This window comes from Cavia porcellus, unplaced genomic scaffold (genome assembly GCF_034190915.1).
Source record: "Cavia porcellus strain 051 isolate PalLab524CR breed Dunkin Hartley unplaced genomic scaffold, mCavPor4.1 scaffold_21, whole genome shotgun sequence".
Taxonomy (NCBI): Eukaryota; Metazoa; Chordata; class Mammalia; order Rodentia; family Caviidae; genus Cavia; species Cavia porcellus.
The window spans coordinates 42,313,398-42,890,113 of record NW_026947504.1 but is presented as its reverse complement, the minus strand read 5'-3'; the positions used below and the strand labels follow the sequence as shown (position 1 = coordinate 42,890,113).

The 576,716-nt window shown below is 37.8% G+C and overlaps 4 protein-coding genes, 1 non-coding gene and 1 pseudogene across 20 annotated transcripts; all 6 read left to right on the top strand.

Moving 5' to 3' along the window:
* The first annotated feature begins 7,361 nt into the window (after window positions 1-7,361).
* LOC100716203 (pleckstrin homology domain-containing family F member 2-like) lies at window positions 7,362-8,343 on the top strand (annotated as a pseudogene).
* An 11,114-nt stretch (window positions 8,344-19,457) lies between these two features.
* Window positions 19,458-46,399, top strand: Spart (spartin). 4 transcript variants are annotated; one of them, XM_003477427.5, is made up of 9 exons: window positions 19,458-19,797; window positions 22,675-23,486; window positions 26,058-26,255; window positions 28,976-29,143; window positions 34,394-34,517; window positions 37,767-37,961; window positions 39,091-39,249; window positions 39,430-39,520; window positions 44,888-46,399. In XM_003477427.5, the coding sequence occupies exons 2-9, from the start codon at window positions 22,677-22,679 to the stop codon at window positions 45,141-45,143; spliced, it is 2,001 nt and encodes a 666-aa protein (XP_003477475.1). In that variant the 5' UTR covers window positions 19,458-19,797; window positions 22,675-22,676; the 3' UTR covers window positions 45,144-46,399. The 4 variants fall into 4 exon arrangements, with proteins under 4 accessions (XP_003477475.1, XP_005007094.1, XP_005007093.1 ...); XM_005007037.4 differs by lacking the exon at window positions 19,458-19,797 and adding an exon at window positions 19,869-19,975; XM_005007036.4 differs by lacking the exon at window positions 19,458-19,797 and adding an exon at window positions 20,128-20,301.
* Window positions 46,400-63,763: 17,364 nt separating this feature from the next.
* Window positions 63,764-123,113, top strand: Ccdc169 (coiled-coil domain containing 169). Of its 5 annotated transcripts, none has more exons than XM_063232627.1 (9): window positions 63,807-63,993; window positions 66,186-66,382; window positions 66,492-66,571; window positions 73,961-74,071; window positions 74,152-74,192; window positions 103,534-103,632; window positions 103,839-103,892; window positions 109,056-109,132; window positions 115,571-123,113. In XM_063232627.1, exons 3-9 carry the CDS (start codon window positions 66,511-66,513, stop codon window positions 115,668-115,670), a joined length of 543 nt encoding a protein of 180 aa, XP_063088697.1. In that variant the 5' UTR covers window positions 63,807-63,993; window positions 66,186-66,382; window positions 66,492-66,510; the 3' UTR covers window positions 115,671-123,113. The 5 variants fall into 5 exon arrangements, with proteins under 5 accessions (XP_012996664.1, XP_012996665.1, XP_063088697.1 ...); XM_013141212.3 differs by lacking the exon at window positions 63,807-63,993 and adding an exon at window positions 64,007-64,993; XM_013141210.3 differs by lacking the exon at window positions 66,186-66,382 and having other exon boundaries at window positions 63,764-63,993.
* Window positions 123,114-132,052: 8,939 nt separating this feature from the next.
* On the top strand, window positions 132,053-202,726 carry Sohlh2 (spermatogenesis and oogenesis specific basic helix-loop-helix 2). Of its 3 annotated transcripts, XM_013141208.3 has the most exons (12): window positions 132,053-132,210; window positions 142,802-143,016; window positions 153,531-153,592; window positions 153,672-153,776; window positions 155,160-155,259; window positions 157,009-157,119; window positions 172,684-172,831; window positions 172,991-173,079; window positions 173,780-173,901; window positions 176,721-176,977; window positions 199,821-199,879; window positions 201,996-202,726. In XM_013141208.3, exons 1-11 carry the CDS (start codon window positions 132,163-132,165, stop codon window positions 199,860-199,862), a joined length of 1,299 nt encoding a protein of 432 aa, XP_012996662.1. In that variant the 5' UTR covers window positions 132,053-132,162; the 3' UTR covers window positions 199,863-199,879; window positions 201,996-202,726. The 3 variants fall into 3 exon arrangements, with proteins under 3 accessions (XP_012996662.1, XP_012996663.1, XP_063088696.1); XM_013141209.3 differs by lacking the exon at window positions 176,721-176,977; XM_063232626.1 differs by lacking the exons at window positions 199,821-199,879; window positions 201,996-202,726 and adding an exon at window positions 178,600-180,166.
* A 23,659-nt stretch (window positions 202,727-226,385) lies between these two features.
* Dclk1 (doublecortin like kinase 1) lies at window positions 226,386-556,039 on the top strand. Of its 7 annotated transcripts, none has more exons than XM_023560569.2 (18): window positions 226,386-226,517; window positions 231,263-231,657; window positions 249,990-250,336; window positions 396,549-396,648; window positions 462,876-462,992; window positions 476,987-477,081; window positions 491,703-491,787; window positions 494,426-494,534; window positions 500,982-501,039; window positions 501,421-501,540; window positions 505,891-506,037; window positions 517,876-518,009; window positions 519,734-519,811; window positions 520,302-520,398; window positions 522,054-522,134; window positions 532,076-532,189; window positions 537,240-537,313; window positions 550,200-556,039. In XM_023560569.2, the coding sequence occupies exons 2-18, from the start codon at window positions 231,282-231,284 to the stop codon at window positions 550,255-550,257; spliced, it is 2,190 nt and encodes a 729-aa protein (XP_023416337.2). In that variant the 5' UTR covers window positions 226,386-226,517; window positions 231,263-231,281; the 3' UTR covers window positions 550,258-556,039. The 7 variants fall into 7 exon arrangements, with proteins under 7 accessions (XP_023416337.2, XP_012996442.2, XP_003477471.4 ...); XM_013140988.3 differs by having other exon boundaries at window positions 491,703-491,805; XM_003477423.5 differs by lacking the exon at window positions 537,240-537,313.
* On the top strand, window positions 247,818-247,920 carry LOC111753788 (U6 spliceosomal RNA). The gene has a single exon (XR_002788573.1). It is a non-coding gene; the product is annotated as a U6 spliceosomal RNA (small nuclear RNA).
* Window positions 556,040-576,716: the final 20,677 nt, after the last annotated feature.

Sequence of the window (576,716 nt, the reverse complement as noted above, 5' to 3'; positions counted from 1 at the left end):
TTGACAGTATCAAGTCTGAGAGTACAGGCAACTACACTGAAGATGACAAGACTCTACAATACACATTGTGGTTTGATAACTGCCTGCTTTTTAGTTTTATACTATATACAAAGTTGTGCTTTTATTAATACTGTTATGTACTGATATATTCAATTATACTATGTCGAATGATATAGCCAATTCTATTGAAGATTACAAGAGATAACACAGGAACTGTGGTAGAACTCCTTATTCAACAGTCTTATATGTCTTTTTCGTTTCATGTGTTTATAGGAATATATTTTGTTTTGTCTTGCTTTATTTTGTTTCTCCCTCTAATATACAAAGGATAGAAATACATGTTAAGACTCATGCATGTGTAGAATCTATAAACAGTTTATGAGAATTGATCTTATGACACATGATGAAATAAACAGATACCTTGAAGAAAAAGAGACACTAAAGTACCCAGTGCTGATCCTGGAGGGTCATAATGTGACACCCAGCAATAGTACTATTCTTTGTTCAGAGCAATATTAGCCTGCGTGGGTTTGTTCAATCTCAACATAATTGAAGATTTGTATAACTGCATGTATGTTTAAGTGTATAGGATTGATAACCATATTTCTAAGTTTTTGTTTGGATAGTTGAACGGAACTGGTTGCAGTCTCACTGTCTGAATCCCCAGTTTGTATGCTCCACTTTAGTATCTTGATTTACTATTTGTAAGAGGACAATCTGTAATCATCAACTAGTGATTTCTTACTGTTTAGTTTTTTCTTTGAAAGCATGTATTATTTCTACTGTGTTCTGTTTTGTTTAGTCTTTCTTTAAATAAAATTTTTTAAAAAGACACTACAGTACCCAGTGCTGATCCCAGAGTGTCTTGTTGTGAAATTCAGCAATACTATTATTCTTTGTTCAGAATGACTTTAGCCCACTTTAGTTTGTTTAATCTAAATATAAATGAAGATATGGATAACTGCATGTATGTTTAAGTGTACAGGATTGACAACCATATTACTAAGTTTTTGTTGGATAGTTGAACAGAACTGTTTGCAGTCTCGCTGTTTGAATTCCTACTTTATATGTTCCACTTTTGTATCTTGAACAACCATTTGTAAAAGGACAGTATGTAAACATTAACTAGTGATTTCTTACTGTTTATTTTTTCTCTGAACATATGTATTATTTCTACCCATTTTCTGTTTTGTTTAGTCTTTGTTTAAATAAAATTTTTAAAACCTAAAAGATAACATTGACAATAAAAATCTATGTAAACTTCAGTATAAACACACACACACACACACACACACACACAAAGATCATGAGTGTAATTGCTTAGGTAATATTCATTAAATGGAGATGAAATGGGTAAGCAAGTCATATAACAAGCGTACATGAAACACAACAGAGACTTTTCCTGGAGGAAGTGGGTTAGTGGCTCTTGGGGGAGGACTGCCCAAGGTGATCAATACCTATATCAATCACTGCTGCTCAACCTTAAGAGAAATATGGGGATGTAACCATTTTATATCTTGTCTTGAGATCTCGTCCTCAAGAAACATACCTCCAAAGAAATTCCAAATGTATTCTCATCTTCCACAATGACTTGTGGTGGCCTGTTCTTATCTGACTGCATATATTTCTAATTAACTTAGCTGTCTAATGTAAGAGGACCTTTGGCCTTGCTGTGCGCAGCCCACATGTCCTTCCTCTTGGGGTAACTGTTCACTGCCTTCTGTTCTCCTCAGCAGATGATCCACAGTCCCGGCATCTCCAACTTCTTGGGGCTTCCACTACAAATTTGGTTTCATTCCCACAGCTTCATTCACTGGTTTCTCATGGGTTCCTTTCCTGGCCTCCCAAGCCTTCCTTCTAAATCTGAGTAGAGTCCTCTATGACTCCACAACTCTTGCATGTGGCATGTTTTAAAAACCAGAATAATGTGGATGACAGCTCCAGCAGTAGACTGGCTCCTTAGAACCATGGATGCAAAATCGTCTAAGTGCCTTATTGGCTGAACTTGAAGAAACAGTTTGCTAGGTGGCTCTGAATGGACAGGTACCTTGGGGTTTTCTCTTCAACAAAGTCTTTCAAAGGAGCTTACTTTTTGACACCCTTGATCTGGCAATTGATGGTTGTAGAGAATTCATGAAATGCCTTTTGGTCATCTTTACTTTTGTCTTGATACAAATCATTTGGCTCATTATTAGTGCTAATCTTTCTACCAATCATAGTGTCCTTTACCCCAACTTTGTAGGTACTCCACATATTTTGGCTTTAATTTTGCTCCTGATTTTTACTACAAATCTAGCTAAAATCAGCCAGCACCACCTAGGACATGACTGAACATTAGGCTGCTTGGTAACTTCTTCCACTAGACTAATTAGTTTACGTTTTTAAAAGTTAACTTTATGCAAAGTCATAGGACGTGGTTAAACTATATACAAATTCTTTGCCTGCATCTATTTGCAATGGAAGCTTCATTCCCAATTCAAACCTCATAAGCCTAGGCATTACTGTCCACAGCCGTCTCAGCAATCTGGTCTTCTGATCTCTGGCAAATATCACCTACCAAACACTGTTTGCAAAATTCTATGACTTCTCTAGCTGTATCTACAAACTTTTCCAAGAGTTTGGTACCTAGATTTAAAACAGTAAAGAACAAACAATTTCAGCCTGAATGGTTACAATAACTTAGTTGGTTTTCAGAGGAGTTCACCTATTAAAGCACTTCAAACAGGAGTCTGTCATCTTCTAGACCTGAACTGGGAGGGCATTCATAACCCCAAACACCCACTATTTGCTCTTTTTTTTTTTGTTTCCTTGAAACCCTCCAAACCCTAGTTTTAAAAGTTTCACTTTCTTTACAGCCTATAAACTAATGTCTAGATGCTTAGCTTGCAGTTAGACATTAGACAGTGAGTGAACTTTGGCCAACCTCAAGAAAGATCTCCTTCCAACTTCCATAAAACTATGGAAAGGGGAACACGGTTTTATCTCAGGATGAACAAAGTATCTGAAGTCTACCTCCTGTGCGTCAATTAACCAGATGTGTAAGAAGGTCTTGTAACTTTCCAAAGGAATGATGGTATTGTAAGAAGTGGTATCCATGGCAGCCCTCTGACCTTGTAAGCCTGCTCATGGGTGTAAAAAGAAAAGAGAACAAAGGATCGGGTCAGTAGCTCCAATGACCTGATCCTGCTACTGACCACTGCAGCTCCTAAAATAAAGCTCACTTGTTTCTCAACTCTTGATTTCCCATAGGTAACTCTCTTGTGTTTACCACTACAAAACCAAAACGTTCAAACTAAAACTAAAATCGTGTAAACAAACAGAAAACCTCAAGGCACGAACTCAATTGTTTTCTCCAACTAAAGTACAAAAAACAACTAAATGCTTGTACTGTTTGGTTAATTATACAGGCCTAGGGCCAGTGGTATGAATGTCTCTTGGGAGGATGACATATAGCAAATATGGGGGATTTCCTTTTATCTTGCCTTTGAAATCCAATATTGTTCTTACTGTTTTGCTTTATTCTAATTGTTTTTGCTTTATTCAATATTCTGTTTTGATTGGTTTTATTCTGTTTTGTTTTTGGTTTGATTTTGCTATATTTGACGGAATGGACAGCTACTGTGAAGATAACAAGATATACTATGGTAGCTATTGTAGTTTTCCTAGTATCTTGCTTTGAAGTTCTGTACCAAGTTTGCTGCTTTGTTTTGGTTGGCTTCGTTCTGTTTTGTTTTGTTGGACTTTATTATTTGTAAAATAAAAAATAAAAAATTTTTCTGTAATTTGAAACTCATTATGGTAGTACATTAGATATTTTAGTACATAGCATATTGGTATTTTAGTTTTAACTCAAGTAATGACTGACTGATTTTTATTAGAAAAGGGTATATAATGACATATTAAAAATAACTTCCTGCTAGCAATTTTTTAAGTAAAGAAGAGTAACTTTTTCATAGCAGAAAAATCCTAGAAATTCTTTGTAATATTCTGTTTCAGTATAGATAAACATAGATAAACATAATCTCAACAGTCTCTCTCTCTCTCTCTCTCTCTCTCTCTATATATATATATATATATATATATATATATATATATATATATATATATTTGGAATGGGGATCCCACCAGGTTGCCCAGGATCCTGCACTCAAGTGATTTTCCTGCTTCAGCCTTCCAAGTACCTGCAGTAGAGTAATGTGTCACTGTACCTGGTTTGCCCTTTTCTTGATGGTGTTTCTTCCTTTAAAACTTTCAGGACCATTTTATATTCATTCAGAAGCTCATATTAGCCTTCTGAGCAGGGCCCAGTCCTTTGTTGTTTATTTCTATAGCCTTAGCAGTTAATATAGTGGTTGACATGTTAGAAAAAGGAATGGAGGAAAGACAGAACAAAAGAAAGGACTGTTTTTTTTCTTGGCATGGTTTTTTCTTGATTGACCATTTCCTTGAAAGAAATATAGTAATTCTTAAAATTGTAGAACCAAGATTATTTCACTTGTGGCAAGGGTTTATAAACATTAATGAATATACCTAGAATAATTTTCTTGTGTGTGTGTGTGTGTGTGTGTGTGTGTGTGCGCATGCGTGTGTGGAGAGAGAGAGAGAGATGTGTTTTTTGGTTTTTTGTTTTACTTTTATCTTTTTGAGACAAGACCTCACTAGGCAATTCAAATTGGCCTTGAACTCACTTTGTAGCCCAAACTGGCCTTGAACTCATAGCCATCTTCTTGACTCAGCATCCTGAGTGCTGGGATTACAGGCATGTACCCACCTAACATTTAGACCCAAACTATGTGGTTATAAGAAAAGGCAGTGCCTAAATAAGTCATGTACCTTAAATTTGCAGAGGCAAATGTTTATCATCCTTATTCTGGAGAGTATATTATTTTTAGAAACTTTAGAAAAATAATGTTAATATTTGTATTTATTATATATTTGAAATTAAAGCTCTTTTAGATATTTAATTGAACTAGAAACTCTAAGTGTGGCTACATCATCATATTCTTGTGTGCTTAAATGTCATTAAAAAGTAGATCTGTTTCCCTAACAAGGCTCAGGCTTATTTCCCTCACAAAGCTATCATCTATCTCCCTATTTGTTTTCAGATCCTGTTTAAGAGGAGCATTTAGTTTTTTCCTTCCTATTATATTGTCTTAAAATTAAAATGTGTATGTAGAATTTCAGCATTTTATGAGTAATATATTTTCAGAATGCCACTGTGCTCAAAATTTCAGCTGGAAGGGGGCTGGGGATTCAGCTCAGTGGCATAAGCGCCTGCCTTGCAAGCAGGCAGTCGTGAGTTCAATCCCCAGTACCAATAAAAATACAAAAAAAAAAAAAGGAGGTATATCTGAGCTAGAAAGACAAATCAAATTTTATAGCCATTATGAACACTTTTCCAAAATGATTTGGATTACCTTCTGGGTATTAAAAGCTTTCAAGCAAAAGAATGACATGGACAGATTGTGTTTTAAAAAACATTAGTGATGGTGGAGAAAAACATTCATTTAGAGAAATCAGAGAGACAGGCTGTTGCAGAAATCCAAACAAGAAATGACAAGCCTGGACATTGCCTGCGGGATATTTAAAGGTATTGTGAGAATAGAATTCACAGGATTTGGCTGTTGATTCTATGTGAGAAGAGATAAGGCAGTCAGAGAATGAGCTGTCACGCAACAAGGTGGCACTCTAGAGTGAAGTACTGTCACGCATTCCACAATTCTCATTTGTAGAAAGAAAATATCCACACATATGACCAACACCCTTCATGTGTATTCAGTGAGGAAGTGAGTAGATACCAAAAGGTGGGTTATGGGAGAAGAAATACATGAAGAAATGTTTGGCCTTCCTAAGGATCAAAAAAGTTTGCATTAAAACAAAACAAAAAATATTTGGGGGAAGAATCTGGCAGACTGATAAAAATTAAAAAGAATAGCAATAATAGTTACATAGTCTGTGATCCTTAAGCTGAACTGTAAATTGATTGGCTAAGGAGCTAAGGGATGACTAGAGTACACTTCTGGGTGTGTGTGGATACATCACAGGGTTTATATCTATCGTCAGCCCCTTTCTCTCCTGGCACTGTTCCCCTGCTGTGTTTCTCAGTGACCTTGAAGTGAGCAGCTTTGCACCTCTTCTCCATGACCACCGATCGGTTTAGCGTAGTTTTGGGTGTTGTTAATGGAAAGGTACATCCCGCTCTCATCTTTAAGCAGTGTTAAAAATATGATTAATATTAGAAATACAAGTTTTAAAATTTTCTCTGCTTCTATAGAATGAAAAAAGAAATTAAAATAGCTTCTACAGAGTGAAAAAAGATGGTGGACCCAGAATAGTCAGAGGACATCCCACTGTTTCAAAAGAATAGTTTTTATTACTACATTTAATTTTTTACAAATTGTAATGAAAATTACTTTCATATCTGAAATATTCACTCAAATTCCAAAAGTTCTTATTTATTCTGATGGAGTAATTTACAGTCTTGGCAGAGAATAAATACTTAAATAATGCTTTTTTTTTTTTTTTTTTTTTTGGTGAGCTGTTTTAAAACCGGATTTTGTTAGCATCTAATTTCTGTCTCTTCAGGATTGCATAAGAAGCACCCTGCTGTTATAATCAAGCATCATAACTAAATAGAATTCAGTTATTATGCTATGATCCAATACCATAAGAACTTCTCTGCATATAAATTAAACTAAAAAAATATTTTTGGGAGGTAAAACTGGCTTTTTTAAAAGAAACAGTTATGGTAAATAAATGATAAATTTGAGAAGATAAATATGCTTACCCAATTTAAACATTATATAGTATATAAATAGGTGCAATTTTCATGTTTTAATATATCAGTTAAAATTAATTTAAAGAATTAAGAAGAAAGGTATTCTCAATACTCCATTCTGAGTATAAATTTTTAAAATAGTCAATAACTTCTTTTTGTTGCGATATCTTTCATTCAAATAAAATCAAAGCTGTGCAAAAAATACATAAATTGAACTCTGATTTCTCATCTCCATGCATACATAATTAGGGCAACAAGTCTTTGCAGCTGTTTTGTTTGGGGGAGGAGGGGCAGTGAATGTATTTAAAGTTTTTTTTTTTTTAATTTATTTAAGAGAAAAAAAGACACAGAAAAGAAAAGCAAAAAACACAAACAATAACAAAACCAAAACAATAAGAGTACACGTTTTCAAAACAAGATGATAGGAATTTAACAATGATTGTAATAGTACATATTGTTATCTTCAAAAGCGTTGCTTAGATTACCAGATAGAGACATGCAAAATTTATCTAATCATATGAATATTATAAAGTTTATTTTGCTCTAGGAAAAATGACTTTAAAAAAAACAACAGCAGCAGCGAATGTGGTTGAGAAGCCAGCTGGGCAGACATTGTGGGCTTCGGCTCGAGAGGCTGGGGCATCACCTGCCAGCTGCTGCGAGGGCTGCCCACCTGCCCGCCCTACCCTATGATCCAGCGGGCTGCGCAGGACCTGGGGCCGCACACACCCTGCCAGGCCGCGGACTGGCTGAGCAGAACTCAGCTTCATTGGCAAACTTAGGGGCTTCATCCGCCGCTGCTGATCGCTTGGCCGACAGTGAAGCAAACACTAGAGGTACAGATATGGTGGAAAACTGCTTTGGAGCAGCTGGTCAGTTCTTAACTCTACCTGGCCCAGTGGTTATTGGAGAAGGAGTCTTGACTAAATTGTAGCCAAAGAAAGAAAGAAGCCCAAAGCAAGGCACTTTTTCTTATTTAATGATAATCTTGTGTATAGCAATACTGTTATCCAGAAGAAAAAATACAACAAACGACTTAATTATTCCCCTGGAAAATGTTATCGTTGATTCCATCAAAGACGAGGGGGATTTAAGGGATGGATGGAGATTAAGACAGCAACTAAACCATTTGCAGTCTATGCTGCCACTGCCACTGAAACATCAGAACGGATGAGTCATATAAATAAATGTGTCACTGATTTACCCTCCAAACGTGGGAAGACACCCACTAATGAACATGCTGCTGCCCGGGTTCCTGACTCCGAGGCAACTGTATGTGTGTGTTGTCAGAAAGCAAAATTCACACCTGTTAATGGTGGTGACCATTGCAGCAAATGAGGTTTTGTTGTTTCTGGGTCCTGCTCTGAAAAAAGATTTCTTCTTCCCACCCAGGCCTCTAAGCCTGTGCAGATTTGTGACTTTTGCTTTGACCCGCTTTCCACTGGGGACATGGCCAGGCACTAGCCTGCCAGGTCAGACTCCTACAGCCAATCATTGAATTTGTCTCTAAATGATGTATCCATGATGATATTGATGATGATGATGATGATAGCAGTGATGAATGACATTTGAAATATTTAATCAGGTGTGACTGTGAGAAATCAGTTTGGGGGGAAATGTAAAATTCCGAGTGCTCTCTCAATTTCTCTTTATGACTTTGCCATGACTTTGCCTGAGAAACTTCGAATCTGTGTACCTCACTATACTCTGTAGAAAGTAGGTCCTCCCTCCTTCCTTCCTTCCCCAGCTCTTCAAAAATACACTGTTGCAAATAGATAGTTTGGGTTTCTTATTCTTGTTTCTTTCCAGATTATTTTCTTGGAGGGTGGAAGAAAATGTTCATTTAATAGATTCTGTACCACATTGTTATTTTTATTGCAGTCATATGCAAAAACTAAAAGCCTAGAAAGATGGAAACAGGAAAATATGATTAATTAATAATATTAACTTTTTTCTAATCATCCTGATGATTATGATACCAATGACAAAGATACTGTACATGATTTGGAAATACTTTTTCATCTTTGCTTATACCAAATAACAGCACTGCTGTATGAAATATAAGCCCTTACTGTTTCATCTTCTGGTTTAAAAAAATGCATTGATGCTCCTTGAAGTAATAAAATGAGTGTTTATGAATGGATATAATTAGGAATACTCATCTGACATCTATAGGCAAATGTAGATAGCTAAATGTAGAAGTATCTTTATATGAATAATTTTCCATAAAATAGGTGTGATTATATTTATCCTATAGGCAACAAATTATAATTTTCAAGTATATACTTTAAACTTTATTATAGGTTGCTATTCTTAGGAATTTGATTTGAAGATTATCAGTTATGCAGAAATATATTGCATTTGCTTCTACTTTTAGTAATATATATTTAGATAAAAATTCATCCACTTTATTTCTAGAATGAAAAATTGTATAAGACCTTGGAAAATAAATCTCTTAAAAATTCCATGACAGGGCCAGGGATTTAGCTCAGCAGTGTAAGCACCTGCCGAGCAAGCGTGAGGTCATGAGTTCGATCCCCAGTACAAAAAGAAAAGAAAAAATTCCGTGATAGAGTACTGAGTACTGATTACTCAGCCTTGAAGATTTGGAAGAAATAATACATAAAAATGATCAAGGCAGGCCACTTTAAATTTGATTAGAATTCACATCCATGGAAGCATTGTTCATTTCAGTGTGAAACTATCTTGAATTTACAAAGTGTTACATTTTATAAAGTTTTATAAAGATCCAATTTCTATTTTTGTAAAACAATTGTATGTTTTATGTGTTTCTGAAATCATTTTGCAATTTATGGAGATAGACTAGCATTTGATACTTCTAAGTCAATCTAGATTCCTTCTGAGAAATAATTTTCACTATTTGCTTTTGAGACAACCATTAGCTTTTGAGGCAAACATTGAAAGTTTTTATCATATAAAACGATGCATTTTGCGCTACTGGTTCCATTTGTATACTTCAAATATGGAAAAGCAGACTAAAGTTTAAGTTCTAATTTTTCTTTAACTTCTAAATTAAAAATCTGATTATTTTGCAAATGTCATGAGGTTTGATCCAATCGTGATGGAAATTCTCTGATATATTACTGATTGATTAGGGCATCAATTTTAATTTAGTGTTCAATTTTGAAAGTACCTGAGGTATACAGATCTCTCTCTGTGGGAAATGTGAAAGAAAAGCACAAAAAATAAAGGTTATTTTATTTTATTTTATTGTGGTTGCTTTTTGTTTTTGGTTGGTCTTAATAGGAGGTGGATTTTTGTTTCTAAGGAATATATACATAAAAACAATCAACATATCTGAAAAGTTCCAAAAACCTGAGAATATGAATGGAGAACTGCTGGTACAGAGGAATTAGCAAATTCAAAAACCAAAGGAAATGTTATGAAATAACATGTGGATTTTCAATCTCTGGTAACTCTTTTCATAATAAAAAATGTTTTGCAAAAAATATAAAAAACAACAGCAATTTTAAATCCAAACATTCAAAATAAGGTGAGTAACACAGGCTGTTCAGGAAATGAATACAACAAAATAACAGAATTTCTTGGAAGAATTGTTTGAAAATTTTAATTGTAAAGATGCAACTCTTTGTGTATTTATACCAAGTCTCATAAAATAGCAAGCCTATTTTTTTCTTTTCCTTTTTTTTTTTCTCTTGCCTGTGAATGGTACCCTTGACTATGAACTCTCTATGGAGTACTTGTACTTGAATATTATGCTGAATAATGTGATCCTTCCCAGCAGCAAAAATATCAGTTTGTTCAGGAAATTTGGCTTGGATGAACCAACATCAAGAACTAAGAGTTCCAGAGATGGCATTTCTAAGTCTTGATTTTCTCATCCAAACCATCTTCATATTACAAGAAAAGCATTAGCTGCTTTGGAGTGGGAATTGCCCTGGGATAATCAAGGATGTCTAGTAACACATTCCGGTGTGCTGTGGGTTTTACCAGCAATTCATTTCATATTTTTCTGCCCCAATAAGTGACCTACTGAAGAAAGAGAAAGGGGATAATGTCTGGCTAGTGTCAGAGCCAATAATCACTAAAGATACTCTCTTCTCCTTATGTTTGGAATTCTTAATTACACAAAACTTAGGGAAAAATATATATATATACATACAAACTTAAGCACTATTTTAATGATGTGGAAATTTTGCTGTTTTGTCAAAGGGTCTTTCACACTCCACTTAGAGACTGTTTGGTAAAAGAGACACACAGTGTTTAAGGAGAAATTCTGAGGATATGACTTGCTGCAAAGCTGCACAGAGTAGGACTGTCCCTGTCTGGCTCATCTGTTTTGACAAGATTTTTACCTCAAGGTCTTTCTCATAGATGGCCAGCGCTTCCCATTCTTCTTAGAAAACCACTCAGTTTCCATTAACTCACCGTGCAAACCAGCAGAAGCAACTCATTTCTTATTGATCAGGTCTAATTTGTGTTCTTAGCAGGTTATCATGGTGGCAACGACCACCACTGGGCAAGGGTTTTGGATACTAAAACTTCCATCTATGTACTGCCTCACGAGGCAGCAGGTCCCAGATAAAACTACAATCAGACTCAGGAACAAAACAATTAAAAGTAGGATAAAAGTAGGATTGCCCATCTCCCTGCCCCATGGTAGAAATAGGCTAGGGTGGGTGCTTCAACAGAAAAAACTCTTAGGTTTTTCTCACATTTCCTCTCTGGTGCTCAAAATGGCCTGGAGTTCACTGCTATGATAGCTTTAGCTTTCTACAAAGACAAACTGAATCCATACAGCCAGCTCTATTCTGAAGACCATTGTTGTTACTTCATTTTCAAGCAAATGCTAGATACTTGACAAAAGCATCATAATACTGATTTAATATCTGAATGAATAAATACAATCTTGAAAAGTAGATTTCTCAAGATTTTTATTGCAATTACTTCTACATTTACTTTGTTCTCTTTACCTCCATGTTCTATTTTTAGCTCCAATTTCCTCTTATTATTAAAAGTAGATTGGGACTGAATTTTATTTTATTGTGAAAAGAAAGATATGAAAAAAATAAAAGGATGAAGGAACATCCAGTTGGGAGTGCGTCCAAGGTCTCGGACCCTCATCTAAGGATCCAGGGTTCACTAGGAGGACTTGTAGGACTTAGCGAAGCTGTGGTGCTCACAATTGCAGTTTATCACAGCAAAAGAACACCAATTAACATTACAGAGGGTAAAGGACCTAAGCAAAAGTTGGCTGCTCTGTTCTTCATCTTTGTCACTCTCATGCTTCTCGGTTTCTCAATCTTCAGTGCTTCTCATTCTCTGCTCTGCCAGATCACATCTCTGGGGTTTCTAATGTAGTGACAGTAATGTAAAATTCTAGAAATGTGATGGCCTAATATTTCCTAAAGCAACACAATTTCTCTTAGAAGAATTTTGTTGTCTTGACTTGTAAATTCCACCCCACTGCCTGCCAAACACGGTGGTGCACACCTATAATCCCAGCACTCTGGAGGCTGAGACAGGAGGATTGCTGCATGATTGAGGCCAGGGAATTCGCTATAGGCTCAGATTCCAGATGAGTGAAGGGAAGCAGCCCAGTAGCCCCAGCTGTAGTATCTATATTAGTGAGAACAAAAGCATCAGTAGAACAAAAGTCATAGACCAAACTATATACTGATAGAAAGATAAGGAAAAGTCCTTGTCTGTGAAATGCTTTTAGCAAGATATGTCTGGACTGTCCAGATAGCTTAAAGCAAATAAATCTGGAATTTATGGATGGATGTACGTGAAATGGAAAATTATTAGTGTTAGCTATATAATCATGTGAGAATAAAATGGACAGGAAATGACTGAAATAGCTCTGCTTGTGTAAGTCATAGCTGGCACACTTTACCTAGAAACTGCTTGTACCAGGTCATATGACAATGTGTTCTAAGGAGGGAGAGGAAGACTTAGGGTGATGGGTTGATTCATGTAGCTCTGATTTAAAACTAGAACCTTTGTTTCGTCAGAGTAACATACACTGAATGTCAAAATGGCCTTTTACAAATTTTCAAATGTAAATGATTACTTTCTGTCCTTCTCAAGCCTCATCTCAGTCTAAATGGGTCCCAGTTCCATGGTGCTTGCTGCTTTTACAATTCAGATAGCCTTCTGTAAGAAAAGAACACATTTCAGGAGCGATAGTGAGCAAAAGTTACAAAATTCAAAAATCTGGTAAATACTAGACACCTCAAAAAGACAAAAAATATAGAAACATAATTCTTTCAATATTTAGGTAACCGACACACTTACACACACTTTCTTCTACACTTTTGACTTTATTGTAAATAAAATTTGATTTATTGGAGGACATAGATTTGAAATGAGCACCTGTACTGACCCAATAGATCAAACAGACTTAAATCATGGTAACTGAGATTTGGATTGATTGCAGAAGGCCCTAAAGCCAATTACCTATGTAGCATTCAGGGTATAATATCAGTTTTGTCATAAAGGTTATTGTGAGTGTCTAATACTCATTTTTACTCTTTAGAATATTTCTACTGATTTTATAAATTTCAGTATTTTAAAGCAATGAGTACTTAATAAGAAAAATCAAAAAATAAAGTATTGAAGTTTTAATATACATTGTTTATTAAAAAGCATCAAAATTTTCAACATCAATTAGTTTTTTGGCTGTATAAACTCTAAAAGATGACATCAGAAACAAATTCCTATGTGAATTACAAGAAAATACCAATAGCACTCTCTACAAAAGTAATCTCTACTTCAATTATCACACCTAAGCAGTCGTCATATATTAGAACAGCACATTCCGTATATACGTATTGTTTACACTGACAGCAAACATGTTTTGCTTTCCTGGCCTTTTTGTAGGCCATGGTGGACATTTTGTTGTTTTGCCAAGAGCTTCTTAGTATATTATATAATGTGTAGCCGATCAGAACATAATATATCAATAAAATCTTCTTAATATGTATTGTGCATTTAGAATAAACATGAACATTTTCACATCAGCTGTTTATTTCCTTAGGAAACCTAAAAGAAAACATCAGAAATAAATTCCTATATGAATTACAATGAAAACACCAATAGAACTCCACAACCGAAATAACCTTTGTGTCAGTTTACACACTCAAGGGAGTCTTCACACCAGACAATTGCATGCTTCTGACTCCACTGTATAAGGTGCACTTAGCAGGACAATAACATATCAATAAAACAAACTATCAAATATGTAATGAATGCTTAGAACAGACATCAACGTTTTCATGTCAGCTAGTTACTTGCTCACAAATCAAAAATAAAAGCCTATGTGAACTTCAATGTAAATCTAAATAAAAGTCTGCCATGAAAATAACCTTAATTTCAACTGTGACACTCAGGTTTTTATGTCTTCTCACATAAAAACCTTGTGTTCCCATGCAAGTATCATTTACACTTGTAACTCGTATGTTTTGTTTTCTTGCCTTTCCTGTAGCACACAGGTGACATCTTCTTGGTTTTCCTGGTGGTGTAATAGGTTTTTATGTTGCTGTGCCTGCCTGTTCGCCTGTCTGCTCACCAGTGTGCTCCACAATTTTTTTGTGTGTAGTTCTCTAAGAAGAAACATTTCAGTTTTCCTCTCCTGTCAATGATCTCCTATGAATTTCAGTCCCAATCTGCTCAGAAAATTTTTCTATGATCTTTTTCCCATGTAATTTTCTTTGATACTGTTATTTATTTGATATTTTATAAACTATCAAATTATTCATGCCATACACATTTAGGATTGAGTGTAACACAACCATTGGCCAATGCTCTGTGTTTCAAGTGATGTTATAGTAGCTGCATAACTTATCAATCACATCTACTCCACCTTTGGTTTCATTGTAGAAACTTTCCATCTCCGACTTCTGAGATTTCCCTATCAACAATTCCATCATAGTGCAATATTGACTTTGGCAGTACCAGTTTGTTTTTCTTTGCCATACACAAGGCCAATGTTATATCTTTCTGAAATCCAAAGGTTATACTGTACAATTTTCTGTTTTGAAATTGCAACATTTCATTTGGAACTTCTGCTTTGTTCATGGGTACAGTCACTAGATTGGTCAACTTGGGCTCTGTTAGCAAATGTAACAGTTGGAAACCAGTACACCAACTGTTCAGTGTCACATTCTAATTAGTTTGGAAGTTGGAATAAACAAGTTTGTTCGCAACATCATTTGGTTTATTACTACATGAATGAAAACTTGATGGCTGAGTTCCAAGAGATAAATGTCTAAACTGAAAGCCTAATAAATCTTCACATCTACAATGGCATAAATTTTTATGTCATATATTGCAGTTTTTTGGGGGAATACACAACCTGAAGCTACAGCAATCATGAAACGCTGCAAAATGTTCAACAACAGTCATGTGTTCAGATGATGTGTAAATTGTTTGCCAATTACTCACAGATCTCTAAAAATAATGGGTGGATAGCAGCCAGGTTATCAGTTCTTTCTTGCAGGCAGTTTTGTCATCAAACCTTAGGCACTTTTTTGAAGGAAACTAAATATCCTCAGTGTCATCCTTATCCTACAGATCACAAGCCCATGGCGACTACCCTGAGAAAGACTTGCTAAGTACAGAGACCTATGAATGCTTTCAATTTAGCTAGTGAGATATCATAATAAATACATCTTTGAGTGTAGCTATTGGTGCATACAAAAAGCTTTACTTGTATATTAGCATTTGTGTTTCACATCTTGTAGCATTTCATCTTTTACAAATGATTTCTGACATTAAATGAGTTCTGGCATTCCATTCAATAGACTTCACCTCTGCCAAGATCCTTACTGTATTTTTGAACATAGTTTCAACATTGGATCATTCCATTTGGTTGCATTAACATTTTGTAGCATTTCTACTAGTCAAATATGCACTCCTCTTGCTGCTTTCTTCATTCTCTGAATCAAGGTCTGCATTCCTTGTTTCTGTACCAGCCAAGTCTTGCTACACTGCGCTGTCACAGGAACTGGCTAACCTGGCCAATGTCAAGTCATCATTATCTTCATTATCTATATATGAATGATCTGATGATTCACTTTTGACCTCCTCCAAAACTTGAAAATCTGGTTTTGTACTTGCCATTGTACTGAACTGGGCCATTGTACTTGCCATTATATTGAACTTCCACCAGCAAAAGCAAAAGAAAAGTTTTTTTTAAAAAAAATGCTAAATGTACAGAAATTTAGCAATTTCATGGGTAAAACTCACCTGTTGCTGGTTTGCTCCTGGACACACCTTGCCATTCATCTGCCAAGTAGGTGAGTGTGTAGATGTGTTTTTACTTTCCCCAGGCACAGCTACTGTCACATCCAAATTCCATTTGAGTAAAATACATGTGTATATAGCAGAAGAGTGCTGTGGGTGTATGTTACCCCCTATGATGCTGAGGTAAACATACAAAAAACTTCTCAGATGGAGCATTATGTGGATGAAAAAGCCCAGTTTGACATTTTTATATACATGCACACATCTTGCATTCATTCATCATACCAAGTAGGTAAACAGAAAGGCTGTTTCCTGTAACCTCCAGGTGCAGCTTCTGAGAGACACACAGCCAGCTACTAGCTTTTTTCATTCAGTAAACTAATTTTAAAATTTTGATTAATTTTATTAGTACATTTTCATATACATAATGATTACATTCATCAGAGGGATATTGTACCTGTACATATCTTGATTCTTTTTTTCCTTATCCTCTCTCCAACTCTTCTTCCCCTCATTTATAAAAGCTTTGTTTCCATTTTCTTCCTTCTATTCTTTTTCTTTTCCCTTCCTTTCACCCTCCCCTATCCTCTGATCCTCTTCCCATTTGAATATTTTTCTATTTTACAGTGTCTACTATACATTTTGGTCATTATTTGCACTTGACATTTCTCCAACCAGGGAAACAATGATACTTAAACATATGTGTCCAATTTATTTCACTTAAGAGTATGGACTCTTTGTTTGTTTTCCTTTCTTGACCCCTTTTCCCCCTCCTCTTTCTCCCTACTTCTCCTTTCTTTGGAAAAATTTCTTCCCATCTCACAATACCTATTTCACAACATCTTTTAACCACTTTGTTTCCTGCCTTACCTTTGCTGCCCAGGATTGTTCTTGCTGGTCTAGGTCTCTTCTGGTTCTAAATGAATTTTATGAATATTTTCTCTAGTTCTGCAAGGTATATTAATGGTATTTTGACTGGGATTGCATTACATTTGACAAAGTCATTCCTGGAAACAAGTATTACCCTGATACCAAAACCAGAGAAGGACCCAATCAGAAAAGAGAACTGCAGGCCAATTTCCCTAATGAATATAGATGCAAAAAAAACTCAGTAAGACACTGACAAACAGAATGCAGCAAATCATCAAGAGTATTCATCATGATCAAGCAGGATTCATCCTAAAGATGCAGGGATGGTTCAACATACATGACTCAATAAATGTAATACACCGTATCAACAGAGCCAAAGACAAAAATCATATGATCATATGATACAGACAAAGCATTTGACAAAGTCTAAACACCCATTCATGATAGAAATCCTACAGAAAACTGGAGTAGAAGGTCTTAACCTCAATCTGATAGGGGCCTTCTATATCAGACTAACAACCAACAACCTACTAAATGGCCAAAAACTGAAAGGTTTCATTCTAAACTCAGGAACAATTCAAGGATGTTCACTATCATCACTCCTATTTAATAATTTTGGAAACACTAGCCATAAATATTAGGCAAGAGAAAGAAATAAAAGGAATAAAGATAAGAAGTTAAATTATCATTATTTCTATATGACAGATATTCTACATAGAAGACCCAAAAAACTCCATCAGAAGATATACAGATTTAATAACTGAATTCAGCAGCATAGCAGGATGCAAAATCAACACTCAAAAATCAATAGCACTCCTGTACACTAACAACAAATGTACCGAGGAAGAAATTAGAGAAATTAACTCATTTCATACTAGCATCGAAAAAATGAAATACTTAGGAATCAATATAACAAAGGAAATAAAAGACCTCTACATTGAAAATTGCAGTACTCTGAAAAAGGAGATCAAAGAAGATATCAGAAAATGGAAAAGTATCCCTTGCTCTTGGGTAGAAAGAACCAATACAGTAAAAATGGCTCTACTCCCAGAGTGGTTACACAGCCAGCTACTATTATGCTAAAGCACAAATTTACAGTAGAAAATACGGGGTGGGTTGTTGTAACCCAGTATTATGTCCCAGGTCAATCTGTAAACAACTAGTTAAACTGGAACCTTGTTCTAATTGGCTTTTGGTTTTCTATAAGTGCTACCATTTCACATGAATTAATTTCATTTTCAACATGTTAGTGTATATTGATATGGACAGTATATATTAATATTGGCAAGTGTATATCTCTTATTCTCCAACCTTGGTTAACTCATTTGTTCTAGTACCTTTATATAAATTCTTTAGGATTTTCTATATATAATGCTCTTACATGTAGATATTTACATCATTGAATATCTTATTCTTTAAAGCTATTGGAAATTCTTAAAATTGTATGATTTATGTGTTTGGCTCTTATGCAGATAAGTACAGTAGGTAATCAATAAAAGATTTCCAAGGACAAAAAAATATTACAGTGAAGTAAAATTTCACATGGTGGAATAAGAGTTATAGAAGAAAAGAAAAGATGCAAAATTATCTCCTAATAAAGGGAGGCATGTACTTCTGGTTTAAAAATTGATGATGGTAAATATCAAATTGTCTGGTATTTAGACACGAGGAATATTTACAAGTTATGTAACTTCTATATTAAAATGTTATCCTTTGAAATGATTTAAGTCGGATGAAATATTTTGGTGGTAAATCTAAACCATGGGCAGTACATAGGTAATTTTTAAATTCTCTTGGTTCTAAAAGGAAAATCATTTGAAACCCCCGTACGTACTTCCTCAATAAGTTTTGCTTTTTATGACTACCTTTTGAGATGATCTCTGATTTTTAATTTTATCCCCCTCCCACTTTGTAGTTATTCAATAGTTTTCATCATCAATTGATTAAGCAGAGAAGCAATTCATCTGGTTCAAGTTACTGCCATCCTTCAAGATTCAGGGCACTACACAAGTAGATTTTTTGGAAAGTCAAGTAAAAATGTGTCATCATACAATTTCATTAATTTTTAAAAACTTTTGATGAAAAATTGTTGCATGAAAAATTGAATCAACAGCAACCAGGAGTTGAGTAAATTTTATTAGTGCTATCAAACCCCAGAGGAGTAATCTGCACGGTCTAAGGTGAGGTTTACAGAAAGTTTGTCATTTTATAAATTGGCAAACAGCAGTTACAAGAATGAGACAAGCTTCTTGTTGCAGGCCAGGGTCCAATGGATATTTTGTGATGACCCCAGTGATGAACATAGTGTATGTAACAAGGTTGTTTTAGCACCTTCCATTTGATGACCAATCATATAATTTAGCTGAGTTCAGCGGCAGAGAACAGAATGACTGCAGATTTAACAAAACAGCTTCAGTTATGTTCACTGACTTTTCCCTTTAAGCACTGATGCAGGAGTTTCTGAGCCAGAAATTTACCGAATTTTAACAGGCTGGCACACACTTTGTAGCTTGCGCGCGCGCACACACACCCTGCTGAGACTTTTGGGAGGTCAGCTGTTCCCTGGATACTACAGCATTGTCACAAAGGCTGCATTCCAGAACTTTGTTTTCCCAGGTGCACGGGGCTTCGCTGCAGAGTTGAACAGCCTCTGTTCTCCCCCTAGCGGCCACAGGCTCCCACTGCAGGCCACTCTTCCCCAGGGTCTCCCGCGACGCCTCCTTCGCGGGCGGTGCGAGGCACTGCGCAGGCGCGGAACGGCAGAGGGCGTGAGCGTGAGACCCCGTGGCGGGGACTTCGCCGAGTTACCGGTTTCGGAGGTTCTGGCTTCCCACCGTCGCCTTTTTCCCTCGCCTGAAGTTTCACTGAGGCGTCTGGGTTGGAAGCGTACTAACGGACGCCCGTGCACCACTGAGAAGAAGGTCAGAGTGGGCCGAACCTAGTCCAGACTCGCTTTCGAGAGCGTCGTGGCGAGGGCGCGGGTGGGCGTCACGTGAGCGTGAGCGTGAGTGCGCGCGTACGCGGCGGCGGGCCGTGACGTGGCGGCGGCGGGCGGGGGGCTTCGGGCAGCGCCGCGGCGGCAGAGTCTGGAAGGCGCAGGTGGGCGGCGGCGGGAGGTCCCCGGCGCGGGAGGCTGGAGTGGAGGACCCGAGGGGAGCCGAGCGTGGGAGGGCGCGGAGAAGGGCCGCCTCTCAGGCCTCGCGCTCCTGTCCTAAAGATGAGAGATGAGCTTTCCTCGAGAGGAGCCATTTCCAGGAGAGTAGTTTGACAAGTTCGTAGTCGGCCGGTCCCTCGCTGTAGAGGAGCGTGCCCTCCCTTCGCGCCCGGCTGTGTGCGGAGATGGAGCGCGGCGCCTCGGAGCATCTCTGTCGCCCGTGATCGCGGCCCCGCCACCGCTGTTTACTTCTGCCCCGAAAATCGCCCTGGTGATCACCCTTCCCCCAGCGCTTTCGGCTGCCTAAAGGGGGGAGGTTAGCAACCGACAGCCTTTGGAGGCGAGATAGCGTGGGATTTTAGTCTTGGGGTTACGTGTATTCGTGTTTATTAGGGATGGCGCACCGCAGAGGAATCCATCTGGCCGAATTCCGTCGTTAGGAAAAGTTGTTTGTGGTCCGCGCCCGGTTTGGTGACCCAGCTTTATCCTGTTAATATAGGGCGGCCGGGTTTTCCTCGGTAACTGAGGGGTTGTTCTGTAGTCTCTAGCGGACCTTCGAGGTTTGATTTATCTTGTTATAACTTCGTGTCAGTGTTGTTACCTCGAAATAGTCATATTTAAGAAATTTAAGTTTTTCTTTTGAGTTTATAGAAGAGAAAGGCAATAGAATGTGGCCGTTTCTAAATGGAGCTATCCTCTAATCTGTTCTGATTTAACATGGTGGTCTCCTGTGACCTGTTGGAACTTTATATTATATGGTACTTCTCACCTGTGGCGCTTTCTCAGATGTAGTTTCCCCAGGCGACCAAGGGTAGGACACTGCAGAAGAAGTTGCACACCCATATGGTGGCATGGGGGGGGGGCAACCCTCAGCACCTCCTATTTCTCTATATCAGTATTAGAAATAAGAGATTATTTCTTGAGATTTGTTGCACTGTGTGGGAAATATGGCTAATTGAGTATTGTACATTTGAGTAACTCAGATACAGTCAAGTATTCAAATTTCAAAAAACAAATCAGGTTTTTGAGATAATACGTTAGCCCAATATAATCATTCTACGTAATATTAAAATTAAAATATAGTACATTTTGTACACCATAAATGTATACAACTAATACATAATTTAAAATAAGTAAATTTACAGTGGAGAGCCCTGTCTTCATAAACAGCCAAGTGGGCAGGGGCAGGCATTATAGTAACTTCTGCTAGCCTTAGGAAGATAAATGCTGCATTATTATTAGTTTTTACGGGTACTGGGGATTGTACTCAAGGTCTTGTACACAGATTTCCCAGCTGCCTTGTATTCTGTGGCAGGGTCTTGCTAACCCAGGCCGCCAGGCTAGATTGAAACTTGTAGTCCTTCTGCTTCCACCTCCCAGATGCTAAAATAACAAGTGTGGGTCACCCAGGCTTGATCTAAATGCTGTATTTTTAGAACTTATTTGTGTTTTTGCCTATTAAGTGTAATTATTTACTACTTTCACTTTTTTTACTTTTTTGTAGACTTGAACTTATGCCAAGTTTTTGATTCGAAGTTTTATGTTTGCTTGTATCTTTTAAAATATGTACCTAAAGCATATATATATATATATATATATACCTACATACAGTTACGTTTGAAATGCCTTTTACTTCTTTAATAGGATTTTTTTTTCTTGTACCCGAGTTCAAACTCATGACCTCACACTTGCCAGGCAGGTATTTATGCCACTGAACTAAATCCTGACCTAATAGGAATATTTAAATAATATAACTTAAATATACCATTGTTATCTGGAAACAGGTTTAGGTTTCTGATTAGACTTATAGTGGTCTCTTTTTACACATATATGTGTTTATTTCTCCTGGTTATGTGCTTGCGAATGGGCTATAAGACTGGTTAATACTTACTGTAGCAAAAGTTGTCATTTCCAAATGACAACTTTTCCAAATGGCTGTGTCATTTTTCAACTTCCACCAGCAAAGTTTGAATTCCAGTTGTTTAACACTGGTCAGTCTAGATTTAGTCTGATACATATGTGATTTGAATCATTATAGATTTTAATTTCATTTACAGGAAGGAATAGTGTTTTTTTTTTGAAAAGTATGTCTTTTTCTCATTAAGAAAAATCATTATACCTTTTTAACCTTTTAAAAGTCATTTTTTAGTAGGATTTTGGGAGAGAAATAAAGCTGCTGCTGTTAGTGATGGTCAGATAATACTGATGTTCCCTCCAGTTTTTTTTTTTTCTCATTTCTCTACAAAATGTGAGGCAACTCATTTTTCATTAGCTATATATCATCTGGTTTTATACTGTAATGAATTTTAGAATGAAACCTTTTGTTCTAGTCCTAAAGATTGATATTATGTTAGGGAAACATTTACTGCAAGGAACTAGCACAAAACTCATTTAATATATTTGGACTTACTCTTCTGTTTGTAAATTAGCAACTTTTTAGGGCCAAGAGTATTTACTCATTCAACGGCATTTTGAGTACTTCCTCTGTGTCAGACTACAACTAAGCTTAAGGAAGGCAATAGTAGACAAGACAAAGACAGGGTTCCTGTCCTTTTGAAATATAATCAGGTAGGAAAGATGAATAGTAAATAATGTAACCAAATAAATAAGCAAGCAATTACAGATAACATTTCCTATTTTGTAGAAATGGAGCAAGAGCCACAGAATGAAGAACCTGCTGACATTAAGATTATCAAGGAAGCCTATAAGAATGCCTTTTTATTTGTTAATAAAGGTTTGAATACAGATGAATTAGGGCAGAAGGAAGAAGCAAAGAAATACTATAAGCAAGGAATAGGACATCTGCTCAGAGGAATCAGTATTATATCAACAGAACCTCAACACACAGGCCCTGGCTGGGAATCTGCTAGACAGATGCAACAGAAAATGAAAGAAACACTACAGAATGTACGGGCCAGGTTAGAAATTCTAGAGAAAGGTCTTGACACTTCTCTACGAAATGATCTCCAGGAAGTACCCAAGTTATATCCGGAATTTCCACCTAAAGACATGCATGAAAAGTCGCCAGGGCCTCAATCCGCTACCCCACCTCCTCAGCATACTGAAGTAAATGGTAACACTACAACTACAAGTTCAGGACTCACTGCTGCACCATCTTCTCTAGCCTTACCATCTTCAAGCTGTCCATCAGAAGCTCCTCCTGCTTATACTCCGCAGGCTGTGGAGGGTCACTACACTGTGTCTTATGGAACAGATTCTGGCGAAATTTCATCAGTTGGAGAAGACTTCTATAGGAGTCATTCTCAGCCACCTCCTCTTGAGACCTTAGGGATGGATGCAGATGAACTGATTTTGATACCAAATGGAGTGCAGATTTTTTTTGTCAATCCTGCTGGGGAGGTTAGTGCACCTTCGTATCCTGGCTACCTTCGAATTGTGAGGTTCTTGGATAATTCTCTTGATACAGTTCTAAACCGCCCTCCTGGGTTTCTTCAGGTAAGACAAAGGAAAATGTAAATGTAATTTTAAATATACATAGAATGTATTGTTTTTATTTGTTAATGTTTGTCATGTGTGCAGGACAATAACTACAAAAAGATAAAAGGATCCATGAAATTTATGAGCCCTGAGCATTTGTTTGTATTTAGCTTTTTTTTTAAACTATACAATCTTGTTTTGATATTAAAACTGATAATGGGACCTTAGGGAAATCAGAGAACCTTGAATTTTCATTGAAATCAGAGAATTCTTGAATTTTCATTTCTTCATCTGAAGGAGAAACCTACTAATTTTAATTTCAGAGGGTTTATGTAATTCATGTGAATTTATCCATAGCAAATAGTATCCATAAGTATTGTCAGATCTCAGCTGAGGCTCTGAACTGAGCTAGAAACAGAAGTGTGTAGTGCACTGGTTAGCAATCTGTAGCAATTTTCTCTTCCCTGGGGATGTTTGGAAATGTCTAAAGAAAATTTCTCCTTTGTTACAAGTAAATTATGCTTGGTATTGGCATAGTTGGTGGAAACCAAGAATGTTGCTAAACTCCTACACAGATCAGACTGCCATCAGCAAAAAAGAAAAAAAAAAAAAAAACAGGTCAGCTCAAAATCAGCCTGCTAAGGAACATGTGCCAAATATTTGCAACCATTGGTAGAGACTGATCCTAAGTAATGGTTGATGTCAGTTCATTGGTGCGGATTTAATGAGATATTCTAAAGTTGGTAGTTCAGTAACGATTTTCTATTCAAAGGTTAATTGTAGTTACAAGGAGATGGGTCTTGAAATGACTTGTATGTACTACTAGAATTTGTATATACTACTGAGTGTATAACAAAGAAGTTTGCATTGAATAGATATAGCTAAGCAAATAGGTACTTTTGCCCAAAGTTCAGATAATGTCTAGTTATAATTCTAGTTATCTGTAGTCATTCTCTTTTATAGTGTACTTTAATCTCAGTTTTTATATAGCTTTCAGATGGCATCACTTTGAAAACTGTTTAGAGTAAGCTGACACCTTACTAAAAATATGTGAAAGAGATTTTGGGGGTTTATTAAAAGAAAAAATTAATTATTTGAGTAGGAAGAATATTGTGAATCCTGCTAAGTTATTTTAGAGATACAGCCTGAAAGTTAAAAAGTGTAGGATTGTTGATTGGGGTCAGGAAAGGGAACAGATAAAAGCTTAACATAGGATGATCTGGTAATAGTCCTGTATTGAAACAATGGAATTTAAAATCTTTGAGTCCTCAGCAATTTGAAGGTACAGGAAATAAATGGCAGAAAATCTACACTTGATTATATGAACTTGGTTATACGATTTGTTATACAAAAATTTATCCTGCTTTGAATTTGTTTAGTCTTTCTTATACCTCCACTTTAGGTTCTGAATGAAAAGTAAAATGGCATGCAAAATTTAATTTGGTTCTTTAACAGATTCATTTGCATGTAGCAGTATGTCCTGTAAAGGAGTTACCGTGTATGTTTACTGAATATTTGTGTCCTAAAAACCATATAATCTATCTACCCCTAGAAGTTAGTTATGATTTATTATGCTGCAGACATCACTATTGGTCTGCTTGGGAAATGAGAATAATATTACTTGTTTTTTCAATGCAGAGTTGGAATTTTAAGATTTCAAAAACTGTTTTCTTTTAGTTTTAATGTACTCTTTAGACCTGTTAAATGTGTAGTCACTTTGTATAGAATTTGGGCATGAAATTTCCTTCTTTCTTAAAGCGAAATTGGGAGAAACCAGCTTATGGTCAAACAAGCTCACAATCTGTAATAACCTATCTACAAAAGATCTATAAATTTCTCTCTGCCCCCCCCAGGTGTTTATCAAATCAAAGGCCTGTATTTGTTAGGCAAGTGCTCACCATTGAGCTATATCCCACCCCCTAAGAGTTTTGGGGTTCTTTTGCAGAAGATTTGAGATTCCAGTTCAGTCAAGGCAATCAAGATACACAAAAATTTTAAAGAAATCATGGAATAGTAAATACAAACTTTTCTAATACTTCAGTCATTTTAGAAAAACATCTATAATTTTTTGGTCAAATCTATATCCCTAGACTACTATTACTGAAAGTATTGCTTTAATACTTTCACTATATTGTTTCATTATAAATTCCATCTAAATGACTGAAATTAAAGAAAAGTTGTATTTTCTAATATATATTAAAATATATAACCACTGAAAATTTGGAAGTTCATGAATTATCTGACATCATTTCACATAATATAGATGACTTTCTTATTATAATTTAGATGACTGCTTTCTTGTAACCTGTCTGAATTTGCCTGTTACAAAAGATAGAGTAGTTTTTGAAATGAAAAGAATCTGTGAAGGAAAAATGCTTTGAGAATGCTTATTAGGCAATAGCATTTTAAGCTGTTATTGCAGGAAGTTCAAACTGACTCATTTTAATAGAGGTTTATTGATGTTGATGGTTTGATAAAATCTTAAAAATATATTTCACACTTTAAGGTGTTTATTTTCCAGTATATCAGTTTTACTGAAACTTAGTGAAGACCTGTTCCTTAAATGATTTTCTTTTTCCTCTAATTCAGGTTTGTGACTGGTTGTATCCTCTAGTTCCTGATAGATCTCCAGTTCTCAAATGTTCAGTGGGAGCCTACATGTTTCCTGATACAATGTTACAAGCAGCTGGTTGCTTTGTGGGTGTGGTTTTATCCTCTGAGCTACCAGAAGATGATAGAGAACTCTTTGAGGATCTATTAAGACAAATGTCTGACCTTCGACTCCAGGTAACTAGTGTCATCATTGTAGGATGCAAAATTACTTTGACATAACTACTTCTGCTTTTAAATAAATTGTGATAACCTCTAATGCAACCCAAACTAGGGGAGTGTATAATTTTCCTCTGTGCTTATAATCCACACTGGGAATTTGCTTTAAGTAGTAGATAAGATTGTGGACTCTACAGTCCAAATTGCCAGAGCTTGAATGCAAACATCCACTTAATAGCTGTTTCACTTAACTGTTAATGAACTTCCTTGTTCTTTCGTTTCCTTATTGTAAAAGGGGAATACTGATAGAAATCTCATTGGGCTGTAATGAAGATGAATGAGGAGGACAGGATGGGTTGAAGGGAAGAGAAGAGATTGAGAGAAATAGAGAAATCAGAATATGTCATGTACAGGTATAGATTCCCTGTGATGAATGTGACCAGAATATATATATCTTAAAATATACCAGTAACTTAATTGTATTAAAAAAGAACTTGTATTAATTTTAGCAAGTTATAATTCTCTGTGAATATTGGCTGTTGTTCTCATCACTGTTTTACTGCTCAGTTGGCATGGGGCTAGTGAAACTAAATCATGAAATGAAGATAATTTTAACTTTAACAAGTAAGTTATGTTAGGCATTTTAGGGCTATGATTGGCATTTTAAGAACAGATTCTGGATGAGATAATTATGTTTATTCTCATGGTAGTGATGGTGAAATGAAAATGTAATATAAAATGTAATCATTCTGTGGTCTTCCTTATTTAGATTGCTTCCTTATTCACATGCTTAATGGCTTGTAAACAAGTTTGTCTAGGGTTGAATGAGGTTGACAGCATGATAGTATAATCTTTTATTCTTTTCTTCATTCAGCAGATGTATGTACTGCATTACTCAGGGACTGTGTAAAATAATGGATAGGGAAAATGAGAACAAGAAAATACAAGGAAAAATACACATCCAATGGGAATACTGAGAACAAGAAAATAAACACAGCATGTGTGTGCATGTGCACACACACATACATAGCAACTCCTATTTTCTGAGAATAACCAGTGATCAACAAGCCAAAAATAATTAATTAACAGTCATTTAAACCATGTTAGCAGTACACATAATGGGCATTCCTAAGTGGGTAGCCTTGGTGTATTCTTGGGGATGTTTATAAAGCAGGAATGTGTGTGAGTGGATCTGGATACATCTTGGCCTTGCAGTTATGTCTAAGAATTCATGGGCCTGCTATGGAGTTATTTCTTCCTTCAACTCCAGAATTCCTTGTACATATGTTGTTCGGCTTTGGGAAAGAAGTTAAGCAGACTTTGGTTTACTTTATACGTATTTACTCTATATATTTTTCCTTTGTTCAGTTTTAATTGTTTGGTTGTATGTTATTTTTAGTTTCCTCTGTTGTTCCAAATATTCACTGTAAACAGAAAGTAATTTTTTTTCTTTCATTCTTTCAGCAGTAGACACTAGTAAATAGCCACTAGTAAAATGTTTTCAGTTTTAAATGTGGGATATAGCAGTGAAGTCAGCCTTCTAAGTACAGCATAGACATGAATTTTATTAATTGACTTTAAATAAATCTTAGTTGTGTGTTATTTAATATATTATTAAGTTCAAATGTAGCCACATCTGATTTCAAGATAATTTACACCACCAAAAACTGCTACAAGTTACCTTTTATATTTTCTCTTTTGAAATGTACTTCATTCCATATGCTTTAATATAAACCAAAGAACTCAGAGGTTTGGGATAAAAAATTTTAGGAAAAGAAAGGCAAAATTAGTTACTCATAGGCTATCAAAAAATGACACATGAACAATACTTTAGATTATGGTGTAGTGTAATAGAAGAAACTTATTTTTAAAAAGTCTATTTGATTATGTAATTTTTTAAATTCTTTTTTTAAACTAAGGGAAAAAAATAAAAAATCTAGCAGGATATATTATAGTAGCTTTTTTGATTTCCTATCAACTTGAAGTCCTGTAATACCCCCGTTATCTTGTTTTGACTGATTAGACTCTATTCTGCTCTGTATGAAAGTATCAAGTATCAGAGTATAGGCAACTACTTTGAAGGCAGTAAGATTCACTATGATGCCCATTCTGGTTTGACTATTATCCTCTTATGAGATGATGTACGATTTACAAAGTACTGTTTTGTTTAACTTTATAATACCTAAAAAGATAGACAATTCTTAAGGATGCAAGAGGCATTATGGTAACCATTGTTGATAACCTTTTACATATGTCTATCCTTGGTTTTGACTGACAGCTTTGTTTTATCATGCTTGATTTTATTCTCTCAAAAAAAAAGTAATAAGATCTAAGGGAGCAATAAAGCCCAAAATGTGTAAATTTTGTTGTAATAAAGAGAGGGAAAGAAAAGTGCCCTGAAGGATACAACAGCAAGGGTGTTTAAGTGTGTTATATAGAAGACCATATTAATATTTTGGATTGGATTACTGAACACAACTGTTTGCAGTGTCACTGTTCGAATGTTCGCTTTGTGTGCTTTGATCCTGTGACCTGAAACACCATTTCTAAGATGATAGCGAGTAATCTATTAACTGGTGATAGCTTACTCTTTTTTGTTTTTTGCTTTTCTGTAGTTCTGAATTACTTGTACCCTTACACTGTTTTGTTTTGTTCTGATTTTTTTTCTCTTTTTACTTTTAAATAAAATATTTTTTAAAGAAGTCTATTTGAACTAAGCTTAGTTCTTTACTCTATAGGCCAACTGGAATAGGGCAGAAGGAGAAAATGAATTTCAAATTCCTGGAAGAACAAGATTCCCCTCTGACCAAGTGAAAGGAGCGTCTGGTAGTGATGCGAGTCAGTTGGACCCTTCATTAGGCCAAGGCAAAAAGGATGGGCATCATAAAGGAAAACATAAGAAAAAGGTAAATAAAGGAGCAACAAGGAGCGTGTATATTCTCTTCTAATGGTGTCTTTCACCAGCTTTGTGTATTCAATAATTGTATCGCTATTCTCTAAAGACAAAGTTAGAAAATGATCGCTAGCAAAAATAGAATCAATTTTAATATTTCCCTTCCTGAATATGTGTTATTCAAACTATTTTAATAATATATTTTGTGTTTGGGATAGAAAAGTTTTCATATTTATCCTCATGAGCATACTTTGTTTCATGGTGTTCCCTGCCTGCCTTTTTCACCCAGATGTTGGGGCTAAGTAAACTTCGCTGGCATTTTTTATTTCCTTCGATTTTCATAGTTGAGCAGCATAACTGAGATTTGGTTTCTTGAAATCTACTCAGTAGTTTTCTCTTTCATTTTTTAGGTTGTAAATATGAAATGTACTGTAAAAGACAAAGCTAAATTATAGTGCAGTGGAGTAAACTCTACTAGTTCTCACCTTTGTCCCTAGCCATAACTTTCCACCTCTATTGTAGGTTATCACTTTTGTCTTTCCTGTGTCTCTTGGGACAGACAAAAGCAATTGCAAATTGTTACTATTTTTTTTTTTTGCTTTTTATGTGAAAGGTAACATATACAGTGATCAGTATCTTTTTATTTATAGTAAATTTTGAACATTTTTGTATATCAGGAATTAGAGAACTTCCCTAATATTTTTTTCCCTAACAGCTACTTTGTCTATGAATGTTGTAGTTTCTTTAACAAGCTCTTACTGAAGGGTTCTTTGATTTTAATATGTTGCTATTACAAATAATTATTGCTGCAGTGAATAACTTTGTAGATCTGTTGACTTATGTGTGTAGATAATCAGATAAATTCTTAGGAATGAGCTTACTGAATCAAAAGAAAAATGCATTTGTAATTTTGATAGGTTTTATTAAATTGCCCTAAGGATTATTTTAATATCCTGTTTTAGAGATTGATCCTGAGATCTTCATACTGAGCTACATTCCCAGCCCATTTTAAATTTTTATTTTTAATAGTTCATGTTGGCAGTACCTGATGATTACATTCACCATGGTTAGGTGGTAATGGTACATTCTTTTTTATCCTCTTCTTTCCCTGTGGTCCCCGCTTCCCCCATCTCTTGGTCTCTTTCTTATTTGAAAAAGATCTGTCTCTCTGTTTCTTTTATCTATCTTTTATTTTCCTTTTAATTTATTTATACTCTGGCTATCTCATGTAAGAGAAATCATGCTATATTTAAACTTTTGTGTCTGATATGTCTTACTAAACATCATGGTCTCCAGGTGAATCCATTTTCCCACAAATGATGTGGATTTCTCATTTTTTATAGCAGTGTAGTATTATCATATATACCACACTTTATCCATTTATCGATTGATGGATATACAGGCCACTTCCACAATTTAGCTCTTAGGACTTGTGCTGCTGTAAACTGGTATGCTTGTATCATTGTGATTTAACTCCTTGGAGAAGATAACTAAAATAGGAATAGCTTGGTAGAATGGAATTTCTATTTTTAGTGTTTTTGTGGAATCATCATACTTATTTCCATAGTGCTGATTTTAGTTTACATTCCCACCAACAACAATAAAGGGTTCTTTTCCCCTCAAAAACAGGCCAGCATTTCATTTATTTATTTATTTATTTATTTATTTATTTAGACAAGAGCCATTCTTTTTGGACTCAAATGAAAACTCTGTGTAGTTTTAATTTACACTTCTCTAAGGGTCTAAGCTACATCCTTAGCCCTGTTATACTTTTTACTTGGAGGCAAGGTCTTGCCAAGTATCTAAGTTGCCCATACTGGGTTTGAATTTCCTGTCTTATCCTAGCAGTCTTCCTTTCTTATATTATAAGATATGCACGTAGATTATAAAATATGCACCACCATACTGAAGCTTGGATCATACTAGTTACTCCTACCAGCAGTGTATAAGAGTACCGTAGTCCTCTTCCCTCCCACTGGTTTTTGTTATCTGTGGTCAACCACAGCCCAAAAAATATTAAATGGAAAATTCCTTCTATAATTATTTGTTCTGAAGTAAACAATTAATACATTTTAATTTGAGCTTTCTGAATAGTGATGAAAGCTCCTCTGTCACCCCTCTAATGTGCCCCCCCAAGTCACAAATGATCCCTTTGTCTAGGATACTTAACTGTATATGTAACTTGCCCATTAGTTACGTAATAGCCATCATGGTTATCAGATGGATTGCCCAAGAGTTGTAGCATTTGTGTTCCATCCAGTAAGCCTCAATAATGGCATCAAAGCCCAAGCATGCTGTTATACTGTCAATTTGAGTTTTCCAAAGAGAAGCCTTAAAGGTAAAAGTTCTCAATTTAATAAGGAAAGAAAAATATCAAATGCCAAAGTTGCTAACATCTGCAATAAAAACTGTGAAATTGTGAAGGAAAGGAAATGCATGCTAGTTTTGCTAAGGCAAAATATATGGTTATAACGGTTGTTGTACTGTTACTATTGTTTACCTCATACTGTGCCTAATTTATAAATTGAACTTTAGTAAAAAAATGAGTATGTAGAGTTCACTACCAGCTATGGGTCAGGCATCTACTAACTGTTTTACAATTTTTCGCTCAAAGATAAGGGAGATTACAATGTCTGAGTGGGAGGTTAATCTTTCTGTATTTAGCAGTCTGCTAGATGAGAAGTAGTATATGAAAATACTTTACTTCATTGATTTCATTTTAAATGATGTCAAACATCTGTGCTTAAAAATTCCTTGAATTTTGTTTTCTGTATATTACCTATTTGTGTTCTCTCTCCATTTTTATTTTGGAGGTTATTAATCTTTTTGTTCTCGGTTTTCAGGACTTTTTTATGTATTAGGGTTATTGCCACATTGTGAAAGATAGAAGCTGCAAAAAAAAATAAAAGAAGTTGCAAATCCTTTACCCTGTTTATCATTAGATTTTACTTATGGTTGGCTTTTTTACTTTTTTGCCACATAGAAATTTTTGTGTAATGTATGTGTATGTAAATTTATATGTATATACATATCTCTATATACAAAATCTCCTGTTTTTATCCTCTAAGTGAAGTTCTTTATATTTCTGTGGGGCATTTAATTTTTAAAGTGTAATATTATAAGGTCTGAGTTAGTTTATTCCTAGATTTTTAGAATGCATTAATTTGTCATTAAGATTTTGGATGTTAGTCCTTTCATAATAGCTGTTGTCTTAGTTACTTTATGCTTGTCGCTGAGACAAAATACCTGATGCTCAAGTTGGGAAAGGAACGGTTTATTTCTTACAGTTTTTAGAGGTTTCAGTCCACACTCAGTTGGCTCCAAGGCAGATGGGCATGGCTGGGCCGCAGCTCATGGCGGCTGCAAACAGCAAGCCAGAACCAGCAAAAAGCAAGACACACTTTCTTCCTGCCATTACATCAGGTCCTGGCTCCACCCCTAGGTGGGTGGAGCACTGACACCATCAATCCAAGCACTAGACAATGAACGAATAACAAATGCACAATTCACATTCACGAGGCCTGGGGGACATAGAGATAAACCATGACATTCCACCCCCGGCCCCCAGGACTCATGTACGTCCTTTACACAAAATACATTTAGCCCACCTCCAAGACTTGCCAAAGTCTTAACGGTTTCAGCATTGCTGAAAAGTCCAAGTCCCAAGTCTCCTTCAAGGTCAATGGCAAACTCTTAACTGTAACCCCTATACAAATGAAACAAGGTTAAACATTTCTGAAATGCAAAGCCACAAGATAAACATTACCATTCCAAAAGTTACAAACAGGGGAATATAAAGCATTGGAAACAAAGCAAGTCCAGCATCCAGCAGGATGAACATTAAGTCCTAGAGTTCCACACTCAGCATCTGAAGCAATCTGGTTACAAGCCTCAAAAGGCTTGGGTGATTCCACCCCCATGGTACTTCCAGCGAGTTAGTTAGTTTATTCCTAGATTTTTAGAATGCAACTCCCGCAGCTTTTGTCTTAAATCTTCTCTGCTCACTTTTTGCAGCTTCCCTCAGATCATCCACATTCCTGGCTTTTCCAAAATTCTGGGGTCTCCACTGCACCTTCGGCTTCATCCTTACATCTTCACAAATTGCCCTCTCAGGGGCACACTGCTTGGCCTCCCAGGCCCTTTGCAATCGAGGTGGAAACCGTCTTACCTTCAGAATTTGTGCATTTTCCTTGCACTAAAATCAGCACCTTGTGGATGCCGCCAAGGTTTGCTGCTAGCTGAAGCAGTAGCCAGGCTTTTTTTCTCTCTTGGCTGAGGGGGTCAGTTGCCTGAATCGCAGGGCTCTGTTTGCCTGATTGTGAGAAAACGCTTCTCTGTGTTGCCACCATTCTGGAAACTCATGTGGCCTCTGTCGCCATTTTGGAACCTCATGTAGCCTCTGTTGCCATTCTGGAACATGGTGCTCTGCAGCCTTCTCCTCTGAGAAAATTCTTTCACCTTTGCTGTGAGGCTGCACAGGGTGGGGACCCGCTTCCCCTGTTTATCATTAGATTTTACTTATGGTTGGCTTTTTTATTTTTTTTTTTTGCCACATAGAAATTTTTGTGTAATACATATGTACATTTATATGTATATATATATATCTCTATATACAAAATCTCCTGTTTTTATCCTCTAAGTGAAGTTCTTTATATTTCTGTGGGGCATTTAATTTTTAAATTGTAATATTATAAGGTCTGAGTTAGTTTATTCCTAGATTTTTAGAATGCATTAATTTGTCATTAAGATTTTGGATGTTAGTCCTTTCATAACAGCTGTTAAATTAGCAAGGTACAGGTATTTCCATGTCCTCATTTCCATTTCTGTGGAATGACTTCCTTGTTATCTGTTCTTGTTTTATGTTAGCTTTTACTTGATCTCTGTCAAAATCAGTTTATTTGGGTGCATTGTTCATCAGTTTATTTGGGGATTGAGTTGTTTAACAGAAATCTTTTAATTTTCCTGAGTACCATGTACATACTACTAAGATCTATGGATGAAGTTCTAGTCAAGAAAAGTCACTTTAAATATGGTTTGGTAAATGCTATATTGAAAAGTTATACTGGTACAGATTTATATAAGACCAGAATGATTTTTAACTGCATGCCAGTTCTGGTATTGCACTTTATAGATGTGCCAGTAGCTATCTAGAGATATTTTCATTAATTATATCTAGTGTTTATTTACTTAATATTTCATTATATAATGTTTACAGTCCCTCTCATGCATCATGTTCACATTTTGAAACATTTTTACTATTTAGACTAAAGGTACTTCAAATGAAGACATTAATCTGAGTCACATTGTACCCTGTGAGCCAGTTTCAGAAGAAAGAGCAAAAGAATTGCCTGAATGGAGTGAGAAAGTGGCTCAAAACATTTTGTCAGGTATTACAGTAATGTTAATTTTTCCCTTATAACTTTAAACTTTTGGAATTCAATAAAGGTACTTTTTATAACGGAATACTTAGAAAGATAACATTTTGTATTTTACTTTTAAATAATTTAGAAATAATGACAAAAGGAACTAGTTTCTTACAACATCACATATTGTTATAATAGGTATAGGCTTCCTGGCATATTTGTTTTAGTGTTGGGAAAATTGGTAGTGAAAAGCTTTAAGAATCCCCAAACATTTAAATTGATCTGAATATATAGTTAGTTACTTTCCCTTCTTCTCTGACATATTCTCACCACCAATACAACTATGTTTGAGTCCCCCGCAAAAATTTGTTTATTGAAATCCTAACCCCTAGAATGATAGTATTAGGAGTTAGAGGATTCTAAGTATCCTGCCAACCTCTCCTTTGTTAAAGACATTTACTGTGTGCAATATGTCAGCATTATTGAGTACATAAAGTATAAACTTGAATAGAACCTATCTATATCTACCAGTACACATTCAATTTAGAAGACTTAAACAGCTATAAATGAAATGCACTGTATTAGGCTTCCTTATCTTATATTGCAGTGCCTATCATTTAAAAATTCTTACCTGTATTATGCTCTTCCATGGTGACACTATATTCATCATTTACATGTAGTATTTCTCTTTATTAATCCTGTGATTTTTCATTTATCTCCTTTCCATTTATTTTTCTCAGTTGTCAATGAACTCCATCCCTTTTGTTTCTTATAGACTTTCATTGTATTATTATTATAGTCTGTGTCTTAATTTTTTTTCTCATTGCTAAGACATATTCTGAATACTGAATACTCAAAGGTAAAGGAAGAAAGGTTTACTTTGGCTCACAGTTTGTAGAGGTTTCAGTCCATAGTCAGCTGGCTCCAAGGCAGGGTGGCATGGCAGAAGGGCATTGCAGGGGAGAAATAGTCCACGGCAAAACAGGGCAGGTAGAAAGCAACCAAGCAGAGAAGCAGCAGCGGCCAACCCTGCCTTTTTTTTCCATCCAGGTTACCTGCCCTCTGTGTGGTGCTATCCACATCTAGGATGGGTCACCTTTAATCCCATCATCACACATTTAATCTCAGGATCATGTCCTAGATCCAGCCATTGCCAAAAAGACCTACCTATGAGTGCATGAGGTATTGAGGGTACATCTAGATACAAGTCATAACAATCTCCTTTGCTTCTTTGTCATTTGATTCTCTCTCTCTCTCTCTCTCTCTGTCTCTCTGTCTCTCTGTCTCTCTCAGCTCTCTCTTTTATTTTACAATCTAGAGCTAGGCATAGTGGGACATTCCTGAAATCCCAGCTGAGACAGGGAGGATTGCCATGAGTTTGAGGCCAGCCTGGGCTATGTAGTGAGTTCAAGACCAATCTGAACTGTGTAGCAAGACCTGCCTCAATCAATCAATCTTTACAATTCAAAAGTCAGTAACTTTTTAAAAACATGCTTTGTTCTTTTTTTTGAATGCATATGTTTGAATCTTTTATCATTATGGGAGCCTACTTGCCCGTGTTGCAACCTGGTCCTCCCCAGAATTGGTTGTTGAGTAGACTCATGAATTGGTGTTATGGTTTTGATCAAAAATGGCTCCCAAAAGCCTCATCTGTTTGGAAATGATTGGGTTATGGGGTGCTATACCCATCAGAGTAATCCACTGATGAGTGTAGCCAAATGTACCATGAGGAGGTGGGGTCTGGTTGGAAGAGCAAGATCACTGAGGATCTGATGTGGAGCAGTCTATGGCTCTCTTTGGCTATGTCATTCATTCTTTACTTCCCAGCCACCATGGTGTGGAGCAGCTTTCCTCCACCAGACCCTTCCATCATATTTTTCCCGCCTGAGAGCTGGCTGACTATGAACTGAATTCATGAACTCAAATAAAACTTGCTCCTGTAAGTTATGGGTTTCAGATATTACCTATGTCCAAACAATGAGGTACAAGTTAAGAAAGGTGAAATTAAAGATGTCAGTGAATGTTCATTGGAATGGAAAGAGAAACAAATTTTAATATTACGTCTTTTTGTTGTTGACATCTTTTAAAAATTATTTTTACATGATTGCTGGATGCTTACTCATGGGGTATAATAATGATGTAAAACCATGCCACAGACCTTGAGAAAACCTACGTAAGTATTTTATATGAACAGCTTTTAAAGCTCCCTTTTTTCAGGGTTAGCCAAAATGGAAATATTTTAAATTGAAAGCTCTCTACAAAGGAGGGTAACACTTTTCTCTTCATTTTAGAAGATAGCGTTCTTGTGATTCCTGTTGCTTCTCTTCTCTCGCACTTCTTTTTTCACCTGCCCAGTGGCTGAAGACCTTAAGCCTTCTTCTCTCTGGCAACTGCTTTGTCATTTGTGCTGTAAGAAGGATAAACAAAGTAAACAGTTAGGGCCCATAGTTAGAACTGGCTAAATCATCCACACCTCTTTGTCCTCATTCTGATTTTCTCTTAATCCTACATTGTTTTGGTTTTCCAGGATTTCTGTGCTGAATTCCAGAGATTTGAGTTTATAATTGAAGAAAATTTAATGTCCCCAGCTTAAAGTGAACTAGTTCTCTATCATATTAGAAATATATATTCTTTGCTTTCCAATTTGCATTGTTTGTATCTTTCTCCCTCAAAATTTCGTAGGGAACTGGTGCCTCGAGTAAGGCAGAAAGAACATCTTGATCTTCCTGAAAAATACTATTTTGACCACTTAGCAGTTTAGCCTGAGCAACACTCGGGCAGCATGTTTACTGACAGGCCTGAGCACAGGCAGGTATCATTTCACCCAGTCACTTCTTGTGTTGAGTAAAATTGATAGAACTGTCATTTTATGTTTCCTTTTAATTATAAAAACTAATGAAAATATATGCCATTTTTGATCATTGTATATTTTAATAATTGAATTGGTAAGTGGTTAATGGCACCAAATCTTAAAACTAGTATCTTAAAGTAGTAAATTATGGTAACATGAAGAGATACATACAAGTTGTAGTTGGCAACATAGAATAATGCAAAATTTTGTCATGTATGACCTAAACATTGAAAGATAAATTTGATTAGAAAAGTCATATATTCAGGTAGAAAACTACAGGTACAAAGTTGCCTTAAAGGTTCCTGGCATGTTCAGGATCAGGATATTTAATTGTTTTAATTTTTTCCTTGATGTTTTCTATTAAAAAATCTAATTGTATAATCATCCCTAATACTGTGCAATTTTAACTTTCCTTTAAAAAGGTGCTTCCTGGGTGAGTTGGGGTTTAGTCAAAGGTGCTGAGTTTACTGGCAAAGCAATCCAGAAGGGTGCTTCTAAACTCCGAGAACGGATTCAGCCAGAAGAAAAGCCAGTGGAAGTCAGTCCAGCTGTCTCCAAGGGACTTTATATAGCCAAGCAGGCTACAGGAGGAGCAGCCAAAGTCAGCCAGTTTCTGGGTAAAGTAGTTAAAATCTCTTACTCCATAATTAATTTAAATGTCCATTTAGATGGTTTAATCTCAAAAAGGAAGAACTAGAATAAAACAGTTTCATCTTGCTGCTCATACTGGGACGTGTGGTTCAACATCAGCAGCCAACCGGGAGCCTTAGAAATGCAGGATTTTGGGCAGCAGGTACACTTAATTCAGAATCTGCACTGTTTATAAGATCCCTAGGTGATTCTTTTCACATATTGAATTTTGAGAAACTGATTAAAGGATTGTTGATATGTTTAGAGACTAAGTGTGTCTTTGAAAGCAGTTCTGAATGTATTTTAAGTACCAGCCTTGAATCCATTGAAGGGCTATAACGTATTCTTTAGAGTACTGCAGCTCACTACAGTAGCTGAAGGTCAAGTGGGAGGAATACACAGTATTGTTTAAGCAAAGAAGAGTTAGTAACTTGTTGCCAGTCTTCCCAAGCAATATGTTGTGTACTTTGTCTTAATTATCATAGTACTTGGGGCTGGGGATTTAGCTCAGCGGCATAAGCGCCTGCCTTGAAAGCAGGCAGTCGTGAGTTCGATCCCTGGTACCGATAAAAAGGAAAAAGACAAAAAAAAAAAAAAGAATCATAGTACTTAAGTTTGATGTTTCAAAATGATCAAAGTGATCTTTAATGATTAGTATTAAATTTAATGAAATTATCTGTTTCGGTATTTAGTATCCTGTAAATCAGATTTTGTGTTGTATGCTTTCATAGACTTAAAATACCTTACTGTTATTTCACTGAGATACTTACAGGAAAAATATAAATATGCTTAAGTAACAAACACTGAAGTTACATCTCCTGCCTTTGTATTCTAGCAGTCAGATAGAAAAACTGGATGCTTTTAAATAGAAATGCCAAAAAGAAGGTGTAAATCCAAGAGGCAAGGTTATCATAGAAAGATTCTTTTCTACAGCTACATCTTTAAACTAACTGGTGGCCATTATTTAAAACTGCCCAGCCTAGCATCTCATCTTTAAGTAGAATTGTTAACATTATGCAAAAGACTAGTTCTACATGCTTGTTTAGGAGATTTGCTAAATAGTAGTAGAAAAATCAAGAAAAGAGCAATTAATCTTTTTATTTATGGTTACTTTAGTTGATGGAGTCTGCTCTGTAGCAAATTGTGTTGGAAAAGAATTGGCTCCACATGTTAAGAAGCATGGAAGCAAACTTGTTCCAGAATCTCTTAAAAGAGACAAAGATGGAAAGTCTACTCTGGATGGTGCTATGGTTGTTGCAGCAAGTAGTGTTCAAGGTAATAAAAGGTCCTAGACTTCTATTTTTTAAATTTATTTTGGTAGTTCTGGGCCCTGACCCCTCGCTATATGCATGCGAGTAAGTGCTCTACCACACCTTGATTATATCCTCATTTCTCATAATTTTCACTAGGAATATCTTTACATTGAGCTTGATTTACTTTTAAATATATTTACAGGATTTTCAACCGTCTGGCAGGGTTTAGAATGTGCAGCTAAATGCATTGTTGACAACGTTTCAGCCGAAACTGTACAAACTGTCAGATACAAGTAAGTCAGACATTATCATTTTAATGACTAAATCTCTTGTATCATTTGTAAAAGTCCATGATAGTTAAAATGATTTTATTTTGTTAAATATCTTGTGAAACAAATTCTCTTTTTGCTGTTCTATTTCCTGAAGTAGGAGAATATTTTTAGCATAATGGAATTCCTATAACTTTGCCTTAAGTTATTAATTATTATGTGTTAATCATTGGTGTAATAGGTTTTTTTTTAAAGCTTGGAATTTTTGTATATATTAAGGATAATACCTGTTTTTCACACTGATGTTTGCCTGCAAAAACTTGATTAAACTATAGTGCCCCATTATAATATAACCCATTCTTATATACCACAATTGTTAAATTATGGTACACCTGACTTTACCACTATACATTTATATTGGAGTGAAAAGAGAATATTCTTGTATTTAATGTAAGAAATTAACAAATGAATGATCTGTACAAGCTTATCTGATCAGTGATTTTTTTTTCTGATTTGGCATTGAGATCTCTAGAGAATGTTTATAAATTCTACTCCTTCCTACCTAATGGGACTCCAGGAAAGGTTGTTGTGGGTGTTTACAGTGTAGATACCACCTAAAAATTTTTATCTTTTAATTTTTTTATTGGCACATTTGTAGTATATATCATACATTCCTTGTGGGGTTAGTACATATACATATCATATCTTAATTCTTTTTTCAATCCTTTACCTCCCTTTTCTTCCCCTACCTCTATCTCTTGAATCCCTTTCCAATTTAAGAAAGATCTGTCTCCATACTTCCTAGTATCTATTTTTTATTTTGATTTTTATTTGTAATTTGAGTTTCTCATATAAGAGAAACCATGCAGTATTTAAGCTTATGTGTCTGATTTATTTTATTTAACATTATGATCTCAGGGTGTATCCATTTTCCTATAAGTAACTTAAGTTTATTCTTTTTTGGCAGAGTAATACTCTATTATGTGTAAATACCACAATTTCTTTATCCACTCATCTGTTGATGGACATACAGTCTTCTTCCAAGATTTAGCTATTATGAGTTGTACAGCTATAAATATGGGTATGCATATGTCACTCAAATATGATGTCATTAACTCAGGAAGATGTTTAGAAGTGGAATAACTGGCTAAATAGACTTTCTATTTTTAGTGTTTTAAAGAATCTCCATACTGATTTTTGTAATGGTTATGGTGGATGATACAGTGCTCAAGTGTCCATCCTGTGACTTGTCTCTCTCACAGGAAATGAGTTTGTGCTGGTAGATATCCTCCTGACATTACCCAGTTTATTTCTTCTAAAATAGACACTTTCTGGGACACTGCCTGTTGAGAGAGGTTTGGGTGTACTGGTAAGATTAGACAGATAGCAGTACAACAAAACAGGGAACAGTCAAAGCAGGGGGTTAGCAAGAGCAAATGGTGGAGAGAGGGAGAGTGAGCCTGTGGGACTGTAGTCTTACTGGACATTTTTACATCTCTTTAGCTCTTTGTGGGGAGAATTGGGTAGTTTAAAGAAAACAAATGTGGGGGCTGGGGATTTAGTTCAGTGGCATAAGCACCTGCCTGGAAAGTGTGATGTTGTGAGTTCGATCCCCGGAACCACAGGAAAAAAAAAAAGAACGTGAAAGGGAAACTTACTCATTGACTCTGGTGTTGACCATTGGTTGCTTACAGTGGTCAGCAGATGTGGGATGTGTTAGAGTTTTGAGTTAGAAGAGGAATATGTGAGCTGTATTGCAGACAACCATACTAAGACTGGAATTTTAACTTGTGCAAATGTGAAAGAACCCACATGACTGATGCAGTTTATGGTAGGCCTAAAAGTAGGTACATGGCAACTGTTGTAAACAGATTTATGACAAGTGGTGGTGAAAATGGGATTTACAGCAAGATCTGCTTTCAGCTGTTTATTTTTCCCTCCTGACTATATTATCTTTAAGTATTAGAGGAATCAAGGTCTGAAAATTAATCTAGTCTGAAGGACTAGAGTTGTTCTTAGCTTTGATTTAGTTTGGATCTTATTTACAAAGAAAAAATATTAATGAATTTCATTATTCTTGATCATCTGTATTTATCACCCATTCATTTATTAACATCTGAGTCACTTAATTTTATAATACTATTACCTCTGTTTTGTGAATTAATGAAGTATAAAGTGTTAAAAGATTACACTCTTAAGCTAGGCTTAAAGGTGCATATCTATAATCCCAGCACACTGAGAATCTGAGGCAGGAGGATCACAAGCTTGAGCCCAGCCCAGGCTCTCTTAATTAGACCCTGTCTCCAAATAAAAAATACAGAAAGGGGTATAACCTAGTGCAAAGATCCTGTATTGAAACACCCTCCCTGACACATGTATTATCCCAAAACAAAACAACAACAACAAAAAACCTTACTAAGTTGTAGATCTGGGATATAAACCAAATGTGTCTGTTACCAGAACTTACGCTTTGCAGCACAGAGAACAGTTCTGGGTCACCATTGCAGTGGTGGATAATCTGTGCAGGGCTAGGACTCTAGAGTCATTTTCTAGCACTGTCTAAATATGTTTATAGATTTCTTTTGGCTTAGGAAATACTGAGCTTAATTTCTGTCCCACATAGTTTTAATCTGCTCAGTTGAAGCTATGAGAACTCCTGAGTCAAAGCAACATAGCACACCATTTTGGAGTATCTGTTCTATAAGAAATACTGAAAAAGAAAATAGAGTGTATTTGAAATTGTTGCACTAAAAATGTGAAGACACTGATCTTCTGTTTAGCCTCTTTGTACTTGTAGTATTAATCTCTCACTAATAGATATGTGTCTGGCCTTGATAGCTCAGATCCAGTTAGAAGAATAGTATATTTTATAGTAAGAAAAGGAAAAGTTGGAAGTGCCTATTAGGCCAAAAGTGAATTGTGTTTAGATTATCTTTTGTGAGCACAACAAATTATGCAGTCATGTTAGAAAATGGAGGTGTTTATTTTCTCCAAGTTTGAGCGTCACATAAGTAGGAAGTACTGGGTTCTGATGTTGATTTTGTATTTAGATCTGTAGTCAACATATGTTATATATATGACAAATAGGATATATTTTAATAGTGGTTCTGAGTTAATTTACTTGTGGAACATGTATAAATATTCTTTTTATCCATTCCTGCAAGTGAGGATTTAGTTAAGTAGTGGATTTTTTTGTTTTGTTATTGTTGTTTGTCTTTTTGAGACAGAGTCTCCCTATGCAGTTCAGGCTTAAGTAGTGTTTTTTTTTCCTATTAGCAAGCAAAGTAATTGCATTGATAGTATAATAACTAATATTTGTGTTCTTACTGTCTATGATAAAGCATTACTCTCTCAAGAAGTTGTTTTAAGTGTACCTAAATTATATGTATTACGCCTGGGAGAAACTAATGTATTATATAAATTTCCTTACCTGATTTCTAGTGGTATAAGCTGAAACAGAGTTACCTACCCTCAACATTTTTAGGTAGATGTATAGGAATTATTGAAGTCCATTTATTTTTGTCATACATTAATAGTTTTGTCACTTTAGATTTAGGAACATAAAGACCTACAGGGACAGTGAAAACAATAAGTAACTTTTAACCCATTTTCCTTAATTGCAGTATAGTTCCTATTGAATAATTCATTACTCTTCTACACCGCTTCTAGATTTCACTACTAAGCTTCTTCTGTTGCACTTTAAGTTGTTTTAAGCAAGTAACATAACTCTGCTAAGATTTTCTTTTATTTTCCCTTACCAATATTTTTTCTTCAATTATGCATTTATGGAAAATGTTTTAAAGATAAATATTTTCCTGTAAGAAATTTGTTTTGTGGCAGAGTATTTTGATTAGCTAGTGAAATTTAATTAAGATTTCTATTAAATTTTCATGGGTTGAAGGAATATACCTCCATTGGTAGAGGAGATATACCTGAAACCAGTTCTATATCATACATACCTATTGAGATTCATTCAGGATCATTCTTTTCTTTTCTAGATATTAGTAGAAATATTTAAGTAGTTTTTATGCCCATTACTGGTTTTTTTTCCTTATCTTCAAAGTATTCTCAATTCCTTTAACAATTTCATATATAGTATGGTTTCCAGGTACTTATTCTGCTCATCTTTAATTTGTATTTTGTTAGGGACAAATGAAGTTTTTTCTTCATTTTCTCAAAATACAGCATCAGAATTAACTCTGCTGCTGTCTATATATGTTGTGATCAATTCAAATATGATGGCATTTGTTGCCCTTGTTTTAGTCATATTCTGTTCTTGATAAATATGGCACACAAGACAGAATATATATTTTGGCAGGTGTTTTTTCATTACCTCATGAAACTTGTACTTTTTGCAGGATATGGTGGTACATACTTATAATGCCAGCACTCTGGGAGGCTAAGGCAGAAAATGACAGATTTAAGCCCAGGTTGGGGAATTTAGACCCCATCTCAACATGAAAAAAGAAAAAAGAATTTTTTCTTTGGCTCAGTGCAAAGGCCTTGGGTTCAGTCCTTAGTACCACCAAATGAACAAATGAAAACCTTTATATCTAGACCTTTAGGGAAAGTTGTACTCATTCACTACATGTTTATTGAATGTCAAGCACTGCAATAGGTGCTTAGGATATGTTAATAAACAAAATGAAGCTTCTCATCTTCAATGGGGCTTACATGTTAATGAGTCAGATAAGTGGGACATACAGAGTAGTCATTAATAAGTTCTGTATTATGCAAAAGGTAGTGAGTTACAGAAGAGCAGTTTAAGGGGAGATGTGTGGGCATTGACTTAGGACAGGTGGAAGAAGGCCATTTAAAAGCAAGTTAGATACTGAGAATATTTGGACTGTGCTGCAGATTTAGCCCAGTGGCATAAGTGCTTTCCTGGCAAACTCAGTGTCATGAGTTTGATCCCGGTACAAAAAAAAAAAAAAAATAGTTGGATTGACTTGAAAAAGGTGTAGAGAGCCATGCAAAGTCTAGGCAGATGCTGGCTAGTACAGAAGTCCTAAGGCCTTTGCTTGGTGGGTTGAAGGGACTGCAGAAAGGCCAGTGAGTTTACAATAGAATGTGGTATCTAAGGAGAAGGTTATAGAATCTCTGCTTAAAGACAAACTCAAGTTCCCATAGTTTCAAAGATCATTTATAATGACTCAATTCTTTCTGTGTTCTTTAGTTGCTTCAGTGAAAAATTTTCCTTATACACGTATTTTCAAAAAGGAAGGGTTGGGGAAACCCGCTCGGGACCCCCTTCTGTCTCTCTTCAGGCAGAAGCTTTTTTTCCTTCAATAAATATATTGTGCTCTTCAAAAAACAAAAAAAGAAAAGGAAGGGTTAAATGACGTAACAACCTACATTTATAATTTTATTGTATATTCTCTCCTTTTTAAGATATGGGCATAATGCAGGAGAAGCTACACACCATGCAGTGGATTCTGCCATCAATGTTGGCGTAACTGCCTATAATATTGACAACATTGGTATCAAAGCAATGGTGAAGAAAACTGCAAAACAAACGGGACAAAAACTCCTTGAGGACTATCAGATAATTGATGATTCTCAGAAGGAAAGTGAAGAAGAAACATCAGATCCAAACATGAGAAAACAGAACAATGAGAAGAAAGAGGCAAAGAAGAAAGATAAATGATGGAAGTGATGGAAACTGCCCATACCAAAGCCTTACCGAATGGAGGAAATTTTGTAAAACAGGCAAATGTGGAATTCTGCACAGATTAACCAGTATTTTTTAATGTATTCATTCATATCAAATGACTGCCATAAGTATTCTGACATGTATTCCACTTACAAGGAAAACAATCAGCATTTTTGCATCTGATCTTAGAAATAATGCAGTGATAGGGCTAGGGATTTAGGTCAGCCATGTAAGTGCCTGCCTGGCAAGCGCAGGGTCGCAAGTTTGATCCCCAGTACCAAAAAAAAAAAAAAAAAAAAAGAAAGAAAGAAAGAAAAAGGAATAATGAAAGTATATTCTCAGTAAATTTATTTTTGCCCTGAATGTGGTTAAAATATTTTTTGTAGTTAAAGCTCATAATACATGAAAGTCATGAATCTCACTATACCTAATGTTAATATTTTTCTACTATCTTTCAGGAAGAAAAGTAGGAAATTATATATTTACATAAAATGTGTTTAGTAACCTCAATAATACTATATTTATACTGGGAAAGAATGACTTCCAAACATACTTTCTTTTTGCACTAACTGTGAATCTCTTTAGGTGCTTGTCAGAATTTTCAGTGTTTAAGCTAAATAAAAACTATAAACAAATAAAAAGAATTTTCAGCCTACATTTTAAAACATTTTCAAAGAGGAAGAGATTGATCATGGAAAATAAAAATGAAGCCCTGTAAAACTATTTGGTAGCTCACCTGTTAGGATATGAGGTCTTTTTCATTTAAAAGGAATAAAAATACATCTTTATGTCTTCTGGATTGTGACTGGTATTGATGTATTACAAACTTAGGAAATTTTGCAGTATTACTTGTATTTATTAAAATTCAAACTAATTATCGGCTTAATTGATTAAAACCTTTGTAAAAACTAAAGTAGTTGAATTTACTGATGGTAAGTACATTCTTACTTTTTGATTTAGTCATTGGAATGTATATTTAAAAGCTAATAATCTACAAGGATGGTTTTTTTTTGTGATCAAGGCAATGAGCTATCATCTGTATAATCATTTTAAACCCCCTACTGGTTAGTTAATTAGACTTTATTTAAAGCTAACTAAAGAATGCACTTCGTGAATAAAAAATCCTCTGACTTGCTTGGCCTCAAGTGTATTTACTGGGCTTGTGATTCAGGAACACAGAATTGGTAGGGCTTTTTCTAAAGCCAGTGATAATAGTTGTGAAAGTGGAAATAAAGTTGAATTGGTAAATAGCTTCTAGTCAGTCTCTGCTTTGTTCAGGTTTAAGAAATAGAATGCCAAACAGTAAAGCTTAAAGTTTGAAAAGTTACATTACACCAGAGGTCTGCACATGTGCTGCAGCTGGCCACCTGTTGTTTTTTTGTTTTTTTTTTTTTCCCAAAATAAAGTTTCATGGGAGCACAGTTATATCTGTTGATAGCAAGCCCTTTATTTATAAAAGTTATTGGGATCCTAGCAAGTTAATTTCAATCTACCACTACCAGTGCAACACATGACAAGAATAAAGACACTAAGGCATATTTATAGTTATGGGGAGCCAAGGGGATCCTAAATCCAGCTACGGTGATGGTTAGGCAGAACAAAGGCCTTAGTCCAGGACAGAACCCAAGTTTTATTAATTCTTGAGTGGGGGTAGCTCAAGGAAGAGTGCCTGTAGTTGTGATGGGGGAAGTACGAGGAGTGCCATTGCTGGCCTAGGTAGTAGGGCTACAGATCTGCAGTGTGGAGAGAGATGCAGGAAGTAATTTGCACAATCTGAGGCAGTATCTAATGTTTTGGGATCATGCTTGAGCTCTGTTGTATAATTTTTTATGCCCTGAGATATCATGTCCTCTTGAAGCTTAAACCCAGCCACAGCATAGAGCGTGGGGCTCCTTCCCCTCTGGCTCACACATGCTGCTTGGAAGCCACAGGTCAGCCATGCTTCAAAGACTACACATGAACACCTCAGGCTAGACTGATTTGCATTGCTTAAAGCCCATTGAAGGGATAAGGAAAAGGCTTAGCCAGCTCTGTACATATCAGTACGTGGAAATAAGTTCAGGTTTAGCAAAAATGGAAACAATTGCTTTTCTTTGAAGAAGAGTTGTCCAGGTGATTCTCCACAGTCTATGGCTACTCCTTAGTTGCAAGACACTATTGGGCCCAGAAACCTAAAATACACACTATGTGACACTGTACAGAAAAGTGAGCTGACTCGTGTCTTAAAATAGAGCTGCTGTCTCCATAGAATATAATACCCTCCAGGTATATGAATGTGTTCCCCAGTCCAGAAGCTCCCTGAACCCTATCATTAGGGGTTTTATGGATGTCTCATTACATAAGCATAATTAAGTCATTGGCCATTGGGATTCAGTCCTAGCCCTCAACCAGCCCCTAGAGATGGTGGCTTGAGGGTCAAATATAACTGAAAGTTTCAGTCTTACACAGTTGGTTTCTATGGCAAGCAGCCCCCATCTCTAGAGAGCCACCTTATTAATACAAACTCAGGTATAGTTGAAAGGGTATTAATTATGAATGGCAAAAGCCAGGAAATCCTGAGATTTTCATAACTGTGTGCCAGGAACTACGACCAAGTGTCAGGTTTATTTTGGCACTAAGAAGCAAAAAGAAAAAGAGGCCTCTTGAAGCAGAGAGGAGTGCACAACTCACTAGCATGTTCAGCTCACTGGGCTCCTCTGACCAGAGACAAAGTGGGGCAGAGGTGGATAAACTGGCCAGAGGCAGAGTTTGGGGATAGGTGTTGATGGCATGTTAAAGACTAATTGTAGTTTTCTTTGAGTGTGGAGTGGTGGTGGGGAAGGAAGTTGTAATCAATGCTGAGGGGAGGAGAGGAATTGGTCATCAGAAAATGAGCTATTGTTTTGGCCATTGGCTATGTTTCGATCACCACCATAATGTTTAGCGATTAATATTTGGCCAGAAACCTTTCACCAAGTATCTCATTTATACCCTCACAGAACACCCAAAATTTCTAGGCGGCCTATGGTCCACAAAATTAACCATCTTTTTAGCCCAGTTTTTATTGTTTAGAGGCCTTCTATGACTGTACTCTCCCAAATTCATGTTGAAACAATCTCCACTGAAACCACATTAAGAGATAAAGTCTTATTAAGCTATGAAGTCTTTACCCTCACCAGCAGTATTCATGCCTTACAAAAAAAGCTGGAGGGAACTAGCAAGGCCCTTTTTGGCCTTCTGCCATGTGAAGATAAAGTTTTGTTTTGTTTTGTTTTTTTCCTCCACCCTTACACCATTAAAAGGACCCAGAAACAAGGCACCATCTTGAAAGTAGAGATCAGGCTCTTAAAACATTGAATTGGCAAGTACCTTGAACTTGAGTCTCCAACCTCTATAATGAAAGAAATGCCTGTTCTTTATAAATTACTCTGTCTCAGGTATTCTGTGACAGGAACACAAATAGCTGTAACAGTGTGGGAAACATCCTGCCTTAGGTTCACAACAGGCAGGATGCCTTTGGCTCTTAGACAGTACAAGGGCATCCTGCTCTAACCAAACTTTCCAAACATCCAGGTGGAAACCTAAAAAATATGTTCTTCTCTTTATACTTCCTTGACATCCAGCACAAGCCTAAGGGACCCTTTTGTTCTTATCACTTCCTGCATGAGATCAAAAGGCTTGGGCTCTAACTGAGCTAGAATAACTAAGGTTTATACCATGGTTATTATAATATCAGTAGAATTGTGGGTTTGACACTCGTGGTGCATTTTGGCAGCCACATTGGTTCTCCTATTCCCATATAAATTCAAAATTCACTGTCTTTTGAGTTGAGGGTGGAGACTCAATTAGGCAGAATCCCTGTTAGTGACACCCAAGATTTGGGAAAGTTCTCAATATAATACCTCAAAATTTAAAGCAGATAGGCTCACTTGGAGTCAGATTCACTCTTGAGCTTTCTCATTGGCCTGCCCTTACTTTTTAGAGTACATACTTGTCTTTTAATAAATCTCTGCTCTTACTACTTCTGTGTGTGTCCTGCGATAATTTTGTTCAGGATACAAAGACTCAGAGACTACTTGTCTAGTAATGCTAGGACTAAGACAAGGCCTTTTCCCTACGTTTCACTTTTTTCAGGAAAGAGACATAATAGTGTGTGAAAAGCAATAGTTTTCAGTATTATTTTGAGGTTTTTCCTCTTTGACTTTACAAGATTGCTCCCTCCTACTGGTACTGAAAGGATTTTGCCCCAGATGGGACACGTAGCAGGTGGGGAGCCTTGGATGCGGAATCAAGGGGCTCTATGTTGAGGTCACCTTTCCTGCCCCTAGGCAATTTACCTGTGGCATGAAATGAATACCAATGGGCTGCCTGTGCATCACTAATGCCCCTTAGGCACCACCCAAACCTAAACTACATGTGTGCCCCCATCACTTGTCTGGCGGAGAGAATGCCAGACCCTGGAGGTCAGAGTCTCTCCCCACATTCTTAAAATAATAAAGGCCACTTTTATTTCATACTTATCTTTTTAGCCATGCCAAAAATTTTATCAGATAGTTCCCTTCCGTGCCGAAAATTCTAACAGTACTAGGTAGTTTTCTGGGAGTAACTTCAGGGACCTGTTAGCTATAGAAACCTAGTTAATAGTTATATAATGCCTACTATGTGGTGGGAATGTTCTAAATGCTTTTACATAGATTAATTCAACTTTCCTATGAAAGTTCAACTTTTGATTCAACTTTTAAAACTTCATTTTATAGAATAGATAACTGAGGTACAGAGATGTAACTCACCCAAGATTAAAAAAAATTAATAATAGTATTCATCAGTAGAAATGAGAGGTCATGTACTGGCTTCAAAAATGAAGAACCTACACAGCAGAGTAACCAGCCAGTCTCTTGTTTTTTATACACAGATGTAGATAGAGGACAAATGGCCTTTATATTTCCTCTTGTTATAGGCAGTTGAGTTAGTTAAACCTATTACAGGCAGTCAGACAGGGCTGGGCCCTCAAAGGAGTCAGTGCAGAAGACCAGATACTTTGCAACCTTTGAGGAAACAAACACCTCCTGCTGTGGGCCAGCTCTCAAGACAAAAGGCAAAGCAAATACACCCACATCCTAAGGATTGGTAGTCCAAATAGTTTCCTAACACCCTGAGGAAGTCAGGACTCACCATTCCAGCCCCTACAGGAAGAGTCACTGCTGTTAAGCACATCCACTTACTACATGACTAGCTTCCCCATTTGTTCCTGAATTAATCAATTTTACCTAAGCAATTAATCTTATTGGTTGACCATAGTTCTGTTCCACCTCATGCCCACCTTGGGAGTTCCCAAGTTTTCCCCATCTTGTATCCATCTCACCTTGTGGTTTTACTTTATACAAGTCCCTAGAAAAGACAGTCTTAGTACCTGCTTAGGTCCCCTTCTGTCTCTCAGACAGAAGCTTTCTTTCTCTGAATAAATATATCCCACTTTTTTTTTTAACATTCACTTTATTTTCTCCATCTTGCCATTATTGCTTGGTCATTTAAAAATTAAATGGAAGAAGCATGAACTGCTTTCTTAATTATCCATTTCATCCCTCTTTTTTTAATTTTAAAGAGGGTAAAATTCAATACAACAACAGAACCAAACAGAACATATGTTTGTAGAGACATAAAATTTCAAAGCAAATCAGATCTTCACTATCTATCATATTGTCTGTTTTCTTCTAAATAGTTGACCATGTCTTCACATACAGAGAGTTCACACAAAACAACACAGTATAGAACTGATCTGAACAAGATGAGGAAGGTGTTTTAAATCTTCAAGACCAGACAATGGGGAAGTCAACAATGGCTGTCATAGTGTCACTCATTCTCTTCAAAACAGCTGTCCATATCTTCAGGTATGTTAAACAAAACAAAACAGGCTAAAATCAATCTGAACAAAGAATAATAGTATTGCTTGATTTCACATCATGAAACTACGGAATCAGTACTGGGTACGGTAGTGTCTCTTTTTCTTCAAAGCAGTTGTTCATCATGCATTACATGGTAAGTCCTCATAAACTGTTTGTAGGTTCTACACATGCATGAGTCTCTACATGTATTTCTATCCTTTTTGTGTTAGAGAGAAAAACAAAACAAAGCAAGACAAAACAAAACATTCCTATAAAAACATGAAATGAAAAAGTCATAAAACACAGTACAAGGTGTTCTACAGTGGTTACTGTGTTGTCTCTTGTTATCTTCAGTAGAATTGTCTATATCATCAGGCATAGTATAATTGAATATAGCAGTATATAACAATATTAATAAAAACAAAACATTGTAGACAGTGTAAAACTTCAAAAAGCAGGTACTACTCAAACCAAAATGGGTCTCCTACTGAATCCTGTCATCTTCAGTGTAGTTGCCTTTACTTTCAGACTTGATACTATCAATCATAATAGATTTGGATAAAATCTATTGATACAAAACAGCAATCTAACAAACCAGATTCAACTAAGATCAAGTCATGGTAAAACAGTGTAAATTATACAGGGCTTCAGATTAAGTTAATAGGAAATTAAGGATGATTACTGTACTATATCTTGCTATTTTGGAGACAGCTATCTGTGCTCTCAAATGTAGTACAAGTAGATAAACTGGAACAGAATATAATCTATCTAAACAGAGTGATGTAATGTGGGTTTTAAATCCTGATACACTATTAACAATATCCTCTCCCTTCTTTTTTTAGACTATTCCTCCCTTTTACTCCCACAGGGTGCCCTGTACATTTTGGGTACCACCAACTCCCACGGTTTTTAGATTTGGGGGGCAACCTGTTATTTACCTAAGTGGTTCCAAACCTTCTCACTCCTGGACTTGATCTCAAGTTGTATTCCTTTACCTACAAAAGCCTGTCTTTCCAACCTATGTGCAGGTGCTGGTGAGTTGCCCCTATTTTTCTCTGGTTCCCTGTCACACAGAGCATTGTTTTCTCGTATTTGATTTTCAGTCCATAAAACCTTTTTCAGGTTAATAATAATTCCTATACATAGCATCTCAGTGGAACCTACCTCCTGCTCTACTCTGCTGGTGTTTCCTTTTTTTTTAATAGTGTATCAAGGCCATCTATATTAGATGGCCAACCTTCTCTGCCTCACTTCTGCTATGCTATTTTTCTGCCATTAGTTGTCTGCTTTTTTCCTTTGTTCCACTTGCTGCCCCATTCATTGAGCCTCTCTGCCACTGTTCCTGAAATCCTGTTATTTTTTTTTTCTTTCTCTCTAGAATGTCCTTCAGTATTCTCTGTAGGGTTGGATTGGTGGTCGTGAATTCCCTCACTTCCTCTCTGTCATGGAAGCATCTTGTTTCTCCATTAATTTCTAGAAATAATTTTTCAGGGTACATCAATCTGGGCTGGAGGTTATTTTCTTTCAGGGCTTGGAATATTTCACTCCAAGCTCTTCTTGATTTGATGGTCTGCATCAAGAAAGCTGCCGTGATTTTGATGGGTTTTCCTTTGTAGGTGATGTTTCTTTTCTCTGATGGCTTTTAATATTCTGTTCTTATGATGAATTTCTGGGATCTTGATTATCATATGTCTGGGTGTAGCTCTGTTTTGGTTGTAGGTGGCTCGAGTTCAGTATGCCTCATACATCTGAGTATTTCCTTTTCCTATGCTTGTGAAGTTTTCCTTAATTATTTCTGTGAATAGCCTTTGTATTTCCTTTGTTTTTACTCCTGATTCTTCACGCACATTTTTTATTCTTAAGTTATAGATCCTCTTGTTGTTTTCTAGCCTTGTATTGTTACTGCCTGTTTCCTTGTTATTTTATTTTATTTTTTTTATATTTGAATCATTTCTTTCTTTTTTTTTATTTAAAGAAAAGGAAACAAAAGATTACATGGAGATAAAAAAGGGTAGAAATAATACAAACTTACAGAAAAACAAACGGTAAGAAATTGCTGGTTGACAAGTTATACATTGTCATCTTAGAAATAGCTGTTCATGTTATAGAATTAAAGTATTTAGAATGACATTCATAAAGTGACACTACAAACCCTTCTGCTCTATGATCGAACAAGAGCTCAGTAATATGGTTATCAGTCCTACACATTTGTTTTACATCTCAAAGAGGGTAAGATTAAACATATCAAAACAGAACAAAGCAGTTAAAAAAACAATTTAAAGAAATACAGATTTCACAGCAAGCCCACTGGAGATCTTCATTGTCTATCTAATTGTCTCTAGTTTCTTACAAATAGTTGTCCCCACCTTCACCCACCTTATATACTTATTGTGTATTATAGAACTAATCAAATCATTGGAGGCCTTTTAGGTCCTCAAGTTCCAAATTAGGGAATACAATAGTAACTATCATCGCATCTTTCATTCTCTTTGTGATAGCTGTCCCCATCTCTATATATGCTGAAATTGAACTCAAGAAACCAGTCCAATGTCATTCTAATCAGTGAACAATAGTATTGCTAGGATTTCTATCATAATGCTACAAAATTAGCCTCGGGTTTCTTAGCGTCTCTTCCTCAGAGTATCTGTTCATTACATCTTGGATTATATAATCTGTTTCCGTAAAAGATTAAAAAGGAAAAAAAAAACCCATGTGTGAATTTCTACATATATATCTATCCTCTCTGTATTATAGAGAATACCAAGTCATAGCAAGACAGCAAAACAATTTCCTAGAAAAACATGCAATGGATAAGACATATAAGACCACAATATAGATGATCTTCTGTAGTTACTATGTTTTCTCTTGTTATTTTCAATAGATTTGACCACCACACTGGCTTATTATAGTTAAATATAGTATCACCTATTTTTATAAAAACTTAACTTTGACAGCATTGTAGGATTTGAGAGCTGTTACTAATTAATACCAGTATGGATATCCTTTACATCTTGTCTTCCTCAGAGTAGTTGCCTCTACTTTTAGGGTTGATACTAACAAGCATACCAATTTCAAATAAAATCAGCCAAGGCCAACCCATAGTCTTATGATTCAGATTCAATTAAGATCAGTCACAGTAAGACAATGTAAGTATTGTAGGATTTCAGTTTAAGTTAATAGGAAAGTAAGGATAGTTACCATGGTATAACCTGCTATTTTTGGGTCAAGATGTCTGTGCCCTCAAATCTGACATGAGTGGACAGACCAGTATATATTAAATTCAAACTAAATATGTCAATAAGACTACTATGTCTTTTAAATCCTTATACACAATTAACAATGACCTTTGCCTTTTTCTTTTATAGTTTCAGAGCTGTCTATACTAAAGACTATAGCTTACCGTCTCTGCCTCATGTCTGCTACTCCACTTTTCTGCTATAATTTGTCCACCTTATTCCCTCATTCCACAGTCTGCCCCGTTCACTGAGGCCTCTCTGCCACTGTTGCTGGAATCCTGGTATCTCTTCGTCTCTTTCTCTGTAATGCCCTTCAGCACTCTCTGTAGGGTTGGATTGGTGGCCATGAACTCCCACAGTTCCTCCTTGTCTTGAAAATATCTTATTTCTCCATTAATTTTGAGAGAGAGAGTTTTGACGGGTATATGAGCTTCGGTTGCATATCATTTTCTTTCAGGACTTGGAATATTTCTCCCCACTCCCTTCTTGACTTAAGAGTTTGTGTTGATAAGTCTGCTGTTATTTTGATAGTTTTCCCGTTGCAGGTAATCTGCATCTTTTCTTTGGCTGCTTTTAATATTCTGTTCTTTTGGTGGATTTCTGGAATCTTTATTATTATATGTCTAGGCGTAGATCTGTTTTGGTTGTAGGTAGCTGTTGTTCTGTATGCCTCTTTTATCTGGATATCATTTCTTTTTGCTAAATATGGGAAAATTTGCTTTAATATATCTGTGAATATTCTTTGTATTTCATTATTGGTTGCTCCTGCTTCCTCACTCACATTCTTCATTCTTAAGTTATGTATCTTTTTGTCATTTTCTAGTTTTTGAATTGCTTCTTTCTGGTCCCTTGTTATTTTTAAGAGGCTTTTTCTTTCACGATCATATGCCATAAATCTCTCTTCAAGTTTCAGAAGGCTGTCTTTAGTTTCTGTCAAGGCATTTTGCCAGTGTTCAATGGAGCTTTTAGTTTCCTGGTATTCTCTTTGGATCTGTTTCATGCATTCTAAGTTATGTTTAAATTCTTCTTCAGAATTTTCTCTTTCTTTTATGATTTCCTCAGTTCTTCCGTCTGTGTTCTCTTGGGTGGAGCTTGTCATTTCTTTAATTAATCTCTTTATATCTTGTCTCACTTGAATCAGGAGTACAGCTTTAAATTCTTCTATGAGATCATGAAGGTACTTTTTAATTTTGGCTGATGCTCTGTCGAGCAATGGATGGTTACTGTGCTTGTTCTCTTCAGTGTTTACTTCTCCTGGGCTTATTTTCTCATGTTGGGCAGCTGGAGATTTTTTAAAAATTTTTACCTCTTGTCATGTTTCTGGTTTCTTTCAGACTGTCCTGGGGTTCTATGGCCCTCTCCAAGTTGCTTAGGGCCTTTCAGAAGCATGCTGACTTGAGTTTTTGCTGTCCTCCCCAATTTGCTGTTATCTGGGGTAGGCTGGGATGCAGGGGCGGTACAGGCTAGTCTCCAGCCTCTGCGCCAATTAATCCGTAAATTAGGCTGTACTTTCTGGATGTCACTGAGTTGTGACTATTTTATATCTGCTTGTTGGGCCCCAAGTAAAGGCTTGATTTAGCCCCAGTAGCTCCTGCCGGTTCTCTTTGTACCAAAAGCAGCTGACTAATGTCACTATGGCACAGGGTCCTGTCCAAATCCCAGCTGTTCTCTTCCAGACCTCTCTGTGACAGGACCACCAGAACAGCAGAACTGCCCAAATTCAAGATGTCTCCCACTAGTTCTCTGTATGATGCTGAAGCCAACACATACTCAGGCTCTGTCCAATTTCAAGATGTCTTCCACCAGCCCTCCCTACAGGGGGACTCAGTGATGCCACCCAGCTGTAGGTTCTGCCCAACTGTAAGATGGCTGCCACCAGACTCTGTGATATTGATGTCCCCGTGGTGGCGGGCACTGCCCAGTTCCAAGACGTTCTCTGGCCCACCCCAGCAGCCGTGGGGTCCCCAGTACTCACCAGGGTCCACGCCGCCCACCTTTCCCCTTTCCTTGTTATTTTAAAGAGATCTTTCCTTTCATGATCACGCATTGCAAACCTGTCTTCAAGTTTTGATGGTCTATCCTTAGTTTCTTTCAAGCCGTTTTGCCAGCTTTCAATGGAGTTCTTAATTTCCTGGTAATCTCTTTGAATCTGCTTCATGTATTCTAGGTTTTTCTTTTTTATATTCTTTATCAAATGTTTCCATTTTTTGTGTCCCTCCATTCTTCTATGTCTTCTTGAGAGGTGCTTAGCATTTATTTTATTAATCTACTTTAATCTATTAATCTATCTTATTTGCATTAATAATTCACTTTTGAGCTCATCTATGATGTTCCGAAGATCTCTCTTTACGTTCACTGATGCCATGTCTGATATTGCATGTTTGCTGCCCTCAATCTCTTTTGTATTTACCTCTCCTAAATCAATATTCTCAGGGCTGGGGGCTGGGGACTTTTTTTATTGTCATGTTTTTTTATTTCTTTCATACAGTTGTATAGAGAAGGTCCCAGCCCCTTTTCTTGTTATGGTTCTTTCAAAGCATTCTGGCTAGGAATTTCTACCCTCTCCAGTTTGCTGTTATTGAGGTACAAGCAGGTGCAGCATATGCTGGCCCCTCCCCTCCAGGTCCATCAACCTGCAGGGACCTTCACCATGTTAGTGTATACTGCATGTGTGGAATTGGTTCAGGACTATTTATTGGGTCCCAGCCAGAAGCGTAACCCAGGGCAAGCATATCCCACCAATCTGCTTTGGGAAGGGAACAACCAATTGAAGTCACTGCCATTCCTTGTTCCTGCCCGATTCCAACGTGTTGTCCAGTTGGTCACCTCTTTCCCAAGTTAGGGTCTTATTCCCAGCACTCACCTCAGGTTAATGCAGGTCCTTCTGTCTCTGTTCTCTTTTGGGCTCACTGACCTCTGTTCCACCATGGCTCCAGTGAGTCACAGTCGCCAGAGTTAGGGTGGCTCCACAAGTCAAAGCAGCAGGACTCTGGGGGGCTCCTGTGAGTCACTGTGGTACGAGTGCAGGCACTCCAGCAAGAGCACTGGCTGCTAAGCTTAGCTGCTCTGGAACTGCATGCTTGACTAGCTCTTTTCCCTTTAGTTTCTTGCTGGGTCAAAAGGATTCATCTTCCTTTGTCTAGACCTCTCCACGATGTTTTATTCTGGCATCTGAGTTGTTGCCTTTGTATTCTGATGCATACCAATCCGCCATCTTTTATATTCCATTTTTAATCACTGTTGTTCCTAAAATTCATTCTTTAATTTTTGAGAACACGAATTCACATCAGACATATAGTAGGCTGGGAGTTTCATTCCCCTATATCACTCTCATTCTGGCTGCTTAACAGTTTTATTTTTTATTACAATTGATGGTAGAAAGTTTTTCAGGATACTTGCAATAGTTCAGCAGTCTAGATTTTTATGATAGTGTGATCTTTCAGTTTTTTATTTGTGTGCATAGGTGTTTTAGGGGCAGGTAAGTGTTGAGTGAAGCATATTCATGTGTACAATCTTTTAATGCTGCCCCTATGCTACCCCAAGCCATGTCAGAATGGACTTTGGGCTTGGATTTCTAGAGATCAGGAACCCTCACAGCCTAGGCTTTGTGTGGGAATACATTCCCCTAGTGAATGAAGCTCAGTGAGTGTTCTTTGTTCCACCTATGCATGTGTGCATGGCCCTTGCACATATCTGCAACTTTACACATTTTGAAATATTTGGGAGAGAGGTTAGGGTCATTCTATGGCAGTTGAAGAGGAATACATGCAGATTCTCCTCCAGTGGATTCTTGGCAGACCCACTAGTGTTAAATATCTCTTAACATTTTGTATTTAGATGTTTCCCTAAAGCCTCATGCAATCATAAGTGGAGCTTTTCAGAGCTATTGGATTTAGGGTGTGTGATACTGAGATTAAGGGGGTGTGGTACTAAATCTGCCACTGGGTGAAATGGGATGGACTTAATGAAGTCAAAATATCCACCCTGGGTTTATAACCTGAATGGGATAAAAAGTAAGGCAAGCATGCTAGTTGCTATCTTCTGCCTGCCACATAAGAATGGTCTCCTCTGCTATGACTCCCTGCCTTGGAGACAGCTGACTGTAATAAAACCTGATCTGAATCATGAACTGATCTGAAATATACCTTTCCTCCTTTTATGTGTGTGTGTGTGTATGTGTGTGTGTTGGGTATTGTGTCTCAGCAACAAGGAAGTAATTAAGACAGAAATCTACAGACACTCCTGGGGCTACACTTGCTGTGACTTCTCTATGAAAGTAATGCACTGTTCTATCCAGTGCTTTGACTGTGTTATGTTTTCCTTAACAACTCGAGTAGCAAGACACAATACACAGAAATATCTGGAGTTCTCTTCTGGAACTGATAACTACATGGTTCATGATGGTTTGATATTAAGAAAAGCTAGGCTTAGGTTTTAGCCTGACATTTTATATGGTATCGTTATGGCACAATTGTAATGTAAGAACACAATTTTTTTAAACAATACATTTATAAAATAGCAAACTTAACTGGTATCATAAAAGTAATACACCAGTTAGAGGTCTCTGACAAAGTTTCTACTGCTTCTGCTGAATTCAGTTGACCTTGACTATAGCCCAGCTTCATAAAAATCACTGAATGATTAAGGGTCCATACCTTAAGGCATCCTGGACTATTCAAGGACACCTTTACCTGTAAGGGCCCTCTCCCCTTATTTCCAGAATATTTCTAGATTATGATGAACAATTCCTTTATTTCCACAAATCTGTTCAAAACTAGCTTGTCAATATATGACTCGATGCACATAACAAATTATGTAACATTTTGTCACCTGCTTTGTGCTTCCCACTTCTAAATGCTAAATAAACTAAATGCTTTGTAAACTCAAGGCTATTGCCTTTGGGAATGATCATGCAACAGTCTGTTGGTGTAAAGATTAACCATTGCCTAATCTCCTTGGTGCAAGGAGTCTTTCTTTCAGTTTGACTTGGGAATTTTCCCACAACACTACTTTTCATTGTAAGTGTGATGAAAATGCTCTGGTGAAAGAGATACTTATTCTCTGTTCTTTTCCCACTAAATACTAGATGTTTTCAAACAGACCTGTCTCACTGTTCTCATTGCTGAAACAATACGCAAAATGCACAATTAAAGGAGAAAAGGTTTATTTCAGCTCAGTTTTTAGAGGTTTCAGTCTATTGTCAGCTGGTTCCAAGGAATGCTGGCTCATGGCAGAGGGGGATATAAGAGAATATAGCTCATGGCAGAGCAGACAAGATCCAGAAAGCAGCAAGCCTGCCTTCCTTCTCTTTATATTCCATCCAGGCTGTAAGTCTAATGACTGGTGCCACTCACACTCAGGGTGGGGCTTCCATTATCCACATGAAGAATCATGCTAAACTAATTACTAGACTAAGCTACACACCTTTAGTCCCACTATCACACCATTAATTTACATTCATAGACCCTAGATCCAACCACCTCCAAAAGCCCCATCTATGAGCGTGAAAAGCTTTGGGTGTTACAAGCCATAACAGATTTACTCACAGATTTTGATTTTGTATTTAGCAACAAAAATACTTCAAGCCATCTTAACTCTAGGATGTTGCGCACTATGTCAATTTGAGGTCAGAAATTTAAGTGACTCAGCAGGGGGCCAGGGTCCTTTACTTTGTAACATCCTCAGCCAGTGCAAGAGGAGGGCACAGAGGTAGTGTGAGTGCTATACCCACCCTGGGTGGGGGTAGCCTGTTTACAATATAAGGGAGCAGAGGCTTCTTCTCCCCACCTTTTGTTATAGCTCCTTTTGCTGACTGCTGCCTTGAAGGGTTGCTCCAGTGCCATGCCACCTTGCCTTGGAGCCAACTGATTATGGACTGAAACCTCCACAAACAATGCACTAAATAAACTTTTCCTTCTCCTTTTGGGTGTCAGGTATTTTCTCCTAACAATGAGAGAAAAGTAACCAAGACATACATCTTCGACACAAATATACAATGTATATTGTTCTGTATTTCCTAGCAGTCTCCTCCACAACACCACTGGTTTTCCACTTGCTTCCAGACATCCTGAGCTCTAACCATTGTACTGTTGCACTATACACTGAGCACAATGCAACAGGACTGTGACAATGTTCCACAGACGTGCTGCTTCTGCAATTTGTTCACATCTACAAATGTTCCTAATACCAACTTAGTTCATTACCTGTGAAAGCTGTCAGTTTGAATGTTTGTAAGTCAGGGACTTGCTGTATTCACATATACTTAAAACATCTAGAAGAAAAGTCAGGCCAATCAGATTTTTTTTCTTTAAAAAAAAGCCTGAAATAATGCCCTAAGACATATTTTATTCAAAGAGTGATCATGGGTCTCATTGCTTGAGATTATTCATTGGAAACAAGATACCAGTAAGGATATATTCCTGCATATATCCTGTTCAAATTTTTAAAACAGATTTAGAACCTAGCTCAAGATCAAACTGCTTGAGTGTGTTATTGATGAAAGAAGATCTATTATATATAAGAAAGGATCCTGAAGTATATATATATATTTAATGAGCCTCCACAGCATAACTTTAGTGAATAAAATACTATTGTGTGAGCCATAACTGATTGGGAGATGAAAAGACAAGAGCCTTTGTAGATAGTTTTTGAATTTAAGGTATTTGAGGTAATGCCATTCTGAATGATGACAAACTTGAAAGTATGGCTGTGGAAAAGAAGTGGAGATACAACTGATGAAAGTTGTGGTTTGCAGGTTAAAGTTGTGGGACGGGAGCAGCCTTTGACAGTCCCGTCAGCTAGGAGTATGACAAAACAATGGAAAGGCCCTTTGGTTGTCATAGAGATAAGGTGTGACTATGAAGTCTCTTGAGTATAGCAAGGAGGAAGAGTAGAGGGTATTATGCAGCCACGTGGACCACAGTAGTAGTTTTTATACATGCAGACAGAAATGTAGTGTTTTGAAAGTAGCATCAGAAAGGAAATGATTGGTCTCCCTGACCTAAAGGGGCAGAGGGTTACACAAGGGAACCAGTGAACAAAAATATCAGTTCTGGGTTTGGACATTTAAAATTTATGTGTCAGTTGTGCATATTAGGAAGATCTGAAACAATATTCAACATATAACTAGCTATCATCAGCACATTCTCACCTCCACTCCTATAAAGGAGAAAAAATGTAAGAACTCTAGTTGTGGTAGAAGGGAAGATGCCACCAATGTAGAGGATAGACAATGAGATTTTTAAGAGGAAACTTACTTTAAATCTTTCTTATTGCACTTTTCTATTAAACAGTGGGTTCTCTGGAAGCAGCAAATATATTTAACATCTTATACATCATTTTGTACACAATAATCTTTTGTTCTTAGTTCAACTGAATCCTGAACTGAAGCTGAAATGCTTCAGATTGTCTATAATTCTGGGTGACTGTTTTGGACAGTGAAGACTATCAGTCTAATGTGCTACATTTGTGTTTTTCTCAATTTTAAACCATTCCCCTGCTTAAAACTTTCCCAATACAGATTTTTTTCTGAACTTGTCAAATCTTTTTTTTTTTTAAATCAAAACCCACTTCATTTTTGTTCGATTTTGCAGGTTTTTTCAATATTGGAGAATAAACCTAGGGCCTCCTCACCGAGAACATTCCCAATTCTGTTTTCAAATTTTGATACAGGATCTGGCTAAATAACTGAGTTGTCCACCTTGCCCCCAACTTGCAATCTTCTTGCCTCTGGTTTTCAAAGTGCTGGGATGATAGATGTGCTCCACCATGCCCAACATTTTGTATAAATTAAGTATGCCACTCTAAGGTTGTAATTTTTACTGTCACTTTCTAATATTTCCCCATAAATTATTGGTTTTCCAAAAACATGTAAGCAGCAATGAAATAAAGCAAGTATTAATCAAGTGCTCTTTTTATCTTTTAAATATTTGAAAGATTTTCCTTTTATAGAAGTATGACACAGCCCTACTAAGGGCTATTCTCAGCACTAGAACCAAAAAAAAAAGAAGACTTACCAGAGATAGGCCACTTGTGTAGATTTTTGCCAGAAAACATGGTCACACTTCTCAAGTTGATTCAGGAAAATGTACTAGCGTCAGAAGGTGAAGTATACTGTTTTAGACCATTTTCTATAGCCACTAATACAATACCACAGACCGGGTATGCAATCAAGATGTTTACTTTGGCTCATGGTTATGCTCCAAGACAATGGGCTGCATCTGGTATTGGCCTTTATGCTGGCAAAAATTACAAAGTAGTGCAAGGTCTCATATGGCCTGAGATAGAGTAGAAGAGTGTCCTGGTCACTTTGGCTTTTACCACAGATTCCTTTTGGAGATAAGCCACTAACCATTCATCAGACAAATGGATTACTCCACTCATGAAAGCAAAGCTCTTATCACTTCTTAAAGGTCTCCTAGTTTTATCTCGCAACAGGCTTTAAATTTCAACCTTAATTTTGAAGAGCACAAACTATATTCAAACACATAGCAGCCAGTGCACATTTGAGGGTGTGAAGGAAGATTAAAGCACAGACATTGCAGGAGTAGAATGCAAACTTTACGATTAAAATACAATGAAATTTCTAGTCGCAGAGCACAGTCCAGAGATTTGCCTAAACTCCAAGACAGACTATCTTGCTGGGAAACTTAAACGTCTTTCCAAGTTCAGGCGGTATCTTTTTAAGGTCAGCTCCTCTTCCAACACACCTAACCAGAAGCTGAGCTACATGATAGGTTCTGCTAGCCTGGGGCTTAGTCATTTGTAACATGACATCCACCCAACTTGGTACCTGACCCACAGAAACACCTTACCTCTCCAAGAGTAACTTCTATATTCTCCTCATTCCAGAGATAAACCTCCAGCTCCCATTTTGTGCTTGCTCTGGGCCTTCTCCAATCCCAAGCCTCCACAACCACCCAAGCCTCAACCCCCAAGCCCCAGTAAACCTTTGTGTTTCCTGTTTAACACAGGCGATGCTCCTTCAAATCAGCAGTTGATATGTCATTCTGCTTATTTCCCAAACTCCTCCTCCAGCCAAAACTGGTAAAAGTAGCCCTACATCTTTGTACTTGTTGAGAGCCACCCCTATAAAGCTCTCCCATGCCCTCACTAAAAGTCTCTTCCTATTTTGTCTCATTTCTCCTGCGCTGCTTCGGATTGAGTGCCAAAAATAATCAGTAAGACTCAACTCAAGCCAAGCCAAGCCAAGCCACTCTTGGGTCAAGCATTTCCCTGATGAAGGACAGGAGTTAAGGAAACACAGGTAAAGGAGCAGGATGTTCTGAGTTCCCTCATACAGGACAGATGTGTAACCCGCGCACGTCCCTCTGGCCTCCAGATCGGGCCCTTCGTAACCAGTCCCTGCCATCGGTTAGGAGACTGCTGAACCATGGGGCTGTTTACAAGGTGGCCCGCGACTAACCCCCAGCTTGCGGGCCTTTGCCCCGCCCCTCCGCCCTCCAGTTGCTTGGCGACGCCGGCGCGGCCTATGACGTCACCACGTGGCGTAGTGGGGCAGTGCGGACCCGCGACTGTGAGGCAGTCGGCCATGGGGGCGGCTCGTGGCAGCGCTTTCTGCTTCCCGGCTTCCGGGTGTCCCTTATGGTCTTGTGCTCTACAGTGCGCAGACGGGAAGAGCGTAGGAACTCTCTGACCTGTCTCCATGGGGGAGGGGAGAGGCGACAGCTTCGAAGGCGTGAGCTTGGAGTGCCTCAAAGTGCAGCTGCTGGAAGAAATCCACAGGAAGTGAGTGGGCGGCGAGGGGCTCACCCTCCTGGCCTCCCTGGGGCGTCCCTGCCTGCCACCCAGTTGCGGAAGCCACTGAGGTTGATCTGAGACTTGACTAATACAGGGCACGTTGAGCAACCTCCCAAAACACTATTTTATGTGAAAGATTCGTTTACCTTAGGTAGTGTGACTAGGCCACTTCTGCCTCGAAGATCAATTCGGGGTATATCAGGTCCCTATACTGTGATGCTAAAATTCCTGTTTAATTTTGATGCTCCACTAAATTTCAGGTTTTTCTGTTTCATCTTCCAAGGATTTTATTTGGTTAAGCATTTCTTTCTTCTCTATAGAAGAACTTCAGAAGTGACATTTTGTAAAAAATCAGGAATCTTTAAATGCTTTTTTCAAACTTCTGTGTTTTGGTTTTCTGAATATCCAACCCAAGGCCTTTCAAATGCTAGACAAGCAGTCCACCTGTGAGCTATATTACCAGCCTCCTATATGCTTTTAAAAGAATACTAGTACTTCATGTCAAATGTTGGATGTTCAGAGTATGGTTTTAAAAGGATAATCCTAATGCTACCCTCAGGCCTGATTGTTAAAAGAATGGGAGGTCCTATGAGGTTTCCAGTATCATGTCATAGAACTGGACAACACACAGAAATGGCAGTGAAAGTGTACTTTCATTGCAGGTGGAAAAGAGGTATATGTTCTGCACAGTGAGAGTGGGTGAATGAAAAGGCTTACAGCTAGAATAAGGGAAACGGGTCTTTTGTATCCAGAGTTCCTGGGTTCTGTGAACTGTTTTATGATTGGCTTCTTGCTGTACGTAAATGAAGGGTCAGGGACAATGTCCTGTGATTCGTTGTGCTGTGTGTGTTTACAGTTGTATAAACTTTTATGATTGGCTTCCTGCTGTATGTAAATGAAGAGTCAGGAACAGTGTCTTCTGATTCCTTGTGCCCATATGCAGAAGAAGGATTGAAAAGAGCATCTTCTGTTTGGTCCTGTGAAGAACGTAAGATTCAAATGAAGCCTTGAAAATAGCACTTGTCTAATTGGTCTTTGTAGAGTGAGGATGGCCTCACTATAGAGTATGAGAAGTGTCCCTCTCCCTGTTCCCCTGTTTCACCATGAGAATTAAGACTTCTGTCCTCTATGATGGCTACCATCATACTTCTGTTTGTGTATTTATTTATTTTTGGTACCGGGAATTGAACTTGGTACCTTGTGCTTGCCAGACAGGCTCTGTGCCCAACCACACTTCTAATTGCCTTATTCTTAATTCTGTGAACAGGTTTTATGTGTTGTCTGAGGCAGTAAAGGATCAGAACCAGTACTTTAACAAGTACTAAAGTACTTGATAAGAATTTTGCATCAATTCAAATCTCAGCTACTATCACTCAGTAATTATGCAATCTTAACCCTCATACTTCATCAACTCTTAATATTGTTATGCAAATAATCCCTGTATTTATTACCAAGATGGGATGAAATGTAATGTAAATGAGTTGGCATGTGTTGGTAATAAGCATTCAGTGCACATTAGCTGCTGCTATTACTGTTGTTTTAATGCATTCATTTTGCTGTCAACATCTTGAATATAGTAGAAATTCAAAGCTATTTATTGAATAAATGATTCTTGTCACCATGGTGTATTATATTTACTAGTGCTTTTTGAAAGAATTTCTCTGTACAAGGGGTGATCAAAGTATTCAGTGAATGTTTAAATTAAAAAAAATTATGGGAAAAGACACATTGCCATTGACCCTCCTCAAGATAGTCGCCCTAGCTCTGAACACACTTATCCTATCATCTTTGCCACTTTTCTTTGTGAGAGGTGAGGCTCATAAAAACATAGTGTGTAAGGACATAATTCACCAGATGTTACACCTTGCAACTTCTGGCTCTTCCCCAATGTCAAAATGACCATGAAAGGTAAATATTTTGAATCAATTCAGTTTATGAAGCAGCCATGGCAATGCAACCCAAGACATTCAAGAAAGAAGACTTTTAGAACTTCATTAAGTGGCAAGAATGATGAAATAAGTGTGTTTTAAGTGAGGTAACGTATTTTGAGGGAGATCAACAGCAACGTGTCTTACTACAATACATTTTTTAAATGTTAATATTTACCTTAGTTTTTTATTGTAACACATTTGTGTGTGATTTTAAATTTGTTTTTTCTTTGTTTTGGGTTTTTGCTTTAGCTACACCTTTTTTGTAATAATTTGCAACTCTTAATTTATTGGTCCTGAGACAACTGACATTTTGAGAATCATATCTAAGAGTAAAGGGCATCCAATGGTTACCTGAAGGCTTTGAGCTTTCCTGTATCTTTAATTCCTTCTGGATTTGACTGATAAGCCTTCATTTGACTGATTGCTGAGTCTCAACCATGACTTCAGTAAGTTATATTTCATAATAAATTGTTTTTGAAGTAGCAGTGGGTTACTTTGTTTTAGTCTTATCTTGTTTTTAATTAAATGGCAATTAACAAATATTTTTAATAACAGGGATGTAGTGCAGCTCTCAATGGTTGACATAAAACGCAAGATAGCAGAACTGGAAGCCAAACTCAATACTGACAATGAAGGTATATAAGTAAATATTTATACATGTGACTCCTGTATAACTACTGTTAATTTTACCCAGATAACTATTGTATGTTAAATTACATACATTGTATAATAGTAGCAAGATACCAGTGTTACTTTTGGCATAAATAATAATTTATAAGAATTTTAAAACAGATACTTAGAATATGAACTCCATTACTATCTATTTTTTGACTTTACAGGTTCAAAATGTGAATTCACAAAACCTTTGTTATGCAACATCAACATATCATTTCCTTAGTAAATAATACTACAAATTTTCTACTCCACGTGGGTCACAGTCTTTATATCTTTACTACATTTGGAGTAAAGCTTTTCTTTATTCTGGGCTCAAATTTGTGATCCTTCCACCTCAGCCTCCCAGTGTGCTGGGATTTCAGACATATGCCACAATCCCTGGCCGGAGTGTAATGTTAAAGTCCCATGCCTAGGAGAAATGAGTTGGATATGATGGCACATTCCTGAATCCCCACAGTTCTGAAGGCTGAGATGGGATACTCATGAATCTGAGGGCAATCTAAGCAACATAGTGAAATCTCTGTTTCAGAAAAAAATCTCATCCAAGGTTTGACTTTTTGTTTTGTTTGTTTATTTTGAACAAATATGGCCTGTGTAGGAGTGGGGTGGGTGTTGCACAGGCATATACCATATATACCTATATGTTCTTAAAACTCAAGATTATGCAGGATATTAATTTATTGCACAAATATTGATTGAGGTCCCATATGTCAACACTTTTAAGTGGAAGATTTTATTTTCCTCATTTTTAAGAGGTTTTCTGATTTGGGGGAGAAAGTACCTAAAATATGAATAGAAAAGATAAAATTCTACCAATCTGAACACTAGTGAAAAAAATTACACAGCCCATAGAATTGTTTTCCATTTTGCCAAGGGTAATGTCAACACTCAGTCCTTATCTTAATCTTACTGAGGACTGTGTTGCAATTCTTTACCATGTCATTACTATTACTGCATAGTAAAAGAGAACACACTTTTTGTAGGTAAAGGGATTGAATATTATGAATATGCTCATTACTGTTATTAAGTCTTATTAAAATGCCCAGGACTTTCTCTCCTTAAACTCAAATAATTTATTGTAACATTAATGTGGTGCATAACTAGGTATAACTAATAAGCAATTGAAAGAAATTCCTATAAGATACAATAAAACTATTGTCATTAAAATAAATGGAACAGAAAAGATATGTGTTAGTCTTCTCAGATTCTCATAACATAGTACTACAAATAGGATGGGTTAAACCACAAAATTTATTTTTGTACAATTCTGGAGTTTGGAAGTCTGAAAACACGGTGTTGGGAGGATTGGTTTCTTCAGACGCCTCTTTGCTTGACTGGTAGGTAGCTACCTTCTCCCTGTGTGTGCATATGGCCTTCTCTTTGTATTTGTTTCTATTCTCTTCTTGGAAAGACAGTTGTCCTGTTATCACATATATGACTTAATTTTACTTTAGTTACCTTTTTAAAACCTCTTTTCCTAAATTCAGTCATCTTCTGAGGTACTGGTAGGTTGGGACTTCAATATATGAATTTGCTAAGCAGGTATGATGTTAGGAGGGGAATATTGTGGTGAATGAATACTAATGAACATGGTAAAGAATTGCAACACATTTATCCTCAATACGATGAGAACCGGGAGTTCTCATTAGACTTGGCAAAGTGGAACACAGTTCTATGGACACAATTCCAAAATAGGTGGAATTAACCAGTCTGGTTTATTGAAATTATGTTACAATGCTTAACATTCAGGACCAAGTTATTTTTGATTTAATTTAATTTATTTGTTTATGTATTTTGATACTGTGGATTGAACTCAAGACCTCACACTTGCCAGGCAGGTGCTGTGGTGCTAAGCTAAATCCCCAGCTCTGTTAAATTAATTTTAAAATTATCTTCTGTCTTTCACTTACTTATGAATCAAAGAAAAACAATTTTTTTCATTTACGATTTGTGAAAAATGGGTTATGATGAACAAAATCTGAACTGTTGATTTCCTGCTGTCTTTCTCTGTTATTTTTGCATTGTTTTACTCTGATCTGCTTTGTTCTGTTTTGTTTTGTTTATTCTCTTTAAAATAAAAAATTTACAAATCCTGAACTGTATATTGAAATGAGAAAGTACCAGATGGTCAGTGTATTAGTTTACTTTGAGTGTCATAACAAAATACTACTGATTGAGTGCTTAAACAAACAAAAATTTATTTTTCATAGTTCTGACAGCTGAAAAGTCCAAGATTAAGGTCATTTGATGATGACGGCTCCTTTCTGTTTTACAGACAGCTGTCTTTTCACTGTGTCCTCACAGCAGAAACTGACAGACTGACAGAAACAGAGACAGAACAAATTAGGCCTACAGTGGTGTCTTTTCTTAAAACAACATAAAGACAAAATACATGAGTATGGAAAAACAGTCAAATTTTATTTTAGCCAAAGAAATCTGAATTGAAGTGATATAATTAGTTTTCTAAATATAGATAGCCTATACATTGCTTTAGGAGTATATTGCTGCCTCTTTGGGAAATATTTTTTAGGGAAATTTCTTACAATGATGATAATGAAAATGATAAACACAACAACTTTTACAGCATTTTGTTTTTGCTCTACAGTGTCCTCAGCAGTTTTCACTAATTACTCCTCCCAGTATCTTGTAAGAGAACTTTAGCTCTTACTTTATAATTGTGAAATTGAAATTGAAGTGTGAAAAAGAGGAAGTTGCTCCAAGTTATATAAATAGGCTAGTAAGTGGTGGAGACATGACTCAAACCTACTGATACTTCTTTGGGGATTTTTTCCATCATGAAATCATCTGAAAATTGCAGAAGAGGCAACTCTACCCTCATATGTCTCCTTTTTGACATATCAGTTTTTCTTTCTTGCAGTTTTTGCTTCTTTAGTATCCATTTTTCATCTTCTGTGTTTTGAATTAAAGATCACATTCTACCAAGAAGCATTTCTTGACCTTCAGTCATGATCTCATCACCTTTAATTACCTTTCAGGATAGATGTCTTGTGTATTTCAAGCATCCATTTACCTCAACATTTTCTCAGATGTTCTGGTTAAATGTCTTTTTCTCCTGAGTAGTCCTACTACTGATTGACAGAACTATTTTATTTTTGTATACTTAGTACTTAGTAGAGTATCACATTAGGGTTTTTCCTTTCTGTGTTAAAATATTTTCTTATTTTAAATAGCCTTTTCTAATTAAGACAACTTCTTCATTGTAGTAATTATAAATATAGTGAACAACACAGACATCACTGAATTATTAAAGTCTACTTAGGGTGTTGCGATTTGCTTATGATTCTTTAAAATGTAGGTTTTGTTGATATGATAATATTAAGAACTAGGATTTTTAAGAGTTGATTTTGTCATCACGGTTCATTTAATTTTAGTTGAATGAAGCCCTTATAAAAGAGGCTTCACATAGCACATTTTGTTAGCTTGCTTCTCTACTGTTTAAGGACAAGGCACAAGAAAACCCTTATAGATTAAGTGCCCATTCTTTAATCTTAGACTTTTTTGCCTCCAGAACTGAGAAACAAAGTATTATGCCTTGAAAGCAACCCGTTCTTAGGTATTTTGTTCAAGCACAAAATAGACCATGACATGGTGTTAAAATTTCAATTGTATTTGTAAAACACTTCAAAAATGTATTACTTAGAATTGTTTAGTGGTCTCTTTTTTGTTGTTTTTGTTAACATTGCTATCTCTCTTTGGTTTAAAAAAAAAAACTATCTGAAAGACAGGGCTTCATCTGTTTTTCCTACCTGAAAAACCTTTTTTTAAAGATCAGTTCATAAAACTGACCATGAAACTAAACCTTTGTAATTTTTAAATTTTCTTTTGCTTTTTAATGTATTATTCCTAGCTACGATCGTTCTTTAAGATAAAAAATAAATTTAATTTTTCTTTTAAGATGTGCAATGCCCATTTTATTGTATGTATTTGTGTATTTTCAGAGTTGCTGTGGTATTTTTTTTTAAGGAGAAGCAATAATTTTATGGGGATGTTGCTCAGGTTTTTTTTTTTTTTTCCTCCAAAAGTCACACATTTTTCTGTTAAATGTTTATCGGTGAACCTGTACTTTAAGTAACAGCTTGTTATAAGTGCCCAGGCCCTTTGAGAGTCTTGGGGAACCTGACAACAACAGAAGCCTACTGTTTTCTCATCTTTAGATATACCATCCTGCTTTAAATTATTTTTCCTGGTGGTGCCACATTCGTGTAATCCCAGTTCTTGGGAGGCAGACGGATCAGCCAAGTTCAAGGCCAGCCTATGTTACATAGTGAACTCATAGCTATCCTGAACTGTATAATAAGAGTCTGTCTTAAAACAAAAACAAATTTTTTTTCTGGTTAAATGAGTACTCCATGTGCTTTTATCATTGTTTATCCCATACCATCTAGTCCCATATTTATAGAGTGGAAGAATTGCATTTGTGGGTATATATATATATATATATATATATATATATATAATTGCATTTGTGGTTTTATATATATATCTACACACACACACACACACACACACACACACATATATATATATATATATACCTATATACATATTCAGTTTGACACCATAGGTACAGAGAGCTAACTAACTCAATAGACTTATTATTCATTAAAATCACAATTCATGTTTTCTACTGGGGCAGTCAGGGACTTAACAGCTGTTTTGGCCAAGAAAACCCAAAAAATAGAAAACAGTGACACACTTGAACTATAGATGCCCATTCAGTAACTAAAAGCAGAACAAAGGTTGAATCTTCATGTCATACGAGAATTTTTTTTTTTAATCTTAAAACATTGTGCTTTACAGGCAACATAATTATTTAGGGAATGTCTATCTGAAAGTTGGCACTAAATTAACCGTAAATTTATATAACCTCAAGTGATATTTAACTCAGTGGCATAAGCAACTGCCTAGCAAGCATGAGTTTGATTCCTGATGCCAAAAAAACATTATGTAACCTCTCATCTTCTTTCAAGACTAAAGACACCAAGATAATAGATTTACAGGGACACTCAACGTCCAGTGAGCCACCCACAAGTCTCCAGTCTTTGCTGTAAACTCAAGGTCACTCTGGCAGTACCTTCCTTAGGCGAAAACAGTCATCTCATGGAGACTGGATTAAGCAATAGATGTCTCCAGGAGCCATCTTGCAAACCCAGAACTGAGATAATTATCAGCCAAGCCCTAGCCAATCCCAGCCTCTTAAGAACTGTCCCCATTTCTCTGTTAATGGGTCAGGCTGGCTTCCATTAGAGTTATGCCTTTATTATCTCTGCAAGCTGAGTCCCTTCCCATCTTCTCTTACTTTCTCACTCTGCCCAATAAATCCCTTGAGCTTATTAATATTAATACAGCATACTATAGTAATAAACCTCTCTAAAATTAATGGTCTTTAGGCCAATAATATTTAAGGTCAAATGGGAACAAATTTCATAAACTATACTCAGATGTGTCAAAAATAAATTGCTTTGTTTCTTCATACATTAAAATTATTTTTGACTTGCCGGGAGCAGCTTGGGATGCTCTGTGTTTTGTTCAGAGACAGGATGTGTCTCTGTAGCCCAGGGAACTTTAACTCTTCATGTCTCAGCCTCCTGAATGGTGTGGGATTATGGGTATGCTACGATCTCCAACTGACTGGGTTTTGTTTTTGTTTATTATTGTAATCATTTTAACTTGCTCTGAAGCCTCCATTCTTAGTAAGAGAGATGGGAGATGATGAGAAAAAGAGACTTGAGCTAGCTAGTGCAAAAGCCATTCCACCTGTTTGGGTTTAAGGGTGGCTACTAAAAAAAAGTTCAGATTTTCACAGCTTTTCCATTCTTCTGTTTGCTAAAATTTTAGATGAGTAACTTTTAGTTTCAGTTTGAAAGGGTGTTCAGGCCTTTCTTTGGTGAGACAAATTTGCAAAGTGAAGGTATGAGGGAGACTAGTGTCAGGCAGTGGTGAGTGCTACAACTTTGTTTTTCCTTAGACTCTTCCATCAGCTATTACCAACCAGAAGTTATCTCAGATGTGAAGAGTATTAGTATATATCAGTATATTATACATTAGTATATATACATATATATTTATATATATATGTAATCTGTCACCTTCCCTCTCTTCCTCTTTCCCTTTCCACCCTTCCTCTTCAGATCTTGACTTTGAAGGCTTTGGGCTTGCTGGATTGCTTTTCTTTCTTTTTGTCTGTCTGTCTTTCAAGACAGTTTCATTATGTAGCCCAGGCTGGCCTCAAACTCACTGTGTAGACCAAGTTGGCCTTAAACTCACAACACTTCTCCTGCCTCAGCCTCCCTGAGTGCTAGGATTACAGGTGTGGAATTTAAAGCTGGACAAAGACCTTTTCATTCTATGCTGTATTTTACCCTCCCCCAATAATAAGACAAACACTTTTGCCGTAATAGCCAAATAGTTTTAGTGCCTAAGGATAAGAGAAAATGTCTGAAAGTATTTTGTTTTTGGTACTGAGGATTGTACTCATGACCTTGTGCTTGCCAGGCAAGTGCTTATGCCACTGAGGAAATCCCCGACCCAAGAGAAAATGTCTGAAAAGGAAGCTGAGCATACATAGTGTTGCTGTAGCTTAGTGGTTGGAAGGGTACATTTTTGAGTCAGAAAAAAATTGGGTTTAAACCCAATTCCCTTATTTACTATTATCTAAAGATACTATCTTACCTTTTTATTTATTTACTTATTTTGTACCAGGGATTGAACTCATAAATGCACATTTGCCAGGCAGGCACTTACACTGCAGAGTTAAATCTCCATCCCTTAAAGATACTGTTTTAAGAATGTTTATTAACATCAGTGAAAATTGATTTCTTCACTTATAAAATGAGTAAATTTTTAAAATGAGAAACTAGTTGATATATGAAGCATTGTGTGTGCTTTCCATGTTGCAAACATGTAAGAGGTAGTTATGTTTAACCTCACAAATGGTTTTCAAAGAGAAAACAATGAACATGATATTGGATGGGAGGTTAGTACGATTCAGGGTGTTGTATTGTGTTTATTTCAAGTTACAAGGGAAAAAGCATGTTTCTAATATAAGGAAATAGGAAATAAAGGTTAATATGAGGTAAAGAATAAATTAGAATTAGAATAGGAACCATAATAGTCATGTAGAAGTTTGGCTTTCTGGCAGCCTGAAGGTGGATCTAGTTCTGACTGTCTGGAAAATCTTATCTAATAGAAATACTTATAGACTTACCCATTGTTTCCCAGTTCATTTGTATTGCTAAGAAAGTCAAGATGAAGCTGGTTCATGTTATTTTAATTAGTAAGTGAGAGATGAAAAGGTAGTCTTGATTTTTTTCCCCTTTTTTATTCAGGTGGTGAATGGAAAACTCGCTATGAGGCACAACTTGAATTGAATGATCAGCTACAAAAACAAATTGTATCCTTGGAAGAGAAAATGAAAAGAGTCCGTGGAAATCCTTCAGGTACAAAAGCAATCATATGTGTGTGATAGCTTGAGTTAAAACTGATACAGTATCATTTATTTATGTTTGCTTTATTATAGACAGACTATCTTCTATTCGTGTTTATGAGCGAATGCCAGTGGTAAGTAACCGATAGTTAAGCAAAAAGAATAACTCAAGACAATTATGTACATTTCTCCCCAGATAGATGTCAAACAAAAGTTTAATGATTGAGGCAAGATCCAAATAAAATATTTTCAGGGATACTGTTCTTTGCATATGAAGAATACAATAACAAGACATCAGGTCAGTCTTCCCCTTATAAAATGGGGCACAGATTCTGGTATAGGTACAAATACACAAGAGGGAAGAAAAGGAATCTGAGTGGTCAGGCTGCCTGGAAATATGAGAGTCTATTCTGTGCAATCTGAAGAAACCTATATAACACAAAGTATGTATCTTTATACTACATATTTAAAATGTGCCCCTTTACACTCTGTATAGTATTTTCATGTATACACGTGTACATATACACATACATGTGTATATATGTATGCATTCATATACAAATACATTAAAATGTATAAAAGCAAATAGAAAACTCATAAAATTACCCCACAATGGACAAGAACTCTCATAGGGTGACCCATGTATTTTCCCTTTTGATTGCCCCTAGTGACATCTTTCTTTTCTTTGACAGTACATTTTTATCTCTGATAAATTACTTACATTTATATGCCTTATATTGTACAAAGCCCTTTCATTGGCTTTTCACTCATTCAAATGTAAAATATGGATAAAGCTTGTGAAATACCAAAGTGTTTTTTTAAACAAAAACAACACTCAGTTGAATTTGGAGGATTTAACATAATACTAAATTTTTAATCATTGAACATTCTTAATCATGTGAGTTAATTTCACATCCTTTGTCTCAGTCTGGCAACAATTCCATAACATTTCATAGTATTCCTTTAATGCATGTGACACTGAGCTAAAAGAGATGAAGGTACTAACTATGTTTGCTCAGGCTCACACAGTCTGCAATTGTGGAGTCAAAGTCTTTCTCTAAAAACAGCTTGCACCCATTTCACTACACAAGAAGTTTGTATCAGTAGCCTGATACGACCTGGTGAAATATTTCATTGCATAGCTAAGGAATACTTAGCTGATTTTTAACTGCTACCTGAAACTTATATTCTGTAATACTTTCATATTGGCAAGAAAAAAATTTTCATGTGGATTTGTATTATTACTGAAAAAAAGTTCTCTAACAGATTTAGATTCAAAGACTGTTATCTTCAGTAAAGGACTAAGGACAAAGAACAACCAGTAGTGAGACAGTATAGCCGGAAGAGAATGAAGGTTCAGTATAAAACTCATGCGTTCTGTTCTGTGAACAGATGCCCTGCAGCAGTTTTTAGGTTTTCTTAAACAGTGAAATGCAGGGGTTTTCTGAGCAGCAGTAGTTGGGAGTCTAGCCAAAAGCTTAAAATGCAGTACTTGGCCAACTACTGAGTAAAAGCACTAACATTAAGAGCCCTTTAGTTGAGAGAGCTCTCATATCTAAGTACAGAAGATAATACTGTCTTCTTTGACATAAATAATTTTTGTGAAATGCATATGTGAATCTCCATATATAAAAACATTTTAAATTTCATTTGAAGTGGATAGAGAAAAGGGCTTAAATTAGTTGCTTTTCTAGGGTAGAGTATGAATTCATACCATTTGTAAATTTCCTGACTTCCTATCATTGCTGGGGATTATTCAGTCTTTAGATGTAATCTATACTGACATACTTGAAAGACTGACTTCAGTTTGAACACTAATTTTGAGGAACTGCAGACTATAGGCTTGCTTCGGAGTAACCAAAGGAATTGTCAAAAGTTATTCACTTAAATAAGGGTGAAGCTCTAAGTCCTTGTTTTGATACAGACTAGTTTTGAGTTTTCAGTCTATTGTGTGTGTGTGTGTGTGTGTGTGTGTGTGTGTGTTGAAGGTTTACATATTTCATCTGATGGTAGTGTAGAGTATATTATTTTGTTTTTGGAATCAAACTCAGAACCTTGTACTTGCCAAGCGAGTGCTGTGCTGCTGAACTATACCCCCGGCTTTGTTTTGTTTAAAACAGTCTCAGACTAGGTTCAGGCTGGCCTCTAACTCCTGGTGATCCTTTGGACTCAGGCTCCTAAGTACTGAGATTATTCATGTGCACCACCATCCCTGGGTCTGGAATATGTTATTTTGAAAGTGTCTTTCAGTAGTGTGATCTGCTAAACTTAAATTTTAGTATATCAGTTAAAGATTGCATTTGGCTGCTTGTAAGAGAACGGGTTAAACAAGTAAGGTGTTTTCCCCACACACATAAAAGAAAATATTATGGTTTGCCGTCAGGGTTGGTGCCAGGATTCTGTGACACTTCAGGAATCTGGGAGCTTCCTGACTTTCCACTTTGCTGTCTATTTGTAGGTGACTTTTGGCCTATAACCTCATAAGTTGGCTGCTTCATTTTCTTTCTTTTTTTTTTTTTTTTTTTTGTCTTTTTCCTTTTTATCGGTACCAGGGATCGAACTCACGACTGCCTGCTTGCAAGGCAGGCACTTATGCCACTGAGCTAAATCCCCAGCCCCGGCTGCTTCATTTTCTTATCTGATCTACATTCTTACTCAAGGAAAGAAATAGGTGAAGGGAAACGGGCAGAGGAGAGACCAGGTCTGCACTTCTTTGAAGAGATTTCCAAGGTGCTGCAGCTAGCAACTTTCCCTTAGAGCTCACGAGTTAGAACTGTAGCATGTAGCCTTCTTTGTGTACAAGAGGTGTTGGAAATGTAGTGGGTACACATGACCTCGAGCTTGCCAGGCTACTGAGCTAAATTCCCAGTGAAATGCAGTGTTTTATGCGGGTAAAGAGGAAGAGGAGGAAAGTATATGAGATATGCAATTATGTCCATGTGCCATACAAGATCATTTACAAGGATGGCATATTATTTTAAAGTATTGTGTATTCATTTGGTATTATTTGAAAATTAAAAACAAAAATTGAAAATAATTAAAAATTAACAGTAACAATACCTATCTTATCTTTGTTTTGGTAATTTTTGTGTTCACATATTAACTAAAAAGAACAATAAATCAGGCAAAAAAAATTAAAAGGAACAAAATAGGACTCTACTTAGTTTTTGTTATTTTTAATATTATAACCTTACTACATCAAAATCTTATATCCTATACTAATCAAGACAATTAAATAAATTATTTTGGTCTACATATTAAGAGCTATGTTATTCCATTGCATTAGCTTATCAATTTTTTACTTTTGTCTGTATTTGAACATTTTCTGTTATTTTTGTTTTAATTCTGTTTTTGTCAGGTTTTATATTTTAATAGTACATGCTTATAATACTTAATGATTATATTTCTCATGGTGAGTTGATACATGCACATAACACATCTTAATTCTTTTTCCAACTGCTTCCCTTCTCCTTGTTTCCTGTTCTCTATCCCTTGATCTCCTTCCTGTTTGTAAACAGCCTGTCTTCCTGTTTCCTATTATCTATCTTTTACTTTGCTCTTTATTTATCATATTTCTGATATAAGCAGTATTTCTGACATGTGCAATATTTAAACTTGTGTGTTTGACTTACTGCATTTAACATGGTTTCAAGGAACATCCAGTTTCCTTTACTTTTTTTTTTTATTGGTACCGGGGATCGAACTCACAACCACCTGCTTGGAAGGCAGGTGCTTATGCTGCTGAGCTAAATCCCCAGCCCCCAGTTTCCTACAAGTGACTCATTTGTCTCCTATGGCAGAGTAGTACTCCACTGGATATAAATACCACGCTTTATTCATTCATTCATTTATTGACAGACATATAAGCTGTTTCCAAAATTTAGCTATTATGAACTCTGCTACTATAATCAGAGGTATTCATGACTTACTATAATATGCTGTGTTTAGCTCTTTCAGGAAGATAACTAGAACAGGAATATTGGGGTAGAATGGAATTTCTGGTTTTAGTTTTTTTGAAGACTCTTCGTACTGATTTCCATAGTGCCTGTACTAAAATACAATTGTACAAACAATGTAGAAGGGTCTACATTTCCCCAGTGCCATACAATATTTGTGCCAAATATTTGTTATTATTTGATTTCTTGATGATAGCTTTTCTTTCTGGAGTAAGATGGAATCTCTTTCTGGAGTAAGATGGAATCTCAATGTTGTTTTAATTTGCATTTCTGTAATGACCAGTGATGTAAAACATTTTTGTTATTGTTGTTGTTAAGAGTTGGATCTTTGGGGATTTTTTAAATTAATTTTATTAATATTCCTTAGGCATGCAAAATGATCACATTCATCATAGGAAATTCATATCTTTATGTGATATAACTTGATTTTTTTACCTAATGTTGCATAGAGAATTTATTTTACTTGTCTAATCCAGGTCTCTAGCACAGAGACTTTATATGTCCCATCTACCACCATCATAGATTGGCTTAGAAAGATAATTGGGTGATAGCTGGCACTAAAATATTTGAATGAAAGAATTTAAGGTTATTTCAGTAGTTAGTTTGGTACATGGCGTGTTACTCAGATCTTCCCAGCTGTAAACCTATAATCCATCTTCTATTTCATTAACACTGTCAATTGTTTATTTTAATTAATCAAGTTTATTGTTACATTTTAGGTATACATAATGATCACATTGATTGTAGGGAATCTATACCTGATATAACTTGATTCTTATTTCTCCATTCCCTAAATTTCCCTTCACCCACTATTCCCTTCTTATTTACAAATGCTCTGTTACCATTTTTTCCTTTTAACTCATTTTCTTTTCTTTTCCTATCTTTTACCACTCCATTTTCCCTAGTTCCCCTTCCCATTTGAACATTTATGTTTCACAACATCTGATGTATATTTTGGTCCTTATTTACATTTTCAGTTTCTCACACCAGAAAAATAATGCAGTATTTCCATGCATGTCTGGTTTATTTCAGCTAAGAATATGGTTACAAGGTGTAACCATTTAGCTAGAAATGTCTCAAGCTTATCCTTCTTGATGGCAGAGTAGTACTCCATTGTAAAAAAAACCCACACCTTCTTTATCCATTCATCAGTTGATGAACATTTGGGCTGTTTCCAAGATTTACAAACTATTCTGCTATAAACATGGGTGTACATATATCACTGTGGTATTTTATTTTTAATTTTTTATGGCAGATACCAAGGAGAATAGCTAGGTTGAATGAAACCTGTAACATTAGTCCTACTGTTTTGAGGAATCTTCTCACCGATTTCCACAATGGTTGCACCAATCTACACTCCCACCAACAGTGGAAAAGTCCCCACAACCCTACCAACATTTGTTATTGGTAACAGCCATTTTTCCTGGGGTGAGTTGGAATCTCAGTGTTGTTTTTATTTAAGTGTTGTTTTAATTTGCATTTCTTGAATGACCAGTGATGTTGAACATTGTTTCATATATATGTTTGCCATATCTACTTCTTTATTTGAGAAGTGTGTATTCGTTTCAGATACTTATTTTTGGATTGGATCTTTAAATTTAGGGGCCTGATTTTTTGGATTTTTTATATTCTAGATGTAATCCTTTGAGGAACAGCTGGAAGAAATTTTTTCCCATACTGTGAGTTGTCTCTTCACTCTGTTGGTGGTTTGCCTTGCTGTGAAAAAGCTTCCTAATAAGATGAGATCACAGTTGTTCCTTCTTCATGCTATTTCCAGTGTGACTGGAATTTTGTTCATAAAGTCTTGGCTTATGCCAATGTCTTCAAGAGTTTTATCTGTTCTGTCTTCCAGCAGATTTAGTGTTTCTGTTTTAATATTTAGATATTTTATCCATTTCAATTGTATTTAATGCATGTTGAAAGATATGGTCTAATTTTAATCTTTGACGTGTAGAAAGCCAGTTTTTCCAGCGCCATTCATTAAAGAGACTGTCTTGCTTCCAGTGAAGATATGTGGCACCTTTGTCAAAGATTAGATGGCTAAGTATGTCTGGAATTCTTTCTGCATCTTCTAATCTGTTCCATTGATCCTTGGATCTGGTGGGGGTTTTTTGTGCCAGTGTCATGCTGTTTTTTTCAGCATAGCTTTGTAATATAATTTAAAGCCAGAGTGGCCCCTTTCCCATGGGAGGGTTTTATTCCCAGCACTGACCTCATATTAATGCAAGTCCCTCACTGGCTCTGTTCTCTGTTGGGCTCACCAACCTCTTCAGCACAACTGTGGCTCTGGGTGAGTCAAGGCAGCATGAGCTCAGGTGGCTCTGGTGAGTTGAGGTGGTGAGAGTTCAGGCTGCTCTGGGGAGAGCACTGTGGCCACTAATCTTAGCTGCTCCAATGATAGCCCTGGGACTGCGTGTTTGATCAGCTCTTTTCCCTTTAGTTTCTTCCTGGGTCGAGAATCCATCTCCCTCTGTCCTGACCTCTCCAGGATGCTTTATTCCGGCATCTGAGTTGTCTCTCTCAGGGAGGCTCTGTATCCTGTGGCTTATTGATCGCTATCTTTAGCTTTCTCCTGAATTTCTTTTGTATTAAATGTGCTTTTTGTATTGAGTATATTGTTAGATCTATTGACCTATTCTGACAGTCCGTTTCTTTTCATTGTTGAATTGAGACCATTAACATTAATGGTTATAACTGATATGTATTGACTTATCCTTGTCGTGTTATTTTCCTGTAGTTGGCTTCCCTTTTTTATCCCCTCTCTTTATTTTATTTGCTTTGCCTGGTGGATTCACACTGTTTGGGTTCATGGAGTTGCAATCCTTGTTATCTTTTTCTAGAACATCTTTGGGACATTTTGAAGTGCTGGTTTGGTGTTTATTAATTTCCTCAGCTCTTTTCATGGAAGTATCTTATTTCTCTATCAATTTTGAAATCGTTTTGTGAGGTACATCAATCTGGTTTGGAGATTGTTTTCTTCATGGCTTTATATACTTCACTCCAAGCTTTCCTTTACTTGAAGGTTTGTGCTGTGAAATCTACTGTGATTCAGATGGGTGTTCCTGTATAGGTGATTTGTTTCTTTTTTCTAACAGCTTTTAATATTTTTTCTTGTGTTGAATTTCTGGAATCTTAACTATTATATACCTTGCTGTAGATTTTTCTTTTAATCATAGCTAATTGGAGTTCTATACGCCTCACTTGCCTGTGTGTCATATTCTTTTAGTTTTCTGCCATGATATCTGTGACAGGGTATTTTATGCCTTTTCATCTAGCTTGTTCTTTTTCATTGTCTTTGTTCAATCTTATATTATTCTATATTATAGTATTGCATCACCTAGCAGCTGCTGGACCTGTTTCTCATGCCCCACCACCACTTTTAAAAACTGAGGATTGAACTCATGACCCTGCGCTTACTAGGCAGGCTCTTATGCTGCTGAGCTAAATCCCTGGCCCCCTTACTCTTTTTAAGAAATGTTTCTTTTCATGATTGCTAAATGCAATCCTGTCTTCTGTATGTGAGACTCTGTCCTCACATTGGCTCATTTCAACAGAATATTTAATCTCCTGGATGTGTTTGAATCTGTTTTATGAATTCCATTTCTTTCCTATGTTGGACATTCATGTTTTCCTGAGCTCCTCTATTTTTTTATCTGTATTTATGCTACAGTCACTAAACATGTCTTTCATTGTGGTCCCCATTTCAGTGTTTAATCTGAGAAATTATTTCTGATTTTATTTTTTCTAGAGCCACAAACATCTGCTTTGTTATTTCCACTGTTACCACTTGAGAGAGTCTAGGTGGGTGGCTTTTGGATTGTTCCACCTCATTGCCACTGGTTTTGTCCTTTGTCTGGGATTGCACCTTGAAATGTCTTCTCATTTTCTATATTTTTCAGTTTAATTCCTGAGGTGTTGGTTGTAAGTTGTCTATGATGAGTAGCTTTATTGCTAATACTTAGCTTTATTACTAATACTTAGAATCCTTAGGAAATGAGCAGGCTTTTGAGTTTTGTATCTGTTGCAAGATCCTACCTATTTGATTTATTGGGGACAAGAAGTTGCTGCCTGCTTGGTCTAGCCCTTAGTTCTTTGGCTCTGGTCTATAGTACTTTTTGTGACCTTTAGCAATGTCAGTTTTGGTATACATGGAAGAACAACTGGTTAGAAAAATTATGTCATTTTGGCTAAGTGGTATAATCAGCAATAACAGTAGTCTAAAAAATGACAAGATAAGTATTAATTTGACATCTTTAACTTTATAAACTAGATTTGTGGTTATATAATGAAATCTAAAACCAGAAAACTGTGTGCAGTAAATATGCCAATGTTACCCTCAGAGGAGAAAATTTTAAAAGGGTCAAATGGAAAAAATAGAGAAGTAAAAGATTAGCAGCAAGTCTGGAGGACAATGGATCATCACACAACTTTGGGAAACTGGTAGAAGACAGGAGGGAAAGAGAGAAGAAAAAAATAAGAACAGAACACCAACAAAACTAAGAAATCATTTTCAAACTCCTATGAAAACAGGAACAACCAAAGAAGAAAAAACACAAAATCAAGGCAAGAGAAAAAGAAAACAACAAGAGAAGTAGAAAATAAATAATCCACTCAAGATCTATCTCTGCTGTCAGTGGTAGATACTGTGGGCAACCAATCCAGATCCATGTTGACTAATCCCAGCAAGCCAGCAGCAGCTTCAGGCAGAGTAATGGACAATCCCAGTGAGCCTGCACCTTTATTTCCTAAAGAGCAGGCTGGTTTCTGACTGTGAGGCTAGAACCAGATGCATTCAACCTGCTGCAGTACATGTGCCTCCTGCTGGCTTGAGCTCAGCTGGGGTCTGCTAGGTGGAGCCCGCAGGTGTGAGTTCTGAGCTCAGTTGACCCCTCTCCAAGTTGGCTCCCAGTCAGTTGTCCTCTCCTATGAGATGTCTGAACCTGAATAACTCATCAGCCACTGAAGTCCACTGCATTTTATGCTCTTTTCCACTGGTGTTTTCTCTATGGAGGTCTCTGGGGTTGCCAGTAGTCACCACGTGTCACAGCTTAGAACTGCCCCACCCACACAGTGAGTCTGTGCTCAGGGATAAAGAGCCATCTGATAACCTCCTTTTCTGTTTACTCTCCCCATGGGCTTCAATTCTCTGAATCCTTCCTGGCTTGTGGGGACCCACTGCCCTCCTTCTTTTTCTCACATTGCTATATTCCAGGTCTAGACACGAAATCTTTGAAAGGTCATTTCTCTGCTGATCACCATTCCATCATCTTCCCAGAAATCTGTTGAAAGTTTTTATGTATTTTTTGGGCATCAGTACTACTGAGAAATCAGTACCATCTGAGAAATGGTTGTTGATTTCAGTTGTACATCCTTTGCTTGGGTCTTTTATTGGGGGAAGTCTAATTTTTTGAGTTCTTTTTGTATTCTAGATATAGTCCTCTGTCCAAGAAATAACTGGGAAAAATTTCTCCCATTCTGCAAGTTGTCTCTTCACTTGCTGGTTATTTTCTTTGCTGTACAGAAGCTTTTTTAATTTGATATTCCATGTGTTGACTATTGATGTTATTTCTTGTGCAGTTGGAACTTTGTTCAGCAATTTCTTGTTTAACCTACATCTTTAACACTATCACCTATTTTATCTCTCAACAGTTTAAGTATTTCCATTTTAACATTTAGGTCTTTGATGTACTTTTATTTTAGTTGAGCACATGGTGAGAGATACGGGTGTAGCTTCCATCTTCTGTACACGGATAGCCAGTTTTCATGTGACACCATTCATTAAAGAGTCTGTCTTTCCTTCAGTGCATGTTTTTGGCCCCTTTGTCAAAGATCAGACAGGTGACTGTGCCTGGGGTAAATTCTGTATACTTTCTGTATTCTGTATTCTTTATCTGTGCAGTTGGTCTAGTGAGTTTTTGTACCAATGTCATGCTGTTTTTTAAATCACTGTAGTTTTATAATATTATTTCATATCTGAGGTTGTAATGTCTCCTGCTTTGCTCTTGGTATCCAGCATTGCTTTGACTATTTTGGATTCTAGTTCCATATGAATTTTAGGATTGTTTCCTCTGGTTTTTTTAGGGAATATTTTGGGTGTGTTGATTATGATTGTATGACATCTGTATGTCAGTTGTGACAATACAGCCACTTTAGCAACATAGGTTCTTCCTAATTAAGAACAGGGGATGTTGTTCCATTTTCTTTTTTTTTTTCTTTACATTTTTCAATGTCCTCTTCAAATTCTTTTTTTTCCGAGTGTTATACCTTTTGTTCTAGAAGTCTTTTACATCCTTGGTTAATTCCCCAGTATTTATTTTTCTTGATAATTTTGTGAATTACACTGTTTTCCTAATTTATTTCTCACTGAGTTCATTGTTGGTGTACAGGCATGCTATTGAGATTTTTGTATGTTGATTTTATGTATGCTACCTTGTTGATATTTATTATTAATTCTAAGAGTTTTTGGTGAAACTTTGGGATCTTTTACATAAAAGATCTTGCCATCTACAAAGAAGGATAATTTAACTTTTTCCTTTCATATCTATATATCTCTGTATTTCTTTCTGTTGCCTAATTGCTCTGGCTATTATTTTGAATACTGTATTAAAGAGAAGTCATAATAGTGGACATCCTTCTCTTTTTGCTGGTTTTACAGGAAACCATTTAATTTAGTTTCCTCCCATTTAATATAATGTTGCATGTGTGCTTGTCATAAATGATTTTTATCACATTGAGATAAGGTTCTTCTATATATTTTCTTCAGAGGCTGTCATGGTTTATGTCTGTGTCCCCCCAGACCTCATGAGTTTGCATTGTGTATTTGTGATTGGTTTATTGTTTAGTGCTTAGATTGATGGTGTCAGTGCTCCACCCACATAGGGGTGGAGCCAGGATGTGATGTAATGGCAGGAAGAAGGTGTGTCTTGCTCTTTGCTGGTTCCTGTTTGCTGTTTGCAGCCACCATGAACTGTGGCCCAGCCGTGCCTGCCTGCCTTGGAGGCAACTGAGTGTGGACTGAAACCTCCAAAAACTGTAAGAAATAAACCTTTCCTTTCCCAACTTTGGGCTTCAGGTATTTTGTCTCAGCGACAAGCATAAAGTAACTAAGACAGAGGCTTTTTTATTTATCATGAATGTGTATTGAATTTTGACAAAAGTTTTTTCTGCATTTATTGAGATGATCATGTTTTTGTCCTTGCTTTTGTATATGTGATGATGTATTGCATCTATTAATTTGTTTATGTTGAACCATCCTTGCAACCCTAGAATGAAGTCTCCTTGGTCACAATTTGCTGCATGATTTGTTGCATTCTGTTTGTCAGTATCTTGTAGAAGATTTTTACATCTATATTCATTAAAGAGATTTGTTTGGATTTGTTGGGATTTACATATATACTCATTAAAGAGATTTGTTTGGATTTGTAGTTCTCTTTATGATTTTGTGCTTGTCAGGTTTTGGAGTCAGGGCAATGCTAGCTTCCAAGCATGACTTTTAGAGTACTTCTTCCCTTTCAATTGCATTCAAGAGGTTGAGGACTATTGATATTAGGTCTTTCCTACAGTTTTTGTAGAATTCATTTGTGAATCCATCAAGACCTGGGATTTTTTAAAAAATTTATTTTAAAGAGTAAAACTAAACAGAACAAAACTGAACCAAGCAGATCAGAAGAAAACAATGTAAGTAACACAGATTTCAAAGCAAAACAATAGGAAATCATCACTGGCTATCATAAGTGTCTCTTGTTTTCTTCTAAATGGTTGTCCGTATCTTCACACACAATGAATTCATACAAAACAAAATAGCATTAAACTGATCAGAACAGAATGATGAAGGCATTATAAGCCTTCAAAACCAGACAATAGGGAAATCAACAATGGCTGTCATAATGTCTCTTGTTCTCTTCAAAATAGCTGTCCATACCTTCATGTATGTTGAAATTAAACAATACAAAACAGATTATAATTACTGTGAACAAAGAACAATAGTATTGCTAGATTTCACAGCATGACGCTATGGAATCAACACTGGATACTATAGTGTCTCTTTTTCTTCAAAGTTGCTGTTCATTTCATATTGCATTATATAATCCATTCTCATAAACTGTTTGGGAGAAATTCTATGCATGTATACCTATCCTTTCTGTATTAGAGGGAAAAACAAAACAAAACAAATTCCTAGAAAGATAATGAAACAAAAAAGACATATAAATAACAATAGCAAAGAGCCCAAAACACTGATGATATAGGCCTTCCAAACAAGATTGTAGGAGCATAAGTAGGGTTGTTATTTTACATAATGATCTTTGAGTTCTTTTGTTCCAAGAACTTATAGAATTTGTAGCATAATCATCTTAGCTATCCTAAGTGTGTTTACATAATTTTAGATATTTTTTTAACTTTTTTTCCCTGATATACTGTTTTTCTCCTTTAAGCAGATTCTTATCTTTTCACTGTATTTATTGAGTATTTTGTATCATATGTACTCTTACCATTTCTTACACTAGGGAGACTAAATGATATTTACGCATGTGAGTTTCATTTAGTTCACTTATGAGTATGGATTCGAGTTGTATCCATTTACTTATAAATATCTCAATGTGATCATTCCTTATAGCTGAGTAGTACTCATTGTATTAAAAATAGCACATATTTTTTATCCGTTCCTCAGTTGATGGGCATATAGATTGTTTCCAAGATCTGGCTATTCCAAATAGTGCTGGTATAAACATGGATGCACATATATCACTGTGGTATGATGTTTTCAGTTCTTTTGGGAATATGCCCAGAAGTGGAATAGCTGGGTCAAATGGGACTTCCAATCCCAGCTTTTTGAGGAACCTCCAGACTGACCTCCACAGTGGTTACACCAATCTGTACTCCCACCAACAGTGCAGAAAAGTTCCTTTTCTCCTGCAGTCTCTTCAGCATTTGTTGTTGGTAGTTTTCTTTATCCTGGCCATTCTCTCTGGAGTGAGATGGAATCTCAGTGTGGTTTTAATTTGCATTTCTCTAATGACCAGTGATGCGGAACATTTTTTTCATGTATTTATTTTCCTTTTGTATTTCTTCATCTGAGAACGGTATATTCATCCGAGATGCCCATTTTAGGACTGGGTCTTTGAACTACAGAGATCTGATTTTTTTAAAGATTCTCCATATGTTCTAGGTAGAAGTCCTTTATCTGAAGGACAATTCACAAAAATTTTTTCCCATTTTGTGGGAAAATGAATTACCAAAGCTGGATCAAGAAGATATAAAACTGCTGAATAACCCAATTTCAACTAATGAAATTGAAAATGTAATTAAATCCTTGCCAACAAAGAAAATCCCATGTCCAGATGTATTCACTGCAGAATTCTACAAGAAATTCAAAGAAGATTTAATACTGACACTCAAACTCTTCAATGAAATTGCAAGGGAAGCAATTCTCCCTAACTCATTCCTGGAAGTAAATTTTACTCTAATACCAAAACCTGAGAAAGACTCAACCAAAAAAGAAAACTATGGGCCAATCTCCCTAATGTACATAGATGCAAAACTTCTCAATAAAATATTGGCAAATAGAATGCAGCAAATCATCAAGAAGATCATGACTACCCATGACTAAGTGGGATTCATCCCAGGAATGCAGGGATGGTTCAACATACACAAATCAGTAAATGTAATCCACCGTATTAATAGAGCTAAAAATAGGAACCACATGATCATTTCTATAGATGCAGAAAAAGCTTTTGATAAGGTCCAACACTTACTCATGATAAGAACCTTACAGAAAATTGGAATAGATGGTCTTTACCTCAATATGATAAAAGCCATCTACGACAAACCAACAGCTAGCATCATATTAAATGGCCGAAAACTGAAAGTCTTTGCCCTGAAATCAGGCACAAGACAAGCATGTCCATTATCACCACTCTTATTCAGTATAGTTCTGGAAATAATAGCCAGAGCAATTAGACAAGAGAGAGAAATAAAATGAGTAAGAATAGGGAAAGAGGAAGTTAAATTATCATTATTTTCAGATGACATGATACTCTACATAGGAGACCTCCAAAACTCCATTGAAAGATTCCTAGGTATAACAAATACATTCAGTAATGTAGCTAGATACAAAGTCAACACTCAAAAACCTATAGCATTTCTATATAGTAATGACATAATCACTGAGAGAAAAATAAGAGAAGCCACACCCTTCACAATAGCATCCAAAACATGAAATATTTAGGAATCAATCTAACAAAAGAAGCAAAAGATCTATTCAGGGGAAATTATAATACCATGAAAAAAGAAATCGCAGAGGACCTCAGAAAATGGAAAGACATTCCTTGTTCATGGGTAGAAAGAACAAACATTGTGAAAATGGCCATTCTCCCAAAATTGTTATATAGATTCAGTGCAATCCCAATCAAAATATCACTAGCATACCTCACATATCTAGAGAAATCACTTCTAAAATTCATCTAGAACCAGAAGAGACCTAGAATAGCAAAGACAATTCTAAACAGCAAAGGCAAGGCAGGAGGCATCACAGTCCCTGACCTGAAGTTATACTACAAAGCTACTGCAATAAAATCAGCTACTGGAATAAAAAGCTACTGGAATAAAAACAGACCTAAAGATCAATAGAATATTTAGAAGATACAACTACAACTACAAACACACTCAGCCACCTTATCTTTGATAGAGGGGTCAAACAAATCCGCTGGAAGAACGACAGACTCTTTAATAAATGGTGCTGGAAATATTGACTCTCCATATGCTGAAATCTAAAACTAGGCCCATGCCTATCACCATATACTAAACTAAAGTCTAAATGGATCAAAGATCTAAATATTAAAACAAAAATCTGTCGGAAAACAAATTAGGTAGAAATCTTGAAGACATAGGGTGGGTAGAACCTGGACTTTTTTAAGTTGGTAGATTTTTTTTTAATTACTGCTTTAATTTCATTGCTGGTTAATTGAATTTTTCAGAGTTTAAAATCTCAGCTCAGCTCAGTTTTGTTTTGTTTGTTTGTTTCATACCAGGGATTGAATTCATGACCGTGCCCTTGCCAAGCAGGAACTTATGCCACTGAGCTAAATCCCCAGCCCTCAGCTCAGTTTTTGATAATTCATATATATATATATATATATGAAACTATTTTTTCTGAATTCTCTACTTCATTGGAATATGGGTTTTAAAAGAAGTTAGTAATAATCTTGATTTTAGCAGTTATTTGTGATTTTACTTTTTCCATTTCTAACTACATTGATTTAGATACCTTCTTTTGTTGTTCTTTATTTTCTGAGTCATTCTGATATACACCAAAGTTTGAGAATCACTATTCTTAAACATAAATTTAAAAGTGGTATTCTTAAGTCATGGGTTATGTACATTTTCAAATGTTCACTTCATGATAAGGTCTTCTGGATTGATCTAAAGATACTCTAAATCTGCCTTTCATATGTCTAGAATAAATAAGAAAGTTAATGAAAAATGAGGGTATTTATAGGCAATAAATACTAAGAGATTTTGTATCCATGTGGATGTGAGCCTTTTTGTATGTTATAAAACCTGTTGAAGTACTTTATAGGTTTTAAGTCTATCCACCTCTAAGTAAAGAAAAAAAAATTGCCCAGGGATGGTTGAGAATTGAAGCAGAAAACAAATTAGCATCCTTTTGTCATCGTTAAGAAGTGATGATTGTTTTAGTTTGGGAAGTGTTATTTGTCAGGACCAGAGGAGACAGATTAAACCTATGTTTGGGAATGATTTCATGAACACGTGGATACTGGGGTGGGGTGAAGGGAGGATGTAAGGATAGTTGGTGGTTTGGTTTAGATAACTTGATGGATTACAGTGAGTAGGACTATAGAAATCTGAACCAGTTGGGATGTCAGGAAATGAAGAATTTAGTACTGTTTGTGTGTATTGCACAGTTGATACTCATCAGTTAGCAGCTGGAAGGAAATAGTTTTAGAATATGGAAATTTGTCTCTGAAAATAGAGACTTGGAATTATAAATGTCACTTGAAGGCATGAAAATATAAGAGATTGCTCAAGAAAAATTATATAATCTGAAAAATAGGATTGAGAATGGAGACGTAGGGGAATACTAAGGAAATGTTTTGGTAAAGAATTTAGAAGCATAAGTACTGAGAATATTGAGGAGGTGAATTGTTCTCCTCCTTGATGAGGAGGACAAGTGGAAGGGTGGCATCTTAGAAGCTATGGAAAATGGCAGTCTTATGAGTGTCCAGCATAATTCTCCAAAATATTTATGCTCTAGGTAAGAACAAACATCAGTGGTGTAGAGTTTAGGAAAATTATGTGAAAGCATAGAAAGTAAAGAAGTATCAATTAGAGTATAGGAGGTTGGAGAAAACATGAAGTAGTAGAAGAATAGGGGTAAGAAATGGAGTGAGTACTTTACCTAAAAATAGCTTTTTGAATCGGACTGTCCTGGTTCAAATTCGGACTATGGGACCCTGAGGAAATTACTTCATCTCTCTGAGGCTTAATTTTCTGCCATGTAAAATAGAGTTCATTAAGCTTTCTTGCAAGGTTGTAAAGATTATTAGAGATATGTCAGGGAAATAGCATGGTGGCTGACACGGTAGGTATTGTTATTTCTCTTCCTCTTTTCCTTCGATAAAAGAAAAGCAAAATTTCATTAAAATAAAACTTGTGAAATTAATCTTAACTCACTTGAAAAAAATAGGAACAAGAGTAAGGATCAAAGTGTACAATCTCTTTTCACTTACTAAACTGTGCTGGCACATAAGTTGTGAGGGTTCTCATACCTCTGCAAAACTAGTGAAATCTTGTGGTTCTTAGTATGTCTTGAAAGCAGGGGGTTCCATAGGAATTTAACATTTTCAATTAAAATCATAGAACTTTTACTTCCTTTGCACTAGTTGGATGTATGTTTTCTAGTTTCTTCTGTTTGCATTCACTACAAAAAGGACCTTGTTGATTATGTTCCTCCCAAGAATTTCCAAGTTGCGTCTAGCAAAGACCAATAGTCATTCACTGGAAGATGTGAATCTCTCTTAAGAAATCTAAATAACTAAAAATTCAAACTATGTACCGTTTGTTGTCTCTGATGAACATTAGCTATTTTGGGGGTTCTTGCTTGGCACTCCCAGCTTCTTCACTCATCTCTAGTTAGGATATGAAACTAATGATTCAGTTGATTGTGATTGTATTAAATCTAAATAGCAGTTTTGGGAGTATGACCATTTTCACTATGTTGGTTCTTCCTATCCAAGAGCATGGGATATCTTTCCAAATTGCCTTTTTTTTTTTTTAGAGAACTGTAATTTTCACTATGCAGGTTTTTTACTTCCTTTGCTAGATTTATTCCTAAGTGTTTCATTTTTTGGATGTTATCATGAAGGGTGTGCTTTCTCTAATTTCTTTCTCTGTGGGTTTGTTGCTTGTGTATAAGAATGCTGTTGATTTTTGTCTGTTGACTTTGTATCCTGCTACACTACCAAATTGTTTTGAAACTCAGTTTCACTGTTTATCTTTTTTTCTCTTAAAAAGAGATTCAAGTGAGCTCCTTACCTCTATGGTTCCCCAACAATGTTTCATTGCTTTATTATTATTACTAACATATGGTGGTGACGTTTTCCTTGTATTAGCTTAGGTAGACCCATTGACATTTGTAATTTCAACAGTTTCTGTTGGCAAAACACGATATGAGAGAAGCAGATTTAAGAGAGCTATGTCCCTCAGAAAAGATGTTCAAGACAGTCTGTTGTAACAAGATTCTTTTTCTCCCTGCCACTAGTATTCCCATCAGTACCTGCTCTTATCTTCTGTCCCTAACCCTTCCAGGCAGTTTGGATCTCTCAGGGAGATGTCTCATGAGTTCATATACTGTCAGATGATTACCAACGAGGAAACACACCATGGAAAGCTAACAGTATGAGTTGGTAATGGGAAAAATATTAAAGCTGAGAAATATTATCTAGGGAAATATTTAGTCTTACCTCAAAGATTCTTTGGAAGACTATTTTTGGCATTTCTTATACTTTTTATTTTAAAGTGAAAAAGTAATGAAAATGATACAGAATTTCAAAACAACATAATAGGAGATTGACAATGGTTAATACATTGAGTGTTATTATCTTCAAAGTAGTTTTTCAGATTACAAGATATAGGCATGAAAAATTGATCAAACAATATAATTACAAACTTATTTTCAATGAACTAATGGAAATTAGTAGTATAACGGTCTTAGCTATCTTGTTGTTATCACTTTTGTCTAGATGTCCCCTCAAAACCTCATGCAGTCATGGGGGTTGGATTCTAGACTTTGTGACTAATTCATGGTTCAGTGCTGGGATTATGAGCGTGAGTGCATACAGTATAAAGAAGGGAAAGAGACTTGCTCTCGCTTTCTCTCTGTCTTCCCCTTTTTGCTGTTGTTTTTTCTGTCTTCCAACGCCATGACATTGCTTGCTGCTCCTCTGCCATGCCACCCTTCCTGGAGCCAGCTGATAAAACTTCCAACAACTGTGAGCTAAATAAATCTTTTCTTCCCTCATTTTGGGCATCATATATTTTGTCTAAGCAATGAGAGAAATGTAATCAACACGTTTGTGTGTGTATGTGTTTTCTTTTCCCTTCCTTATTTTCCCCTTTCCTCCATCCCAGTTCTTTCATTTTGAGAAGTTTCTTCCCCTTTCACAACATCTGTTGTACATTTTAGATTTTATTTACTCTTTCAGATTCTTACACTAGGGAGATAATATAATGTTTATACACTCTCAACCAATTTGTAGAAAATCAATTCATAGGAAGTCAATTTGTTGAAATCCAAATTCTTAAAAGTGATCTGGTAAATTTTCAATAGCATGTCAAGAAATTTCCAGTGTGTCTAAACCCTAAACACATGGAAATGGCTTAGTATTTAGTATCCTCATTGAAAAAATATATTCATGAAAAGAATACATTCAGATTGCACGTTCACATATTAGAAGATTCTCTTGAAGGAAAAATTTTAGTAAATTGGTAAATTTGAAATTCTAGGTCAATTGGTGTCTCCCAAGTTAGTCCTTTGATGAATTAACTTTTGAAATGATAAACTTTGGCTGTCAGAGTTCCCTTCCAAAATACATTTTAGCTTTTTATAGGCATACAGAGAATCTCTTTCCCTGCCCTGCTTAGCAGTACAATCATGAAGGAAGAAATGATTCTAAGGCTTACAAAGTTCTTTTAAACTGTTGGCCCATTCTCTTTTTCACATACTCTCCCTTCACAGAAGCAAGACACGTTCCTTATCATTCTCTACTTTGGTCGTTTTTATCTTCTACACACTGACTTCTAATTGATATACTGTCTTTTCTTCATCCTGGTGCACCATATCATCTTTTGACTGTGATATTTGTTCTACTCCTTTACTGTGATTCAGATTCTTTTTTGGTTGAGTTACCTTATGGACATCCAGACCAATTTGAGCTTCCTAGAACCTTTTCCCTTATTGCATACCTAACTAGTCATGATCCCACTAAGCTCACTTTGGTCTTTTCTACCTTCAGAACCTTCTTAGGAATCTTCTCAAAGTCATAATACATTATAGAGCCTGAAAATCAGGCATTAAAATTAATGACAGAGAAATTTTGGAACCCATAAATGTATTTTATTTAAATTATATTAACCACATAGTGAAAAAAATTAGTGGGGGGATCTTGCATTCTCAAAAGTATAGTTCTAATAAAAGAAGCAGGATTCCCACTGTCATTCTGCTATAGCAGATATGCACACTGTTCAATATTGCCTCCTGAGATACTCTGCTTCAGACTTCAGTGGATCTGTGTTTTGTCTAAACATCAGAAGGGTCATTGGAAACCGCTTCTGGAGAAAAAACAGTTTTTAGGTGTAAATCTATTAACAGTGTTGTCCACAAGATGGCGCTTGGCATTTAAACACAGAATGCTGTAGTCTGTCACTGTTGGAGTTACCTTTGTTGGAAGTACAGTACTGTCTGTTACTGAGATTAACTAACTTATATTCCTGGGTTTTCCTCCTGTAGAGAATCATTACTCCAGTGGAGTGATGATTTTGTACTTGTAGTTTTCTTTTAGCTCTTTTCTTTCCCTTTCCTACTCCTTCCTTTTTTCCGTCTTTTTTCCTCCTTTTTCCCTTCCCTCTCTCTCTTTTCTTGTTTTCTGCACTATAGCCCTTACTATTTCACTTTCTTTTCTTTTTCATGTGTTCTTTGACAATTTTTTTCGTTTCTTTTTTAAAATGTGGTCTTCGCATAGCAAATAATGTTGAGTAAGAAAAATAAGTGGCTGGTAGAGTTTCCGTTTTTCCCGAGATTGAGGAGTGAGATTTTTAAGAATTTAAGTCCTAGGGGCCAGGGATTTATCTTAGCAGCCACAAGAACCTGCCTGGTGAGCATGAGGTCATGAGTTCAATCCCTGGTACAAAAAAAAAAAAAAAAAAAAAAATTAAGTCCTAAATAAATTTTGTTTCAAATATGTAAATAATGTCCTAAAATTTATTTTATTTGTGTTGAGTCTATTCTTCAAAAACGACCTTGTAAAGCAAATGAAAGCAAGAACACAGCTGGAATATGATAGTACATAGAATGCTTAGAACTGATTGGTGTCAGGGGCTGGGGGTTTAGCTCAGCCGCATAAGCGCCTGCCTTGCAAGCAGGCAGTCATGAGTTCGATCCCCGGTACCGATAAAAAGGAAAAAGACAAAAAAAAAAAAAAAAAAAAAAAAGAAAGAAAGAAAAAAAGAACTGATTGGTGTCAAAATCAGTTCTTTTATGAAAGAATTACATTTTTGTATGTGATTTAGAGGTGGTGCTAATTTCTGGTACAGCCTGTAGTTTTGGTTTGTCTTCCCAGGCTGCAGTTTCTTAGTACATGAACACAGATTAAATAATCAGATAAAATCAGCTCCTTGGGGTGGTCAAGAACATTGAGGGTTTTCCAGTAAATTATATATGATGGAGGAGTCTGTTCCTCTGATAAAATCATTCCTGTTTCACAATCCATGTACTTGTTCTCCTAGATTTATAAAATACTCCCACCTATCCAAATACAAATAGCTCATGCACAATAAAGAAGCTGTTTTTAGTGCCATCAAAATTTTCCTTTTAAAGGTACAATTTGTGTGAGTAAAAATCATACTGTTTTTATAAAGTTGAGTTTCAAGTGTCAAGAAAATGTAATAAATATGTGCCAGTGGCTCTGTTTTTAGATTTAAATATAATCAGAAACTTATATTACTTATAAGCAGAAAAATGTTACATAGATAGTTGAAGTGAAAGTATAAGAAAAAAATATTTCGCCAGGTAAGACATTTAAACAAATTTATAGAATATCATAGTTGGAGGAATAGTAATTGAAGTTGAGGAAGCAACAACAAAGTGTCTGCAGAGAAGGGTATCAGTGACAGCAAGGCCCCATTCTGCAGCCCTGTCCAGCACTTCGGAGCGTGGCAGAGTCAGGTGTGGAAAAAGGTGGGAATAAGAACAGTGAGCAGCTGGTCACTGTGCCCTCTGCCACTCCATGTAACCAAGATACTCTCCTTCAGTCATGAATCTTCTCTGGAGAAATTAGTTAGACTGCCATAGCTCTGGTTAATTGCTTCAGACACAGAAAAGGATAAGAGTAAGACACAGGTGTAAGAATGATAGGATTAAATGAAAGTATGCTGCCAGAACAACGCAATTCTCAGCTCTGTTCCTCTATTACTAGAAAGCCTCAGCTAGGAATAAACTGCAGGGTTGAAGATTAGAAGATTATTCCATTGAAAAACTGAAATATCCTTAAGAAAAGAGTATAATGACCCAGACAGTGCCCCTCAAAGACTTCCCAGTGACTTCCTTGGGAAGATCATTTGAATGAGATCTCCAGGTGCTGGGATTTGAGATCTATCACGTGCTTCCCAAGGGCTGTTTCCTCCCCATGATTAGCAGCATTAGAGGTACTAAGGCACAACTGTTCCTGGGATTAATGGGACTGAAGTATTGGCTGATTTTGCCTTAGGTTTCCCTGATAGCATTGCCAACCATTTTGTAACAAGATACAGAACAGCCTAGGACACTTTGGCTTCCAGCCAACATTCTAGGCTTGAATGGTAATGAAATTGGTATCCAAACCTTCCCTATTTCCTATCATACAGGTATTTCTGATGATCCATGTACAATGCATTTAATCCCATTCTGGTATCTCCACTCCTCAAAAGACCAGGTATTATTAAACTAAGGGTAATGGAACAGATCTAATAAAAGCAAGAAATTAAGATGGAGATTCATGATTGGTTTACTCACTGTGTGGCCAGCAGTTATTTCTGATTGGTAGACCTGACAGCAATAGCTCTCTCCCAGGGTGGCAGTTCAGTTACTAACAACTTCATTGATGATTACCTTGGAAAATAGCCTAGTAGAGGAAATACTGTGGAAGAACTGTAAACAAGCAAGTAATATCTAATGTGAAACCAGAGACCCTCAGTGGGAACCTCTCAAGAAGCCTCCATACCTGTAGTGGAAGGGCAGACACAACAGAACAACAGGCTGAAGCCCACATTGTGAGAGCTGCAGAGGCATTTAGATGATTGTCAACTACATTGGCTTGGCCGATGCCTGTAAGATTAGTGAAGCACACTTCTGGGTGAGTCTGGGTTGATTACGGGGGTGTGACCTTATGATTTATATCTGGTCCCTTGGCCCCTTCCTCTGTGGGTCTTTCCCTGCTCTCTGCCTCCTGGCTGCCATGTGGTGAACATCTTTCCTCTTTTACATTCTTTCACTATGATGTCTTGATGTTTTTTCCTCTGAGTCAGTCAGCCGTGGGCTAGAACCTCTAAAACTGAACCTTTAGATTGTGTATGTCAGGTATTTTCCTTAGCAATGGAAAGGTCATCAGTACCCAGCAGGTCTGGTATGTGAAGGACAGTACCAAGATAAACAAGGATTCCACAAACTACGGCAGGCAGGACCTCTGAATTGATGCCTCTGAAGATGTCAACTCTACAACTGTTTTGAGCTCATCAGTATATAGAGGAGCTTTTTAAAGGGTAGAGAACCTCTTGTACTGGAAATTCTGCAGATGCCTATCTTCACCAAGGTATCAGGTGCCCCATCAGTGCTGCTTCAGCTCCTTCTGGCTGTCAGGCTAATTAATAAGAGGGCCACTCAATATCTGTAATTTTTTAAAAAGTAAAAACAGAAGAACAGTCAATCCAACAGGAAGCACAGTTTATTGGCCATTTCTGAGACCTGAATTGACTTATAGAGCCAAGAACCATTGACTAAATAGGTGGCTATGATCCTAGGAAAAATGACCCTATATTGTCAGTCCAAATAAATATTGTGACAATATTCAATGTCTTTTTTTTTGAAGAGGAAAAAACTCAGAAAAAAAACCAAAACCAAACAAACAACAAAACTTCCAAACAACAGTGATACAGGATTTCAAGGCAAGATGATAAGAGTTTAACAGAGGTTGTTATATTTCATATTGTTATCTTCAAAATCAGTGCCTTTTCCGAGTTGCTTCTGGCTGATTAAACAGATGAGTCTACACTGAGGAATAAGAGATACTTGGATATTTCTAGGACAGGTGAACACAGTCTGACTTACCATGAAGTAGGAGGGTATGACCAAAGTTCAAACTATAGTGGGGGCGAGCATTCCCATAAACTCTGTTACTCCTGCTACTTCAGAATTGAAGTAAAAACAATCATGGTTGAGAAGAACATGTGGAAACTTGTGAAACTTTTTCCTTCTCAGATAAAAATAGAAGTCAAAAGCACTCATCCCAGGGAAGACAGCAGACATCTATGCTATTATTAAAGATGGAAAAAAGATTCAGGGATGCTGGTGCTTATCATAACTTTGTTTAACTTGCCAGACTAACCTGTACAGAAATTGGATGGATGTGGTGAAAGCTGTAAGCTACCACAGGCTTAACCAATTAGTGGCATTAATTGTGGCTGTATTGCCAGATATGGTGTCACTGCTAGAGCCAATTAATAAGGTTTCAGTTTGTATTATTCAGCTTTCCTGTCACTGCGCACAATACCTGACATTTACTCAAAGGAAAAGTTTAATTTGGCTTACAGTTTCAGTCGATGGCTTCAAGGCATGAACATAATGCCAGAAGGGCATGGCAGAGCAAAGCTACTTAGCTCATGGTGCTTGGGGAACAGGGAACAGCAACAAAGTGGAATGGGTGAGGGAATATGTATGTCATGTATATATTTTGAGGACCTAGATATATTTTTTCCACACAGACACACCTAGGATCATGTATTACTTATCTACTAGGCATTTTTAATACAATGATGATGACTTACCAGGATTACTAGTTACAAGGTACCCCTTATTACCTTCACACCCAGTCACACCCCCTTAAACTATAGTTAATCTCCAAATAAAGACAACAGCAAGTTCACAATTTTACCTGACCTGAAATCTAGTAATCCCTTCCCCAGAACCTCAGTAGTTAGGTAATTTTTCAAAAGTCCAAAGCTCTTCTGAGACTCAAAGCAAACACTGAGCTGTGAACCTCTGTAAAAATCAAAAATAGGTTACATAATCACAAAGTACAATGAAACAGGGTAGGTAAGGGAAGAACAGGATCATGGAAAAGAATTGGACCAAAGAAAGATCAAAATCCAGAAAGGAAAACTTTAAGTCTTGTAACTCTGTCCTTTGCATGCAGTGCATGTGATGGTAGATGTGAGCTCCAGAGGGCAGCCCTGCCCACTGGCCTTGCTGGCTGCAGCTCAGACTACCTGTCTCAAGCTGGGTTCACTCAGAGCCACAGGTTTCTTTTGCAGATATTCCACATTCCTGGGATCTTCACCTTTCTGGGGGGACTCTACTAGACTTTTAGCTTTATTCCCACTTCTTCAACGATGTCCTCTTGGAGGCTCCTTGCTTGGCCTTATTGACCTTCCTGTGAATAACCTTCATAAAACCAGCATTATGTGAATGATGCCAGACTTTGCTGCCAGTTCAAGCAGTAGTGGGCTGTGTCGGGTCATGGCTGTAGCAGCCTCTGAATGTCTGGATGGCTGAGGCCAGTGAAACCAATCCTAGGGAACCAATTCTTCAAATGGTCCTTCTCAAGCAGGCATCTCAGGAACTCTCTCAAATAAAAGATTTACACTTCTGCCCCCTGAGGCTGTGGTGGATGGTATTTTGCTGATTCTTGGGGTTTCCTCAAGTCATCTTTCTTCTTGCTCCCTACAAAGTACTGCTTGCTTTTTAATGGTACTCTCTTTAGCAACCACCCCTCTTTTGACCCAACTTTACACATGATTGCCAGATTTAAATTTTTCAAAGTTTTCTGCTCTTTTGTCTCTGATACTTACTATAAATCTGGCTAAAAGCAGCCAGCAGCACCCATATCACATCTTGAATGTTGGGCTATTTTAAAATTTTCTCTGCCAGATAAATTAGTCTTCCAGGTAAATGAATCTCAGTGACCTAAAAATTCTCAAAATATGGCCAAAATGTAGATCACATTTTTTTGCCAAAATATAACACACTTGCCTTCTAGTCCAAATGCCAATGAAGTCCTCATTTCAAACTAAAGCCTCCTGAGCCTGGCTTCGAATGTCTGTATTTCTACCAGCATTCTTGTATTCTGAGCTCTGACCAGAATCACTCAACTAGTGTGTATCTCAAAATCTTTCCAAAGCCCTTCAGCAAGCCAGTGCCAATGACTTCTAAACCACATGGTTAAATATAGTCATAGCAATAGTACTTCTTCTTTGGCACCAATTTTCTGTATTAGATGTCTCATTGCTGGACTCAGTACCTGAAGATACCCACAGTTTGAAGAAGTTTAATCTGGCTCACAATTTTAGGGATTCATTCCATTGTTGACTGGCTCCCTGGAAGAAACATGGCAGAAGGGTGTGATGAAGTAAAGATGCTCAGTTCCTAGTGGCTAGGAAGCAGAGCCGGGGAACAGTGCCAGAAAGGAAAGGACAAAAGATCCTATTACAGTACCCAAGAATATGCTTTCGTGAGACACCCATACACACCAGGAGCATGCTGTACTAATTTGCTAGTGAAGTTGACATATCAGGATTAATGGTTGCATAGGCACAGGATTACAAGCCATTGATTTAAAGAATGCATTTTTTCCACTCCAGTTGGAACAATGACTTTCATTTTCATCTCCACCATATACACAGCTTCAAAATTATCAATCCTGTCCTCACCAGAAAAAAAATCAATAAACTGACAGTCAATGACTTTTCTTAGGCCCATTAGAAAATTGAGTTTTCAGGGCAAACTCTCACCCTGAAATGTAGAAAGTAGCTTAATCGAGGTAGTCACAAATGAGATCTGCTTACCTGGAATAGAAGCTGCTGGAACTGTGAACTAGTAGGAACATTTAAGTAGTAATTGTGGTGAATTACAGGAGGAAAACTAGGCAAATCTGTGATTAAAGTTGGCGACTTTACTCTCTGCCTGTAATTGATAAATCAGGCACCCAGAAAACCACTAAGGATGAAATTGACTTGAACAGTGCTATCGTTTAAGTCGATCTAATTGACATTATAAATTGTTCCCCCCAATAGCAGCATAATGTAGTCTTCTCAAGCACGTATGTAACATTCACCAGTACAGACTACATTCTAGGGCCCCTGGTATTTATACTCTTAAGCGTCACATGGACAGAGGCTGGGTTTGTGGTGCTTAACTGTAGTAAGCCTGGCACAATGCCTGGCAACATGAGGAACTTGATAAGTTTTTTGGAATAAATGAATAAATCGGAGAATTAGGTTATAAGATGAGGAATCTAATCAGGATAGGAATAGCAATATGACATGTAACTAATTACAAGAATGTATGGGTAACAATTTAAGCCTCAATGGTTGGAGCTGCACATCTACCCAACAACTAACAAAAACTATTTTTATTGTAGAGATGGATACTCCATTCATATTTTTAAATCCCTTTTTTCATGTCACTTCTTTAATAAGTTGCAGTAGCTCCCAGTGCTGTTCCTGAGCCTAATGTTCCAAGCTTTCTGTAAGCATCTCCTTCTCTAGTTACCTTATTTCACCTCTTATTTATTATTAAAATATTGTCTCAACTCTAATTCTATTAAATAATCATTTCTTTTTAAAAAAATCACTTCTGATTCAACCTTATAATCAATATGTGGGTCCTCTTGGCTCTATCTTTTTTCATCTAAATATTTTCCATGTTGGGGACTTTCTGTGCTCTACCTATAATAATTGGCCTGTTTTAAAGGTGTTTTGAACGTTCTGTTTCATATTTGGTATTCAAATCATGTATCACTTTGCATTTTAATTGTTATTTTGCATGTGCATATTTAGTATGTGCTTCAAGAGTTTTAGATTGTAACTCATTCAGGTCACTTTTAATGTAAAAATGATTTATATTTTGGTAGATTATTTGTAAATTAACTTCTTTTAGAAATGAGAATGCATTTTTCCATTGAAGTTGTATTTTAAAACGTTAGATTTCTTGTGCATTTATAAATATATTTGATAAATTATTTAATTATTAATGTATTTAATAAATTATTTAACTGTCATACCTTAAACTTAGAATCTTTGAAGCAAGGGTCCATGGAGCAGCATTTTAAACTACTTTTGTTACAATATGATCATTTCTTCAAAAATTATTTTTATTTGGGCAGTTTATTTTATAAGAGTTTAATTTTCCATAAAAATGACTCAGTTTAAAAATGACTGAGCTACAATCAACCCGGCCTCTTGCAAATGAGGCTGGGTTGTAGTTCAGTGGCATGAGTGCCTGTCTGGCAAGTGCAAGGTGTCCTGAGTTTGATTCCTGGTACAAAAAAAAAATAAATAAATAAAAATGAAAATAAACTCTTGCATACGTACTGCTTTCATTGATTTCTTTTTTTCTGGAGCAAGTTTACATTGAGGAAAGAGAGATGGAAGCTTTCATGATGCCACTGCATAATGAACTTTCAAACAATAGTGCCAACCTGGAAAAATGACCAATTATGTTTTATCAAGGATGTTAATCAAATATGCATGAGAGGGAATCATCATTTTTAAGGCATTTTCAGATGGAATTATTTTGAGAGACTGGAATTTGTCAAGTTTTAGGTGAACTAATTATCCTCAGTGTAAACTTTAAAAATTCTAGTAGTTATAATCTAAGAGTGTTTAATAAATTAACTGTATTTAGGAAGATATGAGCTCTAAAATACTAGTTTTGCTTCGCAGTGATTTAAATCAGCTGCTTCAATATTTTGAGTGTTTCTTTTAATATATTTAGTGACCTACATCATAGCCAACAAGAGGTAAGAAATTTAACTAGATCTTTTGTTTAATTTATATGAATATTAGAAATAATTGGAGTCAACAAAATTATCCATTATTAGTTTAGAGATTAAAATTTTAAATCAAAGGGTAAATAAGGAACAAACGAAGGATAAATATCCAGAAGTAGGAAGAACATGTTCAAATAGGAAGGGGAACAAGCAAGGGGGAAGGAAGAAAGAAAGGAAAGGAAAAGATTAAAAAAGAGTGTAAGGAAAAAATGGAAACAAAGCTTTTGTAAGTGGGGTGGGGAGAAGAATTAAAGGGAGAGGAGGGAAATGGGAAAAAAAGAAACATACTACGTACAGGTACAAATTCCTTTGATGAATATTATCATGTGTGGCAAATGTGTACTCTTTCTGTGTGGATACCTGTTCTCTAAAGTGACTTTTCTTTAGTATGTACAAGTTGGACTTAGTTTACAGTAAGCAATAGGATCGTCTTTAATGTCTTTGCATGTACCTCTATGGTAGCAATAGAATGAATACAGGCTACTAATTATTCATACTAATAATTTGTAGTTCATAATAGTAATTTGTGTGACATCTAGAATCATCATACCAGGATTCTAATTCTAGCTCTGCAGTTGATTAGCTATTTGCCTTTAGGTTAGCTATGTGACCTCTGTAAGTTGCAATTTTCTCAAGGGTAAAATGGAAATAAATATTAGCCATCACAAGAGTTGCAATAAGCATTGCATGACATATCTATAGAAAGCTTAATATAGTATATGGCATAGGATTAAAGTTCAGCAAATACTTTATTTTTTTTGAAAATTTTTTTATTTTAAAGAGATTAAGACAAAAGAGGACAGAACAAAGCAATCAGAACAGAACAATGTGAGCAACACAGCACTTCCAACAAGACAACCAGATATTAACAGTAGCTACCATAATGTCTCTTTCTTTGAAATAGTTGAGCATAGCTTCCTATACAATAGCATCAAACATAACAAAATAGTATAAAACCGTTCCAAGAGAATGAAAATATTACAGGGCCTTCAGAACCAAATAACAGAATATGAACAATGGCTACTATATTATCTCATTTTCCATAGAAAATTTGTTCATACAAATACTTTGTTTTTCTATTATTTTAAAACTAAATATTACATAATTAAGAAATCATAGAGTATTAAATTAAAAATTCACTGGTGGTCACTGGTTACTGTTGCTTAGAATATGAGTACATAAAAAAAATTTACTCTTTATACTTTTAGGAATCCTTAAGTATATTACTGAAACAACTAGAAAAAGAAAAAAGGAGTCTTGAAAATCAAGTAAAACACTATGCACTTAGACTGGAACAAGAGTCAAAGGTTTGTTTCTATATTACACAATCCCTTTGAATCTGCCATTATTTCTAGAGTGATCTGCAACCTATTGTTTAATTTTCATAAAATGTTACATATCTATTACAATATTTTAGAAAAAAAGGACAAGTAAACCTCTACTTAATAGTAGTCTTGCAGATACTGAAAATCTTCTTTTATGTTGGATTCTTTGTTTTTTATCTTTTATCTAGGCTTACCAGAGGACCAGCAGTGAACGGCGTACATACCTAGCTGAAATGTCTCAGGTAACTTTTTTATATCCAGATTCTAGAGATTTACTTTGAATGCAAATTATGTTTTTCACTTTTCTAGATTTGTTTGTTTGCTTGGTAGAGAAACATATGTTGGAATTTTGTAAGAAAAGATACTAAGATCCTAAATAAGGAAGGTCAAAAGGAAAATATTTAACTTTATTTCATTTTATTTTTTTTGGTACCAGGGATTGAACTCACGACCTCACACTTGCAAGGCAGGCACTTAAGCCACTGAGCTAAATCTCCAGCTATTTAACTTTAATGAAGAACTAAAATACTGTTATGTGCATGTGCCAGTTTCTCATGATGAATGTAATCACTATGTATGGCAAACACATACTAATAAAAATAAAATTTTTTTCAAAAATTGAAAAAAGAGAGGTAAAACAATCTCTTTAATTAAGAGATTATTTGTGTATTTTCTTCTGTACATGTCCTTCTAATTTCATCCATAATCACTAAAATTCAAATAGGCATAACTCTATTCCTTTGGTATTAGGAAATTCCAGACCCTTCACTTTATAATTATGCGTGTTAAGATCTAAAGTAGACACAACTTGGCAACTAGTAGAAACTGGGTACTTATTACAGGATACAGAAGTGATCAATAAATTATATACATGTATTCTTCAGTTTTCATTTGCCTTTCAGTGTATTTATGCCAGTATTATAGAATTTTTTGTTGCCAGAGCTATCTTTTATTTATAGTTTCTGATATAGTTAAAGAGACTATCTTCATCTCAATATTTCATAACATTCACCATGTTTTATTACCTCTGTGTCCTAATATCTGATATTTAAATATTTAATCTATATTAACTTTATTTTGGTATATGTTGTTAGGTTAGACTATGAGTTCATTTTTCCACATATGGTATCAAAATAGAAATGTTTAAAGAGTAGTTGGGTATATGAATCTTCTGAAAATATTAAAGGTTAGAGATAGAGCTTTAGAAATTATTTGCATATAGATAGAAAGTGAAATTATATGAATGAATGAGTAGCATCAGGGAAAATATGTAAGACAGAAAGAGATAGTCTAGGTATAGATTTGAAGAACTTTCACATGATCAATGGAGCCAAAAATGAGGATTGGCATTCTCAAAGCAGTTGGTTGGAAAGGAGAGGGAGGACCTTAAGGGAAGAAGGCTTGACATAAAGGGCAATCTGCCAGTCACTGATCTCTAGTACCTAGGGCGGTGATGGTGAACCTTTAGAACTTTCAATGATATACACCGCTCACTGGGCACACATTCCAAAGGTTTGCCACCACTGACTGAGGGATTGATAAAAAATTCAGAGGAAGAATTAGTTTGGATACGGAAGACAGCAGTGTGATATGTAGAAAAATTTGAAAATGAAAGTTACGGCTACAGTGAGTAAAGGGAAACTTGGACTTAACAGAGTTGGCCATTAGGTTTGTATTCAACTCTGAACATACTGTTCTGTGACTTGTCTGGGTCTTAATTTCTTTCCTCATTTTTATAGAAAAGAAGAATTATCTGAAACCAGTATCATTGTCAGGGTTCTGTAAGTGTTTAGATGTAATGCTTGTGAAGTACCGAGTGAAATGGCTGGCATAATAGGTTCTGAACGGTGAATTATTTTCCTGTTTTTCTTTTCTGAATTCACTGGCCTCTCTCTGTGTGCCATGGCATCAGAATTTCTGCTTACCTCCTGGTGTTTGCCAAGAAATCCATTTGTTTTATTTAGCTGTTGGTTCCTCCCTGGGGTCAGTTTGGGGGCCTGACTCTTGCAACACTTAGCGCAAAGAATGACATAGAGTCATGTTTAAAACTGTTTACCAAACTGAATGTAATATAAAATTTATGAAGATAATGTGACGCCCAAGTCATTAAGAAAAAATAATTGAGGCCAAGGATATAGCTCAATGGTGCAGTATCTGCCTGGCAAGGGCAAGGTCCTGAGTTTGATTCGTGGTACAGAGAGAGAGAGAGAGAGAGAGAGAGAGAGAGAGAGAGACAGACAGACAGACAAGAAGAGGGGGGGAGGAGAAGAGGGGAGAGAGAAAAAGTGATCTATATATCAAACTCCACTGAATGATATTTTTAAGGTTAAAAGTAAAATTTTTTGCCCTTGACACATTGAGTTACCTTTGTTTATCTGAAAAATTCATTTAGGTGGGCTAATCCTACTCTGGCTCTACAGGATTACTGACTATACAATCAAAGTCGGTTTTCACAGATTCTCTGGAAGATGTTAATACTGTCTCCTGTATAAATGTTAATAAGGATTGTCACTCTAGAGTGAATTGTTAATCTCTGTAGTCAAAGACAGTTCTGATCAGGCAGATACTATGGAGACTGGAAAGGTTAATGAATGATTTATAGTTCTCTCTTTGCTGACTACATAAATAATTGAGTCTCTGGTAGATAACTAAAGCTATTTGCTGAATCTGCTGTTTATACTTCTGTTGCTGTATGTGATTTTGTATCAGTCTTGATGCACCGTTTTGACTAAAACTAAATTTCTCCTTCTGTGGATTCCTCTGATTTACACAGTGTATATGGAGTAGAAAATCTGCTTTTTGAGAATTTAGATATACTGCCTGACTGAGAAATTTAAGATTTAGATACTGTTCCCAGAAATACAGAACTTTAGCAATTAATTTGAGAGATCGTGGCATATAATGCTTCAGATTTACAGAAAAAGGACCTGAGATAGTTCTGTTACATTGTCATTGTTCTGATTGCCAGAATTGTTAGTATATTGCATGATAGTCCTTATTCTCCTTTCTTAAACATCCTTAACATCTATTGGTTTTGGAACACAAACCAAATGTATATTCCTCTTTCTCCATGATAACTTTTTCAAAGGTTTAGAAACAAATTCTCAGTCTTCCCATAGTTTTTTATTTTGTTTTGTTTCTAATCTAAACTGTCAAATTACCAATGTAGCCGTTCTTGTGACCCAGGTTCTAGGCTATCCACTCATTTCTGTTGCCTTTGGATAATTCTCTTTTTTTTATTGTTAATCTTACAATGGAATTCCTCATGTTTAAATCTAGCACTTGAGACACAGTCTCAGTAACAGAGCTGACAGAGGTTTGCCTCCATCACACTCAGTTTTCTTCTCTGACGTGTGAGTTATCAAAGTTTGATGCACATGCTGTGATGTGGATTTAAAACCTTCAGTATGGGGCTGGGAACATAGCTTAGCACAGCACATGCCTGGTAAGCACATGAATTTGATCCCTGGTACAAAAACAAACCCTTCAAAATGCATTGTCCAGATGATGACATCAGTGCTCTTTAGTGTGGTCTGCAAGGTCCTTTCTGACATGTCTGTTCCCCTTTCTGTAGACTTATCCCTGGTTACATCTTCTGCTACAGCCATATCTAAGGTTATGCTAATTCCTGCTGGTTTATATCTGAGACTCTTGGTGTTCCTTGTACTTAGAATATTCTTTCCTTAGTTCTTAAATGTTTACTCTTCTATGCAGAGCCAGAATTAGTTATATCTGCTGCATATTTATAAAGCACTATACCTGAATTAATTGTATCTGCTGCATGTTAATCAAGGCCCTCATTGTAATCTTCTATGGTTTTCACTGTTCCCCCAACAGATCCTTGAGTTGTATTTGGCATTCTTTCCTTTATGTAATGGTAACACATGCTCAATAACATTTACTGAGTGAATGAAGGAATGAGCAAATTCCATTTTTTTGCTCTAAAACACCCAAACCTGTTACTTAGCAATGACTTAATATCTTACATGATGAAAGAGATCTATCAGGGATGAAATCTTATCATTCTCCTTTGTGCCTTCAAATATATCCATATCTTTATATACTACTCATGTTTTTTGTTTTCTTTTTCTGTACTACTTGGAATTGAAATCAGGCCTTTGTATTTACATGTCTACCCCACTTTTTTTTTTGAGATGGAATTTTTGAGATGGAATCTTGAATTTATGATCCTCTTGCCTCAGCCTCTCAGAGTGCTGGTATTATAGTCTTATACCACCTGCCCAGCTGCTTATCTGTTATAAAGAAAAAGCAGTCCAGCCAAATGTGGTAGCTTATGCCTGTAATCACAGAATTCAGGAGGCTAAAACAGGAGGCTGTGGCCCTGAGTTCAAGACCAGCCTGGGCTACGTAGTTCAGCCATTCTCATAAAACTACTGTTGCCTAAGATTTCTTTTACTCAGCCAAATTTCATGAAAATGTGGATAATGCTACCTTTGCCTTTCACTCTGACCTCTTTTCATATTGTTTTTACCTCCACCATTGTGCTCCAGCCTACTCCCTCAACTCTCTAAGTAACTATTAGTGCTTATTAATTGTATAAATTAATGGATTTCATTGTGAAATTTCTACACATGCATATAATGTGCTTTTATTTTTTGTTTTTTAATAGCTGCATACAGTGGCTCCTCTTTAAGAATTCATTTCTGAGGCATTTTACCCTGTTGATCAGGCTCACTTCTTTGATTGAATACTACCCTGTCCCCACATACACACTTGACTTCCACAACAGTAAGTGTGTGGAGGAGTTCCTGTTGTTTAAATGGTGGTCCTATGTTTGATGGGTTGGTTACCTTTAAAAGTTGTTTTCCCAGTTTTGTATCATCAATTCTCTTACTTCTCTGTGTGCCCTTAATGAATGATCTTATTCATTTGTGGCTTCAAATTCCATCTCTAAGGTGATCAACCTCTGTTGTTGTTTTATAAATTATAGTTACACCATCCACAAGAAGTCTCTGCTTTCATACTGGGAAGAATTTCAAAATAGACAAAAATAAAATTATTATATACATTTCTGCCTCACTACACCTACTGGTACTACTTAGATGAAACAGTCATCTTATCTACCCTAACAGCAAGGTGCATGATTCCTGTGTAGTGTCTTCTACAAAATCTTCTAATGACCTAAACCACATGGACAATACAAGTTTCATAGTTTCCTCCATTTTTTTAAAATTGCATGGACTTTGGGGCTGATTTCCAGGCTCTATGAAAGCTTGATTACACTGAAGAAGGCCAAAATTTCCCACTATTTTTCTGCTTCTTACATATACTATTAAAGAGTCTGCTTGTGAAAGAGTTAATTGAGAACAACTGTTCCTCTTATTGCTGAAATCAATCATGAAATAAATGAATAAAACTCCATGGTTTTCTTTTTATAATTTCAGGGCTCTGGCTCACATCAAGTTTCTAAAAGGCAACAGATGGAACAACTGCCTCGAATGAAAGAGAATCTAGTAAAAATGTAAGTCTAGCTGTATCTTTTCTTTCTAATTAATTGCATTTGTTTATAAATGGTACTGATAAAACAGGTGTCTGTTATAGTTTGGAAGTAGATTTTATAGCAACATAGATCATAAGAAAACATAAAGAAGTTTTTTTGTGGTCTCTGGTCACTGTTTATATACTTTTTTTAGATTCCAGAAACATTTTCAATTCTCACATTATGGTAAGATATTATTTTTCAAGTTAAACCAGTGCATTACCCAAGGAGAGCTTACAACTATACTATTGACATTATATTACAATTAAAATGTTATTCTTAAACTTTTAGTAAAGATGTATGATGTATTTTCATTGCAGGAGACACTAAAAGTAAATGACAATATAGATTGTTTATTTATAAACAAAACCAATATAGGATAAGAACAGAGGTTTAGGAGGTTATATCTATACAGTTTTTACTGATTCTGTACTAAGTATAGAAGAATTACTCAGATATTCTTTATTTTGTATAACTTCCTATTTAGAGATATATATTCACATATAACTTAATACTAAGATTTAAATTGATACATAAATTAGTTATAAATGAGAATCATTTTCAAGTTCAAGTTAAGGCAAGAGGTCCTCATGGGATATGCAGTGTAGCAAGTTTCTTTGGTTAATTAATTGTGTAGGAGAGAATAATTAGAGATTAATGATATGGCAACATTTTGACCAGTTTTTGAGGTAATAAGTACCTAAAGACAGTGAATTAAAATATTTATATCTTTATGCACTTTCATCTTTAGATATATAATGCAGTTTAAATTATTAAAGTAAGTTAGAAAAAGAATTTCTCTATTAAATCTATTATGCTACTATGTTCAGGTTACCTCAATGCCACTCTCATATTCATTAACTCACTAGAAAGACTTGTAGGACTCAGTATATTGGTACTCGTGACTAAAATGTATTCACAGAAAGGATATGAATTAAAAGTAGCAAAGGGAAAGGCTCATAGGATAAAGTTTAAGGAATCTAGGTGCAAGCTTCTATAGAGCCATTTAACTCCTTCAGAAATGAATTACGACAACAGGTGACAGCACATGAACTTTTATTGATTCAGAAAACTTGTTAGATTTTCAGTACCCAAGGTTGTTTTTTTAATCAAGGGTGGATCACATAATCTCTACATAGCACCTATCAAATTCCAAACTCCCAGAAGGTAAACAGGTATTCAGAACAAAGCATTCTATTAATATAAATAGGGTAGACACAGAAAGATATTCTTAAAATTTATAGAAAATTTTATATCAGGGTAAGAAATACTTAACTATTAAATTTCTACATCAGCCAAGGGCTAACCATATAAGTAGTTTTTAAACAACAATAAGCCTGTTATATTAACTTTCTTTTGAACAACCATCTTAGTTAATTTTTAATTTTTACATTTATATTCTATTTCAAATTTTAAAAATTTGAAAGTAAGTTAGAAAAAGAATTTCTCTATTAAATCTATTATGTCTTTTAAAATTTGTCTTTTAAAAATTTACACTTTTTCTTTAAATATGCTTACATAGTGAATGAAAATATTTTGCAAATAAACCTTCATTCTAATTATATGCATATATATATCGTATAGTTTTCTGTTAAATACTATTATAGGTTGGATTTCTCACAGACATCAACTCTTAAATGGGAGTCAGCATGAAGAAGTTTATTACTACAGCATTCATAGGATCAACATCTGCAAGGGAAGGAAAATACCGATGTTTGAGCAGGAAGAGTAGTGCAGCTACAGTCTACACAGCAAGCTGGTTCATTCATGACCCAAGTGTAGACTTCTCTTTTCCTGTTTGAATGGCCAGATCCGTATCCCCGTGGAATCTGAGCCCCTGTCTACCACATCCTTTCTAGACCATGCCTAGTGCCTTTGTCCACTTACCACCAAAATTTGGCAAGTTACTATGAAAGGATATCTGAGTGGATCACCTGTGCCAGGCACATTCCTGCTTCCTCCTTATGTGGCTGCAGCTGTATGTCAGTCTGATGATTAGCTTTTCTGTGGGTCCCTCCATGCCACAGGTCTGAACAGAGTTTAAGGTGCTGGTACAAAGAGGTGTGTGACACAGTCTGGGATCACTTCTCTGATTCAGCTGGTTCATGTCCTTCAGCACAGTTCCTGCTTAATCCCAAATCTATTACTGCTATTTTTAATTAAACCCAATTTGACTGCAGTGCCAAGCATCAATTGGTATACAATAAATAAGTTTTTAGTGAATTACTGAGTAAATGAGTCAAACAAATGAACAAAAAAGTCCTTTACTTTCTGAAACTATAACCCAAAGCTCATCGAACAGAGACATTTCTGTACTTGAACTGTTTCAAATTAGTTGTATAATTGGTGCTACTTTAAAATACTGTTCTGCTGAACCACTGACTTAAATCCGGAAGTTCTTTTATTGATGATTCAAATTTGAGGCCTAAAACCAAGTTTTGCTGTTGAATACCTCACAGAAGAGGTATAAAAATGATTGACACATAAGAAGGTACTCATTAACAGAACACACATGCAAATCATGAGATACAACCACAGATTTTAAGGATTGATGACTATATGGCAAGTATGTGTGGAAATAAAGGATTTAAACATTGCTCAAAGGAGTGTAAATTTACATAGCCACCTTGGAATACCATTTAGCATTAATTTTTATATTTAGCTGATCATACACCTCAGTGACTCAAAAATTCTACTCCATTATATTTCAAACAGAATGATGTATACACTTACAACAAAAGACCTGTGAATAATGTTTGTAGCAGCTTTATTCATAAACAGTCAAAACTGAAAATAACCTAAATGTTCATTAATGGTTGAATGAATAGAATCTTTATATATTTATATATACAATATGTAAATTATTATAATCCCAAATATAGAGTACTGTAATCTAAGTATTGTAATTTTTTTCTCTGTCATCCTCAAAGTCCAAAAAGTTATATTTATAATCCCATTGATACATGATTGGAATCCCAGTAAATTAATTTCAATCTACCACCTGCAATGCAACATACAGCGAGAGTAAAGACACCAAGACATATTCAAAGTTAAGGGCAGCCAGGGGGTCCTAGGCCCTGATCCTTGGCCTCTCCTAGAATTTATTATCTTGTAAATAAAGGGGTGGCTGGCACATGAGTAGCAGTGAGGATGGCTGGAATTACGTGAGTAGTTTGAACTGGCTAGCCAGGTAGGGAGAAAAGCATCTTTGCAAAATGCAGGGAGAATGACAGAGAAGGATCACCCTGCATAATACAATTAAGGTAGCAACTGAATTGTTTTCGGAGGCTGTTGCTTCAGTTTCTGATGTGTAAACTTTTGTGTCCTGGGAACTCATAGCCTTTTTTATCTAGAGACTCATACCCAGTTGACATTACTGGAGCTGACTGGCTCTACCATCCTGTTATGCTCATATCCTTTACAGAGAGCACTATGTGGGGAAACAGGAGACTGTCTGATGGCTTTAGAGATTATATACCAGTACCTTAGGCTAGTCTTATTTGCAATGCTTAGAGGCAATTGAAGACAGAAGGAAATATCATAGTCAGCTCTGTACATATCAGTACATGAAAATAAGTCTCGATCTAATCAAAGTCTCAGCACTTGTTCTGCATTCAAGGCGAGTCACTCAAATTGTCTCCTGTATAAATAACAAAAAAATAAAAAATAAAAAACCACAGCTTGCATAACATTATGGATAATTCTTTGCTTTTAGTAAAAGAAATCATAAATGGAAGGCAATATACATTTCCATTCACATAAACTTCAAAACAGCTAAAAGCAAACTGAAATACACATCAATGATAAATACGAAGGAGAAAGGGAATAGTAAGGGAAAGTCATGAGGGAATTTTGATGGCAGTATTTTGTTAACCTGGGGGGTGGTTACGTGAGCATTTCTTTTATTACAATTCATAGATCTGTAAGTTTACGTTTCTTACATTTTTATAAATAGTATACATTTATAGTTTAATTATCAATGACATTTAATGTTTACACTAGTTGATTTTTTCATATGTGCTTGCATTAGTCAACTTTCTGTCTACAACAAAATACCCAAGACAGCTAACTTACTAAGAGAAAAGGTTTCTTTTGGCTCAGAGGTTTGGCAGCTCCAGTCTATAATCAACTGGTTCCAATTATTTTGGATCTGTGGCACGGCAGCACATAACAGTGATAGCACACAGCAGAGCAAAATCACATACGTCACAAGCTTGGAAGCAAATGTGAAGAGGAAAGGGCTGGGCCTACACTGCAGCCTTCAGATATGTGCTTTCAGTAAGCAGAGAGTTTCCTATCATGTCCTACCTAGCGGCTCCATTGCCTCCCAACAGTACCACTGTGGGACCAAGCTGTTAGCACGTGGACCTTGAGATAATATTCAGTATCCAACATAAACCAATGATGATCTTAAGACATTGACTTATGCAGTGTTTCTAATATTCATAATAAGAGCATTAGAAAACATCAACTAAATGTGAAATTCTATTTTAAAAGAGGTACTGCCTGATTGAGTATTGGCTGTTATATTCCTACTGTGCGAAACCATGGTCACAAATTAATGAGCTATCTACACAACAATTGAAAAATTTATTCTAGTGATCCTCACATATACTAATTTTTTAAGAAAGGCTTTTAATATAAATAGTTGAAATACTTTCATTAGGATTAGATTTGAAAGCTGCCAAAAATTCCTACATAAATTAGTATGTAACTTTAATGACTGTGACAAGTGGTATGTATTAACTATGAAAATCACATTTCTAAAGGTAAGGATCTCAAAGCTGATACCATACCAGTGTTTCTTGAAAGTAGCAAATTGTGTACTTTATTTTTTCTTTAGCATTCAGCCTCATTTTTTCACTTAAGAAAAGTTTTACAGAGTAACTAAAGGCTCTAGAGGGGAAAAATATAGTCTTTACTGGCCTAAGATAAAAGCATCTGTTAGAAGTTAATTTTAGGACTCATTAAGAGGGAGATTATTAGAGAAACCTCCTTTTGATACAAAAAAAAGCAGAGTAAAGAAAACACAACCAATAGACCCAACAATAAGGGAAATAATTCAGTAGTCTATTACAATATTATAGAGCTGTAAAAATTAGATTCTAGAAGCATACATAAACTGATACAGAAATATACCTACCTATGTAGTAAAAAGATACAAAGTAGTTTGGGATTATAGATGGCTTTGATTTATACATGTTAGTATTTATTTTCTATAGGATTATGTATAATTTGAAATTAGTTATTTACCTGGATGATAAACAACTACTGATTGAAAAAATAAAATCAATTTTAATTATATTAAAAGAGAAAAATAAAATAAATCCATCCTGTGGTATCTTACAGAAGTCCAAAGTAAAAAATAACAGTGTAAATATTTGTAACAAGTAAGAGTGTTTTTTAAAGTGGGAAGATTTGGTCATTTTACTTAACTACAAAATAAGGATGATGAAATCCAAATTGAATGGTTGGTATGAAAATTCCAGGTTATTAAAAAACCTCTGGTTCAATAAACATCAGCTATAATCATTACTCTTTGGTGTATCGTGCTTTATTGGGTATAAATAATTGGCAGAGTAACAAAACATTGTGAAAAAAACATGACAGTCTGAAACTGCAAATGACAAATCTTTACGAGTTTTATTTTTATATAATATTGCAAGGAGTCTAGCTACTCTCATTTAATTATAAACTTTAATACTCAGCTAAAATGGTTTCTGATAGAACTGTGGGGGACCAGCAGCAGCTGAAAAGAAGTATGAAATATAAATGACCTTTATTTTGAGAATGCAGGGAGAGACACCCCCGACCCCCTGGGGTGTGGCATCTCCACCCCGTTGGCAATCTCTCCATGGAACACGTGGAGTGGGGACCTATATGTAGCTTAGGTTAGGGGTGGTGCCTGAGGGGGCATTAGGGATGCACAGGTAGCCCATTGGCACTAGCTTGGCGCCAGAGAAGACTCCTAGGGGTGGAGGAAGATAGGACCCCTTGGCTTTACCAGCTACAGTGTCCTGTCTGGGCCAAAACTCTTTCAGTTTCCAAACTTTATTGACTCTTTTTGGGCTCTTTCTCTGCTTTCTACTTCTGAGATGCAATGAGTTGAGCAACTTTCCTCCACCATGCACTTCCTCCATAAATAAATATGGACAGAAACCTCTGAAACTGTGAGCCAAAGTAAACCTCTGCCCTCTTAAATTATAATCAGGTATTTTGCCCCAGCAAAGGAAAGCTGACCAAACAAAGCTGCTTAAGAATGCACAGTAAGCAGAAAATATGCACAGAAAGATTTCTATATAAAAAACTGGACTGAAGAACTAAGTACAACATACAGTTTTCTAAATATAGTATATAATGTTTATGTAAAACATAACAATTGTGATTGAAAGATTATAATCAATGCTTATTTTATTTCAGGGGAAGATGCAATCCAGTTAATCAGAAGACTGTGAATGCAAAGAGAGGAGCAGTAAAAAAGATTACAAGATCAAGTCATCTTCCAAAACTTAATCAGTGATTTCAGAACTGCAGGGATTTCAGTTTTTTCCTTCTCTTTTTTAATGTATATTATTCATCGTGTGAAGTTAATGTTCAGTGTATTATTTAGGGAATGAAAAAGATAAGAGCTGCCAAGTTTCTCTTTAGTTCTTACAGAAGTTTACTCCCTCGTCTGCAAGAATGGAATTTTCTCGAGTAATCCTAAAATATCTAATAGAATTTCTTGTGATTTTTAAATATATATTAGGAAACTTGAAGGTTGGCATCACTACAATTATTTTTAATAGTATATTTGTGTTTTTCTCAAATAGTAACATTACTATTATATTGGTTTGTCAGCTAAAGAGGTGAGTTTATAAAACTTGCACTTTGCATGCTCAGTTGTTTACTTTAAAGTTTAAACAAAATTGCAAACCAAAAATTTATTAAATTTTGATTGAGATATCATGGTATTATGGGAACAATCTTCAGTCATGAATCAGCTGCTTCTATTTCCCATTTTACCATAAATTTAGATGATCTTAGGCAAGTTCCATCTCTTTGTCTTCATTTTCCATACCTGTAAAAGGACAAAGGCAAAATATATAACTTCTGTTTTCTTACCATTTTTGAAAGCCCCTACTTGTTCAATCACCTGGTCCTACCACTGAAATTACTGATTTAAACCATTTTATGATCATTAGTTCACAAGGATGGTGTAGTTTTCATAAGTGTCACAGTACTCAAGTCTAGATATAGAGATAGAATGAGGATAAGAGTTTTTTATCATCTATACAATTTATTGGATGTTTTATTCATGCTCAGACTTTTTTTATCATTTAGACAGTTTTTGTAATAATCTTAGTTTGGAATGTACCTATATATTGTACTTGTACATCTTAAAATGTGGAATTATTGGACTTTACATTTCCAGAAGTCACACAGAGATAATAGCTTTTACATAATGTTTTGTTTTTTACCTAAATCTAGAACTAAACCTAAACTTTGTTCAGTAATGAATACCAGCACTGAAACCAGTGACAAATACCACATGCATTTTTATAACTACAGTACCTCTACAGGTATTTCTTAAGAAAGATTGCATATATTACATATAGTCAAATACTTCTTTATATGACTTTAGAATGTAGTACAGAGAAATATAAAGCAACTTCCTGTAAGTTATTCTGCATTGGGATTGCATGGAAATCTGTTTCCTGTTCTTAAATTCACTGTAGATATCAAGTCCTATGACCTATATTGCTAGACAAATACTAAATTTTCATGTCCATACCAGGTTTCCAAGCATAAGCAGCAAACTGATAATTTAAATATTATAGCAGTTACAATTACCAATGAAAAATGTTTGTTTCTTGCATATAAAACTAAGCTATTATGGAAATTAGATTGAGAAGCATTTATTTCAACCACTAGGATGTTATATTAGTTGAACATATTATCATAGAGACTCTTCCACATTCAGATGTTAATGTGGCTAGAACTGTTTTAGGCGTCAGCCTTTTTGTTTTCTATAATTTTTGAGACATCTCATTAAGCCACTCAGTTGCTCAGGTTCGAATTTGTGATCCTCCTGCTTCAATGATTAAAAATAAGTGGTCATGCCTGTAACCCCAGCACTTAGGAAAGCTGAGGCAGGAGGACTGCAAGTTTAAGTTTTACCTAGGCACCCTGCCTCAAAATTTAAAAATATTTTTAAAAGGACTATGAGGGGCTGGAGATTTAGCTCAGCGGCATAAGTGCCTGCCTTGCAAGCAGGTACTTGTGAGTTTGATCCCCGGTACTGATAAAAAGGAAAAAGACAAAAAAATAAATAAAATAAAATAAAATAAAAGGACTATGAAATTACTAAAGCAGAATTTAAAAAAGGTAATAGTAAGTATTGTTAAAGATATGGAGAAAATCATATGTTACTGATGGAGATGTAAAAATGGTACTGCAGTTTTGGAAAACTGTAAGATCCTCAAATGGTTAAACAGAGAATAACCATATGACCTAGCTTTTCACTCCTATGTTTGAGAGAAATGGAAGAAAATGTCCACATAAAAATGTGTACAAGAAATCATAATAGCCAAAGAGGGCAACCCAGATGTTCATCAAGAGCTAAGACATGATATATCCACACCATGGAGATTATTTTTCCAACGAATGAAGTACTGTTATGTGGTGTAACATGGATAATCCTTGAAAACATTATCCTAAGAATTCACGGACAAAAGACATCATAGTGTATCATGCTACTTATATAAACTGTTTACAATAGGCAAACCCATACAGATGGAACTTTTATGAACTGTTTAGGCAAACCCATACAGATGGAAAGTAATTTAGGATCTCCCTGGGGCTGGCGGTTGCGCTGATGAAGGGAAAAACTGTTAATGGATACAGTGATTTTGTGTTTGAGGGTGTTGAAAGTGTTCTCAAATTGGTAGTGATGACAGTTGCTCAATTCTGTGAATATTCTGAAAATCAATGAATTGTATGCTTTAAATAGGCTAATTGTATTCTTTGTGATTTATACATCAATGAAGCTGTTATAAAAACATGCTGAAATACATTAGTATTGTACTGTATATTAGTAGATAAATATTATGAAATCCTTGTTTTTAAAATGCGACCTTAAATTCACCATCTGTAGTGTTATGATTCAGTCAAGAGCATAGTTTTGAGCAGAATTTTCCAACATTTTCAAGAACTACACTAGTTAGAATAGTAATGAAGAAATATCTATAGGCTAATTCCCAGTACTTTACTTTGACGTCTTTACCTTTGACTAATTCCATCTCTTGCTTAATAATCTTGTAAAGATATTTACAAGACACTTCTTAATTTTTGACTGGAACTAGATTTTTTAATTTATAAAAAGCTACGTAGTTTTTGTTTTAAATTATTTCTATCTTTCATGATCTTTATTAGTTCTGTCATTTATGTCTAGAGGTTACAAAGCAACTTTATCAGTTTTTTTCTTTGGGACTAAGTTATTCTTGCAACAGGAGCTTATTGATACTTCTATTTAATTTTTTAGTTTTAAAAATTTTCTTGCCATGGACACAAGTGAGTAGCTAGCTAGACTTATGGAGCACATATATGTCTTCTTACAATAAAATACTTGAATTACAGATTCTTAATATGTAAGTTCACTTTTGAATTTTCAAATTCCAGAATAAAAGAATTATGGCAACAGTAATGCTGAGATACTTTGTACTTAATAGAGTATAATATATTAGAATAATAAAAGTAGTACTAAAATTACTAAGTCTGATTGAGGAATGGAAAATATCTTTAAAAAAATAAAGCATGTAAATATGAGATTATATCATTACTGACACATTCTACTGTTAAAATCCAACTGATATGATCTATAAGTTAGAAAAGTCTTAGATTTATTATATCCTTTTAACTTTATCAAAACAATTTCATATTTACTATCTTAGTTACTGGGAAAGTATTATTTTTCTGGAAAACTGCTCAATAGTAATAAATCATCACTGAGATACTGCAAAGGCCTTGAATACTCCACAAAGGATTCTTATGACAGTGGAAGTTTGGGCTTGACTGCCAACATTCTTTCAGATGCTAAGATCTGTGATTCCCTGCTCACTTATCAGATAACTAGAGACAAAACTAACTTCCTAAAACATGTCTTGATTGCAATATATGGGCTGAATCAGATAGGCTGTACATATGAGTTTTCAAAAACATTTTACCTATAGCCAATAAATAAAAAAATCAGTATAACATTACTAATTACTAATGATAGTTTGTGAAATTTAAATTAGTTTTCTCTCTCTTTTATTTTCTTTTTTTTCTTCTTGGGTTTTTTTTTTTGTATGTGAAATCAAACTGGACCTCACACTGCAGGGCAGGCACTGTGCTGCTGTGCTAGGAACCACTTTTCATTTGTAAAATCAACAGTGATTTTCTAAAAATAATTTTTAATGCTAACAGCTGTCAAAAATTGTTCTAATTGTTGGTAGCAAAATAAATATAATTCTTTTGACTATATAATTGAATACACAATGTTTATACAGCAACTCAACAATTATACTTTCCAAAATCTATTCTGAGAAATTCTGCATTTTAGAAAATGAAAGCCAATCATTTAATCACTATTATTTATAATACCAAAAGATGTAGGCTTCCTCACTATCTAATTATAAGCCCTCTGCTTCAGTAAATTCTTTAAAACATGGGTAATATAATACCATGTTATATATTTTTATAAAGATACTGTGTATGAAGCTTGTTATAAGCTGTTCAATGTGAGGTATAACTACTATCAATTTTTTAAACACTAACCCTTCATTCTAATAAACTACAATAACTTGCCCTGGAAATCCATCCATTTAAATTTATATTTACTCATATTTATCACTTCCATCATTCTTTATTCCTTTGTGTAGATCCATGCCACTATTTACCATTATTTTCCTCACTTGAAGACCTCCCTTCAACATGACTTAAACTTCAGCCTTTAACATGGATCCTTTAACAATCTAATGGGTTGACATTCAGTTGTAATGAATTTCTATGTTATTTGAAAAAAATCAGCAGCAGCTTTGCATGATTATATTTAATGTACAATTTACTGTAGTGATTTCCTTTACAAGGGTAAAGGAATAGAGCTTAATTGATGACTCCAGGGATAGGAAGGAGGATTCATATCTTTGATAAAAGAGAAAATAATAGATTGATAGTTTTAGTCTTTCAGTACTTTAAAGATGCCATTCAACATATGCCAGAGAAGATTGAGATATGGTTACTAGGTACAATGAATGGAATACTGAAAGAGCTACTCATATCTGAATAAAGTTTAGTTAATAGCAATAGACCACTTTTGATTTCTTAGTTGTGGCAAATGTATTGTGACCACAAGTAATAGTTAACTGTGTTGTCACCTTGAGTAAGAAACACCTAGGCAGATTGGTTTAGCACAGTTCTGGGTATATATGAATGACTGACTTACTGAGCAGGGCAGACCCACCCTGGGCATGGGTGCACCAACCAATAGATTTGTAGGCTTGGTGGAATAAAAAGGGAAAGAGGAAGGAAGTCTCAATTAAGCTTCTTTGGAGAAGCTGTAGTGTTCACCATTGTCTTGGGACAACTGTCTCCAGGCTTCCAGTGACTCTTCAGCCTTCCAGCACAGACCCTTCAGCCGCCTGCTTCCTGACCCAGACTCAATGAATCTACAGTGAACTCCACACCTTTGACTTTTGACTGAATCCTTCAGCACCCCAGAATGTGGAGGACCTTTTTGCATTTTTCCACACATAACTCCCCAGGAAGCCATTATAAGCCTATCTTGTAAATTCTTTATATATCATATATATGTTTTATATTAATTCTGTTCTGCTAGTGAACTCTAACTGATAAAACCTGTCAGATATGTTAGATGTAAACTATTTGGGAAACTGAGTGGAGGATTTTTGAGAATTCTCTACCTTTGTAATTTTTCTGAAAATATAAAACTAAGACAACAAAAAATATGCTGTTCATTTGTCATACAGCTTGCATAGTTTCTGATGAGCTTTGTGACTTTTTTGTTTCCTCGGTAAAGATGTATCTTTTGTAACTGGCTTGTTTTAAGATTTTCTTTCCACTGTTGGTTTTTAGGAACTGGTTACAGTGAGCCTCAGTGTGGCTTTCCATTTTTGCTGCATGAATTCTTTAAGCTTTTTGGATCTGTAGGTTACAGATCTATCTAACTTGGAAGTTTGGAGCCATTTTTATATTCCTTTTTTGTCTCCCACCTCTTCTCCACTTTAATCTGTGATAGGTTAGTTTGTATTGTTGTATTTGTTTCTTTTTTAATATAGGCATAACTTTCACCATGCTTATTTGCTAATTTCTTTATCTGTGTCATTTTTTGGTCTGTTTACAGTGACGTATTTCTCCTGGTTTTAGTTCTAATTTTCTGCTGCTTTTTATATCAGTGTTTTATTAGATGCTATACATTGGTAATTTTATACTGGTTATAAGTTTTATTGGGCTTGCTCTTACATGCAGCTAAATTACTTGTATTTTGGCTTAATCTGTTCAAATTTTTATTGGATGGAGAATAACTTTTCCCTCAGAGGTACTTTAGTCCCATTAATAAGGCATAGCTCATGCAGAATCTCTACTGAACATCCGGAGTGATCCAGAAGAGCACTTAGCTAGCTCTAGCCGTGTGGAGTTTGAATGCCTCCCAGGCCAGCGTGGGCACTATGCTTTACCTGGGAATTCACTCTGTGCTTGTGTGCCCGAGACTCAGGGGAGCCTGTGCAGATTTCTTGAGTTCTATGAGGTTGTTGTTGTTGTTTGTACTGGGGACAGAACCCAAGGGCTCATTCCCATCCCTTTTTTATTTTCAAACAGGTTCTTGCCAAGTCTGTGTTGTTAGAAGACAGGGCTCAAACTCGGAATCCTTCTGCCTTGGCCGCCTAGAGTTTGGGAATTAGATGTATGTGACACCATGTCTGGCTAAGGTTCTCTTTTGTATAGATCTTTCTTTTGTTAAGCTTTAGCCACTTCAGCCTCCCTCTTCAATTCCAGCGTCTGTCTCCTCAACTATGTGAAACTATTTCCCCTTGCCTGGTACTTGCTTCTGTGCGCTGCTGTTTATAATGTATCTTTAGGCAGAAATCTAGAGTGGTGGTAGGGTTTGCTGACTTAGGTTCATGTTTCTCAATGTCTGCAAGCCATCGTTTCAGCTATTTTTTGGTCCATTTTTTTACTACTTCATAACAAAAGGATAAATATTGCCCATTTCAAGGCCAGAAGTAAAGGATCTATCTAAAGTATAAAACAGCAAAGAAAGTGTTTTAAAATCCATTTTGCTCTGCATCTGCTACATTTCTTTATGTTACTGCCTAAAAATATGATGTTCACTTTAATCATAATTTTTATGTTGGATAAAATTACTAGACAGGACTTTGTCTTGTTTTCCTTGAGAACTATAGTCTGGGAAGAAAAAATGAAAGGCTATAATGGTGGTAAACTTGATGGACTATGGCACCAAACTGGTCCTTTTTCCTATAGAACCCACAACTAGGATACATTTTACATGTGTGAAGCACTTTGCTTACCAGTGTGTGGTATACAGGCTGCTTTGTTTAGTCATATGTACTTGAAACACTGTTTAGTAACATGGAGTTTGTGCCAATCGTGTTTAATGAAATAGCTGTGTCAAATGATGTGTAGCTAAGTGTGATCATGTGACTCACTTCAGGCTAATATACTCTAAGCATAAGATAGTGTCATTTCTGTGACTAGCCCAAATAAATCTCCCAGATGATTCTTCTTGGTTGTACCTTTTTTTTTACTAAAGTTGTTTTATGGGTCTATGGGAAAGGCCTAGAAGTAAAATCTAAAGTCCCATGAGATTGAAGAAACTCAGATCTCTGAATCATTGTATATCGAAAGTTCTTTCATTTTGCTAACTCACACTTTCATTGTGGTGTGAATAAAAAGTAAATCCTTTTCTATGTGTCTGTATGTTAAGTTATTGAAGAGTGAGTCTTGTTGAAGTAGTAAGGCTGTGTTCAATCATATTGTGTTAAACAGTATTTGTAGTAATGCTAAGAGGTGTTTGGGTTTTTTTTAGTAAAACATCTTTGTGACTATCCAGAGATAAATTTGGCCATTGGCAGTGATGTACCCTGGCCTGATTCCAGATTCCAGAATCTAAATTGATATTTTAAAATCGATTCTAACTCAGTACATTTTCAAGTCTGATGAACATAACTAGAAAAATGATTTGTTTTTTATCTAAAGAGAATCATTGCTTTTCCATCAATATCTTTCTAGGATGCTGCTAAATACTGGCTGCACCTAAAGAGCTGTGGGATATCCCAAAGAGTATCTGAACAGGAGGGGTGCCAGGAATAACTTGCACTTAGAAAATGAAGAATGCATGGCATAACTGGTCCATCATGTTTATGAAATCCCAGTGGGCAGACAGTTAAGGTTCTCTTCTTGGGGGATGGAGTAGAGTCCTTGAAAAGTCTGTGATTCTTCTTCCTGCAAAGAACACTTGATTGGGGTCTCGGCCTTTAAATCTTGCTCACATTTGAGGTACATATTGGGGATTATGCCCTCCATTGTGGATGTGCAGCTTTCAGGGCTCATTTTCTGTTTGAGCCAATTTCAGTTTCCACAGGGGGCATTACAGATTTTTAAAAAGTTTTTTTTTGGGGGGGAGGGGCTGGGGATTTAGCTCAGCGGCATAAGCGCCTGGCTTGCGAGCAGGTAGTCGTGAGTTCGATCCCCGGTACCGATAAAAAGGAAAAAGACAAAAAAAAAAAGTTTTTTAATCCATGTTTATGCTTTCTTAGATATTATAATTCTATGAAAATAGCAGGCCATTCCATGAATAGTAATCATAATTTCATGGCATCATTTTTATAGTTGGCTCACCCATTTCTTCTAATAGTGGCTAAAACACATGAATTCAAATAATAAGTTAAGAGAGTGAAGTTAACATTCATAATCTGATCTTTGCCATACATTTGAGTGTTAGTGACATTTCACTGTTAACACCTTTTTCAAGTTTTTCTTTGTTTTTAGAATCTAGAGGGAGTTGGCCTTTCTGATGCACTAAATAGATTCTCCCTTGAGCTCTCTTAATTCTATTTCTCTTTGCAAACTGCTTGTTTATATCCTAAGCTCATATATTTCCTCCTCCTTATCAAAGGTACCCAATAGCATGTTATTGTTGGTGCTTTTTTCCTATCATCTTTTATTTGACCTATAGACTTGGTGAGCACTTGGTCTGTGATGGCAGTTAGGGATCTCATGCTTCCAAGTCTTGTTTGTCTGCTTCCCACTGCAGACCTGCTCAGTTAATGCCATTTGTTTTAGTATTTTGTTTAGGCAACAGTTAAATTTAGGTTATCAATTTCTGTATTTTCACTATAAGAAACAATTCTTAGAATTTAGAGGCTTTATACAAAAGTGTCTTTCTCACATAGCCCATCCATTCTGATTTTATCAGTAATAATTCAAAATAGACAATAAGCTGGCTATGGTGGTGCATGCCTATAATTCCAGCACTTTGGGAGGCTGGGGCAAGGGGATGGAAAGTTTGAGCCCAAGCTGCGTGACTTAATGAGGAGGACCTATCTCAAAATAAACAAGTAGAACTGGAGATGAAGCTCAGTGTGAAGTCCCTGGGTTCGTTCATTCTACTACCACCAGGAAAGAAAAGCATCTAGTAAGTAAAAGTCTTTAATTCTAGGAGAGAGAGGAAAATGGAAATGAGAGAAAAAGGATTTCAAAATCATTGGTATCATATGATAGGTTGAGTGAAATATACATTCATATTACTATATTTATATTGCACACATATATGCATTTGTGTATGTAGAAATTTTTAACAATGAAATAATGAAAAACTCAGTTTTCAATCACATTAGCACATATCTAAGTATGAAATAAGAAAGCATGAGTGCCATTTTTTGACTCTAGTTCATCCCTTTACTCACAAGAAACTTCGCCCTTTTAAGATTGAACTGTTTGGCTACAGAACTTCTTCCTGATTTAAGTCAGCTGTCATTGTGGGAAAAGAAAAGTGAGTTACTCTGCAACTATTTGTTTTCAGGCAGTAGAGTTACAGCCAAGGGTTTCAGGGGAACTGCTGCTAATGGTCTAGTTGTGTTGCTGCCCTGGGAGGATTCCCTTAGAGTGAATCAACATGCCAGTGTCTAGCCTTGCTCTGCACCTTCTGTGACATAGGTTCCTCACTCTTAGTTGTATTGTTGGTTTGGTTTAATTTCGGATTGCCTAGCAAAGAACTGTGGTTAAAGTGAGATAACTTTAATAGAATTAAGTCTCTTTTTTGAAAGTTAATTATATATGGGATAATGACAAAATGTTAAATCTTATTGCAGTCTACTTTATTAAAAATTAGAACTACTATTTGACTTCTTCATTTCTAAGGGAATTTATTATTTTTATATTTAATATATTTAATAATATTAATAAAATTTATTTATTAGGGAAAATATGTATTTATCACACATACTAGATAACAGAAATGAATATAACAGTCTCTGCCCTTGCAATAGAGTTATAAATGTTGAGCAGAGATTTGAGAGAGAGTCTTAAATTATTTAAGGTGCTATACCAAAGTACTACAAACTGAATGGCTTATAAACACTAGACATTTACTTTTCACAGTTCTGGAAACTGGGAAGTCCATGTGTCAGCTGACACAAGGTCCTCACCATTTAGTTTATGGATGGTGTCATCCCACTATGTCCTTATATTCTGGAAAGGAAGAAGTACCGCTTGTGGCCTGCCTCTCTTTCTTCTATATAAGTATGCTAATGCCATTCCTTAGGCTTCCTTCCTCATGATCTAATAAACCCAGACATCCCAGTCCTAATATTGTCACCTTGGAGTTTCAATATTTGAGCATAAGGGAGACAAAAATAGGTATTCAGTTCGTAGCAAATGCAATTAGGAGTACTTTGAAAATGTTTCACTTATCTTCCCAGACTAATCATGAAGGGAAACTAAGTCAGTGTGTAATGTGGGAGAAAGCCAAGCCAGGACAAATGAGAATGTTCAGAATGAGGGTGCTAAAACTTAGACAAGGCAGCTGTTGGAATTGCACTTTCAGGTTAGCAAGACTGAACAAGAGGCAGAAAGGAGGCATTCAAGCAGAAGGGGTTCCAGCCTTTTTGCTGTAGGGAAAATGGGACAGAAAATTCTTTAGGCTGAGATCAGAAGCAATGAATACCAAGTAGTAGCTGAAGATGAATAGAGGAAGGACATGTTGAGTGGTTCCTGAATCAATGAAATGTGCTCACAAAATATTTCATGGTAAATACATCCTCTAAGGGTAGCTCAAGATTTCTCAGGGTTTCTGGGTTTATTGAATCAGTACTATAAAAAGTGATTTGTGATTGTGTGCAACTGGGGACACTGTGAGTGTACAGAAACTAATTTACTTGACTTGTTCAAACATGTTATAGTTTAGATCTAAAACATCCTCCAGAAGTCTAATATGTTTGGAAGGTGAGTGGGTCATGGAACACTTACACTTATCAGTGGATTAGTCCCTGAAGAGTTCTTAGCTGACTTGGTGTTAGGAAGTGGGGCCTGGTTAGAGGAAGGGCATTGAAGGTGTGACATGGAAGGGTGTATTCTTGTCCCTGGCTCCTTCCTTTTTTCTCCTGCCACTGCCAATGCAATTTATAGTTCTTCTGACTTTGAGATACTGAGTTTGTAATTTTGATGTGTATAGTATCTTTCTTTTCCTTTAAAGCCTGTCTTTTCCTTCCACTACACAACAGACAGTGTTCCTCCTGAAAAACCAATAGGTCACAGATGGGATTAAAGAAGAAATTAGAAATTTTCTACAATTAAATAAAATGCCAATACAATACACTGGAACTTATGGGACACAATGAAAGCAGTCCTATAAGGTAAATTTACAAAGGTGAATACCTGTGTCAGGAAAACAGTGAACTCCAGCGAACAACTTAAAGTTGAAACTCAAGTTTCAAGAAAAAGAAGAGAAGGTCAAGTTCAAAGCTTGTATGAGGGAGGAAAATTATTAAGATCAGAGCAGGAATTAAAGCAATGGAGACTAAGAGCAATACAAAAAAATTAATGAATTGAAGATTGGTTCTTTGAAAGAGTAAAATCAACAAACTCTTAGCCAACTTTACCCCCTCAAAAAAAAAAAAAGGAAAGACTCAAATTCATGCAATTAGAAATGAAAGAGTGAAATCACAACAGCTCCTACAGATATCCATAAGCTCATCTATACCTATTGCCTTAAAAAGGAAGGCAGAGGACATTGTTAAGAGTGTATCAGGATTTCAAAGCCACATTAGTTTTATCGCTGTTTAGTTTGATTTTAATTTGTTCTAGTCTATCTACTCATACTAGATTTGAAGGCACAGACAGCTATCCCCAAAATAGGCTACGCCACGATAACTATCCTTAATTTCCTATTAACTTAAACTGAAGCCCTGTATTACTTACATTGTCTTACTATAACTGATGTTATTTGAAGCTGGTTCGTGAGACTGCTGTTTTGCCTTGACTGATTTTATTCAAATTTGGTATGCTTGATAGTATCAAGTCTAAGAGTAGAGGCAACTACTCTGAAGATGACAAGATGTAATAAGATACCCATTCCAGTTGGATCATTAACTGCTTTTGAAATCCTACAATATCTCCAAAATTGTGTTTTTATTAAAATAGCTCAGTAATGCTATGTTCAGTTATATTATATCTGATGATGTGAACAATTCCATTGAAAATAACAAGAGAAAGCATAGTAACTACTGTAGATCACCTAGTATGGTCGTTTTATATGTCTTTTTCATTTCATGTTTTTCTAGGAATTTCTTTTGTTGTCTTGTTTTGATCTGTTTTTCTCTACAATACAGAAAGGATAGATATAAATGTAGAGATTCACACATGGGAAGAATTTCTAAACAGTTTATGGGAACAGATTATATTATGCACTATGTAATGAACAGATACTTGAAGAAGGGACACTAAAATACCCGGTGCTAATTCTGTAGCATTATGATATAAAATCTAGCAATACTATTATTCACTGCTCAAGGTGATATTAGTCTCTTATGTTCAATTTTAGCATACGTAAAGATAAGAACAGCTACTTCAAAGAGAATGAGAGACCCTATGGCAGTCATTATTGACTTCCCCAATGTCAAGTCTTGAAGTCCTAAAAAGCCTTCATCATCCTGTTATGATTAGATTAGTTCTATAATTCAGTATGTATTCACTGTGTGTGAAGATGGGGACAACTACTTGGAAGAAAACTAAGAGACAATAAGATAGACAGTGAAGATCTCCAATAGACTTGCTTTGAAATCCGTGTTTCTTAAAATTGTTTCCTTATGATCTATTTTGATATGTTTAATTTTACCCTCTTTAAAATAAAAAAAGACTCATGCATGTGTAGAACCTATAAACAGTTTATAAGAACTGATCTTATAACACATGATAAAATGAACATACACTTTGAAGAAAGTGTATTTTTCTGACTTTAAAACTTTAAAGTTTTAAATGAACATGCCTGTAAATCTCAGTACTCAGGAGGCTGAGGCAGAAAGATCACTGGGAGTTCAAGGCAAGCCTGGGGTATAAAGTGAGTACAAAGTTTTAAAGTTTTTCTGACTTTAAAAAAGTACATGTATTTGAAAAGAGTTTAATGTAATATATAAAAAAGTTATTAGTAAAAATGATGGAAACTAGTTAATCCTTGGCTTTCAACTTGTATTCCAACATTTTGAAAGGACAGGATAAGCATGTAATCTCTAGGGCCTCACTGAATTCTACATTTCTGTGATTTTGAGAACAAGCCCAGTTAGCAACAGCATTAGATATAACCACATAACAGTTACTCTAAAATACTTAGATGGAACTTTCCAAACATTTAAAGCATATTTTTTATAAAAGTTCATTTGAACAGACTATTTATCCTGTATTACCTATAAACCTATTAAAAGTCTTATAAAAATTCATTATAATAATTTATTAGGGGGATAATATAAAGCATATAAGTGTTCATAAATTTAACTTTTCAAAGCCTGATGACTAATTTTGAGTGCAAGTATTTCAAATATAGGGCTGGGGATTTAGCTCAGCGGCGTAAGCGCCTGCCTTGCAAGCAGGCAGTCATGAGTTCGATCCCTGGTACCGGTAAAGATACAAAAATACAAAAAAAAAAAAAAAGTATTTCAAATATATTTACGTTGGCATAATTATTTTTATTATATTCCATAATTCATAGTACTACATTTTCATACCAATTTTTCCATTGGTTTCTCATAACATAAAAGAGAATAATTAAAAAAATTAAATGTAAAAAAGAAAATGTTTATACTTTATGTTATAATTTGGAAGGATTATAGAGCACTAATGCCATTTGAGGCTGATAATTCTCTGTTGTAGAGGGCTGTTCTGCATATTTTAGATTCCTTGAACTCCATCAATTATAGTCAGTTCAACCCCATCCCAATTATGATGATGAAATCTGTCTCTAGACATTGCCAACCATCCCATAAGGAATGCAATCCCTTTTAGGGAGAGCCATTATTTTATAATAAATGTCTATAGAGTGAGGCTCCTTTTTCTTTCTTCAAAGGTTGAAAATGAAAAATCTGCTTATTCTTATTTAACCTCTTATATTCGAGATACAGAAAAAATATTATTTTTCTTTAACACAGGAGTGATGACTTCTCACATAATCTTAGAGACATTTTAAAAATCAAATTTAAAAACAATGTGTATCTGTTAGTTTCAACAATGTCTTAGTCATGATTAGCATCAGACTTGCTATCCTCTACCTCTGGAGCACTGAAAACTTGGGTACTTCTGAGGGGAGGTGCGCTAAGTTGCCTCAATTCATACCTCACCCCAGTGTCTGAGCACAGCTTCACCTTCATCCTGTATTGGTAGGCACACCACCCTCCTCACACATTTATCTAGATGTCTCTCTTTTTGATTAGTTGGAAAGAGAATAAAGAGGTGACATTTACTAAACATACACATTTAGAGTTGTCACTTGGTATAAGCAAGGCATGGTTTCCAGGACCCCTGCAGACATCCAAATCTACAGATACTCTTGTCCTTGCAATAATGGCATAGTGTTTGCATTTACTACTCACATTTTACTGCATATTTTAAATCATTTCTAGATTATATGCACAGATGGAAAATCCAATCTGAAAGTCCAAAATTTGAAATTTGTTGAGTGCTAACATGATGCCATCAGTGGAAAACTGGACACTGGACCACATATGAAGTTACACAAAATTATTAAAAAGTTTGTGTATACTATGGTATTCAAGAAAAAGAAATGAATTTCATGTTTAGACTTCGGTTCTAACCCCAAGGCGTATCATTATATATATAGATATTCCCAAATCTTAAAAAGTCTTGAGCGCTTCAGATCTTAAATACTTACGTAAGTTGTATTTATTCAGTCACACCTACTACAATGTAAATGCTGTGTAAATAGTTGCTATAGTATATTATTTAGGGAATAATAAGGGAAAAAGTCTGCATGGTTAATACAGGTGCCATTTTTCTTTAAAAAAAAATTTTTTTTGATCCATAGTTGGTCCAGTCCACAGCTGTGGAACCCATGAATATGGAGGGCCAACTGTACTTCCAGAAATAATACAAAATGATCCCTTCAGAAGTGAATCTGCATAGTTTCTTTCCACCAAAATAGAGAACCACAGCAATATTTCTGCATGCTCTCACGATCTAAATCAGGTCCTCAGAATGCAGTAGCTGCTGCTCAGAAACCAGGAGGCTTGCTCAGAGACAAACTGAGGCGTTGGTTCATGCAGAGTACTTCTCTATGGTCACGTGAGATCGAGGGTCTACAAAAAAATAAAGTAACCACCAGCACATTTCTAGCATTGAGAAACTCATGATACACTAGTAATAGCAGAAAGAATCCTCTACAGGCCCTGACATCTGATACATCTCAAAAAAATGTGTAGTGAATGCTGAACGAGTTACCAGAGCAGTAGCTACCAGAAGATTTCTTACTGCCTCACTTTCTTATTTGAGAAAATGGGAACGATATTTGTTAAATCCCATGCGTGGTTTGGAAAGAAAGCACTATCGATGTACTACAGGTCCCTAATATATACATTCCACAAAAAATGTTTACACACTTCAGGAAGAGAAAAATGTGTATAAATATTTTAATACTAAATTTATTGAAACATTATGAGAGTAACACAAGTTACCTTGGGCCTCTGCCATCACCAGAGATGCTCAAAGCGGTGGCCTCAGCTTCCAGACATTCATTAGTATGGCACACTACAGCTTGGTAACCTCAGTGTGCAGCTGAGATTGCTGCACACGCATTTTCTGTTTCTGCTCTAAGGGCCGGCAGGGTAGTTGGGTTTTCTGTCATGCACAACATCCGCTAGTACCTTCAAGTGAATTGTTGGAAAGTCACACCATCTGTTGAAAAACATCACTTTATTGTGCTTTTTCCTGAAGTGCGTGTACATTTTTTTTTTGACTGTCTCTGTCTGTCGCTGTCTCGCCATCTTTTTGTCTATGTCTATCTCTGTTTCTGCCTGTCTTTCCAACATAAATATGTGTCTATAAAATATCTATAAAAAGAAAAGTCTTGTTTGCTGGTTCCTAACATATCAAGCTAAAAACTGCCCATAAAAGGATGCGCCTGCCGTTTTTTGGAACAGCCTGAGACGAGGGTGGGCTTCCCCTCCTGCAGCCCGGTGGTTCCAGACCTTTCGCGAACATGGACGGGCAGGGCGTCCGCGGCGTCCGCGGCTGGGCCGGTCCCTGCTCCCGCGGCAGCCCGGCCCGCAGGTGGCCCTCGCGCGGCCAGGTGCTCCCCCAGGTGGCGGGCCGGCGCCAGGGCCACTTTAAGGGCGGCCGGCGCGCGCGCCCCCAGCTGTGGTGGGCGCCCTGGCGCGAGCGGCGGGCCGCGCGGCTGGCGAGCTCCTCCTGAGGGCAGCAGGCTGCTCCGCCGCCGCACGTGCGCCGCGGGCATGGCCGCCTCAATTATGGGCCGGGAGCTCGGCGGGATCTCGGGCCAGGTAAGAGGAGGAGGAGGAAGAGGAGGCAGCTGCGATGATAGCTGCCGGCGGGCCCGGGCCTGGGCAGCTCTCATAGAGCGGCCGGCGGGCTGCCCCGTCCAGGGCTGGGCTGGGGCGGAGCGGCCGAGCTGCGGGCCGGGCTGCAGCGCCTCAGCGGGACGCGGCGACCTGGGCCGGCCCGGTGCCCAGACGCCGGGGCCTTGACGCTTGCGGCCAATACTGCGTTTTCTAGCCGACGGCCACTTGCATGATCCAGGAACACAGTTTAGTGGCCCTCGAAACTACCGCGGTCCAAATGTGAATTGTGTTTTGAGTTTTAATGCAGGAGGTGGAATGTAGGGAAGCGTATTTCCCGTGTTCCTTTGTGCACACATTGACTTGCTGGATTTCGGTTTGCGAACAGGCATCGCGTCCCAAGGTGGCCTAGCTCAAGCTTGCGCGTACACACACGCACACTCGTACACTCGCACACACGCGTGGGCCAGTGTGGGAAGAGGCCGTCTGCTGGAAAGGCTCCTCCACCTTCACGGAGATCGTAGGCCTCTGCTGAAAGTGCCCTTTGCACGATGCCGTCCGTGAAGCCAAAATGGCTCTTGGCGACGTGGTAGACCAGACCAGCCCGGGCAACTTAGCCGGACTGTCCCCGCATAAAAGAAAGGGCGGGATGGGACCTGGCCATGGCATGGGCCCTGAATCATTAAATGCTAGTTAAAAAAAAAAAGTCTATCACTGCCCCACTAGAGAACATGAAACCTTGACCACCAGAAAGCTCTGCTGGCCTGTGTTTGCTTTCTTCTAGAGTGTCTCAGATCTTCTTGATTTATATAAGAGGGGGTCTTTGTACCCAGGGCAATTGTTCCCCCTCCAAAGGCTCTGCTTGATCTCTCTCCTTGAGCACAAGTTTTCTGAAACGGAATTATTTACTGCTCTGAAGTGGCTCCGTTTAACAGGTTCTCTTAATTTTTTCAAGATGGGGGAAACCTATTAAAGCTCAAAGTAGTAGGTTATGGTGCAGGATTAGGCCAAGCTGCACTAAATGGAATTCTGAATAAAATAGCTAATTATCTAGTGGTACTAAATAATTGTGGATTCCAACCCTTGAGAGTATGAAGCTCCAGCAGGGCCTTTTGTGCGCCCTTGCCAGGAGAGCAGCTTGCTCAGTTTGTCCTGATAGAGCTGCTTAAATCTCTGGCTCCTAGGGAATCAAGGCCCGAGATTGCCCTGTGAGAGTGGGCCCACGCAGCTGCTGCTGATTGTCATCCCTGCTCCTGGTGATAAGAGTGACATAAATAACAACTCACTAAAATGCAGGAGTGATTTGCTTTAAGCACTTCAGCACCTGCTGTTACTAATTAAGGGTTTTAGCCTGTCACAGATTGCAAATGGAAATCCAGTATTCTAAAAATTATAGATACTGGAGTGCCCAGCATGTTGCTGTGACCACAGAAGTAAAGTGGCATGGATAAAGAACATTAGTGATGATGTCATATTGTAAAAACTGTCCGTACTTATTGTGTATACCAAGGTGTTAATAGGGCATACTCTGAATGGTGGCATTACAGATGCTTTTTATTTCTACTCTAGTTTTTTTTTTTTTAAATTTTCCTGTGTTTCCTAGTGTATTGCTTTAAGTGCAGTAGCAGTTTAAATAGAAAAAGACTTATCAAATGAATTCTAGCATCACTTCAAATTCTGGTGCTCTTAGGTGAGAATGTTACGTGTACTGAAAGGCAGTTTGGCAAAAGCAGAATGTATTAGAAACTTTTATTTTCCTTTTATTATCAGTAAATGTCTTCTCATCACCTGTGTTCATGTATTATACCAACACCAAGCTATTTTAACTGGATAAGTATTCAGATTTATGTTGATTATAAGCTATTCACTTGCATTTAAACTAGATTTAATTTGATTTACTGGATAGTGGACTTGAACAGTGTTCTAATTGCTCTGATTATGAACATCTGAGCGTACCATAAAGCAGCCTGTGTTAAGAGAGCTAATCAAATCTTTCCAAAACTTCTTTTCTTGTTGCCTCTGTGCCATGATTCAAGACACTGCATAAACTTGAGACTCCTGCGTGGAGTATGAGCTAGTGGTGCCTCTTCTTTTTCAGCTTTTTCCAGTATCTTTCCAACCTTCACTCAGGTTTCTCCTCACTCTCCAGAATCTGCATTCTGCCCTTCTGGCTTTCTAGACTCTTCTTGACAAGACTCTGAGATTCTGGGGGAACATTAGGATCTGAGCCTGGGGGGGAATATTGCACTCAGAACACCAGGTGCTTACCTGTGAAAAGGCTTGAGTTAGGCAGCTGGTTTCTGTTACTGAAAGCTCACCTTTTGCTTCTAAGTAGATTGTTTCCCAGGCTCTGTGACTCAAAAGATAGAGAGAACAGTTCCATTTAAGACAATTTTCGTTGCCCAGCATGGACACATTTCCCCCTCAAGTTCCGCCCCTGTCTTCTCTCTCCCTGTCAGGTTGAATTGACATTTTCTGTTCTTTGTGTTCAGATGTGGTATCACTTGAGAGAATACAGCAATAACTACCACCTACAGGGCATATACAAATATTTGTTCTTAAGACTGTATGGCAATGTAAGTATTATCCTTCAGACCAAGATCACATGAGTATCTGACTCAAAGTCACTAATTGAGTGGCTGAACTAAAAGGCTGACCTTGATCCTTGCCTAAAAATCATTTGTTCTCTTTCCATTGCATCAAGCTGTTGAAAAAAAGATCAGTAACAGCTTTGATAGAACAGAAGTTCATACGTTCTTCTGTGTTCCAGAGATGGAAAGGCATGCTAGCTTAGCCACAGCAGGGGAAAAAAGGCTGCTAGACTGTAAGTCCCATGAAGCCATGAGGTCAGGGAACTTTGTATGTCTGTTTACTTCATGTTCCCAGAACTGTGCAACTTGTGTTACCTCTGTATTCCCAGAACCCAGAATTGTGTCTGCCCAGTACAAGAGGCACAGTAAATATCTATGGGGAAAATAAAAGTCAAGCATATTTAAACAGACATACAAAGTGCCAGGATGTTTACAAATATAAGTTTATTCATAACATGTCATTTAAGTGTAGTTATTTGTAGTACCCCTTTCATTCTCAAAAGGCCTCACTAAAATATAAAATTATATAGCTTCTCTATCTATATCAGGTATTTTTGGGCATTCATAGGTAGCTTCAATTAACCAAGCTAATTAAAAATAAAATTTTAATCACTCTTACGATCATTTGATGATTGTTTCAGCAATATACTAGTATAGAGTAAATCAAATGCTGCAGTAGAGATTCACAATCTTCACTCACAAAGTGCTGCTGAAATGCTGCTGGAAATGAGGACTGTTCATAAAATGAAAAGCTGAGGCAGACACAGGAGAAGGGCCCTGACACTCTCCATTGTAGAATTTCCAAGTTTCAGAGCTCATTTGAAAGTGTTAGGTTCTCTTCTGAAAATGCAGGGGATTTGAGAGATGTAGAAGGAAATAAGCCTGGTAAGGTAGATTGATTTCAAACTATGAAAGGCTACACTAAGGAGTTTACATTTTTATCGTCTTTAGGGTGAGCCAGGGAAGATTGGCTCATGATGGTGAATGGAGAAAACAGATAAACCTCTTTGTGCACTCCATACTATGTGACAGGAAGTAATTTTGACACACAATACCTTTGGCAAGTAAATATCGTAGGAAAAAAAAAGTGGGAGTAAGTATTCTAAATTAAGAATCCAAAGAGGCACAACACCCAAACCAATGCTTAATTCCTCATGAAATCTTATTTCAAACAAAGCGGCTTCTTTCTGAACAAAAATCCCCACAAAAACAAAGTAAAAGACAACTTGAAATTTTAGAAGCAGATGGGATCAAATTTCCACTATAACCAAAGTATGCTAACTACAGCCATTATAATAGGCATGAAGGAAGAAATGTGGAGATGGGGTTGGGGATGTAGCTCTGTGGTGTAGCACTTGCCTTCAGAGGTGTGAGGCCTGCTATGTGTTCAGGCTGGCCTGTAGTCACTATGTAGCCATGGCTGGCCTGGATCTCATGGTGATCCCCCTGTCTCAGCCTCCCAAGTGCTGAGATTACAGATGTGTGCCACCATTCCCTGTGAGGTCCTGAGTTTGATTCCTGGTACTAGGGGAAGAAAAGGACCCCCCCCCCAAAGCTCTTAAAAATGTAGGGATAAAACAATTTTAGTGATAGTCTAGGGTCAGTGTTAACAGAAATAAAGTGGACAGAGGTGTGCAAATGGATTAAATTACTTGGATACAGACTGCCTGGGCCAGGTGGGCTCCTGGATTTCTTTATTCCAGGGACCCTCCTGGTTCATTTTTGCAGCAAAAGCCTATGGTGATTTTTAACTCCAGAATTCAACCCTAGAACTACTCTCTAAAGAAAATTAATTATAAGCAGACGAGGATTCCTGGGTAATTTCCAGATTTCCGTCACTGATAAGGAGAACAAAAGGAAAGCAGCTCTGGCCAGGAGGGAAATAAATCATAGTGCTTGGTCTTTCAGAACAAAGGAGGCCTGCTTGTATTTTGACAGTTAACTAATCCCAGCTTCTGTGTTCTATAACTTGTGTCTTCACCTTTCTGCTCATTCATGCCAAATTTAACCGAGTTGTCCCTTTAAAGGAAGCAGCCACTGGCAAAATAGTATCACCCTAACTGAAGGGAAACTGCTTATGCTCATATACTCAGTCCAAGGATTGCCAGACAGCAGAGTTATAACAAATGTAATACAATTGCACCAGAAATAGATTATTAAGGTACTACAGACTGAATGTGTTCCCTCCACATTCATATGCTGAAATCCTAACCCTCAAGGTGATGGTATTAGGTCAGACCATTGAGAGACGATTAGGTCATGAAGGTTCTGACATCATGAACAGAATTAATGCCCTAATAAAAGAGGTCCAACAGAGAGACCGCTTTGGACCTTCCATCATGTGAGAATACAGTGAAATTGCCATCTATGAACCAGAAGTCATGTCCTCTACTAGACTGAGTCAGCCAGTCTCTTTGTAATGGACTGCCTTGCCTTCAGAATTAGCCTGAATGGCCTAGAAGGTAAGGGAATAAAAATAAACTAAAAATTATAATTCATATCCTTAGAGAGGATATCACACGCTAAAGAATAGCAGGTAATTAAAAGTCACCAAAAAAGTCTTAAAAATTATCAAGTCAAGAGCCGGTGTGGTGGCTCATGCCTGTAATCCCAACACTTGGGAGGATCATTGCGAGTTCGAGACCAGCCTAAGCTACAAAGTGAGCTCAAGGCCAGCCTGAGCTGTATAGAGAGACTCTCAAAAAAGACAAAAAAAAAAAAAATATCGAGTCACATTAAATTGCAAAATTCAAAAGTATTGAAGGCTGAGCTAGTGATCTGGAACATAAAGTTAAAGGAGTCTTAATTTCACAAAAGTTGAAGGATTAACTTAGGAATTCCAATATCTGATAGAAGAATTACAAGGAGGAAAAGACAACACTCAGGAGGAAACGTCAAAGAAATACTGGAAAGATATTTCCAGAGCCAGAAGATGAATAAAAGCCATATTCATCTTCTTAGAGAACATCTTAGAGATACATCTTAGAGAACTCTCAGAACCCAGAGAATAAAAAGGAAATAAATCATCTCAAGAAAAACAAAGCAGCTTATTTTTTTTTGTCAGTAACAAAAGTTGTCAGAAGAAAATGGATCAATATCTTCAAAACAGAGGGACAACATAAATTGACCTTAGAAGTATTTACTAGATAAAAATGCCACTGAATTGTGAGCACACAATGAAGGTTTTCACACATACTAGGTCTCTCTTTATGGCATCAGTTAATCTTTAGAAGACTTTCCTGAACTTGTACTATAATTCAATAAAATGAATTCCAAAATATGGAAATATGAGTCACAAGTCATACAAACGAAAAAAATCATTACCTTTAAATGTTAATAAAAATGTAAAATGCATACACTGGTGTGGAGTATTAGGTGGCATATTAAGATACATTAAGAATGCTTTCTTAAAGGGCATAGATTTAGGTTAATTCTATATCTTACTTGAAAATGGACACATATCCTTATTAAAAATTAAGTACTTAGCTTCTGATGGCTCAACTAGTAACTTGGGTAGAAAAATGAATAGCAAAAATATTTAATTGTAACACAAAGAATAAAATAAATATAACCCCCACATTCATTTATTGCTGTAATGTTTTTACCATATATCCAGTATTGTTTGCTATTCCTTCCCCAAGAGGTGATAGGTGCTTGAGTCCCCTTACACTGAGCGTGTCTGGATTTTTAGTGATGCTTTTTGAAGACAAATAGGAAAAAAATAATGACTTTACAGTGGATAACCTTTTCCTTAACCAGGAAACCCACATGAACATCTTTGGTGGTGTCTCAATAAATGATACCCTGACAAGGGCACTTCATGAATGGGTAGGTATTTTCCAAAAAAAAATCCATAGTCTTAGTCTACTAACTAGAAACCATCTGACATACTCAAATTCTGGAATGTTTACACAATACCTGACCCTCACTATTCAAGAGTCAGAAAAAACATGGGAAACTGAGCTTTAAAGATTGGAGGAGACCAGGAGAGAATGAAGACTAATAGTAATGCATTATCATAGATGGGATCCTAAGACTGAAAAAGGACATTAGCAGGAGAGCAAAATCTGTAGTTTATCTAATAGTACTACCCTATGTTATTTCCTTAAGAGTTTTTTTTTTAATTGTAAAAAGTCACATTTAAAAAAATTGATACTAGTGTCTTGGTTGTGGAAGATGTTAATAGAAAGTTTGAGAATTCATTATACTTTCTCTGCAGCTCTTCTGTGAACCTAAAATTAATTTTTAAAAAAGCTACGGCAACCAACAACTCCCAAGTATAAAAATAAGGGCTGTTAATCCCAAAGCATTATAGGTACAATAGGATGGAAAAACAGGAAAACAGTAAGTAGGAACCTGAATAAGAAATGAAAGGAATTAGACTATTTCACATTGGGTTGCCAGTATTTCACAATCGACATTGGCTAGTGAATTGCATGATATAAATAGTATTAATTGATCAATTATATGTTTCTACATCAAAAATGGAAAACTCAGTTTGTGGGAAAAAACAAACTGAAAAGCTCAACTTATATACTATTTATTTATTTGTCTTTTTGAGATAAATAAATGCAGTTTGGGTTGGCCTTGAGCTCACTTTTTAGCCCAGGCTGGTCTTGAACTTACTCTCCTGCCTCAGCCTCCCGAATGCTGAGATTACAGGTGTGCACCACCATACCCAGCATTTATAGAAACTACACAGGTCAAAATGATATAGAGCAGTTCAAAATAAAGTTATATGAAAAGCAGCTGTGTAGCAAAAAAAAAATAAAATTTCATGTGAAGAGCATTAAAAGTGATAGTTATATTTCATATATAGCCTTTTATGTAAAATCGATACATAATTATATTTTGCCTACTAACCTTATATAGATATAGATCATTATACAGGACAGACTATAATTATATCCTTATACAAATACCATTATCATGAAGCTTTATATACCTGTCCCATAATTAGAAATAAAATCTATAGTTAGAGAAACTGACAAATAGAAAAAACCATGTTTAGGGAAATTTTGACATACTTATCTCACAAACAAAAAGCTCAAATAGGCCTAGCATAAGAAAACAAATAGACATATGACCTTTATGCCCAATAGAAAATGGGTATTCAAGTACATTAACAAAAGTGAATGGTATGTCACCAAATTCTAAAAAGTAGATATCATGCAAGGTGTTTCACTTGACAGTGTACTGAAGCAAGAAATTGGCAATGACTAGCTCACAGAATTAAATACTAAAATACATTATCTTCTTGAAAATTAAACATACATTTAGGAGTTTAATGTTAACTCTTACTCAAAAATGGAAAAATAAGCAAAGTATATTTAGCATTGAATAAATATGAATGCACTATATACTACAACCTGTAGGGTTTAACTCTTGGGAGATTTAGGTCCTTCACTGTGCTGTCCATAACTTCCTATAATGATGAAAATGAGCTATAATTGTGCCATGTTGTGTGGTATCCACTTACCTGTGGATATTGAGCACTTGAAACAGACTAGTGCCATTGAACTTCAAGTTTCAATTAACATAATTTTAAATTTAAATGGCTTCATGTGGCTACCATGTTGGGCCATAGAATTCTATATTCTCTGGCAAAGCATTCCAGAAAAGATAGAAGAAAGTATTAATTTATAGGTAGAAAGCAAGATGAATTCAGTAATAAATATTACATATTTTAAAAATAAATTAAGACATTTGAATGTATATGTAGATGAAGTGGAATTTTTAAAATACACAAGAACAAAGTTTGTCTAAGAAAAGTGGAACCCTTAAATTTACCAGTAATCATGAAGGAACTGTAAAAGGTAGTCTAAGACCCTTGGGACCATGTTTTATAGATGTGTTTTAAATAAGCCTCAAGAAGTACATGATTTCTTGTCTAATAAAATGTTTGGCAATAAGAAAAATATGGAAGCTATTTTATTCTTTAAGGCTAGCATATAACACTGATACCCAAACCCGGTAAGATCATACATTAAAATAAAATTTTATCCATTTTCATTTGTGATCACAGATGTAGAAATTTTATAAACAGTGAATTGATTTCATTACACTTCCTGAATTGGTTTATCCCAGCATAGAGGGATGGCTTGTCACTGGGAAATCTAGTAATATGATTTACTGCCTAACAGATAAAAAGGTAGAAAATAATATTGAAATCATATTTGTACTGAAAAAACATTTGAAAGATTTCAGCCCCCATTTCTGATGTTTAAACCCTTCAAGTAGAAGCTTCTAAAATTTGATAAAGGATATTGACCAGAGACCTTTAGTAAGTTTCATAGTTAATGTGAACATGTTCAAAACAGTCCCTCTAAATACAGGAACAAAGCCAAAATGAGCCATTGTTTTAGACGTTCTAGTTGATGCTTTAAATAAATAAATGGCTTATATTCTCAAAACTGAGACAAAAATGTCAGTTTTTGAAAATTATAATTAACTCCCTAGGAAATTGAGAAGAGTCAACTAAAATATATTGGAACTAGATAGAACCATGAAGTACTTGAAACAAATTCTTTGTATAGAAATCAGTGTATCTTCTGTGTGGTAACTAATAAACGAAAATGCAGTGAATGGAAAAATGTCCCCTTCATAATGACTTCTAAATGTTAAAATATCTGAGAATAAATATGTAAGGATGAATGAAAAAAATCTATATGAAAATAACTATAAAAATCAAGATAAAGAGACTAAATTCTCTGAGGGACATACTTGCTGAGCAGGGAAATTTAATACAGCAGTGAGAATCTCTGATTAACCTTTAAAATCAATGTAAGCATAATAAAATTCAGCAGGGTTCTTTGGCAAAGTGATGCTAAAATTCTACTAGAAGAGAAATTGTGGGAAAATATTGAAGCGCCAAACTAAAAAATAACAAAATTTTGTACCTTATCAAGTAGCAAAACACAGTATAAATAACTAGTAATTAAACAGTATGTTATTAACGAAGCATTGGCAAATAGATCAGTGTGTTGGAATGAATTTTTTCAGCATACAAAGGTGGCATTTGAAAATACTGAGAGAAGTTTAGCTTGTTCAAGAATGCTATTATTGTGTCAGCTAGCTCTATACTTGGAAAATATTAAGTCAGATATTTACGTTATGTTAATAACTAAATAAATTCCAGATGGAATAAAAAACTAAATGCAAAACCAGAAAACATTAGAATATATCATAAAAGCACGTTTTAACATAAGACAGAATGAGTTGCATCTTTCATAGACTTTCTCTTTGTACTAATATTTTCAACTCCTCCACTTTTGGCCCAGTTACCACTGTCAACTCCTGAGTTTGTCTTCTTGCATGAATCGATCTATGCCTGACATTTCCACTTGTTTCCTACTAGTTCCATTAATTCAAGCATCCCCATCCTTGTACATTTTATGTGGGCTGTTCGTTAATTATAGAAATAAAACATACAGAAATAAAGGTGGAGATGGAAATAGTACTTTTCATAATTGTACTTGAAAATACCTCAGAGTGGAAATAAAGATCTTTTTAGGTTTTGAATATTGGTATTTGAATGCCATGTATATTCCATTTAAAGGAGTTCATGTGAGCATTTCTTAGGCTTTGGGAATTTGATATTTTTTCTGCTCTCTGGAATGTATTTTATCAAAGTAAGTTGTATGAATCACCCTTTGGTTTTCTCAGGAGGACAGAGAATTGAGAATTGGGGTTGTTAGAATCCTGTATCTTGTTAATAGCACACGAATGAGATTTACAGGAAAAGCACAGTAGAATAACATTCGTAGGCAAAATAAAAACATAAGATGACCATTAGATCCATACCCGACCTAGGTATTGAGGACATCACACTAATGATTCCTGCTTGATTTACCGACCGGCCAAAACAGTTATAGAAGCAATCATTGTGTTGTCACCTTTACGTACTTTATCCTTTCACAAACAATGTTTTTTCTATGCCCAGATAGTAATTATATACTGTCTCTATTTTCTTCCTCCTTTTACAGGCAAAAATAGATCTTTTATTAGTTGGAGATGTCACTGTTTGCTACCTGGCTGATGATATACAGAAATTCTTTCCAAATTCAGCAGAAGTTACCATCACCATTAGCGATATGAAGAAGGCAGCTACCCTTTTGGATGACTGCACATTTGACATGGTTTTCTTGAAGATAACTTCATTCCTAACTGCTGAAGAGCTAGAAGCTGTCAAGTCAATTAGGTACATTTTAAGTGCTTCACTCTATATCTTTAGCATAGTTCTTTAAAATGCATTTCTATAAAAATCCTAAAAAGATGATCTATTTCTACTTTATTTTTAAAAGGAAGCATATTTCATGGGGAGAATTTATGTACGTTTTTTATTGCCAGTTTGACACACTATTATACAAATTATTTTAGCTTGTGAAATAATATCTGTGGTTGAGAAGGCAAGAATTAATTGACTGGTTATAGAAATTTATTTGGTAGATAGTGCTTCCATTACTCCTGTAGGTATGCTTTTTAAATAACTAAAATTAGATGATGCATTTTTTTCAGAGTTCATTAATTGTTACTGCATCTCAGCTTTAGATTGTGTTGACTGTGGACTGAAGCTGCCTCTTGGAGACAGCTCACTTCAGATCGACTGACATAAGATGTTACTGCCTCCAACAGTCCTTTTTCATCTTACAGCTCATAGAAGTTCGGCTTCTTTCTAGTCTATTCCTGCTCTCAAAATCTGGAGTCCAGTGTTGGGAGAGTTAGATTCTTTCTTGCCTAATGATGTAGGATTGATTTTGAACCACTTAAGGTGTCTTTAAATAGAGTTAGGTGGGAACAATTTTTTTTCCTACAAAAATATGGTAGAGAAAATGGAATTATAGATAATATTGTAATGCATACAAACTTGTCAGAATTATAGGATAGGCCTTTCTAGACTAAAACAGAAAGTTTAGGTAATATTGTAACCCTTGAAGAGATCAGAATGAGCAAGTTATTATATTAGGAGAAGAAAAGTGTTGGAGTGGGAACAAGCCTATTAAATAACTTATTAAGGAAAGACAGGTAGTGCTCCTGTGGTTCCTTAGAAAAGCTAGACTTCTGCATTTCTGTTGGTCCTTCTATTAGGAATGTGATTTCCAGACAAGCCAAGCAAACCATTTCCCACAGTAATGGATTTCACTGGCAAGCATATTATGAAGTATCCTCTGAGTATATGCCGATGTTATTATATACCTTTAAGAACTCTGTAGGTGGAGTTCCTTAGTTGCATTTCCTAGTATTTTTATTTTTACAACAGATCTATAGAGTTTCATTGCTCCTGCTTTGGACAGATGAGAAAACTAAACCAAAATGACTTACCTAAACTGTGTGGCTTATTTTCATAAAACTTCAGCTATAACTCTTTATTCTCCCTTCAGGTTTTTTCTAAAAGTATGTATGCTTTTGACTTTTCCTTGAAAAATTTTTTTTTGAAACTTTTGAGATTCATCTTTTTTCTTCCCTCTCTTTTCCAGCGTTGTACATGTAGTCCAGGGCCTGGTGTATACTAGGCAAGTACTCTACCACTTAGCTGTAAAGAAGGTAGAAGAAAGTACTAAATCTACAGATATGTACATGGTAGTTCTATTATTTTTCTGTAAAAGTATTTGTAATGCAAAAAGTACTTGTGGAAATACTTGGATTTCTTTTCTTGTCTCCAACTTGTTGGTCTATTCCCAATTCCTAATATAGGCCTTGACAGAGAGGCACTTTTATGTACCTTTCTGTAAGTATAGTGAATGAGTATATAGATGAGTAGGGGAAATGAGTGGGGTGGACAATGAGGTTAGCTTTTGTATTCCTCTTGGAAACAGGGATGTTTTCTTTCTGAAAGATTTAGTTTTGTGATGCTGTCCTCAGAGGAAGGTGTGGAGCTTCTCTTCTCTGCTCTCAGAACTGTTAGTAATTTATGTGTTTTTCTTGGAGTGATGAGTTCTGTATACATACTGCCTCATTGTAAAATGTTTAAAACTTCATGTTTCCTAAAGCATATTATCTGTTGATTTTTGGCTAACATTTAATTACTAACCCCAAATGAATTATCTGATTTAGCTTTGTTTCTTCTGTTTTAGATTTTCTATTTAGTATTTGTTTTCGCTTTATAGTACCTCAAAATCTGGACTGGTCCAGGAAAATGCAACTATGTTATTTCTGTTAACTGCTCACTCTCTGAACTCATTATGTTCACTTTCAAGAAATTAAGAATTTATTATAGAGTATAAGGATACATATTTATTTGTACCTGTACAGAATATGATCACAAACCCATGTATCAGTAAGAAATATGGATTTTTGACAATAAGAATAAAGTTTATCTTATTACCTGTAATGTTAGAATAAAATGAAAACAGCTTACATAAAAGATTCTTAAAATTTATCCTTACAGAAGAGCTTTGAGTTCAGTGCTAATTATTGATCTACTTTAATCATTCATAAAAAATATTGGTAGTTTACAGATACATTCTTAAGAATTATGGCTTATCTCAACTGTAGGTTAGCATTCCAGTAGTACTCTCCAATTTGTTTTTCATTTCATGAATGTATTAAAAAGATGAAATTTTACTGAACCTGGTGAACTCAAACATTACCCAGTGGTAGCATTGTTTAAGATAATCTTAATATTCATAGGCTGTGCTTCTTCAGAATTAGAGGGCATTTTGCTTTTGGTTTAACTTGCTTATCAAAATTTATTCACACTCAAAGAGCAGATTCTTAATAATTCAGATATATCCTAAAGTTATATCTTCCAAATGCAGGTACAGAAAATTAAAATCCATCAACCATGTGTGAATCCTCACTGGAGTCATGATTTTCCTTTCTATCAAATGGCTCTGTAGTTCTGAACTTTGTGTAATTCTTGTGAGCTCAGTGCTTTTAAATAACAGGAAAAGAATGCAGATTGTGGTTCCAGCTGCTAGTGTACATAAACAATTTGGGTTCAGTTTCATTTTCCCCCATATAGTTTCAATTGTCTGATTAATTCACTTACCTTTTCATTAAAACTAACATTGTTATGAGCCATAAGAATTTATCAACTTCTTTTATGTCCCCAGTTCCAAAACATCCTTGATTTCCACTTATAAAAAATTTACTGTAAATCAATATGCTGTGTTAGCTGGCAGCAATCTCATATCTCATGATTACTGTGGCTCATGATTACTTTTGATTATACCCAGAGGTTACATCAAGTGATTGATCTGTTCCTTCCATCTAAGTTTCTTTGAGTATAGATTACAATATTGGCACAATGAGGAATACATCTAACAAGTTATTTCTTAAAAAGGTGTTGCACATTTAGCATGTGATTGTAGTTTTACTAAAATGTTCATTTTATAAATTTTGGTACACATGAACAGGAATGGAGCAAATTTCTAGATACTTATAATTTCTAATACCGCATGACATGTAAATTTGACCTACGAAGTTTATAAGAGGAGTTCTTCTGTCGAGTAGCACAGTGAGAACTGGGACACTAACTTTTAGTGGGGAGCAGCATAAACTGTCAAGAGTCTAACTACCGTTTATCTCAGGTGCACTAGTCCTAGCGCGCGAACTCACTGTTCTCACAGTAAAAGTATCAACAACTTTCTTACTCAAAATAGCTATTTTAATTAAGCAGTTAAGAAAGAAATCTATTTCTTGCACGTCTCAAACCAGGTGAGATTAATTTGGCTGCATTTGGTCCATGGATAGCCCAATGCATAACTGTGTTCAAAAAGCTTAGGACCAAATACGACACTGGCATTTGCCCCTTCACACCCTTCTGGCTCAAAATGAAATGAGTTTAAGATTTCCCCTAGTTCATAGGGACATGTAAAACCTCCTGTCTTACATAGATCGTAGCTCTTAGAGGTTTTATATTTTCCTGAACTCAGTTTAAAATGTATTTCTGGTATGATCCAAAAATCTGGTGAATTCTTAAATTTAAAAGATACTACAGTAAAACGTTGCCATTAATCCCCCTTAAAATACCTCATTTCATTTTGAACAGACAGCCCATCATTTTACTGCCTTCTGCAGCAGTTCTGGAATCCTTTTTCATGAGTGTCTATAGTTGTGATGTGGCTGCCGTGGAGTTCTGAATTGATTTTAAAACATTTATTTTATATTATATGGTCATTTTGACTTTACAGAAGACCCAAAAGCCTCATGGTGCCAGACCTAGTGAATAGAGTGGATGAGAGCAGTCTCGTGTTTTTCTGAGCCTGCCCTTCTGATGGATGGCACTCAGCAGTATCATTCACTGTTCTGATCACACCTCATGAAGACACCCACCAAAGAGAACTTCCTGAACTGCATCAGAGTGGCAAGAAATGTGAGCTAAATGTGTTTGAGGTGTGGAGTAGTATTTTGAGAGGGATTGATGGGCTAATTGTAATTATCTTTTATTACTCTGTGGTTCAGGTTGGTCTTGAACTCATTGTGTAGCCCAGGCTAGCCTCTGACTCATAGAGATCCTCATGACTCAACCATATATATATATTATATATTTATATATCATATATATTTATAATATATATTTATGGTATATAATATTATAATATATAACATATTTATATATTATATATCTATATAGTATATATTTATATATAGTATATTTATATATGATTATATATATATTGAGACAGGGTTTTACTATGCAGTTCAGGCTAGCCTTAATCTTTGTTTGTAGCCCAGGCTGGCCTCAAACTCACAGTGATCTTCCTGCCTCAGCCTCCTGAGTGTGGGGATTACAGACATGTGCCACTACACCTGACCTAAGTTTTAAAAATTTAAACATTCCCTGTATATTTTGGTCATAGCTCATATATGATTTTTTTTGTTTTCTAACTAGCAGGATGTGGTGGTTAGGGTGGAATGTCTACTTACATGGTTTTGGGATCTGCCCAGGGAATTGGTACAATACATTTGTGGGTGTACTGGATGGGTCAAGGAGGTATTGCCTTGGCAATCTACACCTGATCCCTTGGCCCTCCCTCTTGTGTGATTCTACTGTTCCACTTGGCAGCCACCGTGAGCTAAGCAGCTTTGTTTTATCACATATTTCTGCCATGATGTTCTTACCATGGAAGGAGTAGACCATTACCTGAATTCCCTGAACCCTAAGCCAAATTAAACCTTTCCTCCATTATGTTGTGGGTATCTAGTACTGTATCTTAGTGACAGGAAAGTGCCTGATACAGAATATTGATATGAGAGAAGTGAAGTCCTTGTTGTGACCATATCTGATCATATGGTTTAGTGAGTCTTTGAAACTGGTTTGCAGGATAAGTTTGAAAAGTTTTGGAGATGTGAGCTAGAGATGCTCTAAAATACTGATGAATGAATTATTCTGGTTAGAGCTCAGTAGACAAAAGTACCGATAGGAATGTGGCTAGTGAAGCTCAGGCTAAGGAAGTTACAGCTGAGAAGAGGATTTCAGGGATAATTGGAGAGAAGGTCATGTGTGTTACATGCTGGCAAAAAATTATACACATTTTGCCCGTGTCCGAGAATTTGTGGGATCCTGAGATTAAGGACAGTGGGCCAATTAATCTGGCCTAGAAAATTTTAAAACAGTACAATATTCAGTGGCATGGGTCCTAATGACTGCTTCCAACCAAATTCATGGTGACAATCACGGGAAAAAAGAGCACAAAAATTTGACAAAACTTACTTTTTTAGCCCAGAAGGAACTATGTGTAAATCTGGAGCAAAGAAAGTATAGTTGCTGAAGAGGTTAGCATGATTAAAAAGGAACCAAGTACAGTACCTTGTACAGAAAGAAAGAAGAAAGATCCTTTTAGAGGATCACAGGAATCAGCAAAATCCCTCCCATTGCATGCTCAAAAGTATAAACATTTGATTTGATAAGAAAGTCCTTGGGTCCCCTGCTCCAGAAGGGCTGCATAAGGAATTAGTTCCCCACGGTTTATTTCACAGTGCTCAATCGTCCAGACACTCAGAAGCTGCTGTAGCTGTGGTCCAGGGGTGCCGGTTACGGGAAAGAGCTACTTATTGAGATGACAGCAGACCTTCACATCATCCATGTGATGCTGATTTTACTAGCATGCTTCTGCAAGAGTTGTGGGGTCAGGGTAGATTCTGTCTGGATATGGAAGACCTGGAAGACCAGGCTCTTGAAAGGAAAGAATGTAAAGCTGTGAGATGAAGCCAGCGGTAGAGTGGAGACCCCAGGAAATTAGGAATGGAACATCTGTGGAAGAAAGGTGCTAGTTACGAGTGGATCCAGCTCAAGAGAGAGGTCAGATAGGTCCAGCAAGGCCATAGGCGTAGGACCACAATCACCACCTTGTGTCCCAGGTGCTCAATATGAAGCTATAGGACTTAATGTTTACCTTTGCTTTGCTGTGATTCTTTCTTATACCCCCATTTCTCCTTTTTTAATAGGAATCTTTATGCCATGCTTTTGACTCATTGATATTATGTACCTTTTTGGCTATTTTAATAGAAGTTCATAGTTAATAATTTGCCTTTTGTCTTACAAGAGAAGATGCTTGACCTGGATTTTGAGAAAAATGTTTTAAATGTTGGAAATTTGGAGAAAGATGTATTGCATTTCTGGTTATACATGGGATAGTTGTATTTTTATTTTTTTGGTTTTGGTACTGAGGATCAAACTCATAACCTTGTGCTTGCCAGGCCAGCACTTATGCCACTGAGCTAAATCCCCAGCCCTGGGATAGTTGTAATATGTTAGGTAGAATTATGTGTACTTGCTGTTGTCTTCATTTGGAGAGTGTGTGATTTTAGGTGGTGTGTTTGGGAATGAAGTTGACAAAGGGTTAGATGTGGCAGTTAGGGTGAGTGTCCACTTGGCTTTTGGATCCGCCCAGGAGATTGGTAAAGCACACTTGTCGGTATGCCTGGGTAAGTCAAGGAGGCACGGCCTGGGGTCTGTGTTTGGTCCTTTGCTCCTTCACTGGTACTATTCCCCAGCTCTGATTCCTGGCTCCTGGCTTTGTTCTGCCATGCCCTTTTGCTATGATGTTTTTGCCTTAGAGGCATTGGATCATGGATTGAATCCCTTGAACTCTGAGCCAAATTAAACCTCTCCTCTTTTATGTGGTGGTTGTTGGTATTGTGTCTCAGAGATGGGAATGTGACTAATTACACAAGGGCTAGGTCTGTTGTAGAGTGAGGCCAGCCATTCTGCGGCTGGAGCTAGTGGCTGGCCCCAGCTCCTCAGGAGGGCTAGAGGCAGACAGAAGCTGAAGAAAGTGTGTCAGTCCCACAGTTCACAGGTAGGGTAGGTTTTCAGGAAGTATCCTGAGATTTATTCAGTGTGATTTAAAGGAGAAATCAATTGTCCCCAAGTGAATTATCAAATTTTAAAACACAATACACTTGAATCGTGAAGTACTCATCAAGTCTCAGAGCCTGATTTCAATATATGGAAGAGAAGGGATGTTAGTTGGGGTAAATAAGAGATTTTGTTTTCTTTTGTTCTGTTTCTGTGTTGCTCAAGTTTGTTTTAAGGAATATTAATTCATTAGAAAGAAGACATCTTTGGTGCTACTGGAAATTAGAAAGTTTTTTGGAAAGTTTATTAGAAACTATTGTTTTGGGCAAAATGTGTATGAGAAGCTGAGTTTAATACTGGAGTATCGGATTTTTTTTTAAATTTTATTTAAGAGGAAAAAGAGAAAAACACAGAACAAAACAAAGCGGTGTAAGGGTACATGTAATACAGAACTACAAAAAAAAAACATAACAGTAAGAAATCACCTATTAATAGATTACATATTATTGGATTTTGAGAACTCTATTGATTGCCGAAGTCTCTGCACAGCTCCACAATTAGGATTTAACTAGTAGGCCCAGTGTTTTTGTTGGTCATTGATTCTGTGCTAATGACAAAAATTCAGGTGCTCTAACTGTGATGTAAAGCTTAAAAGTCATCAGGGCATACAAATCTGTCCCAATCTAACATTTTATTGTCAGTCACATCAATTTATATGCTTTTACACAATAAACAGGCTGACTTCTAAAAGTAAAGAATCTACTTTTTTCAATTCTATAATGCAGAGCCCTGGGACTTACCCTTTTTGATTGTATAAAGTAATTTTTGTGAACCACTCAATCATATGTTTCTCAGAGGTCCTGTTTCTTCAGCCATTTCCTTTGCCATCTCCTTCCTCATCCTCTTATCCATAGCCCCATCATATCTCTACTTACTTATCACTTAATTAAAAATATGAAGTACTACGTGGCAGGTGTCGTTCTCTTACTGCTGTTCTCTGTCCATACAGTGATGTGCCTTCCCTCCCTCCACGTTTAGTCAGTCACTTGCTGTCTTTCCTTCCATTTATTCCTGCTTCTTTATGGCAACTGTGTATTTTTCGCTTTCTTCTCTTCCAAGCCAGACTCCTCAGAATTCACAGAAGAATCAAACCCCAGTATACTTCAACTTAATGTCACATTATGTTAAATGTCACATTTTAGCAACAATCTTGCTTGTCTTAAGTAATTAACGTAGTAAATATTCCAAATTATTTGTTTTTACAGAAGGTTCTCAATTATGTCTTCTTCTGCACCACCAGCCTTTTACCTGGATAACTGTAGTCTCTTTGTGTTATCCCTGTCAGTCTGTCCCAACTCAAGCAGAGTAGGATTTCTAAAATGCAAATAGAATCATGCTATTCCCAGCTTTAAGATTCCCGTTGCCCATTCTAATGAGATACCAAATCTTTCTTTGAGCCTAGAAGGATCAGAGCTCAGGCCTCTCACCTGTCCTCTCTGGTTTTATCTCATGCTTCTGTTCCTCACGGGCTCCATGTTAGGACCTTTTGAACTTCTTTCTTTTTCTTAAACTACCTTGCCCTCTACCTCCCTAGGGTCTGTGCACGTGAAGCTGCTGTCTTTGCCCAGAACGTTCTCTGTTGTGTGTTGCTTCCGGCCCTCCCTTGTCCCCTGCTTTTCCTGTGAGTGACTTCTTGGCCAGCTGTGGAAGCCTTTCTATCTGGAGGCTGCAGTGCGGGTCATGGCTACCATGTTCTCCCATGGACCGCGAGACTTCCTTCATAGTGTGGGATATAATTTCAGCTGTAATTTCATTGTATTCAGTAATTTGTATTCAGTAATTTAACATCTGCCTTCCCCAGGAAACTATTCACTGCACGAGAACAGAGACCTTGTCTGTTAACCACCTCTATTCCCCAGAGCCCAGCACAGAGTCCAATATAGTCTTTCAGTATGTATGACTCAGATATATAAATTATATATTGTCGATCCTCTTATGGCTACACATTATGCATGTCCAGATTCAACCAATTGAAGATGGAATTTTTTATTGTGTCTGTACCGAATATGTCATCATTTCCTAAAAAAATACAAGGTAACAACTTTTTACATTCTATTAGTCACTACACGTAATCCAGAAATGATGTAAAGCCTTTAAGAAGATATATGTAGATTGTATACAAATATTATACCATTTATATGAAGGACTGGATTATCCAAGGGTTTTGATATCCACATGGAGTCTGTGGATCACCATGGATACCTACAGAGAAATATATGTAGAATAAAATTTGGAATATAGAATAATATATATTTATTTTCAAATAAACTATAAAGCTGTGCAACATTTAAAAAAGCTAAATAAGCTGGACAGTATTGTATGCAGTGGGGGTTCTTCTAGTTTAATAAGTGATACCTATGTATAACCCATATACTGAAAAAGATGTCTTAGGTATTTAAGAATACTGTAGTTTTCTCAGATCATTATTCTCTTTAAATTTGGTTTAAAGTACAATAATATTGTACTTGGAAAATCTTCTTTTTTCAAGACCTCATCCTTGCCAGGTGGGCACTTAAGCCACTGAGCTAAATTTCTGGCCCCAATTATTTCATTTTAGTTAATGCTGAGGCTGAGCTGACTTATCATACTCCTGAGTTTCTTTAAGCATAACATCGTAATTTCTTTAAAAGGTTTTAGGAAAATTTCAAGTGTGTTAAAATAGAGAGACTAGTATAGTGAACTTCCGTTTGCCCATAAAGTAGCTGTAATGCTTGTCAACATCTGCCAGTCTGTTCATCTCTCTCTCCATAGCTGCCCTATCCATAGGTGGATTATCTTAAAGTAAACTTAGCATGATCTCATTTCATCCACAAATACTTTAATAAATACCTAAGATAGGGATTTAAAATAAAGATACATTAGTAATACTGCACACATCAGAAAGTTTACTTATCCTTTAATATTGTCCAAACATCTAATTAGTATTCAGATTTTGCTGCTTCAGATTTTTAAAAACGTATTTATACAAAGCAAGATTCAATTTTCTTATCCCTCTTATTTTTTTTACTTTTTGTCTTGCTTTTTAATTGTGCGTGTATGTGTTTTGTGTGTGTGTGTGTGTGTGTGTGTGTGTGTGTGCGTGCATGTCTGTGTATTTTAAAGGGGTTATTCGTCTTTTATAATTTCCTGTGTTCTGGATTTTGCTGATTTCATCCCTTTTCTTTAAAACATCCTCAAATTTCTTATAAACTTAGAAGCAATTAAAAAGATTTGGGTAAGATTTAAATTTATCTTTTTTTAAAGAAAATGCGGTCCATCTTACTGATTTGAGGTGTTTTAACTAAATTCCATATCATTTTTAATTCTAAAGAAATAAAAATTACTGTGTTAAATTCTTAATAAGTTAAGATCCTGAATCCCAGTTTTTAAAAGGTGATTTTGCTTCATTAAGCATTTTTTTCCCCTCTCAGATTTGGCAAGAAGAAAAATACAGACTTGCTGTTTATTTTTGTAATCCCTGAAAATTTTAAAGGTATGTGCTTGTTGACTATACTGTTCATTTTTTCTTCAAATAGAAGTCATAAGATCAATATTTAATACAAAATTCTTAGGTTGTATTTCAGGGCATGGATGTGATGTTACTGTAACTGAACCATTGACAAGGGAAAAACTGAGTATTGTGGTAAAATACTGGAAAATGTATTTCTCAAATACTGGTGAGTAAAAAATAAATTTCCAAAGGCTTGAAAATTCCACGAGAACTATGTTTATGTGCTTTTAAATTGCTTTCCTTTTTATGCCTTTTATTTGCTGAGGATTAAGTACTATGTATTATAAAGAACATGTTATCTTTGTGAAGCAGGTCAGAAGAAAATAAGTGTTAATTAAAAGAAAAAATATGTTCTTTACATAATATGAAAAAATTTACACTTTCAGAGGGAAAGTACTGTTGTAGATAGAGTTTTTTGTTATTTGTGTTTATTTTGTTTTGTTTTGGTAGCAATACTGTCACTTTATTTTTTCTTTTTTTTTTTTTTTTTGGTAGCCTAGTAACCATAATTTCTTAGTCATTAAAATGGAATTAGTCATGCTGTGTAATTATATGGATGTCCAAAAGCCAGAGTACTAACCTTAAATTGTATACTACTATTGCTTTACAGAACATTTGCATTTAAATTATTTTACCTCCTCGAATTAATAAGGTGGTTATCTCTTCTCTTTTAGATTTTTAGACACAGAGATGAGTGTCAATGTTTTAAGTAGTTTGACCTTTCTAATCTCTTTACCTGTTGTATTATGTGTTATTACTAGTATTTAAGTACGAACTAATTAAATTAGCTTTGCTTATGAAAGGACAGACTAAATTCTGAAATTAAGTTCTACAGTTAGTATTGGTCGGTGGCTATTTTTGGTTGCTCTAGGCCTGGGATACTAGTGAGAAATCTTTTAGAATTTTTATTTCTTTATTTTTTTTTACACAGATTAATGTTAATGTAAAACTGAAAGAAATAAATGGATATTCCCACTTGCCAAATTTTTAAAGTTATTTTTAAATATTCAGATCACTTAGCTTGCTTTGGAACCCTCCCTGGCTCCCGGTCCCTGCAGTTTCACAGTCCTTCTTTAGAATGGCTACCCACGGCAGCCACAGTCCTTGTGCAACCCTGTGTGGTTCTCAGTGGGAGCAGTGCAGCTGCTTGTCACCTGTCTAGCATCCTTCTATTGGTCTCTACCACGCCTTCTTCAGTTGTCTCATCTTTGCTCCGAGGATGAGCAGCTGCAAAAAAATTTTTCCAGAAGCTGTATTTTGACAATGCAGCTGCCTATTGAAGACTTAGTCATGTTTTCTGTCTGTTGACATTTACCTATAAATAGGAACTTGATAAACTCAGCCGAATGTGTTTTAAGCACACCTGTTGCTAATTACTAGAATCTGATTGAAAGGAGGGTATCCTGGAATAAATAATATTTGGCTTTCTGAGTCTGGTAGTTTTATGCTTCACAGACTGAGATCTATAAATTGCTTTCTATTTTAAAAATACTGTGTAAAATCATTATTAGTGATTTTAGAATTAAAATGGTTCTCTTTTAAAACTCAGGAAAGAAAGAAAATGCTACAAGATCTGAAGAACATGGATCAACCCTACTGAATTCCTGTAGTGAACACCTGGGATATATTTCTACTGATCTATTCACTTGGTTGGTGTTTTTATATTTTTTTCATATATTAGCAATTTTGGCTATGTGTATTTCATTGAAAAATTCTGGAGAACTTGCTGACTGTGGAGCACTAGCTCAAGTGCTGAGGGTTATACAAAAAGAAGGCCCTTTGTGGAAGAGGAATGCTTTTTGTATTTCAGAATCCTGGATCATGAGTATAGGTTATGAAAGTTTCAATTCAGTATAAGAAAGCACTTCATTAACAATTATGTGTGACCACAGGAGTGCAGGTCAACTTGTACGTAAGTTCCCCTGTTAGGAGTGACTAGGTTAGCACTAAAGGAGAGTATAGCAGTGATGTTCAAACTTTTAAAAAATAGTAGAATCCTTTCTTTAATCAAACTTTACCTGCATCCACCTACCACTGGGCTTTCTCTCTGTTGTTCCTTCAACTTAACTCATTCCTCCAATTACAGATATCCACACTTAGGATTTAGAGATTATTTATATATCTTCGGTAGCTTTTAGGATAATCTCTTGATATTCAGTGTACTCTGCTGGGTCTTTTCCTGTATGTCTTCCTCCAAGATAATGGCACTGGCATTCAGACACGCCTTGGACAGGTGGTTTAACTAAGCATCAGGTCCTTGCAATGCTAGTATGTAATGCTTATGAAGACTCAATCCTTATAGTCTTTGTCTCTCCATTTTATTTGCAAGGAAGTTTTAAATAGAGTTGAGGGCTACAAATAAAAGAAGAAAGTACTGAGGCTGTAGGTACTGATGATAGTGAAGATTTTGAGTCATTCACTTCCGGAATTTGTAGAATGCAACCACCTACTATTTTGAACAAGGAAGGGATTTGGCAGCCAGTTAAATGTGGTTAAACCAAAGATGAGCTCACTTAAATAGTGTAGTGATAGCATCAAGTCTTGTGATTTTATTTAGGATTTTAATCTCAAAGAACTTTATGGCTCCTAACAAAGTTCTAGAAAAATGATAGGGGCAGACAATGTCCATTAAATGACAAATTTTAAAATGGAGAGTATTTACCCTTCTCTGGCTAAATTGGAAGAGAGTGTATCTTGGTCCTCTAATCCTTTATACTTTTTCTTGTAATATATCTTTTTTTATGAAGCGTAGATACAGTCCTGCTCCTTGACTTATGAAGGGGCTATGTCTAACTAAAAAAAAACTCATTATAAATTGAAACTGTCAAAAAGACATTTATTCCACTACTGAGCATCTTAGTCTATTTAGCATATCTTAAACATTTTTAAAATGCTTGTTTTTACTTTCAAATGGCCAAAATCATCTAACAAAGTCTGTGTTGTAAAGGGTTATGTAAACATTGAATATCTAATGTAATTTGTTAAATACTGTGCTGAAGGTGGAAAACAGAATTGCAGAAATGGTTTTACCCCATTGTAAAGTTTAAAAAATGATTGCAGTTGAAGCATCGTCAGATGAGGACTGTCTGTAATTTGGAATAGTCATAATTGATGAGATCAAAATGTTTTAATACTGCTTTATCTTATGCTTTATCAGTACCTTTTAAAATTTTTGTCAGTAATTGAATTTATGGTGGTTTTAATGCATTCTTTTAAATACTTGCAAGAAAATATTTGCACTAAATGTGTAAGGTAATGTGCTTTGGTATTTATTGCCCCTTTTGTTTGAAGCAAGAGGCAGAGAAGCATTATTTGGCCAGTATATTGGTGCTGATTTTTTTAATATTGCCTGACAGTTTTCCACTTTAATACATGGTCTGATATTTGTCTTATTCCAGCTCTGAAACTCTAAGAAATGACATTGGTCTTGAATTTAAAATTCCATCATCAGAACTTGAGAAAGGCAAACAGATTCCTTTCCTTCATTCAAGCAAAGAAAAGCTGAGAAGGTAAGTATTAGTACAACTCTCCTTTGTAGGGAAAAATTACTTTCATGAATCATAACTTTTTGTAATATTGTTAAAAGATTAAATGAAACTGAGAAATCTGACAACTGAATAAATGTCACTCATTCAGTCATTTAATAAATATTTTTGCATATGTTTTTATGCCAGAAGATGATTTAAAGGAGTGAGCTAAAAAAGAAATCCTTGACATAGGTGTCAAACTGGTACTCAGACTTATAAATAGGCTATTGAAGAGAAAATTATGTTAAACAGAAATTGTGTTTTAATAAACATCATGGTAAGGAACAATGGAGTAACTAGACTAGGAAAATTATGTAAAGACTGAATGAAGGTGCAGGAAAGGCTTTTTTTTGGCAAATAGTGATTGCTAAGTTGAGCTTTCAACAGAAAGTTGCTATTTGACTTAAAAGTTAGAGGAGGGTTTCTTTTTTTTTTTATAAGGAAGAGATGGGTGATACAGAAGCTGTAGTACCAGAGAGCCCAGTGAGTTTATGAAACTGCAAATATGGATGGCTATTAAAACTCTAGTGAGAAAAGGCAAGAAATGCAAGATAGTGGTTAAGACCTGGAAGTGTCATGCTGTGGAATTTAAATGGCAACATGGCCTGATGCCACTGAACGACTTTATGAAAGCAACAGTAGTTTAACATTTCTGCTTTTGAACACTCTCACAAGATGAAAGGAAAGAGAGTCTGGAGGCCAGAATTCTGTAATAAATGATGAGATCCTGAGCAGTGTGTTAGAAATAGTATGAAGAGGAATACACCCATTGTTGATATTAGTAGGTAGAGTCCGTATGAGCAGTGCTGGAGGAAAAGTCAAGTCCCCAAATGAGTGGTGAACCAGGAGGCAGAATAGCATGGAAATCTGAAGGCTGCTAGGTGAACATACTGTTATTTTTTCCTTTATTGACTACTTCTACGTTTACATGGATAGAGCTGCCCCCTTGATTCCAGAGGAAGGTCTGTCTGTCTTGAAACACAAATTCAGAGCTGTTAGGACAGAGCATCTATTGGAAGCAATGGTGTGGAGATGGTGCTGTGATGCCTGTGAGGAGCATGGAGTGACTAGATAAGTGGAGAAGAGAACCTTGAGGAAATCTTGCTATTTAAAGGCATGCAACAAGAAGAGAAATTAGGAAGGAAAAGGAAGGGTAATGAGAAAAATAAGAAGAAAGCCCAGAGAGAGTAATATCAAGGAGGCCAGAGAATCACATTTCCTAGAGGAAGGGGTGTTGAGGAGGATCACAATGCAGAAATATCAAGCAAGGTAAGAACTGATGATCGACTATGTGTATTTAGCAAAATCTGTAATCAGTCTTTGCAAAAATGCTTTCTTTGGGATGGCTAGGGAAGGAAATGCACACTGCAGAAAGACAGAGTGTGAAAGGTGGAACCATAGTTGGAACGGAGAAGAAACTTAAGGTCTAAGGTATGTTTGAAACACTTAGAATAAAATGAGTGGTTTTGACAGGTGGGGCCAGTCTTGAACATGTTTGTATATATATTATAAATAAAACCAGATTGAAGAGAGGGAGGGAGGCAGAAAGAACCATTCAAAATGTGTTCTGGTAATCTGTGGCTATATAAAAAACTAAACCAAAATGTATTGATAGCAATCATTTTATTCTGCCTGAAGGCTTTATGGATTAGCATGAGTGGAGCTCAGACACAGTTTGCCTATGTGAATCTAACTGAGGTCATTAGGTAGTTTTGGCTTTGGATCCTTCAATCACTAGGGTCTAAGATATCATGTCTAGAGCCTTTGCAGAGATGATTGAAAGTTTCATCTCACCTGGGACTGAACGTCTCCAACACTGTAGTTGAAGTGTTGTCAGAGTTCTGTCATGTACCTCTTAGAGAGTGTTCCAAGAGACAAAGTAGAAGCTTCCACTGTTTTAATCTTTTTAAGGTTAAGAAACCTACTGGGTGTCATGTCTGCCATAGGCTATTGGTCCAACAGCTATAGAGCCTGCCCAGGTACAAGGAGAGGGACATACACTTCATCCCTCAGGAGGAATGTCATGGAAGTTTAATCCCCCTCTTGTTGATAATGAGTACGGGCTGTTGGTGATGGATTTTGCATCCCTCATGAGGCAGAAGACAATATAATTCAGATCTAGATGTAAGAATACCTTTCCCCCTGAGAATGGAAAGGAATTAAAAACTCAGTGTGGTCACAGATGAAAGCCGACAGCTGATTTGAAAGAACTGTGTAGTTTGACTGAGCAACTATTTAGAAGACAGCAACATGCAATATAGTAACAACTGCAGATTTCTTACTGTCTTCTCACTGTTTCAGTGCTCTGTTTTAGTCTCTTTAAAATTAAATAAGAAAAATTAAAAAAAGAAATTTGATAAGCATTCTACTAAATAGCCCCTATTATCTAGGGAAAATTAGGGGAAAGTGGGTGGGATTTGAGGCTTGATGAAATAGAATGGTAGATGACCTACTCTGGTCCAGAAGGTGTTCACTCAGATATGTGCTTAAATTTCACTGAGCTGGTGCATAATGAGGAAAATGTGGTGCAATGAATATTTTAAAACCCACATATTACAAAGTTTATAACATTGTGTTCTCCATAATTCATTTTGTGTTAAAATCATAGTGATATTAGTAATTGTTTACAATTAAATGATATCAGGATACATTTTATTATTTTCCATCTCTAGGTTTATTTTATTAGCCCTTCAAAGTTAAGTATTTGTTTTTTAAAATTTTTAATGGCTGATGGAAAGTAATATCTAAAAACTAGTGATCTAGAAGACTAGAAAAGATGCTTTTTGGGGAGAAGGGTATTCATCCCTGAAGCATTATTTGAAGTACTAGAACTCTTTGTTTCTCAAAAAAATAAAAAAGCTTAGGGGGATCTCTCTGCATTTTAAAGGTTTGCTTGGATATACCAGGAGAAAAAAAGATGTCATTTTTTTTTTTTTTGGCCTATCCCTGTTCTTAACCCATCTGCCTACGCCTTTAATTCTTAACTGATTACTTATTCTGTATTACTGTTTCCTTCTTGTCCCATCAGTTGATTTACATATGGGTTTGTATTTTGGGTTTGTTTTTAAGCAGTATAGGATCTATGGTATTTACCAGTGTGAGGAGGTGATGCTCTAGCCAATGATTTTGAATATTTGCATTTGTGACTTTTTTCCTTTGTAATAACTCTCACATGCTGTTTTTCTTCATTGGAACCGATTAATAAAAATTAGCCAATTCTAATATTCTTGGTGAAATCACATATATATATATATATATATATATATATATATATATATATATATGGTTTTTTTTTTCTTGTCTTTTTTGAGACGGGGTTTCGCTATGCAGTTCAGGATGGCCTTGAGCTCAGTTTGTAGCCCAGGCTGGTCTTGAACTCACAAGGATCCTCCTACCTCAGCCTCCTCCCGAGTGCTGGGATTACAGACGCAAATCTCCTCTTGATCTGTTGACCCCACCACGCCCGGCTCACATATATTTAAAGTACATAAAATTTTTTTTTAAATTTTGAGGATATGCATTTTTCAAGGGATGCTATCATTTTCTCTGTGTCCTTGAGTTTAATGTGATAGTGGTTTAATACTTTTCAAAAGAAGTAAAAGTATTTCCATGATGTTCCACAATATCATGAAGAGTTGAAAAGGATCCTAAGTTGTGTCTGACCCAGAGATCTCTCCCTGTGACTTGCTTGCTGAAGACACATTTGTCTGGAGGAGGGACTCAGGCTTTAGTTTGGATCAAGAACTTTATTAGCCTCATATTGCTTCCAGCCTCTCAGTGTAACTCTTAACTGAGGAAGAGTAAGATTGATTCTTTTAGTGACTCACTTGAATTGGGTCATAATCAAGTTGGCTTGCTTGGCAGATAACAAAAAAAAGACATATCTTTGATTCATTGTTACGTATTGCTACTTCCATACAGAAAGGGAAAAAAATATGGAGTCTCTGGAGCCTGTTACTGTTACACTTTTTTGGGACCCACATTAACATCCTTCAAAAAGTTTCATTCAACTTTTTCTCCCATATTTCCTTTCCCCTCCTCTTCTCCTTTTTAGTTTTTTTTAAAAAAACTGTGGCAAAATTAATATGCTGTGAAATTAACATTGCAATGGAATCGTAAATGTATGGTTTGATGGATTTTGAAAATACTAGTTTTTGCTCATAGAACTCAAAAGTAAGGGGTTATATCAGGGCAGCACCAGGAGGACAGGGGACAGACAAATGCATGCCCTTGTCTACACTGGAACACTTGTAGCACATTACAGTGTTTTCTTGTGTAATAAGTGGGTTTTTATTCTGATATTTTGATATCTGGTTCCTTACTGACTGGCCGTGGACCACCAACCACCAACCTCTCGGAGGACTAGCTAGTCAGAGAGGCAATAAATTACTCATCTGTGAGCACACTTTTCGTGTGCAAATAAAGTAAGCCTGAACCTGTACTTTTCGCATCTCCCTTACCAGGCTTTAACATTTCCGGCCAGTGTTCACCCATTCTAGTCACTCCATATCAGATACCAGGTAACTTGGTCCTACACTTCAGGTCTTGCTGAAATTATTGCAACTAGCACATCTTAAATGTGTTTTCCCTGCCTCACCTGCTCCTTCCCTTGGGAAACACAATAAAGTTTCTTCCCTGTACTCTCCTCCTGCCTCATCCACTTCCTGGCATAGGGCGGAAGCAAAGTCCTCTTGGGAACAGTCTGCCTTTATAGTAAATCTCTTCTTGATCTGTTGACCCCACCACATCTGATAAATGGCCTGTACTTTAAGAAAACAGGCACCTAACAACATAGTTTCAAAACACGTAGATGAAACAAACACTTTCAGGAATAAAGGAAAAAAAACACAATCTATTGTCATCCATCGGTACCTGGCCAAGATCCTCAATTGCCTGCATGTGGGGTATGGTGAAAAGATGAAATAAAAGACAGACGAATTTAGTAATGTATGACTTTAGTGATTAAAACGTTTATTATAAAATGCCTCTGTCCTTTCCATTCCCCAGAGGCAAATCTGTTTTGATTTCTGGTACCATAGGTTAGTTTTCTTGTTGTATAAATTGAATTGTCACTATATTCCTTCGCTTGGCAAATGTTTTGAGGCTCACTGTTGTTAATGCGTATCCATAATTGAATCTTTTTTACTATTTAAGAGTGTTCCATTGTATTAACATAGCACATTTTAATCATGCTTCTTCAATTTTTGTCTATTAAGAATAAAACTGCCATGAATATTCTTTTAGAAGCATGATTGCAAAATATAGTGAATGTTTGAATATTTTAAAAGAGTTATTATAGTGAAGACATGTTGCCATTAATCTCCTTCAAACTACTGATCACTCCAAACACAGTTATCCCATCATTCTTGCACTTTCTAAAGTAGCTCTATACGTCCTTTTTCATGAGTGCCTTTAGGTGTGCTGTCATGGCTGCCTTGATGTCCTCAATCCATATAAAATACTTATCTTTCATGATCATTCTGACTTTGGGAAAGGGTTGGAAATCCTGCTGTATCAAATCTAGTGAATAAGGCAGATGTAGTTTTCTTTTGAGCTTGACTTTCTGCTGGATGGCATTTGGTAGCAGCATTCACCAAATTTTGATCACAGCTCTTAAAGACACTCATGAAAGAAGACATTAGAAACTGGCAAGAATGATGAGCTAAGTATGTTTGAAGTGAAAGGAAGTGTTTTGAGGGGGATTAATGGCAGTGTTTCTTTCGCTGTAATAATTTTTTAATATAAACAGTTACCATATGTGTTAATCATACCTTGTAGATCAGTGGTGGAGTGCTTGCCTTCTGTGCACAAGGCCCTGAGTTTGATGCCCAGTAGTGCAGAAATGAATAAAATTAACTAAATAAATAAATAAATAACAAAATTCAGCTCCATGCTATTTATAAGAAACCCCCTTTAAATATAAAAACATACACAGGTTCTAAGAAAATTATGTAAATGCTAATCACAAGAAACTTAAATTTACATCAAAGTAGATTTTAAGGCAAAGAACATCTTTTCCTAATGATAATGGTCCAATACTTTAAGAAGACAGGCACCTAACAACATATTTTCAAAACACATACACGAAATAAACACGGTCAGGAATAAAGGAAAAAAACAGATCCATTTGTAGTCATCTATCGGTACCTGTATGTGGGGTATGGTGAAAAGATGAAATAAAAGACAGACAAATTTAGTAATACATGACAGGGAGGACAGGAGGTCAATGCATCAAGAGGGGCAGAGAGCATGACACTCTAGGCTAGCCATAGTTTATTGGGCGTACTCAGTAGTTAGGATTATCGAATGACACAGAAGGCAGCAGTGATCTTATGCTAAGAAGGTCTTATGCTAATGAAGATCACTTTAGATTTAGAGGGCTACAGTGATCTCATGCTAATGAGTATCTTTATATTGATAAAAATGGTGGGAAGAGATGACAGGTTGAAGATTGTCCTTTCTGTAAGGCGAAACTCTATTTTTTTTTTTTTTTTTGTCTTTTTCATTTTTATCGGTACCAGGGATTGAACTCACGACCGCCTGCTTGCAAGGAAGGTGCTTATGCCGCTGAGCTAAACCCCCAGCCCCTGAAACTCTATTTTTATTACCCTTGGGTTCTCAAGGAACCACAATGTCTTCAGCTGATGCAAGCTTGCTCACAGCATCACCAGACTACTGAGGCCTCAGCTGTGACCAGAGGTACACAGAACTATATTCCCACATACCATAGCCAGCCTGCATGACAAGGCAGTAGACATTCAACAAACCCCAATTCAATTATGAAATGATTTTTCTCCAAAAACTATATAGAGTGATCCTCAACAGCCATCACTGAAGAATTTAACCCTCAAAATCAATAAAGGTACAGAAATATATGAAAAACACTGTCAACTAATTCTACCTAATATTTGTAGAAAAACTTCAACCCTAGAGAGCAAAATACATATTCTTTTATAATATACATAGGTTATTCATTAAGGGAGGTCATACTCTGGTCCATAAAGTAAATCTCAGAAAATGTTGAAGGATAAAAAATTTATATATATTCTCAAATGACAACATAATTAAGTTTTAAGTCAATATCTGAAAAATCTCCAAATATGGAAATTAGGTTCTAAATAGTTACTAGTAAAAGAAAAAAAATCACACAGACTATAAGAAAATATTTTGAACTGAATGATAGTGAAAACATATAAAAGTGTGTAAGACGCAGTTAAACTACTGTTTAGAAAGAAAAAGAGAGAAAGGAAAATTCCTCAAACCTCAAAAACCAATGAAGAACAAAAAGGAACAAAAACGTAAAAAGTCCAACAAAGAAAAGAAAAATATCTGCTCTGTATTTTTGAATGAATGGTTTCTTTCTAAGATCTGAAGTTTTGGAATCTAGCAAATAATAATTTTCTGCACCTAAATTTATGGCCTGTGGGTTTAGGAGGTTCCAGAGGGGAGTCTGTTTACCCAAGGCTGTGGCAACTGTCCATGCGATTGTATGTCCTTGGTCACATTGGTAGATGGAGAGAGCAATCAGACTTCTCATCTCTGCTGGATGTAGGTAAGCCATAGGGCCACTGTTCTAGTGCCTGCACCTTCAGACCCAGCCATTGCTGGGACCAGCACAACTCAGGTATGGCTTCTCTCCAGCAGGGCAGAGCCCTGGCTCCTACCCAGCCTAGGCTTGAACTTTTTAGAGGGCTTATGTGTGGCCTACTCTCTGTCTATGACTCCTATGGCTGTCTCTCACCATTACTGTGGGAGGATTGCACTAGGAACTCCGAATTTTTAGTCGTTTTGAGTCTCAGTCCTAAATAATCAACCCTTTCCCAAATTGGCATCTGATGAAACCTTGTGGCAGTAAGGCAGATGCTGCACTGTATTTTCTCTCCTGGTGGTGCCTGTGGGGAGAAGGAGTCACCTTAGAGCAAAATCTCACACTGCTGCTGCAGCTTGCACCAGCACAGCCATTGAGCTTGTCCTTGTAGCAGGCCAGATGCCCTGTTTGACCCTGAAGCTCCTGGCCCTGGGGCTTACCTTGTGTCTGCAGAGACTGGTTTCCCTTCCTGGGAGTTGGAGTAAACTTCCAGACTGGTTTCATTCTTTTTTCTGCATCTCTCCGCCTTTTATGTAGCTTCTAACTTTCCTGTCAGTTCCTTCTTGCTTCTCAGAGATCTACATCTTTGTTTTCTGTTTGCTTTGTTATCTTCCAGGAGTTTGGATTCTGGATCTCAGAGAGGCTCACTTTTGCTGCTGATTGCCTCTGCCATTTTGTTTTCTCTCCATTCTCACCATTCCTAAAGCTGTTCTGGAAGCTGTTCTTCCTGAGTGTCTTTATGAGATGTGACTGGACATGGGGAATACTGCTGCCAGGTGCCATCCTTCAGAAAGTCAGGCTGATAAAAATGTTACAGTGTGCCCTCGCCCACTATTCACTGGCTCTGGCCCCATGCAACTTCAGAAATGACCTTGAAAAATAAACATTTTGTATGGGCTCAGGACACCAGGGCAGCCATGAGAGCACAACTAAGGATACTCATGAAAAATGATTTACAGAACTGCTTCAAGAAGTGGCAAGAATGACGGGATAAGTGTGTTTGAAGTCACAAGGAATAGTTAGGGGAAGACTAATGGCAATGTGTCTTTTACTGCGACAATTTTATTTTAATGTAAATGCTCACCTTACTTTTCTACCATGCCTGGTTTATCCCAGCCCCTGTTTGCCTGCTTGACAGGCTATATTTTTCAGTCTCTAATTATATATAATTACTGTTAAGTTTTATTTAGATTTATAACTTTTCTGTTTGTGTTCACTAATTTATTTTTATTTATTTATTTATTTATTGCCTACCTTCCTTGGTTTTATCAAGTGTATTTTAGCATTTCTTTTTATATACGCTTTTTACTTTTTAGGGAAAACTTTTATTAGTTGCTCCGTGGATTATCATATGCAACCTTATTTCTTACATTCTACTTTTAAGTCAATAGATCCTTAGTGTACAACCTTACATTTCCATTTACTATTTTGCACATTTTTTGTGGTCATTGTACATTTTATATTATAAACCCTATATTATTGTTACTTTTAAATAGAAAGCTGTTGGACAACTTATCTATTACTATGTGGTAAATTATCCCAAAGCATGGTGGCTTAAGCCAGCTATCACATTTCATAATTTTAGGGGTTCAATTAGAGCAGAACTGGGGTTTATGATTCTTCTATGTATAACATGAACAGTCATCACTCTGTGACATGAGGTCACCTGATTGCCTGTGTAGAGTCCAGCCCAACTCCATCCACATGTGTGGTTCTTGACTGGTGGGAAGGGGAGGCACACACCGGTCTACTCAATTGGGTCACTTGCTGTCTTTCCCTGTGACCTTCGTTATCTCCACATGGTCTCTCCGTTAAATCAGCCAGACACACACCTGGTAGGTCAGGGTTCCAGGCTGCATCTTCTGAACTGCTGGTCCCAGAACTACCATCGAGTCACCTCTTCTCATGTCATTGGTAATGGCAGGACAGGCTAGCAGATTCAAGGGGAAGAAAAACAGACCCTGACTCATTAGGAAAATTATAAATAATTTTCAGTCACTGGAATCTGTAACTATTATTTTTAACACAAATTTCAGAGTCCTTTTTGTAGTAAAACAATGTTTTCATTGTTTACAAGGTTATTTCTGAGTTGCAACAATTCTTTGCTTTTTTTTTTTTTAAATCGGTACCAGGGATTGAACTCATGACCACATGCTTGCAAGGCAGGCGCTTATGTCACTGAGCTAAATCCCCAGCCCCTAACAATTCTTTATTTATGTATTTTCTTGTATTAACCATGTTTTCATCCTGCTTTCCTCCATCCAGATGTGGGCTTACACAATCAGAAAAGCAGCATAAAGACACAAAAATATTAGCAGTGGACATAAATGCTCTAGGCCTTCCAAACAGGTGCATATTACTGTTTTTAAAATGTTAATAAAGAAAACAGTCTTCTTATATACCGCTATATAAACCATGCCTTCCTTACATATTTATTTTTTGTGTAAATTTTATTTCTATCGGATATTTCCCAACAACAAATAGTGACATAAAGACATTTAAGATAAAAGAGAACATAGGAATTTTGTCACCAGTATACCTACAGGGTAAAGAAACTAAATATAACTCTTTGGTCTAAGGGAAATAATACCAAATGAAAAGTTGGATCTTCTGGAAGGACTGAGTAGCACCAGAAATGATAAATATGCAAGTAAATATTTAAAAGCAAACATTTTCCTTTTCATGTATTTAAAATACTTAATATTATTTTAAGTGAAATTTGTAGCATTGTACTGTGGGATTTGTGATGTCTGGAGGTATGTTACATATGATTTGCAGTGTTTGTAGATGTATATGACAACTAGCATGAAAAATGAGTGGGATACATTTATGTGGACTACTATAGCATTTATGTATATTATGTGAGGGCATAAAATATAAACTCCAAAAAGATGATAAAAAGTTCAGGTATATAGTTTAATCCCTAGAATACCTCTAATGAGATATGCAAAGCACATGTCTATGAAGCCAAAAACAAACTGAAATTGAATGTTTAAAAAGTATTCAAAAAAAGTAAAAAGTTTTCAAACAGAAAGGATGAAAAGAGAACTAAAAACCAAGGAGAATAAAGGAGATCATATTAAAAAAGTAAACCTTTATCCAACTATATCCAACATCTAGTCAGAGTTTGTCAGGACAGATTAAAAACAAACAAAAACGAACAGCCACCTATCTGCTCTCTGTAAGAGACACACTTTAAATATAAAGACATAATAATGTACATACATAGAAAATATATACCATGGAAACAGTAAATGTAGGACCACATTGGCTATGTTAATATCAAATAAAGTAAATCTGAAGGCATTTAATATCATTTGAAGTAAAGAGAGGCATTACATAGTGATAAAACTGTCAGTATATCAGAATGATTTTTATTCTTAGAGACAGAGTGTCACTGTGTTGTCCAGGCTGGTCTAAAACTCCTGAGCTGTAATAATCCTCCTGCCTTATACCCCCAAGTGTGGGATCCAAATAGCAAATCTGTGTGATTGTGACATATTTAAGTGAGGCATTTACAGATTAAAGGGACAAGTAGATAATCCTAAAAGTATTGTTGGAGATTTAATAACACTATGCCAGCAGTTTATACAACTAGATACCAATAATCAGAAGATGTATTACTACCCTCCTTGATCTAATGGATGTTGGTAGGACAACACATCTCACAACTGCAATAGAATACTTCCTTTATTCAAGGCCATGTGGGGGTATTCATTTATACAGACTCTGTGCCAAGTATGAGAGATCTCAAGATACTTAAAAGAATTACATTCATGAAGAGTGAATTTTATAACCATAGTGAAATTAAATTAGAAGTTAATAAGATTTAAATGAAAACTTGATTTAAAGAGAAGCCTGAAATATCTGGATATTGAAAACACAGTTCTAAATAATTCATGAATAAAAAAAGATCATAGAAAATTAGAAGACATTTCAAAATGAATATGAGAGCATAATATATAAAAATTTGTGGGGTCAAACTAAAGCAAAGTTTAGGGAAACACTAAATGTTTATATCAGAACAGGAAAAAGATCTAAAAATTAGTAAAACAAGTTACCATTTTAAGCTGAAAAAATTAAGTACAAGAAAGGGGTTCCACAGGGAATGAATGCAATTTACCGGTATCATGAATGAGAGACTGTCATTACAGATCCAGTAAATATGTACATTCATTATGGGCATATTTGAACAGTTTTATGCCAATAAATTCAACAACTTAGATAAAGTGAACAAATTATTGGAAAAACACAGTTTACCAAAACTGATATCAAAAGAAACAGAAATCTGCATAGTCTTACATATTAAATAAACTGAAAATACTATCAAATACTTACCAGAGAAAAAGCTCCATAATGATTAGTTTTTACCAATGAATTTCATCAAGCATTCAAAGAAATAATTTCTGTCTGGAACAGATTTTTAAGGAAGATGGAGTAGGGAATATTTCCTAACATATTTCAGGAGACCAACGTAACCTAAATTCCTAAATCTAACAAAGACATTTTAGGAAATAAATAACAGACCAAAGTTTTATAACATAGACCCAATATAATTTTAGTATATTGAATCAAGAACAATATAAAGATATCATGTATCATGATCATATCAAGTTTACCTTTCAAAAACAAGGCTGGTAAAAAAGGCTGGTGTAATGCAAAACAAAAACAAAAACAAAAACAAAACAAAACAAAACAAAACAAAAAAACCCCCCCAAAAAACCCCCAAAACAGTTTAATTCAGAATAAAGGGGAAAAACATTGTTAGAAGATTCAGAAAAATTACCTGGACTGACAGTATAGCTCAGTGGCAGAGCACTTGCCTACAATGGGTGAGGCTGCAGGTTAAAGACTTACTCTCATAAAAACAAAACCACCCCAAACTTGATAACATTCAATATCCTTTCTTGACAAAACTCAAGAAAACAGAGCCAAAAAACTTTCAACAAGTAGATGCGGAGGAAAACCTCTTCATCTTTATTAAAGGGCATCTATGCAGTACCTGTAGCTAATATTTGCACTTAATGAAATATGGACTGTTTTTAAAAAGATCAGGAGCAAGATAAGGGTGTCTGTTTAAAATTTCTGTTTCTCACTAAGTAAACAGTCCTAACCATTGCAGTTAGGCAAGAAAAATAGACATACATATTAGAAAGAATAAAAATCCTTTAGATGGCTTGATTGTGTATGAGGTCCTGAGACATCTCAAAAAAATTGCTGAACAGATACCTGACAAATACTGGTATTCAGGGCATGTAAAAGGTCCTAAAACTCACTAATAATAAATTTTAAAAACCATGTGTAATCCAAATAAAATGTATGAACAAATAATTCACAAAAGAAGATACATAAGTGTTCAATAAGAAAGGAAAATGTTGCTCATCATCTTAGCTGTGAGAGAAATACTAGATAAATTATAAGGAGGTGCTACCACATATATTTCAGAAAGACCAAAATTAAAACTACTGACAATGTTAAATATTGTCAAAAGATTTAAACAACCCAGACATGGTGACACATACCTGTAATCCCAGTACATTTGAAGGTTGAGGCAGAAGGATTAAAAGTTTGAGGCCCATGTGGGCAATTTTGTCTCACAGAAAAAATACTAACAAGAGATGGGGATCTACCTCAGAGCAAAGACACTAGGTTGAATCTCAGCACCAAAACAGCCCCAAATTTTTTTGAAAAAAAACTTTTATATATTGATGGTTGAGAGTAGAAAATGGTACTACTTGATAAAAATTCTAGCAGTGTTTATAAACTTATAAAAGTGACCTATCATTTATTCCTAGATATTTATCCAAGAGAAATAACACATTCACAAAAAAATGTATGGAATGATCTAGCAGCTTTATTTATAATGAACAAAAACTCAAAAGCCAAAAAAAAAAAAACAAAAAACAAAAACAAAAACAAAACACCTCAAAAGCCTAAGTGTTCATCATAAGAGAATAGATAAATACGCTGTGGAGTATTTATACAACGGAATACAAAGTAATAAGCATCTTGTTGTAGGCAGCCAAATAGAGAAACCTTGGAAACATTATTTTGAGTGAAGTCCTACCACATGTTTTAAGAAACGATTAATGTGCTCTTTTAGGTCATGCAAAATAATGTGAGTGGAGAAATGTCTTATGGAACTGGAGATGGTGACGACTGGTCAGGAATATAAGGAACATTCTAGGGTTTTGACAGTGTTGATTAGGGTTTGTGTTACAAGGTTGTTTGTCTGGACTCATAGAATGGACCCTGAAGATTTGTACATTTTATTTCACTTAGCTTTTACCTGAAGATAAAATAATTTGAACTCTGCAGATAAATTTAGGTTGTAGTACTAAATGTCTACAACTTGATTTTAAATGTCTCAATATATGAAATTAGATAGATGGATTGGCAGTGGGAAGATACATATGATAAAGTAAATATAGCAGATGTTAATTATAGATTCTGAGTGATTGGTTATACAGGTATGCACTAAAAATTCACCTCTTTTGTTTGTTTGAACATTTTTCTAATGTTGAACAAATGTAGAGTAGTATTTTTTCATCATCTCAATGTTTCATTATGTGATATATGGCCTGGCAAAATATTTGGTAAGCATGAAAGATAAAAAGATAAAATGTTACCCATAGACAGCTTCTCAGGAATAATTATTACTAACTGGTTTTGATTTCACTCTTTTTCTGTGTTTCATTTTTGCTTTGTTTAATGCTTAAAACAATATTTTAGATGCTGCCTTCTACCCTATTTTTCCCTAGTAAGCTTTATAAAATATCACTTCTACTGCCAGATGATATTTTACTGAACAAATATAGCATAGTTTACTTAAGGGATCCTGTCATGCTGTGTATTTAGCTTGCTTTACTTATATACTGCTATAATGAATATCTTTATTTGAAAGTTTCTCTGTGTTTTAGATTATCTCTTTAGGGTAAATCTTTGAAAATGGAAATTACCTTGTTAAAGGGTATGGACACTTTCAAAGCCCTGCACACTCATTGTCAAATTGTTGTCTCTTTCATTTTTTTCTTTTCTGAATAGTTCCTGAGACACCTTTAAAGAATCCCCAGAGATTTCAAAGCCCAGTAAAAATATCACTTACCTAGAGTATTTGTCATTAAATATATATTAAACTTGATTTTTATTTAATTTCTCTGTCATTGCAAGGATCAGAGAGTTAAGTATTTTGCATAATAAGGTCCCAGGTAGTAATTAGCTGGGTCATTTTATATGTCTGGCCCATGTGTAGCACATAACAGGTATTTAATGTCTTGTAAATGAACACATGTATGAACAAAGGCACTAAAAGCTTAAATTAATCAAATATATAACTCCTACAAATTTCTTTTCAGATCACCAGGCCCATGAAACTTTTAGTTTCCTCTTTTCACTGGCCTGGATATTAATTTATTTGTTCTGTCCATACCTCCTTTTGGAAGGGAAACAGTCTTTTCATTCTTTTGGCTCAGGCTACATAATCACATGTTATTATGAGATGCTAATTGACCTATTGTTATAAACCTGGTCCAGTCCCAGTAACATGAAGATCCCTGTTTTTTGCCTGCTAAGTTTCGTGTGTGTGTTTGTGTATTTGTGTGTGTGTGATTCTTTGCTCAGAGAGCAGAATGTTGGTTTTCACAGACAGGGAAGGTGTGTGTGTTCTTGCCCTGTTAGGGGCACCGTGCATTCTTCAGCAGGTCTGGGCTGAAGAAGTTGGGGCTGCTGTCTATTTAAACTTTACATCTTGGAAGTGCTTCCTTTGTGCAGCTTATGAGTGGGTGGCTTAAAAGTTTGTGAAGGCTACTGGCTTCTGGAGATAGTCTTTTCTTGAGCCAGAGACTAGATGGTGAAAGATATGAGCAGTTCCTTTACACACAAGCTCAGGAGGAAAGATTGTCTTTGTTCATGTGAGTAAAATGAGACTAATTATTCCTCTATTACAACCCTTTGATCAGAGAACGCATCAAGTATTGCTGTGAGCAGCTGCGCATTCTCTTGCCATATAACAAGGGGAGGAAGAATGACTCGGCTTCAATTCTAGAGGCAACAGTTGACTATGTGAAGTATGTCCGGGAGAAAATCCCTCCAGCTGCCATGAGCCAGGTAGTCAACTCCCAAGTTTGAATTTTACCCTTATAGGCAATGGTTTTATGCCATAATTTTGTTTCTTTTTTATTAAACTGGAAATGGATAACTTTGTGTTTGTGAAAAAATACATCTATTTAAATCTATTTTTATCTACTTATGTCTATATTTTTTTAGATTACAGAAGTCCTTCAGAATAACAGGAGATTTTGTAAGAAACAAATGCCCATCCAGCTATCCCTGCCATGCACAGTCAAGACGGAAAGGTATGATCAAGGCTCTAGCGAATCCAAAGACTGCTGCTTGTTTATTCTCCACTCATGCTGATACCTTATGTGTAGATAGTAACTGAGCACATCCATATGAAATCTTAGATATTTATTAAGGATCATTGACTTTTTACATTGGTAGTGTATATCATTTCATTACAGTGATAAGGAGATATAATGAATATTTTCAGGGCTATGATGGTCTTTTCCTCATTTGACCCACTCTTCTTCTTTTTTTTACTCCTGAAGATCCTACAATGGAGCTTTTGCCTTTCCTGACTGTACTGGCTGTGGCTATGGTAATCTAGCAGGGACATTATAGATTCTAGTGCTCCTCTGTCCAGGAGGTCTAATGCCCTAGAAAACCTAGCCCTGTTTCACTTACCAGGCCTAAGGAAACTTGATAATATGAAATGTAACATGCCAAATGATTGCATAGGTTTATTAGAATATGTAAACAAACAGAAACTTTGTAGGAAAAGCTAGTCATTCCTAAGGATGACCATGGCCCTGCACCGCTTTTTGTTCTCATGTTTAAATAATCTGTAGTTGAGGCTCTGTCAAGATTTTTTAGAACTTAAATGATTAGAGGAGCATTTGAACTCAGTAATATTTATATTGTCTTCCTGGAGAAATGTGCAAAATGCTTTTTGTGTGTGTGTGTTTTGTTTTGTTGTTTATTTTTGGTTCTTTCAAGGGAGAACAGTGTATTGGCAAGCACTTACACACCTGTGAGAGGGCTCCAGTTCCTGGCCAATAAGCGCTTGAATGTGTTTTCTCTTCCCGCCACGGGGAGCACCTTGGATGAAGCTGTGAGAGGTGAGCCCTGCCTATACCTGTGTTTGTGGGTGCTGGGCCTTCATGGATGTCCTGTTACACCCCTTGGCTCCCGGGCATGTGCTGCCATAACTAGAGGGTAGCGTGCAGCTGGGCAATTACATGAGGAGTCCTCTCGTATTGACAGCTTGAAGTATAAGGTGGCCACAGGCATCTAAGTAGCTTTAGCTCAGAAACCGGGCTCAAGACTGACCTTAATTACCAGAAGCATCATCATGCTAGTAGATGATAAGCACGGTACCTATCTGTCTATCTGTCTATCTATAAAATAGAACATAAAGGGAGGAGATGAATAGTCGTCCCTCAAAATCCATGGGTGATTTGTTTTGGGAACCCTGAGAATACCAAATTCTGTGGATGTTCAAGTGTCTTAAATAAAATGACATAGTATTTGCATGTAACCTTTCCATATACTTTAAATCATCTCTAAATTACTTGTATCTAATATAATCGAAATGCTGTATAAGTAGTTGTTATGTTGTTTAGGGAGTGATGACAAGAAAATAGTCTGTGTATGTTCAGAATAGATGCAGCTTTTCAAAACAGTTTTTTTTTTTTTTGATCCATGGAAATCCCCAGATGAGGATCATATAGATACAGAAAGCTGATTTTACTCACATTAATTTAGAATTGACTGTATACTGGGCATTTAATATATTACATTATTTTTATTTTTCATGTCTTTGTTTAAATGTAGTGATGTTATTCGTCCTACACAGAACCAGAAAATCTAATTATCTACCCTTGGGATGCATCTTAGGTTTCAGGCTTTTAAAATACTAAGAAGACTTGAGATCTACTGGAGCCTTTTTGGGTCATATCTAAAAGTTGAAGTGTATTAACGTCTTTGCTTAAATATTACCTTCCCAGTGAGTCACTCTCACTCACCGAGATAAAACTTCATACTTCTCTCTATACACAATGCAAGGGATTTTTACCTACTATCTCTGCTAGATTTGTCTTCTGAGCACTTACCATCTGCCTAATATTCTTTGTATGTTTTATTTATTGTCTCTTCTTCCATTAGGAGGTCAATGCCATTCTTACGGAATTTACATATAAGTGGCACAGAGCATTGCAAAAGCAAACTATGGTTCATTGGTATTTTAAGTGTCACACTATAGGTACCACACACATGTGGGGATTATAATGGGAGCCACGACAACAAATGAGGTTTCTAGGGTTAATAACTCAAATCAAAAGGAAAAGGGCCTGAAATAGAATACATACTTCTTATACAACCAAATCAGCCTCAGGATTTTGTTAGTCAACCGACTTTTCTTCTGACCTGGACGAGAGAAACAAGATAGGGAAATAAAATTGCCATGAGCCATGGTTAAACTACTAAAGTAGCTGTGCCTGAATGTGACTTGAAATGATTAGATCAGCTCAGATTAAATCAGACTGAGGTTAGGCCACAGGCATATGCCTGTCACTGTTATGTCATGTACACACATTACTGTTTATATTCTACAGAAAAGCTGAAGAACTGTTTTTATGGCAGTGATTCAGCTTTCTGTGCCAGTATCTCATGGCATCACATCACTCAAAGAGACCACTCTTCAGAGGACACAAATATATGAAGACAATTGTGTGTTCAACCCAGAGGAGACCTGGAAGGTCAGAGCCTTGCTGACCTAGCTGTGCCATCACTTTATGTTGTATGTATTTTCTTTTCCAGTAGCAGCAATCATTTGGACTCCCCGTTGTCTCCTAATTTTTTTCAACTTCACGTTGTGCCATTGTATTTTAATGTGTTGTTATATTGTCCTCATCACTACTTTAGTGGTTTTATTAGTTTAGCAAATGACTTACGGAGCAATTTTCTTAGCTGTCTTTCAGTTGCTACATTTAGTGGTTCCAGGTTGGGGACAGATTTTAAAAATCATGTGATAGGACATACTTCTCCCATATAGAGCTTTCTATAATTTGGACTTCTTGGATTTTATTTCCAGAGATATAGGATGCATCAGTTAGAAAACAGAAAATACATATTTTCCTGTCCAGCTTGTTGAGGAAATTGAAGACTGTAGAGTTCAGTCACTTCTCTCTCAAGGTTCCAAGGTTTCCCACAGATATAGAATACCCTTAGATAATGGTGCTTGACCTGTAACATGGCCATGGTTATGCTTCGTTAGCTTTCTTATTTTATTCTTTTCCATAAGTCTCTATGCACATTTACGCTAATTATTTTTTTACAAATATCCCAGGTATATTTGTATTTTAAGTAGGTATAAAATTATATTATTTCACTTTTATTATTATTGTTGAAAATATTCAGTATTGAGATTACATTGGTGAGATTATAAATTAATAATCTGTCTTCTAATTACTGCTCAAAATATATCAATATGTATAGATATGTAAATGTCTAAATATAGATGTATGGTAAAGTAGTATACTTCAGTAATGGAAAAATCAACTTAATTTTATTCATGGCTGAATACGTTGTTCTTTCCCATGTTTTTTTGTTTTTTTTTTTTTTTTTGCTTTTTAGGGATGGCCAGTTTTGATTATGATGGAAGCCAAATGCATAGATACACTGTAGAAGGCACAGAGATCCTCTGCTTCTCTAAAACTCTCTTTTCATAGCACACTGATTTATAATGTGCATACTGCCTTAAATGTCACTTCTGTGTTACTCATTTTGTTTTTCCATCAGCATTTGTTTGAATGTAATGTAGTATGAGTGTGTAGCATGAGGAAATGAAACACAGGACAATTTATTTCAAATATAGTAGTCCAGAGATCAGAACTGTGTATACAGCACTGACAGATATTTGTTTTCTTTCTTATTAAAGGTCAGTCAAGCTCCACTTCAGAGAGTGCTATTGGTGATCTGTATAAAACTCGAATTCCCAGTGCAGCCCTCTCTCTTAATTCCTTCCATGCTGTCCGATATTATTCTAAAATCGTCCCTTCCTATGATGAAGCTGCTGTAACAAATCAGAACATTCCAATTCATTTACCATCAGCTGTACCCAAAGTATCAAAGTTTCTTCCCCAGCACAGCAATTTGGTGTTGAGCCAGACATGCACAACACATCCCAACTGTCTGGTAAGTCTTTGGGGGTCCACGGGTCAAACAGGACTCTTATTGCCCAGTGGAGGTCTCTGACTTGCCTGTGGTTGTTAAATACTCTGGTTGAAAAGTTTAGCCTGGGGCCTGAGAGCTGTGCTGGTTTCTAAGTCCCACTGCCTGGTGAATGAACAGACGCTCTCATTGCTTCTCCTGTGGCAGGGTTAGATATTGGACTATCAGTGGTCTGGGTGTGGCGCTGCTAGGGTGTGGCTCTGATTACTTTAGGTAGCGGGATGGAATCTGATTTTCTCCAGAACTGATTGACTCTCCCCTCTGCTTCTGGTCTGCAGTACTATGATGCTATATCCCTCCCACTTTGCTATCCTCATCTTCAACTGGCCCTATAACCAGATATTCACATTCTCTCTTTCTCTATCCCCACCCTGCCTCTCCCTCTCCCCTTCTCTCTCAGGTTGGCCGTGATCACTGTCTCACTGTATCACATCTGTTCTTCCAGCCTCTAACATACTGCTGTCCGATATGGGGTATTACACAGCATACAGTCAGTTGAGCACATGGTATGTTCTGCCATTATGCTTACCTGTTGTATTGAAAGATGATCTTTGCCCTCATGAAGCATCACGGGGAGGAGGACAAACAAGGAGACTATCGTGATATGGGTTGGAGCATGTAGAAAGAGTATCCTAATACTTGTCAGTATAGTATGGACATGGGTACTGCCAGGAGCTGCTTGCTCATGGAAAGGTACTGACTAAGCCAAAAATCTAAAGATGAAAAATTAGTCAAATAGAGAGGCTCAGTCAGGGGTAAGGAGGGAAAGAGCATTGTAGGGAAATGAATCAGCATACGTAAATGGTAGCGTCTTCAGTTTTTGGAAGAACTGTCCTAGAAAAACCTGTACTGTACTGAAGAGTCCTAAACCAAATTGGCATTCTTATAATGGACTTCTGATAACCTTAATATAATTGCTAGTAATTTTGCATATAAATAATAGCTAACATGCTTTGAGGATTTCAATAAGTAATGCACCATAAACTCTATATCTTTACTATGGATGACATGAGTCCCTGAAGCAATCCTCTGAGAGGTAGATACTATTATTATCTTCATATGACATCTGTGAAACTGGAATAACAATAACCTTCCCAAAAACATTTGGGAGGAAAATATTTTAAAGAAAATGACAAATAATAAAACTTGACGTACATACAGGTATAGCGGTATTGCAAGTGATTATCAGTGTTCCAACAGGAAGACCAGAGTAAATGTTTTATTTATTTTTTGAGACAAAGTCTCCTATACAGTCTAGGCTGGTCTTAAAAGCCCAGCAATCCTCCTACCTCAGCCTCCTGAGTGTTGGGATTATAAGTGTGCAGTACCATACCCAGTTTAACATTATTTTTTTAATTGTTGACATGTACTCTATATGGTTTTGTTGCAGAATTATTGTGAAAAAATAATTGCTTTTAATAATGATAAATATGTGATTTAAAACTTGTAGGTTTAGTCACCTAAAGATTTCACATGGTTTTACAAATAATTTCAGATCATTTTAACATATAGAAAATACAGTTGTGGCATTATGAGCAACAATGGGCCAGGATTCAATTAATATGATTTCCCTTCCTCCTTTGCAGCAACAGTATTGGGCATATTAACAGGTCATGTTTGAAATTCAGTGTATAGACTCCCTGCTGGGTGTGGTTTGCCAATACAGGAAGAGTGGAACAAAGGATGGTTTTGAAAGCTGCACCCTGAGACCTAGTATCAAAAGAGCTGGCATTGTCTGGCTTCTGATAAATGTGCTAAAAGATTCTTCAGATAGACACAAAGACCGGCAGGGAAAATGCTAGCAACATAGAGTACTTCCACTCATCTTCATACATGCTTAGATCTCCTCCAACCAGAGAGCTACAAGAACCAATGGACTAGGTGACCTAGACTTTTTTTCTTGGTCAAAAAATATTCCACAGTTTGTGAAAAATTCTGCAAAGAAGATCCATGTGGACTTGGTAAAGTGATAAGATTTGAAAGATGTATTGACACTCCTGTTACTAAGCACAGATACTGCAAATTCTTATTTTTACTGTCTCTGTGAATTACTTTCACTTATTTCTAGGTAGTATCTTTTCTAGATTTGATATTTTAAAGGATTTCTTTCTTTATTCATCTGCCATACCAGATATCAGGAAAAATACTGGGAGGTAAACAGTTTACCTTTTCACTTGATTACTAATAAATAAATTGGTGTGTTTGCTTTTGCATTTCACAATCCTTTGAATGAAATGATAACTAATAGACAAGATTTTCTCTCTGGATGTTTAGTTACAGACTGGCAGATCTTTGCTTTTTGGGGGCATTAGAAAAAACTTGAAAATAGGGGGAGAAAAATGTTTGTTTTACATTTTAATGAAATGTTCTTATATATGTTTTATTGTTAAAGTACTCAGTTTTGACCCTGAAAGTCCATTTTTCTTATATTTAATAAATATGTGCTCCTTCTTGTTGTAGTATTATGAAGGTAATTTGATTTTACTAGGTATTTGAGAAATTTAATAATTATTTTTGGTATAATTCTCTGGCTAAATTGTACAACTTTTCTTTGAGGATGCCAAAAAGCTGAAATTTGTGGCTGTTTGATGTGCTTTGCAAAGAAAAACTGAACATTTCCAACTAAGATTCTATGCTTACTACAAATGATTGTTGATTCTTCATGTTTTCATCTGTAAATGCTTTGATATTAGAAGAGAACTGGCTGAGGACTTTTGAGAGCTAGAAGTGCTGCCATGACCCCAGCTAGTCTCAACTGCTGCTAGGATTTTTGTTTTGATGAGACTTTTCTCTAAATCTAAATGTGGACAAGAGATGTCAGTGATAGGAATTCTTAAACAAAAGACCTAGTGAGTATGACTCTGCACACATCTATCTACTTGCTGCTCTCGGTCACCTTTTACCTTGCAACATAAAGGTGGGGGGAGCCTCCTAAACCCATTGCTAAAGCTCAGACTCCACCCCCCAGGATAGTTCCATGATTCTGAACTTCATGCAAGTGTATAGACTCTTTTCTAAGATGAGAATTCATCTTTAGTATGATCTTTCCAAGTCTGCCCCACCTCAGCCAGAGGAAAGGCTATCTTGGCCTTATCCCATAGAAAAAGAACAAGATTTCCTTTGTAAGATGAAGTTGACTGGTCATAAGATAGTGTAGTGTGGTGGTATTTTCACAATGAAAAGGATATGCAAAGCTTGCCTAGAATAGAGGTGACTTGTGAGTTTCTTGCTGTTGGTGGCAGACTTAGCAACAACTTGGTAGATGATCCAGTGTAGGAGTTAAAATGAAAGGCAGAGGATTAAAGGTGGACACCATATGTCTGTGGTTAGAGTTGTGTTAGTGAGACAGCTAGGAACCACTTGAAGGAAGGGTACTAGAATCTCATTGGGAGATTGGTAGGATATTCTAGTAAAGGTAGCCAAAAATATATTTGGATATGTGCAGTGCAGGTAAATCTGGAAGAGAGATGTAATGGTTTGCGCACTATCAGTGCTTGGAGGAGAATTCAAACAGTTAAGTGGTGGGAATGATTTGAATGACCAATAAGACCTTATATCACTATAATCAATTATACTGTATAACCCATAATAAGAAGTAACTTGGTCAAGTTCTTAATGACACAGATCTTCAGAGAAACCCAGACACAGAGGTTACAGTGTATTAGAAATATGAGGAATTAAACTACTTCTTATTTCTTGTTTCTGAAAAACTCAAACTGTACTGGATCATGTTCAATTGTGGTGAAATAGCAACAAACTGTTTAGGCAAAGAAATGCCTACCTTTCTGCCTGGGAGACCAGTTTCCCTTTAGCCATTCCTTCCACTCAGTCTGGCTGGCTCACTGAGGTTACTTGACTGGTCTCTTTGGGGTCTCAACTGACTCTCAAAGGGCACTGGTTTTTCTATACAGGGCAATCTCTTATATGGGACTCTTTCTTAAATTTAAATTCCCTGGCCATACCCCACAGAGTCAAATTTGATAGAATTGTCTGGGCTAGCACATGGGTATCTGCATTTTAACAAACATTTTCAGATATGCTTGCAGATTAGTGCTTACCCTACTTAAACATACCCCATGCACTTAGTTGGATGCAGATACCTATTGGGAGCACAAAAACATATTAGAAACCAACTGAAACATACTTCATTGATTCCTAAACCTGGCAGCATTTGTAGATTTATTGAAATCCTCCATTTCTAGAAATTCTGACACTGTAGTTCTAGAACAGGACCCAATATCTCCATAGGATGATTCTGATGCACAGCTAGGTTCAGGAGCTGCTGTTGCATTTTTATGACATGCTAATAAGTGCAGTGTTAGGGCTGAAGCCACAGGGGGCGTACGAAGGGCACAGGCAAGTGAGAAGGGAGCATAACTACCCTGACTGATAAAAATTTTGCTGAGGAAGTGGGTTCAGAAACCACTTTACAAGTTACATAGACCGTTAGTAGAACAGTTGTGGGAAAATCAAAGGTGGGAGTAGATGCAGTTTTGAGTGGCCTCAGAAGCATGAGGAAGGTAGTTTATCTAGATGGCAATAGAAACTGCTTGCAAAAAGGGAGGTGCTTTTGAATTTTTATAGGTTGTTCATATTTTGTAAAATTACTTTAAAGGTATTGTTCAAAGTAGAATACCACTTATGCAAAATAATGAGGATTGAATATGTCATTTCTCTGAAGAGCAGGGACACACACAAAATCTCTTTAGATCAGACACTGAGTCTCCTGGCAGTTCTCTGTCCAGCTACCTGTTCTCTTCTTCTTTCCTTCTGTGGGTCTCTGTAGTACATGGAATGAGGAAGCAGGAAGCACAGGATCACCTTGGTTAATTGGATATCAAGGGCTGGTTTCATCACCATGGAAACATGACACTCTTAAGATAGAGAAAGCTCTTATGTCGGTATTTTTCAAGGTGGCTTTTACATTTCAGAATCATGTTCTTTCTGAAGACAACAAAATACAGGAAAACACAGAAATATGATTATATTACATAGTGTCTTGTATGCTGCTGAATTTTGGTTATCTGACTCTAAGTATAGCAATTTTAAAAAATTTCCTCTCAAAGCAAAGGTTACTAGAAGTCAGATTATAAAATGGTTGGGCTTGAGAGCTACTGGACGAAACTTCAGGGAAATAGATTTCTAAAATGTACTGATCAGTTTGTTCTGAAAAGGAAACTGATAAACTATATATTCCAAGAAGTCTTTGTAAATAGATAATCATTTCCACTTATTGCTTCCCCAAGAATTCTTAAATGTATATAAGGATATTTGAACTGGTGGTGTTTGATAAAATATAGAATTGTTCCTACTTTTTGATTGTTTTAGGATATATCTTCATGTCTCTGAAAATATAACTACTCTAAAAAAAATTCTGTAGGGACTTGTCATTTTTAAGTACCTGACAACAGGTCTCAGCATTGCAAGCACTTTGCAGATTATTTTCTCCATAGATCTAAAGTGAACTTAGTTTTGAACCAGAAACTGTTGAAAAGTAGAAAACCTTTCCCACAGGCTTGGTTATATTAGGGCAGTTACACAAAAAGTAAACCTACTTGTTTGTTTCCTTCTTGTTCATACTGATTTTCTCAGGTTGTGGCATTCTAAACTCTTATCTAAGTTCTTCAAACATTAAATAAAGGATAAAAACATAGAATTCATTGCTCTAGAGCAATTACTTGCTTTTTTTAAAAAGCTAGATTTTACTTACTATAATAAATAAAAGGCCATTTTAGTGAAAGCACTGATTGCTGTCTCCTAATAGAACACTATAATCAAACCACCCAAAAGGTAGTGGCATTTTACTAGGGAAATAATGCTTTTAGCTCCCTTGCTAAATGAAACTTTCTATAATTTAATTTTATAATTGCCTCTTTCCAGTGCAATAGATTCAGTGAGTTAAGAGCTACACAAAAATGGCCCTAGGCTTTTTTCTTTCCCCCAGTGCTGGGAATTGAACTAAGGGCCTTTGCACTGAGTTATCTCCGCACCCCATGCCCTTTTTTTTGAGACAATGTCTCACCAAGTCATAAAGTTCCACAGACTGGTCTTGGAGCTTTTGATCCTTTTGCCTCAGCCTCTTATGGAGTTCTGGATTTACAAGACTGTGGACAACGATTCCTAAGACTTTGACAGAGCAAAGGAAGGACTTAAACTATTCTTTTCATTAGAAGCAAAATACACTATTTGGAAAGAATTGCATATAATCAGTTTGTCTTGGCACTGAGGGACTTTTCAAGGGTTGATCCTAACATTGTGCAACACTGAAACTACTGCAGGATTTCTACTCTGAGCTCAATATATTTCTTTGCTTTCTTGAGACATCTGAGAAAAATTGTGTATGGGTAAGGGAATTCCTTTCTTCACCATTAATTGCCCTCACCCTGTAAAGTAGGAGCTATGAGTTTCAATATAAATATTATTACTGGCCGCAAGATTCCCTTTTTAAAAACTTAGTCACAGAATATGACTGGCAGAGAATGTGTTTATACGTAGTATCACTATCAATTCTCCTAAAATGGAAAACCTACAACAGAGGATGCAGTAAAAGACTGCTCTGTAGGCTGGATTTGTGTCAGCACAAAGGCAGTTATAGGAAGATCATGTTAAGGGATTTTTACTTATAACCTTGGCTTTAGTCCTCCAAAACTGGGAAAAGTACTCTTCATTCTGCATTCCAGCAACTAATGATATAAATTTTAAATTCATTCTACAAGAAGACTCGGTCATCCACTGGCCTGGCTTGGCAGAGGTGACTGCAAAGATGCTTATATAAATGGTTTGCTTGTTGAGGCCTAAAATAGTTTACAAAAAGGAAATAGCTAGCCAGCATTTTATCACAGGTCAACCTTAGAAAAAATTGGGTTAAAATGTTAAATTTCAGCCACTAGAATTGGCTTTGTGTCATTTGGGTGTTTCTTGCAGATGCTAATGAAAGCTCAAGAATACTAATCAGATCCCATTGGTAAAACTAAGCCAGTTGAGGCAGATCTCCAGCTGAAAATTATTTTTCACAGTCTAAACTTGTTCTCTCTTAAAGCAAGCAAGGCAAAACCATTGGCAATTATGTTCCTTCTAGGTCCAGTCCTGGCCTCTATCCCCATTTTCTCAGGATCTTATCCTTTAAGGAATAGTTTTGTATCTATATAACCCATACCTGGTGGTTACCCAAATGCTGCTTGCTCCTTGTTCAGCTCTGGACTTCAGGGTACCTTAAATATGTGTGAGTATGTGACCATCAGATGCTGGTTGGTTGGCATTTTGGAAAGACCATGAAATTGGAAATCACACTGGTGTCAGCATAGACTAGTTCCATCACCCATTAGTTCTACATATTTGGGTAAATTATCGACCTCGATGCCTCTGTTTTCTCTTTTGTAAAGTGGAGTAACTAGAATTTACTCAGGTTCTGATGGTTAAAGCTAATATTTATAAAGTTCCAGGCATCTAATGGATGCTCATCAAACAGCAGCTTTACTGTTACCTTGTCACACTCCCTTTCTGCAGTCTTTCTGCTCACTAAGGTCTGTCTGCACAGAAGGAATAGGAATCATGCTTGTCAGTGTCACTTCATGCTCCTCTTTCCAAGCTATAGGACCCTAGTGTCTTAAGCTTTTAGGATTCTTAGCCCCTGGTGGTGAGTTTTTAGATCATGCACAAACTGCTTCCTTTCCTTTGTGATTATCCACCCAACAGAACACAAACTTGTATTTGACACTCATTTCTACAACTTCCACCAAAGCCAGGCTGCAGCCTTTGTTAACAATGGAGAAAATATACAAGTTATGTAGATTCTGTGCATGAGTCTACTCCAGTTTACTAAGAACCCCTGAACTGGATTGGTAATCTCCAGCTCTTAGATTTTTCTTCTACTGTCCTGTTGTCAGCATTTGAGAGTTACTAGTTGCAGGGCTTGTAAGTCTGAGCAGTTATTTCTTTGAGACTCATTTTTCTCATCTGTAGAGATGGTAACTTGCAAGTTTGTTCTGAAGATTAGAGAAAATGCATACATGTCATTCAGGATAGTAAAGAAAGCACTTTTCTCATGGGAAGGATTAAAATAAGTATGTTGCTAATTATACTTGCTTCCTTATTTTCTGGTACCCTAGGATTGAACCCAGGGTCTTTGCACTGAGCTACATCCCCAACCTTTTACAAAATTTTTTCCCTTTCTTTTTACTTTAAGACAGGGTCTCACTTAATCACAGACTTGCCTCAGCTGGCCTTGATCTCTTGATCCTTCTGCTTCAACATCCCAGATTGCTGAAATTATACAAGTGCACCAACATGCTTGGCTTGTTTTCTCATTTTGCACAGGCTTTGCTCTGTTCCTTCTTTGATAAAAGCTTGCACATTCCCACTGTTACTTCCTGTAATTTCCATTTTTTGTCTTTACTACAAACAGTAGATCTCAGTAAAGACAACACCTACAAAGAGTATCAACAGACAACATCATTGGTATCTTATCTTTGGAAGGACATTTTAAATTTATACTATGAAAATAACTTGAGTATAAAATTTGAACAAAACACAATTTTAGAAAAGAAAGTAAAAATTGTTCTCTTTGAAATCTTATTGTTTGGAGGAGAAAATATATCTACGTACAACGGATTGATATATTTCTAGATATTCTTTTATGCATTTGAAAATGTGAATTATATAAGTGTAGAATATTTTGATTTCATGCCTTTATCCTTTATAAGAGCCAGTGTTGTATTCTATTTTAAGAGTATCTCAAAATATATTTAACTTCTAAATGACATGGATTTATTTTTTTCTATCTTTAATTTTGCTTTAAATACTTATATTGCTTTTAAATGTGAAATCAACTGTCACAAATGGTCGTAAGTTCTCTAAGGAAAAAGAAAGCAGAGCCAGGGTTGAATGTGCATGCTGTCTTATATAGGGAGACTATATAGGAGGCTATTTTTTTATAGGGAAGTCATGGTATTTTGTATAGGGAGGATACATTGAACTGGAATTTGAAAACACCTGGATTAAAATGAAAAAGCACAGTGATCTAGAAGGAGTCATTTCAGATAAAGCAGTGGGGACTGCAAAGTCCCTGGGTGGCAGTGAACCTGGGAGTTCAAGGAGCAGCAGGGAAACCAATGGGGCTAGAGCAGAGCAATGGAAGAAATACGGGGAACCAAGTGATGTAGATTTCTGAGTCTCTATCAGGACTTTGGCTTCTTGCCAGGTGGAAGCCAGTAGAAGGCAGAAGAGGCACGCGATCTGATGTACAACTTGCTACATCTAAAATCTCTGCCAGTGGGTCAGGCACCGGTGAGGTAGTTGGATCATGGCTGGTAAAATATACTTGGTGAAAATAATGGTTTTGGTGAGTAGAGGAAGATACCTGCCTGATTGGAGGGCTTCAAGAGCGCGTGAGATAATAGAAGCAGGAAGAATAGAGGGCCTGTACTGTATTTGGGTGCTTTTTTTCCTACAAAGTGGGGGTTAAAGTATGGGACAGTTTCTGGGGGTGGCATAAGAAGTTAGAATAGGGTATTTTTTAGATAGAAATTTTAACATGTCTGTACACTGTTGGAGAATCATTCTGTGAAGCATAAAAGGTGAGTCATAATGCAGAAAGTAGAGTGTAATTGTAGGAGCCATGTTCTTGTGTGGCCGAAGTCCTGTAGAGCCAGAGCAGGTACAGCTCTTCACTGGGAACAGGAGAGAAGGTAATGAACATTGGAAGATGCAGTATTCATGACAAAGGTGATGGTGGGAGTCAGGAAAGGTTAGAGAGGAGAGAAGGGATTCTGAGTAATTTTCTGGGACAGTGAGAGAATGAATAAACTATGAAGTACAGGTTTGGCCGAGCGCTCCCTTGAAGTACCTACATAGTTATGAGTCTAAAGTGAGACCAGGCAGAGCATGTGTGTATTTTCTCTAGGCAGATTTGACTGCTTGGCTTCCAGTGTCATACAGGCAAAGATTTACATGGGGTTTCACTGAGCACTTATGGCAGGGAAGGTGGGGCCCAGAAAATTAAAGGAATGAGCAAGAGGTCATGATCATAAATACCCAGGGAATTCTGGCTTCTGAGTGAGAGGAAAGGGAGGACTTATGGTAGCAGATGCTAGCAGATCAGTGGTGAAAAGAGGACTTAGCCCTGTGTTGTTACACATTGATATCAAAGTAGATAGCAGGCTGTGTTGTAAGGAAAAATAGGGGTAAGAGCAGATGTACAAAGAATGAGCCAAGCAGAATGGTAGATATGCAGGGGGACTGCTATGGGAATGGCTCTGAGAGTGCTCCTGCTCCTTGTAGAAAAGTGAAGTGGGATTATACAAGAGTATGGAAAGAACACATCAGCCCATAACTATAGCAAGGCCTCATTTATATGAACATTTAGGAAGACAAATTCTGAATGAATGTGCTTTATTTTAATGGTTTTGATAGACTTTGTTTCTAATAGCCAATTAGCTAAAATATTCAATCATATTCCCAAGAGAAATTGTGCTGGAATATAATGTATGGAGAGAAAAACATGAGAGGGAAAAGATACGTGGGAACTTTGAGGAAGGGTATAATATGGGTCAGTGTTTGCAAAGATCAGCCATTTTCAGGGTGTTTCAAAGTTGTCTTGTTACTGGAGACAGGATCTTTTGGCATGAAATAAGTAGAAACAACACTGAACCAAGTAGTGCAAATGCACACTGACAAGGCTTTAATTGGAGTTTTAGCTAAAGAGAGATGGAGCTTCAGCTAAAGGGAGACAGTCCTGATAGATTCTTGCCAAGCAAAGCTTTGTACCATCGTCTGGTTCAAATGTCCTGGTCTTGTGGCTCTGGGCCTAGAGATAATGCTGGAGGACTTTAGGCACTTGGGCTGCTGCAAGTGCATAACAGTGCGGGTGGAGAAAGCACATACCAGTTCTGATGGGCAATCTAGAAGTTTTCATGCAGAGCTGAGCAGAATCCGGTTCAAAGGTTCTAACAGCAAAGGGACAGAGTAATATGAAGACAGAAATGCCAAGCCTTTTCATTCTGTTCCTGTCAACTAGTAGACATCAGCAGATCCAAATAGTGTTTTCAGCAAAAGCTCCCTCCAGGGTCATGGAAAGTAACCTAGGTAACTCTTACTCTGACACACATCAGAGGTGTTTACAGCAAAGCTAATGGGAAATTAATGCATTCCCCAGCTGTGTGGCCTTCAAAATTAGTGATCTTTTAAGTCAATTAACAGAAGTGAATATAGACAGTTGATTTAGGTTTTTCTTTTGTAACAATTTCATGTTGTGCAAACTTTCTGCTCTTGTGTTTTTATCAAGGGCTCATGATGGGTCTGTTGAAAGAACTTATGGGCTGGAGGAGAAAACATGCCTTGGTACAAAACAGTAATAACTTACAGGGACCCAAGAGTCCATTTTGTTGTTCAAACCACCAAGCTGATCCCTATCTAGTTTCTAATGTAATATATTTTTATTTTTATAACAGAAGCAGGAAGGGGGCCTAAATAAGCATTTTCTGACCACTCATCTATTTCCAAGTAAATAATCCAAGTAAAACTAAGCTTTAATGTATTAAAGACACAAAAACATAGTAAGAGACACAGATTTATACAGTCTTAAGATTCAGAGCTTAGAACTGCGGAGTAGGTGCTGAGATGTGCTGAGAAGGAAAAAGGAAAAGCCCTTAGGTTGATGGAGTGTGGTTAGATCCAGATGAGTCCTCCTCTTGAGCTGAATCATAAGCACTTGTTAAACTGGGGAGGATAAAGTTAGTATTACAAGCATGCTAGGGGAAAGCAGAGTAATCCTGAAACTGCAGTGGGAGGTCTGGTTCGCTATTTGGAAGAAAAAAGTAGAAATAAATTGTATTCACATTTTACCTAATAAAATTCATTCCTGATATACTACAGACTCAGGTAATTAAAAAAAACTGTAAAATCTTGACAGAAAACAGATACACAGTTTTATAAACTTGGATGATTGCTTTTATAAAGAGTTATAGTAAAACCTACAGCAATGTGATTAAACTCCCCCACACATATTTTCAATAAATATGGTTATCAAATGACTTGTTTCCCTAATATGCAAAGAACTCTTCAAATCAGAAAGGAAAAAATGAGCAACCATAGAAAAAAATGGGCAAGGTCACAGACAACATTTTGTGAAGCAACATAAGAAAAATAATTATATGAAAGCATGTTTATATCACTTACCTGGTAACATCTAGCAAGACATTAAATGTTAAGGCATACCTTTAATTCCATAGATCATATCTAGGAATTCATTATGAGATCAGGATTTCTTTCTGCACGAGAGGCAACATATGGCCACAAAGAGAGTCACTGATTTTTTCCCCCTCACAACACAGTCTGCTCACCACTATCAACTGAAAGCTGAAGCTGTTATCAGAAAAGATGTGCGTGTTTCCCTAAAAGACCACGGGACTGATCCCATCATGTTTTCGTTGCCTGTTTAATTGGCTTGCCCCCAGAAGTCCAAAGTTTCTCATGTCACTCTCTCATATCATAGTTCTTGACATCGCCCTTTCAGGGCTGATATCACCTGTCCTGTATCCAAATGTTTTCTTAACAATTTAGTCATCCTCCACAAAATCCTCTGCATTCTGTGTCTCTCCAGGACCACCCTCTACTTATACCTTGTGGTCAACCACTCCTCACTACTCAAGAACATTCCTGGAATAATTGTTCCCTTTACCTTTTGAATACTGGGTACTCCCTTTTCACAAGATCAATTCTATAGCACAGTAAATTTGCTTAAAATCTCCCATTTAAAAAAAAAACAAAAAACCTTTCTTTGGATTCTATGTCATTTCCTTCAAGCAACTGTAGTACTCCTTAAAGAAGACAGCTTGGATAAAAGCTGCTAGAGGCTTGCTTGCATTATTTCCCCACCTCCCATTAGCTCACTGATAACCATTTTCCATAATGTATAATTAACCTATTGGAAGGTGCCCAAATACTAAGTATAGAACTTGGTGATTTCATAAAGTAGTTATACCATGCATCAACACCCGGAACAAGAAATACAGCACTGTAGAAGCTACCTAATTTATTTAATGTTATCTGTGACTTACTGGTTGTCCAGGAGAGTGTTTTTAATTTCCATGTTTATGTGGTTTTTCGGGGTTTTTTTTTTGCCATTGGTTTTCAATTTCACTGCACTATATGGTCTCTGATAATATGCATGGGGTACTTTCAATTCCCTTGCATTTACTTAAGCATGTTCTCTGAGCTATGGTCTGTAAACTATACAGAAAATTGGAAGAGAGTTTTTTTTTTAAACCTCAATCTGATAAAAGCCATCTATGAGAAGCCAACAGCCACTATCGTGTAAGTGGTCAAAAACTGAAATCTTTCCCCCTAAAATCAGGAATAAGACAAGGATATCCACTATCACCCCTCCTATTCAATGTAGTTCTGGAAACATTATCCAGAGCAATTAGACAAATGAAAGAATTAAAAGGAATGAAGATAGGAAAGGAAGAAGTTAAGTCATCAATATTTGCAGATGACATGATACTCTACATAGAAGTCCCAAAAAACTCCACCAAAAGCCTTCTAGATTTAAGAAAACTCAGTCACATAACTGTATACAAAGTCAGTTAAAAATCGTATTCCTGTACACACATAACAAACTCCTTCACAGAAAAATTAGGGAAACTATACCTTTTGCAGTAGCATCCAAAAAAGAGAAATAGCTAGGAATCTAATGAGAAAAGTAAAAGACCTCCACATTGAAAACTGTGTACTCTGAAAAAGGACATCAATGAGGACATCAGAAAATGAAAAATATCCCTTGCTTCTGGGTAGGAAGAACCAACATAGTGAAAAAGGCCATATTTCTAAAATTGTTATAGAGATTTAATGCAATCCCAATCAAAATACCAATAGCTTACCTCACAGAATTAGAGATAATCCTAAAATTCATTTGGAACCAAAAGAGACCTAAAATAGAAAAAAAAAAAATACTGAGCAACAAAGACAAGGTGTGGGCATCACAATCCCTGACCTAAAGTTATACTGCAAAGCTACTGCACTATGGTCTCTGATAATATGCATGATACTGGCAAAAAACAGACCCAAGGATCAGTAGAACAGATTAAAAGAGAGAAACAACTCCAAAGTCAGCCACTGTTCATTTGACAAAGGCGCCAAACACATTCACTGGAAGAAAGATAGCTTCTTCAATAAATGGCTGGAAAAACTGGCCTTCCACATTCTGTTTCTCTCACCGTGCACTAAACTAAAAATGGATCAGAGATCTAAATATTGAAACAGAAACGCTAAAGTCTGCTGGAAGATAGAATAGGTAGAACTCTTGAAGACATAGGTGTGTACAAACACTTTATGAACAAAACCCTGATTGCATGGGAAATATTACAAATAACAACTGGGATCTCTTGTTATTAAAAAAAATTTGCACACCAAAATAAATCAACAGAGTTAAGAAACACCTCACAGAGGGAGAAGCATTTCAGCCAGCTGTTCCTCAGACAAAGGACTATTATCTAAAATATATAAAGAACTCAAAAAAGTCACTCTCGCAAATTAAAAAACCCAATAAAAAATGGGCATCTGAAGTGAATAGATAGTTCTCAGGTGAAGCAGTACAAATGACGAATAAATATATGAAAATCTGCTGAGCATCACTAGTCACTTGACAGATGCAAGTAAAACAACGCTGAGATTCCATCTCCCTCCAGAAAGAATGGATTATAGAGAAATTAACAAAACTACAAATGCTGGTGGGCTGTGGGGAAAAAGGAACACTTCTCCACTGCTGGTGGGAATACAGACTGATGCAACCACCATGGAGATTTCCTCAAAAAACTAAAACCAGAGGTTCCATTTGACTCAGCTGTTCTTCCTGAAAGAATGGAAAGCATTATGCCGCAGTGATATATGTACACTCATGTTTATAGCAGCACAGTTTGTGATAGCTAAATCTTGGAAATAGCCCAAATGCTCAGTTGATGAATGTATAAAGAAGATATGGGTTTAAAATATATATATATATATATATATATATATATATATATATATATATGGTATACTGTTCAGCTATAAGGATAAACGAGACATTTTTAGGTAAATTGATGCACCTTTATATTTATATTAATATTTTATTTATTCATTTTTGTCTTCTCAAGATAGTGTTTCACTATGCAGTTCGGACTTGCCTTAAGCTCTCTATACATCCCAGGCTGGCCTCAAACTTGCAGCAATCACAGCAGTTCTTCCTCAGCCTCCCACAGGCTGTGATTATAGGCATGTGCCACCATGCCCAGCCAACACCATATTTTTAAGTGAAATAAATCAGATCCACATGTAAATATCAGATAGTTTCTCTGGTATGAGAAACCGAAAGTGTAAATAGACCAACATGTATAATAGATATTGTGAAATAGGAAGAAAATATTCTAATGAGAATGGAAACGGAGTGGGGAAATGGGAAGAAGAAAGGGAAAAGAAAGCAAAAGAGAAAAGAAAAAATGAAAACAGCTTTCATAAATAAGGGGAAGCAGGGTTGAACTGAGGGGAAGAAGAATGGGAAAAAAAGAATATGTACAGGTATAAATTTCCTATGATGAATGAAATCATATGTATCTAAAAAATACCAATAAATTTAATTATAAAATATAGAACATTGTCCACACCCCAGAAATCTAGTTCTTTCTTCTAGTTCCTACCACTCTGTCCTTGCCAAAGATGATGACTACCATTAGTTTTCACATAATACATTATTTTGTGCATTGTTGCGAATCGTTTTAGAGTATTACTGTATGTCCTTATGCGTGCTTTTTTGTGAGTGGTACATGTGCATGCACATGTGCCCCATATTGTGCGTGATATTCATTCAAACTTATGGGAAGAGCAGATCATGTAGGGCCCAAGTCACGGGAAGGAGTTTTTCATCCTTTCCTGAAACGAATCCCTTGGAAGGTTTTAACAAGGGAGTAGGGACCTGGTACCATCTTTGCACGTGGAGGTTTACTTGGCTGCCACTTGGAGAAAAGATTGTTGGTTGGAGGGTGTGGTTGAAAATGAAAGCTGTTAGGGTTAGGTTAGGGCTAGAAGGCAATCAGGCTGGTCAAAGTGCAGTATTAAATTCTCTGAATTTATGGAGAAAAGGTATTTTAGGTCAATCCCTCAGTGCAGCTGAATCAAAGTAATCATAATCCAAGCTCAGTTTTGGACCTGCAGTAATTAGGCCAGCTATCACAAGTTAGGCCCAGAGAATAATTAACACATTCACAACAAAAATAGACTTTGGAAACAACTGTAATTTTAAAAATTAAAATACGATAATTTATGGCTGAGAATAAATAGAAGCTTCAGTGTTTGAAATCTTGAATCTTAAAAGTCATGCTTCAAACACAGCATATTCAAGACCAGCAACAAGAACAATTTTAGTCATAAGGAGAAAGGACAAGATAGTAATGATTCATCAAAAATGATTGATCTGCAGTGTGAATTGCCTGAACATCAATAATTGGGAAAACATTAACACGTGATCGAACTGTGAGTTTTTTGCAGGACTGTTTACATTTACTCTTGTTATTTTTAGCACTTGAGGTATCACAAAGATTTGTTTCCTTGGTGACAAGTATTTTTACATGACTAGATAAAACCAAAGACTAGATGTGGTTACATTTTCATCTAGGGCTGCATGATTTTTCCAGCTGTTACTCTCAGATCCACTTATTTGGTGTTTTGGTAGTTTTCATAGCATTCTGGGTGGGAAACAGGCCGAGAAGTTGATGAATTTCAAATACTGGCACGTGACAAACAATGCCAGACCATTGCTGTATCCTGTTGTATATCTTATCTAGGGCAGCAGCATTGATGGACATTTTATGGGAAGCCTGGCTGCCTCATGTGAAATCAACATCAAAAAGTCAGAGTCATTTCAAATATGACTGAATTTACTTACCAGTCAAATGTCTGTTGCTAATGCATCTCTCTGGGCGTTGTGTTTTGGCTTCCTTTGTTTCAGCTTGTACCACCTTTGAAAGGATATATATCCCTTTGGGGTGAAGTTATTTTTCTTGTGTTTTTTTTAACATACTTAAAAATTTTGTAGCAGAATACATGTATATACCACATTTGCTTAAATAGATTAACTAGATGTCTGTGCATGGGCACCTACATGCTATATCTCAACATTTTATACAGGACAGACAAGAAGCAAAATACACACTGAGAAAGATGCAGGCCTTTATTAAAATTAGTACTGTATGTCTTTATGATACATAAGAAAGACATTCATTGTGGGCTATTAGTACATATTCATGTCGCATTTTTATCCTTTTAGTTTCCTCCTCCTCCCTTCCATCCCAAGACCCCTTTCCATCTCTACAAAATTTATCTCCCTATTTCATACATTCTTTCATTTTACTCTTAAAGTGTTGGTACTTGTCCCAGTTAAACCCACCCCAGTAGTCTTCTGTACTCAGCACAGACTTGTCCAGGTAACCAACAGCTTGTATCGTATTGCCATTTTGCCATGCACACAGTTTACTTTCTTTTTATCAACCTTCTGGGTATCAGCCTTTATCTTCTGACCAAAATAAGTGACCTAAATGAGAATTCAAAGTCAGGTGTCAAACAAACCTAAATTGAAGTCTGGCCTATATCATGTACTAGTGGGTGACTGTGAGCAGGTTCGCTTACTATCTACCCCAGTGTTTCTTACCCTGTGAAAGTGAGGAGTTAGTAGAACCTATCTTGCAAGGTTGTGGGAAAATTAAATAAGAGGATAAGCCTAGCATCATGTGTTAACTGTTATTGTTGATGGTGAGATTATTGTTCCTATCTGAGGCCAACAATAGATTCCTGTCTACAAATCCCTTTGGGTGAGCAGCTGCTTCTGCCTCTTTCTCAGGCCGCTGCGTTCCACTTCCTGCGTGCTCCAGGCAGAAATCAATATCTTTGATGACAGCTACTGCTCTCGGTGTGAGATGAGGCAGGGGGAGGAAGATAACAATAAAAAAAGATTAATCGGGGAAAAAAGTATGACAAGTCTATAAACTTAAACCCACAGTGCAGAAAACGCTAACACTAGTTAACCTTTGTTTCTTTACATCTACCAGCTACCTTAACAGAACTGTAAGCTTTCCAAAGGGAAGGAAGACACCCTGTACACCCTCCACAATGCTATTTTTGGATAGCAAAGCAAGCAGCCCTCAATCTTTTTTTTTTTTTCCCTACTGAGTCTTATAAATGAATGCCATTCACCTGAGTGGTCACTGTCACGAGGACGCCCAAGATCCTGTGAAATCCCCAGCACATGAGCAACGGTTCTGTCATTCTTTTTCTAGAAGCCAAGAGAAAGTAGCAATAATATAGGGATTCATTTTACTTTACTCCAGTACATTTTTTAAATAAGTAGTTTTCAAGACTATCTGTATTGGTAGTAATGCATTACTCGACACCTCACACTGTTCACTTTCACCATTTTGACAGACAGGTGCTGGATGTGACGTGAATGAGCAGTGATACCGGGAGATGAGATGAGGAGAGGGTAGGGATGTCTGCTGATGCTGTGAAGCAAGTAGGTTGAGGCCTTTATTTTCAGTTGACCCTCTAAAAGAGGCAGAAATTTCTGGCCTAGAGCAGCTTAGTCTCTTCTCTGTTTACATAGAAAACAGGATTTACTGGCTCAGGTGAGAGCAGTGATTTTTCAATGACTGGCATTCAAGATTTAAAAAAATTAATTCTAGTGTTTTCTGAATAATTGGAATATGAAGAAAATTCAGGACAACTATGAAATGGGAGGTTTTGTAGAAAGATCCATGTCTATCCAAAGGAGAAGCAGCTGTGCGTGCAGTTTAGGGGCCGGTTCAAATACTATAAGGAAAGACCCTGGGTTAAAGAAACGGTTATGGGGTAAACAAGACACAAGCTGCTCTGGATTATTTCCCTCAGATTTCCTCTCCCTTCCTTTTAGTAAATGGCAAATCCATTTCCAAAGCACAAAACTTTAAATCATCCTTGCTCCTGTCTTGCTGTCATATTATACATCTGCTTGACCAGCAATTCCTGTTATCTTCAGTTTCAGGATACTGTAAGAATCTGACTCCTTCATCGCCAGCTCCACTCAGACCACCCTAGTCCAGCTACCAGTTATCTTTCACCTGACTTACTACTGTAGCAGCTTCCTAACTGGTCTCCCTTCATCTACTCTTGGCCCTATGTATTTTTCTTTACTTACTAACTGGAGTGGTGTTTTTAATATTTAAATCTGATTATGCCATTCCTTTACAAACCTGCAATGGCTTCTCATCTCATTCAGTGAAGATCAAAATCTTTACTGTGAGTTTATGAGACCTGTTATGACCTTCACCCTTAGCACAGCCTAAGCAGCATCATTTCCAACAGCTCTTCCCCTCTTTAACTCACTTTCAATCTCAGTGTTCATCTGAGTGTTCCCTGAAGACACTTACCATAGGTCCCTTGTGTTTGCAGTTCTCTCTGCATGAACTATTTTCTCCCAAAACTTGGCTTGGCTAACTTACCTCCTTTGTTACCAGAGTTCGTAACCTTTTTATAAATGGCCACCTTGGCCAGTGGAACCCACTTCAGCAATCAGTGCTTGTGAGTGAACTGGCAATATCAAATGGCAAAATTTCTAGAAGGCTTTTCTAAATAGATTATTCTCAAGACATTTGTTGAGATTGAGTTTTTGTTCATTATTTTTAGCATATGGTTGCTTTTCCATTACAGACTCCTTCACTTGTTTACTTTTGTTCGTTTGCCTGTTTTTGAGACAGGACTTCACTATGTAGTACAAGCTGGCCTTAACTGTCTATGTAGCCCGAGTTGGTCTTGAACTCTTGGCAATCCTTTTGTCTGAGCCTTTGAAATGCTGGGAATACAGGCATGTGCCACTATGCTCAGAACTTGTTTCAAAGAACTATTTTGTGGACATTTCCAATTTAAATATATTTTAAACAAAGATAATGTTCTTAGAACTTGTTTTTCATCCTACCACTGATTACATTTTATACTCTGAGTTCCAGAGACTCATAATTACAGGAAACTTCTCAGGGAAGCTCAAAATCGAGCCAGTTGCATCGATGAGAAAGAAAACAGCAAATAATAGCCTTAATGAATTAGAATATAGGATATTCTTGAAGGACTTTTTCCTCACTTCTTCAAAACATAAGTGCATGTAAAGTTAGGTGGAAGCAGAGAAGTTGAAAGTCATGTTGACAATTTAAACCCCTAAAACTATTTATTTCTGAGACTGGAGATACTCATATCCACCGAATTTAACCACACAGTGGAGATCACGCTTGCTGTGAATTCTGGTGTGGAAATACACATTTCTCATTATGTTCCTTCAGACCTTTTGTCTGTCAAGGGGGCTGAGCAGCTGTTGTGGAGTCTGATGAGCCCAGTTCTGAGGAAGACGGAGGCATGAAGGGTCCCTGGTGGGTGGACGCCAGGGAAGCTAGAATCCGGAAAAGGCCTCCCTGGCATTGTCACTGCTTAGTGCCCTCACTCCTGCCTCCCCACAGTGCCTGTAGAGGACTGCTCAGGGATGGCCAGACTGCACCTGTCACCAGCCGCTCCTTCTGGCCCCAGTCCTTGTGCTGACCTCTGCTCTTGCTCATGACAGCTGAGCACTGAGCTTAGCCTGCCTCTGGTACCACAGTAGGAGCTGGCCAGTGATTTAGCAATCAACTCCAACATCCACACAGCAGGCACTTGACCCAGCGTTATGGTCAGTCTGTGAGCCAGCGACTGAAAATGCTCTTCACAAGCTGAATTTGCATCTAGAAATCAAAGGTGATTAAAGTGGTGCATTCAACCACTGCTCCTAAGCTGGGGGAAGGTGTCATAGTTTTGTAACACTCTATTCCCAGGGAAGTGCTTGCTTCTTTCTCTGCCACCTTTCAGTGGTATCCATCTCAGTTCGTTCTCCGCTGGCCACAGAGGCAATGACACAGGGTGAGTGTCATGGCTGAGGGTACATCAGTTTAAGTGGTTTTCTGAATATTCATCAGACTCCAAAATTAAGGCAGTTTCTCATACAGATATCACTACTGAGGCTATTTCCATGTGACAATACACTTTCAGTGTAAGGAAAAATTACTGCAACCCGTTTCCTGGGTATCAGTTTTGATAACATTTGTACCACCTGGTTTACACATTGCACTGGAGTTCCCCAGTTCAGATCATCTGTGGACATGGATTTGGCTACCTTGAGCAATTCACGTTCCTGTGCTTAGTCCTTACTGTCACTGTCTGTCAATCCCAGCGTTGGTACTTACCCTACCCTCTATGCCCTGAGGAAATAAATGCACCTTCCCCTTTTCCTTTCCAAAGTGGTCTCTATTTTCTTCCCTCCTCTGATCCTTTCATTAATTTCATGAACTTCAGAGCCTCGTCTTGGTTCTCCTTCACCAGAGAGATCTGGGCTCCTTCTCTACCAGAGAAGTCTGGGCTACTCCTAAAGCAGTTTCTGAAAAGTGGTTCCCATGACTGCTTGTCTTGGCCAAGGCTGAGGAAGAAATCTCTGTACCCCTTGTCTCCTTCCCTGATGCTGTAGGAATATTCTGTCTCGTAATTCACCATGTTCCACAATACAAAGAGTCTAGCAGTTTGTCCTACTGGAAAAGACATGGAATTTGAGACCTAAAGTCTTGACCTTGTGTCCTAGCTCTACTGCATACAAACTTTGTGAATTTGAAAATAAACATTTTCCTGGTATGAGCCTTAAAATGCTCATCTGTAAGGTGGGAGTTGTGAAAATTTTGTGGCAGTCAAAAAGATAATGACAAAGGAATCTCTTGAGTTTTAATGATTATTAGAATGGTTTTGATTTGCATATTTGTTTTAATGCAGAGTACAATGATTAGGAATGTGACTTTTTAGAGTCATACTTCTATTTAAAGCTAGCGTTTACTATTTATTGGCTCTGTGACCAAGGATAAGTGATTTAATCTCCTTATATCCTAGGGACATTGCCTGTAAAAAGGAGAGCAATATTTACATTTTAGGATTTCTGAGACAAGATAATTATGTAATGTATGCTAAGCCACTACTATTCTTAACATATCATTATAGTAGCTTCTTTTGTCATTTTATATTTGTTTTGTTTTCATTAAAAAAATTAACAGCACTTAGGTTGTTGGATTGAAAAGTGAAAACTTTAGACTTTTAATCTACCTCCTTTTGTTATCCACATCAGAGTTTTACCTTTAGAAATAAATGTATGTAAGTTCCCTTACTTAATTCCAGTGTTTATAAAACATGTGTTTTGTGATAGTTTGAAAATATTAGCACAAATATTAATAAATATTAATATTAAGTTCTTTCTCAGCAGTGGATATTCTTTTATTGGACCAATTATCTTTAAATTAAACCAAGAATTTCCTGGAAAAATCATGGAAGAATCAACACTCAAGTGACTGATATTCCAAGGGAAAATTTTTCTTATGTGAATATCTGACCTGGTTGAAGTATTCCCCCCGACAAAAAAATCTCAACCCACAAAACTAATTAAGGAGCTTTTGAGAGAATACTAAAAGTCTTTATAACTAGGTATACTAGGGAGTTTTGGCGGGAGAGACAGTACTGCATTGAGGTGGGGGGCCTAGGAGATGCTGACACGAGGCCTGGCTTTTGTGTCCACAGTGGGCCTTTCTGAGAGAAAGGAGATCTATGCACATGAAAGATTTGCCACTGGGGATTGACTACATGCAGCTGCTTCTGCTCATGCTCTATGGTTGGCCAGAGCCATCTGGTTTAGGATCTCCTCTGCTGGGACAGCTTACAGCTCATCTGTTTAATGTGGCCTCCTTTCTTTCTTTAACAGGTCTGTTCTCAAGGCAGTTGCAGGAAGCAAGAGAACAAATGATACAGTGCAAGTACAAGGTGTGATTCTAAAAAATACCATGAATGTTTAAATTTTATAAAATTTATTATAGTAAGGAACATGTTACTGTTGGTCCTCATCACAATAATCCCCCCACATCTTTGAACATAGTCCTCCCATCACCTTTGCCATTTTCTGAAGCAGCTCTGGAAGTTATCTGCCACGCATGTCTTCAGTTGTGCTGCCTCAGCATCCAGAAATCAATGCAAAACTGTTTCATTTTATGAGGAAGGGCTAGAAGTTGCGTGGGGCCAGATCTTGTGTTTTTATTTCACCGAGGTTGCTGCACACAGTTTATCAATGTGGTATGATCAAAACATGTGATCAGAACTTAAAAAGTATTACAGTAAAAGATACACTGGATTAATCCCCCTCAAAATACTCTGGTTTGAACATACTTATCGCATTATTCTTGCCAATATGTCTTTTACTATAATGGTTTTTAAAAATTTAAACATTCACCATATCTTTCAGTTACCCCTTGTAGTCTTGAGACACAACTTTTCTTTTGTTGCATTGTTAGTAAAATAATAAAATGGAAGGTCAGCCAAGGGAGAAGAAAATAGGAAATAGATTTTATCTCCTGATGAAAGGATGTGCAAAACTATTGCAGAGTGTGAAGTGGAAGAAGCAAAGGATCGTGGCCGTTTCCATCATAGATGGTACAGCTGCTGTGTTGTTCTCTAAGAGGCTGCCACTTACATTCCTGTTTACCTTGTGTACGTTCCTCTTCCCCTTCATTTTTGTCAGCACTTCATGGGACACAGTCATTCCTTTTATCAGTCTGAAGATAGACATGAGGCAGTGTCACACTGTTGTCTTCAATTTTTGGTTTTGGCTTAGCATACCTTTCTGTATATATTGGAAATTTACGTTTCTTCTGAGAATTGTTTGTTCTCATCCTGGTATTTTTATCTATTGAAATGTTTGACTTAGGCTTGATTTTTATAATTTTTTACATGATTTAATTCTCACAACGCCACTTTACTACACATTTTTTCTGTTCATTTGACCTTTTAACTTTGCCTATGATGTCCTATGCTATAGACAAAAGTGAATTTTAGGCAGTAAAAATATGTCAGTATTTTCCCTTGTGATTTGTGCTTTTTGTGATTTAAGCTAGCCTCCATTTTGAATCTTTAGATAGTACCCCATTTTTAATTTTAAATTAATTCTAATGTTTTCATTTCACATTTGACTGTTATAATGGGACTTCTATGTGTGGTATGAGGTCAGAGATCTAATTTTTCTTGTATATGGTAAATCTATATATTTAACCCACTTTTTGAAGAAAACATCTTTTCCTACCAATATTTGGTACCATCTGTACACCAACTATATCATATATAAAGTCCTCATGGACAAATTAAGTCATTTTATGTAATCTGGAAATTCCTTGACTTGTTTGTGGTAGTGGTCCAAGTTAATTTATGATGAGTTTGGGCTATTTTCTAATGAGAAAATATATTTCTGTTAGTTTTCAGTATTGCCAAGCCACTTGTATATACTCATCTATACAGACCAGATTTTTAAACAAAACAAATTGTAATTTTTGTGCTCTGAAATATAGTAGGTTGAACATCTACTATATTTGGCTTTTTTGTTATGCACATAACAAAATCTTTTCAAGTTTATGATCATTCCTAGGCGAGTAATGACACATGCTCACTAAAAAAGATTAGGGTTCTATTTTACTTCAGTGTATTTCATCCCAGAGAGCAATTTATGTATTTCTTAAATGTTTCTACTTATGAAACAATACTAGTAATATACAACATTAAAAACTGTAGGAATATTTCATTAAAAGGTAAGTTTTTCATTGGAGGTGTAGGTACATTTTGAGTTCTGATATCTTCAGTTATACTGCCTCATTTCAGATGTCCCAGAAGTTAGCTTCTTTATTAATTCAGCCTAAATTGACTAAGGTTCTATGACATAGCTGCTTCTGCCTTAGAATTCAGGTATGAAATGGCCTATTCATCAGTTCTTTGTAAGAGACAAGGATTATTTTTATTGTATAGGTGATAGACTAAGGCACAAAAACTCTTTTATCTAATTTGATTCAATACTGTTTACATTTTCTGAATGTTTACAGCAGTTTCATCCTTACTATAGGGTGATGTGTAACCTACTCTGGAATGACAGAATTGAAGAAGAGAAGCGTTCCTTCAAGGCTGGTGCCATCCAGCACGACACATCATAATCAGCATTTGACTTTCCACTTGAATTCCTACCAGGCCACTTGCTTCCTTTCTAAGTAGCTTTAGATTGCTTCCTGAAACAGGTAAAATCTAAATTGGCTTTTGAAGAATGGAGTATCGTTGTGTAATTTCTAATGAGATTATCCTGTGAGACATATTAAAGGCCACAGGAAATATTGGAGCAAAAGGGACCTTGGAAGAAACACAGCATGAAATAGAAGAGAGGATGTTAAGTAGGTTGATTTGGAGCAAGTATTTGGAACCCATGAAAATGGAATGAGTGGCGAAAAGCACTCAGGTCTGCTGCAGCTCCTGGGCAGTAGAGGTCACTGGACCAGGAGACCTGACATAAATTGCAATCATGTGCAGGCTACCTGTGCTTTCTCATTTCAGTACTATTTCTTGTCTAGCAATTCCTCATAGATAATCTTGTCTACAAAGCTCTTTGTAATTTATCATCTAGATTTGAATATTCTTCCATCTGTGCCCTTGATGCTCTATACATTTTAAAATCATAGTGTCTATAAATGACACTACATTTAATTATCTGTTTGTCTCCCTGAGAGCAGGGACCATGTCTTTGGCCTTTGTGCCCTCATCAGTTAAGCCTTGTTGCTGTTATTTGAATAAAATTTTGTTAAAGGACTTACTGATAAAAGCCTATTCTTGATTTATGACTAGCATTCCTTGGGTTTATTTTTAACTTCAATCATTTTCAGACAGACTCATACTATGTTTCCCAATCTGACTTTGAAATCTTAATATTTTCTACATCATTCTCCTAACTAGCTGTGATCATAAGCATGTGCTACCATGCCCAGACAGGGTTTATATTTTTAAATCTGTGCATCTAGTGTATATTAGGGAGTAACTGGTTGCACTGACATGGCACTTGGGTCACAGAACCTTGTGATTATGTGGGAGTAGGGGTATTGATACAGAATGTGATATGATCCCAAGAGAAAGCTCTGGAGCATAGACTTAGGCAACAGTGGGGAGTGGACAGTGAGTCAGGTGCCTTGGAATAGTTCAAGCCTTGTTAGGATTTACAAGAAAAATATTTTTTTAGTAACAGAAATTTTCCTCCAAGATTCATCTGTACTTAGATCATTATGCAAACTCAAATAACTCAAAGTTGTTTTTAAAAATTTAGAAAACCAATTAAGTCTGATGTTTCTCATATGTTCATCCTCTTTAAATTAAAATTATTTTGCATTTCTCAGATTTCCTTTATAATATTTGTCTCGGACTTTTAAAACATGTACATTTGGATATAGATGATTTAGCACACCTAGATATAAACAAGTGTATCTTCCTTGAGATAAGCAGAAATCATTCAAGTTGATTCTTATCAACTTGATAAGCACTTACTGAGAACTTAAATCTAATGCTATTTTGAGGAAGGATAAATACATTGCAGTTAAAAACAAACAAACTCCAAAATAATTACATCTTTAAAGGAACACATTGTAGTTCTGCTGCAGAAAGAAGGCAAAAACACAGAAGACCACAAATAAGATGAAATAAAACACATGACATTGTGTGATACTAAATATTTGCTAGACGGAGGAGGAAGCAGTCAGTGAAAAGGTTTTCTGTAAGAGTTAAGACAGTATTATAAGCTTTAGAGTCAAATAAATCTTGTTATGAATATTAATTCTGTTATCACTAACTAGACATACAACCTACGGCAAGTGATTTAAACTATAAACTTTAGCTTCTTCATTTGTAAAACTGGGCTGTTTACTTCTTTCAAGTTATTACAAATAAAGAACAGAAGTACAAATTCACATTTATAAACCACGAACGTTTGGTACTTGAAGGAGCTCAATAAAGATAACTGCTTTTGTAATCTGTAAAATCAAAGGAATTGGGTTCAACTACACTTACTGGAACACAGTGATATTAGTAAATAATAGTGGACCCCTACATGCTAGACATTTCATTTTGCATGTAATTTTCTATGTGATGCTTCTAAAAATGATATGAGAAGTGTTCTCACATTTAACAAGGAAAAAACTTTGATTTATAGCCATTGCTTAAATTTTCCAAAATTTGACAACTAGTGCAACAACCTGGGGTTTCCAAGGGTCCTATATGTGACAGACACTACATAGGTTTAATTCATACCTTGGGTCAGAGTTTGTTGAAATTTGAATGAGACTGTTCGTATGTGCATGCTTAACCAACCTCTGGACTCTTCACTTTTCAGTTTAATATTTCACTGAACAAAGAGCCTGTTCCACAGAGTCAGGTTTGTAATGGACTCCAACATGTTCTTGGATTAGATCTGGCATCTGAGTCACATCTTGGCAGGCTGAGGCTGTTGTTGATTTCAGCTCACTGTTAGGCCTCTACAGAAAAAATCAGGCCAAAGTGTGAAAAGGCATCCTCTGGAGAACCCTTTATAACCAGAGTAACTGCCAGAGGGAACACATGTCCAGTCAGCCACTCTTGGGAAACTGGATGAACGGGAAGTATCTGAGGCTAAAAGTGAGAAAACAGAAGAGGAAGAAGATGGTAGCTTTTGTCCTTCTCTATGTTGGTGGGAAGCTACCAACATGGAGCCCTGTCTAGAAAATCCCTAGAGATAGAAGAAAAATCAAGCCAACTCTATTCAAAAATATTGTAAAAAGAGAAGCAGATAAAATATACAAATCTAAAGTAATAAAAATGCTTCCTCCAAAACCAACTATGAAAATGAAATGAGACCAAAACAGTAGGAAGGGTCAGCAGAAGAGTCCTAAGTACCATCAACCACCAAAAAGGTCCAACACATATATAAAGGGGTTTCTGAAAAAGGAATAACAAAATAATGGAATAGAATTAATATTAGAACTAAATTAAGAATCTTTCTGCAAGGGGCCAGGGATCCAGCTTAGCAGTACAGCACATGTCTGGCAAGTGCAAGGTTGTGAGATTGATTGATCCCTGGTGCCAAAAAAAAAGAAGAATCTTTCTGCAAATAAGAGATAATTTATTTACTAAAAGGAATGACCAGGTACCCAGAATTTGACCTGAAAATTGTCAACTGCGATACACATCCAAGTAAAATGTGGAAAAGTCCTCAGGGACTACTGGTAAAAAGGCCACATTAGCTATCAAAGTAAAAGGATCAGGCTGGCATTGTTTTTCTCAAGAGTAGCAACACAGAAAGGCAACAGTGGAATAAGATTGTTTTTTTAAGAACCTCATAGAAGTAAAGGACAAGGCAAAGATTTTTAAAAATACTGCTAAGATGTTCTCCAGGTATTCTCTTTATAAAGTCAGTTTTGAATGTACAACATCTCAAATAATGCATACGTTTGGGGGAATCTGCTAAAGATGGGCTTATACAACCAAAATATACTTTGGCAAAAGATAGTGGGAATTTAATATACTTAAGTGTAGAGCTAATATTAATACAAAGATGGAAATGTTGGTGAAATAATTCATAGAGGTAATAGGTTTTGATAAGTGATGCAATTAAAATGAAAAGTAGAAATGAAGAGAAAATATAACATTATATAAATTGACAAAATGGTAAGGTTAAATTAGAAAAAGAATTCACAGAACTGTGACAAAATACAAAGCTCCCACTAAATAAAAATAAAAGTCCTCCTAAACATTAAAATAAATGTTTTGAAAAGAAGACACCAAATAGAGAAAGAACCAAGTAAATATAATACACATGAAAATACCAAGCAAATCAGATATATAAATTTGAGTTGATTTAACTCAGCTTTTAAAAGAGCATGATTCTCAATTTTGAAGAGTCATTGTACTCTCATGTTTGTTGCAGTATTATTCGCAATAGCCAGGATATGGAACCAATCTAAATATTCTCCAGGAGTCAGGTGGATAAATAAAATGTGAGCTCTCAATAATATAGATCCCCAGTTTAATTCTGTTCAGCCATGAAAAAGAATGAAGTCATGTTCACAAATGACTGAGCCTCGAGGACATTAGGTTAATGAAATTAGGTGGGTGCAGAAAGACAAACACTACATGATTTCACATGAGGAACCTAAAGAAGCTGATCCTATAGAAGTGAAGAATAGAGTGAGTGCCAAGACACTGGGGAGGACAGGAATGAGGGGAGGACAAGAAGACACTGGTCAACAGGTACAGAGTTACAGTCAGCTAGCAGGAGTAATTTTGGTGTTTTATTACACAGTAATGTGGTTTGGGTTGACAGTTTTGCATGGAATATTTTTAAAGAGCCCTTTGAATGATTTCACCACAGAGTGGTTAATATATGAGGCTATGACTACCTAACTTGATGATTATATAAGGTATAGATGACTGAAACATCACATTTTCCCTACAGACACATACAATTGTCGGTCAGTTAAAAAATAAACTTATTTTCAAATTGGCTCTTTAAACAAAATGCAGCTCTCTTCTCTATGCAAGGAACACCCTAAAGTCATCTGTGTTTCAAGCCAAGTTGGCAGCGTGTGGGATCGTTAAACTCCACTCATTATTCTGGTTCCCTGCAGATCTGCTCAGTTTGAACTATGCTTTGGATCCAGGTCTTCGTGTATGTTGAATAATGCTGAAATAATCTGGCCCTTACTGCTGCTTCTGCCAGGAATATTTAAGATGCTTGCTTTTTTCTCATAGGGTTCTTGTTATACAGACCCTTAGGGGGAAATCTGGCCTAGCTTTTATTTTAAGAAAAAGTTCACATCTTCTGAGTATTTTGTTAGTTTTTATTCTAAAAAAAAAAAAAAAAAAAAAAAAAAAGCATGAATCTTAGAAAGGAAGTTTCTCTGGCCTGTATATAAAAGTTATAGGGCAGCATAAATTCCATCCTAATGGTGAAAAAAGATAAGCAAAAAAAAGTAAAAACATAGAAAACTGAAGATACAAGGAGACTTCAATGAACTAATTCTAAAATGTTGTTACTGAGAAGTCAAGATTTATGGATGCTTTCATTCTTGTGGAGTGGTGGGAAGAGAACAAAATCTATAGATCAAGGGGGGAGAAATCAATTAATTTTATTAAACTATGAACATTTATTATGGTTTAATTGATATAAACTGCATATTCAAATAATATAACTTGACAAGTTTTGAAAATGTATATACCTATACCTATGAATGTATCATAACAAGCAAGATAATGAACATTTATCACCCACAGAAGTTTTCTATGTTCTCTCTCTCTCTCTCTCTTTTTTTTTTTGTACCAGGAATCAAACTCATGACCTTGTACTTACCAGGTAGGTGCTGTGCCACTGAACAATATCCCCAGCCCCCCAATCCCCCAGCCCCCTCCTGTGTTCTTTTTTATTATCCCTTCTTCCTCTTCCTCAAATCCTAGAAAACCACTGATCTGCTTAACATTACTAAGGACTAGTTTGCATTTTTTTTGTTTGTACAAATGGGTTTATGTAGTAGTTATTCTTTTTTACTCAGCTCTTTTTTGGCTCATAATAATTATTCTGAGATTTACATGTGTTTTAACTATCAGTATTTAATTCCTTTTTATTTTGGAGTACTAGTCTACTATTTTACCATATGACAGTTAACTAAACCTATAGAACAATATTGAATGCCAACAAATAATTCAGATTTTTATCTTGTTTCTAGTTACAAGGGAAAGTATGTAACTTTTCAGTATTAAATATATCAGGTATACATTTCTGTAAGATGTCCTTTTATATGTCAAGAAAGTTCATCTATTGCTAGTATGCTGAGATATATACCCAGCCTGAATGATAGTTGTTGGAATTCATTAGTAGTGTTCCAGGCCTATTAAATGATCATATAGTATTAAGTTTTCTATTTTTCTAATTCAATTATTAAATCAATCTTCTATTCTCTTGATTCACTAAGTCATGAGATGTAATCCTTAATTATTGTAGATTTGATTTCTTAAAATTTTGTTTTAGAGTTTGTTCATGAATGATTTGATCCAGAGATTTTTAAAAGTTTTTCAGGTTTTGATATCAGAGTAATGCTGTCCCCTAAAATGGTCTCTAGGAAATAGTCTCTCCTCTTTAATTTTCTGGAAGTTTATATAAGAGTTTGTATTACATTTCTTCTTTAATTATTACTATAATTCATCAATGAATCTATGTAGATGTGTAATTTTCTTTGTAGGAAAGCTTTTTAAAGTGCAAATTCAATGTTTTAATAACTAAAAGGAATTTGATTTATTTCTTCTTGAATGAGCTTTGGTAGTTGCATAAAGTTGCTCATAATAGTCCCTTATGCTTTCAGTGCCTATGGAGCCGCTAGTAATGTCATCTTCTACATTCCTGAAACTAATAATTTGTAGGGTCCTTTTCACATGAGTTTCTCTAGGTTTTTATCATTTTTATGGATCTCAAATTAAATTTTTTCACTAACTTAATGTTTTTTGATTTGTATTTCATTGAGTTCCACTCTGATTTTTATTTCCTTTTTTAGTTTGTTTTGCAGGGGTTTAGTTTGGGAAGGTAGTTACAAGTATCAGTATTTTGTCAGTTATTTGCCAAAATATTAGTAGCTATATCAAGAAAAAAGATGACACCAAGAAATACTGTACATAGCTTATTGTTGAACAATTTAAAGGATGTGTACAAGTTCTAGATTTAACATTTTGAATTACTAGGTCCATTTTTACCAGTGTATTAGTCATATAATTTGAACAACTGCCACTATTAGGAAGAAAGGAAATAAAGAATGAACCAATTGCTGTGCTTTGGTAATATTTCCTTACAAACACAAAAGCCATTGCTGTACCAATTCTCTTGACATGTTTGCTTATATTAGCCTCATTCCAACTATGAGTTACATTATGTTACAGTAATTCTGAGTTCATTTCTTTTTTATTTTCCCCATCTACTTGCTCTATTCATCTTTTCTGAAATGCATTTGCTCTCTAGGCACTTGCAATTATACAATCATATAGGCTTTATGGTATAGTAGAAACGGTTCAAGATTTCGAGACATATTTGTTTCCCATTCTTACTCTAGCATATTATCAGACTTTAGAAAGTTATTTTCCTCTCAGTAAGCATAATTTTCTCAAAAAATAAAATGGAGCTAAAAGTGCTGTTAAAATTGCTGTGAGGATTAAATGAAAAATACATGAAAAGTGGTTCCACATGTTAAATCCTCAGTAAATCTTAATTCTGTTTCGTTTTATTTTGTAATCTATGTCCACTTGCTTGGAAGTAAGTTACAAGAAAGCCTTGACCTGCTTCCTGTAGCACCTGGCGTAGGAGTTCGTGTTCAGTCTCTTACTTCTTGCCTTAAAGCTTGTCTGACTCTGGGAATTGATCACCAGAGAGAATCTACACTCTACCATGTATAACCCAGACTTAAGGAAAGTTAAAGCCGTGGATATCTTTGACAAATGGACGCTAATGGATAAATGCTTCTGAAGGTGTTTCATCAGCCTTCTCCAGTGGTCCAAAAGGACACAACCATCACTATTGACCATCTTGATGCAGTATTCTTGTGCTAGATTTTCAGATTTTCCTCTCCTGATCTCTTTCCTGGGATCACTGCCTAAAGCTCTTTAGACCACTTTCACCCAGACTTCGTTTCAGTCTCTGCCTTAGGGGAACTTGAGCTAATGAAATACCAATTATGTAGAGTATCTGTACTAAATACTGTGGAAACCAAGTTGAGGAAGATCAGTGACTACCCAAGAAGACTTCACAGTGTAGACGCAGTACCTTATGTTACTCTATTTCTGCTTGCTTTTTAAATATATAAACATATAATGTCAGCACAGTGTGTTTACCCAGTTTACATATACTGAATACTTATTAGTTAACCAACTCAAAGCATAAAGGTTAGTTTACTAAATATATATTGGTTAAACTAATGGTTGTTTTGCCCAACGCATCTTTTTGTGATATTGATCTAAGTAAATATAAATTACTGTAGTCCATTTATTTTCACTGCAATACATAGTTTGCCATCATAAAAATGTATCGCATGTATTTATGCTTGGATTACTTATAGTTTATGGGTTTTTTATTATAAATAGTGTTGCTAGAAATATTCTTTTTTTGTTTTTGTTTTGTTTGATGCTGGGAATCGAACTCAGGACCTCAAGCTTGCCAGTTACTAAGCTATATCCCTGGCCTAGGAACATTCTTGTATTTATCTTTTGGAACATCCATGCAAGGGTTTCCTATAGTACATACTTAGCAGTAGGTATGTTTATACATATAATATGTTTATTTTCAGTTTTGCTATCTAATACCAAATAGTTTTACAAAGTGCTTATAAAACTACATAATTCTCTCAGCATTGCATATTATTTCTGTTTTCTTCACATCATCATCATACTTTATATTGTCAGGCTGGTTCATTGCCAATGTGATACATGTGAAATGGCATCTTGTGAATTTTTTCCAAGTTTTTTATTCTCTTTTAAGGAAATTGAACCTTGGTTCAATTACTCTTTTGTGAAATATCTGTTCTAGTCTCTGTCTAGTTTCATACTGAGTTATTGCTTTAATTTTTAGTTTATAAATGAGACATTAATCCTTGTCAATTATGTGGTTTGTGAACTGTGTTGATTTATAGTTGAGAGGTTATCTTTTTTATAGTATTTTGATAGATAATCAGTGTGTAGTATGTTATACTTCAGTCTTTGCATTTTCTGAGCATTTTAATACCCTTGGTGTCAAACATATATTCATCTACAAATTTAGTTGTGTACTTTTCTTTTGTTCACATTGAATTCTTTCATCTAGAATTGCTTCTTGAATAAGTTAAACTCCAAGGTCTTATGTTATTTATCCTATCAGGATAATCAATTGTCTGAAACACATTTACCGAAGTTCCCTCTTGCTCAGCCTGGTATGCAATGCCTGTTCAGACATAAAACAGTGTTTCATATGGACTGCTAGTGCCTTGGCTCTCTATTTTATTTCCTTTTTCTGTTTGTCCATCCCTCTGTCAATACAGCATGGCTTGCATAGTATTACCTTGTTTGGTAAGGCAAGTCGCCTATCTTGTTCTTAGCCTTCTGCAGAGATTTAGGTATTTGTTCTTTACTGTTTGCATTTCCATGTGAATTTTAAAATCATTTCATAAAAATTAAAGCACACACAAAAAGATTATTGGCATTTTCACTGGAATCATTAAATCAATAGATTAATTTGGCAAAATTTATATTTTAATTGAGCGATCCAATCCAAGAATATAGTGTATATATGTACATCTACTTCAGCCTTTTCTTTCAATAGAATTTTATGATTTTTCCCATAAAAATCCTTATGTATCTTTTAAACTTTGTATTCTCACACGTTATATTTTAATATTTTAAATGCCATTTAAATTGCATTTTCTAGCTGCTTTGCTGTTACGACAATTGATTTTTTGTTTCCATCGTGTATCAACCTTATTTAATTTTTTATTAATTATAATAACTTTTCAGTAGGTTTACTTGAGTAGTGTATTGAGGTGGTCATGTTATTTAAGAATGCCTTTCCAATCCTCATACTTTTTTTTATCTCTGTACTTTGTCTTGCTATGTAAAATGTAGTATAACTTTGAGTACCTTTGTCATATCCTTGATTTAAATAAAAGCTTTCAATATTTGTTCATTTTGTAGGGTGATTTCTGTAGAAATTTAGGATTTAGGATTTATTAGGATTTATGTTACCATTTTAGAAGTTATAAACACATACTGAATTTTTTATGGTACTAACAATTGAACCCAGAGTATCTGCATTAATCTACATCCCCAGCTCTTTTTACTTTTTAACTTTGGGATAGGGTCTCACTAAGTTACTAAATATACAGGCTGGACTCACACTTCAAATCCTCCTGCCTCATCCTCCAGGAGTACTGAGAATATAGGTAGGTGTGCACCACTGCACAAATCTCTGAATTTTTACTTAATAAGTGTGTATTTTGTTGAGATTGTCATATGATTTTCCTCTTTTAACTTGTTTTAATTATGAATTACATTATTAATTTTCTTCAGTAGTACCAACCTTATATTCCTTGGGAAAATGCTACCTGTTCAAAATTAATTTATTATCTTACATCCTAAATGTGTTCTCAAAAGTTTCACATTTATTTTACAGATGATTTGAGGGTATAACTGTATTTCTTGGCCCCATTAGGTATTAATGTTACAGTTTTCCTAGATCCTTAAAATGAATTGATGGAAAAATTCTCTGTTCTTATGCTCAGGAATAGTTTTTCCTTGATAGAAATTATTTGTCCTTTGAAGATTTGGTGGAACTCACAAATACTTGTTTTTCTCCAAGTCAACAAAAAAGCTCTGCTAGAGCTCTAAATTTTTCAAACTTCTGTGTCCGACTTCCCTACCCTCTTTGAAGAAGCTTACCTAATTAGGTTAGGGAAGTATATTGTTATGGACAAGGATATGCACAGTTGTGCATAGGGATACAGAATTCTTGTGTTATCGTAGAATTCTATTTATTTTCTTAAATCTTATATTGATTATATTGTCATTTTTATAACTACTGAAATTAGATGTTTAGTTCATTGGCTTTACAAAGTATTTTCTAAAGGCCATTATTTCTTCATAAACAAAATGTTACTAAAAGAATATTTGAAATTTTTAAATGGATGAGTTTTAAAGTTTTTCCTTTAATCATGTATCTACTACTTAATTGCATTGCAGTAAAGAATATGATTTTTTCAATATTTGGAAACTTGTTGAAATTTTTCTATTTTATTTTTATGATTCAGTCAATTCTTGCCTTAGGTTATGAAGTCACGTTATTTTGCTCCCAATAACTTATAACTACTTTATGTTTTTGATCAGTTAACTTTCCTCAAGAGTATAAAATTTCTTTCACCCTAGAAAACTTTACCTTAATATACTTACCTGAGTTACCTGTTAGTGTTTATATGGTATAGCTTTCCCATCCTTATATTTTAAATTTATTGAATCATTATATTTCTCTTAAAAACATATAGCTGGATTTTAAAAATCAAGTCTTATCAACTCAATCTTTTCATTGGAATTTTTTGCATTTATATTTTTGTAATTACTGATATATTTAAGTTATTTCCAGAATCTTATTTTTTATTTTATGATTGTTCCATCTGCTGTATATTTCTTTTACTTTCCTGTTACATAATCTTTTAACATTAATAAAAATTATTTTTTACTTTGAAAATTACATTATCAACCTATTCTTTATTGTCCTAGATATTTAAGCATTCAAGCTTAATTTTTTAATATTTAAATTTAGTCAGCATTATATTTTCTTGCAAATAAAGAGCAGTTAAAATTTTACCTACCTCTGCCAACATATGCTATGTTAAATTTTAGTTCTCACGTTTTGTAACCCTACATAATTTTTTATACATTTAGTATTATCACTTTCCTTGCTGTTCATGTCTTTTACCATCTGAATAAAATTTGCTTGTCCTAAAATACATTTTTTAGAATTTCTTTAAGTGAGAATTTGTAGAGATCAAACTTTTTCAGTTTTAAGTTCTCTGAAAAAAAATCTTTATATAACCTTCATTCTTGGGAATAATTTTCTTTGGTACAGAATACTAGGTTATTTTTTCTTAGCATGTTGAATATATCATTGCCTTGTGCTCTGGCTTCCATTTCATTCCTTTTTAGGTGCAGTTGTTACTCTCATTATTTGCAATAGTTATGTTAAATAAAGTCCCTGTTAATACTGATTAGTAAATATTAAACTTCTGTTCTTAAGATGAAATACAGGGCTAAACTTTTATGAGTCTGTGATCAGAATATTTGCACCAAATGATATTCATTTCTGCTTCAAGGCATCTTTATGAGTATATATTGTTGATTGCATAATGTTGAACTCACTGACAGCAGCACTAAACCTATACCTGAATGAATTAGCACATGTTCTTTTCTCGAGGGCCACAGCTCTGTAATCACAGCTTTCTTGGGCTTAGGAACACCAAACAGTGCTTCTGCACTATAATTGGAGGTAAGGCACATTTTGAATGCCAAAACAACCAGCCCAGTCCATCAAAAATGGGGGAACTATGGCATTCAACAGATTGAGGAGGATGCAGGGTTAGAGTGTGAGAGGTGAGACAGGAAGACCAGGGTTCCCAATTCAGCCTTTGCTGAGAATGTGTGTGTCCAGTAACTAATCTTTTTCCACTTCATGCATAACCTGAATAATAGTGAAGGTACTGCAAATACTGGGAGGTTCCTAATAGACATTAGCAAGGAGGTGAATTTGTAAATCCAGAATCCTCCAATAATGAGTGTCAACTGTAATTGGAACTTCTTTTCAAGCCTTATTCTTCAACTTTAGTGGTCTACAGTTTCACTTTACATATTTATTTTAAAAATCTCCAGTTTAGTATCTTAGTTCTAAGAAAATGTTCAGTATTTTTTCAAATATTTTTCTTTCCCATCCTATCTCTTTTCTTTTTTTAACTTTTACTTCCATTATTTATGATTTTTAGCTATTATTTATTGGCTTCCTTATCTTTCTCTGTATTGTCTTGCAGTTTAATTCTTTGTATGTAATTTCCAGTTTATTAAATCTTCTATATCAGATATGTTGATATAGCTGACGTTTCACTTACTTTAATTTTTATGTTATTGATTTTTTCAAGTATTCTTACTCTTCTTATAATTTCTTGCTCTTTATTTATAAATTTTATCCTCTTCTATTTTGTTAAACATATTAGGCACATGTATATGGTTTTCTATCCCACATCTGATAATGCGCCTTTTAGAAGTCAATTTAATTCTGATTCCATTTTCTATTTTTTCCTAAAAACTAATTATATACTTTTTTAAAACTGATCTATTTTGTATTTTCTTCTCTTTTCATCGTAAATTATTAGTTTCTACTTCTTGGAAGTTTATTAGTGCCAATTGTTGAGGCCTGAAATTACAATTATTTTATAAAGTTTTAGTTCATTTTTCCTAGGTGCCTAGAGAACCAGCATGCATATTGCAATAGATGCCAAACCAATTAAAGAAAATGCATTTCATTTTTGTCTTGCTTACAATAACTGAACTTTCAGTAAAGCTGAACATCTTTTCATATGACTTATAGCCATTTACACCATCTGTAATGAGGAAAACTCCATATACTTTGTTCACCTTTGTATTAAATTGTTTGATATTTAATTATAAACTCTGTTGCTCATTGGAAATTAAGAATTGTAACCTTTTTAAGCACCTGCCTGGCAAATGCAAGGTTATGAGTTCAATTCCCGGTACCCCCAACCCATATCTGTCATATAAATCCATGTCTGTCATATAATTCAGAGATTTTCTCCAGCCTATCATTTGTCTTTTGACTTTGCATTTGGCATACAGAAAATTTATATCAGCTTTATTGAACATTAAAGTTGATGAGTGTTAAGTGTACAAAGTGATGGGCTTTGAAAACTGTTAACACACATGTAACCAGCACCCTAGTAATGGTATAGCACCATTCACTTAATCCCCATAGCCCTCACATGCTAATCCTAGCCATTGTTGATCATCGATCTTTTTCTTTGCCCTTCTTGGAATTTTATGTAAATATGATTGTGCAAGATGGAGTCTTTGTGCATATCCTCTTTCATTTAGCATTATACTTTGAGATCCATCCTATGTCACTGTGTATCATGTAATTGTGTTTATCCATTTTCAAAATAGCTTAAAAGTGTTCTATTATATGAATATTCCTCAATTTATTTATTTATTCCCCATATATGTATATTTAGGTAGTTTTTAGCTAGTATGAATAAAACACTATGAAAATGTGATTACCAATTTTTGTGTAAATGTTTTTCTCTTGAGTATATGACATGGAGTGGGAATACTGGGAGACAAATTGTATGTTTAACCAGATAAACTTATAAACTATTTTCAAAGTGGTTGTATCATTTTGCATTCCAGCCAGTGATAATAGTACGTTCCACCTGCTCCTCATCCTCCCCCACATTTGTATCATCAGTCCAGTTATTTTTAGTCACCTTTTTTTCCATTGGGTGTGTAGTGGTATCTTCTTGTGGCTTTAGTTTGCATTCTTCTGTTGACTAATGGTGAATATTCTAATGTCTTCTTTGGTTGGCTATTTAAATATTCTCTCTTCATTTTTGTTCTTAATGCCCTGTAAGGAATCTTTATATCTTTACTCTGATACCTTCTGCTTCTTTGCGAGTTAGCTTCTTTATTTTAACAATGTCGTTTAAGAGTAAGAGTTTGTAAATTTTATGAAAGCCAACTTAAATATTATATATTTTTGTGGCTTTTAAAGTAATCTCTAGATAGCAAAAAGCCATGAAGTTTTTTTTCCTATATTTTTTTGAGAGAAGTGTCAGTGCTCACATTTCGATTTAGGACATATTTGGAATTAATGCTTAAATTAAAAAATCTTGCTAAACAGTATGTATATTGGCATTCTTTTTCCTATTAAAATTATATTCTCGATTCTGCATATGTGCATGAAAAAGTTTAACAGAGTATATATGACAAAAATACTTCTCTTTTCATTTACACAATTACCAATAACTGAAAGTAAGTTTTCTTTTTGTTCAGAAGATAACCTTTAAGAATACACTTCCAAAAATTATATTAAAATAAAATTTTAGAAGCCTTTTTGACAGGCATTAAAACTTTGCCAAAGATATTTTGATTTTATTGATGAAGTTATTCAGGCTATAGGCATATATATGATTAAAAAGTTTTTCGCTATTTTCTAAACATCAGGTTAAAAAATTGTGGGTATTTCTAGTAAATTAGCTGCATTCCTAGAGAATTAACATAATTGTTGTGAATAAGTATTTGTGTACTATAGAATCTGAGAATTCACATGAACTGGTAACTAACAAAGTAGTATATTTTAATATACACATACTTTCATGAATACAAAAAGTGAACTGTCACTCCTAGGAACTTTCTGAAAGAAGTGTGTAGCTCAGTAAAATGCTACTGAAATACATTGCATCAAAGGTTACTATTTTAGGACTTCCAGGAGAACATGGCGGATAGATAGCAGCAGCTTCGGAAGCTCTCTGAAAAAACGCACTTAAAATCCAGGAATGGTGCCGGGCGAGAAATCCTAAGCAAGGGGAGATATACTTTGCCAACCCAGGAATGAACTACACTAAGAGAAACCAACTGGAAATGCAATCCCGGTGATGTTACAGGGACAGATAAGGTCTTAGCGCAGAAGCTGGACCCCGTGCCACTGGAAGCCATGATTTGAATTTCCTGCAGCCGCTGCGGCATCCCAATCGGTGCGGCAAGGAGAGAGGTGTGAAAGCTCTCAGAATGGGAAGCGGAGAATGGAGTTGAGAGTGGGACTGGCCAGGAGCCCTGCATCGACCTGTGGTGAGTGAGCGGATTGGGGACCCTTCCATAGGAGGCTTCAGCAAAGGATATACTGGGACCGGGCAGACTAGCTGGAACAGGTTGTTGCAGTGACTTCAATCACATATTCCCCTCTCAAGTGGGATTGGTGGGGAGTGTCTGGCCTGCTTGATGTTGCTGACTAAGACCCAGTAGGCTAGCCCAAACCAGGTCTCAGCGCCTGGAGGTGCACCCTAGCAGTGAAGCCTTCAGTAGGTTGACTGGGAGGGATGGGCCCAGCATAGGCTGCCCAGGTCTCTGTCTCCCTAGTACACTGCAGTGGGCGTGAACACCTAACTGGTGCAATTCAAACAAATTATGACCAACAAAGAAATAAACTGGGCCTCCTATATTCGCTTGTATAAAAGGAACAAAAATATGGGAAGAGGGAGCAACAAGAAAGGGTCCTCGGCCCCCAATCCTGAGAAACATGCAGTATCAGATTCAGCACCAATAGACATAAAGTGCTGTCTCAAGAGCCTCATAGATGAGTTTAGGAATGAAGTTATTAACGACCTGAAGCAAGATATAAGTAGAATAGTTAGAGAAATGCTAAATACCCAAGAAAAAACAAATGGTGGAATGGAAGAACAGAAAAAAAGAGAATTGTTTGATGGAGAAAATAGAGAAAACATAGAATATGTAAAGCAGGTTCAAAGAGATTACCAGGAAACTAAAAACTCTATGGAAAACTGGTGTAACAGCTTGAAAGAAACTAAGGATAGATTATCTGAACTGGAGGGCAGATTTGTAATATGGGAGCATGAAATGAAAAACTTCTTAAAAATAAAAAAAAAACAGCAACAATAAAAAGGCTAGAAGACGATAAGAGGATCTATAAACTTAAGAATTAAGAACATAAAAGAAGAAGTAGGGACACAAACAAATGGACTACAAAAGCTATTCGCAGAAATAATCCAAGAGAATTTCCCTAATTTAGCAAATGGTAAAGATACTCAGATGTACGAGGCATACAGGACCCCAGCCACCTACAACCCAAACAGACCTACACCCAGGCATATAATAATCAAAATTCCAGAAATCCAATATAAGAACAGAATATTAAAAGCCGTCAGAGACAAGAAACAGATCACTTACAAGGGAACACCCATCAGAATTACAGCACAAACCATCAAATCACAAAGAGCATGGGTGGAAATCATTCAAGCTTTGAAAGATAATAACCTCCAGCCAAGATTGATATATCCTGCACAACTGTCCCTAGAAATTGATGGAAAAACAAGGTGCTTCCAGGATAAAGAGGAACTAGGGGAATTTGCAACCACCAATTCAACTTTACAGAGAATACTGCAGGATATTCTAAAAAAGGAAAATACCAAGATTCCAGAAATAGTGGCAGAGAGGCCACAATGAATGGAGCAGAGAGTGAAATGAAGAAGACAAACTGACAACAAATGACAGAAAAAGAGCTCAACAGATATGAGGCAGAGAAGATCGGATGGTAGGAACAGCTATTTTGGAGAAAAGACATCATAATAGCTAGTGCTGATTTAGTATCATCTTGTTTTGAAGTCCCATCAAGCTTTTATTCTTCTGTCTCCATCGGTCTTAACAGGTTGTATCTTATTGGATTTTATTATATGTGATAATATAAGCAAAAACTTTTATAGACAAGGAGATTATACAGAAACCATTGTTCATTTTCTGTTAATTGGTTCTAGATACCCTGTAATACTGTCATTCTCTTGAATGGTTTTACATTGTGTTGATATGTTTGGTGCTACAGTATACGAAGTTATACTCAAATATTTCAAAGAAAGAGACACTATGGTAACTATTTTATGTCAGGATATCTTGTGGTGAAACACTATTTTGCTTAAATGGTTATGTTTTGACCTGCGCTGTTCTATTGTTATTGTTTGCCCTCTTTTATCTCAATCCCCCTTTTTTTAAAAATTATTTACTTTTTTCTTTTTATCTTTTTATTTAAGGGAAAAATAAATAAAAAATAGCAGGATACATTATAGTAACCTACTTTGATTTCCTAGTAACTTGATTTGAAATCCTATATTGCCCTCACCATCTTGTTTTGACTGATTTTCCCCTATTCTGTTTTGCTTGATAGTACCAAGTCCAAAAGTATAGGCAAAACTGTGAAGACAATAAGATTCATTATGACTCCCATTCCGGTTGACTATTATCTTCTTTTAAAGTCCTGTAATGTCTCCAATGCTTTGGTTTTATTCTTTACTGTTTTGTTCAATTTTATTATAACTGGCAATTCTTAAAAATAGCAAGAGACAGTATGGTAACCATTGTTGATCACTTTGTATTTTGTTTTTACATTATCTATAATGTCCATCCTTTTGATTTGACTGACTCTGTTCTGATATGTCACATTTGATTTTGCTCTCTTCAAAAAAAGTAATAAGAACTGTGGGAGTAATAAAACCCAAAGTGTGTAATTGTTATTGTACAAAAGAAAAGAAAGTGCTGTAAAGGTTATAACTGCATATATGTTTAAGTGTATAAGATAGATAACCATATTACTGAGTTTTGTTGGATTATTGAACAAAACTTTGCACTCTGTTTGAAAGTCCACTCTATATGCTTCAATTTTGTAACTTGAACAACTATTTCTAAGATGAGACAATGTAATCTATTAACTAGTGATTTCTTACTGTTTATTTTTTAAATTTTGTATTACTTGTACCCTTTTTTGTTTTTTTTCTCCTTAAATAAAAAAAAGGTTACTATTTTAAAGGTTAACTTTAGGATCCTTAAGTAAATTTTTCATTATTTTGGGGTGTCGTGGTTTATATCTATATGTTCCCCCAGAGCCTCCTGTGCTTATATGTAGGGCTTTTGGGATGTGGCTGGATTATGTGTGTCTGTGCTGGATTAGGAGGTAATACTGGGATTAAGAGTGTGATGATTGGATTAGTTTACTGATTCGTTAGCATTGTTCTGGGTGTTGGTAATAGGAAGTCCTACATTGGATGTGGGTAGCACCAGCCATTAGGTTTGTAGCCTGATTGGGATAAAAGGGAAAGATGGAGAGCAGGCCACTGCTGCTGCTTGGTGCCTCCTGCCTGCTCTGCCATGGGTTGCTTCTGCTCTGCCATGCCTCTCTGCCTTGGAGTCAGCCTACTACGGACTGAAACCTTGACAAACTGTGAGCCAAAATAAACCTTCCCTCTTTTAACGTGCGGTTGTCAGGTATTTTGTTTTAGCAATGAAAAAGTAATTAAGACATTTTTATTTGGAAATGTCATATATAATCCGTGGATTTATAAACTATATTTGAATATATTATTAAATTTAGATTTATATCACAAGAGATCTATAGTAGATAATTTCAAATTTCACTTCTGTTTACTTTTCTTCACTACCACCATTTCCACCAAATACTAAAATTATTCACATTTCCCTCTCCTTCTCCACTATTCACCAATAAAAACTGGAGAAGCTAGAGGAAATATGCATATGTGTATGTCCTCCTGTATGTGATGGGGTTGTACACGGTGCTTTCACATTGAACTTTAGTTCTGTTAACCTCCTTCTTTTTAAAATTTTGTGACATGGTCTCACTAAGTCTCTAAGTTACTCAGGCTGGGCTTAAATTTGTAGTAAAGGAGATGTTTGAAAGACAAGGGCATTAGATTGGTTCTCTGTAGGTCCAGAATGTAGACCTGGGACCAACTAGAAACTTGCAGTGAAGTGGATCTCAGTTGAATTTGAGGAACTGTCCAGCAGAGTAGTAGGGTGTGCAGAGCTACTCTTTATTAAACAACTGACAGGGAAAAAATAAGTGAGCATTAGGAGTTGCTCCTTCAGTTTGGGGAGAGCGTATCTATGTGTACTGACACTTCTTCCTTTGTGCAGGCCCAGAATCTTACATAGCTTGGATCACATCATGTTTGGGATGCCAAGCCAGAGATAAGTGGCCAATTAAAACAATTGTTTTTAAAGGTCTCATCTATGTCTAGAGTCCCCTGATCTATCTTCTTAGAATCATGATCGTATTTCTCTTCACTTTTGCAACATCTGCCAACATGCAAACAGCAGCACGCAGGCTGGGTAAAAATTGGACAAGCTGCTGCTATGATCCCTTATCACTGAGTTTCTGTGTTTCCAGAAAGAAGGTAGGAAGTGTCCTATAATTAGAATTTGGTAAACTATAATTATATTGGTTAGTATTGTCTGTAGGACCAGAATCATATACAGTAAAAACTTGAGGTGCGAGTAACTTGTTCCATGTGTCTTCCACAAGATGAGCAAACATTTCTAATTTTAACTTGATAATGATTGACGTCTTGTAATATAAGTAGTATGTGAATCCGAACATCACGTGATCACAGCTGAACTGATAGTTCTCCCCTCCTCCTCCTCTCTATGTCTCTGTCTCTCACTGTGGGACCGTAGGTCTCCCAACAGCAGGAGATTATGGAGAAGAGCTTGTCTGCAGAGGAGGAGGAGAAAAAGGCAGAGGAATCCCTCACTTCAAAGGAGATTAGGAAGTTTGAGAAACTACACGATTTTGCAGAAAAATACCACCCAGATAAGGCTGTAGCAGTGAAGCTGTTCCATGACAATGCAATGTCCCATTTCATGAAATCCTCAAAAATTTCATTTCATGAAATCCAAGAGACATTGGATAGGCTCCTTGTTAAAGCTGCACAAAAAGAAAAAGATTCCAGTTAGGCAATAGATAGCGGTGATTCCATTAGTGATTGTGAAAGTTGTCCTACACAATAACCCCTCCATGCCTCCCTTATACTAGCCATGAAGATTTTCAAAATTAAATGTAGATTATTTCCTTTGTACTTTGTATTTCCTTCATTATTTTGTATTACAGTATTGTAATCATTTTTACGGAATATTTTTGGGCTATGGAATGAATCATCTTGAGTTTCATCATTTCTTATGGGGAAATTTGCTTTGCTATACAAGTGCTTTGGATGAGAGGCATATTTCCAGAATAAATTATGCTCACAAACCAAGGTTTTACCACGTGCATGTATATATGTATAGATATACACAGATTTATTAGATTGGCTTACAGAATCAGAAACTGAATAGTTCATAATAACAGTTTGCATGGTGGAAGGCAGCGGATCTAGTAGCCACTTAGTCCAAGAAGCTGGAGGTCTCAGTACAAGAGGGACTAAGGATGTAGCACCAGTCCAAGTCTGGGGACCTGCAAGCTCTCTGAAGACTCACTGTTGTGAATCTCTGTGGGAAGGTTGAAGAAGCTGGAGTCTGATGTCCATAGGTCATGGCAGCTGCAAAAGATGGACTCACTCCAGCAGATACAAGCGTGCAAGCACTGACTGACTGCTTCCTTTTACCTTTTGTTCCATAGCAACTGCAAACGTATCAGATGGGTGGGTCTCTTCCCCCTCAGTTTGCTGGCCTGCATGCCAGTCATCTCTGCAAACATCCACAGACACGTACAAGAGAGTTCTGTATTCATTTCCTAGGTGTTTTCTCAATCTAAGTTGACAAGAGTAACTATGCCAATGAAAAAATGCATAAGAAGCCTTCATTATTTTGAGAGATATACAAAGGGAAATTGGAATCATCATATTCTATAAAAATGTTTCATAATTGTGGCAGCTACCAAATATGTAAATATCATAACCCAGAAGGACGGTATGTCCTATGCCGCCAAGGAGAGATCATGAATGTGCCAGAAGTAAATTCCTGCTAGAGAAAAAGTCAGGAAGTGTAAGTCCTCTTGATAATATTCCTTATGCTGGAATTTTATTTGAATCTACACGATCAAGCTTATTTTCTATTAAGAAGCCAATAAAAGGTGCCTTAAAAGAAATGCATGGCCAGTTAAAAATTATTCGGTTTTTTTCCTCCTCTCTGGATTGCAGCCAAAATCTCAACTTTGATGAAAATATGCACATACAAGATGTGACCAAAATATAAAATGAAATTTTAAATTTAAAAAATATTATATAGTGCCATTTATCCTCCTCAAAATATTCCACTCACAACGTACTTATCCCATGGCTCTTCCTACTTTCTGAAGGTATTGGGAAGTCCTCTTTTGTGTTTCTGAAAAGTATGACTGAAGAAAAAAATATACAGTGAATGCCGTTGCCCAATGCTGTCCAAAAGAAAAGCAGACTCATAAAAGCATGACAGTATGTACTCATCCAGTTTATTCACCAGATCTGGCATTGTGTAACTTCTGTCTTTTCTCCAAAGTCAAAATTACCATTAAAGCTAAAGGTTTTTAATTATTTCAAGACATTAAGGCAGCCATATCAGCCCAACTACAGACACAGGAAGAGGACTTTTAGAACTATCAGAAAGTAAGAACAATGGGGTAAGTGTGTTAAAAGCAAGAGGGACTATTTCGAAGGGGACGAATAGCAATGTGTGTTTTAACATTAGAAATTTTAAAAGTTTAAACATTGTCATTTCTGATAACATCTCATTTGGCTAACGTTGACCATGAACTTTGTATCAGAGGTGACAGTGCAATTGCTGTCATAAAAAGTTTAGCCTGAAGTAGACACACTTGATGGTACCGATCACTAGAGATATCTGTGTACATACTGGACAGAGTTGTTTACTCTCCACTATAATAGACTGCATTTTTAAAGAGGCTACAGTTTGCACTAAAATTTGGTAGAGCTTTATAAATATATGGTCATGGCATCTAGGAAAATGACTTGAATTTTAAAACATGGGGATTTCCAAACATAGATTTAACTTTTATTAATGGCATGAATATGGGTAAATGATATGCCCAAATTTATTTATCTATAAGACAAAGATAAAACTTTGCATAGTTCTCATGAAAAAGAAAAGTATAAATGTAATGTCTCCTAGCACAGCAAAAATCTAGTTAGTGTTCAGTTAAAGGGACCACTGGCAGAGCCATTGTCCTCTTGTAGGATACAAAACTGTGGCTTCTAGGAAAGCTATTGGGGTACAATTTAAATAGCATTAGATTTGGGAACAAGAGTAAGATCTCTAGTAACTTAAAATTTTCATGAGGAAAAGTGTATTCATTCCCGTCACTTCTTTGATCAGTACCTTTGTGATATAAAGGAAGTAACATCTGTTTTTGAAAATCACTTGACTCAGTAGTTTCCTAGTTCCATTTCATTTTAATTAGCTATTATTATAAACTATGAGTTATATTTGTAAAGGCTTACACTACCCCTCAGGTAACTTAGGCACTTTTGTAAATAGCATACTTCTGTCACTTTCCTGGGTTCCATTTACTGTAATATCAGCCTGCTGTCCTTGACTAAATGATGTGGCCATTTAGTGTAGTGGCCAGCGGGTACAATTTAGTGTCCCCATCTATGTAATTGTTACTTGCCCTCAGGTTTCCTTGAGAGAGTTAATAACGCCTCAACTATTGGGAGCATTTTACCATTAGAGAACCAAACACAAAGGTGTTTCTTTAAACACACGATCTGCATATTGTAGGGTAACCGTGAGCACAAGAGGAAGACACGGTTCCATTGTGTAACAAATGACCTGATAGACTGTCCATAGGCATAAGAAGTAACATTCATGTTGTGGTTTAGCATTTTGGCATTTTGATTTCTCACTGGCATGTAAGAAGCTCTGATTTCTCTTGTCAAGAAAATAAACTTGGATCCTGCCATTCTTTTACCCCTGGGCCTTCATTTTGCATCAGAATTTGAAGGAACAGGTTCACTATTTTGCATTTTAGTTAATTCTGTGACTTGTGTTGTATTCTTATCCCTGAGCTATTAAATTGTTCAAAAATAAATTTTGCATTACTTGTTGAATATGAAACATGCATCTCATTTGCCTACATTTTATAACAAAAGATAATTAATATTTACATAATAGTTTGAAAGTCAGAATGACTGTTACTAATAAATTGTCATATAACTGGGCTTAATAGGCAAGAAGAAAATAAAATCTGAATTTTTCTATTGAAATGTGTAGGCTCAGGAAGAGAGAAAACTACTCACACACACATTTGTATATGTATTTGTACATATATTTGTATGTGTGTATATATATATATATATATATATATATATTTGTATATGCATGTGTATTTGTGATAAACACGTCTCAAATGACAGGATTGAAAAATTAAATGACCAAAATTCAGGCTACATACTAAGCCAGGCTAAGGTTTCAGGGAAATCTGGGACCTACTCCCACTCCCTGAACTTTTATGGGAAGCCTCTTGGGGAAACAACAGCCTGGACTCTAGAACATTCCTGGCCCAGAAAAAGGCTCCTATGAGCTCATGGGGGTTTCCATGCTGACAACCAGCCTTGGCAGCTTTGAAGACTCCAGCAGAGGTCACTCATTCAAAGGAGGCTCACCTCTTGGGATCAAGTGGATCCACCAGCTGATGTGTCTGCCTCCTATTGCGGGGAGCTGAGGGATCTAATACCAGAGTCCTTAGCTTGGGAGGGTTGTGGATCTGGTCCCCACGGGAGAGGCGCTGTGTGGATGCATGCTGGACCACCAAGTGATGAGAGAGGGTCGCCCTGTTAGCTTTCACGAGTCTGGGAAAGGTGTAAAACCATGCGGTCCCCCGAGAGGTGTAGATGTGGGGGACATGGAATTAAAGTATTTCCCTTGCTTCCTCTGAGGTAGGGGCTTCACCTCGGGCCCACCTCACCTCTCCACCCAGCACACATCCCGGCTCACACCGATCGCTGGACCGTTCTCTTCCTGCCCCCAACGCCAACATCCGATCTGTCCCCATCTCCAGGCAGCCACTTCTAGGGACTGAGGAGTTGCCGGGGTTGAGCCCAGCCGCGAAAGCAGGGCGCGCGGAGGGCGGAGAAGCGGGGCGCAGCCGTGGTGGGTGCGCCCGGCCAAGAAGGGCGGGGGCGACGGGGGCGCGCGGAGGAGGAGAAGGAGGGAGCGGGGAGGGCGTGCGAGCGAGGCAGACAAGAAAAGGGAGCGCGCCCGCCGCCGCCGCCCTCCTCCGGAGAAGGCTGGAGTGAGGCTGTGCGAAGCGCCGCATTTCAATGAGGACCGGCCGAGGCGCAGCCCTGCTCTAGCGGCCTCAGCCCAGCGCCCGCGCCCCCGCCGCCGCCGCCCCCAGCCCGCAGCCCGCAGCCCGCAGCCCGCAGCCCCGCGGCCCGGCCGCGCCCAGCCCCGCGAACACAGCTCCAGGAGGCGGCCGAGCGAGGCCACAAAGACCCCGGCGGCGACTCTCCGCGGACCGGTGCGTGGTTTCCCAGGCTGGGGAAGGGAGCCGCGGGGAGGTCCGGCCGGGTCCCCGCAGAGCTGCCGCTCCGCAGCCGCGCGGCGCCCGGGGCAGGGCGGGTTCCCGGCGTGGCGGCCGCGCCGCCCGCGCTCCGTTCCTCGAAAGGCGGCCGCCCGGCCTCGCCGCCCTCCCCGCCGGCCCGGACGCTCCCTGCGGGCGCCCCGCGGCTGCTGGCACCTGCCTCTTTTGTCTGGTGCCAAGGGGCTTGAAGGCGAAGTCGGGGAGAGTCCCCCGCCCCTAGAGGCTCTTGGCCGGCTTCTTCGTGCGGATGGGGAGCCGGGCGGAGCAGCTGGGATCATTGTCAGAACTGGCTGCGGAGCCAGGACCAAGTCAGCGCCCGGAAGGAGTGGCCGGGCCGGGCCTTTTATTGTGTGTGTGTGCTTTCCGTGTGCCCGGGAGGGAGGATGGTGTGTGCTTGAGGATGGAGCCAGTCCGTGTGTGGTGGTGGCTACGATGTGGCTGTTGCAAACACATTTTCAGGGTCTCGAGTTCCCCTGGGGACAGCTAGGCTGCCTCACCTGGGAATTAGTACCTGCAGTGCTAAAGGCGTGCGGAGAGGAAATGGCATTTTCCTCCTAGTGGGAGCGCATGCACGTCCTGCACCGCCCCACAAAAGAGACTGCTTTTGAAAACCAGATTTGAGTGGAATCGCTGCTGGGTCTGGCGAGGAAGTGCTTGTGGGTGAGAGTGGGATGAAAGATTTCATTCAAACTGGCTCTCTGTCAGCTGCACCTGTGAATCTGTGCTCAGGCTATGGTGCACACGCACACTTGCACACTGCAGAGTGTTCATGAATAAGTATCATGACTATTCCTAAATATATCGCCTTTTAGTGGGAGAGGAAAGTAGGGCAGCATTATGAGTATGAAGTGTCACATGAATGGAGGTCAAAAGTGATGCCGGGAGGTCATATGTAGGGAAATTATTACAGATAGGCGCACAGATGATTTTTACCCTCATGGTGGTGCACACACTGGAAAGCTGTGTGTGTGTCTTTTGCTCCATGCCTGTCCATCCAGCTGAATGAGTCCCAATCCCACTGCTAAAACTGTGGGACATCCAGGTATCACATCTACTGTATTTAGATGTGATAGTGTCTGTGCAGCTGCTTTCATGGGGTCTCTCTCTCTGTGTGTGTGTGTGTGTGTGTGTGTGTGTGTGTGTGTGTGTGTGTATGTTTCAAATTTGTGAAATAGGAAGCAGTGTGATCATCCAGATAATGACAGAGATTCCTCAAAATGGTGAGAAAGCCCACAAAGAACAATCAAGGATGTTGGTTTCCTGACATGGCCAGTATTTATAGGAAAATCTCTGATGAGAGCATCTGCCTCCTTCCCTGCCAGTGTCTGTGGTCCCTGCGGCCAGATCAATGTGGTTACTCTTGGTGCCAGTGCACATGTGTCCTCAGGCCCTTAGCCACCATGGTCTCTGGATGTGGGGCAGTGTGTCCTGACTGGCTTCCCAGGCAAGAGGTGTGCATCTTCGTCAGGAGCTTCTGGTTCACATGTGTGACTAAGCCAGGTGAATGCCAAGCCAACAAGGCAAGGCAAAGAGCACCTGCTTTGATGCCACACATAATTACCAGAACACTAGGATGTGTAGTGGTTTCTGATACTCATTTAGTGTAGCTGTAGCCTTGACAATGACTTCATGTTGAGTGTGGTTTTGCTTTGTTGGCAACATTACTGGCTGCATTTGGATGGACTCAATGAAGGGAGTTAAAAGATGTGGGTTTTGCCTTGAGAGAACACATGATCCAGTTTGAGAAAATACGTGAATAAAAATAAACTGTCCACAATTTTACTCACTTATTATTTTGAGATGTGTCTGGTTATATTGTCCAGTGTGATCTTGAATTCCTGGGCTCAAATGCTCCTCCTGCCTTAGCCTCCCAAGAGCTGCAACTGTAAGCTAGTGTCCTTATGCCTGCTTAAATTCTATTTTAAATTCTCCTTCCTTCCTTCTTTTCCTCTTCTTTCCCTGATGCCCCTTTCTTTTTAAAATTCTTGCTCTTAAAAGCCTTTCCCTCTAGATAGTTCAAACATTTGCCAAATTACTTGGCCTTTGCCAACTGTGAATTACCGGCACCCCTAGGAAATGGCTGCATACTCAGTCTGGCATCACAGCTATGACATCCTTTACTCCATCCCCGTGAGTTTTCTCTTAGTATGTGTCAGTTTGGGAGAAAACCCCTAGGGTTGAGGAATGCCCACTGCCTTTAAAAAGAAGACAATTCCCTTCCAAAGTCAATTTGTTGCCCCCTAGATTTTTGAAGAGCTTAATGAGTGGACTTAATGAGTGGACTTTAGCATTAGCAGACTCCTGCTCCTCATCCACAAGGCACTCACATCTGTTGGAAGACGAGAGCTTACTTAAAAAGTACATGAACAAAGTGAGAGCTGTTACTCATATCATAAGCAAAATATTACTTCTATTATACAACTATGCCTACAGGATAGGATATCAAGTTATACTTGTTTTTAAGCTTTCTAACTTCCAAATCAGTGAAACCAGGTCACAGCTGGTATAAATTCTTCAGAACAATGCAAAATTAGACTGTGCTTAGTTACTGGTATTAAGAAGTAGGAGGTAGTTTTCATAGGTATTTAGAGGAAAAAATACACTCATAATCACTGCAGGTGTAAATCCTGCTCCATTCCTCTCTCCAGATTTCTCAGTGGGGTTGGCACTAGAATCCTGATGCTTAAAAGTGTTAGAAGCCTGGTAGCTCCTACTTCTGCTTTGTGCAGACGAAGTTCTTGGGCGGGGTATACTAGGATCCTCCTGTATCCTTATGAGGATACAGGATCTAGCACACCTAGCTTTGGAATCAGTAATCTGGGTTCTAATCCTAGCTCCCTCCATTACATGGTTGGGACCCTGGATAAATCCATTCTCAGCCTTGATAATATTAATTACATTGCTAGTTTCATGTGAGCGTCAGATAAGTTTTTTTTAGCATATTATGTAATTGTTGACAAAAATATCAAGAACATCTGAGACATTCCATAAATACTATTTTCTTTTATTCATTTCATGAGTGCCAAATCTCTAGCCATGTTTCTGAACATGGAAGTTTTTGTTATAACTTTTAGATTAAATTTATTTTTCAGCTGATACATAAAATGTTTAGACATTCCACTGGATCAGAGATCAGTTTACAAGCAGTCAAGGAAATATCAGGGAAACTTAGAGGTGTGATTGGTGAGTTTTGGTTGCTTTTCAAAAAAAGGCGACACCGTCCATGTAGTGGAATTTTGGAAGTACCCTTAGAGTCTTGCCTCAGCTTTTCCATTTTATTTATAATTTGCTTCATTGTGCCTGAAGTTCTGTCATTAAAATTTTTCCCTTGAATGCTGAGTTCTCTCCACCATCCCGATTACCCTGTTAAAACATGAATCTGCCTGCCAGGGCCGACCTTTCTCAATGAACTCCTTAGAAAGAGTGATTGACCCCATAGGCAGCGTGCTGATGGCAAGACCTTAAAACTTTGCTTATCAAAGTTTAGGACAGAGAAAGTAAAAGGACTTCGGAGGCACAGCGTCCCTTTGAGTGGGTCATGAGATGAGGATTAGGATTCTTTGGGTGCCTCTCTTGCCAGAAGGGGAAGAGTCTGTACCTATAAATTCTTTTTTTGTGCCAGGGTCAGGAACAGAAAGCAAAGTTTATTAATTAAACAATTAGTACTTGTCACATGCTAGAGACTACCCTGATTGTTTCATCTGCTTTGACTTAATAGTATTAGTGACAAGTGCTATTCTCATTTCCATTTCTGATTGAAAAAGTTGAGGCTTGAAGATGTCGATCAGGTACATTGCTGAAGGATGCATAGGCAGTATGGGGTCAGATCTGGGTTAACAGCTTGAAACCTTGATTTCCTCAATCACAAGGTTAGAGAGAGCCTTGGGAGGAAGGAAAGGCAAAGGTAGCCAAAAAAGTAAAATTTTTTCTTTCTTTGCTTTGTTTTCCTCCTCCTGATCTTTCTTTTGTCATTTTTCAAATGCCAATTAATGGAAACACTAAATGTAAGTGAGTTAAGGCGAATTTCACTTTTAAAACATTAAATATGTGCATATTTTGAGTAGTCTTCCTTAAATAGGTAGAACCTACGGATTGATGTAATTTGCTCTCCATCTGGCCACGAAGAGCACATGCTATGTAAAACTTTCGCTGCCTGGCTGTTAAATGCTGCCTGCACATATTCTACCCTGGCATACCGCTTATCTTTAGCTAGGTTTGGAGAGAAAGCTTATTTTCTCTCTGCTACCAAGACTAGCGCATTGTCCTGCAGGAAGCCATGAACTTCAGAGTTAGGCAACCTTGGAAGGGTGTTACTGGCTGGAGCATTTCTCAACCGCATTACTTGAAGAAACTTTTCTGTGCCTCAGTCTCTCCTTTTTAAGTAGGGACAATACCACGTTAGAAGAGCAATGGGACTTCCCCCCAATAGGTGGTAGGCACTCAGTGTGTAGAGGCTGTTTCTAACAAAACTGTGGTTGAGTAATGTGCTATTTCCGCCGACATCTGCCTCTCCCAATTCTTCCTTGTCCTCCTCCTCTTTCTCTCCCACTTGATAACTCACATTAAACAGATCATCTTGAGTATAGCAATATTTCCTCCCAGTTGCTGCTAAGCAGAGCTTTTCAAACCAAGATCTGCAAATAACCTCAGGCTATGTGTCTTTTGTCTCTGGGGCCCTGCAGGTGCCACCTGCAGTCCATCATGTCCTTCGGCAGAGACATGGAGCTGGAGCACTTTGACGAGCGCGACAAGGCGCAGAGATACAGCAGGGGGTCGCGGGTGAACGGCCTGCCCAGCCCCACGCACAGCGCCCACTGCAGCTTCTACCGCACGCGCACACTGCAGACGCTCAGCTCGGAGAAGAAGGCCAAGAAGGTCCGCTTCTATCGGAACGGAGATCGATATTTCAAAGGGATTGTGTATGCCATCTCCCCTGACCGCTTCCGATCTTTTGAGGCTCTGCTGGCTGATTTGACCCGAACTCTGTCGGATAATGTGAATTTGCCCCAGGGAGTGCGAACAATCTACACGATTGATGGGCTTAAGAAGATTTCCAGCTTGGATCAACTGGTGGAAGGTGAGGCGCGGAAAACCGCGGTTTCACTTTCAAATTTCCCTTGTGCTCTGTTTGCGGTCAACCTCATAGTTTAGCAACCGTATTGTTCCACTTGAGTTATGCTATCTATTTCTTGTAAACAAGAAAAAGAAAATTAATGGGTTTAAATCCAGTGGTGTATTATAAAAGGCAGAAGGGGAAAATGTCTAATTCTACAAGATTATCTATTTTCTTTCTCACACCCACTCTAAATTAATTTTAAAAGTTCATTTTGATGTCTCAGTTGCATACTTCACATTCATTTCTAGACGCAAATTGAACTTTTGCTATCACAATGTCCAAAAGTACTTGAACTGAAGATGACTAATGGATCATAAAGTTTGAGAGCTGAGAAGAACCTTAGATAGCTGTCAAACTGATTAATTTTATCATTGGAGACTGGAGACTGGAAAATTCAACTGTCGTGTCTGAGATTATGTGGCAGCTTAGTGGTGTCCACTGGACCAAAAATGAGAGTTTCTGACAGCTCTTCAGTGTAATTTTTCCTGTGTGTGTGTGTTTTGTTTTGTTTTCTGGCAGTACTAGGAATTGAACCAAGAGTCTTGGTGCTGAGCTAATCCCCAGCCCTTTTTTGTTTTGAGACAGAGTCTTGCTAAGTTGCCAGGCTGGGCCCAAACTTGTGATCCTCAGACTCCTGGAAAGCACTGGGGTTACAGGTCTGTGCCACCAGCCCCATGATGCTTCCTTTTAAATTTAAAGAATTGTTGTTGTCCTATGGTATTGAGAATCTGAAGGAATTATTCTGTTCAGATTGTCTTGAAGTTCAACTTATATTATTAGTGATTATCTATTTTAGGTATTTGATGTGATAATAGGGCTGTGTAGTTTCACGGGTGAGGCCTGGTATCTTGTACAAACAGAATGGGCTGCCTGCTCTGGATTGTGCTTGCCTTAGAATGAACTCTGTTTGAACGATGCATAAAGCCTCTCCTTGCCTTAGAAGTAAAAATGACATTAAAATGCTTTGGAGAGAAATGACCAGTGCTAAGGTAAGATGTAAGGCAAGACTCCAGATCCCTTTTGCAGAGCAGGTTTTTCTGAGAATGAAGTCTCGGAGGCCTTCATGAAGAGGAAAGAATAGAGGAGTAAGAGAATTCAGTCTTGATTCAGTCTTGGAAGAGCTTGACATCGCCCTGAGTTTAGCTTGACTCCCACAGTGTCTGTTCAGGCCCTTTTGTCTAGCTGGGTCCTGGAAGAATGTCACATAGTCCCCTTGCCCCTGGCCCTTGTGTGGATAGCAGGAAGCATCACTTTCAGCCTCTTAAAAGAGTTTGGGGTTGCTGTTTTCTGACTGAACACTTGCAGGACCCTCTTACCTTTCTTTGGAGTCAGAGTGTGTATGTAATTCAAGGCCCAAAGCCTGCCCTGGTTTCTCCTCTTTGTCCCTTGGCAGGAATGTCAGTCCTGTTATGTGTGACTGGACATGAGTGGGTATGGAGGAGCCTGGGCTTGGTGTGTTTATTTTGGGGGAATTCATATCTTTTCCACGACTTGTCACTCCATCAAGATGCTTGTAGACTTGACCTTTTTCTTCTGTACAGAGGTTGAGACTTCCAGTAAATTAAAAAGGAGGAAAATCAGTATAAGGTTTGATTTTTGTTCCCTGTCTTTTGCATGACCTTGGAAAATACAAGGATAAATAAAACATGTGATGGACCATTCAAAGGGGTCTGAACAAAGATCAAAACCAAAGTCAGATGCGTGATTGTCCTTAAGTGGAAAGATGCTATTGTGGGAGACATGCCAAGATCTCAAATCACATCCTAAGGTAGCTAGGGGGAGTTGACACCTAATCTGCTCTTGAATCACTTGTGCAGCATCAAGGAAGGGGTGCTTCAGTTTACTACTAAGAACTGATCTTTACTAAACAGTAGTCAGTGACATTCCTCGGACTCCTGTCTTCCAAGGACAAGCCTATAGAAAGTGGCTAATGAGAGTATTCCCTCCTATCTAGGGACTGGCAAAATCGTGACACGCTTGCCACCATCTTTTTCTTCCTTGTATTTACCACAGTATAATACCTGCTGAGATGATGAGTGAAGACAATAATAATGGTTCGCAGTTATTGAGCACCTGCCAGGCCCTGGTGAGGTCCTTTGATTATGGTGATCCATGTACTTCCCACAATAATCCTAAGAGTTATTTGCTGTCATCCTCCTTATACTGTATTGGCATGTGAAAAGTGAGAGTGGTGTGGTCGAGTAATCTGCTCAGAGTCACACAGCAAAAGAGATGACATTAGAATTTAAACTCAGGACGAGCAGTGTCAGAGGTAGAACTCATAATTGCCACTGAGATGCCATGTGCTTTGAATTCAACCCCTTTGGAAGATACTCTTGGGTTTGTTTGAATACTGTGAATTTTTCTTTGATGTAGTAGTGTGGCAGGTACTTTAATGGAAAGTTAATTACAAACAGTTATTCCTATTGCTGTTAGTGGTGTTTAAATGAAATTGACTGTATTAGCTATTTCTTGAAAACAAGTATTTTTATTGTTTCTTAGTTCTAGGAATAAAAGCTGCTTTTCTCAGAAAGACTAATATTTTACCTTCAAATACATTTTTTCCAACCAGTATAAAGTAACTGCAGATCAAATATTCTGCTATTTAAATATTACTTTTTTGAAAAACATTAACCCTTTTTCCAATTGAATGGGCAGTAAGTTCAGTACAGTGTGTGACTTCACATATTGACTTTTTTTTTTGAATTTTCAGTTTAAACTGATTTTTTCCTAACTTATAACACTGATAATTAGCATGCAGCTGTGCTTAGTGTTTAAATAGCTGGAAATTCATTTAGATTTGCTTCTTTGTCAATTACATTTTTGCTTAGTCTGTTAAAATGCAAACCATTACTTCGCATTCATCACTAGGCTCATATCTCTCACTTTACATACTAATTTTATGTAAACGTCAATGCATATTATTAGCTTTTTGTTTTCTCTTTCAATATGATGATGTTTGAGGTTTAAATTAAATCTTTGTAGTGAGTGCAGCTCCAAGTATATTTGGCTTGTGATTTTCTAAAGTTTGTTCTTTCTTATTGATCTCAAACTAAAAATTCCAAGTTACAATGACATGTAAGTTTATTTATAACAGTCTTATGGTTACTTTCACTGTTTTATTATTATAAACTGATTATTATGCGTGAGTGTAGTTTAAGGATGTTGGCAGAGTTGTCTCTGAGCCCAAGTTATATAAAGCACATGTGTATGTATGATCGTATATGTGTCTGTGTATCTTCATGTGTGTACGTGTACACATATACAGCAGCGACTGTGATACTCTTAGTTATTTGCCTTTAAAATGGCCTCAATATTTTTTTTAAATCATGATGCTTAATGAGGAAAGTTGAACTGTGGACCTATTTCTGCAAATGATTCATCTTGAGACTTGGCCTCGTTTCCCCCAGTTTTCTACTGCTTATGTCCTCCTGTAGTGTGTACACGTTGTAGATACATGATGACACCCTTTGAACTCTCAGGAGAAAGATGTGAGGTACAAGCTGAGCATTGATTGATTGATGATTGATTTTTTTCTTTCTTTTAACATCTTACGTGATTGAAGACAAGAGAGGACTAAGCATTTCCTTATTTAGAATAAGCTACACAGATCACATAGATACTTGTGTGTGTGTGTGTGTGTGTGTGTGTGCATTCCCACATGCACTAGCACTACTGGGGCCTTCACACTCAACTACATCCCCAGCTCTTTTTAAATTTTTATTTTGAGACTTGTCTCACTATGTTTCCCAGGCTGGGTTCAAACTTGCCACGCTCCTGCCTCAGCCTCCCAGAGTGCTAAAATTACAAGCACGCACCACCATACCAAGCTAGTTGTGTCATCTTACAAATATAAAAAATATCTGCAGTGTTAGGAATGAATCTGTCTTCCTCCTTGGTTAATCATGCTTACCTAGACCACTCTCAGCCCTCTTTGGAAATTGCCTGACTTCAGAGCTGTAGTGTAAAAGCACTGTCCAAGTCTGCCTTAGAATCTACCTCTCATTAATAGCCACACTTTGTCCCACAGTTAGTGAATCTCTTTCTATGGCTTCTTGATTACCTATCCACCTTGGCAGTTTTTCTGTTCTCTCTCTTTTTTTTTTTTAATCTTTTTGCTTTTTTATCAGTACCAAGGATTGAACTCACGACCGCATGCTTGCAAGGCAGGTGCTTATGCTGCTGAGCTAAATCCCCAGCCATGTGGCTTTCCTCTGCTTTCTTTCTCTAACTCCTCATCTTCCTCTAGACCTCTCTCTGCTACATAAAAAATCTTCAAAATTAAGTGTTAGAATAGCTGCAAATTTGCTTTCCCTAAAATTTCTCAGAGGAAACTAGGTCACTAGCTTTTCTATTAGTAACTTCTTAGCAGTACCACTGTGTGTTAAAGATAAACATATTATCCACTCAAAAACTGACTACTTACTATATCCGAAATTCTGAGTCTTGATTTTTGTACTTAACCTGATTGTCTTGGAAACTTTTTCATACAGTGCATCTAGAACTATTGTGTGCTTTGTATTTTGTATTGTTCTTTTATACAAGTGTACCATAATATATTCAACAAGTCTTCTATTCATAGGCTTCTAAGATATATCCAACCCTCTGTTATTATAAATAATTTTATAGTGAATACCCTTGAATATATGTTTTCCAGGCATGTAGGTGACTATCTTTGGAATGAAATTTCTAGAAATAACATTATTGGGTAGCGAGGTAGAAGTATTTAAGAGCGATTGCAAAATTCTTCTCCATAAAGGTGTTCACAGTGCAAACGGGGTCACATAGGAGAGTGGTTGTTTCTCTGCCTGCAACAAAATAGTGTGTTATCAAATGTTTTTGCCAGCCTATTAGAATTGTATCTTATTATAGTTTTAATTTTTAACTGTTAATTTGATTAAAATACATTTGTATTTTTCTATGGATTTTTCTCCATGTTTTTTTTTTCTCTCATTTTTCTACCAAATTGGAGTATTTTTTATTGAGCTGTAGGGTTGTTTTTCTCTTTGAAAGATATTTAGGTGTTTCTGATACTAACTGAAAGTATTTTTTCTAGATTGCCCTAATGTAATGTCTTTGTTGTAGTTTTTCTGCCATTTAGATTTACATAAAAATTTGTACAATGAAATATATGTTACTTTATTTATGGCTTTATTTTTATATCTGTTGGGTCCTTTATACGATAAGATCATAAAGCCCCTGCCCTTCATTTCTTGTAGCATCCCTGTCTTTTCATTAGTGTACACCTTTTACTTAGCTACCATTGTTGAATATCTTACACAACCCAGCTAGGAGGGGTAAAAGTAATGCACAGTATGCCAGCCATGGTACAGGCTTTGTTTGACTTTCCTTAGTTGCCCCCCTGTGATATCTTTTTTGTTGTTCCAGAATCATGTTATTTAGTTGTCATATCTTCATTTTCTCTTCCACATTGTGACAGTTCTTCAGTCCTTCCTTGTCCCCAAATTCCTATGTTGAAACCTAATCACCAACATAGTGGTGTTAAGAGGTGGGGCCCTTGGTGATAGGTCCTGAGGGTGGAGCTGTCCTGAATGGGATTAATTGCTTGTTAAAAGAGGTCTGGAGAACTGCATTGCCCCATCCCTGCTGCAAGGAGAAAGCAGGAAGGTGCCTTCTGCCAGGAAGAGCTCCTCACTAGAGCTGAACCTCCAGCACCTTGACCTGGGACTTACCAACTGTGAGAAATAAATGTTGTTTATAATAAACTACTTGGTCTGTGACATTCTGCTACAGCCCCTGAAATGGACCAAGATACATTTAACTTAATATTTCCCTAGGCATAATCCTTTCTTACATTCTTCAAATCTAACTTATCCAAAAATCCCGTTGATTCTGCCTGGAACATGCCTTCCATTGTTCTCTCCTCTCCATCACCATTATTATATTTTTCATGACTATTTAATTAGCAATGTTAATGTTTTTTGGACTGAAAGATCAATTTAATTTTCTATGATAAGCATTTAGAAAAATTTGAAAAAAATGCAAAAAAGTTAAAAATATTAGATAACCCCACTCTTGTTCTACTAAACTCATCCTTCTATACTACTATAATAGGATCTTTATATCTAAAATACATATTTTAGATATTTTTCTGTTGTAATACATTCATATTTACCTCTGCTTTTCCATTCCTGTTACAATTTCTACTAGATCAGGTCCTTTTGGGGATACATGTGTTACATACAGTAGTCATCAAATCAGATTTCCTGCCTGCACTCCTGGCCACAGACAGCTTTTGTGTCACACCTTAGCTAAACAATTGCTCTTCTCTGCTCAGAATTTGGCCACAAACCCTAGTGTGTTTTTCTCAGCAATTTCACTGCTAACTCGTCCTCCTGTCTGGTTTTGTCTCCTGTCACCCAGTGATACACTCAACTCTGCAGCTGAGCTGCATGAGTGTCCTGTGACCCCTGCATTCTGGGGTTTCCATATCTCCTGTCCCAGATAAGATGAGTGCCTTCCTGGTAGGGGGTGTAGCATCATGGTTGAGAGCACACCCTTTGGAGTCAGACTGCCTGTGTTTGGATCTTGACCATTGTTACTGGCTATATTATCTTGAGCAAGCCAGCTAAGTCATTGTATTTCATGTGCTCCAGGATAGGAGGAGGAATGCTAGTGTATAGCTCATAGGAGTGTGGTGAGAATTACGTGTAAGATGGTGTGATCGAAAACATGATCTACTACATGGCAGACATACAAGTAACCTGTTCCACTAATAGCTTTTCCATACTGATTTCTGTTAGCTTTTTGGTACACAACTTTCCCATAATCTAAATAATTCTTGGCATGTTCTTGGTGAGCTCTTATATCTAAAACTCTTCCAAAACAAGAAACACTTGCATTTGCTATTTCTACTCCCTCATTTTCCAGTTACACTTCATCCCTTCCACTAGCATCATTAACCTGTATTATACTTGTTTATTTTATATGTAAGGTTCTTGAAGTCAGGGAACCATTGCAAGTCTCACAGCCCAGCAGGATAGTTAAAAGTACTTAATAAATATCAGTAGAAGAAAGAGAATGGATGGATAAATGAATGAATAAAAGCAATAGGCCATCACATCTTACCAAAGTAGTGCACACTAATGGCCTCCTCCAGTCACATATTCTCCATCCTTGCATTCATGACTCCAAGCACTATTAATTTCTTTCAGTGATTTTTAAAAATTGCTCTGACTGAGGAACTCTACTTTTCCAGCTGGGTATGGGCTACAGCTGCTGCTAAGGCTGTCGCATCTCATTCCTATGTCCAAGAATAGTGTTTCTACCTGCTTGCTGGAAATACCCAACTGGCTGATTCTTAAGTACTTCAAATTCTCTATATGGGCACTACCAATCCATGCCCTTCCTTCCCACCTACTCCAGACCTGTTCTTACTTTATCCATATGATGTTTAGGAAAACATCTCAGTGCCAGCACTGACTCATATTCTCTTGGGGCTCTATATCCAATCAGTTGCCAATTCCCGTTGATTGAATCTGTTATGTACTTTTCCTAGCAATTTTGATCTGCTAAATACTGTCCCTAGAGTAGATGTGGAAAGTTCAGTTCTGTGATATATTAGCCATGTGTCTTAGTTACTTTTATCTTTATTGAGACAAAATGCCCAACACCCAAAGGAGGAAAAATTTATTTGGCTCACAGTTTGTAGAGGTTTCAGTTCATAGTTGGCTGGCTCCAAGGCAGGGTGTGGTATGGTTCATGACAGCTCATGACAGGCAGCAAGGCAGCAAGCTACAGTGACAAGCAATAACAATAGCAGCTTTCTTTCTGCCTCATATTTTATCCAGGCTACCCAGCCATCGGGTGGGTAACGCTCACATCTTTGATTCTAACATTATGCCATGAATCAATCCCAAAATCACAGCTTTGATCCCGGTGTCATATTTCCTAGGCCAGCTATCTTCAAAAATCCCTACCTGTGAGTGCCTGAGACTTTGGGGGAGAGATATGTAGATACAACTCATAACAACAGGTTTCCATCTCTGGGACAAAATAGCTGATACAGCTTAAAGAAGAAAAGATTTATTTTGGGTCATAGTTTCAGATGTTTCAGTCCATGGCTGACTTACTCCAAGGCACAAACATCATGGTAGAAAGGCATGAAAGGAAGCTGCTTCACTCGTGGCATGGTGGCCAGAAGCAGAGTGGGGAAGAGCCCTAGAAGTATAGGCCAGGGACCAAGTATATTGCTCTAGGTCATGCCCCTCTGACCTACACCAGACACACCTAAAAGTGTGTGTTTTACTGCTCTCAAACCAATCAAGTTGACAGTCAAGATTAACCATCACATCCATCTTTATGCTTGTTTTATTATGTCTTTCTAGATGGTATCTTGATTTTTTTCCCCTGCTTCACACCTTTAGCCTTCACTTCATGCTATAGTCCACGTGATTTGGAAGCACTCAGGACTGATTATGCATAAGAACTCTAACCTCAATGTCTGTTGTAGTCTTAACTAATTTGTTTGTCCCTAGAACCATTTTTAGAGAAAACATATTAATATCACACAGATTATCTCTTTATGTGCAGTGATGTGTATTATTTGTTTTACCTGAAATGCTCTTGTTTCTCTTTTATTCCATGAAAATCATATTCTTATTCCCAGGAGGAGTGTGAATTCCATTTCTTCTTCTTTCCTAGCCCATTGGTAGGCAGGGAGTGACTTCTTTTTTTTTTTTTTTTTTTTTTTTTGTCTTTTTCATTTTTATCGGTACCGGGGATCGAACTCAGGACTGCCTGCTTGCAAGGCAGGCACTTATGCCGCTGAGCTAAATCCCCAGGCCCTAGGGAGCAACTTCTTTATCTTTTGAATTAGGGTTGCCTACATTACTCATTTGGCAATTATCACTTGCTTCCTTGTGGTGGAATGTTTTCATGTGTATATCTTACTTTCTAAGCCCTATCAAGACATGCTTGAGGATTAGATTTCTTTCATTCCCCAGAGTCGCTAATTCAGGTCTTTGTATATATTATTGAAGATATAGGAAGTCATCTTAAATATTTAGGTTTCATGGTTGATGCTATATATACTTGTTGCAATTTATTTTTTTTTATTTAAAGAAAAGGAAACAAAAAATACATGGAGATAAAAAGGGTAGAAATAATACAAAATTACAGAAAAATAAACAGTAAGGAATCGCTAGTTGATAAGTTACATATTGTCATCTTAGAAATAGCTGTTCAGGTTACAAAATTAAAGTATGTAAAATGACATTCAAAAAGTGATACTGCAAACAGTTCTGCTCAATGATCGAACAAAAACTCAGTAATGTAGTTATCAGTCCTACATGTTTTATATCTCAAAGAGGGTAAGATTAAACATATCAAAACAGAACAAAACAGTTAAAAAAAACAATTTAAAGAAATACAGATTTCAAAGCAAGTCCACTGGAGATCTTCACTGTTTATCTAATTGTCTCTAGTTTCTTACAAATAGTTGTCCCCATCTTCACACACATTAAATACATATTGCATATTATAGAACTAATCAAATCATTACAGGATGATGAAGGCTTTTTAGTTCTTCAAGATCTAAGATTTGGGAAGACAATAATAACTACCTCTCTCATCTCTCATTCTCTTCGTAGTAGCTATACTTATCTTTACATACGCTGAAATTGAACTTGAGACTAGACTAATATCATTCTGATCAGAGAATAATAGTATTGCTAGAATTTATATCATAATGCTACAAAATTAGCACTAGGTTTCTTAGTGTCTCTTCTTCAGAGTATCTGTTCATTATATCTTGCATTATATAATCTGTTCCTGTAAATAATGTTTTTAGAAAATCTCATGTGTGAATTTCTACATATATATCTATCCTCTCTGTATTATAGGGAAAAACAAATCATAACAAGACAGCAAAACAAATTCCTAGAGAAACATGCAATGGATAAAACATGTAAGACCACAATATAGGTGATCTTCCGTAGTTACTATGTCTTCTCTTGTTATTTTCAATAGATTTGTCCACATCATCGGCTTAATATAGTTAAACATAGTATTACCTATTTTTATAAAAACACAACTTTGAAAGCATTGTAGGATTTGAGAGCTTTAATAGTTAATACCAGTATGGATATCTTTTACATCTTGTCATCTTCAGAGTAGTTGCCTCTACTTTTAGGGTTGATACTAACAAGCATAACAAATTCAAATAAAATCAGCCAAGGCAAAACCATGGTCTTATGAATCGGATTCAATTAAGATCAGTCATAGTAAGACAATGTAAGTAATACAGGATTTCAGTTTAAGTTAATAGGAAAGTAAGGATAGTTACCATGGTATAACCTGCTATTTTTGGGTCAGATATCTGACCCTCAAATCTGATATGAATGGACAGACCACAACAAATTAAATTCAAACTAAACATGGCGATAAGACTACTGTGTCTTTTAAATCCTGATACACTATTAACAATGACCTGTGCCTTTTTTATAGTGTTTCAGAGCTATCTATACTAAAGACTATAGCTTACCATCTCTGCCTCATGTCTGCTACTCCACTTTACTGCTACAATTTGTCCACCTTACTCCCACATTCCACTGTCTGCCCCATTCATTGAGGCCTCTCTGCCACTGTTGCTGGAATCCTGGTATTCCTTTCTCTCTTTCTCTGGAATGTCCTTCAGCACTCTCTGTAGGGTTTGGTAGGTGGCCATGAACTCCCACAGTTCCTCCTTGTCTTGGAAGCATCTTATTTCTCCATTAATTTTGAGAGAGAGTGTTTTGACGGGTATGTGAGTCTTGGTTGCATATTATTTTCTTTCAGGACTTGGAATATTTCTCCCTATTCCCTTCTTGACTTAAGAGTTTGTGTTGATAAGTCTGTTGTTATTTTGATAATTTTCCCATTGTAGGTAATCTGCTTCTTTTCTCTGGCTGCTTTTAATATTCTGTTCTTTTGGTGGATTTCTGGAATCTTGATTATTATATGTCTAGGCATAGATCTGTTTTGGTTGTAGGTAGCTGGTGTTCTGTATGCCTATTTTATCTGGATATCATTTCTTTTTGCTATACATGGGAAATTTTGCTTTAATATATCTGTGCATATTCTTTGTATTTCATTTTTGGTTGCTCCTGTTTCCTCACATTCTTTATTCTTAAGTTATGTATCCTTTTGTCATCTTCTAGCCTTTGAATTGTTTCTTTCTGGTTCCTTGTTATTTTTAAGAGGTTTTTTCTTTCATAATCATATGTCATAAATCTCTCTTCAAGTTTCAAAAGGCTGGCTTTAGTTTCTGTCAAGGCATTTTGCCAGTGTTCAATGGAGTTTTTAGTTTCCTGGTAATCTCTTTGGATCTGTTTCATGTATTCTAAGTTATGTTTAAATTCTTCAGAAATTTCTCTTTCTTTTCTGATTTCCTCAGTTCTTCCATCTGTGTTCTCTTGGGTGGGGCTTGTCATTTCTTTAATTAATCTCTTTATATCTTGCCTCACTTGGATCAGGAGTACAGCTTTAAATTCATCTATGAGGTCATGGAGGTATTTTTTAATTTTGGCTGGTGCTGTGTCCAGTATTGGATGGTTACTCTGCTTGTTCTCTTCGGTGTTTACTTCTGGACTTATTTTCTCATGTTGGGCAGCTGGAGATTTTTTTATTTTATTTTTATCTATTGTCATGTCTCTGGTTTCTTTCAGATTGGAGTGTCCTGGGGGTCTCTGGCCCTCTCTGTATTGCTTAGGGCCTTTCAGAAGCGTGCTGACTTGAGTTTTTGCTGTCTTCCCCAATTTGCTGTTATCTGGGGTAGGCAGGGATGCAGGGACGGTGCAGGCTAGCCTCCAGCCTCTGTGCCAGTCAATCCGTAAATTAGGCTGTACTTTCTGGATGTCACAGAGTTGTGACTATTTTGTATCTGCTTATTGGGCCCTAAGCAGAGGCTTGGTTCAGCCCCAGCAGATCCTGCCAGTTCTCTCTGTGCCAGAAGCAGCTGACTAATGTCACTGTGGCACAGGGTTCTGCCCAAATCACAGCTGTCCTCTTCCAGACCTCTCTGTGCCAGAAGCACCCGCACAGTGGGTCTGCCCAATTCCAAGATGTCTTCCACTAGTTCTCTCTATGACCCTGAAGCCGACACGCGCCGGGCTCTGCCCAATTTCAAGATGTTCTCCACCAGACCTCTCTACGCCAGGGGCGACTGTCTGATGTCACCGAGCCACAGGTTCTGCCCACCTCTAAGATGTCTTCCACCAGACTCTCTGTGTTATTGATGTCGCCGTGGTGGCGGGCTCTGCCCAATTCCAAGATATCCTCTGGCCAACCACAGCAGCCGCGGGACCCAGTCCCTAGTACTCAGCAGGGCTCAGTGCAGGTCTTCCTCTTGAGTCTACTGTACACTACACTGCTTGCCTTCACTGCGTTCCCGGCAAAGTGTGGAATGGTCAGAAAACTGCATGGCATTTGGCTTCAGAGCTCCAGAGCTTTTCACAATCTCTTCTGGTACGGCGGGGCAGTCCTGGCTGCTTCACAGAGTGTCGGGTCTCAATTTCCAGCACTCACCAAAAGCCAATACAGCTTTTCCTATTGGGTCCACTGGTCAGTGTGCCACATTAAAGGCGCGGGATTTGCAACCTCCCATTATCAGCCTTCGCAGTCTCAGCACTACTTTAAATCTAAATATCATTTCTGTAGTCCCCATGTTGCTAAACCTTTCCCCCAACACGTCTCTGTAGAGCTTCTTTTGGGATGGACTCAGCAAAGTCACTCCTCACTGCTGAAATTCACAGCCACATCCTCAAAGGTCACAGCCTCCGTTGCATAGCTCAGAGGTCTCCCAGGTTCTTTCTAAGCATTCCATAGCAAATAGAAGCTACAAAACGCAGTCTAGAAAACATCTAGCTCTCCCCCAAGACACGCAGTAGACCACTTGTTGTAAATTAATTATTTGCTTTTTAGTCATTTTCTTAGGAAAAATTTTAGCAATGAGATTCGATTGGAGATATCAATATTTTCATGGCTCCAATATATTTTGCTAAGTTGCTTTTCAAAGGATTCTTATTAATTTAATGCCCGTGGTGGTATATTCTATTTATCTTTATTTTGTTTTTATACTTTGTCATATATTTAGCATTTTGTGTGAATGGTAATAAGCTGTATATTAATTAAAACATTTCATATTATAGTCTCTCAATGTGTTTTCCATTTTCACTCCAGTTTCTCTACTTTTCAAGTATATTATTTTAAATTTTAAAAATTGCATATGTTATTTTTTTTCCTTTATGGTTTTTTGTGTTGTTTCAGATTTGAGAAGTCAACATTTTCCCACTGGTCTGATATACTATTCATGTTTATTTGTTGGTATCATTTATATTCTATTATATAGGATGTAAGACATCTATGAAAGAATGATTCATAAGGGCCTTCAGGGAATCTTTTTTTTTCTTGCCTTTAATAGCACCATGAAACCCATCTCCATAAACTGGTGCTTTTCAGTAGATTATGAAATGTCACAATGCATACCTGAGTTAGCTCATAAAATAGAATGTCCAGAAGACATTTTATAATATTTTATTTTGTAAATAATCTTTTGTGTAATTAGAGTCAGTTCAGTTCCAAAATATATTTGAGGCTTAGATTTTTATGTAATTCACAATAGTAAAATTCAATTGCCAGTATTTTCAATTTTATATTCTAGAAAAATTAAATATATTAAAATACTTGGATATGAAACATTTTGGTCTTAAAAGAATTTAGAGGAAGTAAACACTAGCTTTAATATGCGAAGGAGGAAGATTAGTTCATTTTCAGACCAAAGTAATACTGGAACTAAATGTATGTAAGTCTTGGCTAACGAAACAGTTACAGCAGTATGGAGAAGAGGAAAACCCTCTAAATTCCCTCTCTGTGGAATTTTGGAGAAAAAGTACTTAAGAGCTAATGTGCCCTGGGCCCATTCAACCAGGGAACTAGTGTCACATTAAAAGTTTTCAGTAGTGCCTAAACAGTGTATTTTAAGCAGAAATATTCTAATTTCAGAGTGAGAGCTAATAGCAAAATAGAATTAACTTTGCAGTTTCTATAATAAACTATACTAGGGAAAATGTATTCTCATACTTAGAAAATAATGGAAAATATGATAATGTTAAATTTAATAGGTGACTTTTAGAAAACAGAAACCAAGCCTTGGAGCTGGTGGTACTTACCTGTTGTCTGGCTTTTCCCTGGGAAGCCAGACAAGAGGATCACTTGAGCCCAGAAATTTTAGGCCAACATATTGAGATCATCTTGAAAAACAAAAACAACAAACAAACCAAAACCATGGCCTCTACAGTATTTTAAAATAATCTAATATGCTTACAAAAATTATTTTATTCTCAAACTTCCTGAAAATGTTTAAATTTTTCAGGGAGGATGCAACCCTTCTTAGAAGGTGATTGGTTGATTCCAAACATAGTATATTTCGTACTTTATTTCCCTCCTGTTCCTCTTTCTCCCCCTCATTCTTCTCCTCCTCTTCTCCCTTTTTCTCTTGCCTTTACCTCTCTCCCCTTATCCCTGCCTTCGCTTTTGAGACAAAGTTTTGTTAAGTAGTGAATTTGCCTGAACTGAGTGTTATTATAGGCCTGTGCTGCTGTGCCTGGATTTCTTTACCATTTCATACTGTCATTTTTAAAAATCTCTTTCTCTTTTCTTAAAAGCAAACATAGTTTTGGGCATTTGTAAATGCTATACCAATTTATGCAAATGCTGTGTCTCTGATTTGTGCCATTTGTTGGGTTGTCTTGGGCATTCAGAGTATTAAATTTTAAGAGGTCTATTAGTTTTATCATAGAATTTTTTTTGTATGTACAAACTGAAACAAAACTGCCAGTTTGATAACCAATCAACAAATCATTATGTTTTACAATTTCCAAAAACACCTTGAGATAGATTTTTACACTATTTTCTCAAACTATCTAAGATCTTTTTAGTTTCTCTGTTCTTATTCAACTTCTCCCAAAGAAAGCAAGAAAAACATTTTAAAGGAAACTTTGGGGTGTTTAGGTCAAACATACCCCCCTTTTTAGGTAAATTCACATTTATTTCATTGTTACAGAAGATTGTTACAGCAGAGATTTTAAGAGTATTTTAGTATGTATAGTATGTATGCTATAGTAATTATAAGTCTTACTTTATGTTGTTATTTTTGAGTGACCCTTAATATAGATATCTCATGTCATGACTTGAATGCAATCTATAAGTGATTCTTTAAATCAAGACTATAATTTATCTTTTAAATCTCAGTCTCTTGAAACAAGAAATTAAAAACTTGATAACCAGTTATTTGACCAAACCAAAGCTGTATTATTTTCATTCAGGACAATCACATTTGTAAATTTATAGCTATTTATATTAACACGTTACATCCAGCCTTCCATATCTGTAGGTTCACGTGGATTTAACCAACCATAGATCAAAAATACATATTTTTAAAATTGTCTATACTGGACAAATTTTCTTGTTATTATTTCCTAACCAATCTAGTATAACAACTCTTTATCTAGCACTTACCTTGTACTAAATATTATAAGTAATTTGGAATTACTTAAAGTATGGGGGAGAATCTGTGTAGGTTCTATGCAAATATTGTGTTACTGTATGTACAACCTTTGATCATCGTAGGATTTTGGTGTCCATAAAGGTCCTATACAGCCACTTCCATTAGATAGTGAATGGTGATTCTGAAAGCTGATAAAATGAGAAAATATAGTCAATTTTAATTAAGAAAAGGCTCACATCTTCAGTTGTGGGGAGTTCAGAATAACAATTTATTAAAATTAATCAACACATAGAGCCATGTAGATTAAGGAAACCCACGATTGTTTTTCCTGAAGTCCTAAATAGTAACTGCAGTAGACTTTTAAATGACAGCACGGTGTGGGGTGAGGTGTTGGATTTTGTCATCTTGTTTGGTGACGACTCTTTTTAGCTGTCACTTTCTTCTTAGTTCATCGTTCTTTATTGAATCTCATATTCTTCTCTAGGAATTGCAGTCCAGTCCTTTAATGTGACAGTCAGGCAAGAGAGCCTCATAATTACATCACAGATTAATTATACATTTTTCTGAGTGTTGCTGCCTGAACCTAACCTCTGGGTTACCTTCTTAAATTTTCCACTTGCTTTGGCAGCACATGCACTAAAATTGGAACAATACAGTGAAGATTAGCATGGCCACCACACGAGGATGGCATGTAAATCCTTGAAGCCTTTTTTATGTAAATCCATAAAAAAAGACTCAGTATGCTTTCTGATGGAAAAAACACGTTTTGCTTTTGTGTCAATAAAACATTCAATATTCTTATATTCTTTAAATGTCTCCCTTTTCTAATTCAATTTTTTCCTAAAGTTAAAAGGTTTTCTTTGTTGAAATGCCAGCCACTCTATACTATTCTTTTGTTTTGGTTTTAGTTGTTAGCTTAATAAATTAACTTATACATAATTCTACAACTACATATCTTCAGTTATCCCAGAATTCTGACAAAAGATGGCATCCAGATAAATTGTGAACTGTGTTCCTTCTGGGGTTGTGCTCTGACACTGACCAGTGTGATACCTGCTGTTAAATATGTTTAAAAACAACACCTTGTAACATAAGCCCTACTTACTGACATCTAGTAATTTTGCTTTTAATTTTCCTTTCAAGTTTACTGCATGATTAGGGTAATACCACCTCAGGTTATTTTTTTGCTTCTGTAGCAATTGTGCGTTTGAGGTCACTTTGACTTCTATAATACTTTTTCTTGCAGTTACAAGGATTGAATCCAGGGTTTTATACATGCTAGACAAATGCTGTACTACTGAGTTAAACCTTTAGCCCCATACTGTATAATCCATGAACAACTTTCATGAAAAACTCACTGAGGTTTCATTTGACAGGTTGTCTTAGTTATTTTTTACTTGTCGCTGAGACAAAACACCTGATGTCCAAATTTGGAAAAGGAAAGGTTTATTTCTTACAGTTTTTGGAGGTTTCAGTCCGTACGTGGTTGGCGTCAAGGCAGGGTGGCATGGCGGGCTGCAGTTCAAGGCAGCTGCAAAACAGCAAGGTGGAAACCCACGAGACAAACACACACCTTCTTCCTGCCATTACATTGTATGCTGGCTCCACCGCTAGGTGGGTGTAGCACTGACACCATCAATCCAAGCTCTGGACAATGAGCCAATCACAAATGCATAATGCAAATGCATGAGGCCTGGGGCCACTGATATAAACCATGACACAAGAGAATGTATTACCTACCACTAGAGATCAGGGAATGTGTTCAAGGTCAGGGGCTTGGAGAGGCTAGGTCTTGAGGCTAAATTTCCGGTTCTTACTTTCCCACTGTCACATTCATTAAATTCTTCCAGCAAAACTTCATAAGCACTACTGTTGTAACACTGTCAGAGAAATATTTGATATCTGCTTAAATGCTGAGGAAAAATTTACTTAGATAAGTTATGATTTGCCAGGTGAATAGGAAAGAGATGGGTTAAAATTGTAGGTTTTTTTTTTTTTTGGACCAGGATTTGAACTCATGGTCTCACACTTGCTAGTCAGGCACTTATGCCACCAAGTTAAATCCCTAGCCCCAAAATTGTACTTATTTGTACAACTTCTAGGGCATAGGATATATATATATATATATATATATATATATATATATATGTATATATATATATGTATATATATACATTAAAGTGAAATGTTTTAAAAACATTTGCAAAATAAATATTTGATAACATGCATACCTATCCTTTTTTCAAATTTTGAAACTGTGGTGACTTTTTAAGAAATCTGTGATTCTGTGGCCTTGCATGCTTATACCATTAATTTAAAAATAGGGTAAGGACTTAAATAAAAGTGAATGAGTTGCATTTGATTTGGCCCAGGTCATTTTACCTGCAATTATGGAGTCCTGTTATGAATTTTTCCCTATTCCTACTTAAAAAACATATTAACACAGAAAAAACATAAACTCATTGATTTGACCTAACTTTATAAATATGTATTTAGAATTAGCATTTTATAATTTGTTATCTCTTGGTACGTTTGTAATTTACTATCTCTTGGTACATTTATACTTGCTTATATGTATTTTCCATGTCTAAAAATCTGAGTATTTTCATTAAAAATTTTCTGTTAAGGAGTAACGTTAAATAAAAACTTAAGAAAAGGAAAGAGAAGATCCCCTTTACTAGATTAGTCACAACTTGTTCATTCCTTTAAATAAAAATATAAAAATGAAAAGCTAGGGAAAGATGAGTTCACTTCAATGTACATTTTAATATATTTCCATCTTCCATAGGTGAGAGCTATGTGTGTGGCTCAATCGAGCCCTTCAAGAAACTGGAGTACACCAAGAACGTAAATCCCAACTGGTCAGTGAATGTCAAGACCACCTCGGCTTCCCGGGCTGTGTCTTCCCTGGCCACTGCCAAAGGGAGCACTTCCGAGATGCGGGAGAATAAGGATTTCATTCGGCCTAAGCTGGTCACCATCATCAGAAGTGGAGTGAAGCCACGGAAAGCTGTCAGGATTCTGCTGAACAAGAAAACGGCTCATTCCTTTGAGCAGGTCCTCACTGATATAACTGATGCCATCAAGCTGGACTCCGGCGTGGTGAAACGCCTGTACACTTTAGATGGGAAACAGGTAAGGGCTGTGTTACGGTTTGACCCTGGCTTTACGGAGTACCTGGGGTATGTGTGGCATGCGGTGGGAGCCTGAAGCATACATTTTGTGCAAGTTCGATGAGGCAGCTGATTATTAAGTGTGGTTACAGAACACGTACTTTTTGATCTCAAGCCAATCCAAAGTTAGTGTTGGGCAAGATTAATAAAAAAAATTTTAAAGTGTATCTCTGAAGATCAAATGATTAGGCAAGGATTTAAGTTTTTTCAGTTGTTTGCTTAACATAGTGGGGTTTTTCAGTCATCTGTTTTCAATTTTGTCCTCTGTCTTATAGTTGTAAGTATGACTGACATGTACAGATTAAACCAAAGAAAAAGTTAATGTATTTCTTTGAGCCAAATAATATTTTGTGATTTCATGTCTCAGGAATGTCTACTAGTGATGTCTATTTAACTTTTTATAGATTTGAAAAAAAATACATCTAAGGAATGACATAATTCTGTCTGGATGGCTTTCAGAGGCATATTCCTAAAGCACTATGCAGTTCATCTTTAAAACAAATTAAAATGAAAAGTATGCTTCTTTAATCTGTGGAGTGGACACCAACAGTGGATGAATGGATATTTTTAAATGAGTTGGTGAGATGAGCAAAGAGGTTGCATTATCTTTCAAGGTGTTGTGTAGGCTTCTGATGATGAGCTAAACAAAACAAAACAAAACTACAAGACGGCAAACAGTGATCATGTGCACAGCATGGTTTGCTAGTCACTCAGTTAGCAGTGTCTTTTTAAGATGATCATTTTTAGTATTATTCTTTGCTTGGGATTTACTTTTTAATGGGGGTCTATTAAAATGTCTTTTTAAAAAAATGTGAGGGATAATGATTTGTATGTATAGCTCATTTTAAGGTCAAAACTAGATTCATAATTTAGGAGATTAATCTTATTAAATAGGAAAATCAGACAAGTTCTTGAAGGCTAACACATTCAAATTTTATGAATTAGACTAGATGCTAATACTCAAAAGAGTGTTCGTCATGAAGAAATTACTCCCCTAGGAACCCATTTAACCTGTAAAATCATTAGCAAAGAAGGGATATGTGCCAGTTGTTCATTTACATTGACCAATCTTTGGCTTGTCTCATAAAATTTGCATGTGGAGAAGGATTCCTGGGGGGTGAGCGTCTAAGTCTTGTAGATCTAAGAGGCTGTAGCCGGAATGACATCAATGTATCAGTGACCAGAAAATTCTCTGCTGGCTTGAGAATTATAGTAGCAAGCTTCACATGTAAATGATGAAGCCTTCCTTCCTGGTTTCATTTCTAAAGACTTACTAGACCATCCTGTTCTGCATTTTCCTGTATTACTGAATTTTCTCAAAATGAGAGTTTATTTCCCTGTATTGAGTTTTCTGAAAATGGGAGTTTATTTTTGCAAAAAGTGAATTTTAGAAGCAAGACTACATACTGATGAATCTCTGCCTCACACTTCAGAATTATGGGGGTTCTAAATTGCTATAAATTAAATGTAAAAATTAACTTTCGCTACTTTAATGTCTGCATCAACTGATCATTTAATTTTGTTTGTCCAAAGAAAGAATTTGTAGAGTAGGTCCTATAAGGCTGTCAGTTGTTTGCATCCTTCTGAATTTATTTAATGTCAGAATTTTATAATGGCTATTTTCTGCTGCAGTCTTATGTAAATAGTCCAGTGTAATGGGAAATAATCTCAGCCTAAATGTCAAAAACCAGTATGGAAATCTTGGCTCATCCATAAATTATATGTTTTTAAAAACGCATTTAAACCTCATTATACTCATCCATAAAACCTGGATAAAATCATTTGCATGTTTCACTTCTTTTTCCCAAAGTGCTTATGGGAGCAACTATGACAGTACTTGTGGAAGCAATTTTGATTGTAGTAATGATAATAGCTTTAGTAAGCGTTAGTCCAACGGCTTTGTGTGTATCTATAATTTAATACAACAATTTGATTATTAGCCCCATTTAACAGATAAGGATGTGAAGTCACAGAACTTGTTATAAACACGACTAAAACCCCAAAGCTATAAATAGCAAAGTAGAAATTTGAGCTGATCTTATTCCAGAGCTTATGCAAGAGAGACTTTTAAGGGAATTTAAAGTTAGCTTTTTATCATGATAGCAAAATGTCTGAGATAGTGCCTTATGAAGTGAAAAATCATAGCTCAGAGTTTTGGAAATTTCATACCATGGTCAGATGGACTGACTGTTTCGGGCCTTTGGTGGGGCAGTTATACCATGGTGGGAACACATCATGAGCAAAGTCTTTCACTTCCTCGTGGCCAGGAAGTGACAGACCGTGAAGACAGCATGAGGATCCCACAGTCCCTCTCAAGGGCTTGACTCAGTGGTGTAAATAGCTCCCATCAGGCTGTAGCTCTTACAGGTTCCACCTCCTACTAATGAGGCTCCGTATTTAAAACACAGGACTTTGGAGGACATTCAAGACCCAAACCATAGCAGGAATAATTTGTCCAAGGACTATAATTTAAATGTTTTCTTTTTCATTTAAATATGCATATTTTTTCTCCTGCGGTCCTTGTGCTGACAATCATACGTGACTGTTTTGGGTTTTTGTTTTTTTTTTTTGTTGGTGTTGTTCTGTTTTGTTTGCGAAGCTTACAGTTTGCTGTGGTGGCATTTCTTCTTTTATAGCATGTTCTCCTCACTGCAGGAGTGGTGAAAAGCTTCAGAGGAATTGGATGATAAAGCAGAAAGAACATGAAAACTTTTTGCTCGGGTTCCCACTGGGAACAAAAATGTTTTCCCATGGACCCTGGGAGTCTTTGCAATTGTTTTAGTTCAAAAGAGAAATCTGCCCAATAAGCAGTTGTTGGAGATGAGTTTTATGAGGGCCCTGGCAGAGACTGAGGCTTGAGAAGCCTCTGGGAATGTTACATTTTTTTTTTTTTTTTTAGAATAGATTACTTTCCCCCAGGCTTCCCTGTGCATTGATGCTCAGCAGTGAATGGCATCTTTCTCTGCCGTGGTGGTAGAGGAGCCCATATCCTGCCAACAGGATGTGGCCTTTAAAGTCCTTGTGCTACTTCTTTCTTAAGAGCCTAAGTGAGCTGTCACATCACATCCATAAGCAACATGGCAAACCAATGCCCAATAAAGTATTTAAGGATTTTATTGGATTGAGGAAATAGAATTGTTTAAACAAAGACTAGTTTGAGTCTTTCTGGTAAATGGGTAGCAAGGGTAATGATAGCAGGGGTGGTGCTTGCATTGCCTTCGGGTAGCCTGCAGCCGGATCCATGGCATGGAAACTGCTGGTGCCGGGATTTTTAACAATGGAATCATGAACGTTGTGCCAGTTGCTTAATACATTACCCAGAGGAGAAGAGCACGGGAAAGCTTAGACCACATCCGGTTCTCACTCCTTCTCACCTCCTCCAGGCCTCTCTGCTTATTGCCTTTTGGGTTTGCATTAAACCCTATCAAAGCAGTTCATCCTGTGCTTCCTTTTTGAGAATTTTATGCTGAGAGCGGGAAGTTGATATATTGGGAATGCTGCACCATACAGAAATGATTTTACAGAAAGCTGCAGTTGGCCACAGTGACCATGGTGGCTCACAGGCAGCCTGTTTTGTGCAAGCCCTTTCTAATGATTTCGGTCTTGTCCCTTGTCCAGGGACACTGAATACTCAGTGTGAGGTCTGCTGCAACCCTCCTACCTCCTCCTTCCAGCACTAGGGATGACTCTGCACTGTGTCATCAGGCTCCTTGGTGGCATGGCTGGGGAGTTAAGGGAAATAATTGCTGTGCCCTATTTTCAGTGGTGCATTATTTATCTGGATCCTGATTAAGGGCATCCCAGAAAGGAAAGAGGGCATTTGCTCGCTGAGGGTTAAAATCACCTTCCCTTTCTCCATATCCAAGGAGAGGATCTGCAGAATCTGAGAGTGTGAGAGTCTCTTCCTGCTGCGCTGCAGGTCTGGATGTGCGCTTCCTCTGTGGGTTATTCACTCACTCGGCCAAATGGCTACTCCCACAGGTCATATGGAGTGTGGCTGTTTTTTAAGTGATTAAAATAAGCTCAAAACAGTACAAGATTTGCTTCAAAGATACTCTTGCCTCTCTCCTGATTCCTCTTATGGAAAAGCAAATCTGGCTATCCAGTGCTGATAAATCTGCTAAATCTGTGGTTATTGAATCCTTCCTTAGAAACCTAAAGAACAGCTGATCTTAGGACAGCTAAAGATCACCGATAAAAGGCACCTCTCTCTTATTGATCCCCTTCTTTCTGGGTTAGAGGAGTGTTATACTGGGTTGATCTTTATGTAGAAAACATAGGCACATATCCATCGTGTCTACTTTCCAGCATCAAGATCTAGACAACATTACAGCATACGGCAGAAAAAAATATCAGGGCTGTTATATTTTTATCTTACAGGCTATTCACACAGGCCATGAACCAGGTAAAATCTACTGCTGCCCACATGCTAGTGTCAACAAATGAGGTGTTGTCTCTGAATACAGAAGACCTAAAAACCATTCAGCTGAGGTGCAGTGCTCCTCTGTCCCTTATCCATGCTTTTGCTTTTCTATAGTTTTGGTTACTTAAGTCAGTCATTGTGTGAAAGTATTAAGTGGAAAATGCCATATTTTGAGAGTGAGGTGAGAAAGGAGTGTACTCATATGATTTTTATTACAAATAGTGTTATATTTCACTATAAGCTATTGTTAACTGTTCACTGTACCTAATTTATAAGTTAAACTTTATCATAGGTGTGTATAAGGAAAAAACATAGGATATATAAGGATTGGTATTATTTGTGATTCCAGATGTCCACTTGGGGTCTTGGAATATTTCCACCACCAGTAAAGGGGCACAAATGACAAGCTGATTTAGATGGTAAACTCAGAACAGCGATCATAGCTAACATGTTAAGGAAATTCCAGTAGCTTTCAATATATTAATCAATGTTAATTAATATTTGTATCATGATTGTTGAATCCCCATTAACTATCTAAAGATCAACATCAAAAGACGCATGTAAAACAAATGATAATAGTTACAGTCCTTTATTTTAGGTGGTTACTATAGGAGTTTATTGGAATCAGTAAGATAATGACATTTAATAGGAATGAATGTATGAATAAGCATAAAATGGTCATCATTTTTTCTTTTTTGGTTTTCAATATCTAATTTTAATCTGAAGTAAAAATACTTTGATGCCCTCTTGAATTTAGAGTTAGAATACGTCTTCCTCTTACAAATTAAAAAATTAGTTAAGCATTACCATAATATTTGATCTTACTATAGTAGTTGGTAAACACAGAAAATGAAAGCCAAACTTTGAAGATAAAAAAGTAAGGGATTTAGGATGTGTTAAATTGATTGGGCTAGAAAAGTAATTTTCTGTAGCTCCTGATAATGAACATTTTTCCTTTTGTTAATTTTTTCAGAGAGAGCATTTCTGTGATACTTTCACTTCTGTAAAATATTTCTTCACATATATATATATATATATATATATATACCTCGTGGTATACAGATTTTTTTTACTATTATGATTTTATACATCATATTGTAATAGTGAATGTGACACTTTTTAGTTTTATTTATACTTGATGTAAAAAAAAGCTGATGGAAGACATTTAGCTTGATTTTAAATGGCTAATTAAATTTTCTAGAAAAACTCAGAGTACATTTTAAACCAACCTCATGATTTACAAGAGCTGAGAGATGATGGAAATGTAGTGATTTCAAAGAAAAAGGAGTTTAAAAATTATGACACTTAGAGAATTAAAGTATTCAGCATAGAATACACTATTTTCCATTAAGTATCTATGGTGGATATTCAGAACTTACGAACTATAACCATCTTTATATAGCTATCGGTTCCTCCAAATTGGCAAGTTACATCCTTTCATCCAGTCTGAACTCCACTGACAGTGTAACAAGTTGCAGCTACCTTCAGTGGTGTGTATTTTGATGGTTAGGTCAGTCAGTTAGGAAACTGACTTTTGCCTGTGGAGTGAGTTTTGGGTTCTCTTACTGTTCCTGTGGGGCTGAGAGAGATGCCCTGAAACCCTCTGCGCTGTATTTGAGTAGACTTTGGCCACTTGTACAAGAATTCTTTGAGACTGCCTCCTTAGTGGCTTCTGCTCTTTTGCAGATCCTATTAGAAACCCTACTTTGGCCTTTGAACCAGAGTGGGAGCATTCTGACTCATGGAAAGATCTTAGATTTTAAAATGCGTGGGGCCTGGGCTCAGATTTCAGTTTGAAAAATCTCCTTAGAGGTTTCTCATAAAAGTCTGGAACCTTAAATTAGCCTGCCCACCTGCTGTGGTTTAGATCTTGAATGTCTCCCAGAGGCCATGTGTTAGAGGGTTGGTCCTCAGTTGGCAGTCCTGGAAGGTGGGTGGAAACTTTTAAGAGGTGAGGCTTGGTGGGAAGTCTTTAGGTCACTGGTAGCGTGCCACTGAAAGGGACTGCAGACTCCAGATCCTTCCTTTTCCCTGATCTTACTTCCTGGGCAGGAAGTGGGCAGTTCTGCTCAGCCATGTACTTCCCATCGTGATACACAGTCTTGTCACAGTCCCCAAAGCAACAGGGCCAGACTCTCTCTATTCTGTATGCAGGACTGAAAATTCTATAACTGAACCAAAATCCTTCATTCTCAATATGCAAGTTTTTTACTATGTAAAAGTCAATGTATTTGTTACTGTAAAGAAAAGCTAACTAATATACCTGCCTACTGTTTAAACTTTAAAATCTTATTTATTGAATTTACTCATTAAAATTTTCTTTTATGTTCTGCAGTTTAAATGTTGAAATATGCAAGAGTGAGATAAAGAAAAAACCCCATCAATTTCTTTGACCAATAGAATTGAGTTTTATTCTGTCTTTTATATTCCACACACTGGAATCTTCCTATTGTGAACAGTTAACTCTCTCTGCTAATCTTCAGTTTCATCTTTTGATTAAGGAACTAAGAATAATAATGTCTGCCTTATAAATTGTCATGAGGTTTCAATGAGATAATATGACATATTTAGGACAATGGTTGATTCCTAATTATTGGTAATAGTTATACCTGAAAAGCTGAAAGTTCAATTAGTTTTTAGTTTTGAAAAAATGTCATACTATAAATGTGCCATAGGAGCTTGCTATCTAAAATTATTCCTTAATAATTACCAATCAATTGTGTATCTTCCTTTGTAAATGGCTCTTTTCACATGAAAATGCTTCATGGTATAATAGAAAGCACAGAATTTGGAATAAGTTGTTTATAAGACCAGATTCTTACTTCAGTACTCACTGATGGTGTGACCCTTGGCAAGTCTAATAAACTCTGAATTTGTTTCCTCCTCTTTAAAAAGACAATAATATTGATATGATAAATAATTGACAAAATATATGTACAGAGGCCCTGGCTTGATACATGTTAGTTCCTCAAAATATTATTACTTCTCCCTTTTGTTTATATACTCTAGTTTTACTTAAAAGTACAGATGTAGTTTTGTGATACCATGACTATAAAATTGGCCATTTTTTGTTACCACTGAAACACTACAACTGTACTACTGATGGTTGGTGTTTTCATAATTCTGTGTATTGTTAGTCAATGATAAATGCAAACCAGATACTGCTTTATTCATGAATTGTGCAGGTCATTCCTTAAGTGTGTCTGTGTCTTGACAACTCATTCCCCCAGTACAGTAATATTGAGCTCATAGCCACATGTATTTACTTTGAAGGTTATTACATTGGTGATTTGAAATAATCTCTTTGAATAATCACAGGGTTGTTAAGATTTAGCTCGAAGGTAACCTCATCTGTGAATCATTTCCTTACTTCCCGTGTAGAACTGACAACTCCATCTCAGAACCTTTTCTTCACTATCCACTGTATCCAGCCCTGCAGCTCTTCATTATGCTGATTTGTTCTCAAGCTGGTTTCCATTTTGGATTTCACAGGATGAGACTACAAAAGTGTTCTGCTGTCCTCCAAATCTTTAGGGCCTGACTTAATTAATAATTGAATGACCAGTGAATGGATATTTGACAGGGACTCTCTTCTTTGCACATTTCTTTTAGTGTTCAGCAAAGTATATACAGACTGCATCCAGTAGGAGGTGACTTGGTCCCTTGGCCTCTGGTGTAGGTAGCTGTAAGCAGGTATAATGCTTTTTGCAGCATAATCACAGATTCTAAGACATTCATTATGGTAGTTGTTCTCTAGCTTGGGCCTCTGCTTTGGGAAATACTCTTAAGATAATTAAAAACACAAAATAAAATTCACCTGCCAATTTTGGAGCATTTTGGCTTTTGAAAACATTTTTATCCTCTTTGGGATGATAGATATTCTGTTAGAAATATCTTGCCATCTGAGTTACATGAGTTTCTCTAAATCTTCCTCAAATTGCCTTAGCTCTCCATTGAATAAAGAGAACTGATCTCACAGTCTGTGGATTTAAAAATTGGTTACAAGCCAGTAAAACATTCTCATGAAAAAGATCTAGCTAAATTATTACAAAGATGCAAAACTACTGGATTCAAGGGCGTGTGTGGTGATAGAGAATACAATATATTGTAGCAGATTTTTCTGATTAGTTTAAATCCTGAAAACTAAATTAAACAAAAGATGGCAATTTAAGAAATTAAGTGGAACTTTAAAAATCCAATTTTAAATAGGAGCTATGTTGCAGACACATGCCATAGAAACAACAGGACAGATGGGATGATTATTTTTTAATTGGCTTTTTCCATTATAAGATTATTATGCAATCAATGTAAAGAATTCTCGAGTAAATGGGAAAATATGAAGATAAATTAAAATTACCCATAGTCTCATGACAAGATGGCCCTTACTGATACATTAGTCTATTTTCTTTACCTTTTCCTTAATAACACTTCAGATTCTACTCGGTATATGATTTCGTGTCTTGCTGGCTTAGATTCATATGACACTATGTACAGTTACATGAGACATATGCTGGCCATCCTCTCGCTAACTTTGTTATCTTATTTCCCAGTGTACGATCTTACGAAGCCCATCACTCTTTCTGCTTTGCTCTCTGGTGACTCATCTGGAAACTGTCTCCTGTCTGTGAACTGATTTAGGGTGGAAGCAATAGTGTTCTAAAGTCAGGCTGAAATGCAAATAGGATGTGAAATGCTATTCTTGAGGAGTTGTTCAGTGTACATGTACTCCTCAACTTACCAAGGTGTGACGTGATTTTTTGGCTTTACAGTTGTGTATAAGTGTTATACATTCAGTAGAAATTGCCCTTTGAGCTTTGAATTTAAATCTTCTGCTAGGCTAGTGATGAGCAGTCTGATACTTTCTGGGGATGCTGGGCAGTTGCAGTGGCCACAGGTCTTGGTCAGCCATGTGATCACAGAGAAACACTCAGACCACAGTAATTGCCAGAATAGATTATTCTGTGGTTAGGTGGATTAAAATGCATTTCTAACTTGCAGTCTTTTCAGTTTACCAATAAGTTTATCAGATGTAACACCTTTATAAATTGAGAACATTGCTGACCAGCTATTGGAGGTTAAAAGTATCTCAGTGCTCTCTTCTGTCTTAAATCCTCTTAGAAAAGAATTTCACATTTTTCCAATGCTTGTATGATTCAATAAGTCTAGTCTTGTTCCATAAATGCTAGGTAACTTAGGCTTTCATGTCAGTACCAGAATGGTCACCAAGATCTTTCTGAGTCTCTCCCTGAAGAGAAAAACAAGGTCCTTCAGAGCATGCTTTGTGTTATAAGCATTTGTGCACTTGTACAAACATCCTGGAGAAAGAAGATAGTGTCTCATTGATTTCTATATTCTCTAGGTCCCTCAGTTGATGCTTAATAGTTGGTAAGTGGCTTTTCTTCCTTTCAACTTACGGCTCAGAGTCTGACAAGTAGAATTAGAATTCAAGGACTGGATTGTATTTTGTTTTTCAAGGAACTTTCCAGAAAGAAAACAACTTAAAATGAGCATTATTTAAAACAAAATGAAAACAAAAACAGAAAAAGGAAAAAGAACAGGCATTACCTTTTTGGGGGGAGGGCATAGTGCTGGGGATTGAACCAGGGCTCCAACCATGTCAGATAAGAGCTGTGTCATGAATCTGCATCCCAGCCCTTAAACATGTTACTTCTGATACTTTTTCAGAGTTAATAGTACAGGAGCTGCTAACTAATTATAGAACATAGTCCAGTCCTGAAAAATTCTGCTACTGCATGTGCTTAGGAATAAGCTACATCTATGCTCTTAAAAATCTTGCTAAAAAAAAAGTGACCTGGGGATGGCAGTGGTAACACCAGCAGGAGCATTTAGAAATGCAGAATGTCACACTCTCCCCAGACCCACTGAAACACAATGTGGATTTCAGCAAGATTCTCAAATGATCCATATTCTCTTTAGAGTTTGAGGAACATGGTTGAAGAGACTGAATTGTGTGAATAAAACATCAGGCTACAAAGACTGTGTGATGTTAAACTCTGACTGTTGCATGATAGAAAGAATTAAACATTAATTTTAGTTGATTTAGCAGTTTCAATCTGCATCCTCTGAATTCCACTGTTAACATCAGATGGCAAGATATGATCACCAGAAGCAATGTTCTGGAAAGCAGCCAGTGCATGAAATGTGTTCCCACTGCCATCCAGCCTCAGTGGAAGACAAATGGCTTCCTGGATGGGAAATAGAGATGCAGGGAAAGGTGAGCACCTACTGTGGAAGTGCTTCTCCTGAGGAAGAGATTAATAGTCATAGTTGATGCAGAGCCCACATACATGCTGTTAGATGTCTGTCTGCTCTTCTCACATGCCATATATGTTGAATATTTTCTTCGTGCTTCTTCAGGAAACCTTCTGTGGAAATGGTGAGATGTCATTAAACCTGTTCAGAAGAGTTGAGTTTTGATTTTAAACTGTTGTCTGTTGAGAAAATTGACAATGTGAGAAAATTCCCAACTGGAAGATGCCCAGAGGAGCATGGAGACATTTAATGAATGCAGAAAATGGAGAGATGACTTCTAAAGATAATTTCCAGCCAATATGCTTAGGAGTTTAATGGGAAAAAACATGCATTACAGACTTGGTTGTCAAGAACAAAGGATGGAGTAAACTGATGAGAAATAACTGCCTAGAAATCAGAATAAGAGTAGATTTTGTATAGTGCAGCCTTGGAAGGTTAAAAAGACAGAAGAGGCGTTGCCTATATAATTCAACTGTCAGCTGGCAGTGATGGCATACCATTTAAGGCAGGCAGAACATTGCAAACAGCTATAAAAGCCTACTGACCTCATCAGCAGGGCTCTTTTAAATGGGGAGGTCAACTCTGTTTCTGGGGTTATAGCTCTAACTTGGAAAAAGAATAATAAGCTCTAGCAATAATTGGAGTCTGTATATGGAGAATCAGCTCATTGCTTCATTTTTATTTATCGGTTGATGCTCTTGTCTTTGGAAAAATAAAATTGCTTACATATTTCTCAGGACATTTCTGACATTGTGGTCCTGTGAAAAGGCTAGTAAGTCGTGTTAGCCATTTTGTTTCTTGAAAAATCACCATTTTCTTCCATGTAAAAGAATTCTAATGGGGATGGGGATAGAGTTCAGTGGCACAAGTGCCTGCCTGACAAGCATGAGGTCCTGAGTTTAATCCCTGGTACCAAATAATAATAATAATAATAATAATAATAATAATAATAATAATAATGTAATAATTCCTTTTTCCTTTTTGTATTCCATGTAAATTTGTAGACTTCACCACTGTAAAATATCCATTATTTCTTCATGGATTTGGTGATAGTTTAATATCTGTCACTGCCTTATTATAAAAGAGAATCTCAGATCATGTTATAATGGCTCCAGGATACTTTTAGTTGAAGGAAATCTAATCTCCTAATTCAGTAGGAGTCAGTAGTAGCCATAAAACAAAGATAATTTTTAAGGTTTAGTAAGTGAACAGATTCTTTACAAATTAACTGTTGGTTTTGCCAAATTGGATCAGAAGTTTCTGATTCTGTCGGGGTTCTGTCAGAATGATGTGCTTTAATATTTTAGTCTGAATACTTTTACAGTTGAGTATGTATGTGTTTCTGTAGCTTTCTTGAGTTAATAAATATCTGCTGATTATGGTCTTTGTGCCTGACACTGCACCAAGCCTTGAGGATATCTCAGTTCACTTTTAGTGAGTAGTGGGAAGATTTGGAAGGATTTCTCACCATGGAATCATAAAGGAAAGTCTCCTTTTAGTACTCATGGATTTATTGCTTCAGAAACTTACATTTTCACACACGTACCTTCCTCTAAGTAGAAAATGATTGAGTACTTTAGCTGGTTTGAAGATGTTCTTGTGTAGTTTGGAAATGAGACACTCTTGGGAAGATTTGCTTTTGTATTTTAAGTTACTGAAAAACAGGTTCTCTTTTACAGTTTAATTGCTAAGGCTTCTAAAGCATTTAGAATTGGAATAATATAAAAAGTATACTTATGTGTCATGGCGTGCTAGACAACAACTTTCCATTAAACAGAGTTCAAGGCACATTTTAGAAATCTTAAAAATAAATAATAAATGTACAAATCTTCAATTTTATTAGCCTGCACTTTACCATGTATTGGCAATCAGTTCTGTGAAATCATCATTTTCTCATGTCAGTCAAAATGAGACAGAAGTTATTTTAAAAACTTTACAAGATTGTCAAAATGTATGTAAACTTGACTTTGGAGTTTTAACACCCAGATAACATAGCTTTAGGGGCACAAGAAAAATAAGGGCGAACCGGAGGAAATGTGAGTCAATCTTGAGAACTCAGCAACATTAATGACATTGTTTTCAATATACTAAATCACTTTCAAAGAGAAAAACAAGGCTTTACCTAGGCACTTAAATCATTGTCTCTAGTGCCTCTCTCACTGGAAAGGGCCAGTATATAATATCTTACTCTAACTAATCTGTGCATGTGTCTTTACTTTGTTCTGTTTGCCTTTAATTTGGTTTGACATCAGCTGAAAAATATATGTCAGGCTTGTTCTGGGATATAACACCAGCTCTGTGCCAGGAAATGAGCTAGAACACATTGTGTAATGAATCAGAAGTTGGAAGGTTTTTCAGTTACAGCAGCTGGAAACGTTTTTTGCAGTTGGCATGAACATTAATGAGTGATTGGCTTTTCAGGAAGGTAAAGGACTGAAGTGTCCCTGGTCATCTTGTATGCTGAACCCAACCCGGGGTTCTTTTTTACTGTTAGCAATACTTTGTGGTAAATATTGTTATCTCCATTTTACAGAGGTAAAAACAAGGGAAAAGTAACCAGTCGAGTGATTAACATGTTTTTGGGACAGCCAGGCATTCTTAACCACAGTAACACCCTAGAAGCTCTGTGGAGTTTTTCCACAGAGTTGTAAGTAAATAAAAGTTACATGCATCTTTAAAAAAAGAAAATAAAAAACAAGAATGCTCCTGTTTTCTTGCTAAGCTTTATCAACTTTTTTCATTGGAGTTTTAAAATACTTTTTTTTGTTTTGTTTTTTTCTGAGATGATCAAATTCTGGTGATCATCATATTTAAGAACATTGACATGAATGTACTACTTGCCAAAAAGAGTAGAGAATGTTGAGAGAGCTATTGAGATGTCTTCATTTGATTTTTTTATGTTTCTTGCTATTTGGATTTTAATGGTTATCAAATTAAACCAGTTAAAGTAATTTTTAAAACATTAAAAACTTTTTCAGATTATCATAAAAATTTACACTCCTAAGCATGGAGGAAGAACATGTAAAGAACGTTCTTTTTTATTCCTAATGTACCTTATCTCCTAGAAATACAACCATTTTGTGGAAAGGGAATAGTGTTGAATTTTAAAATATGTAGGCTTTACAATGAGAAAAAAATGAGCACAGCTTTATTAAGGCATAGTTTACGTAGCATGATATCTACCCTCGGCAAGTGTATGGGTCAGTGATTTTCATAAATTCACAGTCAGGAGGGCATCACCGTTTTTGAGTGTTGCTACACTTCCACTGAGGAAGTCCCCTTGCGCCTGTTTGTAGTCACCCTTGCTCTGGACTCCAGCCCAGCAACCTCCGATCTTCTTCGTCACAATTTACACGTTGGCATCACTTTTCTACTTGTAACTTTTTTCTTTCCTAAAGTCCTTAGTATAATTATAGATTCACTGAATCTATCCTCTGCACTCAGACAGCAATCTCAGCCTCTCCAGCTTGGATAGTCTCTGGTTGCCTTGAGATTTTATAATTAGAAGGGCAGGGAAGATTCCTCAGCCAGTTTCAGGACAGTGAAACCCTCTATCTCTGCAGGCTTTGCACATATGGTATTTCTGAGTGAATTCCAAACTTAGGTGTTTAAGAGAAAAACACTTCACAGCAGGATGGAAGAATAATTGTCATCATTTACTGTCCTAGTAGGGATCCTGGAAGTCTGTTCTTCACTCCTCCCTTCTTTCTGCCCTATTTGGTGATACTTTGTTTGCTTCAGTCCAAAATACCATTTAGAGGCTGATTAGGTTTCAAATGATACAAACATGTTTCAATATATCTGATTTTTCATAATTAAAATATGGTTTCTGTGTCATTCTTGGGTGATCTAATTATTTTATAATCTCTCTTTTTAATTCTTCATGGAAGTTTTCCCACTATTTTACTGTTAAAGATTTTTAAGAACTTTAAAAAATTATTATCTATTTCTCTCTTCTCAAAGAAAGAGACTTCAATATAAATTCTAATCACTTACTACAGATTAGAAATGCAACGGGGGAGATTCTGTTCACTGGTCCACTATTGAATACCTATGAAGGTTCAGATCAAGGCGTTGCTGGATTTGAGTTGCAAAGAAGTTTGTATACTCAGTGTATATTACCTCCTTTTTCTTGTTATCCAAAGCCGTCTCTAAACCAAGAACCAGGGTTCGGTCTGACCTGTGAGGCTTCTCATCAAGTAAGAAAGAGAAGTTAGTCTGGCCGAAGACCAAAGGCCCTGGACTCTTTTCTACATACAATTCTAAGGCTGGTGAAGGATTCTTACATGAATTTCTTTCCCAGTACTTCTTCATTTTGTACAACCTTCTTGGTGATCTGCGTATCTCAAGAACCAAAAATAATTTTGACAATGGATAGCTACCTGGAAGAGAATCATACACAGAAGACTTTTAAAAAACAAGTGGAACTGGTGTATGGTTATTAGCCATCTCTTCTTTGGCCTTATTATATGATTTTTATTTTATTTATTTACTATGTAAGTTTATTATAATTTATTTTAGATGAATTAATAATGGGAACTAGCAGTAATAAATAGGAAATTGTGACTAATGCTAGTAATTTAAAATAAATCAAAACTGTACTTTTAACTAAGATTTTATTGTTTTATCTAAAATACTGACTCTAAAGTATAAGGGAATCATATTTTCCCTATATTTCTGAGGCCATATTCCCACAAAGCACATTTCTCAGGCAAAGTAGCTTTTAACATTTTCTGTTGTGTATTTGTCAGTATGTGGACTCTGATACTTTTATCTTTTAGAGAATTTATATGCCCTTGATATTTGCTCAAGTAACATAGATCAAATCTTATTTTAGATCATTTTTAATTTCCTTGCATTTGGAAACTGAGAAGACAGAAAAAAAAGGGAGAAGATAAATTGTACCACCTGTGTTCTAGTTCTTGACAAAATGTTTTCCATTCATAAAGAAAAGACCCAGTTCAATTGAAGGGCATGGTTTTGCTTCTTTCACTGGCTGGGAGTCTACATCAGAACAAATGCTTCTGGAAAATGGCAGACACAGGATGTGGTTCTTCATCTACCATCCCTGGTTCCTTCTTCCCTTTTTTGTTTGCCACTTAATTTTTCCTTCCCATCTGAGTCTTTGACAAGTGTGAGATAACTTCACTTTTCTTCCCGTTTAACTTTTCACTAATAGCAATCACAGTCTTGCCCTTGATCGTTCCTTCTTTCACAAGGGCTGCTCCCCAGGGCTCTTTTTCATGTCATTCTGGACAGCACATCTTCAAGATGGTAAAATACTTTCCAGCTGATGGTTATGGGACCCCTAGTGAGTCCACAAACGTGTTACACTAACGACATTAACGTTAGTGATTTTAAAACTACAGATATAGTTATGGCTTTAAGATGTTTCCTTGATAAAGAACTAAATTTTAGAGCTGCCAAACAAGTGTTAAGTGAAAGCCCGTATTTCTCATATGGTTTATCACTTGACAGGATGCTAACAGTAGAGAGTTCTTGGTTTTGACTAGATTTTGGCTTTTACTGGGTTTTATTCTAAGCCATTTATTGTTAATTCTATAATCAGAGCCATTGGTTAAATAAAAGAAGTCAACAAGTTGCAGAATGAAAGGTAATGATAAAGATCATTTATCATAAGACATATTGTTTCTTGGACTTATTAAAATGATGTTAGAAAGAAAGTATGTTTAATTTATCTAATGCAGTTTTTATTTACTGAAACTAAAATTATCTGCTCTGGTTATTACTAAAAAAAGATGTTTTGGGAGAGGATGTGCAAAATTTACACAAGGTAAAAATGGAAAGTTTTAAAAATTTATAGCATATTTTAATATAGATTTGATTCTAATACAAATAAAGTATTCTTATTTGATATTTTTATGCTCAAATCACATACGTGTTACAAATTAAAATTGTTTGGAAATATATAACTGAAATTGATTGAGAATAACAAATTTTATCTTTGTATTTACTAAATACTATCCAAGTTTATTGATGTATTTATAAGTTAAGTATTTTATTTAAGATAGCTACCATTCAGAATTGTCAATTACTTAAACATTCCTTAGAGTATTTAAAGGTCACATAGGTATATGAAGAATTCTTTAAGTAAAAAAGAATTGGAAATGTAGGTACTTGGATCATGGTGGAGTGACTGAATGGTGGTGTACTGCCAGTTACTTTGAGAATATGCAAACTCAGTGTCCCTAAGATAGAACTTTGCTTGTATCAGGTGCTTAGTAAATGTTTATTGATTAAAGAAATTTATGTATGCTACTATAGGATACTTTAGTCATGTGGTATTATTTCTTTATAAAAAATGGAAGCCATACTCCAATATATATGGAAGCTTAACTAGATTAATATGTAGCCACCATGGGAATCCTCAGCTGGGAGATTTCATTAGAGTGTATTTTCACAGATTGAGGCTTTTTCACAGATCATTAGACAGAATGAAGCATTGGTTTTACCTGAACAGTGTATTCTATCAGTTTAAATATTTCTATATTGCCAATCTGTTCCAAGTAAGGTACACTTCCAACTTTAGTACCTGTGTGAACACTGCTTCTTTCACTGTTTTCAAGAACAGAACTAATTGTATATTTATTATTCGATACAGAAGTAAGAATTTCAGGAATATCTCATGGCCAAATCTGTTAATAGTTTTTTTTGTCCAATGCAGTACTCTTTTTTTTTTTTTTTTTTTTGTCTTTTTTCATTTTTATCGGCACCGGGGATCGAACTCACGACTGCCTGCTTGCAAGGCAGGTACTTATGCCACTGAGCTAAATCCCCAGCCCCCGTGCAGTACTCTTTTAATTTACAAAACCTGCTAAATCAACAGTGAAAGTGATCATCTTTTTAATTTTTAATTTAATTAAGTTTATTGATGTAATTTAGGGGTACATGATGACCACATCTATTATGGAAAATTTGTACCTGTACATGATACATCTTGATTGTTATTCCATTCCCTTTCCCCTCCCTTCCCTTCAACCATCCTTCTCTCCCTATTTACAGAACTCTGTTTTCATTTTATCCTTCCTTTCTCATTTTTTTCTTTTCCCTTCCTTTATTTCCCCCTCCATCCCCTCCCTTCTCTTTTCTTTTTGAACAGTTTATTCCCATTTTACAATATCTGTTGGACATTTTGGTTCTTATGAACACTTTCAATTTCTCACATCAGGGATATAATATAGGATATTTACCCTTGTGTGTCCTATTTATATGGTCTCAAGGTCCATCCATTTAGCTATAAATGTCTCAGTTTTATCCTTTTTTATGGCTAATACTATATTACATTAAAAAGACATATCTTTTTTACCCGTTCATTATTTGATGAGCATTTGGGTTGTTTCCAAGATTTAGCTATTAAAAATTGTGCACATATATTGCTGCAGTATGATGCTTTTAATTCTTTCACAACTATACTAAGAGGAAATAGCTGGGTTAAATGGAATTACTATTCTACTTTTTGAGGAATTTCCACACTGATCTCCATAGTAGTTTGGTCTATACTCCCACCAACAGTAAAGAAAGGTTTCTTTTTCCCCACAGTCCCTCCAGCATTGTTATTCATTGATTCCTTGATAACAGCCATTCTTTCTGGAATGAGATAGAGTCTCAGAATTACTTTAATTTGCAGTTCTCAAATGGCCAGTGCTGTTGACCATTTTTCATGTATTTATTTGCTGTGTTTACTTCTTCTTAGAAGTGTCTATGCATCTTGGAAGCCCAGTTTTGGATTGGGTTTTTGAATTTGGGAAGAGTCTGATTTTTTTTTCAGTTCTTTATATGTTCTAGATATTAGTCCTTTGTTTGTGGAACAGTGGCTAAAATTTTTTCCTCTCTGTTCGTTGTTTTTTCACTTTGTTAATGGTTTCTTTTGCTGTGAAAATGCTTTTTTTTTAATAAGATGAGATCCCAGTTTTTGATTCCTTGTGATATTTTCTGTGTGATTGAGGTTTTATTCTTAGTCTTCAACTATACCTATATCTTCAAATGTTCTAACTATTCTAGATTTAGTGTGTCTGTTTTAATATTTAATCTTTGATCTACTTGATTTTAGTGCATGTTGATGGACATGAGTCTAGTTTTAGTCTTTGGCATGTGTAGAGCCAGTTTTTCCAGCACCATTTATTAAAGAGGCTGTGAATGTGTTTGGTTCCATTGTCAAAGATCAGATGACTAAGTACTTTTGGAGTTGTTTATGCATCCTCTAATCTATTCCATTGATCCTCATGACTGTTTGGTTTTCCAGCATCAGGCCGTTGTTTTGTTTTGTTTTATTTTTATCACAGTAGCTCTGAGTATAATTTTAAGTCAGGGATTGTGATGCCCCTCTGCTCTGAAAAGGGAGATTGAAAAGGATGTCAGAAAATGATAAGATACCTCTTGTTCTTGGGTAGGAAAAACCAACATAGTGACAATGGCCTTACTCCCAAACTTGCTGTATAGATTTAATGCAACCACAATCAAAATTCCATCAGCATACTTCACAGAACTAGAAAAAACATTCCTAAAATTTATTTGGAACCAGAGGAGACTTAGAATAGCAAAACCTAGTCTGTTAATAGTTTTAAAGCATTGTTACTGTTTTTGTCTCTTATCCAAGAAGCTTAATTATTAGTGATGTTAGCAGTACTGTCCTATCTTTAACCCTTTCTTTGACATGTCTTGTTCTCAAAGTCTGCTGGTGTGAGATAGGGTAGGATCTAGGAAGCAAGAACAATGTCCTGGTCATAAGATTGTCACTTCCTGAGATCCACCCCTGAGTGCTCACTGCCACCACTGGAAGGCTTGCTTCCTGAGGGAAGCCAGCATGGGCAGGGAGATGCAGCTAGATATGCCCTGTGCACCCATAGGCCACCATTGAAGACCACTGATTCTTTCAGGCAGCCAATGCCCACTGGGAGAATCAGACAAACACACTCCTGTGTACCTGCTGCCATTGAGGGAGTCCCAATGTAGACACACAGGCTTAGAGAAGAAGCAGCCCCACCACCATGCACCCGTGTGGCCATCAGGGAAACCTCAGTGTGGCTGTGTGGGTCTGGAGAAGCCTACCTTGTGTCATGCTACCTCCCTGGGAATCTTAGTTTAGAGAAACCTGGGTGCTTGTCTCATTCTCCAATACCATAAAGGGGCAGCCAGTGTGGGAAGTGTCTGATACCCTTCAGCTGGCTGGTTGGGAGGGACCCAGGAGAATGTCAGGACAAAAGAGCAAAAGGCAATCTAGACCTCCAGCCCACACAAAACAAGTCTGGATGATACAGTCATGGAAGAAAATGGAAGTTACACACCTGAAATTTCCAAGAGGATAGCAATAGAAGCAAAGAAACAATTTCATGGGATTGTAAAAGTAATCAAATCAGAAATTAAGTAAAAGAAGAAATGACAAACATAATGAAAGAATTGCTCAGCATATCCAAAAAAGACATAGATAAAAAAGAGGAGCTTAGGAAAATGATGGAAAGGAATTACAATGCATGAAACAGATTCAAAGAGATATCCAGGAAATTAAAAGGTCAATCAAAAGCTGGCAGAACTGCTTGAAAGAGACTGAAGATAGACTTTCAGACCTTGAAGACAAAATGGGAGCTAGCGATTATGAAAGGAAAGATTTCTTAAAAATAATAAGGAAACAGGGAATAACAATTCAACAGCTACAAGGTGACACAATGAAACATAACTGAAGAGTGATAGGTATCAGTAAGGAAGCAGGGGTCAACACAAATGAAATAAAATGACTATTTAGAGAAGCAATAGCAGAAAACTTTCTGAATGTGGGAAAAGGATCTGACATACAAATAAGTGAGGCAATATAGAACTTCAGATAGCCATAACCAAAGTAAATCTACAACCAGACATATAATAATCAAGATCCCAAAAATTCATCACAAGAACAGAATATTAAAAGCTATTAGAGAAAAGAAACAGATCACATATAAAAGAAAACTAATCAGAATCATGGCAGATTTGTTGACGCAAACCATCAAGTCAAGAAGAGTTTGGAGTGAAGTGTTTCAAATCCTGAAAGAAAACAACTTCCAACCCAGATTGATCTACCCTGCAAAACTACCTTTCACAGTCAATGGAAAAATTAGATACTTCCATGATAAAGAACAACTGAAAGAATTCATGACCACCAAACCAACCCTACAGAAAGTGGTCTGCCCTCTAGAGAAAGAGAAAGATGACCATGGTTCTAGGAACTGCAGCAGAGGAGGATCACCAAACAAGATAGGCAATTGAATGAAGGGGAAAAGTGGAGGGCCAACAGCAGGAGGTAGCATGGCAGAAACAAACCAATGTGTGCTGGTTGTAACCATTAATGTAGATGGTCTCAGGTCAGCAATAAAAAAAGAGACACAGGAAGGGTGGATCAAGAAACAAGATCCATCAGTGTTCTGTGTATAAGAAACACATTTATCTAGAAAAGACATTCATAGGCTGAAAATCAAAGGAGAGAAAACGATGTTCCACATAACAGGAGACCAGAAAAAGCAAGGATAACTTGTCCATCAACCACAGAATGGATAAGACAGAAACAGTATTTTCACACAGTGGAAAGCTACCCAACTATAAAGCAGGATAATCTTGAGGGTCTTATAAGTAAATGGATGCAACTGGAGATCATGCTCATCAGTGAAATGGTTTGGACTCATACGGGTGAACACCAAGTTATGTCCCTAGCATAAAAAACTCAAGGCATTATTGGGATACAAAGATCGCAATAGATATTATGAAAGTGATAGGGAAGGAAATGTCTAAAAATGGAAAGTGGTAAGCACTGTTAATTTCTTATCTTATTTTAAATTTTTGTATCATTTCCATAATTTTGTTAGGTTTGTGCTTTTTCTAGTTTTGTTAGATTTTACTATGTCTGATGGCATGGGTAGTTTTTGAAGATAACAAGATGTATATGATAGTCATTGTTGATTTCCTGTTACCTTGTTTTGAAGTTCTATAATGCTTTCATTATTTTGTTTTGATTGGTTTTATTCTGTTTTATTTTATTTGATTGCATTATGTCTTATGGCAAGGACAGCTATTCTGAAGAAAACGAGACGTTGTGGTATTGTTGATACCCTCTTGTCTTATTTTGATGTTCTGTATCGCTTGCTTCATTTTTGCTCTGATTTGCTTTATTCTGTTTGTTTTGTTTATTTCTCTTTAAAAAGGAAAAGGTTGTCGCTTCCCTCCCCTCTTGCTTCTCTCAGTTCCCACTGACTTCATCAGAAGCCGGAGCATTGCCCTGCTGTCATCCCTGATGCCCTTCTGTCTTCTTCCCTTGGCCTGTGTTATCCTTGAACCTGATGAATCATACAGTGACTAATCCAGTTTACCGACAAATGTATTGAGAATCCACTTCTGCCTCTCTGTGCATGTGCCCGAGATGTTAGTCTTAGCCTTATCTCTTGCAAAAGCTCTCCAACTAATCTCTGCTTCCTGTTTCTTTCCTCCTTGGCATTTATTTTCCTGCATCAATATGGCTCTTTCTGAGATGCACAACTGATTGAGTCATCATCTCCGTTTCTTTTCCAGGGTAACATGTGGAACTCATCAAGATGTGCGCCTCTGCTTCCTCTCTGACTTCATTGCTTGCCATTTCCCCACACTACCCTGCAACTTGTTGTCCCGACAGCTTGCAGTTTCCAATCTTGAGTGTCTTTGCAGACCTCCTCTTTCTGCCTGACAGCCATCCATATGCTGTCCCTCTTTACTCTCCTGAGAGCGCAGGCTCCTCCAGTGAATCTAGTCAACATGCTTGTGTATGCGGAACACACCACCCCATCACACCACAAGCCCAGCATCTGCGAGCTGAGGGTTTCCATTCTGGGAGCCATGAATGTGTGTACCCAAAGCGCACTTCACCATGCCCTAGGTGTTTCTTTAAGTTGCTACTCTTTATGCCTGTGTTTCTTTCACTGACTGACCTTCTTTTAGTTTTCAAAATAATTTTTTGCTAATTATGTATTTCACTAGTACATGTATGCAGTACACAATGATTATTTTTACCATGGGGAATTTGTGCATGTACATGACACATCTTAATTCTTTTTGTCCCCTTCCTCATCCCTCCCTGCTCTCTCCAACTCTTGTCTTCCCATTTGAAGGAAAAAAAAAATCTTATCTCTATTTTTTCTTTGATTCTCTTTTTAAATCCTTTGTCCTGTCCTTTTTTTGTTTCTTCCAACAGACCAGCTAAATAACATTCCTTACCATAACAGTAAGCTTACAAGTGGTATGTCACTCCGTTCCTAAGTAAATTTGGCTTTAGAGTGTATTGCAGGGCATTTCACATTATAAAGGTAAAGTGCATTAAATTTCTAAAACAGTAATGGATCATCTACCTAATGCTGATTCTCATTTAGTGTGTGATAACTTGGCTCCTATGGTAATTGAAAAAACACATCTGGATTATCAACCCTTGTTGATTCTCTCTGTTTGATTTTAAGTGATGATTAGTTACCAGCAGAGTGAAAAGCTTTCTTCCTTTGGGTACCACATAGAGATCAAAGTGCTACCATCTTTTCCTACTGGAATCAGTCTTGTACTGAGGAAATAAGAATTTGTCTTGCTGATATTTGACATGTAGTAGAGAAAAATATCAAATTGAATAACATGTTATTAGAGTGAGGCAAAAATTAGTGCCTTAGAAACAAAAAAGAAGGAAGAGAAATAAAATGACCAGGACTGTTTGTTTTTATGTTTCTTGATAGAAAGGTGAAAAAAGATATATTTATCAGAGAGTGGAAGTAGAAGAGTTAAGTAGAAATCTTAAGTAAATGAGAACATTTTTTCAAATGGATTACATGGAGTTTTTATTGGAGGACAGTCCTAGGGAGAAATATTCTGAGATTGGAATAACTGAGTGTTACACAGCAAAGAAACATATATCTGGAAGGTGGTGCCAAAGTCTGATTCCAAAAATAAAGTGACAGTAACTGCACAGAACACTTCCAAGGAAGGCCTGTGCTTCTAACCGGGGATAGCAGACCAGTGGGTCCCAGGTTATTGGGTCTGTCTTTCCTGGGTCACTCCGCTATTTATAATGTAAGATTTTTTGCTTAAGAAAAGATAGCTTACATAGTTATTTTTGGAGATATGAGATTACACAGAGGAGCAGTTTTGAAGAGAGCTAGAAATAAGACCCACTGAATATATTAGAATATTAACATCCTCTCTCAAATCCAATTTATGATTCTAGTGAAAGCCATTTTGAACTAATTTCTTACGTTTCCCTTCCAACCTGCATATGTAAATAGCACCAATGATAGTAAACAGCTCAAGACAGTTAAGATACAAAACGGAATCCTGTTTCTTCTCTTTGTTATTGACATCTTGTCTACATTTTTAAAATATTCAGAAACATTTATAATTCACAGAACCATTGCAATGGATATTAGAAGAAGAAATGGATATCATATGCTGAGGAAATTCTTGCCCTAGGAAGGTTGGCTAAGAATAGTTAGCATTCCTGTGTTATTATGAGCTCTATGACAGAAATGGAAATGCAGTTGTCATAGGACTCATTCGCAACAGCATGAAGCATTTTGGTTTATCAGGAGGTTTAGGTCTTTTCCTACCCTAATGTACATGTGCCAAGCTCCTTAAGTCTTGAGATACCTCAGGACCTGTTGCATGTCCTGCGGAATGACTGGGCTGCCACTGTCCCCAGCTGGCTTTGGTGCTGCTGCTCCCACACAGGGTGCACTTGCCTGGTTTTCCTTACCCTTCTTCCCCAGAGAAAGGATCCCATCCTTCCATTCCCCACTGCATAGCTAAGGCCAAATCATGATGATATCAAAGCTTCCTGGAAGACTTTTAGATAGAAGAAAAACAAGGAACAGCCTTTAAACTAGACCCTAGGTGGGCTGTCCCTGAAGCTCTGGAGTCCCATTTCCACTTGGACAGGGTGACTGTCCAGCTCACCTGCTCCTTTCATTATGTCCTGTCTTCCCTGCCAGCCCTCAGCATCTCTTTTCCAAATAAGGAGGGAATTTTCTTTTCTGGAGGTGAGAACACTAAACACACTATGTGCGTTTTTCAAAAATACGATATAGTTACCACAGTGCAAAAAGAGCTCTTGAATTTATTCCCCCTGCCTAATTATATAACCATTGACCAGAATCTCCCCAGTCCTGCTTTCTCCCCATCCTGTCCAGCCTTTGGTACACTCCATCCTATCCCTTAATTCTGTGAGGCCAATTTTTTTTTATATGCCACGTGTGTTTTAAGACCTTGTGACATTTGTCTTTCTGTGCCCGGCTTATTTCACTCAGATTTCAAACAACAAGATTGCATGTTTTTATAGATGAGTTTCATTCTATCATCTGTGTGTGTGCTATTGTTAGTTGTCTAGATTTAACCATTCCACCATGTATATGTACTTCAAAGTATCATGTCGCACTAAACACATGCATTTTATCTGCCAATTAAAAAATAAGATAAAACAAAATTTCCTCAAAGCAGACACTGTCTTCAGAGCCACACCTCATCTGGAAAAGCTGTAATTACTATGTAGGGCAGCTCATCTCTCCTCCAGATTTATCACTTCTTCCAGAGAGACTATTACATTACCTCTTTGTAATCAGGAGGCCCTTAACGTTTTTTCCCACCATATATTAAGTGATTGGTTTCCAGTGGTAGGTTTGAATCTTCAGTTATGAAGAAACTAGAAAGCTACATGCAATATGTTCTCACACATCAATTTTTTTTAGAAAATACTATTGTTCATAATATTGCATATTGTTATCTTCAAAATAGTTGCTCAGATTACCAGATAAAGGCATGCAAAATTGATCAAACAATATAAACACTATTTCTCTCAATGAACTAGTAGAATGAGCAGTGCAATTATCTTAGCTACCATTTATATATATATTTTTTTCCTTCCTTCTTTTCTCCTTTCTCCCATCCCTGGTTTTGAGATTCTGTATCATTTTTACTGGTTTTTAAAAATTTTTCTTTAAAATAATAAAAAACTGTTGTTCAGACCTAGCTAAAGCATCCTTTATCTATGGGCACTTTAGTATTACCTAAGGGAGCCTTGATTTTTTTTTTTGTAAAACCACAGGTTCTGAGTCTCAGTCTCTCTTGTCTCTTACCATATCCACTGGCTTCTCATTTGTCGGAGGAAATTCACCATCCCTGACTGGGAGAATGGTGTGTCAACAGCAGAAGGGATGTGTGTAGTTATCAGAGAATCTAGTTTAGCCCTACTCACTCTGCCAAGCCTTCTCATGTAGGAAAACAATAAGGAGGAGAGAGGAGCAAATGCCCTTTAGGAGTGTTCTCAGTGGAAAAAGTCATCTGCAGCCTCAGAGTAGCTCCTGTGCACTAGCTGCCCACATGGCCTTATTTTCCAAACCCAGCTTTACATATCTGTGTCTGCCATCAGGCTGAGAACTTCTTACAATTAGGTCATGTTGGTTTTTTTTTTCCCTCCTCTGCTGGCCTGTAGGAAATGTGCAGATAATTGATTACCACTACATAGTGCTACCTCCGAACTCATCTGCAGCACAGGCAAAGAGATCACAAGTCCCATTTCAAAGGGCTTTCTTTTCCCTCTAGCAGCATGTATGCTGGAAGGTGAGTGGCCAATTTTATTGAAAAGTTTGCATGCCGCTTGTCTAGACATGCAAACATTCTTTATCATGTATGATACTAAAAAACTCCAGGAGACACTGCCTTTCCAGCTGAAGTACGAGGCACTGAGGTTGTCTGGTGCAGACTTCCCTTGGGAGTAATTTCCTCTTCCTGTGTGCTTCACACCAAAATTGAGGTCAGCAGAGGTTTTCTAGAACCCAGGAGATCATAGCTGTACAGACATGGACTCCAGAGGACTGGTTCAGGTAGTGTTTTATTTTTGTGCTTTTGAGGATTGAACTGAGGGTCCCGCATATGCTAGACTTGGAACTCTATCACTAAGCTACATTACTATTCTCAGAAAGTGTTTTATTCACAGAAACATGCCCAACATTGACTTGTTTGTGAAAGGAACTAATTAAATAATGCTAATAACTGGCATGCAATGATGTCAGATGGGAAAGTGTTAAACAGGAAAGGAGGAAAGCAAGGGAAGGGATCCAGCTGTAATTAATAAAGGATGAGCCTTTATACCAAATGTAGATTAGTAGCATTTTATTAAAAATGCCTAGTCTTATTGAAGCATAAGAGTGCCTACTTGTACCCCCAGCTGATTACCTAGGAGGATGAGATACGCAGATCGTGAATTTGAGGCCAACTTAAGCAACTTAGTGGGATTCTCATCTTTAAAATAAACAACAACACAACAAAAACCCTAAACAAATGAAAGACCATAATCCTCTGCTGGGTGCTGCAACATTTGGTTTGTATAAAGACATTCATTTGAAAGTATCTTCACAGAACTAATCTGTTTTACTACTGGATAACTAACAAAACAAACAATGTGCAATGTATTATTCCATTCTGGTCTAAGTTGCTAATGTAATCAAGCAGGAGTTCCAGAAGAAATGAAGGGAAAGCTTTGGGAGTTAGGAGAACCTTGGAATAGCTCTCCTTGTGATTTGGGTGTTGAATGTTTCCTGAAGGCTGTGTGTTGAAGGCTTGGTCCCAAGGGTGTGCTGTTGGGAGGGGGTGGAACCTCAGGAGGCAGGGCTTTGTAGGAGGAATAGGTGGTTGGAGTGTACCCTGTGGAATCCAGTCCCCTTTCTTTTTTTTTTTTATAGTTTAGAGCACTTTCTTTTCCTCTCTTTTGTACAATGACTATTACACATTTTGGGTTTCATTGCTCCCGCGGTTCTTATTACATTTTTGGAAGAGAGTAAAACCAAATGTGACACAACAGAACAGAATCGGTCAAGTCAAAAGGGTGGACATAATAGATAATGTAAAAACATAATACAAGGTGATCAACAATGGTTACCATAATGCCTCCCGCTATCTCTAATAGAATTGCCTATATCGTTAGTTATAATACAATTGAACAAAACAGTAAAGAATAAAACCGACAAAACCAAAACATTGGAGACATTGTAGGTCTTCAAAAGTAGATAAAAGTCAACGAGAATGGGCGTTATAATGAATCTCATTATCTTCACAGCTGATGCCTAAACTTTCAAACCTGATACTATCCAGCAAAACAGAATAGGGGAACATCAGTCAAAAACAAGATGGTGAGAGTAATACAGGGCTTTAAATCGAGATAATGGAAGGTCAAAGTGGGTTACTATAATATATCCTGCTATTTTTTTCCTTTAATTAAAAGGATAAAAATAAAAAAGTAAATAATGGAGTGGAGATTGAGATAAAGGAGGGCATAACAGCGAAACAGCGCAGATCAAAACATAACCATTTAGGCAGAATAGTGTTTCACCACCAGATAATCCTGACCTAAAAGTAGTTACCATATTGTCTCTTTCCTTGAAATCCTTGAGTACAACTTCGTATACTGTAGCATTAAGTATATCAAAACAATGTAAAACCATTTAAGAGAATGACAGCATTACAGAGTATTTAGAATTGACTAACAGAAAATGAACAATGGTTTCTGTATAATCTCCTTGTCTTTAAAAGGTTTTTGCTTATACTATCGTACATAATAAAATCCAATAAGATACAACCTGTTTAGACCATTGGAGACAGAAGAACAAAAGCTAGATGAGACTTCAAAACAAGATGATACTAAATCAGTATTACCTATTAAGATGTCATTTTCTCCAAAAAAGCTGTTCCTATCATCCAACCTTCTCTGCCTCATTTCTGTTGAGCTCTTTTTCTGTCAGTAGCTGTCAGTTTGTCTTCTTCATTTTGTTCTCTGCTCCATTCGTTGTGGCCTCCCCGCCACTATTTCTGGATTCTTTGTATTTTTCTTTTTTTTAGGATATCCTGCAGTACTCTCTGTAGAGTTGAATTGGTGGTTGCAAATTCCCCCAGTTCCTCTTTATCCTGGAAGCACCTTGTTTTTCCATCAATTTCCAGGGACAGTTGTGCAGGATATCTCAATCTTGGCTGCAGATTATTATCTTTCAAAGCTTGAATTATTTCCCCCCACGCTCTTCGTGATTTGATGGTTTGTGCAGAGAAATCTGCTGTAATTCTGATGGGTGTTCCCTTGTAAGTGGTCTGTTTCTTGTCTCTGACAGCTTTTAATATTCTGTTCTTGTATTGAATTTCTGGAATTTTTATTATTATATGCCTGGGTGTTGCTCTGTTTGGGTTGTAGGTAGCTGGGGTCCTGTATGCCTCATACATCTGAGTATCTTTACCTTTTGCTAAATTAGGAAAAGTCTCCTGAATTATTTCTGTGAGTAGCTTTTGTAGTTCACTTGTTTGTGTCCCTACTTCTTCTTTTATGTTCTTAATCCTTAAGTTATGGATCCTCTTATCATCTTCTTGTCTTTGTATTATTGCTGTTGGTTTCTTTGTTATTTTTAAGAAGTTTTTCATTTCATTCTCCCATATTACAAGTCTGCCCTCCAGTTCAGATAGTCTGTCCTTAGTTTCTTTCAAGCTGTTATGCCAGTCTTCGATAGACTTCTTAGTTTCTTGGTAGTCCCTTTGAACCTGCTTCACGTATTCTATGCTTTCTCTGTTTTCTCCATCAAACAATTCTCCCCTCTTTTTCTGTTCTTCCATTCCACCATCTGTTTTTTCTTGGGTGGTGCTTAGCATTTCTCTAACTATTCTGCATACTTCTAGCTTCAGGTCATTGATAACTTCATTCCTGAATTGATCTATGAGGCTCTCTATATGGCGCTTTATGTCTATTGGTGCGGTGTCCGCTATTGCCTGTTTCTCAGAATTGGGGGCCGAGGAGCCTTTCTTGTTGCTGCCTCTTCCCATATTCTCTGTTCCTTATATATGCAAGCTTATATAGGAGACCCAGCTTCTCTCCCTGTCAGCCACAGCCTGATCGAATTGCGCTGGTTAGGTGTTCCTGCCCACCGCAGCCCACCAGGGAGTTATGGACCAGGCAGCCTACGCGGGGCCCGCCCCTCCCTGCCACTGTCAGGCTCTGGGATCTGGGTTGGGCCAGCCCACTGGGTCCGCCAGCAGCGTCACACAGGCCAGGCACTTTTCACCAATCCCGCCTGAGAGGGGGATGTGTGGCTGGAGTCGCCACCACGCCCTGCCCCCGCAGGACTGCCTGGGCCCAGAAAGTCCTCCGCTGGAGTCAAACTGTGGTAGTGTCAGTTTCTCTCACTCACCTCACCACAAGTCAGTGCATGCCTCCCTGCCCGTCCTGTTTTTGACTCCGTTCGCAGATTCCTGTTCTCTGAGCTTCCGCGCGTCTCTCTCCTTGCCAAGCCGCTGTAGAGGCAGCCAGCCGCCGCGCGGCGGGAAACCCAAATCACGGCTTCCAATGGCGCGGGGTTCAGCCTCCACACTGAGGCTTTTCTGTTCCTGTTTTAGCACCAGGACTGCGTTCCAAGTTGGTTTCTCTCAGCCCAGTTCGTTCCTGAGTCAGCAGAGCATATCTCCACCTGCTTATGTCTCCTTACTCCGCACCCTTCCTGACTTCTGAACCAAGCCTTACAGAGAGCCTCCGTAGTATCTGTTATCTGTCCACCATGTTCTCCCGGAACCTCCAGTCCCCTTTCTCTTTTTGTTTTTCCGTTTATGATGTAAGTGGTTTTGCTGTACAGGGTGTTCCCTCCATGATATGCTATTTTGTCACAGGCCTAAAGCAATGGAGTCAATTGTTCATGGGCTGTACCTCTAAAACTATGAACCAAAATAAACCTTTTCTCTTTCCAGATTGATAATGCAAGGTCTTTTATTGTAATGATAGAAAACTGACCAACACACCCATTGTACATCTCTTGCTCTGTTTGCCCTTTTCAAATCTATTTCTGCCTTCTCTCTGAGGGAGGTCACCATGCTTAATGGAAAGCTGGAGCTTTCTCAATTTAATATTTAATTAACATGCAGAAGATTAGTAGGGAGCTATGAACTACTGTGCAGTAATTTAGGGGCGTGGTTTCTCATGGAACCAGTGAACTTGAGCAGTCATTAGAACTTTATAGATGAAGCTTTAAAGATACCGTTGATGGAATTGTGTCTCTTTGGGGATAGTAGCTCAGAACTGGCTTCCAGATCTCACTCCCACTGGTAATTTTTGCCTTTACAAAAGCAATTTTCAGACTATGTGCAGAAGTACAACTGAAGGAAGCAACCTATAAATCCTGTAAATTATGAAAAAGATTAAGAGAAGATCATGGTAATTTTAAGACATTACCTTTGAGAAAGAAAGCAGGATTAGAGTTGTTAAAGTGTCCCTGCACTTGCGCCATTTGAATTGTTCATAATATAAATATATTTTAAAGATAAAAGGTAAAAATATCCAAAGACAATTTTAGAATATACAAGCTTTCATTTCAAACATTTATTTCGCATAATTTTGAGGTTGAAAATGATTATTTAACAAGAAATATTAATTTGAGTGTCTAGGTATATTTATGATATCTATGTTTTTTAAAGAGAATATGCACAGAAATCATCAGTTGTTAGTAATTAATGTTTGGCAATAAGGTGATAAGAAATTTGTTTTTCTTTGAAGTGTATGTGTATATATATGTTTGCTTTCAAAGTTTTTTTTGACTTAATATAGAACATTTGATAAAATGGAGTTACAATTTAATTTTTAAATTTGGAGTAATAATCTATTCTAAAAACACTTAAAAACTAAATTAAGTGCCATATAACCAATAGTAATAAAGATGACTTTGCACTGGTTAATGTTAACTTTTGCACACTTACCTGAGCTTTTTCTTGCTTTTTTATGTGCCATGCTGTAGATAAACTTTCTAATAGAGATTTATTTGGAGCACAGATCAAGGACAGAATGATTGTAGCTTTACAGGGGTAATTAACTTCTTATAAAGTGTGGTTCTTTAGGAAAATCTTGAAATAGAGTAACTATTTCCAGATCTGGGCTTTTATCCTGGCCTTTAAATTCTGTTCCTTCCATTTCTGTGCTGTCAACTTACAGATTCTTCTTAGATGCCTTTCAAAATTTCAGGGTTTTTTATTTGTTTCTTTTTTTTAAAGATGGAGTCATAAAGGGTTTATAGGACAAAAACTAAAGAACACACCCACAGAAAGTAGAGTTCTGGCCCTTAAAAGAGATAGACGATAGTATGCAGCTGGGAATATGTATGTGTCTATGGTGGTGGAAATCTATGAAATTGGTAAATCTATAGAAAGTTTTGGCTTGGTTTATCTTTGGAGAAATGTGATGGCCCACTCACAGGTGAAAAAAAAATTCGCTTGTTTTACAGGTGACAGAATAGTGCATTTTATCGTACAAAGCATGGTCCTAATCTGCTGTATTTTTTTATGGGTCATCTAAGATATTTTACCTAGAAATATTCTTTGAAACTTTAGAATCTGGTTCTCTATCTTAAGGTCAAGTTTCTGCCCTTTGTCATCTAAGCTAATTTATTTGATTTTGAATTTGATAGTTCCTAAAACTTCAAGTCCGTGTCCTGTCTCTTTTTAGCCATTTCTTTTCTATAGACGAGATATAAGCATTTCTGAGATTGCTGCAAATTTGACCCCTGTGGTGCTCAGTGATGTTAATCATTTGAAAAATCAAATGCCCAGGTGTTATGCTTGTGGCTCAGTTTCCAAAACCAGCACCGCCATCTATCTGAGAATGAGAGACATAGAAGATGTTTAAGTGTGAAGGGGATCAAGATGTGGAGGGAGATGGAAGGAGGGAGAGAAAAGGGATGAAAAAAGGAATTAAGATGTGTTATGTACATGTACCAACTTCATACAGGAATATAAACATTATGACTGCAAACATGTCCTAATAAAAGGCAAGCTGGTTACTGTCTGTCTGGTAATTCTTACATCCAATCTTTTGCTTTACCCTTTTCATTGCACCAGGGAAGCAATCATTCATGGATGTTTACTGACATTTCTGCATGTTTTTTGAATGCCTTAGGAATTACTTGACTTTTCCTTTGTGGAAATCTAAGTGTCTCTTTGCCCAAATCTGTTTTTAATAGCCAAAAGATAAATGTATTTCATCTTCTTCCTTTTGATATAAAGTTGTTTGAGAAAGGAAAGTCTCAATGTGACCTATTTCTAGTCTTTTCTAGCATGTTCTAATTATGTTAGAAAAATAACAGCAAAGAAACAGAGAAATACAAGAGGAGATGAACCGATTGACTTGGTTCATTTTGTTTAGAAAGAGCATCTCAAAGCAAGAAGGTTTTAGGTGGCCAAATACAACGGTAAGAAGTCCAGTGTTGGCTCCACAATGAGTGGCACATTGTGTGTCTTCCATAAATAGCTGTTGAATTCAGAAAACTTTATAAGAAGACTGAAGGGAAAAGATTATTTCTTGAGTCCTGTGGATCATTTTTCTGTGATATTCCAGAATGGCTAGAACATGAATAATGTAATTATGTTTGTTATGTGTCTTAGTTACTTTTCTTGTTGTTGAGACACAATACTTGACACCAAATTTAAGCGAGGAAGGGTTTATTTTAGCTCACAGTTTGTAGAGGTTTCAGTTTGTAGTCAGCTGGCTCCAAGGCAGGATGGCATAGGAGAGGGCCCTGTAGCAGAGTAATAGTCCAAGGCAGGGCAGGCCAGAAGCAGAGAAGCAGCAAGCAGTAGCAGCAGTAGCAGTAAGCCTGCCTTCCTGTTTTACCCCCTTATATTCCACCCAGGCTATAAGCCTATTGATTAGTGCCACCCATGCCCAGTATGGGGCTTCTATTTTCACACCCAGCACTATACTAAACCCATTTAGTTAGTTACTATACACCCTTGATCCCAATATCACATACCCTAGATCCAGTCACATCTAAAATGCCCTACCTATGAGCATATGAGGGTTTGGGGTACATCTAGATATAACTCATAGCATTATGTTTATTATAATTTATTCCATGTTTAATTTTGTTGAGTCCCATTTATAAACTTTACGCTATTAGTCAGTTTCCTGTTGCTATCAGGAAATACCCAAGTATTTAACTTATGACTCACAGTTCTAGATGTTCCAGCCCAAGTTCAGATGGCCCTGCTGCTTTTGGTCTCTGGCAAGAGTGGTACACCATGGAGAGAGCCTGTGACAGAAGAAACTGCTTATGTCACTAGCCAGGATGCAAAGGAAAAACTGAAAAGACTAACAGTGTCCCACAGTCCCCTTTGGGGTCATACCTCTGATGGCCTGATGACCTTCCCAAACTACCAGGGCCCCAACCCCTGAAGTTTCTACTACTTTCAATACTCTATTCTGGGGAGCAAGGCTTTAACATAGGGGCCTCTTAGGGTCACTCATCCAAACATAAAAAGTACCTGGCTTTGTTGATTACATGAGTGTTGAGAGATGGTATAGACAACAAGCATTTTATTTGCACTGTTTTACATTTTAATTATCATCATCCAAGTAGTAATTGTTTCAAAGTCATCAAATGAGAATGAGGGTAAAGAGGTCAGCAGTCTGCCTCCACCAACTAGCATTGCCATTTTAGAAATAACTGTATTAATAGTAAAAATGGGAAAAAAACAAAAAGTAGAAATACTAGGTGAACTTAAATATGGGAAGGCATACTAGCTTTTTAAGGCCACTGATGCAGGATTTAAAGTCACTGATCAGAAGCAAAGGCCAGATGTTGCTAAAGACCACCATCTTGGTCTGTTTAGTAAGCCAGCCATTTTTCTCTTTGAATATGGTGCTTTCTTTTGAAAAATGGATTCTTTACTCCTTGAATCTCCCTCCCCTAAGGATTTTCCAGGTAATGGTTTGGAATGAGTGGACATTCTGTTTAACACCAAGTGGTTGGCAAATGAAACAGAGATTTCAGATTCTTATGCACAAAACAAGAAGTAACTTTTCTGGTCAGCGCCCATTCTGTGTAACTGAGATGATCCTGTTCCCTTGCTGGAGGGTATGGTTTGACCATACACTGTCAAGGCCCTCCCTTGTGTGTCTTTGCTCGCCCTCAGTTCCTTCCTCTTCCTTCCCTGGCTATCTAGTGGCCACTCCAGCATTACTGCAACTCCACTGGGCCTCTGCCCCAGTCCAGGTACTTCAGATACATCTGCCACCCGTTTGAAGAAGGGAGGGTCACACTGGAATTAGGAAGGGAGGGATCTAGGCCCATTGTTAGCACCTTACCCAAACCTGCAGCTAGCCTTTGTGAGATCCTCTGATTTCAGCCCTGCCTCCTCATTGGGATCTCCAGAGTGATACCCGAGGCTATCCTGGAGCCCTGGACCAGTCACAGACCTGAAGCTGCTGTGTAACAACCATTCACACACTTCTCCCATTAGTCTATGAGGGCTCCCTCCAGTGTCCTGGCCCCTTTGTGATGTAGCATAGGCCCTGTTAAAATGCTTACTGTGGTGATCTGTAAACTGCTTATAATTTATTTTTGGATAATGTGGACTATAAAAGTCCTACAAATTTACTTGGTATTCTTTCCTGAGTAATGTGAACAAAGTGGTAATTTCAAAAGAAAGAGCAATAGTGTCCATGTTGGTGGTATAGCTACTTTCCAAAAGAACGAGCAATGAACATTAAGTGCTGTTAGCATTGAAGAGCCCCAGAAACCAGCAGCAAAGGATGATCAAGCTATGATGCCCATCTGGCATTGGCTGGCAGCAGCAGAGATCAGCAGCTGGCTATGTCAACTGTTGGCATCCAGCATTACCAGTGTCATCTGGTGGCATCAAGAGCTGCACTTTTGCCAATTCATGATGTCTTCTGAATTGAGCAAAAGAACACTAGGCTGATTGGCAACCTAACCATAAACTGAATTCATGAAAAACTGAGTTTGTGAGACAACTATTGTCTTTTTCTGACTGCAGCTATCTGCTTTGGGTATATTCCCTTCAGTTCACAAAACAGAAAGAGAAGCAAGTGAAGGATGAAAGGACAGAACGGTAGTTGGGAGCTAAGGCTTACTGAATTCAGGTTTTTGTCTAATCTAGCACATGGATTTGAATCGTTCTCATATGAAAAGTGCTTTATCTACTTTTAGAGCTTCCTGCAATTTTGATCTGCAAACTGTGACCTCTTGGAGTATTTTTACCGAGGAATGTTACTGTTTGGCTGATGTTATAGGTGAGGAGGGATTGGTGACACCATCACACCTCCTTGATGCAGTGAGTCTAGGGAACTCCTCTGCACACTTTTATTTGATCCTTTAATGACAAATAGCCTACCCCAGTGATTGCTAAAATAGTACTGCTGAAGATAAGATTGTCTGGAGGGACAGATTGCTGACCTCTCTACCCTCCTTAGCTAATGTTCCCCCAAGCTGCAGCTTTCTTCAAGTCCTTGTTTTCTAGAATTGTTCCCTATTCCAGTCGATGGGAGCAATTTGAAGGTTAAAGAATATGTGTATAAGCCAGTACCTCTGTTTAATGTCTGTGGTCTTGCTGGTTAAATTGAATAAATGGAAGTTTTCATGGGATAAGTGAGAGAACATACTGAAGCCATGGCTGATGTCATCAGTAATTAAGAGGCCTTTCTAGGTGTGTAGTGCAATCGGAATAGGAAATGGAGCTGTTATTTTTCTAGTGCTTCCGACCCAGATACAGGCTAAAATCCAGAACAATGAATCTTTTCAAGACTAACATTTCTGGGATGTGAGTACCAACTTTTTAATGGCATATAAGTATGATCTATTAATTTAGCAATTAAGATCTGCATTTTAAAGCCAACTAATGTACCTTCTGTTCTTTTGAATTATGGGTGGTCTCCAGTAGATTTTAGAATTTGTTTTTTGATTTTTATTTTATTGATGCATTTAAATGTAGATATTATAATTCATCATAGAAAGTTTGCACCTGTATATGATATATTTTGCTTAAAATAGTTAATTTTTAGAAAAACTATGACTTTGAGTATTTTTGTTTCATGTGGCCAAACAAGTTTTTTAATGAGACACCGAGCACTCAGATTGTGTCTTCAAAATTCACATTGTTTTCATAATGCTTTCTTAAACCCTATTTATTAGAGTGTTAAGAAATGGAAAATTTGGTAGAAATGTGCTGGAGTCACATTGCATTCTCAGCTTTGTTATGCTGGTAATTCTAATTTTTGTCTCTTAAAAATTTCTTTTAACAATTTAATTAATGTTGCATTAATTAAATTTTTGTAACCACTGAAATGCTTATTCTTTCATGTGAATGATGCAATGCTTCTGCCAAATGCTTCTTTAATTATTTAAAGCAGAGCCTTATAACACTGCACTATTGACATTTTGGGCCAAGTAACTCTGTGTTGTAAAGGGCTCTTTTGTGCTTTATAGGATGTTTAACATCATTCACAACCACCACTGACCAGATGGTAGAATCTTCAACCCATGTAGTGGCAACCAAAAATGTCTCTAGATTTGAAAAGGAAAGTCACTCTGTTCGAGAATCACCTCTTCACAATGACAAAGAGAGGTTCCTTAGGAAAAAAGAAACAGAAGCAATATTTGATGCAAAAATATCTGTGGAGATGCAACTGAAAGCATTGTATTTTATTTCTGCATCCAGTTCAGTAAAACTCAAAATCCAAAACAGGCTAAATATTGAAATAATGCAAGCAATATATTGTTTATTTTCACAGAGAGTATTTCTGGACCAAGACTGATACAGACTAATTTACTAAATGAATGCCATCTGGAAAAGCTAGTACTCAATTGAATCTCTAACTTCTAAAGGAAACTAACATATCAGATCAAAAGACTATTGACTTTGATGAATACTTCCTAGTTCATTGTCTTCAATTTGTGTAAGAGAACACTAGATGGACCAGATTCATTGTTTAGTTCCTATATTTTGGTGATTAGACAACAGAGTTTTCATCTTTTTTTCCCTTGTTTTTGGTTGTTACACTGATTCTTTATACGTATCTTTCTGCTTTCCTTTCTTATGCTTCTCTACCTTACCGCTATCCCCCAGTGACTAGTTCTGGTCCTTTTTCTTTCTTTCTTCATTAACTCTCAGTCACTGGACATGCAGGTCCACAGTCTCTTTTCTGCTATTTCCAACCCCAGGTCAGACACAACTGCAAATACTTGAAGCATCATACATCTGTAGCTCAGAATGACCTGTTGATCATTTTTCTTTTGTGTGATGGAGCAGTTTTTCAATGTTTCAGTAAATTTATTTAAAATCATAGCAATTCATTTTCCTTGTTTTAGGAAGCAGGATATTCCCAGTTACCTTGTTGATACTGAGTACACTGGTGGTTAAGGCGAGAGCTCCTTTAACATCTTTTTTCTGCCTATGCTCTCTATTAAATTCCTGAGGCTTCCTGGGTCTTCGTATTCTTTTTATATTCATCATCATTGACAGTGAGTTTAAACTTGAGCTTTGGCGTCATTCTCCATTTTCACATGACCACCCCTGGTTTCCTCTGTCCTGATCTGTAGTGTGGAGTTATTCTGTACATTTCTGTGACTGCCCTGACATAGCTGTCTCCCTACCCATGTGGCAACCGAGACTTTGTGCTCCGCTGAGACACACATTCTCATGATTTGATGCCATGCCCTGCTCTTTCGATTGTCTTTCCCTGACAGAAATGCCCTATTTTCTCAGAACTTGTTTCCTTGATGCCCTTTGCATTCATCTTCTCCAAATAGCCTTCCCTTAGTGCAGTGGTGACATTTTATGGAAGACCTGTTACAGAATGCTAAGTTGAGAAAATCAGGCCTAGTGTTTCTCTCAGGAAATGACTCACATTACATAAAACTGTAGGCACAAAATGACATGGCATCCTTCCGTATTTTAGATAAAGAAGATAAAGTTAAAAAGGTTAAGTGACTTGTTTGTGATTTCTTTAAAAGACGTGAAAGATGGAACTATATTGTAAGTCTTGGTCCATTCTTTCTTGGACAGGGTGTCCATTTTCAGCCATTCAAGAGCATGTCATGCCACAAATGGAGGTCAATAGTCCGTGTTGCTTCAGAGGACGGAGGAAGGATTCATAAGTAGCCATTCCCCACCAAGAGCCCAGGGTGACAGGGACAGTGAGGAACCTGCTCAGGCAGAAGCTAGAGAAGCAGAATGACAGGTCACAGTGCTGGAACAAGGGGTTTTCCTGTTGAAAAAGCAAATATGGTAAATGCCTTTGTATCCTTTTTAGATTTCAAAGTACACCAATGTTCTACTTGCACTAAAATTGAAACTATACAAGTCTCTCATTCCCTAGCAGCTCTGTGTAGATCTTAAGGGTCAACAAACCATTGAGTTAATGCATTTCACTCCTGATAGGAGGACAGGGTTATTTCACGTTCTTTCAGGAGAACAGGGAAATTGTTCAGTTAAAATACATGGGGGAGGCTTTTCAGGAGTAATGACTGGCACACAATAGCCAGGGTGGAAGCAGAGCTCGTGTGCAGCTAGCTTTTGCAGGAATTCCGCAAATGACTATGTGAATTAATTTTCCTGTTAGTTTTGAGAACTGTGTATCAGCTGTTTTCAGGAACTGGTGTCATGCAGTCAGAAAAACTAGGCAAGTAAAGGTAATGTTTGCAAATAAAGTGAGCGAAAATTGGGTATTTGCTTATAAAATCCTGGTACAATGTTCAGCTATTTTGAAAGAGATAAGAAAACATATATATGGAATGATTGAAAAATTTGGTGACTGCTTATTACAGTTAACGATACATACCCCTTAAAATGTTCCCCCTCGCTTCAAACACCTCTTTCCCACCATTCTTGCCACTTTCTGAAATAGTGCTGGAAATGTTATTTGGTGTCTTTTTGAGGTATGATAAAAAATACAGTGAACACTGCTGCTTTGTGCCCTTCCACGGAAAAGGCAGGCTTGTTAAACACTGTGGTGTCCTCATTCACTTTGTTCCCTGGATCTGCCACGATGCTACTTCTGGCCCTTTCCTAAAGTCTAAAGGACCGTGAGAGGAGGTGTTTTAACTGATGCAGGACGTCAAGGCAGCCATGACAGCGCACCACTAAAGGCACTCACAAAATACGACTTCCAGAGCAGCTTCACAAGTGGAGAGAATGATGGGACAAGTGTATTTGAAGCAAAGGGGATATTTTGAGGGGGATTCATGGCAATGTGCCTTTTATTGAAGTACATGTTTTAAAATTTCGACACGCTGTATTTTTGACCACCCTTTGTATGGCATCTCTTATATTATTGACATGTTGAATACAATGATTTACCTCATTCAGCATTTTGTTGCATACATTTTTAAATATAAGTTTTTGATTGTTAAACATTTTATTTTTGAAGGGCTGGGGATTTAGCCCAGCGGCAGAAGCGCCTGCCTTGCAAGCAGGCAGTCATGAGTTTGATCCCCGGTACCGATAAAAAAGAAAAAGACAAAAAAAAATTTTTTTATTTTTGTGTGACACTATTTCTATTCATTCTCTTTACTCTTAAGAAAAAAGAAAACTCTCTTCTGGTTAAAAAAAAGTGTGACAAGGATAAAAAATACAAGATATTGTGTATTTAAAGAGGAGGGGGTCAAAGCAAAAGGATTAGCATTTATTTAGTGTCCTCACTGTGCTCAGGCTATTAACTCATTTAGTTCTTAGCTCTATTCGTATTTTATGAACAAGGATTTAAGGCTCAAAGGTTAAAGAACTTTCACAAGGCTCTGCAGTTCTATTAAGTGGGAGTCAATGAAGAGAAACTTTTCATCAAAATGGTGCATTTACTTGCCTTCGTAAAATTGGGGATTTTAAGTTATAAGGCAGTTGGTGGCATATGACATATGGTCTATTTGCTGTATACTCAGGTGAACTTGTAAGTAATATACATGTTTTATTGACTTCATTGTCATTTATATTTTCCCCTCTATGACCCACTACATGAAAACAAAACAAAATACTGTGTTGTTCAGGAAATGGTAGTAACCGTGCATCAGAGCCAGTGGAAACAAGCTTGGCAAATATGTCTGCTTGTTTTATACAGGAGTAAAATCAATAGAATTCTATTTGTGATCTGGAAGAAATTTATACCTTGCACCTGATCTTAAAAATATCCTTCTCCTTTGATAACTATTTTTCATTTGTATCTTACAAGTGTTTTTGCCATTCTTCAGAGAGGTAACCAAGGTCAGGAGGTAAGTGATATACTTTAGAAGCTAGTTTATTTTTTCCTTTAAGCATTTAAAAATAAAATACTTCTACCACTTCGCAGGTGGGCATTCTGTATCTATGGTAAGAATAGAGTTACCTGCTGTGTCTAATGTAGCCTTTACAATTGCTTTGTTTCATAGTTTTATAATTTGGGCTTTCTGGTTTCCTTGGAAACCCATTTGTGGACACCGGTTGCTAAGGAACAGCCTTTGCTGCACAAAGCATAAGGAGCTGGGAGTCTGCTGCTGGGTGACTTCATTCTTGGCAGTGACAGGAGATGGGAATCTCAGAAATCGTTCGAGTGTGGCCTCCATCTTGATTTTCAGGCTGAAGGAGTCCTTCAGATTCCCCTGACGGTCACCAAAGCTGTAGGAGTCTATAAGAAACCAAAAATTGTATAACATTTAGAGCAGGAGTTCGCATATCTATTTCATCAGCTGCTTGATGCAGCAAGGCGAGAGAATCTGTTGTTGTAAATTACAAATAGACTGCACTATCTTTTTTCTTAAATTTAGCAGTAGGGAACAACAGAAGGCTGCTAACAGTTGTTCATCTTTACAAATCATTGTGGTTGCATGACACTGATATTGGACTGGATCTGATCTGTTTTTTCTGGTAGTCCAGTTTGAAGATCTAGAAATTACAGTTTATACCATGTTACCACAATCAAATTGTCACTCAATTAAATAAGTAAAAAATGTAACTAACCTTATTTGTATTGACATACATCAGACATTATTGCTCTTAGATTAATATACTCCTAGCATGGGCTGTACAGATTTTTGACAATGACTTTTACGCTATGTTAAGTGTAGGAATTCAGGTGCAGGCCTGTCTGTCACATGTACCACGTGACAGCTCATGGGTACATGTTGTATGAAGACGGCAGTGATGAGCTAAATTTGAGATCAGACACAGCACGGTCCTCAGTTTCTAAAGGGAGGCTGAGGGACAATGCAAGCTCCATTTCCATAGTTAAGGTGTGAGTGAGACAGAACCATCCCCTAGTGTCAGGCCAGAGGGATGATTTGTGTTAGTGCAGGCAATGATGGATGCAGCACAGTTTATCCTCTTAGTTGGCACTGGCTGGTAGCATTCTATAAATTCATCGTATCGTATTAATTATCTCTTGGATATTTTCGAAATACAATCTTCCATAAGTAGGTTATTTTTGTGAACTTAATAATTAAGACTCCTCTCAATTATCAGTTGAAGGTTGATTATCTTCTCATGTGTTCATTGTCTATAAATAATATCTCTTATGGCTTTCATAGGGCTAAGATAACATATGTGGAATGTTTACTTAGGCATCTGGGCCATAAAATTTATGTTTAAGAAGCCTTAAAAATTGTGTCAGTTTTCGAGTGTATAAAGTGGCTGCCCTAGGCTGGAGGTAGGGGCAGAAAATTACTGATGAAAATATTCCAGAACTGAATTGCGATTATGGTTACTCACTGTATATATTTGCTAAAAATCATTGGATTATATAATTAAAATTAGTTAATTTTGTGGTATAAATTATAGCTAAATAAAAGCTATCTTAATGAATAGTAAGTATAACTCATAGAATTTAACCTTATTTTTCATAGGCTGTTTTTGCTGGACTGGTAATTTGTCAGAGGATGATACATAAACCAGGTTATCCTAGAATTCACATAATGATAAGCGTGAGTTATAAAGGAATCTTACTGAGTTTGTATACATTATTATATGACAGTAGTTACTGTTGGTATTACTCTATGCCCCACTAATAAATTTTTAAAAAAAAATTCTCAAAAAGAAAAAAATAAATGCCTACTGCCATGCCCAAAATAAGCAAACAAAAATACTTTCTAGTTCTATAGATAGTTTCAACTTTCATGACTGTGATTACTGAGTTTTCATAAGTGATTCAGACTACACTATTTTTAAAAAGTTAGGTCTGCTATTTATAGAGTACATCATTGCAAGTCTATTCTTGAGATTTATGTTCATCTGACTGGGCTATATATTTATTCAAGTGAACAGCTTTATTGAGCACCTTTGTGTGCCAGCGACTTTTCTAGATGTTGGAGGTGGACCTGTGAAGAATATGGGAGTCCCATTTTAGGCATGATTAAATTTGAGATCTCTGTTAGTCATGTACATGGAGAGGCTGTGTAGGCAGTTGGATCCAATCTGGATGTCAGGAAAGAGGGCCGGCCTACTGATATAAAATTGGATGACACTGGCATATAGATACTATTGAAGGTCATAGAACTAGATGAGCTCATCAAGGAAATGTGAATCATTAGAGAAGAGTTCCCAGGATCAACCCTAGGTTGTTCCCAAATTAAAAGGTTGGGAAAAAGAAAAGACATGTATGTAGAAGCTTGAGAAAGGGTGACTGGCTAGACTGTGGGAGTCAGCACAGTGAGACACTCTGGGAGCCAAGTGTATCCAGGAGAATAGATGGATACATGCCTCTGCTGCTAATGGCCCAGATAAGTGGAACCCTTAGCATTGATGGCCGGATGTGCTGACATAAAGGTCACTGATGAACTTGAAAAGTTCAGTTGGAAAGAAGACGTGAGGCTCATAACACATAGAAATGCTGAATATTTGAAGAGATGGACATGCTAATTTACCCTGATGATTATACATTATATGCATGGGTCAATTTATCACATTGAACACTATAAATGTGCGCAAATATTGTATGCCAATAAAAAAGGAAAATGGCACTAAAGCCTGAAAGAGGTGAAAGGGTGAAGTTTACCATCAGACATGATACAATCAAACAAAACAAAATAGAATAAAATCAGTCCAAAGAAAACAATGAAAGCAAAATAGGCTTCAAAACAAGCTAATAATGGCCATAATTTTTTTGTCTTTGACATAGCTTTTCATGCCATCATATATCATAAAATTAGACAAACTGAAACAGAATAAAATCAAACAGAACAATGAAAACATTATTGGTTTCAAATCATGATAATGGATTAACAATGGCCACAGCCTTCCCTTTGTAGACACTTCCTCCCCTTTCACTTTCACAGGATGTATTGTGCATTTTGGATCCCACTAACTCCTTCAGTTTTTATGTTAGGGAGACAACACTATATTCACCCATGTGACTGTGAACCATTCACCCCTGAGCATGATCTCAAGTTGTATCCATTTACCTACAAGAGCCTTGAGGTTATTTTTCTTTATAGCTGAGCAACTTTCCATTGTATAAAAGTGCTGTGACTTTCTTAAATAGTCTACAGCTGATGGGCAAGCTACCCCCACTTCTTTCTGTCTCCTGTTACATAAAGTATTGTTCTCTCTCCTTTGACTTTCAGTCTGTGAACTTTCAGGTTAAATGTGTTTCTTGTGTAAAGCATATTGATGGACTCTGTCTCCTGATCCACTCTGCCTGTGTTTCTTTTTATTGGTGAATTGAGGACACCTGTATTAGTGAATATGGTCAATATGCTCTGCCTCATCTCTGCCACCCTATTTTCCTGCTGTTGATTGCTTACCTTTCCCCTCCATTCCATTGTCTGCCTGCTCAGTGAGCTTCCTCCACTGCTGTTCCTGGAACCATGGTCTTTTTTTATCTTTCTCTAGACTGTCCTTCAGTATTTTTGTAGGATTAGTTTGGTGGTCATGAATTCCTTCAGTTGTTCTTTGTCATGGAAGTATCTTGTTGTTCCACTAATTTTGAAAGATAGTTTTGCAGGGTACATTAATCTGGGTTGGAAGTTGTTGTCTTGAAACACTTCACACCAACCTCTCCTTGATCTGATGGTTTGTGCTGAGAAGTCTGCCATGATTTTGATTGGTTTTCCTTTACAGGTGATCTGTTTCTTTTCTCTAACAGCTTTTAATATTCTGTTCTTTTGAATTTCTGGGATCTTGATTCTTATGTGTCTGGGTATAGATTTGTTTTGGTTATGGCTAACTGGAGTTCTACATGCCTCATTTATCTGAATGTCATTTCCTTTTCCTATGCTTGGGTAGTTTTCTGATATTATTTGTGTAAATAGACTTTTAATGTCATTTGTGTTGACCCCTGCTTTTCACTCACATTTATTATTCTTATGTTTCTTTAAGTTGTCTTGCAGCTGTTGAGTTGTTGCTTCCTGGTTCCTTGTTATTTTTAAGAGATCTTTCCTTTTGCAATTGCAAGCTGCAAACCTGTCTTCAAAGTTTGAAAGTCTATCTTTAGTTTCATTCAAATGGTTTTGCCAACTTTCAATGGAGTTTTTAATTTCCTGGATATCTCTTTCAATCTATTTCATGTATTCTACTTTTTTATATTGTTCATTCAGGCTTCCCTCATTTTCCTGTGCTCCTCTATTCTTCCATCTATATCTTCTTTAGAGACACTTAGCAATTCTTTTATTATATTTTTCATTTCTTCTTTTGCCTGAGATAGTATTTCTGTGCTAATTTCTTTTAGCCTTATGAGGTTGTTTCTTTACTTCAGTTGTCATTACTTGAGAAACTTCAGGTGTGTGATTCCTGATCACTTCTGTGTTTACGTCTCCTGGACCACCTCTGCTTGCGTTGGAGGCCGGAGACTGCCTTTTGCTTCTTTGTCTTGACATATTCCTGAGTTCTTCCACAAGTGTGTAGTGGGGTTCCCAGCACTTCCTGTATTGGCTACAATCTGTCTAAAGCGAAACTGGTTCTTCTAGCCAGTGCTGGCTACAGTAACCTGACAGTGACCATTGTGTGTGCTGGTGTAGGGCTGTCTGCTGCCTTTCCCAGCCTGCTTTGGCTGATGGAGTGCACATAGGGAGGGGCTGGCCACTGCTCCTGCCCCAGCTGGTGGTGGGGAACCTCAGCGATGGCTGTTGGAATGCTCACAGGGGCAGGGCTCAGTCCAAGCAATTTCCACCCATCTGCTCCCAGCTGGAGGAAGCAGGCTGAAGTTCTGGTTCCAGACTTATCCTGCCCAACTCCAAAATGGCTCCCGGTCAATTGCTGTCTCCTGCAGGAGGACTGAACCCTCTGCACTAACTGCCAGCCAGTGCAGTCCTCTGCATCTGCACTCCTCTCCACCTCCATGTCTCTTTGCAGAGGGCTACGGGCTTGCCAGCCACCACCATCACTGTGATCGTGTGTCCCCAGGTTCCAGCAGCTCCTGTTGCACAGTGGGTCCAGTTCTGGGTGAAGGCATCACCAGCTACCGCCTTTTTCTTTGTTTAAGTTTTTCTTTTTTACTCTCTCTCTGGGTTTCACTTCTCACTTAGATTCTTCCTGGGCCCATGGGACCCCTCTCTTCCTTCTTTTCTTTCCCATGATGCTCGCAGAGAGGCTGTTTTCTCTGCTGCTTACTATTCCGCCATCTTTCTGGAAGTGAAATTGTTATTATTAAATGAGATATTTGTAAAATGGAAAAATTACATATGGTATTTACAAACCCACATTGTATCTTTTAAAGCGCCACACAAATATGTCTCATTTATTTAAATGAGATTGTTTTTTATATTTATTACATCTCTTCTATTGGATTTATGTAATAAGAAAGCAGAAATTGTCCTTTTCCAACTTTAACATTTAATTTTATAAGAAGTTTGTATTCCAAGTAGCATGACAGAATCCAGTGGCAATATAAGAAGCTAGGGTTGGTAAAAACTTTGAAGTGTTAAAATGTTGCAAGTAGAAGAATGAAAATGTGCATCCTGTTATACATATTTTAAGTTATGTAAGATGTTTTTCTACAGAGACTGCCTCATTTTACTCCAGGTGAACTAGCTTCTTTGGGGCCAAACAAGTGTGTCTTGCATCTTTCTGCCAAAATACTGCGTCCCTTAGGTCTTATAGATGGAGGGAAATGACACAACAGCTGGTCAAAACCAAAACAGAAAGAGAATGAGGTCAGGCAGTTATCAGTGAAAGCTTCCAAGTGGGAATAGTTTACTGGAGATACAATGAAGTGAGTGTGACCTGGCCAGATAAAATCTAACCTGACCGCATGCAAATTCTTTGACCACATGCTGAGGTGACTTGATTACTTTGAAGTCCTCTTGTTCATTCTTCAAGGATGAAGAAAATGACTCTCAGTGTTGTTACTCCTAGTTCATAGAGGACTCTGGTGTTTTCAAAGTACTTCCATGGCCTTCGATGACCATAATTCTCAGAACTGTCCAGCGAGCTAGGTTTTGAAACTAGTACTATGTTCATAGTATTAGTACTAGTACATAGTACTAGAAAAAGGATCACATTGGTTTCTTTGAAAACTATGTTATTGTCTATGGTTTGGAACTGGGTCTATATTAGGAAGTTGTTGGACTAAAGGTTTTTCTTAGGGATGTTGAAACCAGTATGAATGATCACATTTTAAGTTTCCTTGGATACTTGAAATTTTTATTTTTATTTTTTTAAGAACACAACCTTCTTAATTCACTTCTATTCTTACTATTTTATTCACTAGATAATAAGATTATCCCTCAAAGAATTCTCTCCTGGCTGGACCTTTGCAGTAAATGCAGGAATTCTGTTGAAGTGCATTTGACAGTCATAATTCATTTCTAGTGCTGATCAATATGATCACTCTGCAGCTATGTTAAAGGAGAACTATAAATTCTGGCACTGAAATTTTTTAGACCGTGTTCATTGCAGGTTATTACTATAAATGCACACAACACATTAAATGTTATCACTGCCCTGAGAGCAAAAAGGGAACATCCAAAGACACAATTAGATGATGACTGTTGGGGTGACCTGGTAACAGCCAGAGTGAATGCAAGGCTTGAGGGGGGAAGAGGGGAACTTTGGAGAGACAAGAGGTTAGACTTCCTTTGAAAGAGTAGGATTATCTAAGAAGATAGGATGGGCAAGTGCTTGTCAGGGGAAGGGAATAGAGTGGGCAGCGGTGTGGTGGAGTGGAAAAAGCTGCTTCCGATAGGGAGGCAGTGAAGCAGAAGTCATTGCTGTCATTTTCCTAGTGACCAAGTAAGACTTTATGACAATACTCTGTGTTTTCATGCGACCTAATCCTGGAGCATTGAGGTAAGAACCGCTGTCCACTTCAACAAAACAAGTCATGTTTTCCTTTAAGAGGACTTGAATAGTGATCTCTTCACTTCTTGTCTTTATTTATGTTACATATTAGAAGTTACTTAACTTAGATTTCATTTGATGCCATTTTCATTTAGGTAGATAGTTTTGTTTTAAAAGAATCAAAATCTCTTCAAATTTTTTCTCCAGTCAAGATAATATTTTCCAAGCATTATGTTATGGACTCTATTTTGCCTAAAGAGTTCTTTGTGCTTTGTTTTTTTTTTTTTTCCCTTAAGTGTTAAATTCTAACAGTATTTCAGTTGCTTCTTCTGACAAATGGAAAGCAATGTTAAGAATCTCAAGAGATTATTAAGAAGATTAAATTACTATAGTGTAATCTGTCTACATTGAAAGATACTTTACCTTACAGTGATGTTACTATATTATTAAGTGTAAGACTCTATAACTTTTGTCTGTTTTCTAAATTTGGGAATAGTGACATAATTTTTTCCCTCTTTTTTTCTTCTTTGTCTTGATTTAGCTTCACATTGACTTGGAGTTTACAGTTTATCCAAAATACCTTAGTATGTTTTGAAAGACCATGTGCTTTATAATGTCTGTTATTCATGTTCTTGGAAAAAGGATATGAAATGTCATTTTGAAAGTAGTAAAATGAATTATTGGTTTATTCCACTGCATCTTCTTAATGTATTCCAGAAGTTTAACATGGTGAATACATTTAATTTGAATTATTGTATCATATGCCTTAGGTATTTTGGGTCATGAGGAATTTTTTTATTTGTTCTTAAAGCCATCTTTTTTATCAAATTAATCTTTTTAGGAAAAAGAATTAATAAAATTATATGAAGAACTGTGTTTCATCAAGATTCATACAAAGAAAAGGTTTAAAGATTAGAATAAAAAAATCTAAGAATCTACAATTGGGCCTGTAAAAAAGCTGTATTATATGAGGTTTACATAGAAGTCTCCCAAGTTAAAATTTATTTTTAGAGTCTTGTATTTGAATACCAGGAGGTCTTTTGATTGCAGCTCTCTGTAAAGAGATTGATTTTCTTGGCCTCGCATTTATAACTTGAGACCAAGACAGCAAATCTAGCCAAAACTATGTACAGTGTCAGAACATTTTAACTAGGCACAGAGAAATTTATCTTTGTTGTACTTCATGAAATCAGCCAGGTCATTTACTGCCAGAAGAAAAGGAACAGTATGCTTTTGCAGGCTTAGCAAATTTGGCCCTTTCTATAAATTTTCAAAAATAAACATAAAATGCTAAAATTCAAACCTAATATTGTGAGTTTTTTTAAATGTTCCTTAATTTAGCCATATGTCATGATTAGTTTTTCTCAATACTCAATGTTTCTTTGTATACTTTAAAAATATGTTCATATTTATTTAGGTGGGTAATATTCTTTCTGCTTCCAGCATGTGGATTGGTAATATTTTCTACCCATAGGAAACAGATGTCCATCACAACTACAAAACATCTGGCTAAAGAACAAAACATATCTTTAGAGGGCCAGGGACTCCTTTCAATGAGAATAGTGACTTGGGAAAGAGTAGTAGAGAATTCTCCGTGTTGTGCTATCTCCTAGGACAAAAGGCACATACTTCTAGAAACAGACTGGAAATCTCATAGCAATACGGAATTCTGGTGCTTCAGAATTCTTGAACTGTGATGGCCCTCCGGGAGCCTGAGCTATGATCTGGTATCAAGACCCACACTTCTACAGGCTGTTTAATGCCTTAATTTATGCATTACAATGCAAAACGTAAAAATAAAAGATACAGAAAGAAAACAAACGTTGTTAGTGTAATTTCTTTCTAGACTTATCATAGAAAAGAGGATGTATGTGTATGATTTATATAGGCCATATTAAGTTCATTAAATTACCTGTAAGAAGAGGAAACTATATAGCAAATATACCAACAGTTGCTTCAAGGCCAGCACAATATCTTGTTTCTTACTGTAAGAAAATTAATTTGGGAAAGCGGTATCATTTATTCTTGTTTTGCAACACAGGAGAGTAATGTGTTGTTCCCAGTGATGGTTTAGATGTACATATATATTTTGTATCCTTTATTCTTTTTATATAATATATAACATAGTGACATAAGTTTTTTTAAAGTTTAGATTATAATTTCAATGATTAATTATAGGCTATTTAGATTTCTAGGTTGAGACTTTATTCTGTATAATTTTCTTAGTTTTTGTGGTTGGTTCTAAGAAGCTGAGGGACTTTGGGTTTCTATATCAGTTACTGCCTGAAAAATCATCTTCCTAACCTACTGTTTTATTTTGTATATGGCGGATAACCTGAATTCCAAGTCTTTGGAATACAAACATTCACTGTGTGCTTATTCTGTGTCTGGCATAGGTTTAACACATAAGGTCTTGTCTAATCACAACTCTAAAACATGGGTTCCGTCATTATCTCCACTTCATTGATAAATAAACCGAGGCACACAGAAGTTAAGTAATATTTATTTAGATCAGACAGGAGATAATGAGATTGAGATGAAACTCTCGTCCGTTCAAACTTTAGGCATTAGGCTCACTGAGAAACCTATTCATTAGCCTGCCCGGTGCATATTTTCCACAACTGTTACTTATCGCAGTCTGTTTCTTGTCAAGAATTCCAGAGAAAGTCCTTTCTACAGAAGAGTGATTGTTTGGAGCATTTCCAGCATTATTTAAAAATCTGGATGAATCATTAGCACTGGTTGCCTTATCACACAGTCTTTTTGTCCTTGATTTGTACTCTGAGTAACACTTGGCCATTGTTTTAAGATCATGGTGCACAATGTATTGACTATTACTGGTCTTTATTTTGTGGGTTTTTTTTTTAATAAAAGTAAAAAGAATGCTTTTTATATTTTCTTATTAATATTACCTTAAAATTAAAAAGAAAGTAATGGTATTATAACTTGTTTTTTCTTGAGCATAAATCCAGATACTAAGAGATAGGTTGCATTACTATGACAATTTTACGCAGAACTTTTACATTTTATTACTTTTTTTGTACAGCAGGCCCTGTTGTTGCTTGCAAACAGTAGACATAAAGAGGTCTTGCCTTGTTTTTACTTTTTTATAGACTAAAGTTAAACAGGATCTTCTCTTACCTGTCGCTAAGTGGTGTTTGTGTGGAGCAAGATCAAGTTCATGTCACGATCCGTTACACTTCTTCCTCTGGCCACCTGCTGCGTGCAGTATGTTCCCTGATGCTGCGAGCTTTGTGAGTGTTCAGCCTGGCGGATGTGGCATTTTATCTGACTGGTTAAATCCAGTGAATGCCTCTCATCAGAGTTTTTCATAACAAGAACATGCTATATAAATACTATTTATCAAATGCTTCAGGACTCTCTCAAGATTTTCCTTTATTATAAGAGCCGTTTACTGGACTTTTATGACTTTTCATTCTACCTAAATATTATAGATTAATTACAGTTTTCAAAATGTCAAAAGCTACCCTGAAGGTGATGTTTAAAATGTAATAATATTTTAATAGGCTTATATAACTCCTTATGGGGATTTCTTATAACAGCCCCAACACATCCTTAATTTATTCATGCAATAAATATTTATTTCCTGAATTTCATGTGCCAAGCTAAGTGCTAAGAGCTGTGTGTATGCTCAAAAATAAACTTGTCATTTTGAAATCCTTTTAAGAAGATTGAATTCCTAACAAGCTTCTCTGGAAAAAATATGCTAGATGTTATTATCCAGTAAGAGGACAGTTCTACTCATTTCTTTTCACATTTTCTTCAGAACGGCTACCAATGGCCTGCCTGCCCCCCGCCCCTCTTTCTCTCCCTCTCTCGCTTTCTGTCTCTCTCTCTCATGAAAGAAACACATTCACCTGTTTTGATCACTCCCTGATTTCCATCTATCAAGGAGGTGGGTCTTCTAGCAAGTGTTGTCACTGTGAAATACTGCTCTTCCTCTGCCTCTTTGTCTCTTTTTCAAGTGGCTGATGGCATGCTTTTGTGCAAAATGAGTCTCTGGTCCTTGAAATTATACTGGGAAACTGACTAACTTACAAATTTTTTCTTTCAGATATTTGAAAACAATTAAAGTCTAACCAAAGCCATGATCCAGTGATCTAACTTCCTTAGGGGGCAGATGAGTCACTCAGAAGGAAGAAGTCCCCCCAATCCTTCTGGTTTTGCAGCTGCTTTATCTGCCACCCTTTGTATTGTCCCCAGGATCCCGGGTGCTCCTCAGTCTTCAGCTTGAGAAGGTTCAATTAGAATTTTTCGGAGTATCTGAGAGTCAGTTCCAGAGGTACTTTGTAACATCCTGGTGACACTGGAGGAATTTTCTTATGAACTTAATAATTGTAATCATAGCTTAGAGGGTGAAAATCATGATCAGTATCACAATTGTTTCATTTTCTCATGTGCATGCTGCTGTACTAACTTGGGACAAGTTAAACAAACAGATGTGAATTCTGTTCTCATGAGGCTACTGGCTGTGTGTTACAGCCTGTGGACCCTGAGTGCAGATACCAGCGTACAAGTGCACGAAAACCTCGCCTAAGTCCGAGTTCCTGAGGAAATGTACTCATTAAGTTTGCAGGTGATAGCTGGGTGAAAGTTACCGACCTTTTCACAGTGGAAGATATCATGGTGGCTTGAATGTATTTTCAAGTTGGAATATTCAATTGGATTGATGGTTTTCACATTCAGCTTTATTAAAGGTAGAGCATGTCTAAGCTGGAAGGAGTTTCTACAGTGATGCCCACATTCACTTGCTCTCTTCTGTTGTGTTTTACCTTACACCATTAGCGTTCGCACTCGCTGTCAATCACTATGGACACCGTCCTCACCGCTGTTGTCTGAGTGTCTTTATGTATCAGGCAGGCACTTCATGTAATTACCTCAAATTCCCACAAAAGCTCTGCTGCAAGGTACTGTTATTCCCATTTTAAAGATCAATCGACAGTCTTAACTTTTAAAGGAAAATGTTAAGTGACAGCTGAAAATCAAAATAGAAACTACAAATGCAGGCCCCTGACCCCTCTCCCTCAAGCACAAACAAGTGTTCTTCATGCCCCCTGTTTGTACCCCACTTGTTTTGTGTTTAGTGTTAAACTTTGGTTGCTCCTCTGAGTTGCTTAGCGATGCTCCATTTTAGTCCTTTAACAATGATTTATTGGCTTCTCAGCCTGGCAGTGGAGCCATAACTAAAACAGTGAGTCCCTGTCTGCAGTGCACATTCTAGTGGACACCAGGCAACCTCCATTTGGCCACAGAAAGCTTGAGCAAAGGGAGAGGATTTGAAGTTGTCTGCATCTCTTTGGTGAGTGAAGTTCAGAAACAACTCTGTAATCAGGGGCTTCTCAGAGTTAAGCACAGTGTTTCTTAAACATCAGAGCCACTACGTAAATAATGTGAGTGTTCCCAGTCAAGAGTGACATTTTAAGATGACAGGGAGCTCAACTAAAGTGTGAATCATAATCAGGACTTGTCAGAATTGTACCTGTCAGAAGCATTTCACATTTAGACAAGGTTCCCAGAGGGCTGCTTAATAGATTAAAAGTCTGAAATATAGGACTTCTGGGTTTCCAAGGAGTTGCAGTAACTTAAATGGTCTTTTATGAAAGATGACATGTTGATGGTCGATACTGAAATTTACTAGGCTATGACTGATGCCAGAAAATCTCTGGCTGCCTCTTAGTTTTAAGTAGATGCAAGGTAACTGTATTAAATGTTTGGTTGTTTTGGAATATTGATGCGTTGGGCCCTCTGTCAAGCACTAACCCGAGCCAAACTACTTTCACACTTTGTCACATCGCGCCTTTCTGCTGCAGTCTTTAATCTAGAAACTTTCTGTCAGTTTTTCCAGCGATCATATTATTCTTATTAAGTGTCTTGTGGGCTGGTGTATTCTGCTAGAATTATTTGTGACTCACCCTTTGAGTGGAAAGTAAAAGTATATAAATAAAACAGTTCTGAATGAAAAGAGATGTGCAGAATTACAGAGAATTTGGACTTTAAAATGTTCTGTTTGTGGTTTTAGTGCCCTCTCTGTCAGCATATGTAAAGTAACTACCTATTGAATCTTCTAATTTTGGAAAGAGTTAATATGTTTTTGATAGTTCTTTATCTTATTATGACAAAAAGGTATACTTTACAAGATATCTTTTTCCGCTTAAATGTTCTGGGACTGATTTCAGGATTGGAACTTGCATATTCCATAGACAGGGAAAAAAACCAACTTTCCATCTAAAAAAGTCATCAGAGAGTTAAGTTATCTGTTGTTCTGCGTTCATTTTTGGTCTTCTCTGGAGATTTCAGATTTAAGAATTCTGTCCAGTCTCACCGCCATATCCCGCTCCTTCTACACTGAACCATCACCACTACCACAGACTTTCTCTTACTCTTCTGAAAGACCCTATGAGTCTATCCTTGGCTGAGATCTTGACTGTGTTTCCCTCAATCCCACAGGCATCCTCCTCCACTGTGTGGGTCTGTTCAGTTTTGCACACATCATTCCTAACCAGATGTTGGAGTCATTATGACTGACATCATGATTGCTCTGCTAGCCTGGGGCCCATCCTTGCCTGAGGATTGCTGGAACATAGAATCATTCCTCTTATGGATTTTCCTGTTTCAGGTGTGGTTGTCTGAGTTATGACTATAGCTGCATAATTCTTTGACTGGCTTCTTATGTTGAGTAGTTGAGATGACTCTTTTTTTAAATTAAATTTTTAGCCAGGCATCTTTTTTATTATTTATTATCTCATTATTAGCTAAGTTGTTTGTTACCATGCTAAGCAGAATTTTAAGAAATATATGACTCAGCACACACATCCTTAGTAGTATACAAATCAAAGCTTATCAAATAAAGTGTGGAGTATCTGTGATGACAAATGTCTGTAAACCTCTTTGCATACTGAGTAACCATTACAATCACAATGCTTATGTAATAGGAAGACACATTCTTTCTAATCATCATACCACAGAGAATGGGAAGTTGGTGTATAAAAGGTAGGTGATCTTCTGTATTGGTTATGAAAGAGAAACCTGCTCCAGAACAGATAATAAATTGTTGAGTGAATTTTCAGTTGGTGTGGAATTTTATTATTCAAAAAAATGGAATTTAGACTGAGCAAAACTACTATCATACATATATATATATATATATATATATATATCATGTGAATTAAATATTGATACTCTGTATAGAAAGAGCTTTACTGTTGTCAGCTTTATTATGGAAAATGGTGTTATGTAATTTGGAAGAGGAGGGTTGGATTAGGACAGTGTAACAAGATGGATTTTCTCTTATTTCAACTAGTTGGTGGCCATCCATTTAACTACCACCTGTGGTTGTTGGGACTGAAGATTACACTGTATGCCATCAGAGGCCACTGTATGTTGTTCCCTATTTTCTGTTGTGCAACTTCTCCACAGTTTGGTGTTAAATTCCTCCCCTAAAATTACATGGTATTCTTTTGTGCACAGATTTTTTTTTTTCCTCAGAAACTCACAGCCAGCCTCTGAGGTTTTGTGGGGAAAGCATTTTCCTGGAGGAATAAAGAACTTGGTTTTGTTTCCAAGACTGCTGGAAACAAATGATTTCACAGAATACTGATTTATAAACTGATTTGAGCTCCTTGGGGGGAAATTATTTAAATGCCAAGCTTCTAACGTTAGGATTTCCCTGTGCAACAATAAAATATGTTCTCTAGAAAGAGTGGAGCAGTGCTAGAGGTATTAGGGAAAAACAGCCTTTTTCTGCATCTGACTTGGAGAATATTTCTGTTCACAATTGCATCATCCTGTATTGTAGCCAATAATTTTATTTGTATCTCATCAGCAAATGCAGCTGTTTATCTGTTGTTATCATGATCAGTGAAGCTTCATGATGGGTTTTGCATGATTTGTCATCCAATTTGGAAAGATCATTCCAACAGTTCCACACCCACATAGTAGTCTTCTTCTTGTAAAGGAGAATTCTGAGGTTTAGTTAGGTTTTTAGAAAAATAATGAAATTGATTATATATCACCTTCTGTGTCTCAGTTGGTTATGGATGACCACTGAGAAATTTAGAAGATTTTCTGACCACTAATAATGTATTCTCGAGAAAAAATAAGGGAATCTAAGCTTCATTCTTTATCTACTCAGAGGATTCCAGCCCTTTATCTTTGAGTGAATGAATTACATTTGTCACAGGTGTCAATATAAGCAGAATCAAATCTTCAATCAAGTTTTTCTTTGGCCTTCCCTGTCAGTGGGGCCTTTATTCTTCTAAGCCTATAACCCATGAAATCATCTTTACTGCTGATTTCTTTCCAGATATCCACCTAACGACCAAATGTTGGGTCTAACTTTATAATATACTTGAGTCTTTTCTGTGTGAAGAGATCATAATCTCATTTTAGCTCATTTCATACCTGTGGACCCCTAATATCTTTCTTTACCTTGTTCTTAATCTATACCCACATATTTTTTTTCTAGAATTACTTCTCAGTCTCTCTCTGGAATTGTTTTGTGTTCCTCAATTAGTGCCTTATTCTACACTGACTTCTGATGTCAGCTTCATATTTTAAAAAAGTTTTAGTATTTTTTATTTTAAAGAGAACAAAACCCAACAAAACAGAATAAAGCCAATCAAAACACAGCAGTGAAAGTGGTACAAAACTTCAAAACAGGACAATAGGAAATCAGCAGTGGCTATCATAATACATCTTCCTATCTTCACCATAGTTGTCCATGCCATCAGCATAACAAAATCAAACAGAACAGAATAAAAGAAATCAAAATATAACATTGAATAAAATAAAATAATAAATAATAGCAAAACAAAACAGTGAAAACAATACTGCATATTGTTATCTTCAAAGTAGTTGCTCAGATTGCCTGAGGCAAATAAAATGGAATAAAACATTGGATTTCAAAAATGAGACAGGAGGAATCCCCCGTGGTTGACACATGCCCGCTGCCATCTTCCAGGTGGATGCCCAGACCTCCAGCCCCAGCCTGCAGAGGTAACCAAACAATACAAGCATCCAGTATTCCCTTTGCCTCAGCTGCTACCATCTCACCCTGAGTCCTCCGAACTAGCCCGCAGTTGGGGTGGGGTGGGTGTTGTTCTGCTGGTGTTTCAGCCCCTGCACCTGCTGGCTCACAGGAAGATGTAGTTTCTCATCTGGCTGAGGCTCTTTCTGATCAGCGTGATGGCACTTACTTCATGAGAAGGCGTAGTTTCTCTTCTGAGCATCACGTTTCTTAATTTGCCATCTGATTATATCTCTCTCTCTCAGCCCTGGACCCTGTATACCTCCTGTGACACTGGTCTCTTGTTTTCATTCTTGCTTCTCACAGTTTTGCCCTTGGTTACTGAGGAAAAAAATTCCTTCTCTGAGTCCAGTGGGTTTCAGAGTCCTGTCCTGGCATAGACACTTGTGGCCAGTGTTAGAAGAGGGAGATCCCTTTCCAGTGAATGGGAACCAGATTCCGTTCCCTTCCACGGAGCTTGGCCCTGCGTGTGACTAACTTCTGCTCTTCTTAACAAACTTCATTCTAAGCCCATCTGCTGCGTGAAGTTTCTCATTCCCACCGAACAATAGGTTTGACTCTCCTCTCAATGCATTCTAGAACATTTATGAACTGTCCTTGTCACTTATTAGTTACCATTACTGTTTAGTGTATGATTGTGCACAAAGATGGAAAAATATGACTATTGATGTACAACCCATCTTTTTATTTTTATTTTTGTGCTGGGAATCGAACTCACAACCTTGAGCTTGCCAGGCAGGCTCTGTGGCACTGAGCTATATCCCCACCCATACAACTCATCTTATCCTTCAAAAGGCTGATAGTATGTTGAGGGAAGAAATCATATTATACATCTCCACACTTTGTGAGACCTTTATCACAGGGTTGTGTATTTAACACAATGGTGATCATGACTGACTCTAAACTATTCTCAAAGCAGAGAAATTTGGGGAAGAAAGATAAGCTGTTTAAATGCAGAGCTTTGAAGGATCCTCTTCTCATCTTTGTGTTCTGTTCTATAGTGAAAAGTCCATGCTGGCTGCAGAACATGACTTTTGTCCATTCCATAAATTCAGTCTCTGAATCTATCCCTCATCTGAACTCTGCTTGGGCTGAAAGTATAAATACCTTTTCATGGTTCCTTCACATTAAGCAAGATCTCTGCAAAGACTTGGATATATTTAAAACAGCATTGTGAGCAAGCAAAAATTTCTGAGTAATTCTAACTCAGAGGCTTTACAGTGGAATTTTTCTTCCTTACGCATCAATTTAATTCACTAATTGATTGATGTCTACCTTAAATACTGCTTATTCCAAATGTGGGGTAGATATATTTAAAGAAACAGATGCTAATATTTTCAAGACTATATCTCATGGAGCTTTTTAAGCCACATTCATGCCTTCAGATTTTAAAGACAGGAAAGTAGAGAGTTGGAGTGAAGCTACTCTTTGGAAAAGAAAAATGGAGACCTTATGAAAGCAGTGTGCTCTCCATGGTTCTGAGATGTTACTACCACAAAGGAAAGTCATTTGGAGAACATATTGCTGGTAGTGTTTTACAGAGCCAAGGTACCATCTATATCTGAGTGTGTTTCTTCCTGAGGATGACTCATAGCTGTAGTTCTACCATAGTACATTTTGATGTTGAAGGTTTTAAAAATGCTGCCATGTTCATAAAAAGGAAGAATGAATATGAATGTGTATGTATGTGTACAAATATACACATATACATATTCATGCATATATATATAACATGCATACATACATGTATACATGTATACATATGGTTTCATGATATATTCTGAATATATATTTTGATATATATTTTGATGTTCAACTGTTTTTTAAAAGTTCCCTTATATTTGTAATATTTTTAAAAATTCTGTAATAAATTAGAATTTTTTAGAAATAAAAGACTGTTTTCAACTCTAAGAAGAGGTCTACCATGCTATAAAGAAATTAGAAGAAAATTTTGTTAGTCCTGAAGTTGACACAAAAAAATAAAATGTGACATGGATTTATGACAGTGTGGTATCTGAATTTGTTTCTTTAACAGAAGTAGAGCGGATGAATGAAACACCAGTACACCAGTGTTCTCTAGGAAGCCATATAAAAGAAACACTGGGAATATTCTAGGACGTTTCCTCTTATTATTCCAAAATGCCTGAAAGGAAAGAATAAAGTGAAATACATCACGATAGAAGGGACCGGAGTTCACATCTCAGTTTACAGAAAGGAGCCAGCTGATCAGAAGAACCAGCATGAACAGCTAATTCTCTCCTGCTGGCCTTGTAATAAGTTTTTCTCAGTGCTGGGATGTAACTAAAGAAGATGGATGAAAGTAGCAGCAGAGGGCACAGGAGCAAAGTTCACACTATCTCAGATAGGAGGGAAATTTTCAAAGCCCATTCTGCTACTGCATCAAGGTGTCTGTGTCAGAAACCAGAGCGTTCTGTCTCCATTTACTTCCGCCTGACCCCTCCTCTTCGAGCTGTTCCCTACCCCCCCACCCCACCCGGGCTCAGAGGACTCCGATTCCTCTCTAATCTACCTCTTTCTTTGAATTTCATGTGAACCCAGTGGTTAGTGTAGTGAGCTATGTCCCTCGTTATCATTCATTTCTGCCTTGTCTCAAAAAACACTTGTCTAAGGGGCTGGGGATTTAGCTCAGCGGCATAAGCAAAGCACGCGGTTATGAGTTTGATCCCTGGTACTGATTAAAAAAAACAAAAAACACTCATCTGCAGTCCCCATGGTTTTGTTGTTTATTACCTCTTGCAGAGATAACTGTATCCAGGCAGGTCGTGGGCATGGCGGTGCTGCAGTCAGGTTCCTGGGTTTGCATCCCCACCCCATTCCTTGTTAGCGTGGACAAGGTGTCAGCAAGATAGTCTCTGAACTTTGGCTTCCTCTTCTCTTAAACAGACATACTCATAGCAGCTGCCTGCCAGGAAGACCTTTCTGTTCACCCTGTTTAAAATAGCATTCCCATTACTTTGTCTTTCCCCTGCTTTGTTGTTTTATAACATTGATGACTACTTGACATTCTATCAAGTATTTGTTTGTTTAGTTGTTTGTCTAGGTTTTAATCAGGAATGTGGTTTCTGTGGAGAAATTTGGCCTGTGATTTTCTACATCATTGTTTCCCTCTATTTACATTCTCAATTTCTGAAGAATTCTAGGAACATAGTGCTTAAAAATCCCATGATGGATGAATAATAAATTAAGATGCAGTCTATTGTGAAGATGAAATGTATCGTACAACAAAGTGTGTGCTTTTAGTCTGCTTTACTATTTTTTCCTCTAGTTGATCTTAAGTCACCCAAATAATATAACATTAGTAAACAACGTTCTTCTTAAAATTCGGCACTAGTTTCCATGGTACCCTACCAAGTAAATAGAAATTTCTCAGTTCATTGTTCAGCTATCATTATAAAAAGAACATGGTCATGTTGTAAAGATTCTGAGACATTATGCTACTTACAAGCTAACAGCTTAGTCTATAACAGTTCCACTGGAGTCTCCTGAGTTTGAGCAAACCACAGGAGACAGCATGGGGTTCACGCTCATATTGGTTCTTCCCACAAGTCCACGGAGGCTGTGTGGAGTAGCCCAGGACAACTCTGGGCTTGCTAATGAAGTTCTTTCAGTGCTGTGAAGGTTCAGGCCTAGAGAACCCTCAGTCTTATAAAAGAGACAGTACCAAAGATTTGTCCATAAAAAAGACTGTATAAATATACTGCAAAAATATACTGCATAAGAAAGTATATTTGTTGTCTTAACAAGGAAAAAAAATATATCTTCTGTGCCAAATAGAGTCATTCTGTCTGTCAAGGATGTTGATCTGTGCATATATTTGATAAGATAATTTAGGACAAAAACTCACTATGGATGGAAGTGGCTTGGAGAATTGCCACCCAATGCTACTCTTACTTTCTCTGATTCTTACACTTTTATCCTGTGTCGCACAGAACTGAAGCAGCTGCCATTTCCCACTGTTTCATGTAATTTGCTCACTTAGGCCTTAATGTAGGCTTTTTACTCTGAACTCTGCCAGGTGAAACCTAATCTTACCGTCAAGACCCATGGATTTCCCTGGATATCTGCAAGTATGTATTTCCTTAAAGTCTGTGCTTAAAAGCTCCCAATCAGTGAGGCCTTTCTCTTATCTAAAATAGAAAGTTGTCCACCAATGATCCTAACTCCTGTACTGTTATTACTTTAAAATAGACAGACAGACAGATATTATATACTTCTTTGTAATATCTTTCCCTTATGGAATCTAAGCTCTTTGATGCTTGATATACTGTTGCAACTTTAGATTCCCTAAGAATACTGGCCACATAGCTGATGATAGATAAGTACTAACTGATTCTGCAGGTTAATTTTGCATTTCATTTTTTTTTTCATGGCCATTTCCAGATTTCCTATGTAGAATGTGATTCCTCCATTGGTTGAACATTAATTATACTTGATTTTCCCTCTGTGATAATGACTTTGTTCTGCCTTCATTATGGATACGTGCATCTCCTCTTCATTGGATTGTGAGCTTCTTGAGGGCAGAGCCTGTCGCATTCTAGTAGCTTCTTATGCTTTACACAGTTTCTTTAGTGCAGCAGGTGCTCAGTACAAGTGTATTGCTGTTGATGCCAAGTGAAGGCACCACAGAGCCTGAAAACTTTCCTTTCAATATTTATTTACTTATCTGTGCCTTTTGTGTAATTGCAATGGATTCTTTATAACAATATGAAGGAAATAACTGATGCCAATGGGTAGAAGCTAAAGGAAAACAAATTCTAGGTGAATATAAGGGAAACAAATGGAACTTTCCAAATACAGTGACTGCCTGAAAATTAGGAAGCACCTCATCTCCAAAAATACTGAGTCTTAGACTGAGTGACTGCTTGGCAGAAAGTTGGCAGCAGATTCAGCACAGAATGAGTGGAGGATGTGTGTGGTCTGTCTAGGAGTTCACAAAAGTGAACTACCCTCCTGGATATCTGCATATATTTGAGTAAATAAATTCTATTTTATGATACACACATACACGCATACACACACACATCCTCGTTTACCCATGCATCACATAGTGACATGAAGTAGCCTAGAGGTACTGTTTCAGTTATTTTGTATTGGACTTGGTTCTTTCTTTCTTTATTTATTTACTTGAGTTTGGCGGGGAGGGGCTAGGGTCAAACCTTAGGCCTTCTGCAGGCAAAACAAGCACTGTACCATTGAGCTCCAGCTCCATACCAATTGGTCTGTCTTTTGTATATTATAAGAGTTTGACTATATTTCATAGTTCTTATCTTTTATTTCAATAAGTTATCCCTTGGGATGTTTGCAGGATATGTCTAGGACTACCAGTGAATACCAACAATCTGAGAATACGCGAGCCCCTTATAGAAAAGGGCATACAATTTCCGTGTAACCTGTGTACATTCAACTTGTATATTTTAAGTCTTCTTAAAATATACCTTATTGTGCAAGTAGAGGGTATGCTGTTTTGTTTAGAGATAATAACAAGAATAAAAGTCTATAAATGTTCAGTCTGTGAAGTTCTCCCACCTGATGTTTTCAGTCCATGGTTGGTTAAATTTGCAGATTTGGAATCCATTAGTGCAGAGAATTCTGTTTGTTTAAATATCTGTCTTTCTAGGAGACTGAATTCCTTAAGGCCAAAACCATGTCTTATTTTCCTATTCTTAGACCCTAGCCTGGACTCTTAATTAGAAGTCATTGAATGAATAATCGGTCTGGGACAGGCCTTTTTCATACTACTGATACTCAGATTTGGGAGCTCTTTATCCCTCTGAACTTTTGGAGTGACTCAAAAATATGACCTATCTTTCCCCAAATATTGTTTCCAGTACTTTGTTTCTTCTAAAACAAATTCATCCTTGAAGCTGTAAGATGATAATTTTGTTGTCATTGTTGAGAGTAATGCCTTTCTTGTCATCGTGTACAGTTCTGTAATGAGATCAAGAAAGAACACTTTCAAACAAGGGAAGCATCTCTAAAGGGTATTACTAACTGAGCACGAGTTCACTGCTGACGACACATTCAGTGATGGGATATGCCCAAGCAGAAAGGGCTCTGAATGGTAGTGGGTATTTTAAAATTTAAGTAGCAGATATTACTTGCTCTCTCTAACGTGACAGTATTGAGAAGTGGAATTGAATTCCAAATCACCCAGGAGGCTTAGGCTTCTAGTGTGTGGTAACTTTTACTGAATGTATTTTTCCCTTTTATGCAGTTTAGTACTTCTTTCGGAAAAGATTCAGTTGCTTCAGAGGTTCTTTTATTATTGTTGTTAATCAGTTAATTATTAATCAGTTAACATACCTCTCTAGATAGCTATCACTATAATAAGTACTGATATTCAGAAGGCAACTACAGAGGAAAAGGGGGCATTGTGCTTTTAGTCCAAAGAAAGGTGAGCTTGAACAGTACTTGAGTGTTCATTGTCAACATGACTTTGATGTTCCATTACTGTAAAGCAGGCTCTCATTCTCCTGCTGAAATCGAGGTAATTTTAGAGCACACAGTAGTACTGTGTGCTGGGCCAGATTTAGTGAATGAACTGGCAGAATGAATAGAACACTGAATTTCAAAAAAATGTCATAATCTTTAACAAAGGAGAGTGCTATCCAGAGGTGTTTGTGATCTAAACTAGTTGAAATCAAGTGAGACAAGTACTGTATAGATATGTATGTGTTGCCCAAAAAACGTGTGCATAAAAGGAAATCACCTGCAACCAGAAGCAGTGACAGAGGGCAGGCGGTGAGGTGGTTATGAGACTACTGTTCAATTCGGATGATTGGTAAGGTTTAGCAGTTAAGAAACCAGTGGCACTTTTCATTCTGGTATGTTGAAGCTCTAAAGGTCCTCCAGGAATCTTGATGACTGGATAGCCAAAAACTGAATCCTTAAAGATTATGCACACATAAACAGTAAGGATTAGTGTCTAAAGAGAGGCTTTTAGAATATTTTGATTATAAACATTTTAAAGCTTTCCCCATTTTTCCAACTTTCTTTAGTATTTATTATTTTGTGTCACTGCTATTTATTTTGTTATTTACTAATAAAAGAAAGGAAGTCATTTGTGTATTCCAATTAACTGCTTTTTTGTGTTTTGGGTACAGTGATGTGTTTTACCTGTATGTCAACCATTTTTTAGTAAGGCATCTTCATTGTGATAAACTGGGATAAGTAACTGGGTTTTCAAGCCAAGTTTCATATTTTATGTTTTCACATGACTTACAGGCACTGCTGGCTCTCATTGGCACTTGGTTCCCTAGCTCACTGGAGAGTGGAGGGGTCTGGCTTTCACTCTGGAAATCCTAAGGGCCTGATAATTCCTGACAGATAGAAGAAACTCAATAAATATAGAAATGAACCAAATTGTGTATAATCACAAGGGACCGGGGTAGAGATAACACGAACCAGGACAAGTCCTATAATTTGAAGAAAAATTCTCAAACCTTATACATAATGGAAGAAGGGATTAACTTAATCCTTAGCTATAAAGGGAAACCACATTTACAAACAAATGAAATAATAGGGCTTAATCCTCACATGTCAAGACTGCCTGGATGGATAGATTCTGTTGCAGGATAAAGGAATTGGCACTGGGAGTCTTAAAGGTTGCCAAATACTTTATAATTTTGTCATTTTCTGGTGCTATTGGTAGGCACTTGATAGATTTAATTTTAAAATTAAAGTCAATTCCTCTGAGTATCACTGTTGAGTTTAATTTCTGCTACACTATGATCACTAATCAAATCTTCCAAGAATTTCATATACGTCAGTGAACATCAGTTAGTTAGGCATAACAACATTGAGGTTTCTATTCAATAATGTGCCTGCTTAATTCATATTTGCTTCATCAAGTAGCTTTTTAATATATCAAAATATTTGAGATTGGCTAAGACATTTTATTTTTCCCCATTCTTCAGAGATACTTTCAGGATTATATTGAAGAACATTTATTAATTTATCAACTATTGATAGGCCAAAAATCTAACGATGATAGAAGATATACATTCATTGAATTGCAAAAATGTAAGTTTATCAGTGTCTTAACCACAGTAGGTCCCCGTTACCAGCTTACTTCAAGCAATTGGGAAAATTTCAAAAATGTTCTCAATTGTTTATTTGCTCTGGACTTAGTGGAGAGAATAATGGAGGGAATATCTGTCCCCAATTGCTATAAATTGGAGCTTCTCCCCCACCAAAATAGCCATGTATTAATTACTAATCAGGACCCCACCAATATTTGTATTTTTTATTGAATGACTTTTAAGTATAATATTAGAATGCTTTTTTTTGTTTCTGGAATTGAACTCGACATTGAACATGCCAGGCAGGCACTTGAGCCCCTGAGCTAAATCCCTAGCCTCTAGAATGCTTATGTTTTATTTTTATCATGACTCTACCATTATCGCTACTTTGGTGTCTCAGAAGAACCAGTCTTAATGGTAAGAACTTACACATGTATTTGAAAATACTTTTGAAAAATCACAAATATGATTTCAAATAAACTAAGTTCTGAAGTTAAATAATGTTGCAGTTGTTACACACTTTTAACTTAACATTTTCACAGATGAAATAATATTGTACAACACAAAAGATTGTGTAAAAGTGTAATAGATAGTTAAAGTTAGACGTGCACATTTTTATTTAAATGTTTTAAATAATTATTTGAAAAGAGTTCTTTCTGCCAACACAGGGGCTTCTAAAAGATTTGGAACATTAGAAAGTAGAATAGACAAAAGGTTACTTTCTTGAAACAGTACTTGAATGAAGGAAATCTATGCAAACAACAGATTCTCACAGTGCATAACTGTCTTGTGAAAATTCCTTAGATGTTTTCAAATATAGATCTACTTATTGAAATCCTTAGAGTTTAGAGATGGATCGATCAGTTCTTAGAAAATAAGATTGTGCTCATGTTTCTAAGTAGTGGCACTTGCCAGAAACAGTGAGGTACAGAGGTACAGAGTAATCTAAAATAACACGTGGGTTCTGAAATTATCATTTTATAATCAGACTCCCAATACAACAAAGGCTTCATTTTTCTGCAGAACTTGGTTGCCTTTTCTTGGGCTTCCTTTTGTCTTTGGAAAGTGGTGTGGAGGAGGGTGAAAGGGAAAGTGCATGGAAGTCATGAGATACAGTTGAAAGGGAGAGGAGGAACATAACAGGGTGGGCGGAGGAGATAAGGTAAATTGTAAGTAGGAAATTACGCTTGAAACCGCTCCTCCAGCTCTGCACTTCCAACCGCGAAACCCTACTGAGCAGATTTACAGGTTTACCAGGGCTATTTTCAAGGTAGAAGATTGAGTTTTGAAGACTTTGAAATTATTGCTCACTGATTCTAAATCCTAGACTTAGAAATGCTGAAGAAGAATGCCGCCGTAAACTTGGTTGTCTCGGACAAATTGGCTTTCTCGAGAGCATGTTGCTTAATACTAGTAAAACTAAAACTAAAGCCTTTTATTTCCGAGCTTTGGGGCTGCCTTGATATCCTAAACTGATTAAAAATATTTACCATTCCTGGTCATTTTGACTTTAGGAAAGACATGAGTTACGTGGTAGCAGATCTGGTGAGTAAGATGGATGTAGACACTCAGTAATGTTTTAATGAGCCTGCCTTTCTGTTGACTGGCGCTCAGCAGCAGCCGTTCACCTTATTTTTGATGGTACCTCATAGATGAATTGATAAAAGAGAACTTACAGAGCTGCTCCAAAAACTGGCTGAAGCAGTAGAAAAATGTGTTCAAAATGAGGGAATATCTTTTGGGTGAGATAAATGGCAACGTGTTTTTTACTGTAATACTTTTTATTAAATTTAAATGCATGCCATATTTGTTGATCATATCTTATATTTCTTGTGTTTTGTACTAGGACATCACTGAATTACTTCAGTTGTTTTAAGGCAACATGTACCTGGAAATACTGAGTGGAGTTAAAAAGTCTGCTGAATAACTCATATAGGCTCAGAGCTTTACCACTGTAAGAAAACACGAGACTGAGAAAGCATCATCTTATCAACAGAAGCATAGTTTAAGATGAGAAAAATTGAAATATAATCTGTATTCCATAAAAATGCAAATGGCAATAAAATCAGAATTACTCTGTATAAAACAAGATAGTATTGTCTTTGAAGTAACTATTAAGATAAATAATGGTAATGGAATGAATAATAGTAATGAAAAGAACATTTTATAGTATTTATTTTTCATTGTTTCTTTCTTGGGCTAAAGCCTAAATACTTATCAAGAACTTTATCAGAAGTGCTTCATCCTTGATTAGTAGTTTCCAATTCTAGCCCATATCCAGAGCCATGCGTATCAGTTGACAACAGTTTGGTTTCCGCAGACTATTTTTAGCTAAGATAAAAATTACACACACACACACACACACACACACACACACACACACACACACACACGATGCTTTGGTGTATATGGAATGTGATGTATTTGAGCCTTTGTAGAATGACTGAAATAAGCTAGTTAAACTGTGTATTACTTCACATGCTTATCAGTTTTTGATTAGAACACTTAAAATCTACTGTCTTAGCTATTTTCAGGTATGTAATTTGTTTTTACTAACTGTAGTTATTATTATACACAGTAGATCTGTTTAACTTTTTCTTTTTTTCTCTTTGAAATAAAATGGATTAAAAGCAGAACTTTATTTTTCTTATCTGACATATTTATACTGTTGATCAACACCTTCCCGATCCTTCTCTACATCCTCCATCGTCCTTCCCATTGAATATTTTCACACTGGGCTTATTTTGCCTGCCATTATGTTCTATAAGTTCATCTGTGTTGTCACAAATGGTAGAATTTCCTTATTATTAAAAGGAGAAAAGCACTCCGTCGTGTCACATGTTCCTTACCCATTTATCTGAGGGCAACTTAGGTTGAGTCCATTTCTTGGCTATTAAATAATATTGTAATAGAGATGAGAGCGCAAGTCTCTTAACTGATATGAGGTACCGTGATTTCTCAGTGTAGTTTAATTTTTTGGTTCCTTGATGAGTATTGATTTTGAACATTTTTTCACGTACCTGTTAGCTATTTATTTGTCTTTTGCAAAATGTCTATTGCAGATCTTACCTTTTTTCTTTTTCCTATACTGAGGATTGAACCCAGAGCCTTTGCACTGGGCTATGTTTTCTGGCCTTTTTACTTTTTATTTTGAGATAAAGTCTCACTAAGTTACAAAATCGATAGAATGTGTGATCCTCCTGCTAAAGCTTTCCAGAATTCTAAGATTACTGGTATGTGCCACCCTGTCTAGTCTTTTGCCCCCTTTTCCTGATTGGTTGAGTCCCTCTTGCATCACATGATCTGAGACATGCAGTTGAGCTACCTGTGCAGATGTGTCTGTCCCTGGTGACTCCTCCGTAGGTGTATGTCACTGACTTCCTGTCCTGACAGTTGTTTTTCTGGAGTGTAGACAACACTCTTCCTTGACCACATTATTAGCCTTTTTGTGTCATATTTGCAGATTTGAAGTTACAAATTTTAGTTTCAATTTTTCTCTTTTAGTCTTGTTTCATCAGCCTCGATCCTTCTTAAAGTTAGTTATTTCATAAGTGTAAAGTAAGGAGTTACTAAAATTAGGAAATGAAAGTCGTTAAAGGAAGGGGGTCGTCACACACTCCACTAAGGACTTTGAGTCTTGGATCAATCTGTTAAAAAGTTTGATTTGGCCATTTTGTTGAATGCTACACTTACGTCTCTTTGCCACTACAAAGCGTCCTTCTGGTGTTCTGTGCTGCTGTTACAGAGGTCAGATTTCAGAAAGTAGGATTAATAAAATAACAAGCTACTGATTTAAATTTTTTATTTCATTGAGAACATGATGGATAGATTTTTTGGTAATAACACACAATCATGGAATATTTTAAGGATGTGCTAGACTTAGCATTGTCTATTAAACCACAGTCATAAAATTGTCACTACACAAAATTGTCACTACTCAGGCACTGTTTGGATGCATATGCTGTGCTTTGCATTAATTTAGATATTGTTGGATGGTTAAAAAATCATAAAGTTCCATTAATATCACTTCAGCCATTTGTGTCATGATATTCAAGTTAGTCTTGTGTCAACTAAATATTATGAAGCAAAAAGTATATGTTTGCTACTGCAGGCTTATTAATCCAGGAGAGAAATTTCTTATTTGAAAAAGAAGTAAATATTTATCCCAACAAGTTACATAACTTCCTTCACCAAGCCAATATTTGCAGCTTTTTATGCACTTGGGATATCTTATTATTTAATTAGAAACTTAGAGTTTGCTTAAAAGCTATATTGCAAAATTGGAGCCTAGAATTGAGTCATGAGCTAATCCATACTATGCTTAAAATATTGAAATTTCAATTTGCTTCAATGTATTTTTATTGGGATTCTTTATCAAATATTGAACTTGACTTGGAGGACTATTTATGTGATGATAACATTTTAAAAATTCTAATATGAAAAGCCACGTTTTGACTGAGGTACCTACTTTATTGTATTCTGATTAATTTGTATTCTGTTCATTAATTTCCTTGATATTTTTATTTCTTTCATTTTTTTCTAAAACACACAATTATATGTTGAAGAATTAAAGTAGAAGTGTACTGTTTGTAATTTACAACATTTCCCCTTCAAAGTCACACCCACAGTGACCTAACTTGCTTTCCCTGGGCTCTGCCTCCTGAAGGTTCCACCACCTCCCAATAGTGCTGTGGGCTGGGGACATATGGGACAACACGTAGGCCTCTGAGGAACATCCCAGATCCAAACTGTAATAGACGGATGTCTTGTGAGATAAATATAATACAATATTAAATGCAGAGTCGATGTTTGGATCTGTGAATGTTTACTGTAAAAATTATTTCAACTTTGCTGTGCATGTTTGAAATTTTCCACAATACACTTTTGAAAACAGATTATTAGCAAGCTTAAGTAGCTCAGCTTAAGAAGTAGAACATTGCTACTACTTGTGAAACCACTTTGATTATGTTGTAATATACTTACTTTTATTTCTGTCAAAATAATAAATACATATACTTAGAAATCAAATAGTGTTCCAAGATTTATTACAAAGCAGAGGATTTGCTACTCTACTATTCTATGCAAATCCTCTTCCCCAGACTTTCATTTTTAAAACTATTTGAATACTTATATACATTTATAAGAAATATATCTATTGTATCGTTTCTTGATGAATCAAGCTTATATATTATTTTTTACTTTCTTTGTAAATTAAAATTCATCTTTCTTGTATTTTCCTGTTTCTCTCCATTAACCCCTTGTATTCATATCTAATTTTTAGTAAGCCAATAATGAATGCTTACATTTTTATTTCTGAGTGAAGTTGTGCACTACAGTTTGTCCCTTATCCAACAATCCAAAGTCAGAAATATTCCAAAATCTACATTTTGAGCACTGACTTGATGCCACAAGTGAAACACCCCACATCTGACCTTCTGCGACTGATCATAATCAAGACACATTGACAATAAAAATGTGTAAAATTACCTTTAGGCTAAGTGTTTAAGGTATACATAAAACATGCTTTTATCTCATATTTACCCTTGGGTCTTGGTCAAGAGATCCTTTTTTATGTAAATACTTCAAAATTTTTTAAAAACTCAAAAATTGGAAACACTTCTGGTCCCAAGAATTTTGGATAAGAATTAGAATACTAAATCTGTATGATTGGTGCATTTATTACACAATTTGTTCTTTTTAACTTAATTGCTTCACTTTTGAAAATGTGTTTTTTGTGTTTGTGAAAATGTGTTTATATTAAGAACCTAAATGCTTCCTAATATATGGTAAACATTCATCATGTTGTTTTCCATGTCTTAACTGTGTCAGAAGATCTGCCAGTTACATTTATTTCAGAAAACTTTCTTGGAAGCCTCTGTTCTGTTCATTAGTTCAGGCTGAGCTCTTGACTTTCCACACAGCTATATTTTATTTATCACTTTCATGTCTGACTTTTTCTAGTTTCTAGTTTTTTGGGGATCTTACCTTTCTTTGAAGTAATTTTTCAGGTTTCCTAATAGGAGATGCATGTAAGATAAAATGATAGAATTTATACATCTGCAAACTTCAATTCTCTTTTCACTTAAGATGTTTGTGTATTTTAAAATCACTTATAATAATGCTGAAGTTATTATAGTTCCCACATTTCTGTTGTAAAATCAAATGCTAATCTCCCTCATATTCCTTTCTATTTGAACCATTTTTTGTGGTTTGTTTCTGTTTGCACTGTTTTAGGATCTACTCATTACCTTTACTTTTGTGAAATAATCTGAAAAATTTTGATGTGAGTCTTTTTATCATTAGGCCTTTTAAATCTTAAGATGATTATCCTCTTAATCTGTCTTGTATTTCTTTGTTAATTTCTTCTTGTTTGTTTTTTCTCCTTAGAAACTTCTATAAATCAGTTGCTGAATTTTCTGTACTGATCTCCATCACTTCTTCATATTTTCTTTCCTTTAAATTTTTTCCTTCATTCCTGGGAAATAAATTGAATTTTATCTTCAAATAAAGTTTTTATTTTTCTTTTTGTATTTTTTTCAACTTCTGAGTGTTCTAAAAAAATTTTATTTATAGTTTGGTGCTCATTTTTCAGAACAGCTTATTCTTTTTATGGGTATAATCTGTTCTCTTAACTCTAAGAGAGTCAACATTTTCTGGGATCAATTTATTTTTTTTTATATTCCCATCATAGATACTGTAGTTTATTGTGTCTTTACTTTCTAATACCTTTCAAATGTTATTTCAAGGATTTTTTTAAAAAAAAAATCAGTAGCTCTCTTATTTAACTACTTTACGGTTAAATATAATACAAAAGAAAGTTGGCTTTTCTAACCTTAAGTGTGATGACATTTATCTAGTTGTTAAGTGGGCCACAAATTTAATGAGTTAACAGATACCTGGTTTTATGGAAGAAAGTGAGCAACTCACCTCAGTAATTGTATGTTAGAACATATTAAAGCCACTGAATCTGTTCTCGTCAGAACTTATTTAGATAAGAAGTGCTTGAAAATGCAATAGAACAGATAAAGCAACTTCTTTGTTTCTTGCTTTGACTTCCATTGAAATCACTGCCTTTCAGTTTCCATTATGATCCCCTTTGTTACTCTGTGATGCAGGTTAGATGACTCACAGCTCAGGTTAGTGCCCCTATTAGGCACCTAGTAGAAGGAAGCCCCTGGAAGGCTTCAGCTTGGCAAGTCAGCCTTAACATTCACTTGTATTTTATGAGCTTGTGGCCTTTTGTGCTCCTTAGGAGTCCTGATGTCACATTTGCTTGGTGTTTTGAGGAAGTGTTGGGTACCACTTCAACAGAGGAACAATGGCTTGCAGTTTGGATTGAAGGTTAAAGATGTTTATTGAATTTAGATACAGTAATTGACACTTTGTGAATTTAAGTTGTGCTTACAAATCTAGCCACTACTTTCTTAACCAATTAATAAGCAAATTTCTTTAAATTGGATTGCAATGAAAAGTAAGACATGAAAGTATGCCTCTACTCTCTACTGTAGATTTACCTTTACTGTATATTTTATTGTATATTCTAAGAAGAAAATAAACATAACTTAATATTCATGTTCAAGAAATTTATGCTTGGAAACGGTTTGTGACAGTTACACAATGATTATCTTCAATTAGTATATAAAACTGGACAAATGCCAGCTATTCCATTTTGGGTGATACATCTTTGTTTTCTGTGTCACGAACCTTTTATGGAGTGAAACCTTGAGCCACTGAAGCCAACATCTGGTTTTATATTTTGTTTACCCCCCCTTTTTTGTCCAATATCTAATTTGAATTGTTCCAGTGATAGAAGGAGCAGAGTATCCAAGGCAATGCTTCCCTTGTTTTTGTTTTAAAATATATGGAGAGAGAAGAGGAGAAAGTAATTAAAATGTTTGTAAGGAGTGGCATCTCGGAGAGAATAATTTGTATTTTCTCATAAATAATTTTTTCTGAAGAATAGTTTACTATATATATGAGAAGCTAAAATATGAAATATACTAACAGTTATAGAAAAATTCCCTATAGTGAGTGGACTTAAAACTGAGTGAGTGTATGGATGTACACAGGCACATATGTGTGTGTATGTGTGTGTTATAAGCAGCCTGAGTAAACTCCCTGGGCAGAGATTAACAATGGTTAAAATGCTTAGGAACTTGGAATAAAATATAATCATATACTAAATATTCTGGAGTCTAGAATAAATTGAGGCATACTACTATATTTAACTTCCCTTTCTTCTTAAGTTACAATGTATGTTTTTTTAAAAAAAACACCCTAATTCTATTACAAATGTGTGAAACAACCTCAGTGAAGAAGGCTAAGCCTTAAAGGTGAAACCCAAATCTCTAAAATGAAGACCAGAGAATCTGTACTAAATTATTGTCGTGTAGCTGATAAAGTGTTTTCCCGTAGGAGCATAGAGTAACAATTCTGATGCCCCGGGACATGTACACTTGAACTAAACAGTTAAGTAAATGGGTGACAGCTGTTGCAAACCAGATTTCTCACTGTTGGGCTGGAATTTTATAGATAAATAAGAGAGAAGCTAAAATGACTTCATTGGCTATAAATTACAGTTGGTAACATCAGAACTCATGTTTAGTTCAATATAGACACTGATGGTTACATACACAAATATTTATAGGTATTTCTGTATACATGGATTCTTTGGTAATGTTAATTGAGAAGGCCTAAAAACAAGTAACACACAGATACCCAGGAACACATCTAGTGCTCAGATCTTGGGGTTTAATACCACTCCTGAATAAAAGGGCACAGGAACCAGAGGTCTTTGGAGAAATTCTAGGAGCACGATGGGAAATGTACAAGATGAGCTTGGAGCATCAGTTTAATGGCAAAAAGTAAGCAGGTGCTCAAAAAACCAAACTCAACAAATCCACCACGATGGAGACAAATGGGGGACACACCAGGCAATGTGAAAGTTCTCAGTGGCCAAGTGGGCAGTTTGAGCAACACATGAAAGTAACCTTAGATTATGCTCCTAAATATGGAATCAGTATATGTGAGTCCATAATGCCAAAATTATCAATTTAACAAATAAATACTGAAGATACAAGTCTCCAATGTAGAGGAACTCCAAGTAATTTTGGTAGACATCTGCCCTGAATGAGGAAGGATACAGCTCATACAGTGACTTCATTCCAAAGAATATAGTATGGAAAGGAGAATAAAAATTAACTTTATAATTGAAAAACTTGACAAACCTACTCAAGTAGGTTATCAAGGTCAGTATTAGCAGTAAGTCTCATTTATATATACACTGTTGATAGTTGTATTTAATGTGATAAGAAAACCACTTTACCTTGTAGTCTTCCTCTCAAAAAACCTGTAACTTCAGTCTAATTATAAATTATAATCATAAACCATCAGAAAAATTCCAAAGGAGAGATATCCTTCTATCTCACCTGACCTGTACTCTTTAAAATTCTCTAGGTTGCCAAAAATAAGAAAAGCCTAGGAAACCATTGTAACCCTGAGGAGCTGAAGGAGATACGATAATTAAATGTAACACTGATGTCAAAGATGAAAGTCTATAACAAGGAAAATTACTTAGGTGCTTAATACTTAGGTAAAGCTAAGAATATATGAATAAAATTGGACTTTAGTTGTTAATAATACATTAACATTGGTTCATTTGTTTAGACCATTGTCAAGAACATCTTCCTTTATGTTTTCTCCTGGTAGCTTTACAATTTCTGGTCTTATGTGTGAGTCTTTAGTACATTTTGAATTGAATTTTGTATGTAGTGTGACATAAGGGTCCAAGGTTTCTGAACAGCAGAGGCAATTATAAACAGTGAGAAAGAGAGCCTATGAGTGGAGAAAATATTTTCTAACTGTATATCTGGGTAGAGGTTAATATCTAAAACATGTAAGGAACTCAGACAACTCAATAACAAGAAAACAACATGATTTAAAAATGAATAATAAACGTTTCTCTAAAGCGGATAAGCAAATGCCCAACAGGTATAATAAAATATTCTCAGTACCATTAATCATCAGGGAAATGCAAATTAAAACTATTGTATCATCTTACACCAGTTAGAACGGCTATTATCAAAAAGACAAAAGACAACAACTTTGGGAAACATAAGAAAAGGGAAACTTTGTACACTGCTGGTAAGAATATAAATTCACATAACTATTATGGAACAATATAGATGTTCCTCAAAATATTAAAAAAGGACAGCCATATGTCCCTATTGGACATGCATCTAAAGAAAATAAAGTCAGTGTATGAAGTATTTGTCTACAGTCTCAGGTTTATTGTAGCATTATTTGCAATACCCAAAATACAGACTCGACCTAAGTGACCTTAACAGATGAATGGATAACAAAAACGTATTATATACACACATAATGGTATACTGCTTGACCTTTGTAAAGGAGGTCCTGTCAATTGTGACAGCATGGATGAACCTGGAGGACACTATACTTAGTGAAATAAGCCAGGCACAGAAAGACAAATACTACGTAATGTCACTTATATGTGAAATCTAAATTAGTTATATCCATAAAAGTACAGTGCTGGTTGCCTGAGGTCAGGCAACAGAGAGTAGGTGGTGAAGAAATAGTGTCAAAGGCTAAAAAGTTTCAAAGAGTAAAAAAATTATTTTAGAAATAAATTCTAGAAATCAAACATACCACGCAGTGACTCTAGGTAATAATGAGGTATGCTGGATAATTGCTACTAATAAATCTCAGATGTTTTCTCCACGACAAGTGTGTACAGTAATGGGTATCCTTACCACCTTCACTTGATCATTTCACAATTTATACATATATCAAAACTCTGCATTGTCCATTGTCCACATGAAATCATTATTTCTTAATTACTAATAAAGTTTGGGGGAAAAGAACTGCAAAAAGACTCTTGGTTCATTCATCATAATACTAGTAGAGATATTAATAATAGGGAAAATGTTGGGGGCGTATAGGAACCTGTATACTATCTTTGCAGTTCTTTTGTAAATCAAAAATTATTATAAAATAAAATTTATTTATTTAAAATTGTGAAGAATTAAATTTTCATAGCAAAAATCAAATAACGATGGATGTACATATTTGATTGTCATGAGACTCTTTATTTACAGCTAAAAAGAATTGCTAAATAATATTGAAGAAACCATCTGGAAAATTGTGTTGTGGAAAATTTCACCTTTCCTGAAATACTTTGAATATAATAGATGAAGTGATTAAATGTTGTCATCTTACTGAGCCAAGGGACTGAGCTTTACATAATTAATTATTGTGCCTGAATCTAATTGAAATCATGTATTTAATGCAATGTAAACACCTACTATTGAATGCAATGATCTCAATTTTAAATTTAGATTAGATGATACATGCATCATTAGATACTAAGTTCAGAAATGTTTAGCTAGTAAATGATTCTCTGTATGCAGCCATGTACTTATGTCTCTTAGTCATACCAAGATTTCATGGTTAATTAAGTCTATGTTTAACTGAGTCAATGATTTTTTTTACCTCACAGTCTTGGAAGATAGAAGGACAGTGTATATTTGTGTGTGTGATGTGTGTGTACACATACACATGCTAACCCTGTCTATGCAGCACTGTAAACACAGTATTTTACCAAGAAAGATGACAGAATTTTAAATTAAATAAGAATTTTTAAAAGTCACTTTGCCTCCCTGGTTTAGCTTTAGAAGAATTCATACTGAAAAAAAAAAAAATCACCAATGTTCGCACATTTTAAGAGTGTGAATTTTATTCACCAATTTGCTTTTTATACCAGAGACCAGCTGCTGCCTTTTGGAAGAGTGAAACATTTCAACCAGAATTTTCTGAAGCTCAGTATAGCTCTAATGGTAGAAGAAATCCTACCAGATTATGGCCTTTGATTTTCACAGATTTGTTGAGAGGATCTGGCAATGGGTTGCAGTTTCACACTTCCTATATACAAGGTGGCCAAGAGTTATTCTTAGATTTTTCCTTTAAAGCTTTTTATCTGCTTTTGAGAATCCCTGTGTTCCTGAATTGATTCCCTAGTCATTCCTTTCCTGAAATGAGCTATATCTTTTAAAGACATTTTTAAAGTTGAAAGCCTTATTCTCAACAGAGAAGCTCTAAACCACCAGTTTAACATTTAAACAGATTCACAGATAGGTAGCTTGACTAATGATAGTCTTCAGTCATGTAAGGTGCTCTTTTTGATCATAGAATGGTATCAGAATCATAAAGTATTAGGAATAAATTCTGCACATAAGGCATTATTTTCCAAAACAAATGATCAAAATCATTGTCTGCGGAATTTAGAGAAACGTCATTCAAGTTTGGAATCTGCCTCTTCCTATCTGAATTTTTTTCTCTTGACTTACACATCTCAGTTTCCTTGTCTACTGAATGAAAAAGAAAAATGATATCTAACACATAGATACTGACTGTTTTTAGTACTTAAGGAGACAGCTTTGTGCTGTGCTTATCATGGAATGTAGTAATAAGCAAATTTTAGTTATTTTCATTATTATGCTAACTTTATGGAAAACCTACCAGCACCTGCTTGAACAGTGCCATGAAGTGTGTGCTTGTAAATACTCAATTGTTGCTTAAGATCAAATGATCAGAGTTGTTTAAAAGCCTCTGAGCTGGAATTTGAAAAGCCTCTGAGATGGAATTTGATTTAAATTTTAAAAGACAAGGGGCTGGGGATTTAGCTGAGCGGCATAAGCACCTGCCTTGTAAGCAGACAGTCATGAGTTCGATCCCTGGTACCGATAAAAAAACAAACAAACAAAAAAAAAGACAAAAACAATTTTAAAAGACATAGATATAGGTATATATTCAGAAATGCCACTGGCTTTCTGGATCTTGATTTAAAATGAAGCTCTGGCCTGTAGGTATTCCAACCCTGGGTTCATATTGTCCATCTCACTTTTATCTCTAATCTTCTCCGCCCCAGCCAGAGGCAGGCTTGTGAGCTCCCTTCATTGGCTTTGGTTCTCCAGGATTGTTTGCCCTACCTGAGAAGCACTTTCGTTTCTCTAATCGCTTAACAAATATTTTGGAAGAGCCTATCATCTTCTGACCTAAAATAAGCAGGGAGGGGGACCCATGGTACCACTCACCTCTTGGTCTTGGCTGCTTGCTCGGAGTTGTTGCTAGTTTAGCAAGCAAAGTGACCTTGGGAAAGTGACTCAGTTTTTCTGGGACCTGGGTTCCTTATTTGTAAAATAGCAAAACTACAAAAGATGCTGATGCCTCTTTTCTTTTCATCATCCAGGTGGTGGGGATGGAAGGCATGAGAAGGGGAAGGACAAAGAGGAGAGGAAAGGAGAAAGGAGTGGGGAGGGAAGAGGAGGGAGGAGAGAGAGGAGTGGAGGGGAGGAGAGGAGAGAGAAAGTGAGACAGAAAGGAAAGATCAGACAAAAGCAAAAGGGAGGAAATGTGCTGGAGTCATGTGTAAGAGACCAGTAGCAGACAAAGGGGAGACATTATAGTAACTGAGGATGAAAGGCAGGAGTTGTTGTACACGCAGGTCTTTATGTTGCCCAGTGAAATCTGGCCACTGTTTTCATGGTCACATAGGAGAGATGGTTTCAGCAATGGAGGAATCCTTGGTGGTGTGATGCTCAGCTAGAAATCCTCTGCACAGATGATGTCTGTCTGTTTGAGACTTTCTGTTATGTAACTTGCCCCTTCCATCCCCTTCTTCCTGCATTTGCTCCTCACCCAAATTCCTTCTTTCAAATGGTATGAGGCCGTACATACTGGAACTCTCCTTGGCTCATACTGTTAAATATATTTAAATTTTATGAGCTGGTGATTAAACTGTTGGTAGCTTGACATCAGCCATGGTGGGAGGATTCACAAGTTGGCACAGTTTCCAAAGCAAATGAGAGCTTTTATTTCTGCCCCGGCAGTTTACCAGCACAAAACAGACAAGGGAGTTGGCTGAATAAAATTATTTTCCTGCTCATTCATACTTGTGATTGGTGTCATTACTTACACTGTTCAAAATTTTAAGAAAAGAATTGATCATTAGACTGATTTTACAATTTAAAAACAATATGCAAATCCAAAGCCCAAACATCTGTATTTAGTATTTAACAAAAGACAAACTTACAATCATTTCTAGGACACCATGACAAAAAGATCTGGGAAAATCGAGAACTGGCTTTTGTTATTTTAAAATAAAAAAAGATACAGGAAAAGTATATTTACAGATTTGTTCCTAATTAAACCAAACTCAAAATGTTCATTTTAATGGGCAGTGTCTTTGGAATCCAAATTTAATTACTAATTGATTCTATTTTTCTAGCCACTGTTTTATTTTCCTCTTGATTTCATTAATATACATCTTTTTAGACCAATGACCCATTATGTTTATATTTCTTATATTCACGATTTCAATCATAATTTTGAATTAGTTCTAAACTACTTGGTTTACTGGTGCCCTGGCCAGGATGAAACCCATCACCTACCTGTGCTGCCCTAATGGCTGGCTCCTTTATTTATTAAGCTTATATTATTTTCAGAAAATGCACAAAGTTATTTGTATTTGCTAAAGCTTTGTATTTCCTTAAACAACTAATAGTTATTAGGTTCTTTTTAACACTCACACTAGCATTTTATCTACTTTGTCTTTCCACATAATAGATACTACTTCATATTCAAAAATGTTAAATTATTTTCCCAGATTCACACCAATATTAAGTACAAATGGTCTAAATTGCTTGATTCCAAGCTGAGTTCTTTATATATTATGTGACTTTAATCTTTCTATTACCTTGTGAAAATTACAGAATAGGGATGATCACATTTTTACATATTAAAATTTTTAAAAGACTTGCAGGTAGGAAGTGACTTGTGATTAAACAACCAGAAAAGCCCTCTGATTTCTCATATAGTGTTCTCCCAGGTGGCCAAAATTGTGACAGCAGTTACAAAATTAATATGAGGTCATCATGTCTGACTTTAATGTGAAATTTTAGGACATTAATTCAAACCAATAAAAGCTTCTTCAGGACTGAATGAAAACTTCCTAGAGATGTCTTTAAGTAGCTTATATTTTAAAAGCACAAGTGTAGGCCAAAATCAATATCTTATATTGCTGCTTTTGCCTGCTTCAATCAGGATATATTTGGCACACACAGTGTTTGTTTGATTAGGCTTCATGGAAAACATAATTTCTCACTTATCTCCTCTATTCCCGGCCCCCAAGAGTCCATCTTAGGAAAAATGTGATACTTTACTTTTGTGTATTAATTGGACAATTACTGTTGTAGATAATTCCCTCTCACCCAAAGATCTTTTAGTCACCCAAGTTTACAACTTTGCATTTGTAATAAAAGGAAGTAAGAAAATGGAGACCAAGCAGAATGGAGAAGATACAAAGGGAAGGGAGCGTTTGCAGAGAGGGTCAGATCAGCCTGCCTCTGGCTGCTCATTCTTCACTCTGAGTTAAGGGGAGCCCATGCACCACGCTCCTCACATCACTGAGGAAGGAACTGTCCCCTCTTGTATCTTGAAGATGCCAATCTGATGTCCATTTGGCCTGTATCTTTCAAAACTGCTCCCTCGGATGGAATAATTTTGTTAGAAAAACAGTTATGATGAGTGTCATGATGTGGATTTTCAAATTTCTTCCCTTTGGATTTTAAAAGCAGAAGATGCTTGGATTTAAAAAAAAAAAAAAAAAAACTGTTCTATAGAAATGTGGCACCTAATTTCAAGCTGACAGCCCGCTGTGGGAGTTCTGAGCCACACACAGAGGAGGAAAGATAATTAATAGTTTAAAAGGGGCCATTTCCCGTAGACCTGTCCCTTGCTTTTGTTCTGTTTTGCTTCTGCCTAAAATATCAGGCTGTGCTTGCAGCCTAGCTCTCATCTTCTGACCCTCCCATCTAACAGGTGGGCCCAGCAGGGAGTAGGGTGGGAGAGTCTGTCTGGTGCCAAGAGCTGCCAGGAGACACAGCAGCCACCAGTAAAGCAGCTCATCAGCCTGGCACATGACAGCCTCACATTTCAACTACAGTGGGCGACAAAGGATTGTGGAGGGACCAAAGGAGCAGGCTATGCAATTTGACACTAACCAGTAAGCAGCAGCCCACCATTAAATCACCCACGTATGTCACTGTAAATAAGACTCACAGCAACGAAAATCATGTTTACAACCAGCAAATGATACTCTGTCTAGTAACAATAGGCGATTCTTTATATCATCAAGTATATTATCAAGAAATAATTTAGGCAATAAAATAATAGAAATAAAATGATAGAATAATTGGATTGATCATAGATTTTTTTTTGACCATGATAGGAATTAAACCCAAGATTTGGACCTGTTAGGTAATTTCTCCACCATGTAGACACAACTACAACCCTTAAAAAACAAATTTGATCACATACACAACACACACACAAATACACCCCAAATGTATTTACTTATATGTCTATAATTCACATATATATATATGTATATCTGTAAGTGATCCCAAATTTGTCCATACAACTAAAGCCTTTTGCAGCTGTCTTGTACACAGCATGTATTTTTGAAGCTCTTCATATTTTGTAGTGAATATTGGAGCCAGTTGTGAGCCTCACAAAGAAATCATTCTTTTGTATTTAGGGGTTTTTTTAGCCTCAGTGAAACTGTCCCGTTTGCCACACATATTATTTATTATTTTGATTTTGGCTATTTTCCAAAGTCTAATCAGATTCCAAGAATGATGATTCACTGCCATTTAGGGTTTTCGAGGAAATGGGCCCAGACCATGAAGGCCCCAAACCCCAGGGATCAAGATAAATCATAATGACATTGGAGAAAACGTACGAGTAATTTTTTTGTGTGTTTTTTTAGGCCATGGGATTTTGTTCCCCATAAATTGAAAATAGGTTCTAAGACTTTTGAATTATACCTGCAGTACTTAGGGAAATATTCTTTCTTCAGGAGCTGAGGGAACTATAGCTCCAAGGTCATGGAAATCTATACAGGGCTATGGGATGTGAGTCATTGTGAGGAGTTTGGTGTGGTGAGATTCTAGGAATGAATGGATCCATGAATGGATGGATGGATGAATGAATGAATGCATGAACACAGGAGCTAATTAGTTGAGAAGTTTCCCTGCCACTTGCCTCTGAGAAAGGCGGTATAAAGAAGATACTCTGAAAAGCTGCTAAAGATACAGAACCTTGCATGAGACTTACTCCCTTGTACTCATGAGCTGGGGGGAAGTCTTTGTCGGGAGGGAACTAGAAGCAGCCAGATCAGCTGCTCAAGGATTTTGCTCCATTGCCCAAACAAAAGAAGCTTTTTATCTGTAAGATATGATATGTAACAGTGAATCAGTGACCATTTTGCCTTGTTTCACTTTATATCCCCTTCTCTGTTTTCAGAGTCTTCAATCTGTATTAGTCTATCTCTATAGACTAATTGCAGTTTGAATTTATCGAGAGTGGTTAAAGTTATAAATAATACATAGTTTCTGACAGTATAAGAGTTGCATCCACACATATTTTAAAACATACACAATAAATAGATCCTAGGTTTAGAGTTAGACGGAACAACTGGATCAAATGGTGAGTTATCTCTGTTCGGAGAGGCATGTGGAGTACATGTTGGTGTACTAATGTGCCAAACTAATGCAGGTCTGGAAGTTCGCGTATGTGAAGAACGAAGTGTATTAGTGTTGAGTTAATCAAAGAGTGGACTTCAATTTAAAAAAGGAGAAGAGACTCTTTGAAAAGTATATTTATTCTCTTTCTTCTATGCCTTCTATTAAAATGTTTTCTCTGGGGAAAATTCACTTTAGAGAATACTATTTTTTTTCAGAGATGTGCTTTCTCCAAATTTGAACAACTAAGACACTGTTCCCTAGTGAGTAAGAACTACTCAGACTTAGTTTGTAAAAAGAAATAAGAAAATGGAGCAAGGCAAAAAAACCTCTGGTTATCAAAATGTTGGAGGATAGCTCCTTACATACAGAGTAACAGTATAATTCAGACAGATGCAGTCTTCTAGGTTCAGTGAGGTATAAGCAAGGACAAATCTCATGATAACACTCTGCTTCATTCAGTGTTTGCAAGTTTTTGAGTGGTAAAACCTCCTTTGGAGGATGTATGCTGTTTTTAAGTACCTATAAACTTATTAATGAAAATTTTTTTGGCCTCTGTATTTATAGATCTAGGTCAGTACCTCAATTCAGTGCTGTGCTCACTGTGTTATCTTAGGCAAGTTACTTAACCTTTCTAAACTACATTGTAAAACAGGATTATCATTCTTGTTTCCCAGGGTTATTGTAGGAATTATACAAATTTAACAACTTCTGTAAGCACATACCTCCTGGGATGGAGGAGGTATTCAGACAGTATCTATGCAGTGGGAAAATGGAAAGTAGTTATCACTAAAGATATGAATGCTCTGAAGTGTTTGAAATGAAAATTCTACTTAACAACTATGGTTTTTTCATTGGTTTCCTATATACAGTGGAGATAAGCTGCAATTAAAACACCGTGGCCTCCTAGTAGCTGTTGCTCAGTGTGACTCTCTTAAGCCCTTAACTTTGCCATGATTGTGTCTCAGAATCAAGTACTTAGTGATCACGGAGATTCTGCTTATATCTCAAAAGGAATACCCAGCTGCTTTTTTTTAGTAGTCTAGCATTTAACATTGAAAGTACATTTAATTTATATTGGCCAATTCTAATACATATTTTAAGGAAATGGAGCAATATTAGATACATGTATTCATTCCACAGATACTGCCTGGTATGTGACAAGCTCTGTGGAATGCAATGGGGAAAGTAAGACAGACGTATTCTCTCCTGTCATGGCAGTGACAGGCTTTTGGGAAAAACAGACATCCATCAGAAAGCCGTACAAGTATTCAGAACATGTAATTGTCACTGAGAGTCATGATGGAAGTGTATACGATGCTTCAAGAGTGTGCAGTGGAGAAATGTAACATGGCCAGGGAGGTCAGGAAAGTGATTCCTGAGCTGAGGACCGAAAAAACAGTAGGCATCATCTGGGTGCAGGAAAGATGTGTGTGTCCCAGGCAGAGGGAAGAGCATGGGAAGAGGAGGAGGAAGGCACGGCAAAGAAAGGAAGCAGGGGAAACTTGGGGGGTTGAACAAGTAGTGTGAACAGAGGCTTTGGTTACAGCCAGAGTGATTATCAGAGGTCACACCAGCAGGCCGCCAATAAAGGAGCAAAGGGAAAAGAGCAGTCTGGAGTCTCCACTAGGGCTGCTGCGGGATCATAGCAAATTATATTAAATCAAACATCAAATCATAATTTCACCATGCAATTGGATTTTAGCAAAATCTTAGTCATATGTGGTATATTCATTTCAAATAGCCACTGAGCTACTGTATTTATAGTCTCTAGTTAAGTCCACAAAAAATATAAATTGTGTCCTATAGTAACAATAAAACATGAAAACTTAAAAGCAAGGCTTTTTTGAATACTGACATAATTTTAAAAATCAGATAAAATTAGGCATCACCGCATCCATCAACAGAAAATAGATGGTTGGTTGCCCCTGCCGTTGTCCTGGGCAGATACTTGTCTTCACACAGATGATTATGGCACTTTAAGTATTTAATGCATTCCTTATATGTGCATCTCAGAACTACTGTAGTATCCCACAGCATCTTTAGTTGACATGTTCATCTTTAATGTCATATATTAATGCTATCAGGTTTATTCATTCACCAAAATTCAGTAATATTTCTGAAGTCATGTCTTTGTAATTCCTGTCCAATTTCATTGTTTCATATGTAACTGATTAGACCTTTGCTTTCCTATGACTACGTTACATGATTGTATTTAGAGAGATCTTGTTTGGCAGTTAGATATGATTGGGTTGTGATTTGGTTTCTCATTATCTCTGAAGGAGGGCTTACATAGCGGTACGTAACTGTAATCCCAGCTACTAAGGAGACTGAGACAGGAAGATCTTAAATTCATGGCCAGCCTGAGAAATTAGTGAGACATGGTCTTAAAACTGAAAAAATTTAAAAAATAAATAAATAAAACAAAACAGAGTATGGATGGAGCTTGGTGATACGAAGTCCCTTGATTAAACCTCTACTACTATTAAAAAAATCTTTGCTAATGTAAATTTCTTGACATATCTGAAGACTTTCTCATTTAATATTCACTGTTCTAGGCATATTAAAATAAAGCTTACATGTGTCAGGTTATTTCCAAAGTAACCATCACATTTTTTTGCCCGGTATTAAAATCATCAAAGCAAAGCTTGCAAAATACTTGGGTCATAGGCATATGTAGCAGGTTTCATATTTTATTTGTAATCAAATATGGAATAGGAATAGATAACACTTTCCTTTAATGTGTATAACCTGAGAGAAATTTACCAATAAATATAAACTAGTGGAAAGTCAGCAAAGGAAGACTATATCACTTGACTTACATCTGTCTTTTCTTCCCAACTTCAAATCCTAAACATCTCCGATATATATTTTTAAATTGTTACAATTGTGATAATTTTCCATTCACTCTCTTTTTGCTTCCTTAATAAGCTTTTGGAAACCCAGATTAGATCAGATGAGTTTTTTTAAGAATAAAAGTATTTTAATTCAGTTTTGCTTCAGAAAAATATCTAGGATCCTTAACCAGGGTACTTAAAAGTTGGTCTCTGTGCCACTCTCTTTATCCTCCTTGGATGAGTTGGATGAGAATGCGACGGTACTAACCTTGCACAAACAAGCCTTATAATTTTCCCTGTTTTGCATGTTTAAGTAAAACTGCACGATATGTGGCTGTTAAGATTCTTTTGCATGAGAATTTCCTGGACTTTGTCAAAACTTCAGCCCTTTTTATGACTGGATAAAATATGACATTGAATAAATATTGTACATTTTTTTTATCTGATAATCACTGAGGAACATTTGAGTTGTTGGGGCTACTTATAACTGTGCACTTTCACTTTTTGATCATTATCAGTTGACTCAAATGACCCTAGAACCATGATGGCAGAGGAGTACAGAAGGTTAGTATTAAGATATGGCTAATGCATAGTTTAAATTTAAATTCATCTGCAGAGCATGCAGGTAGCAGTTCTGTGATGCTGAGAGTCTGAGCCTGGAGTTCTATGTTTAAAGCAGTAGTTTCATTGGACTAGTGGGTCTAGCCATTGTCGTGAAATGTAAACTTTACTGCATAACTGAGTCTCTCATTTATCTGAGTAGGGGTCCATGAGTGTCTCAGCTGTGCACCTCATGGATTTTAATCAATTTTGGAAGAACTTCAGCCATCATTTCTTCAAATTGCTTTTTTGTTCCTTTATCTCCTCTGGCTTTTTCTTCTCCTTTTGTGTATGCAGTTGTACCCTTACTGATGTCTTGCAGGGCACTGAGGTTTGTTCTTTTCTATTCATTGTTTTTCTTTCTAGTCACAGGGTTGTTCACCTGGACGGAAAGCAATGGGAGGAGGGAATGAAAGCTGTCATAAAGCTTATTCAAGGGCCAGATATTCTATTGTTGTTAAATAAGTTCTCCTCAGGTTGGTGTAAGCTTTTGGTTAGTTTTTAGTTTATTTTTGTTTTTTCATTATCTTCTGTTTATTTGTAGAAATCATTGCAGAAGTGCTTTCTTACCACCTACTTTTTTTTTTTTAACTCAATGCCTCTTTTCATGATTCTCTCAATGTAAAAGTTGAAAAAAATAACATTTATGAACGTTTTCAGTAACTACTTACTGGGTAATACTACAGCTATGTATTGGATGAGATTATGACATAATTTAACTTTTAAAACAAGGTAATACTTATACTAGTTCTTTTTGTAATTGCCATTTTTATATCATCGAGAAAGAATCTAGAAGTGTTGAATAAGAGTCGCATTAAATATACAGGTAGAAAAAGAAAGTAGCTAGTATAATACAGACCCAGATCCTACATCAAACTTCATTAACATTGGCATTGTGAAAAGAGCTAGGAATATGTGAGAGCTTTAGAGATACTGAAAAAAGTAGATCATTATTCTGTAAGTTATAACTACATTAATGCATATCTTGTAATATGTGTGTGTGTATATATATATATATATATATATATATATATATATATATATATAGAGAGAGAGAGAGAGAGAGAGAGAAACGTAACAAGTAAATAATAGTTCAATACTTTTAATATGACTCAGGATAAGTGATTACCAGATAACCTGTCAGTTACACTTTTCAGGTTTGGCACATGGGTCTCTAAAGAGATATATATTTCAGCAGAAAGGTCTACAGCTTAAGAGAACAGTGGCCAAGATATTTGAAAATTGATTTCTGCTTACTGCATGGGTTCTGATCTTGAGAATACAGAATATGAGGTAGTCATAGGAACTATCTTATCAGTTCCTGTAACTAAAAGAATACAATTTGTGAAGGTTAAGGATCAGCTAATTAAAATGTTGGAGAAAATTACAGAAAGAAATTAATTCAAAGAGTATCTTTGACATTAATAATGGAAAATGTAGCTCATTTTGCTGTACTTAGGAAATGCAAAATGAGAATAAATTTGCATACCAATTGGATACAAAGATACCACATAAACTACAAGATAATTTTAAAATTCTAACTAAAGCAATACGATCTATGGTGTTCTACAGCATATCTACCTGGATATGTGCTGTCTGCATGTTTTGGAGAAAATTAATTTTTGGATCAAGAAACAATGAAAAGTGCTTTAATAGTACCCCATATCTTAACCAAACGGGAAGATTGTCCATGTAAATTCATTTATATTGTATGTAATTTATATGAGAGGAATTTAAATATGAATGAGAAATGCTTGAATGAGGCAGTGATGAAGCCTTTAAATTTTTCTTCAATATTTTATAATTGATAGTTAATTTTTCCTTTAAAAATCAGTCTCATAAATACTTTCACATGGGAAATCTTTACATATATAGCTTTATAAAAATATCTATACTAAATTAGCACACTTAAAATCAAAGTTGTTAGAATCTGGTTGGGTATAAAAAATAGTGTAAGATTTGATTCATGAAACTTGTTCAATTGAGCAATCATGTAAAAAATAACTATACAAACATTTGGTAGACTTCCTTTGAGTATGACTAAAAGATGATTAATGATTTAAAACACTCACTGAAAAATACTTTAAACTGATTTCTTGAAATAATTAATGCTTGAAATAATTAACTTCACAAGAAAATAGAATTATACATTTTTAGACATAAATCAAATATGTACCCTTAAGAGAGATTTTTATTTAATTTAATTGGAGGTAAATATCAAGTAGGAAAGTTCTGTACAAAAGGTGTGACTTTTTATGTTGAGATTTATACAATCTGTAGAGCACAGGTGACAAGTGGATGCAATTTTGCTCTCATAATCATGTAATAGAGAAATAATCAGCTTAGAAAATTCACCTTAATAACTTATTTTCTCAAGCATAAAAGATTTTCCTGATGCAAACAGAACTCAAAAACTTTAAGGGACAGGAGACACTGTTAACTTTTCCTGGCAAAACTGGCTGAAGTAATGATAATGACCCAAGATAAACTATATGCTTCATTATTAGTGGCAAGTTTGGTCAGTACTGAAAATTGAACTAGCGTGCCTGGGAAACTGCACCTCTGTTAGCTATGGATCGGTATTTTTCTTAAGCCAAGAAAGAGAGACAGACAGACACAGACACAGACACAGACACAGACATAGACACAGATACAGACACAGACACAGACACAGAGAGAAGGACACAGAGAGAGACACAGAGACAGACAGATTAATGGGTTGTAAGAAGTGAAATGCAGCAGCTCCCCCCACCCCTTCAGTACTACTGTACTGAGAATTGAATGCAAGGCTTTCTCACTGAGCTACATCCCCAGACCTTTCTAATTCTTTATTTTGAGATAGGGTCTTGCTAAGTTGCTAAATTTTTCGCAGGGCGGGGGGGTTGACCTTGCCATTCTCCAGCCTTAGCCTCTTAGAATGCTGAGATTACAGATGTCCACCATGCCCAGCCCTGAAATGGCATTTCCTTCAGGACATCTTGTTCTTTTGTGTCCAATCTTGGAAGCTTGTTTTTTTGGTTACCTAAAGAATATGATCTTTTCCTTTTGGAAGTTTGCAGAAATCATTACTCTGCCTTTTGGAGATACTGTCAGTGGCTCTAATTTTGTATGAAATTGCTGATAATTGTTGTTTTGTGTTTATTACCTTCCCAAAGGAATACACTGTAACTTTCAGAGGCATTCAGGTATTTTGTTATCAAATCACTTAGTATTTACCTTCCTAGAGAATGATGTAGTTTCTCACTTTGCTGGATGGGAGAGTTTAGAGCTTCTCTGTCTAACATGAGGCCACAGGTGACTACTGAACATGTGAAATGCAACCAGTCTGAATTAAGATGTGCTGTCAGTATAAACCATATATCACATGTCAAAGACCTCACAAAAAACAAAATATTTTTGTAATATTCATACTGATTGCATGTTAAAATGAAAATATTTTAGATACATTGATTTAAATAAAATACATCACCAAAATTACTTTCATCAACTTCTTTTTCTTTTTTGACATGGCTACTAAAGTATTTCAAGTCACATATGTACCTGGCATTATGTGTCTATTGAATACTTGGAATTGAAAAGGTAAGAAAAAGCATTCAGATTGTTGCAGAAACCATGATAAAAATGCACACAGATTCACGCCCTCAGTTCATGCCTTCTGTGGGCATGCTTCTCTGCTGAGATACGTTTGAGATACCTGCTAAAGAAAGTGCTTATTTGGTCATTACTGGCCATGCCTTTCTTTTTTTACTGTGGTGTGTACATGCAGTCAGTCTGATTTGCTCTGTTTAATTACTGAAATAGAAAAGCTTCTCCCATAAAGGAGGGAATGAAATTATTGACATATTTGGGGCTACTTCTAGTTGTCAACCTTTGACTGTTTGATCATTGTTGGTTGGCTCATGTAACCCTAGATCTGTGATACCAGAAGAAAAGTACAGAAAGTTAGCATTAAGATGTGTCTAATGCAAATATGAAATGCATTAATGACAATTTAAACTTGTGGTCTGCAGAGCAGGCAGTCATGCAGAGGTTTGCGATGCTGTGAGTCTCAGCCTGGAGTTCTATTATAAACAGTAGTTTCATTGGACTAGTGAGTTTTGCCATTATCATGAAATATAAACTTTACTGTATAATTGATTTGGTTGTTTATTGTAGGTATCTCTTGGCAAAGCATCTGAATAAAGTAAATTGTCCACTCTCCAGTCTTCTGGTTGCTCTGTGTATTACTCAGATTCATAAATGAAAAGAATATGTCCTAAGAAATGATTTGCTGCTTAATTAACTGTTGACTCCTAAATTCATTTTTACTTTCATTTTCAGAAGTTTGAGACAATTAATATGGTCACAGGAACAGTTTTCTAAAGAACTGATGATATTTTTCTTATCTAGCCAGAATAAATACAGTGAAGGCTCAGACTGTTTGAAAAGCTCTATTTAAGGCATGAAACTCATCACTGGTTAAAGTCAAACACTGGCTCATTGGAAGGTTTCAGTTAGGCACCAAAGCACTTTTAGGCTGTGGATTTACTGTAAAGCAGTTTTGGATGATTACTGCTTTCTTCTTTCAACACTGAGACTGTCACAAAAGAAGAATCATCCCTGGGTGGTCATTAACCCTCTAGCCATGCAGGAAGCCTTGACAAAACACAGGCTCAAACTCATTGCAGATGGGAGGTGACACTTCATGTTCCTAAGCAGATTTGGAGGATGTTGGCATAATTAATCTGCATTAATGTATTGCGTATGTGCTACATGGCAAGCAAGCACTGGGGTATGTTGGTGAATGAAACAAATACAATTTCTGCTTCCATGGAGCAGGTATGTCTGTTTGGGGAGGCAGAGAATATCAGGCTGAGAATGTGGTAGAAGTGATGTTGGGGCCAAGATCTGAGGGTTGAGAAGGCCACCACTGAGTCATACATGAAACAGTCTTTGTGACTTACCACTAAGGCCAGGCTGAAACATGAGAGTTTTGATGAATCTGCACTTTAAATTTCATCTTCTACTTTAAGATTATAAATACTTTACACACCCTCTTATAATGAATAATTTGATTTTTTTCTCAGTAGTATTTGTTCTTTCTGTAACTTTTTATACAATAGTAAAAAGAATTGTGCTGTTTGTATTTGACGTGCCTGCTGATTTTATTGTATGTTTTCTAGAATTTTCAAGGAATTGCAAATGATTTGAGAGAATTTTCCCTGTAGATAACTTTTCTGAAAAAAGTTATTCAGGCTGAGCTTTTACTTATATTAATTAGCCAGGTTATAAGCTGATAGTCATAGGTTGTGATCATTGCAGTTAGGACAAAATAAGATAAAAAGTTTATTAACCATAATTAAAACTGAAAGTATAACAAATAGTTGTTTTCTGAAATACAGCTCTGAAGAAGCCTGCAGTGCAGGCTTTATTTGAAACTAACAAACAGGTCTTTCAAGGAAAAAATTAATACTATTTCCTTTGAAACACAATGAAAACAAGGACTTTGTTTATATAACCATCAGTTCTCTAAAAAAGTATTGGGAAAAATACTGGTTTAAAAACAGCATCCTGTTAGCGGATGTAGAGGGCATGCTTAGTATATATAGAGCCTTGGGTTTGCAGTAATACTGTCCCCAGTGAAAGCTTCCTATCAGTAGTTATGTGATTGGAAATGGCCAGAACTGCACTTAGACATACTTGCAGATACTTTTAGTCCACAAGAAGAAGAAACATATGCACATTTTCAAGGAATAGTGGTTTTGTTGATAACATTTAATGATTAACTACACTCTGGATGATTCAGGGTTTATAAAAGGCACCTGAAATAAAGATTTTAACTTCTTGGAAGATGAAGACCATCAAGACATGCTCAATATGACAAAGTGAAATTTTTTATTAAATTTTTTCATGTGCCAGAAGTGACCAGATGTACAAGTTCTTTAGAGCAAATCTGTTTCATTAATTATTTGCAGATTGTATTTGCTCACTGGCTTATATTTTCTTTGTTTGTGGAGTTTTTCTTGTGCTCTTTCTCCAAGAGCTTTGTCACTCTTGAGTAGTCTGAATTTGGGAAGTGTTCTAGAGAAAACTTTAAGGAGTAGAATTTATTCACTATCCTTGCAATGTTGAATATATTCTATTCTCCTTTCTGCTCCTTGGCTCCCTTGTTTGTTACTTTTTAAAAATTTTATTTCTTTTATTTTATGGGGAAAAAATAAAACAGAATTTCATAACAAAATAATAGGAAAATAACAATAGTTAATACATTGAGTATTGTTATCTTTAAAGTAGTTGATCAGAATACAAGATATAGGCATAAAAATATTCTCCAAACGATATTAACACAAATCTTTCTTTTCAATGAACTAACAGAAACTAGTAGTATAACTACCTTGTATTTTACTTTTTTCCTTTTCCCTTCTTCCTTTCCCTCATCCTACTTTCTTTTTCCTTTTGAACAACTTCTTCCCATTTCAGAGGATTTATTGTGCATTTTGGACTTTATTTGTTCTTTCAGTTTCTCACACCACGGAGCCCATATGATGTTTACACGTGTGAGTCGGATTTATTTCACTAATGATTATGGTATCTAGTTGCATCCATGTTACTTTTGAGGCTATTTCTATCGTTTGAGCATACAGATATTCGACTTTCTTTACAAGCTCAAGATAGTCTCTAAAGAAATTTGACTGGGATTTTTCTGGGAAGGTAGAGGGCTTAGATAAAGATTTTGCAAATTGCAGACCCTGTGATTTTACCTGCAAGCATGACTAACACAGCCTTGTGGCTCACTAACCGTGCTGTACAGCATTCAAACTGCCTTCGCTGGCTGAAACTTCTGCCTGTGAAATGGTAGAACTTTGTCTTTTAAACTTTATGGATCAGAAGTCCCTGCTGGCATTCATAAAGCTGATATTTGTTTGAGTCTGTTTCTAAAAGTCTATGATATATAATCATTCAAAATTTCTTTAGGAGACAGCTGTCAATCTGTAGCATTGCTGGAATGGCCATTGCCACCTCCTTGGCCAGGCTTGCTGGCCACCAGCATCTCTTTCTTTCTGGATGCATCTATTTTCTCTAATTGTAGGAACTCAGTTTCTTTGTGTAAGCTTTTCATCAAGTGAGAATTAAATAGCTATAAACTTGAAAGTCATTAATTTAACCATCAAAACAGTAACTGTTTTTATATTAAAAACACTATGTGATACTGAGACATCATCTTTCAAATACATGCTATCTTACCAGATTTTCATAGTAGTATTATTTGTAGTTGGAGAAACTTAAACCAGGAGCCTACAATTTCTTTGACTGGAGTCAGGTAGCTTTTGACCTCTGGTCCAGACCTCATATTCTAGAAGCAACGCCTCTTGCATTAGGTCATCCCCAAGAGAAAGTTTATTTCCAAAGAGTCTGCAAGTCAGTTTCTCCAACATCAGAATAATTTTCTCCTCTAAAGCATCTGCTTTGAGGATTTGCTCTTTTGTTTGCCCTGCACCCTCCCCCACCCCTGTTGTCTTTTTCAACAGGGAACCCTGAAGTGTAGGTTTGCATAGCAGACAAAATCTATTTTACTAGAGGACCTTGAATTGTTAAAATAACATAAGCACAAATGCGATCTAGTAATGCCATGGTATAGTGTGTCATGTTTTATGCTGTGTTTGATAAAGTTTCATACCTAAATGTGGCTTTCACAGTCATTCCTTGTTTCATTTTCCAGTTTAAACCAGAAGCTCTCAGAATTTCTCCAGATCCAGCGCTCAGCTCCCCAGTACTGGTCTCCCAGCTTCGTTGTGCTGCTTGCTGCCTTCATTTGAGCTTCCTTCCTGTTTCTGTGAAATCCCAATTTCCTTTCCTTCCTTTGGTGACACAATATGCCACAATGTGGCTGGATCATTCCTATCCATTGTTATGATATTGCCTTTAACAGTTGCAGATTTTGCTACTGCAGAGATCCTTTCCTGCATTTTAAAAAAAGTTTTTCCAAAGATACCTACAGAGTATTAACACATGACCTTTCAAAAACATTTTTCCATCTTTGTAGAATTTCATTACTGTTTTTACTTTGACTTAAAAGGGAGAGTAGCTGCTTGAAACATGTCTTTCATGATGCAAGGTTGTGTGCTGAATTTTCCAGGTGTGTAATCATCCTTTTCATACCATTTCCTGACCTCCAAAATGGAAGAGAGATAATTGCTTTTATGAAGTCTTTTCTTTGTGCACATGTTTGTATTCGTTATTCTTTATATTCAGATCAGGCATCTTTTCTTAGACTATCCAGCTACCCTTTCCATATACTCTTTAAAACACTTTCAAATTATAATCTGTTAAAATCAGATAGCATTCATATATCTTGTTCATGTTTTAGCACACGTACAAATGTTATTTAGAGTCTCTAGATAAATATAGTTTTTGAAACTGATATTCTGTCTTCTTATTGAAAGAATTATCTATCATGACGTTTCTCTTGTATTTTGTTTAGCTTACCAGTTTTATGTTAGTTTTTCAAAATTTCAGTGCCACTTTTTTCTTCATCCGTAAAGATACTAATACTCACAGAGCTGTTGTGATCGTTAAATTATGTAAAGCAGGACACACTGCTTAGACACAGATAGTACATGTTAGCTATTATTACTGCAGATGGTCCCTGGCATGGTATGGTATAACTTATGGCTATTTTCCAACTTTACAATGATGATACACATTCAGTGGAAATGTACTTGGAAGTTTGAATTCCAGTGTCCTCTTAGATTGGCCCTACGCAGCCTACTTCCTTCTGAAGATGCTGGGCAGTGGAAGCCACCACAGCTGCCAGTCAGCCCCACAATCCTGAGGGGCAGCACTGAGATTCAACGTAGATGTGTCCCACCTACTGCATGTGGGCCTGGATGGCTAGTAATGTGACCCTACAAGATCTTAAATGTTTAGCATTAGTATGTGGTTCTTAGCAATATTTTCTGTGACTGGAACATGCAATGTAGGGTGCAGGGCTAACTGTACCTCTTGTGACTGACATACGGTCAGTGGCAGGCACACACGCGTGTATCAGATGTCGCATGCACTTGTGAGGAGTTGGCAAGTGCAGTGCAGTGGCAGGTCATAGTGCTTCAGCCTCCTCACACGTGTGCCTGCAGACAAGCACTTACTGTTATTAGGTAGCCTTGTAAGTTTTGTTATTTAACCATTAAACGTGGGGCTTGTGTTCATAAAATAATTTACTAAGTTAAAACAGTTTTTCTAGCAGCTGTGTTACAGGAAATATGTGTCATATTTTTCTCATGATATTGATATATATAAAACACTACTGGTTAGAAAAATAAGTGGTTGCTTATTTATTAATTTTTGGGATGTATGGAGTGGCAATCAGACATTCAGTTTAAAGAAAACTGTCTCATGTCTCATGTCTCTTTACTAGACTTTTATGACACCAGTTTTTCAGAAGGAAATATCCTTCCTTCACAATCATGCTTTATTCATGTCATCACATTAAGTCCATGGAAAGTAGATTTCTGATGAACACATTGAGAAAGTGAAAATTTCAACAAGACACTGACGACACTGATGCATTAGTTATATAAAAACAAGATCAAATAATCTAGTTTTATAGATGTTTCCTATGCTACCTGAACAATTCCTCTTCACTCAGGGAGGCCCAGGTGGGCTGAAAGGTTGGAGCCCTGGGCTCCACAGAGTGTTATGCAGCAAAGCTAGAATATTCTATAGTTGGGTGGGTGCAATGTGCTTTCAACTTACTACATTTTCAACTTAAAATGTTGACTAGTGTATATTCCTCTGGTTGGTGGGACCGCATCTTTATTGAAAACCTAGGAGCAGTTTTGCTCCTCTCTGAGTATGTTCCATGTTCCCTTTAAAACAATATCAAATTACTTGTTTTTCTTACTATATCTTCATTTCAGAACCACTAGCATTACTTTAGAACTCACAAAATACTATATAATAAACTTAACAGAGGTATAAAATTTGATTACTCATTGCTGTCTTTCATAAGAAAACTTTATTAATTGCAAAAGCAGTATGTGCTTATTGGAAAAATTAGAAACAGAAAATACAGATAATTAAATTATTAAAATCATGACTTCTTACATAAATTCCCTAAATCTCTAGACTTTTCAGTGCAGGCGTGTGTCTTTTAGAAAATTCAATCAGAATGTACATATTGTTTTATAACTTTTTTGCTTAATATATTATACAATGTTTGTCAAGTCAACATTCAATATAAAATAATTTTTATAAGCTATATGTTATATATGGATCTAGGTTTATGTTGGCAGTACTCTCTGATTAGTAATTTATTTGCTTTCAGGGTTTTTTTCGCTTTTTAAAAGCAATGTTGCTGTAAGCTCTAATCTCATAGCAAATATTTCACATATCCTCAAATATTTACTTATGATAATTAATTAGGAGTTAGACTGAATGGACTTTGTGATTCTTGTTATTTGTCATAAAATTACTTTCTAGAAAGATTTTCAAATTCCACATTTCTTTAGCAATGTGTGACAATCTGTGTTTCTCCAAACTCTCAATAAAATGGTGATAGCAAATTGTATAGATCACTCACACTTACCTATACACTGGCACTCACACACACACACACACACACACACACACACACACACACACTCAAAGAAATGCAACTGTCATCCCCCTCCTAGTCCCCTTCTTCTTTTGCCGTATCTGCAGCAGAATACCAATACTCAGGGTCACTTTATCTTCATTAGTTTCCAGAGTTTGGCTCCAGGGACATTTTGACCCTGGAAAAATTTAGTTCATAGTTACCCAAGTCACATGAGGTTGATTGAAATCAGTTTGGCTTCAGAATGTGCATTCAATAGTTTATGCAACTGATTTTCCACTCTCTGATCAGATTCTTAAGAAAGCATGAGATTGTTAAGAAAATATGTTAAGATAGCTGAGAAGGGGATGCAGTGCTGGTGCTACTTGTACCTGGGGACCAGATAAGCACCTTGGGTCCCATGGATGAGAGGTAAAGACAGAGACCCAAACGTGATTCTGCCACAACAAGGCTTCTGCGGCCTTCAGAACACAGGGGAAGCTTTCCCTAAACTTGTAATGATGGTTTTCTAAATTAAGAATTGTGAACTTTTTAGAATGTATAATTCATTCAGTTAATTTCCGTTAGGATTTAAAGCCGTAAACTGTTGCCAGACTCAAATCCTTTAAAGCCAGTACTCACGCAGTAAGAGCTGGTGGGAAGGAAATCAGGTTTATTTAAGGGCTGGCACCCTGAGAAGATGTGAGGAAGAACATGGTCCCCCAAAAACACCATTTTAGGGATTTCAGCTGTGCAAAAATGGCCTTTGTAGGAAGGAAAAGGAGGTACGGGGGTAATGGTTAGAAAAGTTACCTGCTGAACGGAATCTTCTTCCTCTAGGGCTCTTTGACATCCAGGACAACTGGCTACTTTTTCTTTTCTGTGGGCTGAACTTGACAGTTGACACTGACCTCTTGGGGCTAGCTCCTGTATTTCCTGCAGTTGTTTAGACAAACATACTTCCTTCAAGTTAACATACAGCAGTTGACATGCTTTGCATTAGTTGATACTACAGGACTAAAGAATAGAGTGTTACACATTGCCGTGGGACCTGAGTGTCACCAGATGTTCTGGATAAGTCTAAAGAAATATTATTTAGCTATTACCATCTTAATTACTAGGTGTAGCTATCTGTAGACTTTTGAATGTCAAGTAAATGAAGGTAAGTCAAAGGACAATTTATAATGGAATGACCCATCAAATAAATCATGTGACCATCACCATCAAAGGATAGTGAATGGAGGGACAATCTGGAAGAATATGGGTGTGCACATAACTCACATATATTTGCAAACGAGCCACAAGGTATTATTTTTCTATTTACTTCAATATTTTGTAGCTCTAATTCCTTCAGCAAGTATCATCTTCCCTGTCTGTGTACATACTCAGGTTTTCCTTGTTTATTGTTTAAAATGCTTTGTTTGAAGCAGTTGAAATGAATTTAAATTTTAGTGTAAACCCTGAAAAACTGTGCCATCTCTCCAAAAGAATATCTTGGTAGTTAAATTTAAAGACTAAGAGTATTATTTTAGAATATGGTTAGGACTCATTTGATTCTCTAGCACACAGTATTAATCTGGAGAATATTTGTTGCTAGGATTTACTAAAGAAATTCTTTGGCTTAATTTGTATGATAGAAAATCCTATTTTTTAAAATTTGAAAGTTGCTATCAAATTGAATTGACTATATTGTATTTGTTTTGGAAAGAATATTTGTCACTTCTTTTAGCTAAAGAAAAAACGTTGAAACAACCAAAAAGCTTATGCTTATATATTTTGGTTCTTGCTAAAATCAAGCCTTGGTCTGGACATTTCCAAAAATAAAATTGAGATTTTTTTGGACACACATTATACCGTTCCTTGTATGCATAGTTTTTTTTTTTTTAATTTCCTCCAAACTTCATCATAACCATCAAGGAGATAAGGTGATAAAGCCTGAACAGGCAAGAGTATGCTCAAGCTCTATCTAGCTGACCCTGGAAAGAAACCAAGCAAAACTTCCAATTAGTGTGACCTGTACAATGATGTGCTTTCATTCCCGGTTAATTAAGAGGAATTCAATAAGATCCAGCCATGGGTTCTAACCTTTCATCTTCCAGGAAGAAAAAAAAATCACGTACTAAATCAAAACAAAATGAAAGGCCATCTTTGTTTAGAGATTCTCCAGGGTGACTGGTCTTGGATTTTTTATTTCATAGTCTCAAAACAGTCCTCTCTTTGTGTCTCCTGACTTAGGCTTTGTGAAATATGCATCTCATTCCATGCCACATTGCCTTCTCATTTCAAAACCCAAGTCAATGAGATGTTTTCCCGCAAAGAATATATTGCCAGTGTTCCATGCTGAATGAGCCATGGCCACATCAGCTTGTCAAGGATGGAAAAGACTGAAAGATCACCTGGTCCCAGTCCCTCATCGCACAGATGAGGAAAGTGAGGTCCAGGGAAGTGAAATGATTGCACAAGCCCACATAAACCAAGAAAGCCCTGGAGCACCATCTCCTGATATATAGGCATATATTCTTTCCCTTAAATTCTAATGCTTTAATGATCTGCAAAAATTATCCTGTCCAAATTGCCTTTGTTATTTGCTGATGGATGTATCTTTCTGAATTTTGTTTTGTAACTACTGCTAACGAATCAGTTGTGCTTATCTTCACTTTTATAGCAGTGGAATAGAGTTCGGAGTAAAAATATAGGTATGTGAGTAAAACTCCTCTTCACTTCTTCCTGTAGGAAGCATGTATTATTGGCAACCATCTGATAAGTAATGGCAGTATCAAATCAAATTCAGGTGATTTTTATGTGTAGGAAAATACCTCGGTTTTTGTTGATTTTTGTGTTTTTTTTAACAAAACAGAATATGGTTAATAAAATATATTTTAGATGGATTTATTTGATTAAGATGTCTAAATTCCTCACAGCATATTTCAAATGATCTTTAAAAGACTTTTAAGTTAGGTTACTTCCAATGATTTTAATAATGGTATTTAATGTTATATAAAGGATACATAATGATAATATAATGATAGTTAAGGATGAGTTATTTTTATATATAATATGACCTCCTGCTCTTAATGATTGTTTCCAAGTGAGAATTGTTAAAAATTAAAAGGCCATCAGGTTACAGAGCTTTTCCTTGTGATGCTGGCTAGCTGCTGATATGGCCTGATTACTAGTCTGGCTTGAGCAGATCAACTCAGACTGGAGACTGGCTTCCTTCCTTCTTGTCCCCAGACTAGTAAGCAACTGCGATATGCTAGAGGCTATGCCATGAGTTTACAATCCAAAGATCACTAATTTGGTTCTTGTCTTCAAGTTGTGGAACTCTAGGACTCAGGAAAAATACACAGTGGCAGTAGCAGATAAGGGTTAAAGGAGACAGCATCACTGAGGGGTGGAGGCATTGATAAAGTCTCTTGGAACCTGCTGGAGTGAAGATTATCCCAGGAATTAAGTGAGAGGCCAAGGAACAGAGTGGAGCAGCCCCATGATGGATGGAAGGCTGGTGGTCAGGGGTAGGCGAGAAGCCAGGAGAGGCCACATGACCTACTTCCCTTCCTGTTCTAACCACATCAAGTAATAAGTCCCTCTTCTCAGCATGACCGTTCCAGATGCATGAGCTTTGCTCCCCAGGCCAAACACTCCTGACAGTGGTTGAAAGGTTATAGTAACTATTTTTTAAAAAATAAAAGTCAGTAGTTCCATAATCAGGTAGTATAGGGTAGTTAGCTCTGAAGGGAAGTCACCAGATCCAAAGCAACACCTTTTCAGAGGTTCCTTCTCCCCACAGCTTTTCTTTTACTGTTTTTCTCCCTGAAGAGGTTGGTACCGTGACATCATGAGACCTTGGGTGACAGCAAGAAATTTAGTTTATTTTAACACTACTGTTTTTCACTGGCAGACCCATAGTGGCTTTCTGCTTATGGCAAGAAAAGCAAAGCCGGCCAGAATGAAAGTCAGAGGCCTCGGAGAAACATTCTGTCTCCCTGATAGGTGGCAGGCCTTGCTCAGCCAGTGGAAGAAAGGTGGTGTCTTGATGGGTGTGAGAAAAAAGGGTAAGGTTTGCTATTCCAGAGAGTCCTTGAAAATTAGTGACAAAAAGAGGGAAGGAAAAATGGTTACCTACAGTGATGTCAAGAAACAGCACTGACATATTTTTGGGAGATATCCATCCCGTCTCTCAGCACAGGAGAGCTACATCTATGTTGAGTGAATTTTGTGTCCACAAAGAAGTCTAATTTTGGGAATGGAGGTTTATTTTAGAAATTTTTAAATTGTACCTGACACTGAAAATCTCTCAAACATCATTAAAGTTAGTAATTATTTTATTTTCATATGATTTTGGGTCCACTGACAACAAAGTACTAAGCATATAAATTTTGATAGTAAATGCATGATTAGTGAAATCTTTAATAATTGTAACTTTCTTAATCTACAGCTCTTTCTGCATTGCATATTTTTATTTTATCAGGAAGTATTTTTGGGTGCATGTCCACAAAGGTAATAGGAAAACTTAGCATAGCCACCCTACCACAATCTGATATTAGGTAAATGGTTTTTGAACGTCTGCAGTGTGCATGATCATAAGCTAGTTTCTGTGAGGGAAACAAAAATAACACAAAGAGTGAAGAATCTTTTGTTTACTCAGATGATCAAGAGAATGGAATAAGGGGGCTGGGGATTTAGCTCAGCAGCATAAGCGCCTGCCTTGCAAGCAGGCAGTCCTGAGTTCGATCCCTGGTACCGATAAAAAGGAAAAAGATAAAAAAAGAGAGAGAGAGAGAGAGAGAATGGAATAAGCTCTGGGTCATAGAGGATGTTGAAATTTGGCATAAATATGATGTTGTGATTTATTACTAGAGGTCCCTTCAAAGCTTCATGTAGTGAGGGATTTTTCAGAGGTGGCTGAATCTAGAGTGTGTGATGCTGGTTGATTTGGTACCACACTAATCCCAGTAGCCTGGATAAGATGAAAGAGAAAGAGTTTTGTCTCCTTTCCTTTGCTGCTTGTTGCTTTTGCTGTGTTCTGCCACCATGAACTGTTTCTCTCTGGGATGTCCTCTGCCAAGCCACTCTTTCTTCATCCTGGTCAATTGTGGACTGAAACCTTTACAAACTGTGAGCTAAATAAACCTTTCCCCCTTTAACTCTGGATGTTGGCATACTTTGTCTCATTGATGAGAGAAAATTAACTATGACAGAATTTAGTACCAGAGAGGTGGGCTCATTGCTGGGGCTGATGTGCTTCATGAGCACAGAGGAATGTGTGGAAAGAGTTTGGAAGGATTCAGAGATGTTGCTGAAAAAGTAAAACTGGAAGACTTTAGGCTGATTGCATGAGAGATTCTGGCCAGAGCTTAGAAGATCAGAAATCCAGTAAAGATTAGGCTCAGGAGATTTCTTCTGGGAAGAAGGACTGCATTGGCTGCTGGGCTCCAGACCATGTGTGTTATGGCTTGGCAAATAGTTTATCTGCATGTTGCTCATGTCCAGAGACTTTGCCTGAAGCTGAGATTAAGGTCAGTGCACTAAATAATCTTGTAGAAGAAATTTCAAGGCAGTAGAACGTTGAGGCAGTAGCTATTGTTGGGGGATTTTAGTCAGACCTGTGTTGAGAATAAAGAGCAAAGTGCCCAGAAGAAAGATTTAAAATGTTGTGAGTTTGGCCAGAAAGGAGACTCCAGTAAATCTGTGAACTGCAAAAATAAAGCAAAGATCTTGGTTGCTGACAAGGAACAGGGGAATAGAAAAGATGACCAGCAGGTATCACAAGACCCTACCCTTTGCAGGCTCAAAATTGCAAAGGCGAAACAAATTGCTTTGAGAGGAAATCTCCAGAGAGTCATGCTTCAGAATGGTGTCAGCACTGAGAAGTTGTTCCTGGGCACTTGACCCCTACAGCCAAAAGAGAAGTAAGCCTGGCTACTGCTCTGTTTGGTAGTAGAGCTTGGCATCACACATGTGGTGCTGATTTTAGGTGCATGCAGAATACAGTAGTTGTGAGATCAGGGAAGGCTTCCACTCCGATTTCAGAAGAAGGCTTGGGAGGGCAGGCATTGTGCCCTAAAGAGGTAGCATATGAAGGTGAGTGTGAAACCAAAGGTGCAGTGGAGACCCCAGAAATTTGGAGAAGCCAGGGACATGGATTATCTGAGGAAAACTATAGAGAGGGAGCAAAACCAGCCCTGTAGAGAAGCCATGGGAGATACAACAACCAGAAGTGCCATAGAGGCAGACTACCCAAGCCCTGTGAAGGTCACAACTTACCACAGATTGCTGGGGATGCTAGAAGTGGAACTGTGACACTTAATGTTTTCCCTGCTGGATTTTGGACTTGCTTTGGTCACCTTCTTTTGTATTCCCCTTTTGAAATGGAAATTTCTATCTTGTGTCACTGAGTGTTGGAACGTTTTTATTTATACAGCAAGCTAACAACTTGCCTTCGATCTCAGAGGAGACTTTGGACTTGGACTTTTCAGCAGTGCCAAAACTGTTAAAACTTTGGCAGCTCGTAGAGATAGACTAAATACCTTTTGCATAAAGTGATGTGCATGCCAGAGGTGTTATGTTATGGCTTGTGTGTAGATGTTTCCCCAAAGCCTCATGTAGTCATAGATGGAACTTTTTCAGAGGTGACTGTATGTAGAATGTGTGACTGTTGCATGGTGCAATGCTGGATTAAGGGTATGTGATTACTAAATCGGTCCACTGATTGGTTTGGCACTGCCTTAATCCCAGTAGCCTAGATAGAATATCAATTATAATTTTTACATATTTACATTTTTGCTTCAGTTACTGTATAACTTTAGGCCTGTTAAAGGGATATAGAAATGCTCTAAAGGGGATAAGTAAGTAAAGTCACTAAGGAAGAGTGCAGTGAGAGGACAGCACATCAGGAGAAGAATTTATTAATGTGTTCCCCATAACGTGTTGAACCACTGGTGTTACATGCATGACTATCTCATGGGGCATCTTGTATCACAGGTGACACAAACAGATCCAATCATTTTTGTCAACCTTTTCATGGATAAAGTTAATAGGAATTATGGCCCCATCATGAACGTGTTAAATGAGGCCATCAGAGTAGTGCTTGGAATCAACAGAGAATACGAGAGAAAACTCTTGACAACATTTATCAGAAAGGTAGCCTGGTTGTGTTTTAGATTAATTTGTAGTAATGAAGCTTGAAGTGATAACTAAAATCCAGCCCAATTCACCAAACTCACCAGAGCACCTCAGGATCTGTGTATGTGGGTTAGTCCAGGTATTTATGCATAATGGTACAAAGCAATTGACTGTTATCAATCCATCACAAGCACATCTTGTCTATTGGTTTTGTATTTTGCATGATTTTTGTTTGCAGGGAGTATTCTTCACATATGATTTAAGGACCATTGCCCTGTTGGTCTCATGACTTACAATGTTATTTGGAACTTTCTGGATAAGAAGTAAAGTTTTCATTAAAAATCAGCCATTTTCAATCTAGTCCTACAATCTGATCAGGGCAACCTTACCTCATGACCATTGGTATTAAAAACTATTGATAGATGCAAACATGTGGTTGGCTCTTTAATTGTTTTCCATTGTCAGAATATAATTAGCCTTGAAATTTGAGCCACATTTGTTCCATTCACACAGAAAAGTGAACGTGTTCTTTCCTCCAAGGCAAGTTTTCAACCTCTATCATGTGTGACTTTGTTCTGGCCTTTGGATGGGAAATGAGAGAAAAGATTAGAAGTGATCATACTAGTGTAGGCTTGGTTTGCATTGAGGTTTGTCTTCATCAGTAATAAAACTCGTAATTCCTCATCCTTAAAAGCAACTGAATGAGACAATGTGTCATGCTTGGTGGACTGTATCATTTGATTTTTCAAAATGGGCTAATCACAGCCTTGCATTTGTAGATGGGCACATCTGACCTTGGAATTAATTTCAAATCACAAGATGTAACTCCAGCAGAGCAGAGTCACTCTGGAAACTCATCATCTTTTTCCACCTTATCTTCAACTGGAAGCTTCAATGAACTCTCTTCCTAGCAAAATCTCTAAGTAAGGGGCCACGGTATTGTGGCAAACACATTGAATGCTCACTCTAAATATTGAATATGCAAAAATAAAGTTAGGCTATTCATATCAATAAAGTAAAACATGTACAGGGGATGATACAGAGAGTGGGTAATGTGCTTTGTGTAAGTGGTAGAATGATCAGGGTACTCAAGAGAAACAGAACCAGGAGGGTGAGTGCACACGTACATATATTTATTTTAAGGAATTACTTCACATAACTGTGGGGACAGTAAGTGCAAAATATGCAGACTGAACCAGCAGGCTGGAGACCCAGAGAACAGCCAGCATTGTAGTACATGTCCAAAGGATGTCTGCTGGCAATATTCCTTCTTGCTCAGAAAGGTCAGGCTTTTGTTCTATTCAGGCTCTTAATTGACTGGATGAGGCTCAAGTGCATTATGCAAGGCAGTCTGTTTTACTCACAGTCACTGAGTTAAATGTTAATCTCCAAAATGCCCTTGCTCAAACATCCAGAACAGTGTTTGACCACATATCTGGACACCATGGCCCAGACAATTTGAAACATTAACAATCAAAAGTGGAACTGGACATCATTGTACACAGTGCTGTCTACAGTACTGGCACAGTTGAATGAAATTTGAGAATGAAGGGCCTTCATCTCTTTCTCCTACTGCAATGATTTTATTTAACAAAATGATTGGAAAGAGATACTGTTGGTTGTATAAAAATGTCTATGTAGAAGATATTTTACCCTATTTTCAATTTGATTACATTTGAAACACCCCAGCTGGATTTGCGTTACAGTACCATTAAGGAAACACAGATTTATGAATGAAAAATGAATGATCACAGAAACCTGCGTTAGTTTATATTCCTTCGTGTTGTCTATCACAGGCTGCCACTAAAAGTTACCAGTTGCCTATTATTCATGCACCTAGGATTTGGTCAGAAGAACCAGTGTTTTCTAAGGTTACATGACTTAGGAGTAATGGAAATTTTCAGTGAGAATAATTCATGTTGTGGATAGAATTGAAGAGCCCTTGAGACTGTTCCTCAACATTTGAATTGACCTCAGTAAAAATAAAGGAAGCTAAGGCAGTATTTATGTAAAACTTTAAGTATTCAAAAATTTTTAGTTTTACTGATAATGGTAGCAGATTGGTCTCTTTTTTACTGTTTTTGTCCCATTAAAATGGTTTGTGACCCATTAAAAATACCATCAATTGTTAACTAACATAATGAAAATGTATAGCATTAAGTTAATATGAATTAATAATTTTAATGAACTTAGCTCAAATATTACGTGATTTGCCCATTAAAAGAGAGTGGACATGGGCATTTAGATTGTCTCAAGTATTATAGTGGAAAGAGTGAGGGAATATTGGCAATTTGATGCAGAAGAGAACATCTCTGTAGGAGTGTAGAAACTTTGTTTTCTTGGAGCAGAGGTTTTTAAAAAAAAGAACAGCAAAAAATCTTACTACAAAGCACTTGGACAAGAATTGCTCAGAAAATGCATGATTTGGTGAAAATTCAAAATTCATTCTTTCTTAGTTTTATGAATTTGTCATATATCTATATTTTTAGAATGAATGTGTGATACTGTTACAACCTTTTGAATGCATTTTAACGATGGCTATTTCCTATTGCCATCTTCTGTGCCTTTAGTGGATGATTTATGTCAGTTTCCTTTAAATGCATTATGGTATTTGGGCAGTGGATAAGATAGAAATATTGGCTGCTTAGTGATGCTATTGCTTGAAAGTTTATAGCCATAAGAGCTTCGGGTTAGGTTCAGAAGTTCATGGACTGTGACAGATATTTGAACACTGAATCAGAGCCTGAGCTCTGCCAACGTCGTGCCACGTTTGTCAAGCCTTGTATTGGGTAAAAGCTGCTAGGAGTCTCCCATTCATCCAAGCCAATCAATGATAATGAAACTGGAAGACATGTAAAATATCTTTTCTAAAGAGAAAGATGACTTCACCAGTTGAATGCTTTCTTTTATTTTTTTAGTGTAATTACCCGGGGCAAACTGTCTAATGAAATTGGTGTCTTGTATTACTTTAGAGTCGGTAACCTCACAGCTGATGTGAGGAAGTTTTATTAAGAATATGTGGTTTGAGGTCTATTGGGCATTATTCCTTGAGGATTTTTCTTGTGGGCTGTAATGTGATTGATTATTCTATGGTATGTGAAATTTCTAGCAAGAAAAGCAGCTCCAGAACCACTTTCTTACTTTCATGCTTGCATTTTATCTGACTAATTCACTGCACTTCTGCCACAAACATCCAACACTGCAGATTTTTGCTCTATGGAAAATTCTAGAAGAATTCAGGTCCAGCCAACCCTGGAGCTGAAACTAAAATGTAACTATTTCAAAATTACCACACGTTCAACCTGTACCTGCTTTGATTTTTTTCTTCTCCCGAGGTTACATGTGATTTCCTTTCTTTCATCTTTTCAAGAGGTTCCTAGCACTGGGTCTAATGTCTTCAAAGGATGTTTCACAAATGAGAGAAAAGGACTTGAAAGTCATCTGAAATGCAGCAAAGACTAAAGACATGAACTGTCTCTTTCCCTCATTCATTCTGCCTTTCATATTCCACAGTCAGGTGTTAAAAGAATTTCTCATTGAAAGGGAGAAATCAAATATGGTAGCCTCAAGACTGACATGTATTCTAGCTCTTTTTTTCTTGAGTATTCAAAGAAAGCAACTGTATTCAGTCCCTGTGAGGCTTTCCCAAGGTGCTGGGGACCCAGTCCTCATGATCTGTCTCTGACGTACTCGGTGACATGCAGTTCTGATTAGGTTGCAGCTAGTTATCCTTGCTATTGCCATCATCAGAAAATATTGATGAATTCCCCTGAATATGAGATTACAAAATCTGAAGCAAACTCACTTTACCTGATCCTGATAACCGTCTGGTAATGAAGATGGGTATCATCATGTCCACTCCCCTGCCCCATTGTAGATGGGGAAATGGAGGGTGAGAGGTTCAACCCTCCTAAGATTTCACAGTTAGTGATACATTAAAGACACACCATGCAAGTTTCTGTGCTTTTCCTGTTTTCTTTTGTGTCTTCTTGGTTGCAGGCAGACTTTGGTAGCTGTTGAATAAATACAGATTTAAAATCACTCTTTGGTATCCACAAGGGATTTATTAACGACCTCCCCAATCTGTGGATTCCGAAATCCAATGATGCTCAAGTCACTTAGAGAAAATGTCATTTGCGTATAACACCCACGTCCTCCCGTGCACTTTGTCACCTGTAGACTACTTAAAATACCTACAACAGTGTGAAATCTGCATAAATAGCTATGTAAATAGCTGTTTCTCAGTATTATTTAGGGATTAATGACAAAAAAGACTTTTTAAGTGCTTGGTACAAAGTGAATTTTTTCCAAATACTTTCTATGTATGGTAGGTTGAATGCATGGTGGTAGGACTCAGATACAAAGGACAACTATATAAGAAAAAAATCCTCGCTTTTGGTGAACTTGAGAGGAAAGAGGCAAAGAAGAATGCGTGGTGGGCGGTGTCAGTGCTAACTGAAGGGTGCTGAGGTTGTGTGCTGTGGGAGAGTCTGTAGAAGAAGCGATGGAAGCCCGGGACAGCAGGGGAAGGTCAAGGGAGGAGTGAGATTTGGCTAACAGGGTAATATAGGTCTGAAATCAGAGGAAGCAAAGCAGCATGAGCACTGCGGCACAGCAGCTGGTGTGTGTGAAGGTGCCCAGGAGCCAAGCGGGCACAAGTGCTGGACTCACTTGTTACAGACAACCAAGGCTGGAAAAGCAGCATAGCGACCGGCATATGAAAGATACCCAATGCCCAGATTTGAACTTTATCCGCTAAATGATGCAAAGACATAAAAGGCTCTCTACAGAAGAAACTTGGTGTGTCTAATTGATTCAAGATTTGGTGATCTCAGGCAGGAGAGCAATACATCAGTGCAGTTCAGAAAGATAATGAAAATTAAGGAATGGATGAGCAAGTGACACAGGGGAATCTTCCACAGGATTTTGAGAGGAAACAGAAAAAATATGATGAGCCTGTAATTTATTGTTCAACCTACGCCATTTCCCAGGACGGATGTTTCATTGGTCAGGGTGCCAGGAAGACAACGAGAGACTGAAACCATCCCAGGCAAGCTGGATATGTAATCACGAGGCAAGGGCTTGAGACGGAGACAAGTGTGGTGTCACAGATGAAAGGAAAGCCAGCAAGGAAACTTTGGTTTCTGAAAATATTAGTGATCTGGATTTTAAACTTTGAGATGGCAGTGGGTCACCAGGTACAGATTCCCAGGACAAAGTCAGATAGGCACAAAAGTTGTCTGTGTATCTTCTGATTTCGTCTTTCACCCCTCTTTTAACGCACTGACTTCAGGGAGGACAATTCCTTTAATCAAAGAAAGGTAAAGGGTTGCAGCTACTTCCTGCTGTTGACAACATATCACAAAGTAACCTTTCAGTTTAGAAACTTGAGCCTGGATGTATTGTTGGGAACTCATTGTTTTTGTCAGGGTTTGGCTTGAGAAAGCACCGCCGTGCACAGTTTCCTGCAGTGAAGGGATCATTTGCCCCCTCAGTGGTTTCAGACTGCTCAGTTTTAGACCATTAACCATCAGGCTTTTAGAAGTTGAGGTTTTCAGGAGGAGAAAGTGAAACCAGGAAAGGTATGAGTGTGGGAACCAAGTTATTTTCTGTGATTTAATTGTAAGTCACAAAGGATTTGTGTATTTGATATGACTTGCCTTGGGTCTTCTCAGAGAGAGACAATTAAACCAAATGATATTCAAATCAGTGATCTCATAAAACATAATTTTCATGATTAAAAATTCATTTAGGTTTCTATTTGACATTTTAGTTGATGTATGTGGTACTTTGTAGGCATTTGAAAAAGCTCTGTCAATGCCATGTGTAAGATCTTCCAAATAGATGAATCACTTGTTATATGAGGTTAGTTAGTACAGGCCTGACGGCTGCAAAATGATCTTGAACCAGATCTGCATTTGCCAACACAGGGAAAGAAAAGTACCTTCTCCTTACCCATCCTAGGTTCATGCCTTAGACTTCTAAAACAGTAGATTTACAGGAGAAAAGGATACACACGGTCTCAGTTATTTTTTTCACTGTTGAGACAAAACACCTGATGCCCAAAGTGAAGCAAGGGAAGGTTTATTTCTTAAAGTTCGTGGAGGTTTCAGTGTTCATACTCAGCTGGCTCCAAGGCAATACTAGGGTGGGGCAGCTGTTCATAACCGCCACAAACAGCACAAACAGAGCAGAGCAAAGATACACTGTATTCTGGCTCCACACCCGGGTGGGTATAGCACTCATAGCACCAATCTCAGCACCAGACAATGAAACTATCATGAACATCAGACTCAGCTGCATCCGTGATTGCATCAGGCTTGCTAGGTCTGTTGAGGCACAAAAAATACTGTTGAACAATGGGTATGATCTAATGGTAATAAACTGAGGAGAATGTAATGCAAAGTGTTTGTTCAGACTCTTCTTGGTATCTCTGTGTCTTTGGCTTCTTTCTGCTGGAAATGAAGAGGGCATCTCTCACCTGATAGCCATATGATCCACTTGGAAGTTCACTTGATCTTTCCAAGGTTTATGACCTGTTTCAGGGAGGAGATGGAAGAGATAAAGATGACTTTTCTGCTTCTATTTTTGTCAGTTGCCAATATACCATATTTTGGGGTGATATATCGTGAGCCCCCTCCCCAAGGAGAGGGATTATCTTTGTCCTGTCGCAAACCTTTCCTATCAGAAAGCTTGAGACAGTTGCCATCCATTATCAAGAATGTTCCCTAAGTGAAGATCTATGTACCAAGTACAGGAAGGGTTTTTATTACACAGAGAACAGCAGTGAATAAAACAAATTTAGAGGAAGATACATACTTGTGGCTGGGATTGTCCGGGAATAGACGTGGGGTAGACACGAAAGCTGAGGACCTCTCAGCAGAAGTCAGACAAAGAGATGAGGAAAGCCAAACAGAGCAGGGTGAGGTGGGCTTGGGGGTTCAAGGACCCAAATAGGATTGGTGTTCCAGATACCAGAGAACACTCAGCAGGGGAGACTGTGGTCCTAAATCCTTGAAATATACAGGCTTCTTGCAGAATACTGAAATGTTTTTTCACATCATCCAAGTGTGAAAGGTACTTTCTGTTTTATTAAGAAAAGTAGCCCATTCCCTTTCCTGGCTGTTTCCAAATTCTTCCTGTTGTATCCATGAATCCTGAATCCACAGATTCAATCAACCACAAGTAGAAGTCTTAGAAGAAAACTGTATCTGTACTGAATATGTACAGATTTGTTTCTTATTCCCTAAACAATATACTGTAATGTAACTTACGTAGATGTTTACACTGTACAGACAAAGCAGTATGAATAACCTACAGATGATTAAAAAAAACATATGGGAAATGTATGTAGGTTTTATGCCAGTGTTACGCCCTTTTTATACAACGGACTTGAGCATTCTTGGATTTTGGTGTCTCTAAAATGTCCCAAAACCTACCCCCTGTGAATACCAAGAGACAATTGTACTTTAAAATGTGCGCTTACATTTAAACTTCTTTGCTACCCAAAATAAGTCTCTGGCCTTGATTTACTAACAGAGCTGCTGAGCTCTGGAAAAGTCTTAGGCTACTTTTAAAAGCCCTGCAACCTTTAGCATTTTCCAGGACAAGATGTGGAAAGAATTACTTCAAAGTAATACAGTGAGGGTTGTGGTGCACTCAAGATACAAGTTACCAACAATTGCCATAGGTGTGGCTTTAAAAATATTGCTCACATAATCACAAGTATTTTAAATATGTCTTTTGTTATTTAGTGTTAATATAGATTGTACTCCAGTACTCAACTGACTTTCATGTTCCTGGGGATAATTAAGGCATGGTTTTAAACAGACAGACATTGTTGGGAACTATGACCTAGGACCACAAATATATTTTCTATGCTTATTACAGTCTCTTGATAAGTATGCTACCATGGGTATTCTTTTCATATTTGTATAAAGATACATATAAAATGTAATTAAGACTGGCTGCCTCAGAGTTGTGCTTTCTTAAAAAAATATGTATCAATTCTTAGTTTTTCGTGTCAGTTAGTTTTTAACACTGAAGATTATTTTCTTGCCAGGAATATTATATTGGTGCACACCTGCAATCCCAACACTTAGGAGGCTGAGTTGGGAAGAGCTTGAGTTCAAAGCCAGCTTGGGCAGTTTAAAGAGACCCTAGTCTCAAAACAAATCTTAAAAAGACTATTTTTTTCCACAGGTAAAAAGTATAGGGGGAAAACTCTATTAAGATCCATGTTTTGGACTTCCAAAATATGTATATTTTACATAAATTAAATTTATAAGATTTTCAAGTGTGCTTATATGTAAGAGGACTTGCAGAGGGGGAAATAATCACCTCTAAAAGGAACAGGGTGCAGAGGAGAGGGACCGTGTTTATGGATACCATGTGTGTTATCGTCTCAATCAATTCTGGATGAATTTGTAGAGTTGCTAACTTTTCACTTATTGAGAATTTATATTCTGGTAGCAGAGGGCGGACCTGGGGGGGAGGCAGCACCAGGATGTCAAGTCTGATGGGAGTTTTAATCCCGGAGCTTGCTTCCCCCGTGGCATGTGCTGATGATGCCACACCAATCAGATCTCTGGGTTGTTGCCATTTCCTTATGGCAAATGAATAATGAATGAGCTGTGGGTGAAAGCTAATGGTTCAAGATAAAATCAGAAGCTCTTTGCAACATGGGTAATGTTCCTTGGCCACCTCCGTGGAGACCGCTATTTATCAAGGCCCACTAGTATTTCAGAAGACAGTGAGGGGTAACCAGTTTCTGCACCTTCAGGTCAGCTGCTGAAAAATAGATGTGAGGAGCACAGATTGCAGCAGGATGAGTACAGAGAGGTGGCATCTGTATGCAGCAGAGAGCTCTGTTAGATTTTTTTGAATGATCATAAAAACAGTACAGTCAATATTAAACTGGAAGAGTTCAATAAAAATTGGATTATCCTTTCTGCCCTTTCCCTAAAAAATAAAAACAAAAACAAAAGCGCCTGACTGAGTAGGCCATGTTGTGGATGAGTGTGCAGTCATTCTGCAGGTGGCTCCCTGCATCCAGGGAGATGACACAGTTGGCACTGATGTTTAGGGAGCTGAGAGCATCTGGCTGCACAGCACTGATACAAAACGGGCACCCCGGCATCACACAGGCATCAGTGACACAGCATGGTCTACAGCCTGGGCATGTGGGCCCTGCTGTGGGAGCTGATGTTAGCCTGCTGCTCTTGCCAGCTGGCGGGTAGGCTGCTCTGGCATGGTGCTTGTCATGCAGGAACCAAGGGCAGGAACCCAGGGACTGGCTGGTCCAGCCTGAGATAGTGAAAGACACGACAGGAACACCCAAAAGAGGGGTCTGAGTAGGGCCCTCCGGTGGCCTAGCTGCCAGTGCAGTACTGCATGCTGCCTGAGACCAGCCAGTAGTGTACCTGGCCCTGGTGGTGTAGATGGTGCAGAGACCCAGTGATAAAACTCTAGAAATGCTCGGACTTCAGAAATATATTAGGAAAGTAAGTTCTTGCTGTAAGCTGCTGACCTTTGAATCATATAGTATTAGAATACCAAAAAGCTGAAAGAAAAGAATCAATTTTATAGACTTGAACTCTGCCATGGTTTAAGAGTTCTCTACCAAACTCATTGCCACGGTGATGATATTGGAGATGGGACCTTTGGGGGTTGATCAGGTCATGGGGACTGAGCCTTTGTGAATGGGTACTGTGGAGTGGATTAGTTACCCAGAGAGTGAACATGTTACAAAACCTCCTTTGATGGTTCTCTTGGTTTCTTGGTTTCTTGCACTCTTTTGCCCTTTTAGTCGTCTAGGCTGACTCAGCAAGAAGGCCATCGCCAAAAGCTGGCATTGTGCTCCTGGACCTCCTGAGCTCTAGCACTGTGAGCCAGATAAACTCCTGTTTTTAACTGACCCGCCTCTGGTATTCTGTAATAGCTGCAGCAAAGGGACTAAGGTTCCATCTTGGTTCCCTATTGATGACCACATTTTCAGAGTAGGTGTCTTCCTTCAGCCTCTTTCGATTTCATCTTTGCAAAGACCTGGAGGTGGTACCCCACAGAGTCATTTTAAATATGAAACAAAGACAGTGCGTGTAAAAGAGGAAGCCCAAGAATATTTTCTTCACCAAGACTACTTACGTAAGTCTCCCATACCCCAAAAAGTGTGGGAGCTGGGAGACATACATCCTCCGTTTGAGTCTGGAAGCAGCTGAACCAAACAGATTTCGCAGGAAATAACCTGGTAGCAAGGTGGCACATTGGCTTACTGCTCAGCAGATTGGCTCTTTCTCTCTGGAGCCCTTTGAGTCCTTTTAGGGGTCTTGGCCCAGCTGCCTGGGGGTGCATGCCCTGGATGATCTGTGTCTTCCGCGGTGGTGTGACAGGCTTGGGTGATCGCCTGCCTTTGTGAAGTCACCATGAATATTTAATTCTAAGCCAGTCTCCAGCTCTGTACAGCCAGCATGGTCCTCAGCCCTTTCTCTGCTCAGTCAGTGAGCACACAGAAAAAAGAAAATAATTTTAATATTTTTATATACATATTATTAGGAAAACAGCTGTTATAAAAATATTAAGGCTTCTGCTTGTTAAGGGAAATACCTTTAACACTAATGCATAGGCTTCCTAAACACAATAGAACTTCCTCCCCGCTCTCTTTCCCCCTTATTCTGCGGGACCTGGTCTAACCTTCATGGCCTGGGTTCTGGGCTGAGCACATAACCCATGCACCCTCACCTGCTAGTTCACAGCCAGGGAAGCCCAGGGGTAGCTCTGCTTAAAACTGCAGCCTGCACATGGAAGGATCTTGGGTTGGCTATGAAGATCATCCCATCAAGGTGTGTATTCCTATACCCCCAATTGTGCCTACAAAAGTCATTCATCCCAAGAGGCAGCAAGCTCCAAGTGATCAGCACAAGAAACCATCTCCAGGAACCAGTGCCAATTGAGTTATGAAAAGTGCTGTGTTTATAAAAGAGGTCATCAGTTCTACACTCTTTAGTATGCACTTCTGATTTTTACATTATTTAGCTGGTATTTAAGATTTAATTAATGCATATGGATATCCATGTACAATGGTTTGTATTCATAATGTCAGTTATGGGGGAGGCTGAGGAATGAGGATCATAAGTTCCAGGCCCATTTGGGCAATTTAGTGAGAACTTGTATCAAAAATAAAATTTTAAAAGACTGGATGCTGATGCAGGTTCATGATATGGAGAACCCACTGTGTTCAATCCTCAGTACCACACAAATTTTATTTTGGATCAAAGAAAAAGCAAAAACACCAAACTAAACAGAAAAATGTTATATACAAGCCAAGGTATGGTACTGAAATCTAAACACATACCATTAGAAGATGTGGTGGGAGCAAAGTATACTAGCCACAAGGGCCAGGCTGCTTGGCATTCATTTGCTAGGTAGGTTTAGGACTAAGCGTTGCACTTTCCGACTGTCCCCTGCCACATATTTCATCTGTCTTCTGAGTGAGGTTGGACTCAGGAACTTTTCACGTCTTCTCAAGTTCTGCGGGGATGATTAGTTGGATTTTCACTTTCCCTTAAACCTGGAGGTGTGCCTGCCAAGGAATGGGAACTTGGGATACTGAGGATGTGGCTTTTTTGCTGCTAGCCTATCTATTTCTTCCACTGGAATGAATTTTCATCTGGAAGGCAAATATCATTTATAGAATAAACCCTTGCTAATTCGCTCATTGACATCACCCTCATGGAGGGAAGAAGAGACAGAGTGGACTCAGGGGCCCCGCACAGCTGACCTCCCCTGAGCCACAGACTGCCGCATTCCACACTCCTGGAGATCAAGGACCTCTCCTTGCAGTGACACTAAAAAAGAAATGACATCTCATCACTACTGACAGTGCCTTGAGAGCTGTCAGTTACCATTTAGTCACTTAGCCTTTGCTAATTGACAAAACAAACAGCCTGCCTTTCTGAAATTTATGTATTAGCTTCATTTATCATTTCCCAAATATTGTTCCCATTTTATATTTTAAGTGCTGCTTTCCCCCCACTACAGAAAACAGAATTAGTGACAGATTTCCAAAAGGGTTTTCCAGTGCCACAGCAGCTATTGTTGATCCTCACACCTGTGAGTCCCTAAGGATGGTTGAGCCCCTTTGCACAACGCATTGTTCTTGGGGAGAAAGGGCTCACCTGCGTTCCACTCTGGGAGGACCCATGTAGGGAAGCATGGCGTCGAAGGAAGTCAGCTGGCAGCAGTGCTCATCCACATTCAGAAAGATTTCCAGATTTCCCTAATTGCTGTTTTTATCCCCAGAACTTCTATTTTAAGCGCACACACTCACATGTGGATTGATAAGCACCAGCCTCAATAATGGCTGTGTCTGTCTGTGGTGCCTGCAAATGCTCGTTTCCATGGTGATGAGAGGCACTGCAGAGACAGGATTGTGGTGCTTCTGAGAGTAGGCAACAGGGCACAGCCAAGGGAGATGAGCGCTCTTTCTCTCTCTCTCCCCTCCTGTGTGTGTGTGTGTGTGTGTGTGTGTGTGTGTGTGTGTGTGTCGGGGGACAGGGTGGCTGTGGGTTGCAGGAGCCCAGAGAGGGAAGGGAGTGAGAGATGAGGAGGGAGTTGGGGACATTAACTGGGAGAAAAACCTTGCAGTGAGTACAGAGAGGTGCCCTCTGGTTCAGGAGAATTCTACAAAATTGAAAAAGAATGGAAACATGACCAGAAACAGGGAAAGGACAAAAAAAAACAGAATGTCTCCTCTCTGCAGAGCATTTTCCGCTCTTCTTTTGAAGGTTTATAGTGGCAGAATCATCTCACATGAAGATAGCAAGGAGAGAAATTTAGCACACGGGGGCGGTTGAGGTGGCAGTTTTCCAAAATTGCAGCATTAAGAGTGGGCTGCCTCCGGCCTCACAACGCAGTCAGCCGAGAGGTGATGGACTGATCTGTCCCTGTGGCGGGATTCCAGGATATGTGAATGCAGCTTGTCCTGCAGGCTCTCTCAGTCTCTCCTCTAGGGGTACAGCACTCCGAGTTGTCCTACGAAATGCCAGTTGGTCTGAGTGAAGAACCTGAAACAAGTATTGGCTTAGTCTAGGGCAGTGATGGCGAACCTTTTAGAGCTTTTAATGATATAAACAGCCCAACACAGCATGCATGCCATAGGTTCACCACTGCTGCTCTAGAGTTTAACTTTTTCAGAGACCTGGAGAGGAGACCCCAAGAAGTCTATTATACAGCACTCAACATTTGCTTTGTGGCTGAAGCAGTATCTTCAGCTAAAGATGCCCGCCCACAGGATCAGTATCAACAGGGAACTTTTGAAGTGGTACTAATCTCTGATTGTAAAAATCAGTGGGTTCCTTGGTTTCAGATTCGGTCTTTATTGACAACCTCCTGTTTGCCAGAAGTTCCCACACAGGATAGTCTGCACTGCTGTTGCTATCAGGTATCCACTCATTTTACAGACCCAGAAACTCAAGCAGGTTGAATAATTTGCCCAGTGTTGAGGTCAAATCTGATAGAACTGTTCGGGACCGACGGCGGCTGAAAAGATAAGAACTATGAAATATAAATGACCTTTATTTTGAGAATGCGGGGAGAGACACCCCCGATCCCCTGTGGCGTGGCATCTCCCCCAGGGTCGGCAATCTCTCCGTAGAACATGTGGAGTGGAGGCATATAAGTAGCCTAGGTTTGGGGTGGAACCTAAGGGGGCATTAGGGATGCACAGGTAGCCCATTGGTATTCTTTTGGTGCCATAGGTAAATTCCTAGGGGTGGGGGAGATGGAGCTCCTTGGTTCCGCCTAAGGTTTTACCAGCTACAGTGTCCTGTCTAGGCCAAAACTCTTTCAAAATCAAACTGAGATTTCTAGATTCATGAATGTCTCTTGTATTTACAAGTTTTATGGAAGGATTTATTTTTAGGCTAACAATTCTGCACTGAACGTGACTCTACTGAACTTGGTAATAGAAGAATAAAGGATGGCAAGCAGGCCCAGCATGAGTTTGGCCAATCCTAGCTCCTTGGACAAGTTCATCTTTCTAGAAATTGACTTTCTCAATCTTAGAAAAAGTGGCTCTTGAGGAGGGATCTTTCTGGGTATCTCTTGGTTTTTTAAAAGAGTTCTGGGCCCTGCAGAAGATTGGTAGATAAGGCAGAGGAAAATGAAATTTACTCTAATGAATGGACTTTTGAAACTGAACACTTGGGAATCATTTGTGTCTCCCCCAAGCATATGACTTAGAAATCAGGTTTTAGGTTTTTGTATAGTCATATCCTAAATTTGAAGGCCAAGAGTGAAGCACTTGCTTGAGTTGTTCTCGATAGTAATAGTTGTTGTACTTTTTGTTAATATTCACAACACGCTCTCATTCTGTGCCCATTCTGGCTTTTAAAATTAGTGGTGCTTTATGGATCCAACCACTGGGACTTTGGCCCCAGGCAACCCTCCTCCGGGCTGGCCCAGCATCCTTCCAGGCAGTATGGTGGGATTGTAACTGATAAAGCCATCTGCCTGTCCATGTTCCTGTTAGCAATACAATTTCACCACAGGTTCACTAGATGTATCAAGTGTCACCATGGTGGCAGTGTTGATGGCAGGAAAGATTGTGTGAGGGTGGAGGCTTTCTGTGCCTTGTACTCAAATTTGGCATGAACTTAAGAAATAGTTGTTAAGAGGAAAGAAGTTCTGTCACATATGGATGAACCTTGAGAATGTTACACTAAGTGATCAACTGGTCATCAACAAATCCTACATGATTATAATAATACGATGTACCTCAAACAATCAAAATCACAGAAACAGAAAGTAGCATTGTGGTTTTTAGGGACCAGGGGAGGGAAGAATGAGGAGTTGTGCTTAAGGGTAATGGAGTTTTTACAAGATGAACAGAATCCAGAGAGATGGTGGTGATGGCTGCACAACAATCTAAACATATTTAATGCCATTAAGCAGAACAACTAAAAGTGGTTAAGATGGTAAATGTTAGCTTAGGAATATTTTCTTACAGTATGGAAAACATGACTTCCATCTACAGATCCAAATTTTGAGAGTCTGCATTTCCATAGCAAACTTGAGGTTGGCATATGCTTAGTGCAAAGATATGAAAGAACCAGTGTGCTCAGACCCAGCTGGCTTCGAGCCGGAGTTGCTCTGAGAATCCTTCACAGCTGAGGAGTGCAGCCGGGCGCCAGCATGTGGCTGCCTCTGCAGGGACAAAGATCATTTTCAGTCCTCACTGCAGGCTAACCCTCTGCAAAAACTTGCTGCTCTCCAGCTGTCAGACTTGAATGGGGCGAATGACCATGATTGGCCTTCTGCCACTGGGAGCTGTTCCCCATGAATCATCGCCACTTGACTGAGAAGCCAACTCAGCATCTTTTTAAAAGAAAGAAACCTCAAGTTCATTCCCTTTGGGCTAAGAATGCTGTGAGTCAGAACTTTGGCACTGGGAGTGGAAATCAGTGTGAAATGTGTGGGCCTATGGGGATGTCACAGGACAGGACAGTTCTGAGGACAATAGTACTCATGGGTTGCTTGGCAGTCATGCCTTTGCTGAGCAGTGACTCTGGCTGTTGAAAAGCTTTCTGCTCTCACCCTGCCTGAGGGTTCTCTTTCTGGCCCTCTAATTCTGAGCCCCATATAGATCCCTGCAGCTGACTTTCCTCTGTGACCCATGGTGACTCATAGGCTGCGTCTCATGCATCCTTTCCTGGTTGTGGGACAGCCACTTGGCACATACTCACTCTGCAGCCTTCAGACAGCTGCCCTGTCACAGGGGAGGCTGGGCCCCCAGGACACAGTCACCCTCCACACCAGAAACCTGGCTTCCTTTCTGTGGCTTCGTCACTTAGTGGAGAACGCACAGGAGACGGCGCTGTAGACAACGTGACAAGTTCCTAAGCTCCAGAAGGTCAAAAGTGCTCATTTTAAATACAGACACTTCTGTGATTTCCCAAGGAAGATGGTGTTTTAAGGGTTAGAAAAGGCAACACACAGAAAGCATTTAGCACTGTAGCTAGCGCTCAGTAAGCCATGGGTCTTATTCCAGTATTACAAGTCATTGATGTTTAGAATGTTTGGGAATTTACCTGAGTTCACAGCCCTTTTAAAGGATAGTTCCTGTATTCTGATCATTCGAGCCATTATCATTTCTGCAATCCTTTTGCTTGAAATGGGGCATTTGAAAAAAAGGTAGAAAGAATAACATAAACGGCTGGGCTTGGTTTTTTTTCTGAAATTCTAGTGCCCCCGTCTGGAGAAATGTAGTATTACATATTGATTGAGCATTTAAAAATTCACTGAAACAGCGAGTTATTCTGCTATGTATCATTTCTGAATTGTTCTCCTGGATTATAATGCATTTTAAGGAGTAAGAATGAAGACCTGATTATAAAAGTAGTTTTTGTAAGGCATTGAGAAGAAAAAGGGAGCATTGAATTACGTAGGGCAGAAAATCAATTTTTAAATGGGTGCTTACTTCACATATCATTGATGTCGTGTCAAGAGTGACACATTTAAAAAGACACCAATATTTAACAAATCATGAGTGATTTAAGGTTCCCTTTGAGTACAATGCCTTCTTCTGCATGTAATCTACCCAGTCTGTGAACAGACCCGGCATCGGGCACTCACAGCACTCTGTGGACAGTCGTGTCCGCTGCGGAGTAGGTTAGTCCTGTCACCCAGCCTTGTTTTCTGAACTCTGTTCTTACGCTGACTTTTCCTTATGGGAAAGAAGTCAACAGTTTCCCACCATTTTCCTTCCTTTGGGACAATATCTGGGAATGAAGTCAGTCCTTAAGTGGGAAACTGTCCATGGACTTGGTATTGCCTTAGTGGTTACTGACCTGCGGGCCGGGGCTGCTGACCTGGAGCGCCCTGCACCCTTGCCTGTGCTCCTCAGCTTCTCCCTCACTGTCCACCAGCACCACCCTGACTGTGGGACCCTGCATGGGTCCCCTCACTTGGTTATTGAGGACACCTGGGGAATGCAGGGCCCACCAGCACACACGTGGCGATCAGCATTGGATGCCTACACTTCTGAACCTTATCAGAAAGAAGCTCGTAGGGTTGGTACAGGGTAGAACAGCATGCTCAAGTCAGGGCGCTTGCAGCACTCGTTCATGGAAGGTGTAGTTCTTCAGGAGGAAGTCCCTGGACCGCGGATCCTTCTCCTGCTCCCCGGTGACTTACTTGGGGTGATTTCTGGTGGCTGATGTGGCCTTCCCTCCTGCTGCTTCCTTGTTCTGGTGACTGCCCACTGCCTGATCTGCTCAGACACAGAGGGAGTGTCCTCAACTGCCCTTGGTGAAGCTCATGGTTCTGCATTCGGTTTATCGATGATGTGCATACGGTGATGGAGCACCGTATGCACCTCTGCTTGGAGCAGAGGATAAAATTCGAGGGTATTTGTACATGCAAAACACAGCATTTTATTTTTGTCAGTGCTGAATATCTGGAGAGAATGTAATTTCACAGATGAAGCTCCTTGAATATTTACAATGCAATTTTTAAAATAATCACATCCACATTCCACTAAGGCTTAAGGCCTCTAGCTCCCTTCTGAGGCTCTGCTGGTCACTTTAGGACACTGTGCTGGTGATTGTTAATGTCCTGGACGTGCTCACGGAAGTAGACTGAAATGTTACTGAGTGGAACATTCAGCAGTGCCTCACTCAGAACCTCAGAGGAGCTGGGGAGATATTTCTCATCACCACTCATAGAAATCTGCTAAAGATCTGTCACCAGCAGTGCACAGACTGAGACCAGCAGTGCACAGGTGCTGAGAAACAAGATGAGAGTGGGGTCAGCTTTGGCCAGATGCTGAGGGAGGAGCGGTACCCCAGGTCTTCCATTAGGGTGTGGCTGCCAGCCCTTCTGCCCAGGGGATCTGTGCTGTCTTTCATTCGCCAGTCAGTCCCCTCCTGTCATCCTCACTCTGACCAAGCATGGCCAGGACTGACCCCTCCCATCCCCCCATTGCCCGCATACTGAAAAAACTCTTTTGTGTTCCATCCTCCAGGGACTTGCTTGAAACCTGCAAGTGTGTCCAACCTGCAGCCCCGGGGCCAGTTGCCCTCTTTTTTAAATGTTATAATAAAAACTATTTTAAATGAAATTTTATAATTTATGCACATGAATTATACTATAGACTGTTGGTATTATAGATTCTATACTACCCAAGATAAGAGATGGGTCGCTCATTCTAGAGGTATGGTAAGCTTAGCGGAATAAACAGTTCATGCAGTGAGAGGCCAGAGGATTTCTCGGAAAGACCATCAGTGGCCCAGTGCTGAGCCCCAGAGTCCACTCTAGGGAGGGAGACTGAGGCCAGAAGGTGGCTCTTCATGAAGATGTTCCCTTGACAGAGGAGGAAAGAGACAAAGGTGAGGACTCCAGAGAAGTGCGGGGTCGCCAGGGTACAAGGAGTGCTGGGGCCAGGACAGTTCGTGGACAGGCCTTCCTTTCTAGCTGCTGTTGCATCCAGTGTTTACACTGTTTCCTTCCCAGTCTGTTTTAATGGTCCCCCAGGGTCCATGCCACTTGCTTCCCGTCACTTCTGTGATGACCTACAGTGATTCCACGGTCCACCGGAGGTCAAGACGGGATGCTGTTACTGGGCTTTCAACAACCCTTTAGTGTGACCCACCCTAACTTATCATACATGAACTAGCAGATATTTATGTTTGTGGCTCTGAGGCAGTATCTCTGTTTGCACATGCACACACATCCTGAGCACTTAGGAGGCCATCAATGCCCTACATGAAATGATTGGTCAACTTTGGATGACTGAGGGGAGAATTTGCTATAAATGTTTGGGAGCTACCAGAAGGAGAAGAATGATGCGGTCCAGGCTGTCACAGGCGTGGATTCTGCGTGGCTGTGCTGAGCCAGATGGAGGGAAAGAAAGTGGATGCAGCTGAGATGTGTGAAGAGGGCTGACTTCTAAGTCTGCGGCTGCCAGTGCAAGAGAGAATGTATCAAGTCTACTGCTGGAAAAGGAGACGCTCCTGGGAGTGCAGGCAGTGAGGAATTAGGTCTGGACCCCGAAAGGAAGTCCCAGGTGAGATTACGATTAATTGTAGAAGACAGCAGTGGTTTATAACCCAATCCCTGTTCCTGTGCCCGATGGAACCAAGGTAGAGGGATGAAATTTCATCCTGGTTTTGTCCTGTCAGCACTAGAGCCCAGCATGGGCCCTGAGGTGCCTTTGTTATAGCTTTATAATAGCAAGTCTTGTCATCTCAGACGTCAGCCTCTCTCCCTGGAGCTTCAGCAAGCTGTGAGCCTCAGCTTTGCCACCAAGTTTTTCAGCTTCTAATAAAAGTGTGTGTGTGTGTGTGTGTGTGTGTGTATGTGTGTGTGTGTGCCTGTGTGTGTGCTGGTCCAAATGGGGAGCACCTATCTGGGATCAGGGAACTGCCTAGTAATACTGAGATCTATCAGTCATTCTCCACCTACCTCATTGCCAAAAATCATCACAATAATGATATCTAGATAATAGATGACTCTGATACAACACGATCAGTTGCTGAAGAGTAGTGGTCATGTAACTGGTTGGTTGGTTGAGCTTTGTGATGTGTGGCTCATTTTTCTTTTTAACTGAACTTCTTGTGTTTTGGAGTATCTGCTCTTGGTTACCAAGCACCTTACCATCACTCTCTCTGTCCCTCTCAAGTCCCTTTCATGGAATGCTCCTTCCCTGCCTCAGATGTTCATAGGCTGGTCAGTCTCTTCTCTGTTCTTCCACTGTCTGGATGTAGACTGATGCTTGAGCTGAACATTTTGGGCACTGAAATATGAGGACCCTTAGGGATTGACTCTCCCTTCATCTAAATATCTGCAAAATTAGGAAATATGACTGACTTAGACTAATATGTAGAATTAATACATGTCAATAAAACCATAATAAAATTAAACCTTACAAAACAAAAAATAATCTCTAACTATTTTTATTCTTTTGGAAAAAGATTGAAAATAAAATTGGTTAGGGAAATACTACCTTTCAAAAATGCAAATGCCCCTGGAGACCCAGCACTCACATGAATGGTCTCACCTGGGGGAAAGTGGGTGACTTTATTCTGATCCCATTCTTCATTATTTATTGCTGGAGCTGTGGGTAAACAAGAGAGGAGATTTTTTTAAATTGCAGTAAAGGTTAGAAAAACCTAGGAGAGCACCAGCTAAGAAGAAAAGAGGGAAGGCTGCCCTCGTCTTGATCCCTGAAAGGAAAGGAGCAAAGATCATTAGTTTAGATGATGAGAGATGTCTTAGTCATAAGATACCATGAACTGGGTGGCTCGTAAGCTACAGAAGTTATTACTCCCGGTTAAAGACTGGGAAGTTCAAGATCCAGGTGCTGGTGGAGTTGGTGTCTGGTTCACAGGTGGCAGCTTCTCACTAACCCCTCACGTGACAGAAGGACAAGGCAGCTCTCTAGACCTCCTTTACAGGGGCCATAACCCATTCATGAGGTCTCTCCCTTCATAACCTAGTTAGTTCCCAAAGATCCCATCTTAAAGCTACTGTACTGGGGTTAGAAGTGAGGGAGGAGAGGAATATTCACATAAACAAATACTAGCAAACAGCTAAATCAGTGATTGTTGTTCACACTCAGTTGTTCAACAACTGAGTGTGCATGTGTCAGGGGCTGAACTTAGCACTCAAGAGAACCTCCAGGAGGAAATGTGCCATCTTGTCTGCTCCCTGGGTGAGCTTCCTAGGGAAGCCATGACAAACATCACAAACCCGTCTTAAAACATTAGAAGTGTTTTCTCTTACAGTTCTGGAGGCCAGATGTCCAAAATCAGTGTAGCATTAGGGGAGCACTGCCTCCAAGGCCCCAGCGCACAATCGTCCCTCACCTTATGCAGCTTCAGGTGGCTCCAGGTGTTTCTTGGTTGTGGCCACATCACTGCCACCCCTGTCTCTGCCTCCATATTCACACCATTTACAACTTCTTGCTTGTCAGACCCAGGAAAAGTTACGCAAAAGATTTTGCTCCATTTTGAACTGTGGAGTGTTGGTGTTCTTGCTGGTCGACTGATTGAACAGGATAAAGCTGAAAGAACATCAGAGCTTGGATCCTCAGAAAAACTTTTTTTCCATAATGTGCAGCGAAACATAATTATCTGTACAGGTGTCCTCTGTACGTGATCTGGGTGAGGGACTGTTTCCACCCCCACCTCGCTTTGCTCTTTTTTTATTGTGTTTTGTTTTTTCTTAAAAAGACAGACTGAGAATTTATAACCTACTAGAAGAATTATGAGAAAGAATGCAGATGTCCTGGCTTTAATCCCCAGCAATGCAAAAATAAACACATTTTTTAAAAGTCTCAAACAAATGAAGGTACTTAGTGCAGTAGTACCAAAACTAGTACCTTTGTGAGAAAAATTTCAGCCACAACCTTATAATTAAATACAAAAGAAGTTCTAATAGATCAGCAGATAAGTGGGCCATAATAGAATGCTATTGCATTTTCAGTGTGCATGCCGTTAATGCTAATTTGACTTTCTGCCAGATACTGAAGACAATAGTTATTAGTCATCTGAAGTTCAGGAAAGGGAAATAAATGGGAACCAGTGAGCGAAGTGGGGGATAAAGGAGCTTTCTGTGGGGTTCAGAGCCCCAAGCCCTTCCCGGGCTCCTCCTCCTTTGAGCTTTGTCCTTGTTCCTCTACTTTAAAACTGACTTCTTCCAGACCAGCAGGGGCACCTCCAAGAGAAAGCTCAGAGTTTTCATCAAATTTATTGTCTGAGAGCCTCAAGGAAAGGTGATTCTGAATTTGAGGTTTAAATGAAAGTGTTTCATACCCACAAAAAGGTTTTAACAACTATATTTGATCTTAGTCAAAGGCTGAGGAGTGATTTAACAATGGAGTATAGTGCCGGAGTTGGTTTTTGAGGTGTTTCACATACACTCTTTGGAATTTTATAGATCTGACATACTTTGTTAACATCCACCATTAATATGGTTTGTTATCTGTCCCAGTTAGAACATTTAGACCCATCGAAATCATCCATGTTGGTTTTCCTTTCTTTCAGACCTGCTTTGCAGTGTAAGAGGACGAGGACTGCTACCTCTGAGAAGTAGAGAAAGCCTTAGGCCTGGAACAGGGTGGTACAATTTAGCAAATTTCTGAAGACAGATTTTTTGCTTTTGTTTATTAGCAATTATAATTGAAAAAACTATTCAGACCCTTCATGTGTCTTTATGATTTTGAGAGAAAAGTAACAGCTATAGAATCTGTGCACACAAAATTTTACCTTTTATGAGTCTTTGATGGTGGAACTATTATATAGTACAGGCTGGCCAAAAATGAAGCAAAATAATGCAGTACAAAAATTACAGAGAGAGAGAGAGGAGGGGAAGGAAGGGGAGGGGAGGGGATAAATGTTGAATGGGAAGAGGTTGGGTGGAGACCAGGAAAGCTTATCCCAAAGTGGATCTAACATTCAGCTCTAGCATTTTAGCACTTTTCAGCTTATGTACAGCAACTCACTTTAAATGAAAACTAGAGTATCTAAGGGTCAAAGTGACTTTCCTTTTGGGGGACATTTTGTGACCTCTAAGTTTGAAAAAGAAGTCCAAACCTCAGAGCAATGTTTGATGTGTTTGTCTGAGTCTCCTGGCCTTGTTAAAGCGCTGGCTTCTGGTCCTTCTGCAATGGTGACTCTTCAGCAGAGTGCACAGACATAGATATTGCACAGGGCCCCTGCAGACTCTGCCTAGCCTTGCAGAGTATTTGGATCAGGAGATGCTTACAACTTCTTGGCATGGGGACCCGGGCTGCAGTGCCCTTGAGGGCAGAGCTCACATGTCCAGAGCTGGCCCCTGGTCTTCTGGACCTCTTCCAGATAGTTCTCACTTCGCCCTGTCACCTGGGACCATTTCATGGTGGAATCCGCTTTTAGAAGTGCTGACACCGGAGCAGTCTGCAGGTGGCTGAGGAGCATCAGGCTTTGGAGGATGTCCTATCACTTTTCCTCCTTCTCTCCCCAACACTCAATGCTCATAGGTGCCTAAGGAGCCCTAGGGCAACATATGGGCCCCAGCAAGGTCAGGCAGGTGGGACTAGAGGACGAGGGAGCCCCCTTAAAAGGATGAGAGAGGTACCTCCGTGATCTGGCCTGCAGATCAACAAGTTTGGAACTCCTGGAGGGGAAACGGGGATTAAATAAAAGACATGGGGGAGACAAAAAGAGACGAAGGCAAGTTGATGTAACCCAATCAAGCCTCCGGTTTATTTAGAAAATAATCACACCTTTTATAGGCTGAGGGCGGGAGCTGAGACAGGAAGAGGTTAAACAGATGCATATAACAGGGTTACCATCACATCCGGATAAGTGACGTAAGCAGAAGAGGATTATGGTTAATGTAGGCAGACGCAGTGCCCATAGGAGAGAGAGAGAGAGACATCGAGGCAACAATGCCTGTCACTCGGCTCCCTACACCTCCGAAGTCTGTGGCACACAGAACTCAGCCTGCTGTCTGCAGAGCACAGGTGGCCTCTGGGGTGCATCCTCACACCTGGAGTCTAAGGAGCTCAGGCACTGGGGACTCTGGGCACAGGGTCCCTGGTGAGCAGCGTGCACCTCTGCCGTGCGGCCACCAGCATGTCCAGTGCTGACCCACCTGTCCCTGTCCGCAGTGCCACGGAGCATGTTAAACACCCAGAAAGGTCTCCGGGAACTCAGCTGCAGGGCAGACAGCTGGCCCCAGGAGCCAGTATGAGAATTCAGGGGAACAACACAGTGCTCCCGGCACATCAGGTGCTCAGCCAATGCTCCTTCCTTGCCTGGAGTGTCCTAAGACGCTGCGGGGAAGAGAGCCCAACATTTGCTATTAAGAATTTTAGTACAATTTTTATTTTAAAATTCACTTACCTCTGACCAGTTGTATAAGTTTGGCCAACACTCCAGGGTTCTCAGAACTCTCAGTGCTAAATCTGGTAACATCCCACTCTCCTGGGCAAACAAACAAATTGACTACTCTTTCACATCTGCCATCCTACCCGGTGTCATTTTTTCTTTTTCTTTTTTTCCTGTTGTTTTTCTTTTGCTTTTCTCCGTGCATAAATAAATCAGTGGAATTTTTAAATGTATATATTGCTGCTTTTCTGCCGTCCTACCAGGATATAAGCACAATTTTGTCTTAACAGACGGTAGTGAATAAAGGAGGCCAATTTAATTAGCTTCTTGCGGTAAAATATACATAAATTTTAGTGTTTTAATTATATGTAAGTGCACAGTTTGGTGGCACTTAGTTCATTCTCATGGCTGTGCAGTTATCACCACCATCCATCTCCAGAGGCTTACATTTTCGTTCCCCGCTGGCTCTAGCCCTGGAAACTGCTATTCTGCTTTCCATCCCTGTGAATTGGGCTGTGTTGGATACTTCATATACGGGCAATCACACAGTCTTTATCCTTTTGTGATTGGCTTATTCCACTTAGCATAATGTCCTCAAGGTTTCCCCCGGTAGAATATGCCAGTGTTTCCTTCCCTTGAGGGCTGAATAATATTCCATTTTATAATTGCACCATTCATTCATTTACTCAGGGACATTTGCTTCCTCCCCTTGGCAGTGATGAGTAATGTTATACTACACGCAGCATCTGCTCAAGCCCTTGTGTTCAGTTATTTTTAGTTTACACCCCGAAGTTGAATTACTGGATCGTGATAATCCTATATTCAATTTTTTGAATAATTGCCACTATAGCCGCACCATTTTTCCACAGCAGCTGTATTATTAGGTTTTTCCTCACCAACAGTGCACAGAGGCCTGCACCGCCTCTACATCCTCGTTAGCCCTTGCTGTTTTCTCTCTGTGTGCTTGTTTCTTTAATGTGGACCATAATGGATGGCAACCCATTTCAGTTTTAAATAAGTTAGATTTTCAGAAAGTCCTTAATGTTTCTTGTATTTATTTTTAAATTGTCCCTTTACTTTTGTGTGTGTGTGTGTGTGTGTGTGTGTGTGTGTGTGTGTGTTTTTCCTTTTTATCAGTACCGGGGATCGAACTCACGACTGCCTGCTTCCAAGGCAGGCGCTTATGCCGCTGAGCTAAACCTCCAGCCCCCTGTCCCTTTACTTTGAACTTGCTAATTCTGAACTTTCCCCATTATTTCTCCCTGTGACTTTCCTCTTTGGGCCATGAGAATTTCCAAATCTTTTTTGAGTTTCTCAGTTTTCTTGATTTTGAGTCTTCTAGTCACTCTTATTTCTGGCCCTGAAAGTGTTTCTAAGGTTGGACACAGCACAAAAGAAAATAAGAAAAGGAAACAGGTGCCCTTCCCTACCCTCAGACACCTGTCTTCCTGAAAGAAGGGGTCAGAGTACAGCTTCTTATCTATCCCCGAATTGCTTCCTAACGCACTTTCCTTCGGAGGGCATTTCAAGGTTTCCGTGGGCAGGAGTTTTCTTTTCTGTGCTTTATAGAGGAATTAGTCCACTGCGCTCCCTAGGAGAGCAAATATTTACTTACATCACTTACAATCAAGTAAATGAGATCTGGCTGAGAAGAGCCCGCTGGCCTGAGATGGGAACTGACTAAGAGAGAGCGTGTGGGTTGTAGCCTACACCAAGCAACCTCCAGCTGCTCCTGTTCATCCAAACAAATGTGAGTCAGAGAATCAGAGCGCTGCTCTTTGCACTGACTGGTCACTTGCATGCAGGTGGTCAGTGCTTGCCCAACTTGCTTTATTAGTTGGAGCAGGGCAGCAATTTACTTGCATCAACAGGAATATCCCTTGACCCCTGAAAGGTGGATATGTGTACTTACATGTAGAAATTATTAGCATCATGTATGATATATTCATGAAGACCTACACTGTGGCAAGAGGACTGGCAGGTAGGGAAGGAAACCAGAAAGCAGATCACAGGATGGTGACTTTAAGGGTGTCACAGAAAGCACTTTGTTGATTTCATGTCAAGACAATTTACGTGGCTTATGTCAGGAGTTGGCAAATTTTTCCTGAAAAGAATCAGATAGAAAATATTTTAGGCTTTGTTTATCATGCAGTCTCTGCTGAACTACATGAGCCTTGGTAACACAGATTTCATATCTTCAGATTCAGCCATATGTGGATGGAAAATAGTCATAAAGCCAGGCATGGTGGTGCACACCTGTAATCCTAACTGAGGCAGGAGGATCATCCAGCCTGGGCAGTATGGCAACTTAGCAAGACCTTTTCTTTAAAAATGACAAAAGGGCTGGGGATGTACCCAGTGTGCATCCCGGGCTTCAACCCCCAACCTGAATAAAAATACAGTGGGGGAAAATAATTACATCTATACTAGACATGTATAGATTTTTTCCTTGTCATTATTAAAAATATATAAAAAATACAGTATAACAGGTATTAACATGGTTAATTAACTATAACTATAACATTAACTATAAATTAGTTCAGTAGGTATTATAAGTATCTAGAGATGATTTGAAGTTTACAGGAGGATGTGTGCAAAGATGACACCATTCTTTATTTAGGACTGAGCACCTGCAGGTTTTGTTATCCACAGGGAGATCCTGAGTATACTAAGATTCAACACAGTGCTCAGCTCATAGTTTATCTCTGACTCTGCCACCCAGGACACATCAACAAGTGAGCAAGACTATGTTTCACCAACATTTAGTTCCTAAAATTTGAATTTCTGCCATTTTTATCTGACACATAATGTGATTCTTCTTTAGATTTTAAAAAAAAACTACTTGCAAGTGCAAAGACCATTCTCAGCTTACAGAGTATCCAGAAGCAGGCAGCAGGGCCACATTTGGCCCAAAGACCTCAGTTTACAAAACCTTTAAAAGTCAGAACTTTCAAGAGTGTTTCTCTTTGATGCTTAATTTTTTCATGTGTAGGAAAACTTAGATATAAGCAAAATAAAATGTATGCTCTAACGAGTCATTTGGAATGATGTGAATTTATGAAATGCAAATATCTATTTCCAGCCACATGCCTTGGTGTGATTTGGATGTTATTTAATGGCATCACGACACGGAGTCTTGAGTAGCAAATGAGCCTGTCGGAGAGGAAGAGAGGATGGAGATTTTTAAGACTTGGCACCGCCTGTGAATTCTTCAGTCACACATTCATGCAGGGCACCTGTTCATTTCCTCTTTTATGGCACATTTGCACCTGTAATTCTCACAGTGTCATTGTTCCAATGTTACTGAAAATTTTCCCTTTTTTTCTTCTTACAACCCTATATTATAAATTCTCAGAACCTGGCATTTTATTACATGTTCCTTGTGAATATCTTTAACTCTGCAATTTTGGACACCCATTTAAGTGTAGGAAATGATGCATAGTAAATGAGCAATAATAATTATTGATTATTTCCAATTATCTTCTTATAATTTAACACAACAGCAATCTACTGGATTGGATTCTTATGATATTTTTTATATGAAAAAGATGGTGTTCCCCAAGTTAAACTTTATAATGTAGTAACAATTTAACTATTTCCAGTTTGTATAAGTATTTATCTTTGGAAAAAAAATGTTTTCCCAAGCTGTTGAGTTCTGTGGTAATAATTTACCTATTTCAAAGTTCTACAAACACAATATTGAGTTCGAGGTTATTAAAGTAGAACATAACCATATTTCACTACTAACCTTTAACTTCTCAGTGTAAAATCAATTCTTCACAATCCCAGTCTTCACATCCTTAAAACGTGGCCAAACCAAGCTTCATATTGGTCTCCTATCCAACCAAAACATCTAATAAGAGAACCTAGTAATTAACTTCGTTCTCTTTGTTGCTCACTGTAAAATCTCCACATTGTGATAAAGCTGCACTTCTTTTTCAGGGCCTGAGTCATAGTAGGCTTGCATTAAATAGTCATTAGCTTGCCTTTTCCATGTGAACCAACAGCCAGAGAAGAATAGCCTATCTAGAATAGAGAAGGTTTTAGAGGAGGTAAGCTGGTGCCCGGACATATCAGCATTGCACTGGGAGTGATATACAGAGTCACTTAGAAGAATCTAGTTTTACTGATCCAGTTTACAGGTTCCCAGGGTCCTGATGAGTTGAGTTTTACTGATCCAGTTTAGAGCATCCCAGAGTCCTGACTATTACAGGCTTCTTCTCAGGGCATCAGCTTGACTCCCTGTTACAATCTTAGAACTCAAGGAGATGTTTCATAAAGACTTTTATGCTCTTAATTCTGCATATGTAATGTAAGACAACTAAAAATAAACAAAGCAGAAAAGAGAAAAAGAAGATAAGACAGTCTAGGTGATGCAGGGTTTTTACAAACAATCTTCATTCAAGAGCAGGTCGTTGTTGCATAAGTGATAACTGGCAGAGATGTGAGATAAAAAAAAAAAAAAAAAAAAAAAAAAAAAAACGTGTTTGCCTTCCAGGTTACCAGAACCTATACAATGCCTTGTAATCGGATGGGATCAGCCGTGTTTGGGGCTGTACAGCCATAAATAATATGTAACATTTTAATAGAGTGTTCTAAACTGCAGAATTTGTCTCTAAAACTGCACAAAACTTAAGGTCAACCAACAGAAAAACAAAGCCATTAATAGATGATACTACTAAATATCTCCAAGTTTCAGTTTAAAACAAGAACCTGTTAGGTTTTGAACCTTTCTTCTTATCCTTTTAGTCAAAGTGAAAAGAATGTGTTTTGTAGGATAATTTTTATTCTCTATATTTTTCAGCGCATGAAAAATGCATACTTCTATCAGTTTGCCAAGACTGCTGTAACAAATTACTATGATCTGGGTGGCTGCAATAACAGAAATTTGTTGGCTCACATTTCTGGAGGCCACAAGTCTGAGTTTGAAGTGTCGACAAAATCAGATCCTTCTAAGGCTGAAAGGGACCTACTTGTTCCCTGGCTTCTGGTGTTTGATGATAATCTTTGGTGTTGCTTGGTGTAGTGGATTGGTGGTTCGCTTGTAACACCAGATGAATTGAATCAGTGTGGTGCTGGGCATGGATGGCCTACCTGAAGAAAGTTGCCAGCATGAAAAAGAGAGCCTGGAGAGGAAGTGTAGCATAGTGGGTTCTCCTAAGTGTTGCTGTTTGGAGCTGTTGGTTCTTCTGGAGGAGCCTGTCATGCTGGCTTCTCTGATACAAACTTGCTGTTACCATCAGAGGAGCTCGGGACGTTGTTGCTGAGAATGGCCACAGTTCACTTTGGGGGAGCTCTGGATCTTACTTTGAGCATTGCTTCCTGGCTCTGGAGGGAAAGATATGTGCTGTTTAAGACTGGACAAGTCTGTCACACTGGCTTCCTGATACGGACTTGACTGTTCTCATCATCAGAGTTGCTCAGGACCTCGATGTCACTGAGGATCACTATGATAGTTTTACTAGGTCCTTATTTTGAATGTCGCTTCTTGGCTCCAGAGCAGAACCCCCAACCTTCTAGAACAGCTCCTTCACCCTGCTGGCATAGACTTTCTAGCTTCTACTGCAGACTTTTGGTTCTTCCCAGCACAGATCCATGAAACAGATATGCATGAGTTACTGTTGTGGGCTCTAGGCCTCCAGTTGGACTCATAGGAGGCAATGTCATGAGCTCTAGATTTCCAGCTGAACTCAGGTTGGGTATTGCCATGAGATCCAGGCCTTTTGCTGGATTCTCTAGGTCTTTGGTGTGTGGACAGATTTCCTGCCCTTCCTTTGTATTTAACTCCTTATATGTCCTATATTGTCTTGTTTTCCTTGCAACCCTTGACTACAACACTTGGCTTACACAAGTACCACCCTGATGTCTGCCTTCATTTTCACATGGCATGCTTTCTGGGTGCATATCTGTTTGATGAGAAGCCCACACAACTCCAATGCAACTTCACTTTTCATTGTATGTAAAAATGACCCTATTTCCAAATACAGTCATATTCTGAGTTATGAATATTGAAGTACCCAGTTCAGCCTTTCACTGAGATATTGGGAACAATGAAAAGAATCACTCCTCATAGTTCATTTAAAGACATTTCTTGAGTTCAAAAAATTTTGTCAGCAGTGTATGCATTTAAACACTGAAGGGCAATATAACACTGGAATAATGCACAAAAGAAATGTATGGCTCATCTATTTTAGAAATTAAATTATGATTTTTTTCTAAATACTTTTGTAACAATAGCAGTCATGGATGATTATCATATCTAATGAGATACAGTATTCAAGTCAGATGTAAAATGTGTGAGTGTGACCCATCAAAGTTTTTTTAAATGACAAACAAGGAGAGAAGCTCAATTTGAGATTTATGTTGAATGGTTATGCCTTTTGCTATGGTTTCAAAGCTTTAAATTGGTGTTCCTTGTGGCTGTTCCTGCTTGGATCTCATTTCCTTTGCCATCCAGGAAGCTGTGATTGGCATGGACACATGTTTCAGCCTGGAGGGAATATTCAGTTAGACACTTGAAGAGAATATGATTTTTAGAAGCGTAAGGCGATAGCTCGTATTAATTTAGATATTGCACTGTTCCTCACTTGCAAAGAAAAAGTGGATAATGTACAGGAATGGGGGGAGAGTGTTATTTTCATGTACTTGGTTAACACTGACTGCAGTTCCAAAGCCTTGCAGTTGTCTAAAATCTGGCAGCTGTTAGATAGAATAATTTTCACTGTAAAAACAGTACAAGGGAAAGGTGAACTGGAAATTGCTGATTTATTTTGTCTTTTCATCCACAATCATTGACTTCTCAGAGTAATCTTAGAGTTTATTCTTCACCAATGTTCACTTAAGTGCACGTCAGCTTTTGCCTTTTTCCGAACGCTTGCCTTGTGCTTTACACACACCTGTGACTTATCACATTCTGTCTACTATTCTAGGTGGTAAGTACAAAACTATATTTGGTCTCTCTGAAAAGAAATGGGAGTTTCCAAATGTTAAGTAAGTGGCCCACATCACCCATAAACGAAATCGAACCTGGGTGTCTGGCTCCAGAGCCTGTGCCCAGAATCACCACTGTATGCTGTTCTGCACTGCTCTGTTGTTTAGTACGAATTGCAACATTAAATGTAGGTAAACACACACGTGTTCTCATCCAAAGCTGGAGAACATACCAGGTTTTAGGTGAAAATTCCTTGTAAGCATGCACTGACCTATATCATGACCTTGCAAGGAAAGGCCATCAGTAAGAGAAGACACCTTTGTGGGAGGAAAGAAGATTCATGTCATCTTACTCCTGACTTGTGAGAAGCCCAATAAATAAAAATCAACCATTAGAAATTCTGTGTGAAAAGCAAAATTTTGCTTTTATCCTCTTACTTTGATGTCGTAGGCCCTAGATCCATTTCGTCAGTTGTCTGAGTTTTAGATGCTCTCCCTTCTCCCTCCCAACCACAGCTAATGTTTCTAGTAGTTTTTAGTGGTCCCGGTGATTGTTTCATATTTGAGCAAAGAAGATGTGGGACCAAAGGAAAATTGTTGCATATGGTTGCCTTTTATTTTTAAAGAGAAACTTTTCAGTCTTGTAAGAGGAAGCTGATAGCTTTGAAACCATAATTAGCCTTTGCAGCCAGAGCGTGACTTCAGGGATGGAAAAAGACAGCGGATTGCACTTCTGGTCTTTATCAGAGGAGTCTAATTTTGGTCAGTCTCTACTGCCTGGAAACATTTACTCTGAGATTTCTGTTCTGGTTTCTCCACACTGTGCTTCTCAGGAAGGGAGAGGCATGATGATCAGGTATGGGGCAAGAGAGGAAGGTTGCAGAAGGCAATCTCTGTTGGGAAACCCTCCCCTTTCTCAGGACACCAGGGTAAGCACGTGCGGGTGCACTCACACACACGTGTGTTCAGATACACATTCATAAGACTTGCAGCATTGATCTTTTTATGGGCTTTGATTTCCAGAATGGTGAGTCTTGACCTTACCCCACCCACTTTCAGAAATTTCAGAAAGTGAAGTGTGTAAGAAAGTGTGGTGGTCAGCATATCAGACTTTTCGGCTCAAGCATTAGAACTGGGCCCTGGACAAAGTACCTACAGCCACTGCTCACTGGGCAGTTCTCCACAACTGGGAAATGTCTGCTCCTGGGTTGATTCCAGCACATATTTTAGGTGGAATACACAATAATTTTTATAAAAACAGACTCATTAGAGTTTACTTAGAGATTCTTATTTCAGAGATTTTTGAAATAAAATCTGATTTCACTGACTCTTAGGAAATGAATGAGTCTGGTTTACTTTCTTCCCTGTGGCGCGTCCAGCCGTCCGGCTTACATGGGCAGGGGTTCTGGTTTAATGCAGTCCCCGTTAGTTCCTGGGCCCACCTGTGTTAGTGGGTCCTGACTGCCCTGTTTTCTGTCGGATTATGCTTGGCCCACTTTAGCGCTGTGTTACCTGCCAGGCCTCTGTGGGCATTTGAGTTATGATAGTTTATGCCTACAGATCATGTATTGTAGTGAAATTACAACCAGCCCCAAGTTATTAACTCAGCTCTTATATTTAAATAAAAAAGAATTATAGAAGTTCTAATATATAATATATATTATATATCTATATAATAATAATAATAAAGGAAGGAGAAAAAAGGAAAAAATGACCTAGAGTGTTTTATATGTAATTTTAAAAAGAAAATTCACTAAGGTCATCTCCAAGTATGTACTTGCCACTGTGTACCCATTCCAGCATTTATTTATAAAAACACAGTGGCTTGTCACCAAGCTTACATTTTGAACTGTCATCTTTTTTATTTCACCAGTATCATCTTTTAGTTATGTTTAATGCAGTAATCTTAATTATTTTCATATAATTAGAGCAGTATGATTGTTCAAACGTTTCAGAGATTTGCAGTCTTAAAAGTTGACTGAGTCACACATTTTTTAGGAGAGTAATTTTGTCTTCAATAATATTCTTAAAGCCATGTGTAATTCTTTTCTAACTGCATTTGAGCTTGGGTGAAAAATTAAATTTTATTCCTAGCATAATTGAAAATATAATTGTAGCTTGCATTTTTACTGAATACTACTAGGATGATTATTATCGATTACTCACCATTAAGCACCCAATAAACAGAACACTGATCAATATCCTGCAAATAACATACAAGAAACAAGACTCTCCTCTCCACTCATTAATCAAACAGATAAATAAAAACACTATGAGGTTTTATGTGGTCCACCATATGCATGTGATAATGGTGATGGCTGGTGGTAGTGACAGTGATGGTGCTGGTGGTGACAATGATGATAGTGGTGTCGATGGTAGTTGTGGTGGTGGTGATAGAGATGGTGGTGGTGACGTGCTGGTGATGGCAGTGGTGACAGTGGTTTTGATGACAGTGGTGGCAGTGGTGGTGAGCATGTAGCAATGGTGGTGATGATAGTACCAAGTGGTGATGGTGGTAGCGGAGATGATGGTGATGGTGGTAATGACAGTAGAGATGGTGCTGATAATGGTGACAGAAGTAACTACGGTACTTCTAATGTTATGGGGGCAGTAGTGCTGGTGATGATGCTGATAATGATGGTGTTAGCAATCCTTTTGGAAATGTCGATTTTATGGGATTGGCATTGTTTGAGAAATACCACTTGAGAAGACTAATTTGAATTGTATAAAAATATCCCTTTTAATGTCAAGCTATCTATGTTGCTGAGTAGACTAGAAATAGAAATAGAAATAGAAATAGAAATAGAAATAGAAATAGAAATATTTAAAGCAACCAGCTCCATACTTTAACGTCAAGCAACATTATAAATATTCCTCGCATACGCATAGTTCCATGACTTTGGAAATGTTATTTTGTGCAATTTCAAGTGACAGACCAGTGCACAACAACATACAAGGCAAAGAAATTTATCTTTAGCTTTTTATCCTTCAAACATATACCAATACTTTGTACTATAATTTTCTTGAAAAAAAGTCTTTTGCAAATCTTTTTTAAAAGTGAAGTTATTTTTAAAGATTTAAGTGACTGTTTGTAAATAAGAAGTTCCATGTAGTGAATCCAGGCTACAGGATCATTTGGTATGAGTTTATATGGGGCTGTTTTTTTTTAATTGAGGAGAGTTAAATTTAAAAATAATTTTTATTGTAAAATTAGAAACAATCTGAGCGTGACAGCACATCCCTCTAATCCCGGCATGCTGGGAAGCTAAGGCTGGAGGATCACAAGTTCAAACTCAATCTGGAAACTTCACAATTTACAGAAGCCCTGCCTAAAAATTTAAAAAATGAATTAAAAATGGGCTGTGGGGGCCGGGGATTTAGCTCAGGGGCATAAGCGCCTGCCTGACAAGCACAAGGTCATGAGTTTGATTCCTGATACAAAAAAAAATAGGTGGGGGCTGTAGATGTAGCTCAGTGCAAAGCACTAGGGTTCAATCCCCAGTACTAGCACCAGTACTAGAGAAAACTTTGAAAATGAAAGTGTAATATGGGAGCACTGTGCTGGTGCTGCTTGCCTCGGACCTGGCATTAATTATCTGGTTTGCTGTAGTCACACTGATGGGTTTTTCACTTCTGAGTTCAGATCAAAAATTATCTGCACCCTCTCCAAAGAGAATACCATGTCACAGTTTCCATTTTCTTGCACTATGATTTAATTTCTTAAGCTAAAGGAATAAGCTACGCTAAAGATGTAGTAGGAAACAAGACAGAATTTCTTAATAGGAGGAAAAAGCAAGCCATTAGAAGTTGGAGACCATCTGTGTTTAAAATAAAAACAGGATAAATAATGAATGATCAGGCACTTGGAACAGAGTGCAGTACCTTTAGGTTTGTCTGAGTCCCAGAATGATGGTCTCACAGAGGGACAGCTTCAGTGTCACTGACGTGAGCATAAACTAGCCACTGAGGCCACAGCCAGGGAACCAATGCATTTTCAGTTCCGTAGTTGTTTTTCTCAGATCGATTCAGCAAATGAAACTGCTAGTGTGTCAAAGAAGGAAGCTTTCTTTTGTTTTTTTAACATTCGGCCTGTTGGCCCTGCAGTATCTCCGAGCCTCTGCTGAATGTCAACAGTATCATCCACTTTTGTAAGAGGGTGTCAGAGTGTCAGGTTTTAAAACCTACAAAAACAGGTTGGGATCCTTATTTTCCTCTCTCGCATCATCATCATCATCATTATTATTATTTAACTAACTTACTTCTCTTTTCATGCTGTATCTTTCTCTTACCAAGAACCATAGTTCGTCTAAAGGACTTTTAATTCGAAATTTCTAGCCAGAGAAACTATTGTAAAAATAAATTCCCACTTACATAAGTTTATTATCCGAGAAATTAAGTAATGAAAAAGGAAATTATGGAGAATGTATTTTAATAAAAATAACAAAAATAATGTATTTTAATAAAAATAACCACACTATTAAAAATAGTGTGGTTATAAAACTATTTCAGAACCAGAAACATGTAGAATTACATGATTATAAAACAGGAGAACTCACAATAGTTGACTTACAATATTATGTGGTATAATAACACCCAGTGTAAAGAGAAAAGAATAGAAGCCAAGCAAGGGATAAAATTGGAAGAGAAACTTTCTCTTGATTCAGTTTTGGCAAGACAGGGGTCCTGCAAGTGCCAGCTTATAACTGAAGCTAATTATAGTGGTCATGTTTTGAACTATGCAGAGGAAAAAGTTGTTGACTCGGTGCCTTAGTTAAAACGTAAGATGGCTAGATCTTTTTTTTTTTTTTTAAGAATAAACATTCCTTTTTGGTTAAGATCACCGCACTAAAAATGAGAACAACAGGACCTTTAAGAGCCGACTATCTCTAGCTGGTATCAAAGAAATCAAGAAGAATAAAAAACTGTTAGTAAATATTTTTTAAAAGAAAACTAAACTGGATATCCATAGTCAATGATTCCCATAAATGGGCTGAATTTCTTGGCTTTTAGTTTTACAATGGCTTATAAGGTAAAATGTATTAAATTAGTGGCGGTAAAATATCTCAGGGTTTCCAACATCAGGAGAGGCGCTGATAAACAGTTATTTCTCGCTCAGACGGAGGTAAGGGCTGCGGAGCTTTTCCCTGTTTGGATGGTAGAGGGCGCGCTTGTAAAGAAAATACCCTTGCTCAGGGCCTGCTGAGAACCGGGCCCAGCTCACTGAAGTCCGCATCACCATGGAGATTTCATAGCGGGGGAGGGGAGATGGATTCTAAGGTCTCGCTTTGGAAATGTGTAAATAGCAGATGGTTTTATTGCCTTTGTTTGGTTCTCTGCCCTTGCAGAGCGACTCAAGCCGGAAGCTTATGGGAGAGAGAGTCCTTATGTGTCTGCAGGTCTTTGTCTCCCCTGGATGCAGCCTGGCTCCTGGATGAGTTTGTGCAATGCCAGATTATGGAAAAGATACAAATTGCAATTTTGTATAGTCAGGAAAATAAATATGCTTTGCTTCAGCAAGATAAATAATTCAAACTTCTTTAGAAAAACGATATTTTTATTGGCCACCCTCTTATTATATGACATTTATGTGATAATTATTGTTTGTAATGGTTTTATGAACTGAAATTTCTAACACTGACATAAGGGCGCATGTTTCTATTCATTTGAGTAGAGTTATGTCCCTACAGCTTGGTAGTTAAGAGCCTGCATTTAAATTCTAACTGACCCATTTTCAAATTCCTACTGATCTTCCATTTAATGTGTCTTTTTTTATCTGTAAAACTGGACTACTAGTGCCATAGTGTTAGTCAGCGTTCCATCACTGTCACATAGGAGAAAGAAAAAAAAGAAAAAACAACTAATAAAGAGACCATGTTTACTTTGGCTCATGGTTTTGGAGGTTTCAGTCTGTGGCCGTGGTCCATTGCCCTGCGGAAGCACATCAGGGCAGGAACGCACAGAGGGGCAGATGACTCTTGTCATGGCCAGGCAGCCAACAAGATGGAAAGAAAGGTAACCTCAAGGGCACACCCCAGTGACACGAGGGCCTCTCTCTAGGACTGGCCTCTTAATGGCTCCTTCACTTTCCAATAATGCAGTGCTGCAAACAGAGCTTTTACTATGTGGACCCATGGGGAGGCTCAAGATCTATCTACTGTCCAATAAATTCTTCATGGCAGAGAAGACTAAAGAGAACAATATATATTGAGGATGAAATTTACAAGTGCATACAGAACTGCTTTAATTGGCATATCACACCAAAAAGACTGCTTTTACCTTCTCTTTATATGTTCACCAATAATCACTGTGGTACAATATATTAGAGCTAATGCAGAAACTGATAAGCAAGAGACTCTAATCAAATCATTCAGGTTCATATAATTACGGAAAATCTGTATTCAGAACCTAGGTATTCCAATTTTCCTTCAAGGCCTTTTCCAGGCGGTAATAATTCTAATCATCTCTCTTTTCTGAGATACTGCAGCTCTGGCATTATCCTATGTACCACAGGAGATAAACTCTGCAGCAATCAGTGAAAAGGAAGAAAAGTTATATTTCTGTATAACCAAAACACTGAAAATTGAAAATTAATGGAATATTATTGAATGCATAAACCAATAACCTCCCTATGAATTACATGTAATCCTCCTACATTTTACTTACTAGTAATAGCTATTTTAACAGAATAAGTTTCTTAAAGGAATCTAAATCTCTGGTTCCCACAGATGCCAAGAGACTCTTAGTTAAGATAATGACTCATGGGTGACATCAGCTGAATGTACTTGCAAATGGCTCTTCACAGCATTATCTAGTGGAGGTCTAATGACACTCAGAGGCGTGGACCGTAGCCCATGTTTGTGTTAGCAACTTTTACCAGCTTTGCAGCAGGGCCCTGATACTAATCCAAAGTATGATTTTCACTGGGAGAATAATACTAGTAGAACTGTAATCCCCAAAGAAGTAAGGGGCACTCATTTGCTTCATTTTGTCCAAGTCTTCTTAGAGAATAAGTCTATTAGGATGTTGTTCTGGACCTACATACTGTGTTTTTAATTTTTTAAATCACTTTCTGTTAAGTATCCCTTTGATTTATACTTACCTTAAAGTACATTTAATAAAATAGCTAAAATTGATTGTGAACTTGCTGTCTTTCTATTTGTGGCCTTAAGCCATCCTTCCTTAAAACAATTGAGATGATGCACTTAAGTTCCAGAGCTAAATTCACTCAGGATCCAGGCTCTGCGTTTCTTCTTTAATGCCAAAGAACAGCACCCAACAGGAGACACTGCCTCGGCCCTAGATGGAGGGAGGGTTTTAGGAGCAGGAACTCATTTTAAGGTACCTGGCTAGGGTTTCCTGAGTTACCCACATCGGCGAAGGTGGCAGACTGAGGGCCAGAATTCAGACCATAGCTTTTGACAGAACCAGTAGAAGGGGACTCAGGTGACTCATCACTGAGCTACTTACCGGTTGATAACAGTCCTGGGGAGTTCTTGAGCTTCTGAGAAGGGAGATTTATGTACTGGAGAAGAGACAAAGGCTTGGTACTAAGGGAAGGCAGGCTGTGCTCTGAACGCCCAGCTCAGGGGCTGGCATGTAACAGGTGCTCAGCAAACGCTTACTGAAGGATGCTGAGGCTTCAGACCAGTTCACGAGTCTTACAGGATTGGAGTGGGAAAGAAGCTAGGCCTTGAACCTTCAGCTGTGCCTTACACCACCAGATGGATTTAAACAGGCAAAGAGCAAAGGTGGGAACACATTAGAAAACAGGAAAGAGATTTTCATACAAAAATAGGACAGATTAAGCTCCTTTCAGAGAATGAAACAGATAGAACATGTTTCGCATTAGAATGGTCCATTCACCCATCCATTCCTTCCATCCGACAAATACTTACGTGTGTCAGATGCTATATCACCACTAAGACTACTGGAAGCATAAAAAGTTGGTACACAGATTGCAAGGTGTCTGCAATGCTCAGCTCAGCAATGGAGCTTTAACTTGAGTACCGGAAGCCATGTGTGGCTGTCAGAGCCTCAGAGCTGAATTTTGAAAGTTCATGAAAGATGAACAGACTAACAGATTGGGTTGGAGAGAATGGAGGTGAAGTGAGAAAACGCATAAAAGGGGAATAGCAAGGTCCACAGGGAGAAGGATGAGCTCAAAGCTGATGTGGTGACTGGGGGAGGAGGGAGGAGGGCTGGGAGAGGGCTGGGAAAGGTTTCGGCGATATTGCAGGGGACAACTTGTGACACAGTGGGACAACCAGGACAAGCCGCCATGGGTGATACCAGGTCTTCTTGGGAGGCAAGAGGATGATGGCGAAGTGAGAAAGTCTGGAAAGTGCTCTTCTTTTCTCTTTTCTCAAAACTGACATCTCTACCTTTGCATCTGCCCTGAATCTAACCCTGATGCATGCTTCCCGCATCTGATACCGACTGAGCAGACTTCACAGCAGAGGAGGTCACCGTCACCGTCTGCTGTAGTGAGAAGTGTGTTTCTCATCCAGAAATGGAACTTATTCTATAAACTGGTAACCATGCTGAATTTTTGGCACATCAAATTTTCGAAGGTGTAACATTATATAGATAGAATCAACTTAGTTTGCAAAAAAAAAAAAAAAAAAAAAAACACGGGTTTAACATTTCTCTACTTTTTATAATAACTTGGTACCAGGACACACAGTAATGCTTCAAGGAAAATTTTCATAGACTATTTAAAAAGATTAAAAGTCTTCTGTTATTCTTTGCTGTTAAATGAAATATGTTACAGTCACCTCTAGATCAATGATAAGAGCGTTGATAGTTGGAGTGTACTGATTATCCTAAATTTGTCCGTATTTTAACTTTGTGTCTAATGACCCTTGCTCTCTTTTACGAAAGCCTTGTTTATTAATGAACAGTTTTATGTTTGGATTTGATCTACTGACCTTTAATAATGGGAAGTTACAAGGGGAAAAACGCAAAATAATGCAAAGCACAAGACACAGAAAACACCAGAGTTTCTGATACTTTAATAGATTATTGGCTTTTTGTCAGAGAAGCTTAGAGGTAAATGAGTATGCTTTGCTCAGCACCAGATCACTTTTGTCTGCCTTTCTGTGCTTAGCATTGCCCCCTTAACTATCACTGTGTCCTTCTCATGTTCTTGGAGTCTTCTCTTTGGAAAGAACATCGGAAGTTCATCATGTTTCATTCCCCGTGGCCAACAGAATTTTGCCTAAACTATCCAAGATGGGTCATTGTGTTTTCTGTTGTTTAGGTCTCAGGCTCAATAGATGGTTATCAATAAAATGGTGGGATTGAGTTGACTGGCAACCTGCTTGTGACATGTCATAGTTCTGATGATGACTAGTTACCCACTGAGCAGTTATATAACACATACACATTATAGATAAATGTGGTCTGGTTAAAACCTGATGATATAAATGTAAATGGGGGAATGTGCAGGACAAAAAGACCATTTCCTTAAAAAACAGAATTTCCATCTATCAAGTGTTTGTCAGCATGATGTTTGATATAAAACAGGCGCAACATAAAAGATTGACTAAATGAATCAGCAAATAAAGTTTGATCCCTGGAGAAGTAAGCATGTTTACCTGGGAAGAGTACGGGCAACTGTTTTTCCTTTCTGTGTCCCTGCGTTCTTTCCTCTAAAGGGAACTCTCTGAACGTGATCCTGCATTGTGCAGTGTGAGAAAAAATAGTTCTGGATTTTCCTGTCTCTTTAGAGCTATAGAATACATGAACGGTTATAAATTTTTCAAAGTTCAGAAACAAAAGGACCTGTTGGATAAAAATGGCATTTTATGTTGTAGTAGGACACCCCCTCACACACGCACACTTTTACACCAGCTTATCAGCTATCCATGCTTTTAGGAAACACTGTTCTTTTGGGCTTATCGTTGCCATTTTTGCCTGAGGGAGTGATCACATCTCCCGCATTTTTGTATGTCAGTGCTGTGTGCTGAATGGAATCTAGGAGGCAGTTGGTGAAGACTTACACGTGTAAGGTGAGGATGGCCTGTCTGGGTTTAGTTGGGATGACACTAATGCTGATGGAGAAAGATGGGCTGTCATGAAGGTAAAGATGAGTGAGGCAAAATTGGAGGAGGAAGAGGAATGACATGGAGAGCAGGCTCTAAATCCAAAGAGCCTGTAGTTAAGCCAGGTAGAACATCATGTCTTCTAACACCACACTTAAAGCTCTTGGGGCTGTGTCCGTCAGTACTCCCCTTAAATCACTTGTGCCTTCAAGATTTCACTGATCGAATGAGTGACAGCCATAGGTGCCTCTATTCATATTTAATGTCGATATCAAACTGTTTCAGAAATTTCCTTTTTAAAACCTTAGCCAAGTGGTTGTTTGAAAATTAAGTTATGTTTGAAAGTTAAGTTTGGAAACACAATCTGAAGCCCACACACCACTGCATATGAGAACTTCAGATAATGTTATGTTCTTCTGACTTACAGTAGTAAGTATCAACTTACTTCACATGTGGTGTGGCGGGATGGTGTTCACAGGGTGGGGTGGCAGAGGTTGGCAAAGATAAAGGATTCCAGAGGTGTCCTTAGATGGAGCTGCAGACAAATGTGAGAGATGCGAATGAAGAACACACGTAAAGAGACTGACCCTCAGAAGGGTAGTTGCTGGTACTCCAAAGCTGTGGGAAACTGCGTTCCAAAGCACCCAGAGAACTGGGTGTTTTCACTCGCCATCTTATGATTTGCCTAAAAAGTTAAAGGAAATTGAAAATAGATAGAAATTATCAGTATTCCCATTGTTGGTGTCATACCTAGTATGAACAAAACATTACAGTTTTCTCAAAGACATTGGAAATGCTCAAAAATTATTCATTTTGACTATATTTTCTTGCAGGGAAATGGTACATTTGGTATATTTTCTTTTCTTAAAGTTCTTATTGGAGAATAAGTAGAAAACTATCAAAAGGTTGCATTGAAACTTCATGAAAAGAAGAATCTGGAGGGCAGGGAAATTTTAGTGTTTAGCATCTCTTAGGAAGTGGTTATACAGGTACTTTAGGCTCTGCATTGAAACCTCACTTAATTAATTGATTTATTTTATTTTATTTTAAAGAGAATAAAACCAAAATAAAGCAAAACAAAGCCAATCAAAACAAACCAGTGTAGATGACCCAGGACTTCAAAACAATACGAAATCAACAAGGGTTACTTACCATAATGCCTCTGGTTTTCTTCAAAACACCTGCAGATACCTTCCGACATAGTAAAAATCAAACAAAACAGAACAGAATAGAACCAATTAAAACAAAACAATTAATTCAGTAAAGTACTTCAAGACAAAACTATTACCTCAATTAATTTTTACTTAATTTTTTTTCTTTCAGCTACATGTAGAATGGGCCTAAAGGAGATAGTTGTGCTCATATTTATGATACAAATACTTTTTTCCGTGATTATCCTATGTGTATACAATGGCATCAGTTACGAAAAGACATAAAACTCTATGCTGACTTTTGTTGCTAGCATGGAGTTTTACATTCAGAAGAGTGCAGGGGTCCTCTTTCCCCACATGTTGCTGCATCTACTTTATTATGGAAACAAAGGGCTCTTACCTCATAGCCTATTGATATATCAAGTAATAAATGTGACAGTTACCGGTTCTATTTGCCTTATCCCGTCTTCCTGCAGAACTGAGACATAACATGTTTCTTACTAGGACCAGATGCTTGAGCCCTTCCTTTGAAATTCCTGGAGAAGCTGCCCGTTGATTCCATTAAGGGAAGTGGCTTTATGCAGATGTCTACTTGCTGGGATGCATTGTTGTAATTGCTGTTCTGCTGGCCCCTCGCTGAGTACCATGCTTTTCTCTTGTAGGTGATGTGCCTTCAGGACTTTTTTGGTGACGATGACATTTTTATTGCATGTGGACCGGAGAAGTTCCGTTACCAGGATGATTTCTTGCTAGATGAAAGTGGTAAGGAAAAAAAAGTTCAAAACCAGGGGAAATTTGAGGCAGCTTTCCAAAATAAGCTGCACCAGGCCAAGATTATGTCAACTCCAAAGCTACCAAATCAGTTTCAGATCCTCAAACAGCATGTCTTTCCCGTATCTTGAATTTCTTTGATTTCTTTAAATATAGAAAACAGATGAAATGATAATTGGAAAGGATAAGTCATTTAGAACAATAAATTGCTAATGGCTAATTTATAACCATTGACCAATTAAAATTGATGTTCTATAAAATTCATAGTGTGGGTTTCCACGTTTTTAATCATATTTTTATCAAAATTTATAGTTAAGGGATTTATAATCATGTAATTATTAAGCATGTTCCTAGGCTCAGCTTACCTGTGACCTCCTCTAATTTCTAGCTGGGAAAATGCTTTGGTATTTGTTTTTCTTTAACTATTTTTAAATTTGTATGTCATTAGCATCTATGAGGTATCAAAAAAGAGGATAGTAGATTCATTCTATTAATAAATTAAATGTGACCCTCTGTACTTGATAAAGAGGAAGCAATTGGTAGACAAAAGATAAATGACAGAAGTAAATATTAAAGGTTTTGACTTTGAGAATGATTTTACTGTCGATGCTCTCAGAATCTTAATAGTAACACAGATATAATTATTGTACCAACAAGACCGTTTATAGTACCGTTTCTAATTTAACTAGAACAATATTACATTTTTACTGACAATTCAAATTCTGTCCAGGACAAATATATTGAAATGATAATTTCTGCTTAGATGAATGCAGAAAAATGTGGATGTGTACTATCTAAGCATTTACATAATGGGATCAGTGATATAATGTAGTGATCTCAACCTAAGACTCTAGATATGTACTTGCATATAATATAGATACAGATGCATAGGTAGTCATGGGCTGCATAATGATATTTCTGTCACTGACACTGGTGAGAGAAACCCAAAGTATAAGTAATTTAAGTAGCAAAATACATGATAGATATTATGAGCTAGGGAGGTAGATCCTTTGCAAATGAGCAGGAGAACTAGAGATGGAGAGAAAGGAGAAAGGGCAATGAGATGTTGAAAATTTAAGATGTGTAATTTACATTTAGCAAATTCTCACAATGAATGCAATCATTGTGTACAGCAAATGTAATAATAGAAACAAAAGATTGTACAGTCTGGTGACATTAGAGGCAGTCTGGCTTATTTAAGTGCACCCTAGGATGTTCTCACAGCAATTAAATAATCTAATAATGCATTTCTCACAATACATTCCCATCATTAAATCGCATACAGCTATATATATTATCAGCTGTATTTGTATAAATATAATTATTTCATATTTTGAAATAACATTGGGAATGTAAGGAGAGATCAGATCATTTCACAATGAGAGTATATGTCATTGAAGAGATTTATTTTGGTTCAGGGACTCTAACTGGAGGAGTAGCTTGACCTTTCCTGTAGGCCATATTTCTAAATAACTGATCGGCATTTCATCTGGGGCAAACATTTATGTAGATACATCACTTGGAAGGTGTCCTCAGGGACACCTCTATCTCACCTCTGTTTAAGGGTTAGATACCTTGTGTAGATCAAGTGGACATTTCCATTGAGGCAAATGAACTGACAGCACAGTTTTGAGAAAAATAAACTGCCTTGACTTGCAATTTAAAGAAAATAACTGCTTCTGATAGAATGGTCTGAGAGACAAGATGTGTTCTGAAATGAAAGTCTGTTTGTTGCTTTGATATAGAAAATAGTCTATCAAACCCCAACTGGAATAGGGCTTAGTTTCAAATTAGCGGAGTTGCCCATGGCTTTCCCTGCCCTGTGGGGTTTCTCTCCAGCCTCTTGATAGACTTGGGGCCACTTACCCACCCCGGCCTGGCTTAGGAGCTCAAGCCACTGGGCTCTCCCCTCTGATGATGTGTACTCAGCCCAGGAGGCTGCAGACCACTTCTCCTCACCTGCAGTGATGAGCAAGCAGATTGTCTGAGAATTCCAACAGGAAAAAAACAGAAAATCCGTGATAGATTCATCCTGGAATGCTTTCCCACCTGAAGAGATACGTGCTTATATGTATGTTTATGCAAACACATTTGGGTACACAAACACATGCTTGCATACCAGAACATCTCGCCTACCTTTTGTGTTTTGACCCCTGGAAAGACCACTTTAGAGAAGCTGCCGAGTACTCACATACTTCCTCTTCCCTACTTCTTAGAGTGAAATATGCACACCGAGCCTTTGCTGTAACATGTGTTCCCCTAGTTTACAAGGAAAATGTGGATTTCGAGGATAGGGAGAGTTGGTTGGGAAAAAAATCTAAAGTGAAGTTTTACTTCCTTGTATGAATTTACCCTGAGACTAAATTCACACGTTGACAACTGCAATTTTCCTGTTCCTTGTACAGCATGTTCTAGTGCTAATGTATTAAAATTTGAATCTTTTTTAAAGTGCTCTGAGCATGATTTAGCCCAGCTCTCTGTACTTGTTAAATGGTATTTGCACATCGATGCTTCCTTTGGCCTATTCCACAGTATCTTCCTTAACAGTGCGGGGCAGGGGGAGTACAGAACTCTTCAGTATTAGTACTTTAGTCCTACATAGGACTGAGCTTAGTTTAATGGCATTGAGAAGTTTGCCATTAGCCACAAGGCAGCATTTTTATTTTCCCTTTTAAAATTAGCCTGGCTCCTAGTGTGTTCAGGATTAGCAACAATATATTTCCCTAATTACTTTTTGGAAAGCTACTAGCATGTCACTTAGGGTCTTTCCAGTGAGGAGTTTTGCCATAACAGATGCATATTTCACTAGGCCACATGGGAGCCAGAGTAGTATTAGAAACAGCAAAGCCTCCTCTTTCCTCCTCTGAGTTTTCACAGGAGGAATAAAATGACTTCCTTGCTTGAGTTCAGAATGTGACCATTTTAGTGACACTGCCATCAATCAGTAGATCTTAGCACCTTCGAAATGGTGGATAGAGCACTATAAATAGAGATGGACAGAGAGGCCGACAGAGCCTTCACTTGCGTGACTGCTACCTAATTTAGAATGATGAAACATTGTCAAGAAAAATGCCAAACTGGAGACAGGAAACTCAGCATAGCGGTGACATTGGCGATATTGGTGACAAACTGACAAATTTGAGCCTTATGGATTTTCTTGAGAAGTGTCCATTTGACACCTGGAAGGGACAATTAACTTCTTGGTGATGAGTGTGACACTGGATGTCACCTTTGTCCACCCCCTTACTCTCAGAGCCAGAGTTCACGTGCTCACCTCATCTCTCCCCTGTCAGCCCTGGTCCCTGCTGAAGTCCACACGTCTGTCATCTTCTTTTGACTTTTCTAAGATCTTGCTTGCTTTTAACCAATTCCTAAGCATCCTTGATTCTGATATTACATTTTTGCTGTTGTAGTAAGTGTTCTGGGCTGCTATAACAAAGCACCACAAACTGGGTGGCTTAAAACAAGAGAAATTACTACAAAAAGGAATCTCAAAAGCTTTCCCTGCAAAGAAAGGATAAATGTTTGAAGTGAGGAATGTGCCATTTACCTTGATTTGTTCATTGTACCTTGTGTACTTGCACTGAAAACTTACACTGTACCCTAAAACATGCACATTATATATTAATTATAAATAAAAATTTTAAATACCAGAAAACCCCATAGTAATTTACCATCTTGTGGTTTTGGAGACCAAAAGCACCGGATTAGGGCTGGGCACAGGCAGAGATGTGTTCGCTCTGAAGGCTGAAGGCAGAATCCTTCCTCACCTTCCCCAGGTCTGCACTGCTCACAACCTTTGGCCTTCCTTTGCGGGTGGCAGCATCAACCTAATCTTTATTTCCATCATCACGTAGCCTGTTCTTATAAACTCTTCAGTTATTGGGTTCACACCTACCCTAATCCAGTATGACATCATCCTAACCCAAGAACATCTGCAAATACTCTATATCCAGATTTCACAGTCACAGGTATTGGGAGCTAAGGCTTGAACATGTTTTTCTGAGGAATAAATTTCAGCCCACAACAGATATTATTGGGAGCTGTTCAGATTTTATTTGAACTTGGTTTATAAGTAAACCAATTTTTTCATTGTTGTTGCTGTTCACCTTTGCATTGTTTTTCTTGGTATCACACATAAACAATGGAGCTGCGACTGGGCTGCCCTTCTTCTGCCCTTTCATAGTACTGGTTTGTCTTAATCAGTTTCTCATCACTGAGACATTACGTGATGGCCACAACATAAAGCAGGGGTGTGTTTTGGCTTACAGTTTGTAGAGGTTTTGGTCTATAGTCAACTGGCTCCAAGGCTAGGCAGCATAGCAGAGGAGCTCTGCAAAAGAGACACAGTTCATGGTATGGCACAGCTGGAAGCAGAGAGAGACAGAGACAGAGACAGAGACAGACTCTTTCAGGCCATGTCCCCAGTCACTTATCTGCTCCTACCAGGCTTCACCTCCTAACATCACGTTTAGCTGTGAACCCATCCACTGATGATCATCATACCCCGGTGACCCACTCACATCCCAAAGCCCCATCTGTAAGTGCATGAGGCTTGGGGGAGGGGCAGCGAGATGTAAACCGTAGCAACGTCCTTTACCCAGCTAGTCAAACATGGTGCCCCTTTTGAAATCCCTTTGACTAAAATGAAATTGTGTGGCTGGATGGACACAGAGCTTGTGATGTCACTGGTGGTGTAACTCATCTATAGGTTGGTGACCAATGTACTGGAGCCAGTCTCTACTCAAATTGTCCATCAGGTGTCTGGAGGTAGGAACTGGGTTTACTGAGAATTGTGTCTCAGGATTGCGCCTTGGACTCTGGTTTAGCACGACTGGAAATGCCTATATGAGACTGTTATTTGTAAATGGATAAATCACTCTAGCCAGGGAACTAATGTAATCAAAGACAGAGCATGAGACAGGGTGTTGCTATGTATCCCAACTGGTCTTGGATTAAGCTTTTGAATGATTTTTTGATAACAGTGTAGGGTTTGTACTAATGAAATTTAAAGCTCAAACCTGTGCTGAGCCCTTCAAGATATGGTATGTAGCCCAGACTAACCACAAACTTGCTATGATCTTATTGCCTCAGTTTCCCAAGTGCTATGATTACAGGTATATGCCACTATGCCTGGCTCAAATAGGCGGATGATATCTAAGAAAGTAAAATTGAACTGGCATAAACAAATAGTTGTAATCTCAGATGAAAGCATAGGAGAAGGGGAACCAGCCTTACAAACAGATAGTTCTTTTTTTTTGTCTTTTTCCTTTTTATCGGTACCAGGGATTGAACTCACGACTGCCTTCTTGCAAGGCAGGTGCTTATGCCACTGAGCTAAATCTCCAGCCCAAACAGATAGTTCTTGTTGGTTAAGAGAGACAGTGAAGTTTTCATAGCAGCACATGGGAAAATTACTTTTAGTTGACTGCAGGCTTAGAATGAGATTTGGTACATTTACTGTATATGTTGTGGGCATATCATACATTGTAAAATGTTTGATCTCGTCTGATTGAAGATAGTAAATGGGACAATGAATCAAAAAATTATTGAAAAATATATTATTCAACAGTCATAAAACTAAGTATAGAAGAATATTAACAAGCTTTCATATTTTTGGTAACTGTGTAGTGTGTATTCTGAAGTTATTAAAGCTCAGGCTTGCACTATTAACTCTGAGACATTGTATGCGTTTGTAGATGTATGCATGAACACGTGGTGGGGGTGTACATGTACCCATATTCTTCTACCTCTGCAGAATACCAGTCCAGCTCCTCCCTACACTAGGTAGTGTAGTGGAGCAGTGTTCTTCCCAGGGAAGAAATTCTAGAAGGGACATTTCTTCAGCTCCCCACATGGTATTAACTGCTCAGGGTCTGCTTGGTAAAAGTGTCTAGAAATAATCCTATCCTAACTGCTTTCCCTAACTGGGACTCCTGTCCTGAGCAAGGTAAGACAGAAGTTGTACTCACCACAGGGATCCCAATTGCTTTTCCCAACTCTGAATGATTAAAAAAACTAGGGCTAGAACCAAGCATATGAGAAAAAGCATTAAAGTAGCCATAGAAGACATAGATTTCATCCGATTCTATGGCTTTCTTTCTGTGTGGTCTCTGTATCTTTGAGCCTGCTTCCTATTCTGTAGAAAACCTCTTTTCCCTGGGTTGTAATGGACCTCAAATGAGATAATAAATGTCAAAACACGTTCAAAACTGTGTTCCTTATTACTTGGTGAATGACACCTCAGCTGAAATATACCTCCTAGTGAACTGCAGCTGGACTCAGCCACATAGATTCATTTACAGCACTTAATTGGAGGCAGATGTCACCAAGATCGGCTCTTGGTGTGCTTTAGAACCAGAAAGAGATTACTGTTGCTTTCTTCACACTCTCAACCTTTCTTCCTATGAGGGAACCTAGAAGCGGTCTTTGAAGATGTCCACTATTCACTGGAGGGAGCCTCTGGAGGATTCAGCTGGACCGTATTTGGACAAAGCAGTCAGACTTCAAAAATGTGCAGCATTTGAGACTCTCGGACCTTGGAAAATGTCTCTCTTTCCCTGTTGATTTGCACTGAAGAGTCTCTGATGGCCCTCTGCTCCGTCCTGGGCTGATAATGTTGAGAAAACATGGAGTCATTGAGAACACTTGAAGATGTGTATTCCCGATAAAGCCAGACCTCCCCATAAAGTAGTTTTGAGCTACTGCTAACAAAATTAATTTAGGGGTTCACTAATTCAATTACTTATTCCATAAGGTAACTTACTACATATAAAGCTGGCCCTATATACAGTAGACAGTAACATATAAAATGTGAGCCTTCAGGCCTGAGGATTTGGCTCAGTGGCATAAGCTCCTGCCTGGCAACTGTGAGCCCGTGAGTTTGATCTCTGGCACAAAAAAATAAATAAACAAATAAAGTGAGCCTCTATGTGACTTTTAATATCACTTATGTCTAAAGATGTTGAAGGATCAGAGGTCTTGAACTTTAACCCCGAATATAAATTACCGATGTTTCTTCTAACAGATTTTATCTCTGAAGGAATACATTATGGTGAAGTGACTAACCAGTCAGAATAGTCTGACAGTTCTTTATAGGTTTAACTGAAGGCCAGATTTCATTAAATCTGTGATACACGTGACTTCCTGGAGCTGGGGTATTTTATTGTTTCAATAGATGTTAGTTCTAGGAATATACAATTCTGATTTTAAAGAAGAATTGTAGTTGTCTTGTTGAATAGTTGCTGAGTTTCTGTGACGTTTCACTGTCTCATTAAAGAACACAACATGTAGTATACTGCTGATTGAATTGATTTGTAGAATTAGAAATATGAAACAGAGTTAGGGGCTTTTGCTCGTTTGAGTTCTGAATAGTGAGCACGTTGGCTTGGCTTTGCTCTTGGTCTCATTTGCCTCTTAGCAATGGAAAAACAGAGGGTGGTGAAGACTTTCTTGACCACACCTACTTCTTAGCTCACACATAAATACAGTTTCCCAGAACACAGTGGTCATTTAAATTTAATTCACTTCCAAGCCATAGAGACATACACAGAATTATACTGTGGAGACTTTAACTCAAGCACAGGCTGTTTCCTTTGTCACAAATAACTAATGTTCTGCTCAGAAAATTAAGGCATTGTATAAAGCATGTAATCCTCTTTCCTTTTGCTCTTTTAGTCCTCATGGGTTTTTATTGTATTCAGTCACAGTGTCACGTGAATTGTTCACATGGAAAATGCTCCAGTGTGTGCCATTGAGTATGAATTCTGGGCACTAAGAATCTCGGGGATCATCATTTCCCCCTTCCTCGCTGCGTGTAAATCCCCCCCACAGCACAGTGTTCCTCATCTCCAGCAAGGACCCTCCATGCACAACAACTTTATAAGCCAACGTCACAGTTTTATTTCCCTTTGCCTCCAAACAAAATGTCTCTGTCCTCCACTTGTCTTCTTTCCGGCCTCCCACATCTTTCAAAGGGAAATGAGTCTGTCTTCCTTTTAAAAGCAATGATGATGCTTGGTTTTTGTCCCCTGTTTCTTTGTAATCTTGCCTTCTCCGCATTCCTTTTCTGGTGCTCTTGTGGGCTGGGTGCCTTCCCTTGTCCCTCCTGGTTCTTTCTCAGCCACTAACCAGCCCCAGATTTGCCACCCTGAAGGCCATTCAGGCACTTTTAACATTTCGCCACGTTGTAGTGTCTTTTTCTCTGACAGTCTGCTAAAAATAATAAATAAATCACAGTCCTACAGTCCTTAATGTCACCCATTCCTCCTTTTTCTGACTCACTTTTATTTTTTTTTTTTTTTTTTGGTACCGAGTATCGAACTCACAACCTTGCGTTTGCCAGGCAGGAGCTTACATCACTGAGCTAAATCCCCAGCCCCTTTTTCTTAATCACTTTGGGTTACTGAAACATTGAACCTGAAGAGAGTATAAGATTCATTAGGTTTTTTGTTTTTTAAAAGCTTCACATAAGATGAAGAAAAACCAGACAGTCAGCTTTTTAAAAATTGCCTTACATGATCCTTTTAGATTAATATAATGGTCAAGTTCTTTTTTTTGCCACTCAGTGACACATTAGCAATTCCAAGACTTTGGTAGCCCTCCTAAAATAGCAGAAACTGCTATGGACACTTCTGGCTACAAATTACTAACAAAATTCAGCAATGACAATGTCCAGTCCCATAAGGTAATCATTCATACTGAATGCTTTCCCCACGACTATAAAGGATCCAAGATGGTGTGACCTTTGGTCTGTGGAGCAAAGGTAACGTTGATGCTCCCTCTCCCTTTTACTCCCCTTCTCCATGCTCTTCTGATCCCTCCAGGACTGGAGTGGGGATGAGCAGGGTGGGGCAGGTTGAGGAGAAAGAGGAGGTGGCAGTCCTTTCTGACTATACTGTTGTAAGATAGCTTCCCACTCTCTGGGCCAATAGTTGTTAGTTATTGAAAACAAACTTTTCTTCAGGGACTCTCACTGGGAACATTCCACACTTCCTTGTTGATGCCAGCTTTTTAGTTTCTTCCAGCTTTGCTTGTGTCTTGTTTGGTCCTTATGTAAAACTTTCCCCATGGCCTCAGATGGTTCCCTTGGGGAGAATTTAAATTACCTCCATACCAACTCAACCCTCAGATTTATCAGTCACTCAGAAATCTTTTGTCCCCAACCAGCAGGCCACCTAATGCAGGGAAACCTCCTTAGTCTATTACCAAAAGCTCTCTGGTGAAACAAAAACATATACATTCTAGATTGTTATTGTGAGCCTCTACTGGAGTGATTCTCCCAGTAAGCAGCCTGCCTGCCAGTAGGATTGTTCTCAGCTCAAGACCAGACCTCAGCAAACAGGATGTCTTAAAAGAGATAAGATGGACACCCAAGCATTCATACCAGATGCCTCAAGGACTTTGCCCACTAAGGCATGAAACATCCACAGCACTTTGGCCAGTGATGTTTACTAAGATCTTCCCACCAAATTTTCCTTACCTTCTTTCAAACCCTAGAAAAACTCTTTACTCCCTACACATGGCCTTTTTGCCCTCTGTCTGCCTGCACCTATGCACAATAAATTTCACACCATGTTGTCTTTACACAAGTCTAATAGTCATGGATGATCTCAGCCTCATGCTGTTAGTTTCAATTGTTTCTATTATTTTCCCCTGTGTATAGATGATGATGTGCAAGCAATCACCTTTAGTCTAACTATGAAGCCCTTTAGGGAGACAAAGGGGAGGCTCTCCCCTCTTTTGGAAAGATGAAATTCATAATATGGCTCTCTATAGAAATCCTTGTGACAGATCCCTTTTCTCATCAATAACTTAAATCTTTTTAATGATTGAAATAACTGAAAGGATTAAGACTTTTTTTTCTTTTTTCTTGTTTTTGTGGGGCAGTATCAACTCCATCTCATGACCTTGCTCTTGACAGGCAGGTGCTTACGCCATTAAGCTAAACCCCTGGCCCCAAGGATTAAGACTTCTACCTATGTATATCTGCTTTGAATTTTCTGGAAAGTGGTGGATCTCACCATCCACTTCGGGATCTGATACACATTTCCATGAAGTCTGGATGTAACTTTCATATTGAATCCTGTCACATTTACAACTGGCTTCCATGCTCACTTACCACACATTTGTTCCAGGAAGTGAGGACAACCCTCAAGTTCCTAGGTCTAAGATCTCGTCTTATCTGTACACTCCTTGACTTTGTAACATTTGGCTTTTTCCATGATCCCTTCTTTGAAACTCTCTCCCTTGACCTGCCTGGTGCTTTGCTGCTTTGGATTTCTGCCAACATCCTTAACTCTTGAGCATCTTTCAATTTCAGTCTTCGGCCGCTTATCCCTTAGTACCTGTCCCTCAGACCTGCATCCTTCAACTCCTTTTCCTACTTAATTACTCGGTTCCTAGCCAAGTTCATCTACTTTAATGGCTTTAGCAATGATGGTGATGGTAGAGAGTGATGGTGACAAATGGCAACCAGATGGCATGCAATAAGCAAAGCTTTTGAAGTATGTGTAATTTCCCCAATTTTACAATTAAGGAAATTAAGCCTTCGAGATGATAAATAATTTGTCCAAGGCCACACAGCTAGTTAGTGGTGAAGTCAGAGTTGAAACCCAAGTTTATCTATATTTGACAACACATTTTTACCCTCTAAATGTACCTCCTTTCAAATCTGCACCTCTCCAATCCTATTTCCAGCTTTCTAGCATGAACTTGCTGTGATTATTCCTCAGTTACCTGAATTCACCACATCCCACAGCTCATAGTTTGTTTGGTCAACTATATTCCCCCTTCTGGTTTCCTGTACTGGTTCATGGCATCAGCATGCACCTTAACACAGAAGCAGCAAAACATGAGGTTATCTTTCACTCTCTCCTGACCTTCACTCCTCCACCTGTTTGTTCTTTGTTTCCAAGTGCTACTGTCATCTCATCTCCTGCATGGACTGTTACAAAGATAGGGTAACTTGCTTTCTTATCACTCCATGCCCTGTCTGAACGCAGATCAGTCTTCCTGATTCCACTGAAATGGCCCTGCACCATCCTCAGACATCTTGGAGTGCCATTTGAGGGCTGTCATAATTTGATTCTGTCTTATCTTTTTAGCTCCTGTCATCTTATTTCTCTTCTGCACTTGAAGGGGTTATTTTTAGTCTCCCTAAAGTTATATGGTCTCAGTGTTTCTACTTTTGCGTAGTTGGTCCCACCAACCTAAAACACAATTCTTTTTTTTTCCCTTTTCCCTACCCACCTAAATTCCTCTTTTCTCTTGAGTTGAATTGAATGATTGCCTTGACAAAGATTACTGGGTCTACTTGATTTCTGTCATTTCTTGAGCTTGCATGGTTTTCTAGCTTTTTGTTTTCTCTGTTACAAAGATTTGGTAATTCTGCCTTAGGTTATGAGTTTTTCTAAAAGAAATTTCATACTCAATTTTCTGAAAAACTTTGTTACAAAGAAATAAAGCCAAATTAGGAGAAGTTGAGATATTGACCAAAGTCATTGTATTAGTAAAGGTTCTTCAAGTCATCTCTCTCTTTCTCTGTCTTTCTCTCTCTCTCTCTCTCTCTCTCTCTCTCTCTCTCTCTCTCTCTCTCTCTTTCTGTGTGTCTGTCTAACATCTTTGAGTAGAGGGAGATAGAGAGGGAGAGAGACTGGTTCATGTGATTATGAAAGCTGGAAAAGTACCACGACAGCCAGTGAAATAAAGACCTGAGAAGTACCCAATGATCCAGATTTCATTCTGAGGACAGGAAAAGATGAAATGAAATGTCCCAGCACAAGTGGAGAGGCAGACAAGAAAGAGAGGTGATTCTTTTTTCCTCTACATTTTATTCTATTTATGCCCTCCCTCAATGAATTTAATGACTTCCAGCCCACCTACATTGGGAAGGCAGTTAATTTTACTGAGCCCATCTATTCAAATGATAATGTCATGCAAAAACACATATTCAGTTAGAAATAATGTGAAATCTGGGTACTTGGGGCCAAGTCAAGTTGCTGCAAAATTAACTCTCCTACTCACAACCCCAGTGGGTAAAACCATTGGGGTAAAAACAGAGGATTCCAAATTCTTTACATTTCTTCTTATTTAGTAATTAGCACCTTGAGTTTGGGCCTATGGATTATTAACTTCTGTACCCTAAGAACCTACAGGGGGTACCATGAATAAGGGGTAACAAGAGTCTAAGATAGGTTATTTGGATCAGTAGATACACAAGAAATATTTTCTACCTATCAATCCTTCAGATAACTTGAGGATTATGGCCTAGTACTTTCCCAAAATTGAGTTTTTCAGCTTTCTTAGGCAAGGTTCCTACAGCTATTTCTCCAAAAACCACATCACTATCCTGAATGCATTTCTTTGGATTATTCCATGATCAGAAATATCCTACTTAAAATGACACCCAGAACTGAACATAATATTCCATGGAGGCTTCAAAAAATGTAGAGAATATGCACATATTTAATACAGATATTAAACTCGCCCAAATGCAATCTAAGAGTGATTATAATTTCTTTTATCAGTAGCCAAACAATACAGCATGAGTAGCTTCTAGCCAGCTTTACTCTCTGGAGCTTCCTGATGTGATGTCAAGCCAGGTTCTACTTGCTTAATTGCATATTTAAACCTCCACCGAGTGCTTTGGTTGTATTCATGCCAGATAGCATCTTATTAATTTTAGCCATTAAGTCCAGACATTTGAGAGCCTTAAGTATTCAAATTCTGCCCAAGGATAAATAATGGCAGAGGAGGAAGTTGAAGTAAGGTCTTTGCTATTTCCAAGCCCTTGTTTTTCAGTTGTTTTTTGTGTAACCTGCCTAGCCAATGACCAGTAGCAGTGCTGCCTGAAAGATCTCAGAAAGAAAAGAGAGAGAGAGAGAGAGAGAGAGAGAGGAAGAAGAAGAAGAAGAAGAAGAAGAAGAAGAAGAAGAAGAAGAAGAAGAAGAAGAAAGAAAGAAAGAAAGAAAGAAAGAAAGAAAGAAAGAAAGAAAGAAAGAAAGAAAGAAAGAAAGAAAAATGAGAAGCTACAGTTACAGGCAGTAGTGACAGGGTAGATTCAGACCCAGTAGCCATTTTTGATACAGTTGATCTCTGAAGCTAGGTAACAAATTATTAAAGTATAAACCTAGGGAAATAAAAGTGTTAAAGAACGCATTGGGGCAAACAACAATTCATGAATTAGGCAGCACTAGATCAAAATGATTTGAATTCCAACAAAGGGTCATGGAGAGAAGTCTTCTATCACAGAAACAAGGCGAAATATCTGTTCGGTTAAAGTGGAACAGTGGTCTCATTTGGGTGGCTCTAGTGGAAAGTCACTAATGGGACATTAGTTGGCCATTCTTGATTGGTTAAACTTAGCTCTGGTTTGCCTTTTACTGTGGATTAGGTATTAGGTACTTATGTAGGATCCTCACACCCTGGAGCCATGTCAGCCTGCTAGAGACGGACTCCCTATTAATTTTCTTTAACAAATCCTGTAGAGGAAGAGAACAGATTCTTTTGTACCTTGCACTGACCCACAAATGCCCTTGAGAATATGAGGTTATTTCCAGACCTTTCTGTTAGTGTGGAACTCAAAAGCATATGCTCTTATGCATTTGCTCCTTTTTGAAATCTGCCAATTCAATTCCTCATCCCAAGCCTATGTTAAAAGCCTAGTATGTGTCAAGAAATCCTGAGGTTTAACAAAACAAGTTCTAGGAAGTAGAATACTTACAAGAAACTTGATGAAGTAAATATTACTCTGGATAATATTTGATGTGAAAGCAATTTAAAATTCACTTTCAAAATTGGGTAACAATTTGATGTATGTGTACATGCAGGTGATCTTTTAGATTTTCATTACTCTAAGTGTTCAAAGTAACTAAAATGTAGCATAAGACTGAGTTCTTATGACTCTTTGCTGCCTCAAGATTGATTTTCTTTCTTAACAGTTCTGGGAAATAAATGAATTGATAAGCTTTTAGTAAAAAAGAAAAAGCGTGAGTGATTTTCTTTTATGTTTCAGTGGGCACAAAAGACCTACTGTGAAGTCATGAACCTCACTCTTCTTAGAGGCCCAGAACAGATATGAAGTTTCTCTAAATTCATATGAATCCTAGTCAGCTAATCAGAGAATGATGTCCAAGGACGGGAGAAGTCTATGCTGTCAAAAAATGTCAGCAATTGTACTAAATGAATTCATACAAATTAACACAGGGGAGGAAGACAGTAAAGGTATTGTCCAAAGGTTGGGTGCAGGAAAGTATGGCCTCCATCAAATATAAGTCATGCTTGTATGTTTAGTGTTTCATTGCCTATGCAGGCCTAAATCTGGAGTCTGATCATCTATTCAGAAATAACAATACGAGAGGTAGTATCTATAGGGAATCTCCTTCTGAAGGTGGTAGTCATTATTAATTCCCTATTATCTTGTTTTGAGGTCCCGTATCATTTTCATTGTTTTGTTTGGTTGGGTTTTACTGTCTTTGTCTTGTTTGATTTTATTATAGCTTGAGGCATGGGCAGCTATTTCCAAGATAATGTGATATATTATAGTAACCATTTTGGATTTACTATTATCTTGTTTTGAAGTCCTTTATTGCATTCATTGTTTTATTTTTATTGATTCTATTCCATTCTGTTTTGTTTGATTTTTACTGTGTCTGAGGGTATGGGCAGCTATTTTGAAGATAAGAGGCATTATGGTAACATTGCTAATTTCCTATTATCTTGTTTTGAAGTCCTGTGTCACTTACACTGTTTTGTTTGATTGACTTTATTTTGCTTGGTTTGTCCTCTTTAAAATAAAAATTTTAAAAAAGACAAATCAACTTCCATCTTAAGTTTCTTATACATATCAGAGTCATTTGGTTCAGTGATAGCCTTTTGTTCACTTGTGGACATCCCACAAGATAGCTAGGACAGCCACTGATGTGACAGAGGACTGTCCAGCTGCTGAAGGCCGAAGTTATAAGCTTTCCAGTTTACTAGCTTTGCAGGATACAAACCATTCTTCTTTTGTAAACGTGCCCTTCAATCTTAATGTTAACTTAACCAAATTTATATTATAATACCTTTGTTTCTTTTTTGTTCCACACTTGACATCCTTTCAACAGAATTATTTTAAAAAACCCTTTAGAAGTCAAATTAGTGCACATTAAAAAAAAAATCAATGGAAAAATAAGTACTGTTGCTTCTGTGTCAAGTGAGATATAAAATGTTGCCTTGTTCAATGGGACTTGTGATATGAAAATAAGTATAGCTTAGTATATTGTGCAGAAGAATTTATGGAAAATTTAACATGAATTCAATGTATTATAAGAACCCAAGCATGTAATTTGTGTGTCAACATTCATACAGGATATGATCAAAAATTATAATGAATGTTTAAATTTCTTTTTAAGAAGTTATTACACTAAAGGACGTTGCCATTAATTCCCCTGAAAATGCTAACACTGCTCACTTTGAATACCCTTACCCCATCATTCTTGCCACTTTTTGAAGCAGATCTGAAAGTCTAATATAGTCTGAATATCTCCAATGTGTCAGATACCATTCTGAGCATTAGACATCATAGTGAACTAAAAATAGATTCTTAGCCAGGTGTGGTGGGGCATACGTGTAATCTCAGTACTTTGGAGACTGAGGCAGGAGAACTGTTGAAAGTTCAAGACCAGGCTGGGCACTATAGTGAGTTCACATCCAGACTGAAGTACATAGAGAGACCCTGTCTCAAAAACCAAAAGAAAAACAAAGGATAGATTTTTGCTCATATAGAGCTTACATCCTGTCAGAGAAATACATTTAATACATGAAGTACGTAGTGTGTCAGGAAATGAGTGCCGTGGAACAGTGAAGTTGGAGAGGAGGAGAGGGTGTGGAGGGCAGATGCAGGGAGGGAGACTCCCAGGGCAGATGTCTGAGTAAACTCTTCAGAAGGTGATGGCAGTCATGAAACTCCTAGAAGAAGAATGCTCCAGAAAGAGGGAATGGTCAGGGACTAAAGTTGGGGTGCCTGACATGTCCTCATATAGAACATTCCAGAGGAGGTAGGTTACAGTAGTACAGCAGGATTCCTTGTCAAATGCCTGGAATCAGCACAGATTTCAGGAGTTAAATGTACTGTTCCCAACATAATTATGCTTATTCAGCATATGTCAGATCCAGCCACAAATTCAGGGGTCCCCAAGCTGCCCACACTTCTGACTAGTTAGCTGACTACAAATTTGGGGGATCCCACAGCTTCCTCAGGCTCAAAAATTTGCTAGAAAAATACAGAACTCAGGAATGTGTAGTGTTGATGATTATAGCTTTATTTCAAAGTATAAAAATCAGGGTTGCCAACTAAAGAAATACACAGGATGAGGTTTGGTGTTGTTCCAATTGCAGTGAACCTGTGTCATTTCCCAGTAGAATCTGGACGCATCATATTCCCAGTAAACCAATGGATTCGTCAACCACTAGTCTCACCATGCTTGGGGTGTCCAGAGGTTTTATTGGGGTTTCAGTATAAAGGCCTGTTTGAATAAATCAGTGGCCATGTCTTTGAATTGAATGTACAGCTTCCTTTGTGCACCAGAGCTCAACCTAGTATCATGTGACCAAAGCCCCAAATTTCTAATCACATGACTGATCTGTTACTTCATTACCATAGATTCATGTGTGATCTGTGAAGCTTGCCATGAATAACAGACACATCTGTCACCTGGAAAATTTCAATTTAGAAGTTTAGACACACTCTCAGGAACAACTGAAAAAGAACAGCCACATCATCATCATCATTATCTTTATCGTTGTCATTATAATACAGCACAGGCTATGTCAACATTGGGAGAAATTATCCATTGTAATTCTGTAATTGATAATGTTGTAAAAAACTTATAATAAGGAGAAATAAAGCAGAATAACAAAAATGATGAACTTATCAAAAAATTCAGAGCCATTCACAGACTGGGAGGAGAGAGAACAAGGTCACACCAGCAAGCCAGCCCAGTCTGAGAACCAGTGCCATGTGCGGCCACCACCAGACTGGAAATAGCCAGACCCCAGCCCCTTCCAGCATGCAGGCTGGAAAACAAGAAGAACCAATCATACCCTGCCTCCCCCACCCCCACCCTATCCCTGCAGAAGCAACGAGCTTATCTAAAGAAACACAGACTGTGGTGATAGCTATTGAGGTGAAATGCAATTGGATGCCTATGGTATTATATTAACATTACAGGTCTAGGGCCAGTGGTCTGATCATAGATTCAGAGGATACCAGTAAACCGGGTGGCACCAAGGGAAGATCTTCTGAGAACTGCATCCTTGTTGATTCCCTATGGTCTTATTTTGAAGTTCTATATCATTTCCATTGTTTGGTCAGATTGGATTTTATTTTCTTTTGTTTTGTTTGATTCTGTTAAATCTGATAGTAGGAGCAGCTACTTCAAACATAGCAAGATATATTATGGTAGCAATTTTGGATTTATTATTGACATGTTTTGAAATCCTTTACTGCATTCATTGTTTTGTTCTTGTTTTTGTTTTTATTCTATTCTGTTCTGTTTGATTTTTACTGCATCCGAAGTTATCTGCAGCTATTTTAAAGACATCAAAAGGCATTATGATAACTATTGTTGATATTGTAATGTTTTGAAGGCCATATCTCTTACACTGGTTTGTTTTGATTGGTTTTATTCTGTTTTATCCTCTTTAAAATAAAATTTTAAAAATTCAGATTTTTCTAAAGAAAGACAAAACCACTAGCTTCCAACCAAGGCAAAGGTAGACTGACCCCTCTTGTTTGACACACTTATTTCAAATGTTTTATTTCTGCAGCGGGGATCACAGAAATATTTTTAAAACTATGTACAATAACCTCTTACCTAACTGTGCTGAGAGGGATCTGTGTTTAGTGCAAAATTCCCTTCATTTGCTTGTAGAAGGAACTTAGTGTTTCACACAGACACACAGTATATTTCTTTCAGAGTAATTATTTGAGAACTAGATGACTTTTGTTCAATAGAATTTGTAATTGTTGGAGATAAATGAACATTGGAGGAAAGTTAGTTCAAAAGCCAAAGCCCAATGGATTCACATAATTGTCCACAGTCAGCCAGGAGGTAAGTGTGAGAGCTGAGGCCTGAACTTCTGACCTGTATACTCCAGGGCTTGCTTCATTATGTAAACTTGCATCAGTCAGTCAGTTAGGATCAGCCTAAAACGTAGCCTCAGAAGAGCCGCAGCCCTGCAGGTGGGAGTCATGAGTAACACCAGCTCCGGCCTCCATTACCTGTGTGATTCTGGGCAAGCAACCTCTCTGAGGTCCCATCTACTGCAAAATGCTCACAAAATATTGCCATGAGGATTAAATGGAATGATGCAGGTGAAAAACACTCCTGCAAAGCTGTGAGTTAATGGGAAAATATAACTGTAGTACCTGACGTTATTATTTGAATGCATAGAAATCCTCATCTCGGAGTAGACTTTGAGCTACTTAAAAATATATATCTGAACATTATGCTAGTGAGTGTTGGGGATGCTGACTTGTGATGAAAAATGTTACCGCAACTCACAGAAAGGCAGTATCTGTGATTGGCAGCAGTGCTCACAAAACTCAGATCAGAACATGGAATGCAAAGCCACCCAAAGAGGAAGCCCAGAGTTTCAGTCTGTGAGACACTGTTGGGTAGAATAAGACTCTTTTTTTGTTTTAATTTTATAGAGAAAAAAAGATTAAAATAGTAATGAAACAGTTTCAAAACATGTTAGTAGGACAGTTATAATGACTAATACATTGCATATTGTTGTATTCATAGTGGTTATTCAGAGTATAAGATAGAGGCATGATATCTTGTCCAAACAATATTAGCACAAACCTTTCTCTTCAATGAACTAAGAGAAACCAGCCGTGTAGCTATCGTAACTATCTTGTGTAGACATACATATTTTTTCTTTTTCCCTCTCCCTTGTCATAGTTTGTCTTTTCTGTTGAACAATTTCTTCCCAATTCAAAATTTCTATTGTACATTTTGGATCTTATTTACTTATTTAGTGTCATACTAGTGAGACAATACAATGTTTATACACATGTGTCTGGCTTCTGTCACTCGGAGTATGGTCTTGAGTTGCATCCATTTACCTATAAAAATCTCCAGTTTATCCTTTCTTATGACTGAGTAGTGCTTCATTATACATATAAAAACTACATCCTTTTTATCCATTCCTCATTTGATGGGCATTTGGGTTGTTTTCCAAGATTTAGCTATTTCACATTGTGTTGTTATAAACATGGCTGGATATACATCACTGTGGTATGATGTTTTCAGATCTTCAGGGAAGATACTCAGAAGAGGAATAGCTGGGTTGAATGGGCCCTCTAATTCGAGTTTTTTTTTTTTTTTTTAAAGAAATCTCCACACTGATTTCTGCAGTGATTGTGCCAGTCCACACTCCCACCAACAGAGGTTTCTTTTTCCACACAGCCCTTCCAACGTTTATTATAAATTGATCTTTTGATGATAACCATTCTTTATGCATAAAATGGGATTTGAGTGTTAATTTAATTTGTATCTCTCAAATGACCAGTGATGTTGAACATTTTTGTGTATTTATTTTCCATTCATATTTCTTCATCACAGAAATGTGTGTTCATTGGTTTGGGTCTTTGAATTTTAAGGACCTGATTTTTTTTTTTCAATTCTCTGTATGTTTTAGATATAAGTCTTTTGTCTGTGGGAAAATTGGCTATAATTTTTTCTCACTCTGTGTGTTGTCTTTTCACTCTGTTGGTGACTTCTTTTGTTGTGAAAAAGCTTTTTAATAAGGTGAGTTTCCATTTGTGGATTCTTTGTAATATTTCTCTTGCAGTCTGGATTTTGTTTATGAAGTCTCTGCCTACACCTATGTTTTCAAGATTTCTACATATTTTCTCTTCCAGTAAACTTAGTGTTTCTTTGTTAATATTTAGATTGTTGGTCCATTTTGATTTTAGTTTAGTGCATGGTGATAGACTTGAATCTAGTTTTAGTCTTTGACATAGAGAGCCAATTTTTTTACAGCACCATTTATTAAAGAGACTTTCTTCCAGTAAACATGTTTGGCTCCTTTGTCAAAGACAAGGTGGCTGTGTGTGTTTGGAATAAGACTTGAGGAGTTCAATGACATTAAGATTAGATTTACAAATAGAGTGGTCCTCTACCTCTATGGATTCCCCATCTGCAGATTCAGCTAACTGTAAATGGAAAAAATTAGCAAAAATCAAGTGTTTAGTAGCTATCTGGGGACATTTTTTTTCTTTCTCATTCCTTAGAAATTTCCAAACAACAGCTATTGACATAACTTTCATATGTATTGGGTATCATAAGTAACCAGAGCTTATGTGAAGCATATGGGAAGCTGTGAAAATACTACAGCATTTCATATAATGTACTTGAGCATCTGCAGATTTTGGAATCTGGGAGGGAGTCCTAAAATCAGTCACCAGTGAATCCTGAGAGATAACTATTATTATTACATGCAGTTCATGATCTACCTGCAGAAACCTAGCTTCTTGTGTAAACTACAGGGTTATTTAAAACAGACAGTTCTTGAGGGTTCATGCTTAGAAGACACAAGTAAAATAAGGCTGTTTAGCTTGAGGTGCAACTGTAGTTAAATTTGTTAAATTTTTACTTGTTTTGTTCTCCATATAGTATAAGAAAATAGGCACATGTGAATAAAGTTCATATATATAAACTGATCTTCCTGCAAATAGATCAGAATGATTAGAGCTACCCAAATTAAAGATAACAATAAAACATAGCTCCTGACTTAAAGTTAGTAATGCATGCATTGAAAATTGAAATAAGCAGTTTAAAACACACTAAAATCAAATAAGACTTTTGTTAACCTATTTTGTAGTCCAAATAAAGTATCCTACCAAACTGATTGATAACACTGCTTTTAAAATACTCTTAAGGTGTTTCTTATTCTTTGGACTAATCTTGTACACTAATCAATAGATGCAGCTCTATCTTACCATGGTGGGAATATTAGCATTTTTATATAGTCTTCTAAATGGGCTGCTAATTATATAATTTCTCATATTTGGCTACAAACTCTATGTTTGAATTATTTAGAATGATGATAATGTTTTAAACCTGCATACTTCTATTCTGACAGTTTGAAAACAAACAAAACAACAACAACAACAACAAAAAAAAAAAAAACCCTGCCCCAAGATGCTTGTGTCAGGGAGCCTCAGAGAAATCCTACCTAGGGTCCTTTTTGGACACTCTTCAGTCCCACTAGGCTTCTGAGAATAGGATTAGGATCAATTTATAGCAGATTAATTAATCCATTAAAATACAAATTACAGCAGGGAAATTTGGTTTATAAGCTCATTTGCTCACTTTTGGATTTTGATGGACAATTTTAGCCAGCAACTACTCAAGTCTAGTCAATGATTCTGTCCAAATTTGAGGTCAGCACCCTTTTCTGTAAAGAGCAAAATACTGTAGTCTGTGTTTTAGGTTTTAAGGACCATGTTATTACTCCTGTTCAGCTCTCCTATGGTAGTATGAAAGCAGTCAGAAACATATTTACCTATTGGTAAGGATAGCTGTGTTCTAATAAAACTTTATTTGCAAGAACAGACAGTGGGCCAGTGTCTTAGTTAATTTTTTCTCATTGCTGGGACAAAATACCCACATCCAAAATTAAGGAAGAAAAGGTTTATTTAACTCACAATTTGTGGAGGTTTCAATCTGTAATCAGCTGGCTCCAAAGCAGGGTGACATGGCACAGTGGCAACAGTTCAAGGTGGCAGAAGACACTAAAAGCAGTAAGTGCAAAAGCAGGAGAACAAACCTTTTTCCTCCCTTGTGCTGTATGCAGGTTACCCACGCCTGGGTGGGTGTAGCTGTAGCACTCACAGCATTTCTGTGTCCTCTTGCTCAGGATGTTTACAAAGTGAGGACACTGGCCCCCTACTGAGTTGCTTAAATTTTTAAACTTCTCAGGTTGACACAGAGAACAACATCCTAGAGATAAAGCCATGTCCTCTATACCCTAAGATGTAGAACTGCTGAGTTACTTAGCTAAGCTTCTAGACTTCTCAAGTTAGCACAATGTATCAAACATCACATATGGTTTACAGGTTGTAATTTGATTAAACTTGGTCTGAAATATTAACTTTTAATTTTCCGCGGAATACTCCTTCCAAGCATATAATGAGAGGCATGAACCCTGTTCGATAAAAGTAAACATATTCATATATAGGTGGATTTACACGTATGCATCTATGTGCATAAATACACACACCCTACTAAGCCTTCAATTTCAGGAAGTTATATATTCTGAAAACTCATCCATGGAGCCAAAGCAACAGCTCTTGGTCTTACTGTTTTGATGGTGTTCTTCTTCACAAAGCCTTCATAATTGCCTGCTGGATGCTCTGGGATGGCTGCTCTTTAAAAAAAGGTTTTTTTTTTCTTCTACTTAGGTAGGAAACTGTAAACTTTAATCAGAATTTGAAGTTCTGCAGTTAATATGAAGGCATAGAGGTCTAAAATTATAGAACTCAAATATATCTAGAATCTTTAAAGACCCATTGGAAAGAGAGAGGAGTACCCATTGGAGTTGGGGCAGTCACAGGGCAGTAAAGGGTGGGCAACTGGGCATGTCCAACACAACTGCAATACCCCCCTCTTCATGACCCTTCTTGAACTATCTTAATCCACAGTACCCTCTCCTTTTTCTAGAACAGAGTATAGTTTAGTGCATATATTTAATCTCATTTTCCTCTCATTGTGTCATGAGTGTTAGTGTCAAGAACCCTTGAGTTTTTCCTAATATTGCTGAAGACAAGGTCTCATAGATTTCTGTAATCCCTTCTGCCCTCCAGGGGCATTCTTCACAAAAGGCACCCTTCTGGGACAAAATTTATGTCTAAGACATTGGTTCTTTGAAATCCAGCAATTGCAGCAGATATGAATACTATACAGTCTGTAAATTTTGCCACTTATTGCTACTACTAATAATGAAATAGCTGTTGTCCTTTTTAGGGCATTTAATATTGAATATTCCATGTATGTAGTAAGCATTCATTTATCTGTCATATCTCTAATTTTCTCAAAATGAGTGGGAAAGAGAAAGTTGAGTTTCAGAGAGGCAGGGTGCCCTCACCAAGATGGCCTTGCAGAACTGGAGTATGAGTCCCACGTTGGCAGGCAGGCCCCCCATTTTTCTTTGCTTTCAGGCCATCTTTTGCTGGGGCCAATTATAGCTCTTGGTGATTTAAAAATTGGCCAGGATATATATTACACAGTTTTTAATTAATGTGAAGGCTTGGCCTGTACTTAGTAGTTATTATTGGTGATTGTTCTTTTTGCTTCTGATGAAACAAGAGAACACAGAGACCTTCTGGAAGTTTACCTCAGTGCCCTTTTCCAAAATACAATTCAAGGCTGTGTTCGTGTTCACAGACTATGACTCACTGGTGACTGGAGAGCTGAGCCAGCATGTGTCCTTTGTGTTGAGTGCCACCAGCTTTGTCATTTGTCTTGTATCCTCTCTACCCCACACCCCCAGAATCAACGGCGCCCTCCTCCTCAATGCTTCTCAGGCCCAGGGCAGCCCACCAGGCCCTGGCCCTCTGCTGCAGTGACTCAGAGGCCCTTTGACAAACTCAGGAGAAAAAGTGGGGAAATAGGGAAGCTGGTGGCAGCTCAGATTTTGCTCCAGAGTCTCCTTGGCCATCTAAGTTTGCACCTGAACCAGACTAGGCTGTGACCTTAGACAGGTCAGTTGGCATGTCTCCTAGGAACTCAGAGTCTCTGGCTGACGAGACCATGGACTACCATTATACACTGGGATTTTTCTCTTCATTCTTACTGCAAAATATCAGTTCTTTCCGGGCCCTTCCCTTCCAGAGCATCTCCTGACTCTTTCACTGGATTGTAGATTCTGAACTGATCATTCTTCCCTAGTTTAAATTCCCCAGTCAGAGCACTTAGTCTGTTTCTTTAATGGGCCAGTGTAGAAGCCAAGTCATTTTCAGGAATGAAGGGAAGGTAACAAGGGCTTTCCACAGTCATGGTTCCCAAGAAGCCCTGGGTTAGTGCATCATCCCTGTAGTGCAGCTCTCTGGCCCCTGCTCCCTCAGTTCGGAAGAAAACAGGTCTTACACCTGTCCCTTAGTGTCAGTAGGGCCACTTAAAGTTGTGTGACTCTGATGAAGGGGCTAACTCCTCAAGACCAATTTCTTTATACGGTTATTGGGAGAATTAAAAAAATAATAATAATAACATATGCCAGGTGCTTGGCATAGTTTTTAACCTGGGATGATGTCCAGTAAATAGCAATGGCTTTCCACCTCCCTGTATTCCCTTCCAGTGCTAAAATTCAAAGAAGTATTAATAATAATGGGAAATATGCAGTTTTATGTTCTTTATAGTTTGCAAAGTGCTTTTCTGTGTGCTGTTTCCTGCAGTCCTCGCCACAACCTTATGTAGAAATAGAGGTGTTTAGTTACATTGATCAGCTGAAGAAATCAGAACCCAGATCTACCTTTTGCTCTATTCCATTCCTAATGGCAGTCAGTGACTGCAGTGCTTTTAACCATTTACTGTACATTCAGCTCTGACTTGCTGCTGTGCAGTGGGTGTGAAGGAGGATGTAGCTCTTCTCTTCAAGGAATTCATGAGTAAAAGTGGGTGGAAGGAGGTGACAGGCTTAAGATACCTGAAACAAGCCTCTGTCACCCCAAGAAAGTTCACTGCCTACCAGCTGTTTTCAAGACTGTGAAATTATTGTACTTTTTTTTTGCTTTTTTGAGACAAGGTCTCTCTACATTCAGACTGCTCCTGAACTCACTATGTAGCCCAGACTGGCCTTGAACTCACAGCAAACCCTTGTCTTAGCCTCCAAAGTGCTGGGATTACAGGCGTGCGCCACCATGCCTGGCCCAGAGTACTACTATTTGTAAAGTATCCTTCAGTTGCTTCTACATAATGATATTAAGAAAAGCAGAATTTGAAAGTGAGGCATGGTTCAGCTCCAGGTAGAATTTTTTTTTTAAAAAAAGAAAAATACCCTACCTGTGTTTCAAGGTGGGGTCAGCGTTCCTAAGCTTGACACACTTTTTGTGGGAGAGTTCATCTTCATCAGCAAGGTCACAGGGAACATCCAGGCTGACGGACACCACATTTCTCTTATTACCTACGTTAGACAAATAACCACAGCAGTGATGTATGTTATGAAGCAAGATGTATGAGAGACTGTGAGGCCATGCTTCATTGGATTACAGCAAAGACTTCACAGGAAGTTGATTTTACACTGAAACTTGCAGGAATAGCGAGTGTTAATCAGGCCACCAAGGTGGGACTGGATGCGTTGGTAGGTGTGTGAGTGTGGGCGTGGTGTGGTGTTGGGAAGGATGTGGGATGAGGCAAGAGTCATTTCGGGTAAAGAAGCACATTTCTGATTATCAGACAATGAAAGGCTGGAATGAAATTCACAATGGCTGGAATGGAAGGAGGGAGAGAAACAATGGCCAGGAAAGACCTTGAAACAGGCTATGATGAGCTTTCAACAACCACTCTTAGGACTCAGGGCATCCTGGGTACAATAGGAAGCAGGGAATGACGGGACACTACATACATCTTTAAAAGCGCTCCCTGATGCTGGGTGAGCATTTAAAAGTCAGTGGTGGGGATCTGTTTGGGTTGCTGGCAATGGGCAAAGAGCAGTGAACCAAACTAAAAGCAGAAATGAGTGCTCATGGTGACTCACAGGATGTGGGGTGAAGGAGAGGGACAGAAGGGAGTGACTGGCAGTCTTGTCACCTTGGCACCAAGGCCTCTGCAGGTGGGGCTGGTTCAGTGTGCCAGGCCACACGGGAGCAGCAGGTGGGAGGAAGAAGCATTTAGTTCTGGATGTGTGCCTGTGCTGAACAGAGGCCCCGGGGCAGGTGTCCCTGCTCCTGCGCCCTCCATTCCCACAGCCTATGCTACATTCGACCTGCAGCTTAATGGCCCTCAAAAGCCATTTAGGAGAATTTCAATGACCCAATGTGTTCAAAACCAAGGCCACCCTTCTGGCCCTCCCTGGTCTTTCAGAGGCCCTTCTGTAAAGTTCCTTCCACAATCCCTATACATTTTCTTGAATTTTACCTATATCCCTGCTTTTTCAAGAATATGACCCCTCTCCCAGCCTATTGACGTGTTTGTGTTTGCTATTCAGTTTATATTTGAAATCCACTGCTCAGCATTCTCACTATTTTCTCCTTTTCTGTGTTTTGTATCTGTTATTTACTTGGAATTTCGATCAGATATTACCACGTCCTCCACTGGCTTGTCCCTTGTCCAGTATTCTGTGCATGGTTGTGCTCCCAGTGCTCTGTAGCAAGGCCTAGACATGGAAAACAGATCTGTAGAGTGGCCAGTGAGGCAGATGAGATGGGGCGGTCAATGGAGGATATTTAGATGTAGATACTGTTATAGACAGACACACACATACATATGCATACACACATACAATAAGTGGTTAAGCAGTTAATTGGTATATAATAGTGGAAGGTGAAGCATTGTGAAGACCGAAACAGGACAGTGACACAGAGAATGTAATAATGTGTGAAAACCACTCTGGCTGTGGCAACATGTGTAGACTTAACAGGGAAAGCAATTGCTACTGATTAATGAGTTTGGTTTGCCTTGTGCAATTCCCTCACGCAGCCTGAGGAGCAATACTTATATTGACCCTGTTTGACAGAGAAGAACTGTGAGGTTCAGAAAGAGTAAAGTTCTAACAGTGGCACTAACAGGCCAGTCCAGCCTGCGTAAGAAAAGGGTTTGCACTATTAACTGTTAACTTTTAATGTCTTCTGAAAGAAGGAAAAAGGAGGAGTCTGAATGAGAACTAGCAGAGAGGTTTTTCAGTGGATTCCAGGCACCAAGAAGAGCTTGGGACCTGCAGCCAGAAGACGAACCCTCAGCCCACACCCACTTAGCCAGAACAGCCCCAGTGCTGTCTGTTCATACAGTAGAGCTCTAGGTAACACTTGAAAATGGAACTCCTTGCTTAAGAAAATGTTTAAACTGCTAGATCCAAAGATTTTAATTGTGTGCCTTTATGAAGATGCTGTAGAATTGTGCCCAGCACTGGCTGAGATGCAGCCAGTTTATAGAAGTCTTCCTGGGGCTAGAAGAGACACATGTCCCAAAGAGACAAATCTGCTAGCTGCAGATTGAAAGGAAATAATTCACTTTTTAAATGTAGTTTTTTAAAACCAAGTCTCAAAATGTGATTCAGAATTCATGGGAAGAACAATTTCTTTTTGGCCCTTGATAAATTATAAATAAACTAATTAGGAAAATGTGTTATTTTAGATCATCACCACAGAGAATTCTTGCATACATTTCTTTACTGGTGCATTGCCCTATCTGAGAGATAAGTCTGATCATGTTTAGTACTCATCTTACTGGGCCAATAATAGGCCCAGAAAGGCTAAGCATTTTGCTTTGGGTTATTATGAGTCTTTCTTACTGCTAGTCTCCAAATTGTTGCTCAACAAATATATATTGAACCACTTGAATGACTGAACACAGATATTAAGTATTAACACTGAAGCTAAGCATTAATATCTTTCAACTCTGGGGCTGGTTTTATAATATCTCTGTGTCTTAATAGGGCAAGAAAGTTCAGGTCACGGGGACCATTACTTTAAGTAAATGTAGGACATTAGAACACAGTTAATGTTTTGCATTTGTCTCCGCTGATGTTTGGAATGCTGTCCTCTGTTGCATAAGCTTGAAAAATTTCGCCTACACAACTCCTCGGCTCTCCACATTTCAGGTTTGAATCTATGCAGCCTCCTAGACAGAGCGTCTGCCAAGAATTAACTATCACACCACCTGTCACAGCCACTTATTTCAAACCTGGATGCAATTTATACAACAAATGTTATATTGATTTTGGAAAAGAGTGTAGGTATTCCAAGTTTACCATTTAATGCATTTTAGAAAGAAAATTGCAAATTCATGTATGTTCTATATGTGTTATCAGGAGATAGATAAAAGGCATTCATTCTTTTTTGTATCATTGAAAGGGCCCCCTTGGAGTGGGCCTGGTCAGTGTAAGGAAGAGTGAAGGGTGCCATTTGACTCTAGGAATGTGCAGAGATGACACTAAGAGAGGTTGGCAGGAGTTAGACATGGCCTCCACCTGTTCTTTGCTTTGTCTGGCTCTGTGCTTTTGCCAAGCTACCTTGCCTTCACAAACTGTCCCTGAATTCCGAGGTGCCAGGCCAATTATGTAGACCCCAGCTAGCTAGTCTCCCAGGATGCTGCACCCCACGGGAGGTGCTGTGCTGAGCTCTGAGCTCATACTGCCCCAGGATGAGGAATGGCTTAGGAAAGGCCATGTTGCCACCCAACCTGGAATGTATAGGTGAGGGTCATGCAGCTGAGGTTCAAATTCAGTCTATATGTCTAGGTTACAAGCTTTTCTTTTCTTTTGCTTATTTTTTTTTTTAAACTTAAAGCATGACAACAAGAAAACTGGGTCTGTTCCATGCTGGGCTGCTTTGTTTTTCCTTCTCCTGGGTGCTTTGTCCCCTACCTGCTAAATTCCTGCAGGGATTACCCCAAGCTTTCACCTTGGTGGGGTGGAATCCGGGCCTCAGGACAACCTGTGAGGCAGCCTGACCACAGAAAATGCTGTTGAGGGTCCCAGCAGTAATGGAGAAAACTGAACATAGTCCCTTTCCCTCCCTCCAGTGTGCTTGTTTCAGTGGCATGCAAATATAGGGAGGAAAAATATCTTTTCCTCACCTATCCTGGACTTGTGGAAGAGGTCTCTATAACACAAGAAGCTTAATAAGAGAAAAACATACACATTTAATGTTTTGTATGATATCAGAAACTTCAAAGGAAATGAGTTGAACATTCATTAAACTTGAATATTTTAAAACTAGGTTTGGAAAGAAGTCAATATTCTTGTAGGAATGTTGTAAGGCAAACATGGTTTGAGCCAAGTGCCACACTTTGGCAGAGTTTGGCAAAGCCTGCTCCTCCAGAGTCTTCTCTGGCTCTTTGTGTTTAGAGATGAGGAATATTCCTCTCCTCTATTGGGAAACCTCTCACATGAGGATCTTATGATGTGAGTAGTTCAAGAGAATAGCAAAGAATTCTTCCCATCTGGGCATGGTGGCAGTATCTGTAATCCCAACACCTCAGGAGACTGAGTCAGGGGACGGCAAGTTTGAACAGCCTTAGGAAGAGCCTGTCTCAAAATAAAAATTACAAAAGGAAGAAGGATGTAGCTCAGTGCAAAGGCGCTAAGTTCAACTCCCAGTACCTCAGAAGAAGGAGGACAGAGAAGAAAAGTTGGGGGAGACTCCTTCCCGGGTTTTTAATGACCTGCTTCAGAGGAAAGAGGAGGAAGGTGAGAACACTTCCTGCACAGGTTCTATCTCAGATTTTCAGCTTCCAAGATCTCATGTTTTGGTAAAGCATGTCTCAGCTCCATGTTCTGAGAACATATTTTAAAGATATTGACAGATATTAGCTATCACAGAAATGTGTACTTGTACATAGATTCTCTTCAACTTACTGGGATTACATCCCAGTAACCCCACTGTAAGTTACAAATATTATAGAGAGAAAATGCATGTAATGAAGCTAACCTCATAGCTTAGCCTAGTCAACCTTCAGCATGCTCAGAACTCTTAATTAACCTACACCTGGGCAAAATAATCTAACACAAAGACGATGGTATAATGAGGCATTGAATATTACATGTCATTTATTAAATACTATACTTGAAGTGAAAAGCAGGATGATTATATGGGTATGCATTTGAGTCAGTTTAAAATTAAAAGTGGCTAGTCAAGCAATCCTAATGTGGGTATTGCCTCAGTCTGTCTGTCTATCTATCTATCTATCTATCTATCTATCTACGTATCTACCTATCTATTTAAAGTTTTATATTTTTACCTGTTAGAGAAAGAATATCTAGAGGACAAAAAGGGAAAGGAAAAAGAGAAAGAGAGATGCAGATCTGAAAAAGAGGAGAAAGAGATAAACAGGACAAAGGAGAAGCGCAGGATTGGAAGGTAGCAGCTAATGTTTTGAGTATCTGCTTTCTGCTGCTGATATACTTATGGCTGGGCATTGCACACAGAGGGAAAGATGAAGATTGGGGGAAAGGAAGGTGACCGCAGCCTGGAGGAGGGAGAGCCCAAGAGGGAGGGCTTTGTAAAGGAAGAGGTATCATAGGAAGTTCTCTAATGTGTATCTCAGATCTGGGTGCAGAGTTACTGGATTTCATCAGAACCTCTTCAAGTGCTCATCAGCTCTTACTGTGCTGGAAACTGCTGATCGGTTTCTGTGCTCACATGCAAAGGTTACTTATGATGTATGTGTATTTATCATGAGTGTTTTGATTTCCTTTTGTTTTATGTATTGATCCCAGGCATTCTAGAAATTTAATGTGAGTCTGCCCATAGATTTTAATTCATTTACTAACTGACACCCAAAAATCCCTTTGGCAGGTATTTGCCAACTTTCAACTAGAGCCTGAAGTTTAGATTTGGAGTAAGGACTGCTTTAGCCTGAGACTTCTCTGAGACTCCTATTCTTAAATTCCTTTGATTTACGGGCTTGTTTCCTTATTCTTCATTGCAAATATGTGTGCCAAGTCTGAAAGTTTCCGTTAGCTGTGACTCAGCTGCTTCTGCTCTCTGGTTGTAGATTAGGTAGGCTAGGCGTAAAACAGGTGAAACAACTCTTTGACATTTCCATGAGTAACTCAGAGCAGCTCTTTAGCTGCCCAAGGTTTTGATTTTTCCTAGCAATCATTCAGAACTCGGCTTTGGAAGGACAGCTCCAGAAGCCAAGAGAGTGTGGCCTGGCATGTGCAATCCTTGTGGATGATAAAAGTCTGATGTTACGGTTTAAGGAGCCCAGCTATTTTCCAGCACTTGCTATACACATGATTCCCTTCTGCTCACTTCTCACTGTTGACCTAGAACTATTGTATTTCTGAGACTCCAGGGGAAAAAACATTTTTTTCATTGCCTCAGTCTGTAAAATAATATTATATTTTAAAGACTAACAAATTAATGCTCGAATTGCTTGCTATGATGCCATTGTTCTTGAGCTTAACTTTTTTTTAAGCTTTCTAACTTGCTTAATTAGCAATTCATTTTCCCATGGGGAAGTTTGGGTACATTTGTTAAAGATCTCAAAGTATATCATAACAATAAATGTTTCTTTTAACTATTTATTTGTTACTGATTGCCTCATAAAACAATTCCAAAGATCATTGGCTCTCTCTGATCTTTTATGTTTTCTTGTCTTCAAATACAGTCATCCCTCTATGCCTATGAGTTCCATATGTACAGATTCAGCCAACCATGGTTCAGAAATATTTTTAAAAGTGTGTCTGTACTAAAGTCTATAGACTTATCATTCTATATAATGTAATATTTACATTGTATTAGATATTATAAGTCATCTGGAAATAATTTTAAAAATATAGAAGATCATGTATAAGTTATATGCAAAGGGTATGGACCCAGTGCCAGACAGATACTTAAGAAAGACGGTGATGTTCTTCATATTTATATTTGATTCAGTTACAAGACTTTAATATTTGCCAAGGTTTAAACTACATGCTGGGGATAATGATGATGAGTAAGCTATGATCCCTGCCTTCAGAAAACTCCTGGGTCTTTGTGAGGTGGCTAATAATCAACAGAGAATTCGTCTGCCTCAGAGAAAAATTACACTAATATTTTATCTCTTTTCAATAACAATAATTCTGTTAATATATCTTTTTACTCTCCCAAATAAAAATGGAATTTTTTTATTCTCCAAAATTAAAAGGGAATTAAAACTTTTAAATAAAGCCTACCAAGGATGCCTCTCTAGATCAGACAGACCTGTCCGTGGGCAGTTACAGTTTGTGAAGTCACAGGTAGGCTGTCGTCAGTGACTTCACGGTAAATAAAGCTCTGTGGGAGGAACCAAAGAACATGAGCTTAGGTTTGCAGCTCTCCTGGTCCTAAATAACCTCGGGGAACAGCCCTGGAGAATACAGAGGAGAAGCCGATGTTGCAGGTGTCTTTACCAAGCCAAAAGGAGCAAATGGCTCTGTGTGTGTGTGTGTATACCCTTCTCATGTATCAGGGTCTTAATTTTTTTTCTTAGTATACATGTTCAAAGAATCCTATATAATGTTTACATTCCTTGTATGGAGTTGTTACACGTACATAATGTATCTTAATTCTTGTTTTCATCCCCTTTCCCTTTCCTCCACACTTCCAACATCCTTTGTTTCCTGATCCCCTTCCTATTTGAGAAGTATCTGTCTCTCTCCTTCCTATAATCTATCTTTTATTTTACTTTTTATTTATATTTTGGATTTCTCATGTAGGAGAACCCATGTGACATTTAAGCTTGTGTGTCTGATTTATTTTGACATTATAGTCTCAAGGTACATCCATTTTCCTACAATTGACTCAAGTTTATCTTTCTTTATGGCAGAATAGTACTCCATAGTGTGTGTGTACCATATTCTAGTTATCTGTTCATTTGTTGATGGATAGATAGGCTGCTTCCAAGATTTAGCTGTAATGAGTCGTGCTGCTATAAAGAAGAGTATTCATGCATCATTATAATGTGAGGTCTTTAACTCTTTTGGGAAGATAATTATGAGGGGAATAAAATAGCTGGGTCAAGTGGAATTTCTGGTTTTAGCTTTTTGAGGCATCTTTATACTGATTTCCATAGTAGTTGTACTAGTTTACATTCCCACCAATAGTGTAGAAGGGTTCCTTCTCCCCACCCCCACAGCCTCAGCAGCATTTGGTCTTAAATGTTATATGCAAATACTCATTTCTAACACCTACTTGGAAGAGAGACAACATTAAGAGGAAGTTGCAGGTGGTTAAATGTTTAAATGAGACACTAATACAGTAGCACCCCCATCCTTGGTTCTGCTGTTGTAGTTGGCCTCAGTCAGCTATGTCCAATATATTAGATGAAAAAGCCCATATATACACAATTCATTAGTTTTAAATTGTATGCTGGTCTAAGAGTGTGATGAAGTCTTACACTGTCCTGCACTATCCACTCAGGCTAGCATCCTTTCTTTGTGCAGTGTATCCATGCTGTAAATGCTACTTGCCCATTAATCACTTTGTGCCTGTTTAGTTTACTGTTATCGATGATCACAGTATTATGGTGCTTGAGTTCAAGTAATTGTTATTTTATTTAATAATGATCCATCAAATCAAGAGTAGTGATGCTGGCAATTATGTTACAGAATATTGTTATAACTATAATTGTTTAATAAGTATTTATGGCGGTTAACCTCCTCCTCTGCCAGATTTATAAATTAAACTTTATGGTAGGCAGAATATACAGGGAAAAAAAGCAGGATATTTTCAGGATTCAGTGGTTTCCAAGCAGCTAGTAGAGCCCGAATAAGAGTATTTGGCAGCCAACCCTTTCCATGAGGTTGATCATGGCACAAGAGCTGCCTCGGGTCAGAGCCAGGAGACTCCCCCAGCCCTATTTCCTCAGTCAGTTTTTTTTCTTCAGTTTAAAATAGCCTCTGTTGCACGATGCTGAATATGTTTTGTTATGTTGACACAGCATGAACACATTTACTGATGCTCAGAACAGCTCAAGGACTCTACAGTCTGCTTACTGAGATATGGAAACTTCTGGGAACGTTTTCTGCTCCCCGTTGCTTGTTGAAATACATAATTTTTATAGCAAAAAGTGTCTGAATCTTATCGGTTAGCACCAAGTTGTTAAAAAAAAAAAAAAGAGTTGATTACCTAATTCTTGGCCCCACAAGTGACAGCACCATGAGAAAAGGCAAATTAAGGAGCTTCTTTTGTCTCTTTTTCTTTAGAATTAGCATAATTCATGTCCTTTTTCTTTGTTCTTAACTCAGTGTTTTCTCCTACTTGATTCGATTAACTAAATGGCCTGCCTCTTCGGTTAAGAAATCTTTCATCTTCTCTTGAGAAATGATAGATAGACTTGCTTCCTGAGACTGTCTTCCTTACTCGAAATGTCTTAGATCTTTTAACTAATACCTGTAACATTCTTTTATTTCTCTCCATAATTTATCTGTATTATCCATCTCCTGCTAATTCAAACCTCATCAGACAAAAGAGAAACAAAGCTTACCCCAACCATTATTTCTTCTCCACTTGTGTTATGTGACAGCATAGTCCTATTTTAAGAACCATAACTCCAAAACTCATTTTTAAGCATGTGAGTCTTTCTAAGCTAAAATCTCAAAGCAGCCTCAAAAACTTTAAGGAAAATTTAAGGAATAAACCAACCCCCTACTTCTGTGTTGGTACCCGTTTGCCATGTGACTCGCTTCCCCATTTGTCCCTGATTTAATCATTTTTACGTGAACAATTATGCACATTGTCTTATTGAATGACTGTTGTTCTCTCCCATCTCACGCCCACCTTGTGAGTTCCCATTTTCCCCACCTTGGACCCACCTCACCTTGTGATTTTGCTCTATAAAAATCCCTAGAAAAGGCAGGGTCCTTGGCAGCCCAATCGGGACCCCTTCTGTTTCTCTATCAGACAGAAGCTTGCTTTCTCTCAAAAAAATATATTGTTCTTAAAAAAAAATAAGGAATAATAATATCAATTGTTTACTCTGATAATGCCTAAGTAGGTAAAATATAGGTATACTCTATATTTTTGTTTTTAGGCTGTTCTTTTAGACTATAAAATGTTCTTCCACAGAAATGACATTAAAGGTGAGGGTGGGGTTCCAGGGCTCACAAAGGACTGTGTACTCCACACTGAGCCTCAGGGTCCTTTGTGTCTAGGACTGGTGGGAGGAAGCACTCTGGTGCTGGGTCCCTGATGACAAGAACTCTGATGACAAGGGAATGAGGAGACCTGAGGACTGGCCCATTCCCTCCTTCTGCCATAGCCTCCTGTCCTGTTTTAGGCTCCTGGGACTTTCCCACTGGAACATTGGTAAGCCACCGCCAAGCCAGTCTTCCTAAAACCCAGCCCTAGTTATGCTGTTGGGTAGCTGAGAAATCTTGTGTGATTTCCCAGAGCATTTGAACAGACAGGGCTTTAGCGTCCTCCACATCTGCTCTCAAGCCACGTTTCCATTCTTCAACATTTCTTCCCTCCATTAGTACATCCCCTATGTTTATATCCAACTGGCCGCTCCGAGTTCTCTAGCAGTAATTCAGAGTTTCATTTCCTCCCCTCATCTCTGCCTGTTGCTCTTCCCCATCATTCAAAATGCAGAACAAATACAACTTGTGTGAAGTCTTTCCAAACCTTTAATCAGAAGTAATTATTCTCTCCTCAGAAGTCTTATAGTTCTTTAAATGTATTTCTTAATTGTTTTCTCATTTTCTATCATATTCATTCAGTGAATAACAGAAAGCTCTGCTGTGGTTCTGTTGTTTCTTTGATTTAAAAAAAAAAAAAAGAACAGATATTTGACCAACTAATCAAATAAAGATTAGAAAGTATCTACATCGTAAATTTACTCCACTGACTTTTTTTTCTTAATTTTTTTATGAGTCCCAATTATAAAGATAAAGAACCATGCTTGTAGCATTCTGCTCTCCTCTTTAGATAACTCGGTAGCTGGAAATGGCATGGAGCCGTCCTAGAAGACACCATCAAGGGAGAAAAAGAACAGCACCATTGCAGACCTGATGTGAAAACATCGTAACAGTGAAACATGTGTTTGTGTCAATTTGTTTCAGTTTTTAAGTGAAAACCCTTTCTGGGAAAGTTAAACCTCCTTTAGATCACACGTAACTCAGTTAATTAAATGACACCTTGTTGGGACTTATGACATGGACTTTTGGTGGAGTGAGTATCATTTGGGAAATCTCTACTCTGATGGTCTTAAGAAAATGAGAAATTATTTTACCTGTGGAAAATCTACACGTAGCTATCAGTGTTGTTGGGGTCTTAGCTTGTTATCATTGAAAAGCCCTCAAGGCTGTGTGTATACAGATCTTTGACCTCACGGGCTCTGACCATAACTCATGGACATTGACCCTGGGAAATAAGAAGGCCACCAAGAAGTCCCAGGACAGTATTCCTTCTGGCTCCTGTGAGATGGATGGGATCTTATCTTTCTCAAACCATTGAACAAAAATCTGAGCTTCTTTCTGATTAGACCAGATTCAAATTTTATTATATGTGTATTTCTCCCTGTACCAGAAGAAACTGTGATTGGTTAGGGTCATAAGGCACATCCCTTAAGCTTGGTGTGGTATTGGTTATACCAAATAATGTGGACATTGATGTAACAACCACTGCATCCATCTAGGGTGGGTTGGAGAGTGGGACTGCTAGGAGGTGAGGTCACTGAACCCCTAAATTGTGAGAGGAAGCAGGGAGAAGGCAAGCGGTCCATTTGCCTTTCAGCTGTCTATGGCTGAATATGTCTTGTGCTGGGAATTACCAGGATCCAGATAATGAGATTGTGATATGAACAACACAGAGCAGGTCTCTGCCCTTGTGAAAATGATGCTCTTTAAGGAAGGAAACAAGAGGGAAAGAAACAATTATATATGCAAGGTGATTCCAGAAGGATTTGCAGAGATGGGAGAAGGTACTTTAGGAAAAGTGAGTAGAGTTCCCAATGAACAAGAGGAAGGAAAAAATCCACATGTTGATCCTGGGCAGTTTGAAAAGGGCTTTGGCCAACACGCTGCCCATTGGAGGTTGTCAGTTGCCAAGGATAGGGATCAAGACTAGTTTGGAAAATCTCACAAGCTTCCCTTCTCCCATTCAATTTGGTCATAATGCCCACTTCCTGGCTGTCCGCATTGTCTCTCCTCCTCCCTCCAGTTCTGTGTTTCTGAAAGACACAAGCATAAAAGATAGAGCAGCCCTCTCCCCCTCCTCCTTCCCCTCTTTCTTCCCCTCCCCCTCCCCTTAGGATTTCTCTCTCCCCTTAGGATTGAACCCAGGGCCTTCCCATGAAACTATATCCCCACCCCACCCCACCCCTTTTCCCTTTTCTTGAGACAGGATCTCATTAAGTTGCCAAGACCCTCAAGCTGGGCTTGGAGGGATTGCAGACCTGTGGCACCATGGCCTGGCCCATCCCTGTTCTCTCCATCCCTGTTCCACTCCTGGTGAACAAGAGCTTTAAAAGATCTCTTTACTAAAAACACTACTTACTGAAGTTTTCTAACTACTGGAAATGTCATAGGATATTTTGAGCCATTTGAAACACTGTTTCAATGATGCATAGTTTGGAATATCCAGAGCTATAGAAGGCTGTTTGTAACTTTCAGCACATAAACACAGCTTTAAACTCTTAAAAAAATGAAATTGGGATCTTTCCATAGATTTATACCTATCAATAAGTATATAAGGCCCTGTTTGAAGTTTGCTTCACTGGAGACATAACTAACCATATGAAGAATTCCTAAAATCAAAATAATCTTTCATGTATATAATTCACTGAGCTACAGAGAAATAGTGACATTGTAGGTCCATCATCAATTTGAGAGTTTTGTTTTCTTCTGTTGTGTTTTTGGCAAATAGATCACTAGTGACTTTATGCCTTTGAATAGAAATCATGTTGGTTTGTGGTTTTTAAGTAGTTTATTGTAAAGAATATTTGAATTTTATTTCCTTAAAGCGTATATCAAAACAGGGCTTTGTAAAATGTAGAAAGTCTCCATCCTACAAAGTGTGTGTTTGTGCCTCTGTGTGTGTGTGTAACCTTAGCCTTTTTTTTTTTTTAAGAATGAAATTAGTTCTGAGAGCAGTAAATACAATATCCTGCTACTCGGAAAATATTAAAGGCTGCTTGGCTGACATTAGCCATATGGTACCAAGCAAGATCTTTAAAACTTGGCAGCAGCATTCATAAAATGGATGGCAGTGAGACAGGAAAGAACAAGGGAAAGAAAAAATAAAGACCAAGATGAAACATATTGAATGCTGCATAATAGGGAGCATGGCTTTTTGAGGTTAGCAATTGCTAGGCTAATTGTCCATCAGGGTCTCTGAAAGCAGGACCCCTGCCTCCCGGTTAGAAGCAGACATCCCCAGGGTGTCTGTTTAATTTTCGGTGTACCTGACATAATGAAGTTCAGGAATCACCCTGGGGTTGGCAGGAGGCTGGCATTGTTAACCTCACGATGAAGGGCGATTCACCCACATTCTCTTTACATCAAAACATCTTGTTGTGATTACGCATCTCATGTTCAAGGTTTAAAGCCTTGTGAAGTTTTACTGAAAATATTTGTGATTCTCACCAAGGACACTGCTGAAGAGCCATTTGCTTTTCCCTGCCCCTTCCCAGTTAAAATGAAATCTAGCACATGGTTATTTAAATTTGTATTATTTGTATTATTTTCATTCCAAGAGGATTTTGTTGCTTGTAAAAGGACATCTAGGACTTTTTAAAATCAGGACTTTTTAAGCTTCTTATTGCAACTCTCCTAAAACTACCTGGACAGGGTCTTTTGGACATGTATGGACCTCTCAGGGTCACAGTACCACTGTTGTGGGGCTGACGTGGTGGAAGGGTTGGGAGCCCTGTCTTTGTCTCCCCGTGAACAGTCTCCATCTGCTGTAACTGTGAGTGCATCCCTCCCCAGGAACTCAACACCTGCAGTGTCACTTTACCCACAGGTGGCTCTGCTGCTGCTCCCGTCTCCATTCCCCTGTTGATAGTGTCACCGTCAGGTGAACCTCCCTGGCTCATGTCCTCCTTAGTCATTTTTAATACAGACCCTTTCCTTCCTCCTAATCTACTACCCCAGCTGCCACCAGCACAGCATCACTGTCATTTTCCTTTTCCTGTCTGTTGGTAGCACAGTACACAGGTAGCACAGTACACTGCCAGGAAGCAGAAAAGATGCCTTGGGTAGCTTGCGGGAGCCTTGCCCTCAGAAGGATTCTGAGGCCATCTACCAGTTCTTAGTAGGTAACAGATGAGCAGTATGTTAGCATCATTATAACAAACACTTGCGGTAATGCATCAGAAATAAAGGTTCATTTTGGCTGTTGGTTTTGAAGATTTCATTTCATGATTGGTGGACTTTCTTGCTTTGGGCCTATGACAGCACAAATACATGGCAGAACAAAACTATTTTCTTCCTGGCTAGGATGTGAGAGAAGAGAAAGTCATGAGTCCCCTTTGAGGACTCATTCTCAATAATATAAGGACTATAACTCCCGAGATCTGGCCATGTGGAACTCAGGCAGCTTATTCACCCGCCCTCTTGGTAAGCGCCTGAGCTTGGGCCTGGAGGAGAACCATTACCTGTGAGCCTACTGCCACGCGGGCTGAAAATCAAGCACCCTTCCCCCGCCCCCATAACTACTGGGATAGATGTCTCAGCATCTCTTGGGAGGATGACCATATGCAGTATAGCAAATATGGGGGATTTCCTTCTATCTTCTGTTTGAAGGCATAGGTTGTTTTCACTGTTTTGTTGTTTCTTTTGCTCTATTCAGTATTCTCAATTGGTTTTATAATGTTCTATTTTTGGTTTGACTTTACAATACCTAATTGACTGGACAACTACTGTTAAGTCAAAGAGATATATACCATAGTACATATTACTACTATCCCAGTATCCTACTGTGAAATCCTGTACCAATTTCACTGCATTGTCTCGATTGGCTTTGTTCTGTCTTGTGCTGTTGCATTTTTACTACTTTCAAAATAAAATTTAAAAAAAATTTAAGGACTTCTCACCAGACTGCTCCTCTTCCACCATCTCCCATAGCACCATCAACAGGGGACCAAGTCTTCTACACGTGGGCCTTTGGGGCACATTCAGGATCCCAGCAGGGTCTGTTTTGGTAGAAACAAGAGAATTTGCACTCTTGCCACACAGTTGTTTTAACTGGTATGAATGAAGTCTTGGATTTTGGAATTAAGGAAATGTGGGTTGCTCTCTGAAAATCACTAGATCTTTGAACTTGGGCAAGTCACTTAACTACCCTGGGTTTTAACATCCTTACAAATAAGGATTGTTAATTTAAAATGAACTGAATCACACCAAACTGTAGTGGTTTTGCATGTATTAAATACTTTTGGTGCATAAAGTAAATCTAAATTTTATAGCTATTATGAGAACAAATAACATATTTTACCCTTCAAAGGATTGCAGAAAACATAAATGGCCCTATTATGTTCAATTTCTTTTGCTAACACCCTCTTCAGTTCTTACCACCATGTCCTAGGAAAATTATCTGCTTTTCTGCTCTTCACACAAATGATTCCTCAAAAAAAATATTGTCTGTAGTAAACCAAGTGTTTGATCTTGCCGTTCTCCAGCTTCAAAGCCTCTTGGGGCGGCTGCTGTGAGCAGAGAGGGGTTCCCCATACCTGTTGTCAGTCTCCAGTTCCAGCACCTGCCTTCAGGGGCACAGTGGGCAGCTCATGGCCTGAGCTGACCATGGTGATGGGGGTGCAGGGGGCTGGGCCCACGGCCTCACAGCGAAGGCATGTAAGAGGAAGCACAGAGATGGCCAGGGAAAGCTGTGCTTTAACTACCAAGCCCATCGCTGTGTTTGCATTTCCACCGTGGTGGCCCCCAAGGCCATCCCAGCTCTGCCATCTTAACTAGTCTATCTTTTCCTACTTATGCCTCCTCTGTTTTATCTTTCAGTTTTCATCGCTCTGTTTAAATCATAATGTGGAACTGAAGTATATTTTTGTAAACTGCTGCTTGCTAAATTAATTTTATGTCTCATGTTCTTAATTTTGTGAGAACATTGCCTTGTTTCTTGTTTCTTTTACTCTCTCAACACCCACCTTTTATTTAAAAAAAAACTCATAAAAACACCTTTTTGAATTTTTCCTTTTTGCTGAATATATATTTTTCCCTCTGTGGCTTAATAGTGCTCACCTAGGGAAAAAAATTCCTATCCTTGTCTAAAATAGTGACCTCAACAGAATTTTTATTTCCCCATTCTGTAAAGCAGCACATCCCAGTAGGAGTCTCTTTTGCTCCCCAGGGAACTTTTGGCAGTGGTGGGGACCCTTCTGATTGTGACTACTGAAAGTACGGTGGTACATGGAATCTGTGTAGCTGGTGGAGGCCAGAGAGGCTGGGAAACATTCTTCATGGATGACCTCCCATAGCAAAGAAGTAGCCCACCCAAAATACTGGCAATGTGAAGGATGAGAAACCTTGTTATAAAGTGGTATAAACTTGCGTAGGCGGACACAGAATGTTTGGTGAATAATTTCTGTAAAATTGTTTATGTCATCAAACTAAAACCTCTTAAAACTAAAAGAATCGGCTTTATTCTTTAGTCATATTGTATTACCCAAATTACATAGACATTTCCATTGATGATATTTAATGACTCCTTATTTATTATGTTAGTTTTATTTCATTTTGATCCTTGTGACATATATTTCCAGATGTTGTATGCAAATTAATGAAGATAAAAGTGCTTAGTAACTCTGTATAATACTGCTCGTAATAGAATAGGCATGATTTTAGAGGAAGCTGAAAGGTTTTTTTTATTTTGTATTTGTAATTTTTAAAATACCTATCAGATATTCTTTAGAAACTTAATTATAAAATTTGCTGGATGTTTGTTGTTTAGAAATTTGATTATAAAATTCAGTGATATATCCATTTTACCCCAGCTCTCAATACATCTAAGATAAATTTAATTTAGAAATAGCCTGTGATATAGAACAAAAAGCAGACTTTTTCCAGTAACATCCTTCTTGCCTTCACTTACATACCCTATTTTTTTTCAAAATTATGATTGCCTTAGATATTCATTGGATTCCTTTTGCACCTTGTAATTTCTTACATGCTTCCAAGATTGTAAGTTATGGGCCAATGGCCAGAGCAGAAGAGTGATAAATTATGCAAACTGACTACACATGAATGGAGTTCAGTGTTTTAGTTAAAATATGCACAAGTTAATCTGACACTTGGTGACTTACATACACATCTTTATGCTGTGTGGTAATTAGGCATGTGGTAAGCAGTCTGAAAAGTTACTGTAATTAGTATCCCTTTTCTATAGCAAAACCCTTCAGGTTTATAAGCCCACTCTGTTGCTTAGGTAGTTCTAATTGGTGTCAGAGTGTCAAGTTTCATATCCTCCTTGAATACTGCTAGATATTATTCTCTTTCTCTCTGCCTCTGCCTCTCTATCTCTGTCTCTCTCTCTCTCTCATTAATACATACACTGAAAAACTAACACACTCAAGCTACCTCCTCTTGTATTATCCTGGAGCTTGGGAACATTAGGAAAAGGGATAGAAAATGATTGTGATCAATGACATGAGTGTGTGCTGTATTTGTCATCATTTCAATAATATGGAACTGAAATTATCACTCTTATTTGGGAAAAAGAAAAGCAAAAACTGTATTCCAGAGACATACTCAGTGTCAGCTCTTGTACTTGGCACACCTCTATAAACAGAGAACTGTGCATATAATTTAAGAAATGTAATTATCATGTCCAAAGCACAAGAATTTAAAGCTGTAGCCAGACTGAAGCACAAAATCCAAATGACACCAACAGTCTTACCAACAGATCACTGCATGATTGCTCTCTACCCATTCACACCTGGGTGAACTTTAAAACTGTAAATCACACTTCCACTCATTTATTTGGTTTTTTTGAGTCAAGGTCTTTTTTATGTAGTTCAGGCTGACCCAGAACACACAATCTAGCCCAGAGCGGCCTCAAAATCATGACGATCCTCCTGCCTCAGCCTGTCATGTACTGGGAATACAGGTGTGTGCTATCATGCCTGGCTCACTCTTCCTCCTAAACCAAGTAGGTATACTGAGAGTTTTAGTTCAGTGTTCTTGAAACATGCTAAAATAGTGAAACCAATACTACGTGTTATTTTTAGCCTTATTTTTAATTTTTAATTGGTATATACAGTAATTGTACACATTATTGAAGACAATGCAATACTCAATACACAATATGGACTCACAGAATAGAGTGATTAGCATTTCAAACTTATTATTTCTTTGGTTTGGAGTCTTTCAAACTCCTTTTTTGTAGTTAAATTTTCATTATTTATGGGTGAAATCTTTGTGATAAAGGATATATTTACTGGTAATATTTGCTCTCATTCATTAGTAAGAGTAAGCTTCTCAGACATTTTATAACACACATATTCACAAGACATAGTTAAATATATTCCCAAGGATCTGGGTAATAAGAAGTGTATGTCATTTCTTTTGCACAACTTTTCTTGACTGGATGGGGCCACTATGCAGCTGGCAATCAAAAAATTCTAATTGTGATCTATTTTTCTAGGTTAAGAAATTTCTAGACACTTTGTAGTTCTAGGAAATAATTTTATACCTGTGATTGGGACTTATTTAGGCTTTCATAGACCTAGAATTTGTTCAAAGTAGACTTTGGAGGTAATAATGGAGGACAATAAAAATAGTCCAAAGGAAAGGATTAACCTAATCAACCATCTACGCCCTGTGCTTTTTTTAGATAATGTATTTAAAATACGGCATTTAATTTTTCATATATATATTTGAGGTATCTACTATATTAGTAATCATTCTAGTTATTGGTAGCAATCATCTCTCAGTTCTGAGCAAAATTTAATTATTATAGACTTAAAAATTAAGATGGAAAATTAAAATGTTTAACTAGAAATCTTCAAAGTACTTGAACATTGAATATGATGTTACCCATTATATCATTCTGTATCAGGGGAATGACATTTTCTGCTACAGTAAAAATATGTCTCTTTCTCATTGTCCTCCCATGACTTAGTAAATTGCCTTTGATAAGGCAGATGTTCCAGAATCCACTTTACTGTGACTACTTGCCAGTCAGAGCGATTTCACCTAAACATTCTGCATTTATTGAGCTTGCAAAAAAGTCATCTTTGGTCTCCCTCACATACTAAGAAAGCCAGGTTTGTCTTGGCCTGGGCCTCCCTCCGCTGCTCCCACAGTGCCCAGCCTGAGGCATTCCTTGTGTCTGAGCAAGCTCTGTGCATCCTCTGGCCCCTAGCTGCTTCCCAGACTCCCTGCATGCAGCCACCCAAATGGCTCAGTGAAGTGGTGCAGCGGGGTTGCTAGGTTCCCCACGCTGCTTCACATCTCTCCTGCCCTTGACCTGGCTCTTCTGTAGCCCGTGACACCTCTCTTTTTGCTACACAATCTTTAAAACTTACAACTTTTGGCACTCTCATGAACCTTGTCTGGATTCACCCACTCCCGGATGGGTTCAGTGTCTCTTGTCCGAGTTTCTAGGGCTCCTGCATACACAGCTATCTCCTTCTCTAGCACAATCACTGCTATCTGTTGAAATAAGGCCACTGCAGCTTTGTCCCTCTCCTGTCTCAAGGTTTACCTAAAGCCAGGCCATACCACCTTCACCTTGGCTTGCCCGTGTCCAGAGTAAAAGAGACCCAGGAGATTCCTTTCTCATGGGACTTTACTAGATTCCTTGACAAGAACGTTGTTGTTTGCTGTAAACTTTTAGATCGTTTTATTTATATTCATGCTGCAGAGTTCTAACAACGTATTTTAAAGATTTACCCGCTTTTCTTTATTGTTGCTGTATACTCTCTGGGCAAAAACTGAGCTATTTATATGTTCTAGAACCAAATTTCATCAATTTTCTACGCTGTTTCAAAATATTTAAAGTATCTCTTTCCCTTTGAAATGTATATGTATTTAAGATTTTATCCAGGGATTTCCCCCCTAAATTACATCAAAGTAAAGTATTTCTCTTGTATTCTTCCAAGAATGTTTGGAAGAATAAAAACAATTTTTGTTAGAAGAGTTTTCAGTTATGTGAATTAGAAAAATATTCATCAAAAGATCAATGTGATATTTGTAGAGTTTTTTAAAGGTTGTATTGATGGTAGTAGTTGTGATAGTTCATTTTTTTATTAAAATTTATTTCACATTCACTGAAAAATGTATTGATAATTCTAAAAATGAGTTAATCCTCAAGTGTATTCATAATAGGAAATTAATGATTTTTGCCATACTGTACACATACTGAGTTATAAAGATCACTGTAAAGAGATTATGCTTTTTCATAAATTAGATACTTCACTGACTTCTTCTCTAAAGCCTTGACATAAAATAATTCATAGAGATGTTCCCCACGTGCATAAATGCAAAGATGTGATTAAGTATCTCTGATCTCACTTAAAGAAATCAGTTTACTCAGACAAAGAAAGTAGGAATAAGAGTAGTATGTACATTGATTATATAGAGAACCCATTTTAAAGTACATACAACTTAGTAAAATATGCCCATATGTGATTTAAATTGGGTGACTATAACAGCAAATGCTTCCCCAAAGAACCATGGAAATATCTCATCGTAATCAGTTATATTCAATCAGCTATCAGAGAAATGTTCATATTTATAAGGCAATTTTAAGAATAATTATAGTTGGTGAAAACATATTTAAAAATTAACCTGAGGAATCAGTATATGTTTTGTTTTCTTTCCAATAAAAAATGTGCATTCAATACTACTTAAAGATAGCTCTAAATCATGCTCCTTGTCAGAGGCCTTCTTTCTGCTAATCACTATGATGTCCAATGATGAAGGCTGTTGTCTGTGAATTTGGGGATGAAATCAGCTGAATTCTGAGCTCCTAGTCGTCTTTACCTTGTCCCCTCAGCTCTTCAGCCCACACATCCACAGCAGGCCCATGAGGCGAAGAGAGACACCTTGCACAGTCCTCTGTGTTAGCCTGTGCTCCTCCCCGCACACTTTCTGGTGCAGTCCTCTCCTCTTGCTCTGGGTAAGTCTTATGCTTACTCAGAGCCCCAGCTCAAGCAAAAGAGTGTCTATCGAGGTGGATACTCAGTACTTATTAGCATTCTGTCCACCAGATGGCTGGACTTAGGCCCCCCTCTGTGCTGTGAGCTCCCTTCCCAGTGCAGGATGCCAGCTCCACCCTGAGATTTTGTGACCAGTTCAAGTATGGCTCAGATGCCTTGTAGCTGTATGGCCCTGAGTAAGTTCTTTGTTGTGCTGAGCCTTCACTTCTCCATCTTTTAAAAGGGATCACATTTGGGCCTAGTGTATAGAGCACATTAAATAATTAGATTATGCTTTGTGAAGGGATGAGCCTAGGGCCTGGCGCACAAAAGCGTTTAAGAATAGTAGCTCTTGATGACCGCCAAAGTGGTTAATGTGTCTGCCTTTCTTCTTAAAACAGTTTTAAGCCCTTTTGTACACTTGCAGAATCTGATGCCCAGAAAAATGGAATATGTTTGGAGTGAGGGTTGGAAGTGAGCAGCAGGAATATTTCAAGTCATTCTGGAAACGTTGCTTCTACCCTTGCGTCCCTGTACCTGCTGGAGTTCCCACACCCCTTAGTGGTTCAGACCCCTTTTTACAATGGATCTCTTTACTTTTGCCTCATTTCTTCAAAAAGCATTTATTAAACAAAATAACCGGGCTCCTCCTCTGTTTCCAAGCACAGCTTCCCATTTGCAAGTTCACTGTCACACTGCTAAAAGTATATCTATTTGCATTTGTGTGTTTCTTTTACAGGGAGCCAAGTCTATGTTTCAGCATATTTCATGTCCCCTTTTCTTGGGCTAGCAGAGGCTTTTCCATTTATCTTTCCAGGCAAGAAACTTTCCTTGGGTCATTGAATGTTATTTATCTGGAAACAAACAGGTGAAGGTGTGACATAGATAATCAGGAGGGACTGGCAGTTGGTGACACATGTATGGGATAGCAATGAGCATAACTAAAGCAGACAGAGTCGCCGAGTTATAAGACAGCTGACTCTGCCTGGGTCACACCAGAGCCCAGGGGTGGACAAAACCCTCTGTGGACTTTGAACTCCTTCAGAATCCTAGATCCTGGATTCTATGAGGGATCCTGCCAGATATTTGAAAACATTTGTTTAATTGATCACTGCCTTTTGGATATTGATATCTGACTCATATTTTCCAAAACTGAAACAGTACCACCTCACAGTACACGGATAGAAAAACTTGACAATGTTTTCCCAATTGTGTGTGTTAAGGATGATTTCATTAAATTGAATTAATTTTAAAGATTTTTTTCCTAGGTGACTCATTCCAGATTTGTGGAACCAGAAAGGTGTTTTACCTTGATTTTGAGTCATACTTGGAGGGTTAAAAATTTAGTGACTAAAGTAACAGTCATCAAAGCTGTTGGAAGTAATTTAATACTGCCTATAGTTTTATTCTTTGTGCTATATGTTAATGGAGGAGATTAAAAAGTAAAATTGTAGAAAGGAAAGAAGGTGTACCGGTGAATAATCAGGGCAGGTGTTTAAGGAGAGAAGTGAAGCGGGTTGTCAGAAATAGCAATTATATAACATGGCATGTCACATTTTCCTAAGTTATGTCAGGATGTATAGTGGAACGCAAGAGTCTCTTATGATAGAACTCAGCTGGTACCAGCCAAGAAAAAGCCCTTGAATCTTTCAATGCTGTTAACCTTATGCTGAAATCCACACCATTACGTTAGGCAGCATCCACACCGAAGTACACAAAGTCCAGGGAATCAGAAGAATAACTACAACATAGAAGGGAAGTTTAGAGCATCCCCTTCTCGTCTGTCTTCCTTTATCCTCGGCAAACAAATGAAAGAAGTTAACAAGGGGGAAAGGAAGGTGAGAATAAACAAGAAGGAAAGCGGGGTCTTGAGAGATGAGTCACCTGAAATCCTGCTTCCTACAGGAATTGTTTCTTCACTGAACAGAAGATGCTGTGCGTAACGTGGTGACAAACCAGAGGACTTTATTTTGCACGCAAAGCTACTAAAAAACCTCCATATTTTATTTTTGCAACAGCTTTATTGAAATATGATTCACATTCCATACACTTCACCTACTTAACAGGTACAATTTAGTGGTATATACTGTATTCATAAATTTGTGCCATCATCACAATCAACTTTAGAACTTTTGTCTCACTTGCAACATAAACCCCATACCCACTAGCAGTCCCACAATTTATTTTGTCCAAATAGGAAAAGGGGAGCCCAGTATTTATAAGGTTATAGACATATATTTACAAAATAGTGATTTTCTTTTACAAAACAGTGTTACAATTAGAGATAAAACAAACATGACTTCCTATAACTCTTACATGGAAATATTTACTTGAAAGGATGAAAGCTTAAAAAAATATAGACAGTGCAGTTTGGCTTTTTGTCAACATTGTTTTTAGTTTACAAAATTCAACCTTTTCTACTGTTCCCTTGAGACAAACTTGACTATAAAGTATACCTAAATCATATGCATTATTGGTTGCTTCCAAAAGCTATGTCACCCACCTACTCAGAGTATACTTTGAAAACATTTTTGCTTAAATGCTATATTAGATGCCTCCTTAAAGAATTCCCAGAATCTACAAAAGAGCAATTGACCAATCAGAACGCAGGCAATTAATGCTACATGCAAAACAACATAAAAATTAAAGTTGAGAGACAAAGACAAAATGCTATGTTGGTTAAAAAATGTATTCCCCAATAGTTAAATTTCACAGTATAAGAACAATATTTGCCAATCAATAAGGAAAAGAACAAAGAAAATGGATGAGGGATATTAATAGTGGCAAGAAAGTCCAAATGCCTTGTTAAATATAGGAGAGAGGTTTTTAGTTTACAAAGTAGGAAAGAAATGTAAACTAATACATCAGTGAAATTTCCTTTTTACTCAAGACATAAAGTGTTGTGAAACCATGAAGAATCTTAGTCTCATGCATATATGCAAATAATGCCAAACACCAGACTGTGAAAGGTTTGGAGGCACATCTGTCTTTATCATTTGTTTAGTATCTCTGTCTCTACAAGTTGTGTGTAACTATTCAAAAGCATATTATAAAGTTAACTGCAGTTTTTTTGTAATGGCAAAAATCTAAAGAAAAAAGCAAGTCAACAGAAATCTGGCTAAAAATATACTTGATGAAATACTATTCTATCAATAATAATTTGGTCAATTTAAGTGGGCCAACATGATAAACTGTCCACATGCTTCATTTAGTGGGAAAATGGAGATATGCTATTTCTAATATACAAGCACACAAACATTCATGAGTACATTATGCATACTTTTGTATGTTTATACATGCAGCAGCTTATGATGAGGGATTTCCCAGAAATTCCAACACTCGTAATCTTTGGCATAGTGAGCTAAGAGAGGAAGTAGTGGGGGAGAGTTTTGACTGGTATGCTTTTCAAATTAATTCTTTGAAATGTAGTTTTTAAAACATTTAAGAACATTTTCACATTTAAAAAGCAATGATTATATGTGATACAAAACTGGACTTGCACAAATATATAAGAAAACCAAACAATTTAATATCTTGACCCAGGAGTAAAAGCATTTATCTGTTTAGAAATACCAGGTGCTGTTTCTTTAAGTATATGTGCAACTATACTCTCTATTTTGTAATTGTTTTTAATTCATAAACATTGCTTGCCATTAAATATTCTTTTATAAAATATTTTAAATAAGTATATCACTATTTCTTGGGTAATGTAGTTAGTTAGCTGTGACAGTCTGTAAGTACACTTTCACTTCATTTCCCTTCATGGATGTACAGGAGAAGGGTTGGGAGAAAGCAGAAATCAAGGTGATCAGAGATAAAGATTGGGCAATGACTCACAGAATCAAAAGCCAATTTCCTTCTTAAAAAATAGAATAAATCAACAGTTCTCTTTAAAAATGACGACAGATTAAATCAAAATTGTAAGATGTCTTCTGTTATGCTCATAACAAAATCAGCCAAAAGTCATTTAAAATTATATTTAAAAACGAATAAGTCATCCGTTACTCCAGAAACAAAAACACACCAAAATCAATCTAGATCATTTCACTTTAAAAAGTGGTAACTGAAAACAAGACATAAAAGATTCCACTGTGACACAACGTGGCATGGTTCCTAAATCCTTATTTGGGGTTATTTATTGCTCTCTTAACTTTTTTTGCACCGTTTGAATTCTTCTAATGTTATGTATCACTTTTACAAAAATAATAAATTCATTACAAAACCTTTGCAATAGATCATTTTCAAAGGAGTGGGCAGTTGTGCGTAAAATGTGTATATTCTGTGTATCTGAACATGATTTCTTATCTGGGGCCAGTAGACCTCTGCAACCCAGTTATTCCTAAGGGATTCTTATGTTCCATGTATTTCTCTTAACCTAAATGATGTTCTTTAATTTTTATCAGGTACATAATGTGCCAAGAAGGACAAAAAATTATTAATTAGCTAACAATACAAATATCCTTTTTTTTTTCGTAATTTCAATACACCTCTGCTATATTTTTTGGAAGGGAAATGATCATCTGTATATATAATTGTCTTTTAACTTGGCTTGACACTTTGTTTTGGAAATTTGCCTCACAAATACAAGTTCACCTTGAAATTTACATACAATTGCAGTTAATGTGGCAAATATTTCAAGATGATAAGTCTGCCCACAAAAGCAAGTTACAAAAACTTGATTATTTTTGTGATTCTGGTCACTAATCAATTTGGAGGAGGACTGGATCAAATTCAGTGGGTAGGTTCAGTGTTGACCTTATGGAGAAATTTGAATCAGTTCTCATCCAGTTTGGTTTGTGACCAGAGTTATGAAGGGAATCGAGTTTGTGATCTAAGGCACCTCTGTAGCTATAAAAGTCTTTTTTTTTTTTTTTTTTGCAAATAATTTACCAAAGATAACTGCCTTGTGCACTGCAGTAACAACTCCTTTGATGACTGAAGGCCAAATGCAAATCAAATATCATGTGGTTTCTGGGGGCCTGACCGCAAGTCAACTGTAATATTTCCCTTCTAACTAGATCCTTTTCATTGAAAGACCACAATCCCTCCAAAATCCTATATACTGTCATATTAGATGGCTACCTTCATGTGACTACAAAATTTATTAGCCTTGAAATGCTGTAACCCAGGGACTTACACAAGTACTGAATAAGGGAATTATTTCAAGCCACATTTGACCCCGTGTTGTAAAGGTGATCTTAAATAGAGTTAAGGGAAATAAATCAAGTTTTCAACCCAAAGTCTACTTTCTCATAATAAAAAAGAAAAGAGGCTTTAGATGTTTCTAACATTTTTCTTCTTTTCTTCACTTCAGAATTGAAGATTAATCACATGTGCCCAGAGATGTAATTTAATGTCTGTCATTTGGAGTGGAAGGGAAGATAGATAAAAGGCTCCTAAAGAGGGTTCTCTAAAATTAAACTATCCAACCAAACATTTTATCAGGCAATAAATATCAGGGATATTTCTCATTAACAGGATAGTCAAAGGGTAAGCATGAGAAATAAGACAATAAATATAATGCTTTTTGGCAAATGTGAGGAAAAGAAACCTCACACTTTTAGAGCAATATACATAGAATTACCCTCCAAAATTAACTTACTCTTTAGATATTCCTTAACTTTGCATCCATGTGAAAGAATTTAGAAAGAAGAAATTGTTTAGAAATTGATTGACTCACGACAACTTTGTCATTTATAACTTTATATTCCATCTGTATATGTCAACATACTTTCGAGATATAGTGATTGAATTATGCTTGTGATATCACAGGCAACATCTTCCCTAAGTTTCCACAGAATGAGAAATGGAAAGTTTGTTATAAAAATGATATAATTACCACTCTTTCCATACCAGAATTTCCAAAATTTTCACCTGTTCATCAATTTTCCCCAAAGCCAAACCTATTTGAAACTGACTTACACTTAAAGCAAAGTGAAAGGACAGGGTTGGAAATCAGGGACAGCCTTTGGTGAGCCTTTGGTGAAAATAATTTGTTTCATTCCCATTTCCTGAGTTCTCTCATGCTGCTTTTCTGCAACTGCAACCTGCAGCCAGAGAGCTAGTGATCAGGATAACTAGTGGATCACAAGCATAAGGCAAATACATTGGCTGACTGTAAACGTATTTAATGGTTCCACTCTGTACTGAAAGATCCATCTGAGCAGGGTAAATGTGTCTTCAAGACTAATACCAAGAAATCCACCAGAATCCCTGTATTAGTTATCTTTCTTCACTGGAAAAAAACACCTGACATCTGCAGTTTAAGCAGAGAGGTTTATTTTGACTTACAGTTTCAGAGGGCTCAGTCCATGGTCAACTGGATCCCAGGCAGAAATAGCACGATGGAAGAGGAAAGATGCTCAATCTATGGCATCAAGGAAGAGAGAGAGCGGAAGAGTCAAGTGGAAGCGGGGCTCCAGAGGCACAACCCAGTGACCCACCTCCTCCAGCTGGGCCCCACCTTCTAATAAGACATTCAACTATGAACTCATCAATGGATTAATCCGTTGATGATTTTAGCACACTCTGGGTCCAGTCACCTACCAAATACCTCATCTCTGTTGAGACTTTGAGGAGTTATTTATGATGTCATACCCATTTCCATTTAGTTCAATCATTTTCAGGTATTCACCGTTGCACTCACTTGAATAGGTTACCTGAAGCACTTGGATCACCTGAATTTTTCCCACGTGATTACATTAGCACGTAGAACCATCAGCCAGTATATCACTTCAACGATGGCCAACTGAAAATAGCAGAATTCATCTATGAAGACAAACTCTCACTTGGCCAAAAATATGTGCAACTCAGAAATATTGCTCCTTTACAGCTGCAGAGAATAAACATTTAGGAAATCGACACCAAGGTGAGAACACAGTTGTCTTCTCAGCAGGGATTAAAAAAGGACTCAAGGGGATGTGGCTGTGGAGATGTTTGCAATCTGTGGAAGATCCTAGCAAGGGTAGTGTGTAGAAATACACCTTTACTAAAACTGGTCAGGCTTTGTCTCTCTGATTTTACATTTTGTAAAACCCTACATAGTCTTTAAATGAAATAATCTAACTTGCTGGTTTTCTCTGGAGCAGCAAGAGTCAGGAAAGTGATCTATGGACTCTATCAAAGCAGATCTGACATGTGGACCTTGTCTGGTTTCTGTTCTGAGTTCTGAAGAAAAGAGAATAATTTGTTTCATTCCCATTTCCTGGGTTCTCTCATGCTGCTTTTCTCAGAGAAAACCTTGGAAACTCATAGGCATAAATGATTCTCCAAGAACTAATTTATATGCAGCACTTTGAATTTAATTTCTCTGGTGGCTCTCCCTGGTGGCACCCATCAGATGGCTTTCAGAAAAGAGGCATTACTTATGTGGCACCAGCAGGGGCTTCTGCTAACACCCTTTGTTTCTTTAGGCTAGGTGCTTCTGTAGCATTCCAGAAGGTCATTAATCATAAAGCCTGGCTTAGAACAGCATCTTAGCCATTGCAGGAAAACATGACTGGTTGCCATAATTTTTAGTGTTCTCTTGGAAAAAATGAAAGCTTTCTTAAGAACTTCGTTCAATCTTTATTATCTAGCTTTCCTGAGATCTAAGAACTTGGTCACACTTTTTACATAGTACTATTATTTTAGGTGTAAAATCCTTTAATACTAGCTCCATGTAAGTATTTGTAATTTAAAAATCATCACAAGATGCTGCTAAAGTTTTACCTCTTCAGACCATAGAATTATTACTTTATCAATGATCTCATTGATGAATGGAAGCATATGCTATCAATGAAATCAGAGAATATCAGTGTATTCTGTGGCTCTTATTATTTGAATTTTTAGATTATAAAGATATAACCCCATAGACTGAATTACATAGAGGAAAAAATATGATTTTTGTAAGTCCTGAATTTGAAAGCATGATATGCATAGTTCGATTCCTCATTATTTGTGTTCAGTCAAATCTCTCTGTCTCTGTTTCCCTCTTTCTCTGTCTCTGTTCTCTCTCTCTCTCTGTTTCTCTCTCTCCATTTCTCTCTCTTTCTTTCTATCTCCAAATGGTATTATCCAATTCATTCCTGGAAAAGGTGAATTTATCAGCCTTTATGATTGTCCCTATTCATTAAGCTATAAACTCTTAATTCAATTTTATTCCAATGAGACTTTGTTCAGAAGTAGATTTATATAATTATTTTTATAATCATTCAATCCCTTTAAACCATGTAATTTCAGTTTGCCATATATTATAACATTCTGATTACTTCTGCATAGTAATCTGAATAATTTTCTTTGTCATATAGTTAGGATTTTGTTTTTGGTTTCTCCGTTGACTTTTAATTCTTCCTCCTTGAAATGACAATGCAATTTCAAAGATGATCAGAACTGACAAATTCTTTTTCTAAGTCTTGTCTCTACCTCAAAAACATGTGCTTCGTGCGGACTCAGATTTGAAGTCCTTTGTCAGGATATGGCCAGGTTTTCTAATACAAATATCCTTCCTGGTGGACAATCTCTGTTCTTAATTAAGCTTGATGTCCACGTCATAGAACATCTAGATGATGATGCATGCCTTTTGGAAACTTCCTTTACCTACAAGTTCCTCTTCCCACCAAGAACCAGATTCTTTTGCTTTAACAGATCTGGTGACACCTGAACAAGATAGGTGCATCTCATACAGTTTGCTTTTTAACTGTCCCAACAGATAGACCTTGAATGTGTGCCTTCCAATAAAACAGACATCCTAAACTTCCCTAATTATCAGGGCCACTGGCCTTATTAAAAATATAAATTTCCAGGCACACACACAGCATTATAACATCTAGGGAAAGGACTTGGAAAGTTGAATGTTTAACAGAACTTTCCAGCTAACTCCTGTCATAAGGAACGTCTGACAATACTATCATAAAATATTTCTCTCTAAATAATATTTTTAACTCTGTCATGTAACTTTTCTAGAATTAGGAAGTTTTGTCACCATCTGTGGTCCTATTTATCAAATTTTCCCTTGAGTACCAGAGTCCTAGTCAGTCTGAGATCCACCAGTTCAGAGCTATATGTCTGGCGTAGGGACTTGGAATCTCTGGGGACTGGCCTAGAAATCTGTTGGTTTTTCACATAGACTTGCAAAGCCATTTTTATTCTCTCTAATATTTCAAAATTGCTGGTCTAAGAGCCGCTTTCCATTTCCTCACAAGCTTTAACGTGAATGTGAAGACCAGAAATGTGTATAAAGATACATATTCTATATCAGTAGGTCTGGGCTGGGACCTAAGATTCCAGAAGCTCCCAGTGATGCTTAGAAGCTGGTCCATGGGCCATGTAGGCAGCAAAGTACTGAGATCTTCACTCACTAACCCGAATGGCCTGAACTGAACAATACCGAGCCAGCAACTATGTTGAATGGAAGAATGGTAGACCTGATTTTTATTCAAGCTATGACTGGTCATTAACTCTTTAAAAACTCAGGAGATAATTCAAAAACAATGCTTTACTTTTTGTGAATGACACACCTAGAATTCTCAACTATCATCATTGTGTACTGCCCTGAAGGTCCAGACCCACCTTCCCCAGGGAGTCCCTGCTGGACCTCCTGACTTTTGACCCACTCGGGCCTGTGATAGACATCTGAACTTTGAGGCTATCAGACCTAACACTTTTTTTTCCCCTCGCATAAGTGGGATAAAATCAGACATAAGGGAGTTAATCCAAGGACAGAGCTATCAAATTTGATTTCAGATCATGCTTTTCTGTTCTTTTGTTGTTGTTATTAGTTTCCTTCATTTTCTTTTCTCTAGAAGAAATTTTAATTTATTTTTAAACCCTCAATTCTTGAGTAATTTATCTGTTTCTTGTTTTTATCTGTCTTTCAGATCCTTCCCATCTTGTAGCTAATGAAAACCAGGTGTTCATAAATTGTCAATAAGTAGGACAACTTGTCATCTAAAATACTGTTTTTGCTGGATCTCAGAATGATAGTTTGGTGGTTTTTACAAATTTGAATTGGGGTGAAATCTGAAGTAGGATTTATATTTGTTGCTTTTTAAAGATTTATTGGTCTTAAATTTATTTCCTCATATTTTCAACTTAGTGCTTTCTTACAAATGCACCATTGCACAATTATTTCAAACTCTGAGTCTCTGGATTCTCTCAGGGATTTTCTTATTGAAAAAACAGTAACTGGCAAAAGCTTTAGGGTTTGTGGATCCATGTCACTGAAATCAGTTGGGTTTTAATTTCTTTCCTTCTTATTTTCTTTCTTTTTAAATTCCTGGTGTTACCTCAAATGATTGTAATTTAGGAGCTGGAGTGGGGGGAATCTGCATTTTAAAAGGCTTGAGAGCCTGCCTTTTATCCTGCAGAAAGACAGTAGGCTGTGGCCCTTCCTGCATGGGTGTACACAAAGTCACTGCACTCTGCAGGCCCTGAGTAGAACTTGCCAGTACGTTGGCAAAGAGCGTGTAAGCGGGGACTCTCTGTCCTCCTGATATCCATCCTCAAGCTGTGTAGACTGTATTTCCTCATCATGCACCCAGTCATTCTCTTCCATGCATTGCTGTGACTTCTGCCAGCAAAGCCTCCATCCTCTCTCACATAGTGAGCTCCATTTAAAATCTTTCCCAGTATGCAGAGGGATCTGTGAGACTCATAAATCAGATTGTATCATTGCCTTTGCTAAATCCCTTCTATAACTTCTCATCTTGCTTAGAGTAAAATGCAAGGCTCGTACTAGATCTTCCCAATACCTGACTTGATCTGGTGGCCTGTCTTCCTCTCTTTCCTTTGACTTACCCAGAGCTGGCTTTTTCCTGTGACACCAGCTTAGCTTCAGTGTCCTCTATGCCAAGAGATCTTCTCTGACCACCAAAACAGGAACCACTCAGCCCTTCATATCATCATTTTGATTCTTGGCAAAGGGAGCCGGGGATTTAGTTCAGTGGCATAAGTGCCTGCCTGGCAAGCATAAGATTGTGATTTCAATCCCTAGTAATTCTTGGCAAAGTAATTATAAAATTAGCTCTTGTTGCTGTTTTTGTTTGTTTAAAACTCATTATCAACCACATTCCATAAGAGCAGGGATCCTGCCTGCTGATTTGCTGCTGTGTCTCGGTACCTAGGGCAGCAGGAAATATATTTTTTAAATTAATGCATTTAAATTGAGCAAAGAACTATGAGAAGTTAACAAGTAATGTGGTAGTGGGGAAGAAACATTCCTTGTGCAGGGCAATTAATGTTCTAATTCCAAGAAGTAGGAGAATATTAGTTCATGTAAGAAAGTAAAACTGAGTGCATCCAAAGGAAAGAAGAGAAAGAGATGAGGTCACAGGGACCTTATCTTGTGGTGGCCCATCTATGACACGCATGCTTCAAGCATCTCTTTGTTATCTCTGAAAGCTCTAAAAGGCTCACCATCGTTGTACACCAAGCTAAGAATATTTCCATAGAGCAATGAGAATTATGGAACAAAAACAAGCATAGAATAACAATAGTTTTCATGACAAAAATTCTCAAACATGGCTGTACTGGAGTATACTAGTTTCTTTTTTCTGTGTCAGCTGAAGAAACATTGTCTGTCCCAAAGGCCAAACTTTCAGAGAAACAGCATGCTCATCTCCAAGGTGGCACAAAAATGTGGCCTCCAGGAATTTGAGGTGTGAGTGAGAAAAAAATTTCCTGCACCCATGGTACCCAGTGCGCCAGTCACAGCTACGGGAGAACCATGTGTTGTTAAAATAAGTGAAGACCAACCAAGTGAGAAAAAGGAAAAGCTATTTATACTGAGCCTGTTACAGCAGAGATTCAGCCATCATCGCCTCCTTTTGGTCAGAGTATACAGGCCGTTGGAGAAGAATTAGAGTGCACATCAGAGAGAGCTCAGCTGTGCCTGCAGGGACTGTCAGTGTGGGGAAGCTGCAGGCCAAATAACCAGAAGGGGGGGATTTTAGTGGGTTAGTTGGGGGAAGCATATTAGGCTTCCTCTAGTTGGTCTAACATTATAAACAGGAACAAAAGTTAGAAAAGCTAATAATTATAAATTGAGTCTTGTGGGCTGGGGATTTAGCTCAGTGGCATTGAACTCAGGGTGAGTTCAATCCCTGGTACCGATAAAAAAGAAAAAGACCAAAAAAAAAAAAAAATTGAGTCTTGGCCATTGGTTAGACTCACTGTTAGAAGGGCTGTGGTTTGGCTTCTGGGATTACTGCTAGAGCTAGTAGTCTGACTTTCTGTAGCCCCGACTTCTAGTGTGTTGTCTTCCTGGCTAGTTAGCATGGGAAGGGGTCATTTTCCTGGGCAGGATCGCTTAGACTGTGGATCACAGTTCTGATTTATAGAGGACCTGGATGTTGTCCATCTGTGTATTTGGCCTCTCAAGGTGCTCAGTCTTTAGTGAAGACAGCAAAGGTGCTGGGCAGAATGATATGGCACACAACACATTGGGAAGAGAGGCCCTTGATACCTGGAATTTGTTCAGAGCTCTCACTGAAGACAGGAATTTTATGGGAAGGAGCTCAGAGCCAGCCAAAAGGGACTTCTTCGTATTAGTAACTGCCGTACCTTCAAACACACGAAGAAGCCTCTCAGTGAAACTATACTGTCCGATGAAGAGACAGCTGGCCCTGAGCAAATAGCAGAGAACAGTCATTGAGAAAACACTTTCTCTTGGACATATTTACTGTTGATGATGTTGGGTTCTTATGAGGAAAACAAGCCCACCAACTAAACTGACATTTCAGATTCACAAGTCCCTGAATTCTAAGAAGCTAGAAATGACATGATTCAGTTATTCTGCGGCAATATTGCCATGCTTAATAACCAGAGTTACAAAGCTTCAGATTTCAATAGGTTAAGAATAAAAATCTCTTCCTGGGTGCTTGCACTCAGCTAAAATAAATTTGAGGAGTGCTGTTTTGGGTTGGTTCAAAAAATGCCTTTGCAGAGGTCGGTGGGACCTGGAAGGTAAAAGTCTTGACTTCCAGTGTTGGGTATGCATCCCTGGCCCTGTACGTGGTACACCATGGAAGTCACCCTTCTCTGTCTGTGCCACATGACCTCCTCTACCTCCAGTTCTCAGCTAAGAAAACATCAACATTTCAAGGTCCTATACTCCAAGTTATGGATGCTAATCCAGTTGTAAAAAGACTTCTGGAAAACATTCAGGATCTCTAAGTGCATCATTTACATTGAATGCATTAAAGCCCCAAACTATGAATGCATATTGGTCAAACCCCCAGAATGTATAAAACACATTGGTTAGGAGCCCAGGGATGTCATTGGTGATGGCTTCCTTATTACCATCAGGAATCCAGAAATTAATTGAAGCCTCAATCCAGAAACATTATCTGATGGAGTTTCCAGTGGTGATTTCTAACTAGAGGCAATAGCCCCCATCAGGGGACATTTGGTGATATGTAGACACATTTTGGGGCATCATAGCCAAGGAGATGCTCCTGGTAGCTAGTGTGTAGAAGCCAGGAAGGTACCTAGCAACTGGCACTAAACAGCACAGCTGCCATATGGAAAGGAAAGAACAGCAAAGATAGAATAAATTCCAGGAAATAAAGAGCTGATAGAACAAGACACAAGACAGCTTTTCCTCTCCATTGTTTGGAGGTCTTCATTTTCTCCTTTTCCCAATGGCTGAAACCCAGACAGAGCAAGACCAGCCAATTGAGACCATGTGGATGAAAACACTTGGCATGACAGAAACGAGACAGCAGGAAGCTGGGTTACTAGGCAATCTTTGGAATAAAACCATCTACCCCCTGGTGACCCTCTAGACTACTACATAGGAAAAACTTAACTTTTATTTCACTGTTAGAGAAAAGTATTTAGAGACGAGACTCACTCATGATATCACAACGGTAGATCTGAATAGTGACTCTTGAGATGTTAATACAGAAAATGCCAGCACCATAAATCCTTTTGCAGATGTTATATAACACATCCACTCCCAGCCAGTGCCTCCGGAGCCACACGGGGTGGGAACACGTGGGCGCCAGCTGGAGTGCTTAGCTAGTGTTCTGAAAGCTGTGCTGGGCCAGTCGAGGTGCTGGTTGAGACACACGTGCCTATATTTTTAGAAAGCACATTTAAAGTCTCAGTTTGGGGAACTTTACTCCCTTGCTAAGTCACTCCAACTGATGCCTTCGTCTCCAACTCAGTCTGCTCCAGATCTGATTTTTTTAAAGCTGTTTTAGAATGTCTTGATCTTGTTTCTATCCCCGACACGCTGCATATGGAGCTTAAGGAAGCAACACTTTTCTAAACCCCGTAGGCAGTAGCAATAAGAATCTTGTTGTACTGTCGGGTTAACTCAAAAACCAGATGGAACAGAAACCCAGGACAGGCCTCAGCACTTCCTAGAACATGCAACTAAGAGATGCATATGAACTCTTCCTGCAAGAAGCCTATATTTGTTATAATACTGCTATGAAGCATGGAAGTCATTATACATCTATAGGAAGTAAACTTTAGTCATCAGTTATATCAGGAATGGTCTGTTTAGGTCACCCATGCAGAAAAGCTGGAGATGAATCAAAAAGTGGCAAATGTTTCAAAAAACCATTAGACAGGAAGTGGAGGATTCCCCAGCATGGGAGATACTCAAGGGGAACTGGCAGCCATTCAGAGGAAGAGAACACTCCTGAATACAGAAGCCAGTTGACTCAGTGGCCATTAATAACCTTGGTATCTTATAAGTTGCTTCCAATTTGGTGAATAGGAACATGTAAGGACAACTCTGGAATTATCCAGAATTTCCAGTTCTTTTTGTCATTCAGTTTGTGCCATTTTTATAAAAAGTCTCTGGAACTGAATGTGCTTCCTGACTTTCTTTTGCATATATGAACAGAGAGGAATATTGTTCTATTTAGATGCTTTGTACTTTTGCCAAATTAAGAAGAAATTTGTCTCTGTTATCAGAATAGGGTAGAGAGCACCAAGTGTCTACTGCATATAATGAATTCTTTAAGACAGATTTGAACTAGCTCCTTCACTGTTCAGAACAACTGAAGGTAGAGTCAAGGTGAAAGGCCTACTGTCTGCAAATTCTTTTATTCTGACCAGCTTCCAAAAGAGATAAGAGTAAAAAAAATAATAGGAGTTAAACAGTGCTTCCTCACCAACATGCGGCATATCACCAAGGTTGTCTAGACAGTAGAGGTCTTCATCTTTTCCTTGTTGAAGTTTCTCCAAAAGGTACACATGGGTCCTTTTGATTCATGAATGTTGTGTGTCCTCAGGTGAGCTTCTGGTGCCTGTGGTGGAGCTCTGTAATCATTTCTGTTCCTTAGCATTTCCTATAGCATTTCAGCCTACTTACTATTTGGGAGCAGTTCTTAAGTGAAGGTTCTTATGCCTCTGGAAATACGACCAAAGAATGTGTTCCACTTCTTTCCTACACATCATCACCTGAGTTGTCTCTTTAAATCTGTATCACAGAATGGTCATTTTTGAGTGCTCTGAATGAAAGTGGGAAACATTTTTACTTCTATCTCACTAAATCCCCTGAACATCCATGCAGTTAATCTTAGGATAGACCGCGTACAATATGTTACTTTCACCTCATATACCTATGAATATAGGAACTTTCTAAAGTAATGATTTAATAAAACTTTGCTTGATTTCTTGCTTTCTTGTTTTATTATTATGTCACCAATTGGTATGAATGATCTAAAGTGTTTATTGGCTTACAGTTCTGGAGGTTCCAGTCTAAGGCTGGGTAGCCCATTACTTCTGACCTCTGGTGGGGACTGTGCATCGTAGCGTATGGCAGAGGAAACATTACATCTTGAGCTAGGAGGCAGAGACAGAACCAAAGTCCCATGATTTCTTTGGAGGACACTCAGTGACTCAATGACTTCCATGCTAACCCCCTCAAAAATCCCACCACCTTCCAAGAGCACCACCCTAGACACATAGACATGCAACAATACCATATCTCTTTACAGTCAGTCTTCTACATCCACTGATTCTATCAAACAACCAAAGAGAAGTGTCTTGGTTACTTTTCTCTCATTGCTGAGACAAAATATCTGATTCTCAAAACTGAAGAAGGAATGGGTTATTTAGCTCACAGTTTGTGGAGGTTTTAGTCTGTAATGAGCTGGGTCCAAAGCAGAGTAGCACATGGTAGAGGACAACAGTTCATGGTGAAGGAAAACAGTAAATGCAACAAGAGCAAAAGGGAAGAGATTGAGAGAAAAACTCTTTCTGACCCTTATATTGTATGTAGGCTACCCACCCGAAGATAGATGTAGCACTCACACCCATAATCCCAGCGTTGGGCCATGAATCAATCATAGATTCTAGAAGTCTACCTCCATGACTGCATGAGGCTTTGTGGGACATCCAGACACAAACCATAACAAGAAGATTCAATCAACTGTGCATGGAAAATGTTCAGGCAAAAAAGTTGCATCATCACCATTCACTAATAACAATGAACTTTTCCCCTCATCACTGTTCACTAACAACACTATAACAGTTATTTCAGTAAACTGCAGTGTATTGGGTATTTGGTATAATCTAGAGATATGAAAAGTATACAAGAGGATTGCACAGTTTATGTGTAAGTACTATGCCATTTCACACAAGGAGCAGAAATATCCAAAGATTTTGTTATGCTTGGGGGTCCTGGAGCCAGTGCCCTGAAGATACCAAGGGGCAAGTGTGCTTTGTGTATGCTGCAGTCCCTAGTGGCAAGTCTGAGCCACTTCCTCCAAGAGACCCATTACAATCCTCCAGTGTCCTCTCGCTTAAAGGAGTATCTGCATTGTCCAGTATCTGCAAAGCACCCTCAGAAAGTCAGTTAGTAAAGTTAAGGGTCCCAAAAATGATCAGCATAAAAAAAGTGATTGTCCCCAAAAGCAAGCACACCGATGTAAGAGGTGAAAAGGTGCCACTTTCTTCTTTGCCAGAGACAGTGAAAATGTCGTTTGTGTGAACAAAAAGATTTTCTATTTACTGGCCAATTAGGTCATATTATTCATAATGTTTCTAACTTGCGGCTTTAAGCTGGCAATAATCTTGATAATTCTAAGTCAGCATTTACTTTCTTCTCACAGCATTTTCCACCACTATAAAACACAATTCTTATTTAAATTAATTAAAATCTTTAAAATCCAAAATTCAATTGGAAAGATGATTAGAGCTGTATTTGTTCTCTAATTTATGTGATGGCAGTACAATATTCTTTGGGTTTATTTTGACTAGGGACACAGGGCAGTGACTATAATTTTGGGTGATTTCTATTTCTGCTATTCAGCCCAAGACTTTCAGAATTATACTACTCCCCAGTATGACTCATGAAGCCTACTCTTACCCTGAAGGCAAGTGGCACAAGAGTTGTACTTGTAATTATAGTTTGGGCTCTGATTCCCCCAAGTTATTACTTCATTATACCTTAACTTTTGAAAGAGTTTATTATCTGTTTTTCTAATATAACAGACAACTTAAAAGAAAGTTACCTTTAGTATCTTGAATTCTTAATTTAATGTTGATATGAAAACCAGCTGCTTGCCACCCTTTCCACATCCACCGTCACCATTTGTCTGCCCCTGACCATGAGCACATGTAGTCACCAAGCAAAGAGAATGAGGTTCTTCTGATTTAAGTCATTTATTCAGCCTAAGATTCCATTTCTTCATTTCTAAAGTAAGAGATTGGATTAGTCCAGTGAATACTAAGAGTTCACAGAACTCTTGCTGTACCAGGACCAGCGTTATTTTTTCACAGCTGTTGTTTGTTAGTTAATATGTCAGGCACTAGATAATACCCAAAGTAGAAAGGGGGGGGGAGTAAGTGAATAGCTTTGATTGATTAATAATCTGCTGATAACTGGGTTCAGAAGATGCAGTGGAAGTAACAAATGTGTGACGAGCCCATCAGCTCTTTTCAATACTTCAGAAATTTCTTGAAATTCCTACATTGCTGCTTTTTTAAAACTAAGATATCTGGCAAATAATGAGCATATTTCTGGTAGATGGGAAAATGTCAGCTAGTGTGGCAAGACTGGTTCTATTATGCTGGTTTAAAAGCCCTGGTTGGTAGTTACAACCATAACCACCAGTTCTGGCTTTTGGGACAAACCCTAAAATCAATTTTGTAATTCATGTTGCAGCTTGAAAAATGCCTGTTTCTAACAATGTGCGCCATCTGGTAACTTTCTATTTTAACCATTCATTCCTGCTAGCTAGATGCTGAGCTTTTTAAATTATTGTTTTAAATTTATGTGACCTCTAAATGTTCATGACCTGAGACAAAAAGTCCTGGTCATTCTAGTCTTGATTTTCATTAGTGTGATTGAATGTGCTATTATTTATGAACAACTTATTGCGCTAGCCAACATTTTTCAATGTTTTATGAAACAAAATTTAGTAACAAAGAAACTTGGCTAACAAAACAGCAAAGAAATTTATGTACCACTACCAGGTGGCCAGTATTTCAAATTCCAAATTGGTATTGTTGGTTCTACATCTTGCCTGTAGTTCTCAGTGCCCAGCACATAGTAGGTATTTGATAAACGTATAACTGGAAGCATTCCCATGGACCAGCCACATTATGCCAATGCAGTTTGGATGCTAATACACTGCAGATGTCCAAATCCAGGACAGACTCAAAAATGTGTTATCATTTGTGGGGACACAGAGTCCTGAGCTACATGAGATCCTCTCACCACCCAAAACTCGGTTTTGTAAATTAAAATGTTGATGGAGACATACTAGGCATTATTGCCCTATGTGAATGGTCCTGGTGTTTCTGATTGTATCTTCCATATTATTAAGGCCATTTCTTGGTTATTGCTAATTTTTACCATTGTATCCATATGTATAACTTGTTTCCCTTGTTTTAATAAATGAAATGTCCTACAGGACCACCTGGATGTACACCAAAACAGCCAGCAGTGGCTCAAGTAACTTCTGGGGAAAACACGGCAGGTTCAGTGTGCCTTGGTGCATTTCTCTCTCTTTTTGACTATAAAAAAAAAGGCAGAGGAAGAAACTTGTGTCTCAAGGCACAAGTTTCTTCCTTCTCCTTCTCCCCCCACCTATTTTATGAAATCTTTTCTCTTTGCCTCAGTTCCATTCATGAGTCTCTTCCCTATGTCTTATTTTGTATTTCAAGTCTTCTAACATTTTTATTTTATGTACACTTTCATTCCTTTTTACTAAGTAATATGAACTACTTTATTCATTTGGAGCAGATAAGGGAAAGAAACATCCTTTGAACTTACACAATTAGAATCATATTGTTAAGGAAGGAAAACTTCAAAGATAAAGCCAGACATTGGCGTTAGATGTTCAGTTGTAGACTTAGGAGTTCTTTGTTACTAAAGTATAAAATGGTTTAAAAATGCAGAATAGAAAAATTCATAAATTACACTTAAATTTTACACTATTATATTTCTTAAAATACCATTTTTGTCTTTATTTAAAGAGAAAGAAACAAAAATACATGGAGAAAAAAAGGGTAGAAATAATATAGAATTACAGAAAAATAAACAGTAGGAAATCACCAGTTGATAAGTTACATATTGTCATCCTAGAAATAGTTGTTTAGCTTACAAAATTAAAGTATGTAAAGTGACATTCAAATAATGACACTGCCAACAGTTCTGCTCAATGATCTAACCAAAACTTAGTAATATGGTTATCAGTCCTACACACTTGTTTTTAAAATATCACTTTTAAAAGGTGAACATTTTGACAACTACTATAAATACAAATATATATAACCTGATAGATTAAGGAAACTTTTAATATAGAAAACACTCTTACAAACAATGGGAAAAAGATCATCCTAATTGCAAATGAGCAAAGAATGTGAATAAGTGATTGAAAAAGAAATATAAATGGCTAGCATGCATGGGGGAAAATATGCAATACTGTCCATTAAACTGATTTGGATTTGTGCAATGAATTTGTGTATTTGTTTGGAAACTTGAAAAAATTTTTGGAACAATAATACCTGCACTTATCGAGGGGTCAGGTATAAATGCCCACTCATGCACTGGTGAGAGTATAGTTGTTATCAGGCATTCTCAGGGCGGGGAAGTTTGTCAGGAGCTTTTAAAAAGCGCTTCTCTTTCAATCTCCAAAACCCACTTCATTCAGCAAATGTTTTGAGCATCTACAATGTATCTTTGGTTTCTTGTTACTAGAAACTAAACTTCAGTGCCAGGGACTGAGTCTATTCTAAGGAAGTAGTCAACTAACTGCCTGCTTGTAAGGATAAGGAATCTGGTAAACTTGGAGACTTAGGGTGTTATTGACACTGATGTCTAAGCAATCCACTCTGCATGGAGGCATTGTTTCTTGGTTCCATTGTCATAGCCAAACATTAGAATGACAGGGCACAGGTGTGTCTTGCAGATGGTTGTATGTTTCTGTAGGCAGACTGCTATGTATTTTGAGGTGGTTTGTCTGCTGTAACCCAATCCTGATGTATCACTGTTGTTCTCTCCCCCAGAATGTCGCGTGGTGAAGTCCACTTCTTACACCAAAATAGCTTCATCATCCCGCAGGAGCACCACCAAGAGCCCAGGACCTTCCCGGCGCAGCAAATCCCCGGCCTCCACCAGCTCAGGTAAAAACAGCTGAGGAGATGAGGAGGCAACTGCTTGTTTCTGACGCATGAGGAGCACAGGGTGTGTGAAGGCACTGTGAGATTTTTTAAAGCTGCAGATTCTGGCTTACAATTTTAGAACATGTTAGAGCGGTTGAACAGATTTACCAGAGTCTAGCATGTTGGCTGTAAGAAAAAAAAAAAAAAAAAAAAAAACACTAAGCTTGGAAAAATAGACTTTGTGAGACTCAGGAAATACAGATTTACCCACAAATGGAAGTATGCCATGGACTTTAGTGATTTCTACCAGGAAAGTAATTTCTTGAGGTCTAGAAGTCTCCCTTACAGCATTTATGTGGCTTGTTGTTGGTTAACTTATGAAGGCCTTTTAATCTGTATTCTCTGAACTTGTGTTTCATCCACTTTTGACTCTGATCTGTTTCCTTTCATGGCTGTGGAGCTAAAAGCAATGAAATTGGGAAGGCAGAACAGAGACCATCACTGCAGTGACCCTGATCAGGTCTCTCTCATAGTGCGTTCAGGTGCTGGTGTTGGACTGGGTTGATTCACATTGTAAATATCGGGGGCTGGGGATTTAGCTCAGCGGCATAAGCGCCTGCCTTGCAAGTGTATGGTCGTGAATTTGATCCCCAGTACTGATAAAAAAGAAAAAGACAAAAAAAAAAAAAAAACGTAATTATCACATTGTAAATATCTCAGCCTTGTTATCACTTGGATTTGAAAGACTCCACCAAACTCATGTGTTAAAGGTGTGAGTGTCAGCTGATGGGCTTTTGAGAAAGTCACTGGATTGTGAAGGCTCTAACTTCATCAAGTAGACTGATTCACTGATAAGATCATAATCTGATGACATTATTGGGTGGTGGAGGAAGCAAGAGGTAGGGCCTAGATGAAGCTGCTGACCTTGTGGACAATATCTGGTCTCTCACTTTTTCTCTCATGCCCTTTCCCTCTGAGATCTCATCAGCTACACCTTTCCAACATGACGTTTCTTCCTAAGCACAGTCCTGAAGCAATGGAGCCAAGAAACTTCTGAAATTATTAGCCAAAGTAATTCTTTTTTAAAAATTGTTTATTTCAGGCATGTTGTCCCAGCATCAGAAAGCTCACCAACACAGAAAATTAGAACCAAAAAGCAGAGTTCTTGTTGTGACTACCTGATCAGGTAGTTCAGGAACCTTTGGAACTGTTTTTTGGAAGGAATTTGAAAGAGTTTAAAGATACAGACTACAGAAGGCTTAGAGGGTTGTAAGTGGAGCTTAATTGATGGTGATTCTGGTGTGAGCTCAGAAGACTGGAATGCTGGTTAGAAGGTGGACAGTAAAATCTTTCCTCCTAAGCCTTCAGGTTGGAGCAAGAATTCTTGTTACATTTGGCAAATCATTTCTCTACATGAGGTGCATGCCCTAAGATCTTGTACAAGGATGAATTTAAAAGCAAAGGACTGATTGATCTGACAAAGATTCCATAATTTTGGCAGTTGCTGGCTGATTTTAGTCAGATTTGCAGTGAGATTTGAGAGCAAAAAGCAGGACAGAAAGATGTGAGAAATTTATTTCACTGGAAAAGAAGTGCCTAAAAAGTTTGGCCCAAAGAAGGTGCATTTGCTGAAGAGATTAGTAGCGTTTAAAAAAAAAGGTCAAGTACTTTGTATCAGGACAAACATGCCTTTAAAGTGTGTCAGGTACTGGCCAGACTATACCCACTGCAGGCTCAGGAGTTCAAAAATATAAACTCATCTGAAAGGCCTTGTTTTGTGAAGAGAGCATGGGGCCACTCTACTGGTACAGGGCCAGTAGAAAGTTGTTCCCTTCAGGGTTCATTTTTACTGTGCTCAGCCATCTGGGCACTCAGAGGCTGTGGCAGTCATGATGCCTTGGCTACTGCTCAAAGTGGCAATGAATCTTGATGTTGTGCATGTAATACTGGTTTTTCAGGCATGCAGAGCAATATGACTACAGAGCTGTGGAAGCTTTCACTTGGAATTGAAAGGGAGGCCTAGAAAACTAGGCAATGTGTGGCAGGTCAGAATCCCTACACTTAGCCCCTGAGATGGTAATACATAAAGCTGTGAGACAAGCCTGCAATGCAATGATGCTAGAATCACAGAGTTTCTATGGAGTAAACTACCGGACTGGACGCAAAGCTAGCGCAGGTTGCAAACAGTTTCCCAAGCCCTTTGGAGCTCACATCATGCCACTGCGTTTCCCAGATGCAGGACATAAAGAGTTTCTGCTTTGGGTCTTGCTTTGGTTCAATTGTTTTCTGTTCCATTTCTCCCTTTGGAAAGACACTGCTTATTCTGTGTTATTGTGTGTTTGGAATATGCAAATAATTTTGTAGGAGTTCACAGCTAAAAGTTGCTTTGAGTCACAGATAAGACTTTGGAGTTGGACTTTTGAGTAACATTGGAAATATGTGTAGACTTTGGGAACACTTGGAGATGGACTGAATGCACTTTGCATAAGGAGGTAAATATGAGGTTTTGGAAGCCAGGGAGAGAGTGTTATGATTATCCTCGAAATCAATAAGTTGTTGCAAACAAAATTTTCTATTTTTATTATTTCCCTGACACCCTTTCAGTTCTAATTAAAACTTGGTTGATTTGACTAACACTAACTTGGAATTCTTGATAGGTGATCCATGTCAGGCACTATCATCTTCATAAAGAAAGTGGAATCCACATCTATTCTAAATTAGTATGTTCTTTAAAAATGTACCCTTTATTCAAGGTGTTCTAGCTTCTCAATCAAATTAACCACATGGTTCTAACCATGTTTCATTTAATATGAGGCCTTTGCGTATGTAAAGTTTTGAACTTTCTGTGTTTTGACCTAGAAGTGATGATAGTCATTTCCTGGTCATGATAAGTGTTTCTTTGTGACTCAATATGCAATGACTGTTTCTTGATTCTGACTTGCTATGAAATCTTGCTGACTTCTCAGTGGTCCCAAATTGTAGGAGGTTTGCAGAGCAGCCAGCTCCAGGTCACAAATGTGTGAACTATGCTGCTTAGCTCAGGATGACTCCCTTTCCTGGGACCTAGCCTAGGGTTTACAAATTCTAGTGGTATTACCAGTTTCATCAGAGCAAGATTCTATAGGATGTCCAGGAAGCTCTGCTTTGGGACCTCCCCACAGTCCTAGTCCAGCTCTCCCATCCCTACTCAACTGTGATTTTACAAACCAAGAAGAGCACTAAATTCCATTTACATTGAGCACATCATAGTTTTCTTAAAATAACCTGTTTCATGATTTTCATAAGTCATAGGGATGAAATGTGCATAATTTTACTTTAATATCCCATAAAACATTGATGTTACCTCCGACTCAGTTACTACCATAAATGTGACTTTTGAACAATAAAGAAACTTTGTTTCCTCTCTGAAACATTAATCTTAAATTCAAAATGATTTCTACTTTAGATTTGTACTTCTACTTCCAGAATGCAGCTTCCTACATTGTACAGAAATTGTAGCACATTATAAAGTTAAAACTTGCCCAATTTTTAGACCATACTTCTATTAACAATAATATGATGTGTTAGCTTTCCATAACTTTAACAAAATATCTGAGATAATTAACTTAATAAAGAGAATGGTTTTTTAGCTCACTGTTTTGGAGGGATCAGTCCATGGTTGGCTGATCTCATTACTTTTAGGTTTGTGGCAGCACGCTGTGGCAGTGCATGGAGTAGGAAACTGCTCCCTTCATTCAGTGGAAAGCAGAGAGAAGAAAAAGAGGAGGGAGGAGAAAGAGATAGAGAGCACCAGGCATTCCAAAATTCTCTTCAAGGGCACACCCCACAGTTGACCTAACTTTCTCTAAGCCCCACCTCTTAAGGTTCTATCACCACCAATAGTCTCATGGGCTGGATGTACAACACATAGGCCTTGGGGGGGACACTGATCTAAAACATAACATATAGTTAACTATATTTAAATGAGACATTGTTTATGTGGGACTTCTAACCTTTTGATCTTTTGTGATCCTCTCAATGGTCTTCCAGTAACAAGCAGTAAGACAAGTTATTGTCTGTGTTTGTAGAAATGAGGCAGGAGTGGCAGGGCTGAAGTCTCTGCTTTGTCCAGAGTTACAGAGTTAAATAGCAGTGCAAGCTGAACCTAGGATTCCCAGCACTCTAGCCACACCTGGCTGGCAGCCTTTGATAACTGCTTCTTCATCTCCACTTATAGTTAATATTATACCTGTTTGAAATTGCAGTTTACAATTTCATAATATCTTGCAACACAAACTTAAGTATTAGTCCTATCAGGCCTCCTTTCCCAGCTTTATGATTTATGTCAGTGACTGACAGAAACTTTCCTTTGTTGGTTAGTGTAAGAACAAGGATCCTCTGTAAATCTTCCTTCTGTTCTTCACTCAGTCCTCTTCTCAGGACTGAAAGAAATTGAGGTGATTTATTAATGTAAGGTGTTCATTTACACATTCAGAAATATCAATTGCAGGCCTGCTGGTGTCAAGCATTTGCTAGGTGCTAATGACACAGAGATGAAAGAAAAGAGGCCCTGCTGTCAAGAAGCATAGAGGTTAAAGTCCCCCAAATGATTTGTAGGTAACATAACTCACATACCATTGAATTATTATTAGTCTCTGTTACAGAAAGAGCCCAAAGAAGGCAAGTGAAACTAGAAGAAAGAGAAAACAGAAACTTAATAATACACAGAAAGAGCACCAAGCTCTGGATGATTGCATGTTGAGACACTGGAGGCCGAATTCCTAAGAACATTTGAAAAAACATCCTTTAGTTGCTTCTTAAAGAAATAAGAATCTAAAATAACACTATAAGGGGCATTTGATATGGACTTAATCTTATTACATGTGTGCTTTGGAACACAGACATCTCATAAAATAGGTGATTTGAAAGTGAAATTCTTTTCAGTAATTTTTTTTATCTGCACAAAGAGGTTATAGAAAAGTACTTCCAAAATAAGAATCTAATATGCACTAACTTGACTTCAATAAAGTTTAGGAAAGCCATTTTCTTGAAATTTCAATCTTGCAGTCTTATGTCAAAATTTTAACCTCTCTTTGGCTCTGTTAGAAGATGTATGGGCATTGTTTTAGGGTTTTTATTCCCTTACAGTTACATAGCCAACTTTTCTTAGAATGACATCCTCTACTTAAATTTGCTGTCTACAGAAGCCATGGCAAACATAACTGACACCCTCTGCATGCCTTCCCCCCCTCAGTTCAAGCATAAGCCAGTGCACTTTCTTGCCCTTTAGAAGCTTACAGTCTGAAGTAGTTCAGCTGCCTTCGGTATATGCAGAACCTAAATCTGTCAGTGCAACCAACCATGGATCAAAAATATTCAGAAAGAAAGGACATGTATAGACTCTCTTTTTCTTATCATTATTCCCTTTACACAATATGATGATTTTTCATATGGCATTTGTACCATATTAGATATTTAAGTAATCTACAGGTGATTTAAAATATATATGAGAAAACTGGTAGGTAATATGTAAATATCATGTCACTTTATATGTAGGAATTTGAGCATCGGCAGATTTGGGCATGGCAGGTGGTGGAACCAGTCCCCTAAGAACCTCAAGAGATTCCTGTACAGTCTAGACTATATGCAAAATACTCATGGCAGCAACCATTCATTCATTCAGTGTACACTGAGAACCCATGATGGATCATCAGTATTTGGTACTGGAGATGCCGTAGGGGACATTTGAAAGAGAGAAAAGCTGGTGCCTTAGTTAATAAACTGCTACCTTGACTGAGGCACCATGCTTCTCTCCCCGGGTATAATATTTATTTGGATGTCACTCTAGAAATCCTGAAATCTTTTTATTGTTGCTACTCAGATTTTACATTTTTAACAGTTATATAAGATATTTTATGCAACATATGCAGATAACACAAGAATCAAAGCTGGTGAAGGGATGAAAATTTTAATCAGCTCACTGATCCAATTTGTAAAATTTTTTTGATTTCTACTAAATATCTTCAAAGGAATACTTTTAGCAATTCGTCTTTGGCTCAGTCATTTTTTTGGTGTAGAGGTTTCAGCTTTATACAACCTATGGAGGATCTTTTGTGCTTGGGGACTCCGAAGAAATTTTTAAGAACAAAATCCACCAAGGTCAAGAGATCTGTGATTCATTCCTTGTTTTTAGAATTTCTTCCTGCAAATGAAGCCCAACCCCTTTCCCAGTCTTTTTACCAATGAACTCCCTTTACTGTCCACCCCAATGGAATCTCTAAATAAATAAGTAAAACCTGCAGAACTTTGAACCATGATCTTGACTTACTCTTTTCTTGGGGAAATTATCTTACATCACCTTTTTCAACTTCCTCCTGTTAAGTGGAACATCTGAGCTTCTGCATGTTCCAGGCATACATGAAACCCTAAGGATACAAAGATCATTAAACCACATTCCTTGCCCTCAAAGTTGCTTGTATTCACAGTCAAGATTGGAATCACAGTCAAGATTTAGGAATAGTACTGCCACAGTAGAAATAGTGGCTCCGTACAAGGGGCCAGCAAGACTCTGTGTGTCCCCTGCAGTTACCCTGGAAAACAAAACAACTGTCAGGACAGAACTAAAACAACACTGTTAGGAATGGAGAGATTTCAAAAGAGAAACAAAGCCAGGAGTTTCAGTGGATATGAGGTCACAGGGCGAGAGGAGGGGGAAGCAGAGATGAATTTGTCCAGTGAAGAGAGGCAGGGAATGAATTCTATTCTAGACACATGGAGTGTGAGATGCTTCAGAAATGTCAGTAGGTGGTTAGGAATAAGTGTTTCAGACAGGAAGGTTGAGCTGATGATATATATTTGAGAGGCCCTAACATAAGGTAATGATTTAAATAATACAAATGTAAGATTCTTTGCCACTCCGCCACTAGACAAATATGTGAAGATGAAAATGGATCCCTGAGGAGCATCTGCATTTTTAAAATGGTACTGGGGGTTGAACCCAGAGCCTCTTGCATGCTAGACAAGTACTCTACCACTGAAGTAAAGCCTCAGGCCTTTATGTTTAATTTTTTTATTTTGACTTGGGATCTTGCCAAGTGACCCAGACTAGCCTCAAACTTGCCAACCTCCATGTCAGCCTCCCTGGTAGCTGGGATTATAGGTCTGCACCACCACACCCGGCTCATCTGCAGTTTCTAGGAGCAAATAATAGGAGGGGGAAACAATGAAAGCAACAGAGTCAGAAAAGGCAGAAAGTATGGAAATGGGGGGAGAAACAAGAAATGTTCCTTGCTAAGAAGTCAAATACCATCTGAAATGAGATCACAGGATTTGGCAGTGAAGACGCCCCTACTGATCTGGGAAGGAACAATTTCAGCAGTCAAAACCAGATGACTGACTGTCTTCTCTGGGAGTGTTGTCTACGTGCCATTACAGCATGTTGTAAGATAAATAGCAATGTGGATTTCATGTCCAAAAAGTTGTTTGTGATTGCAATTTAAAAAAAGCAAGGAAGGCGACTGCAGTGCACTGTGCCTTTAATCCCAGCAAACTCAGCCTGGGCCATTTAATGACTTAGCACTTTAGCAACCTGTCTCAGAATGAAGAAATAAACAAAGAGCTAGAGATGTAGCTCAGTGTAAAGGACCTCGGTTCAATCCTCAGTGCTATAAAAATGGGTGGGGGGTGCGGTAAGGGGGAGAAAGAAGAAAAAGAGAAGGAGGAGGAAAAGGAGAAAGAGAGAGGAATAAGAGGAAGAGGCCAAAACTTTATGTTATAGCAGAAATGTTGAAGCTTACACATGTGTAAAGGAATGGACAATCTGCGTGTAAGGTAAAACATCATAGAAAAGAAGGAAAAAACAGTGTGATGAGAAACAATGACTGTTGAAGATTCTCAGTTTGAAATTTATTTCTTCTTTAATAACATCATATTGGATTGTAAAATAAAACTACCTTCTGTTATAGAAGTTTTCTTCTCCCCTGATGACTGAATGCACAGTAGAGAGTACTCCTATCACTTTGTTAGTTACGTCTCCAGCTGTTTTCATTATAAAACACCACATCCTCGTTACTACTTAGGAAATCAATCATAGTTCTACCATTTAATATTTAATATATGCCTGCTTATTTCTTTTTCAATGTGTTCATTTTTTTTTTTACTTTGGTGAGATGTTGAGAAAGCCATCTAACTAAGTATGGCTTGATCATAAGACCAAATGTTTAAATACAAATACTGTGTAATGGTCTTTTCACAAGCAAAGCAGTGAGGGTCCAGTGGAGTCCTATATACCCTGCTTTTCCAAAATAACCATGCCTGACCATATGTAAAGGTTTGCAGACGTATTTCAGATGAGAGATCCTGAGCAAGATTGACTTATTCTAGAATGCAAACTAGGAGAAATACTATAGTGAGAGAATAAACTGTGTATGAAATGGGTTGGTGTCTGCCTAGAGTTTGTTTCAATGGATTGCATGAATAGTTTATGGAAAATCAACAGTGACTTGTATATTTCTTTGTCTTTTCTCTCTGGTCATCTTTGCTAACAGCTGTTAGATCCATGCATCCAGAGAAAGGAAGGACAGACCAAAACTCCATCAACTCACTGATTCCAGTACAAAGAGCTGGTTTAGGTTGGGATATGAATCATCTATGAGCTCTGGTCTCTTATTTAAAGAGATCTTTTTATTTTAAAACACTTACCTGGATGTCTGTTCATATCCTACTTTTCCCCAGAAGGAGCTTGATGCCCTCAACTATATTCTATATACACTCTCTTTCAATGATCTTTTTCTTTATGGTTGTTTTTCTTCAGCAACTGTTTGATTTTTCCTGTGAATTTGCATTCTGATTCCCAGCGATAGACATATTCTAATGTGTGGCAGTTGCACATGGATTGTTATAATCCTGTGTTCCTTTCATTTTTCAGTCCACTGTAGTTAGCAGTGACTGAGTGTGGCAGTCACCTATTCCTTGAATGAAAAAAAAGTCTCTGACCTCTTAACTAGGTGATCTTGCTTGGGAATTTCTCTGATTTCAGGACCTATCCGAGAGACTTGAAAACATTTAGCTTTCACTTGGTGCCGAAGACTGTTACAAATGCAATTGTAAAGAGAAGAAACCTTTCAGGTTCATAAAAGTGTTGCTCGACTTATATACACATGAGGCTAAAGTCAATTAAAATCAGCAATGAATTAATAAAAGCCAGCCAGATGTTTTCATGTTCCAGATGTTTTGTTAACTTTCATTCAATTTTAAGCTTCCTGGGAGCAGAGACCAGTATGAATCTTGCATGCACTGAGTGGGTGCTGTATAGTTGGTATAGATCCCTGGATTCCTGTTTCCAATTAATAAGAAAAGAAAAGGATTAACTGTCTAAAGTGATGAAGGAAAAAGTACAGCCTGACACATTGTAAAGAATATTAGTTAGCAATGTGCTGTAATCAATATACAGCAGTCCTTCCTTTATCCATGAGGATCAAATTTCAAGGCATTCCATGGATTCCTGCAATCAAAGATGGTAACAAACCATCCATCTATCATCTACCTGTCTATCTATCTCTTTCCCATATATACATGCATACCTGTGATAAAGTTTAATGTGTAAATAAAGCACAATAAGAGATTAACAACAATAAGTAGTTATAGAATAAAATGGTTATAACACTATACTATTAGTAAAGGTTTTTAAAACCTATGAATTTCTGGAATTTTCCATTTATTTAATATTTTTGGACAACAATTGACCATAAGTGACTGAAACTTCAGAAGTCAAACCCATGGATAAAGAAAGACTACCTTACACTGTGGGATTCCCTCATAGGCTTAGATGGCAACTGAGTTCAAATACAAGAAGCATGACCAGGAGTGGTAGGTGCTGCCCTCACAGTCATGTGTTTGCAGATAATCCATCCTGAACTTTAGCACTTCTTATGCAAGAGATAATAAGCAGAGTAGAAAAGACGGGACTGGCACACAGCAGACCCAGACAGATATGAGCAAAGGAACCCAAAACTGAGTGTAAAGCAGTGGTTTTGATGAGTTCTTAACAAGTTTAGTGAATTCAGAGTGAAATAATTAATTGCTAAGCATGCTATTGTTGGCTATTTAACAACAGCCAGATTAAGTTAAATTTTTTCCATTCAAGATAAAGAATTGTTGAATAACAGCCTCTGGAAAATAATGCCATTTGAAGTTGAATTTTAATAAGTGCTAATAAATTAGTAACAAAGCCCTTCTTATTGGCACTTAGAGACTTCTAGTATTATAAAATAAAACAACAGTGAACTCAATATATGTGTCAAAGTGACCGTGAAAAAAATTATTTACTTCAGGAACAATTCAACAATAAAATGCATAATGACTTCTGAATGATTTCTTAAAAAATTGCTAATGCTTTGGGGTTAGAAATACTCAGAGCAGAACCTGACACTAAGACAGACAGACCGTTCTCAACTTGCAGGCGGGTTGTGTCCAAGAATATTTGATTGTAAAAGACTTGTGGAGCATTTGAGTTTCATTTGTCAGGAAAGCTGGTGATGCAAGAGGAAACACTAAGCACAGTGGCTTTCAACAAAGGAGGTGTGTCAGGGACTCCCCGGGGAGAGGGAAACCCAGATGCCTTCAGCTCTGCCTACAAAGAGTGCAGTTTTTGAGTCAGACATAGATGAGATCCAGTTCTCACTCGGTTACCTTTCAGCTATTTGTCTTTGAGCAAGTTACTTCTCTGAACATCTGTTTCCTTTTCAAAAATGTGAAAAACTACCCCAACGTACATGGCAGAATTAATGCCATCTAAGTTGCTTCACTTCTCTATGTCAAACTCTGTACTGTTTTTCCAAACATGCTCCCCTTGGCTTCCATCTTCTTTAACCAATCCATTACTAAACTCTGTAGTCCTACAGGTTTTGCCTCTGAAATATCTCTGGAACACTTCCATTTACCTCCATCCTCACCGCATTGACCTGGGCCAATCACATCACCATCTCTGGCCACAGGACCCTTAATGCCTCCTGCTCTTTCTACTTGACATTCTTATAAGGATAGCCTTACACCCCGTATTGTTCCCTCTAATCTGTTCTTCATGGGGCAAGAGCTCTCGAGAGCTTTTTAAAACGCAACGCTGATCCCGTGACTCCTATTTCTAATCATTGAATAGATTCTCGCTGCCCCTTGGATAAAAGCCAAACTCAACATGAATTCTAATGCATGCACCCTGCAGTGTCTGCCTGTTCCTCCATCTCATTCATACACTCCAAACACCACGCAAACACTCACACAACTCCACATGCCTGCTTTGCATAATTTATGTAGGTCCCTTTCGTGCGTGATACTGGCCACCTCTCCCATGCCCGTCCCTGAAGCAGGTGGCCCCCTGGGCTTAGAACACCTTTCCTTCGTTGAGTCCTTTCCAGCTCCCCATCATAACTCCATTATCCACCCTTGCTATAGGATGTAGGCCAACCTCGATCTTACTAGTTGTTAGAATTCCAGTAATAAAACTCCAGGGTTCCCATATCAAAAGACTTCTTTGTAATGATTAGTTTAATTTTCTGATTTCTCTCAGGCTAGAAGTCTAATGCAGTAGGGCAAAGTGGTAGGAAGACTGTAAGTTTTATTACAGTTTTATTACTGTTAGTAGATTAGATTTTGGTGTCTGCTTATCAAATTACTCAGCATCTTTATGATTCAGTTTCCTCATCTGTAAAATGGGAGACATAATTCTATATACACGGGGGGAGGATTGATACTAAAAATAAGTTTTCAATATATAGATATACACATAAAATGAGCACTTGTTAAGTACAATCTTCTTGTTTTCCTTTGCCTCTTGAAGCAAGATATTTAGGGCAGGGGATATAGCTCAGTGGCACAGCACCTGTCTAGCAAGCATGAGGTCATGAGTTTGATCCCTAGTAGCAAAAAAAAGGAAAAAAAAAAAGGAAGATATTTATTGCTAATAGGCTCAGAGTATAACCCAGTACACTAGCCTCATAGGTGTGGGACCCAGAGTCACAGAAATACAACATTAAAAAAAAAAAAAAAAGCTTATGGAAAAAAGTGTTAATAGTAGGTTTGCTTCAAATTCACTCACTCTTTCCCAAACTATGCAGCTCTTGAGTGTTTCATGGAGACTAAAATGCAATCCAAGTGAGCAAAGAAAATACTACATTCGTAAAATATTCTGCAGCCAACCAGTACAACATCTCTTCCTTTTCCTGTTCCTTGGTACAAATTCTGCCTCTGCCACACTTCTGTAGTCTTTTTATCTGAGCTGTCCTTTCAGAGGGCACCGGCTGGGAAGTCGAGCCTGACAAATCTGGAGCATGAAACTCATTCAACAAATCCAGTCCTGTGCGCTGGCAAGCAAATTATTTTTAGTTTTTCATTGCACTCTGAAACACACATACACACACACACACACACACACACACACACACACACACAAACTGTAGTTTTTGTTTTTTTTTTTTAAAGACAAGATGCCCAAATGCATTTCAAAAGCAAAACTACAAATTAGTACAGCATGGGGTGTGTGACATTTTAAGGTCTTTGGAAATGATGACAAAACAAGGAGCTTTCTTTCCATTTTCATGGGCCATTAAGTTTTTATGAAAACATAATGTGGGAAAAATCAATGAACAGTAGACCTATCGCCGCATGGAGTGAGGGTGTCCTTATTACCTGGTAGCTGCCAGGCTTTAGAGGAGATACTGTCATCTTGATTCTCTGATGAGTCACGAGGGCTCTTGCCCCCAGAGACACTTCATTATGATTCAGTGCAAAGGACTGAGAAGGCTGCGGCTTCCGGAGTGAGTGTGTGTTGGGTGGCGGGTGCAGTGGCTCCGCGTTGGCATGAGGCTTAATTGACACCTTTGATGTAGCCTAAGACAGAACCCGCACCTCCCACTGCCGCTTGGAAGACGTCAGCCTTACGCAGAAAAAGCATCTGCTGATGAATCCTGCATCTCATTCAGCCTGCTCTGGAGCAGCCTTAGCCATCCTTAACTAATCCAACTGCTTCCCATTTCCGCTGGTGCTGGGCTTAGTGCTGAGAAGAGATTTTGCTTCTTGCTATTGTCAGGTTACACACTAAGACTGTGTCCATGTTAGAATTCATAGAAGGTAAGTGAAATGGACTGTCGCTCTCCCTGTGGAGACTGCTTATTATGCACCCTCCAGAATGTGTGTGTCTCCTGTTTAATTCTACTTCACTCATTGTGCAACTGTGATGTTGTCATTTCTAGATGCAAAATACAGTCAACCTTATATGTCTTTATAAAATCACATTGTGTAAGGGTTTTATGTGTTCTTAGAGGTGTTGGTACTCAGAGAAAAGAATTGCTTATGTGAGTTCTCTGGCTTTTGTCTTGGTTTAGATAATGGTACATAAAACTTGAGAAACTGGTAGAATTCCAGTGATTTCAACCCATTAGAGAGCTGCTTTTATTTTCAAAGGCGGCAAAGACAAGCTGTGAGGAATTCCTCCCTTCTGTGTCCAGTTCTTTGAACTAATTGAGGCAGGTCCATCAGAATCAGACTGGAGGAGGGATAGGACACAAATGGATGCAGGAACTTCTAGAAATAAGTTATTAACTTATTTCAAAACCAGAGTGATCTATTTTATCAAGTCACAAATATCATTTGTGAACTGTGCTGATATTTTCCCTATGCTGTAGGGCTGAGCAGCTAAAACAAAGAATTAAAGATGAATACTATTAAAAATGTCTCAGGACTTTAACCACACTCCAAAAATCTTTGGTGACACAGATAAAATCATCATTAATAAATTCATCTAGAAAGTTGAATAAATTTTTAACACTATTATATAATCTGCTGCTATATTAAACACAGAATTAATAAAGCAGTGAATTTATGAAGGTGATTGCTTCCTAGTCTTTTCTTCATCCTACAGAAAAATAGACGTCTTACATTTGAGCAAGATATCCATCTCTCACTGTTTATTTCTGTGAGAAGATGAACTGTTACGAAAATCTCCTAACCCATTTTTTTTTTCTTGCGATTCTTTTCGTTTCTAGTTAATGGAACCCCTGGTAGCCAGCTCTCCACTCCTCGCTCGGGCAAGTCGCCAAGCCCTTCACCCACCAGCCCAGGAAGCCTGCGGAAGCAGAGGGTAAGGAAACAAGCGAGCTACCTATGTGAGATGTTCTTGTGCCTTGGTACACAGGAGCTAGCAAATTGTGCTGCTTGTCTCTCGTGGGAAACCCAACCAGGGCAGGGAGTAAACAATACCGGGTCACTTATCTTTGTTGCCGTTTAGCTGTGGTACAGAGCTTTTAAATGCTCTGACCACTTTTCCAAATCTTAACTCTTGGAACAGTGTACACCAGCTGATTCACTTTTAGATACAATCCTTGTTTTCATTTTGAATGCACAGACTTTATTAGCTCGGGGTTGTGATCTTCCTTAGGTGTACTAAGTTTTATTAGATATCATCGTTGATCACCTGCCCCCTTAAGAAAAAGGGAAAGTGCTGTTAATGGAAGGGAAGATTGAGTAGTGCAGAGCCCAGGGAACAGGAGAGGGATACGTGTGCAGAACATGTGGTTTTGTGAATGGAGTCCACAGTGAACACATTTTCTTTCATTACTGCTTGCATTTGTTTTGAGCCTCTTGTGTAATAACAGAGAAATTGGCTGAGCCTTTAGACCAAAGTGGAAGCGTTGTTAGCAAAAGCATTAATTTTCCCATGCTTAGGAAAGGAATGAGAATTAGCTCTTCAGCCAGGGTGGGAAAACTCCTCTACCTTTTGTTATTTCCAGTAATACCACAGCAAGAAGAAAAGAATTGGAAAGGGGAGGCGGGAAGGTGCAAGGGCAGAAATGGAAGGCCAGTCATAGCTGTGATTCCAGAAGTGACATGAGCAGAATGTATGCCTTTAGGAGAGGTTATGATGGCGCTCCACAAACAGTTTAAAAAGCAAGCTCTCATTGGAAGCTACTGGACTCTAATACCGAAATCTCGAATTTGGTTTTATTTTTTTAATTGTGTGTTTAAAGTGACTCATCTAAGTTGCATAAACTTAAGCTTCAACCAAGATCCAAACTCCCTCTCTTCAAATATCCTGACCAAGATGGATCTTTAGCCTGCAGGAGCCATTAGCCCTTTCAAAGTAGAGGACACAGGGGAGACTGTCGTACCAGATACCAGGTTTCATTATTTGTCTTTATTGATTTGCCTCACATCAGGGTGAGCTTGTTTGAATTGTTTGATGAAGTCTTGGACTTGGCACCAGATTCTCCACTAAATGGCTGAGTTGTCTTAAATAAGTCTGTCATCCTTCAGTTGGAAGAATAAAACAAAATAAAGTCTCTTTCCAGATAGAAAACCCAAATAACCCTATTTCAGTTCCATTGAGTACTTTTGCTAAGTTCTCCTTAGTCTAACTTAGCATTTTAAAGTCCATGAATTATTGAACTATGCAGAGAAGAGTTGGCCAAATTGGTTTACTCTCCTAATAGCTTATCCTTGAGTAGAGGAGGAGTTATGTGGGCACTCTTTTCTTTTAAGTGTTACACTGAAAAGCTCCGATCCATAGGGTCAGTCCTTAGATGCAGCACGCAAAGGACCCTCTTTCACAGAACATTCTCTTTCTTGAAGTGTGCACTTTGGAGACTATGCCTAGCACAGAAATCTCTCCTTATCCTTTGATCCAATCTGGATTTATAGATATCTCTTATTTAGTTGCTGAACTTAAATTAAGAATCTCTGCTACAAATGTGAGCCAGCTTCTCTCCCTCTGTGTTTATCATGGAGACCCTTGTAATCCTAGAGGTGTAAAGCTGTGCTTAGATGTCCTTTGTTGGCAGAACAAGGTAAGACTTTCCATCATTTCCCTTGATATTGTCTGCCTCCCTAGGATTTCGTACAACTGAGGCAGAAAATTGTCACCCAGCTGTGTAGTCATTGGCTTATATAATTAACACTTTCACTTGAGAAATGCCCATAACATATGGTTTTGTGACAGACTCTTCATTTTGCCATTTATTTTACCAGTTCAAGCACCCTACTTGAAGTGGGGAAGAATATCCCATTTGTTTCAGGGGGACAAAGAGTTTAACAGCATGTGAAAACATTTATTAAGCACATGTTGTAAGCAGGACACTGGGTATATTCAAAGATGGTTTAGTTCCAAGATTTTGAGTTTAGCTGCATATATTCAAAGGCAATTCTGTTTTCAAGCCTTTGAATTGATGAACATCCTCTATCTATGTACCATGTCAGAGAATGGAGATGTTTCCAGCTGTGCTAATGGCAGGGGCTTTCATCTTGGTGTGTAGACAACCGCATCAAATAACCCCTTCCAGTTAAATTGAGCCTAGGATGTCCCTAAAAAATGGTCCTGTTTTAAATTTGGTTAATATTCTTCTCAAATTCTTGGCTGTATTCCTATGCAGGAAATACTGAAATATGTAAAAGATGGCATGTGCTAAAAGAAGACACTTCAAAGAATAAATTAACTCTTTTTATTGCAAATTAGAAAACAGTAGCTATTTCTATTTTTTCCTCCTCTGTTGCCTAGCAACATAGCTGGAAAAATGAGTTGGCTGCTCCCATTCCAACACACACACACAGAGGCACACACGGATGCTTCTTACCCCCTTTGTAAAATCAGGGGTACGAGCTGTTTTTTTCTTTTTAAAATATTTGTAAAATTGGCTTCTTTAAAAATAGCAAAATTTATAGTTTACTTATGTATGAATCAATCATCTTTTTTTATTAAGTTCTTGCTTTTATGTTACTTCTTTTGAGATTTTAAAATAGTCACCTACAGTTAAGTCTGCATGTCAGATCTTTTTCTTCATAATCATATTCATGGCAGTGTACTAAGCAACCTCCCTATTTCCCCAAAGCACAGTTAATTACATTGCTATCTAGAAACATCTGACGGATCACAGAATTGGACCTTAGAGGTTCTTTTCCTGTCTGTGAACTTTTTTTGGTTCCATTTCTCAAGACATCAGGATGAAATGTGTTGTGCAGGTTAAATGAAGCTCCTTGGTACACTCCCACATCACTGATCCCTGTGGATTATCTGATCAGACGATGTGAGGAGAGGAAGGGAGGTAGAAAATTGACAAAAGCCAACTGTAGACACTTTGCAGATCTGAGCTGGTTGCTTGGCTACCAGCAGAGAGATCTACTAGCAGAAAAACCCAGAAGGGAAGATGAAGCAGGGAACAGGAAGGAGCACTGGGGGAGCATGGGTGGGAAATTGGGGGCTTTATGCTGTGCCCAAACACAGCAACATAAGTTGCTACTTTGGAACCAGAGCGTGCTGAATACCTGCTGGGGCACCTGAAAAATTATTTTGTGAGGTAAGCACATTTCTTTTCTAAAAGAATGAAAAGGAAATGTTCATGGAAGGGTTTTTTAGACACAGTGTAGTGGAGCTGGCCTTTGCAGACCTCAGGGGTCTTAACAGGAGGTGAAGGCAGGCGAAAGTTCACAAACACATCAGGCAACATTTTTCATGCCATTAAAGTAAAGTCAGCATTTTTTGGTCTATGTAGATGGTTTCTTCATTGTTTTCTTTCCTCATATTCAAAGTTGGTGAGTTTAAAGTTCTAATAATACTAGAAACCAAGGATGCCATTCAGAGTTGCTCCGAAGAGAGCAACAGGGCACCCACGAAAGCAAATAAAAGAACATGTCCCTGCCCTTCATCTTACAGGACCTGTACCGCCCCCTCTCCTCGGATGATTTGGACTCAGTAGGAGACTCAGTGTAAAAGGCACAGTGGAGCAGTGTATATGGTTTGTGATTGGGTGAAGGTTTCACATTTCCTAAGCAAGCGTCTAATAGTGAACGACACAAAAGAGTTTTGCATATTTTGAAATAATATAGACCAAAACATGCAAATATAAATATGTCAGCGTTTTATACATCCTTACAGGAAACATATTTAAAACTAACTCCTCTGTTTGATTAGATTGGAGGATGTTTCACTCAGTTGCTGAAGTTTTTGCAGAAGTCCTGGCTCTGGATAAGTTTCATGCATGAACCCAAAACTGAGAAGAACATGCTAACAGTGTAGCCGTGTCAGGATTTCCTTAGATGAGGATTTCTTTTTAATTGTGAGTAGACCTATAGATACAAATTTCCTGTTCTTCTTACCGAAAAACAGAATTAAATGCCATTAGCAGACATATTTTTTTCTTAAAGTTATATTCTTTTTAAAACTTGGCTAACTGGCTTTTAGAGGTACTCTTAATGTAAAATAATGAAAATATTCAATTAGATTTTTGTCTTTCTAATAATTTTGGGAGTTTAACATAACTGAGGGAAAAAAGAACCTCATGTCAATAATACACCTCATGGGAGCTAACGTTAGACATTAGGAACTTTGTTTTTGTTGTCACATAAATTTTATTTTTTAAAGTGATCTTTCATAGGCAACAGCATGAATATAGTTTAAATTATACGGAAACATAAGGAACGTGTTCTTGGCATTGGCATAAATTATATAATTCTTCCCTTCAACCATAAGTGTAATTTTTCAAATGTTTAAAAGCTGAAGAAAGGATTTTTTAACATAGAGATCTTTTTTAAAATGGTGCCTGGACTTCTTCCAAAAAATCAGTTTCCTAATATCAGCACTCAGGAGGCTGAAGCAGGAGGATTGTTTTAAGTTCAAGGCCAGCCTGGGCTACAAAGTGAGTTCAAGGCCAGCCTGAACTGCATAGTGAAACCCTGTCTCAAAAGACAAAAACAAAAACAAAAAAACAAATTGAGAATTAAAATTCTTTCAAATGGTGCTATATAAATTAGTTCCAAATATTGAAGTCTACATTCTGATACATACTGAATCTTGTTGGTGTTTTGGAAATTTTCATATGCAAAACTGCTTTTGTGTTATACCAAGTAAACCTATGGTTATAACCCATTGTTAAACATTAACCTACTAATTCTAATCTTCTAGTCTTCTATTTTTAAAATAAAATAGCTTTGCTTAAACATGAAATAATTTTTAAACATCTGAATGTTAAAAATTAATTTAGAGTGTATCGTCTATTATACCTAAGCTGTATTTCATGATCATTTAGTTTTACTAGTTTAAACACTAACAATTTCAGACTTATAAAGCATGGTTTTTATATTCTCCAGGCTTGACATATCTCAGTAGGTGATAAGTTAAAAATGTATGATGCCATTTGGTGGCTTTTACTTGGCATTTTTTTCAAACTTTACTTGAAAACAATTATAAAAGCATTTGATTCAAGATGGAGAGAAATTCAGTTGTCAAACACTTCCTTGTTCAACATGTAAATTTTTCCATCTGGTTTATAGTTGCCTATGTAACCACCTCACTGTACAGGTGAGTAAAATATTCCAATCTAAAGAAAAAAAATGTAAAGTCCAGGCAATCTAACAGCATTTGAGAATTTAGCCCTAGTAATTAGAGTCTCATTATCCTGTCTGTTGGACAGGTTATTCGAGAACTGCAAACTGAACCATTCCATCTTGAAAGGACTATTCATAATAATACCTGTTCAAGACCTCAGATTTTAAACTGTTTCCAATAGAAATGAACAGGGGCTCCTGCTGAGATCAAAAGGCCGCTTTGTCTTAGCTGAAACAGTAAACATCTGTGAGGTTGCCTGTGCTGGTGTCTGTTTTAGTTATGTCTTTGTAAAATGCATTACTTAATACAATCGAGTCCACAAAGGATTAGTATGTATTTGACTAAACTGTCAAAAATGCATAGAAAGCGGTGGAACAGTTAACTTATATCTGGTGGGGTCAGATGGTCCAGAACAAAAATAAATTCCAGTAATTTTAACTTCCTAGCACTGTCAATCTTATGGACAACTCCTGCTTAGAGAGGTCCAATCAATGCTATTTGTTCTGGATAAGTGGCAGATTTTGCCAATTGATATAAAGCCCAAGGCTTTGTTTAGACACGGCAAAAAGAAACTGAACTTGTACTAATTGCTGATAGGTATCATGGCCAACTTTCCATTCAAGCAGTTTCAAGGCAAATGCTATTCCATAGCATTTAATCCTTTAAACATATGACTTTTATTAAAGGACTTTTCAGGGGCAATATATATCATTTAATTTTTGAAATTCAAGCCCCTCAGAGATTGAAATAACACACCATTTATAGACTTCGAGATCTCTTTCTATGCAGGGCATAATTCTATTACACTAAAGCAAAAAGAAAAGGTCCTCAGTGACAAAGCAAAAGTTTTTAGTTCATTGATGAAACCAAATTGGTGATTTATAAGCACTTAAAATTTCCTTACTTACAGAATTCAAATTAGACTTTGAATTTTAAAATGAGTCTTCTGAGCAAGAGATCATACGCATTTTTGTCCTTATGGAAATCTTTAAATAAGCTCTGAAAACTGTGCTGTAGTGACACACTTTTTGTACTTGCTCTTGCTTTTTTCCCTTAAGCATAAAAGAAAAAGATAGTAGAAATATTTCCTGATTTTGACATTTTAGAAATGTAAAACCTAGTAACATATAAAGTATGCAGTTTGGTATGAGCGCAAATGTCAGTGGTGGTAAAAACCAAATGGGGTGTTCTTGTCTTCCCTGATAACTGAGAGGGAGCATAGAGTGATCTACAGTGCTCCTGTACATCCATGGATTTTTAAAGGTAGCTCAGGTCTACTCACTCATACCTATCTCTGCATGCATATATTTGCCCATCTAAATAGTTCAAAACTAAATAGCAATTTCCAAAATCATGTGACCCAGCATTAATATACTATGTGTGTTCCCTGTGTTAACCAACAGGGATATTTGGGTTGCCTCTATTGCAATTCTGTACACAATTGGGCTTTTTCTTTTTCCACTTATAAATGAGTCTAGAAGCCACATTCCTTTATAAAAATGAATGAAAATATAGAATATTCCTAAAAAGTAAATTCATGTACATTACTGTTAGACTACTAAATTTTTCCCAGTGGCCATGTATCTATATAGGAGTGTGGGTGTTGATGTGAATTGCAGGGCTTGCTGTGTGCCTATGTAAGTAGCTGCACATGTAGATAGACCCTGAGGAATACAGTATGGTATCTGTGACCTATCGTTATAAGTTACTGGCTCTTGTGAAATTATATGTAAAACTTCACATCATGAAGTTCTCTATTGCAGTGTATTAGCTGGAACATATTTCAGTTCAAAACAGTTTGCTTAACTATTACAAGAAAGTGAAAAAAAAGGCTCCAAATACTTAAATGTACTGTTTTATCTTCAAAAATTGAAACAGATAAGTGAAAACTGAAATACAGACAAATCCAATGTTGTGTTAATTATTAAATACAAATGCACATTAATGTTCATGTTGACAACTCAGTGTTCAATCTTTAAAAAGATTGAATACTGCAACTGATGTTTGCCTGTTGTGTGTATTCATAGCAGTAGTGATTGTGAGTTAATATTCACTAAAAAATGAAACAGTGGTTTATAAAGTCGTGAGTAGCTGAGTGTTATCCTGAAACATAAACAGAAGAAAATCCAAAGTGTACTTGATTTGGAGAAAGTTTTATAACAAAGCCAGATAACCTATAAGGCTGATGTACTCTGAAGACACTGTTCTAACCTGTTGACATATTTTGAATATATTTGCTATATGTGTGTATATTTCTTCATAAATATGTACACATTTGAAAATGCTAAGTGGTTGAATTTACTGTCTGTACATTTGCTCATTTAGGCATATTTGCATTAGCTGTGCTATCATCTCTAATTGTGCATGTAAGTGACAACTGTATTTGATTGAGATATATCATGGAACTATAGTGTGAAAATTAGAGATATACTGAATTCAATATGCCAATTGCCCGATGTGGTTTGTTATATCAGCTGAAAAATACTCGTAATTTTATGCTGTAATGCATGTGGAAAAAATAGCAAGTCAGAAGCCCTCATAGTAATTTTTAAGGGTGCATGATATATGATGTCTTTAAAACGTGGTTCATTTTAGCCAAGATGATGGATAAAATTCCAAAATAGTATACATGATGCATGTCTTACATGGGTGTTTGTATTATATATGGCCACAGAATGTTTTTTGAAGCCAGGAAAGTTAAATACCTGAAAGTTTATAGGCAAAGAAGTATGAAAGTTATTTGTCTTGTGATGTGTTTTTTGAGGAGGTTACACTCATCAACATGCAAGGAATTAAGTTTATTTTTTCTAAAGACTTTTTACTTTGAAATACACTATGTTAGAAATTTGGATAAGAATTTTTATAAAGAGGTTCTGTACTTTCTGCTTAAAGTTTGAGTTGCTTGGATGTGTATTCTCCCTTTAAAAAGAGCATTTGGTGTCAGAATGCTTTAAACAGCAATATATTTTTAAATCTATCATTTGAGGCCATCAGCAGAGTTCTGTAGAGCTGAGAACTAATGACACGGTTCTTTGAACTACCCAGTTTTGAAAGTTCCATCTCTTTGTGCTGTGGTTTCATTGTAAATTGTACCTTGTGTTTCCTTCTGGATCATGTTATTCCGCTTGAAGTTAATTTTGTGACACTTACTACCTTAGAATAACTGTGTAATAAACAGAAAAAAACGGCCTATGTTGTTCAGTGAGTTTTTTTCTGAAAGCTTGATGGATAGAGGCTGGGTTTGAAATGCCTGCGGGCGCGAAGGATTATCTTTATATTCACAGATATGGCAGTCTTTTCTTGTGATTAGCATCGGAAGTGATACGTGAGATACTTCAGAATAGTGCCACATGACACCTAAAATACGAAATACAGACACTAAAACAAAATAAGAGGATTATCTGGTGAGGAAATCTATTTCAGTTGATTGCAGTTAAAATCAATAATGAACCTTCCTCTCAGAGTTGCCTTATAAGCAAATTTGTCAGTAAAATTGGCAACTGGTTAAAAAAAATTGCTGGGTCTTTTTAAAATATACTCATTGTCTCCTGGACTTAGAAGTATTTCCAAAGTCGTCTAACTTGCAGGGGGAAATGGGCATACATATATGTGCCTGTGAGTGTGCATGTGTGCAAGTTATTTATTTTTAACTTTGCACTGGACAAATTAGTATATTCAATAAATTAATTAAGTAAACAATGATAAAATGCTCAATTTCTCACCTTTGGCTTAGAAAAAAATCATGTTATATTTAGTATAATATAGTATAAAGGAAAGATAGAAAATCTTACTGGTGAAGATAGAAAATTTTAGGTCAACATTTTTACTTCTAATTAATTATAAAAGTTCAATACTTTGGTCTTAAATCTAACATTTTGATTTTAACCTTAAAATTAACTGGTTCTCTTTATTATTCCCACGATAAATTTATTAAATTTCCACATTAATAGTAGTACGGCTGGAGGGAATATATTCAAATTTATGAAATTCTAAACAATATTTATACTTTTTCAATATAACTAGAGTTTTAAGTAAAATGTAGTAGGTGCCTGCAAGAATAATGAACTCACTTCATTACAGGTTGAGAGTCCCACTTGAGAGGTAAATCATTGAGGGAATTATTCAATCCACAGGGATACATAAAATGGCTTTCTGGAGTCATTCCAAACTATGAGTTCATGAAGAGTAACTCAGAATAGAGGCATTGTGGTTACTGTTGACACGACCTCGTCAAGAAAAATGGTTCAGACTGTAAAGTTATAGTAACTGAAAAGCAGGTCCAAAGACTAGCTGATCCAACAGAGTATGAATTACAAATAAATGTTCTTATTTTTTTAATTCTTAGCTCCTATGGTTTCACTGGTATAGACATAATCCCAGTATTTCCATTTTTATTTCTTCCTGTGCTCAGTTTCATGCATAACAGTTCTCTAGTTTTTTAACTTTTTTTTTTTTTTTTTTTTGAGGCAGGGTCTCACTATGCAGTTCAGGCTGGCTTTTCACTCAATTTGTAGCTCAGGCAAGCGTCGAACTTTTTGCAATCCTCCTGCCTCAGCCTTCCAAGCTCTAGGACTATAGGTGTACACCACCATATCCAGGCAGTTATCTAGTCTTTTAAACAATTTAACCAAACCTTTATGAAATTTAAAATCTTCATTTAAAATTTTTTAATATTTATTCTTATTTATGCACATAAGTGCCTATGCCATAAAGTTTATTTGGTTGAGCATACAATGAAGAATCCAAACAAAGGAATTTGGGGAAAAAAAGGTATTTTTGTGTGTGCGTCTTGTTTCAAATAATGGGGTCATTGTAGGTTGATAACCACAACTAATTGTTCTGTAATGACTTATAAATGTATAACTTTTTTATACTACATAGAATCCTCTAGGTTTTAAACTCTGTACCAGGATTATTATTAACTGTTGTTATATCAGGTCATCATCAAAATTTCTGCAGGCCTTGAGTCAAGATGACCAAGACAGCTATAGAGTTTGTTAAATATTTATTGTTTGTACTTAACCTTTATATAGTTGACACTGACTCTTCGACTTCTAAATCTTTTCAACCAGTTTTCCTAATCAATAGTAAGTAAATAAAGTAGTAACTATGCCATGATGAAAAATGAAGCAGAAATAGTACAAGTAATCAACCTAAATGAACATTGTCTGGTGAAATTTGTCAACTTAGATGAGATCAATTGTATTAAGCATGTATTTTACAAATTTGATGCAGCGTGGATCCCAACTAAGCAACATTAATACAAGTGACAGGAGTAATGCATAATATTTTAAATGATCTGCTTTTTTAAAAATACATAGTCATCATATACATCTTGGTAAAATGTGGTCAAAGCTATTATGTTAGCTTTCTCACTTATTTCAAAAGTACGATATGTTCTCCATCTGTTATGTGATCCCAAACTAAATAGCTACACTTAGGATGTGTTCTTACTTAAGGCGGTTCTTTTATGAAGGTGTGCTATAAAAGCAGCCAGGTGTCAGCAACCTGGCCAAATGGTTCCCATTAAATTTGCTGGAGGTGATGACATTTCAAATGTCACAACATCTCTCAGAGTAGCTAATTGCATTAAATTCTAAAATAACTGTGTGTTTCATACTGTACCTCCAGATGCTTTGGTATTAGCAAATTAACTGCAGCAAAACCTTAGATGTTCCATCTAATACAGTTTATCTACTCAGAAAAACTGAATACGTAAATCTACTTCTTTGGGAAGCATTCAAAAATTTAAATAGGCTTTTCAGCTTCTTTGACCATAAATAAAGTCTGATTAATCTTATTAGGTCAATTCTAAAGAATAACAATGTACACAGTTTTTTACTGTTTTTAAACTTCTTCAGACTACTGAAGAATAATTAAATGTTCCAGGAGAATCTAAGTTAGTGTTGAGGTATTTTGGTAACAACCACACTCAAAGAACCACTTTGTTTACTAAAGTGACTTCAACTGAGAATGAAAGAGTGCACCGAACAGTTAGTTGAAAAAAAATCAGAATCCAAAAGAGACAAAGTAGAAAGATGACATTTAATATGAATACATATGAAATCTTGGACCAAAACAGCAGCACGTTGAACACAGAATAAGGAAACGAGACACACTGGTGAGCACAGTGAAGGAGCAAAATGTGTGCTATCATTCATGAGCCAGTATGGACCTGAAGCAGATTAATGTTTTATTCCCAAGAAAGAAACCTCTATCTTTCCCCATTCTGGGCTGGTCAGATAACAACTAGGAACTTGCATTCAGTTTTGAGCATCAGCTTTGAAGAAAGAAATTCACAGCTGGGGAGTGTCCACAAGCGAGTGAGAGAATCTAGGTGCTGTGTCACAGGATGAACAGCCAGAGGGGAACAAGTGAGGGAAGTAGGATGTAGATGCAGGGGAGTGGACACAGGAAAGTGAGAAAACCTGCAAACCTGCTCCAAAAGCCTGAAGCACGCTCATGCAGAAAATGGATTACACCTGGACTGAATGACTCTAGAGATGAGAGACAGAAATAAGTAAAGATCCAGTGGCTCAGTGGCATAAGCACCTGCCTGGCAAGTGAGAGGTCAGGAGTTCCATCCCCAGTACAAAAAGAAAAATAGAAATGCAGAGGGACAGAATTTCAACATAACTAAATGATTCTACTCTGTCTCATGTTAATGATGAAGCGGTATGCTTGGTGCCGGTAGTGTCTGGACAAAGGTCTTGCTGGTCTATCTGTGGTGGAGTTTTGGTTTTTAAATGGCAGTGAGATGGAATAGATAATATTCAAGTTCATACAAATCCTCAAAGTTCTTTGAGTCCATGGATGATCAGGTGTCTTGTAGAAGTATATACCATCCTCTATTTTTGAGAAAAAAAGAAGACGAGATAACACCAAAAGTTTAACACATCTTTTTTTTCTATTTCAGCATAATACACAAAACAAGCAGTATTCTCAGAATACCCTATTTATGAATAAATAAGCGTTTTTCTTTTGAGATTTTTTTGGTTGTCTACTACCCTCAGCAGGAAATTTGTGATGACCAAGGGTACAATTTCAGAAATGCAAAGCTAAAGTTGAATACAAGCAATTGTAGACATAAGGAAACTTATGTTCATTCTACTTTTTCTTTTTAAAGCAGAGGTTAAAAATCTAGAGGGACTTCATTCATATGGCAGAGTAAACACAGCTGTCATCATGGCAAACATTCAGGGCACCAGACATTTGGTAATACTGTTAAAAATGCAATTCATTGGTTGATAAGGCTGTTTATGGGGTAATATCCAGAAAATTTATAAAATGTTAGAATTTAAAAGATGTTTTCCTATACTTGGGTTCAGGGTTCTGTATTGAGTAGCTCATGTTCTTATTTTAAAAAAAAAACAATTTTTTAATTGAGTGTATGGAGTGGATAGAAAACATACTATCAGTCTGTTAACTTGGGGCTCCATGAAAGAATGAGTCTTTTAATTCTAAAATTTTAAAATGTCACAGGACGAGGCAGCACCTGCCATCCCCATCAAAATGTGTCCACAGTGTTAAACATCATTTCTGATGCTGCCAGAGGAAACTCAAGGACCAGAGAGCTCAGAAGACGAGATCTACATTCTAGACAGTGACTTAGTGGTTTGTGCTTAGAGCACCATTACGTCTGCAATGACACAGAAAATAAAGGGTCTCATTTTCTGAGAAATATCCATTTTCCCCTCAAATGTGATAGATAATACTAATGTTTATTTTCTCTAATCATCAACAAATGACATATGCCTCATCTTAGCCTCCTAATTCAATATTATAAGTTTTTCACAAATAGACATTCGTAAAATTTAACAGATCATGGCTTGGAAACTCATGTTTACCGTTCCTTCAACACAGAACACTATAAATAGCTAGTGTCACCCTAAGAAAAATTTTGTTTCAACATTAGTGTATGAACCCTTCTTTCGAATATAACATGTGAACAATATGTACTACTAGTCACAGAGGGAGGCAGGGTAGGAGAAGATGAAGACACGGCTTAAGGCAGTAGCCTTATTTCGGAGGGATTTTGGTGATATTGGAACATAAGGGACACAGCAGGATCAGTGTGGCATTCAGGGCTCTATACGAAGAATCCCCTGCAGGGAAGTTGCTATTATCTCTCATCCCAGCCACATCAGCTGTCACTGTTGGTGGATTCATCCAGTGGAATATGCTCACTTTGTCACATCCAGGAACATGTTCTGCAGTGTTTGACTTCAACAGCCTCGCAGTGATTTAGATAGTACTTTCCCAACTATAGACATATATTTTATGAAAAATAAAATGTTTGAATTTCCTATGCAGGAGACTGTTGGGTACAATGAATTATATAAAATCTCTCTATCCCGTTACTTTGTGCACAGTTAAGGCTGCATGGATGAGGAGAAGGTGAAAGGGGAACAGGTAAGCCAAAGAAAACTAGGTTAAGTTTGCTCCTCGTCACCTCTTCAGTGTCAGTTCAACTCCAGATGCTCTTTCCCTTCTCTGCTCCACAGACAGCTGACACCCTCAACCACTGCTGTCCCTCACCGCCTCCCACTTCCCCCAGGCCAGCTGAGTGCATAAACCCAGGGAAACAGAAGGAAGATATTTTAGGACAAACTGTGTTCATTATTTAGTAATAGCATTGCAGTGGGAAAATTGTTTTCTCAAGCAACAGACACAGAGATGGAAAACTCCTTGTTAAAATACTGTCCCAGCCATTCATAATATTCAGGATTTGGTGGTGTCCGGTCTATTGAGATCTCTAATATATTTGTTATTCTATTTGTTCTCATGGGTACTGAGTCAAAGTCCATCAAAACTATAAGGTAATCCACAGATCTAGGCTTTTATTCTTCAACTAGTAATTTGTTTATTGCTTATATCTTTATCTCGCGGTAAAATTAACAAACTCACTCTTTTATCTTTCCCCTGAAGGTGTGATAAGGTAGAGTCCTTATATTTTTAGGATATTTCATAAAAGCAAATTGAAGATAATTTTTCTTTTGTAAGAGTAGAAAAATTACTGGATAAGACCAGAAGAGCCCTATTTGCAGTCTGTTACAGTAGCCTGTGGACGACTAGGTGAGATGCCTCATGTCTGTTCAACCAAACTGACTTAAAGGAAGCTCATTTTGAGAAAAAGGACTAAGGAGTCATGGACTATCCATTTTCACAATGTTTAGCCTGGTCCAGTCAACACAGCCTACCAATGCTTAATGAAGAGGGAGGAGACGTGTTGAATATCCTAAGGACCTCCTTTTTCAAAGGTGAAAACCAAATCCTCCAAGGGAGTAAGCGAAGCCATCTCTTAAGATTTCAGGCTGAGCATAGTCTGCATAGTTTCAGTCACTCTGACTCCTTTTTTCTTTTCATTTTGTGTTTCTTTTCCCATACAGAGCTCTCAGCATGGTGGCTCTTCTACTTCACTGGCATCCACCAAAGTCTGCAGCTCGATGGATGAGAATGATGGACCCGGGGAAGGTGATGAGCTGGGACTTGGTATTTGAAGAGAAGGTTCAGCTTGCGTAGTGGGCAGAGAATGGGCTGACTAGTTTACATTTTAAGTGGGGTGAAATAGAAAAACTTAAGCAGCTCAGAAGGTCAATCAGGATTGACTATGACTTCAACCAGCAATGGGATCTGCTCTCCGAAAACAGGAGGAAGGACATGGTGTAATTGGGAAACATTTCATGTCCTCTGAGGGTATACATTTCCTAGGAAGGCCAGCTATTGCCTGCTTAGGAAACGAGATGGGGTAACTGTTGCCTTTGTGCTCCCAAGCTCTGCTCACATTTCATATATTAAGGGCTATCGACTCTCTGGGACATTACAACCCCACAAATGTGCTCTAGCTTGAGTAAATTCAGTATATTAAAAGACAGCTTTACCGAAGGAATTGATTGATAAAATGGCAACATTTTCTTTGTTTCTTAAATGCATTCATCTTAGAATTTCTCTGTGATGTGGCCTAACAGCTCAGGTTCCATAACTAAATTTTTCTCTACATTATCAAATGCTTTTTGGGCAAAGCTCTTCAACCTCCAAATCTTAGTTCCTCTTCTATAAAATGTAGATTGCAAAACACCCCCATGCCTTCCCTGGGGATTATTACCAAGTTCAAATCAACTAGAAAAAAGCATTTGAAAAAATATAAAAGTCTACTATCAAAACACTTACTAAAATCAGCCTCATTTATTTACTTTAAATGTTATGACTTGCTATTTTCCCAGAAATCACCCTTCAAGTTAAAGTTTTTTTAAATTACATTAAATGAGATATGTGATTTGCGTAAGAATTATTTCCTGGCTATGATGCAATATTGGAAATTATTGCAGATTTTTAGTTGAAACACCTATAAGTCTCTTTTGTTTCTTTGTGTCTTTACCTAACAAAATGAAATGGCCCTTGATCAAGACTTTGGCTGAGATTTTTTAGCCAAAAACCTAAAAAATACTCTATATCAATAGTCAGGAAAAAGAAATTCCAAGCCTTGTGTCTTGGATGGATACTCCAGTGAATATTTCCATTGGGAGAAGAAATGGGGTATCTCTATTTCAATCTATAGGGTCACAGTTATCCCATTAACCAAACATGATTACTTGGTTACCCAAGTACCAAAGAGTCTTAAGATTGTGTCACATAGAAGATGTTTCATAAATTCATATATTTTGTTATGAATTTGAAACATCCCTAATCATCTCTCCCATTCCCATGGAAGGCACAATAATTCCCAGTCTGACTCCTTAACACAATGGCAGTGTTACAGCTTCTTTTTTGGGTAGGAAAAGGGAGTAGAACATGGGTGCCAAGCTTGATCACTTGATCTGGGGACTGCCTAGAGAGTTTCTTATAGGGAAGACTAAAATGCCACCCATAAGGAGGTAAAGAAGCTGTGTCAATACCCAGGGAAATAGTAGCAACAAATGCCCTACATTTAGACAACACTTTCCAGAAATTCCACAGTTCTAGAACCAGAATGGTGTGGACTCAGTATCATCAAACAGTCAAAATAAAGGCCCTGAAGTAGGTAGCCAATAATTGTTAGTCTCCATCTGTCATTCCCCAGTGACATGGAGTGTGTGGGAATAAGCAAAAATCATCAGAAAGCCTGTTCACTGCCTAAGGTTTTCATTTAAGTAGAAATGCTTAGTCTGAGTTTATGATGAAAGGTCAGAAGAGGAGCACATTTATAAAACCCACTAGGCCTCCATCGCATTTCGCATTCAGATTGCCTGGGGGAGAGCTAGGATTTATAACTTTAAAGCATGTAAATGTTAGGGCCCAACTATAAAAGGCTTTTTACACTCCTAACATGTTAAAGGTTATCCTGTCTATTTATGTGACCTAAGCATGGCTTATTTCATGTTATGGCCTTCGATACTTAAAGCATTATTAGACATTTGTAAAATATTTCAAAATGCATTTTCAAGGGGAAAATGTGATGTGTTGCTGGCTGTAACATAAATGAAAGTACAAAACTGTTCTGTTCACAAACATAATAGAAACTGCAATTGTAACTCAACATCTGCTATGCAGGTTGCTGGTGAGAACATTTGTCTAAAATGTGCTCATTGATAGTGGGGAGGGGTGGCAATCAACGCTTAGTTCATAAGGAATTTTACGGAGATCTCCATTTCAGGATGTAGTAAAACCATGTATCCAAACAGCAGGGACTTTTCATGCTCATACCATGTCAAGCAGCACAGAGAACCTTAAGAACTGAATTTTCCTCCTGTGCCATATATAGGAAAGTTATTTATCCTTTACACAGTCAGGATTCAGTAGATGCTATTGATCATATTGACATGAAGGAAAAAAAAAAGAAAAACAAAAGTAAAAATGTGAAACTGCCTCTTCAGAATTCTCACCGCAACAGAAAACATAAGTCGGCCCTGGTGGGAGTGGACACCATAGGTTTCTTTTTATTTTGTCACTTCTCTTCCTAAAAGCTGTTGAGTATGTACAAGGTCTGGGAAGGAGGAGGCGATCACCTCATGTACAGAAAGTGACATTAATTCTGAATCAGTTCCAGTCTATTAGATGATATTTCTAAATGTCTCCTTGTATAACATCTGTGTCCCCTTTTCTACCAATAAAACCGCCCTAATGGTTCTTTCAGAAGTGTCAGAGGAAGGCTTCCAGATTCCAGCCACGATAACAGAACGTTACAAAGTCGGAAGGACAATAGGGGACGGAAACTTTGCTGTTGTCAAGGAATGTGTGGAAAGGTGAGGAGGACATCATTTGCATGGAACTTTGAAGGGAACATTTGGCATTGTTTTCTAAGACGGTGTCTCTATTTGCAGTCTGTGGCACATATGGAATAAGTTAATGTCTCAACTCCAGATGAAAAAAAAAAAACCTTAAAGAAAAGCCATCTAACAACAGACTTGAAAAGTGTAGTGATCCTTAATCTATTTTTTTTTAAAGACTGATTTCTTTTAATGTACTCAGCAAATCTTTGGCAGCTCTTTTAGGTAAATTTTCATATTATTTTAAAAAATCATATTGAAAAAATATTCCCATCCTTCTTTTGAAAAGTATTTTGTAGCTCTCAGAACATTCTTGTTGAGTTTGATCTCTAACACATATACCATAAAATTATAATCTTGAAAGGTTTCAAAATACATATGACTCCAACAAAAGTGGTATTTACCACATTAAAATATTAAAATGAGTGATCCAGTTACCTTGTGAGCCAAAAGGAAGGTTTTAGAGTAAAAACTTACCTGTCGGGTTTTTGTTGTTGTTGTTTTGTTTTGTTTTTTTTGAGACAGTCTTACTATGTCAGGCTGGGCTTGAACTCACTTTCTAGCCCAGGCTGGTCTCGAACTTGCAACAATCCTCCTGCCTCAGCCTCCTGAGTGCTGGGGTTACAGGTTTGAGCCACCACGCCCGGCTTTATCGGTTGGTTCTTGATAGTAATGGAGGACAATAGTTCGTGACTATTAGATGGAGAAATAGCAATTAATAAGGTTACAGCGCAGACTAAGGTGACTTCAAATCCCAACTCAGTCAGATTTGGATCTTTGTTCTTGGGTAGTTTGCTTTAGGGAACTTGGTCAGCCATCAGCTTCTTCTCAGAAGTGAGTGGGCAGAGATGGCCAGTCAAGGGGGACTTGCCTCGTTTCTGGAAAGTGTGTCACTTGGCCATCAGGAGCTGTGGGGTCCCATCCTCCTTCTGCTCCGGTTAGGACGGACGCTGCTAGTTCTTTAGCACCACTTGTAAATCATATTCCTATGCTGCAACTTGGAGAAGATCCCTCAGACTAGAAGACAGACAAGAAAGATTCAGCCTGGAGAAGCCAGAGCTGGTTCTTCTCCAAGGCATTGATTTAGAAGCTCAAATCAGCACCACATTAGAGGTGAAAGTCTGTGAAGGGCCTCAGGTAACACAGGGGATCTTAGTCTCATCATTACGTACTCATGTGCTCCCTGCCTTGCCCTGCAATGACTTAGAAGTTCCCAACTGTGGGAGCAGAGCCTTCTTTAAGCTCCCTTTGTACAGTGTGTCTCCAGCTTTGCTCCCCTCCACTGTGCAGCCAGGCTAGAAAACAGTGTTTGCAGCAGGGTCAACAGCTCCCTGTAGCAATCCCCTCTCCATGAAAGAAGGGTGTGCCTCAGAAACTGGAAAACCCCTCGTGTGAATGCTGCCAGGTCACCTTTCTCTCTCCCTTATTCATTAATTGTCCTCATGGGCTTTGGCCATTGGTTGTCTCACTGGTTGTCAGATGTGAAAAAAAACAGAAGAACAAACAAACAAACAAAAATTCCATTGCTTTCCTGGCCTCCTACCTTCTAAAACACTCACCACTTACTGAGCATCAACTATCTATAAGACTCGTAATTTATGATATTTAATTTAGTTATCGTAGCGATTCCATAAAGTCAGTATTGTTGACCTTGATGTATAGAAAGAAAGACTGAACAAGTTAAATACCAAAGATCATTCAGCTAAGACACAAATCAGAGCCATGATTCCAAACTCACACAGCTAAGCTTTCCATCCCACTGCCTAGAGAAGTCTCCCACCAGACTCTGATTTAGCTGAGCCAAGATCACACACACACACACACACACACACACACACACACACTTCATTTAGCCCTATACAGATAAGACAAATTGGGAAAACCATTCCTAAGATGATGGGAGAGATACGTGCAAGTGCATATATGCATATACATTTTAATATATAATTTTATATTTCATTGATACTTTTACTGATTGTAAATCTAATGCTTTTTAACTTTACGTCCATGGTTGCAGAAAATTCTGTCGTTAGCAGATTGCCACGGCCTTTCCCTGTGGGGTGTCTGGTTATTTGCCAACACTTGTCATCTGTTAAGTCTGACACAGTGGACATGTGCTCTTTCTCCTAGCTGGTCCACAAATCAGGATGGCATCTTAGCACTGCCGTCCCTGCTGCCTCTCACTAGTGATTTCTTATTTCTCCATCCAGATGAATTCTTTTCTTCCTAAGTTGGATGATATCCATTTTGTATGAGTTTACATCTTGGGTCTCACTGTATGAAACTCCAGAGCCAAAAACCAGATTGCTCTCAAAGTGTCAGTAGTCAGCTCCTGCTGAACAAGGACATATGGCATGTGCCCTCTCTCTCTCCCCAGAGGCATCATGAAACATTCTTTTAATATTTTCCAGAGGGCCAAGAAAATGAAAGCAAACTAAAAAATATTGTGAGTGGCACACATTGCTTGCGGGTACATTCTGCCATATTTTGAGGGTTGAATATATATTAACATGGGCAAGCATATTCCCCTGCTTTTAATAATGTGCTGTTACAGGCAGATTTTTTATAGTGATGCACACAGTAACAGGGTCACATAGGTCCTTCCTTCTGTCTTGTGCCAGGGTATCTTTGGCAGTGCCCTGTGGCTAGATCCATTGAGATTTCTGCCTGTGCTTCAGAAGCAATTTTCCAAATGGCCAAAGGGCCCCTGAGGACGGGCTAAGGAGAGTAATAGCTGCTGACTTCAGCTGAGAGAGATATGCTTGATATACCTGTTTCGTGGAACATTCTGAGTTCACTAAGGCAAATTCATAGAGCTGCAGAGCACTTAGGAGAGGTCAGAGCACCAGGGTGGAGTGTTCTGGAAAGTAGCCTTCATGTGTGACTCTCTTGGCTCCGTGTAGACTAATGACACACATGTCAGGGGCGTGTGTGATGCAGTCATGAGCAGAGACAGAAACCTAGAAAGCTCCCAGCTTTCCTTTCTCTTGCACTGTTTGCATTTTTAGTGATAAGGCACCAGAGCTGCTTTAAAATCTCAGGCATTAATCTCTCTCTCTGTCTCTGTCTGTCTGTCTGTCTCTCTTTCTCTCTCTGTCTCTGTCTCTCTGTCTCTCTGTCTCTGTCCCTCTCTATCTCTCTCTGTCTCTTTCTCTGTCTCTGTCTCTCTCTTTCTCTGTCTCCTCCACCTACAAGCCTGAAGAATTGCTTAATATAATTTCTGACTCTAACAATGGGTGTAAGCAGGCTCTAATCCATCAGAAACTAAAGATTTAAGTGTCATTAACATAGGTTACATCCACCTAGAAAATCTATTGATTTCTTAAGAATCTCAAACCACGCACCTAAATTTTAAGACAGCTCCTTGAGAACTTGGACTGAGAGGTGAAGAAAGTTTAGACATCTCTGAAATAGCTGATTGCTATTCTTTCTTGCCTGAGGACTCTAGCACCTGATAGCCAACCCACTATTTCTCATATTAGAAAGAAATTTCAGCCCAGAGAGGTTTGACAAGGCGCTCTTGAATGTCTTGATTCTTCGCCATTGACAGTTACCTCTTGCCCTAGAAGTAGATAAGACTTTATGATGATTACTTGTAAACAAAGAAGACTGTTTACTAACCCCTCTTTGTTAGAAAGTGGTCTTCTAATCATTCTATGAACTGCAATCATCCTCTAGCAGTTGCATAACTTAACCAAAAAATGTGGAGTTCCTAAAGTTCAGCCACCCTGAGTATTTGTAGGGCCACAGAGAAAGACAACGTGTAGCCTGTGTATCTAGGACTTTAGCCTTACACAAAAGATTGCTGTGGAATTCAGTAAAAGCTCTGGAGAGGAATGCATGGGAAGCTGAATTTCTTTACCACATTTTAAAAACGATCAAAACAGAACCTACAAAGAGGGAAACCCCTTAACCCAGAGTAACCCTTACCCATTAGATGCATATTCTGCTCTGCTCCCTAGGTAAACAGCAGTAGATGGAAGATGGGTGCAGATTGAGAAGCATGAAGTTCAATAAGACAGTTTTTGCCAAATTGTTTTAAGTACACGCATAAAACTTAGAGTCAGTTCAAGTCGGTAAAGTTTGGACATTTGTCTCTGGTAGCTCAGGTTCCAACCTTGGTTCATATTTAGTAGAAAGATGACCTTACAAATTGATTTCCCTGAGATGAGGAGGAAGCCAAACTTTTCTGTCGCTGCTGCCTTATGTAGAGGGGCTCACGAAAGGTTAAGAATATAATTTCAGGAACGAACAAGCCAACGGTCTGTGTTTTTCATCAGCAAGCCAGGTGTCTGAAGTTCTTTTCCATCGGCCAAACTGCAGACTCCTGAGGACAAGGAGCAGGCTTCGTTCATCTCTGAGTTTACCAAAGCTCCATGCTTGTTTCTCTTTGCCAAACAATTACAGATACAGCTGTATTCATAGTTCAGGGTTTGGAGGGACACAAAGACATTCTATAAGGTTTATTTCTGGCTAAGTGTCTTCAGTTAGAGAAAGTGCTTACATTTGTATTCTTACAGCTTACATTAAGTCCTGACACCTGTTTTCAGGCTCATTTTGCAGCCCAGCTAATTTCCTATAAACATATTCTATGCTTTTAGTCATTAAGGATTTTATTGTATAACTTTATAGTTCTGTCCTTGAGGAATTAATTTTGGTGGTCCTCCATGAGGCTTATTGTCTGATGTAAGCTATGTAAATTTAATGGAATGTTTAACCATATTATGAAAGACTCCTGGGAGGGAAGCCACAGTCAATCTTGTGTTCCCCGCTGTGCAGTCTTGCTCTGGGACAAAGACTGCTAGCCAGGGTTCCTGGGAGCCAACCCACCCATATACTTACTGGGAATTCTGCTTCTTGACTAACTGGAGGAGGATGCAGCCTTCCTGGATCCCACACCAGCCCTTTGCCTGGAGTGCTTTGACATGATTCTTACAAGGAAAATGAGGATCAAATGGCAAACATGGAAATCACATAGCTGAAAAATCCCCTTGTGTTAACAGCCCAGGCCATTAATCTGACATTCCATGTTGCAGAGGTACAGGGAAACGCCAACTTTGAGTTTTGAGCCTTACAAAGTACCTTCCCGTTTCTGGCCCTGCCAGAAATATCTGGTGGGATCAAAGCTGTCAGTGCAGGTATGGATTCCCTGCCATCAAATGAAACATTTTAAATCAGAGAGAAAATTACTTATAGATTCTAGTCTCAGATTGCTTTCTTGTAATCTTTTAATGATTGATGAAAAGCAGAACCCAGAAATCCTTCAAATTTTTGTTTCCCTCTTGAAGATGTTCAAACTTTCAAAGACTTCAGAAGCTCCTTAAGAAGAAAGGGACCCTCATATAATCCAAGCCTTCTGTAGTGTGTGGCGGTCCTGGGGAGGGCAGTAGTTTTGTTACACAGCTATCATCAAATAAACCCTGGCTATTGTCTCATGAAGTCGAAAAATGAAATTGTGGACAGAAGGAGGTTAGAGGGGGAGTCAGTGTTTACTGGAAATATATGAGAGAAAAATAGCTCTTCATGAGTTACTATTATATATCCTAATTTTTTTAATTTTTCCCCTTAATTAAAACAAACATAAGAAATAACTAAATAATTTTTTTAAAGAATAAGGGGGAGATTGAGATAAAACAGGACATAACAATATAACAATAGAGTTCAAAGCATGACTGTTTCAGCAACCTAGTACTTTACCACCAAATAACCCGACTTAATAGTAGTTACCATAGTGTCTGTCTTTTTCCTTGAGATATTTGGATAAAACTTCATATACTATAGCTTCAAATAAGAAACCTGATTTTAACACTGGAATGTGCCTTTGGGAAAGTGAATGGGTTTTAATTGTACCCTCCATTTTTCCCTGTTAAATGAGACAGCTAAAAAAGATCCAAAGAGTCCTGAAATAGTTGTACTCTTTCCTATACCCCTTGAAAATACGTCTATCATCCCTGAGTTCTCTAACAAAACTCACAGAAAGGCTGTCACACTGAACTGAAATCTAGATGTATCTGCTTCTTCGCGACCCTAAGAAAACTTCAGAAAATGGTGCTGCCCTCATGGATAGAGAACCTCAAGGAAGACTGTGCCAGAAGGAGGGGAGAAACTCACATCTGCTTTTCATTCTTGCTGTCTCACTTCCAAGAAGAGAGGAACAACTTAGGAGGAGGAGTTAAGCTTGGAAGCAGCAATAGCACTGGTTTTAATGCAAGTACAGCTCAAGATTTTTGTCTATGTGAGCGTATTTCTTGCTCTTGCACTTGGTTAACCCATAAATATTTGCATAGTTCTTTGTTTTAAAAACAGAAGAGTGTTTCACAAAATATTCATGCCCCTCTGTGAGTTAAGAAATTAATTGGTAACAAAATGATTCAACTCATCTGAAGTTAAATTTTATTTAATCTTTTGTTTTTCTCTTTGCAGGTCAACTGCTAGGGAGTATGCTCTGAAAATCATCAAGAAAAGCAAATGTCGAGGCAAAGTATGTGTAAAGTTTGTTCTTATGGAAAAAAAGGGTTCTAAAGTGAAAACAGGGATCAACTCCAAATAAACACAAACTCACCCTGAGAGTTGCATTTTGGTGGAACAGAATGCTATATGCTGGTTAGAATATAGTTTTATAAATATTCTTGGAATAAAAGTTAATTGGAACAATTTCTTATCTTTGTTTTACTTTCTTTCCTTATTTTTGTGACCTAATCATTTGAATTTAATCATCTAGAGATCTTCAATATCCTTTAATAATTTTAGGCTTCCAGCTTGCATTTTACCAAAATACATCTGACAGTATAATTGTATTATTTTGAGTCAGCTTCTCCTGGGTTTTGTACATACTGATTAAGTTAACTTTTCCCTTGGACAGGAGCACATGATCCAGAACGAAGTGTCTATTTTAAGAAGAGTGAAGCATCCCAACATAGTTCTTCTGATTGAGGAGATGGATGTGCCAACTGAGCTGTATCTTGTCATGGAATTAGTAAAGGTGCGCATTTTGGAAAAGAGATAAACTTTCATGTATAGCATCATGCGTTCCTAGGTTATAGTGATCTTCTCTTTATTTCTCCCCACCAGTATCCAGTCTGTCATGTCTGTGTATTGGCACAGTGATTAAGAATATTTAATGCAGGACTGGGGATGTGCCTCAATGGTAAAGTACTTGCCTAGCATGCACCAGGCCCTGGGTTTGATCCCCAGCACTGAAAAATAAAATGAATAATGATGGAACTATACTAGAAGGACGTAAGACCTGCCCATGTAGCTCCTCAACCTAAGGCACACTTCCCTGTGCCTCATGTTCACCCCTCTGTCTAATACAGGTGTTAAATACCAATACAATTTTTGTCATCATTGTAGTAGGATATTGTTAATATTTCTATGAACTAAATCCAAAGGTATCAACAATTTTTCAAAAAGACTTTAAATTTTTAGTCACCAACATAATAAAATAATAACAGCTATAGTAATAATAATAATAATGTAAATAAACCACTTCTTTTCAGAGAATAGTGTCATCTCAGTGTTACATAAAATTTTCTTTTTACTCTATGAAAACATAGAATAGCAGATCAGCCAGGTGTTGGTAAGGTTGACTATTCTCATCATTTCCGTACATTTCAAATTTTGAGCAATTAGAAGTTTTAAAACCTAGAATGTTTCACTTTCTTGAAGGTATTTTTTCTTGAAATTTTTTTTCTGGTCTTCTAACCTACCTGAAAACTTCAGTGATTGCTACTTTGGTTGTAAGGTGTTGTAAGTTCCCTGTCCTCCTTTCTGGAATAGTTCTGTGTACCAGCAGCCAGAGTCCAGTGCTTGAGGATCACTCTTGAATCTTACAGCTTAGCTGGTGACCGTGTAACATGGGATTTTCTTTCCTTTCAGATTTAAGACAAGAAAACCATTTAATACACCGACTTGTCACTGTGCAGAAAAGTGTCCAGCCTATTCCTAAATAGAAACATGCTCATTCTTTTCAAGAGTTGCTTGATTTTAGAAATGCTGGCTTTTTAAAAACTTAGTGATTGCCTATTTAATTCTATTCGCCCTTTTTTTCCTACTTCAGTTTATGACCTGTTTGATCTGGGAAAGGGAAGGCTTGTTTGCAGTCACGCGAGAGTGTGGTTATGATTGAGGCTGATGAAACTACTGTCAGGTTTGTGGCTGAAAAGGACAAAAACATGACAGTATTTTTGTGGTAAAACTATCACTCTGACAAGCTAAGGTCAATTTTATTTATTTGGATTTACATGTTGGTATTTTATTATCAAATTATCTTTTTACCAAATTTGTAAATTACACTTTCTCTAGCACCAAAGATAACATTTTTGCCATGACATTATTTTTTATACCAACAGCTTCAAACCATATATATTCTAAGTGCATATTGTTTAGGTGGCTGCTGTTGCTTGACTTTGGAGATCTGCCACTAAATTAAATTTGGAGATGAGAAATGAAAGAGGCAAAGGCTCAAGTGTTTGTAGCACATTTTGTGGGAAATCAATCTGATTGTCACTCATATGCTAGTTGAGGGGAGTATAGTAAGGTCCCCATTGCACTTACCAGCCTTTGTGATGTTCTTCAGTGACCGAGACAAGGTCACAGAGGGTCTTCAGTCTCGCACTGAGATCCCACAGTTGTGTTATGAAATAATACCCTTAAATTTAGTCACTCAAAATTGCTTCGAGACCAAATCTGGAGTCTTTCTTGGGAAGGTGAGGCCAGCCCCAGCCTTGACTTGAACACTCCCCTGAGGAATTTGACCAGGGCCTCTTCTGAAACCCTGATGGCCAACAGTGTGTCCAGGAGAGTCTAAAGCTATAGAACAAACAAAGACTGGATTCTGGGAAACAGGGATGCAACAGTTATTAAGTGAAATTCCATAAATACTGGCAATAGGACTTTAGGATTCTGCCCTCCAAGCCATGTTCCCGCAAGCTTCTCCTGAGCTCAGAGAAAGAGAAGTCTAGAAGAAGGCACACTGCTGGGGGCCCGCAGTGGCCAAAGAAGACTGACCCTAAACAGTGAAAGGGGCGTTCCAGAAAGGGAACCCTAAAGGTGACAGACTTGGAGCCCACAAACTTTGGCCGGTTTGAGCACAAGAACAGAAACATCCTACCATTGCCAGCCACTCGGATCTGTTTGCTCCCTGCCCCGTCACCACTTCGAAATGGTGGCTTGATGAAAAGAGAAAGAGGTTTTACTCAAAACTTGTTTCCAGGGGACAAAAGGGCCTCACATTGCCACAAATAACTGTATCGTTGTGTTCAGTTGTGCAAGGCCCTTATACAGTAAGAAGAGAGAACACAATAAGACAAGAGACAGTAAAATGTTTTATCCTCTGGCCGTCTCAGGCTTTTTTCTCCTCACTCCTTTCCTGAAACTGGAGCCAGCATCTGCATATTCTACCCATTTCTCAGAAGCAAGGAGAGCAAGAGGTAGTCGTTAGGAAAACACTCTGTCTTTAAAAGAAAAATGCTAACTCTTAAGGACACATGCCCCATCTGTCACACTATCTGGGGCACAAAGGCTATTGTCTCAGGAAATGGCAGAACAGCTGGGAGTGAAGGAGTATGCCTGTAATCACAGTATATTAGGAAGCTGGGGCAGGAGGATCACACGTTCAAATCCAGCCGGGAAACTTAGCAGTTTAGCAAGATCCTGTTCTAAAATAAAATATAAAGAAGAGCTGAGGATGTAGCTCAGTGTGAAGGACTTGCATCCAATCCCAGAGCTGCCAAAAAAAAAAAGGCAAATGAAATTATACAACCCAAAATGAACATTGGAGGCGGAACATAGAAAACCTCTGCTTAGGCTGTGGAAAAGGAGTGGTGATTTTTTTGAGAGAAAGAAAGCAACAGTAACTAAAGAGAAGGTAAATGTTGTGCAGGGTGGGGCCACACAGGATGCTACACTTTGAATAATTAGATACGGTAGCTCAGAAGGAGAAATACAAGAACAGCTTTAAAGACAGAACTGGGAAGGTTTGTTGACTGTTCATAGAGAATAAAGAAGCGATGACAGAATGCTTGTCCTTCAATTCTGGAGTCCCTGTGGGGGCCCATAGGCAGCCATCCACACCCAGTGTACCACCGCCAAGGGCTCCATTCAGTACCCATGTACATATCCAGCCTCCCCCAGAGATAGGAGACAATGGGAAAACTTACCTCCCCTTTGAGAGGAAAACAAAGTTGAGAGATGAAGAGTTCATTTGGAAACAAAATAAAACTATGTGCTTAGTTTGAGAATTGTTACTGCTTAAGGCACATGGAAAGAAGTTTCCAGCATGCTTGTTCTGATCTGATCTGCTTTGTTATGTCTTTTGTCTTAATCTCTTTAAAATAAAAAAAAAATTTTTAAAAAAAGAAGTTTCCAGCATGGAGACTATAGAGGACAACAGAAGATCAAGTCCAGGTAGTGAGATTTAAACACTGTTAGCCTCCAAGGACTGCATTTTGCTTTTGCTATTTAAAGACAGAAAATTAAGTCTCTTATTAAGTAACAGATGAACATATTTGGGAATTGTGTTTGGCTGTCTGGTGCATTGTATGCAAGAATAATGGAAACGTTGTTAGTAAATCACACAGGAATTCCCTGAAAGGGTTTTAAATAAATATAACCTAAACTGGAGGCCAAATTTGCTGTTTCCTGGAGTAGCAATAATTAGCAAGGAACAAGGGAAGCAAAACTTCAGATGAATAATAGTCGGAGAAAACTTTCTTTTGAAATTTCTCTACCCTCCCCCCCACCCTTTCTCTCTCATCTTTGGTGTGATGGCTTCTGATCCGTATTTTCCATTCCTTACAAGGAAGCATATTACTGAAAAAGAAAATGCTACATCCACTCCAAGACAGCTAAATCTAGAGAGTCAGATGAGTGTGCGTGTGCACGTGTGTGAGAATAACTTCACAAGGCAGCAGAAGCTTGTGTTCCCTGTGCAGTATTACTCGCTTGTCCTTGGGAAGGCAGAGGATTATGAATTTGCACCTCAGCCAGAAGTTGCATGAGGCAGGTGGCACGTGCCACAAAACGACCTACATTCCCCAGGGTTCTCGAGGTCTGTGCCCTGGGGACTCAGGTCCATGACTCCTCCCAGGTGGGGGTTGTGGAGGTGGCCACATGTGCGATGTCAGAGAGCCCTCACCCTGAGCTTTGGAGGGAATGCCATTCTTTCATAATGAGAAGAGAAATCACCATAAAGCCTTTGGTCCTTGGAGAGCCAGGGGGCAGGAAGACCCTGCATCCATTCCTCATTTTTCCTGTGGTTTTTGAGCTTCTCTGCAGGCAGCACCATTGCCCATGTGTTAACGTGCTGTCTGCCTGCTGCTTTTTTTCTCAGGGCGGAGACCTTTTTGATGCCATTACTTCCACTAACAAATACACCGAACGGGATGCCAGTGGGATGCTGTACAACCTGGCTAGTGCCATCAAGTACCTGCACAGCCTCAACATCGTCCACCGGGACATCAAGCCCGAGAACCTGCTGGTAAGCGAAAGGCCAACTGCAGGGCACCCTGCACTCCGAGCCCTCGAGCCTAAATGTAAATTTCCCCCCCTTTTTTTTCTTTCTTTTCTGTTAAACATTTTTGCCTGAAAAGCTCATTTCTAGCTCAGTGTCTCCTGAGAAATTAATTGTTGATGTTAATCTATCCCTGTTTATCTACTGCAAGGAATACTGGACTTACTACCAAACAAATGCCAAGCAAAAGAACAGAAACAAAGCACAGAAGTAGGTGACATTTTAGGTTAGGAAAAGATAGTGACATTAGCGGCATCAACATGTATATTATTTATCTGCAGTAGTTTTATATCATGAAGTTAGAAAGTCCACTTATACTTCGAGCTTTACATTGTAATGATGTGATCTGAAACCTAAGAGAAATAAATCACAAGGAGTTTGGACACCAACTCCTTGGTATAAAAATAATCATGAAAAAGCCTTCTCCTACTTTAAAACTGTCTAGTTTGCTTTGAATTCCATATCCCTAAAGAAACACTGATAGCTCTCCACACTAGCAGATGAGGGTCCCTTCTTGGCCCTATTATTAAGGACACAATTGAGAAAAAAGAAAAGAGGCAGAGGCTGGTTACAGGGAGCTGTCTCTCAGAAATATGGAAGTAGCATGAATTTTTACCAGCTGTTCCAGCTGGTACTTTAATTTTACATAAATATGTAAAATATATAATATTTATAGTATATAAATGCTATGTACATATAATATAATGTAATATAATGCAGTAATTTTTTCCTTTCATTATCCATCCCTGGACATCATATGCAGTATGAGATTTGTGTTAGCCCACGTCTTCAGGAACCTGCAAATTGAAGGTGCTCTGATGCAGTTTCTCCAAGGGTGGTCCAAATAAACCCTCCTTCAGGATTACTCCCACATGCTGATTACCAATGCAAATTTCTGGCTGCGTATAATGGGTTACATGCCTGTAATCCCAGTGGGCTGAGGCAGGAAGATTGTTATAAATTTGAGGCCAGGCTGGACTGTATGGTAAGTTCAAATCAAGCCTGACTGCATACCAAGACCCTGTCTCAACAAACAAACAAACTTCTGAACTTCTGTGTATCTCTACCAAATCAGAAATTGCAATCTGGTGGCAGAGCACAGAAATCCATATTTCAAACAGCTCCCATGAGTAATCTGAATACATGCTTTGGTTAAAAGAGGGTGAGAAACTTAACTTCTACACACAAATAAAAGCTTGTAAGAGCTGCTGCAATTGAGAACCACCCACGGGCTCAGCCATGTGCTAAGTGCTTCAAGGTCATTATCTTACTCTTTCCTCACAACCACCAATATGGGCAAAGTGCTTTGGATGTCCCATTTCATAAGGTCAAAGGTAAGGAAACTGGGTGCCTGGAAGGCAGATATCCTGTCTGAAGCTGTAATAGTGTAAGAAAGCGAAGATCTCAAAGTAGCTCTGACCTACTCTAAAGCCACCAGACTCCATCTAGAGGAAAGTTTACTGAGCGCTTGCCATGTCAGGCCCTATGCCAGGAAACAAGTGAGCATGCATTGCTTCGTGGACTTGCCATCCAGAAAGAAAAGATAGGCATTCAAGTAGTTAATTCTTTGCAGTTATGCTGGTAAACTTGTAGTTACTGGCTACAGCTAATGAAGGAAGCTGGGGTCAATGATAGAGTTCTGACTTAATTGCACCTCAGATTTCACGTTTGTAGGCAACCTAAACATTCTCTTCTGCCCAGTTGCCTCCTTGAACTGCAGTAATTTTCTGCCAACTGCGTTTGTTCTTTCTGTGCCCTGAATTATGTAGAACTGTCCCTTAAGAGCGGACGTACAAGTGGGCCTTTGTTTAATAACTTCTCTAAGCTCTGAAATGTCAGTAATTGAAAATTAAAGTTTACTTCCTTTTTCCCATTTTCATTTCCAGTTCAGTTTTGGGCACCGTTGTTTATTTGTTCCACATCATAGCATTATCTATTTCTGTAAATTGTATACTTTTACTAAAGTTACAATTTGCAGGATCCTTTCAAGTTCTGTGCACATTGGAACATATCTTACATTGCATTATCCAAAAAGTCAAAGATGCTCCTTCTTTTTCTTATTTTTTTTTCTAATTTAAGAATCTGAAATACATACAGAAACAATTGCAGTCATTCATGATACAAGGCTAAAAATATCGCATGAAAACTATCGATTCTGTTCTCCATTATAGTAATTTTTTACTATGGGGGACAGATGTTGGCAAGTTTTGCAAGGGTTACTCTATTACATGATAAAATTTTAGAAATACATTTAACAAAATTAGAATGGCACCTCTACGTGCAGGTTAAATCTCTGTTGCTTTGAAACTGTGTTAAACTTTCCATGGAAATACAAGAGTACGATAGTAGGGGGTACACCTTGACATAATGAAGATTTAAAATCAGATGGACAAAGTTCAAAGCCAAGTTCTGCATTCTTCCACTAGCGGGTATCATGACCTTGAACAAGTTAAGGGCATTTTGTGAAGGCAAAGACATACATAACTACTAGTTCCTCTTGGTTTTTTGCTCCTCTTTACTTGTAACAAAAATAACATTTTCCCTTTAAAAAACTGTTTCCCAGTAACATTATATACAGTAAAAATTTATATTCACTTTTTTGACACTGCTTTCCCCCATGCATGGACTTACCATTTTTAGCAAAATGTGGTAGCTTACACTAAAAATGCTATGGTAAAGTTACTGTAAACAAATTATTTTGAATTCATTTACGCACCTTCAAGAAAAGTTACCCAATAAATAAAAAGACCTCAATGCACATTTTGTTTTACTGTTTCATTTGAAGATCTGAAAAATTCTGCTAACGTGTGAGATAGCTTTTTTTGCTAGTTACTTGTTTGCTGAATACTTGTGAATACAAAATGTTTTTTATAAACATCTAATTCACCTATAGGTTTCTGTAAATGGGTATGCAGAACTTCTAGCATTTTTATTTCATATTATGCCTATAGCATAATATAAAAAGTAGCTTAGCTTTAAAGATCTATACTGATCATATGAACATTTTATTTTAGTTCCTCATCAGGTCAAAATATTTTAATAAGAAAATACGATCTGATTTACAATGATGTTTCAACTCCATTTTAGACAGAAAAATGGGAACTCACCCAATAAAAGCACCCCCTTATAAATATATTATTGTATGATTACTGAAGTTTTTCCTCCAAAAAAACCATGCCAGTGATTATGTGATTCTTTTCCCTTTACTTTTTATTGAGCCTGGTGCATAAGAACGGTAGGGATGAGTGGCAGGTGAGTGGCAGAATGGATGAGAGGTGCACACGAATGAGCGTTACGTCCTCACAGAATGTAGAGGACAGAGCCCGTGGGACAAGCCCAAGTCATTCCCCGTTTCCCGGCTCATCTATTACAGAGGGGGGCACATTGTCCTCACTACAGACCTCAGTGAGCACAGAGAGGAAGCACCATAGCAACACTTGTGCACCAGACAGGAGACAGAGGGAGAGGAGAGGAATTCATTGTACTGGAGTCACCACTAGATGGCAAGCTTGTATTCTTGGCCACAAAACTCAGTACTACCTTGATTTTTCTAGGGAACTGGGTAAGTCCTTAAAAAATAGACACCCAGATGTTACCTCCTTACAAAATGTAACCTTCACTGGTAAAAATATAATCTACATGACTGTTTTTATTAGATTACAGATGTAAACACTGTCATAAAAACGTACGTTTAAAACCTTTTCCCTCCCAAACCCCCTAGTAGGAGAAAGCAGTTTCCTGGAGAATCTGTACCTTCTGTTCAGAAATTTGCTTTTAGGAAATTCTTCCTGAGTGTTTGTGCTTGCTCCAGGGCACTCACAAAGTAACACTCATAGCTCGTGATCCTCCAGTCACTCGTGGATATTTACCTAGCAACTTTGTCCTGTTCAATCCGAGGGATAATTTGTATGTTTTTGTGTTTGTTTTATTTTTCTTTCTTTCTTTTTTTTTTTTTTTTTTTTTTCGTCTTTTTCTTTTTTATCGGTACTGGGGATCAAACTCAGGACCACACAAGACCGCACAGGCGCTTATGCCACTGAGCTAAATCCCAAGCCCCCATTTGTTTGTTTTTGTGTTTTGGTCTTTTTGAAACATGGTCTCACTATGCTGTTCAGGCTGGTCTTCAACTCACTTTACAGCCCAGGCTGGCCTCCATATCACAGCAATGCTCCTGTCTCAGCCTCCCGAGTGTGGGAATCACACGCATGCACCACCACACCCAGCTCACATTTTGTGTTCTAACTCCTCTTAATTTCCATTCAAGGCAACAGCAAGCCCAAAAGATAACAGATTTCCTTCTGCCTTAAACCCAAGACTCTTACTTCCCAAATAAATCCATTTCATGGCAATATAGATAACAGCAGTAGACAGTGAGTACTAGAATAGAGCTGAACAGAAACACACCTGGATCAGTTTGCAGTCAGTCCTCTGTAGTGTCTTTCTTCGGGATCCGTGGAGGATTGGCTCCAGGCTCCCTACGGAGACCCAAACTGGTGATGCTCAAGTCTGTTGTATAAAATGGAATAGTATGTACATAGAACCTGTGTATATCCTTTCATTTACTTTAAATGATTTCTTGATGATTTGTAATATTTAATATAAATATTATACACATGCTTATTGCACTTTATTTTAAAGGAAAAAATGTCCGTACATGTTCAATACAGAAACAGTTCTTTCTTAAATATTTCCAAACTTCATATCCGGAATCCCCTGATACAGAAGGACAATTGCATTATGAACTTAAGTCACCAGACTATGCTGATTAATGGATTGGGAGTTGCCCAAAGGCAGGGAGTCAGGGATCCTCCATGAGTCTATCACTAGCCCTCCCTAATGGTCATTGCCTGTGACTTGAGATGAACTGTATTATACCAGATGACAGAGTCATCCAAAATCAGTAGAGTGAAATTTAACAAGACATACACATAAGTCTCTGCAGACTAAGTGGTTTTGGCATCATTGATTTATTGATGATTGCAGAAAGAGTAATGGGAAAACTTGACCTGACTGTAGGTCAAAAGGCAATGGTTTGACCATAAGTTCAGTGTGAGTCTCAGTGGGACATGGCGGCTAAACATATTAACGTGCCCTTAGACGTCTTTCACTGCAAGAGAGTCACTGCCAATGGAGCCTTGTGCTTTCTCATTTCACCCTACACAGTATGGTTATAACCTGCTGTATTGTATTAGAGACCTGGGGCTCCCCCTGAGAAGGGATGGACCACATGGGGCAGGTGGCGTTTGTCAAAAATACAAAAAGCAGCCAACAGAAGGTAAATGAGCTTTTACACGCCGTATTTAAAAGCAATAAACTGTAACTAAAGCTGGGCATGGTGGTGCACACCACTGGTCCCTGCTACTTGGGAGGCTGTGGCAGGAAGCTTGCAAATTCAAGGACAGCCTTGGCAATTTATCAAGACTTCTGAGAAAAAAAAACCCCACACACAAGAGAAAATATTATTAAAAGATTCTGTAATTGGTGAAAGGTTTAGAGTAATATAATAGCAAAATTTTTTTAAGTTATACTCCTCTGAAAATAAACAGGCCCTGATCTTATATAAGTAGTCATTAAAAGTGTTCAAGCAGAAACTGGATATCTTTGGTTTTGGTTTTGTTTGTGTTTTTGTGGTGCTAGGATTCGAACTCAGGGACTTGGAAGTCAAGCACTCTACCACTGAGCTACACCCCCAGCTAAAATGATTCTTTTCATGTGTGTGGCAAGTGTAGGGAAAAGGCTTTTTGCTCTTTGAATTTAGATGAAAGAAGAGAAAAAGAAGACAAACAGCATTTTCTCATTGTTTATTACAATGATGAGCCAAGCATTTACAGCCGTCCCGAGGATCTGTGGTTTTCAGTTATCATACATGCATGGGTGAATGGTCATTATCAAGGGATCCTTTGCCTTGGCATTCACTTAGTACAATCTTTTTTAAAAAAAACTACTAAGTAATAGGCAGTCAATGGCTTAAATAATGTGTATATACTATGGCCAAGAAATTCCAGTACTACAAATGTAACCTAAGGGGGAAAAAACTAGGTACATATCTAATGATGTGTGTTTGTATAGAGGTGTTCATGTTAGTCGGGGTTTTTTAGTACGGGGAAAAAAAAATCCCAATGTGTTCACAGTTTTGACAAAACTTACCTCAGAATGCTAATTAGTTAAACAGTAGCACGATGGGACATTCTGTTTAGAATCATAGACATTGAGGCACCTGAGCTCAATTTCTGGCTCTAGACTTATTAGCTGTGTAACTTTGGGAATGTCATGAAGTGTATCTGATCTTTAATTTTCCCATCTCTAGGAAAGGTCAGTGAGAATATTTAATTAATAGGATTGTTGAAGGACCAAGGACCGAATGAATCAAAGCACACAAAGTCCTTGTCATGATGCCTGGTGCATCCAGTGTGCTCAGTAAGTGGTGGGAGTCATAGTTGTCTTGGGATTATTATGGTACATATACATCATGGAATATCAGGCAGCCACTGAAATAATTGTATATATTTATGCTCATTCACTTGGGAAAAGAACCAGGATTTATTATCCACTAGGGGAAGAAGAGCAGAAAAAAGACAGACAGACAGACAGACAGACAGTTAGTTCTTGGAAATCCATAGTCCATTTTGTTAACAATGGCCATGTCTGGGTATCAAGATTATGGGAGAGTTTATTTCTTTTCTCTATAGTGATCTGTCTTTTCTAATTTTTATACAGTGACATTATTGGATATTAATTGTGTGACAAAATACAGTTAAATTTTTAAAATGTGCAATGATATTGAGTTCCCACAGTTTTGGCAAAATCCTAGATTACAATTCCTAACAGGATCTGGAATGTCTGTTTTGTGTATCATGCTGCAGCTGTATGGAACTCCTTTTTAGATACTTTCATGACTATTTTAATTTGAGGAAAAGAATCGGGTTTCCTGGAATTTCTGTTTACTTCTTCATCTTCCCAGATATCTCCGGTGTAATACTTGAAGAAGTGATTTTATTTCTTCCTTTAATATTGTTACCACTCCTTTGGCTTATTCCTCTCTGGGTTCCATGCAACTTTTATTGTTTTCATTATTTTACTTAACACTTGGTATCATAAATATTTGGCATATGTATATAGAGTGTTTTTATTAGAGTTTATTTTTCCCAGAAGGTCTCATTCAAAAATATGTGATCATCAAGTATATCTTGCAAAGTAACTCCCTGCTTAAATGTCGTTACGCCTTATTTCTTAAAGATTAAGATTTAATCCATTTGCCTTAGAAAGCATCATAACAACCATATTCCATAGCTGAAGGGAAATCAGTCTTTTTAAAGGGATACCATAAGTGTTAAAAAGTAAATTGACCTTTTTTCATGCTTTTGTCAATTTCACACCACTTTTATTCAATTCTGTTTGGTGAAGTAATTTTTAGTACTTATTGACCTCCTCCGTGAAAACCATTTCAGTGGTTACTAATGATTCGTTATTCAACTTTTCAACAAGGCTGTCCTTGAATTTGTAGCAACACAGAGAAGTGCCTTGGTCCAACACATCTGTTATATTAGTCAGGTTTTAGTTCTCGATTATGGGAATCTCAGAAACCACTTGACTGGGTTCAGGTTATCTGTGAATTTTCATATTATTTTATGGCCAACGGCTGCATTTTATGGCTATATATTAAAGGTTTTATTTTTTCAAATAACTCTTCCAAATGGTCTCAATTTTCCATCCAAGGGAAGTCAAGCATATGCCCAGATATCTACTGTTCAGCAAGTTACAGATAGTGCAAAGCCCCAAATAAATGAGAAATAGACAAAAATAAAACCCTTGAATGAAAGAAAGAAAGAAAGACTAGTGTGCCTAAAACTCTACGTTCCTGACCTTTCACTCTGTCTCCTTTTGGTTTGTCATATCTTCAGCTTTTAATTGGAACTTTTTTCATAATTGCTGCCATTGAACACATTTAGTCTGTCAAATTGTGGGATGTCTTTATAGCTATATAATAAACCCTAGAGAACAACTTCTCTGACTGTAACCATCTGCAATGATCACAAGAGTAGTTTACAAAATACTGACAGTCTTTATGGTAATAGGATACATATGGCAACCCACAATTATGTGTAGCTGCATTCAATTAGTGTTGTACAATTACACAGTTTTATTGCTTAGTTAAAACAGTGAAAGCACTACATAGTGAGTAATTTGCACTAATCCCCATCTCTTTAATAGCTCCTCGGTGTTTAAAGTATGAGGAGACATCGATAGCATTTAAAGGACCTGGAATGAACATTAAATTATATCTCATGTTGTGAATACTCCTTGACTGACAATGAATGTACTCCCACTTCACGTGTGGGTCATATTTTATAGAGCTTTAAAATACAGTAGCCAAAAGTTCTCCTTACACTAGAACCCCACACGTTAGATAAGGTGGCCAAGTCTCTGCTTGCAGCCTGCTAACGTCCTTTCTGAAAGGTGATCAGTTGGAGAGAAATACTGAGGAACAGTGAGAATGGACTCCAAGAGTAATAGCCAAGGATTCAGTGTTTTAAAGGGGAACTTTCTCATTTCTAACTTTTAATTAAAAACCTGGATCAAGGGGAATTTATAGCTGCTATTTGGGAAAATGTTGAGATGGTTTTGTGACAAGGTGTATGTATGGGGTTCTGTGTGTGTGTGTGTGCTTGAAACAATGTATTGGACAATCTGTGACCTTTCACAAAGTTCTAGTTACATTTGCAAATGGCTTCACTCTTGCTCTTCTGTAACTGGCTTTGCAACAGATAAGGGTGACTGAAGCTGCTGTGCCGGCGGGCACTGACGGTGAGCCCTAGTTGTGGGTGGATGCATTATGCCCCTTAGGAGAGGGCTTCTACTGCAGGAGAAGAAACGCTGGACTATGTTCTTCTCCATCCTTCTCCCAAAGTGTTGACAGGAAAAAAAAAAGACCAAAGTAACCTTGTTTCCTGCCCTGTCTGACAATATGTTAAACAGAATTCCAAACTCGAGGTCTGGACATTTACTCACCTGCAAAAACATTTTGTTGAAGCATTTTTAATGCGCTTGTGTCTTGAAGTGTTTTCAATTACAAGTAATAAGCCTTTGCCTCTAAGCTGTCTTTGTCTTGCCTAAATATCCCTTGAACCTCTTTATAGTCATGAAAATTCTACTCTAATTGCAAAACAAAAAGGAACATTTTACAGGTGACTAAAGAAAGATTTTTAAAAAGGAATATTCAATCTACAGATGCAATGTATTCTATTTAAATCATTTTGAATTTTTCAAAGTGTTACTTTCAGGTAATCTCCATTTTCTTTATTTTAGGTAGATTTCATAATTCTTTTTCTTATGTTTGTGATGCTGAAGATTGAATATAGGGCCTTGAATTTTTCTTATTTATTGAAAATTGCTCATCTTATATATCATTATTTTAAACATAATTAGTATATGGCTATATTTTGAATGGAATTCCTATTAAACTACAGATACTTAAAAGCCAAACCCTGGCTGCCTGTAGGAGACTTACAGGTCATATTTAGAACTATAATGGAAGTTAACAACTGGATCCTCCAACATCTGGTTTTGTAAATCTTTTTAATAAAGTTTGGTGTAATAGAAACTGAATTTTAAAAAAAATTAAAATTTCTCCATAAATAGGACTGAATAGGCCAAAATCTATACAATCTCACAAAGCATATATCATGAATGTTTGAACCTAGCAGAACATCAAAGCAAGTGGTTATTTTGCATTTTAGAAAAGTTATTGGTTGCCACTTGTAGTACCTTATGCCTGTAATCCCAGCACTCTGGGGAGGAGGCTGAGGCAGGAAAATTGCTGCAAGTTCAAGGCCAGCCTCGGCTTCATAGTGAGTTCAAGGCCAGCCTCGGCTTCATAGTGAGTTCAAGGCCAGCCTGAACAAACAGCAAGATGCTGTCTTGAAAAAACAAAAACTCCCCTAAACAGACAGACTGAAAACAAAGAAAAGTTATTAAACAAAATGGAAGTAAAGAAGTAAACAGTTTTGCTCTGAGAAATAAACTAGATTCTGCTAGATGTTTATATCTCATATTTCTCATGAAAACATTTCCTTATTGTTTAAATGACCAGAATGGCTGGCATGTTAGAGCTACAATTTAGTGATTTCTTAGGCTTGAGAACATTTAGGCCCTGAGACCTCAAAGCCCTATCCCAAACCAGTTTATGGTGACCAGGACTGCACTGTTGATTCATAATAGTGTCCATCTCTGATTATAGCTGGTCACATGGCTGTCCCTGCCCTAACCACCCAAGTGCAGGTGACCCCACAGATCTTTGAGTGCCTTTCCCAGGCATCATGATCAAGCCCAAATTTGATCATGATGTAGAGCCTTGGGAAAGAAGGCTTCACACTCTGAGTGTGGACAAGTTGTAAAAGAATAAATTCTACTCAAAAGAGACACAGTCTCTCCAGACAGGAGGATCTGTTTGTCTTCCTCTGCCAAAACAGTTGGATCCAACTGGTCATTGCTGATACTGCAGCTCAGCTGGCCAAACATCTGCAGTTTGTGCTGCAACAGAATGCAGAGTTAGTCGACTTTTTCTGAGGGCAGACATGGGGTGTGAACGGTAGCAGTGCTCCTGACGTGCGGAGATGTCTCTTGCTGTGCAAGACTGCTTCAGCAAGTAACAGATGATCCTAGAGTGATAACAGAAGGACATCCAGTCTCAGCTTGCTGGATGAGTTTTCTCTCTCTCTCTCTCTCTCTCTCTCTCTCTCTCTCTCTCTCTCTCTCTCTTTTCCTTGTGATGTACAGGGAAAGAAAGCTTCACCATTTCCTTAAGAAATCTGAAGATTGCCCTTGCTGGAAGTATTAGATATGTATTGCAGTTTTCTTTTCTTTATTTTGTTTAGTCTAACTGAGGGCACTGAAGAAGAATTACAAAGAAACTGTGACGCTGCTTTGAAATCACAGAGGTGTTTGGGGTAGTGTTTAGAGCATCTCATTTGGTTTGATCATGAGCTAGAATTAAAGTGAGATAAATACTTGCTAGAATGATGGCCATCCTTTTTGATTTGTTGAGTGAAACCTGGAAACTTTTGCTGCCTTAATAAGGTAACCTGGACAGAATGCTGACTCTGCACCCGATTTATCTCTCCAAATTGCCACAGGTGAAGTGAAATGTTAATGTCCCTTTCACTTATTAATAAAAAATGTAAATAGATCTCATTAGGAATTTGGAGCTCTAAAAATGAAGTATTTCAGCATGTGCATAGATAATTTTTGTTCATTCCCTGAAGGACTGTTCCTATGTTGGAAGGAAGAAGTCACTCTCATAAATTGGGGAGGCTGCAATAGAGAATTTCTGTGTTTCATTTTATTATGTAAATTGATTTTAATTGCAGAGAATATCAAATACAGATAAGAAAAAGGGGGAAATATCTCTATAATCCTTACCATCTGACACTAGAGGCACCAATACTGTGTTCTTACAGACTTTCGGTCATATTTTTTTCTTTAATATGAAAGAATCTGTAACCTGCTATGGTCAATTGCCAAACTAAATGTGTTACAATAATTTTAATGGTCCACTATTTTAATGGTCAAGAATATCTCATCGTAAAGGTATACTAATTTACTTGACAACTTTTCATTTACTAATTGTCCATATATTCCATTTTGTGGAAATGTAAAGAAAGATATTCTTCTAAGGATATCCTTGCATAATTGCTAGATTTTTTAACTGTACATGCTTTAAATTGAAACCTGTGTCTCTCATTTTTCTAAGGAAAGGTTTTGGAGCTCTTGATTTTAAGGTAACAGTGGTTTTCGCTTTTGTTTTAGGTATATGAGCACCAAGATGGTAGCAAATCCCTGAAGCTGGGCGACTTTGGACTGGCCACCATTGTGGATGGGCCACTGTACACAGTCTGTGGCACCCCAACATATGTGGCTCCAGAGATCATTGCAGAGACTGGGTAAATGCTTCCCCTATGTTTAGTGCTTGGGTTATGAAAGAGCTGGCCTGCTTCAAGCGTGCTGCTCCATCCAGACAGCCTTAGCTATGGGATTTCTTTCACACCTAAAAAAAAAAAAAAAAGAAACCCTTTGCAGTGGGTGCTAGTTTCTCTGCTTCCTCAATTAAGTTGCCAATTACAGCTGTCTTGTTTAAGGCTTTTATTTGGCCAGTAAAAGGCAGAACAGCAGTTATTAAACCCAGAGCAAAAAATGTTCAGACTAACAGAGAGACATACAGCGATGGTGACTAACTCACTTTCAAGGATAAAAGTTACAGACTGCTGTGTGCAGTGGTCACAGTTTCTGGTGGTTGTCTCTCAGCTGCACTTTTCCAGCCTGGTTCCCTGTTGATCCTCTTAGAGATCTGTTAGTTTCTTGTGGAATATAAGCACTCTTAGGAATCAGAGGGCTACTGGGAATTTGCTGGCTTCTATGTATAGATTCATATCAATGAAAATGAAAATATCTACCCTAGAATGAGAAAGGAGAAAATGGGAGCACCTACTGCCTACTAAGGACCTGCTGTCTGATAGGTCTTAAACTTGTGTACTAAATTCATGGTCTCCCACTAAGCAGACCAGTTCCCGCTGTGCCTACGGGGACTCGGAGACTCTGCACCTGATGGACTAATTACCCTGCCGGTCATGACCAGTTAGTGGCTGAATTAATATTTGAACTCAGATCAGGCTGAGAAAAAGGAGCTTCCAGTAAAAATCCATAGACAGGGCTCTGAGGTGCTAAACATCGACAGAAGGTATGGGGAGGGGAGAGTGGAAAGGGGACATTGCCCTAACATCTCATGAGCAGTTTTGACCCATATCCGGAGATCCAGGTGGCCTCCTCCATTGTGACCACCTAGAAATAGTTTTTCAGCTTGTACCGTAGACCCAGTGAGCAAAAAGAGCAGACATGAAGGACTCTGACAGGGAAGACCCTAAGAAGACATATGAGAGAAGGAGAACTTTTTTATTCATCAAATTTAGTGATTTAAGATCTTGCCCTAGTATGTTGCTTGACTGCCTTCTGAGGGTGCTGTCTGGATATAGCCACATTTCCTAGGGGGACAGATTCTGACAGCCTGTGGGGTGGAAGGAGCCAGGTGGGAAAAAGCTTTAGGCTCTCAAAGACTTTGGTGGGAGCCCACATCTGCCACTGGTCAGCTGTACTATCTTGAGTAAAATTACCTCTGTGAACCCCAATTTTTTTCTTCTATAAAATGAGCAACACTCACCTTATCCAATCTACAAAATTCTTGAGAAAACAAAATAAGATAATATATGTCAGTGCTTACAAACCAGGAAATGTTCTTCAAATGATTATTATCTCTAAAGTCACTCACAGGCCTCTTTCCTATTTTAAAAATTGATATGATTATAATACATCATTTTGCTTAAACCTTTCAGTACTGATATTTGGATATGAGCTCAGGCACCACTTATTTTGATTTTTACTCATGTGCCTGAGATAATCTCTTTAAAAATCATTAATTTTTTATTCTTACCTTTAAGTCTGTTTAGCTGTCAGGTTTCAGCTAACAATTACTGTTAGCTTTAATGATTGTCGTTAGGTTTTTATTTTGTTCAGTTTCACATTGGATTTAGAACACAAGCTTCATCTATTTTACCATGCCCTGTAATCTCTCCTGGCCTGAATTTGCTAACTCTAACATTACTTATTTCTCCAGATACGGCCTCAAGGTGGACATCTGGGCTGCTGGTGTAATCACTTACATCCTGCTGTGTGGTTTCCCTCCGTTTCGTGGGTATGGACAATAAATAGTTTTTATTCAGCACGACCACACATTTGTCTATTTCCTAATGATCCTCTTGGTCTTCTGACATAAATGAGACTATAGCAGGAAAAAAATACTGAGAATTTCACTTGCAATGCATGTTCTTTTCCAACGCTAATACGTATGCCTTCCATACATCTTTCTCATATAATTTAAAAACTCATTATTTCTTAAGTGACCAAAACAGTTGCATATTGATACATTCAGTTAATTCAAAGACACACATTGTACACATCTACAGGAAAAGGAAGGTCTCTGATGCTTAAAAATGACAAGTCTAGGGGCTGGGGGTTTAGCTCAGCGGCATAAGCGCCTGCCTGGCAAGCAGGTGGTCATGAGTTCGATTCCTGGTACCGATAAAAATGAAAAAGACAAAAAAAAAAAAAAAAAAAAGAATGACAAGTCATACTGTGAGCTGACATTTCAGTGCTTTTTTTCTTGTTGTGGTTCATGTACACAGAAGTGGTGATGACCAGGAGGTGCTCTTTGATCAGATCTTGATGGGGCAAGTGGACTTTCCCTCTCCATACTGGGACAATGTTTCTGATTCTGCAAAGGTAGGTTTCCAGTGCCTTCCTCTTCAGTATAGGGCATCGTGAAGGAATTATTGATTACAAAGACAAACTAATAATATTGTAAACATGATTGGTGTACACATTTTAGCTGTAAGCACTAGGTCTGCTAAGATTTCACGGGCTAGAAATATTGTATAAAGTCAGCTTCAAGTTATGTAGATAAGATGCACATGAAACAGTTGAATTTTGTGTTTAGACTGAAATACTGCTTCTGTTTTCAAGCATTTTGAGCAATGAATATGTGACTTCTATCATATTTCCAAAAATTGACTTAAATTTTTGGAAATTTGTTGTGGAAAAGTAAAGATTTTTTTGTTATAATCCTTCATTTGTCTTGGGTAGAAGTTCAATTTAAAATCTTAACTTTTAAATCTGATCATTTGACATAAAACTGATGTATACTGAGCACAAGTGTCTCATTTTCTTCCAGTGTCCAGCAGTCCACATCTGGACTTAGGACTATGTAGAGACCTGAGAGAAGCTCCAGAGAAAAGTTCCAAAGTGAAAGGAGCTGGGATGATAGGGCTAAGGGGACCGTGATGGGGAGGCATTTTCATCTGTCAGCAGGTGCAGGAAGCTGCCTAAGTCTGAATGGTCTCACCTGTTACCTGAAAGCTCACCCTCACTGATAGATAGGACCATCTCCCTCGACCCCACGGCAGCAGGCAAAGGGCATCACACACAATGTCTTGATCCAAGTTAGAAAATGAATAAAGGAAGCTGAAGTAGACTCTCTGTGGTCCCCAGATCTTGTGTGTGTAAAGAACTGGATAACAGGGGCTGGGGATTTAGCTCAGCGGCATAAGCGCCTGCCTTACAAGCAGGCAGTCGTGAGTTCAATCCCTGTACCAATAAAAAGGAAAAAAAAGAACTGGATAACACATATCGAGGCAATTTCTTTTGCATGAGGACTCCTAATTCAAAGGGGACAAACTCATTATGAAGACCTCAGCAGTATCTTCCTGGTCCAGTTTGAGTTTGTGAGGACTTTCATTCCTTTCAAAAACCAGCAAATTATGTGCCCTTTCACACCTTGGTCTTCTTGGTATCAATAAGTCTGTATAGTTTTGAAGCAACTCTAGCACCCATCCTTAGGATTGTTTAGCAGCTGCAGAATAGTCCTATTAGGCTGGGGATATCGCTCAGCAGTGTAAGAGCCCCTGGGTTCAATTCCCAGCATCTCCCCTTCAAAAGTTCTGTTTTACCAACTAACTATTGGCAATTCTACATCATTCTTCATTCTTTTCTTTCAAACTAAATATGCCATCTGGAAATTAGTGAAAAAGTCTACTTTTCCTTTCAACTACCAAAGTGGAAATTTAGTTTTTAAAGAAATCTGGCATGTAAAATTATTCTAAAAAGCTGGCTTTAAATTGTAAAACCCTAGTCAAAAGTGGGGCTAATAATATGTTAGTGTGTGTAAAGTTTTTTTCTTTTCTACTAAAATCTTTTTATAGAATTTTTCTTTCGCTTTGGAAGATGTTATTCAGGTAGTCACAGGTAAGTGGAGTTGATATAGTCAAGCTTTAGAGATTTATAAATGCTTTTCTAAATTAAAAGCGCATGCCTGCTTGTAGAGACAGCCGGTTTTTCACCTTCAAAGTCAGATAAATAAAGTCTCATGTTGCCCTTCCCAGGAGCTCATTACCATGATGCTGTTGGTCAATGTGGATCAGCGATTTTCAGCTGTGCAGGTGCTTGAGCATCCCTGGGTTAATGTAAGTGATCTCTTCTCTTCCAGTACATGTTCCTAATGTTCCAATTGTAAAAGATTTGTAGATTTCTTAATGACAATGCCTCCGTTATAAAATGTGCTATTCAGGTTTGTTCCTCCTGTAAATATGCCAGGCCACCGCAGGATCCTACACATGTTCCATGAGGGCATCTGCTGTGTGCATTTCATCCGACTTCCACTGAATAGCCTTCATACAAGGCAAGCTCATGTGATCCTTACCTGCCCTACAACCTATGTCTCTGGCCAAGACCAGGGCTGAGTAAGCACCAGACAGAGCAGATTCTCTGAGCCTGTACTGCTTTATTGTCATGCCAAACAAAAAGTTCAGATGACCCTGGAGATTCTGCATATACCTCAGAGTACTGGAGTGTGCTTACAGAATATCTGCACAGCTCCTGAAAGGCAGATTGTCCTGTGGTAGGTTCAATGCTCTGCATTTCTTAAAGCTCCTAGATGCTGCTTCTGTGGCTGTACTTTCAATACAGGTCCTGATGGTATTTCTTCAGCTATAAAAGAATTCTACAGAGAAGAGTTATTAATTGTTAGTCCTTTAGCTCTCTGCAACAGATTGATATGGTTTGCTCTGATGAATAATAATAAAAGTTAATACCCATAGAGTGCTAAACTTCCAGAGACCACCACAGCCTTGTAAGTTACTAGCCTGGTTACTACTATAACTGCTGTTAGCCGGTGAGGAAGTTTCATGCTTAGGTTGTCTGGTTTTTACTGCCAAAATATAAGACATGACGGTGGATACAGATACAGACAGAGAAACAGACAACCATAAAATTGTGAGCTCATTTTTCACCAGCTTCCCTCAGATCTGGCTATAAACTGAAAGCAACAGAAGTCCTCTTTAGTCTGAATTGTCACCTGGGTGTGAGTAGTAAGGATATTTCTTTTCATAATAACTGATTATGGAGGACAGGCGTGACTGAAAGCACAGTCGACACGTGAGGTGACTACGTGGAAGGTGACAAGAGACCAGGATCTTATTCACATTCTGCCACTTACACTCATTGGCGTGGGTTCTAGCACTTTATGTCTGAGCAGATTCTTCACACTCTACTGCAAGGTTATATGTATATGGCGCGGTAATATAAAAGAAAAATGAGCATGTACAACAGCTATGGTTTAAATCTTTTTATATAACAGAGCATTCTAAGAGGTGTACAGGTGTGCAAAGATATTAACACCTCAGTCCCTGGAAGGGTGGGACAGGGGCACTCATGTCCAGCAGTGGTCACTTTGAACCTCAGCAACCTGTGTGTTTATCCCAGCATGCTAAGCAAAAAGATCCTTTTCTATGAAGCGAAAAAACTGAGGAAGCATCTTATTTAACCCTAACAACAAGCTTACACAGTAGGCAGCCTGAGTATTGTATCCATCTTGCATATCAGGAGACCAAGGCTCTGGGGGATGTTTTGCCCAAAGTAGATAAACTTGCAATTGACTCAAAATTTGTAGCCAATTAACCTCACTCCACGCTGTGCAGAATACTACCTCTACCTTCCTTTTTCATAGGTAAACCATGGTGAGGGTAACAAAAGGGTACAGTATGGATTATTAGCACAAACTAATTTACCTAGATCTCAGTGCCTTCCCCTTAGATGTGCTGGAGCGCTGAGCCACAAGCCACCTGCAGGCCCTCTAAATGCATTTGGTTCCACAAAGTGTCATACTGCGCATCAGACTTAGAGAGACTGAGACAGGGTGAGCATTCACAGAATAAACTGGAAAATCTGAATTCGGAATGTGGCCTTCTGGGGCTCATAATGAGCTACAGAGGAAGGATTCATAAGTTGATAAGTAGCCATTTCAGATTTCACTTCCTGCCACACTTGCTCTCTAGCAGCAGTGTGTGACACAACCAGAGAGCTTGGGGCACTGAGTGAACCAAGGAGCCTGGTGAGGTTGGGGTGGGCGTGGAGGTCCTGTGGAAAATCAGAGCTCAGTTCTGAGAAATCTGGGAAGCAGGTGTCCAGTAGGGTCAACTCCAGCCAGGTGTAGATACTTGCTAAGGACAGCTTTGTGACTGTGACCAAATGTATCTATATATGAGGGGACAGCTCTAACAATAAAAGTCCAGCCCAGCTGGGGTAGGGGAAAAGCTAAAAAGCTTCAGGTTGTTACTTTTCAAAAACTAAAGTTGTTCATTTTCACACCTAAGACATATGTGCATATGTGTGTGACTGGTAACTTTCTGCCTCTTCTATCTGCTTTGTAGACATTGCTGGCAATTCCGGTGGCTCTGTGGAACTTGAATTTCTATTACCATGTCAGCTTTTCTCTCAGATTACCTAAACTTACTTTCTCAAAGTAAGAATAACATTTAATTAATCACCTAGGAGGCTTAAAACTCAAAACAAACTATCCTTTATATAATTCTAATAGATTTTTACATTCTGAGGGGGAAAGTCTGTATTTGTTTTAGCAAAACCTCCAGGGAGTCATGGTGGTATAAGCTTGTAGAACCAACACTCTAGGCCAGCCTAGGATATGTAAGGGGTTCGTGGCCAGCCTGGGTTACATAGTGAGACCCTGTCTCAAATAAATAAATTTTTAAAAGCTAGGGGTAGCAGGGTATAGTGGCATATGTCTGTAATCTTAGTATTCTAGAAGTTGAAGGGAAGAGAATCTTAATTTTAAGCCCAGCCTTGGAAATTTAGTGATTTATCAGGATTCTGTCCTAAAATAAAAACAAAAACTTGGTGTAGAAACTGATGGCTTCACTTTTGAAATGATTTTTATATAGCAACTAAGTCAGAAAAGCACTTGTCTCAGAACAACAAATAAAAAATGTAAGCATTCACAACCAGCATTTGGTATCTGTTGAGATCTCCAAGTGGAACACACAAAAGGCAGAAGAGCCTCCCAAATAAATTTGTTATGTAAAAGGATATCCATTTAATAAGACATTTTGCGTTTGGCAATCAAATTATATCTGATTGCCACAAAAAGATGCTTCCTAAGGGGCAGGAAAGTAATGATAATTATGTGAACTCTGAGGAAGTGGCAGAAAGCTCCTCCTTTGCTCTCATTAGTTCTGATTTCCTCTATGCCTCATATGACGACCTTTTCACCTGGCACACATGAAATGGAAAAGGTGACCTCTTCCAAAACAGAAAACAGAGCATGAGGCAATAGAATTGAAAAATCGAGTCAGGAGAAGTCACTTATTTTAACTTCTCTCCAGGAGTTTTTTCTGAGCCCCATTTTTTTTTAAACTTTTTTTTTTTTTTATCGGTACCGGGGATCGAACTCAAGACCATGTGCTTGCAAGGCGGGCACTTTTGCTGCTGAACTAAATCCCCAGCCCCCTACCCCCATTTATTTTTAAAGCACTCTGGATATAGAACCCATCCTGCTTCTCAGTGTCCTTGGCCTGCAGGGAGCACGAGCCAGATCTGTTGGGGATGGTAACAACAAGCACAAAGACACGCTCAATTAATTCACCTTACTGGACACCTAGTAGCGAACCATGGGGTTTGGGACCGTGTAGGAATGGAACAGGCAATACCTTGATCGCTCTCAGAACTGGGATAAAGGTTGAGTCACTTCTTCCAAATGGAGGTTTTGTGGATTGAAAATGTAGTGGTAATAAATTCATACAATGAATAGATATTGCCTAAACAAAATTTCTTATTTATAATTAGTCCTAATTATCATAGTAATAGTTCAAATGCATTACTCTCATAGCATTTTTGTCTTTAAAATGTTGATCTACCATAGCCCATGCTGTGTTCCTGCTACTCTAGGGTGCATAACTATGCAAATTTATTTTTACCTCAAATTATCTTCTTAAATTTACCGATGGAGAAACTGAGGCACAAAGGAGTCCAGCATGAATCTCAGTAGAGTTCAAACTAAGGTCTGATCCCTGGGTCTTGTCCCCAGAGATTGTTCTGATTTTATTTGTTCTATTGTTGTTTGGTTTTTTGGTTTTAGGATTTTGATTTTTGGTGGGTGTTTTGTTTTTTGTAATACTAGGGTTGAACCTAGGGCCTTCACACTGAACTATATTCCCAGTATGTAAGGTTTTGGTGGTGGTGTTTTTTTTTTTTTTTTTGAGATAGGGTCTCATTATGTTTCTAAATTGTCCAGACTGGGCTTGAAATTACAGTCCTGCCTCAGTCTCCCAGGGTGCTGGGATCGCAAGTGTGTGCTTACCATGCCTGGCTGGATTCTGACTTGATTGCCTGTACACACACCTGTGCATCAGGACTTTTAAAGGCTCCCATGTGATTCATATATGAAACCAAATTTGAGAAACCTTTTTGAGTAAAAAGAACTAGCTTAAACAAGTCTAATTATGTAACCAATTCAAGGGTTTTTATTGCCTTCCTGGGCTTTAAATTTTATTTTACCCCCCTTTCCTACCTACCTTAAAAAAAATACTACTAAGTCAAAATATTCCAAAAGAAAAAAAGAAGAACAAAATAAGAGCCTGAATATGTCCTGGGATATTCCATGCTGACTAATAAAAACCAGCCTTATTGAAACAAAAATATGGATGCATTCATCTTTTTGTACTGCTGGAATTTGTTAGAAATTAAATGAACCCCAGTGACATGGTAATAATATATGAAACCACTTATCTATATTCATAAATTATAAATGATGGCATGAAATTTCACTTTCCACTTGGGCATCTTTTCCTCTCTTTGCTTCAAGGTAGATCTTAATTTACTTTGCATTTTCTCCCCAAGCACAGTGTGAATTGTACACTTGGGATGAAAATGCGAAGTAAATTAAGGTTGTCCAGGACCGTGCTGAAGAGGGTCAGAGGTTCTGGGGTGCTAAACAGCTGGGGATGGTTAGCGAGAACCCGGGCTGCACAGTGGGGGGAAATGGAGCTGCTCTTGAAGAGCTCGCTAATGAATTTGGAATTGTTTTAAACTAATCAGAATATTCTGGTAGTAAACTGCTCCAGACTGCCATGCTTCTCATAAATCTACAAATATTTTTAATAATAGAGTCTGGCAAGGAATAGACTGGAAATAAGATCCATGATTCAAATCCAAAAATCTGTGAGGGGAGGAGGGCTTTCTAATGCTTGGCTCCTGAGATGGTTTCCCTGAGGAAAGAGGGAATTCACTCTGCTGAGTGACCTCACATCCGAGCCCCCGCATGCTCCCCTCAGTTCTTCCCCAGCAACCCCTAGAGAACAGAGGCCCAGGCTGGGAGGCTGGGTCTCCTGCAGACAGCTGTGAGAGTTCATTTTCCATTTTGCAAACTAATTTTGTTCTTGTCAGTCGCAATGCTCTGCCAAGTGGTGGATGGGAATTTCTAAATCAAAAACCACTAACTTCAAACCACAACCAGCCTGTGTCAAACTTCAGAAACTACTCCCCAACCAGAAAGTATGGTAATAATACTGTAACTATTTGTAAAATACTGCCAGGTTTGTCACGTTTAGAAAATTCATAGCATGTTTTTGGCACACAATCTGGTCAGAATAATGGCAATAAAGACATATATATGAAAATGTATGTTTAATGGCCCTATTTATTTTATTGGTGCAAGACAGTAAGTTCGCTAAATCTCCCTTATCAATCCGCATGACTCAGGTATGCATCAGATCCTGCAAAGCCAGTTGTTTATGTCTTTTAATCCAATTAGGCTGAAAGCATTTGAATTTTTATCAAAAAATGCCTGCAGACCTTCTCGTTGCCACGGGTGTGTGTGTGTGTGTGTGTGTGTGTGTGTGTGTGTGTGTTTACATCCTCTAGCTGAGCTGCCTTATTTCACTGGGGGAAAAAACATCCTGAAATGTTTTAAGGTATGAAGTCAAAAGCAACTCTGAGCACTTGCCAGAGTTCTTTCATTACTTTCGTTGGCTTGACGTGAACCAGTAACCCCAGGGAAACACAAACCTTCACCTGAACATCCAGGCCCCACCTTCGGAAAGAGTTGCTTGGAGTCTTGACAGCAGATTAGGACCAGAAGGACCTGGGAAATGATACCGAAGTCCACTGTGAGGTGGTAAGAAAGCAAACCCTTAGCCCAAGGACTGGCAGGGGGCAAAAGCCAGGCAAAGGTATTTCTGGAGGGCATGAGGAGGAGGAGGGATTGCTCAACAAGAGATGAATCTTCCTCAGAAAATCAAACAGGAGCTGCTTCTATGGAAACCGGGCTATTTTTCTCCTTATCTGTGCCCAGGCTGCTAATGCAGCTTGTGCCAATCACATCACCACACCACTGGCAAAATGCAACTTACTTTCATCCAGGGATAGCGGGGCCAGCTGGGGCTGCCACCTGCATGCAGGGGCCTGGGGCCTCGACCTTATTAGGTCAAGTCAGCACATGCCAGGGAAGTGGACACTCTGTCTTCATTTAGCGTAAAAGTTTCTAACTGCATCCCACAGGAACATTCCTCTGACATGCTCAGTATTCCTTTTATTGACCTCCAAATGCTTCCCAGGCTCCATTACATCCTATCCAAATACTCTTTGTTTTTCCAGCTCCTAATTCAATTCTCATTCTCCCTCACTATTGTTTGATTTTCATCATGGAAAAGATGATTCATTAAGTATTTTCACTTCACACATCTGGAGCTCTTTGATAGCTGGACAGTGTGCTAGGGAACACGACGTGATGCGGTAGAAAGAACATAGCTTCAGACCTGGCTGAGCCCTGACTGGACTGTTCCATAGCTGTGTGACCTTGAGCAAATGACTTCACCTTGCTGAGCCTCAGTTTGTTTATCTGCACAATTGCACCAGTGATGCATGTGCTGGACACCAGCACAGGGCCCCTGACGGTGAAGCCTTACCTCGCCGTCCTCTAAATGTCTTCCTCTTTTAGACTGCCGTGCAGCACCACCCAAGGTGTGCTTGTTTCCCTTTGCCTCACAGGACCTGGAAACCTCCCACCTCCCCAGGGCGGGGGCTCCCTGCACTTCTTCCTGCCTGTCTCTATCCCCTTCTCCTGCCTTCATGCTTTCCTTTCCCACTAGCTTCTTCCTGAGACACAAATATACACACGTTTCTTTTGTCCTTTTTAGGACAAAAGAAGCTTCTCTCTATCTGTGACCTGATCGCAGTTTTTAAACTGTTTTATAATTGAAGTTCATAGAAATCACTTTTCCAAAGTGGCCTGGAACTCTGCTGAGCGTGGTTTAGAACCACATGTATGTTAGAGGTGAGTCCTCATGCGACACCACTGTCTCAGCGTGGCCTGTTTCATTCAGGTGGAGCCCAAACGATGCCAGGGGCATGATGCCAATATTTGTAAGAGCTTCAGCATCATTTCATGCCTTGTCAAATGTTTAAATACCCTCAAAAATTCTAACATAGACTCCAAGGGTGTTGGTCTGACTTAAATTCCAAGGGCCTGTTTTTCACCCACCATGTTTAAAAAAGTATTTCTATGCAGCATTGAATTAACCCTTGTGTTTAAAACTCTGGACTATGTACTGATTATCAACCGACTTCTCTTCCACTTGTGCAGTCAGAGACCGGGTATACACTGCACGCATGTCTGAGTAGAAAGCAGTCCTTCACGGGTCATATACTGACATGGGGAAGCTTGCTTGATTCCTAATTGAGACTAAGGCTTCAGTTCTGGGATCTTTTTCCTGCTCATGCGTGGTTAGTCTTTTCCCGTTCATTGGTTTTCTCCCCAACTACCTTTCCACAGGATCCCTTTCCTAGGCCTGAGCTGGTTGAGCCACTGTTCAGCAAGCATGCCTGAGGCTTCCTACTCACATATCTCATGCAGCCAAACACCACTTTTCCTCCTTTCTGGCTGCCACATTCTCTTCATCACTAAGGACGAAGTCAGAGCCCACGTCCCTCATAAAGTCTGTCCTGCCTGCTCCCAATGGGAGACAGGTCCTCTCTCCCCTGGACTGTCTGGGGATTTCTAGCTAAGTCATGAGGCTAAGCCACCTGGCAGTTCTTTCTTATCTCCCTGATTTATTTCATTATTCAACGTGGTCTGTGTGTACTCTCCTCCTGGGTAGCCTGCAGGGTTCTAGCAGGCAGAGATCATTTCCTTCTTCTATTCCTAACACACCTTCTTCATAGATCCCCATTTCTAATATCATCCCACTTTAAGTGATGTCCACTTTATTTCTGACTCTTTCCACAATATAGCATTTAAAAAAAAACACATTCTGCTATGTTTTCTTCCTCTACATTTGGTTTCAGATGTGTTTAAATAATCATTAGCTATTCCTTCTTCTGCCCATTAATCGATAAATCCAAGAATATTGTAAAGTGAATAGCCTCCGTGTGCAGGACCCTATACAAAGTGTTTGTATTAAAGACTATGAAAAACTTGCCAGATGTGCTGTAACCCCAGCACTCAGGAAAGCTGAGGCAGGAGGATCTCAGCCTGAGCGATTTAGCAACCTAGCAAGATCCTGTCTCAAAATTAGGAAAAGAACTGAGGACTGGGGATGTTGCTCAGTGGGAAGACTCTGAGTTCAGTACCAGAGAGACAGGGAGAGAAGAGAGAGAGAGAGAGAGAGAGAGAGAGAGAGAGAGAGAGAGAGAGAGAGATTGCAGAAAACTTATAAAACATGACACAAAAGGGCAAGGGCAATGATAGATTAATAGATACATAGATAGATGGATGATAGGATCGCAATACTGAAAAATATAAGTAGGAAAAATTAATTAATGAAAAAGCTTTAGGGATTTGCAGAAGCATTATTAAACTGGATTTCACTTAAATGAAGAAAAATGTCTTGGAATAGGTCATTCAGACTCATGTTTTTAAGGATAAAGCAACCCCAGGGTCCCCAAGCACAGGGCCCATTTTTATTTTTGCTCACCACCATTTCCCCCACCATCTACCTCAGTTCCTGGTTCCCTAAAAACCTGAAATTAATGTTCAGTAAATAAATGAATGACCAAAGGCTGAAAGGAGGAATAAGCTCCACGTGGAGAGGACAGCCTTGCAAATACAGCAAGCAGTCGGCTGGGGAGCTGCCGATTTATTTTCTTGGATAGAAACAAGAAGTGATGTCCACAGTGATAGAGAGGGAGGAGAAAAGAAGAATGAGGAATGGCATTGGAGGTCTTGCTGAAAACGTGGGTTTATCAGATATCAACAAATGCTTCATTATCTCTTCATCCATTTATATTTATTAAGCATCTACGATGGGCCAAGGCACTGCACTAAGACCTAGGGATTCTATGAGTGAACAAAACATAGTTTCCGTCTTTGAAAATTGTGCATCCCTTAAAAAATTTTTTTTCTATTAGTACATGTTTGCAGTACGTAACGATTATGCAGCCTTTTCATCATGAGCAGCACACACTCATGCTCCTGCTTCTTGTTATTCTAACGGGATTTAGTACAGGAGAGCAACTTGCCCAGCCTCAGTCATAGAAAGCTCCAACAGAGAGCCAAGGCCTTAGTGAAAATGCGCTCCAACATGCAATATGTCATAGTAACAGTTGATCTGAAGGCCACAAGGAGCATTTTAAACTTGGGGAAAAACTGCCTCAAAGGGTGTCTGGGATTGTAGAATGGCTGGTTGAGCAGAAGTGGAACAGACCTGAGTCTGTTTATAGTTTGCATGAGCTCAAGCCTGCCGTCTCCTTGGCTTTGGGTCTACATGGTAAGGGAAATGTATGCAGGCTGATTTTAGGAAGAATTGTCTACATTAACTTTCTCCTTATTATGTATGTTAGAGTTCAGTTTAGAAATAAATCTCTGAGATTCAGGTAATACCAGGACAATTAGTTGCAGAACAGACATGGATGTGAATAAGACCTTGAAAAGTACTTCCAGCAATGGCGTTTCATGAGGCAATCTTGGCTGGCGTGGGTCTGCATGTTCTGAATTCTGAGATTACAGACTGGAACTACAAGATTTTGGCTTCATTTCCCATGACCCTCATTTATTTTCTTTTTCTTTCTTCCCTTATTCCTTCCTACCTCCTTTCCTTCTTCCCTTCCTTCTCTCCAGGATGATGGCCTCCCAGAAAATGAACATCAGCTGTCAGTAGCTGGAAAGATAAAGAAGCATTTCAACACCGGCCCCAAGCCGAACAGCACCGCTGCAGGAGTCTCTGTCATAGCAGTAAGCATCTGAAATAACCACCTCTAACTTTTTAAAAGCAGCCTGCCTAGGAGACAAGCATTACTCGAGGGATTCTACCGAGAGACAGCAGAATGGGTCATTTCTTTAGACAACTCTACCACTTAATGCACAAGAGGCGGTGTGGGGCTTATAAATGTGAGTGTGTTTTTACAGATCATTTCCCTGGGTGTCAAATCATTATCCAACACCTCCAGGGTATCTTGCAGTATATATTAGTTTCATGATTTATTTTTTTAAAGCAAACTCTCCCCCATGCTGGACTCTGTGCCAATATAAACCCTTTGGCTGTTGAGAAAAGAGTTAGTAGTGTCCTTTTGCCAAGACCTAGAGGGAAAGGGAAGCTGAGAGAGACAATATATAGAGACTGGAACATTACTGATCTTTCTACTGGACCTAGAGTAAAACCACAGATTCGCAAAACGCTTACACTATAAGGTTTTTAGTGAGATTGAATTGCTGTGAACACCCAGTGAAGTCACTATGTTTTGCTCCTGATAAATTTCTGTCCTTAAAGTTGAAACCCTTTAACAATTCACCATTTTATTGATACGGCTGCACAAGATTTCTTTCTTTCTTTCTTTCTTTTCTTGTTCTGTCCTGTGTGTGCAGACATACATTACATGCAATTTGATAGCTGCTCTAGGCAAAGATTAAATTGGACCAAGAAATAATGAAACCTCATACTTCCTGGTATCATATTCTAGGGTAAATATATTTAAATCCCAGATTACTTGAGTTTTTAATAATTTCCTCTTTTTCCAGAGTACGTAAATGTTAACAGCACATTCAATGTGAAAATCACTTCAGCTGGTTTTTTTCCTAAACAATGAACTTGAGACATTATGATGTCAAATTTTTAGAAATTATTTATGCTATTCATTCCCTCATACTCCTGGGCCATACTGAATATTTAACTCCTTTTATGAGTATTTCTACTTTATTTCTCTCTCTTTTTTTGTTTGTTTGTTTTTCTTTTGGCTTTGCTAGAGCTCCAAATAAAACTAAAGAGACATAAATTACCTACTGAACACAACCAGTCCCAGAGCTGGGTTACCAAATATTTGAGAGAATGGTATAAATGCATGCATGCACACTGTGCACTGTTGCATTTCCTGTTTCTCAGCTGAATCTTTTCAGCAGTGAATTCCATGTGTATGGGAAGCTGGCACACGAGTAAACGGCCAGTGCTAACGAGAATGCATACTCTTCCGATGCTCCTCAGAGGTGCTGAAGTTTTAAAATTTCAAGTTGTTCTTCTTTCCTCTCTTTAGTTCTTTCCAGACTGTCAGTGTTCTTTATCAGCTGCTGTTCACTCAGTAATTTTTGCAAGTAACAGTCTCACCATGATGCTCAACCAAATCAAAGCTTCTATGCTCCTGTTTTCATTGTTCATCCAAAGTGCAAGTCTGTTCCAAAACGTTTGATTCCAATTGTGCACAGTTTTCTTTTGGAATGGGCTGCCAGCACGCTTGTCCATGAAAAGGACTGCCTTTCTGCTCCTGCTCAGGGCCCTGCTGCTGCTAATGAGAGTGCCTTTTCCACCTTGTCATTTTCTTTTTGTTTTCTTTTTACCTGGTCTTTTGCTTTAATTAGTCTTTGGTTAAGTTTGCTTTGGTGGCTCAGCAATGATTCGTTCACAGTATTCTGGGAGGCCTATAGTGACTAAGGGCAGAAACTTCAGGGCAGTTTTCCAATTTATGGATAACAGATATTTAAGGGAAAGTCCTATTTTAATCAAATGTGAATAAATTCTGAGACCTAATTCTTATGAGTTTATTAAACCTTCGTCTAAATGTATCTCAGAACACTAAAGTTTAGTATTTGAAGTTCAAAGGCCCACTGACTTTTTTTCTAAATATCATGATTGGACCATTTTGAATATAATTTTTAACACATTTCTCATTCATCACCAACGTGTTTTCCATGAAACCTGTACAAACTGCTTATATATAAATAGTGCAGCAGCCCGTGTACTGCTGTTACACATTCATTGCATGCTTGTTCAATGTTTTTTTTCACCTCTACAAAGCTTTTTTTAGCATTATTAACTCATATTCAAATTAATTGGCTGCTTTTGGAAAAGCATCTCAAACCGTGCCCTGTAACCTCCTGAGTACAATCCACATGTTAATTACTGCCATTAAAATTTCCAGTATGAAAGAGAATATCAATGTAAATTTTAGAGGCTGCTTCAAGAGAAAATTGTCTGCCATAGTATGTGCCTTTAGGCACCTTTTCCAGGATACTTTCCCTCAAAAACGTCCCCACTCTCCACAAGAATCCCAGGGAGGTCATGAGTCCCAAGGTGGGCTTCACATTAGAAACTGGAACAGCAGCGGCTAAGTCCACAAAGTTGCAAAGAGCAAGTGTTAGGGATCTACCTCAAGAAAGAGGAGTCCTGCCATTCAATTCAATTCAGTCATATTCACTGCAACCCCAAGTATAGACTGCCAAATAAGAACATTTATTGAAGGGGCTAGGGATTTAGCTCAGCGGCATAAGCGCCTGCCTTGCAAGCAGGCAGTTGTGAGTTCAGTCCCCGGTACCGATAAAAAAAAAACAAACAAAAAAAAAACATTTATTGTGAGGCAGAATATAAGTGGAAGATAGAAAAAAATATCATTTGTAAATGGAATATTCTACAAAGGCTACAGGACAATTTAATAATTCAGCATAAAAAGTTCACATCATAAAAAATTCTATAATTGATTTAACACCCTGATGACATCTATTTGATGTACAAAAATTTATATCCACATATATTTTATTCACACAATTTTTCCTGGGCAAAAAGATTCTCTCTCTGGAGGTATGCAATAATTTGTTTTATTTCAAACTTTTGTTACTTCAGGACTGACTTTTTGGAAACATGTACACCTTTAAAAACTTTAAACCTGTAGTGTCCGTTTGTTTTGATTTCTATAGGAAGTCAACAAATAAATCATTAGTCTTTACCAGACACTTCGCTTTTCTTGTTAGAACTCTGACTACCTGCTAGAGGTCAGTCACACTTATAGAGGAGTTTATGACAATTTTCTTTCTTGGAATGATGAAAGGAAGAAGTGCACACTGTCATAACAAACAGACCCTATTCCTGGAATAATTATGGCAGGACTGTAGTTTAACATGTACGCGTAGTCTCAACCATAGTGTTTTGGTTCATGTTGTCATTTTTTTCTTCTCTGTTTCCCACTCCCTACATCATTAAGACCATAAAAAGGACAGATGATAACTTTATAGGGAGGTTGAACGCAGACCCTGAGCTGGCGGGCAGAGTAATTACTCGCTGAAGGTTCCCAGGCATCAGTGGGCCTCTGAAAGAAGGAAAGGTGTCCTGACACTGGGTCAAGCAGTGGGATTAGACAGAGACTCATGGCTGTCAGTAGAACTGCAAAATTCTGTCCCTCAGAAAGATGCCATTGTCGCTGTTACCTTTCCCAGTGCACCGCTGGGAGATTTAACACACACACACACACACACACACACGCAGGCACACACACACACAGAGGAGAAAGGGAAACAAAAGGTTATTAAAATGCAATTTATAGACATAAAATGGAATTAGAGATGACATTTTAACGGTGGACTTTTTGAGAGCTGAAGGAGGAGAGGGAGGCATTATTAGATTTGCTCAGCTTGATGAAGAACTGATGACTAAAATGTCAGTTCCAATTTATTTTTCCCCATTTAATGCTGTTTATTATTTTAAGCGATAATTTTCCTAATGCTTTAAAGCTCTTCTTTTGCATTTTGCTCATGCAAATAGAGCATTTCAGTCTAATTGAACAAATCCATACTAATCAGTGTGCATATAATTGTGATACAGGCAGCCTATTTCTGAAACGACCTTGTGGCCCGCCATATGAGACTTCGCCTATAGATGGCAGTAGAGAACCAGTTACTATGTAGACATCTTTGTGGCCTAAACCTATGTTACACACTGTCTTCCTAAGAGTACTTCAGATTTTTTTTAAAAATAAGACCAAATATATATTTTTTAAAAAGTAAAACTTCAGGTTGATTTCCATGAACTATGGTTTCTAATCAAAGCACCAAATCCTCCAAGCGTGTTTTAGTTTAAATGCTTGATACCAGAGCATGTTTTTGAAATGCCTTTGTGAATTTAGAAGTAGGAACTGTCAACAGCATCACACCCGCACAACACTTGAAAGAGTTCACAAGCCCCTCTGAAGAAACGTTTTCAGGCTGCGTCCTACCAAGGATAGGACAGGAAGTGGACGTGATGGTTGTTTCTCCCAGTTTTGAGATTAAACCTTTTACTCCCAGGTAGTCAATTGCTAACAACTATTCCAGGATGAACAACTTTGAAAATTTATCCTGTCTTCTATTTACAGGGCCTTTGATTAATTGTAAGCCTTATCTATGCTTTTTTGATACACTGTGAAAATGATATTCCATTTAAGTTTATTGTCCTGAAGAAATTTTACTTTTATATTATATCTCTTCAGTTCAGAAATGTAATTAGGATTCGCCTTCTTTAAGGATAAGCTCTGCTTTCAAAGATCAGCTTGCAAAGAAAAAGACCCAAATGGCTGTGATTTATGGGGTTTTAAATCCTATTTCTATTTCATTTTAAATTTATGAAACACTCAAATTTAAAACTAATAGAGTAATATTGGGGGGAAGGGGTCCAATCTGCTTTCTCTTAGGTGTCGAAAACTGATTTCAGAACTTTATTTAATTACAAAACATTTTCCATTCTATAGTATATGAAAAAGTGTTTGTAACTTTTGAAATTGAGAGGACATTATTAAATGTGCATTCAAGAGCCTGTTTGACAAATCAGAGCGATGCTAACAAATTGGCCTCCAAGATTTCATGAGGGATTAGTGTCTTTTCTTGCCTTTCTATTTCCAGTGTGCAGATTTACGCTATTAGCTAGTTTCCCCGCAGAAGAGGCATCGTCACTATGTGTGTCTTTATAGTTAATGGAGAACAGCTTGGTCTGGAGTCTTAATTCGTTAGCACAATGTTGATCCACTGAGTTGCCCCATTTCTCTCTGCTCAGCTGGACCACGGGTTTACCATCAAGAGATCAGGGTCTTTGGACTACTACCAACAACCAGGAATGTATTGGATAAGGTATGAGATGGTGCAGCTCAACAGTCAGTGTTTCCATGGCAACGTGCTGGCAGTCTCCATTAACCAGTTCCTTCAGTGGATAAACATGCTTTTGATTTGTTATCCAGTCCATATGCTGCTTTATCAGTTTCATTTTAATCTTGATTGAGATGCCACACCCCCTCATTCCTTTTTTTCACCCATTATTCACACTGACATTTGCCAGCTTTCTTTCCATTGCACATGCTCAGTATCAATTTTCCTATGGTTAAAAGGACAGTATATTTAGTGCTAATGCCAAAGCATTTGCCTGATGCTGCTAATTAAAGCAATGATTTTCAGTGCTCTTCAGTCCCTCAATAAATGAAGAACAATAGCACCTCAGTGTACGTTCTATAGAAGTATATACTGTCATTTTAAAGTCATCAAGCCCAACCTTGACCTAGATGAATGAAACAATGCATTTACACGTTAGTAGTAGAAGCACCTCACAGTACAGTGGGCTACAGAATGCATTGTGTGTGTTGGTAAGCTTGTGTTTTCAAATTCTCCACCTTTTTGTTTTGTTTTTGTTTTATTGTTACCTCTCTCCCCCTGGAAATCCCTTTATGTACTAGCTATTGCATGAATTTACTTTTAAATATTTTCTGTCAGAATATTTAGCTGGCTTCTCTGCTCAAGCAAAAGGCCTGTGGGATTTTTTTTAACTGTGTTAAGAATCCTATCCTGTTGCTCTCTCTTCTAGTCGATGGCCCTGGCATTTTCCTGCAAGGGCCATTGTGTGTATGTTTTTAAATTACCCACAAGCAGGATGGCTTTGGATGGTTTGAGATACGAACTCTGAGAAGTTCCTTAGAACTTAACAGCTTAACATCTCTGAAATGATCTCCAGGTAAAGCTCCACATCTTAGTGTTTACCAGGAAAAAAAATCCACATGATGGAGCCTGTTGGCAGCTATCCAGTTTGCCTGAAATTGTTTCATGGATTAGACTGCCGATTTTTACCTCTCCCCAAAAATTGTGTGTGCATATACATGATGGAGATACAGGATATATGTATATAATGTATAACTGAAGCCTCCAAATTTGCTCCTAATTATGTTTCCCTAGTTAGACATTCCAAACAAAGGACTTAGGAAAGAGACTGACAAATAATCAAACTACACTAAAATCATAATAGTTTTGAGGTCTATTTAAAATAAGAAAACACCCAAGCCTCAACAACATATTTTGAAGTTGTTTTGGTAGTGAAGGCTATTTGTATCTCCCATATTGGTGTGCATGTAGCAGCTGCATATCCACTCTTTAATTTACCTGGGGAAATTCACTTTATAGATGTAGAAAAAACTTTTTTAAATTTCTAATCCTTTTTGGGAGGAAAGAGGGTGAATGAATTATGATTTGCCTTTGTACAGACTCTGTGTTTTGACTTTTTAATGTGGAAGATGATCTATCCATCTCTTCCTTTTTACTGAAAGATAATGTACATCCCAAGGAGTATGCAGCTTCTGCATGCACATCCTGATGGAGTTTCACGACCCAAGCATGCCCTTGTAGGTAGCTCCCAGATCAGGCACAGGACATTCCTGGCCTCCCAGAGTCCCCCTCCCAGACCACTAGAGGGTCACTTAGCCCCAGGGTTAAACACTGACCTCTGAGTCTATCCACATTAATTAGCTTTGCCTGGTTTTATACTGTGTATAACTGAATCATACCATGTGCCTTTGTGTATCTCCTATCCTCAGGCATCTATATGTAAAGTTGATAAACTGGACAGCCAACCAGACATCTACATGTAAAGGTGATATACAATTAAAAATAATCATCAAGTATAGCCAGTTACAGTTGTGCATATTTGTATAACAAAAGTTACACACGTAAGTCCATCTGATTAAAAACAATCTGCCTCTAGAAATTAAGTTGCTAAATTTGAAGTAGCAAAGTCCCAAGTAAACATAATCATTAATAAGCAAATCCAAGTATAAAAGGCCATTTAACTACAATCCTAGTGATGGTTCCCATCAGCAGACAAAATGACATACCCCTGAATAATGGGCAGGAGCAGATGGGAGATAATCTCTTTCTTATTCCTCACATAAACTGCTCTGTTTTCCAGCTGGGGGCAGTAACAACAATGTTTATAGTTAATGCTGTACTAAACAGGGCACCCAGTATGTAAAGCTAAATTGGAGAAATGAGGCTAGAAACTCACTGGTGTCTAGGCTTAATTAGGAAGTTTTATAATGCCATTTAGCCCCAGAATGAACACACTCTCCTCACTGATTGCAAATGCTGGCCTTTTATCTCCACAGAAGTGGGAGCATTTGTCTAACCACAGTGGCAGCCAACTTTCCAACATAAACAATCATTACAGGCGAACATCCCTGCTCCCGATTGTTTTGTTTATAAGTGCTTGTGGCTGTCTTCACTACCCCCAGCAGAACATGCGAGAGTCACACTTGCATTGTGTAAAGCATTTCACACCAGGCTATGTCTGGAAAAGCCATCTCCTTGGGGTGCCCAGAATTGGTGCGATCCTCTTAACTGACTTTTGGGTGATCAAGGAGAAATGGTGGGAGTCCATTTTCCTCTTGTTCTTTATTCTCCTACCCCTTAAAAGAGAGCCACTTCCAAGCTGTAGCTGGGGAGCAGCAGCCCCTGGATGAGCCATTTATCCAGGACACCTTAGTCCGGTCACCCGAAGTCAGGCTATTTGTATCTCCCATATTGGGGACAAATAATGGGGACAAACTCCCTGGATTATCCCACACCCACGGGGACCATGAACCCATCGTGTTTCCCAATTGGAAAACATTTACATCTTGTTATACATTTCCCTTCTGAAAAGCTGTCCTTATCTAAGAGGAGATGCAGTCACATCTCCCAGATGAAGCTGTCATTATGGTACATTGTATGGCTGGCCAATAACATAGAAAAGAATTCCGCCTTTGCGCATATAGAACAGATGAACAATGGGAACCAGGTAAACCAATTAAATAACATAAACAACAAAACAAGACATAAGCTAAGAATGCTAAACAATATAAGATGGGGAAATGAGCCAGATCAAAGGGTGGTTGGGTTTCCAGGCATGATGTGACTAAAATGTGCATACTGCATTCTGCCCTGTCCCAAAACAGTGAGTAATGAGGCACAGCAGTGGCAGCACCGTCTTACAAGCCTATTAAATGCTGACATGCTCAGTTGTTAAAAATAATGGGGTCAGTTACATGCGTCTCACTCATTTGCAAGGACTGTTTGGAGAAGCCAGGGAGGAGCCACAGCAGGATGTGAGAAGGGTTCTTGAGTGTGAGTCAGCCAGTAGGGGCTGAACGCTGGCTCTGCTCTGCCAAATGAGGATGTGCTCCCTGCTGACTGGCAGAGGCTGCCAGAAGGAAGGGGAGATGATTCTGTCCCAGCAAGGGACGAGCTGCCACTCCACCCCCTTCTGAAGCTCCCTCTGAGTGTGTAGGAGAGAGGTCAACACATAAAAAAGCACAGATTTAAACTTTACGACCACTTGAACTGCAATGACAAAGAAGTTTTCAGGAAGTCCTGTGATTAGTCTTACAGTTGTACATGGATGCTCCCATGAGTGAGTTCTTAGGGTAGAAAGTTCAGGAGATCAGCAAGTCTGACACCTATTGCAGCATTATGAGAGGTCACTACAAGAAATATATTAGTAGTAAGTCATCTATGTCATTGCACCAAGTCTTAACAGGTACCTCACTGTTTGAGGTTAGGTTTTGCTTTCTTTTGCTTTAAGATGCTTCTTAAAAAGGGATTGCAGCAATCTATATGGGTCCTTTTTAAAAGTTTAACATCCTTGTCACAGAGAAAATGCCATGGCATCTTAAGTCTTACTCCCTAGATGTACATTGAACTGAGATTATATACATTTTCCTGACATCTTGATGATTCAGTATTGATTGACTATTATGTGATGTCATATTTACTTTGAACTTGCTTTTCTGCCCTTTTTTACTTCAAAGTAAATATCTACATTTTGTCTACACAGTCATTCCTGCCATACTTTGAAAATGTTCTCCAGTGATGTTCAGTGATGTGATTAAGACTTGCTCATGAGTGAACATGTAAGAATAAATGGAAAGAGCTTAGCTATTAGTACACATGCTATCAGGAAAGAGTATAAATGTCCACACACTGCAGTCAGATAATTCTCAGATGCACGTGAAATGCATAACACTTTTAGAAAGTAAACAATCTTGAGGATTAAGATTAAATGAATGTGATGAAAGATTGGCAGTCCTGCGGATGGAGAGAAGCGGGCTTTGGAGTCAGGAAGGCTTGCATTTGGATCTAGCCTGGCCTGGAAGAATGACCCTGGAAAGTTAACATTCCTTTTCTGATTTTCAATTTCCTTATCTATAAAAAGGAGAAGACTATTATCCTCTTCCCAAATCTGTGTGAGCACAAGAGCTTTCAGAGATGAGCTCAAAAGAGAAATTGAAAAAAGATTGCTATGTATTTTCATTTCCAAGGGAGAATCTCCACAGTAGAGGCAGATTCTCCTGAGAAAATTATCTCTCTCAAAATGAAAGCATTTGGTATTAAAGGGGGATGAGAAAGTTTTTGTATGCTCTGATGAGAGTAAAAATTACTGAACAATTTCTATTTTTCACAAGCTCTTGTAACATCAAGTTTCCTTAAAATAGCCACAGCCAAAGGCCCCAGTGAAGTATAAGATTCAAATGCTGTCCCATGCAGCAGGAATGGCGAGCTGACAAATGCACCACATCTAACCCCTTGCTTATTTTAGTGAGTTTCATTGGATGCAGCTACATATGTTCATTTATAAATATTGGAGGCTGCTTTAGCTGAATAGTTGTACCAGAGAATCACTATTTAGCCCTTTCCATAAAAAGTTTCCCAGCACTCATTCAAGGGGAAAATGTATCTAAATAAAAGGTGCCACCTATAAAAATGCAAAGTCTCGGGCCAGGGATTTAGCTCAGTGGCATAAGCGCCCACCTGGCAAGCGCAAGGTCCTGAGTTCGATCCCCAGTACCACAAAAAAAAAAAAAAAAAAGAATGCAAAGTCTCTGACATCAGGAATTTGGTTTGTTAAAAACTATCTCCACTGACAAGGAGGCCCGGCACGGGCAGGTCTTCCATAAACATGGACAAAGTCCATGGGTGAGTGATCGAACTCACCAGAGAAGAAACCATTCTTCCACTGAGTTGCAGGAAAAATATATTTTGAATAGCTTGGGGTACTTTGAGGTTTGATAGATCAAACCACATATGAGATATTCCAGGATAATGTGCCTTTTTTAGCAGCTGGAGAACAAGTCTATTGGCAAAGTAAGTTCTAAGTTTTCATAGACTTTTCTTAAGATTTTCCTTAAACCATACATTCAGTGGTTCTTTAGCTCACTAATAGGATAAAGAGCAAATGACAAAGCTGCTTAGTTTAGCATGTATATAAGGAAACCAGGGAGTGTGGGCAGGAATCACATGAAATTTGTCCTCTGGAAGCCTAAGCCCATGCCTATCAAGTGGCCGTGATTGTAGTCCTTTGATGAGAGGCCATCAAAAGCCAATTACAGAACAAAGCCAACTGGCATTCTGATAAGAACCAGGTCAGCAGAGCCTTATGTGTAAGATTGCTGGTGCAGAAGCACAGGGTCATCTCTTCCAGGAAAAATGAGGATTCACACTTAGAAGAACTACCTCTAGGAAGTCACCTAGAGGGTTATTCAGTCGCATTCCATGCAGGTCTCTTTCTGCCATTTTAATGGTCATCTATACCTAGGGAAAATCTACACTATGTTTCCAGACACTTTGCATTTTCTGGGGAGATGACAAAAGGATAAGAAAGCAAATCAAAACAATCATAGTAAGCATGACAATGAGCCCAGTAAAATGAGGAGGGTGGATATTTCAATTGATTTGTCAGTTTAATTTTACAAGCAAACAAAACATTTCCAAAATGGCAAGCAAATCGTCACTTAGTCCCTACAGGGTGAGGGTAAGCAAGGGAGAGGATTTCTGAGATTAATGCCCCAGCAGCTGCCTCCCTGGTTCGGTCTCGTAGGTGGTATGAATAATGGATGGGCTAAAAGGCAAAATGCACAATAATGTTCTTTTATTAATGAAATGAAGACTGTTTGTGATGGCTAGCAATAAATTAGGAAAAGCAAAAAAGGGGAAGCAGTCAACATTTGCCCCTGAAAAAAAGCAGTTACTTCAATCTAATAATTATTTCCATGACAGAAAACATTGCCTCGTGACTAAAATGAGGTACATCCCTCGTGAATCCTCCCCATACTGCAGAACAGAAATATTTTTGATCCATAGACTGTAAAGCCTATTGTTTGCCAAGAGAAAAACGTAACCCATTATAGTAGATTGATGGTGATATTAAGCATATTCATAGAATTTCATAGGTGGAAGTTTCCCTTGGGATTATGCATGATAGCCCACTCCCTCCTTCAGTCTGTGGGCCTGAAATTGGGGCTCAGTGTGGCTGGAAACATGTTCAAGGTCACATAATTAGTTGAACTAGGACAAAAAGATAATTCTCCTGACTTCCACCTACTGCTGCTGCCAAGGGGATTAAGCTATATCCACCAGCTAAGACAAGCATCACAGAGATAGGGGTGACTCAGACCAGCAAAAACAAAGCTACAGCTTCAGCTCTTATTCTGGGTTAATTCCGACCTCTGTTGCTACAATTTTCCTATGACATTGCGTAGATAGAGCAGGTGGATAGTTCATAAGTATTTATGCCAAGTTCCAATTTTAATGTCAGAAACAAGGACTTAAAATATTTGAGCACTGCATGAAGCATAGTATTATTTCATTTTAACAGAGGAAGCTACAGGCCAAATTCATTCAGTCTATCTATTGTTTGGCTGAATCTCTTGGTTAGGAAGCACTGTGTTTTTACTTATGTATGCCTAGTGGCATGGCAGGCACTGGAACACTATGGATATTAATTTCTCTACAATTTCCAGCTGCTGTGCATGCAGCCACCTGAGTCGCTGAAGTAAATGCCATTATTTTACCCTTCTTCATTTTCACACTTGCTCTGGTAGCTGCCAGGGGCTTTAGGATGGTGAAAAGCTTATAGTTAGAGGTGAGTCCATGCCGTGTTTCTTCTGGATAGGATGGGTTTATATTAGTTATTTCATTATGCCCTCAACTGTTTGTTCTTTCAACCAGACTCCCTCAGGCCACTTGATAGCTGTCACCCAGTACACAGCAAAGCAGTTGAAGTAACCAGGTTTCATATTTGGTTACCACTGGTCAACAACAGAATCTCTTGAGGTCTCTTGCTTACCTCTAACCTGTGATAATTAGTACAAAAAGATGATAGCATAGTCTTCAGAGTCTCCTAGGAGCTCTAAATGAAGTAGTAACTTACTGAGGAGACACTGGGGATTTCTGCTTACAAGTCCATTCATGCTGGTTCCAACAAAGCAACAAACCATGAATAAAATAACTCATAAATAAGAAATCTGTTAGCAAGCCATAAGTACTAATGGAGCCTTTATACCTGAGAATATCCTTACTTTGCAAATCTAGATATAAGGAGGAATGGTCCTATTTGCTTGACACTCAGGAATGTTTTAAGATTGATAAAGAGTAAACCTACCTGTTAAAATGGTTGAAAGGCCCCACATTTTGTGATGCCACATTTCAGAAAACAAATTATGTTTCAAATGCTTTGAAGGCTGGAAATTTGCAGTTCAATAACCTATTTCATGGCAATATCTGTTTATCTGTATATAACATACAGTTCTCTTGCTAAATTCATCAGCTCTGAATTGCTTATGGGGATACAGAATTTAAGTGTGGAAAATAGACTTCACATATTTTAGAGGCAAGTTAATTTCAGAATCAATTAAAATTTTAAAGATATACAACAATGCTTACTGTGATAAGATACTGGATATAGTAATTTTTGAGGAGCAAATGCATATGAGAATATTAATTTAATTAGATAAGAATTTGATCATCTTTGAAACATAAGTTGTATATTTAAATATTGACTTTTAGTACCTTTAAGTCTTTGGTGTTATTAGAGCTGCTTTGGATTCTAATTTTTATTGTTATTATTCAGAAAATGTGTATTCACCTAAAACAGTTTGGCATTAATTAAGAAGTATGTGATACCTGCCTAATATGTGTGCCAGTCTGCTAAGAATTCTTAAAAATGAAGTTTCAAGTTTACCATAGAGAAATTTAAATGTATTCAGGAAAAATATGCAGATTGTCACTCCAAGTAAGTGCCAAAAGTTTGGTCAAGACAGTTCTTGCCTAAGGGTTTAAGGGAAAAAAATATGATGCTCTAGGTGAATGTGGTCAAGTCTTGGATAATAAATGAATGTGTGTGAGCAGAGGGAAGGAGAGGAGAGGTCATTTCAGGTGGGAAAGAGCTTGAACCAGGATGTGGAGGCGAGAATGCTTAAAGTACATTCAGAGATACACACAATTGTTGGATGGCAAAAGAGGAAAACAGAAACCAAAGTGGCTTTAGTGGAAAGAAAAGAAATGGCTTTACCTAACCAGAGAGGTGAATGGATGGGACCTGGCTCCAGTGATGGACAGATTCAGAGCTGAGTCCAAGCTTGGTTCTTTCTGCTGCCAACTGGGTTTCCCTCAGTTCACTTTAGTTTGACATCAGTGGTCCCAGGATGTGGAAAACAGCCCTCGCTTGGCCTTCTATTCTCAATATGAGATTTACTCTTAAGGCAAAGTCCTAGTAAAAGACTCACATGCTTCTGACTGGGTTTGGTGCCCATTTCTGAGCCAGTCACAGGTGTTAAGGAATGCAGTAAGCTCAGTATTGTGTTCTGTACAATCCCACACCCTGCCTTAGCGCAGGGATGGAGTAGTCTCCTTCACTGGAATCACTGATTATGGGAGTAAGTCCAAAGGAAATTAAGATGTGGTTTGGTTAATTAAGGTAGGCAAAGTAAATGGATGCTGTCCTAGAAAATCCAGTGTCCACTAAAGGGAGACAATCAACCTACCAACTTTACAGAATCATTTTTGAGTAATAGCAGTAATTAGACACTGGAAATCTGTACTGCAAGCGCATTGCCAAGGATAGTACAAGGAATTTCCCTGTATTAGAAGTTGTAAATAAATCAGATCTTGTCAAACTGACCTGTGTGTAGCATATACGAGGCATTAGGTGCTCTGGAGACAAATAGGTGACCTCTGTTGTGTGTCATGAACTGTGGAAAATGCAAAGATATCTAAGATTTGATCTTGGCCTTCCAAAGAGTCTACAGTACGGTAAGGAAAGCAGTGTCAGTAAGGGTGAGGGCAGGATGCATAGGGATGGCAGTACAATGGGAATAGAAAGTGAAGAGGCCTATAAAATGAACCACAGTCATGGAGCTGGGAGAGAAACAAGCCAGGACCCAGGAGCAGAGACCTATGAAGAGACACCCTATCAGATGTCTTTGAGAGCAAATCAGTGTTAAAGGGCAGAGGCTATTATAAGGATGGGAGGAAAGTGTTTCTCTGTCATGAGACCTAGGTCTCCCTAGGTCTCCCTAGGAGTGGAGGGCCCTGAATTTCATAGTAGGGTTAGACTCGGTGGATACTGACTTCTTGTTCCTGAGAAATGTTTATTCTTTGTGAGCAACATGAGAACATCCTCATCTTTTGACCTTGATTCTCTCTGTGGCCAGTCTCCTTCCCTGAACGAGAATGCAGGATTGAGCTGCTGGAGTCCAGGGACTCCCTTTGATTCTCTTTTAGCAACTTCAGAGTAAATTGGCAGATATCGCTTGGACCTTAGCAGAATGAGTGAATTCCATTCCTTATTTAATAGCAGTGAATTCCTGGCAAGTCTTATCACATGCATGGGCCTCAGTTTCCCTGCCTATGAAGACAAAGCTTTGGACAAAAATGTCTTATAAACTGTCTTTTAACTATGAGAGTCTCTAAATCTAAAGGAAACAACCACCATGTTTTTATTTGATGGTACATGATCTTGACGAAGGTATCTGTCCAAGCGCACTCACTGTGAGAATACTGAACGGCAGGCATGTGAAAGCTCAGGAGTGTTTGGGCGCGAAGGTTCAAATACAAAGGCAAACACTTAGGAAGTTACCAACTAGAGACATTCCTGCAGGAGGCAGAACTGACCACTTAAATGGGGACAGAGAAGATTCTAGGCAGAAGGAGAAGTAAGGAAGAGACTGTTAAACTTCCCTTATAAGTGATTTGAAGAAATGAATGTGAAAATGAAGGTAATAAAATTATCCAAGCATAGGCTTGCCATTAACACCACCAGCTTCCACACAAACTGAATTATGGTATTCAGAAAAATGTGTTATTTCAGTGGCTGCAGTCAAGACTATGACTTGGGGGTAACAGAATAGATTATCTTAAATATCGTAAAATTGATGTGTATAAACCAAGAACTCTATATAAGAGGGTCCTTAAAAACTCACAGAAAAGTGGTGGCACATGCCTGTAATCCCAGCATTCTGGAGGCTGAGGCAGGAGGATCATTGTGATTTCAAGATCAGCCTGGGCTACAAAATGAGCTCAAAGCCAGCCTGAACTGCATAGTGAGACCCTGTCTCAAAAAGACAAAAAACAAAACAAAACAAAATTCAGAGAAAGCCAGACCAGAGTGGTGTGCTCCTGTGATCCTGGTATTCTGGCTTAGAGAAAAGGATTACAAATTTAAGACTAGACTGGAAATTTAGTAATTTATCAAGACCATGTTTCAAAAATGAAAAAGGGGTGGAGATGTAACTCCACGTAATGGTCCTGGGTTCAACCCTCAGCATTAAAAAAGAAAACTTAAGAAGAATCAACAGTGGATGTCAGTTTCAACACACCAGCTATTTAATCATTGTATGTGGAAATAGATTGACTATCCAGCCTGTACCAATGACAGTGAAGGAGGGAGAGAAAACCCTGAATTAAATTGCAGTGGGGAGTTTGTTTCACCCTAGTTGCCTGCAGTTATTCATTTTAAAATACTATTTTAGATCAAACTAAAAAAGAAAGATCGCTTTCCATTTCTGAAAAATCTTACCTGTTTAGAAAGCATACATACCTACAACAAATCTGCAGTGCGTGAAGGAGTTATTTTGGTTCTTACTTAATACATGAGAGGAGAGAGTGAATGCCATCCAGCAAGGGACATCCGGAGAAGAACACAAAATTCCTGCCCACGAGCCATGGGTGCTTTTCTGATTGCCCATGTTTACCGGTCAAAATTCAGAGCAATGCCAATGACATTTTATGACATAAGTAAGAAATAGAAGTATTTTTTTATAACTAGGAGAAGAGTTCATGTTACTCCTGAATTAAGTACAGAATGCTTTTTATGTAAGTCAGATTAAATAGACATCTGTTTTTCACAAACATTCAACTCTCCACAAACAGAACATGTTCAGTTTGCTTTGAAAACCAAATACCATGTGTTGTGACTTTAAAACGTTTTAAATAAAGTTAGGAATTTAAGTTTATGATGTCAAACATATCATAAAATTGATGGGTATAAGACTAATAACTATACATATGAGAGTTCTTAAAAATTCAACAAGTTGAAGAATCAAAGGTAGACATTTCAACAAACCAGTTATTGAATCATTGTATTAGCAATCTAGTGAAACAAAGTAAATTATTAAAGTTTATGCTCCTCATTGGTTTGTAACCCTGGGATTCAGTGTGTGGATAGCTTTTAAAGTGGACCAGTTCAGCCTAACAAAGCCATTTACTATAGCAGTTCTGCACACTGTGTCTATTTCTCTCTTTATTGCTTCATTTGGGGGCTTTGATTGCTCTATTTTAGATCTAAGATTGTTCTAATGCTATACAGCAGTTGTATGACGGGCTTAGTTTTCACTTTGTTCTCAGAACCAGGCTGGCCATAAATTTATCTGAGTCCTTTGAAGAAGCTAATAGTAAATTTTCAGGAGAAAAAATGGTGGCGTATATCCCTATAGAGGGAAAGTAATCTCTTAAAAGCAGAATAACCTCCAGGCTACCTCCTTTTAAAGAGGGACTTTCAAACAAGGACCCCTTCAACTTTTATATGTGTTCTATATTTTTCTTCAGGCTTTGGACCTGCTCTTCTGCTTTCTGTGTAAGGTTTCGCTGTAATGACCCTGTTCTTCCCCACACCCATTAAATCTGTGATGAAGTCATGCTGTTCCTCATTCTGATGTCGTAATAACTTCCAGAGCTACAGCCAGCTAGCACATGCTGGGCAATCATCTGAGGTTTCCTCAGGAAAGTGTAGCATAGAGACCAAGGATTGGAATCCTTACAGAAGTGAATCTCCATGTCCTATCTGCCACATAGAAAGATGAAAATGAACTTCATTAAACGAAATCCATGAGAAAGCTTACATGTGGTTTAATTGCATTCAAAGCCATATTCAGTCTCAAGCATTCGTTTCATTAAAGTTCAACCAACCCTTCCCTGAAGTTCAGCCATACTCCTCCATCAACAGATGATAAGATCGTTTAAAGTGAGAAGGTGCTAAGGAACGGGGTGAGCTATGGCTCTGTGTTCATGTCTGACATCATCTCTGTCACCCAGCTTGGTCACCTGCAGGGCATTCCTACATCACACAGAAAGGGCTCAGCTGGCCTGGGAGCCACCAAAGGTAATAGATGTGGAGCTAGCCAGAAGTCTGGACAGGACTGGGGAGAGTTCTAACCTGTGACATCATCCATCCTGCCTGTGTCTGCTGGGTGTCGTGACCAGGTCCTCTAAAGCGCTCCATGTGAGGGAGCAGAGAGCTCCCCAAGAGTGGAGACTATTGATCACAGTGAGCCATCACGGACTGGTTAACTTGGCCAGCATGTTTTTGTAACCTCACAAAGTTCTGGAATCAGTTTCTCATGCCATTTCCCTCGGCCTAATTGTCCTCTTTCTCATTTTATGCCCCTGCTAGACCACCGCTCTTGATAAGGAGAGGCAGGTTTTCCGACGAAGATGCAACCAGGATGTGAGGAGCCGGTACAAGGCACAGCCAGCTCCACCAGAACTCAACTCGGAATCCGAAGACTACTCCCCAAGCTCCTCCGAGACTGTTCGCTCCCCCAACTCACCCTTTTAATGAGACCCTTTTACTCAAAGTCCTAGCTTAACCCTTTGAGACACTAGATTTTTTTCCCCAAATTTCTGTAAAACAGTTTCATCTGATCTATCTAGCATTTGATGCTCTTGAATGGCGGAACATAGAGCGTGTTTGGGGGTACTTTTGTAGCAATTTCCTTTTATTGAGTGAGACGGCACATGGGGGTTGTGAAGGCGGTAATTTGCCACTAGTAAGGTCCTCAAAGGGTTAAGACTAATTTCCAATTTTTTTAAAACATAGAAGCAATGAATGTTTTCATCAGTCAAGCTAGGATCTGCAGTATGTAATATAGCACATGTTAACCCTCTGAGTGCAGAGAATTTAATTGGGAATCTTTGCTGAGAATTTTTCAGGTCTTTGGGTGTAAACGCACATGTTTTGTGATTTTGCTGCATAAAGGAGTGCTATTAAGATGCTGAAATGTCCAGACAAGAAAGGCATCTAGAATGGTAACCTGATTGTTCTTTTCTGTGGGGTTAGAACATGGCAGGTTTATAACTTTAGCACACGCACCCCTCTCTCCTTCGCAATCCTATTTAAAAGGGAATCTTTTTTCTTTAGCATAATCATCTGCTGCAGTGAGTTGTGCATCCAGAATGGGCTGTGACAAACAGCCTGACCCAGAGAACTGACAACATGCCCTCCCCCGAAATTGTCTCCCCAGGATGATGTCCTGATGTTGCCCCAGAAATGCTGCGTTCACATCAGCTGCTGTTAGTGCCGATGCAGACCCTCAGGGAATCACCAAAGCTTATCTTGTGCTTGGTGAGTGAAGGTCTGTGTGCTCAATATGAGACCTCTACAGGAAAGATTCAACCAGTGGAAAAGAGCAATAAATTGCCAGGTGCTCTATGGGGCTGGAATTTCAAAAGAAAGAGGAGATAAGATCCTCTGCTTTTTTTTTCTTACCTGCTTTTTCATGATACTGTGGTCATCATATGTTGTGAAATCTGTATTTTAAAGAGCTGGGAGGGAAGTGAGTATTTTGCAAAGTGGCTGAAGAGAATGTACAGTGGAACACTGTGTTTCAGAATGGTTGTAAAGGAAATAAAATAAATTACTTTTTTTTAGTGGAATTGGGAATTGAACACAATACCTTTGGAGTGAGGTGCATTCTAAGTCCTTTTCTACTTTAATTATTTTATTTTGAGACAGGGTCTGGCTAAGTCACTAAATTGCCTGGACTGGCCACAAGATTTTGAGATCCTTCTGCCTCAGTCTTCTAGAGTGCTGGGGTTATAAGCCTGCACCACTGCACTCGGCTACGTGTGTATCTTTAGTTAACCTATTTAGTCTCCCAGGAAAAGTGTGCTGTAACATCCAGAAGAGCTCTTGAGGGTAAACTTCCATCCCTGAGATGATTTTTTTATGTCATTCTGTAGCTGTCCCGGGAGACTGTGTTTTGTCTTTTGACCCAGTTCTTTATATTCCCTTCCACTAACGATCTCTCTCCAGCGAGGGTCTCCAGGCATGAGTGAGTTCTGAAACACAGGCTGCTTCCGTGCTGCGTCCTGTTCACTATGGCAACACTCAGAGGGAAGAGTAGAGAGGCATCAAGGCAGGACCCAGCTAACGTGCCCCCTAAAGTTTGCTCAGCTTTGTGACCCAGAAGACAACAGTCAGTATTACCTCAAAAATTTTTACCTGAATCATTAATGAGACTTAAAGCCTCAGTTTTGAATATACTTTAATATCTGAGAGTCTTGAAATTTTTGACTGACTTTTCTATAGATTCTGAATTTTCAAACACTGATTGTAAAAACCGCTGTTTTTCACTTTCAGCCCTTAAGCTACATTCATAGAGATTTTAAAATCACAACGTCATCACCTGTGCATCACGGACTCCCAGATATTCTTCTCTTCCACTTTAAATTCAGAAACGAAAACATATGAAATCACAAAGCAGCACAAATCAGTAAATCAGTTGAAATTGGTTTGGGGGGAAACAGGGAATGGGACACAAAACAACAGAAATGGTGTTAGTGTGCAGATAGATTGCATATCAGTAAAGGGCACTGACCTGGTCAGAAATCACTGCTTTCTCTGGAACTATAAGCAATTCACTGTCCTACAGTTAAAGAGTAGCTGTATACTTGAAGTGTGTGAATGTACAGAATCCTATGGTAGAAACCTACTTGAAGTAGATTGTCATTTTCCCCTTTTACTCTGGGTGACCGCCTTTCCTGTGGACATTATATGTGTTGCTACAGCGTCCAGTGTCCAGGACTACGTGCATGGCCTAGACCTTTTCCCACTGAAACCTGGGGCAGTGCGCGAGGGTTTTTCAGTACACATAGAGAGCAGCTCGTAGGAACGCAGGGCCCTGTCAGCATGAGAATCTCGGTGCACTCCTGTACAATCTGAGGGATCTATGCTGAATAAACAGTGGAATGTGACCTGTCAAGTAGAAATATTGAGTAATCAGATGGAATGCAATCTCTCTAGCACTAAGCTACCGTGATCTCGAATGTCAGAGGTGTACTCAGAGGGTTAACAGACAAGCACAAGGCATGCTGATGTTGGTGTATCCAGATTGCTTTGCTCTTAGCCAGTGCTTTCTAATTGTCTTCTCAACATTCTTGGGATAGTTCAAGTTATAAATAAGTGGTGGTGTTCTTTAAGGAATTTCTAAAACCAAATTGATCTTATTTTTTATTTTATTTATCATAGAACAAATATGTACAATTATGGCAGTGTATCTCTGTAATTATCAATTAAATCATCACCACAAGCATTTCCTTATTTTTTCCACGTATTTAATATAGCTCTAATGGTGGTGGGCTGGTAATGAGGACTGTCTTTCTTTTACTGACACATGGCCAGCCATATGGTACTTTCAAGGGGATTTTAGGAATCGTTTTTAAGTTTGATAATAGGCTAGTTAAGGAAGAACTCCTTCATTACTTGCATCGTGTAAATCATCTCTGTAGATGAGAACCGTTCATATTAATGAACACGTTGTTTTCCTCAACATTGTAGCAGAAATCATTTGATTTGCCATGATCAATGAATATGGGATTTGCTCCAGATCATTAGAAGGAGAAATAAGATTTCAGTCACGGAGAATGTTTTTACTGTAGCCCTCATCTAACTCACACGTGGTGCATATTAAAAGAAGCAGAGAAAAAGAAATGTGAAATAAACTACTGAAAACACGTTGCGTTTTGTATTCAATGAGACCTTCCTGAAGCTACTCAATACCCCAAGGAGGGGGCAGTTAACAGGCCCGTGAGATATTGTTGAAAGAAAGCAATATATCCATGAATGAAAACTAAAATCGCAATCCTTTACCCTTTGAGGTATATTTCAGTTAGAAAAGAAAAAAAGAAAAATTGACTTAGAGGGTCGCAGAGCTACCGTCTGACCAGGGCTCAAGCACATTAAATCACGGTTGTTTGCTGGCCGGCGGCATCCATTAGACAACTCTATCCCCTGTGCTGAAGCCTGGCGGAGCTGAGGGAGAGCTTTCTTAATATTATTGTGCTGCCCCCAGCCCTTCTCTGGGTAAGGATCTGTCAGCATTTCCATGATAAACTCCTGTTCTCAAAGGTTTTCATTTAACCATAAAAACCTGCCCCAGGCTGTGAAGTTTGCTATCCAGGACCTGTACCAGGGTGAAGGTTCACTTCCCTCTCTTCTCAGGTTCTTCCCAATTTTCCTAAGAAAAAGAACAATAACAACGACAACAGAGATCTAGCATATTTCCTTAATTATGATTTCATAATTTTAGAAAGTATAAAGATCCAAGAAATTAGTTTAAATGTAGTTATTCATTTGGACGTGTCTCTTCTTCTTCTTCTTCTTCTTCTTCTTCTTCTTCTTCTTCTTCTTCTTCTTCTTCTTCTTCTTCTTTCTTCTTCTTCTTCCTTCTTCCTCCTCCTCCTCCTCCTCCTCCTCCCCCTCCCCCTCCTCCTCCTCCTCTTCTTCTTCTTCAAGGAATCACCTGACATATACTTAGATAACATCTTTTTTTATAATTTGTGAGTCATTCAAGTTATATTGTTACATTGTTTTTTGTTCAGAAATTTTTTTTAAAAAACTCAAAGTTGACAGTTCAAAGGTCAGTCTTTTCCATGTATCTTTCCATTAGGATTTTAACAAAATATTCTCAAATGAACCCTTCCTTTACATGCAGTGCAGAGGGTCAGATATGTGCTTCTTTGGAAATAGGATTTCCTTATTTAATCATCAAATTTCATGAAGCCATTCTAGACTGTGGGGGAAAATAATGATTAAAAGCATTTCCAAAATTAACATTTTTCTTAATTCATATCCCAAAATAGCGTAGAACAGCTCCCACACTTTTTTATTTAAAGGCAAATAAATCAGTGGAACTTAAGGACATGCTAAACATTTGATTGTTGAAAAGTGCTTTAAAAATTGGCTCAATGGTGCTTATATATGGAACAGTTACAAATGGGCTTCCTGAGACTGTCAGAAGGAATCTTCAGTTTGTATGTAATTACATTCTAAAGAAGGAGGACCTTTCAGGCTAGTCTTTTATTTTTAATCATCTCAGATATGCAAGCATCCATCCAGTAACATTAAGGGTCATAACCTGGTGGGAAACAAGATTCATCGTAGAGGTTTTGAGTGCCTCTGGTTGGGGCGTTTTTGTTTATTTGTTGTCATTTTTGGCTTAACACTGGGGCTGCACTGATAATTTTCCAGTGAATGAGCATTTAGCTGGCAAGCGTTCTGATCATGAGATTTGCAATATCTTGCCATGGAGACAAATGAAGGATCTAATTTCATTTTTTTCCCTAAAGGAAAAGTAATCTCTGAAATTAAACCATACCTGTAAATTTCTTCAATTTTCTTTTTTGATAACTAAGCTGAGACCCTTAATGTTGCTTTAATGTAAAAGTGTATATTTTTGTCTGTGATATACTTTATTAATTTAAAGTAATAGTTTTAAAACTGTCACTGTTGATATTAAAAGAAAGTAGCATTAATTTTAAAGCGATGTTAAAGATTCTAATGATATCAATTCATTCCAGTTCAGTCAAATGTGGTAAGAAATATAGCTTGAACAGTACCCTAGGGACAATTCAATTTCTCACTTACCATTGACATTAATCTTTAGTGTATTCTCAGAACAAATAAAAAGAAATTGAAACTGGTCCAAGGTTAAAGTCATATCCCAATAACTTTTTTAAAAAATTTATTAGGAAATTAGTAATAGCCTTTTTTCATTCTGGTTGAAAGAAAATTATTAAAGGATTAGTTGAGTGTGAAATTAAATAGTATTTTGGTCATGCATACTAAAAAGGTGGGCTGGGAACTTGATGCATTTAAACAAGTTTCCAAGAGGTTTCGATTTAGTAGGAGAAAAACTCAATGTTTCCTTTGAAATTGCTGAATTTATTACTTGCTGCATGGGTCAGATGGCGTAGGTTAATCTTTGATTTTTGGAATCCTAATTAAATAACTTTCAAACAATTTGTATCCATGATTAAAGGTGGAATGAGATTCAATTTTTTTCTGAATCCTTCAGTTTAAGCTAATAAATGTAGGTTACTGTGGAATGAAATCATCTGTGATATATTATGTTCATTTATCAACCAAGCTTTTCTGATGTTGCCTGTTTTTATGTAAAACATGTTCTTAAACTTAATAAAATAATAGTTCTTGGTGTATGAACTACTACGTAATACTCTAGCTGCTGGGTCTACTCTTTAGTTCACATTACCATAAGAGAGTGAAATTTCATTTTTGTTCAATTTAGAATTGACATATTCAGTCCACGAAGGAAAAACCCAGCTGTGTTCTTGGGGGGAATTCTCTCAATGCAAGGCTTTAAAAATTAGTCATGCAGTCAGAGTGTAGCTTTCCCACATGTCCTCCACAGCACAGTGTGTATTTCATGAGCATAATTCAAAAACAAATATTCCAAAAATGTCCCATTTCATATATTACCTTCCTGCCTGGGCCAGAGAGTTGGATAAACACAAAAATCAAATACCATTCAGCTCTGTTTTATCCTTCAATCTATGTGCATAAGCTCTCCAGAGAAGAGGTTTGTTTTAGCCACTAACCCGTAATTATCTGCCATTTTTATAGCAATGTCCCTTTAGGAATTCCACGTGCAGTATTGACTGTAGAGAAAATTGCAAAACTACAATGGCATAAAGTTCTTTCTTACTGAGCTTTCCATGCTAGGAGATTGGAAAGTCAGACTGCAAGAGTGATTGTAAGTCACCCAGTGACTTAGGAAGATGCCAGAATATCCCTAAGAACTTGTAGAAAAAGATAGCGGTCACCTTCTCTGCCACCCTCGTGCTGCTGTTTCTAGTTTTGTTATTCCATATTGAACACACTGGGTCCTTTCTAGACTTCTGGTAATTGCTGTGAAACAATAGCCAAATGATTGCTTCCTAAGGACAATTACATTGCTTTATGAGGCTGGCCGCCTCGCCAAAAACCTGCCACCAGAAAAAGGAACTTTGACATGAAAACCTCAGACACAACTCTAGGATCGAAGATGATAAAACCATCATATATGGAAACTGGGAAGGAAAAGCTTTCCACAACTCCCGGCCATTTGTACTGGGAGTTGGAAAGGTGGTACTCGTTATGAATAGAGAAGGCAGTCAGAAAAATAAAAGTAAATGCGTAACAAGAAAAAAAGCATCCTGGAAATTTTCTTGTAATGTCTCCCAAACAGACAAAAGGCTTGGCTCTCTCTTAGAAGGTAGCCCACTTCCCTTAGATCCAGGAGGAGCCACACCCAGCCAGCTGGACCAGCCAAGTCCACGCCGGCCATCAGCAGTGTGACAGATGTCCCAGCCAGCTTGCCTGCACTTCCAAATCATTCATTCAAATGTTTCTTGAGTGGATGCCAACACCATGGAAAGCACGTCATTTAGCCTTAAAAAAAAAAAGGAAAAGGAAAATTTGGTTGCCTGTTTTTGCTTTTACTATGAATTAGAACACTTCAAAGAAAAGAAAAATATTTTGAGCTGCAAGGTATACCATTTATGGAGACTTTTAGTTTAGATTAGGTATACACCCACACTTAGAAGATCTTGTATTTTTATGGCAATTTTGTTCCACTGACTTGAAGATGTGTATTTACCATCTGCCTGTTCAATGGTACACACACCCCATGGTGCTCTTGGCCTGGCTCCTGGGCTCAGAGTTAGAAAGCTTCCCAGAGTTCTCTCTGTCATTTGTAATTATCATGATATTTTAACCTTTTATTGTACATTAATACAGGCACAATGTCCATCAATCCAGGAAGTTTTAATAAAGACCTACTATGAGCACAATATAAGCTAAAAGAAGGCACAATTCATCTTCCTAGAGTTCTTATCCTAGGGAGAAATCTTCTACCATGGATGTCCACAGGGTAGAGTGACTGATTTATCACTCACAGATGGACGAACATCAGTTTGTCGGGGACATGAGATCCCCACCAGCCTGAGACTGGCTCTCAGCATGTGTAGACTGTGCAGACTGCCTGCGAGCCAGCCATCAGTCACATGCAAATACATTTCTGGGCCACTCCATTACAACAATTCAAATGTCACCCTTAGAAAATCTCCTTGAAAAAGGAAAAGAAAGAAAAGGGAAGAGAGAAGATAGAAATAAAGGATGATGACATTAAAGTTGCCACAGTTTTAAGACTTGGTGTATCACTTAAAGAGTCCAAGGAGAAAGGACATGTTAATGTCTTAACGTGTGTTCCTCAAAACTAATCCTAGTAGACACTGGAAATTGTAGAGCATACCTTGGGATGGATTTAGCATAACCCATGGGCTCGCCCACATTCTTCACTGAAGAATACAGTTCCCCCTGGGATAAGGTGAATAATAAGAAAATACCACTAGTGGGTTCCATCCTTGTATCCTGCAGGAAGCAGAAGGTAGGATATTTCCCAGTAAATTTCTAATTCCATCACTTCCATGTCCATTCTTCTAGGATCTTCAAGATCCCCTTGAAGGAGACACACACACACACACACACACACACACACACACACACCACGGCAGGACATAGCCTGAACCTACATTACTGAAGAGAATTTCAAATTGGGGTGTGTCCCCCCCCACCGCCCCAAGCTCTACCTACCATCTACCACCCAAAGTGAACCATCTATTTCCACCTTCATTGAGTTCCTATTGAGTGTCAATGCTTCTACTGGGCCCTGAGGCCACAAGATAAAATACCTTACCACCTCCTTGCTCCTGCTCACAGGCTCAGGTGAGGAGCAAGTGCATAGAAAGTGGTCATCCAGCACAACTAGGGCTGCAACTGAGAAGCATCCTCATAGAGCTCTTGGGAATCACTTTAGAACTTCTCTATGGTAGGTCATTCACATAAGGCTTCCTGGAGAAGGCACTCGGATTAGTCTACTTTCAGTTGATGATAACAATACAACTGGGTATAACATTGGATTCATTATGTGAGCTTGAGAAGTCTAAAAGCTCAACTAAGTAACTCAGCAATTCTGCAGAGTATAGAGGAAATGGCCAGTATCCTCTAGGATATTTTTCACTGTGTCCACTTGAGACATTTAGAAGTTTAAGTGACTCAGGAGGGGCCAGGGTCCTCACTTTATAAACACTCTGAGCAAGAGGCAGGCACAGAGTTGGTGAGGGTGTACACCCACCTGAGGACAGTCTGCATACACTATAAAAAGGAAAAGAGGTTTGTTCTCCTACATGGCTCTTGGCTCTTTGGTGTCTTCCCCCTCCAGAAGAAGTTGCCCTGTGCCACACCACCCAGCTGAGCATGGGCTGAAACCTCCACAAACTATGAGCTAAATAAACCTTTGCTTCCTTCACTCTGAGTCTCAAGTATTTTGTCTCAGCAAGGAGAGAAAAGTAACTAAAATACTAGAAAAGTTATAGAAAAAAGAGGTTTATTTTGGCTTCCAGTTCTGATACAAGGTCAAGGAGCCATATCTACTGATAGTGATATTGCTAGCAGAATACCAATGTGGCCCAGGCCATCACATGACCAGAAACAGGGAGCATATTGTGCATATTTTGACCTTCTGGTCTCTCCTTCCTATGAGCCATCAAGATTCAATCACGGGGCTCCACCCAAGTGACTTTATTTAATCCTAAACACCTCCAAAAGGTCCCACCTCTAAACACCATAGTTGGATTAAGTTTCCACCCCCTTAACACCTCACAATAAGAATTAAATTTCAACACTTGGAATCTTTTGGGGGACTCACTCAAATCATAGCAGAACCCTGAGTGAAGGCCTTGGAGACAGGGATCAGTCAAGAGAAATGGAAAGCATTTCAAACTGTGGCAGCAGTCTGTACAAACACTTGCTCCGTGGAGGAGCTTAATGTCATTAAGGTAGAGGCTTAAAGTTAGTCCCAATGAGACCAGAGTGGAACCCCAGGAGCTGGCCACACAGCCCTCAGTTGACCCACTGAAACAGCAACACAGATGAGCGTGCCCAGAGCATGTTAGGTAAATGAACCAAGCCCAGATGCCAGTCACCAGGCTGGCTGAGGAGAAGGGCAGCAGGCTGGGTAGCCCTGGGGGATGTGAGACCCCAGGCTCTTGTTGAAATACCCTGAATCCCAATCGCTCCCTCTCAGTGATGCAGAGGGCAGCCTCCCAGTGCAGACAAAGACACAGCCATATGGTAATCTGTCCCTGTTACGGGACTCTGCTATGCACAGAGCATATCAGCTCAACAGTCACAGGGAAAAGTCAGTCCTCTGGCCTGTGTCATACTTTTCTTTGTTCTGAAAAGAAAAAAAAAGAAGAAAAAGCCACTGACCCTGAAAATAGCTCTCTCTCTCTCTTGCCTTCTTCCTGGACAATCCACATTGTCACCTTTCCCTTACAGCAGGGTGATAATTAATGTTCCACCCGAGAGAGGTTTCGTTATTCCATCAGAATTACCTATTAATTTGCCGGGTCCTTCTGATTACACTGTGAACTTGTCAGCACTGGCTCATCCTTCTTAGAATGTGAAATATCCTTTCGTTTGCAACAGGTAAATCAAGGCCTAAACCAACCTAGACATTTTCAATTTTCTCCTTGACATGGCTCCCTCTCTTTGCACCGCTGTGCATGTTCCATTTTTTAATAACGTTTTCCAAGTCCAGTACTGTCCTGCTGAGCAAACTATTTTTGCTTCATGAAAAAGGCTTCTATTGTTTCTACCTACTTTATAGAGGAAGGTAATCATTTCTCACACTGGCTACTTAAATTAGAAAAATGAAAATTTCCTGCTCAGGATGGAAAGGTGGTCTCAAAGTATTTCTCCTGCCTGTGTTTTTTGGGTCCTTCTGAAATGCCCACACCTTGCCAATGCTCTCCTGCAAAAATGTTGCTGGCAGGTGCACAGATTCATCCTGCTGCTTCTCGGACTGTTTGAAATACAGCCTTCCTCTCTCCACTGTTTGCACTGAAAGAATCTGATGAAAATCCACCATGGCCAAGAGCTATCATGTCCCCTTCTCCAAGCCAGAGTCCAGCAGGCAGTGTGTGCCATTGCACCTAAGTGGCCACTCCCATTAGTCACCCTCAGAGGACTGTCCAACCTTGGTCCATCGCAGGTCTGTCAGCAATCCTTGCTCCAAGGGATAGAAATGTTCAGGGTGATAGACTAGGGTCTCCTAAGGCCAAGGCAGGCATCTGACTACTGGCAAGTATTACCTTCCCCTGCTCACATCTGTCCGTCTGCCTTTTAGCAAAAACAGGCACATAAACCCATGTGATCATGTCTTAGTCACTTTCTTGTCTCTGAAACAAGTGCCAGACACTTATAACTTAAAGGCGTTGGGGCTGATTTTGGTTCATAGATTCAGTCCATGGTTGGCTGACTCCAAGGCGGAAATGGCATGGTAGAAGGGGATGCCAGAGGGAAACTGTTACCCCATGGCACCCAGGAAGCAGAGAGACAAGGTGTGAGCTCAGGACAAGAATCCACCCTCCTAGGTCAAACCCACAGTGACCTCCACCCTGGCTGCTCCATCAGTGAGGAATCCACCGCTAAGTATAGTGCTCCACGATCCCATCGCTTTCCAACACACAAGACTTTGGGGGATGTTTTAGATCTGAACCCTAACACACAGCCAAGTGCAGCTCCAGGTTTTCTCCTGCGCTCCTTCCCCAAGGCACATCATGACCACCATTCAACATGCATAGTTTACTTCTTTATCATGTGGTTGTACGTCCAAACTAACCCCTGGACATACTCTGATCTTGGCCTCTACCACACTTCCTAACTTCTGAGGATTTAGGGCTAATCCTCCAGAAGTAGAGTTTCACAAGAGAGGTGAGGCACCCACTCGGAGGACCAGCATCATTTCAAAGAAGTACAAGTCACAGTGGAAGGGCTGGCTGCTTGCTATGCACTACACTGTGGACCATGAAAGTATCCTGAGAGATACTCCCAACACCAAAACTCCTCATGAACCCAGGGAAAGGGAGTGTCTCCAGAAGGAGGTCCGGCATGTCAGTATCATTTAGTTCATGAACGCAGAGCCTCACATCACCACTGCATCTCTGCCACAGAGAGTTTTTCCACTGCGCAGCTCAGAATCAGGGAGCCACTGATGCCTGGTCACCCTGAAAGTGCGTATGTGAAAACGTATTTGTGTGTATAGTTGTAGGTGTGTGTATTTGTATGCAGTGTGTGTAGATGTTGAGGACCTGTAGTGTGCAGCTGTTTATTTGTATGTGTATAAATGTATCGGTCTAAATATAAGCATGTATTTGTGTGTTGCACATAGGTTTGCATGTACCTGTGTGTACACAGGTGTGGCTATGTAAGGGTGCACATGTGCTGGAGGCCAAGATGATAAAAACATGTGAGCCAACATCATACAAGGTGCCTTGTCTGCTACTATGGGCAGCTCCACAGCTTCTGGTGTGTGCTGTCGCCTCACCCTCGAGAGAGGTTACCTTCCTGTCCCTCGGTGTCAGTCTTAATAGTCTACCATAACATGAGACTCTGCTCAGGCCAGAGCGGCCTCCTGGAGCTCTATTTACTCCCCGCATTGTCTTCCACTTCATCATTCACAGGGGCAGCGAGGCAGCTGCAGTAACTTTAGATTTGAGTAGTCAGCCTCAAAAGTCTTGCCGTAAATCAGGAAAGCACAGTGTGGCACTGGGAAAATGAGGCTCTCCTTTCGTCAGTGCAAGTGGCAGTATTTTCTGCCAGGAAGAAGGAGGGGTTCTTGTCTCCCAGCCTTTCCCCAAAGGCTGATGCGCTTCACAGATATCTGATGTGAAAGGCTGCCTGCTGGCTATTGGCATCTTAAAAATGTTTACGTGTGAAATCACCAGACCATTATCTTTCTTCCACACCAGGCCCAGCTCCAGCAATCAGCCAGTGGCCCTCCAATATTGACTTTCTTTCTTCCTGTTGGTGTGGCTGACAGAAGGACGCCTGCTGGGAAGGCAGAGGTCTCTGGAGAGCAGTGGAACGCTGGGCTCCTAACCTGGTGAGGTGGAGACATCACACAAGGCCCAGGAAGGCTCAGGTCACACACACACACACACACACACACACACACACACACAACTGTAATCAGGGATTCTTTTGTGCAGAAATGAAAACTTTTAAGAGCAGGAGATAGAAAGTGCCTTTGTCCTGGGAAACCATGTATTTTCAACAAATACAAACTAAGTGGAGAAAAGGGAGGAAGAAAAGCCTAAGTGGAGAGAATTGTGAAGTTTATAAAGTGCAGCTAGTTTGGCCCAGTGCAGTCCAGTCTGCCAGCTACTTGAAGGCATCAAACATAAATGCTCTTTGGCAATTCCTGGCTAAGATCATAGAATACACGAAGATGCAAGTGAGAATATCATTAGAATTTGGGCACCACCTGGGGACAGGCTTATGCTCTGTACAAGAGAATGGAGGGGGGGGTCCCAGAGAAATGTCAGTCCACCCAGCAGAAAGATTCGTGGCCAACATCTGTATGACAAGACAGATGACTAAGACAAAAGAGAAAAACTCAGTTTTATTTGGTCCTAGTTTTCTGCAACGTGAGAGCCTTTGGATTGAAGACTCAAAGGTTCAGGGTGGATTGTCCACCTTTATAGTTAGCTTCAGTGAAGCATGGACAGCCAGGTAGAAATGTGTGTGGACAGAAAGGATATGACCAAGTAGAAAGAGTCTGTGGGGAAAAACAGCACAAAACTACCTTTGCAGAAAAGCCAAATCTCACCAACCAGAAAAAGAAATGGACAAATGTAATGAAGCAACTGAGCGGGAAATAAAGCAATCTTTTTTAATAGGTGGCTTTTACACTTGGTCTTAGCCAAAAGGCTGAGATGAGATCCTGTTTCATTTTAATGCCTATTTATGTTTGTCCACGATAAGTAAGACACAATCTTTTAGAAAAGATTGAGATAATATTTCAACATGAATCGTGTTTTCTTAGTTCTTTTTTAAATTTTTTTCTCAGTATTCCTTTAAAAAGTTATGACTATTGTCAGAGTAGTCAAAAGAACTTGGTGAGTTAAAGTCAGTTGGAATATTTAAAATAATATAACATACATCTTTCATTCAAAGCTGCTAGAATAAAAGAGGACTAATATGCAAGACTGCTGATGAGACACACCCCCTCCAGGGCACCTAGGGACCTCAAATTCATCAAGTCCAAATCTGAGCCCATTCTCTGTTGTTGCAAACCCTTCCATCTCTTACACTTCTTGGGGTAGGTGGTACATTCTCTCTCCCCTGCACCCAGGCACTGTGTGCTCCTCATCCCACTGTCTAAACAACATCACATTCTCTGCCCTTCCACCCCATAGGTCTGGCTTTTGTTGGTTCTCACTGCTTCTCAACTGCATGGTTGCAACAGGTTTCAAATTGGCTCTTTCAACCCCTATTCTTTTCTCAAAACTTACAACTAGTTTTCTTTTTAAAAATTAATGTCACTTCTCTGCTTAGATTCTGTCACTGACGTCCTTAGGACACATTGCAAACTTCTCATGGCATTTGTTCATTCATTCAACAAATAAAGTAGGGACCTGCAGTTCACCAGGTATTCTAGAGCACTGAGAATATTTCAGAGTCCATAGGTTCTTTAACCTCTTGCTGTTTGCAGAAAGTCAGTAATATTAATGAAATAATTGCACACATAAAATTTCAACTGTGATAAGTCAGATACAGGAGACAAGGCATGAGAAGAGGCCTATTTTGGAATTTAATGGGGAAGGCAGGTCACAGATGTCTTCTGAGAGAAGGGCCTTTGAGCTTCATTCAGAAGGATCAGTAGGAGTTAACTAAGAAAAGAGGAGGGCCAAGAGCATTTCAGGGAGCAACTTGTGGAGCTGCACTGGTAGAAGGCATCAGAGCCAGCTAACAGGACTCACATCTGCCAGAGCAGAGAAAGAGGAGTATGCACAGAACCCGTCTACTATGGGCTAAGCGGTAGTTTATCTTTATCCCCCAACTACTGGATGTGATTCATGAATTTTAAACAAGAGGTAGGGACAGCGATGAGATCAGATTGTCATTTCAAAAAGATCACTCTGGCTACACACTAGAAAGTGAGGAGTACAGAGCTAACAAGACAGGAGTAGAAAGAAGCAGCAATAAGATGAGAGTACACAGATACATTGAAAGACAGATATTAATACAAAAGTGCACAGCGATTCAACATCATTACTTATTTTGGAAAAGAGAATCAAAATCTCAATGAGATAGCAATTTTGTAGCGTGGCTGAAATGAAACAGAGACAGACAATATCAAGTGTTATTACCCGATCCAGGTCCAGCTGCTCACTACTCAAAAGTCAATAATCAGGAGATAAGTGTTGATGGGAAGGAAATCACCCAGGAGGAGAGAGGAGGCAGCATCCTCAGCACTCCAGGTTGGGGAACTCAGGGGTGCAATGGCCTTTATAGGAAGAGAAAGGAGAAGCAGTGGACAGTGAGAGGGAAAGCACATTCTGAGTGGGCTCTTCATCATCTAAGACCTATATCTCCTTCTCTGATAGGATTCCAAATGATAGGATTATTTCCAAAAGATAGGAAGTATAAAACAAAAGAGGCCTTTATTCTGAGAACACGGAGAGAGATAACCAACACCCCCAGCTGCTGGTGTCCAGTGATCTCTGTCTCGGACACGTGGCGTGGGGGGGTATAAAAGTAGCCTAAGCTTAGGGTAGTGCCCTAGGGCCATTAGAGATGCACAGGTATTTCATTGGCACACGTTTGGCGCCAGGGGCAGATTCCTAAGGGTGGGGGGAGATAGTAAATCTGGGGGGGGGGGTGTTGTGTTCCGGTTGAGGCTTTTTCTGGCTACAGTGTCCTGTCTGGGCCAAAACCCTTTCATTCTCATCTCTTCCCTCCTCCACCAGGAGAACATTGCCATTGACCTTGACCTCCTAGAGCTGGTTACAAACATATTATTTTTCTGCACCTTAAATATCCAAGAAATCTACATGATTTGCCCTAGTTGCTACACAGAATTAAAAACAAGGAAAGAAATAATATGTTCTGTTGTTTTCTGAAGGTCAGCACCAGATGTTCAGGGTTCTGTGAATCTAAAGAAAGATTACTTAGCAGTTAACATCTTAATTGTTTAGATGTGGTTTCTCTTTGGGATTCTGAATGGCGAATGAAGGCAGAGAAATAACCTTACAAAGGACAATTCCTAAAAAGTGGTCACTATTACATTGCCAATTTCACTGAAAAATTTGAATCCTTAGATACAGTTTGTGGAGTTTAAAAATGGTGCAGCTACTTTGAAGTTCAGAAAATTCCTCAAAATGTTAAACATGGTTACCTTGTACCAGCAATGGCACTCCAACATCTATACCAAGAGACTTTAAAATATGTGTTCCCTCAAAAGCCTATATCCCAAATTCTCATAGTATCATTATGCATAGTAGCCAAAAAGCCTGTTGAAAGGAACATTTTTAAGGCTACTCACTGATGTTCACTGTTGGTTGGAGCCGAATGGATGACATGAGCAGGAGAAAAAGTGAGGTGTACTTACACGTGCAGGCAGAAGTCACTAATGAGTAAACCCCTGAATTGCTAGAACTTTCTTGGGAAAATATGGAAGACTGTCTCAGCAAAATTTTTTAAATGCTAATGGGAGTGGGGCAGTCTGTCTCCTTCTGGAATTTGCTAGAAACTTCTTTGAAGGAGCATTAACGATGTTAAATCTCTGCTTTAGTCAGATAAAGGAAATTTAGAAAAGACTTCAAAGGTTTTCACTTCAAAATAATCGTGAGCAGAATCTACAGCACAGTGCTAGAGTACCTGCCTAGCGTATTGAAACTCTGAATTTGATTCCTGGTACAAAAAAAAGCAGACAAAGAAAGAAAAAAAGAAAAAGAAAATTAAAAGTTTCTGTATGGAATAACTTTTAACCTTTATGCTAAAACTGTGATCCTTCTAGTAGAAACAACCCAAGTAGCGACTGTTGCAGAATAATAAATGTGATACAGTGCATAAGGATATTACAAGTAGTTGAGTTAATTAGAAATATTACAGGCAGCCAGAAAGGGCTGGGCCCTTGAAGGAGCCAGCACAGAAGACCAGATACCTTGTACCTTGGAGGAGATAGACATTGTGCAGGGGGAGAGACCTCAAGACAAAAGGCAAAACAAATGCAATCACACCCTAAGTATAAACATCAGGGATTGATATTCTAAACAGGTATGGATCACCTCAAGGAAGTCAGGAGTCCCCATCCCAACTGCCTACAGGGAGAGTCACTGCTGCTCTTCAAGCTTGCCTGCTTGCTGTGTGACTGGATTCCCCATTTGCCTTGCAAGTGTCTATGTTTTCTCCATCTTGGACCCCTCTCACCTTGTGGTTTTGCTTTATAAAAGTCCCCCCCCAAAAAAACCCTAGAGTCTTTGGCAACCCACTTGGGATGCCTTCTGTCTCTCTCTCAGGCAGAAGCTTTTTTTCTCTCAATAAATATATTCTGCTCTAAACCTCTATTGTTCCTAAGATTCATTCTTCGATTTTAGAGAACACAAACCCATACCAGACATATAGCAGTTTAGGAGTTTTATTCTCCTATATTAAGGGGTCAGAAAGATATATTCCAAATACCCATACACATGGAGCAAAAAATTCCAAGTGGTGAAACAAAAAGCAGCTACATATACCAGAGTTAATAGGAAAGGTGTGCTCAGATTGTGCAGGCTTATACCACCAGACAACTGACAGGTGACACAAATGGGAAAAGAAATGGTGTTGCTGACATAAGAGAAAGAAACTCCCAAATGCTAGGTGTCAGAAATACTGAGTTTGTGGTCTCTAAAATACAGGAATGAATCGGAACAATTTGTTAAGAGAATTTATAAATTGGAGAATTTGTTAAGAGAAACAAAGCTTCTGCGTAAGAGCAACAGAGGGAACCCAGAAAGTGGGTTGCTCACTGATCCCACTTCTTAAGGATGTTTTATTGAGCAAAACCACCAGGGCAGGTGGGTTAAAGGTGAGAGAAAACTATAGTCAACTAATAAGATTACAAATCACTTAGGTGACATTGATTCAGTGGAAGTTGCAAGGGGGGTGTCAGGTGGGGCAACACTCCGGTCAACCAATAGGATTACAACAAACATAGTTGCTTAGGCAATATTGATTAAATCAGGATCAAATTGAGAAGCAACTCACATAACAAGTGCACATGGGGTGGACAAGGTCTTTCTGGAAGGGGCGGTTAAGGAGGTTGGATCCTTTACCCATGGTGGTTAATGTTTATTTAGAATATCAATCACTACTGCTTATCTCTCGAAGTATATGAATGTATTTCTTACTTTTTCCTTCAGGGAATGTACCTCCAGCCACAGTTTCCTTCTGCCCTGACCTTTTGAGGGCTTAGCCCTGTCTGGCTGCCTGCAATATTTCTATATAACTACCTATAATACTGAGAAGCAGAAATAAGAATAACAGAGGCTCAGGAAACCTCTAAACTCCAGACCAAAGCACATGGATGCTAGATTGCATGACATGACCAACAGTAACTTTTTCTCCACTCAAACTTCTTTAATGGTTCCTACATAAGGACTGAATGTCACACATGTAGTTAACACAACAGAGTGAACTGTGGAAGAATCATGTGCACTGGATACCTCTGAGATAACTCAGCACCCTGTCAATTATTTCTGTCAATCATATCCAGAGAGATCTAATGAAAAACACTCATTGTGTGCTTTTCTTTTAAATCTAAAAGCCTGACAATCACTCTTTCCTCGTCTCTGCCATCCCAGTATTATAGATAGCTAAGTTACTTAGAAACATTATAGGTAATAAGACAGCTTAGCCCTCAAAAGATGATGGCAGAAGACAAGTGTGGATGGAGATGCATTCCCTGAATTTCAAGGTTCAAGGAAAGAGGAAAAACTAACTCCATGTGCTTCCCTTAGGGATGAACAGCGGTGACTGAAACTCTACATAGACATCCATCACTGGGGTAAAGGATCAAACCTCCTTCACCCGCCCCTTCCAGGAAAGTCCTTGTCCATCCCATGTGCTTTTGCTGCATGACTTACTTCCCCATTTGATCCCCATTTAATCATATTACCTAAAAGACAATACTTGTAACCTCATCGGTTCATCATAGTTTTGTCCCAACTTACACCCACCCTCTGACTTCCCAATGGATCAATATTACCTAAGTGACTGCACTTGCAACCTTATTAATTAACTATAGTTTTGTCCCACCTTAGACCCACCTAACTTCATGGCTTTGCTCAATAAAACATCTCTGAGAAGCAAAGTTGTTGAGTCCTCTTCTGTCTCTCTTAAGCAGAAGCTTTTGTTCTGTTCAATAATTCTTCCTACTCTTAAACTCTGTTGTTGCTAGAATTTGTTTCTCAATTTTAGAGAATTTGGTGTTTCTAATATTTAGCAGGTTGGGAGTTTCTTTCCTCTATATCATTGGGACAGCGGAAAAAAAATTGGCCCTGGGTGTTGCTCAAATTCAGGTGGATGGAGAGGAAGTGGTCCCGTATCCCTAACTGTGGTACCTGCCATAGTATTACCATAAAATCAGACAATGTCCTACCATATAAAGAAATGAATTATTGATTGACATATACCTGCCTAGATAAATATAGAAATAATTATGCTAAGCAAAAATAGCCAACCACAAAGGCTATGATTGTATAAGTACATTCATATCAAATGTCCAGGTGAGAAAAACCCATACAGAAAGAGAGTAGATTAGTAGTTATCAGGGGCTGGAAGAAGTTGTTCATGAGGAATATCCCTTAATAGATACGTGTTTCTTTTGGGGAATGTTGAATATGTTCTGAAATGATACAGTGGTGATAGTTGTGTGACTGAATAGAATTTTTTAAAGTTCTAAAGAGGACACTTTAAAAGAGTAAATTCTATCATGAGTGAATTAAATTCCAGTAAAGTTTCTACTTTTAAAAAATAAAGACCTATATACTTATCCTCTTTCTTTCCTCTTCTGCTACCTGTGCAGGTATATGTCAATCAAACTGTCACCGGTCAAGGTCTTAGTGTTATCAGATTCTGGGGCACTGGAGTCTCTGCTTAAAAATGATTTCTGGGTCTTTTCTGTCCCAAACAAAGAACTGAATGAAACATGCAAAAACTGTATTGAAGTTTCACATTTATTAGAAATAGGAAAAATAGAAAGATAGGGGAAAACAGACTCTGAAGAGTGATTTGAGTTGAGAAAAAAGAGAGGAGAGCTAAAAATGAACATAAAGAAAAAAGTACACTCTAGGGTACAGAGCAGGTTATCATGAAGAGGTACATTATTGAGTTGTTACTGGCATCTGCCTCTTTTTCATTTTGCCATGCTGATGCCACACACAGGTCATCTTACCAGATACCTGCTTGAGTTCTCGCAAGTCCTCATGCAGGGTTCTGAGCACTGTTCTGCACGTGTGTTCTGACATCTGGTGGCGCCCCCCTTCCCAGCTAGTCTAAGCTACACCCTGGCTTCCTCCTCACCAGGCAACTCCATAGTCATCCAATCTGTAGGTTTGCTGACTCCCACTGTAGAAAATAATTTGTATTACTAGTTAGTGAGAATCACGGTAAGGATTTACGGGGCAAAAGTGCACACCTAAGAGTGGATTACAGGTCAGAAGGGAGGGAGGGAAAGAGACGACAGAGAGGCAGAGAAGGACAGAAGCATTATAAATGGATCTGGGTATATTTATAGATCCTTGCGGGGTGTCTTCAAGTGGGTGATCTGGAATGCGTAGTCTTACTGTCAGGTTACCCATCTGGCAAGACCATGTCAGAATTCAAACCATTTACCTGTGTTTGAAGCTGAGGTCTGCTTCACTGATATTGCTATTTCCTTGAAGATGGAGGAAGCATAATTTATAGGTGAAAAGTTCAGATCCAGAGCCCAATTTACAGGCTTATTGTGTCTTCAAGAGTCTTAGAAATTTTTTCTAGTGAGTTTCCTGGAAGGAAAGGGGGTTTGAGTAACATTTCTGTCTGGAAGCTATAGTTTTTCTTAAAAGTACACCTTTAGAATCTAAATATTGGAACAACTTGGGAAAGAAAAAGAGAGAGATGGGTCCCTGGGACAGATCTGAGGGGAACATTGGGGCCCACAGAGAAAGACCACAGTGCAGGAAAAGGAGGGGGCAAACTACACTTTCTCTCTGGCTCCTGGCTTGTGGCATTGGTGGGGCACAATTATAATGTAAGAGCAGGTTTAAAAAATGATAAATTTATAGGTGTTTCATGATATCAATTAGAGCAATTAGAGGTCTCTGAGCAAGTTTCTGCTGCTTCTGCTGAACTCCATTGACCTTGACAATATCTAAAGCCCAGCTGTGTACCTCTGATAAGCACTGAACCAGAGTAGCTGTCTACACCTTAGCCGTGCTCACCCTGCAAGGGCCCCCTCCCTTTGTTCCTAGAATGCTTCTATATTATGATAAACAATTCCGTTGTTTAGACAAATCTGTTCAAAACCAACTTGCCTGTCAGTATACAACTCAATGCATGCATTTATGTAATGTTTTGTTACTTGCTTTGTACTTTCCACTTCTAAATGCTATATAAACTAAACTGTTTGTAAACTCAGGGCTGTTGCCTTTGTGAGTGGTCTCACAACAGTCCACCAGTGTAACGATTAAAGGTTGTCTTCAAATCTCCTCAGTGCAGAGTCTTCCTTTGGTTTGACTTGGGAGTTTTCCTGCAACAGCCTTGAAGAGGAGGATCTTATCTATAGAGACACTGTAAGCAAGTGACTCAAAGGCCTCCAGGGAGAGACACCAGTAGAATGGAGCAGTGGGTGCTGTATACTACGTCTGCAGAGTGGCTAGTGACTGCAGTGTCTCCTAGAGATGGTGCTTGGATGGATGTCATTTTATGGAATAGCTAACTGAATTTTGAACTCAAAGCAACAATGTGTTGGCTTCATCTCAGGGGCCCCAGTGTTGAAATCCCAAAGTGGCTAGATGAGGGACAACCACAGGAAATAACTGGGGTCATGGAGCTGTGGTCAGGCCAGCAAGAGCCAGCTGGAGTGTCATAGGCTGAAAGACACAGGCCCCAAGCTAATGATCAGAGGCCAGGATCAGTGTGGATTTCTGTAGATCTGAAAGCACCAGAATGACCACCCCACCCTAACCCTACTGCAGCTTCCCAGGATTATCCAGAACCCTGCCTAAACCTACTGCAGGCATGCTGGGATTGTCCAGCACAGATCTGGTCTCTGAATGCCTTTCTTTGTCTACCAGCAACAGTAGAGTCATGTCCTGAATTGGATACTATCACAAAACTGAAGACTTCAACAGATAATCACAGGCTTGGAATCATAGTGAAATTTACTTTTCTTTCCTTTGCTTTTGATTTGTTGTTTGTTTCTGTTTGTTTGTTTCATACACATGAGCATTACTTTTTGTTTTGTTTCATTTTGGTTTTTTTCTTCTTTTTTTCCCTCCTGTTTTCTCCACCAGTTTCTGAACACTTGGAAAACTTTCTTCTCTCCTTCTGTCCTTCAGACTTACTTCTAATTTCTCTTCTTTTATTTCTATATTTTTTTCCTCTTATCCTTTTTAAAATTTTCTCCACTTGAAGTAGAACCACTCTATTGATTCTATTACTATAAATCTGGGGCCTAAAGATTAGGGTGGTAAATTAGTAGTTATCATGGTATAATATTTTTCTAGTCTGCACTTCATACTATTGTAGTGTAGTATATACTAATGTAGTATAATTAATACTGTTTCACAGGTGAAACATTTGTGATCCATTGATTTTCCTTGTTTACCAATATCTATACTGTCTGGGGAGTCATAAAAAATATTATAGTCTAGTACCAAAGAAATGAGTGCTAAGCCAAGCACAGGTTACAACTGGCAGGATTTGGGGACAGACTAAAAAGCCAAAAGACACCTCTGAAAAGTAGTCATTTCTAAAGAGGTTTTAATACTAATAATAACCAATTTACCAATTTACCATTACCAATTTACAGCCCTCAGTGGAGAAAACAAATGAAAAAATAAAATAAAATAAAAAATGAGAAAACATGGAAGCAAGATGCAACTCATAATCCCCAATTAGCCCAAGGCAAATCAAAGAGGCACTGAGGTAAAAGAAATAAAAGATCTCCCTGTTCACTTTCATGAAATGATAGCAGTGGAAGTAACAAAACAGAAAGATAAATTTCTTGACAAAAATAAAACAGAAAAAATAACTAATGAATCTAGAATAGATGCAGATTTTAAAAACTGAGTTTCTTGGGAAAGACATATAAATCATAAAGGCCCAACATAGGGAAAAACTAGATTCCATAAAACAGACTTGAATAGAAACCCAGGAGATTATGAACTCTGCTGAAAGTATATACAGTACAGTTGACCAATATGAAGATAGAATATCAGCTGTAGAAGACAGGATTGTGGTTGGAAATTGTTAAATGAAAGACCTCTTAAAAATTTCAAGGGGCCATGAAAAATAAACCCAATGGCTGCTAGAGGATGCAAACAAGACTAATACAGGATTAACTGGAGTCAGTGAAAAATCAAAAGATAACACAAATGGCATGAAAAAGTCTGTCTAACAGTGAAAATTTGCCAAGCATGGAAAAAGAACAAAAGACACAGATAGATGAGGCATATAGAACTCCAATAAGTTATGATCAGAAAAAAATAAACCACTTTGACTATTATATATTATATATATACTATATTATATTATATATATGTATATACTACTGTATACACTACATAATGTAGACGTAAGAACAAGATTAGAAGCTGTTAGAGAAAAGGGAAGCTCATCAGAATCACAGAATTCTCAATACAAACATTTAAGTCAAGCAGAGCTTGAAGTGATATATTTAAAGCCCTAAAAGAAAATGACATTCATCCCAGAATGATGTATCCTGAAAACTTATCTTTCAAAATTAATGGAGAAATAAGATACTCCCATGATAAAGAACACCTGAAAAAATTCATGACCACCAAACCACCACTCCAAAAATTTCTGAAGGATATTCTAGAAAAACACGAATTCCAAGAGTCCCAGTAGGATGAATCCACCAGGCAAGGCAAGCAATTAAAGCAATTAAAAATAAAGGGAAAGAAAGGAAGCCAACAACAGGATAATAATATGACAAGGTAAGTCAGTACACATCAGTTGTAACTGTAAATGTGAATAGTTTCAATTCTTCAATCAAAAGAAACTTATTGGCAGAATGGGTCAAGAAACAAGATCCAACATGCAGAATCCTACATATAACCTACAAGATCCTACATACAAAAAACACACTTAATTTAAAAATTCATACACTGACAGTCAAAGAAAGGGAAACAATGCTCCATGAGACAGGAACCCAGAAAAAAAAAAAAAGGAGTAATTGTTCTATTTGAAGACAAAATGGATTTCAGGCCAAGAATGATTAGAGGAGACAAAGAAGGTCACTGTATACTTGTCAAGAAAACAATCCAAGGGGAAGAGATAACAATCATAAATAAATATGCACAAAATACCAGTACATCCAAAATATAAAGCAAACACTAACAGATATGAAAAATCAGTTAAGTGCTAATACAGTTGTAATGGGGAATTTCAATATCCTACTGTCACAAATAGATGGAATGTAGACTGACGCAATCAAGTCTGGTAGAAATCAATATGGGGATTCCTCAAAAAACTAAAACTAGAGGCTCCATTGGACCCAGTTGTTCCCCTCCTAGGTATCTTCATGAAAGAGTTAAATACATCATACCACAGTGATGTATGCCTACCCATGTTTATACCAGCACAGATTATAATCGCTAAATCTTGGAAACAGCCCATATTCCCATCAAAAGATGAACTGATAAAGTAGCATTCATATGCAGTGGAGCATTACTGTACCACAAAGAAGAAGAAACTTGTAGTGCTTCTTGAGTCCATAATCTTACATGAAATAAAACAGACACACAAGTTTAAGCATCATATCATTTCTTTTATGTGAGAAGCGTAAGGGGTAAATAAGGAGCATAATAGAAGCTAAATATTGGGAAGTAGGAAGAATATGTCCCAATGGGAAGGGGCACAATGGAGGGAGAAGAGAAGGAAGGGAAAAGGAAAAAAAGTGAATATGAAGAGAAAAATGGAAATAAAGCCTTTGTAAATGAGGAGGGAACTAAGGATTGAAGAGAGAGGAGGGGAATGGGGAAAAAAGAATTATGTGCAGGTACAAATTATCTATGATGAACATAATACGTATAAATAGGTACTAATAAAAATAAAATTTAAAAATAAATAAAATTTCAATTTCCTTGTCTCCTTCCTAACTATATGTCTTCTATCCTACTTCATAATGAAATGACTTGCAATGGTTCTGTGCCTTCAGCTTCTCTATTGATGCTCAGCCTGGAATGCAAGCCTCCTTCTCACCAGTCAGACGCTAATTCCCTGAGACACCCCTGAGTACTTCTTTCCTTTTTGATGAACTCTTTGCTATCCCCTCCCAAGTCTACCTACAAGTGAATGGAATCACCTTTGCTTTGTGCATCATGGCACAAGTTAACTTACATCCTTGTAGAGCAGCTGTGTGCTCACCCATTTGAGCTTCTTACTTGGGTCCCTCCTGGTTTTCTCTGTAGCACTTAGCATTGCACCTAAAACGTGGCTAGATGGCGCTTAGCCAGTGCTCTGGTGCTAGGGATGGAGAAGGGAATGCTGTGGTAAGCAGGAGCTTCCATGACAAAGAGAAAGGCCTGCATGTCCTAAAGTACTGTAGAAGAAAACATTAAGTCTCTGTGTACTGTCATAGCTTTGAGCTGGGACAGGTTTCTTCAACAAAAGACAGATTAACAAAAGGATGATCAGGAGTTCAACAACATGTATACCTCACGAGCACCTGGGAGATGAAGAGGTCTCAGAGAGGAGCATTTATGTTCAAACTTAAGTGCCGTCTTCAACTAAAACAAAGAAAGAAGGTTTTGATATAGAAGGGAGAGGAATGAGCTGTGTCCAGGTAAAGTATAATAAAAAGGGTGAGGTCTTTATGCAGATTTAAACCCTACAGTTTCCACTGATAAGTGCGCGTAAGGATTTAGTTTTCTTCCTCTTCTGATTTAGAGAAAAAGACTCTTACAAATGGAGACTTCCTATGTAAGTTTCCTTCCAAAAGGGTGACTTCTATGAAGAACAAACAGACTGGTTATGTTTGGGGAGTGTGCCTACCACTCTCTCCAACTAAAACACTGTTACTCAGGTAATGCAATTGTGGCTTTTGACAGCGGATACAGAAACCATAGTCAACAAACAAATGTTAACCATCCCCACCGAAAAAGGTGAAACCGGCGGTTTCTTGTCCTCCACCGAGTCAATATGTTAATAGCTGTGAATAAGAACTACAGTGATCAGTGAACACCAAGGAGAGATGTGAACGAAATCTCAGCATCTATGAAACCAAAATGGCGGAGCAGAAAAAGCTGTACAATAGCAATCTCAGTAGACTCAAATCCTAAAGTAGGAAATTGTTAACAGTTGCTACTTTTCTCTTAGCAGTTTAAGCCTTCTAACCCAGCAACATAAAAGTGTTGTATGACCAGATCGCACAAGTGAGGAGAAATTTCCCCACTGAGGATAAAAGTTTTGTGTTACAATTTTATTATTGCAAGAGCTAAGTACACCAAAATTATGCTTTCTTTTTAAAAAAGGCAAAAAGCTAAAAAAAAAAATCCACAAAAAATAAAGCACTCTTCGTTTTAATGAAAGAATATTTATTGTTTACTGTAGAAAATTTGTACTTTATATGGTAGCTACTGTTGTTATCCCTTGTGGTGAAGTGCTGTGGTGCTTACATTGTTCTGTTCTGATCTGCTTTGTTCTGTCTTCATTTGTCTTAATTTCTTTAAAATTAAATAAAAAAGTCTATAAAAAAGAAGAAAATTTGTACATTGTGGGTGATCAAAAAAGAGG

What these genes read in the sequence shown, in the direction of transcription:
- Spart (XM_003477427.5), top strand. Translation starts at nt 22,677, where the DNA reads ATGGAGCAAGAGCCACAGAATGAAGAACCTGCTGACATTAAGATTATC. An exon ending in TGTCTGACCTTCGACTCCAG is followed by an intron (nt 26,256 to 28,975) that starts GTAACTAGTGTC and finishes TTTACTCTATAG; the next exon opens with GCCAACTGGAATAGGGCAGA. An exon ending in AAGGAAAACATAAGAAAAAG is followed by an intron (nt 29,144 to 34,393) that starts GTAAATAAAGGA and finishes TTTACTATTTAG; the next exon opens with ACTAAAGGTACTTCAAATGA.
- Ccdc169 (XM_013141210.3), top strand. Translation starts at nt 63,911, where the DNA reads ATGGGGGAGGGGAGAGGCGACAGCTTCGAAGGCGTGAGCTTGGAGTGC. An exon ending in CTGGAAGAAATCCACAGGAA is followed by an intron (nt 63,994 to 66,491) that starts GTGAGTGGGCGG and finishes TTTTAATAACAG; the next exon opens with GGATGTAGTGCAGCTCTCAA. An exon ending in GACTGGAACAAGAGTCAAAG is followed by an intron (nt 103,633 to 103,838) that starts GTTTGTTTCTAT and finishes TCTTTTATCTAG; the next exon opens with GCTTACCAGAGGACCAGCAG.
- Sohlh2 (XM_013141208.3), top strand. Translation starts at nt 132,163, where the DNA reads ATGGCCGCCTCAATTATGGGCCGGGAGCTCGGCGGGATCTCGGGCCAG. An exon ending in AATCCCTGAAAATTTTAAAG is followed by an intron (nt 153,593 to 153,671) that starts GTATGTGCTTGT and finishes CAAAATTCTTAG; the next exon opens with GTTGTATTTCAGGGCATGGA. An exon ending in TGCACAGTCAAGACGGAAAG is followed by an intron (nt 173,080 to 173,779) that starts GTATGATCAAGG and finishes GGTTCTTTCAAG; the next exon opens with GGAGAACAGTGTATTGGCAA.
- Dclk1 (XM_013140987.3), top strand. Translation starts at nt 231,282, where the DNA reads ATGTCCTTCGGCAGAGACATGGAGCTGGAGCACTTTGACGAGCGCGAC. An exon ending in GTCAAGGAATGTGTGGAAAG is followed by an intron (nt 494,535 to 500,981) that starts GTGAGGAGGACA and finishes TTCTCTTTGCAG; the next exon opens with GTCAACTGCTAGGGAGTATG. An exon ending in TTGAGCATCCCTGGGTTAAT is followed by an intron (nt 522,135 to 532,075) that starts GTAAGTGATCTC and finishes CCTTCTCTCCAG; the next exon opens with GATGATGGCCTCCCAGAAAA.